The following is a 576716-nucleotide window of genomic DNA, read 5'->3' on the forward strand; positions in this document are numbered from 1 at the left end:
AATAATGCAATATACGTTAAGAAAAAAAAAAAAAGAAGAAGAAGAAGAAGATAGAAGGAGGGGAAGAATGAAGGGGGGGAAATCAGAGGGGGAGACGAATCATGAGAGACGATGGACTCTGAAAAACAAACTGAGGGTTCTAGAGGGGAGGAGGTGGGGGGATGGGTTAGCCTGGTGATAGGTATTAAAGAGGGCACGTTCTGCATGGAGCACTGGGTGTTATGCACAAACAATGAATCATGGAACACTACATCTAAAACGAATGATGTAATGTATGGTGATTAACATAACAATAAAAATTTTTTTTTAAAAAGAAAATCTAGTGGAGCTCTCTGAGGACAAAAAAGATGGCATAGTCACTAGATGGAAGGAGCCCTGAATAGGCTGCATGTAGCAGAAAGCCCACTTCACCCTCTCTGCATACCACAGTGGACAGCCATATAATCAAGAAATAAACCCTTGTTGTGTTAAACCATTGAACATTAATATTGTTATAGCAGTCAGTGTATTTTGAATGATGTACCATATAATTGCATTCACATCCCTGTCTCTTCCTGTTAAATAGTGAGCTTTTTGAGGGCAGAAACATGTAATTCTTCATCCAATGCTGCTTAGCAAAAAGATGATCAATAAACATTTATTAAATAATATTCAACTAATGCAGGAAAAAGGACCAATATATTTTATAATGTTTTCCTTATACCCACTTCTCCTAAAGTGATTGTTCAAACAACCATGCACAGAAAAAAGTTCTTAAACATCAGAAAAATAAAATAGAGAGCTAACCAGATTTCACCATTTCTCAAGTATTCTGGGTATCTGACATTTTGCTGCAATAGAGAAATAAGAAATTGATCTGGTGGTCTCCTAAAGGCACAATCATACATCTTTCAAAGCAATGAAGGAAAAAAAACTTTCCATCCATCATTCTCATAATGACAAGAACAAAATTCTCTACATTCTGTAAATCCAAATTAATTCCTGTCTGTAAGATTTCATTTGAAACAAGAAAACTTTATGGAGTAATTTTCTCAAGGCTCTTTCGACTAGATAGGCTTTTTAACACATTTAACGAGGCCGCCATTTGGCACAACTGAGTCAAATACATTAAAATGGCCTTTCTCCCTCTTTTTTAATTACCAAGAAATAGTTAGAACACATTAACTCCAGGAAATCTTAGGAGACTTCCATTTTAAGGATATTTATATATGTATTTTATTGAGTACTGAGAGAATCATTAAGTATATAATGAAGGATTCCCTATGGAGATCAAAGCTAATATTAGTGGATCAAATTAGTGTCAAAGTATCCTCCCTTTCCCAAAATTCGATGTATATCAGGAAGTCCACAAAAAGCATATATGCTTATCTTCATTTTCAAATTTTAAAAACCAGCTATCATGATTAAGCAGAGGTTCTATGTATTGATTTAAAGTAAATTAGTATGGCTATTACAGTTCTAAAAGAGAAACCAGAATTTGACTCTTGGACCATTCATTCATGTAAATTCTTAGACAATGGATAGTTGCTTTAGTTAAGAATGATTGATGGCATAGCATGGAGGACATTAGGAGAAGGAAAGGAAAAATGAAGGGGGGGAAATCAGAGGGGGAGATGAACCATGAGAGACTATGGACTCTGAGAAACAAACTGAGGGTTTTAGAGGGGAGGGGGTGGGGGGATGGGTTAGCCTGGTGATGGGTATTAAAGAGGGCACGTACTGCATGGAGCACTGGGTGTTATGCACAAACAATGAATCATGGAACACTACATCAAAAACTAATGATGTAATGTATCGTAATTAACATAACATGATAAAATAAAAAAACTAATGATGTATGGTGACTAGCATAACATAATAAAATAAAATTAAATTAAATTAAAAAAACAAATAAACATGAAATTTGACAAATAGAAAAAAAAGAATGATTGATGGGCTTTTTTGAAATCAATTTGGTAAATACATGCCTCGATTATCTGTAGTTTGTCTGCCAGATGGTGTCTGGGTGTCTCCCCATCCTTACCCTCCCTTCTACCCCAACTCTTACCCCTCATGCCTTACTGGTTTCTTTGCCAAGGAATGGAGTGACAATGATGATGTCACACATTTCTCAATATTAAAAGGAGTCGAAATTTTAATATAGTTTGTTTTGGGATTGTGTGAAAAAGTCCACACATCAAAATGGCTGCTTTTACAAGGCAACTATAGAATGCCATTTATCCTGTTTATTCTTCTCCTGTCTAACTCCTACCATTTTATCAACTTTTGTTTCACCTGAATGGCTTCCTGTCAAAGTAACTTATGGTGCTTGGTTTGGTAATTTGGGTTCCTAATTGTTGAGCATCTTCTATCTCAGTACACGAATAAAAGCACATACATTTTCTTAATATACTTCCATATATAAACTCATATTGTGAATGTTGTTTATGATTTTCATCTTAGCCAAAAAACAATCCCTGCTTCAATTAAACTAAAAGTTATAAGTAAGTTTCTTGGGGGAAAATATAAGAAAATGTCTTAAAGTGCTAAGAGGAAATTGAATGGCAAGATACATCTATGATTCTATTCATTGATATGTTTAAATTCATGTTCAACAACCCAATATATTTTCGAACAATTCAAGACTAAGACAAAATTTTTAATATTTTTTCTAATAATTCAAGATTTACTAATAATTCAAGACTAACACAAAATTTTTAGTATTGTTTTTCCAGGTCAGTCAGTTTCATTATGCAAATGCATCAGGATGCTGGGCTGTAGATGCCATGCATGCACACAAAAACACACCAGTCCTGATCACAAAGAATGAAATGAAAGCAGGGAAATATGGTTTTATAATTAGGAACTTGAATTAGATGCCAGTGCAGGATGTAGTTAGCGTGTTGAATTTAAAATATCTGTAGAATCTGACTTTAAAAAAAAAAACAGTTTTACCATAGAAAGGCCAAATAGCGTCACTATGTCCAAGCAATGTTTAAATCAAGAAGAAAGTAGTAAACCTCATACAATAGAAGTAACAGTTTTTTCAGAGCCATTTCATGTCTTCTGTTACAATGCTTACAAATGGAAATGAAGCACATTATGGTTCAGAAGAAATGAGACAACAAATGAAATGTTATCTAGACACATTCCATCTCTTGAAACCTTTATGCTCTGTTGTTTTTATGAGAAGGATTACTCTGTTCTGAATATCTCTATCCAGAAATGTCCCCCAAGAAGATACCCTAGGCTTTAAAAGAATAGTGGAACAACCAGAATCCAAAAATAGTTGGGCAAGGGGCAGGAGGCTTCAGGGAGTGGAAGAGACTTCTTGGCACATTCCTTTGATGAGATGTGAACACTGATGATGGATTGCATTTACTATTTTCTCTCATGATTTAGTTTTATAATTATGTAATAAAAATGGCATTTTATGAGAAAAGCAATGCTGTAATATTGATTAAGCATAGTTATGAAAGAGAGGGAAGCCCCCCAAACATTTTAATAGTAATTATTCAGTTTTTTTCCTTTCATTCTCTGCAATCTCTCTTCTATGGCCTCCATCTACACCAAAATTTTCTCATTTTATACTGGCCCAAACTCTTAATTTTATTTCTCCTGAATAAATGGTTTCCCTGTCTCCACATCCTCGGGTCCTTTAAATTTTTAAGAGAAGATATATTAAAAGTCCAACTGTAGGTCAACTTCTACTTTTCAACCTTCCACTTTGGTTATTTCTTAGTCCTCCTCTTTCTTGACCTCATAGCAGTGTTCAATAAAGTTGAACACTTCCTTTCTTCTTGAATATATTTTTTACTTGGCTTTGGCACATCACTCTCTCTGAGCTCTCCCCTTACATCACTGGTTGCTCCTTCTCAGTTACCTTTGGTGACTCCTCCACATCTACTTGACCTCTTTAAACACTGTCCTGGGGGCGCCTGGGTGGCTCAGTCATTAAGCGTCTGCCTTCGGCTCAGGTCATGATCTCAGGGTCCTGGGATCGAGCCCCGTGTTGGGCTCCCTGCTCCGTGGGAAGTCTGCTTCTCCCTCTCCCACTCCCTCTGCTTGTGTTCCCTCTTTCACTGTGTCTCTCTCTGTCAAATACATAAATAAAATCTTTAACAAAAATAAAATAAACACTGTCCTGTCTATCTACAATTTCATGTGGTCCATGGTTTCATCATGGCTTTAAATAGCTATATGCCACTGATGCTCAAAGCTATAGTTTATTCTAGACCTCTCACCTGAAATTCTTTCTGCCCATTCAAAATCTCTACAAGGATGTTTAATACAAATTTAAAGTCAATGTGTTCAAAACAGAACTTCTGATTTTCCTCTTGACTCTAATTTTCCTGCAGCAGGCTCATCTCTACCAATAACAATTGATCTATCCAGTTGGATGTTTGGGCCAAAAACCTTGTACTTTTTTTTTTTTATTCCTTTCTTTCCTCATAATGTACCAGTAATCTTTTAGGAAATCTTGTTGGCTCCACCTTAAATATATATCCATAATCCTACCAATTCTCAGCATCTCTTTCTGTTCCAGTTTTCTCATCCATATCCACAGGCTATAACATTGGTTAAGGTACTATCATCTCTCACCTGAATTATTGCGATAATTTCCTTAATTGGTTTTCTTTTTCCTTTTCTGTTTCCCTATAGTTATTCTCAACACACAGCCAGTGATCCTTTTAAAACTTAAGTCAAATCATGTCTTTCCTCTGCTCAAAACTCTCCAATGGTTTCCTGTCTTTCTCAGAGTAAAAGCCTTTAAACCTTAAGTGATCTGGTTCCCCAATAGTCTGTGACCTCACTTCTGTCATTCTTCTCATTGGTTGTGCTCCAGCCATACTGACTTTCTTGCTTTTCCTTGAATACCTGATTACCACTCTGCCACCTCAGAGCCTTTGCATGAGCTGTTCCCTCTGCCTCAGATCATCTTTCTCCCAATCCTTATTTTATTCAATTATCTGCTCACCTTATCAAAGAGACCTTTCCCGATCACACTAATATAAAAATAGCAACACCTCATTTTCTATCTCATTAATCACAGTTAATTTTCCTCTAAGGCCCTTTACAACAATCTAATGCACTATATTTTGTGTTAGAAGGGAATCCCTGAACTACCTTACTGGACACAGAGAAAATCTCCTGGAATAATTAACAAAGAGGAGGCAAAATATTGCCAGGAATAAAGACTAGGCAGAGGCACTGGGGGAAGACTGTGTTTAAAGGAAAAGAACTTTCTCTCTGTGGGCAGAACCTAGTGCTGCCAGACAACCAGCTCTCACGGTTCCCAAACTGCCTTAATGACTCTGAAAGGGGTTAGTAGAAAGGTGGGGAGAGATTTATAGGCTTATATGTTTTTGCATATGCAATGTCTGAGGTATAGAGAAACTTCAATCATTGTTAGCATCAGTTTCTTCCAGTCTTTACCATGTTGAATTAAAACAATGCTCAAACTGCAGGGTTTTCCACAACAGAGCAGGTATTCCAATGGTCTAGGGTAATTCCCTGAATGGGATGGCTCTTCGCAAGGCCACATTCTTTTCTTATCCCCTCATCTGAGGTAATGGTTTTGATGGAGAGTGGTGAGTTGTAAATGCCATAAGACATCAGAAGTCTGGGAGCTGGTGCTGGGCCCACCATGGCTTACCTCCAAATCCCTGGCTTCCCTAAAGCTGAATGCCTGGTTCTAGGCTTATAAAAGCAACACTCTGGCAGACACTACTTTGAAAATTTGCACCCAAACTACAATTTCAGGGATTTGAGAAACCACAGAAATAGCTTTTTCTTTCCATTTCCAAAAGTAGAGAAATGGAGAGTATTTTTAAGGGTAAAAAGATTTTCTGATTAAATGGCTTCTTAACTAAGCCCTCCTAACTTGTCACTGAGGCTAGTATTAACTGTCACAATCCCCAGACAGCATCATAAAGCAGGGGAAGTGTGCTCTGTACATCTTCCCCCCATCCCCACCCCGCCCTGAAACTCTCTCTCCAACTCTGCCTTCCCATCCGTGACCAAGAGGCAGTGATTTTGTGCTATATTCACTTGTCATCCCCTTCCCTCATCAAAAGCTGCTCTCAGAAAGCAATCTGATATTGGTTATTTTGTTTCCTCTCTGTTTGTTTTTCTCTCCAGTAATGTGAAAGTCACCATGAGCCATCAGGAGGATGGAAGTAGAAAATGGAAGCAAACTTAGATCATATGCTAAGACAGCAAGATTCACTTGCCAAAACCTTGTCAATGAAACAAAACCAGGACAGGGGCTGCACTGGAGTCAGGGCAAGAAGCATTCATTTGGGGAAGGGGCATACACAAAAATGACTCACAGGCAAATCCAAGATAAAAGTGAGTAAAAAATTGAAGAGATTATGTTTTGGGCAAAGCATAGGAAATAGGAGATGTATACAGTTGGTTAAGATGAATCCCTGACTTGTATGTGTGTGTGTGTGGGGGGGGGGGGGTTCCTCTTTGGAAAACTAAAGACTACTGGGTATTAGGTGCATTTCTACTGTTCTTATAGAAAGCATTAACATTTACCAAGCACTTTATTTGTGATAGGCACTGTGCTATGGGCTTTACTTGCATTATTTTATTGAATTCTTGTGACTATGATATGGTGTAAACACCATGTTTATTCTCATCACTTGCTTAAGCTTATAGAGTAATATGAGTAGAACACAGGCTTTGATTCCAACTCTAGCTGATTCTAGAAATAATGCCCACTCTACACAGCGGTATGGCCTCCACTGGGTTGAGTGCTGGATTAACATACAGCCTGTATTTGACATACAGCAACACTCCCCAGTATGTAAGTAGAGTGCTACCTCTTCCAAAGCCTCCCTCATGTAATACCATTCCCCTGAGGCTTTCAGTGATTCTTATGGTTCTCTGGGTTTTGTGATGATAATGTATCTGTTTTGATATCTTAGAATTTAATAAGCTACCTCAGCCTGCAAGGATCTGGTCTCTAAAATATTACCTCTGGAATAAGTCTAATATTCCTTTTAATCCAATCCAGATGTGCCTAATGAAGTCAGCCTTAAATCGGTAACACAAAAAGGAAATTATTACAAAGGCATGAATAGTGACATTATAAATTTTATCATTTCCTAGTAACACACAAGGTTAACCAAATACTCCACTAGGATTCCTAAATCCCCCATAATTGTGGTCCAGGGGACACACTGCCCAAAGTCTCTGAAGGGATTTCTCCTAATAATTGGAGTACAATGCCTAACTCCATTTCTAATTCCCTAAATGCTATTCTGGAATACATCAATATTGAACGAATGTTTGCTTTGGGTCTTTTCAGCCCAGAGACTCATGCACTATCACACCATTTATTGGCATTCATTCACTCAACATGGAATCACTAAACATCTACTCTGGGCCATGCCTTAGGACTGAACAGTGAACAGGATAGGCACTGTCCCTTGAGAAGCTTATGGTACAAAGTGGTAGCTGAGCCACACTGTAATGTAGAGGGTACTAACCATGAAAGCGTCCCATTCTATCTCCTAACAAGCTGTACTTTCCAGCCATACTTTTAATCTTAATAAGAAATGCTATGGGGTCCTTCACTCAGGTTGAGATTGCTCTGGGGTCTCACTTAGGTGAAGACTCTTCTTGATAGTCTTGAGTTTCCCAACCATAATTCGATATGGAATAAATTTATTCCTGTTTCTGTATATTCCTGCTGTGTATACAGTTTTGTTTTCCTGGAAAACTTTTCTTTTCCACTTTGTTTATCTAATCCTTGCCTTCCTTCAAAGCCTAGCTCAGTTTCCCTTCTTCTCTGAAACACTCCCTGACGCAGGGAATTCCTCACCTAAACTCTCAGGACATTCATTATTTGTGCCACTTATTGTCATGACTCCTTAGATTATTTATCTTTTCTTATAACTACCCTCTAGGAATTTGGTTTTTTTACCTTTTCATCTTTGTGTTCTGATGTTTAGAAAAGTGCCTAACATATCATAATTACCCAGAAAATGTTTATTGATGATAAAAACACATATTTCTCTATGAACTTGATTATTGAGCTCTAAACTTATTCAAAGAAAATACTTTGTGATAACTAGCTTTTGGCCAGGGAAATTCACTTTTAGACTGAAGATCTGCGTATCTCCTTTTAAGTATCTCTTCACGCCATGAGTCAAGAGGTCATCTTTCTCATCACTCTTCCCAAGTGTGGTGGTATATTACAGAGAGGAAGCAGGGAGAAAGAAAGAAGAAAGACAGAAGGCTTATGGTTTGCAATATGGCTACAGTAGCTGATACTCTGTAGGAGTAGCTGGTTATTTATACCAAGGATTGTATAGGCACTATAAATGATCGTGAATAAAGAATTGAGTGAAAATCCCAGATAGGTCACTAGGAATTAGGAGAACAAGACAAAACAATGAGTTAAAATACTCATCATCAGAAAATGTTAATGGGGCACCTGGGTGGCTCAGTTGGTTAAGCATCTGCCTTCAGCTCAGGTCATGATCTTAAAGTCCCAGGATTGAGCCCCATGTCGGGCTCCCTGCTCATCAGGGAGTCTGCTTCTCTTCCTGCCCCTCACCCCGCTTGTGTTCTTTCTCTCTTTCTCTCTCTCTCTCTCAAATAAATAAATAAAATATTTTTTAAAAAAAGAAAAGAAAATGTTAAGAACATAATAGAGGACAGGATGATTCATTTGATCAAAGATCAGGGAATTTACAAGTATCCAGACCATAATCTAGGCAGTAAGGGAATCTGAAACCAAATCAAGCAAAGAACCTGAACAGCAAAGGTCAGGAATTCAGAGCAATAATTTTACTTAACCTTTACTTAATTTTTGATTAACCGACTGAGACACCCAGGCACCCTGGCAAAATGAACTTAAATACTATATTTTAATCAACCCAATATATTCAACCTGTCATTTCTCTGTGTATTCTATATAAAAACTATTAATGAGTTATTTTTCTTTTTTTTCCATATTAATTCTTCCAAATACGGCATGTATTTTATACTAAGAACATCTCAGTTCAAGTTCTCAACAACCAGATGTGGCTGGCTACCATATTGGACAGTGCAGGTTTAGCCTACTGGTGAGAGTCATTTCCTGCTACTGTTAGTTTTTGGGTTGCCTCACCATCACTCCTTGTTTTGTTTTTTAGCTACAACATTACTTGCATAACTAATTATCTGAATTAAAACCTCTTAAAGAAGTTTCTGGGGTTTTTTAGAGCCTGTCTAAAACAGATTTATTAACAATACTAAAGAAGGAATACCAGAGGGTCAGCCATAGAGGGGAGAAAAGGTGAGTCAAAAAAAAAAATACTAAAATTTGTATAGAGGGGCACCTGGGTGGCTCAGTCAGTTAAGCGTCTGCTTTTGGCTCAGTTCATGATCCTAGGGTCCTGGGATCGAACGCCGCATTGGGCTCCTTGTTCAGTGGGAAGTCTGCTTCTCCCTCTGCCTGCTGCTCCCACTGCTGTGCTCTTTCTCTGCCAAATAAACAAATAAAATATTTATAAAAAAAAATAAATAAATAATAAAATGTGTATAGAACTGCAAAAGATTTTGAATAACTAAAGCAATCTTGAGCTGGAAGAACAAAACAAGATGAATTATACTTCCTATTTCAAATTATATTACAAAGCTATAGAATCAAAATAGTATGGTACTGGTATAAAAACAGTCCCATAGAACAGTGGAATAGACAGCCCAGAAATAAACCCACACATATATATAGTCAACTAATATTTGACAAGCGAGCCAAAAAAACTCAATGTGGAAAGGAAATCCTATTTGCCACAACATGGATGAACATAGAGGACATTGTGCTCAGTGAAATAACCCAGACAAAGAAAAAAAAGATTGTTTGATCTCACTTACATGTGGAATCTTAAAAAAAAAAGTAAAACTCATAGTAACAGAATAGTATGGTGGTTACCATGGGCTGGGGCAGTGGTGGGGGGTAGGGAAATAGGGAGGTTGATCAAAAGGTACAAAGTTTCACTTATAAGGTGAATAAGTTCTGGAGATCTAATGTACAGCAAGGTGATAACAGATAATAATAATGTATTATATACTTAAATTTGCTAAGAAAGTAGATCTCAAGCATTCTCACCACAAAAATAAAGGGAGCTATGTGAAGTGATAGATGTGTTCATTAGCTTGATTGTGATAATCTTTTCAATGTATGTGTGTAACAAAATACTTTTCACAAAGTATCATTTGGTGATCATACCTCAATAGAACTAGGAGTGGGTGAAGGATCACAGAAGCAAACTAGTTATAATGACCAAAGCACTGTCCAAAGAGAACAATTTTTGGCAGTCAGACTCAGAATTATGACTAACAACATTACCCGTCACGTTAGGAAAGGTGTCTCAAATTCTTTCAGCAGACACACTTTATCATTCAACTCCTCCTCCTTTTCTTCCCCTGCTCCATTATTGTAATTCCCATGCACACTAAGCAATCCTCTCTACAATGTGGCTTCCTGTGTAGGTCTGCCTATTAAATAGAAAGCACTAGCTATAAAGATTAAAAAATCTGGTCTTCCTCTTTGTGACCTCACTGGGCACTTGCATTAGCTGTCCTCACCATGCAGCATCTTGCTTCCAGTCAGAAACTTGACCTGGCAGGTCTTAACTCTTTGTGCTTGAGCCTCTGCCACCTCTTCTTCTCCTATTCAGCTTTTACGGCCATAGAGAGTTGGAAGGAACTGTGGTGTCTAGTGGTCCAAATCCATATTTTTTTAGAGATTGAATTAGTGAGATCCATGGGATTTAAAACATTGCCCTAAATCAAGCAGCAAGCTAGTAGCAGAACAGATATGACCCGTGTTTTCTGTTTCTTAGAACAGTGTTCTTCTATACTATGTCACATATTAGATTATTACTTTAGGTCCTAGATAAAAATCTCAGTTATATTCGTCTAGCATTTAGATTTCCCAGTGCAAAAACTCATATATTCCTTGCCCTACCAACAAATGACAGTTTATTTGCAGTTTAATACGTGGTATGAATTTGGGAAATAAGGTTAGGATCTGAGATGTTGCATTTAATATTATGAACACTCGAGCACAGTGTGCAAAGTTGGTAAAAGTCTATTATTCTCGTTCTCCAAGCAAGTGTGATTTAACCATCTTTTGCTGGATGATGCAAAAAAAGGTAATAAAAAAATGAAATAGAATCCATCTCAAATAATAAACTATTTTGTTTAGGTTTAAAAATAACATATATGAAGATTCAAACCACCAAAATGTAGTAAGATTCATTCATTCATCTATTCACTGGGTGTCTCTACTAGTCAAAGGTCTAGGCAATGAGGAAACAGCCAATGAACAAAATTGTTCAAGTTTCTGCCCTTATAGAAAGTAGATCCTGGTGTAGAAGTCACCTAAGAAACAACTGTCAGATGAAAAGCTATTACAGAAAGTGGTAAATATGGAGAAGAAAACTGCAGGTTGCCATGATCAAGAACATTTGGGGCACTTACCTTGGATAGGACAGCTAGGAAAGGCCTCTTTAAGATGATGATCCTTACGCTGAGTCCTAAATTAAAAGACTTTGCCACTCTTTGGGAAGAGAGAAAAGCATTCTAGGCAGAGGGAAAAGGTATAAAGCTACTAAGGTAGTAAGTTTTGGAATTTTAACAGTACATGATAAAATGGAAAAATTTGGAATATAGGCAATTTCATTTCATAGTAAGGTAAAATCAGCCTTAATTCAGATTTGATTTATCATCAAATGGGGAGAGTGGGCTCAGTTACATGTATGGATACAAGGAACTGAGTCCATTTATAGCTCTGGTACACACGTGGCTCCTGGAGTCTTCCCATAGAGTGCCTGAAGACTGTGACAGAAAACAAATAGATTAAAATAAAATGCCCTGGGTAAGGGCTCCCAAAATAAAGGGAGTATTCCCTCTTAATAGATAATAGAGCATGGGAACATGCCCATTGGGTGCCAAAATTTTCACTGTTATGTGTATGTTTGTGAATGACTGTGCAAGTGCCCTGAGTATTGATTTTGTAGCTACAAATAAATTTCAGCAAGTAGGCAAATTCACAGGTACAGAATCCATGAATGGTGAGGGTCAACTGTATGTATATTAAGTATGTTTCAGACTCTGTGCCAATCACTTTGTGTATTGCTCTATCTTATTCTCATAGAAATTCTATGTAATAGTGCACAAATTGAGATTAAATTCCCAAAGTCACACAATTTGTAAGCAATGGAGCTAAGACTCCTACCTTGGGGTCCATGTTCTTAGCCATTACACCGAATTTTCCTCATAAATATGAAGCTTCCCATGTGTTTCTTGCCTGGGTGGAAGTCAGTGAATGAAGGCCATGGTCTATATTTCCAAATGGTAACTTCTTTAAAGGATGAGTATAACCTATTGCTGACTTATCCTGTCAGTTATATCATACTATCTTTTCACTTAACCTCCATGCCTTAAAACACTCACTTGTCATAGGAATAGTTGTTCAGCTGAATTGTTTAATAGGGAGGGTGATCAATGCTACATGAAAATCTTCTGAGTTTAAGGCATAGGCTCCAAAGTTCAAATCCATATAGTGTTTGAGGTTGTGGAATTGGATCTCCCACCATCATTGAGCCATAATATAAATTTTAACATGATAGGGAATGTGAAATTGTGTTTTCAAAATAACAGAAACACATTATTGTAAAAGGCATCACTTATTGAAATCTTATTTAATGATTGAATGAAAACACAATTGATGAGACACTAATTTCTATGTATAATGGTATTGGATAAGCAATGAGCGTTTTCAAAGCTTGCACATACTTTGTTCCTTTTCCAAATAAACACTATGGGAATCTATATATTCAATCCTTAACTACCTTCCAAAATTTCTTCCTCCTGTCTTATTGATAAGTATTCTGTTTTTAAATATATTCTGCAATGAGTATTAGTTTCATGACTGAACACCAAGCTTATTAAACTAAGCACTTGAAATACTGGTCTCTAGCAACTCACAGTTCCTGATTATTTTGTATTGTTCTGTATCAAGTATATTACATGTCAGTCCCCTCAAGTATATTACATGTCAGACCATAATAATATTCAGCAATATAAAATGAGAACAGTGACTATCCCCATCCTTCACTCCTCTTTTCATGAGGGTGTGGTGCTCATTGTTTATTGCTTAGAGGAATTTGCCAAGAACAATGGCTACTCAAGCCAGTAGCATTTATTCCAGCTGCATCTTGAATTGATTAAAAATGATTTCTCCATGCAAAGATTATTTTCACCTTGAGCCAAAGGATGACTCGGTTTAAGTGATTTAATTGGATCATCAGAGAAACAGTGATATGGAAATTGAGAATGAAAGGATGGTTGTGCTTGTTTTCTCAGTTACAACATGAATACATCACTATTCAGATTTGACTGAGCCAAATATCCAATTTCTGACTTAAATATACAGATATTACTTTTTTATTCATTGGATTTTTAATACTTGTGGAAAATATGAATACATAAACTGGTGATAAAAATTGGGCTATCTATTTGGTAAAGACCAGACTATGTACTTTGCTTTCAGTTTGTAATTGGTACACAAGTAACAAATGTTCCACTTGGGTACAATTAGTAATACTCTGGAATAGTTCAGAAAAATTATCAACAGATAAAGAAAGGTCCTAATTCTGAGGAGTTGAAGTAAGAGAAAGAGTGAGTTGGCATCTTTGAAATAGTTTGTTCATTCCAGGGAGTGGGCAAGGGCTGGAGCTGAAGTTCCAGTGAGATAAAAACATCCCAACTAAAGTGCATGAGGAATAGATATGCTTCAACCATATTTATATGCAGGAAAAGGGATACTTTAAAGATTTTCCTAACTAGTCAGAATGGTTCCTTGCCAGTGATTGGAAAGTAGATGAATTTAGGTGCCAATGCATGGATAAACTGGCAGAACACTGAGAAAAAACTCAAAAGTAGGTATACTGGCAATTGTATGTTTTCACCAGCGTAAGAAAACTAGAAATTTTCTCATGAGTACCTTCCACCAAGAACATTCTTTGCTGAAAAGTCTGGTTTAATCTGAGGGACTCCGCAAGGAAGGCAGAGAGATTTTGTCCAAAGGACAGGTAATCTGGAGAAAATATGAAATTGCAATTGATTATTAAATAACAGTAGTCTAGAGTTGTAATAAGGAGGTGGGAGGTTGTTTAATGAAACATTTACAAATTTAGCTTATACCATACTCAGTGAATCTTGCATGTTTCTAAATATACATCATCACTTAATACATATGCACTAGTGTTATAGGTGTGGCTTTTTTCTCACTAATATCATGTGGCAAGAAAGCAGGTTTGATAGATTATGTATTATACACTCTAACTCTCTTCTTTGAGGCAGAGGGACAGGCCATTCTGATATCCTGGAGTGTCTTCAACCAGAGAAGAACAGAGCAGTTTTAAAAATATGTGGCACTAACACAGGCAGCAACCTCTTTGACCTCAGCCGAAGCAACTTCTTCCTAGAAACATCGCCAAAGGCAAGGGAAGCAAGGGCAAAAATGAACTATTGGGACTTCATCAAGATAAAAAGCTTTTGCAAAGCAAAAGAAACAGTCAACAAAACCAAAAGACAACCGACAGAATGGGAGAAGATATTTGCAAATGACATATCAGATAAAGGGCTAGTATCCAAAATCTATAAAGAACTCATCAAACTCAACACCCAAAGAACAAAGAATCCAATCAACAAATGGGCAGAAGACATGAACAGACATTTTTCCAAAGAAGACATCCAAATGGCCAACAGACACATGAGAAAGTGCTCAATATTGCTCAGCATCAGGGAAATCCAAATCAAAACCTCAATGAGATACCACCTCACACCAGTCAGAATGGCTAAAATTAACAAGTCAGAAAACGACAGATGTTGGCGGGGATGCGGAGAAAGGGGAACCCTCCTACACTGTTGGTGGGAATGCAAGCTGGTGCAGCCACTCTGGAAAACTGTATGGAGGTTCCTCAGAAAGTTGAAAATAGAGCTACCATATGATCTAGCAATTGCACTACTGGGTATTTACCCCAAAGATACAAAAGTAGGGATCCAAAGGGGTACGTGCACCCCGATGTTTATAGCAGCAATGTCCACAATAGCCAAACTGTGGAAAGAGCCAAGATGTCCATCGACAGATGAATGGATAAAGAAGATGTGGTATATATATACAATGGAATATTATGCATCCATCCAAAGGAATGAGATCTTGCCATTTGCAACGACGTGGATGGAACTGGATGGTATTATGTTGAGTGAAATAAGTCAAACAGAGAAAGACATGTATCATATGACCTCACTGATATGAGGAATTCTTAATTGCAGGAAACAAACTGAGGGTTGCTGGAGTGGGGGGTGGGGTGGGAGGGATGGGGTGACTGGGTGATAGACACTGGGGAGGGTATGTGCTCTGGTAAGTGCTGTGAATTGTGCAAGACTGTTGAATCTCAGATCTGTACCTCTGAAACAAATAATGCAATATATGTTAAGAAAAAAAAAAGAAGAAGAAGAAGGTAGCGGGAGGGGAAGAATGAAGCGGGGGAAATCGGAGGGGTAGACGAACCATGAGAGACGATGGACTCTGAAAAACAAACAGGGTTCTAGAGGGGAGGGGGGTGGGACGATGGGTTAGCCTGGTGGTGGGTATTGAGGAGGGCACATTCTGCATGGAGCACTGGGTGTTGTGCACAATGAATCATGGAACACTTCATCTAAAACTAATGATGTAATGTATGGGGATTAACATAAGAATAAAAAAAAATTAAAAACCACTGAATCTAAAAAAAAATAAATAAAAAAAATATGTGGCACTTTCTTTTTCTATTTAAATTAGTATTTTCATTGCTGTCTCATAATATATATGAGTATTTCTTTGAGGAGTTTTAGGTGTATATTCACTCTTAATAACTAATATTGTTCCAATTATTATATTTTATAGGAATATCTACATGAGTCTTCACATAAATACATGTGAAGTACTTAGTACATTACCGGTACAGTGTAAGAACTGAATAAGCTTTACCAAGCTATAGTTTACATATTTCATAAAAATATTTCATAATATTTTCATAAAAATATTTCATAATATTTCATAAAAATAGCTATTAAGATTTTCACTGCTAGTCAGGAAGTGACAACATTAATCATTGAAAAATTAAATATTTGTCAAAAAGAAGAAAAAATAAGTGTTGGTCAATTTTGTGATAACACTGCTACGAATTTCATTTTGTTCTTAGTTGATCATTAGTCAAGTCTATACTTAACCAGCTCATCTCAACTTCACAAAGAGTTTTGACTTTAGCCTTATCATTTGAAATACATTCTTGCAGGTTTTCATCATATATTGTACAAACATTTCTATCCTTCTATCTCCAAAATGTAAAACAGTAGACTCCTAGATTCCCTGAAGAGAAATAGGTAAAATTTTATGTGCTTTATCCACCATGTTTTAGCTCCAAATATGTGACAAACTGACCTTGGTACTGGAAATGTCCATGGAGGCTCTAGGCTGGTCAAGGAAATAAACACAGATGGATATTTGCAACACAACTGCTGATAGAATGTGTGTGTGCTGAGTGCCATGAGAGCACAAAGGAAATTATCTAACTGTGCCTGGGTTAGATGAGGGGACTGGTCTAGTGGTGGAGGAATGCTTGAACTTAGTAGTGAAAACTGAATAGAAATTGGGTAGGGAGACAATGGCTGGAGCACCCTCCAGGGAAAGGGAAAAGCTATGTGAAATTATGTCAGGTCATGAGAAATGTGAAGAGGAGTAAGAAGAGATGAGGTCAAGCTGGGACTCCATCCTATAGCTCATTGAAGGAGAGACATTGAAAGGTTTCATGTTGCAGTATGAAGGGCAAGTTGTGAGGAAGAAGAATGAAAACAGAGGAACTAGTTAGAAGCAGAGTCCAGTGATTGATAAGGTCCCAAGGATAACACATATTTGAATTTATTTAACAAATATTTACATAGTACTTATGAGTTAAGCCCTGGTCAAAGCATTTTATAAATATTAACTCATCCCCTATAATACAACATCCCTATGAGGTAAGTACTGTTATTATCATCCCACTTATTTTTAAAGTTTTTATTTAAATTCCAGTTAGTTAACACACAGTGTAATACTAGTTTCAGGTGTACACTATAGAGATTCAACACTTCCATACAACACCTGGTGCTTGTCACAACAATGCCCTCCTGAATCCCCATCACCTATTTCACCTATCCCCCCACCCACCTTCTCTCCAGTAACCATCAATTTGTTCTCTACAGTTAACTTTGTTTCTTGGTTTGTCTCTCCCTTTTTTTCCCTTTGCTTGTTTGTTTTGTTTCTTAAATTCTAGGTATGAGTGAAATCATATGCTATTTGTCTTTCTCTGACTGACTTTATTTTGCTTAGCATAATGCTCTCTAGCTCCATCCATATTGTTGTAAATGGCAAGATTTCATTCTTTTTTATGGCTGAGTAATATTCCATTATATATAGTCCATTATATATATATATATTATATATATATATGGGATATATATATCACATCTTTATCCATTCATCAATCAATAGATACTTGGGCTTTTCTATAGCTTGGCTATTATAGATAATGCTGCTATAAACATCAGAATACATATATCCCTTTGAATTAGTATTTTTGTATTCTTTGTATCATCCTGCTCTTTTGACTGAGGAGACCAAGGCACTAAAAGGTTAAGAATTTTGCTCAAGGTGACACAGCTAATGAATGGTAAAGCCAGGATTTGAACCCTGGCAGTGTGGCACCAGCATCCTTACTCTTAACCAGGATACCACATTGCTTTTTTATATTCTGGTGAAGGAGTTTATTCCATGATATGGGTAACTAGGTGGATGGGAGCATCATTGCAAAGACCAAGTGTAGAGCTAATGAATTCAGATTTATATATGTTGAGTTTGAGATACTTCTCTCCAACACTTTCCTCAGGCCTGAACCACAACAGATAATTGTTGATTCTAGCTAATTATTTCTAGAGCCCTAGAAACTGGGATAAGCATCAATGTCAATGCTAGTCTGAAATCTTCTTGGGGAGTTGGTAGTTTCTGTAAAATAAACATAGTGGCACACCATGGAAGTTGGTGGGACTTGAGTACTCACATTCCTGCTACCCACTACCCTACTCCCCTTAAATCAGACCCCACTAGGGGGCAAATCACTGAGAGCTGTACTACAGTATATTTGTAGTAAAAGTTATTTCCTCTTCTCTCTCCTCAAATCCCATTGCAAAGATAAAAGATCTTTCACATTTTATTGAGCACATTTTGTGCAACAGTCACAGCCCAGAGTTCACTGAGTTAGGGTCATTGTGTTGTAACAAAAATTTCAAATGAATAAACTAATCTAGAAGATTTTGCTTTAATTCATTTAAGACGAGGCAATGAAAATAATGTCTGCCTAAGAGAACTAAACTCAGCCAAAACCTGCACATCAACTTCCATTGCTGTCAGCTGGAATTATCCTGAAATACTTAAAAGAGGTAAGACAGGTCTATGATTCATCATTGTGCCAGGGCTTTTTGTCTGTTGCTTATTGTTAGTTTTATTTTTTTCCACTTGTGAAGGTTTAAAAAATGGGTACAAGATAAAACAAATTTTTGAAGTAGATTTCAAATCTTTGGTGGTTGTTGAATTCCATTCCTTAATATTCTTGCCTCAGGAGAGAGGGAAATAAAACATTTCTCAACAAATAGGTAAGTCTTGACATACTGTCCTGTCATGCAACTAGGAAATGGGACAGAGAAAGACAAGTTGTTTTATATTTGAATAAGCATTCTTTCATGTGCAGTCAGTCCTCTGGGAATGTCTCTGAATTCATTCTGTAACTCTTAACTCTTCAAGATGCATACAATTTTCTCTAATTAAATTTCCGTGATGTAAGGGCTCATTCAATAGTTTACCCATTGTCCTAGAGCATGGTGAGTTCTCCCTTAATTTCTCCCAGAAGTCCACAAGTCAGGAAGTCAGAAAACCACTGCAGACAAACACTCCTAAATTTTTGGCTGAGTTTGTAGATTAAGTTAGGGGTATCTCTCTCCAAGTACAGGCTGTACCCATAACAGAATGATAGGCATGCCAAGCTACTCAAAATAGTCCTTCCAATACCAACACATGGGTTTGTATTAAAGTACTATATTATTATCCTTGGATAGAGTGAAGTGACTTTTCCTTTTAGATCTTACTTATGAAAGTAATGAGTAGAATAAAATCCATAGAGTTGAAAAAAATAGCCTATAAATCCAACTTCATCTTTTCCAATATATCGGATTGTACATAAGACATATTTACCAGGATGTCAAGATCCTTTGATCTTAACATGCCCAACATCTTCTCTGTAAGACATATTCTTCCTATTAGAGTTTCTACTTCAGTTAGTTCCATCATTATGTACTCAAACCAGAAATCCAAAAGGACTTTTCAATTCCTCCATTTCCCTAGTTCTCCACACCGATCAACAGCCCTGGCTTCATGTATGATCTAAAAATCTCTCAAGTACATTCTCTCTTTTCCATCACCACTGCCACAACCATTGTTTTATTTGCTTATGTTTATGGTCTGGCTCCTCTAAACCATGTTCTCATCTTTCTTTATTCTCCAGTGAAGAGGTCTCTGAACACTCCAAGATTTTTCATACCTCCATCCCTTCAGTTCCAGAATGGGTCAGTTCCTTCAATGGCTATTATTTAGGTAATATCCAAAACCTCTATAAAGACCCCACATAGCTACTACTTTAGTAGGTCAGAGAATTGTCAGAGAATTGTCCAGGTTTGCCTCTTATCCAGGTTCTTTGATTGTCATCATGTTTTACTCACATTTTCCCTCTGTGATTTATTTTTTTACTCAGCTTCTCCTTAGCTTTTTCAACTGTTTTTCTCCCCTCTGGTTCTAAGCAGGAAAGCCCTCTGGCAAGTGACACTCTATCCCTATCTCCTACCCCAAGTCCTTCATACCAAATGTCAACAAGGGTCCATCTGGAGGGTGGATGATTCTCTGCCTTTGTATAACAACACCCTCTCTCTCCTCAACTGATTACAAATGCCTTTCATTGTCTTTCAAAACCCATCTCAAATGTATATTTGCAGCCCTATACCTGTTCCAAATTTCTATTGCATTTATCACTCTCTATTGTGTGATCTTGGGCAATATCTTTTAAGTTTGCCACGACTGATCTGTAAAAATGGGATAAATTAACTCTTGGGGTTGCCAACACATAATACTCAAAAAGTACCAAGAACTGGTGGAAAGGATGCATCTAACTAGGAATAGAAAGCCATATAAAGCATGTAGATACATCCCTGCCATGACTATTTTAGGGATTAGGTATAGCACTTTTATAATTTAAGTTCTTATTATGTACATTTGAAAACATGGCTCTGAACATGGTAGAATTGATACAACTAGGTCCTCAATTTCACAAAATATCCTTAGACAACTTTAGCAAAATTAGACAAAGAATGTTAATGCCTGTGCACACAGATTATCTTAGTATATCATCAGGAGTAGAAGACATATTTATTCATACATCAGACTGCTTAAAATGAAGTTGTTCAAAGAATTTATGACTTGCCTCCATTTGGTGAAAGATGTGGAGAACAAAGACAAAAGGAAATGTAGACAAATTAAATCACCTTATAACTTGCAGCTCATTGACAAATACTTGAGACAGGCAGAGTATGATATTCCTCCAGGAATTCCCAAGGGTCTTAATGTTAATGCCTTGCTAGAGGCAAAAAAACTTTAGCTTGACAATATCCAGGCCTCTAGGATCCTGTAAGTCTTCTTGAACATATGAAAATCCTTATGGAAATTACTCCTATCTCTACACAACTTAAAAGTATATAACCAATTGCTCTTCCCAATCCCCAGGCAACTATTTCTGCCCATGGGTCCTTTCCCCATGCTTTAATAAAACCACCTTTTTTTGCACCAAAAAATGTCTCAAGAATTCTTTCTTGACCATTCACTGCCAGACCCTATATCATATGATATCAGTTAAATGGTCTCTGATCCGTGGTAAAGCGAGGACCTTAGATTCCCTGATTTATGGATAACATGCCTTTGCACTAATACATCCCAATATCAAGATTTCCTATGTAACTAAAATCTCAGGGAGTCATGAAGATTTCCTCAAGGATGGTTCTATTCTCCAGATGGAACAAAATTTGTTCATTAGATCATCTGATAGATGGTCTCCACATCTTTTTCTTCAGTCTTTGTTTTTCTTGCCCTCTTTGTACTCTTTGGCACTCTTTTGAAACCTACCTATTCTTTAAAAAATGTTTCTCTTGGCTTCTATAATACTCAGCTATCCTGATCTTTTTTAAACCTTGCCTCTTCTGATTTTTATTTCTTCAGCCTAAAACCATGCATGCTTTACGTGCTTTGATTCTAGGAATTCTGTTCTTCTATCTTGCTATCTTCTCTGATACTCTTGGATGGCTGGATAATGCCAAAGCAATTTCTTAAGCCCATTTTGAAATTTCTCTCTGAATTCTCTTTGATGGAAGGATGATGCTAAAGCAATTTCTCAGGCCCAGTTTGAAGTTTCTCTGTTACGTAGTTCCACAAAAATTTTCCATCATTACTTTAAACTCAATATTCTATGTCCAAAGCTGATAGTAGTATCCCTCTCAAGAATGGATTCTCCTGGGGTGCCTGGATGCTTCAGTCAGTTAAGTGTCTGCCTTCAGCTCAGGTCACGATCTTAGCGTCCTAGGATGGAGCCCCACATCTGACTCCCTGCTCAGTGGGAAGCCTGCTTCTTCCTCTGCCTGTCCCTCTGCCTGCCGCTCCCCCTGCTTGTGCTCTCTCTCTCTGTCAAATAAATAAATAAAACCTTAAAAAAAAAAAAAGAATGGATTCTCCTTTCTAAGTTAATGAGGCCATGTTTCAGTTGTAGAGATATTTGGATATTTGATTTATGAACAAAAGTTAGAGAAGCATCTTAAGTATATATGTTTTTTCTCAAGTCACTTGGAGGGTAGGGATAGAGTCTGCCCGTTTTCATAATTTTTACTTTACTTTTCAAAATTTCTATCATCAACAGGGTTAGGCTTATCCAGAGTATTCAACCTAAGAAATAGCTGTAAAAAATATTTTAAGAAAATATACCTGGGAAAATGGGAAATCAGAAGAAATAATGTATAAGATGTTGTACTCTTAAGTTTGCAATAGTATATTTACTTATTTATTTATTTATTGCAAGCAATTTTCACTATCAGTTAGGAATTCTGAGTTTACTATCCCATTTTTATGTAATAGCATTTTAGGTTCCAAGATCTTTAATCAGCGCTAATTTATAGATCAAAATTTTCTAATACAAGGATCTTGAGGGCTCAGGTTTATAAAAATTTAAAATAACACATTTCCCTTGGCTCTGTACTCACTAAAACAGTCAAACTCTATCCTACCAAGCTGAAAGGAGAAATCCTTGGTAGCTAATAATATCCTACAAAATTACTGGAAAGGAGAAACTCCTTTGTTGCCCCCACTGGTGCGAGGTGAGTGGTCAGTTTTCCCACCATTCTCTAGGCCCACAAATATCAATATATGTAGATAAAACTCACAATTGACTGAAACTTCTCATCTCATTGTTTAAACCTCACCCATGAGATGATTCAGATTTGTTTATTCAACTGCAAACTATTTTCTGAACTCAACATAGAAAATCAATCAAACCAGTTCTTGGGTTGCAAGAAGATAGGAAGATCAACAGAAGTCTACAGAAAGCAAATAGGAAGAAGCAAGTTCTTTCCAGGATATCGAAGACTTTTGTCTTTAGCTAGTTCCATGGAATAAAGCATGGAAATGAGGAAATTAATGGTTTTAGCATTACAAATGTACAGGATTTTAAAAGGTTAAACAAAGATGCCAGGGTAATTGTAGAAGGTGATTATAAGCCTAATAGAAAAACATCTATTTTTCTTCCTTTTTTGAAAGATTTTTTTCCTCCTGTTTTTTTTCCCCTAATAATAAAAACAAAGGGGTCAAAAACATGACAGAGAATGATGAACAAAAGGAGACAATGCCATTTAGGGATCATTTAATGTTTGTGTGGTCTTTTTGCTTTAATAATATTCAGATGCTCAACTACTTTCTTTTTTTTCCTCCAGATTTTAAAAATATAGCAGTAAAAGATGTGAGAGGCCAACAGGAAATCTATCTAGTGGTCAGTATTTAAGACAACTACATTTGTTTTATTCTCCCTTGCCTTTTATCCAGTCTGAAGATTCTTTTGAATTTGCATAAAACAAATAATTTACAGTTCAGACAAAATTTGTGTACAGTTTTCCTGCACAAATTGACAGAGATCCTCGGTAGGCAAACTGTCCAACCAAGTGTAGCACCATAGAGTGCTGTAGAATGTTGGTTACCATGAGAAAAGGTCATCCATGTTAAGTCCATGGTTTTGAACTCTGCCTGAAGTGGAGTTTGGGTTTGTTTATTTGCTTTTGCAATTCTGGGTCTGTATTTTATTTTTAGTCTAGGAAGGTATTCAGGTTTGGGAATTTTCTTACTTTTACCTAAATAACACTCATGCCCATTTTACTAAGAAACATTTCTATTGGACCATCTAAAGCAGTCCAACAATAATTAGTACCCATTTCAGGTACCAACATAGCTCTGACAAAGATTCCCTACACATTATGAAACCTCTGCTTCTCATTAGAAGCAAGAGTACCACTGAAGTATGGGTTCAAAAAGCTATATGAGAGGTCATTTTTTCATTACCTGTTTGGACACAGAGTTAGCCACAAAAAGTTTGAGTCATAGGTTACTTGCTTTTAATCCCTCATGGTACTCATTCATTCTGATTCTTCTGTCGCTTAGCCCACTATGTCTTCATCAGGCATTTGAAACTCATTAAGGATTCAAGTATTTTTTATTTTTTTAAAGTAAAATGCCTGAAAGAGGCAATATGTGGAAATACGCTCTAACTAGATAAATATCAGTTGACATTACTGATTTAGCAAACCATATCTAAAAACAATCAATATCTCTTAAATCCTTCAAATATTTCTTTATTCTAGTGTACTGAGTTGGACAATGAAATATATAGCTAACTAAATCATTAACATAAGGCAATTGCTCCTGTATTTGTCATTCAGTGAATAAAAGTGCTTTGGGCCATTAGTATATGAGAGTACAGGATATATGATGTAGAAACTTCCAGAGTCAAGAAGATTACATCACTGGGTTTTTCCTTATTTATTTTTTGTGGTGTACTGTTGTTATTATTTTATTATACACTACCATCTTCTAAATAGAATCTTCAGTGAGTTTGGCAAGCACAAGGGCAGAAATTGGGAGGCAATTACCTCAAAAAAACCTGAAAAGTTCAGAGTTTGGGGAAATCATTAAGGCTTTTTACCACTCATTAACTCCAGCAACTAAAGGAACCCCACTAACACTTAGATATGGTAGGGTTGCCAGATTTAGCAAGTAAAATTATGGGATGCCCTATTAAGTTTGAATTTCAAATAAACAATAAATATTTTTTATTTCATTACCCCATTCAATATTTAAGACACACTTATTTTAAAAATTTATTTGTTGTTTATCTGAAATTCAAATTTAATGGGGCATCTTGTATTTTTTCTGGCAAACCTAGGAAGTAGCAGGCAGGACACACTGCAAGTGACAAAGAGAGGACTGTGTCAGGGGTCACTGCTAAAAATGAGCCCACATGTCATCTTTAGCATTCAGAGCTTAAGTGACTGATTTCCAATCTATGTTGAGAGTAGGCATATGACTGTTATTTTATCAGTGTAGACAATCTCATTTCCACAAACGTAAATGAAGGATAAAAATAAAAGCAGCACTTTGAAACAAAGTGAATCATTATATCTGAGTAAAACCAAACGATGGTGTCTTTCTTCTGAACATATCCAAGATTCTTTTTAAGATATTTTAATTTTCATTGAAGTCTGAGAAATCAAATAGCAGTACAATGATATAAGGGATAAGAGCCATCCCCACTACGGAGTCCCACTTCCCAGAGGCAACTTTAAACACATTTTGCTGTTTCTCCTGGTATTTATGTCCATAATTCTAAATTGTATGTATAAACTGCTATCAATATTTTAGATGGCATTTATAATTTTTGGCTATAAAATATTAGGATATAGCTTTTTCACACAGCCCAACTTCCCCCACTATACATACACACACTTTCCTTCTATGACCTCATACCTATTATCTCAATATAATTATAATTCAGTCTTTAGCTGTACGGAATAACATTTACATCACTATCAAGACATAAATAGAATATAATTAGAATCACATAGTGTGTATTACATTTGTTTTCTTGTACAGCTTTTGTTTTCCTTGGAGTTAATAATAGCTTAAATTTGTCAATGCTTACTTTTTTATGCACTAAACTCAAACTTAGCCCAAATTCTTCTAGAGAATTCTAAAACCCTTTTCAATTTTATGTCAAACACAACCAAAAAAATTGTAAGTTCCATATTATTTTTTCCTTAAAGGTAGCCTTTCTGAAGCCTTCTGTCCTCTTATTTTGATCTCAACTAGTTACTGTGTAGTCTTACTACTCAGATATTGTCCTAGGATTTTTGTTTACTGTCATCATGGGATTTCCTTCACATCTCCTCTATTGTCTTCTCTAGGTCCTAGATTCTAGGTCTTTCTCTTTCTTGATTTAATCCCTTACATTGGCAGAGCACATTTTTTAGGACTTTGGGAGGAAGAGCGCATGGGTAGTATATACAGACTCCTAAGTACCACAGAGTCACACCATTCATAAACAAACAAACAAACAAAAAAAAAACAAAAAAAAAACTACATTGATCATAACATTTTTAGAGCTAGAAGAAAATTTTGAACTACCCTTCATTTTACAAATGAGGAAAATGAAACTGAAATAGGTAAAGAAACTCTCATTAAAGTTATGCTGTTATTAAACCTATAATACTATTCCTATAAAGAATAAAGAAAAACTCTTCTTTGTTTAACTTTGGGAGGAAGCTTGTGATACTCTGAAATTCCAGGATAAATATGGGCAAAGGTGAGAAAGAGTACAAGCATTAGTTGTATCCAGACTAAAAGAACTCTTTCTAACCCCTGTTGGTATATGGCTCTACCTTAGTAATAATGATACTGAAATGAATATATTTACTACTTATTGGACTGGCCTCCATCGACTAATAAGTAAAGATAGAGAGAGCTTAAGAGCAATGGTGGCTCTATCAATCTCTTTGAAATCAATTAGAAAAGATAAAAAATAGGGGCGCCTGGGTGGCTCAGTCAGTTAAGCAGCTGCCTTCGGCTCAGGTCATGATCCCAGGGTCCTGGGATCGAGCCCCACATAGGGCTCCCTGCACTGCGGGAAGCCTGCTTCTCCCTCTGCCACTCCCCCTGCTTGTGTTCCCTCTCTCGCTGTGTCTCTCTCTGTCAAATAAATAAAATCTTAAAAAAAAAAAGAAAAGATAAAAATAAAAATAAAAACTATATTCTTTTGAAGATTCACATCCCAAAGTTCAAAGGAATCTCAAAGTTATTCTCCTTTAAGCAATAAACAACCTTTTTTCTACCCCTAACCAATCTGATTGAAGAAAAATTTCAGTATCCTAGAATTTCTCCCAGTATCAGGAACCTTTTAGTAAAACCAGGGACCAGACATTTCTGAGAATTCCTTCATCTTTAAGAAGGAACGCCCTACCATCTGCCCAATGAAAAGGATCTCTATTCCACGCAGGGAGCATAGAATAAGAATATTGTCTCAGTTGAGCCTAATGAATATAATTTTGGACAGGACATTGCCTTTGTAATCCTTCAAATTACACCATGGACTGGCCTGGGTATGAAAGCAGAGGGTTTTTTTTTTTACCTTAATATAACAAAAGGCCTTTCACTGTTAGGCAATAACATCAAATTTAAATATCAAAGAATTCTCAAAATTGTCTAGCACAACAGTCACAATTGATCCAGAGGGCTGTGCTATGGTTTGCACCTAATTAATTAAAATAGAGCCTGCCTTAGCAATGTTAATTTTGGCCTGCACTGTTATGACATCTTTTCATCAATTCTCGAAGTTTTCCTGCATCCATGGAATTTTCCCAGCTTCTGAAATCATGTGTCAAATTGTTTGTAATCTGTTTAAAGCTATTTGTGACCTTTCTTTAAGCTTAAAAAGAAATAACTCCATCTGTTGGCTATATCACCGGAGAATTCTGGAGAGGGAACAAGCTCAAAAAGTAAAGAGAAAATGAAGGCAGATTTTTACTCCTGACCTTTGAAATTGTAATGTCATGTTAATTGAATCTGAATTTCTTGTTAACAGCTATTTCATTGACGATTTCTGGGAAGTGTATTAAGTCCCATGTTTATAGGAAAGCAGGTGTTTTCTCTCACATTTGTGTGTCTTCCTGTTTTCTACACAAACTGCATTTTCCCTTTTTCTCTCTGAGTAATTCATTCTCACAATGAGCTCCTGACTTTTCACCCTGTAAACTCCTGAGAAGTTCCTGTTTCACAAATATTTTTTGAAGAAAATAAATATTTGTGATTAATAGTTGAAAATTACTGCTTTCTCTCCAAGTGAACTCTATTTGTAGCTTTATCAGTGATCACTTGAGTCAAAGGGTAAATAATGCTTTTTTTTTTTAAGGGATCCCATATAAATATAGCTTTTCTTTTGCACTTTATTTTATTGTAAAATATATTAAGTCAGAAAACGTCTGTGCCTATATGTTTTAAAACTAGGAAAAATGCCTTCTCTATTTACCCTATTTTAACCATTTCTTGGGATCTTTATTCTTTGTGTAGACTGGAAGGAAAGGAGGTAAGAAATGAGAGAGATCGAGATCAAGATTGAGATGGAGAGAAAAGAATGTTAGGTGGCCTGAACCTTCCTATGATTTCTTCTCAGCTGTCGTTGACTATCTACTGGTGAATATTTTAACTCCTCTGTAAGGTTTCAACCCCTCTGCCCTCTGTGAAGGAGCACTGACAACCACAGCCCCAGTGAACAAGCAGACCAAAGACCTCGGGGAATGAGGCAGTACAGTGTTAGGGAAGAGAAGAGCAATACTGTGAAGCTTCTCAGGAAGACCGTGCTTGTCCTGGGTCCATCAGATAAGTCAGTCATGCACAAAAGCTGGCTAGAGGCCTTCAACAGCCAAACCAACAAGCTTGTCGTAATAAGACCAGATGCCATTTGCAGAAGTTGAAATAACAGGTGGGCAAGAACCTAACACCCACAGGTGAACCGGGTATGATTTGTTGAACGGCAAACAGTGAATGGAATTAATTTTCAGGGTCACTGATTACTTGGTAACCACAAGGAAATTGTGTTATTTATCCTGGGGGCAGTGCCTCAGGGCCTCAGAAGTGAAATGCAACTCTGGAATATATTTGCTGTGATTAACTGGAATACTATAGGATAATCCAAGTTCAAATTTTCCTATAACTTTTCCTTTAAATACTCAGCCTCTCCTAGAGAGTCTTAGTCTCAAGAAGCTCAAGTAGAATCTCTTTATTTCTTCAGAAGCCAGCCCTTGAGAATCCGCTGTCTTCTAACATGAGTTGACATAACACCTAGCAGCCAGTAGAGTCCCAAGAAGTTTATCTCATCACCATTATCAATATTTCAGCGATCCTCAATATCCATAATAACGTTGATGCCCTCTTGCAGGAAATATCTTTCTAATCAGCCATCTTGTTCTGGGTTGAGATCAAGGAAGTATGAAAGCTATTAGTAGAAAGAAAGTAAGGAATAACAGGCTGATCAAATATTGTCTTCCTTTTAAATGAGAGCACTTGAGAAACCAAAGTCTGGTTCAAGTCACAGAGGATCAATATCAGCCAACCTAAAGGCTAACATTATCAAAAGTCAAAAACCTAGAATTAAATATGTGTTATTCCAAAGAATGACTCCATTTTCCTTTATCCACAGTTGAGCGTAACAAGACAGAGTTTTTGTTTTTTGTTTGCTTTTCCATTTCCTGTATTTTCCTGGTGCATGATATAAGCTAATCCATTCCCACCTAACTCCTTGCCCCCCCTGCACCCCCACTCCTAACTTCCTTCTTGAGGTCAGACATTCACCAAACTGCAATTACAGAAATGGATCTTTTTAAAAGTAATTCAAAGTAGAAAAATGAAGTATTAGCATAATGGCACCTAGTAGTTATGCTGTTCTTGATGTGGGTCACTTTTGGCAATGTGAAAAGTCGAACTGTTTTGAAGACTGTTTTGAAGACGCTTGGTCTTGATGATGCAATCTATGGGGAAGAGGAAGAATATAAGACAGCCTAATCAATTCTTATCTCTTGCAACTCACTCAGTCCCATCCAGAGGGAAAGTCTGATGGAAGGAAATAACAGAGTCCAAGAGAAGGAAAGTACACAAGATTCATAAGGTAGAAGAAACTGAAAAATCTAAATAAGAAAGTGAGAAGAGAGAGATTCTTCATAGGAGAGGGGATTCCAGATATGTAGAAGAGGGGAGACCACATAGGCAGCCCCTAAAGATGAGAATGAAAGTCCATTACCCCAGAAGATTGCTGGAGGCAATGAGTAGAGAGCATGAGTCACTCATCCTTCCACACACAAATTGTACTGTAGGTAAATGGTAACTCGTGATGTGAGAGTGAAGTTAAGATCTGTTTCTTGTTTAGACTCTTCAGAAAAGTTTTAATTTATTTGGTTTTATTTTTGCAATGAAGTACTCTATCCTGGTTTCTCATGTTAAGAGGTTACATAGGAACTGAAAGGAAAACAAAATAAGAAGTCTAGAAAGACTAGTGAATACATCTGAGTTAAAAATCCAAAAACAAACCATTTTGTCTCAGCTTACTAAATCCACATCTTGCCACACAGCCTGCCTATTTGGATCAAGCTAATCTGTTTGGTGAAAACATTGGCCAAACTAATTACTTAATAGTGAATTCACTTTCAACAGCCAATTTATAATCCTTATATTCACAAAAAACACAAGGAGCCATCTTCCTTATAAATGAGAAAAAAGAAGATAAAAAAGGAAATAAGGGAAGACAGAAGTTTTTGTACAGTTAGCACTGGAGGGGAAAACTGTCACTCCTGAATCCTTGTAGCTGAGTCAGGTGAAAATGCCAAGACTTTAGTTTTTCTTAAACAGTCATTTCAAAACAAATGTTCGAAAAGGAATTGATTTGGGCCTAGATATGAAAAAGAAATATTATTATTATAATTGTTATAATTATTAATTATTATTATTTTACCTGGAATACGAAATCAGTCTGGCAGGGGTTGATTAACACTGTTTCTCAGCTTCCTGGATAATGAAACCATTTTCCATTGCCCATTTTAATCCCAAAACAGGATAATTAACCCAATTCTGTTTTATAATCATAAGCTTCCACTTAACAACTGTTCTATAAAATCATGTTCTATGTCATAAAGTGAAACTCTTCCAAACAGAGAGGGGACAATAGTAAGAATAAAGCCATCCCCACAATTTGAAAAGGCAACTGTATGTGCCTTACTGATGGTTGGTCAGGGCTATCTTCATTCCATTTTGGTAAATATAAATTCCCTGCTGTATGCTGAGCTTTGTGCCCAATTCTATGAAGGACACCATATCTTGCCCCCTTAAGGAGCTCAAAATTATATGACAGGGATAGGGAAGGCATAATGAAAAATAATCACAAATAGCTACAATAGAAGATATTATGTGATAAATACTATTAAAATGACACAAAGACATGTGAAAGACAATGTAAGCAAGATAGGCTTGAGCCACCTTGTGTTCATTTTCTTAGTGCTTGGTAATATATGTCTATACATGTCTATGTACATAGATGAAAATATACATGAGTAATACCATCTGACTTACTCGTGGATATGCAAGAAAATAAATTAATTGGTAACAAGGCTTTCCTTTAGACTCCTTTTCCATGCAGAGAAACCTTGGATATAATGAACAAATTCAGATGGTTTGGTTTTCCCAGCCATAGTTCCTTCCTTTTTCTCTCTTAGTGACATACCACCTTCATCCTCTGTCCTCTTTGTCTTCATTCATAAAGTCTCCATTATAAAGAGATAGATTATGTGCCAGGTTGCAGTATAATTTCAACCTCTGCCAACAGAATTCCACCCATCTTGTTCCTAAGGAATGGATCCAACATGAAGGTACCTTGACCCACAGCAGCTCATGCTTTTAGGATCTTACCAGGACTGACCCTGTATGGTTCAGGAAATGTTCAAATGCCAAGTTGATTGACAGTGACCACAGTAGGGGATAAGTAAGAGCACTCTCTGCCCCACAATAAAAAGTGACAACACTTCTAATGATTGTTTTTGGATTTCCCATTACATGCATTCTAACATGCTCACATCACCTCAAATTCTCACTAAATTATAGTGAGTATGTTTGGGGACATGTATGCATTTAAAGATCAAATGTTGTATGTTTAGTCACGTTCCCTAGAAGCAGAGCCTGAGATAGGGATTCTTGATCAACTGATTTATTGGAGGAGTGCCCTCAAGGGAAGGGGAGTGAAAAAAGCCATATAGTGCAGAGGAACTAAGTAAAGGAAGAATAGGTTACTGGGTGAGGTGGCTTTTGTTTGGCTGAGAGAAATTCTCTGGGGAAACAAGAAAAAGAAGCAGTGATATATTAGCATCTAGGGGATGGCTATCCTGGATGGTGAAGGGCATCCATGTAAGGTACCAGCAGTGTCCCCTCCATGATACTGTTTCTAAAGAACTGTCACTTTTGGGTAAGAGAAAATTCATTTTGGGAAGCAGATGTCTTTAAAACCTGGTAGAAGTTGTTAAGCTGTGATTCAAATATACAATGAATGATCTTGAAAATGTAACTATTAAAATTTTTGCTTGAAAATTAATTGGTTGGCATTGTGTATCCCCAAAAATCTAATATGGTCTATAGGCACTATTCAGTTAACAAATATTCAAGTTATCAACATTTTATATATAAAAATAGGAAGTCTGATGCTTTACAGAGGAGAGCATAGAGGTTTCTTGGAATTTGTTCACCAATGTGATACAGATAATATAACTACTTGATTATTGAATATCAATTGTGATAATAGTCTAAAATGCTTTGTAAGCAGTATATTGCTTTAAAATTTAATATAGCATTACGGTGATGATGGTGATTTATGAATACATAAATGATAGATAGATAATTGGTTATGGGAGAGGAATAGAGAAGAAATGTTTCTCTATGTTTATGCTTGTGTTGTTTATATGGTGTATTATAATCACCTCATCTTAACAATTTGTTTTGTTTGGTTAAACATAGTTAAGATAATCAAGGCTAGCTTTGTTAAAACAAATAGAGAGAGAGAGAGAGAGATGTACCTGTTTACTACCACACATTTCGGTCAAGTAGCAATGAAGAGTTTTGGGAAAGGAAGGCTATGTGGACAAGCAATAAGGCTGGTTCCATTTTAGGGTCTTGCAAAATTGTTTTTTAGTCTTGAAATCTACCCCCCCCCCGTTATACATTTGGTAAATGCCTTTACCTCTTTTACATCTCTGTTCAAATGATACCTTCTCAAGGGTCTTCCCTGACCTACTTAATATGCAAACTGCACTACCCCTCCAAACACATATTCCTGAAACCCCTAAACTTGCTCTATTTTTCTTATAGCATTTGTCCCCTTCTAATATGCCATACTATTTACTTATTTATTATGTTCACAATTTATTTTCTCTCTTTTCCACTAGAATATAAGTTCCACGAGGACATGGATTTTAGCCTGTTTGAATATGTATATATCTTTTTCTGGGTCTTTGCTCATTTGTAAGTATTGAAGCAAGGATTCAGTGGTATCATAATGGTAAAGTACTTGTTGAACACTTAGATAAAGCTCTTTTTATACTCTTTTCTCACTGTGTCTTCCCCAGTGATGAAAGTAAGTGATGGCATCTAGAAAATAAAGTATCTGGAGTGCTCAGACTCATATCTTCAAGACCAAGAAAGCATATTTGTTTTAAGGTCAAAGGTGGAACATTGGGAACTCCAGAATCAAAGCCACTCTCATGGCATGGTGCTCATGCATGTATGTACTTTCTTTTTCTCCCTCTATCTTTGTCTCTTGGCAAAAATCTTTCGTATTGATTTCATCCTCAGGCAGCAAAGAAGGTCCCAGGAACTTCAGCCTATTTGTCCTTTAGAATTTAGTATCTTACAAAAAGAGTCTGTTTCTCCTGGGCCCATTTGAATCCCCAAAAAGAGGACCCTTTGCAGCATATCTATGTCAAATACCCAAGCTTGGAAAAATCACTGCATCCAGAAGAATTGGCCAATCTGGGTAACTTCTTACTCTTGATGTGGGAAAATCAGGACTATGTGATTAAAACCTTGCCAATGGAAGGAGTATCAATTCCAAAAAGACAAGACGTTGAACAAGCAAAAAACTTAACAAATTTCCCAGTATAAGAACAATACCTGGACTGTTGTGGCACTCAATAAATGGACATATGCATTATATTCTCATTTTTCTTGGTCACACATCTCGGTAGTTCATTAGTATTTTCAGGGAACTGTTTTATTTATCATCCATTTTTAAATTGTCTTCCTATTCATTAATTTCCAATATTATCTTTATAAATTCCTTCCCTTTTTTTTTTGTTTTCTTTTGTGTTTTCTTTTTCAGATTCATTTGAATCTTAGCCCAGTTATTTTCCACCATTCCGTCCACAAATATATGTATTGGTGGCATTCTATAAGTTTTGATGTATTATGCACTCATTGTACTTCTTTTTTTTCTAATTTTTAAAATTTTATTTTATTATGTATATTATCACCATACATTACATCATTAGTTTTTGATGTAGTGTTCCATGATTCATTGTTTGTGCATAACACCCAGTGTTCCATTCAATTCGTGCCCTCTTTAATACCCATCACCAGGCTAACCCATTCCCCACCCCACCTCCCCTCAAGAACCCTCAGTTTGTTTCTCAGAGTCCATAGTCTGTCATGGTTCATCTCCCCTTCCGATTTCCCCCCTTCATTTTCCCTTCCTACTATCTTCTTCTTCCTTTTTTTTAAACATACAATGTATTATTTGTTTCAGAGGTACAGGTCTGTGATCCAACAGTCTTACACAATTCACAGCGCTCACCATAGCCCATCCATACCCTCCCCAATGTCTATCACCCAGGCACCCATCCCTCCCACCCCCCACCACTCCAGCAACCCTCAGTTTGTTTCCTGAGATTAAGAATTCCTCATATCAGTGAAATCATATGATACATGTCTTTCTCTGATTGACTTATTTCGCTCAGCATAATACCCTCCAGTTCCATCCACGTTGTTGCAAATGGCAAGATTTCATTCCTTTGGATGGATGCATAATATTCCATTGTGTATATATACCACATCTTCTTTATCCATTCATCTGTCGATGGACATCTTGGCTCTTTCCACAGTTTGGCTATTGTGGACATTGCTGCTATAAACATTGGGGTGCACGTACCCCTTCAGATCCCTACATTTGTATCTTTGGGGTAAATACCCAGTAGTGCAATTGCTGGGTCATAGGGCAGCTCTATGTTCAACTTTTTGAGGAACCTCCATACTGTTTTCTAGAGTGGCTGCACCAGCTTGCATTCCCACCAACAGTGTAGGAGGGTTCCCCTTTTTCCACATCCCCGCCAACACCTGTCGTTTCCTGACTTGTTAATTTTAGCCATTCTGACTGGTGTGAGGTGATAGCTCATTGAGGTTTTGATTTGGATTTTTCTGATGCCTAGCAATGTTGAGCACTTTTTCATGTGTCTGTTGGCCATTTGGATGTCTTCTTTGGAAAAATATCTGTTCATGTCTTCTACCCTTTTCTTGATTGGATTATTTGTTCTTTGGGTATTGAGTTTAATAAGTTCTTTATAGATTTTGGATACTAGCCCTTTATCTGATATGTCATTTGCAAATATCTTCTCCCATTCTGTTGGTTGTCTTTTGGTTTTGTTGACTGTTTCTTTTGCTTTGCAAAAGCTTTTTATCTTGATGAAGTCCTAAGAGTTCATTTTTGCCCTTGCTTCCCTTGCTTCCCTTGCCTTTGGCAATGTGTCTAGGAAGAAGTTGCTGCCACTGAGGTCGAAGAAGTTGCTGCCTGTGTTCTCCTCTAGGATTTTGATGGACTCCTGTCTCACATTGAGGTCTTTCAACCATTTGGAGTCTATTTTTGTGTGTGGTGTAAGGAAATGCTCCAGTTTCATTCTTCTGCATGTGGCTGTCCAGTTTTCCCAACACCATTTGTTGAAGAGACTGTCTTTTTTCCATTGGACATTCTTTCCTGCTTTGCCGAAGATGAGTTGACCATAGAGTTGAGGGTCCATTTCTGGGCTCTCTATTCTGTTCCATTGATCTATGTGTCTGTTTTTGTGCCAGTACCATACTGTCCTGATGATTACAGCTTTGTAATAGAGCTGGAAGTCCGGAATTGTGATGCCACCAGCATTCATTGTATTTCTAAATAGATTTATAAACAATTTGGTTTCTTCTTTTGCTCACAGAGATTATTTGTTATTGAAATTTCTAAGAGAATAAACATTCTGGACTATCTTTTTGGTTTAATTTCTAATTTAATTGCATTTTGGTCAGAGAATGTAGACTCAGAGATTTGATTTGCTTTATGACCTACATAATCAATTTTTAAAAATGTTCCAAGAGTTTTGAACAGTCTATTTTTCTCTGTTTTATGTACCTATCATTGTTTATTTTTTTCATTTTCACCTTCAATAAATTTATTTTTTCTGTGTGCTTGATCCATCAGTTTCTGAAAAGAATATATTAAAAGCTACTATGAAGACTGAATTTCTATACATTTTTTGTGTTTCCAATTATTCTTTTCAATACATATTGTGTGGTTATATTGTTTGATACATAAACACACACTTGTGGTATCTTCTTTGTTATATTTAATGATCTCTTAAAATTCTACTTTGTCTGATATTAACATCATTTTTTTTTTAAGTAGGCTGTGGGACTTGAACTCACGACCCTGAGATCAAGACCCGAACTGAAATCAAGACTTGGACACTTAATTGACTGAGTCACCCAGGCACCCCTAACATTATCATTTTTGCTTTAACTTATCATTTGCTTAGTTCAACTTGGTTCATCCCTTATTTTTCAAACTTTTGGAACTACATATGGAGTCAGTTACCAAGGCATAATAAGTTTGGCATAGGGTACAATTGTAATAGACACCTCAATACAGATATCCAGAGTCTGACTGAAAGGAGATATAGTTCCCTCTACTCCCTTTCTCTTCCTCAGTCACTGACCAGCCATAGTTACAAGTTAGCATTTGTTTTGGAGTTTTTAACTAATTTCTACAATGAAATGGTGGAAAGTAGGAGAGATAAGAGTGGGCTTAGCCTGAGTAGGTGATAAAAACAGAGATGTCCTTGTGGGGGGTGGGAGGGAGGGGAAGTTATTCAGCTGTTCAAGATAATAGGCAACACTTTGGAAAGACTGTGGTGTTAAGAAGTCAGAGGAGCAAGAGTGCCTCCTTTGCAGTAGTCTCTGAGCCAAACCCTGTACATGTTCTCAGTCATCTGCTCAAATACTGTGGGCTCTAGTTCTGTGAAGAGGTGACAGAATGTGGCCATGAGATAGGTGCAGACCCAGAATGAGCCAGAATATCTACCTACAACAACTCCTACAAATAATTCCCTCATCCCTGTGGCCCCAGAGACAGAGCATCCTGGCTGGTGCACTGACAATTATGATGCATTTTACAACTACAAGAACTAACATTTTAATGTCAAAATGAGGCATGGGGTGGAGATGGGGTAAGGGTCAGTTGCACTCCTTGCCACTGCGCTCTGGTCTGGTGAGTATCTCCAAGAAGAGCTCCTAAGGATTTTCAGGCATATAGTGATAATAAAAAGCAGGCTAACAACTTTCATTTGGCTTTACTATTTTTAAAAATTCTCTACAGAAAATGCACCCTTCTATTTCCTGCACCCAGAGCAAATGGCTTCCACAGCCCCTCACTCCCTCTCCTTGGGAAGCCACTGCTGGGTTCTTTCAAAGATCTCAGAAACTCGTAATGGAGGTATCCCATATAACTCCACCATCCTCTTTCACCAAAAATTCCTCTCACAGACTTGCCAGCCTTGGCTGCTATTTGAGGAAAGCTGAGAAATCTCTGGTCTTGCTGCCTGCAGGAGATTCCAGAGAGGGGTGGGTATTGTTTCCTTAGATAGAAGTTTGGGCAGGATTAGTCAAAAAGAGTTTAATGAAGAAGGCTTTGATCAAGGTCAACAGAGTCCAAGTGAGGCTTTCTCTCAATAGTCATAGTATTTTCTTGATTATATATCAAAAAGAGGAAACTGGACACAGTGACTGTTGACTTAAATGTATCATATTCACTTGTATGAATGAGAAATTCCATTGGGAACCAGCAGACCTGGATCCAGACCTAGCATCACCACTGATTTTATTATCTTAAATAAATTATTAAATTAATATGTATCTCAGACTCCTCTTTCTAAGATGGGTTGATAATATCTTTCCCAAAGGGCTGTTCTGTAACAATATGAAGGCAACTGAAGAATGGCTGGGCAGTGTGGCAACAAGAGCTGGAGACAACCTTTCTGCCTATTACTCACTGAAAAAAGGCTAGGCTTCTGGGCCTCCAATTCCCAAAGTAAACAAATAACCTCTTACTAAAAGGTATATTCCACTGCTCCTACTAGGTATACTCATTGTATATTATATTATTATATTATATACTTATTGTCTATTGTCATACAGACATGTATCTATTGATCTTTATTTTCTTTGTGCTAAATGGCATTTTGATCCAACATGGGCCTAATATCATGATTATCATTATTTCTTTTTACTGAAGTAAAACATACATATAGAAAAGTATATAAATTATAAGGGTATAGGTCATTTGTCAAAAATTAAGCACATCCATGTAACCAGTACCAGATCAAGAAACAGAGCACAAGCAGCACCCCAGAAGTCTCCCTCATGCCTCCTTCCAGTTACTACTAACCTTTCCTCCCAAGAGTAACCACCACCCTAACATAACCATATATATATATTTTTTTTTTTCTGGTAGCTCTTTAACAGAATAGACATGCTACTTCCATGTAGTTGCTAATAGTGCTCTCATCTTTGCCATGTGAGCTTTTGATGATTTAATAAAGTGGGGAGAGGTAGAAAGAGTACAAGCAGACACAGAAGATAGGACTGGAAATTATCTTCTCTATAAAATACAGTCGGTTAAGATCAGTGTGTCATTTCCAGCAGGCATATGATCTTACAACATTTTGGAGAAAGGAAACTTAATGATGTTGGAACTACTGTGTTTCTTTTGTCTCAGATAAATTACAAAATACCATTTATAGAAAATTTTTTAAGAGAAGGAAAACATTTCTTTGTGGCTTAACTTGGTACTTGTCCATACTTGGAGAGAGTTAGAGATGTACAGTATAATATTGTTATCTTAGATCTTTTAAAGGCCCTCATAGCACAATATTCCCAAGAAGATAAACAAAATCCAAATGCCAGATCTTACCCCATTCACCAGTATATTTCCTAGGTGATGAGGAGAGAGTTGGAGACTGGAGATGGGGGAAGGGGAGGGACCTGGGATTACGTGCCAACTGCCTCAGGACAGGAAACCAAGTTCCCTCTCCTTTCCCCCCATATCAAATCCCCAACTGCATTCCATTGTCTGACTGGGCTGGCCACAGCTGTGGCTGTTTCCAAAATGAAGATGGAATCTAGCCACACTTGGATTTAGTATTCTCTAGAACCGCTGTTCCTCTGGGCATTATTTTTAGAAGTATCACATTGCAGAGGGGCCCAATTTTTCTAACCAGCTTTGGAAAAATTTGCAATCCTTTTTCCCCCCTAAGTATAAAAGATTGGTGTAAAAGGCTTCTATTCATATTTTCCCTTTGGAATATCCTTATCCCAATGGAAAAAGAGAACACGATTACTTGACCCAGCTATCCGCCTTAAATAACATTGTTGGGTTTTTTTTCCTAATGCAGATAAAGTATATATCATAATAGCACAACACAGCTGCATATTTGAGCTTAAGAGTTACAAAGTGAAAGACTGCATGGTGACTTCTTATTACAGTTCTATTTGACTTAGATCGACCAACATTCTCTAACAGTTTATGGTGTACCAGGCACAGTGTTAGATACAGGTGACAAAAGGACAAGACTTTGCCCATGTCCACAAAAATTTCACAGATCAGTGGCACAACAAACACAAAACCAATAATTAGCATATAACAATTAATGTTATAATGAAAGTACTATGTACAATGTTTTGCAGAAGAAATTAACTGTCATAGAATGCAGGGCCTGGGAAGAAGTCACAGAGGAAGTATCACAGCATAACTGGCCAACAAAGACAAGGACCAGACATGTCAGGGAGAATAATGCAAAAGCAAACAGGAATGACATAGTGTTTTCAGGAACTGAAAGGAAATGTAAATCACCTAAGCATAAGATAAAGGGTGGCAGTTGGTGAGACTAAAGCAGAGGACTGGGGTCAGATCATGAACAGACTTCATCCTCCAAAGAATTTTAAGAAAGGACCAGCATGGTTAGATTTGCAGTGCAAGGACTGACTCTGCCATGGAAGGGGCTCAATCAGAGGAGGATGAAAATAGAAGCAAAGAGATGAATTAAGAAATAATGCTGATCTCAGGCTTAAAATATGCCAGGACTTAGTCTCACACACACTCTCATTCTTACTGTGGCCCATTTCCTTGCTCACTCCCTCGCTTCTATTTCTATTGCTGCCTTTCTTTCTCCATACCTCTATAAACCTTATTCATATTTTATATAACATTATAGGGATTCTAGGTAAACTCTTTGAAATATCCTGCATCATCCCACAGCCAATATACTCAAGATCCAAAAACAACTTAGAGAAAAAAGAAAGGTCATTATTTCAATGACCCATTGAAATAATATGTCATGTTACTTTTTCCCATTATTTCAAATATGTTGGGAAAGATACCTGTTAAAGAATAGATTTGTCTGGTCTTCTCTCTGCTGGCTCTGTTTAAATGATGGCAGACTTGGAAGCAGAGCCAATATGGTTTCACTTCCATAACAAACCACAAAGAAGAAAGTTTCTCATTACTAGTGACCTGCTGGTAATGCCTACCCTGTCCTCAAGAGTTTGCTGGACTTCAGCCCTTGGCCAACCATCTCTAACCTGTTACTAGCTGTCCTCATGGGTTGTGATACAGGGGATTCCTTCGCACATTTTTGTGTAAACTAGCTGGCTTATTCGTGTCCTCTTTTCTGGAAGGCATGGGTTTACAGGGGGGAAGGGAGGAGACTATCAATTGTAGTGGAAACTGCTCTATTTCTGGATATACAGATGAGCCACAATCTGACCATTTAGGGTGAACAAGACTTTAAAGAACAAGAAGACTGCCAAAGGATCCCCAGATGGACAGGTACTGATGAATCTGGTGGGGAGAAATGATATGTACTTCCAACATAAAGTGTCTCACCCTGGAATGTATTTGAATCTTAGGAGAGGGGAACATGAGGAATTTGGGGGGAAATACCCTAAATTCCTGAAAATTTCCTTTAAGTTAAAATGTTTATTTATTTAGAAAATTTAAATGTAATATAAAAAGAGTATAGGATATTTATATTTGTGAAAAGAGAATGTCTTTTTGTTGTTTTTTTTCTTTTTCTTTTTCTTTTCTTTTCTTTTTTTTTTTAAAGATTGAGAAACACTGTTCTAACCTGCCTCTCTAACTCATAATGAATGGAAGAAAGCATGGAAGAGTAGGCAGCCAGAAGTGAATAAAAGCTCAACTTCAGTACCTGATGCAGTAGTTTAATAGATTTCTTTCCTCCACTATGCCTCAGTCTTCCCTCTACAGCTAAGGGAAAGTAAACTTTCCAAAAGGAAGTGAATGCATTACCTAAAATAGCCAAATTATGGAAACAGCCCATGTGTCCATCGACTGATGAATGGATAAAGATGTGGGGTATGTATGTATGTTTATATGAGGAATATTACTCAGCCACAAAAAAGAATGAAACTTTACCCTTTGCAACAACATGGTTGGAGCTAGAGCATTATGCTAAATGAAGTAAGTCAGTCAGAGAAAGACAAATACCATATCATTTCACTCATATGTGGAATTTAAGAAATAAAACAAAGGGAAAAAAGAGAGAGAGAGAAGCAATCCAAAAAACAGACTCTTAACTATAGAGAACAAACTAAGGGTTACCAGAGGGGAGAGGGAGTGAGAGGGATGGGTGAAATAGGTGATGGGGATTAAGGAGGGCACTTGTGATGAGCACCAGATGTTGTATGGAAGTGTTGAATCACTATATTGTACACCTGAAACTAATATTGCACTGTATGTTAACTAACTGGAATTTAAATAAAAACTTAAAAAAATAAGAGTCAAAAGGGCATGCCTTTAATATTTGCATATACTAGGAAACTTATGTAAAACCTGTTTGCAATGAGCAATCAATGAAATAAAATGTCTTAAGTCTGTTTGCAAAAACAAAAACAAGAAACACTCTTGTACATTTGTACAATGTACAATGTTCTTGTACATTTCCTAAGTAGATTTTGACTTTTCCCTTCTAAGCAAAAATAAAACTTACAGTATAAAGATGAGTTTAAAATCAAGAATTATGTTGCACAATACATAAGGGATTTGGGGAGCTTTTAGGAAAGGTTTTAAATGTTTCATTATAGCATAATGAAAATATTAACAAAAAAAATCTGGGTTCAAAATCCAACTTAAATTTCCACTGCTTGCCAAGATGAAGTAAGCCAACTACAATCTATTTCTCCCAGTGATTATGGACCACTTAAACAATACCATCGACCAACTGGACATTTAAGGAAACTCCAACAACAACAGAACATACATTTTTTTCAAGTGTTCCTGGAAATTCATAATGATATGTCATATCCTGGGTCATAATGCAAATCATAACAAATTTAAAATAATTGAACAAAATGACTTGTTCTCAGATCAAAAAGAACTACATTAGAAATAAATAACTTTCTGGAAAATTCCAATTGTTTGAAAATTAAATGGCATACTTCTAAATAATCCATGGGTCAAAGAGGAAGTCTCAAAGGAAATTTTTGAACTGATTGAAAATGAAGACACAAAATATCAAAATTTATAGGATGTAACTACAGTAGTGCTTAGAAGAAAATTTATAGCATTAAATGCTTATGTTAGAAAATAAAAAGGATCTCAAACCAATAATCTAATTTTCAATATTAAAATAGTAGGAAAAAGCAAATTAAACTTAAAGCAAGCAAAAAAGTAAATGATAAATATGATAAATATAAGAGTATAAATCAGTAAAATTGAAATGAAAAGTAGAAGAAATCAAGGTAACAAAAAGTTTATTCTTTGAAAAATCAATAAAATTGATAAGCCTCCACCTACATTAATCAAGAAAAAATAGAAGACTATAGACCTTGTAGACATTAAAAGTATAATAAGAGTATCCTATGAACACCTCAATGCCCATAAATTCCACAAGTCAGATGAGTTGGACTCTTTTTTCCCCTAGGCAAAGAACTTTATTAAAGTTGTTTCAAACTTTATTTCCAGGCTTCTTCAGCTTAATTAGCTGCAAAGAATGAATTGTGTATAAGCAAAAACTGAAAGGAGCTGCAGTGTCCAAGGGGCTTGGGCTTAAAAATATTAGAGATCTAGATTTTTTCAGATCCATGAACAAAATTTTTAAAAGCAGTCATAATATAAAAGAGCAGCATCCAGTAACTTCCTCAAGTTTTATCTTCTTCAGAAGTTAACTCAATTCAGTTTGCTTCATTCTTGGAAGCTTCATCAAAATTCTCCACAAGATCTGGAACTTCATCATCATCATCCTCTCCAGTAGCAAGTGGTACTTTTCCATCCACAGATTGTTTGGGCAGAGCTTCAGCCAGTCTTCTTAAACTAATCAGACTGTCTGCACCAAGTTGGTTTAAGATACTGGGTAGCATTTCTGTCAGCTGCTTTGTCTCAGCGTGGCCTGGAATGGTGAAAGTGTTCGCTGCCAGCGATGCCTGAACTTTGGGGTTGTTAAAGTGGATCACTGTACCTTAGTTTGTGAACATATTCACTTCTTCAATACCAGAGATATTGTTTACCCCTAAATTCTTTAAGGAGAACTAAAGTTTTTATCATCTGCTGTAGCCGTTCTATGAATCACCTTCTTTTGGCGAGCAGTTCCTTTCCCATAAATACACACTTGTGCTTGCAGTTTGGTGAGTTTCTCCTGGTTCATGATAGTTTCTTTCATCTTGTTGGAGCAGAAATGGGACCACACGGGGGGAATAGGGTTGGCGCTCAGGGGGTCTCAGGGGACCAGCTGAGATTAGGTGTACACAGAGGGACACAAGATGGAGAACTAACTCTTTAAAGAGATGAACTGCCAAACCTCACAGAAAGAAAGAAAGAGAGAACGAGACAGAGAGGGAGGAAGAAAGGAAAGAAGGAAGGAAGGAAGGAAGGAAGGTAGGAAGGAAGGAAGGAAGGAAGGAAGGAAGGAAGGAAGGAAGGAAGGAAGGTTGGTTAACCTAAATTTTCCTATAAAGGAATTGAATTTTACTCATAAACTTCCCCCAAATGGAAAATTCTAGGCCCAGATAGTTCCATTGGTCATTTCTACTAAGCATTTAAGAAAGAAAAAATACAAATTTACCCAAACTCTTCCATAAAACACAAGAGGAGGGAACACTTCACAGTTCATTTTGGGAGGCTATTACTACTCTGTTACCAAAACAAGAGAAAGACATAACTAAAAAACTATGGAGCAACATAGCCCACAAATAGAGATGCAAAAATCTTCAACAAAATACTAGCAATATATCAAATATATTCAACATACCAGATATGTTGATCAAAATATATATCAAATCTAACAATAGATAAATAGGATAATACAATACAACCAAGTGGAGTCTATCCTGGGAATGCAAGGCTAGTCCAACATTAGAAAATATAATTAGAAAATTGTATTTCACCATTTCAACAGATTAAAGAAAAAAGAACTCACAGATAAAAAAGAAAAAGCATTTGACAAAGTTCAAATTCCATTCATTACCTACATATAAACTCAACAAACTACAAATAGAAGGAAACTTCCCTAACCTCATAATGGGTAACATGTGTAAACATGCATATGCACATATGACTTAAGGCTAACATCATGCTTAATGGTGAAGGTTTAAATGCTTTCCCCTAATACTGGGAGCAAGGAAAGAATGTCTGTTCTCATGTTTCTATCCAACATTATACTGGATGTCCTGGTCAACTCAAGTGTGCAAGAAAAAAATAAATAAATAAAAGGCATACTTACTGCAAAGGAAGAAACAAAACTGTCTATTCACAGTTGATGTGGTTGTCTATGCAGAAAATCCCAAGGAACCTAAAACAAAACTCACATAATATGTGAGTTTAGCAAATTCACAGTATATAACATCTATACACAAAATAAATCATATCTCTAAATACTAATAATGAACATTTGGAAATCAAAATTTTAAAGAACAGTCACAAATATAGTGGATATATCTGCCAAATAGAGGATGCTCAATAGATATTTGTTGAATAAATAAATGTGCAATTTGGATTTCAAATGTATTCTACTTTTGGTTTTCAATAAATTTATATTTCAAACCATGTTCTTCTGGGTGTTGTTAACATGGCCTGATACCTCAAAAGTATAACAATTACTCATGGACAGTAGCATCTGAGAATAAGTTAGATAACTAGAAGCAGCCAGACAGGCTTAAAGCATATTAAATAAGCCACTAAGAATGATAGATTCCCTTTGGCTGTGGTATTTAAATGGGCATTGTATTCTTGGCAGGTAAGCTTCTAGTAGAATGTTAGCTTCTTATAACTCTGTTATAAGCAATATGCTCTGTACATTTGGGTCAATTAACATGCAACAGGAAAATTAAAAATTATACTTGCATAATCTTAGTGATCTTAATTACACTGAATTTATTAATCTTTCAATACAAATGAGGAGGAAAAATTCTCAAGATTAACATTGCTGATAACGGCAGAAGATCAGGTTCCCAAACGTTAGCAGTATACATCCATTCCAACTCTAATTTTAGAAGGTGAAACCACAGTTCTAGTCAGGTAGTACTACATCTTTGGTAAAGTGAACACATATTCATTAGTTACTTATTATTAATTTTACTTTTTTGCATTATTATATTCATAGTGCTACAGTTCTTGTACATGTACATGTAGTACATGTTTTTTTTAGTGGGTGAAACAGGGAAGGTTTGGCAGTCTTAAGGTCTTTGAGGCACCAAGAGGGAAACATTGCTTATTTTATTTTATTTATTTTTATTTATTTATTTTTTAGAGAGGGAGGGGCAGAGGGAGAGGGAGAGAGAGAATCTTAAGCAGGCTCCATGCCAACACAGAGTCCAATGCAGGGATCAGTCTCACAATCCTGAGATCACGATCTGAGTAAAAAACAAGAATCAGATGCTTAACCGACTGAGCCACCCAGGTGCCCCAACGTTGTTTATTTTAAAGCACTTAGTAATAAAACTATTTGTATCCAACTTTTCAAGCAGATAAATGGGCTCTAAATCTATAACAGAAAAAAATGAAATAAGAACTTTAAACAATTCTAAATATATAAGCAGCTCATCTCCTGATGTATATTTCATGTATAAAAATTATGGTTGGAACAAAATTTCTTATTATATCAACACAAATACTCATCCAATAGTCTACAATAGAAGAATGGTTGTACCATATGACTAGATTTGAATAAAACATAGTACGCCATTTCTTTCACTGATTGGAAAATTTCAACTAGAAATAAGGGAAACAATCAATGAGTCCACACTGAAATCACCAATAAAAAAGCCTTAATTACTTAGAAATTTGTGGGGTTTTCTTCCTTTCTTTGTTAAACATGAAATATTTTCTGTGGTTGCTTCTGTTTGCATAATTTCAGAATGGCTTTAAGTTTACACTGTCATTGTTCCATAGAACAAAACTGCTGTTATGGTGATAAATTGTTTGGAGGCATTTGAGCATTGGGGGTGGGGGTAGATTAATGTAGTCAATAAACTTGAGCTTTTTTAAATCAGAAAGACCTAAATTTAAATCCAAGTTCTCTTACTTATTTGCTTAGGTAACTTTCACCAAATTACTAACCTATGAGCTTTGTTTGGTTGCTTTTTGTCATTTTAAGATGAGGACAATACATAATCTTAGGATGCTGAGAAAATTAAGAGATTGCATGTAAAATCCCAGGTGCATAATTTCTCATTAGATGGCAGTTTTTATTATTATTATTGTGTAGTTTGTTTTTAAATAATTACATAAGCCTATGTATTTTAGATAGTCCATGTATTGTAGAAAATTTTTACTTTTGGATCTCTTTTGCCTGGTAAACCTCATGTCTTGTAGGGAAGAATCAGATCAGATACTCCCTTAACTAATTTTCAGAAGACCAGTGAGGACTTTCTATAGCAGGCACAGCTGGCTGTCTATTCAAGCGGCTTTCAAACTCTTTTACTTTGACCTGCACTAAGAAATTCATCTTACATCATACTGAATATACACACACACAATTGAAACTTAAGTTTCACAAACCATATTAGCACCTATTAAGTATGATGAAGTTATCATTTGTTTTATTTCATTTTGTAAAATGTTGATTATATTTCACTAAATAGATTTCATGATCCTCTAATGGGTTGCAACCTGAAGTTTGAAAAATATTAATCAACCCTCCTCCTCCCCTCTCTGTTTATATAACAAAATGTGACTTCATTCAGATATGTACCTCCTCAAGGAAGTCAGTCTAGTTTAAAGGCAAGTACTGACTGAGCTACCCTTGTCAATGATTAGCTTGAGTGAGCATGTGGTGTAGTTCTGACCAATATAAGGAGAGATTATCTCTCTGGTTTCTTTTCTTATGAAGGTACTAGTTCCATCCATGAGGATTCCACTTTCATGAACTAATCACCTCCCGGAGGCCCCACTTCCTAATACCATCACACTGGGAATTAGGGTTTCAACATATGAATTTGGGGAAGGGGGCAGAAACATTCAATCCATTGCACCTTGAAAAGAAGATCTTAATACAGGTAGATTGAAAAAGCAGCAGCTCTTGATTCAAATTCACTGCCTCTATTATCATGAAGAGCACTGAGTGATGTATAGAACTGTTGAATTACTATATTTTACACCTGATATATACTAATATATATATATACATATATATATATACACACACACACACACACACCTAATATAGGACTATATGTTAACTATACTGGAATTAAAATTAAAAACTTAATAAAAAAATTCACTGGCCCTAAAAGACTCTGATTGGTTATCATTTAATTATAATCAATTGTTCACCAACCCATAATCAAAATCTTTTATATAGAATGATATATATACTATAGTGATATGCCTTGCTTGCTAGAAAACTGAAATTTGAAATACCAAGTATTTCTTATTATTACTAATAGATGGATATAAAAAGGTGATTTTCAGCAATTTGCAAACCAACTTCAATGAGCAATATGCTACTCACTATTTTTAATGTGCACATTATATTTAAAGACCTAATGTTGGCAATCTTGGGGAAAAAAGCAATGACTGGCAAACCTTCAGTTTTCTTTTTCTTTTCTTTTTTTTTTTTTTAATGTAGGCTCCATACCCAGTGTGCAGCCCAACACGGGGCTTGAACTCACCACCCTGAGATCAAGACCTGAATTGAGATCAAGAGTTGGATGTTCAACCAACAGAGCCACCCAGGCACCGCTCCAGTTTTCTCATATATGGTAAAAGCTGTCAAGTATGGTTACTTTCATATTACAACAGAATCACTGACTAGACAATGAAAACTATTCAGTCAACTACCTGGTTGCTTACTATAAAGATTATGTGGTAGCCAGTTTAAATATTTTCTATAGCTGCTTCCAGGGATGTTAACTTGGTTTGTTGTTGTGGCTGTATTCAGCTGGTGGCTAAGTTGAGGTAGAAAGTGCAAGAAGGTCTCTAACTTGTCTGGGGCTTTGGTGCTATTGACAGGGGTACTTCAGTTATTCCCTAAGTAGCCTTTCTTTTCACATAGTGTCTCCAAGGATCTGCCACATCTCCAGCAGGATAGCTTGGATTTCTAGAGATACCATGTTCCAGCTTTAAATATCTCTGTACATTGATTTCATCTGAGAAGTAAAATCAATTTACTTTTGGAATAGCGTCTTAACTCCCATTGTTAAAATAAATTGAGGTGTCCAGGCTTAAATTTGGAAAACATTTTTAACTTTACAAAAGTATGTTCCAAAAGTAACAAAGGCTTCTATTTTTTAAATACAAAAAACATGTTTTCAGGGAAATATGTCTTGGAAAGAAAAAAAGGATTTTTTTTTCCCCCTTAAGATTATAAAACATTAGGCCACTTGGTTCAGTCAGTGTATTTTTTTTCCCTTTCTTCCTTTCCTCTAGACAAAGTGCTTTAAAATCAGAACTTATCATGTGTTAAGGTATTAAAGCTTTCTCTAAGGTTTCCTAAAGTGTTCATGAAATATTTACTTGAGAAAGTGGAGGAGAAAAAGAGGTTACAATAGCAAATGTTTAATAATCTATCACTGTGGCAAAAAAAAATCGCCTAAAATAAGTGATAAAAAGAAAATTAGGTAACCTTCTCTGAGAATAGAAGAAATCTAGAATTGCTTTTATTCCATTATACTTATAATCCATTATACCTAGACTTTAAAAACTCTGAAGTTGGGGCGCCTGGGTGGCTCAGTTGTTAAGCGTCTGCCTTTGGCTCAGGTCATGATCCCAGGGTCCTGGGATCGAACCCCGCCCGCATCGGGCTCCCTGCTCAGCTGGGAGTCTGCTTCTCCCTCTCCCTCTCCCCCTGCTTGTGTTCCCTCTTTCGCTGTGTCTCTCTCTGTCAAATAAATAAATAAAAATTAAAAAAAAACTCTGAAGGTAACAAAACAATTTACTTCTCAGATTCAGGGTAATATTTAAAATTCTAAAATGTATAATCAGTTAAAAAAGAAAAGGAGTCATCAAATTAGAAAATTTGATTCAGTAATTTAGATTCTATCTGCAGCATTGCCAATGATATATATTTGTTAAAAGAAACCATTGCCCTTGATAATAAGGTTGTAAACATTAAGTTATTAATGTTTGGGAATAAATAAGATAAATTTTGTTTTGTAAGTATTTGAATTGTTTTTTCAATTCCCGGCAGAAAACCAGATGCAATCAACACTTTTCATATAGGACAATCAAACATAAAGTATTTCTTATGCTAATAAATGATTCACTTTCACTTTAAAAATTTCACCAGAACTTTCACTCATGTTCCTTTCTGCTTCAGAAATGAACAGTTGTTCACGGATGGTTATGATTATACCATATTTCATTATCATGAATGTTTATAATGCACTTAATAACAAAATAGATATTACCTCTAAGTTTAACTTCTATTCATTTTCAAAAGTACTACTTCCAAAGTTCTTTATGATGAGCTAGAGAGGAAAGTAAAAAATGTAGACGTCATATCCTCCTATAAACTCAGGGCGCATCCAGAACAGTCTCTGAAGTGTTCTCTACCAGTTTTATTCCCAACTTGACCAGCCACAAAAATTTTTTCAATGGTATAAATAGTCTCAGGGCAAAGATAAAAAGCCAAGGTGCCAAAATTAAAAAATAAAACATGGCCTCAGGGTTATGGTAAATCAGAGGCTATCAGACCCTTTAAGATTTTAGAATGATGCCAAGCAATGCCTCATATGCCCTGTGGGCTACAGAACACTATGAGCATTTTCAACAGCACCCTGAATCTCAGCCCATGGTAGAAGGGGCCTGTCTAAAAGTGATTTACAGAAGTGACTTTTGTCTAATGGAGTAGACTAAGTTGCTATAGAAGGCTCACAAAATTTTTAAGAAAATTGTATTGATGAAGATACCACCAGCCAACTAAAGAAGACAGAGGCATGTTCAAAATGAAAAGCGATCTCTAACCTCCAGCTCTCTACAGGTCTTTTCTTCATTAAGTCTTTTTTTCCTCAACCCCTCCTCTACAAACAAAAAGATTGCTGCATCAATTATCAATTGCTATGTAAAAAACCATCCCCAAACATAATGGCTGAAACAATGATTTTTAAATTTCCTATGTTTCTGTGGATTAACTCGTGGGTCTTCTGCTCTAAAATGGTGGCAGCTGGAATCACTCATGTGGCTTCATTGAGATGGTAGCTAAGCTGAGCTAGGAGGTTCAAGAAGACCTCTCCCACTTGTCTGGGACCTTGATGCTACTGATGGGTATCTCAGTTCTTCCCTATGTGGTCTTTCTTTCCCTGTGGTATCTCTAGGGACTCTCCGAATGGTCCCTCTCTCCATCAGGGTAGCCTGGAATTCTAACATGATGACTCAGGAAACTAAGAGCATGAAAGCAGAAACAGTCAGGCCTTACTTTCACCACATTTTATTGGTCAAAGTAAGTTACAAGACCGGCCCAGATTGAAGAGGAAGGAAAATGGACTTCACCCCTTGTAGGGAGGAATGGTATGCTTGTAGAGGAAGTGAGGAATTGTTTGGGGGCCATCTTGAAGACTCTCTTTTACTGTCCACTCTCTGGTCACAATTCTTGCCCAACCCATATGCAAAAATATACTCACCCTGGACCCTAAAAATATCATTCCATTATGACATAAGTTTAAATTCAGTATCTTATTGTCTAAATTAGGATAACAGTCCTCAGGATATTGTTCCTTAGGTGTAGCTGTTTGGGAGTGGCCTCTCAGTCCAGGTTTTCTAGGAAAGAAAAACCACATGGACACTCCCAGTCAAAAGGCAAGGGGCAGGAAAACAAGAGCTAAAATTGTCAGAGCACCCATACTAAGGGCAAGGGATACTCCTTGATTGTAGTTCAATTCATCCCTCTGGTAGTGATTTTCTAATCCATCACTTGCCTTGCTTCTTGGATCCTCCCGTCAGTCTGCTCTACCATTCAGTTATACATGCTTCCTTTTTCATAAGAAATGACAAGTGCTGGGTTGGAAATGTTCCTTCTAAATTCTTCTTTAAAATTGAACAGTTCCTTCTTTTGCTCATTTCTCTCTTCTTGTACATTACGATCAGTAGTTATAAAAAGTTAATTGATGGGGAACCTGGGTGGCTTAGCCAGTTAAACATCCAACTCTTGATTTCAGCTCAGGTCATGATCTCAGGGTTGTGAGATCAAGACCCAAGTCGGGCTCTGCACTCAGCATGGAGTCTGGTTGAGATTTTTCTCTCTCTCTTTGCCTCTGCCCCTCCCCCCCACTTGCTCTCTTTCCCTCTTGTTCTCTCTCTCTCAAAATAAATAAATAAAATCTTTTTAAAAAAGTTAATTGATACTTTCACCACTCTGCCTGGAAATCTCCTTAAGATATCTGTAAGCTCGTAAGGTTTATTTTCTATCTTCTCTTATGACAGGCAAAAGTATTGCTAAGCATTCCTTCATTGCATAATTCAGGTCCTACATTTTTTAGCATTTGATGATTTTTTTTACCGCCTTTCCACCCTCTCCTGTTCATTCGCTATTCTTCAAGCCTTTGCTAACAGCCCCCAACCACCGGTTTTATCTTTCTCTCGCTTCTGTAGCAAATCACCACAAACTTAGCAGGCTTAAGCAACATAAATTTATTATTATATAGCTCTATAGGTTAGAAGTCCAACACAGCTCTCTCAGGAATAAAATCAAGATGTTGGCTGAACTGTATTCCTTTCTGGAAGCTCTAGGAGGGAATCTGTTCCCTTGCCTTTTCCAGCTTCTAGAGGCCATCTGCATTCTTTGGCTTGTGGTTCCCTTCAACCATCCACAATGCCAGCAACAGTGGGCTGAGTCCTCATTTTATATCACACTGACCTTCTCTTACGTATCCCTTTTCCACTTTAAGGATCCTTGTGCTTATATTGGGCCCACCTGGATAATCTAGGATACTCTCCCCATCTCAAGATCCTTAATCACATCTGCAAAATCCTTCTTACCACAGGAGGCAATATATTCATAAGTTCTGGGGTTTAGGATGTGGACATCTTTTCTGCCTCAACTAATAGTATTCTTGTCATTCTTCCAAACTCCACCTGCCACCTTGTCCTAAAACCAACACTGCATGTTTCAGCTTCTTGTTAGAATACCCTACTCCAGATACCAATTTCTGTATCTATTACTAAATAACAAAGCACACTAACATGTAGTGTTTTTAAACGATTCATTATTTCTCTCAATTCTGTTTGAGTGCTTAGGTTTTTTGCTCTGCATGCGTGCTGGGATCACTTCTGCAGCTGTATTCAGCTGACTTCATTCAGTCACCAGATGTGGCAAGGGCACGACTCGCTCTCTGCAGTCGAGGCAGACTCTGAAGAGGCTGATAGCTGGAGGTTGTTGACCTCCTTCCTTGCAGCTAGGCAACAAGTGACTGTTGAATCTTTCTTGAAGGTGAATCTGGGCAGCATGTCTCTTTGCTTACCACAACCCACCCTTTGCTCCACGTAGGTCTATTTCTCCATGTATGTTTAGGGAGTTGCTCCGACAGGATTGAAGGGGCCACTTTTCCTGAGGGAAAGATGGAGGTTGGTGGTACAAACTACAATTTCCCCTGCTGTGGTCAGGCTGGAGAATTCAATCAGTACTCATCATCTCCCCGCTCCACTATTCATTCTAGATTTCCCTTAGTGTCCACTATTACTTACGCTGCCCTCAATGGCTTCACTGGTGTTGCAACTCAACCCTCATTCGCTGAGAGGCCTGAATTTCTGTCATCATGCATTTTCAGGGTGGGGTTGGTATACCTATACATTAGAGTCACAATTTGGCAAGTGTCTCATGTGCACCTCCTGCCCTGATTGTGTAACAGGATCTCTGCCTCCTCCTGATGACCAGTCGATTATCCTTGGCAAGATGTTGACTCCTTTTCTTGCCTGCTGGTCTCTGGACACAAGGAGCCCAGAGTACCAAGGAAGCATCTAAAGCTTGTATTTCAATATGATTTTTGCTATATTTCTTGACAAAAGTGTGTCTCTTTAGGGACCAAGACCTCTCACTATGCAGACTTCAGAACTGTGAAGATAGGGAGCACAAAGTACCCCAAGCTTCATTAGAGGTGATGTGGTGGGGGGCACTTCTACTTCCACCCCTTGGTTCCTACACCTGTATTTTTTGTATTGGGGCATAGTGCCATATAAAAATTTTGATCCAATGCATGTAATACATTTTTGAGTATGGCATCCTTGCAGAGTATTGTTTTGGAACCGGTGTTCAGCTCTACTTTTAGCTGGTTGTTCCAATACTGTCAAGTCTCGCAGTTTCTGGGTGGTGAGATATGTGATATTATCAGTGGATCCTGTGGATATGGGTCCACTCTTGTACTTCCCTGTTATTATGTGGAATCCCATGCTAGTGAACATTATATAAGCACTCAGATGGTGGTACTGGCTGAGATGCTGTGGGCTGAAAAAGCAAACCCATACCTGTAATATGTGTCTAGTTCTGTGACGAGGAACTTCTGGTTTCTCATTGGAAACTCAGTCTTGCTCTCCATTGCTGGTAGGTTGGGCTATTCAGCAGCAATAGGAGCTAAATGAGCCTTGATCAGAGGAAATTCATGCTGTTGAACCCAGGGTCAGTTTTCATCCTTTCCACAGTGGACACTGCATTCATGGGCTTGTTGTGCCAACATTGGGTAGCTAATGGCTGAGGAAGAAGGATGAAGTCAATGGGGCAATTTGTTCAGTCTTCTTTATTGTTAGTTGCCTCTTTAGTAGTGGATGCTCACCGGTGGGAGTTACATGTAATTCCCTCTTTTACAACAAAGAGTAATGACTAATATTAGCACTATTGTCAGTAAGTAACTTTCCCCTCAAGGTTTTTTGTTTTGTTTTTTTTTTTTTTAAACACAATGTTAACATGTAGCTTATGGTTTCAAGTACAACTTTCAACTAAGGTTGAACTTTATTGGGACTTACAATTTTCTACTCTTATGCCATATTTTATCTTCCAGCTCTGATACTGAATTTTTATTTCAGCAATCATATTTTTCAATTTACAGGATCTCTTTTTTTGTTTATTGTTATACTATCACACAGCTATACAATATAATCTCTTTTTTTTAAAGATATTTAGTGTTTCTGAGTCCATAGTCTCTCATGGTTCGTCAAACTGAGGGTTCTAGAGGGGAGGGGGGTAGGGGGATGGGTTAGCCTGGTGATGGGTATTAAAGAGGACACGTACTGAATGGAACACTGGGTGTTATACGCAAACAATGAATCATGGAACACTACATCAAAAACTAATGATGTAATGTATGGTGATTAACATAATAAAATAAAAAAATTTTTAAAAGATATTTAGTGGATTTTTTTTTTTTGTTATCAGCTTGTCTAGTTCCTTTGGATTTTCCCCCTCCTTGTTAATCGCTCCTCCCCCCACTTTTTTTATTTGGAGGATTTCATTTTACCAAGTGTTTAGTGATGCCGGGCTTTCATTTATGGGTGTTGATTTTTTGGCTGGTGGTCTTCATTAAACTCTCATTACGTGCTTTAGCCAAACTTTAAGAGAGTATTTTAGTTGTTAGTATTTGAAGAAAAAATTCTGGTAAAATTATTGCCTGCAGTAACATGGAAGACAGAAAATGTACCTAATGCACGCATGGCATTGGGTGAGATTTTAAGGCAGAATTTTGAAAAAATAAGTTGGCTGCTATTAGCTGTAATTGATAAAGTACTTACTCTAAGAAAGAAACAAGCTCAAAAATAAGGAGGTAGGCAAGCAAATAGAATTGAAATGGAATACAGAGCTTAGGTGGGCAGGGTTGGAAAATGAAATGTCTTTCACCAAATCAAATGTGTGATAGTTAAATGTAGCTTTAGGACAAAGACATTATCATGGACTCAAGAAAAAGACCCAATAAAGAGTATAACAATATACTCATTCTTTTAAGACCTCTGAAGGGATGAAAGGGGATGCCTTTCCCTTGAATGAATGAGCTACCTCAAAGATTAAGGGATTAATTGATTAAAAGTAATAAGAAGATTGATATGCTCAAGATATACAGGTCTACAAACTAAGTCATGAACACTCGAACATCTCAGGCTGAACTAGTTAGTGACAGTTTCTCCGATCCTTTTCTGCTACAGTCTTCCAGATCTTTACTCATACGACTCATATTAAACCTCTTTATTCATGTAATACTTGTAATGAATCTGCTTTCCTCACCAAATCCTAACACATATGGCTGCCCTAGAAAGAGCGCCTAAGGCAAAAAATTAATATATTACTTTATTAGAAAGGGCAATCCATGCTGGTGAAAGTAAGGAAGAAAGGCTAGCCAGGATGAGAAGCAAATGCAAATTGGTAAGTTATTGCATAGCACTTGGTTTCTGTTTCATCAAAAGCCACGATGAGACTGCCACTCACTTGGCAAGTACACTTGCTTAGCTACATGGTGTATTTCTGCACAGGAGAGTGAAAAACTGTGCCTCAAAGCAGTCTATCAGAAAAAAAGAAATTGATCTGACAGCTTCTTCTAGTTCATTGATCCAAGTTTTCCAAACAGTTAACTTCACTGCTCTTCCACATACATCACCTAGCCCTTCTTCTGACAGTCAGTGGGGAAACTTGGTGGCATGATACTTCCTAGAGTGTAGAAGTGTTGGGATAGGTCTGGGATTCTGAGCATGTGGCTAGTTGACCTCAGGCAAAGGAATCACTGTCACTATCTATGCAGGGTGGTAACTATGGCAAAATGAGTGGTTAGTGGCCTGGGAAACAGTGAGGCCCAGAACCTGAGAAGGCACTTGAGGAAGATGTGTCAGATACTGAATCTAAAGACGAGGTTATCTATTAGCACAATAACACTGTACAATAAACAGCTATAAAACTTCAGTGGCACAATAGACATCCCTTGCTAACACATCTAGAATCAGAAAGGTGTCAGGTGGTTCTGCTGATCCCAGAAGAGATCATTCACATTATCTGGGGGTTGACTTGGCTGTCAGCTAATCTAGACAGGATTCAGCTAGAGTAACCAATAACTTGGCTCTCCTCCATGCATGTCTAACCCTCCAGCAGGCTAACCAAAGCATGTATGTGCTTATGGCAACAGCAGAAGCACAAGATTCAGTAAAAATTCACTAGATCTTTGAAAACAAATATGGTCCAGAATCAGTGAAAGGGTACTTCAAAGGAGAATGAAAAAGGACCATGAATATAGGGAAAACTAAAGAATTAGGGACATTTTTACAGTCTATCATACCAAAGAAAAACAATTCATTGTTCTAAAAGGTATTATTATTTTCTTTGGAAAACCTTGAGATTTTATCTGGCCTTAGCTATAAATTAGGCTCTTAGGAAGTCTGTCAGTCATCATTTTTATGCCAGCTGTGAGATGGGGGCAAACCCCTCCCTCTTACCTGTTATGTTTAGTTGGTTTGTAGAGCCAGTTAAATGGCAATAGATTTTGGCTCAGGGAAGTCCAAATTTAGCCCAGAGAAATCCAACTTTGGCCCTGCTTAAATCAATTTGGGGCTTCCTCTGTTCCCAAGGCCAAGTTCTAAACATGAAGAAATCCATTTTAATTCCATTCTTGTAAAATAAATGCTAAATAGGCAAGCCAGTTGATTTGGCTAAGACTATGGGACTAATCATGTTCAAACCTTATATAATCCCCACTACTGTTTATGAAAGAGCATAATAAAATGGTCACTTCACTGAACCAAATCAGAAGTCCCAGACGCTAGACCAGATCCTACCACTAACTAGCTGTGTGACCCATGAGCAAGTTACTTAATCTCTTTAGATCTCAGCTGCCTGTATAATCAGGGATTGCTCTAAACTAATGTTCCAATTATCCTATATCCACAAGATGTGAGTAGGCACTACTTATTCAAATAAGTTTAAGAAATACTAACTTAAAGTTCAAAATGTTTATTTCAAGACTTTCCAGCACTTTTAAGCTGTACCTTTTGAATCTCTAACAGGGGAATATGATGTGCAGCAAATAAATTTCACCAATGACTCATTTTTTCATAAAACATGTTATGTGTTGCCCTGAATATACTTAGGTAAATGTATCATTACTGCTAGCATCCACATGATTGCATCTATCAATCAGGGTCCCAGAAAGAAACAGAGGGACACTGGAGAAGAATATAATAAAATGACTATTTACAAAGGTATAGGCAGGGTGTAGGGAAGCCAGCAAGGAGTAATGAACTACTCTGGGGCTAGTTACACCTGGGGGGGCTCTTCCCTCCTGTAAAGGGATGGAGCAGGGACGTGAAATTAGAGAGAGTAACCGGGATAACTGCCTGGAAAGCAATGCCTGATAGAATGGTCTCCAGGAGAGGTACACAGCCAATCCATGGTGACCTGGCAGGAAAGGAGCGAGGGAAATAAATAATACAATTTAATTTTCCTTCAACCTCCAATCTCTTACGAATGCTTTCATCTGTTGAACCTAACCAAAATCCAGAGGGGAAGGGGACCCACCTCACAGAGCAGAGAGCAGAATGGAAAAAGGTGGAGGGTGAATCCAAACAGAAGCTATCTGGCACAGTACGGCTCCATTCTTAAGAAGCTAGATTAGGTGATTAAATGATGTCCTCGGAACTCGGTCTTAGCTCTCCTCTCTGCTTTCCTTTGCTGGCTTCATTCTAAGGCAAGTTCCTACCATCTGCAGCACAGATGCCACCAGCAGCTCTCAGGTTATAGCATGGTTAGTCTGCAACTTCAGATAAAATGATAAAAGGAGTAAACACATATACAGCACTTAGTATATGCCAGGTGCTGTTGAAAGCTCCTTAGATACATTAACTCAGTTAATCCTCATAATAATTCTGTAAGGGAGCTACTGTACTAACATCTCTTTAGAAATGAAGAAACTGACACATGACTGGTAAGTGGAAAAGGATAAGCTGAGATCTACATTCAGGTAGTTAGCTCTAGAGTCTGTGCTTTTAACTACTGTATCGTATTGCTTTTTGAAAAGTAAACCTTATCTCCTACAGCATTCATATCACTTATCAAAAAGGATGCTGGGTCATGTGCTTATCCTTGGATCAATCACTGGGCATTTTGCTTGCTAAACCGGGTCACATGTCCACATGACTGCCAGCAATTTCTCCCCAAAAGATGTCAGGCAAATGTAAAAAGCAACAGATGTCCATCACAGGCAGTATGGACTTAAAGAAATAGCCCTAGGGACTGAAGCCACAATTCCAGTTCTGCCCGTGTTTGCCACAAACCTCCAGTAAGTTATTTATGACTTCATTTTCAGCAAGGAGATTCTGACCCCTCCTACCTCCAAATGTGGTAGTGGGTTACAGAAGGAAAAATATGAAGATCCCTAAACAAATATCTAATTATATCTAATTACATAGATATATTAAAATACAGTAATAAAATTTAGATATGCCAAACTTCAGCAAATAGCTTCTGAAATGAGTTTTTCAGCCAACGCTGTCTCTGAAAATTCCTTTAGAAATAATTCCCTTTAAAAAAATGAGATAAATGAATGAAACCTTATTTTTTCAAGTGGTCTTACAGACACTATACATTAATATTTCCTAAGAATAAACAAAGCACAATTATAGGTTTATTGATTTTTAGCAAAATAAAATGACATAAGTAGCTTCTTAAAAACTAATGGATAAGTTTTCTTGTTTCCTTGTCTCCAGAGCATTTGGCATTCTTTATCAACTGGTACATAAAAGAGTAGAAAAATAAGAGATTGTCATATTGTCCTTGGTATTTCTCTTTTAATATATCAGTATGGTAGTCTACCAGAAAATAGTAAATGGCTTCAATTGTGGAAAGGAAGGTATCTGGCTTTCCTTTTTGATGGCGCCAAAAGCAAGTTTTTCTTGTTTTCAACTCAACTTGTAACAATCCTGCCAAAAACAAATAAAAAAAAGTATAAATATTTCTTCTTAACCACAGAGGCTGGCACAATGATAAGTTCTCTTAATTATTTTAAGAATTAAAAAAAGGATTCTTTTAAGAGTACAGATGAGTTCCTTCAATCCCAATTCCAAATAGAATATTTTCTTAAATGCATTAAGGCATATACAGAAGCAATATAAAACACAGAACAAAATCTTCTATATGACAGTTACTTATCTATAAATCTTAGAACTTGCAACCACGAGTTAAAAGTAGTAAACAATTAAGATGTTCACCTCTCTCTATCTTCTATTCACCAGTGTCTTTTTTTACTTTAACCAGTGACAGGACTAAATTCACCAATATTCAGAAGGGTTACATTTCCTTGATGACCTGACATTTAAAACATCATTATAAAACTCACGGAAAAGAGATAGGCAGGTTAATGGCTCTTAATATGGTTAAAAGTTTATTTCTGGACTATCACTTTTTGGCTATATCTTCATGAACAGAGTACCCTAGAGTTGTTTCCTTAGCTCTGCCACATTTGTTGAGTGAGACCTCAATGACACAGTCGGCTAGAATGCCTTACTCCTGTGCATTTAAAGAGGAAATTATTCATGAAATCACAGAACAGTACTCTCATTTCTTAAAACTCAGATGTTAACATACAAACCCAAAATGCTTTTAGAGCCTTAGGCCAGTACTTAGGCTCACATTATATTTATTTTGCTATACTTTTTAAAAAAGTATATTTATTTTAAAGTGAGAAATAAAAGGGAGAAGATAGTATTAAAATTAGCCTCTTTACTAAGATTCGGAACCTCTGAGTTACCAATGATTTCCTACTATCACACCTCTCCTTAACCTAAAAGCTACTTCAGAAATGCAGCAGAGGGACACAAAATAAATACTATAAAAAATTAAGATTTTAAGATATAAGGAGGATCCAATGTCTAATAGGACTCCCAAGAAAAGAGAACAAAGAGAATGGAGATGAGATAGCATATAAAGAGATAATGCCTATGACTTTTCCAGAGACTATTTTTAAAAATGCAAAGTCACAGATACATGAAATAATGTATCTCAAGCAGAATAAATACAAAGAAATTAGTGCCTAGACCTATCACACCATAGTGAAACTGCAAAAGAGCAGGAATAAAGAGATCTTTAAAGTGGCCATTAAGGGACACCTGGGTGGCTCAGTCCATTAAGCATCTGCCTTTGGCTCAGGTCATGATCCCAGAGTCCCAGGATCGAGCCCGCATTGGGCTCCCTGTTCGGCAGGGAGTCTGCTTCACCCTCTGCCCCTTACCCTGCTCGTGCTCTCTCTCTCTCTCAAATAAAAATAAAATCTTAAAAAAAATAAAGTAGCCATTAAGAAGAGGCAGATCATATATAAAAGAATGGTAATCAGAATGACAGGAGACTTTTCATTAGCAACAGTAGAGTATTGAAGACTATGGAATAACATCTCCAAAGTGTTAAAAAAAAAAACAACTAACAACCTAAAACTGTGTACCCAGCAGAACTATATATTAAGAACAGAAGTGAAAACATAGTAGAGAAACAAAAATTGAACATATGCCAACAGGAAACCAAATGAAAGGAATTTCTAAGGAATATATTTCAGTCTGGGTTAAAAGAATAGTGAGCAAAGAAAATGATAAACATCTCTGTAAATCCAAATAAACACTGCCTGAATGACACAAAAAACAATAACAATATCTAATTTGTGGGTGAAGATAAAGGACAGAACAAAAATAATAAAGAAAGTAACAGTAACTTGGTGAACTAGGAGGGAGCTGAATCAAACTTAAGTGTGGTAAATCCTTAGAGTGTTCAAAGGAGAGGTAAAAATATTGACTTTCAATTCTTCTAAGTCACAAGTGCACAGTCCAGTTTTCTAAAAGAACCAAAATAGGAATATTAAAAAATGAAATAAAAAATAAAAGCTCGATCAAAGGAAAGTCAAGAAAAAAAGTAAAAAAAAGGACAAACAAAATTCTAGATGGTAGAAATATTTCCAAAAATATCAATACTCATAGCAAATGTGAATAAATGAAACCTGCCATGTAAAAAAGACAGAGATTCTCAGACTGAAACACAAGGATTACCTCTACAGGGCTTCTGCTCAATGTACTCGAGGTCTTAGCTGACATAGTAATAAAAACAATAAATTAATTAGATGTATAATAACTGAAAAGGAAGAAACACAACTGACTTTACACAGAAAATACTTTTAAAATCTATAAACAAAATTTTAAAAAACATTATCTTAGGGTAGAAAGGATTTAAACAAGACACAAAAAGTGTTCAACATGAAAGACTGATAAATTCCACATGAAGAACTTCTGTTCCTCAAAAGACACAATAAAGAAATTTAACAGATGAGTCATAAACTGCAAGAAGATATTTCAAAACATTACTATTTATATTCTAGTAGATATAAAGAATTCCTACAAAAATCAATTAAAAAAACACTAGAGGGGTGCCTGGGTGGCTCAGTCATTAAGCGTCTGCCTTCGGCTCAGGTCATGATCCCAGGGTCCTGGGATCGAGCCCCACATCGGGCTCCCTGCTCCGCGGGAAGCCTGCTTCTCCCTCTCCCGCTCCCCCTGCTTGTGTTCCCTCTTTCACTGTGTCTCTCTCTGTCAAATAAATAATAAAATAAAAAATCTTTAAAAAAAAAACACTAGAAAAATGCACAGGTATTTCACAGAATAGGACATATGTGACCAAATAAGAAAATGATGCTCAATCCAATTATTAATTAAGGAAAGGCAAATTATGATCACAATGAGACCCCACTTTATATCCACTATATTGGCAAAAATCAAACATTTGACAATACCAAGGTAGGAGGCATCATGGATCAATGGGGACTCTTATACATTAATGACGGGTGTGTAAGTTTATATACCCATACTTTGGAAGACAATTGGCATTATCTTGGAGAAGTGAGCATTCCCCCAACAATTCCACGTCTAGGCATGTTTCCTAAAGGAACCTTGTACCTGCATAACAATGTTCGTAGGTGCACTATTTTTAAGTGCAAAAACTAGAAACAACTCAAGTGTTTCATAAACAGGAGACTGGATAAACTGTAGTATATTCACACAGTCAGATATTATACAGCAGTGAAAATGAATAAACTATAGCTAATCATATAACAACATGGACAAACCTTAGAAATAAAATGGTGACTTTAGATTTTAGGTCCCCAGGAATACAACATGCAGGTCAAAATAAAGAAAACTAAGTAATAAAATGATTATGAAAATAGATGTATTTAATAAAACACAAAGGAATGATAAAAACATAATTCAGGAGAACAGTTAACTCTGTTGGGGGGGAAGAAGTAGAGTGGCAGAGGGGAGAACATAGGTAGATAAAAGTTACCAATACAACTCTGGTGCTTGGGTTCTTATTTATTATCTCACTATGTGCTATAACATTATATCATATATATTCTTTCACATGTATCATAATTTAGTTTAAAAAGTAATATAAAAGGGCGCCTGGGTGGCTCAGTTGGTTAAGCGACTGCCTTCGGCTCAGGTCATGATCCTGGAGTCCCGGGATCGAGTCCCGCATCGGGCTCCCTGCTCCGCAGGGAGCCTGCTTCTCCCTCTGACCCTCCCCCCTCTCATGTGCTCTCTGTCTCTCTCATTCTCTCTGTCTCAGATAAATAAATAAAATCTTAAAAAAAAAAAAAGTAATATAAAAAACACCTTTGCCTATTTATGGCAGAACTGGAGCTAGAAGTCAGGTCCTGGCCCTATTCTTTCCATTAGGCTTACAACATAAATCTAATCATGTCAATGTCTCGCATTAAATTCTCTAATACTGCCACAGCACCTGTGGAAAAAAAGACCAAATTCTCAGGCATGATATTCAAGGGCATTCATAATTTGTATTCCTTCAGTTGCTTCTCCTACCATTCTCATGTATGTACACATTCTACACCATATTCAATTTTTTCAGTCTCCTGAATGCAAAATGATGTTTTTGTATTTTTGTGTATATGTCATTCCCTTTGTCTAAAATGCCCAACCCTTAGCCCTTTATCCATCAAGATTTCAACAGAAACAGTTAATCCATCCAGGGACTCTAGGTAGAGCAGGGTTGTGTCTCCTCAATGCTACCACTGTATCCAAAACTTATTGAATTTTTTTACCTGCTTACCCGCCTGCCTCCCACAACAGATGTCCACTGTCTTCTCAATATTTGTTTTCCCCTTCTCTCAATATTAACAAACTCAATCCTGTTCAGTGTGGCACGTGTCCAGCTAAAAACAATTTCCTAGCTTTATTTATAGCCAGAGTGGTCAGGTGAACCATTCTGGCCAAAGAAAGGAAAACTGCAATCTCCTAGGTGGAAATTCCAAGAAAGCTATTATTATTATTATACTTATTTTTTAATGAAAGAGCCAGACTCAGTGGGCATATACATATTGCCCTTTATCCTTTGTCTTGCCTGCAATATATATGGGATGTCTCGGGACCTAGCGGCTATCTTACAAGTATGAGGGTGAAAGTGATGGAGGAAGAAAACAGAATGAGTCTGAGTCCTTACAGGCATTGTGAAGTTTTTGTAACAGCTTTGGACTACCCATTTCTGGACTTGAACCTGTAAAAAGTAAACCCACTATTTGTTTTCAGATTCTATCTGGGTTTCTGTTTCATGTGGTGAAACACAACCCTAACTAACAGCCATTGTGATCAACTGGAAGGTAGAGATATTGCTTTATTCTCCTTCATATCCTCCAGTCTAGGACACCACCTGTCCAGGAACAGGTGTTCAACAAATATTTCTGAATAAATGGACAAATCACAAAAGCTTTAAAGTATTCTATGTATTTTGAAAATATTTCAATTTGAATAATTGATTCAAAGATACACAAAAGTTGTAAGAACCCAAACCAAACCCTTTTGAACCATTTGTATTAATTGTTAATTATATCCAAGAAGTAAAGGGAGACATCTGAAAATGTTCTAAGTAATTAGTATAATTAAAATCTTAACATAGGATTTGACAGCACATGCAATTTCTAAAAAAAAAAAAAGTAACTGTTAAATGGTGCCAGTTTCTGAAACACCTAATATGTTCTAAAATGTTAAAAATAAAAATCAAGATTTAGTGATTATTACCACTAATCCATCCTGCTTTAAAGATTTGCTTGCAAGTATACAGAACCTTTTATTTTATTTATTTATTTTTTTTAAAGATTTTATTTATTTATTTGACAGAGAGAGACACAGCGAGAGCAGGAACACAAGCAGGGGGAGTGGGAGAGGGAGAAGCAGGCTTCCCGCGGAGCAGGGAGCCCGATGTGGGACTCGATCCCAGGACCCTGGGATCATGACCTGAGCCGAAGGCAGACGCTTAACGACTGAGCCACCCAGGCGCCCCCAGAACCTTTTAAAACACACTGAAATACACAGGCATAGGATTTATTTTGAAAAGTTCAACACATACATTAAAAAATTCTTTTGCTAGCATTTCTGGGAATCAATAACTTTATGATGAATTCAGCAAATTTTTTAGCACTAGAACTTTAAAGCAGATAATTATAAATGGTTTTCTCTTCAAAATTATTGCCTGAATTTCTTCAACTGAAGAATGAGAATAAAAATCTTGAGCCATTCTCATACTGTTGCTGGGAGGACTGAATGAGGCAGTAAATGATGCTGCACTCACAGACACACTGAGTACAGTTCAGGCAATACCTCTAATCGGAAAAAAGCAGTCACTTTAAACATTTTATCAATGTAGTCAAAATGAAGGGAGAAAGCTGGCTAATTTCTAAAACAAATTACAATATAATGCCATTTTTATCATTTGGACTGCCTCCCCAACAAAAAGAGACCATCCTTCCCTACCATGTCCTCCCAAGGCTTCCTACAGTCAATCTTCAAGAATGTTATGTCACTTCACTTTTTATGATTAATTATACAGTCAACCTTCAAGTGTTTTATTTTAGCAGCAGTAAAACATTCAGAGCTATTTCTCTGTAAAATGAGGCGAAACAGTATGTTTTCACATTGTTAAGGGGATTCTTAACCTCAGCATTCATAAGATAAGAGAAACACAATTTCCAATACATTACATTTGAGGGTTTTATCTGAGGTTTAGAGCTGGTTTAGCTTAATCCCATCAAATGATAAAATGTTTTAAAACCTAAAGGCAATGATTTATAGCAAACATGGGTTGTTTCTTGAGGAAATAACTTGGTTTATCTGGAAACTGGTATTTCACATATACAGAGGCTATAAATATGTGCAGAGCCCCAAATACTCCCTATGGTGCAATAAGGAGCCAGAAGGGGTAGGGGCTGAAGTAGGACATGCAGAGAACACTGAATCTGTTTATTTCATGATTTTGAAGGAATTAAGAAATCCCTTTTTAAAATTTTCATATAGCACAGAATTGAAATATATGATACTTACTATGTGATCTGGGAAGGAATAACAGAAATTTTTCCAAATCTGATTTTAAACCTTAGGCTCAAATATGAACACTCTGAAAACAGATTTTGAATTGTGCCTCAATAATTCCTTTTATAGTTTTTTCTACTGTTCTCACTCATGTTCTTTCATTTGATCCTTTCAATTACCATATATGGTAATTATAAAGAGAGCGGCTCAGAAAAAATCTTCAAACTGAGGAATAAGTTGGTGCTGTAACCATCCAAGGTAATATTGGCAGGTAGTACTCCAAACAGCAGGGCCTTAGGGTTCCATTTCTCTATTAAACATCAGCAAAAGGTTCTTCCAGGTCTTATGCTCTGTAGTTTCTCTCTCTCCCTCCCACATTCCTCCTCCCCACTGTCTCTCTCTCTCTCACACACACACATACACGTACACACACACACACTTTCTCTGTCTGTATCTTTCTGCCTATCTTTCTCACATACAAACACAGAAACATACATGATAGAATGACAATCTTACTAACAGGTATGTTGACCTCAGAGGTATGAACTATGCATATTAAACTAAATCTAGTATTGTCACTAACTTTAGTTTGGGATTACTTACTACAAGTTAAACTCCAGAAAGTGTCATAAACTTTCTCTTCTAGGGGAAGTGCATTTTTAACAACAGCCTGAGAAAAGCTCTATTTTGGCAACCACCTAAAACCAACCGGGTAGCTCTCTTGCCTTCTAATCATACATGGTACACATACAAGGCCATCAAGAGCTAGAAATATATCTAATGTTTTTAGAGAAACTACTGGAAAAGCCTGAAGAACTGAGTAAGGTGCAAGTAAACAAGAGAGGTAACATGAGTTTCTGTTCTTCATATTACTAGTTGTGCTACTTGGGCAAGCAAAGCAACTCTTTTAAACCATTTTATTAGGAACTGAACTTTTCACTCTAAGAGAGTACAAAGATAAAACAAAAGAAAATCCCTGTAATATTAAATCTTGGAATTGGAACTATCCATGTGAACTCATGATATATATCTATTTTTCTTGGCTCTATCCACTGAAGCAATGACATCCAAGTTGTAATAAATTTACCAGATCTTGGTTTCCAATACCACTCCCCACTAAAAAGAACCACAGCTCCTTTGCATAATCATTGGCTCTATGTCTGGGGCAGGAAAAAAGTACACGTGAACTTGGGACATCCTGTTGTACCAGAAAGACTAATGAGGCCATGCCACAGAGGACTTGAAGGGCTCCCACTGGCAAAATTTGAGACAATTTAGACATCAAAAAGAATACAATCACAGCATATTACATATGATGAACTAAAAGGAAATCTATAAACCCATAGTGACCTCAAAAAGGGGCAGGAGAAAAGAAAAAGGGGGGGAGAGGGGAGAAGAGCTCTTTACATAAGAATGCCAGCTAACAAATATAAAAGAAATAATAATTTAAAATGTCATCATTTTGCAATCCTCAATGTATTTGCTGATTTAGGCAAATCATCAATAAATACTAAAACCACTCAGTGAAAAGCAGCTGGGAAATAGATAGTTCACAGTCTCAAAGCATCACCCCAAAGATTACTACTCATTTCAAAGAAGAAATGAACTTTTATAATAGAGAGATCTGGCAATCACCACTTTAATCAAATAATTAAAGTTATTACCAGTAATGAAACTTACATTATATGCCTCCTGATTTGATGCAGTAAGTATACAACTTTACCTATGAACAGGGTAATCATATAATTTATCAGCTAAACAGCTACATTTCTCTTTTTTTTTTTAAGATTTTATCTATTTATTTGAGAGAGAGAGAATGAGAATGAGAGAGCACATGAGAGAGGGGAGGGTAAGAGGGCGAAGCAGATTCCCTGCTGAGCAGGGAGCCCGATGCGGGACTCGATCCAGGGACTCCAGGATCATGACCTGAGCCGAAGGCAGTCGCTTAACCAACTGAGCCACCCAGGCGCCCTAAACAGCTACATTTCTAAGACTGAAAGGGAATGCTATTAATAATTATACCAAAACAATAGCTGTAAACTGGAATTGTCATGGACAACCCTAGATTGATCCTTATCTCTAAGTATCCTTACAAAAACACTAAACTGAATCAAATCATGATGAAGCATTCAGACAATTGATCTGTCCTCTTCAACAAGTCTAAGTCAAGAAAACAAAAACAGGGGGCTGCTCTACATTAAGAGACTGAAGGGATATAATAACTACATAGAATGTGAGCTTACATGCTGAATCAGAAGAAAAAAGCTACAAAAGATATTTTTGGAACAATTAGGGAAATGTAAATATGGACTGTATTAGATATTAGAACTTCTGTTAATTTTCCCAGAGTGATAATGGCATTACGATTATGCAATTATTCTTAAAAGATGTACAGTTAGATATTTAAGGGTGAAGTATTGCAAAGCCTGCAACTTACTTTCAAGTGGTTCAACCAAAAATGTATATAATATCTAAGTATACACATACATGTAACAGAGAAATAAAACAAATGTGGCAAAATGTACGAGTATATGATGCAATTCTTCCAATATATCTGCATGTTTGAAGTATTTGAAATGAAAGTTGGGGGAAGGAACAATCCACAAAAATTTTATTTTTTTACCTTGAAGTCTCTCATCAGTGAATATTTTGTTTGTTTGGTTCCAGGTGCTATCTATAAATATAATTTTTTTCAGTGTTGTGTCTTGGCCGTTGCTGTCATTCAAATCCTGTTCTTCAGTTTTCTTGCGTTTAATAAATGGCTTGTCAGGGTCATCATTTTTGCCTTTAACATTATTTTGAATCCTTTTTTGCAGATGAAAAGAAATGTCTTTTACTGAGACAGACTTAGGTCCAGGAAAAACAAGTGCAACCTAAAGCAAAGAAACTTAAGTTAGTAGTGCGCTGTTATGGTCTTCAAAATGAATAAATTCTGACACTCTCAAAACTTTAAGAGAAACAAACATGTTGAATACTTGAGAAACAAGCATTAGGTTCTATAACAAGCACTTCAGCCATTTGAAAGTTTATATGTTTCTTTAATAAGTATGGTAAAGTTTTTGGCTCTTCCCTAGGATTTAAAAATCATAATATACTAGCTAGAAGTATTGCTTCAAAATAAGTTATTCACCTCTTGATAGAAGCCAAGTTAGTTGTATCGTGAATCAAAAAACTAAATACTGTAATATTTCACAGCATAAAAGACAACGTATGTGATACCAGGTAAAAGAACCAATGAAAAGCACTCAATAATTAAATACAATTTTCACCTATATAATAAGCAGAGATAAAACAAATAATACAGTCAATGCTGGTGAGGATATGGTGTTATGGGCCTTTATAGCCATTACTGATACCAGGTTTCAATAGTATAACTCTTCATGAAAGCAGTTTGGCACTTTAAATTAAGAGCCCTGAAATATTCAGACCCTTTGGCTATTTCACTTTTAGGAATTTATCTTAATAAAATAATTGTAAATATAACTCACAATACCAGACTATCTGTTAAAGTATATTTATTACAGTTAAAAATTAAAACTGAAAAATCTTTCAAGGAAAAATTCTGTAAATTATGCTACCTTTCTTTCAGCATGTTTTTACTGAGACCTTACACACTGTTAGAGGCTGCAACGTCTGAACAGCTCCTGCCACAAAGCAGGTGCCCAATTAGTATTTGTTAAATGAACAAATGTTGGCTAAATCATGGGTATTTTACCTCCCATACTTTTCTGTATTTCCCAAATTTTCTTTAATGAGCACATATCATTTTTAATATGAAAAAATAAGCAGTATAAAAATAAAAGAACAAATCTTGAATTTAAAAACTTCAGAGTTATAAAAGTTTCTCAAACATTTACAGTGTGTGCCTATATTTCCCCTATGCCCAATCAGCAAAGTTCAGGACTTCGTAATTTTCTTGGACTGTAAGCATACCACATCTCTTTGTAGAACCTAGCACCGTATTCTATTCAATTGACATAAATGATACCTTGCTGACCAGAGAGGGAAACACAAATATATTCCTAGATCCAAAACTCAGAAATCACTTACAAACAACTTTCTATATAAACTCAACCAAAAAATAAATACATATATATTGATGGGAAAGGAAAAACTAAGTTCTGCCTAGAACAAATGAACATATTAATTTTTAATTATGTTTCCAGATTAATCACACCAACAAATGGTCTCCAAGAAACCTAGAAGGGTTTACATACTTTTTTTAGAAATACCCAAGGCCTTGTTTCTTTTTGAGATCTATTACTTTTCAACAAGAGCAGTAATATCTCACCAATTTCAACTAGGTGAAAACCAATTTAGAATCTAGAAATGATCAAAGGAAGGCCTCTGAGCAGCCACAAGATGTTACAAAGGCTATGTATTAAAGCTCTTAATTCAGGGAGAATTCTTGAAAATCCTTCTAATTCAGACTTTTTCTTCTTTCAGAGAAATTCCAACAATGTTTGTAATATGGTTTCTTAGTTTGTATAAAATTAGACCATCTATATGTAGTATCGGGAGGAAAATGGAGAGGAGAGAAGTAAAGCAGACACAGTAATACTGGCAAAGAGTAAAAACCTGAAGATATAATGCAGAACAACTATAAAAAGTGGAAAGACAAAATTCAAAAAAGCCTTAACAATCTAAGATCATTTGATCTTTGAAGATACCAATGAAGTAAATAAATTGTATATTGTTTAGTGCTACATAAAGATAACCCTAGGTCACTAAGAAAAATATTCAATTATGTTCAAGTAAATTCAGAAAGGTGATGGAATTTAAAATTCTTTTTTAGATTCAATGTGAAAAGTTGTAAAAAAATAAGTTGCCTACTTCATGGTCCTTTTCTTCATATTCTGGAATACAAGGATATGTGTAAATATTTACAGATTCAGGTGCTAATAGTTTTGCATGTATAGCAGTACTTTTGCCATCTGTTTCATTTGGATGTTTAATGATATCAATCTTCAGTGGAAGCTGAAATTTAAAAAAAAAAGACAAATGAACACAATATAAAAATTCTAATTTTTATGTTAAGAAAAATGACCTTCAAAGCTTAAATAACAAGCTCACACTAAGTTCCTATAAATATGATTTGAAAGGCATACTTTTCTAAACCAGAATATTAGGAATGCTAAGAGTCATAAAGCAAACCTAAATTTCTTCCTCAATATTGTTAATCATGTAATAGAATAATTATTTCCAACTTATTTAACATAAAATCTGTTCTTAAAGCAAAGCTTCAAGGCCATTTTCATTTACGCTACATAGGCATTAAGTCCAATTCCTTGCATTTCAGTATCTGTGTCAAGAACATTTTTTATAATTCCTATAAACTTTAGGATTGTTAATTTTATGACACAATAAAAGGAAATATAAGTTTGGGCAAAAGCTTCACATCTAAAATTCAAGTCAAAATTTTATTCCCTATACATCCTTTGAGATCAAAGGTATTACCCTTCAAAGGGTTCACTCTTTGTTGTGAACATCATGATTCTCATCAGTGGCCTTTAACAGCACAAATGAAATTATCAATTGGAAAAGTAACAGAATAGGTCTAGGAGGTACACACTTTATATAAAAATCAACTCTCTTTAAAATCATTTTGTCTATTTTCCTTAAAGTTTCATTATTTAATTGTTATGAATTACATCCTGCCTCTTTGCAAAAAATAATATTCTCTTGTATTTTTTGAGTTAGATTTTTCTATTATTTCACTGACTTAAGTTTGATTTAGTTTCCTGTGTAACACTTGTGCAAGTGCTGTAGTCAGTCATGATTATGAAAATGAAAGCTGAGTCACATCCCCCCCAAAATATATATGAGAAACTGAGATGGATTCTTCACTGCAGATTATAAATGACTTACATATTATTACAAACTCTTCCAGCTCCCACCCAACCCATTAACAGGCAGGATTCTAGGTATTTACCCTGGGGCAAGCTAAATTTATCCTGGAGTACAAAACTATTTTTCTTTTTTTAAAACAGCTTAAATAGGTAAAATTGGTATAATAAACTCCACATATTTCAAGTGTACAATATAATGAATTTTAACACCCTTGAATTCATCACCATAATCAAGATCATGAACATATCTGTCACCTCCAAAAGCCTTCTTGTGCCTCCATCCTTCCCCTTTCCCCATCAACTACCACCCGCAGTCCTTAGGTAATGATTGATCTGTTATCACTATAGGTTGGTTTGCATTTTCTAGGATTTTATATAAATGAAATAATATGGTATGTACTCTTTTCATCTGACAACTTTCACTTGGAATAATTATTCTGAGATCCAACCATATTGTTGTATCATTACTTCCAGAGCTGTTTTTTAAAGGAGTAGTTGCTGCATGCTACTGAATGATCCCAGCTGCACATACTTTATCTTTCTGGATGATTGTGTGGAAAAAGGATGGTATATATCCCAGAAGGGCCATAAAAATGTATCCCAAATAGTTTTCACTTTAGGGTTCCAAACCCCTTATCTCCTTCCCTCCCCACTTAGGCCTAGTGACCAATTAGGGCCAACTGCTTTAAATCATCAAACCAACTTCTAGTTATAGAAAATTTACCATTGAAGTAGGCAGTTCACAAATGATTTTACATCAGTCTACTTCTGGCTGAACTCTACATCAGAATTTCCTCATGATGCTCAGTCTCGACACTACATTCCCTTTCCCCAGGGTCTCTCAGTCCCAGATCAGCATTATCTTAGCCCAGGGAAGATAGGAAAGAAGAAAAAGAAAGCACATCATGATATAGTATTCTATTACTAATAAAACTGACTTTCCTACAGGGCTAATGAGTAGAACTGAAAATTCCAAAGGTGACCATCAACATTTCTCACCAGCTGGCTATGTCTGAAGGGTATCATTTATATCAAGGACACAGGACTGAGTGTTATTCATGTATTTAAATGTCACATACATTGCCTATTATGGACTAAATCCTATAGGTATAAGACAATTATGCAAAATTTGTGCTCAAGAAGTATTCTTAGGACCTAGTCTAGCTACTTTAGTTCTCCCTGAGCAAGCCTGAAATTTCTGACACTGAAACAAAAGCACAGACACAGACCAAATCATGGAAACATATGCTTGTGCTCTAGTTCACACATTTTAAAGGAAGATATTTCCTAAATAATGACAGGGTACAGAGTAACACCAGAAAGTAGAGCTATTCTGTTTTCAAACATGAAGAACATCAATCTGTTCTCTAACACTTATATTTCCTATAGGAGATTTACCAAACCTTTCTGCCAAATTTATCAAAATGCCATTAGCAGGAAGTCCTAAGTCTTTTCCTATGTGATCATTAACTTTCCCAAAGAGAGTCTTTTAAATTCTAGGACTCTAAAAAAGAGGAAGCTTTCTTCGACCTCATGATTTTTTTTGCTCCTCTTTTAAAAATACCAAGAGCATCTTTTACTTTTACTCATGCATTTCTCATGACATTAAAAAAAAAATCATATTCTGCATGAAAAAATTAGTATTTATGAATTTATTCTGTAGATTAAAATTTAAAGCTTGGGAGGCACTTACTCATTATGTAGTCGTCTTCCCTTCCCAAGCAGGCTATCTAAAAGCAAACGCTGAATGATTTGTAAAAATAAAGTAAAAATTAGAAAAAAACTTTATAGAGCTTTTATTACTATTAATATATATTAACACACTGAGTTTCATATATGGCCATTAAAATATAAACACTTTTAAAAACTCTGCATGCTCCGGTAGGCCATTTAGAGTTGATCAAACACTTGGCATAGTGTTTTAAGTCACTTCTATTAAATAGTGGACATTAGATCACTGATTTGGAAAATAATCCTCTATTATTAAATTTCTGTGAAAATAAAATATGTTACTGACTTTTATTATTCTGATCTTCAAACCTTTTGAACACAATACATCTTAAGATAAAACTTTTAAAGGGATATTCTCTTTTTGTGGCTATGATATGAACAGAACATAGAATAATTCTGTTTATACTTCAAAAACTATACTTTGAAATGTAACATTCTTACAAGATAATAGGAAACTTAAAGAAGATTATTTTCCTCAAGCTCTCAGTTTTTCTAAGGTAACTATGAAGCTGATTAGAGTCCATACTTATTTCTCTTGTCCAGTAAACTTTCCAATAGCTTGTGTGATTTTAGACCCCTGAGGAGACCCTGGACTTGCCAAGATGACATATAAGCTAAACTGAAATTCAAGTAACAAAATATAAGTATTAAGGTATTTTACTTCAAATGTAAATGAATCTTAAAATCACCACATTAAATATTTTTAAATATAGTTTTAGCTTATTTTCTTACTAGCAAGTTCTAATGTGTCCATGTGTAGAGTTTAGTCTCTCCAAAGTCCTAACAGGCAGCAAATTTTATACATTATTTGATTTACTCCTAAAGTTCGTGTCAATGTTAGACAAGTTGACATATATGTAATAAATTCTTTGATTACATAGACATCATGGTTTACAGACCTTTTACCTACACAAGAGTAGTCTTGGTAAGCAACAAAACATGTAAGGTAAGCAATCAATGCAAGTCAATTTTTTAAAATCTGGCTTAAATCACTAAAATTATATCCCAATGAGTAGGTCTTAGTTGTTTGTTTGTTTTTTTAAATAGGCTCCATGCCCAGTGTGGAGCCCAATGTGGGGCTTGAGCTCACAACCCTGCAATTGAAACTTGAGCTGAAATCAAGAGTCAGACACCCAACCGACTGAGCCACTGGGCAACCCCAGGTCTTAGTATTTTTAATTTTAGTTTAGTTTTGGTCACTGACATGAGCTCCATCTCCATGTAGGATGGGACTAAGCCTGTTCTACAAAAGCCCAAGCAAAAATCAATCCTAGTTCCTTTAGGATATGTTTTCTTAAAAAGAAGTCCAAGGTCCTGAGATAGTTTTTGAAGTTCCTTCAGGCAATCTATACACTTGTCTCTTGTAGTATTCATGTTTATGCCACATCTATGTTTTAGATGAATTATAATCATTAATGAAAAAGTAATTGATTTCTTTCAAAACAATACCATTCATCTCAGACCCAAGTGTTTTAGCAGTGTGTGTCTTTTTCCAGAGACAAGAAAAACAAATAGGTTTACCAGTCTATAAGATTAAATTTTCTATTAATATTATTCATTTCCATAATGATGCTACTTATCATGCTTATCAATTATATTACAGCAGGTATATATGAGATGTCTTTTTAAAACCTCTTCTCCTACTTTCAGATAATTAAATTTCTTACCAACCTTCACAAGTGGCATCTGTTGAATAGGTACATTTTCAACTGGGACATAACACGTATAGCAATAGAACATTCTTGAACCACCACATTTGAGACATTTTGATCTTCCACTTTGCTGAGCTTTATGAAGAACTTCTTGAGATGCTAAGCGTAAGTTTTGAAGAGGATCTTCTGCAGCTATGGAAGCAGTTTGTGAGTGTTGTATTTCTACAAATTTTGAATTATTTTCTTCCTTTTCTTTGAGAAATACAGGTGGGTTGACAGACATTTTTCATTCAAACCAAAGTTTAACATCTATTTCTAAAACATAAATCATAGGTGCACTGCAAAAGAAAAAAAAAAAGTGGGGAAGGGGTGGAATAAAGACAGGAAATATTTTATTCCTTGTCTCCACAAAGAAAATTACTCAATTTAATTCACAACTGCATACTGTTTTTAGTATTTATTAACAAGTATTAATAAGCTTTTTAAACCACCAAATTAGCACAATTTAAAATACAAAATTAAGAAGCAATAAACTCAAAACAATAAATTACCCTTCTGAGTCATCCCCTCCATAAAAATAAAAGGTGCTCTCTTAGAAAAACTATTTCAAATATAAAATTTAGGTACCAACAATCCATTTTTCAGTGACTCTTACTTTGTTTTATATTAGGAATACAATGTTTTAATGTTAGTATCAGCCAGGAATGTATTCAACTCTGTAGGTTCTGACTTTAAACTGATGTTATATGACATCAAATCTCAACCTGAATCCTAATGAAAGTACAAGGTTCTAGTGAAATCAGTAAAATCTAGTTGGTTATGTTCTAAAAGACATATTCTTCTCTAACTTAAATCACACGCACAAAAATATAACTAAACATCCATTAAAACAGGACAGGCATCTACTACTACCAATTACAATTTGTAAAATATCCCAAAAAGGTGAAATATATGCCCAGAAAAATAAAGTGTGATCTTATAAATTTAAAAATTTTACAGAGCAATGTTAATGTCCTCTCACTCAAAGATTTCATACCACTTTTTAAAAATATAATTCATTTAGAGTCTTCAGTTCTAGAGATAAAATAGTAAAATAACTTTCCCACTTATATATTTTCTTCCAGGAAGAATGATGTCTGTCTAAACTGTTATTTGAATACTCTGTAAGCACAGTATCTTTTGAGGGAGAAAAGAGACTGGGGCCCTTTTGATTTGATATCCATTCCAGAGCTGTAAAATGAGTCTCTCATTATAAAGCTTATGGCATTGTGGTGTTTAACTATGAGGCCCGGGCACTTTGAGTACAAACACTGACAGGAGAAATGCTGTCACTGCAACAGGAAACTTTTTCTTTTTCTTTTTTAAATTTTTTTAAAAGATTTTATTTATTTATTTGAGAGAGAGAATGAGATAGAGAGAGCATGAGAGGGGGGAGGGTCAGAGGGAGAAGCAGACTCCCTGCTGAGCAGGGAGCCCGATGCAGGACTCGTCCCGGGACTCCAGGATCATGACCTGAGCCGAAGGCAGTCGCTTAACCAACTGAGCCACCCAGGCGCCCAACAGGAAACTTTTTCGTGGTATCCCAAATAGAAAGTGAACAAAAAGTCCAGTGGAACATAATATACAACATAATTTACCAACAGGAAGTTAGTGATACTAATTTAATTACTCATCAAGAGTTTTTTAATAGATTGTAAACCCCAGTAAGCTTGAGACCCAAATAAAAAGATGCAAAGAAAAAAAATGCTTGTCACTGAAGGAAAAAATAAAACATACTGGCCAAATTTATTCAAAGTAAATTTACCAAGCTGTCACCTTTTCTTGAGTCTCAGATCCTTCTAAGATCACGTAAGTCTTGGACCTTATCTGCAGAAAATGCATACACAGACACAATATTTTGTACACAATTTCGGATGGTTTGCAGATCTGTAAGCATCCATCTACAGATCTAGGTAAAGAAATCCCGACTAAGGTCAAACAGTCAATCTAAGGACAGGAGCAGTTTTAAAAGTCTGGGAAGAGATCCTATTAGTCTCCAGAAATCAGAGCTACAAACCCCCTGCTGGGCAATCAGAGGTCAGCTGTCACAAGCCAATCGAGGTCTCATTACTGCACTTAGGAAGGTAGTTAATTTGCACCCAAGTCTTGGTTTGGGTTTGCTCTGGTGTTGCCTGAGGTCCTTACAGAGAAATATTTTTAGGTTGTGATAGTCTTGAGTTATCCCATCATGGGACTCATCCTAAAAAAGAAACTGGACTGGACTAATTCAACCTGACTCCATTTTCCTGGGTGTTCTAATAGTTATTTAGGGGGGTTGCATATGCCACCAAAGGCCTCAGGCAATAATGGGGCTGAAGGACACAGTTCCTGGGGATGTCATGAAAGTCAATGTGTTTCCTAACATTCAATGGAAAACTACTGATGAGTTTTTCTAGGGCCCTCCAAGTGCATTCTGCCTCTGAAATATTCCCCTATATTTCACTTGGCCTTCCATCCATAAAGCCAAACGGACATTAGTGAAGCCTTATATAAATGTTCTTCCTCTACAAAAATCAAATGTAAACACCTATGAGGCAGTGAAAGGGAAATGTTTATGGCTCCTTTCCCTGCCTCACCTATACACTCTCCAATGGATGTGGTGGCCACACACAGAAGAGGCCAGAAATAGTAAGTCATAGACAGCTCCCCCCAAAGGTCTCTGACACCGTATGACAAGGGCATCTGTCCTGACCTAGCCAATAGCCTGCCTCAAATGTGTACAAATAGTTTGTTGCAAACGATGGTTCACAACCTTCAAACCATACTTAACATCAAATTTGTGCAGGGAATACAAGTGGAGTTGTGGGAGTTACTTAGAAAACATAAAAAGAATGTATTCCTAAAGAACTAATAAATATTTTTACCTTGATGAGACATTCATCACTCTGCAACTTAGGTTGAAAACTAATTTTTTACTCCCCCTCTACCCTCTTTTCCCAAAAAACCAATTACTCACCAAGTTCCATCAATTCTACCTTGCATATAATCCTCTATTTTTAGTCTCAAAGTCAGGACTTTACATGATCTATGACAATCTCTTACATCTTTTTATGTTTGCCCACTTATTATTGGCTCCACATATTTAGCCTGGAAAAATCTGCTTTAGTCTGGAGTTGCCTTTTAGTGAAGCTATCCCTCCTAGCAATCAACTCTGCAAGAGCAGAATTCTTTACTGATCTCACATATCTCTCCCTGTGTCTTATGCAGCAGGAGGAATTCAACAACCACTTCTTAAATCAAAACCATTCTGAAAAAGAAAGCATATGTATGCATCTCCCTACTGAAGGACCTGACAAACCACCTTGATGGGCCATCTGCAGCCTGGCACGAGTGGCAACATGGCGGGTTGTTTTTTGTTTTTTTTTTTTTTTTCAAAACAATGATGTTTTAAAAACTCCGAGGTGTAAGTCACCTCCCAATGGAATACTATAACAACTCCCCTACCATGTATTGTAGACCAATTCAGTACTAGATAAAACCCACTTCAAATTTTTTTTTTCAAGTATTTTTAAGAACCTGGTCAGGTCACATAATATACACAGGTCCAACATTCATTTTTTTAAATCCAACGTGCCACCTTTTTCAAACAGGACCAACGGCCCCTCCCACATCACCCATCATTTGGTAGGCAGACTGTCTTGCCTTAGTTTTTCATGGTACACTAGGGTTTAGGCAGAAATAATCCTTAAACGCTGTGGTTTTCACTCAAGCAGAGATTTTATCATCCAACTCCGTGAATTGGCATCTTAAACTATTAATATACTTCTTTACTTGTCCTACATTCCCAAGAAACAGTTTAGATATAAGAAACAGACTCCTTGGCTTATTATGTAACCACTATCTTAATATTTTAAATACACTGCATGGCGGTACTAAGCTTCTCGTTCTGTGATTACCAATTCCCCGCAAACCACTCCAAACACTAAAAAATATAGTTCCTAGGGGACTACCTGCCAGAACAGACTTTCCTTAGGGCGGAAACCACTGAAAATGATTGTTAGGGCAAAAAAAAAAAAAAAAAAAAGTTTTCTGAGGAAAAATTTGGAAGCCTTTTCCCCAAAGGGCACGCAGGACCCTAAAAACTGCAAGCGTTCGAGCCCAGGGACCTGGGCCCCGCTCGCAGGCGACACCCTGCACGACCTCCACTAGGGCCCGGCCAAGCAGCGTCCTCTCCCTGCAGTCGCACGTCTCCCGCCAGACCACTGGTCCGCAGAGGGGCTCGGAGACCCGCACCAGGGATCGGAGTGGGACTCAGACCTGCACTGCCCGCGGGTCCTCGCACAGCTCCACGCGTCTTCCGCTCCGCCCGAGCCCGAGGCGCGCGCCCGGCCGAGGTCGCGCTCGGGCGCGGCGGAGCGCTTTCCGGGAGACACAGGAGGGAGGAGCCCGGCCGTTGCTAGGGCCGTTGCTAGGGCCTGGCGCCGCGCAGGTCCCGCGACGAAAGTAACGGGCGGGGAGGGACGCGGGGCGTGGTTAGAGGGGGAAGTCCCGCCTCAGCCTTTTGGCGGCGGGTGGTGTCGCCGCCGTCCTGGGAGACGTGATCCGAGAGCGAGGCCCGATCGGTGAGACTGGGCCTCACGGCCCGCCATCCCTGGGCAGAGTTCCCTTCTGACCCTGGCGGAGGCCCCCTTAAATGGGGCGCGGCTCTGGAAGTATACTCTCAAGGTGTGGTTGCAGTGAGGGGTGAACGATGCCGATCCTACAGAACACTTTTCCATTTTTCCTATTCCAGAACCATTTTAGTCGTGAGAACTTGGTTCTTTTATTTTTTTATGGCTATGTTAAGATGAGTACTAGTAGTAATGGAAGCTATCAGAAAAACTGTGTGCATCTTGATGCTTTGGTTTGCTTGAAAGCTACACACACGTCGAGTTGCAACTACTTTGTGCACTTTTCCATTTTGGAATTAAGCATAGTATGTGGGTAGATTGTAAAACCACTTTTCCTTGCCCCGCCCCAAGGAAAATCCAAACCTAGGGAGTGCACTTCAAAACTGTGAGATTCAGAAACACAACGGCATTGTATTTATTGAGTGCTTTGAATTTAGCATGTGGGGACCGAAGCTTGCCCTAGAGGAGCTTAGGACATCAAGTTAAAATGGGTAGTACAGAAAACACAACATGACCAATAAATTGTAGGAATTTCACAAGAGCTCAGAATGGAGGGGTCAATGAAGGCTTATTGGTTGGACTTGAGTAAGGTTTTGGAGAATGATTATGGCTTAGAGCAGTGCTTTTCAAGGGGATTGTGTGGGACCCATTGGTGGAGGTCCCTTTTGTAAGCAAGGAAATATATTGAGTCAAAACGCATTTAATTTTTTTTATTTTGTTAATTTTTTTACAATAAGCTCTAGGCCCAGTGTGGGGCTTAAACTCACAACCCTGAGATCGAAAGTTGCTAGCTCCACAGACTGAGCCCGTCAGGTGCCCCAAAACTACACACTTAAAAAAATGAATTAGTATAGTGTGAAAATGTCAGTGCATGGCACTTGGGAAGGTTAAGAATTAGTTCATGGAGCTTTTTGTTTTGTTTTGTTTTTAGATTTTATTTATTTATTTGTTTGTTTGACTGAGAGAGAGTCCAAGCAGGGGAGCAGTAGAGGGAGAGGGAGAAGCAGACTCACTGCTGAGTGGGGAGCCGGATGCGGGGCTTGATCCCAGGAGTTGGGGATCATGACCTGAGCTGAAGGCAGACGCTTAACCAGCTGAGCCACCCCGGCACCCCACTTCATGGAGTTTTAAATTACAGATGGTCCATGACTTAACATTGGTTTGACTTAAGATTTTTCAGCTTTATAATGGTGTGAAATCAATATGCATTCAGTAGAAACCATGCTTTGAGTTTTGACTTGGTATTTACCTGAACTAGTGATACGTGGTATGAAACTCTCTTGTGATAATGGGCAGCCACATCAGCCAGGCCATCACAAGAGTAAACAACCAGGGGACGCCTGGGTGGCTCAGTCGGTTAAACGTCTGCCTTCGGCTCAGGTCATGATCCCAGGGTCCTGGGATCTAGCCAGCATCAGGCTCTCTTAGCGAGAAGCCTGCTTCTCCCTCTCCCACTCCCCCTGCTTGTGTTCCCTCTCTCGCTATGTCTCTTTATCTGTCAAATAAATAAATAAAATCTAAAAAATAAAAAAAGAGTAAACAACCAATACACTTAGAACTATTCTCTACCCATACAATCATTCTGTTTGCCACTTTTAGTACAGTATTCAATTACATGAGATATTTAACATTTGATTATGAAATAGGCTTTGTGTTAGATGATTTTGCCCAGTGGTAGGCTAACATAAGTATTCTGAGCACATTTAAAGCAGATTAGGCTAACCTAATTCAGTAGGTTAAGTGTATTATATGCATTTTCAATTTAGGATGGGTATATGGAAACATAACCCCATCATAAGTCAAGGAAGATTGTGTGTGTGTGTGTGTGTGTTTGCACACATGCACGCGCACATCCTTGTGTCATGTTTATAAAATGTATTTCTTATTGTGTGTTTCTCCTTAAAAAGTTAGAAAGCCACTGCTTTAGGAAGAAAGATGAGCTTTCCGGGTAAGAAAAGTAGCCATATCTCCAAGCCAAGAATAAATAATTTACACCCTTTTCTTTTTTTAACAGCTTTAGTTCAGGTGCACAAATTACAAAAGCAAGTGATGCTACTTATTACTTGAAGTGAGGTGAGTATTGGCTTACTATTGCTATGTAAGAAGTTACTCCAAAATATGGCTTACAACAACCTTTTTATTGTGTTCATGAATTGTGTGTTCAGGAGGGCACAGAGGGGCTGCTTTTCTCTGATAATTCAGCTTGGAAGTCTACGAATGCTAGCAGAGATCATATGTGTAGCCTCTTCATGTGGCCTGAACTTCCTCACAGGATGGCAGCAGGGTAATTAGACTTCTTAGGGTAGGCCCAGTGCTCCAAAGCCAAGTGTTGCAATGAATAAGGTAGAAACTACGTGTTATTTTCTGACCTAGTCTCAAGGAGTAACACAGTATCGCTTCTCACACATTCTTTTGGTTATAAGTATATTTTAAAGCCTGTTCAGATTATAGAAGGGGGGACATAGATAGATGACACTTCTCAAAAGATTATCAAAGAATTTGTGACCATTTTTTAAAAACCACCATAATGAATTTACTGCTGTCACAGACAACGCCAACATTTCAGTAGTTTAATACAATAAACTTTTATTTCTCATAGGAAATCCATGAGGTTGTTAGTAGTCAGATGAAACATTAGATTTGAGGATGCAGGTTGTTTGTTTTTTGGATTTGGGGTTCTTTTTTACAGTTTTAGTGGTTCTACTGTCTCCTAAGACTTGGATCCAACAGCTTATCTGACAAAAAAGAAAGCATGGAAAATCATACAAAAGCTTTCAGAGGTCATCCCTAAAAGTGACATATATCACTTTGCCCACATTCCAAAGGCTCCCGCTTTAGCTGCAAGCAAGCCTGGGAAGTGTAGAGAAACAAATACATATTGGTAAGCACCAACAGTTTGTCCTATTCTAGATTTTTCACCAAAACCCCATATTCCCCAGTTCCTCCATTCTATTCTCAGTTCTTTTTTCTTTAGAAATTTTTCCCAGTTTTCTCTATTATTTTTTCTGTGAGCCATATTTTACTTAGAAATGGATTATTTAGGGCACCTGTATGTCTCAGTGGGTTAAGCATCTGTCTTCGGCTCAGGTCATGATCTCAAAGTCCTGGGATGGGGTCCCACGTTGGGCTCCGGACTCCTTGCTCGGCAGGGAGCCTGCTTCTCCATCTCCCTCTGCCTACCATTCCCCCTGTGTGTGCTCTCTCTCTGTCAAATAAATAAATAAAATCTTAAAAAAAAGAAATAGATTATTTAATATTTAAGATTTTTCTAGATGTCCTTTTGTTGCTGTTTTCTCTTTTATTGCTCTTATTGTCAGAGAACATACTCTGAATGATTTCAATTATTTGTAACTTTTGAGATTTGTCTTATGGTACAGTGTAGGTTCATCTTGGTGAATGTTCTATGTTCCATTAGTTTAAAAGAGTGTGGATTCTGTACTTGTAAGGTATAGTTGTTCTGTAAATGTAAGTTAAGTTAAATTGATTGACTTAAGTATTGTTCAAATCTTTTATCTCCTTACTGATGTGTGTGTGTGTGTGTACATACTTGATTTATCAATTACTCAGGTGTGTTAAGATCTCTAACTGTAATTGTGGTTTTTGCCTATATTTCCCTTTAGTTTTATAAATTTGTGCTACATGTATTTCAAGGCTCTTTTATTAGATGCAAACACATTTAGCATTGGTATATCTTCTTAATGAATTGGCCTCTTATCACTATGAAATAACCTTATTTATGCCTGGTAATACTTCTTGTCTTGAAGTCTATCTTATCCAATATTAATGTTGACATAATAGTTTCTTATGATTAATAGGTGCATGGTTCTAGAATTTCCTTTTTTTTTTTAGAATTTCTATTTCTCTTGAAATATCCCATCTCTTCATGCACCATAATCTAACCTATATTGTAAAATCTTTAACATATTTATAACAGATGCTGTAAAGTCCTTGTCTGCAAGTTACAACTGGGTTCTCAGTGAATTGGTTTGTATCAGCTGTGCTTTCTCTTGATTATGGGTCCCATTTTACTTCTTGTTTGTATTCTTGTAACTGTTTTATTGTGTATTAGACATTATGTGGAAAAAGTGTAGAGGATGACGTGTAATTTAGTGTTGTTTAGTTTTCAGAAAGCACAAGCCTATTACTCTCCTTGGCATTCAAATTGAGATGTTGATCTTTTTATTCCTCCTAGGCTTGAGTTGAGCTTTAGGGTTGGCTTCAGCTTTAATTGGATTGAGTTCACCTCTGACTAACCCAACTTCCAACTTCCCTCATCATAGCCAACTCATATCTCATCAATATTGAATTAGGAGAAGTTGGGACTGAAGTTTTTTTTACATTTTTGCTTCACCTTTGGAGTCAACTCTGTCAGGGCCCTGGAACCCAAGTACCATAAGAATGTGTTGGCCCCAATAAGTTCTCTGTCTTTCCAGCCCCTCCTCGACTGCTGCTTTTTAGACAAAACTTGGAAGTGAGGCATAGGGGTCTGGGAAGGGATTGTTTGTCTGACTCATTTGTTTTTGTATTTGGGTGTCTTTCAGACTCCAGTTTGTTCCTCCAGCTCATGCCAACGGCTAAGGTCCAACTGATTTCTCTTCATCTTTGCGAAGTTACTGCACCATGGCAGGCCAACACTTTCCTCAGTGGATGGTCAGAGCTCACTGCCGGGTAAGGAAGCTGCCAGAGCTTTATACTCACTTATAAAGAGAATATTTCTTTTTGGATTTCTGGTCATTAAGGCTTCCAGGTAGGGAGGTTTCACAGGCTTCCAGTTGCACTGGGCTTCGTGATTAAGTGGACCCCACACTTGGTTTAATGGTCTCATGTTACCATCTTAAAATTCTTAATTTTTGAACAAGGGACTTGGCAATGGCACAAATGATGTAGCCAGTCCTGCTTACTGGCACCCACTGCTCTTCACCAACCTCATAGAAAAGTAAGATTTTTATTTTGTCTGGGTTTCTTTTGTTGTTACTATGGGAGCATAGGTGTTTTGAATCATTCTCCATTATACTGAGAGCAGAAGTCCATTTAATTTATGCCTACCTCCTTTTAACATTTACCTTAGAGAACTTTGGGATTTTATATTGAAATTAACTGGAGCTTTCTCATGTAAATTTCACTTCCTTAATACATTTTTCTAATTTCCTTTAATTGAAATGTGGGTATTATTTTAATGGATAAAGAAGATATCACACACACACACACACACACACACACACACACACGCACCCTGGAATATTACACAGCCATGAAAACGATGAGATATTGCCATTTGCAACAACATGGATGGACCTAGAAGGTATTATACTAAGTGAAATAAATCAGACAGAGAAAGACAAAAACCATATAATTTCACTTACATGTGGAATCTAAAAAGCAAAACAAATGAATAAACAAACAAAAGCAGAACCAGAACTATAAAGACAGAGAACAAACTGATAGTTGCCAGAGTTAGGGGTTTGTGCAAAATGGGTGAAGAAGAATAGGAGATACAGGCTTCTAGTTGTGCAATAAATAAGCCACAGGAATAAAAGGTCCGGCATAGAGAATACAGACAGTGATATTGTGATAGTGCTGTATGGTGATAGATGGTAGCTACACTTGCGGTGAGCAGAGCATAACCTATAGAGTTGTTGAATCACTATGTTGTACACCTGAAACTAATGTAATGTGTGTCAACTGTACTCAAATAAAAAAATTTTTTTTTAAATGTGGGTATTATTTTTAGTGCTTTGTACTAGAAATGGTTTGATAACCATTATAAGAAAAAAAGGCAACATTTAGATTGTTTTAATTAGCCTCCTTATATTCCATGTATTTCTAAATATACTGATAGCTTCCTTCTAGCAAAACTACTACACTCACTCTCTCTGAAGGTATTGTATCCTGAACATTTTTTTTGTTTCTAAGCATTCTGTGCACACCATCTCTTATTTATTACCTTCTCAGTCTAGAGTCCCATGTTTTCCATTAAATTTTTTTCACAGCTCTATGCAGCTTTGCTTTTGAATACTTATTTTTATAATGATTGTCACATATACCTTTTATTTTGTTATTTGTTATTGTCTGTTATATATTTGCTTATATTCATCATATATTTTAACAGTATTAGGGAATGAGATATTCTCTTCAGCCTCAAGTGTGTAGATATTTTTACCAAAATGTGGTGATTTTGTGATCTTGATCATTTTATATATTGCTGTGAAATATGAATTTTAGTAAATTAAAATATACTACAATCTTTTCAGACATGTCAATATCAGATCATTAGGATACTGTATTAGGGTATTCTGAATTCCTCTTTTTTTTTTTAAGATTTTATTTATTTATTTGACAGAGAGCGAGAGCAGGAATACAAGCAGGGGGAGTGGGAGAGGGGGAAGCAGGCTTCCCGCGGAGCAGGGAACCCAAAGTGAGGCTCGATCCCAGGACCATTATCATGACCTGAGCTGAAGGCAGATACTTAACAACTGAGCCACCCAGGCATCCCTAAATTCCTCTTATTTGTCCTTCTTCTAACTGGTTTTTCACTCTCTAGAATTGGTCTTACTATTCTTCTAAATAACAACACATTTCTCTGACATTTATCTACTCATTTCTTCATTAATTTATACATATTCCAAGTACTTACTATGCACTAACCCTGAGCCAGTCACTGTATGAAATTTTGACAGTTCAGCAGTGATTATACCATAGTTTCTATCCTCATATAGATATGAATCTGCTGTGTGTTATAATAGATAATCTTTTGGGGGAATAAGGAAGGCTTCATAGAAAAAGTTACTTTTAATTTGATCTTTAAAATAAGAGTTAAATAGGCCAAGAAGGGATTGGAGGGAGAGGGCTTGGGACAGGGAACCTTCCAAGCAGAAGAAAGAATGTGTACACAGTCTCTAAGGCAAGGAAGAACAAGATGTGGTCTTGATTAAAATTAATTTGTCTAATGAAAGAATATGTTTTCAACTTATGAGGAAACTACTAATAAAAATGGGATTATTATTTATTACACTGAAATATTTAAATTATTTTCACCATGTCACTAGTGTGGCCTTTTATTTTTTATTTATTTTTTATTTTTTTAAAGATTTTATTTATTTATTTGACAGAGAGAGATACAGCGAGAGAGGGAACACAAGCAGGGGGAGTGGCAGAGGGAGAAGCAGGCTTCCCACCGAGCAGGGAGCCCGATGCGGGGCTTGATCCCAGGACCCTGGGATCATGACCTGAGCCGAAGGCAGACGCTTAACAACTGAGCCACCCAGGCGCCCCAATAGTGTGGCCTTTTAAATATGTCATCAGCAAGAGGGGCAAGTTACTATATTTTTGGCTCTGAATTTATTGTAGACACCATCCAAGATAGTCCAAAATATCTCGGAACTCTTGTAGGAATTTGAAATGAGGATATTCAAGAGGATTCATGTGGAGTTTTTTTCTAGGAGCAATATATAAGAGGGAAGCCTTTTATGGAATTTGGTTTGGAGGCTTGGGATTTAAACATTGACCTCTGTACCTTTCTAAAGTGAGTATTTTACAATGTCTTATGGCTCTGAAAATTATAACTTAAGTCCAGTATCATTTACTTAAGTAAATTATATGTAAACATCATAAACAGTCTGATTTTATGTTAATTGGCGATATTGATTTTACTTCATTAGAAAATGCAAAAACCTCCAAAGAACATTGAAGAATTCTTAAAGTTTCAAAATTGGGTGAGTAGAACATCTATTTTATGTGCCAATACATCTTTTAAAATATCACTTGTGGAGGGGTGCCTGGGTGGCTCAGTCAGTTAAGCGTCTGACTCTTGATTTCGGCTCAGGTCATGATCTTAGGGTTGTGAGATCGATTGAGCCCCTGCTTGGGATTGTCCCTCTGCCTCTCTCTTTCTCTCTCTCTCCCTCCCCATCTCTAAAAAACTAAAAAATAAAAAAAATATCAGTTGTGGAGATGTGGGAGGCTTAGGAAAAGACTTTAGGAATAGAAATTCAAAAAACTACATTTCAGTGTGGGAAATACTTATAAATATTTATCTCTTTTCAGTAGGCTCTATGTTGTAGCCTTTCCCTCTTGTCAATATTCTGTTCTCTTTTTGACTTTGAGAAAATTCTAGTTTTATACAAACATTTAAAATAATTTTGCTGATGTAAGGTGTTTGTCTAAATACACCTTAAAGACTATCCGATAGGGGCACCTGGGTGGCTCAGTTGTTAAGCATCTGCCTTCGGCTCAGGTCATGATCCCAGGGTCTTGGGATTGAGCCCTGCATCGGGCTCCCTGCTCAGTGGGAAGCCTGCTTCTCCCTCTCCCACTCCCCACTGCTTGTGTTCCCTCTCTTGCTGTCTCTCTGTCAAAAAATAAATAAAAAATCTTAAAAAAAAAAAAAAGACTGATAATTATGAGTACTTACCTCATTTATCCATGTACCACAGCTTAGACTAACAAGTAGTTTGCAGAGGTGTTCAGTTTCCTTGATTGTTGAATCAGAGTGAAATATTCAAAATGTATTTTCATGTTGAAAGCTCTAGTTTCCATTATTATGAGTAATACTGACTTCTGGGGTTATTGGGCTTGCTACAAGCTTTCCCTTGGGTCTATACACTTGTGAGTCTGAAGGTCAGGTTTGTTTTGCATTGAAGAATGGCAAGAGGAACACCTGGGTGGCTCAGTCGGTTAAGCCTCTGCCTTTGGCTTGGGTTTTGATCCCAGGGTCCTGGGAAGTAGTCCTGCATGGGGCTCCCTGCTTAGCAGGGAGCCTGCTTCTCCCTCTGCCTGCAACTCTCTCTGCTTATGCTCTCTCTCTCTCTCTCAAATAAATAAGTAAATAAAATCTTTAAAAAAAAAAAAAAGAGGGGCGCCTGGGTGGCTCAATTGGTTAAGCGGACTGCCTTCGGCTCAGGTCATGATCCTGGAGTTCCGGGATCGAGTCCCGCATCGGACTCCAGTCCCGCATCGGACTCCCTGCTCAGTGGGGAGTCTGCTTCTCCCTCTGATCCTCCCCCTCTCATGCTCTCTGTCTCCCATTCTCTCTCTCAGATAAATAAATAAAAAATCTTTAAAAGAAAGAAAGAAAGAAAGAAAGAAAGAAAGAAAGAAAGAAAGAAAGAAAGAAAGAAAGAGAAAGGAAGGAAGGAAGGAAGGAAGGAAGGAAGGAAGGAAGGAAGGAAGGGAAGAAAGAAAGAAAGAAAAGAATGTCAAGAGCTAGGATAAAGATGTTAGTGTGGAAAACAGAGAGAAAAGGAGGCTTTTTTTAATGAGGTGTGTACATTGGACTTTAAATAATTTGCACCTATTTATGCTTATATATAAACAGAATTTGCTATAACTACAGTGTTGAGAATAGAATTTCAAAAATATCTATTTTTAAACATCTATTTTCTGTTCTTTGTTTAAATAATTTTTTTTTTAATGTTTTAGAAAAGCACTGAGTGTCCTTTAGGAGCAAATAGAAAATGAAAATATTCCTAGTTTATAAGAGTTTATTTCAATCACTGTGGCAGAGCCTAATTTTTTAAACTACTATTAGGACAAACTTTTTGCAATTATTTTGATTTAAATGATGGAAATGTGCTGTAACCTAATCACAATGTTTGAGGTCTTTTAATGCCAAGGGAAAAGGATTATAGTTAAAATCAAGCCAAACTCAGTGAATAATTATGGAGACATTTGGACTATACCATCATACATGTTTAAGAATCTATGATTTCAGATGAAAATTTCTAATTATTTGAATTGGAAAATGCATAATCACTCTGCTTAAGAATAATGCTAATCAAATCAAGATCATAGGTTTACGCCAACCCTTCACCAAAGACAATAAAATCAAAATCAAAGCATATGTCTTACTAACGGCGTGTAAGCAGCACTATCTTTGTATGTACTTATATTGATAGCCTTCAGTTTTTATCAGATGGCATTTGATGAAACAACATATATCCATTTGCACCATTTTATCATTTATAGGTTTATCTGTAAAATGTTTTTTATTGTCTGGATTTCCCAGCCAAATACTTGTATTCTGTAATTACTTTTTTTAAGGTATGTCTATGTCTCTGCATTGCCAAGCTATTGGATGTTTGAAAACATCCAGGAATAAAATGACTGGATATTTAATTTTTTGTTTGCTGGACAAAACTTTTGTCTAGAGGCATTGGTAAGAAGGTAATAATAACTTCCTCAAATTCACTCAAGAAATATTTTTGAGTACCTATTACATGCCAACCACATGAATAATTAGAATATATCAGTGAATAAAAATAGAAAAAGATCCCCACCTTCATGGAGCTGTCATTTTTTTAGAAATGAGGCATATGATAAACAAACAAATGAATAAAACAAAACAGAAATTAAAATATATTCTAAACTGCTTATGTCTTCCTGAAAAGCCTATCTATTTAATTTCCCTCTAAACTATAAAAGCAAAGGTATGTATGTGCATAGTGGTGTAGTGGTTAAGAACAGAGGCTCTGGTGTCAGATTGCCTATGCTCAGATCCCAGCTCTGCTACTAGCTAGCAGTAGACCAGTACCTGGAACCTACATGTTAGCTGTTAGTTTCTCATGTCTTACAATTTATCTTTTGTCACATCATCTAAAGGTGTCCATTTTGGCTGATTCCTACCATTTTTATCTTTCTTTTGTAATTTTAATATTTTATAACTTCTACTCCTATCTTTCCCCTCTTCCTTATTATAGTTCTGTGTACTTTTTTTTACCTTCAGTCATTTCTCATTTATCTATTTGATCAATTTCCGTATTCTCTTCCTGCTTCTTTTCCCCTTACTCCATCACCATTCTGTTTCTATTTTTATTTTTATAAAAATACTTTATATTCTATTTTTATAACAGCCTCTTATTCCTTTTTTGTAATTTAATTTAATTTTATTATGTTATGTTAGTCACCATACAATAAATCATTTGTTTTTGATGTAGTGATCCACAATTCATTGTTTTCATATAACACCCAGTGCTCCATGCAGTACGTGCACTCCTTAATACCCATCACCGGGCTAACCCACCCCCCACCCCCCTCCCCTCTAAAACCCTCAGTTTGTTTCTCGGAGTCCATAGTCTCTCATGGTTTGTCTCTCCCTCCAATGTCCCCCCCTTCATTTTTCCCTTCCTTCTCCTAATGTCCTCCATGCTATTCCTTAAGTTCCACAAATAAGTGAAACCGTATGATAATTAACTTTCTCTGCTTGACTGATGTCACTTAGCATAATCTCCTCCAGTCCCATCCATGTTGATGTAAAAGTTGGGTATTCATCCTTTCTGATGGCTAAGTAATATTCCATTGTATATATGGACCACATCTTCCTTATCCATTCATCTGTTAAAGGGCATCTCAGCTCTTTCCACAGTTTGGCTATTGCAGACATTGCTGCTATGAACATAGGATTGCATATGGCCCTTCTTTTCACTACATTTGTGTCTTTGGGGTAAATACCCAGGGGTGCAATTGCTGGGTCATAGAGTAGCTCTATTTCTAATTTTTTGAGTCACCTCCACACTGTTTTCCAAAGTGGCTGTACCAACTTGCATTCCCACCAACAGTGTAACAGGGTTCCCCTTTCTCCACAACCTCTCCAGCATTTGTTCTTTCTTGCTTTGTCAATTTTTGCCATTCTAATTGGTGTAAGGTGGTATCTCAGTGTGGTTTTGATTTGAATTTCCCTGATGGCTAATGATGATGAACATTTTTTCATGTGTCTGTTAGCCATTTGTATGTCTTCTTTGGAGAAGTGTCTGTTCATATCATCTGCCCATTTTTTGAGTTGATTATTTGTTTTTTGGCTGTTGAGTTTGAGAAGTTCTTTATAGATCTTGGAAATCAGTGCTTTGTCTGTAGTGTCATTTGCAAATATCTTCTCCCATTCTGTGGGTTGCCTCTTTGTTTTGTTGACTCCTTTGCTGTGCAGAAGCTTTTTATCTTGATGAAGTCCCAAAAGTTCATTTTTGCTTTTGCTTCACTAGCCTTTGGAGATGTATCTTGAAAGAAGTTGCTTTGGCCGCTGTCAAAGAGGTTACTGCCTATGTTCTCCTCTAGGATTTTGATGGATTCCTGTCTCACATTGAGGTCTTTCATCCACTTTGAGTTTATCTTTGTGAATGGTGTTAGAGAATGGTCGAGATTCATTCTTCTGCATGTGGCTGTCCAATTTTCCCAGCACCATTTATTGAAGAGACTGTCCTTTATCCATTGCATATTTTTTCCTGCTTTGTCAAAGATTATTTGACCGTAGAGTTGAGGGTCCGTATCTGGGCTCTCTATTCTGTTCAGTTGGTCTATATGTCTGTTTTTGTGCCAGTACCATGCTGTCTTAGTGATCACTGCTTTGTAATAGAGCTTGAAATCAGGCAACGTGATGCCCCCAGCATTGTTTTTCTTTTTCAACATTTCCTTGGCAAACAGCCTCCCCTTCTACCAGTGTTGCATTATTATCAATTCTCTTACTTATCCTATTCATTCATTCATTTAATGATTTTTATTCACTACCTACCAGGTCACAGGTATTGTTCTGGACACTGGAGATATGACAGTGAACAAATAAGAGAAAAATCCTTGCCATTGTGGAATTTGCATCACCCTGCTTTTGCACTATTTCTCTTTAGTGTCATACTTTTTTAGTCCTTTTCAGTTCTTTAGGTACTGGAAAATTGAATTCTTTCCTTATTTATACATCACATTTGATCTTCCCTGTTATTTATTTCTTCTTCTGTGTCTTGTTTTTCTGCTTTCATGTGACTTTTATCTAGAAATGCTTTAATTAATCTTCTCTCGGTGCACTGGTATCAATTTTCATTAACAAGTCTACTGCATTTGTAATCAAGACCTAGAGGGTACTCAGATTCCTACCGTGATTTTTCTCACAGGATCAAAGGTACTTTATGGTAGAATAATTATTTCAATCCAATTTTCTTTTTTAGGGAACAGCCTGTTTGTTTGTTGTCTGTCTGTTTATTCATCTACCCATCCACCCATCCATCCATTTAAATCCCTCCTTATATTAAAACTTAAGGGAAGAAGAGCTAAAACTCACTTCTAATAACGTCATTCTTCGTATTTCTTACCCTTTTTTTGGATACTTTGGCACTGTTTTTTAGGGTTTAGGTCATGGGTGAAGACCTAACCAATATATTCAGTAAACAATCTCTTTTCAAACTTCAAAGTCTCTCTAGTGGCTACTAGGCTCAATCTCTAGTTGTGTACTAGCATGCAATATTTTGTGCTTCTGCCACTGCCAAAGTTTAATTGCCATAATTAAAGTAAACATAACAAGTACAGAGCCAGTTCTTTCTTCACTGGCCTTTTAAATAAGATAAATGTTTTCCTGAAGTTATCACTGAAGAGTATAGTGCTATAATGGAGAATTTAACTCTTCAGGGAACAGAAATTTCCAGTCCAATTCTTTTGTCTCTTAGGAATTAGAATACATTTGTTTTATAAATGAATATAATTGCTGTGGACTCTGGATGTTTAAACCCTAGTAGTGCTGATTTCTCTCTGGCAGTAATGACTTCACTTTAGCCTGGCAGCTTGTTGGCTTATTGGCTACTCCTGTTTAGCTTCCCCCTAGGTCTGGCTACAGAAGTTACTTTCAGATGATATTCTATTCAAGGAGCAACTGGATGAAGCCAAAATAGAAAGGAATAATAGAGGAAAGTAATTAGAAAAGTGGAGGGGAAAGGCAGGTATGAGCTACTACAAGATCATCATCTGGTATCCATTTAATCATGCAGCCACAAAGAAGCCAGTAAAAGAATTAGGGCTTATTTACACATCACCTTCTTTACGTTAATGGCTTTGGGACATCAGTCAATCTCCTGATTACCTTGAGAAAGTACAGAAGACAGAGTCTAATCAGGCTTATAGGATTTCAGGATACTTTATTCACCTTGTAATATACCTCAGTATCTTAGGAATAAGGATTGTGATATCTCAAGTCTGGCATAAAGGATATATTTTCATAAAGGTATGTGTATATTGTAAAATCTTGTCAAATGCCATTTCTATTTTCACCTCTTTCCTCTCTCCCAACACCCCTAACAGTAGCAACACATGGCCCATAAGGACTGCGTTTCCAAATGTGGCTGTCATTCTGACTTGACAGTGTTTGTCTCCAGGGATTGTATCCTGTGATCATATCTGGTTCTTCTGAGGTCTTTGTACTTTTTGGCACATAATACGCAAATTTTAATGCAGGAAAACTTCTCCAGGTGGTTGTGTCTTGTTTAAGGTACACATTTGTAGGATTTGGGAGATGGCACTTAATGTATCAAAGTATATTCTTTTTTCTAAAATGACAGAGGGACCTAGATATCTGTGGGAAAGTTTTCCAGAATTAAAAGCTGGGTATTTTTCAGGTACCTGTTATTATTAGCATAATTCATAAATCAGACGTGTATGATGGGTTTAGGAAGCCTTTAAAGGAAGAAAAAGGCAGGTGGAATAAACCAACACATGTTTATAATTCCTGATCTGCAGACATTAGATTTATTCCCATTTAGCTAAATTCCCAGAGTATCTCACCCAAATTCCGTTAAAGAGTTTTATCCTCTGCAGATTTTCTACCATTCCAAAAATATCTTTTACTCATAAACCCTTAATTATGTAGGCTAACTTTGTTTTGCTATTAGTTGATTATATTAAAAGATAATCTTATATTTAGATTTACAGATATGGTTATGATTCCCCTTCCTTTACCTTTCTTTTTTCCCCTTCCTCTCTTTCCCTTCCTGAACAATTTAGTCCCAAAGCCATTTGGGGGCCCAAACAAGGCAGGTGTCCATATTTGCCCTGGGGAGGAGGATATGCTGTGATGGCTCTGAGCAAGCTCTCTGAACTCAACCATGATGAGGAGAGTATTCATGTGACACCAAAGGTGTCAGAGCTCAAGGGAATGAGATGGTAGCCACCTGCAGCTGGGGACCAAGGTTTTTTCAGGGAGGTGTGGAGGTAGGCTGTGGCTTGTATGGGAATTCAGAGCCCAAGCAGGGGTAACAAAGGTGTCCCTGCAGAATTGGCAGCCTGGGACTGGATGTCAGAGTCGAAGCAGGATGAAAAGGGCATCTACATAGAAAAGAGGCTCCCAGTGGATAGGAGAGACTGGTTACCTGAAAAGATTGATCAAATATGTACATTAAAGATAATGGCAACTAGATTTTCCACTGTTAGAGATGGTAATTGTGATATGGAAAAAGAGAAAACTAAAATGTTTGGAATTGAAATTTCAGGTTTCAGGGTGAACTCATGGTTTTAAATACATGGAGGCCAAGAAAAGACTGGGGAATTTTTAGACTGAAGGAGACTAAAGACATATGAAGCCCAAACGTAATAAGTGATACTGAACTAGATCCTTTTGCTATAAAGGGCATTACTGTTTCAGTTGATAAGACGTGACCAGAGTCAAACTTAGATGGGAACAATGTATCAATGCCAATTCCTAATTCTGTTCGTTGTATTTTGATTATGTAGAAGAATGTTTTTGTTTTGGGGAAATACACACTAATGTATTCAAGGATGATGGGGCATCAGTCAAGTAAGCAACTTACTTTCAAATGATTCAGAAAGGTTTTTTGTAAAACACGTGAAACTTTTGGGGTACCTGGGTGGCCCAGTTGTTAAGGGTCTGCTTTCAGCTCAGGTCATGATCCCAGGGTCCTGGGATCTAGCCAGCATCAGGCTCTCTTAACGAGAAGGCTGCTTCTCCCTCTCCCACTCCCCCTGCTTGTGTTCCCTCTCTCGCTGTGTCTCTTTCTGTCATATAAATAAATAAAATCTTTAAAAAAAAAATCTGAAACTTCTAAAGTTTATGATTGTTTCACTTTTTAGAAATGCATTTAATGAAAAGTAATGCTGTGTTGTACAATATGTTGGGCACTTGAAACTAATATAACATTGTATGTCAATTATACTTCAATAATGTAAAAGAAGGTAATGCTGTGGAATTAAATCTCAGTTTTAGCTCATTGATTTAGAACTCTATTATTTAAATTTAAATATAATTAAATTAATATAAATATTTTTATTAATATAAATTTAATTATATCATTATAATTAAATTTAAATAATTAAAATTAAATATAATTTAAAATTTTAAATTATTTAAATTTAAAAATGACTTAGGTTATATTCTCTCACATTTTTTGCAGGATTATTGGCCAAGGGAAATCCATTTTGGAGATAGTGATGAATGGTTACACACTGTGAAGAAAATAAAAGAAGATAGTTCATTTACTTCAATTTATACACATCTGTGGGAAACTGTCCCTCAAAAACATGATGCACTCATGGCCATGGAGTCAAGATTAGAGGAATGTTCAGTCCTTTTGAAAAGCCATGCCTCTAAAATATTTGAGTGGAGGAGCATAATTTTTGATACAAGTAAACCTTATTTTTGATGAGTAAAGTAATGGTCAGTTTTGTGTGTCTGTGTGCATTCTCATAAAGGATGAAATCCTAATGTATAAAATATCTACGAACATAAACATTATTTTATTTTTAAAACTTCTTCATTTCCAGGGACGCCTGGGTGGCTCAGTTGGTTAAGCGACTGCCTTCGGCTCAGGTCATGATCCTGGAGTCCCGGGATCAAGTCCCGCATTGGGCTCCCTGCTGAGCAGGGAGTCTGCTTCTCCCTCTGACCCTCCCCTCCTCTCATATGCACGCTCTCTCTCTCATTCTCTCTCTCTCAAATAAATAAATAAATAAATAAAATCTTTAAAAAAAACCCTTCATTTCCACAGAGTTCAATCAAGATTTTTAGTTGAACATGAACATGTGGATTTAATGAAAGTGTTGTTAGGACAAAGCCTAAAATAGTTGTGAACTTTGTTAAGCTGCAGCGGAGGTGGCTGAGTATCAGGGAAACAGGGTTGGATCAGTTCTATATTGGTACTTGAGACAAGCAAGTCAGCAAGGGTCAGAACATAAGAACAGAAACACATAAAATCCAAAGTAAGGTGAGCTACATGAACTAGGTTAGCTTGTAGGAAGTGTTTAGAATTCAGTGGTGAAAAACTGCAGACTGAGGAAAAAGTGTATCTGCCAGTAACGATCATTTTTACTTCTTTTCAGTATTTGTATAACATTTTTCTTATCTAGTTGTATTTATTAATACTTCCAGAATAGTTTTACATACTAATGGTGATTCTTGTATCATTCTTTATGTAATTGGCAAACTTATCATAATACAATCCTTAAAAATGATAATATTAGTTGTACTTATAAAGTATTTTCTATGTATTAAATGCATTTAATTAGTTATATTACTTAAATATTTAATATCCTTTTTTGACCTTGGTTTTTCAAATTCTGAGAATTTGTTTATTATACTACTAATAAATTCACTACTATTTTAAATTTTCGTATTGAATTTTTAATCACTTTTTTAAATTTAAAAAAATATTTTTGAAATTATATAAGCTATATATATTATATATAGAGAGAGAGAAGGAGGGAGACATATAGAGAGAGTGAGCAAGCACAGGTGTGCACTTTCAAAAAAATAATTTTATACTCATTGTCCTCAATATGTAAATATCTGAGTTTGGACTCCAGTCTGGGTTACCTGACTTCAAAGTTGTCCCCCATAAACTTTCACTAGGCCTTGCTCCAAAGTACTGTACTTCACTGAATTTAAGGTGACCATGAAACAAACAGATATAAGTAGCTGAGCTATTTGAAAAACATGGGCTTGTTCAGTAGGAAGGTATTGAGGTAAAACTTTAGATTTATGAGTAAGTACCAAAGATATATTAGTTGGAACATGAGATTTCTAAAAAGAGGAAACAGAAGATACAATATTCATTCATTCAACTAAGGGTATGCATGTCTAGCATTGTGCTTATCAAAATAGTTGATCTCATTGAATAGTTTTATATATAATTTCTTTAAAGCATTTAAATTTTTTTCACTTTAAAAGATATATATGTGTGTACATATATATCTCATTCTTTTAAAGGTTCTAAAGGAAATTTGGAAAGATACAAGGCATTTCTAAGGAAGTACCATAGGAGAAAGAAGATAATGGTATGGTATTTGTTTTCATCTTCCTTGAAAAATTATATTTTCACAGAAAATTATTATAATTTCACAGATAAGCACTGATAGAATTTTTTTTTAATTTTCTTGTTAGTCTTTTATTGTCTATTTGTGTATCTATGTGTTTTTAAAATAGCTAGACTCATATTCTTCTTTACACACTTAATATTAGAATGCTGGCATTTTCACATTACTATAAATTACTTGAAGACTTAATTTAATGTATACATTCCAACCTCCAGTTATTTAATAATTTATAATAACCTATACTTAGTAGTGCAGGTTCTATATCAGTCCTCTTCCTTTAGAAAAAATTAACAATTCTTTCTGATTATTTAGAATTGCTTTGTCAACTTAAAAAAAAAACTCTGATTTTTTTTTATTAGAATTATAATAGACTTTGAATTGCTTTTAGAAACTTAATCCTTTTCAAAAATACATTCTAAAATTATATAATGTTAAAGCTATAAAGACTTTAAGTGCCACCACTAGTCTATCCACCTCACTAAATGTTATTTTTCAATTTTCAAAATTACTTTATTTTTTCCTGATTATGACTAAAGTAGTCATTTTAGAAAATTAGAAGAAATAGATGAGCAGTAGAAAGGATAAGCACCCTAATTCTATCATTTATAGATAAATCGCATGTACGTCACTATCTAGTTGTTGCTTTCATTTTTCTTTTATTTTATTTTAAAAAATAATTTAGAAAATTCAGAGTAAATTATATATTTGTAATTCATTAAATATATTATGAAATTTTCATTAATATATATTCTCCACCATCTTAAAAGTAAACTAATGTAATAGCCCTTTGGTTAGACATTTAGGTAATTTTCATTATTCGCTATTATTTTACAAAGCTGTTGTGAACATATTTGGAACTGAAGATTGTGCTTGTCCATGATTATTTTCTTAACATAAATTTCCGGAAGTGGAACCACATAGGAAAAGAAATGTGATAATCTAAGTGTTTTGATACCTATTGCCAAATTGTTCTCTAGGAAGGCAGTACCAATTTATAACAATAGGGTTTGTGATTGATCTCTTATCCATTTCCTTGTCAACATTTAATACTATATTTTTTGTGGTTTGCACAGTTGATAAGCATAAATGTTATCAATTGTGTATGTTTTACTAATGAAGTTGATACTTTAGGTTTTTGTTAGTCTTTGTGTTTCTTTTTCTGTGAATTGCCTATTTATGAAATTTGGCCTTTTTTTTTTGGCTGTTCTTTTTTTTTTATTTCTAAGAGCTGTTTATGCTTTAAAAATATTAACCCTTTCAGTAATATGTATTTCTTTGTTGCCTTTTAAAAGGGTTTTTTTGTCATATAGAATTTTACATTTTTATGGATCTATAATTTTATTTTGAAGTTTTCTGCCTTTAGTGCCATATTTAAGAAGACTTTCTTTGTCAGAAGATCATACATATATGCACTTGTGTTCTGTTCTATTATTATTGCAGATATTTGTGTGTGTGTGTGTATTTAATTCTTTATTCTACCCAGTGTTTATTTTTGTGTAAGAAAGTAAAACAAGGATTTTATTTTAGGTCATCAGTAAATTTGTGTGATTTTCTTCATATAAGTTCTAAATATTCCCTGTTAAATTTATTCTTAGGTATCTTAAATTTTTATTACTAATGTCCGTGAAATTGCTTTTCCATTATGTTACTCAGTGGGTTATTGTTGGCATATAGGAAATTATTTTTGGTATATATATATTATTCAAGAATGTTAATGGTTTCTCATCTTGTCTTTGATTTGGAAAGAATACTAGTACTTTGCTACAAGCATCATTTTAAATGTTTAGATAGCTATCTTTTTTTAGATTAATGAAATTTATTTCTATTCCTAGTTTATTAAAGCTTTGTGGATATGGTGTAGATTAGATATAGATCAGTTAGAGATCTAGATACAGGTATTGCTGTGCTCAGACACTTGAAAAAGAATCTTCATGGTTTGAAATGGAGAGGAAAATAATCTGTGATGATAGCAGAAGCTACTTTCAACCTTTAATCTCTGTGGCAGATTACATTAATAACTTTTTTTTTAAAGATTTTATTTTTATTTGACAGAGAGACACAGCAAGAGAGGGAACACAAGCAGGGGGGAGTGGGAGAGGGAGAAGCAGGCTCTCCGCTGAGCAGGGAGCCCGATGTGGGACTCGATCCCAGGACCCTGGGATCATGACCTGAGCCGAAGGCAGACGCTTAATGACTGAGCCACCCAGGCGCCCGACATTAATAACTTTTCCAAAGTTGAGACATTCTTATATTCTTAGGGTATACTTTTTTATTGCATTACTGGATTTGATATGCTATTGTTTTGTGTGGATGTTTGCATCCATGTTTGATAAGATATGATTTTCTTTTGGTTTTGGTATCAAAATTTTACTAAACCCAGAAAATGGGTTACTTAGCTTTATTTCTCTTTCTAGTCTGTAGACTATAGAGCATAGTAGTTATATAGGGATATCATTTGTTTTATATATATATGTGTGTGTATATATATGTATATATACATTTGTTCTTTGGATGTTTGGCAAAAGTCAACTATGCACTTCAGTTGATTTGATTATTATTTATATTTTCCAGAGGGGAAGAGGTAGGTCGGTAACAAAGCTGTGTGGGGGCACCTGGGTGGCTCAGATGGTTCAGCGTCTGCCTTCGGCTCAGGTCATGATCCCAGGGTCCTGGGATCGAGGCCCGCATTGGGCTCCCTGCTCAGCAGGAAGCCTGCTTCTCCCTCTGCCTCTCTCTCTGTCTCTGTCTCTTATGAATAAATAAATAAAATCTTTAAAAAAAAGAAAGCTGTGTGGAAGTTAACAGATTTCATAAATATCAACTTGGGTAGATTGTCAAAACATAATATTGAGTGGAAAAAAGTGAATTACTAAATAATATGTACAGTTGATACCATTTCTTTAAATTTTGTTTATTTTTAAAGATTTTATTTATTTATTTGACAGACAGCAAGAGAGGGAACACAAGCAGGGGGAGTGGGAGAGGGAGAAGCAGGCTTGCCGCCAAGCAGGGAGCTCGATGCAGGGCTCGATCCCAGGACTCTGGGATCATGACCTGAGCCGAAGGCAGACGCTTAACAACTGAGCCACCCAGGCGCCCCTTATTCTCTTTTAGCAATCTGTTATCATTCTTTCAAATTTGTTTCCTATGTCATTTCCTCTATAATGTGTGTTTTGTATAATGTTGTGTGTGTGTGTGTGTGTGTATGATTTGCCTGTGAGCTTAGTTATTTCTGGAAGAAGTGGGGATGTGGAAATTAATAAACAATTTATCAACATGTCTGGATGATCAAAAACTAATGTATACAGAAGGCTACTTAATCTCTGTGTAAAGTAGTATGGTGGACATAGAGATGCACCACCCAGATTCCCCGTCAAGGAAGAATCTGTTGTCCTAGCTGCTAAGAGTGCTGTTAGTGGGGCACCCTTCAGCTGTCAACCCCTTTGGGGTTGCTTCACCTACAGAGAACTTCTTCCAAAGACATACCCTTCCAGGAACCACCTACATCCAGTGACTGATCAAGTTGTGGGCAGAAAGGCCTGGCTCTTTCAACCCAATGCAGGACAACTATGATAGGCCCTTTCAGCTCTAGAGCCCCTTTTAGAGTCCACTGAGGCTGTTAGACTTGTATCATAGCTGATTTCTCCAACTTCCCAATTATGCCTCTCCCCTTGCCTTCTGTAGATATTGATCCCAAAGGCACTCCCAGTAGACATTCTGAATACTAAACTCCACCTCAGAGTCTATTTCTCAGTGAACCAAAAGTGCAATAAGTAGTTTTATATTTCTGTTATAGTCCTTATCTCTCTGTTTTGTTTGTATATGTATCTGATTCCCCTATTGAACTATGACTAGCCTGAGGGCAAGGACCATCTTTGTATTCCTACCATCTAGCACAGTGACAGCATTCTAGGCTTCAGTAGGAGATACACACATGCACACACACACACACACACACAATTAACTGAAGAAATTTACAAAATATAATTTAGAATTTTAAACATTTTATTTGAATGTTTTCCAGCTTTCAGATGAAATGGAGACAAAGAAGACTGTAGAGGTATTTAAAATTTCTGTTCTATAAGATTATGTATCAGAAGTATTATATAGAAATAATGTTTCCAATAATATAGATTTAGCTATAAATATAGATGGGGCTATAAGAGAGAGAGGTGGGAACAGGCATAGACGCTTTCTCCTTCTGCCTAGTCTTTCTTTATGGGTAGTCTAGCTAAAATTCTTGATCATTTGAGTTGTCAAAGTTGGTTCTGAAATATGATTTTGTTTTGCTTTTGGATTTGGCATATGAATATGCCAGGGCTCTTAATTTGAGAGAATCAGAAAATAGGAAGATTTTTTTTAAAGTAGGATAAATAGTTTTCACTTATTTTAATAAATGGAAGTAAAATAATTATGTTAATGAGTTATGGTTAAATATTTATCTGTCTTCTGTAGTCCTGTCAGACGACTTTACTGGAAAGGGTAAAGTAATGACTGTTGTGTGATATTTCCCTCTTTCTAGGGTTGCAGCTTCTCAGGATTCAAAACAAATGAGCTTACTCAACTACCCAGACATTTGGATGCTGAACGAATTTATCTTTTTATTTTAAAAGCCCGTAACTTTGATGTACGTAAACATTTTTATTGTATGATACATTTTGAGAATATGATTTCATGAATCAGACTTTTATTTAAAGCTATGACAAATTAGGTGATAAGCATGATTGAATTTTGAGGGCCTTAAGTCTGGCAGGAAAAGACCAGTGATGCTTAATGCTTTGATCACCAGAAAAGAATGTATTAGATTCTGTGTTACTGCCTCAGGTGTCTGAGGTTGCTACTGTGCATTGTCTTGGCATGTGACTGTAATGAGTGTTTTCCCCTCCCTCTGCCTGCTTTATCAGCTTAAGAGATTTTAGTCTGTTTATTTTGACCCCAGAATAACTTATGAGAGCCCTTCTCTACAACGCCACCTTTTTCCAAGTGTCTGGGGAATTTTTGAGTAGTATCCCTATAAGATAGCAAATTGAAAAACTGCAGGCATAGACAGTAACTAGATCATTGCCCATTGCTTGCCAAGGGTAGGATGAGAGTTGGGTGCTACCTAATATTGATTTCCCCCTTAAATATTAGGTGGTCACCTAACAAGGTTTCTATTTCTTGCAGGTTTCAACAATGTTCCTTATACCCCAGGCAGATTCCTTCCAGATAGTTCTCTGGGATGGACTTGGCCTTGGAGTGAATTACTTAAACCCCTCCTAGAAGGGGGCCAAGTCCATCCCTCACCTCCCCATCCCTCACCTCCCCATCCCTCACCTCTCCATCCCTCACCTCCAGCCTTCCTGTGCCTCTTCATTTCTCAACATAAAATCCCTGTTGTTTTCTCACCTACTATAGTTCATCAGAAAGAGCATAATCCACCATTAAACCCTGTTTTTTCACTCTCTTCAAGATGTCATGTTCCAAGAAGTAGAGTGTGATTGACCTGTTTACCCCTCAGTTAGGCAACTACAGAGCACCTAAATTGACAATTATATCTAGTATGATTCAGTAATGATACTCTGTCTTATTTTCCATACTGATAACAAATGTTTTTCAATTCTCTTTTATATTTTGTGGGATTTTGGTGAGAGTAAAGACTTAGTCTGCCCCCTTTATATGATCACCTGATCCCATTTTTGTAGAGAAAAACTATAGATGCTAATTGTAGTTATGCCTGGATCATGAGCCTATTTATTTGTTTCTCTGACTATATTTTCACAATTTCCTTGGGAAAAAGGCTTTATTGTTATAAAAAGAAATTGATAAATTATTGTTGTTAAAATAAGTTTATAAATGTTCTGGGTAATCTATAATATTCTAACATTCCATGTTCTAAGATGGTACTGTATTTTAAATATGGGTGCATGTACATCTAACACAAATCATAAGGCAATCACATAAATAAGGCATAGATGTACAGCTATGAGAAATTATTAATATGGTTAATTTGGAGGATACTGGCATTATTGAAAGAAATAGGGAAGTGAGGAGTGGAAGTAGATATGGGTAGGGGGTGGGTAGAGTATGACAAGCATCTGGGTATATCTGGGCATAGATACCAGTGTTTTATTTGTTAATACCCCTACCTGATTTCAAAAAAAGAATTTAAATTGGCTTACTATAGCATGTACAATGCAATGGCATTGAAATAAATAGATAATGAAATTAGAGTGAAGAGAATATAAGTGTAGGAAAATAAAAATATCAGGAAAGGTTATTTCATAGAAATGCTTATAGTAACAGACCAAAAGATTGAATTTATGGATCTGAAACTTGGAAAGAGAAGGTTATAGGTTTACTGTTACATGAATGAAGGTATGGGAATCCATGGAATTGATGAATTCACCTAAACCCATCAAAACACATTCCTGTGCCATACAGTCATTATCCTCTGTATCACCCAGAATGGAACTGTGGCTACAGGTGATGCTCAGTAAAAATTTTATTGAATTAAAATGAGTGAAAAATGATCTATATTATAAATAAGAGGAGCAAGCTAAGCCACAGGCATACTGATATACAGGAATAGAAATTCAAGAGAAAATTAGAAGTAATTTTATCCAACCTAGACTCAATGTTAGAACCAAGTTAGATAATCTAAGTTTTAAGGTATGTTTACATTTACTTGACTCAAAAAAGTATCACACAGTCGGGAGGGGAGAGGAGAGAACCATTTAACTTTTTAAACTGGGTTTTGGGCTTCTTAGCCAATTTTAATTTTTTGGTTGTTTTGACTAAATATTGATATACTTTAAAGAACTTGAAATTTTACTGAAAAAGGAAGTTAGTGATACTAAACATAACCAAACTTAGAAACAGTTATGGAGTGTATAGTTAAAAGCATCTTTGCTTGAAATTTGCAAATAATTTAAACAAAATTATTTTCCCCCATATTTCAATTTTCTACTTTTTTCTTTATGTATTTCACATATCTTCTTTGTAATGAAAAAATACTAAATCTAAGCTGTTAAGTACTAAGTACTAAATTGAAGCTGTTACCAGTGTACTCCATACTATAATTAGTGGCCTATGGAAGACAAGTGCCCCCACAGAATATGTAAGTAATCTTTTTGGTATAAAAGTCTGCATGATGTCCTTTTTGTAGACATGTGTTGAGGAACAGGAATTCATACCTATGGATTTCATTAAAGTAAGTCTTGAACTCTACTGAATCTGGTATTTAAAAACTTTTAGTAAATAAGTAAGATAAAAATGATGTATTGAATGTGACTATTCAAACCAAGATTTACCTTATGTGACAATTTTTTATCAATTTCTTTAAGAATACACTCTGTTTGGATGGAGTCTAGACTTATGATGGGGTTTGTTGGGATAGAATTCAGAGATATCTGTCTTTAGAAATTATAGCATGTACCTTGGAGTTCGCTGTTCTTTGTCTAGCCTACACTGTCATTTTAATAGTTACTAGGCAAATGTAATTGTTGAGTATATGAAATGTGATTAGTGTGACTGATGAATTTATTTTATTTCTTTTAATTTATATATAAATTTTAAAACTAATAGTTGATTCCATTATTGAAAACTTTCAATTATGGTTGGAGCAAAATCACAACTATGTATTTATGAAGCCTGAATACTGATCTAGTATTTATGATGAAAATTTATTCTTCAAATTGAGATGTGCCTTAAGTATAAAATATATACAATATTTGAAAGACTTATTCCCACAAAAGAATGCAAAATATTTCATTAAGAATTTAATGCCCATATGTTGAAATAACATTTTAAATATATTTGATTTAATAAACTTTATCCTTAAAATTAATTTCACTTTTTATTTTTATAAAGTGGCTACTAGAAAATTTAATATTATATATATGGCACAATTAAATTTCTTTTGAAAAATGCTAGTCTATAACCACTGAATACATACTCTTTATAAAGCCTATTTGCATTAACATGTTTTATAATGGACTTTAATTTGACGTCCATGCATCTTTTGTTCCATAGGAAAAGGTTTTCAAAATCTGGAAGACCCATTTTCTCTCAGAAGCCTCTATTGCCCTTTTACATGATTCCTTTTGGTGGTGGTTTCTGCATAAATTTAAGGTATAATGTTATTTTTTTTTAATATTCTTATGTTAATCCCCATACATTACATCATTAGTTTTAGATGTAGTGTTCCATGATTCATTGTTTGTGCATAACACCCAGTGCCCATGCAGAATGTGCCCTCAATACCCATCACCAGGCTAACCCATCCTCCCACCCCCCTCCCCTCTAGAACCCTCAGTTTGTTTTTCAGAGTCCATCGTCTCTCATGGTTCATCTACCCCTCTGATTCCCGCCCCTTCATTCTTCCCCTCCTGCTACTTTCTTCTTCTTCTTCTTCTTTTTTTTTTTCTTAACATATATTGCATTATTTGTTTCAGAGGTACAGATCTGAGATTCAACAGTCTTGCACAATTCACAGCGCTTACCAGAGCACATACCCTCCCCAGTGTCTATCACCCAGTCACCCCATCCCTCCCACCCCACCCCCCACTCCAGCAAGCCTCAGTTTGTTTCCTGAGATTAAGAATTCCTCATATCAGTGAGGTCATATGATACATGTCTTTCTCTGTTTGACTTATTTCACTCAACATAATACCCTCCAGTTCCATCCACGTCGTTGCAAATGGCAAGATCTCATTCCTTTTGATGGCTGCATAATATTCCATTGTATATATATACCACTTCTTCTTTATCCATTCATCTTTCGATGGACATCTTGGCTCTTTCCACAGTTTGGCTATTGTGGACATTGCTGCTATAAACATCAGGGTGCACGTACCCTTTCGGATCCCTACTTTTGTATCTTTGGGGTAAATACCCAGTAGTGCAATTGCTGTGTTGTAGGCTAGCTCTATTTTCAACTTTTTGAGGAACCTCCATACAGTTTTCCAGAGTGGCTGCACCAGCTTGCATTCCCACCAACAGTGTAGGAGGGTTCCCCTTTCTCCGCATCCCTGCCAACATCTGTCGTTTCCTGACTTGTTAATTTTAACCATTCTGACTGGTGTGAGGTGGTATCTCATTGAGGTTTTGATTTGGATTTCCCTGATGCCGGGCGATATTGAGCACTTTTTCATGTGTCTGTTGGCCATTTGGATGTCTTCTTTGGAAAAATGTCTGTTTATGCCTTCTGCCCATTTCTTGATTGGATTCTTTGTTCTTTGGGTGTTGAGTTTGATAAGTTCTTTATAGATTTTGGATACTAGCCCTTTATCTGATATGTCATTTGCAAATATCTTCTCCCATTCTGTCGGTTGTCTTTTGGTTTTGTTGACTGTTTCTTTTGCTGTGCAAAAGCTTTTTATCTAGATGAAGTCCCAAGAGTTCATTTTTGCCCTTGCTTCCCTTGCCTTTGGCGATGTTTCTAGGAAGAAGTTGCTTCGGCTGAGGTCAAAGAGGTTGCTGCCTGTGTTCTCCTTTAGGATTTGGATGGACTCCTGTCTCACATTGAGGTCTTTCATCCATTTTGAGTCTATTTTTGTGTGTGGTGTAAGGAAATGGTCCAGTTTCGTTCTTCTGCATGTGGCTATCCAATTTTCCCAACACCATTTGTTGAAGAGACTGTCTTTGTTCCATTGGACATTCTTTCCTGCTTTGTCAAAGATGAGTTGACCATAGAGTTGAGGGTCCATTTCTGGGCTCTCTATTCTGTTCCATTGACCTATGTGTCTGTTTTTGTGCCAGTACCATGCTGTCTTGATGATGACAGCTTTGTAATAGAGCTGGAAGTCTGGAATTGTGATGCCGCCAGCTTTGCTTTTCAACATTCCTCTGGCTCTGCGGGGTCTTTTCTGGTTCCACACAAATTTTAGGGTTATTTGTTCCATTTCTTTGAAAAAAGTGGATGGTATTTTGATGGGGATTGCATTGAATGTGTTGATTGCTCTAGGTAGCATTGACATCTTCACAATATTTGTTCTTCCAATCCATGAGCATGGAACGTTTTTCCATTTCTTTGTGTCTTCCTCAGTTTCTTTCATGAGTATTTTATAGTTTTCTGAGTACAGATCCTTTGTCTCTTTGGTTAGATTTATTCTTGGGTATCTTATGGTTTTGGGTGCAATTGTAAATGGGATTGACTCCTTAATTTCTCTTTCTTCTGTCTTGTTGTTGCTGTATAGGAATGCCACTGACTTCTGTGCATTGATTTTATATCCTGCCACTTTACTGAATTCCTGTATGAGTTCTAGCAGTTTTGGTGTGGAGTCTTTTGGGTTTTCCACATAAAGTATCATATCATCTGCAAAGAGTGAGAGTTTGACTTCTTCTTTGCCAATTTGGATGCCTTTGATTTCTTTTTGTTGTCTGATTGCTGTGGCTAGGACTTCCAATACTATGTTGAATAGCAGTGGTGATAGTGGACATCCCTGCCACGTTCCTGACCTTAGGGGAAAGCTCTCAGTTTTTCCCCATTGAGAATAATATTCGCTGTAGGTTTTTCATAGATGGCTTTTATGATATTGAGGTATGTACCCTCTATGCCTATACTCTGAAGAGTTTTGATCAAGAAAGGATGCTGTACTTTGTCAAAAACTTTTTCTGCATCTGTTGAGAGGATCATATGGTTCTTGTTCTTTCTTTTGTTAATGTATTGTATCACATTGATTGATTTGCAGATGTTGAACCAACCTTGCAGCCCAGGGATAAATCCCGCTTGGTCGTGGTGAATAATCCTCTTAATGTACTGTTGGATCCTATTGGCTAGTATTTTGGTGAGAATTTTTGCATCCATGTTCATCAGGGATATTGGTCTGGAATTCTCCTTTTTGATGGGGTCTTTGTCTGGTTTTGGGATCAAGGTAATGCTGGCCTCATAAAATGAGTTTGGAAATTTTCCTTCCATTTCTATTTTTTGGAACAGTTTCAGAAGCATAGGTATTAATTCTTCTTGAAATGTTTGGTAGAATTCCCCTGGGAAGCCATCTGGCCCTGGGCTTTTGTTTTTTGGGAGATTTTGGATGACTGCTTCAATTTCCTTAGTGGTTATAGGTCAGTTCAGGTGTTCTATTTCTTCCTGGTTCAGTTTTGGTAGTTGATACATCTTAGGAATGCATCCATTTCTTCCACGTTATCTAATTTGCTGGCATAGAGTTGCTCATAATATGTTCTTATAATTGTTTGTATTTCTTTGGTGTTGGTTGTGATATCTCCTCTTTCATTCATGATTTTGTTTGATTTGGGTCATTTCTCTTTTCTTTTTCATAAGTCAGGCCAGGGTTTATCAATCTTGTTAATTCTTTCAAAGAACCAGCTCCTCGTTTCATTGATCTGTTCTACTGTTCTTTTGGTTTCTATTTCATTGATTTCTGCTCTGATCTTTATTATTTCTCTTCTCCTGCTGGGTTTAGGCTTTATTTGCTGTTCCTTCTCCAGCTCCTTTAGGTGTAGGGTTAGGTTGTGTATTTGAGACCTTTCTTGTTTCTTGAGAAAGGCTTGTATTGCTATGTACTTTCCTTTTAGGACTGCCTTTGCTGCATCCCAAAGATTTTGAATAGTTGTGTTTTCATTTTCATTGGTTTCCATGTATTTTTTTAATTCTTTAATTTCCTGGTTGACCCATTCATTCTTCAGTAGGATGCTCTTTAGCCTCCATGTATTTGAGTTCTTTCCGACTTTCCTCTTGTGATTGAGTTCTAGTTTCAAAGCATTGTGGTCTGAAAATAGGCAGGGAATGATCCCAGTCTTTTGGTACCGGTTGAGACCTGATTTATGACCTAGGATGTGATCGATTCTGGAGAATGTTCCATGGGGACTAGAGAAGAATGTGTATTCCATTGCTTTGGGATGGAATGTTCTGAATATATCTGTGAAGTCCATTTGGTCCAGTGTGTCATTTAAAGTCTTTATTTCCTTGTTGATCTTTTGCTTAGATGATCTGTCCATTTCAGTGAGGGGGATGTTAAAGTCCCCCACTATTATTGTATTGTTGTCGATGTGTTTCTTTGCTTTTGTTATTAATTGCCTTATATAATTGGCCGCTCCCATGTTAGGGGCATAGATATTTACAGTTGTTAGATCTTCTTGTTGGATAGACCCTTTAAGTAGGATATAGCGTCCTTCCTCATCTCTTATTACAGTCTTTGGTTTAAAATCTAATTTGTCTGATAGAAGAATTGCCACCCCAGCTTTCTTTTGGTGTCCATTAGCCTGGTAAATGGTTTTCCACCCCCTCACTTTCAATCTGGGGGTGTCTTTGGTTCTAAAATGAGTCTCTTGCAGACAGCATATCGATGGGTCTTGTTTTTTAATCCAGTCTGATAGCCTGTGTCTTTTGATTGGGGCATTTAGCCCATTTACATTCAGGGTAACTATTGAAAGATAGGAATTTAGTGCCATTGTATTGCCTGTAAGGTGACTGTTACTGTATATTGTCTGTGTTCCTTTCTGGTCTGTGTTACTTTTAGGCTCTCTCTTTGCTTAGAGGACCCCTTTCAAGATTTCTTGTAGGGCTGGTTTTGTGTTTGCAAATTCCTTTAGTTTTTGTTTGTCCTGGAAGCTTTTTATCTCTCCTTCAATTTTCAGTGACAGCCTAGCTGGATAGAGTATTCTTGGCTGCATATTTTTCTCATTTAGTGCTCTGAATATATCCTGCCAGTCCTTTCTGGCCTGCCAGGTCTCTGTGGATATGTCTGTTACCAATCAAATGTTTCTACCATTGTAGGTTACAGATCTCTTCTCCCGAGCTGCTTTCAGGATTTTCTCTTTGTCTATGAGATTCGTAAGTTTTACTATTAGATGTCGGGTTGTTGACCTATTTTTATTGATTTTGAGAGGGGTTCTCTGTGCTTCCTGGATTTTGATGCCTGTTTCCTTCCCCAAATTAGGGAAGTTCTCTGCTATAATTTGCTCCAATATACCTTCTGCCCCCCTCTCTCTTTCTTCTTCTTCTGGGATCCCAATTATTCTAATGTTGTTTGGTCTTATGGTATCGCTTATCTCTCGAATTCTGCCCTCATGATATAGTAGTTGTTTATCTCTCTTTTTCTCAGCTTCTTTATTTTCCATCATTTCATCTTCTATATTACTGATTCTCTCTTCTGCCTCATTTATCCTAGCAGTTAGCGCCCCCATATTTGATTGCACCTCATTAATAGCCTTTTTGATTTCTACTTGGTTAGATTTTAGTTCTTTTACTTCTCCAGAAAGGGTTTCTCTAATAACTTCCATATTTTTTTCAAGCCCAGCTAGTATCTTTAAGTGATGATTCTGAACTCTAGATCTGACATCGTACTAATGTCCGTATTGAGTAGGTCCCTGGCAGTCGGTACTACCTCTTGTTCTTTTTGTTGAGGTGATTTTTTCCGTTTTGTCATTTTGTGCAGAGGAGAATAGATTAATGAGAGAACAAAATGCTAGCAGAGTAAGAACATCCCCAGAAAATATACTCTAAACAAATCAGAAAAGACCTGAAGCAGTGGGAAAAGAAAGGGAAAGAGAGAAAAAAGAAAAAGAAAAAGATAAAGATAAAAACAAACAAAAACAAACAAAACAAAACAACAACAACAAAAACCAGAATGTGATCAAATATGATCAGGCTGGTATATAGATCAGTGCCACACACTAGATTTTGGGTGTATTTTGGTCTGATAGAAGAAAGTGCCTCCCAAAATTTTAAAGAAAGAAAAACTTATATATGTACAAAAATAAGGGTTGATATGATGAAGGAATGGAATATGACTGTAAAGATGGAAATTATAAAAAATTTTATAAAAGGAATTGATAAGAAGTTGTTTAAAAAAAGAAAGAAGAGGATTTAAAAAAAGAAAAAAAAAGGGAGAGAATGTGATCAGGCAGGGGAGTAGAAAAAACCATATACTAGAGATTTAGGGTATATCTTGATCTGTTAGAAGAAACTATCTCAAAATTTTAAAGAGAGAACAACTTATATATATAAGCCAAAAATATGGGTAACTACTATGAAGGGATAGAATATGACTCTAAAAATGAAAAATAAAAATATTTTTTAAAAAAGGGATTGATAAGATGTTGGTTGAAAAAGGGAAAAAGAAAAATCCAAAAAAAAAAAAAAAGAAAAGAACAAAAGACAGTTAAAAAAATTAACTTTAAGGACTAAAGAATCATGGTAAAAAAGCCATGAATTCTATGTGCAGTATTCCCCTAGCGCTGGAGTTCTGCCCTTCTCATTGATCGGTAAACTTGGTCTTGGCTGGCTGTTCTCGCTGATCTTCTGGGGGAGGGGCCTGTTGCCGTGGTTTCCAAATGTCTTTGCCGGAGGCAGAATTGCCCCGCCCTTGCTGGTCCAGGCTAATTAATCTGCTCGGGTTTGCTCTCCGGAGCTTTTGTTCCCTGCAAGCTTTCTGCTCAGCTTTGGAGGCGGAGAGTGAAAATGGCGGCCTCCCAATCTCTGCCCCGGAGGAGCCGAGAACTCGGGGCCCCGCTCCTCAGTGAGCCCAGAGAAAAGCTGTCAGTCACTTCCGTCTCCCCGGTCTCCGGCTGCACTCCGTGCTCACCCGGCCTGTGACCGCGCGTTTCTATCTCTGGCACCCAACCCCGGGTGGAGTCTCCAAACCCAGCAGATCCCTGCGGTGCACTCCCGCGTGGCTCCTCCCGGGGGAGGAAGGTGAGTCTCCCCGGATCTGCCGCTTGTTGGGTCCCTGCTGGAGGAGCAGGGGCCCGACTGGGCCGCGGATCACGGTTTATGGCCACCCCGAGCTGAGAGCCCGCGCCTGGGCTCCACCTCTGCAGCCGGCTTCCCTGGTCCGTTACCAGGAGCTCTGCCACACTCAGGGACCCCCGGGCTTTCTGTGACCCCGAGGGTCCTGAGACCACACTGTCCCGGAGGGTTCCACCCCCCGCTTAGCCACCAGAGTGACGTCCCTCGGCGGAGCAGACTTTTAAATTTCCGATTTTGTGCTCCGTGGTTCTATCACTTGCCAGAAGCGGCTGACAGAGGCCCCTCCCCCGCCGTCTATCCTCCCAAATATCGCCTCAGATTCACTTCTCCGCACGTCCTACCTTCCAGAAAGTGGTCGCTTTTCTGATGAGAGAGTTGTTGCTCTTCTTTTCTTCGATCTCCTGTTGAGTTTGTAGGTGTTCAGAATGGTTTGATCCCTATCCAGCTGAATTCCTGAGAGGAGATGAAATCCAGGTCTCCTACTCCTCCGCCATCTTGCTCTGCCCCTGGTATAATGTTATTTTTTAAACTTCTTTTTTTAAGTTGATTTGTGGCACAGTTAATTTTTTAGTAGAGGTGGCACTGATACAAAAAAATATTTTTCTAGATCCTTTCACAGAACTTGGATTTTTAGTATTCCACATATGTTAGAAATCCCGTTTAAAATCTAGAGTTCTTTCAGAGGAGTTAAAACTTCAATATGGATTTCAAAGATACTGAGTCTTCATTAATCAGAAAAAGATCAGTGAAATCAAGCAGTGTATTGAATAATAAAGTTGTAGCTTAACTTAGTATTATGATGTGCTGACAAACAGCTAAACAGAAAACCCACTGCAAATCAGTGACATTGAAGGAGGTTTCATTTGGAAAATAGTCTACAGAGCAGATGGAGAAAGGGTCTTTACTTGATTCGGAAAGGTAGAAAACTCTGATTAGGATTAAGAAAAAAAAGGCATCTGGTTATTTGGGAAAGATATCTGGAAAACAATAGGAGAATGAAAATAAGCAGCACATGAGTCTTATGGTAGAGAATATGTGAGCCCGGAAAAAGTGGTGAATACCAACCATTATTGTGTGGCTTCTGGATCTGATGAGTGGAAGATAAGGATAACCGCAGGGATCACATAAGCCTTAAGAAGGTGTGCCACCCCATCAAGGAAGCCTGAAAATAGACTCCACTCTCCACCTTTCCCCAGCTCAAATTACTCACACAAATCTGCTTATGGATTGTCACAGGAATTTTACACCATGAAGAAATTGGTACAAACCATTCAGTTGGTGCTTTATGTTAGAATAAACTATAGATTAGACTAACTCTAGGTTAAGAATATCTGTCCTATATTTCTGATATTGTTAGGAGCTCTGGATGAAGCATAGGAAATGGTATATCAGAAATATAAAGATAATTGCTGAGGAAAATTTGTGAAATCAGGAGTTTCATTACCTGAAATTTCTTTCTCTAGATCTGGATCCTGAATTTATGTTTTTCCATGAAAACAGAGAAACACTACATTCCCACTTAAATCCGTTGAGATTATATATAACAAGTTTTTGAAGAAAACATAATTTAGCAGTGTTCTAGTTATTTTTTTTGTCAGGCAATAATAGGATTTTATTGCTTTGAACAAACACAGACTTAACACAAAAATGTTAATGACTCACTAGATTTATAAGATTATTTTGGGAATAACAAGGAATTAGAATTTTTTATCATTTCCTTTTTTTTTTTTTAAGTAGGCTCCATGCCCAGCAGGGAGCCCAGTGTGGGGCTTGAACTCACAACCTTGAGATCAAGACCTGAGCTGAGATTAAAAGTTGGATGCCTAACCAACTGAGCCACCCAGGTGCCCCTAGAATTTTTTATCTTTAATCAAACTATTCTCTAGAAACTAGTTTTCTGAAATTAAAATGTAATAACTTAGTAATAATTTTAAAACATTATAATTTAATAAGATTTCTAGTGTCATGATTTTTGACATGTTTCAAGAAGCAATATATTCAGCTGGATCAGTGTTCTGCTAGTGTTCTAGGGAACTGAAAGGGGCAATTTGGGGGTCCAGATCAAATTGAAGCAAACTTTCCATTATTTAACTAGAACTCTTCCTCTTTCATCTGTTTAGTTCATTGCATTTTATCTATGATTTTATTTCTAAGAGGGTTTATTGTTAAATATATATATGATATATATAAATATATATGTTAAAATGGATGCAAAATACGTAAGTTCTATCTACTTTGGAAGAATAAATAGTACTGGTTTTATACCTGGAATATAGTAAAACCATGAACCACTTGTTCAATTTAGTTACCAAGAGTATAATATGAAAAAATACATAATCATACTCTAGAATATAGCATGCTTCAGTATGGTGGCTCTAAAAGTTATTTCAGTGATTGTTATATGATTAATATAAAACCAAATTTCCTTTGTTTATTGCCCATGATTTAGTGATAACTTGGTCTAGTAGAAAAAATACTGAAGTTGGATCCAGAAAACTAGAATTTAAATCTTGTTTTCCCAAGTTTGAGACTTTGGGCTAGTCAAAAAATCACTCCTGAGCTTCACTTATCTCATCTCTAAAAAACAAAACAGGTAGAAGATAACATATATCCTGCTTTTTTCCCCTAGGGTTGTTGTATTAAAAGTGACATGAATGAGAAGACACCTAGTAAACTATGAAATACTATATAAATGTAATATGAGATTCAATATAATAGAGTTAAGAGATCTGGCTTTCAAAAACAAGTTTACCCAGTTAGTAAATGATGTGACCTAGAATAGTTATTTACTTCTCTAAATCTTTCATAAATAAAAAAATCACCTACTTTACATGTTTGTTGGGTTAAATGAGAAAGTACATGTAAAGTTGTTTGTTTATATGGAGCTACATATATAGTAAGTGTTCAGTGGATGTATCTATCATCACCATCATCATTGTCATTATTATTATTACTATTATTATTATTATATTTTTAGAACACAGTGTTCCAAAAATCGCTGGCCAATGTATAGGCTAATGACAAAAGTTTCCCTGATGATGTTTGACTAGAAGAATTTTAGTAATGATATTTCAATATGCTTAATGTTTTTAAAAATTGCCCTTGAGACTCGGGCTTCCAAAAGACTCAGAAAGCTGGAAAGCACATCATTCCCATTCATATAACAACAAAGAAAAGCCATATAACCTATAAAATTAACAACTTTTTTGAATTCATCATATAGAGTAGATTTCAAAACAAAGAATGTTGCCAGGGGAAAAAGAGAGTAATTGTATGATGATAAAGTGGTTGATTCATCAATATAACATAACAATCCTAAAGATATATGCACCTAATAAAAATGCTTTGAAACACATTTAATAAAAACTTTTAAAACTTCAGGATAAATGGGAAACTTCATAAGTACACTTAGGTGTTTCAATACCTCATTCTCAATAATTAGTAGACTATACAGAAAACCAATAATGATATAGAAGACTTGAGCAATACTGTCAACCAGCTTAATTGATCTAATTTGACATTTATTAAATATTCCTCCCAACAACAACAGAACACATTAAATATTTACCAACTATTTTCTGGACTAGGAAAACATCCTAATAAATTTAAAACTAATTTAAGTCAAACACAGTATGTTTTCAGACCAAAATGGAATTATAAATGAATCAACAGAAAGCTATCCAGAAAATCCTCAAATATTTGGAAACTAAATAACACATTTCTCAGTAACTGTGGGTCAAACCAGAAATCAATAGAGAAGTTGGAAAGTATTTTGAATTTAATGAAAATACACATTAAAATTCGTGGGATGTGGGGTGCCTGGTTGGCTCAGCTGGTTAAGCATCTGCCTTTGGCTTAGGTCATGATCTCTGGGTCCTGGGATCAGGCCCTGCATCAGGCTCCCTGGTCAGTGGGAGTCTGCTTCTCCCTCTCCCCCTCCCCCACTGCTCATGCATTCACTCTCTCTCTCTCTTTCAAATAAATAAATAATTATGTTTTAAAAATATAAAATAAAATTTGTGGGATGTAACTCAAGCAGTATTTAGAAATTTAGAGGACTAAAATAACTATATTAGAAATAAGATCTCAAAAACTGTGACCTCAGCTTCTATCATAAGAAACTAGAAAAAGAGGAATAAAATAAACCCAAAATAACCAGAAGAAAGGAAATAATAAAGATCAGAGAGGCAACTAATAAAAGGAAAAACTGAAAAACAAGAAATTAGAGAAAATCAATGAATCCAAAAGCCGGTCCTTCAGGAATCCTAAAAAGAGGTGATTTCAGAGGAATTGGAAGTCTCTGTTTCACAGACAGTAAGCATAGCAGAAATAAAACCCAGATACAGCTTAACACTTAATTGACTCAAACCCCTAGAGGCTAATAAAAGAAGAAGCACACCTATATCCAAGCATAAATACCTCAGTTTTTACTGTCCTATGAAGATGTCCAGGTCTCAAACAAAAATTACAAAATACATGAAGAAGGAATGGAATTGATGAGTTGTTAGGTATGAAAATGTTCACCTTAACAAGATAATGCCAGATTGTTTCCAAACTGGGTGTACAAATTAATACTCCCATCATTAATGTATAAGAGTTCCTAAATAACCAAAGGTCAAAGAAGAAATCACAAGAGAAATTATAAAATACCATGAGACAAATGAAAACAAAAATACAACATAACAAAACTTATGAGATGTCGTAAAAGCAATGCTAAAAGAAAAATTTATAGCTGTAAACACATTTTAAAACAGTATCTCAAATCAACAACCTAACTTTACACATTAAGGAACTAGAAAAAGAAGAACAAATTAAACCCTAAACTAGCAGAAAGAATGAAATAATAAAGATTAGAATGGAGACAAATAGAGAATAGAAAAACAATAGAGAAAATCAACAAAACAAAAAGTTAGTTCTTTGAGAAGATCAACAAAATTGACAAAACTTCAGTTAGATTGACTAAGAAAAAGACAAAGGACTCAAATTACTAAGATCAGAAATTAAAGTGGGAACATTACTATCACCAGAGAAATAAAAAGGATTATCAGAATACTATGAACAAATGTGTGATAACAAAATTGGATAACCTATATGGAAATGGACAAATTCCTAGAAACATGCCATTTTCCAAAACTAAATCGTGAAGAAATAGACAATCTGAATAGACCTATAACTAACTAGTAAGGAGATTGAATCAGTTATCAGAAACCTCCCAACAAAGAAAAGCCCTCTACCAGATAGATGGCTTCACTGATGAATTCTAGCAACATAAAAAAATTAATACTAATCTTCTCAAACTCTTCCAAACAATCAACAAGGGAACATTTCCTAACTCATTCTATGAGGCCAGCATTTCCCTGATACCAAAGCCAAAGATACTATAAGAAACAAAAAAATCTACACACCAATATCCTCTTTGATGAATATTGATGCAAAAATTCTCAACAAACCACTAGCAAACTCAATTCAGCAGCATATTAAAGGATTATATACTCTGACCAATGGGATTTATTCCCAGAATGCAAGTATGATTTAATATATGTTAAATAGCTTGATCTAATAGATATGCTGGTAACCTGAATACTCAACAGCTGCAGGACACATTTTCTTTTCAAGCATACTGAAATATTTAGCTACTAAGTTATTTATTAGATTTTATTTATTTATTTTTGAGAGAGAGACAGAGAGTGAGCAAGCACAAAGTGGGAGGGATGGGCAGAAGGAGGGGAGAGAAGCAGACTCCCTGCTGAGCAGGAAGCCCAATGTGGGGCTTAATCCTAGGACCCTGAGATTATGAGTTGAGCCGAAGGCAGAAGTTTAACTGACTGAGTCACCTAGGCGCTCCCATACCAAAATATTTATTAAAAATGACCATACCATCTTGCCGTTTAGTCTCCTGTGGAGGTATTTATGGTATGGGCACTAGGTTCACTTATATTAATTAAACATATATTCTGGAACTTTCTGTTTGAGATCATTTCTATTCTTCATACACGTTAAATATAGATTGTATAGTTGAAGCATGCTAAATTTCTTGACTACTAAGTTACATATATATATAGAATCTCATTTAATTCTAACACAACCCTGTATCTTAGAACCACTGTCTATTACAAACATTGCTAACTATTAATATTTATTATTTTTGCTATTTTGTCCTTCCATTAACTTATTACACAAGTATGGGAGCTCTGTTGGGTCTTAGAAGATCTAGATTTTGGTCTGGCTCTCAATTACTTAACTTGTATAATCTTAAACCTCGTAATCTTTCTGACCATTAATGCAATCACTAAAATAGAGGGATTTAAGCTAGGTGGTAACCAACTTCCATTTTAGGTCTAAGGTCCTATGCATTTATAAATCCCAGCTCGTTTGGCTTGCCAATTTTGTAGAAAACTATGACTAAATTTGATAATTTTGGGTGTTTATTACCAAAATTGATTAATGCCAGTTTGTGCTTCTATAAGTGACATTATGGATAAATTTGGACTCTTTATTTATTTATTTTTTAAAGATTTTATTTATTTATTAGAGAGAATGAGACAGAGAGCATGAGAGAGGGGAGGGTCAGAGGGAGAAGCAGACTCCCTGCCGAGCAGGGAGCCCGATGCGGGACTCGATCCTGGGACTCCAGGATCATGACCTGAGCCGAAGGCAGCCGCTTAACCAACTGAGCCACCCAGGCGCCCTGGACTCTTTATTTTTATTACTTAATTCATGTATGTAGACTCTAATTCACTTTTGCACTGCTTAATAGAGCAAGAATTCAGGATGCTAGTGCTTTATTTTAAAGTTTTTATTTTAATTCCAGTTAACATAAATGTTATATTAGTTTCAGATATAGAATATAGTGATTCAGCACTTCCATACATCACCTGGTGCTCCTTACAATAACTGCAGTCCTTAATCTCCATCATCTATTTAACACAACACCCCAATCCCCACCCCTCTGGTAACCATCAGTGCTCTATAATTAAAAGACTGTTTCTTGGTTTCTCTCTCTGTGTCTCTTATTTTCCCTTTGCTCGTTTGTTTTGTTTCTTAAATTCTTAAATGAGTGAAATCATAGGGCATTTGTCTTTCTCTGACTGACTTACTTCACTTAGGATTATACACTCTAGCTCCATCCATGTCATTGTAAATGGCAAGATTTCATTTTTTATGGCTGAATAATATTGCGTTGCAATATATCACATCTTCCTTATCCATTCATTGATGGACACTTGGGCTGCTTCCATATTTGTGCTATTGTAAATAATGCTGCCATAAACACATGGGTGTATGTATCACTTTGAATTGTGTTTTTGTATTCTTTGGATAAATACCCAGTCGTGGGATTGTTGGATCATAAATTGGATTAACTTTTTGAGGAACCTTCATGCTGTTTTGCAGAGTGGCTGCACCAGTTTGCATTTCCACCAACAGTGCAGGAGGGTTCCCATTTCTCCATATCCTCTCCAACACCTTTTGTTTCTTGTGTTGTTGATTTTAGCCATTCTGACGGAAGTAAGGTGATATGTCCTTATAGTTTTGATTTGCATTTCCCTGATGGTAAATGATAATGAACATCTTTTCATGTCTCTGCTGGCCATCTGGATGTCTTCTCTGGAGAAATGTCTGTTTATGTCTTCTGCCCTTTTTTTAATTGGATTATTTGGTTTTTGGGTGTTGAGTTTTATAATTTCTTTATATTTTTTGGATACTAGCCTTTTATCAGATATGTCATTTGCAAATATCTTCTCCCCTTCTGTAGGTTGCCTTTTAGTTGTGTTGATTTTTCCGTTGCTGTGCAGAAGCTTTTTATTTTGATGTAGTACCAATAATTTATTTTTGTTTTGTTTCCCTTGCCTGAGGAGATCTATCTTCTTTGCAGAAATGTCTGTTCATGTCTTCTTCCCATTTCTTGATTGGATTATTTGTTCTTTGGGTGTTGAGTTTGGTAAGTTCTTTATAGATTTTGGATACTAGCCCTTTTTCTGATATGTCATTTGCAAATATCTTCTCCCATTCTGTCAGTTGTCTTTTGATTTTGTCAACTGTTTCCTTTGCTGTGCAAAAGCTTTTTATCTAGATGAAGTCCCAATAGTTCATTTTTGCCTTTGTTTCCCTTGCCTTTGGACATGTGGCTAGCAAGAAGTTGCTGTGGCCGAGGTCGAAGAGATTGCTGCCTGTGTTCTCCTCTAGGATATTGATGGATTTCTGTCTCCCATTTAGGTCTTTCATCCATTTGGAGTCTACTTTTTGTATGGTGTTAGGAAATGGTCCAGTTTCATTCTTCTGCATGTGACTGTCCAATTCTCCCAACACCATTTGTTGAAGAGACTGTCTTTTTCCCATTGGACATTCTTTTCTCCTTTGTCAAAGATGAGTTGACCATAGAGTTGAGGGTCCATTTCTGGGCTCTCTATTCTGTTCCATTGATCTATGTGTCTGTTTTTGTGCCAGTACCCTACTGTCTTGATGATTACAGCTTTGTAAGAGAGCTTGCAGTCTGGAATTGTGATGCCACCGGCTTTGCTTTTCTTTTTCAACATTCCTCCGGCTATTTGGGGTCTTTTCTGGTTCCATACAAATTTTAGGATTATTTGTTCCATTTCTTTGAAAAAAGTGGATGGTATTTTGATAGGGATTGCATTGAATGTGTAGATTGCTCTAGGTAGCATGGACATTTTCACAATATTTGTTCTTCCAGTCCATGAGCATGGACGGTTTTTCCATTTCTTTGTGTCTTCCTCAATTTCTTTCATGAGTATTCTATAGTTTTCTGAGTACAGATCCTTTGTCTCTTTGGTTAGATTTATTCCTAGATATCTTATGGTTTTGGGTGCAATTGTAAATGGGATCGACTCCTTAATTTCTCTTTCTTCTGTCTTGTTGTTGGTGTATAGAAATGCCACTGATTTCTGTGCATTGATTTTATATCCTGCCACTTTACTGAATTCCTGTATGAGTTCTCGCAATTTAAGTTGAGTCTTTCAGTAGTTACTCTGAATGTAAATGGGCTAAATGTCCCAATCAAAAGGCACAGGGTATCAGATTGGATGAAAAAGCAAGACCCATTGATATGCTGTCTGCAAGAGACTCATTTTAGACCCAAAGACACCTCCAAATTTAATGTGAGGGGGTGGAAAACCATTTATCATGCTAATGGACATCAAAAGAAACCTGGGGTGGCACTCCTTGCATCAGACAAATTGGATTTTAAATCAAAGACTGTAGTAAGAGGTGTAGAGGGACACAATATCATACTTAAAGGATGTATCCAACAAGAAGATCTAACAATTATAAATATTTATGACCCTAACATGGGAGCAGTCAATTATATAAGCCAATTAATAACAAAATCAAAGATACACATCAATAATAATACAATAATAGTAGGGGACTTTAACACCCCCCTCACTGCAATGGACAGATCATCTAAGCAGAAGATTAACAAGGAAATAAGGGCTTTGAATGACAGACTGGACCAGATGGACTTAACAGATATATTCAGAACATTCCATCTTAAAGCAACAGAATACACATTCTTCTCTACTGCATATAGCACATTCTCCAGAATAGATCACATCCTGGGTCACAAATCAGGTCTCAACTGGTACCAAAAGATTGGGGCCATTTTCTGCATATTTTTGGACCACAATGCTTTGAAACTAGAACTCAATCACAAGAGGAAAGTTGGAAAGAACTCAAATACATGGAAGCTAAAGAACATCCTACTAAAGAATGAATGAGTCAACCAGGAAATTAAAGAAGAATTTTAAAAATTCATGGAGACAGGGGCACCTGGGTGGCTCAGTTGGTTGAGCATCTGCCTTTGGCTCAGGTCATGATCTCAGGGTCCTGGGATTGAGTCCCGCATCAGGCTCTCTGCTCTGCAGAGAGCCTGTTTCTCCCTCTCCCTCTGCTTTTCTCTTTCTCTCTGTCAAATAAATAAAATCTTTGAAAAAAAAATTCATGGAGACAAATGCAAATGAAAACACAACTATTCAAAATCTTTGGGATGCAGCAAATGTGGTCCTAAGAGGGAAATATATAGCACTACAAGCCTTTCTCAAGAAACAAGAAAGGTCTCAAATACACAACCTAACCCTACACCTAAAGGAGCTGGAGAAGGAACAGCAAATAAAGCCTAAACCCAGCAGGAGAAGAGAAATAATAAAGATCAGAGCAGAAATCAATGAAATAGAAACCAAAAGAACAGTAGAACAGATCAACGAAACTAGGAGCTGGTTCTTTGAAAGAATGAATAAGATTGATAAACCCCTGGCCAGACTTATCAAAAAGAAAAGAGAAAGGACCCAAATAAATAAAATCATGAATGAAAGAGGAGAGATCACAACCAACACCAAAGAAATACAAAAAATTATGAGAACATATTATGAGCAACTATATGCCAACAAATTAGGCAATCTGGAAGAAATGGATACATTCCTAGAGAAGTGTAATCTACCATAACTGAACCAGGAAGAAATAGAAAACCTAAACAGACCCATAACCAGTAAGGAAATTGAAGCAGTAATCAAAAGTCTCCCAACAAACAAGAGCCCAGTGCCAGATGGCTTCCCAGGGGAATTCTACCAAACATTTAAGGAAGAATTAATACCTATTCTTCTGAAATTGTTCCAAAAAATAGAAATGGAAGGAAAACTTCCAAACTCATTTTATGAGGTCAACATTACCTTGATCCCAAAACCAGACAAAGACCCCATCAAAAAGGAGAATTACAGACCAATATCCCTGATGAAAATGGATGCAAAAATTCTCACCAAAATACTAGCCAATAGGATCCAACAGTACATTAAGAGGATTATTCACCACGACCAAGCGGGATTTATCCCTGGGCTGCAAGGTTGGTTCAACATCTGCAAATCAATCAATGTGATACAATACATTAACAAAAGAAAGAACAAGAATCATACGATCCTCTCAATAGATGCAGAAAAAGCTTTTGACAAAGTACAGCATCCTTTCTTGATTAAAACTCTTCACAGTGCTAGGGATCGAGGTACATACTTCAATATCATAAAAGCCATCTATGAAAAACCCACAGCGAATACCATTCTTAATGGGAAAAAAAATGAGACCTTTTCCCCCAAGGTCAGGAACACAGCGGGGATGTCCATTATTACCACTGCTATTCAACATAGTACTAGAAGTCCTAGCCTCAGCAATCAGACAACAAAAAGAAATAAAAGGCATCCAAATCAGCAAAGAAGAAGTTTATTAATTTTATTGATTTTTTTTTTTTTCCTAAGAATCAGCTCCTGGTTTTGTTGACCTGTTCTTTTTTTTTTTTTTTTTTTTTTTTTTTTTTAGTTTCTGTATCATTTATTTCTGCTCTAATCTTTATATTTCCTTCCTTCTGCTGGTTTTAGATTTTGTTTGTTGTTCTTTTTCTAGCTCCTTTAGGTGTAAGGTTTGTTTATTTATTTGAGATTTTTCTTGTCTCTTGAGATAGGACTGTATTGCTATAAACTTCCTTCTTAGAAACACTTTCGTTGCATCCCAAGGTTTTTGGACTGCTGTGTTTTCATTTTCATTTGTTTCCTTGTACTTTTTTTATTTCTTATTTTATTTCCTGGTTGATCCATTCATTGTTTAGTAGCATGCTATTTAACCTCCATTTATTTGTGGTCTTTCTAGATTTTTTCTTGTGGTTGACTTCTATTCTCATAGCATTGTGGTCATAAAAGATGTATGGTATGACTTCAATCTTCTTAAATTTGTTGAGGCTGGTTTTCTGGGCTAATATGTTATCTATTCTGGAGAATGTTCTGTTTACACTTGAAAAGAATCTGTATTCTGCTGTTTTAGGATGGGATGTTCTGACTATATCTGTTAAACCCATCTGTTCCAGTACATCATTCAAAGCTATTTTTTCCTTGTTGCTTTTCTGTCTATATGATCTGTCCATTGATACAAGTGGGGTGTTAAAGTCTTCTACTACTATTATATTACTGATTAGTTCCTTTATGTTTGTTATTAACTATTTTATGTATTTGGATGCTCCTATGTTGGGTGCATAAATATTTACAATTGTTGTATCTTCTTGTTGGATTGTCTCCTTTATTATTGTATCATGTCCTTCTTTGCCTCTTGTTATAGCCTTTGTTTTAAAGTCTGTTTTGTCCTATATTTAAGTATTGCTACTCTGGCTTTCCTTTGACATCCACGTCCTTTGCATAATAGCTGTTTCTCCATCCCTTCACTTTGAATCCGCAGATGCCTTAAGTCTAAAATGTGTCTCTTGTAGGCAGCATATAGGTGGGTCTTATTTTTTTTATCCATTCTGTCACCCTATGTATTTTGACTGGAGCATTTAGTCCATTTAAATTTAGAGTAACTATTGATAGATATGCATTTGTTGCCATTTCATTACTTGTTTTGTGGTTGTCTTTGAAGATTTTCTCTGATCCTTTCTTGTCTTTCTCTCATGTTTTGGTGATTTTTTTAGTGATATATTTGGATTTCTTTCCCTTTATTTTTGGTGTATTTATTAGTTGTTTTGGCATATTGTTACCATTAGGTTTGCATATAACTTCTTCTGCATATATCAGTCCATATTAAATTGATGGTTGTTAAAGTTTGAACCTATTCCTCCCCTCCACCCACATTTTAGATATATTGTATCATGTTTTATACCCTTCACTATTTTTTATAGAAATATTCATTTTTATTACTTTTGTGTTCCCTGTTTTGTGTTACACTGTCACTTTTGGTCTCTCCTTTCCACTCAGAGTTCCCTTTAATATTTCTTGCAGGGCTGATTTAGTGGTCACAAACTCCTTTAGTTTTGGTTTGTCTGGGAAACTCTTTATCTCTCCTTATACTCTGAATGATAGTCTTGTTGGATAGGTATTCCTGGCTGCAGATTGTTCCCATTCAGCACTTTGAATATATCATGCCACTCCCTTCTTCTGGCTTAAAAAGTTTCTGTTGTAAAATTTCCTGCTAACTTTATGGGTTTTCCCTTGTAAGTTACTGACTTCTTTTGTCTTGCTGCTTTTAAGATTTGTTTTTCTTTATCACTATATTTTGCAAAATTAATTACAATATGTCTGGTGTGGGTCTGCTTTTATTGATTTTGATAGGAGTTCTTAGTGTCTCCTGGATCTGGACATCTGTTTCCTTCCCCAGATTAGGGAAGTTTTCAACTATTATTTCTTCAAATAAATTTTCTGCCCCTTTTCTCTCTTTTTTTGGGACTCCTATAATACGAATATTATTGCATTTGATGGAGTCATTGAGTTCCCAAGTCTTTTCTAGTTTTGCATAACTTTTTTCTTTCTTTTGTTAAGCTTGATTACTTTCCATTAATCTGTCTTCTCTGTCATTAATTCATTCCTCTGCTTCTGACATCCTGCTATTCATTCCATCAAGCGTGTTTCTCATTTCATTTATTGAGCCCTTTATCTCCACTATGTTATTTCTTATCTCTGTGTTAAGGCTCTCACTCATATCTTCCACTCTTTTCTCAATTCCAGTGAGTATCCTTATGATCATTGTTTTAAATGCTTCATCAGGTGTGTTACTTATATCTGCTTTGCTTAGATCTCTGGTTATGGCCTTGTCCTGTTCTTTCATTTGGGATAAATTTCTCTGTCTTCTCATTTATCTACCTCTGTGTGTCTGTTTCTCTGTGTTAAGAAAGTCAGCTATGTCTTCTGCTCTTGAAAGTAGTGACTTTATGAAGGGGAGACCCTAGAGTGCGCTGCAGTGTAGTGTCCCCTGTTCACCAGAACCTGGCACTTAAGGAGAGTATCCTATGTGTTTTGCTTATAACCTGCTGTTGTGTTTGAGTCACGTTTCCTTTCTGTGCAGTCATCTGTACTGACTCTGCCTGTTGTGGGCTGTGCTTCCTCTCCGTGGTGTTAATGGGACTCAGGCAGGCCAGTTCTGAGGGGACTTGCCTGAAGGGGAAATTGGAAGTGGGGCAGCAGTGTTAGCAAGATTTGCATTGGGCCACTAGGCCTATGCTGGATCCCCCAACATGCTGCTTTACCTGGGAACTGTGTGCCAGGGCAGCCGGGAGCATAAGGCTGGGCCCAGCATGTGATGGTGGCCAGGGGCATGCAGCTATGCATGGCGTGGTGGCTGGGGGCATGCAGCTAGGCATGGTGTGGTGGCTGGGTGTGGCACACAGCAGCAGTTGTGCACCTGGCAGCTGGACAGGGCACACATGCAGCTTTAACAAAATTTGCCCTGAGCCCTGGGCCAAGGCTATAAGTGTCTTTATAGCCTTGCCTCCTGCAGGTGGTTTTGTATTTATGCTGGGGAGTGGGGAAGGAAAAGGCGCCTGCCAGCTCCCTCATTTTTGGAGAAGTCTACCAACACATCTGAAGTCAGTATGAACAGATCTGTTTCCCATTTGCCCCCAGCATTGTGTAAACTGTCATTTTTATGTTGGCTCTTTGCACAGGCTGCTGTCCCTTTAAGGGTGATGACTCAGCTATCACTTGACCTCCTGGCTCACCCAGTGCTGAGTTAGGTGACTTTTAAAGCACTGGTTATCAAACAGGAGGAATTCAGCCCTTTTAGTTTTTAAAGCCAAATGTTATGGAGATTAGTTTTCCCTGTGTGAGCTGCCTGTTGTGAGGGCCCATTTCTCTGCCCTCTTCAGGCAAGCAGCTCCCTCCCTCCTGAGGGCAGTCTCTCTCTATCTTTCTGACCTTCCTAATGTTTCAGAGGCAATTTCTTCTCTAAATTTAGTTGTAGAGTTTGTTCTGCCAGTCTTCAAATTGAGCTCTGGTTTACTAACTTGGATATGGATGATAACCTAGCTGTAAATGTGGATGGGGTGAGCTCAGGAATCCCTACTATATCATCTTCCCAAGCTCATCCTCTCAGGACTTTACTATAATATTGACATTATTATTATCTATACATTTTTTTCTTCTTACAACATATTTACCATGTCTTAGTTTAGCCATCATGTCACAATTTTACTAGTTCTGGCTGTGGTTGTCTCATCCTAGTAAGTGCTTTAATTTCATACTGAGTTACTGATAATGATAGAGTTGGAGTAGATATATAGGACAAGAGAAAGTAATAATCATTGATTGCCTCTACATGCCAGCTTTAATGCAGGAACCTTCATTAACTCATCAAATGTGTGCTTTCTGTGTGCCAGGCACTGTGCTAAGTGCTTGAATTACAAAGCCAAACTAAACATGATTCTTGTCCTTATTTTACTACATATGTATATTTTACATACATTTGGCAGATGAAGAAACTAAGACTGATTAACTAGCCCAGGGTAAGGCAACTAATGAATAATAAAGCCAGTATTCAAATTCAGCTCTGCATGGTACCAAACCCTTGCTCATTCTCACTGCAGCAACTGATCTGCCTTTTAAGAATAAATAAAATTACTGACATTATGTGTACAAATTCCAACTTTAAATTGTAACATTTATGTTTTTAATTTCATACATGTTTTATTTTTTAAGCCTGACAGAGAAAATCAAGATTCCTTGTTCGACAGAATTTCAGAAAGCTATGTGATACTTTTCATGAGCATCCCTACAAGTCGAAAAGATGCATTCCTTCAGGTAAACATAGAAATTAACTGGTTACACTAAGCATTTTTAGAACAAATGAAATTTTAAAAATAGTCATTTTATTTAAACACCTATTAGAACATATTTTGTTACTTTGAAAGCAAATTTCCTGAAGTAAAGTAAGTAATGGTCATGTTTTAAAAGTTATGTTTCCCCCTCATTATATTGTATTCCATTGCCTAAAAGTCTTACAGAATCTCCTTAGTGTGGTATAGGCATTTTGTTTGCATATTGATAATTTGAAAACCACTATCTTATTCTGTGTATATTCTTGGTTTTTTGTTTACCTATAAAATTATCATTTTTCTGTAATCATCAAGAGCTGTAATCATCAAGACAGTAGGGTACTGGCACAAAAACAGACACATAACACCATACACAAAAATAGACTCAAAATGGATGAAAGACCTAAATGTGAGACAGGAACCCATCAAAATCCTAGAGGAGAACACAGATAGCAACCTTTTTGCCCTCAGGCGCAGCAACTTCTTCCTAGAAACATCACCAAAGGCAAGGGAAGCAAGGGCAAAAATGAACTATTGGGACTTCATCAAGATAAAAAGCTTTTGCACAGTAAAGGAATAGTCAACAAAACCAAAAGCCAACCGATAGAATGGGAGAAGGTATTGGCAAATGACATATCAGATAAAGGGCTAGTATCCAAAATCTATAAAGAACTTATCAAACTCAACACCCAAAGAACAAAGAATCCAATCAAGAAATGGGCAGGAGACATGAACAGACATCTGCAAAGAAGACATCCAAATGGCCAACAGGCACATGAAAAAGTGCTCAGCATCACTCAGCATCAGGGAAATCCAAATCAAAACCTTAATGAGATACCTAGTCAGATACCTGACTTAACTCTAGTCAGAATGGCTAGAGTTAAGTCAGGAAACGACAGATGTTGGTGGGGATGCGGAGAAAGGGGAACCCTCCTACATTGTTGGTGGGAATGCAAGCTGGTGCAACCACTCGGGAAAGCAGTACAGAAGTTCCTCAAAAAAATTGAAAATAGAGCTATCCTATGACTCAGCAATTGCACTACTGGGTATTTACCCCAAAGATACAAGTGTAGTGATCTGAAGGGGCACTTGCACCCCAGTGTTTATAGCAGCAATGTCCACAATAGCCAAACTATGGAAAGAGCCAAGATGTCCATCAACAGACGAATGGATAAAGAAGATGTGATAAATACACACACACACACACACATACACTGGAATATTATGTAGCCATCAAGAAACCAAAATCTTGCCTTTTGCAACGACATGGATGGAACTAGAAGATATTATGCTAAGCGAAATAAATCAATCAGAGAAAAACAATTATCATATGATCTCACTTACATGAAGAATTTGAGAAACAAGGCAGAGGATCATAGGGGAAGGGAGGGAAAAATGAAACAAGATAAAACCAGAGAGGGAGACAAACCATAAGAGACTCTTTTTGTTGTTGTTAAGATTTTATTTGTTTATTTGACAGAGAGAGAGACAGGGAGAGTGGGAACACAAGCTGGAGGAGTGGGAGAGGGAGAAGCAGGCTTCCCTCAGAGCAGGGAGCCCGATGCGGGACTTGATCCCAGGACACTGGGATCATGACCTGAGCTGAAGGCAAACACTTAACAACTGAGCCACCCAGGTGCCCCACAATAAGAGACTCTTAATCTCAGGAAACAAACTGAGGGTTGCTGGAGTGAAGGGGGTTGGGAGGAATGGGGTGGCTGGGTGATGGACATTGGGGAGGGTATGTGCTATGGTGAGTGCTGTGAATTGTGTAAGACTGTTGAATCACAGATCTGTACCCCTGAAACAAATAATACATTACAGTATTTAAAAAAATAATAAAAATAAAAGAAAAATAAAATGTGTAGGAATTTCATTACATACTTTTAAATTTAAACATCCAGCACCTCAAAGCAGAAGTCACATTCAGATGCTTTGTTGTGTTGACATCTGTAAATCAGATATACATTCATATTTTGGAGTTGATAACTGTTTTCTTGGGTAAAACAAACTTAAAAACAGTAAAATATCCTTCACAATGAAAATATAAACAAACTTACATTGCCAGACAATATGTTCAGTCTTCACCTATCTTTCTTACTCAAAGCCATATATGTGCAGTGTCTATAAAAGGAAACCAGTAGTGGACTGGGAATAAGACTTGGTCTCATGTTCAGAATCTGCTACTAATTACCTGGGTGATCTTGGCAACACATTTAGTCTCTCAGTTCCATAGCTGGAAGAGCTTGATTAGAACTGTGATTCATAAATTGTCATTTTGTAGAATAGTGGTGTTCTGAAAGATGGACTAGGATTTTCTCTGCTAATTTTGAAATATTTTTTCTTATTTCCATATAAAAGCTAGTTAATGGTTAGGATTTTTGGCAAATTGTCTAGAAATGACAAAAACAGCTGTTTCTCCTATCCATAATCTTTTACTTAGTCTATCCTTTTGTGGTGAATGAGCCTAGCCTACCCACATGGTTTGATGAAATCAAGTATGCTTTAACATAATGCTCTTGAGAAAAGGATAACAGGCCTATTTAAAGTGGGCAAAGAAAGTACTGGCACCATTGCATATCCCCCATTCTCCAATTTATAGCCCTACACTTTTGGTCCAAATGTTCTCCCCTGGGATGGATATGCCTTTCGATAGATGTTATATTTATAACCTTTCTCAAATCACGACTTGATTTTCTTCTGGGTCCCTATTTTTGTGGCTTTTTATGAGGAGAAATAAGAAGTTGTTTAATCAAGATTCAAAGCCTCTTTGAGAATAAGATGTACATCTTGGTGATTTGACCCCTTGGCCTGGGTTCAGTCTTCTTTTAATACTTCCCATTTATGCTTGATAATGAGGACACCTTGCTATACATCTATCTCCCCCAGAGCTGTTTAAGTAGAAATAAAGTCTTATCTCTTATTGACAAATTTCCATTATTTTTAACTCATTCAAACAAGTCAGGGTTTTGTTACTGCTTGCTCATCTGATTTACCTTGGACCTAACAAAGAGAAATTTATTAATTTTTAAGAATTTTAAAGTCATCGTCATGTCCCACTATTCAGTACAAATTAGCTGAATCTAAACATATTTAGTGTGACTTTTACTTCACTTTCTTCCAGTGTCATACAATGATAGACCTTCAGAAATTTTCCCAACACAATTTGACACTTGATCCTTTATCATGAAGATGAGATATTCACAGAAAGCTTTTAGAATTTCCCCTTATTCACCTTGTTCAACCTTTTAATTTTAATAGTATGATTTTTTATACTAAAATATATGATTGTTCCTGGTAGTAAAAATGTTCATGATTCATTTCAGTAAAATTAAATATACAAATATGTTAAAGCATTCCCCACCACCACCACCAAAAAAAATCATGGAGTTCTTCAAAGAATATTATCACTTATCAGCAAATATTATCACTTACCACCTGGAGTAGATGACTGTATTAGTTTCTTATTGTTGCTATAACAAATTATCACAAATTTAGTGACTTTTAAGACAATAAAAATTCATTGTTTTAGAGTTATAGAAGCCAGAAGTCCAAAAATGAGTCTTCCAGGACTAAAATCAAGGTATCAACAGGGCCAATTTCTTTAAGAGGCCCTAAAGGAGAATCCATTTCTTGCCTTCTCTAGCTTCTGGTGGCTGCCAGCATTTCTTGGATTCTGGTCATATTATTCTACTCTCTTTTCTCTGCCATCCCATTGCCTTCTTCTCTTCTGTAGTAAAAATTTCCATAGCCTTCCTCTTATAAAGACATTTGTGATTGCAATTAAGGCCCACTGGATAATCCAATATAATCTCCCCATTTTAAGATCTTTAACTTAATGAAATCTGCAAAGCCCTTTTGCTGTATAAATGAACATTTACACACTCCCAAGGATTGGGACAGTGACCTCTAAGGGACACTTAGATTGCAAAATTTTACATTTAATATTAAGGGCTAAATGTGATTTTACATATTTATTTGGTTGCTGAGTACCAGAATAATAAATAAAAAATTTTTTTAAAAAATTTAAAGAAAAATGTAACTTTTATGTTTAGTTACTTCCTAAGAGGAATTTAGTAGTTTAGGGATTTTAAGTCTAATAGAATAATGGTAGAACCATATATTTGTTGATATCCGATCATAGTTTTCATATGTAAACAATACAGTAGTAACTGCAATATATTAACTCACCTAAACAGACTTAAGTTATTTAAAAATATGCTTGCGGGATGCCTGGGTGGCTCAGATGGTTAAGCATCTGCCTTCGGTTCAGGTCATGATCTCAGGGTCCTGGGATTGAGCCCTGCATCGGGCTCCCTACTCAGCAGGGAGTCTGCTTCTCCCTCTCGCTCTACTGTTCCCCCTGCTTGTGCTCTCACTCTCTCTGTCAAATAAATAAATAAAATCTTTAAAATAAAATAAAGTAAAAATAAATAAATAAATAAATAAAAATATGCTTGCTACTCTTACCACCCCCCCCCACACACAGAATGATAATTATGTGAGGTGATAGAGGTGTTAGTTAATGCTATAGTGGTAATCGTATTGCAATATGTAAGTGTATCAAATCAACATGTTGTATACCTTAAACTTACACAGTGTTATATGTCAATTATATTTTAATTAAAAAATACATAAATATACTTTTTATTATAATGATCTGTATATGTCACTTTCTAAAAGAGGATAACAATACCAAGGTTAAATGAAATAATCATCAAACTTTATCTTAAAATATAATCATCAAACATAATCTTGTTAACTTCATCCTTTATCCAAATTAAATTTTCTAAATGAAATAATCATCAAAACTTAAAATAGAATCATCAAACTTTATCTTAATTGTTAACTTCATCTTTTTATCCAAATTAAATTTTCTAAAATGTGAACAAATAGCCAAATTGACTTTATTTTCAACTCTTCTTTGTTCATGTCCCTCAATTAGGGGTACAAAGAAGTTATAAGTGGCCAAATGCAAGCTATAAGAAAAAAGGGACACGTATTTTCACATACTTAATAATAATTTCTTTGGTAGTTGACATATACTATATAAAATATAAAATTATTCTAATATGACTCTATTTTTGGTAGGTGTATCCTGACTGTTTGGCACAGGCCATCTATGCAACATTCCAGGAAGCATTTCCAGAATCGAGTAATTTTTTTAATGATGAATTTAAAGAGGATCTGGGGAATAATATTTTTCTCTGGTTGTCAGGTATGAGTATATCATTTACATATTGATCATTATTTTGATACCTGAAACTATTCGTATACAGTATCTTGTTTACTCCAGCTAAAAAAATTGGTAATTCTTTGCCTTACAAAACATGCCATATTGATGCCTATGTTTTAAAAAAATAATTATTTATTTTCTTCTGTAAGTTTTGCTATAACAAAATTAATCTGTTATTAGCTTTAGAAGCCAAATAATTTTATAGCCAATGGAATTATTATAGAAAATTGAATTTCCATAAAAATAAAGTTATACTATATATATTTATATTTGGAAGGTAAATAGTTTAAGTTTCCTTGGAATGCTACTGACCTTTTTATGGCAAATAATACTGGTTAAATTCTAGAGCTAACTGAGTTCCTTGCAGAAATACAATCAATCACTAATCAAGGAAAAGTTGTTTTTTGAATCATGGTATATGTGTAGGTGGGAGTGATAGGACTGCAAGGCTGAAGGAAAGTAAAGTTCTATCCTAGAGCATTTAGCTAGAGATTTAGGTACTTGAGTTTAAAACTAACGTATAGTTTCATATTCCGGAGTGACCTTCCCAACAATTTTTTTTTTTTTTTAAGACTGCTTTACTCTTATGGACTACCAGACGCTATTTTCAAATAGTTCTTCTTGTAAATCTTTTGATACAAATTTTGACTGATTTTTAAAACTGTTTTATACCAGTTCTTAGCAACCAAACCATTTCTAAAAGAAAATGTTTCATATTTTAAGAAGGGAGCCCTTGAGAGGTAAAGACTAGAAAACAGCCCTGAGAAACCAACCCCCACTCAGTCAACACACACAGTCAAGAGTCTCCTAATTATAGAGAAAAATCCAACTAATTCTAATATAAGAAATAAAAAGGGAATGGACACAGCATTCATGCCAAGATACCATATGAAAAAATGTGATGAAGAACAGGACAACTTTCCTACTGACCTATTCTAGACTGTATTGTGTCCCCCAAAATTCACATTTTGATGTTCTAACCCCCAGTACACCTCAGAATGTGACTACATTTCAATATAGGGCTTTAAATAGGCAATTAGGTTAAATGAGATCATTTGAATGAGCCCTAATCTAATAAGACTGGTGTCCTTAGAATAGGGAGACACCAGGGATATGTATTCACAGAGAAAAGGCCATGTGAGGACACAGCAAAAAGTTAGCCATTTGTAAGCCAAGGAGAGTAGCCTTACGAGAAATCAAACCTGATGGTACCTTGATCTTGGACTTCCAGCCTCCAGAACTATGATGAAATAAATTTCTGTTGTTGAGGTCCTCCAGCCTATAGCATTTTTGTTATGACAGCCCTAGCAAACTAATACAGATTTTTAATACTCAATAGAAAAAAGTTAACAAAAACATGAAATTTTTAACCCAGCAATTAAAAAATGGAACACAGCAGAAATAAGTTATAATCCAACTTTCTAACAAAAACTTCTAAGAAATAATGAAACAATAATAGTTGTAAGGGGAGAATACAAATAGGAAACATAGGAAGTCCATGGAACTTCCTATGGGAAGAACCCAGCTATACACACACACACGTATACATGAAATCACCATGTTGACCAAGAGATAGAACATATCCAGACTGTAGTTGCAATTTTGGTTTCTGTTTTACCCAAAAGTCTTCTGAGATAGTGCCTTTTAATGGCAAAGTCTTTTGTGTTTATATTTTAGTAATTAATGTCTACTTTTTTGCTTTATGTTAAAGACTGTGGCTTGTATCATATTTGGAGTTTGGAAGTTATTGAATTGTTTCTATTATATAATGAATGATACATAGCAAAATATTATAAATGGTACCTAGTGACTTGAAAACAAAGATATATTCCTATTTGTCAGAAATAGAATTCTATGTATTCTCTGTGTGGTTGCATAGACTAGTAGACATGTGTGTTTCCATAGGATTTTATTTGTATTTCCAATGGTTTTAATATGTGCTGTATCTTTAATCAATTAAAAATCCCTTTTCTCTTATAAAAATATATGAGTTCACAAAAGAGAGAAAAATTCTTTTTGTCTAACATAAATCTTCACCTGATACAGTTTAGATATATCTTTTACTCTTAAATTTACAATGAATAATTTTTAGGGATTTTAGCTACCAGTAAAATAATACTGAATCAATTTTATAGATACATAAAATTGGATTTTTTTCTAGTCTTTAATTATAGTCCTATTATTATAGAGGCAAACATATTGATTTGACTTCTACCCAACATTATCTAAAAAAAATTAATATTATAGGAAGAATCCCTTTACTCTTGCCATGACCAGGCAAGGATCAATAGGTAAGTTTTAGGATCATTGTCATCTTAACTTTATTGAGTCATCCAACTCATGAAAAAGGCATATCTCCCTACTTATTTAGGATTTTGGTAACTTATCTCAGTATATTTTATATTTCAGCATATAAATCTTGTACATATTTTATTGTTTTTCCTCGGCATTTGGAGTTTTCAGAGTGTTATTAGAAATACTTTAAATTTCATTTTCAGACTATTGCTAATGAATTATAATTTGCCTTTTAATTTGTTTAATTAATTTAATTCGATCCATAGTTTATCTGTACATACTTTTGGGTTTTCTGCGTATAAAATCTTATCCTCTGCAAAAAAATTTCTATTTCTTCAGTTTCCAGTTATTTCACTTCATTTTTTTTGCATTATACTGAATACAACTTTATAATTAATATTGACAATTCCAAAAGCACTTCACACCTGTCAAAATGACTAAAATCAACAACACAAGAAACAACAGGTGTTGGCAAGGATGTGGAGAAAATGGAACCCTCTTGTACTGTTGGTGGGAATGAAAACTGGTGCAGCCACTGTGGAAAACAGCATGAGGTGCCAAAAAAAGTTAAACATAAAATTACCCTATGATCTAGCAATTGCACTACTAGGTATTTGCCCAAAGAATGCAAAAATACTAACTCAAAGGGATATATGCATGTACAATAGACAAATTATGAAAACAGCCCAAGTGTCCATTGACTGATGAATGGATAAGAGAGAAGTAGTATATATATATATATATATATATATATATATATACACACACATACACATATATATACATGTATATATACACACATATATATACATATATATATACACACATATATACATATACACACACACACACAATGGAATATTACTTAGCCATAAAAAAGAATGAAATCCTGCCATTTGCAACAGTATAGATGGAGCTAGAGAGTTTTATGCTAAGTGAAATAAGTTCAATCAGAGAAAGACAAATACTGTATGATATCATTCATATGTGGAATTTAAGAAACAAAACAAATGAGCAAAGGGGAAGAAAAGAGCAAGGCAAACCAAGAAACAGACTCAGCTATAAAGAACAAACTGATGGTTACCAGAAGGGAGGTGGGTGGGGGGATGGGTGAAATAGGTGATGGGGATTAAGGAATGCACTTGTGATGAGCACTGGGTAATGTATGGAATTGTTGAATCACTATATTGTACACCTGAAGCTAATATTGCACTGTATGTTAACTAACTGAAATTCAAATAAAAACTTGAAACAGACAAAAAACTTAAAAAAATTGAAACCTACATTTTCTTAGAATAAAAGGCTGACATGCTGGTGGGAGTTTAAATTAGTACAACCATTTTGGATAGCTGCCAATTCTACTAAAACTGAATGTATACAGACTTTTAACCTGGCATGTCTACGATTCCCAGGTACATCCCTTACAGAAATGTGCATGTTTCTGTACACCAAAGATATAAAATGTTTATAACAGCACTATTTATTTGATAATCAAAACAAACTATCCAAATGCCCATCAATAATATGAAGTTTAAATAAATTATGGAATATTCATATCATGAAATACTGCCAGAAATGAGAATGAGCAAATTACAATTATATTCAACAGTATGAGCAAATCATACAAACATAGTTGAGGGGGGGAAAAAGCCAGACACAAAAGAGTAGATCCTGTATGAATCCACTGATAAATCAGCATTTGGCAAAACTAATCTATAGTGTTAGGAGTGAAGATAATAGTTGTCCTTGGAAATGGGTGATTAGAAAAGAGAGCTCCTAGAGTGCTGAATATTGTTTCTGGGTGCTGGTAACATGAGCACCATGTATTAAATTCTGAAAATTCATTGAGCTGATCTGTACATTTTTTAAAATGTTTATATGCATTGATAAAAAGTTAAGTTGAAAACAAAGGCTGCACGAGAGTCTCTGTGATTTTTTTTTTTAAGATTTTATTTATTTGTGAGAGAGAGAATGAGAGACAGAGAGCATGAGAGGGAGGAGGGTCAGAGGGAGAAGCAGACTGCCTGCCAAGCAGGGAGCCTGATGTGGGACTCGATCCCAGGACTCCAGGATCATGACCTGAGCCGAAGGCAGTCGCTTAACCAACTGAGCCACCCAGGCGCCCCTCTGTGATTTTTTTTAATCATGAATATGTTTTTACAGATTTCTATCCCATTGCTTTTTCTCATATTGCATATCCATCAAGAGTCACATGCTTCCTGAGTCTATCCTCATAAATGACCTTTTCAACTTTTACTACATTTTATCTTTCACTTGTGACTATTTTGCTTTGGCTAGAGCATTTGTTGAAAAAATTTTGACATGTTTTTCTTATTTCTTTATTGAGGAAAGGTTTATATCATAGATCTAAAATACCAAATTCAGCATTCTCCTTAATGTATCAAAAATTTCTTTTTCAGGATGATGTAATCACTATTAGATGATAAAGTAATTATCTCTATTAGGTAATTAATCACTTTATTTTTCTCTCTTTACATTATATATTCAACTCCCTTGCTTACATTATCAGTTGGCTTTCATTTTTGTTTCATTTTTTCACAAAATTTTTATTACCAGAATTCCTTATACACAGTAAGAAAACATAGCACCAGAGACTCTATTATTTTCCTCTTACTACTGTAACAAAATTACCACTTAGCAATTTAAAACAACACAACGTATTATCTTACACTCCTGGAAGTCAGAAATCCAAAATGAGTCTCAATAGGCTAAAATCAAGATGTTAGGAGAGCTGTGTTTCTTCTACAGGTTTTGTGGAAGAATTTTTTTTACGCATTTAGAAACTGTGTACATTCTTTGCCTCATGGCCTTCTTCCATCTTCAAAGCTAGCAATGGCTCATCAGTTCCAGATAAGAGCTAAAAGGAAAAAAAAAATGGCCAACCAAGCATACTTTAACAAGCAAAGGTGTCCATCAAAAGTGAAGGTGAGATATTTTCTCTAACAAACAAAACCTAAGGAAGTTCACCAGAACTGCCTTACAAGAAATATTGAAAGGAGTTCTTCAAGCTGAAATGAAAGGACACTAATTAATAACAAAAAATTATATAAAAATATACAACACACTGGTAAAGGTAAGCATATAGTTAGATTCAGAATATCCTAATACTGTAGAATGGTAGTGTGTTAACCTCTTAATTCTAGTATAAAAGTTAAAAGACAAAATATTAAAAATTAGCTATGGCTATAATAATTTCTTCATAGAGATACAATATAAAAGGATGTAAACAGTGACACCAAAAACATAAAAGGGGGGGAGTAAAAGAGTAGTTTTGGGTATGCAAAGTTAAATTATCAGCATAAAATAGACTTATATGATGTTTTATGTAACCCTCACAGTAAGCACAAAGCAAAACCTAAGCAAATCCATAAGAGATAAAGAGAAGGGAATCAAAGAAAGCCATTATGGAAAATCATCAATTCACAAAGGAAGGCAACAAGAGAGGCAGAAAGGAAAAAAGGAGCCACAAAGATTCCATAAAACAATTAATGAGGTGACATCAGTAAATCCTTACCTAACTATAATTAATTATATAATCCAATCAAAATACATAGAGTGGATGGATGGATGGATAAAAAAAGCAACAGCCAACATTATGCTGCCTATAAGACTCACTTCAGCTTTAAGGACACACTCAAAATGAAGCGATGGAAAAGATATTTCATGCAAGTAGAAACCAAAAGAGAGCAGGGATAGTTATAATTATATTACAGAAAATATACTGTAAGCCAAAAATGGTAACAAGAGACAAAGAAGATCATTATATAATTAAGGGGCAATTCATCAAGAAGCTATAACAATTGTAAATAGAATGACATCAGAACACCTAAAAATATAAAGCAAATATTAATATATCTGAAGTGAGAAGGAGACAACAATTTAAATAGTAGGAGACTTCAATACTCCACTTTCAGCAACGGATAAATCATTCAGGCAGAAAATGAACAAGGACACATTGGAATTGAACCATATGTTAGACCAAATGGACCTAACAGACATTTATAGAACCTACCATCCATCACCAGCAGAATATACATTCTTCTCAAGCACACATGGAACATTTTCCAGGATAGAGCATATGTTTGGGCTCAAAGCAAGTATTAATAAACTTAAGAAGATTGAAATCATACCAAATATCTTTTTGAACCACAAATTTTATAAAACTAGAAATCAGTAACAGGAAAGTTAGAAAATCACAAATATGCACAAATTAACACACTCCTGAACAACCAGTGGGTCAAAGAATCAATCAAGAGAAAAATTTAAAAAAATGTCTTGAAACAAATGAAAATAGAAATACAATATATACAAAACTATGGAATGCTGTCAAAGCCATCTTAACAACGAAGTTTATAGTAATAACTACCTGCATCAAGAAAAAAGAAAGATATCAAACATACAACCTAACTTTACACCTCAAGGAACTAGAAAAAGAATGACAAACTAAACCCAAAGTTAGCAGAAGGAAGGAAATAACAAAGAAGACAATAGAAAAAAGTCAGTGAAACTAAAAGGTGTTTTTTTTTTTTAAATATAAAATTGACAAATCTTTAGCTAGATGAAGAAAAAAAGGATTCAAATAAATAAAAATGAAAGAGGAGACATTACAGCTGATACCACAGAAATACAAAGGATCAAAAGAGACCACTATGAACAATTATATACCAAAAAATTGGACAACCTAGAAGAAATGGATAAATTCCTGGAAACATAAAATTTATCAAGACTTCCCTGATGAACATGGATGCAAAAATTCTCACCAAAATACTAGCCAGTAGGATCCAACAGTACATTAAGAGGATTATTCACCACAACCAAGTGGGATTTATCCCTGGGCTGCAAGGTTGGTTCAACATCCGCAAATCAATCAACGTGATACAATACATTAACAAAACAAAGAACAAGAACCATATGATCCTCTCAATAGATGCAGAAAAAGCTTTTGACAAAGTACAGCATCGTTTCTTGATCAAAACTCTACAGAGTATAGGCATAGAGGGTACATACCTCAATATCATAAAAGCCATCTATGAAAAACCTACAGCGAATATCATTCTCAATGGGGAAAAACTGAGAGCTTTCCCCCTAAGGTCAGGAACGTGGCAGGGATGTCCACTATCACCACTGCTATTCAACATAGTATTAGAAGTCCTAGCCACAGCAATCAGACAACAAAAAGAAATCAAAGGCATCCAAATCGGCAAAGAAGAAGTCAAACTCTCACTCTTTGCAGATGATATGATACTTTATGTGGAAAAGCCAAAAGACTCCACCCCAAAACTGCTAGAACTCATACAGGAATTCAGTAAAGTGGCAGGATATAAAATCAATGCACAGAAATCAGTTGCATTCCTATACACCAACAAGAAGACAAAAGAAAGAGAAATTAAGGAGTCAATCCCATTTACAATTGCACCAAAACCATAAGATACCTAGGAATAAATCTAACCAAAGAGACAAAAGATCTGTACTCAGAAAACTATAAAATACTCATGAAAGAAATTGAGGAAGACACAAAGAAATGGAAAAACGTTCCATGCTCATGGATTGGAAGAACAAATATTGTGAAGATGTCAATGCTACCTAGAGCAATCTACACATTCAATGCAATCCCCATCAAAATACCATCCACTTTTTTCAAAGAAATGGAACAAATAATCCTAAAATTTGTGTGGAACCAGAAAAGACCCCGCATAGCCAGAGGAATGTTGAAAAAGAAAAGCAAAGCTGGCAGCATCACAATTCCAGACTTCCAGCTCTCTTACAAAGCTGTCATCATCAAGTCAGTAGGGTACTGGCACAAAAACAGACACATAGATCAATGGAACAGAATAGAGAGCCCAGAAATGGACCCTCAACTCTATGGTCAACTCATCTTTGACAAAGCAGGAAAGAATGTCCAATGGAAAAAAGACAGTCTCTTCAACAAATGGTGTTGGGAAAATTGGATAGCCACATGCAGAAGAATGAAACTGGACCATTTCCTTACACCACACACAAAAATAGACTCCAAATGGTTGAAAGACCTCAATGTGAGACAGGAGTCCATCCAAATCCTAAAGGAGAACACAGGCAGCAACCTCTTTGACCTCAGCCGAAGCAACTTCTTCCTAGACACATCGCCAAAGGCAAGGGAAGCAGGGGCAAAAATGAACTATTGGGACTTCATCAAGATAAAAAGCTTTTGCAAAGCAAAGGAAACAGTCAACAAAACCAAAAGACAACCGACAGAATGGGAGAAGATATTTGCAAATGACATATCAGATAAAGGGCTAGTATCCAAAATCTATAAAGAACTTATCAAACTCAACACCCAAAGAACAAAGAATCCAATCAACAAATGGGCAGAAGACATGAACAGACATTTTTCCAAAGAAGACATCCAAATGGCCAACAGACACATGAAAAAAGTGCTCAACATGGCTTGGCATCAGGGAAATCCAAATCAAAACCTCAGTGAGATACCACCTCACGCCAGTCAGAATGGCTAAAATTAACAAGTCAGGAAACGACAGATGTTGGCGGAGATGCGGAGAAAGGGGAACCCTCCTACACTGTTGGTGGGAATGCAAGCTGGTGCAGCCACTCTGGAAAACTGTATGGAGGTTCCTCAAAAAGTTGAAAATAGAGCTAGCCTACAACACAGCAATTGCACTACTGGGTATTTACCCCAAAGATACAAATGTAGGGACCTGAAAGGGTATGTGCACCCCGATGTTTATAGCAGCAATGTCCACAATAGCCAAACTGTGGAAAGAGCCAAGATGTCCATCGACAGATGAATGGATAAAGAAGAAGTGGTATATATATACAATGGAATATTATGCAGCCATCAAAAGGAATGAGATCTTGCCATTTGCAACGACGTGGATGGAACTGGAGGGTATTATGCTGAGCGAAGTAAGTCAAACAGAGAAAGACATGTATCATATGACCTCACTGATAGGAGGAATTCTTAATCTCAGGAAACAAACTGAGGGTTGCTAGAATGGGGGGTGGGGTGGGAGGAATGGGGTGACTGGGTGATAGACACTGGGGAGGGTATGTGCTCTGGTAAGCGCTGTGAATTGTGCAAGACTGTTGAATCTCAGATCTGTACCTCTGAAACAAATAATGCAATATATGTTAAGAAAAAAGCAGGAGGGGAAGAATGAAGGGGGGGTATTTGGAGGGGGAGACGAACCACGAGAGACGATGGACTCTGAAAAACAAACTGAGGGTTCGAGAGGGGAGGGGGGTGGGAGGATGGGTTAGCCTGGTGATGAGTATTAAAGAGGGCACGTTCTGCATGGAGCACTGGGTGTTATGCACAAACAATGAATCATGGAACACTACATCTAAAACGAATGATGTAATGTATGGTGATTAACATAACAATAAAAATTTTTAAAAAAAATTTATCAAGACTTAATCATGAAGAAATAGAAAAATATGAACAGACCAATAATAGTAAGGAGATTAAATCAGTATTTAAAAACCACCCAAGAAATTATAGCCCAGCACTATGTGGTCTCATTGGTGAATTCTACCAAACATGTAAATAAGAATTAATGTCAATCCTTATCAAACTCTTCCAAAAAAACTGAACTCCCAAACTCATTTTATGAGGCCTGATTTACCCTGATACTAAAGGCAGATAAGGACACTACAAGAAAACTACAGACCAATATCCCTAATGAATATAGATACAAACATTCTCAATAAAATATTAGAAACCAAATTCAACAGCACATTAAACGATCATAAACCAGGATCAAGCAGGATTTATCTCTAGGATGCAGGATGATTCAACATATGCAAATCAACAAATGTTATGCATCACATTAATAAAACGAAGGAGAAAAACCCCAGGATCATCTCAATAGATGCAGAAAAAACACTTGAGAAATTACAACATCCTTTCATGATCAAAAACACTCAACACATTGGGTATAGAAGGAACCTCAACATAATAAAGTCTATCTTTGACAAGCCCGTAGCTAACATATTCAATGGTGAAAGACTGAAAAGCTTTTCCTCTAAGATGAGGAACAAGACAAAGGTACCCATTCTTACCATTCCTATTTAACAGAGTACTGGAAGTCCTAGGCAGAGCAATCAGGAAAGGGGGGGGGGGGGGAAGCTAAGTAAAATGCATCCAAAAGGAAAAGATAGAAGTAAAATTGCCCTTTTTTGTAGATACCTTCTATAGGCATACATCATTTTATTGTGCTTCACAGATATGGCATTTTTTACAAATTGAAGTTTTGTGGTAACCCTGCATCAAGCAAGTCTATCAGTGCCATTTTCCCAACAATATTTGCTTACCTCATGTCTCCATGAGAATTTGGTAATTCTCACAATATTTCAAACTTTCTCATTATTATATTTGGCATGGTGATCTGTGATTAGTGATTATAAAGCTCAGATAATAGCATTTTTTAGCAAAAAAGTTTTTAAATTAAAGTATGTATATTAAATCAGACATAATGCTATATAGCACACTTAATAGACTATAGCATAGTGTGAACATAACTTTTAATAGGTATTGGGAAACCAAAAAATTCATTCAACTTGCTTTATTGTGAAATGCACTTTATTGCAGTGGTCTGGAACTGAACACTCAATATCTCTGAGTTATGCCTGGGTATAGAAAACCCTCAAGACTCAACCAAAAAACTGTTAGAACTAATCAGTGAATTCAGCAATGTTGCAGGGTACAAAATCACTATACAAAATCAGTTGCATTTCTCTATACTAACAACAAAATATCTGAAAAAGTAATAAAGAAAACAATCCCTTCACAATAGCATTAATAACAATAAAGTACTTAGGAATAAATTCAGTCAAGGAGATGAAAGATCTGTATACTGAAGACTACAAGATTTTGATGAAAGAAATTGAAGAAGACACAAACAAATGGAAAGGTATCCTGTGTTCATGGATTGAAAGAATTAATTTTGTTAAAATGTCCATACTATGCAAAACCATCTATAGATTCAATATAGTTCCTATAAAATTCCAATGGCATTTTTCACAGAAATAGAAAAAACAACCTTAAAGTTTGTATGGAATCACAAAAGAACCTGGGTAGCCAAAGCAATCCAGAGAAATATCAAAGCTGGAAGCCTCACACTTCCTGATTTCAAATTACACTACAAAGCTCCAGTAATTAAAATGATGTGGTACTGTCATAAAAATAGACATAGACCCATGGAATAGAATCCAGAGCCCAGAAATAAACCCTCACAAATACAGTCAACTAATACTCAATACTCTTTTCCATATGGTGATGGTTAAACTGGATAACCACATGTAGAAGAATGAAATTGGACTTCTTAAGACCACTCACAAAAAAATTAACTCGAAGAGGATTAAAGACTTAAAAATAAGAACTTAATGGTAAAACTATAAGAAAATATAGGGGGAAAATCCTTGACATCAATCTTGGAAACAATTTTTTTTGATATGACACCAAAAACACAAGCAACAAAAGCAAAAACTAGTGGGACTGCATCAAACTAAAAATCTTATGCATAGTTAAGGAAACCATCAACAAAATTAAAAGGCAACTCATGGAATATATTCTTAAATCATATTCTGATAAAGTGTTGATATCCAAAATATATAAAGAACTCATACAACTCACTAGCAAAAAACAAACAAAAACAAAAACAAACAAACAAAAATCTAATTTAAAAATGGATAGAGGACCTGAACAGACACTTTTCCAAAGAAGACATACAGATGGCCAACAGACACATGAAAAGATGTTCAACATCACTAATCATCAGGGAAATGCAAATCAAAACCACAATGAGATCTCATCTCACACCAATCAGGATGGCTAGTACCAAAAAGACAAGAAATAAGTCTTGGCAAGAATGTAAAGAATAGGGAACCCTTGTGCACTGTTGCTGAGAAAGTAAATTGGTGCTGTTACTTGGAAAACAATATGGAGGTTCCTAAAAAGTATAAATAGAGCTACCATGTAACCAAGCAATCCCACTTCTGGGTATATATCCAAAAGAAAGAAAAACATATCAAAGAGATATCTGTACTCCCATGTTCATTGCAGCCTTGTTCACAACAGCCAGGATATGGAAACAATCTAGGTGTCTGTCAATGGATGAATGGATAGAGAAGATGGGTATACACAGACAATGGAATATTGTTTAGCCATAAGAAAGAAGGAAATTTTGCCATTTGCAACCATATGGATGGACCTTGAAGGCATTATGCTAAGTGAAATAAATCAGACAGAAAAAGACAAATACTATATGATATTGCTTACATATTGCATCTAAAAAAAGCCAAGCTCATAGAAACAGAGAATAGTGGTGGTTACAAGGGGATGGGAGAAATGGGTAGATATTGGTCAAAGTGTACAAACTTCTGGTTATAAGATGAATAAGTTCTGGAAAACTAATATACAGCATGTTGATTATAGTTGATAAACTGTATCATATACTTGAAAGTTACTAAGAGAGTAGATTTTGAATGTTCCCACCATAACAAAGAAATGGCAATTATGTGACATGATGGAGCTGTTAGCTAACTCTATGGAGTGATCATTCCAATATGTGTAAGTGTATCAAATCAATACAGTTGTATACCTTAAACTTACACAATATTACATGTCAATTATATTTCAATAAAACTGTAAAAATTGACATTAAAATAAGAAAGTAAAAAAATCACCAAGGCTAAAGATAAGGAACGCCTTCACTTGGATGTTGTGGTCCTATATTAATGCCAGTTTTTGGAACAGTCAGTGTTTACTGACTGATTTGAAATTCTTACTCTTAAATAATGATGGGAGGTAGCTCAACCAGTGGTTAATTTGAAAAAAAAAAAAACAACAACAACAACAGAGAAACTAACTTGTATTACATGCTTACTATGGACCAGGTACTGTGTCAAATAATTTCACATCTGCCTTGATGGTAGGCAAGGATTAAGTTGAATTGAATTTTGAGTCTCTTGTGTCAAACGTATAGTTTAGTACATAGTGAGCCTTCAAAAGTGTTGAATGTTACTTCTCCTTATACACCAGGATCAAGTAAGTTTTATCCCAGAAATGGAATGATTATTCAACATTAGACTGTATTAACCATGTCTTTTATTTTGTGTTCTGATACCCTGACATCTGGGGCCTTGCTTTCCCTGGAAGGACTAAACTGCTGTAGTTAGCCAATTCCTAGAGATATTAAACAACTCACCCATAAACGTGCTTTTCAAAATGTGATTTTCAAAAGAACGAACCAATACAGAGCCCACAGGACAGCACCTCATTTACTGGGTTCTCACACTATAGACCTCTATCCCCTTATCCTAATAATTCCAGGACCAGGTACCAAACCACTACGGACAGTCCCTGTGCCCCAGAGCCTGCTGAAATTATTCAGATTAGTCAATTCTGAGCCAATTTACCCTGCCTCACCCCTTCCTTCCTCAGAAGCCACAATAAAGCCTCTTGCTCACAGTTTCCCCTTCTTCCCCTCTGTCCAGCCCCAGTGTTTCCATGTGTGGCCCACCATGGCATGGTGTGTCCCTTCCTCTTGGGGACAGTGAGTAATAAAGTGTTCAGTAAATGAAAACTATGAGCTAATATTATTATTATCAATATTACTATACATTGATATACTCCTAAATATAGCCAATATTTTATCAGAAATGAATGTTCAATGAGGATTACTTGCTATATATATTTCACTGTCAATTAGAATTTTCTAAGTGTTTTTAGATTAAGCTATCACTTATTTCATATTAGTTGCCACTAGATAAATTGTGCAGAAGACTTCAGTTTAATTCAATTGAATGCTTCTTGACTGTCTATGTTTTAAAATATAGTGTATTAACAGAAAATTTGAGATATAGTAAGGCTAACAGATCTGGAAATGATTGGCATTGAAAAGACAGCTTATTACTCACTGTAATCCTCATTGAACATTCATTTCTGATAAAATATTGGCTATATTTAGGAGTATATCAATGTATAGTAATATTGATAATATTAGCTCATAGTTTTCATTTACTGAACACTTTAACATATTAACTCTCAGACCAACCATATAAAGTACACAAAAGAATTTATATTGTTCTCATTTTTATTGCTGGAGCTGTACATTTTCAGTGTGATTAAATTATTCAACCATATACAGCTTTTGGAACAAAAATAGAACTTCTAAAATTTATTTTTGTAAAATAGCCAAAAATACTAAAAGGCAACCTATGGAATGGGAGAAGATACTTGCAAATGTCTTATCAGATTAAGGGCTAGTATCCAAAATCTATAAAGAGCTTATCAAACTCAACACCCAAAAAACAAGAAATCCAGTTAAGAAATGGGCAGAAGACATGCACAGACATTTCTCCAAAGAAGACATACAAATGGCCAACAGATGCATGAAAAAATGCTCAATATTACTCATCATCAGGGAAATACAAATCAAAACCACCATAAGCTGCCACCTCATACCGGTCAGAATGGCTAAAATTAACAACTCAGGAAACAACAGATGTTGGTGAGGATGCAGAGAAAAGGGAACCCTCTTACACTACTAATGTAAACCGGTACAGCCACTCTGGAAAACAGTATGGAGGTTCCTCAAAAGGTTTAAAATAGAGCTACCCTATGACCCAGCAAGTGCACTATTAGGTATTTATCCAAAGGATACAAAGTGATTCGAGGGGGCACATGCACCCCAATGTTTATAGCAGCAATGTCCACAATAGCCAAAATATGGAAAGAACCCAGATGTCCATCAACAGATGAATGGATAAAGATGTGGTATATATAGTGGAATATTACTCAGCCATCAAAAAGAATGAAATCTTGCCATTTGCAGCAATGTGGATGGAACTAAAGGGTATTATGCTCAGCGAAATGTCAGTCAGAGAAAGACAAATACCATATTATTTCACTCATATATGGAATTTAAGAAACAAAACAGATGAAGATAGGGGAAGGGAAGGAATAATAAAATAAGATAAAATCAGAGAGGGAGGCAAACCATAGAGTCTCTTAACTCTAGGGGGTTGTTGGAGGGGAGGTAGGTGGGTGAAGGGGTAATTGGGTGATGAGCATTAAGGAGGGCATTTGATGTAATGAGAACTGGGTGTTACATGCAACTGATTAATCACTAAATTCTACCCCTGAAATTAATAATACAGTATTTTTTAACTAAATTGAACTTAAAAAAATTTTTAATTTATTTTTGTTACTTTTTGGTTACTACAATTGATTCATAAATATTACTTAAAAATATTGGGGATACAGATAAGGAATATTAATGATAGTCACCTATACTTGGAAGCCATCATGTTAACATTTAAGCTATAGCCACACATACACAAGAAGTAAAAATTGTTCTTCACAAAAAAACATTCTGAATGTCTTTCTATGTTAACAAATATTTACAAGATAACTCTTAGGGGATACTTCATAATCCATTGTATAGATATACTCTTGTTGGATTAGGTCCTTTCCAAGTTTTTGCAATAATTAGCTTCTCTTATGTCCATCTATGAACTTAACTTATGTCTATGAGTCAGAAGATGATATCAAGTTTGACCTCTTTTCTAATTCACTGTTTTATGTAATAGCACATTAGTATTTCTTGTAGAATTTCCCTCATATAAAACTTGAGACTGACAATTTCCACAGGATTGTTGTGAGGCTGAACACATGTAATACTCATAAAAATGCTTTGACAAATTAAAAAATATTTTCAAATGCTAATTTCCTTGACTAAATGTACATTTTATATCAACAGGTTTAAAACCTCAAAAAGGCTTTTGGACTCACTGGAAACTAGAAGAGCTCACCACAACAACCATACATGGTACTAAGAAAGCACCTTCAACATCTATAAAGGACAGGATTGAAAGGAGTCAAACACGTATAATGGCTGGTAAGTAAGTTTATTGTCAACTGCAGGATGAAATAGCCAAAATCAAGTATATTAAGTTATGGATTTACCATAATTTTCTATTAATTAATTCTTTGGAGGGTCTTAAAATAAGATTGGTGTTATAGTAGTTTGAATATTGCTTCACATTTTAGTTTTTCATTATAAAATGGTATGTGCTTAATTATGTCCTCCCATTTGCCTGTTGTATTCTTATATTTACCTTCTATCCTACAATCTCATTAGTTCTAGTAGGCTTTTTATAGATTTCTTAGGATTTTCTGCTTGGAAAATCCTGTCATCTGAGAATAAAGAGCATTTTACTTCTTCATTTCCAATCTATATGACTTTTGTTTCTTTTACATGCTTATGACTAGGACCTCTAAGAAAATGTTAACTAAAAGAGGTAAGAGTGGATATCCTTGCCTCATTCCTGACCTTAGAGGGGAAATGTTACATTATTTGCCTTTAAATAGATTTGGGCTGCCAGTTTTTATAGATGCCTTTTGTCAGGTTGAGGTAGTTTCATTCTCTTCTTGGCTTGCTGAGAATTTTTTTTTTAATGCATGGATAGATGTAGGATGCTTTTTAGCATCTATTGAGATGAACCTATTTTTTTTTTCTGTTTTAGTCTTTTAATATAGTGAATTACAGGGACTGATATTCAAATGTTAACCCAACCCTGCATCTCTGGGATAAATCCCATTTGACCATTGTGGATTAACTTATTCATCTACTACTGGATTTAATTTTATAAAATTTTGTTTTATTTTCCTGTACTATCCTGTCTCATTTTAGTAATAAGCATTATGTTCCCTCCTCTTCCTTTTTAAAACGAGTTAGTATAAAATTGGTATTTATTCTTCTTCCCATATATGGGAGAATTCATTAATGAAGCCATCAAGGCCTATAATTTTTTCTGTGGGAAAGTTCTTAACAACAAATTCAGTTTCTCTAATAGATGTAGGGCTATTCTGTTATCAATTCCTTCTTAAATGAACTTAGTTGTTTTGTGTGAATTTTTATTTTATTCCTTTAAATATTTTTGAGTTTTTTTTCTGGGATGCAATCCAGTTACTTAGAAATATTTTGACCCATTTGAGCCTTGCTTTCAAGCTTCATTAGGTAGAACCAGCAAAGTCTTTTGTCTAGGCCTAACTTGCTTTTCCTGATGAGGCAATACCCTTCTCAGTATTCTACCCCTTGCTCTGTATTGAAGATTTCCCATCTGATTGCCTAGAATATGAGCTTTGTGTGAGCCCCAAGCAGTGTTCCGCCTGCTCCTTCCTGTGGGTGGTTCTTTACCAACTTCAGGCACAGGGTCAAGGATAACCCTCTGAGGATCTTTAGAATGCTCTCTGTGTGCATCTGTCTCCTCATTATGCTGACCTATGAACTGTAGCTTTGCCATCACCTTCCTGAATGCTAAATTTTACTTTCTCAACTCAGTGAGACTAGTGGATTCTGTTTGGATTCCCATTCCTTGCACTGCGGGGAGGAGACAATTGAAAGGCTCCTACATTTGTTTCTCTTTTCTTAGGGATTACTGACCTGTGCTGTCTATTGTCTAACACATAAAAACCATTTTTTCATATATTTTGTCCAAATTTTTAGTTGTTTAAGAAAGAAGAGTAAATCCAGTCCTTGTTACTCCATAATAGCTAGAAGTGGAGGCAATTATATATATTTTTAAAAGATTAAGAGAAGACTTAAAATATTCTCCTGTATTTATCCATATATTTATCCTTCCTAGCACTTCATTCCTTACTATAAATTTGAGTTCCTTGTGGTGTTATTTCCCTTCAGTCTGAGAAACTGCCTTTTGGCAGTTCTCATAGTTCAGTTTTTCTAGCAATGAATTTCCTTGTTTACTTATCTAAAAATAGTGTTCATTTTGCCTCTATTTTTGAAGGATATTTTTGCTGGGTATAGAATTCTGGGTTCATTTTTCTTTTGCCTTTTAGCAAGATATTGTTCCATTGTGTTCTGGTTTCTATTATTTATAATGAAAAGTCAGACATTATTCTTATTATTATTTCACCATGTCTAGGGTCAGAAACTTCTGTGAAGGGCCAAAGAGTCAATATTTTAGGTTTTGTTAGAAACATATCATCTATTTTTCTTTACAACTCTTTAAAAATATAAGACCCTTCTTAGGTTCCAAGTGATATGAAAAATAGGCCATGGACTGGATTGGACCTCCAGGCTGTAGTTTGTTGATTCCTACTCTATTCAATGTGCCTTTTTTCTTCTAGCTACTGTTAAGATTTTTCTATTTGTTCTTGGTGTTCAGAAATTTGTCCATGATGTGCTGACATACTTTTCTTTGTCTTCATTCTACTTGGCCTCATTAATTTTCTTAAACCTGTGATTTGATGTTTTTCACCATTTTTTTGCCATTATATTTCAAATAAATTCTGTTCTATTTCTCTTCTCTGGGACTCCAACTTAGCATGTATTATATTACTTGTTGTCCATGGTTCACTGGAACTTTGTCAGTTTTTTTTCAATTTTTTTTTCTCTAAGTTTTATAGATTTCATATTTCCATTTACTTCATTTTAAGTTCACTGACTCTTCTATGGTCTATGATCTACTCTTAATCTCAATAAATGAATATTTCATTTCATATATTGTACCTTTCAGTTAAGAATTCCCATTTGGTCCTTTTTTTTCTCTCTCAATTCGTACTCCTTTATTTCATTTTATTTTTTTTTAATTTCAGTATAGTTAATATACAGTGTTCTATTAGTATTGGCATACAATGTTGTGATTCAACAATGTTGTACATTACTCAGTGTTTTTTAGTAGTTTCTATTTCTATTCTGAGATTCTCTTCCTTCATTATGGCTGTATTATCTTAAGTCCTCAAACATATTTAAAATAGTTGCTTTTAAGCTCTTGTCTGGTAATACCAACATTTGGATAACTATGAAATTGATTTCTATGACTATCTTTTTCTTGACTCACAATTTCTTGTCTCTTTTCATGTTTTTATGTAATCTTGGGATTTGAGTGAAAGTTTGAGAATATTCTGAATTCTGTTAACTTCCACTAAACAATGTTAATTTGTGTTCAAGTAAGTTACTTTGGCTGTTTCAAAGTCCAAATGTTATGGGTTCTGTAATAGTCAGCCACTAAAATCTCCACTTAGAACTTTTAGCCATCCATCTATTCCTTTCCACCCATCCCTCTAGAGCTCCCTCTTCCCACCTTATACATGAGTAATTCAGACACCAGACAAGGGTTTGGAGAGAGCTTATAATATTCAGATTCTGGGTTTCCCCCTCTGCAGCCCCTTTCTTTTTTTTTTTTTTCCCATGTTCTCCAAATTTTTTTATTATGTTAATCACCGTACATTACATCATTAGTTTTTGATGTAGTGTTCCATGATTCATTGTTTGCGTATAGCACCCACTGCTCCATTCAATACGTGCCCTCTTTAATACCCACCACCATCCCCCCACCCCCCTCCCCTCTAGAACCCTCAGTTTGTTCTTCAGAGTCCATAGTCTCTCATGGTTCATCTCCCCCTCCAATTTCCCCCCCTTCATTTTTCCCTTCCTACTATCTTCTTTTTTTTTTTTTTTTTTTTAACATATAATGTATTATTTGTTTCAGAGGTACAGGTCTGTGATTCAACAGTCATTAGTTTTTGATGTAGTGATCCATGATTCATTGTTTGTGTATAACACCCAGTGCTCCATGCAGTATGTGCCCTCTTTAATACCCATCATCAGGTTAACCCATCCCTTCATCCCCCTTCCCTCTAAAACCCTCAGTTTGTTTCTCAGAGTCCATAGTCTCTCATGGTTCATCTCTCCCTCCAATTTCCTCCCCTTCATTTTTCCCTTCCTTCTCCTAATGTCCTCCATGCTATTCCTTAAGTTCCACAAATAAGTGAAACCGTATGATAATTAACTTTCTCTGCTTGACTGATTTCACTTAGCATAATCTCCTCCAGTCCCATCCATGTTGATGTAAAAGTTGGGTATTCATCCTTTCTGATGGCTGAGTAATAGTCCATTGTATATATGGACCACCTCTTCTTTATCCATTTGTCTGTTGAAGGGCATCTTGGCTCTTTCCAGTTTGGCTATTGGGGACATTGCTGCTATGAACATTGGGGTGCATATGGCCTTTCTTTTCACTACATCTGTGTCGTTGGGGTAAATACCCAGAGGTGCAATTGCTGGGTCATAGGTAGCTCTATTTCTAATTTTTTGAGGCACCTCCACACTGTTTTCCAAAGTGGCTGTACCAACTTGCATTCCCACCAACAGTGTAAGAGGGTTTCCCTTTCTCGACAACCTCTCCAACATTTGTTATAAAAGTTATAAATTCTTGAAAATATTTTTTAAAAACACAACCCTTTAGAGGTATCAGAGAATGACCAAGAGCAGGTAGAAATTGGAGGGGAGCTTAGCCTTATAAGAGGGAGCCTCTAGTGGATGCAATTTGTGTTCAGGCAGTTGCAACTTTTTGGCTGATGGTACTAGTTAGTCATCATAGCATGTAAGTGGATGGAATTCAAACATAAAGTAGAAATATTAAGTAAAGCTTCCCATTGGTTTCCCAACTGAACATCTCATTTCAGTGCAACTTGTGCTTTTCTTTATTTCCCCATTTTTAAATTTATTTAAATTTTAGTTAACATATAGAGCAATATTGATTTCTGGACTAGAATTCAGTGATTCATTATTTACATAAAACACCCAGTGCTCATCACAACAAGTGCCCTCTTTAATACCTATCACCCATCTAGCCATCCCCCACCCACCTCTCTCCATCAATCTTCAGATTGTTCTCTATCATTAAGAGTCTCTTATGGTTTGTTTTCCTCTCTCCTTTCTTTTTTCCCCCTTCCCATATTTAATCCATTTTCTTTCTTAAATTCTACATATAAGTGAGATCATATGGTATTTGTCTTTCTCTGACTTATTTTACTTAGCATAATACACTCTACCTTCATCCACATCGTTGCAAATGGCAAGATTTCCTTCTTTTTGATGGCTGAGTAATATTCCATTATATATATATATATATATACACACATACACACACACACACACACACATATATATATATATATAGGCCATATATATATTCCACATCTTCTTTATCCATTCATCAGTTGACAGACATTTGGGCTCTCTCCATAGTTTGGTTATTGTTGATAATGCTGCTATAAACATCAGGGTGCATGTACCCCTTCAAACCTTCAAATTTATATTTTTGTATTCTTTGGATAAATACCTAGTAATGTAACTGCTGGATCATAGGGTAGTTCTGTATTTAACCTTTTGAGGTTCTCCAGAGTGGCTGCACCAGTTTGCATTCCCACTAACAGTATCCTCATCCTCACCAACACCTGTTGTTTTTTGTGTTGTTAATTTTAGCCATTCCGACAGATGTGAGGTGGTATCTCATCATGGTTTGGATTTTTATTTCCCTGATGATAAATGATGTTGAGCATCTTTTCATGTGTTTGTAAGTCATCTGAATGTTTTCTTTGGTAAACATCTTAAGCTTCTGCCAGTGGGGATGTGGATCTCTCAAGACCTCCTCCTGTGTACTTTCCCTTCATGTGATAAAGAATTATCAAAGACTTTTACAAATTTGGTTTTATTTCATAGGCTTTAGATATAATACCAGTTTATAAAACCGTGTTCTGGTGCTGATGCAGATTTTCCTATTTATGTTTCATAGTTATTTAACTGAGGGCTGGGACATAGACTTAAGTAGCTGTGTTTATCCCACCACCTATGTAAAAGTCTCCTTGTAGATGTATTTTTATTATTATTTTTTATGCAAGCATGCAGAACAGTAAAGAACATTTCCCACATATAACAAATATTTGTATTTTTCCATATTTGCCTTACAAGCCTTTTATTTACAGGTTTTTTTGGTACCATTTGTAAATCTGTCTCCCCCTCTCCAAAGGTAATGACTATACTGAAATTTGTGGGCATCCATTCTGTCTATAATATGTAATATTGTTTTTATGTTCTTTACATAAACAAAATACATGAAACCATTTTACATCTCAAAATTTAACAATAATCAACATTCAAAAATTTAAAATAATCAATAGGTATTAGCCAATTTTTTTGACCAATATTTTGACCATCAAGAAAACATAGTCAAATTACTCTAAAGACAGTCAAGAAAGTTTTTTTCTCTTCTCCTAGGAAATATTGTTTATTGAGCTTTTATTTCAATAATGTTTATTCTGAACATCCCTTATTTATATGTTGCTTCATGATAATCCTTGGTTTTTCAGAAGTTATTATTTCAGTATCCATTTATTGCAATCTAATATGAAGATTCTAGGTGGCAAATTATAATGCTTGAAAGAGCTTTTATGCTGTATTTCTAATGATCATTTTCATTTGAAATAAACATAAATGTTGTATTTGATTCAAAAACACTTGATTTTAATAATAGGAAATCTTGATAAAATGTGTCATATATTTTATTTACCCCTAAATATTTGAAAAATACTTTTTATATTTGATTCTAAACCATGACTGGATTTTTCTGTTTCTGGATGAGATCTTCTAAGTCTGGGAGGGCAGATTAGGGGTTTAATGAGTGTTTCCTTTCATATACTTCTCAATTAAAATTTAATAATTTAACTTAAACTTGTATAAGTCTTTAATTTGAAGTATGTACTTCATAACATGTGTTAACATGTTTTTAGAGCCTTATTAGTAATATTCTTATGTGGCAGTTCACTTTTATTATCCCTTATAAAGTAAGAAAACTGAAGCATAAGAAGTTAAGTAATAACTTACCCAAGGTCACATACCTGATAAGTAGTGGAATATGAATTCATACCCAGAAAATTCTGGCCTTAGAGTCTGAACTCATAGCCTACTCACATGCTTCCTCTTAGTCACTTAATTTTACAAGCTTGTAAGTACATTAAGGCTTAAAATTGTCATCATAGGATAAGAGTTGTAACTTATAAAGAGTGGGCCATAGCCTTAATCCTTCATTCATGACTAATGTGAATGAGTTTTTAGATCCTTTCCTGGGATCAAATTTTAATACATGAGAAGGAGAGAGGGAGAGATGTTAGTAGAAGGGTCAGAAAAAGCAGAGTAGGGGGAAAATTCACTTATTTCCAAATTTTGTATATGGATTCCTCTAGAAATAGCAGTGGTTTGGGGAATTGGAAACCCACATTCTGGGGCCAAAGTAGTCCAGAAGTACAATGAGAACAAAGGGTTGGAATTTCTAATCCTCTAAAAGTAACTGAGCCTCCACTGGGAAAGCACAGGTCTGCTATGCACCAATGTTTTTGGCAGGGGAACTAAAAGGGTGGTTATACCATTTCAAAAAGTCAAGAAATGCTTAAAGAGGGTTTGGGGTTGTTTTTTGTTGGTTTGTTTTTTACAAAGTGGTTTTTTTCTGTAAATTTCTACTTAGATTGTGACTATTAGGAAATCTATGTGTTTATTTGAACTTTGAAGCTCTTTTATATTTTTCTAGGGCCCTAGCCTACCTTTAAAGGTATCTTGTTGAGTTTTTATATTAGTTAGTGGTCAATCAGTACCTCTCCTCCACATAGTATTTCAGAGATCCAGGCTATTTCCGCCCTCTGGGGTCACCAGCCTATAGAACTGCATTAGAATTAATCTGCTCCAGGAGAATATAAGCAAAGTATTAAAAGTCTTGGCTAAAGTTATAAATTTCCAGTTATAAAATGAATACCTCATGGGATTGTAATGTACAACATAGTGATTTAGTTACTAATACTGTGGGCAATAATAAAATTTGAGTATCAAAGAAAATTTTGGAGAAACTGCTTCTATCACCATGATCTTGACAGTTTTTCAATACTTAAAGACTGCCTAATAAGTCAGTGGTGATATTAACAAATGTGATTTTTTGATATCATATGAAGAATCATGTCAACATTTAGAAGATCTGTGTAATTCACTGAACCAGTATTTTTCAAATGATCAGTACATTGTATTTTTAAAAATAATACATGGATTTTAAAAATGTGGTTTTAGATTCCACATTGCAACCTACCATTAAGAAGTTACAACTTGTCAAGTTTTGGTGTAGTATCAAAGAGTATTCGCAATTATATGACAAAGCGATTCAAATACTCATTTTTTCCAATTATATGTGTGATACCAGCTTTTCTTCATATACATCAATATGCAAATATAATCTTAAAAATGTATCACAACAGAACAAATTCAGAAGTAAATATTGGAATCATGCTGTCTTCTACTAAGGCAGATGTTAGATTTTTAAAATGTGAAACAATGTTACTCTTCTCAAAACTTTTCTTGAAAATAGTTATCTTTTTCTAAGAAAAAAACAAGATGTGGTATATGCACATACATACACAATGGAATATTACTAAGCTATAAAAAAAAGAATGAAATTTGCTGTTTGCAATGACATGGATGGAGCTAGAGATATAATGCTAAGTGAAAAGTCAGTTAGAGAAAGACAAATACCATATAATTTCACTCATATGTGGAATTTAAGAAACAAGACAAGCAAGCAAAGGTGGGGGGGGTAAGGAGAGAAGCAAACCAAGAAACAGACTCTTAAGTATAGAGAACAAACTGATGGTTACCAGAGGAGAGGTGGGTGGAGGGATGGGTGAAATAGGATGGGGATTAAGGAGGGCACTTGTGATCAGCACCAGCCGATATATTGAAGCGATGAATCACTCTATTGTGTACCTGACACTAATACTACATTAACTAACTGGAATTTAAATAAAAACTTAAAAAAAGAAAATATTTAGTTTTCCAAAAAGATGCTATTTAACATGAAATGAGCTTATTACTATTATTTTTAATGAACTAATGTTCAAGATTTCTCAGTTTTATTTTCTATTATAGGAAATACTAATAGATACAAAATCCATATAAACAAAAGTCCTTTGGTGTCTTCAGTTATTCTTAAGAGTATAAAAGAGCTCTGAGACCAAAAAGCTTGCGGGCTACTGCCCTACAGGAAATCACTGTGAAGGTGCTTGCTCCATGGCATTTGAGAGCTACCATATCTTGCTTGTAGTTTTACAGTTTCTGTGTTGCTTATCCCCAAGCTGGACTCAGTAATCACTATGGAGAATCCCCTAAACATAAGACTCAGATAATTTATTTACTAGGCCATAAGTATGTCTTGATTTGGAAACTTCTGCAGTTACTAATGTTTCTTCAGCACTGGCGTATTTAACTTGCACATTAAAAACTTGAATTCCTTGATCATGTTATATAACCTTTCTGGGCCTTATGTTTCCACCTGAAAAAAACTGATGTAATTAGATTAGATTATTTCTATATTCCCCTTCTCTAACTTTTTATTACACTATTACTTCTATTCTTAGATGCTGAATAATCTTCCCAAGTGGTTGTTGACTGTTGAGGTGGAATTAGCAATAGAGACTGGTGGCTTACATTTATTATTTTAGAACTCTTCCCCGTCCATATTTGTGTGCATGTGCATGTGTGTGTATGTGTGTGTATCTTGTGTGTGTGTCTTGTGTGTATATATATATTAATCTGTGTCCTAGAGGAATGCTAAGGCAGGTCAAGAGCAGAACTGGGGTAAAACATGAGTGTATGTATATATGCATGTGTGCATATATATGACTTTCAAGAAATAAAATAACCTATGCTCCATGTATAATGCTGTCTCAGAATTGCTTCTTCTAATCCAAAACATATTTAAACCATAATTTCTCCTTGACATTTGAGATGTTTATTGTCATGTGGGCTTAACTTTTCTCCAAAGTTTTAAACTGAAAAAAAATGTTCTGTTTTTGTTTTTAATGAAATAGACAGCAGATAGTTAAAATTTGCCTTCCAAACCAAATGGCATATCTCCCTTTTTAGGACTGGAATGTAAGCAGTTATAGAATTTCAGTATCTGGAATGACTCAGGATTTACAAGCCAGCTCCCCTTAACCAGTGTATTGTTAGATTATTTACAAGACTAAAGTTTTAATGTTCATTTCTCTTATTGTGGTACAATACCATATAACCTTTTAAACTCAGATGAAGATCATTTTTGAAAAACTATTTTGATACCTCTCTCCTAGTTTTTAAACCCAATTTTTCTCCTTATCTGAACTTGAAGGTTAAAAAGTTAAAGTACCTCATCGTTTTTTATAAACTGTAGTTTAAACTACATGCAGTAAAAAATCCTTATATTCAGTTAACATGTAACTTTTAAGTACTTATGTGTATATCATTATACTTAGTGCTGGGGGCGATAAGAAATAGAAAGGAAACATAGTGTACTAGTAACTAGTTACTCCATACACAAGTACTAGTTGATATTTAGCAAACGATACATGTTCCAGAAATAGTAATAGCCCAATGAACAATAGCCCAATAGTTACTTGAATTTTAATTTGTACCTCTGTCAATTTGCTACCTCTTCACTATCAGCAGTGCTTAGGGACAATAAAAAAAGAACCCTTAAAACTTGAAAATAAAGTAGCTTTCTGAGAATTAAGCCAGTAAAATCTTGACATTGTGCTTTCATTATACAATATTGAAAGAAAACCAAGGAATTTGCATGGCTAAAGAGAGAGGAAACCCCAAAACACTAAGATGGCCAGAGATAGAAACTCTCAATGTGGTAGTAATTTAATAAGTTGTATTATCGTATTGTCATTGGTTGTATTTTATACTATGTGGAGAAAGACTATATGAACAAAAGTGGGATAAATAACATGTGGCACAAAATAGGTGTAGCCTGAAGAATCAGAAACCTGCAGTGTTTTTACAGAACTATCCAGATTTGCAGGGGTATAGCTCAGGGGTAGAGCATTTGACTGCAGAACTATCCAGATTTGACCATTGTCAATTACATCTTTATAATAATTTGGATAATATATCTTTCAAAACCATCTTACCTCCCTTTGCTTTGATGCCATGTTTACTAAGCAACTTTCTAATTACTAATTTAGCTTTTAAGATAATCTTCCATGATCTGCCACAAGGTGACTGGCAGATATTTGGTTTGTTGATTGGTGGTTGTGGTCAGAGGTGCTGGATAGCATGAAAAAAAAAGTGGGTTCTCATTGTATTATGAAATGCATTAACATTCTTTATTGAGTGACAAGAAAAAGCCATGCTAAGGTGAAGTAAATAACAAGGATTTGAATTCTTCTGAGAGATTTAGTCACCAGTTTGAACAAAACAAGGTGGTATGTTTCTATGCATTTGTAACAATTACATTTGTATCTTGCTTAAATAATGGAATCATGCTTTGTAGTGAGGTATGCTCATTATTCTGTCACTGAATTGGAATTGGTTTAACCATTTATTTAGTGACAATTTACTGAGTGCTTACTCTATGCCAGAGACTTTCAAAGGTGCTTGGGATACATTAAGTGAACAAAACAGGTAAGATCCCTTTCATTATAAAACTTCTGGGTTGGTGAGGAGAGGCAGACAATGGGACAAACACAGTGTACTAAGGAAACTATAAAGTTTGTGTTGAGCAGTGAGAAGATGGGACAGGTAAGGTGGAGCCAATTGTTTAACAGCTTTGAATGATATTTTAAAGAATTTAAATCCAATAGGCAATAAAGAACCAACATGGATTCTTCAGCTTGCAACTGACATAGTCAAAGTAGTGTTTTAGGAAGATTAGGAATTAAATAGCATCTGAGATGGGGAAGAACTTGAGACAGGAGAATGATTAAGGAACTATTGCTAAACTCTAGACATGAGGTCATAAGGTTGTAGGAGGACCAAGAAAGAGATACATCTAAAGATGTTGAAAAAGAAGAAGCTGCCTGGATTTTGGTGAAGTAGAGACAAGAATAAAAGCTGACTAAATTTTGCGTGTAAATATTAGAGAATGTTTATCTACTTCAGTACACTGTTGGTTGTAGTATATATTTGGAAAAAGCTTTCTGAAAATCAGTTTTTCAATTTGTGTTTTTACAGGATTTTTTTTCTGGCCTAATAATTTTATTTCCTGTAATCATCTTAAGAAAATAATCAGGGGTGCATGGGTGGCTCAGTCATTTAAGTGTCTGCCTTCTGCTCAGGACATGGTCCCAGAGTCCTGGGATTGAGTCCCACATCAGGCTCTCTGCTCAGCGGGGAGTCTGCTTGTCCCTCTTGCTCCACTCCTCCTCCACCCCTGCTCATGCTTGCTCTCTCTCTCTCACTCCATTTCTCTCAAATAAAGTCTTTAAAAGAAGAAAATAATCGGAAATATCAAGTATATACCAAGAAATTCATATTTATGTTAGTGAAAATTTTGAAACAACCAAAATAACCAACAATAGATCAGTTAAATAAGGAAGAGTGAAATAGAGGTCTTCTCATCTATCTAGCCTGTCAGATCCATAAATTGGTTGATTAATAGAAAATTTTTGTTAAATTGATATATGCATCCCTTCAATATTTTTTTTTACTTCAGACATAACAATGTGTGTTCATTTATCAGATTTTATGTGAGACTATGAACTCGGAGTATGATTCTAATAATTATCATGCCCACTAAATATTGCCTACAGTGTACAGGTCGAGTTTCTTTAAAATGGACTGAGAATTCAATGATATCTGCCAAGGAATCTGAGTGCATAATTCTGGATTGTTATTATTTTTCCCTATTGTCTTTCCCATACCTAATTTAACATCTAAGTTTTTAATCACTCACCTTTTCCATTACCACTCCATAGGCCACTCTAAAAACTTGATTTCTATCCTGAGTAATATGGGAAACAATGGCAGCTTTGAACAGAGGAATTGCATGATCTGAAATACAACTTAACAGAATCACTGTGGCTGCTCTGTTTGAGAAAGGACTATGGTGTATGTGGGGGCACCCTTTGCACACTTTATACCCCATAATTGTCTGAATGCAAAAACAATTGTAGCTCTCTTTCTAGTGTTTGCATTTCCTTTTACCCTCAACTATGAATAGCAAAAATATAGAGGCATCTAGGAAAACCAGGGATCCAAGAAGCACTGTAGACTTTGAAATCATTTTGGAAAATATGGAATTAAGATGGGAAACAACATAAGGCTTTTCAGAGTGTTTAAGGAAGAAACAAAGATAAAGAACCAGGTATAGTTCCTAAAGGGATTTCCTTTCCCACTCCCACCCCCAACCCCCATTTAGCTAATTGGTTCTCAAATGCATAGGTACCTTAGAATATCTCGGGGAGCTTTAAAAATATCATTGCCTGTGCCCCTTCCCAGATATACTGATGCAATTGGTCTGGGACCTAGGCCTCATTTTCTAAAAAAAAAATTAATTAATTAATTAAAAAAAAAAATCCCAGGTGATTCCAGTATGCATCTGGTATTAAAATTGATGGTTTTTCAAGTCTTTTTAGGTCTTCTTATCCTCACATGGTCTTGTGCAACTTGTAGTTGATTGCCTCTACCATCTAGAATAAAATTCTCTATGGCTCAAGGAAATTTCAACTGGTATATCTGATCTTATTCTCTTGAGGTAGAGAAGTGGAGGGGAGGATTATCTTCAGGTGGGGTCTGAAAGCTGGGTCATTTCCTTCATATAGGCAGAGTGATACTGTTAGTTTTCCAGCTCTATTAGGAGTTCTAAGGAGGCATAACTCAAGCTAATTGGCAGTCTAGACTGTGGTTCCAATCTTTTCTCAATTACCCTTGTGAGTGTGGGCTATACAGTATCCCTCAGGGAAGTATCAAGAATGTTGCCACAGAGAATATACCTATTTTTCTCTGCTGAATGGCTCACGGAGGAAAGCCATGAATTACTCTTATTAGGCCCTAAAGAATCCTGTCTTGTGGCAGTGACCTTAAAAACATCCCACTTATTATTTAGGCAGCCTTTAAGATGGCATCCGATGATCCCTGCTTTTTGGTATTTATGCCTTTGTGTAATTTCCTTACCTTGTATAGGCAGAAGTAATGGGATATCACTCTCAAGATTACATTCTAAAAATACTGTGGCTTCCATTTTGGGCATTCTCTCTGGTTCCTTGCTCTGTAGGAAATAAACTGCCATGTTTTATTTTATTTTTTTAAATTTTATTATGTTATGTTAGTCACCATACATTACATCATTAGTTGTTTTTTTTTTTTTTATTTGACAGAGAGAGACACAGCGAGAGAGGGAACACAAGCAGGCGGGGTGAGAGAGGGAGAAGCAGGCTTCCTGTGGAGGAGGGAGCCTGATGTGGGGCTCAATCCCAGGGCCCTGGGATCATGACCTGAGCCGAAGGCAGATGCTTAACGACTGAGCCACCCAGGTGCCCCCACATCATTAGTTTTTGATGTAGTGTTCCATGATTTATTGTTTGCATATAACACCCAGTGCTCCATGCAGTACATGCCCTCCTTAATACCCATCACCGGGCTAACCCATCCCCCCACCCCCCTCCTCTCTAAAACCCTCAGTTTGTTTCTCAGAGTCCATAGTTCTCATGGTTTGTCTCCCCCTCCAATTTCCCCCCCTTCACTTTTCCCTTCCTACTGCACTAGATGCAAACAATGAATCATGGACCACTACATCAAAAACTAATGATGTATTGTATGGTGACTAATGTAACATAATAAAATAATTTTTAAAAAGCTATAAGACCAATAAACTAAAATCAGATGTATTTCTATACAGCAGTGATGAACAAACAAAAAAATGAAGTTTAAAAAAAAACGTTATTTACAATAGCATCAAAAAGAATAAAATACTTAGGAATAAATTTAACAAAAGAAGTACAACACTCATACTCTGAAACTACAAAACGTTGTTAAAAGAAATTAAAGAATATCTCAATCAATGGAAAGATGTACCATGCTCATGGATTGGAAGACTTAATGTTAAGGTGGAAAGTGAATTTTCTTAACAAACCATTCAAAGTTAGAGGATGAATGGGAGCACGTGTGGGCCTGAAAGAACATTAATCTCATTGAAAGCAACAGCTTTTTTGAATAAATGTAGAAGTGGAACAAAGAGTAGCCTGACAACAATGCTGAAACAGTTATAAGTTTTAATGAACTTTCTCATAATAAGATACACATGAAGAACCCAAATCATAGAGACCAATTAAGAGATATTCTCTAAAAACTGTTTTAGAGTGACCATAGAAATGGTCACAGCTAATAATCATCTGGTACCCACAAGTCAGTTGCAGTGGCCCGCGTCTGTTCTGCTAGATCAGTGACATATTCTAATTGACCAGTTACCACTCATACCGGTCATTAAATATTTTTAATATCATTCCTACTCATAGTGAACTTTAGATAAAGGTTTGGTTTTCTTTAGCCATGTGTCATCTGTGTGTAAAGTTGGATAATGAAAGGTACGGATCTCTTGTGTCATATTCATGCCCAAGTATATGGCAGTAGGGTAGTGGTGTGAATGAAGCTGCATGATAAACCTTGTACATCTTTCTGATGCATCACTTTTGCTTATTGGTGTGAATTTTATATTTGAGCAAACACAAATGTATTATGGAATAAAATACAAAACTCACATGAGTTTTAAGAGAAAAAAGATTTTCAAGAAATTTTGTGTGCCACCTTTGCATTATTCCTTAAACTCTCATTCTCTACTTCTCTACCATTATTGTTATTTCAGTAGACAATTTTGAGAGACACTGATTTAGTGCATTTGTGGTTACAGAATCGCTTTTACTACAGTTGGTCTTGTAGTCCATCTGTATGTTCTTTGTAGCTCTAGAGAACCAGAGGAGCAAACTCTAAGAGATAGAAACTAAGAATTTATCTCCAGCATCTCTTCTCTTTTATCATTAAGTTGATTAATAGCCAACTCAAAGGCTGATAATTTATACTATGGCTTTTTTTTTTACATAAAAATGTCTTAGTTCACTAATTGCATTGAAAATATTTTTTTATTTCTCCTTTTGTTAACAGTTCATATTCTTTCATTTAATTTTTTCCTTCCTTGTTGGAAACCTATGCATTTAACCAATTTCCCCTTTCAAAGAACATTTTAGAAAAGGTTACTCTGTTTATATGGACATTTTGCTTACTGCTCCCCAATTCGTAAATAAAGAGATACATGTAAGAGTGGAATAGGAAACAGGATCAGAAATCGCATTATTTCTTTCCTTCTCTTGAGTCAAATCATCACAGTATGGACTAATTATTGTGTATGAAGTGAATTAAAAATGAAGTAAGATTAGTCTCAGTCTGAATTTTCTTTAATATTCAAACATTGAATGAATTCATATAAAAATTGATTATGGATAAACACTCTGCTAAATACTAAGGAAACAAATACAAGAACCATAGTTTCTCCTCTGCCCTTGATATTTTCACAAGACTCCAGCCATAGAAGCCTGATCTAGGAACCTAGCCTAGCAAGGCCCATGAATCAGAGAACAGTTCAGAATCTCATTCATAGCATATCCCAGAGTGTATCTGAGGAAGGGCAATTCTTTCTAGCTTCCTGCCACTTGGACATATAAGTGAGCCACAAGAAGATCAAATGAATCTGTTGTTCCTGTGATTTAGCCTTTTTATGTAACTTTTGCCTATAAATATATTAGTGGATAATATTTATATAAAACAAATATTTTGAAATTAAAACCACAATAATTAGCATTCCAGTAGTTTAATTTAGATAAATGTTGGACTCCGATTGATGAGCACATAAAGTGCTACCAAATCTGCCAATCGAAGAAGTATGAAGTGGAATTTATCTTTCTGATAAGCCTATTGTCTATTGTCTCACATCAAGCCTTCATGACATTCAGGTCCTCAAATCCCTAACTATATACTCTATTGGGGGCCTTTGTGCTCTTGCCATCTAACAGGAAAAAAACTTTCCATGTGGCAATATTTTGAATGACAGAAATTTCTAGACATTAGAAAAATTACTAACTCTAAATATGCATATTTTAAAAGTATGGCACTTTTCTACTCATGAACTCAAGTATATTCTAACTTTAAAATCCTTTAAGTTCTTGTATCTGTAGTGATTTTACTTATATGATCCAATTTAACTGACAACAATATGTGGCAAAACATGTTTTACATTTTGTATTGTTCCCTGTGCGACATCTATTGTAAGAATTGCTGCAGGCTGTCATTTTTGTCTGCCATCCAGAATTTGCTGGCCCAAGTGCTGTGTACTAGACTTGGTATTGGTCATGAAGGGGAGGGGGAACTTGCCATTGAGCCAGACGGTTTTGTTATTGCTTTAGAATTAAAAGCATATGAAACAGATACAGCTTATTAAGGTTGTTTTTTTATAAATAACATAAACTTAAATAACAAAACAATAAAGTTCAAATACAACTTAAAATAGAGTTTAATGCTGTAACCACAGAAAAAAAGCATGATTATTTGCGGGAAGAACATTATTAAAAGTCATATTCCCAAATATGAATTATACAAAAGATAGATTATGTTACTTGGAAAAAACTTAAAGATTTCTCAATTTTACTTTTAGGGATTATAAGATGTTATTTTGTGGCAAGTGAGATGAAGTACAGTACAGTATTATCATCATCATTGCTATTTTATATACAAGATTTTTGAAAACATCCTTTTAGCAATACCCTTTCAGTATGAGCAGCATTAGGAATTTTCTTCTTGTTAATAGGTATAAGCATTTTCTAATATTATGCTTTTGTAAAACTACCATTTTGATTCCATTCAATAGTAGAATTTTTGAGAATATTCTTTCCTTTCTGATTAGAATTTAAGTGGATTTTAATTTTTCACTAAAAAGCCTTTCAAATACTGCTCATCTTCCATAGTTAGTATTGGCTTGATTATCTGACAAATCATTCCAGCAGCCTTTAGGTCTGACATATCTTATATAACATCATCTGCATTATTATTATTATAGCAGCCATTTTATAAGCAGATAGGAATATTTAAATAATCATTATCAGATAATCAAATCTAACATACTCTTAAGGGTAAATTAATTTAAGAAAAAACATTACTATTACTAACATCATGATTGTACAACCAGTTTTACAATTTTTTACAACTTTTAGTTACTAAATCTGATTTTTGTGCATATTTTTCAAATCTTTCTTTAATGCAGTCTCTTAAAATAAACATACATGCGCAAGTCCAGCTTGATCAGTTTTTCAGTAGTTTTCCAGCCTTTCTTGGTTACTTAAAAAAAAAAAAAAAGAAAAGAAAAGAAAAGAGAAAAAGAAAGAAAACAGTCCACTTAAAGAAATCTCCCTGCTGGAACTGGTTTCTTATATACCATATATGATTATGTTATTGCCATAGGAAGAAAGTGGGCTGTTTTTTGTTCTTTCTTTGTTTTTTTCCCCCTTACAGGCACCCCCTTTTGATTTAAAGCAACAAACATTTCTCCTCCGCTGTGTGTCCATTTAGCTGATGCATATGTGTTGTAATGGTTTTCCAGAATTAATTCTTTGAAGTTGCAATCTTCATTGCATTCTTTCTGTTAAAATAACAAACAATATTATCCAAATGATTTTTAGAGGGACTCAAAGAGTAAGCAGTAATATTCAGTAAAATTAAAACATATATGACCTTTTCTTTTTTTGAGTGGGCCTAATGCAGTTTGTTAGATATAAGTTAGCATATTTGCAAAAAAAAAATAGCCATCTTAAAATTTTTTAAAAAGATAAAATGATACATATTTAGTTATGCAAAATATTTTCAAATGTCTAACTTTTTGGCCATCGGTTGCTACTATCCATCGGTTGCTACTATTCTTTAGTATTAGGAGCTATTTCACTCTAAGTAGCAGCTCTCATATTACCATGCCCAAGTCACTCATTCCCTAACTGCTGAGATTTGGTATGATTAGCAGAGCATCTACCTCCCTCAGTGGAAGGACGTATTTCACAACTTTTCTTCATTTACTACTACACTGCCTGCAATTGTGATAGAAAATTAAGTTTATTTGTTCATCCATCCAACTATTCATTCATTCAGTTAAACCTATATTATTATGTAATTAGCCTGTGCCAGGTATCGTGCTGGGCTGTGGGAAAGTCGATTATATTTTTTTATGGTGGGATGAACTGTTACATATTTCACATTGTAATAACGTGGGAACAACATGAATGTTCACAGTTCAAAGCCCATGATTGTGAGATTGATGTTGGTAAACAAACAGCTGAATTTGTTTCCCAAGAATTTTCAGGTCAGCAATGTACAGACTGGGTGAAATTTAACAAAAAGAGCTTTAATACTCTCAGAGGGAAATTTTAGATTTTAAGTATCTAAAATGAATATGGAATTTCAGAGCTGCAAGGTTGTTTAATCCACCTCATTTTGCAAGTGACAATACCCAAGCCCAGAGAGCTTAAGCAATTTGTCCAAGGTCCTGCAGAAAACGTTTTTCTCAATGCTTGAATATAAAGTGTTTTAATGAAATCATTAAATTATATAATTGGAAAGAAATTAGTTTTATCTTTACTTTTCAGAAAGGCAAGATGTTTTGGGGTGCCTGGGTGGCTTGGTTAAGTGTCAGACTCTTGGTTTAGGCTCAGGGTCATGGTCATGATCTCAGGGTTGTGGGATCAGGCCCGCTTTGGGCTCTGTGCTGGGTGAGGAGCCTATGCTTGGAATTCTCTCTCTCTCTCTCCCTCTGCCTCTCCCCTACCTCCTCCCTCTCTCTCTCTCTTTTTCTCTTTCTGTCCCCCTCCAAAAAAAAAAAAAAAAAAGGCAAGATGTTTTGACAAAAATAAGTTCAAAAAATTATCAATACCTTTGCATAGAGTTTTCCTTCCTTATTCATTGCAAGATAGTATTCACTTTCGACCCCTTTGATTGCCACAATTCCAACTGCCACTGTCCTGATTTCCATGATATCTGCAGGAAATCACAGAAAGATAAGTCAGTTATTCACTTAGCTTTGCAGATTATCCAAGAATGACCATTTGTTCTTATTTTTTTTCAATTGGAAGTTATTAAAAACTTATTAATGTGATTATTTATTCAGCCTGAGACCACCTACCCATAACACACATACAAACACCAGAGTAGACCTTATTAAATATGGGAAGTGCAAACTATTGATTTTTTTTAATAGAAAAGATATCTGGATTCAAAGAAATAGGTATTTGAATTTAGCTTTTTCTTCCCTAGAATTACATTTCTAATTTACTATAATCATCATCATCATGATAGCAGCTAATGTTTATTGATCTCATACCACATTCTAAGAATTATTCCAAGGCTCCTATGTATTAACTCATCTACTTATCACGAAGGCTATGAAGCAAGTACCCTAATTATTCCCATTTTACAGATCAAGAAGCCCATACACAGAGAAGTTTATTTTGCCCAAACTCTCTCAGCTGGTAAATGGCAGAAGTGAAATTTGAACCCAGACAGTCTGGCTCTTAATCATTATATAATACTATGAAAGTATGTAATAAGGTAATATCTTTACTTTTCTCTTAAACTTTATCTTAAAAATTATTGCTAACAGAAAATCTCTCAAATTTACTGAAATTGAATAAAATTCATTTAAAGCAATTTTAAAGATGGTAACAGAACCTACTGCCTTAAAAAAGATTAAATATTTTAAACAGATAGTGAGTTTTCTGATACATGAAAAGACAATTTAAAACCAAATTATGGGGGCAACTGGGTGGCTCAGTTGGTTAAGCATCCGACTCTTGGTTTCTGCTCAGGTCATGATCTCATGAGTCATGGGATGGAAACCCTAGTTGGGCTCCACACTCATTGTGGAGTCTGCTTGAGATTGTCTGTCTCTACCCCTGCCCCAACTCAAGAGTCTAGAAAATCCAAGCTATCATTAATATAGCAAAAGGAATAAATTGGGTAGAAGAGGAAGAAAACATACCTGCAGAGTGCTGAGCATAGTTAAGTGACAATAAACAATTTTCTTTAGAAATGAATAGTTAATGCTGTTCAAACACAGTCAAACACAGGTTTGAGACAGCTTCCTAGGAGCTGGATATTCATGACATGTATATCAAGACACAAAGAAGGACAGATTCATCAAGCTGAATGAATCCTGGCCCATGTGGGAATGAATGGCTGCACCAGAAGAGATGGCAGATCTCTAGCAACAGTGAAGTTCTGAATAGGAAAATGAAAGACATGAGAGCACAGGTGTTGTTTTCATTTCTTCTTCTACTTTAATCTCATGACTTTAGAAGTGGGGGGGAAAAAAAGCTATTAAAGTAAACACCTGGCTATTAACAATAGTACTGAAAACAGGACTTGCCTTTTCTGATTGATGCTTTAGAATAACTGAAAAAATGGGCTCCTAGACTTTTGTGTGCATTTTATAAAGAATGCATCTGACAGGAAAATGAAATTGAGTCCTCAGTTTAGTTAAGACTGGGTTTGGTTTAAACAAAATCATTTGTTTCTGCATCCAATAAACATTGGGAGAAGTGACAACTTTGTTCCACAAAAGCATTTGGGAGTTTCCGGGCTCTATTCAGCTCACTGTTCCACCATCACTTTGTTCTCATAAGACAAGGTAGAACACAGATTCCAGCTAGAGGATGGAATAAAGGAAGAAAATGTGGGTCAAAGGGATTCTGCTGGCTGCCTCTCATGGGAGATTTCTGGGGGAAGATTCCTGAGAATGTACAATAGTTGCAGAAAATTTATAGCTAATAGTAAATTCAATGAGTTACTCTAGGCCAAATAATTTCAAAAGAAAATATATATAAAATTTTTAAATAATTGTTAAATATTGATTCTAATGAAGGATATGGATGTATTTCAATGTTTGATCTGTATATGGTAGTTTTAGGAAGTAATATATATTACATGATGGTATATATATATAGCACAATATGTATTATACAATGTATACACACACACCATTTTATATATATATATATATATATATATATATGATTTCCCATTCAACAATAAAGGCTTGACAGAAAATCATAAGAATCATTTAACATTTTTTAAAAAATCATTATTTGCTTATACCAATTCTTAGTTTTAATGTGCCCAAGAGAGTATATTTGGTCAAGGACATAATTAAATGTTCTAATTGGCCTAATAACCATTAAACCATTGTCTCCTTTCATTTTAAAACTTTAAAATAATTTTTAGTTATCATGCTAACTCACCTATATTAATATATATCCTCTCAAACTTTAAAATATAAAGCCCAAAATGTTCAGGAAAAAGAAATATCCAAGGAACTGGGATGGGGGATTTCTGTGAGATGAAACAATTAAAATTTTTCATCATCAACTCATGAAAAGACATGGGGGGACCTAAAATGCATATTACTAAGTGAAAGAGGCCACTCTGAAGAGGCTACACACTATGATTCCAACTATATGACATTCTGGAAAAAGCAAAACTATGGAGATAGTAAAAAGATTAGTGGTTGCCAGGGGTTGGATGTAAGAGGAAGGGCTAACCAGGCAAAGAACAGAGGGGTTTTAGGGCAGTAAAAAATACTCTGTATGAAAACATAATGGATACATGTCCAAACCCATAGAATTTGCAACATCAAGAGTAAACCTTAATGTAAACTATGGGTGATAATGATGTGTCAGTGCAAGTTTATTAATTGTAGCAAATGTACCACTCTGGTAAGGGATGTTGATAATGGGTGTGGCTATGCATATGTGGGGGTAGGAGTATATAAAAAAACTCTGTACTGTCCCCTCATTTTTGCTATGAACCTAAAGCTGCTCTAAAAATAAATTCTTAATAAAAAATTTTTAAACAGTAAAGTTAAAATGCCTTAAAATCATAAATGCTATTGGTAATAGGAACAAAGAATTAGCATTAATTATTTTTAAAGATTTTATTTATTTATTTGAGAGAGATCACAAGTGAGGGGAGGAGCAGAGGGAGAGGGACAAGCAGACTCCCTGCTGAGCATGGAGCCCAAAGCAGGGCTCTATCCCAGGATCCTGAGATCATGATCTGAACGGAAGTCAAATAACTGACTGAGCCACCCAGGTGCCCCAGCATGAATTTTTAAAGTACATTAGGGGAACGCCTAAAATTCTGAAAGTAGATGCTGGAGAATTTTTTTAAAAAGCAATAGCAATTTATACCAAGATTCCTCACTTGTTGCAAGTGTGATACAGATTTAAATAATAAATAGGCAAAAATATTTAGATAAATTTATGAATGATTAAACTACAGGAAAAAAATAGGCAAGTCATTTTGTGTATATTCCCTAGTTTGTAAGGGTGACATCCTAAGTAATTAATTGATTCTATTGTTGACAACATTATTGACAAAAATATTAAGGCTAAATGGCCAATTTACTTAACATATTGTTTCATTCTCATGTTCTATTATGTGAGCTGACCTTTCTTTTATTTTTTTTAACTCTATCATTCTGCTACCACAATCATTATGTTAACTTAATGTACCCATGTAATAGGTCTTACATCTTAGGGAGCAAATTTACTGTCACTTAATACACAGAAGCTTCTCTTAAACATAAATTCAGATCTACAAAAAATACAAACTCTTATATTTGTCTTATATAAGGCAATAGATATATTGTAGACCAAAAAAAATCATGTACAGTAAGTTTGGTAGCTAACTTAATATCTGCAAGCTATATATTTCATATTCTATTATCTGAGCAACTCCCTGGCTTTTAGTATGAAGGGCAGGATTTCATAAGCTTACACAGTTCATTCTTCTACAGATCTTTCTGGATATATAAAAACATCACTTCCCACTCTGTACTTGAACAAAAGTCATTCTTGTGTTTTCTGGAGTAAGAGAGGGCACAGCACATAGGACAAAACAGATTAGAAAGTCAGGGTTGATAGGATACCAATTCTGCCAACATTACTTAATGCATTCCCAAGCAATCTACTTTTAAATCTGTTAATTTCCTTGTGAAAGATATTTTTAAGGTACATCAAACAATTAAACATATTACTCATTCAGGAACCTTGCCATTTTCAAGTCTATCTTCATCCCAGTTAGAGGCAGAACCTTTAAAGATTGAGCATCTTTTCATGTGCTTATTTGCCATCCGTATATCTACTTTGGTAAGGTATCTGTTATGTATATTTTGCCCACTGTTTAATTGGGTTGTTAAAAATTGAAATATTTTTTTAATATTCTTTTTTTTAAGATTTTATTTATTTATTTGAGAGAGAGAGCACAAGAGCAGGGTGAGGGGCAGAGGGAGAAGCAGACTCCCTGCTGAGCAAGGAGCCTGATGTGGGGCTCAATCCCAGGACCCTGAGATCATGACCTGAGCTAAAGGTAGATGCTTAACTGACTGAGCCACCCAGGTGCCCTGATTTTTTATATTCTTAACCCCAATATGTGGAGGAATAAAATTAACATGTTCTTCACTTGGGGCACCTGGGCAGCTCAGTCAGTTGAGCAGCCAACTCCTGATTTCAGCTCAGGTCATGATCTCAGGTTCTGAGATGGAGCCCTGGGTTGTGCTCTGTGCTTAGTGGGGGAGTCTGCTTGAGGATCCTCTCCCTCTCCTTCTGCTCCCTCCCCCCACCCACACACGCTCTTGCTCTCTCCCTCTCTCTCTAAATAAATAAATAAATCTTAAAAAAAAATAAAACAAAAAAACCCTCCAATGTTCTTCACTTACTTAGTGTCAGAATGCAACAAAAATCTGGTGGGCAATGGACAAGCAGGGGCTAGGAGAAAAGGGTTTGGAGGTGGGACAAGTATGAACATACTGTCATAACTAGACCTGAATGGGAGGATGTCCACATATAATTAACAATACTTCCATCATTCAACAGTTATATTTTGTGGATAGTTGGTCCATAAAAGAAAAGCCAGCAAACATTACAGATTTTATTCACTAATTACAACTGAGTATGAGAGATACCCTAAACCTGCGCATCAGTATTCTACTTTTCATGTAATGGAAAATATAATATTGAACAAAAGCAAGAATAGCAGGAGTAAAAGGGACTTGAAGGAAAGGGAAACATTGACTTCATACAACGTTACATTTATAAGATCTTTGAAAACCAACTACTCCATAAGTCCTTAAATAAATACATTTACTCAATTTTAAAGGTATTGCAAATAAGTTGAATTTATGAATTTCTTCATAAATTCTTCATTGTGTTAGTACAAATTTAACCTCATTGGTTTCTGTTGCAAGGTAAATTATTTTCCTTACATCTTCCTTTAATGAACATGAAGAAGAGTTAGTTACCAGTTACAGTGCTCCAAGAGGACAGGGCTTGTCTCTAAATTGAGCCTAGCAAGGAATTGGCTCATAGTGGAGATTTGTTGAATGTTGCATGAATGTATCAGCATCACATCCTTCATGTGCTTGTAAGCAACTGTTAAAATTTCCCTTAGCCTCCTCTTCAGGCCTGTATTTTCCATTTAATTTTAAGAGTATTTCTGGAAGAAGTAGCAGCTTTGTGTATAGACAGATAGACAGTACTCAGTGAAATAAATGACATATTTACCTTTAACTGAGAAAGGATTCTTTAAAGCAAATATGTTTGAAAGCAGAATAATACATGTTTCACATTGACCATTGTAGATAAATTGCTTATGAGACAATGAATGCTCAGGTACTATTTTAAATTTGTTTCAGTCCTAAATTTCTTGTTAAGATAGTTTATGGGTCCTTTGTTTTCTTGTAAACAGCTTATATCATGAACTAAGTTTTATCAAAATGTCAAAGTTATGTAAGATATATTTACTTAATAAGATCACGTGGCTGCCAGTATCTTATTTTAAGTTGCCCACCTAGAATATTAGGAGGTAACCTTTAGCAGTATATGCATATAATTCAAAATTGACTTCCTCAAAAGTTATAGGGAAACAAACACCAGATTATCTTAGGTTAAAATAAATTTGTTCCATCACGTAAGCAGTAAGCAGAGTGATTGCTTAACATTGAAGACAAATCTCTTTTTTCAGGCTAGTGTTAGATTAGGACCGTTAGGTGGATATGTTGTGCACATGCTGACTTTGCTGCCTGGAGGCAATAATTCAGTGTTTGAATTGGGAAAGAAGTGAGTTCACTTGCCTCACATTTATTTATTATCTTTCACTTGGAGTAGGTGACACAAAGGACTTTGTGGAGATAGAGACCTCCAGCAGGTCCAGGTTCTCTTACTTTTCCCATGAACTCTAGAACCCACTATTGTAAGATAACACAATTAATATATTTGGTTGATAATGCTAATCTTATCTTTGGATCACTCTACCCTAAAAAAGCATGCCCTGTAACTGTTAAATAACAGATCTAAGACAGAACCTTGGACTACACTAAAAGAAATTAGAAGACTAATGAAATCAAAGCCAGCAAGAAAGAAACCCAAGTAGATAAATTATTACCGAAACCCAGGAAGTATAATTCCCATCAAACCAAAATGAAACTCAAAACAGTTACACATGATTGCACAATTGCTGGTATCAAATATAACTGAAATGTCCTGCATAAGAGAACTGATTCCACACCATCATTATCATGGGGGGGGGGTAAATCAGTTATAGTTCTTATCAATCCTATATCTATTCTGTAATGATGTAAAAAACCATTTAAGTGCTTTGTCAGGTTAAGTAAAAAGAATCATTCATTCATTTAGAGATTTATTTGAAAACAAAGCATTTAAAAATCTTTAGAAAGTACATTAGTGTGTGGTACAGTGATGGCAACGTTTTCTTTTGAAAGAATTTAAGTTGCAACAGCTTATTTCAGCATGGTTAGAGCCATGCCAGAATTAGAAACAAACTATTCAGTTGTGCAACAAATAGAATGATTCCAGTGGCATATTACTAAACTATGTCATGGGAACATCGTTGAACTGTATTGAACAGAATTATATTTCTATGCCAATTTCCTGACCTTTTCCTTATCATTTATGGCCTCTCTGTAACACAAGGGGGTCAGTTTTCTCCCTGAATCAGACAGGAAAAAATCCTCTTTGCCCTGTAATCCCTGTAGGTTCTAAATTGTTATTCAGAAAGAGTTTTTTATCTGATCAAGTAGAACATTTACATCTGCTAAATACAACACTTTACTATGTTCTAAAAATGTCTCCAAAATTATCACAACAGGTGCAGATGATATAATCCCAGAATATGTGAGAAAAAATATCTCTTCCTAGCACCAAGAAAATCTCTCCATTTTCTAGCTTTTCCCAAAGTCTAAAGTATCTTCAATAGGAAAGCAGAATATTCATTACATAAGATTAGAGATAAGGTTCAGAATACAAATATACCTGGGAGAGGTAACATATAGACATAAATGTATCCATACCGTGGTATAAGTGACTATATCTTCTCTGAAAGCAGAATTTGATTTTGCTGAAGGTAATGAGCACAAAGGTACCAAGAATGAAACTGAAAGGGGAAAATGGTCATAAAAGGAAGAAGATAAGAAGATATGGAAACTTTCATAACATTTTACTTACACCTAGCTCTAGAAGTCAAGACATTTAGGCTTCATCTTATCTACAAAGACACCAGTTTAGAAGATAAACCACACATCCACTTCATCCCTCTATTCTAACTATTAATATGTCCTGTGAATTTTTGCTGTGTGGTAGATATTTAATATAATCTTTCCTCTTTCCCTCTTTAACTTGTATTTAAATGTTTTGCCACCCAGACAATAAAATAATTCTAAACACTTTGGTTTCAGATCTTGCTGGTAATCAGCATTGAAAAATTAAAGCATGATTTAAAGCCATTTTGGCCATTGGTTTTCTTAAGAATTTTTAGGCACACATTCTTTGCTACCAGTCTAAACAATGCGTTCTAATGCAGAGTAATAACATTTTTCACAGAAACTAAAGTGAAAGGAAAAAGAGGAAGAAATAAAACATCTGAGTTTACAGAGGAAGATATTTAAAATGTTAAAAAGAAGATCTGGACATCCCAAACTCTTACTAGAACCTGCCAGTTGCCCTTTCTATATTACCAAATATGTATCTAGCACTTCTGTTCCCATTGCCATCCCATTAGGCCAGGTCTTATTATTTGTACCTCAACTATTATTTCAGTTTCTTGCCTAGACTCTTGCCTCCAGGGAACACGTTATAAAAGTTACTGTTCTGCTCCAAAACTTTCAATGGTACACTCTATTAAGAGGCAAAACAAATTAAAACCTCTTGTGCTTGGAATTCAGAACCCTCCAAAATCTGATCCAGTCTACTTTTGCAGTTTTCTCCCATTGTTCCTCTACAATTTGCATTACCCGCAGGCCCCAAAAGCCACTGATTTACTTGTCTTTCTCCCCCAAATTGCCAGGCACTTTTCCTGCTTCCGCCCACCAGTCCCCGTAATTACATAGAATCTCTATTTCAGTATTTCCCAAACATTTCTTCATGTAAACTGGCTGAATGGACTCATGTGATGAATTCTTTTAAAAATTTCAAGTGCTCATTTCTACTTGGCAGAAAGTCTGATCCAGTAGGTCTGAGGTAAGCCTTGGGGGTGAGTATCTTAACAACTTCCATTTACTTGAGTGACACTTGTCTTTCGAAGCCAAACTGAAATTCAAGTTTCTCCATAATGTTTTGCAGAGTTTTCCCATCTGTCATCATCTCTTTAAGGACAACACACTGCTAAACTATGAGTTAGCATTCACCTCTATTCTTCCATTGTTACTGAAAAGTTTAGCCCTTTTTTTCCCATCTAAATTATAAGCCATTTGAGGATACTGTCTTACACGTCTGCAAATCCCTAGTACTTGGTATAGGGTTTTGTATCTGGAAGGCTTTCATTAAATGCTGAAGTAGATAGAAGGACACATAAACCCATAGTAACTAGTGTGTCATAAATCAGTAAATGAAAGTTAGTAATCATTCCAGGATTAAAGAATTAATGGGTTTCCTAATCATACTAAACATCAGAAGAACTAAAAAGATTAACCAGAAGTATTTGTTAAATTTCCTTCTAATTTTCATTACATTTTTGGAGTTTATCTAATTAGATAAGAAAGCACTTAGGGTGCCTGGTTGGCTCAGTTGGTGGAGCATGCGACTCTTGATCTTGGGGTTGTGAGTTTGAGCCCCATGTTGGTTGTAGAGATTACTTAAAAAAATAAAGTCTTTTTTAAAAAGCACAAAATTCCATGGTTAATTCAAACAACAGTTCATCTCAGATTACATTTCATGATGCCAACTCAGAACAAGACAAACTCCAAACATCTCTACTTCTCTAACCAGTTGTAGGTTTTTCTTTTTAGTTTTGGCCAAACCTTGCTCCAACCTATTTATATTTTTAGCATGCAATACTTCTATGCCTTACAACTTTTTCATGTTTTCTGTTTGCTGTGTTATATAGCACATCTATTTATCTGCCTTGCTTGTAGCACATTAAGACTTTAAGTGCATGCTAGTCCTAATATTTCATGAGATGACTAACAAGTCTCTGTTCTTTTTATCCATATTATTATGATTTCATAAACATTGAATATGGTTCATCTTAAATAAACATTTATTATTCTAGATCATATCCCCAATTTTTTTAGTCTATGTCATGTATGTCTTATTCATTCATTCTAATTCCAGGATGTTTCCATTGTACTGGGTAGTCTTTATTAATGCTAAGGAAAGAGGACGACATCTGTATTCCAGATGTAGACATATCATGTTGTTTACACAGAACTATTATAATATGTTGTTTTCTGTCTTACTTTCTTCCTGATGATGCCCATTGCTTTGTATTTTGGCTACAATTGCACATTAAGATAGTATCTTTAGGGGAACATCCAAAGTGATTTCTTAGTGCCTTTTTTGTGAGGAAGTTATTATTCAGAGCCCTTTATCTTATAAATATAGTTTAAATTTTATTATAAAATATATTACACTCAAACTCATCCGCCAGTTTTCCGCTTACCTATATACATATGTTCTGTCTACCAGCATTTTAGCATTGTTAGCTTATTTCACTAATTTAAAGATGTTAGCATAATCTGCAAACTTGGAATTTTCACTGTATATTCTCACTGTTAGGAAATGGTGACTAAGTTGACTCATTTTATTGATCCCTGAGGAATATTACTGTTACATGTTTTCACTCAAAATATTCAAATTAATTCCTTATTTTGAATTTGTTCCTTTTTCTTCAACCAGTGATTCTCGGAATAAGCTGGGCTGGAGGTGGGGACAGGCATTGTTGGGCAAAGAACATCTTTCAGGGAAAAAGATTTCAGAATCACTGGAACTTTTTAAAACTATACATGGAACTTCTGATAATTCCTACCTATCCTTGGAAAGTCATGACCTGCCCAACCCATTCCTCATTGGACTTATCACTGTAATTAGTCAATGATACTAATAGAAGTGTTCTTTATAAAAGAGGTATTTGGGGTGGAAAAAGTTCACAAGCTATTCAAAGCCAGGTTTTAATAAGTATCTCACTTCCCCAATGAAAAGGATCAGCTTTGTCCTGGGATCATAATATAGTGACTTTTTTTTTTTAAAGTTTCTTGTTTCTTGAACCACATCAAACAATTTTGAAGATGAAAAATGATGTCTGCATGCTTATTTCCTAAAAGAGTATTAGTAAATAGGTTAAATTTTCCTCTCACAGAAACTCTTGCCTTTCCACAACATCTATTCTATAAACATTGTGAACATTTTGTAGCAACATACTAGTGAGACAGGGAAAATTAGGCAGAAGAAACTGTATGAGAAAGGCACAGAAATATAGGACACTTGTGGCATTTGGGGTTAGTTGGCTATGGTTGGGACATACACAAGAGGGACTGCCAAGAGAGAAAACAAGAAATATAGGCAGGGACTGGATCCTGAAGAACCTATGTGGCTAGTTGAGTTTGGATATTTATCCTGTAGAGGATGGGAAGCCACTGAAAGGTTTAGAAAGGTGCTTCTACCAGCAGTCTGGGGGATGGCTTGGCAAGAGACAAGAACAAAGAGATGATAAGACTGTCTAGGAAAGAGCTGATGAACACCTGCTCCAAGGCAAGGGTGATGGGGCTGTGGGTGATGAGATGAGTATATTGTTTCCTCAAATAGGTTTATAGACTATATTTGTATAGCTATATTTGCATAAATGGTTAATTTGAGTGATTTAAAACACAACCTCTTAAAAGACCTCAAAGTATTGCTGATCCTTAGAGCATCTGATAATGCCACATCTACCATAGCACAGTTCCAGTATGCCAAAATTGTATAAATGCCTAAGTTAGGACTAGGGAAGAAAATACTATTACTTATTTTGAATGTAAAATCAAGCTTATCATTTATTAATAATCTTCCAGATAGTCAACCCCTTTGTTCATTTCAGTTTTTACTAGTCTAAGCTCCTTTCATATTCTGATATTTTAGTTGTTCATCTTCCAAAGTATTAGTTTAAAGTGTTTTAACTTAATTGAAAGCAAAATAAATTAAACAAGAGAAGGAAATAAAAAGAGCAGTCATAGAATCTGTGAGCAAATTAAAAGCCCAGGTAAAAGTCACCATGCCTGCTCTTACCTTCCTTCCTTATGCTTTCCTCTACTGTGCCACTGAGAGTGGATCATGCACAAGGAATCAAGAGACACGAAGTTAAAACAGAAAGATGAGAAGGTTGTAAGCTATATTCACCCATGCTAGAAAAGAGGATTGTGGGGCAAGATTAAAAATATTTCTAGATAAAGGCTCTATCTCTAGCCAGTCTGAGGAAAGAAAGGATTGCAGAACAATCCGATATTAAGAAACCTCATCTGAGAACACCTAAATTTAGTAGACATATCTATTAGGGGTTTACTATTCATCCTGCAAAATACATTTTTTGGAAAGGATTTTCAACAAGATATTTTAAATAATGGGATCCTTTTTTTGTGGATTTACATGTGATTAAGGAACGAGAAGAGTAATAATCGATTTTCCAAAGCTGTATCTAGTACATGTGTGCAGGGGAAGGCTGGCCTCGCTGGATTAAACAGCATCCCTCCTTTGTGGTCTACGGGGATGCCAGCTATCAACCCTGGATTTTGACATAATAGAATTTCGTTTGGGAAGTCATCCTTTAAAAAAGGAAGAAAAAACAAGAACAAAACCAAACAAATTATGAAAAACAACAACAACAAACAACTGTCTTCTTTGATATTTGCTTCACATACAAAGACCACACAGCTTTGACCTATAGTATCTCTTCTCAGGGCAGAAAAGTCATATTGCCAAGACAGAGAAGCTCTACAGTTTTTACAAGTGCAAGAGGGATTTCAGAATTGTTTAATCATTAATATGCATGACTGCTATCAATAGTTCTATTTTTTTAGAATATAATGAATACAATGTGTGTGGGTTAAAATACTTATTTTATGACTTGGCTGTCGCCAGAACATTTTTGGAATTCACTAATACTCCCACCTCGAATATTTGGTAATGATTGCTTGGACTGCGAAGAAATGTCAAAATGTAAGTAGTGAAAACAAAGGAATCCTGGTATTATAGATTTAGAATTTGAGTTAATTTGAGTACATGTATTCCAGAGTTTGCAGTACAGTCAGAGATTATATTTAAACACCAAACACACACGGAAACAAGTAAAATGTATTTCATTCCACTAAAAAAACTTCACCTCCTATAAGCATGACTGTATGTGTGTCTCAGCATATTGTTATCTGTGTGTGGATCACTGGTTATGCATGATATAATTAAGTATACAGTATTTGTTTCTAGGGCATTGAGTTTTTCAGACTTTTTTTTCCTTCCTGGAAGCTTCATAAATAACTTGAGTAGGTACCAGAGAAAATATATCATTTTTCTTCCCCTCCTCAGAGCCCAGGGCCTGCCTCTTCCATGATACGTGATGTTCTGGTCTGACTTTCTGTGGACAGGTTGCCACAGCACTAAAAAGACGTGCAGTCTGTTCTTGGTAGAGACAAAGCAGGCAGGGGTGAGGTGTGGTGCCAAGGGAGGAGGGTGATAGCTGGGGAAATTTCATCTACGTGCAGTGGGTGTGCTGGTAAATATTTAACAACTGACTCTCTGGAAGAAAAGATTTGTAGTATTTGCCAATTTCCGTGGTGTAAATACTCCTACATGTCCAATTTCATACCCTTATCAAGCTACCAACATGGTTTAAGAGATAAATGTGAAGCTGGAAAAGATGCATACTGTTGGTTCTCAGGAGCCAAGACGAATCAGCTCCCTCACACCACCATCTATAAGCCTCAAGCACTGTGAGCCATAGCCTGGTCTTGGCCCCTGAAAATGTGTAAGATCATTTTTTAAAAGCATAAAATAATAATGTACAACGCTATACAAATATTAGTTATAATTATGCCCAAACTCTATGAATTTACTTAAGATCAAAATTTGTGAAATAATAGAAGAGATGTAAAAGAAAACAAGAGGACTTTAAAATATATTAATTAAGACAAAGATAAAGGAAACTATAGCCCCTTTATCAGGAAAAGATAAGCATTTACCATGATGCTGAAATGCAGGTTCATTTTTTAAATCACTTTTCACCCTTCATCTCGAAAAAAGAAAAGGAAAGAATATAGCACTCTAAGAAGGTTCAATACGTGGGTGAGGAGGTTCAGAAAATGCACTGAATAGATTCACTAATCATAGGTGTTATAATTCAAAGAGAACTCTCAACTTTTCGGCAGGCTAACGTGGTTGAGAGCACTGACACAGAGACATGTACAATGTGCCGGTCTCTCCTCTAAGGACGGCTTACACCTGCAAGCCACCTGTGGTGTAGGAGAAACAGATACACACACACACACACACACACACACACACACACACACACACTGTCTCTCCTGGACAAAGCCTGGGAGCGCTTTGACACTTCCCAGGAAACTCGTAGGATACTTTATAATGTTTGTATTCATATCACCAAATGAGAGGATATGGTTCAGTATTAATTATATAAGAGTAGCCTTTTAAAAATAAAGCAGAAAATAAGGATAATCACAGGAATTGTCTTATTGATCTGGATAGCAGTGAATATTTTTTACAATCAGTGGTAATTTTTCTTAAATAGCCCCATAAAAATTAGTTAAAATATGAATTAATAATTTAAACTAATTATCTAGCAACATCCAAGGTTAGTGAGTTAATCATTTAGCTTCCATTCATTATTCTTTATATCATAACATACACTGTAATTCAGTTTAAATGTTTTGAAAATATTTAACCAAAGTATTCTCTTTTATTTAGTATATTTTTAAAAAGAGCAACAACTTTCTAATTATTGACATATCAATTATATTTTTTAAAGGTTTTTAGAGAATACTTAAACTCTTTCAGTAAGAGAAGTAGTATCTCATTTTGTATAACCAATGGAGATCTACAAAGATTGAAATTTGCTTTTAGCCACAAAATAATGTGAGACTGGGTGGCTCAGTCGGTTAAGTGGCCTACTCTTGATTTTGGCTCAGGTCATGATCTCAGGGTACTGGGATCAAGCCCGGAGCCAGGGAGTCTGCTTGTGGATTCTCTCTCTTCTTCTCCCTCTGCCCCTCCCCCCACCTGTGCTCATGCTCTCTCTCAAATAAATAAATAAAAATAAATCTTAAAAAAATAATAATTTAAACTAATTAACAATTATAAATAATTAAGATAATTGATTACTTACAATACAAGAGATTGGGTAGCCTAGTCAGAAAATAGACAAAATACTTGTGCAGGAAAAAACCTTGGAATTTATCTGCAAGGATTATTTTTTTGTCTATAAATTGAATTTATAGAATAAATTTCTAAAAGACAAGATTTTAGGAACTTCAAAAGTACCCACAACTGTAACTAATCCATTGCTATTATGAAACATTATCATAAAGTTGATTTTGAGTTTTGTTGTCTGATGTATTACATTTTCACTTAGTATGAAAGTCAGAAAATATGGGAACATAAAGTTCACTCTGATTTCTATAAAGACAAGAGCCTGGCAATGGTAAAAAGCCATTTCTAGTCATTGCATTCTTAAAGAGTTTCTTCTAGTGAATTTTATCTTAAAATGCATGAAGTGTGTTGAATCTTAAATTGAGAAAGAGGGAACAAGAAAATCTTGGATGAAAAATAATCCAAATAAAATTGAAACCTCTACATGATAATTAATTAGAAACACAAGTTAACTAGGCTGGAAGTGCATGTTTATGAGTTTAAATGACCTTTAAAGATGACTCAAAGCCAAGTAATAGCTTATTTGTGGATTATGACTATTTAAATGTACTATTTTTTGGTTTTTTGGTCCTTTTTTCCTCAGGGAACCAATTGTTTATGTTAGTAACTATAAATACCTTGACTTATCCATCCTATCAAGCTGAAGCCGTATCTCAGCAGCTTTCACTAAGTTTTTAGAGAATTTTTACATATTTTATCTCATTTGACTTCCCCAACACACTTTTGCTATGAAGTGAATATTGTGATAGAAAAAAATCACTTCAGAAAGTATTACCTACCCAAGGAAAAATAACATCAGTAGTAGGTTTAATACATTTGATGCTATCATTAGCACACATTAATTGGATTATTTTAATTGTTAGGTGTATTTTTGCTTTTGTTTTGTTTTGTTATTTTACTATTGTAAACCCTTTCCAAAAATGCATCATTTGGGGATCTGGGTGGCTCAGTCAGTTAAGCGACTACCTTGGGCTCTGGTCATGATCCTGGAGTCCCGGGATTAAATCCCGCATCCGGCTCCCTGCTCGGCAGGGAGTCTGCTTCTCCCTCTCCCATTCTTCCTTCTTGTGCTCTCTCTCTCTCATTCTCTCTCTCAAATAAATAAAATCTTTTTTAAAAAAATGCATCATTTAATTGAGGACTGCAGAAACTCCTACGTTTCTTTAATATAATACATATTTTTTTTTTAAGATTTTATTTATTTGCGAGAGAGAGAATGAGAGACAGAGAGCATGAGAGGGAGGAGGGTCAGAGGGAGAAGCAGACTCCCTGCCGAGCAGGGAGTCCGATGTGGGACTCGATCCTGGGACTCCAGGATCATGACCTGAGCCGAAGGCAGTCGCTTAACCAACTGAGCCACCCAGGCGCCCTAATATAATACATTTATGAGCTCTCTCAGTTTTATTTTTTTAAAGGCTTTTTATTTTTTATTTATTTATTTGACATAGAGATAGCGAGAGCAGGAACACAAGCAGGGGGAGTGGGAGAGGGAGAAGCAGGCTTCCCACCAAGCAGGGAGCCCGATGCGGGGCTCGATCCTAGGACCCTGGGATCATGACCTGAGCCTAAGGCAGATGCTTAACGACTGAGCCACCCAGGCGCCCTCATTTTTAAATAATATAGTAAATAAAACTTCAACATTTGCCTTCTATTTTCTAAATGCTGAATCAATAATTCATTGGAAATCTACTGTCATTGGTACCTTGGGACCACTTCAAATACTCTGAAGATCACACTCAATTAATAAACCCATTTTCCAGGTCTGTACTCTGTGGTTTCTCTCCTCTTGAAAAATGGAAATGGGAAAAGTTTCTGTTGTTTAAGGAATTTGACAATGCATTCATTCTTTAAGAACCTATTGCTATAGATTTTTAAGAATTGACATAAGTAGTTATATTTTATCAAATTTCGAGTTTAGTTCTCTTGATTTTCCTGTTTTGGCTAATGGCATTACAGTTTTCCCAGTCCTTCAGCTTTTAAATTTAAATGCCTTTTAAAAAATTCTTATTTCTTGGGGCACCTGGGTGGCTCAGTCGTTAAGCGTGTGCCTTCAGCTCAGGTCATGATCCCAGGGTCCTGGGATCGAGCCCCGCGTCAGGTTCCCTGCTCAGTGGGGAGCCTGCTTCTCCCTCTCCCACTCCCCCTGCTTGTGTTCCCTCTCTCGCTGTGTTTCTCTCTATCAAATAAATAAAATATTTTTTAAAAAATTCTTATTTCTCATCTCCCACATCTAATTTCCACTCTCCATGAATTCCATCTATGGGAAGGTTTGCCCAGTTTTCTCCATTTCTTTTTTTTTTTTTCCATTTCCATTATGAACACTATTGTTACCACTTTTGGAATTTTATGGTATTAACTCTCTTCTCTTACCCTACTCTCTTCCATTCCAATCCATCCAAAAAGGGCTTTCTGCTTTCCTAAAGAAAACAACATGTTCTATAGGTTTTTAATAATTACCCACTGTCCATGAAACAAGATGCGAAGTCCTTGCCTTCCATTATAGAGTATTCATATTTTAGCACCATGTTGTAGTAGTAAAAACAATATTGGCTTTGAGACATGGCTTTAAATCTAGACTCTACTTCCCAACCCTGAACTCTTAGGCGAGGTAAGTAATTTTTCCAATTCTGAGTTTCCTTCTCTGTAATACGGGTCCAATCCTATTGATTTTTAAGAAATTAAAGTAGATTAGATTATATGTGTAATACACTTAACACAGCACCAAGCACATTGTGGGAATGGTTACCTATCCTTCTCCAGGCTTATCACTCATTAACAAAGTTAGACTGTCACTGATTCTCACAACTCTAAACCTTTTGTTCACTCAGCCTGCAAAATGACCTTCAACCTTACGTTCTTCTGTCAACATCCTGTTCATTTTGCAAAGCTAAGCTCAAGTGCCTGATCCTCCCCATTTTGCCCTTTTCAGAAATTCCCAAAATATATCTTACTCTTTTAAAAAAGAACACTCACCTTGTCCTGCCTTATTTTACAGTTACTTGTGTAGTTATGCCATCTTTCCTTTTAGAACCTTAACTTCTTGAGGAGGAAAAAGCCAAAAAACATAATCTTTGAGTGTTTGATAGAGATAGATGATAGATAGATAGATAGATGATAGATAGATAGATAGATAGATAGATAGATAGATAGATATCCAAATGCTTGCCCATGGTAGAAATGCTACATTTATTGAATGAATAGAAATATAATTTTAAGAAACTTTATTTCAAATATGTTACCTTCATAGCATGGCATTTTACATTAACCTTTCTTAACCCTGTCAAGTAATTTTAATTGTCAGATACAACTTGGCATACAAGACACTTTCCAGCTGCTTTCTCTGTCCATTATTTCTTTTAACTTCTAAATATAAGTCTCTACTTCTTGCTTCTTTCACAAAAGGTGCTCTTATGATTATCAAACACATTATGGGGATCTGAATAATTCAGGTCTCAGGGTGAAATCGGATAAAAAATGAAACTCTGAAAATGTATTCAGCTCTAAAATACAGTGGATTTGGAATAATAACTTTAAGAATCTCCATAATAGAAATATTATGCTGTAACAAAATCTAGATTCAATTTAAAATTTTAAAATGTCTCATGGTGGGTGCCTGGGTGGCTCAGTTGGTTAAGCGACTGCCTTCGGCTCAGGTCATGATCCTGGAGTCCCAGGATCGAGTCCCACATCGGACTCCCTGCTCGGCAGGGAGTCTGCTTCTCCCTCTGACCCTCCTCCCTCTCATGCTCTCTGTCTCTCATTCTCTCTCTCTCAAATAAATAAATAAAATCTTTAAAAAAATAAAAATAAAAATAAAATGTCTCATGGGGTGCCTAGGTGGCTCAGTCAGTTAAGAGTCTGCCTTCGGCTCAGGTCATGATCTCCGGGTCCTGGGATCGAGTCCCACATTGGGCTCCCTGCTCAGCAGGAAGCCTGCTTCTCTCTCTCTCTCTCTCCTTCTGCCCCTCCCCACTGCTCGTTCTCTCTCTCTCTCTCAAATAAATTTTAAAGATCTTTAAAAGATTTTAAAAAAATAAAATTTTAGAATGTCTCTTAAGAGTAGTTATAAAAGGCAAAAACACACGAAAGCACATAACAGCATGTTGAGCTGTTATTTGTGTTACTGGAAAGCTCTTCCAGAGTTTTCCTGATATTCCCCTACACAATATAGTTTCCATTCTGAAGCAGTTTCCAACACATTTTAAGCTGTACAGTGAAAATTGGAAGGAGCATATGTCTGGGTACCAAAAGTTAAAAAAAAAAAGAGTAAGTTCATGGTTCAATAATATCCAATGGTGAAAGGATGGCGGACTTGAGACAAACTGAAAATTTTCTCCTACTGACTGTACCAAAAGTAGAACAGTTTTCCTAAGAGTTTATTTTCTTATTTCTCCTACTTTGAGCAAGAAAGTAGCATGCACATCTACTTAAAACACCAAAAGTATTTATTTGTTTTAAACGCTACCATTTAAAAATACGTGTATTTAGAAGTAGGAGATGTTTGATAAGAAATCAAATTGTTAAAATATTTTGTAAAGGATTTTTTTTATATATTCTTGTTTATAACTGATGATGACTCTAACCACAAATTCGGTTTAAAAAATATTTGTCTTCTGCTTCTCAGAGTGCTGCATTTAAGCACCCATATAGTACAGCACTTTACTACTTCAACATCCCCTTACTATACTTGCATTACTTAAGAGAACACACAAATTGTTTTGAAAAATACTGGCTTTTGATGCACTTTTTTAAAAAGTACATGGTGTTTATAAAAAAAATATTTAAAAGATGAAATCGATGTAGAAATACAGGTTGACCTTGCTTTTCATGCTAGATGAATTTACCGCAACTATAATAATTTCTATACATTAGGGATGCCATGTTCCCCTGTTAAGCCTGTGTATTCAGCATCTGACACAGTGATGACACATACATGAACAGGAATGTTACCTAGACTTCAGGTGCCTAATCTTTAGCACCTGGGAAGCCTAATACCAACAGAGATTTTGATTCACTGGGTGAGGATTGACACTTAGGGAGGATGCTTTTAACAAGTAAAATTAGTGATCCTAGTACAGGTGGTCTCCAAACTACTCTTTAAATTGTACCACTCTATATAGGGCCAGGCTCCTTGTTTTCAATCCCTGGAATTGGCTGATAGAAGATGGAGAGACTGAAGGCCCATCTAGAGTAGTTTAGAAGTACAGTTGTTGTGAGGAATATCTAGATCTTGAGGTCTCATCTAGATTAAAAGCACAGATAAGTTGCTTGGAACTAATACCTTCTCATCAATAGGGAATTTCACGGAAAAACTAAAATTACTTAAGGATATGCAATTAGGTAATTCTATATACAGAGCAAGGACTCAATAAATATTGGCTATCATTGTCATTACCAGGATTTTTACGTAGGATGATATTAGTGTTTCTTCTCCCATTCTGTCTGTATATGCTGCTTTTCTGGGTTTAGACTGGAAATGGGGAAGAGGAGAAACTACTGCCTGGGAGAGACCTGACAAGTACCCCTCCTTCTGTGAATCTCTGAGTGATCTATGATATGTTTTACAGATTCCAAGGCAATGTATTTAGTCCTTATTTCTGATGACAACATGCTAACTCTACTTCAATATGACATGCAGTTTTTTCCGTAAAAGTGCCCTATTTATGCTTTGTCTTCTTACTCAACAGACAAAGAAAGGGGAAAAGATTAGCCAATGGAAATATAGAGAAATGTGGCAGGGCTTCCAGCTGGGTCAACTGGGTGGATGATGGCATTACTCACATGTAAGGAATATGAGACGAGCAGGTTTAAGGAAGAAGACTATGAGGGAAAAAAAGGGGGAAGAAGACTGAGTTTATTTGGGAACTTACTGAACTTGCAATGCTTAGAGGCTATCAGGAGAATTATCTAGTAGCCATTAGATATACAGACCAAGAACTCAGGAAGAGAAAAAGGAATGGAATTTCAGATTTCAGAATAATCAATATGTGAATTATAATTAAAGTCATGGGTATAGATTCAATTATCCAGGACTATATGAATAGAAAAAGGCAATTATTATAATAGAGAATATAAAATGGGGACAAAACATGCTACAACTTTTCATTGACCTCAATGCAATATTTTAGGATGATTATGATTTTTTTTTAAAGATTTTATTTATTTATTTGAGAGAGCGAGAATGAGAGAGAGCACATGAGAGGGGGGAGGGTCAGAGGGAGAAGCAGGCTCCCCGCCGAGCAGGGAGCCCGATGCGGGACTCGATCCCGGGACTCCAGGATCATGACCTGAGCTGAAGGCAGTCGCTTAACCAACTGAGCCACCCAGGTGCCCCTGATTATGATTTTTTATAAAAACTACAATTTCCACAGTTTTTAGAGAAAGGAAAAAGGTCATTATATTAGCTGTACAGTTTTTTAACTAGAGCAACATTTTATAAATTTGGGCCCTCTAGAAGGAAAGCCCAGTTTAAACTGATAAAAATCCCAACTTTGGTATATTTAAAATATTTAAAGAAATTTAGTTTTGCCCTCTTTTCATCCATACCACAGTAAGTAAGGCATATAACGGCCAACATTTATTGGGTGCTTACATATAGTATATACCCTGTGCTGTGCTTCACATATATTCATCATTTTAATGACCTCATAATCCTATAAGTTAGATGTTATTATTCCTGTTGCTCTAGTGAAGAAACCTAGATTCAGAGAGCTTAAGTAATTTGTCTAAGTCTAATAATGTTTGTGTTTATTCTTGGATTTGAACCCAAACTATACTCTCTTTATTATACTTCCTAAAATATCATATCCAAGAGAGCTCTCTTTAAGGTAGTTGCTTAAAAGAAAACTAACACTTGGAACTGTATAACAATTCTACGTGGTCTTTACCCTCAAGTGTCAGAATATAATATTTCACTTTCTCTAGTAGCTTATGTTACTTATTAGTTTGTTTACAAAACATCTTTTTTTCACAGATAGTATAAAAACAAATGTGAACCGGGGTTCATTTGAATTTTTACATATCTAAATTAGTAAGGTAACTCATGTTCAAAATTCTGACTAATATAATTAAATCAAATTTTGGATCCATGTCAAGTAGTGAAATAGGCTATCATATTGACAGAAAGTTTTCCCAAATACCTTTTTTCCTCTAATGATTAAACACAGTCTCTCAAATTCTGAAAGAATCCTGGATCCTGGACTCTTGAACCATGAGTTGCAATTGGAAGAACCACATATAAAGTAAGTCATTACCTAAGAGATTGCAAAATAGGTCTTACTTAGTTTATTCTCCTAGGTAAAGGGTTTACTTAACTTCTATTGATCTATATATAAGTATGGCTTGAAAAAGTTACTTAGCAAATAATTGTGCATAGACATGTTTATGGCATAAATTGTGAGGATGGTTTCACAGATGTATACTTATTTCCAAACTTACCAATTTGTATACATTAAGTATGTACATCTCTGTACATCTATGTCAATCATACCTCAATAAAGTGATTGTTTTTAAATTATCAATCCTCAAGAAAGCCTTCAAAGTTAGAATATATGTTTCCTGATTTGAGATATACTTAAAAAATTAAGATCAGTTTAGGCTTATGATTATGTTTCACTTTAAGTTTACTCAAAATATCAATGTAAATGAATCTATTGGATAGGCAATACAGATAAAGGTGAATTGTGGAAGAATTATAACAGAATTTGGAAAAAAATTACAATATAAAGACTAAAATTTCAATACAATTAAGATTTCAGAATTTAATCTTATTATTGATATTATGACCTGATATATATAGCTTAGTTATGGTATGCTTACAGTTATGGTTATGGTGATGGTTATAGTTATGTAATGGTTCAGCCTTTGGAAATTTTATTAAACTTAACTATTTCCTGCAATGAATAGATTTCTTCCAAATTTGAATGTTATGTAAAAAACATTTATTTTACACTTGTTTCAACACTTCACAGAAAAAAAAACTTCATCCCTTTAGTACTAATTTTGTGCCTAATAAAACTATTTTTTAATAACTTCTCTTCTTATAAAATGTTAGGTGCTATGATATATAGCTATATTTAAGAAATTATTATTTTGAATGTTAGAATTATGACAGCTACTGAATTTTTTGTAGAAATTGGCAAGATCTAAATTGGTTAGAATTCCATGACAGTATTATTCAATTCACATATAAGTAGCCACACTCTTGGTTAATATTTTGGAAGCAAATACATGTAAATTCTATGGAAAATTGTTTTCTGATGTACTTTTTCTAAAAGTCATGGGATTAATATCTGACTCTTAAAATTTTGGCTTGATTAAACTGTCTCTTAAAAAAGTTTTGTAGAAGGCGCCTGGGTGGCTCAGTTAGTTAAGCGACTGCCTTCGGCTCAGGTCACGATCCTGGAGTCCCTGGATCGAGTCCCGCATCGGGCTCCCTGCTCTGCGGGGAGTCTGCTTCTCCCTCTGACCCTCCCCCCTCTCATGTGCTCTCTCTCATTCTCTCTCTCTCTCAAATAAATAAATAAAGTCATTAAAAAAAAAGTTTTGTAGGAATTGAATATTTTTCCCCACATGCAGATGGCACTGACCAGAGCAATACATTTTCTTGGTGTATTCAAAGGAGTTGACTAGCTGTAAATATGCTAACTACATCTTTAGATTAGCTGTATTTTCCAAATGTAGTCAGCCCACATGTGAAAAGGAATATCTAGACAGCTCTCAAGAACCTAGGCTATCCAATTACCTATAACAGATTTTACAGAAAAATAAAATGGGCCTTATTTTTAAATGCATCATCATAACAAGTTCCATTTAATTAAGTTTTGGTTGAATTGGATTTAAAGATCAAGAAAGTAATTGAACACCTATAGTATGGGATTCAAGAGGCATAAAGTTTTTCTTCTCCAAAATACATCCTTTATCCACACTCTTGCCTGCTGCATCTCTGAAATTGCACTACTGGAAATGAATTGCTCTTCATTAAGCATTATATCTCCAGGGGCATACAAGTAAAGGGCAGATATTCCTGAGAAAGTTTACACATTGAGCTATTAATTATTACATCAGTTTATAATATTGATTTCTAACGGTGTGGTTGGCTGAGACATTCATTAAAGTGACATTCATTAAAGTCTTGAAGGATCCGAGTAAGAGAAAAACAAATCTGTGACAACATAATTTGAGACAAAGACCCAGAGCAAGGAGCTCTGGACAGTCAGGAGCCCAACAAAAGTTCCAAGATTTGAGGAAAGGAATAGCCTATAATGACAGACAATTGCTGAAAGGTGACAAGGAGAACAATGAACACACACTTTCAGTTAATGTCTTCTGTCAGCTCTAAGTCTTGACATATATACTAAATTCACTTTCTGCCATTCTAATTTCATTATGGTGAATTGTCTTCTAAGAGAGCATGTTTATCCTACAACTTTATGTTTTTCATTTATTTCTGAGTCCTAGGGACTTACACAACTGGCACATGCATTGCTGATCCATCTCTTATGAGTCCATGCAACTGCATTTGTATGAATGTGCAATGTCACAGTCTAGTTTGTGATTGAGTGTGACATTGTCCTCTTTTCATAAGTCTTTGGAGTGTTCCCTCCATATGTTTCTAAAAGCTTGTTTCCCAACTCAAGAATTACACTAGAAATTCACAGGATGACAATATCTCTAAAGTTAAATAATCTCTAGGAATATCTGACCTCTTTCACATACAACATTGTATTTTTTTAATAATTGACTAGAATGTTGAAATGAAGGTAACAAGATACAATTTAAGAAAGATAATGTTAAGGTGCTATAAATACAGGTTCGAAACAGCAATTGCACAAGAACCTGACTTGTGACAATTCATTTGAAAGCGACCTGGAACTTTCAGTGCACAAGCTTAAGATGAGCCAACAGTATAGCACATTTGCTCCCAAATGGCAAGACTAGGCTGCATTAATAGAAGTATAGTGTTGCTGTGGAAGCAGTAATCCTGCTGCTCCTGGCCTCACCTTGCTCAGTTCAGAGAATTGTGTTCTGGGTATCTCATTTTAGGTGGTATCCAGAGAGGACTGGTAGATGGCGAGAGGTTAGGAAATCATATTTAAGAGTAATGGTTGACGGTATTTACATGGGTTAGCCTAGAAAAAATAAGCTTAAACAGAAATATAGATGTCTTTATTTACTAAAATTACTGTCCTAAAGAGGATAACTTATAGGAGTAAAAAACATTTACTAATCTATGGTTTTAGTTTGGCTTATTGGGGAAATTGACTTTATGATAGCTTTATTCCATGCAGAAATAAATATTAGAAGCTCAATATGAGCCTGTGTAGAAGGAAATTACTTTTATTAGCAAGAAAAAGTTGGACTTGGTAATAGAGTCTGAGGTAGTGCTAGAAAGAGTAATAAACAATTCTCTGCAGACTGGAAATATCGTTCAAGTATCTATTCAAGTTCCTACCTATTAACCAACCAGCATTTTAAATAAACAAAAACCACTGAAGATTTTTATGGGAACTCTAAGATTTTACTTAAAAAAAAAAAAAAGGTGGGGGAGGAGAGAAGAAGAGAAAGAGAATCTTTCTAGCATGGAGCCCAACGAGGGACTCCATCTCATGACCCTGAGATCATGACCTGAGTCGAAATCAAGAGTCAGATGCTTAACTGACTGAGCCATCCAGGTGCCTCAGGAACTCTAAGATTTTAAAACTAAATGAGATCTAGCAATAAGCTGGTTTAATCCTCTTATAAAGAATAGAGACTGAGAAAAATTAAATGATTTGTGTAGTTCATAATACAAACTACAGGTAGATCAGGAACCAAAATTCTGGCCTACTGCTTCCTAGTTCAGTTATCGGGTTTGTTCATTACACTAGCAAAGTAATTATTTAAATGATATTAGGGGCATTGCTTTCTCTTGGCAGTATAAAATATTAATTACAGAAATTCTTCATTTATTTTGAAGTCACTTAACAAACCACCTCAGTTATAGGGGAGTATCACCAGAAAGTATGCATAAAGGCTTGGATAGCACGAAAATAGAAGTCTTAATAGAAATAGAAGACTTAAATACTAAACATACTAGACTCATTAACCTTATGCATATTGGAAGCTTCCTCAGGTCATTTATTCAGATACTGTGTCTATTCTAAGTTACCTAATCCTTCTGAGCCTTTATTTCTTCATCTGTAAAAGAAAAATAATAATGCCTGCTTCTTTCAATTATTTTGAAGATGAAATTAGGTGTCATATGTGAATTGCTTAGCTTTGTGCCTTATACCAAGAAAAGTCCCATAAATGTCAAGTATTATTACTATTCACTAGCCAGGTATTGGAGATGTGACATGATGCTCCTGGCTTCTACAAGAGAACAGGAATGGATCTTTCCTAAAAGGTCCAGAACCAAGTAAGGGCCTATAACTAGGTTATGACCAGCTATCACCCATCCAAACAGTGGACAGTGATCTTTGCTCCCATAAGCCAGAAGTGGAAGTAACTTCTAACCTGAACACTAATAACCCTAAACAAAATAAATATCTACTCATAGAAGAAGGGGAAGAAAGGATCCGGGTCTACCCTAATCCTTAACGCCACCCTGTCACTTGTTTTCTGAATAGCTTTTGCATATTTACCAACTGTCCTTCACCTCAAATACATACACACATTCATAAACCTAAAAATGCTTCACACAAACTCTGTGCCCTCATATTGCTATGGCAGTATACCATATATTAACTCAGGAACAAAATTTGTGCATAATGCATAGGCTATATGTTTTATTGATTTAACCACAACGAAAGCTATAATCTTGTTATGGTGAAATTACAGGGGAATTATATACTGGTCATGGTTTAAGTAAGCTAAGTCATAGAACATAAAACTTGTGCAAATATAACAATAATATTCTGTAAAGTTATAGCTGTGTTTTATATTTTCTAAAGTACTCTTCCAAACATGTCTTTTGATTATTTCCAAAAGCCTTTTTGCCATATTACTTTTTCAGAAAGTATTCTTTACATGGTTGTAATTGGAACAAGTACTGCCTTGGCATGCCAGAGCGATGGATGGATTCTGGTCTTGGCTCTGCCACCGATGACCTGGAGCAAGACCCAGCATTCCATCTACTGCATCTGAGCTGAACTATCATATCTCCCTCTACGTCTGACTCAGACTATTCAGTTGTTTGAATTCTTACTGTTTCGTTAGAAATAGAAGTCATGCCTTTCCCTCAACACCATAATATTAGTCATATAGTATACCTTCTAAGTGAGGCACAGTGACCTCCCCCATCACACCCCTGCATGTCAGCAGCACTGGTTTAGTTTGATCTCTTGCATCAGGCAACTTTAATTTGAATCAGGGCCTGGCCTGCTACTGCCTCTATGACTGTAGGCACATCTGTTAACCACTCTGTGTCTCTGTTTCCTCACCTGTAATATGAAGATAATAATGCCAACCTCGTGACAGCGGTTTTGAGGGTTAATTCTGTACCTGTGAAGCACTTAGCAGAATTCTTGGCACATAACAAAAGATCTCTACATATTATCTCCTATTTTTATTACTGTTATTGGAAATAAATGTGTTTTTTAATTCAGTGAGTCATCCAGATGTTCAGTTATTCAACTAATATTTAATAAATATCTGTAAGTCATTCTCGCAAGAATATGCAGTTGTAGCAAAAGTACTGTAGTTTATTTGTTGCAATTCTGACAGTCTATGTGAGAATACACATTAGGATGTTGTATGAAGTTTCAGATCTTAAATCTCTCAAACCCCACTTTAATATTTGAAAACCACTTTTGTATTACCATCTTTTTATTCTAGTGATTTTTCTAAAATGAAAAATAAGGAAACATTTTTACAAACATTTTAATGTTTCCAGAATAATTAAAAATAGGTTATTCAAGAACTCATAAGCCAAAATGATTCTGGTATTAGTTACAGATCAGAGTGATTTGAATGTGCTAAGATCTTAAAGACCAACTGATAATTCTAAGTCATCTAACATCCCTAATCAGGCAAATGCACATACCTAACCACAATGCTTAAAAGTGAAATTAATATTGAGCCGTTTTTAAATTGATCTAGTCATAATTCCCTCCTTCTTGTGTTTACATTTTCCCTGACATTTCTGTATTTCTGTATTTATTTATTGTCATCCCCTAAGCAAAGAAGGGTAACATTTTTTTGTTGTTGTTGTTCTCTTTGCTATCCCCAGTGGTTGGCCCAGTGCCTGACAATAAGTAGTCAGTAAATATTTGTGAAATTCATCCATTCATCCCCTCAACAAATATTAATTGAGCACCTACTGTGTTCAGGCATCATTCTAATTTCTGGATATATAAGAGTGAATGAAACACCTTTTTCTTCCAGTCAGGGAAACAATTTACACAGCAGATAGATAAAAATAATACAGAGTATGTTAGACAGTAATAAATGCTTAAGGGGAAAAATAAAAGAGAAGAAAGGATAGGAAGTATGCATGTTAGGTAGAGGGAATAGAAAAGGTCTCAGTGAAAAGGTGGCAGTTCAGTAAAGACTAGAAAGAAGTGAGAGAGTGAGCTACCCAAATATCTAGGGAAGGATATACTTGGGGAAGAGAAACAGATGGTGCAAAGGCCAATGCAGGATCTTGCCTGACTTTGTCCTACAAAGCAGCAAGGAAGCCAGTGCGAATCGGACAGCATGAGCAAGGGAGATAGTGGTATTGTGAGCTGATGGTGAGGGCTGCAAATCTCCTAGGGCTTTGTGGGTCGTCATAAAAATCTTAGATTTTACTCTGAGTAAATTGGGAAAACATTGGAGAGAATATTGGAGAGTTTTCTGAGCAGAAAGTGACATGATCTGATTTATATTTTGAAAGAATCCCTTAATTCTGTATTAGGAGTGCAAGGGCGGAAGCAAGGAGACCACCTGATAGCTTAGACTAAGGTGGCAGCAGTGGAGGTGGCAAGAAGTCGTCAGGAGTGGGTGTGTTTGGGAGAGAAAGACAATAAGATTTATTAACAGACTGAATGTAGAATGTGAAAGAAAGAAATATGTAGAAATGTGAAAGAAAGGATGATTTCAGAGCCTGGGCTCAGTCGACAGAAAGACTGGCATTGTCATTACCATTTTCAAGAAGCATTGAAGGGAAAACACTGAGTTCTGTTTTGGACATGTTAAGTTTGGGATGTCTAATAGCCATCCAGGTAGAGATGAATTTTTTAATCTGGAGTTTAGGGGAAAGGTCTAGACTAGAAACATAAATTTGCTGGTGATTAGCCAAGAGACTAGATGAAATCATCAAGAAGTGAGTGTAGACAGAAAAAAGACGTATCATTTCTCTAAGTATATGAAAGTCTTTTATTAGTCATGTCAATTTATATGCAGAAAAAGAACATAATGAAAAGGGCTTAAATTAGGGGCAGCTGGGTGGCTCAGTCGTTAAGCGTCTGCCTTCGGCTCAGGTCATGATCCCAGGGTCCTGGGATCGAGCCCCGCATCAGGCTTCCTGCTCGACAGGAAGCCTGCTTCTCCCTCTCCCACTCCCCCTGTTTGTGTTCCCTCTTTGGCTGTCTCTCTCTGTCAAATAAATAAATAAAATCTTTAAAAAAAAGGGGGGGGGCTTAAATTAAAGCAGGGATAATTTCTCTAAATATAAGAAAATGTTCCAACTGTCCAGGTAATATAATACTGGAATGGATTGCAAGAGGTTCCATTTTTGGAGAGCTTTAAGAAAAGGTTTGACAGTTATATGTCTTGAATTTCTTAGACTGGTGGTGGTTGGGGGAGCCTTTCTTACCTAGTCAGAGTGTGACTAAAAGAGGAAAAAACAACGTAGTTTATTATAATTAAATGTATACCCATAAATATATACAGGTATGTTCATGACCATCAAAAAATGAGTGTATGCTCATCAAAGAGTATTTGGAAACCACTAAAAAAGTAAAGAGATTTATCTGAACATCACTGTTAAAATCTAGTATATTTATTTTCAAACATTTTTCCTGTGCATTTTGACAAAATTGTAACTATAAGTAGTTTTTTAATGTGATCAATATGTTATTCTTTTTAAATTCCTTTTAAAATTCAAGTACAGGTAATTAACTCAATCTCTTTAATGAATATTTAATATGTACTTCAGTTCTAGAGTGCATCTAGTTAAAGCAAAGAAATAGAGAAAAAGAGCTCAAACAATAAGAAAGGAAGGAGAGAGCAAAGAAAGAGGAGGAAGAAGCAAAGAGGAAGGAAAAAGGAGGAGAAATGGAGGAAGGAGAAGTGGGGGGAAACAGAAGAGTTGGGGAGCATCAGTGGTGAGATGCCAGGGAGAAGGTTGAAAAGAAAGTTTTAGTAATTTATGAGAGAGTTCCTGAACTAATCTCCATTCATCTTGCCTTCCAACACTGTAGCTATAAACAGGAGCAAAATGTGTTGTGTTAAATTTCCGCCCTTTGAACTTCAGATTAGTTTGTCACTGGTTACAGTTCTTTATCTGCACTTCAGCATTAAAAAATTTAAAATACTCAAATCAATAGGATAGCTAAAGCAGCCTGTGAGTAGGGTCAGTCTTCTCTGGTTACAGAAGCTAAAGCTAGAGCCCTATAGGACAAGAGGCTGAGGGTTCTACTTCTGCCAGAGATATTAATGTGCATGAAAAGCAAAAGGCAAACCAGCTGTTTATTCAATTTTTTCCTGGTCTGTGAATCTTTGACTTTATGTTTTCTTCATCACACTGGTGGTAAGTTAGCTGAATTCGTTTAGAGTCATTAGTGAGTGAGGACAGAATCATTCCAACTTAAAAATTCTCTCATGCACGAACAATTTTCCCTGGACGGACTGCCGTTTTATCCAAATCAGCTTTTTTAAAAACGGATGTGATTGTTTGAAAGTATTATACCATGGAAGATCATTTCTCTCTACACACCCGAGATTCTGTATTTCTCTCTTTCTCTACCACTAACTAGTTTTGTGACCTTGGCTTACTTCTTAGGGAAGCTCAAAATAGACTTAGCCCCTAAGTAAGCTCAAAGTGATGAGACTATATTTTGCCAGCAGTGTACAAAAGGAATTTCTCAGTTAATATTCTCAAGATTTTACACTTGTCAAAAGATATAACAATACAATGCAAGATTATTTATAATTATTTACTGTGGGCCTGGTGAGCCATCTCCATAAATTATTACAAGGATGAGTTTGTGAAAGCCTTGCATCAGAGTGGGAAACCACAGGCTTACATATCTGACCTTTCATGTGATTTCATTCAGTGACTAGGGTAATACCAGTCGGTGAACAGACGATTTATTCAAAAAGATAAATCCCCTATCCTCCCTAACTCTGGCGGGCTCTCTGATTATATTTGCCAGAATCTCTGTGGACTGCAGGACGTCCAGAGCAGCCCTCTGCCTTTTCTCTCTCCTGCTTCGTGATGTATCTGTGTAGACCTTTTGCTTCTCTTTCCTATTCACTCTACCTACTGCTGCCCCTGCTCCTGTCTTCCTTTGTTTACTTCCTCACCTCCTTCCTTGCATTCTGTCTCCACCCCTTCACTCTCTTTGTGCTCTCCTATCTTCTCCTTGTATAATATGAAGTTAAAATATGGTTTCAAGCATTTCATTGGTTTACTAGCTCTGTGTTTCCACTTCTTTGCACCCTATTCTCCAGGACTCACCATTCTTTACAGTTGCCCTACTGCATCCATGCCTTTTTGCAAACTTTCTCTGCTTGAAAATTCTTCACCCTCTATCAAAATCGTCCAACCAATCCCCCCTTTGTTCAAATGCACTTTTTCAACAAAGCTTTCTTCTCCTGATTCTTCTCTTCTGTCCTTTTCACCTCTTTGGGTGCACCCAAATGTATTCACATTCATGCTCCTGATCTCGCCCTTGCTCATATGAAACTTATGGGGTGGCTTGGTGATAGACATTGGGAAGAGTATTGCTAATGCTGAGTGCTGTGAATTGTGTAAGACTGTTGAATCACACACCTGTACCTCTGAAACAAATAATACATTATATGTTAAAAAAAAAAAAAACAAAGAAGAAGATAGCAGGAAGGGAAAAATGAAGGGGGGGAAATCAGAGGGGGAAATAAACCATGACAGACTATGGACTCTGAGAAACAAACTGAGGGTTCTAGAGGGAAGCGGGGGTGGGGGAATGGGTTAGCCTGGTGATGGGTATTAAAGAGGGCATGTACTGAATGGAGCACTGGGTGTTATATGCAAACAATGAATCATGGAACACTCCATCAAAAACTAATGATGTAATGTATGGTGATTAACATAACATAATAAAATTTTAAAAATACAAAAAAAAAGTGTTCCCATTTTTATCAGAAGTCTTCTTTAGTGAAATTGTCAGCCTACTCCCCACTGTAACATACCAATTACTTCATCTTTATTTTTTAAATAGTAAATAAAGTAAATTAATAAAGCATTGGTACTTAGAAATATACCATAGTTTTAGTGTATAAAAAATTTAAATAGAAAATAATGTCTTTATTCCAGTAAGTGAGAAATTCAGGAATTTATGTAAAATCATAATGTCGATTGAAATGAAAATTTTTTGCTTTCAAATATTAACACTATATGGTTTCCTTTCTAAGTTTGCAGTAAGAATGCCTCCTAATGAGACCTTAAGCCAAATTAGCAGCTTCTGTAAGGACAGCTATCTATTTTTCAGGCTGATTTCACAAATGTGTTGCTCTATTTTTGCTTTAACTTATTCTTTCTTTATACTTTGATTCCCAACTTGACTAAAAGGTCTTTAGATGCAGAAACCATGTGTGGTAGCCAGCGTTTGGTTTGGCCTATAACGATCTCCACCACTTGTTATTCATATCCTTGTGTAGTTCTTCCCACATTTTACTGTATGGTCTGCATGACAAATAAAATGAGGCAAAAGTGATGGTGTATCACACTGCAGCTTCCATTTTGAAGGTGCCCTCTCTCGCTTCCTCTCTTTCTCTCCCTCTCCCTCATCACTCTGTCTGAGGGAGGCCAGTTACCACGTCATGAGGACACTAAGGAAGCCTATGGGGGCCCTCATAGTGAAGAGGAAGTTTCTGGCTGACAGGCTGCTATGAACTGAGGCCTGCCAACTACCATGGGAGAGAGCTTGGAAACAGAGCCTTCAGCCCTAGTCAGGTCTTGAGAAGACTGCAGCCCCAACAGACAGCTTAATTCCTGAGAGACTCTAAGCTAGAACCTCTCAGCTCAGCTGCTCTCAGATTCAGGACCCTCTGATCCTGTGAGATAACAAACATTGTTTTAAGCTGCTGAATTTTGGGTAATTTGTTATATAGCAATAGACAGCTAATACATCGCTCTCTCACACTCTCTCTCTCTCTCTCTGTCTCCATTGCTTAGTACTTTGGGTAACATTTACAGTTGAAACCTATTCAAACAATCTGCTCTAACCCCCTTAAAAAATTAAAAAAAAACAAAAAACAGATCTGAGACCCAGAATAGTTAAGTACTTGCCTGAGGTCATTCAATTAATTCCTGGAAGAAAAGGATTAAAGCCCAGATCCCATAATACCTAATACAGTATTATTTCCATGCTTCTCACTTTCTATTCAATCCAATCTACTCCTAGGTGGTAAATAATATGTATTAATATTTATACTAAAAGAGAACTACTGGTATGATAAACTAAGACTGATAAATCATAGATAAATTTTTCAAGCCTACTTTTTCTGCCCTTTCTCTTCTCCAGTGGACAATCTAGTTCATTCATAAACTCCTATAGCAAAAAGTTGATAGCAAAAAGGAAAGGATATTAATTAACATGAGCTAACTTTGTCATTTGTGGGTGGTTGTGGTAAGAAGCTTTGGTATGAAAAGAGGCTAAATTTTCTAATAAAATAAATCTTCCAATTATTAATAAATATTAACCATCCAGGTCATTTTTGTGAATAATGAAAATAACTATTTTTTATTAGTTACTGCTTCTACATTCTTCTTCGAAAGCTCCTTATTACTTATAGAATAAAGTTCATGTTCCCTACAATGGAAAATAACTTTGCAAGAAATGAGACTTCACTGCAGTCTCATCCCCCGCTTCTTCCTACCTTGAAGCCGATACTCCAGAAACACTAATTCCCATAATTCCCATACATACCTCCTGAAACATCACTCAGCTTTTCTCATGTGCTATTTTCCAAGAGGAGATGCCCTTTCTTGACTCCCTTCCCCAGTCCCTACCCACTTCTCTAGCCTGGTTCACTCCCACTAGCTCTTGAAGATATAGTTCAAACATCATGTCCTTTCAGAGTCTTGCTCAGCCTCTCTTAGGTTATGTTACCTGCCCTCCACTAGGTTCCCTCCCTGAACATATTTTTATCACATATTTACCATATTCTATTAAAATTGAGGTTTTGGTGTTGGTTTCCCAAATAGGCTGAATTTTTTCAAATAGTGGGTCTCTACCTATACATCTATGTACCCATAGTACATAGCATAACAATATGTGCTCAATCAATATTGCAATAAATAGTCTTCTAGTTGTTGAAAAGAGCCCCTGCAACTTTGAGAATAAAAACCTTCCAAGATATTTTTAAGATATTGAAAACACCTAAGGTCAGTCAGGTCACAAATAATGTGTATGTCTAGTTTTCAAAGGTACAATATGATTTACACAGAAGCACAAAAAAAATCTTAAAAAAGTAGAATCTTTGCACTAACTCTTCATTTTTGCCCCCCCCCTTTTTTTGCCTCTTTTTTTTATTGGGCAAAGTCCTAAAAGGATTAGAAATAAATTGAGAACATAGTAATCATGGACAAAAGAAAGAACCAATTTGCCAGTAAACTATTTCTCTTTCAATCTATCCTTCAGCAGTGCTTGTTGGAACAAACTCTGTGCTGTTTCTTTTATTTATTTTTGTGTTTCTTCTGTTTGGATTGAGTGGCCTTTAGAGAGGGAAACTATCTGGCTGTACTCGTAAAATTATCTGATTTATTTTCTGATATTAAATTGCATATATGTATGTATACTATAATAATTATGTAGACACTAGTGAACAGAAGTATAAATATTTTAATAAATATCAGAAATGTGTTTAAAATACAACCAAATTAAATTTTGCAATATCTTTAGCAATTCGTACACAAAATAAACTGAACGTTTCTATGCCAACTCAGAGGAAGACAGATGGAGATGTTTTGTCAAGGAATGTTGGAGTGGAGTTTTTATTTAATAAGGAAATAATGCCAAGTACTCATTAGGTCGTATTACAGAAAAGAAAATTTCAGCTGTTTATAGTTCTTCATATGCAAATTATCCCACTGCCGGGTTCAAATTCATGTGTGATGTTTTAATAACACCAGTGACAGTATAGTGATCATGTGGTGATAACTAAAACTACGCTTTGGAGTTGCCCCATCCGCAAAATGAACATAACTCTACCAATTTTATAAGTGCTCTGTGAAGATTAAATGAGGTAATATACATAAAGTGTTTAGCACAGTGCCAGGCACGTGGTAACATCTTAGTAAGTTTACCTCTTTCATTGTAGGAGAGAAAATGTTACTTAAAAATGCCTCAGTTTTGCCCCTTTAAAGTCTCTGATTAACTTGTGTTGGCTCTAAGGAAACTGGAAGGTTTAAATCAGTATTCTGAACATGAACTTTTAATTCTTTAATATTTAATGATGTTAGTCACACAGTGAAGTCATCAGGCTTACTATTTAATACCTGTTCTCTGTGAGTTAACTATCCAAGAATTTCCAGAAAACACTCCAATCATTGCACATACAGGATTTTGTTATGATCATGTCAATTATCAGCTAATTTTTTAACACCAATCTTTCTTAATTAAAATGAACAACACCTAAATAGTCCCACATATAATTTTAAAACTAGAAGTTGTACATTAGCAAGCTTATCAGGCTGACAAATTTCCTGCAAGTCTTCCCTTTCTTTCTGTGAAATGGACTAGTAGTACAACTGCAAGCTTACCGCAAGAGATATTCTGAGAATTAATTAGAATGGAATGAAGTGTTCTGCACCAATTTCAATATCGACATACATACTTTAAAAGAATTAACATAATTTTAGTGATCTACTTATGTTTAGTCACTCAATGAAAATGTTCCTGGTTGTACATTGTGCAATTTTATATAGACTAAATTAGAAGATTCATGACAATAACAAACAAGATTTATTTCTACATAGTACTGTAATTTTAGTAGTAACATTAATGTAAATACCTGATAAACTATTTTATTTATTTATTTATTTGAGAGAGAGGGAACACAAGCAGGGGGAGTGGCAGAGGGAGAGGGAGAAGCAGGCTCCCCGCTAGGCAGGGAACCGATATGGGGCTCAATCCCAGGACCCTGGGATCATGACCTGAGCTGAAGGCAGACGTTTAATCGACTGAGCCACCCAGGTGCCCCAATACCTGATAAACTATTAAGTAATACTTTAAAATACCATGAATTTTAGGTCTGAGTACAACTTAATCACAATGATATAGATTTATGCTCATCTTATTCGGGGATGAATTATTATTCAATATCTGATCAACTTTAAGCCAGTTAAGAGAAAATCTCCAGACCAAATTTGGCCAGAATCTTTTCAAAGTCGACAGCACCTCCTTATGTCTATTAAACATCCAACATTATTGTGTGTATTGTAATGCATTATTTGTACAGGGAGTTGAGCACAGTTTCTCAGAAACAGAGACACCTTGACAGGCTTATGTAAGTGGGAAAACACCTTGCTTCACTGCCTACTTCATGATTTAGAGGAAATAAAGCTATGCACAGCTACTTGACTACTGAGTGCACTGCTTACATAATTGTAGCAGGGAACGCAGCTCTAATGGTCATAGAAGTTGGCTTATCTTAAAGAATGTGGCAGATAACCTCCATAATTTTGTCCTTAAAAGCCAAACATATGCCTTAAAACTGTTGTTTCTCTCACTTTTTAGAAACTGTTATGGGAAAAACATCCTCCATAATGATAATGTAGCTTTTATAGTGAATATTTATGGCCACCTGACTTAAACAGGTTACAATTATGATCAAAGACTGAAAAAGCATTAAAAAGAAAAAGTACGCAGTTATCCAGAAAAACAGTATTACTCCAATTAGCAGGACTTCAATTATGCCTTCAGAAAAGTTACCCTTTGAAGAAAAAATTACCCTTTAAAAGAAATAGTCATTTTTAGTAAACAGAGCAATCAAAGTCTGACAACTGATAAAGGGCAAATGTTTTAATATTTTTAATAGAAAAAAAAGGTTACCTTAGTGAGCTTAACATTGATACCTGGCAAGGTATTAAGTCACTTTCCATTTCCCAGCTTTTCAATACTGTCTTACTACCAGGCATCTCTAAAGTATCTCCTCTAAGGGTAATATATTTGTCCTCTCTCTTTCATACGGCTCATCCTTCAGATCATTTCCTCCCAGAAAAGACTTCATGCCCATTTCCTCAAGCTGAGTCGGGCAACCCGCTAATTGCTCTGAACTTGCCTCCTCTGACTTATAGTTCACCCTCCACACCCAACTAAACTGTTAATTCTCTAAAAATATGGACTGTGGAATTGCTTATTATTGTAGTCCAAGTCTGGGATAGGGAAGGTATCAATGAATTTTGTTGAATTAATAAAAGAGTGAAAAACAAAGTCATCAATCTTTCAAAGTTTTGTATGATGTCTTCATTATTCATGCAAACAAGGGAGGAAACTGTCTACTGCCTGCAGGTGATCTCCCCATGAGAGATGCTGCACTATGAACCAGACCAACCAAGCTTTTATCAGAAGTACAGTTTGAAATGCTATAAAACACCAAGATTATCCAAGGATCGGACTACTGGCACTAAAACAAACTGAGAGTGTATTCACCAACTCCCCACTTCTCCCTAGCTCTCTCTCCGTATACATACATATGTCCTCTCCACCCTTTGACACTAGTCACTATGTCCAAGATCATTCGCATATGTGCTATTAATAAGTAGGCAGATTCCCTATCCAAAAATTATTAGCCCACTGCTTGGTTTTACTAGTATAGCTCATTTAATTCTTAAAGACTTTTTCTCTGTGTCTCCTTGCTCATTTAATTCTTAAAGACTTTTCCTCTTTGTATCTCCTTTTAATGCAGATATTCCTTAAACCAGTACCAACTAATTATCATTTTTTTCTGCATGTAGTTTTTGATATGCAAGAATTAGTTGACAGTCAGATGAAAACAAGAATGGGTGTTGAGGAGGCCATAACTTTTCCAGGATTGGTCCTCACCATGCCGTGTCAATCATCCTTCTAGTATCACCAGTGCTACCTGTGCCTGCTTAGATCACTGGCCTCTACAATAAAACTTTTCCACCAGCCTCTTGAAATTATCCAGAAAAACATTAAGTCAAATAGGTTCTGGAGGCCAGTACTTTCTTTTAGAGAATAAGAGAGAAGAGGAAAATGAGATGTGCCTCTCTTTTATTTCAGCAAACTTTTAATTCTTGTCTGCATTAAATTTTCATGATCATTTAGTAATATATTTCTTATCCATGACTAATTTTAGATGTGTAAAAACTTAAGGGAGAAATATATTGAATGACTGTCAATCCATCTCACTTCTTCCACCTCTTGCACTGGACTTAAGTGCTCCTTCCTCTACCATTAGGAGACAAAAGGAAGAATAAGACATGATGCTTATATTTCTGTAACTTACATTTTTTTTAGTGGCATTGCCAAATGCAAACAGAAAGAATCCTAAGACAAGGCAAATGTGCTATGTATGGCTGGAAAAGGCAATTCTATGTAACATCTCCAATAAGTGACCTCTTCAAAGTGTACTGAAATTAATTCATTAAATTTGCAGTTCTCCCTTCAGTTTATGCTAAGTTTCAAAAATTTTTTAATTTTTTTTAAAGATTTTATTTATTTGACAGAGAGAGACACAGTGAGAGAGGGAACACAGCAGGGGGAGTGGGAGAGAGAGAAGCAAGCTTCCTGCCGAGCAGGGAGCCCGATGCAGGGCTCGATCCCAGGACCCTGGGATCATGACCTGAGCCGAAGGCAGACGCTTAATGACTGAGCCACCCAGGCGCCCGTAAGTTTCAAATTTCTAAATAGTTTTTGGCCAGTAAATAAAACTTGTTCTTTATTGATATAATTGAAATAACTTCAAACTTTTGCTCAAACTACTTTTTTGAAAAGTAAACGTTTATTGTTTTTAGGCACATAAGTAAGAATTCTTCAATCATGTTCTAATCCTAAAACATTTTTAGGTTAATGCATGGAAATTGCTTTTGGTCAGTTTCTAGGTTGCCTAAATAATAGGTATTGGACATCATTTCAGATTAGGAGAATAGTCCTATAAAGCTTCTCAAAACTCAGAAAAGAGCTTCAAGCTAGGCTTAAATCTCATCGCAAATCTCTGGATTTCAGCCCAGCATGCATCTATACCCAAAATACTACCCTAATTGTCCAAAATCATATTCAGGCTCCTAACTTTGGCACAGATTCTTGGTTCAAGGTCATTCTTTAAATATTGCTTCGGGTCCATTTTATAGCCTTTTTATTTGGAACCAAAAAATGAAGGGAAGCTTGGTTTAGTTCTTCACTGCACCATAGAGAGATCCCTAGGCAATAGCTCTCAAATTGCAATTTTTAAAAAAGATTTATTTATTTATCTTAGAGAGAGGGGAGAGGGACAGAGGGAGAGGACGTGAGAGAATCTCAAGCATGGGGCTGGATCTCACGACCCTGAGATCATGACCTGAGCTGAAACCAAGAGTCGGTGCTCAACCGAGTGAGCCACCCAGTCACCCCTCTCAAACTACAATTTAATGAAATTTAAGTGTTTTATCCAAATCAGAGAGAGTTGGGGGGCGGGAGCAACGTACTCTGTGTCAAGTTTGGGAAACCATATATAATCTCCTCCTGGAGTTTTGCAATTTATATTAGTATAATTTGGCTCAGAGTTTGCCTACTGTGAAACTTGTTCACTTTTATTTAACCTAATATTTCCCAATCAATTAGCCACAGGAATTGTGCCACAGGAAACACCATTAATATCTCAAGGGACACTAGTGTCCTAAGAAACAAAAGTTTGGAATTGCTGCCTTAAGAAAAATCTGCATGCTGAGTTGATTCTGAATTTGTTCCAAAAGCATTTTCTCAATATTATCTACAATTACATCCAAAGTTCAAATAGGCAGATAAATGGAAAATATTACATGATAATTTTAACATAAGTATGGTATTTGAGCATATTGAAATATACCTCATTTGCCCTGTCTCATATTAACCATAAAAAATAAACTCAGTTTGCATATAGTCCTGATAAATAAAGATTATTGCAATTTTAGGTACAAATTTAACTAATAGATTCAAACCTCCTATTTGAGTATCATCTGCAATAATCTATTAGTATTTCAACCTCTCTGTACACTATTTAGTTTGGTTTTGTTTTGATCTCAGAAGTTCTCCCACTATTATCAGTCTATTGCATTCCATTGCCCTTATTCTTTAAGTGCATCAAAAAAGTTAATAGAGCCCTATTTTATGAGGATCCTTTGTGTTTAAATCCACCCTAAACTTAAAATGCAAAATCTGGGGTGCCTGACTGGCTCGGTTGGTGGAGAGTGCTACTCTTGATCTCAGGGTTGTGAATTGGAGCCCCAAATTGGGTGTAGAGATTACTTAAAAATAAAATCCTTAAAACAAATATAATGCAAAATCCATTTATTTTTATATAAAGTCCTTTTTTTCCTTTCCTCTCTTGCCTATTTCTTCACCTATTTACAAAGATGTTGCCAACCTATTTATTCTCAGAAGGACACTAGCTAATGGCTCTGACAAGTACTCATGCTCACTCTAGTAGAAGTGAGTCCATTCTTATGCAGGGAAGTTGACTGGAACAGAGAACCTCCAGAGCCAGTTCTCCGCCAATATACATCAAACGTTTTCCCTCTGAGAATGATATTATCTGCCTGAAAGATTTTACCTGGACATGGATATTAGATCATTCTTTTCTCTGCTTCCTCACCCTAATCCCTTTGTCTTTATATATACTACAAAAACCCTTTGCACAACTAAGATAAATAGGTAAATTTGCTTTGCTAGCAAATTAGGGATGGCTTCTCTACCTAAGTCAGGTGCAGATATAATCTCAAATGTTAGTAGGTATGAATCTTGGTCAAGAAACAGTTAAATGTTCAGTGACTCTTTAATTTGGATTTCTGAACCATGTGAAAGGCAGAGGATTTTCATTTTCCAACCTATTTCGTGTGTAGAAAGACTGGATATGAACCTGGAGTGCATTATGCTAAGTGAAATAAGCCAGACACAGATGGACAAATACTACATGATGCCACTTATAGGAGGAATCTAAAACAGTCAAACTCGTAGAAGCAGAGAGTAGAATGGTGGTTACCAGGGGTTGGAGGGGGGAGGGAGAAATAGGGAGGTATTAGTCAAAGGGTACGAAGTTTCAACTATGCAAGGTGAATATGTCCTAGAGATATACTGTGCAGTGTAGGGCCTATAGTTTATACTGTTGCATGGTATATTTAAATATTTGCTAAAAAGGGGCGCCTGGGTGGCTCAGTTGGTTAAGCGACTACCTTCGGCTCAGGTCATGATCCTGGAGTCCCGGGATCGAGTCCCACATCAGGCTCCCTGCTCGGCGGGGAGTCTGCTTCTCCCTCTGACCCTCCCCCCTCTCATGTGCTCTCTCTCATTCTCTCTCTCTCAAGTAAATAAATAAAATAAAATTTAAAAAAAATAAATAAATAAATATTTGCTAAAAGGATGGATCTTATGCTAAGTGTTCTTATCACGAAATAATAATAATAAATTAAAAGGCAGGAGGGAACTTGTGGAACTGATGGATATGTTTATGGCATAGATTATGGTGGTAGTTTCACAGATGTAGAAATTGGTCAATTTGTATACATTAAGTACAGATTTTTGTATGTGAACATACCTCAATAAAGTGTTTTGTTTTTTTTTAAAGAAAGATTGGATATGGTTCAGAAAAGGAAGGAATTCATATGGAAGCTCATTTCATTTAATGAGTTCTTGTTTCTCCATATTACTTAGATATGCACAATTCTTGCCTTTTCTTCTGTGTGCCATATGTGAAATTAAAATATAGAAAAGTATTGTATTCCAGTAGTGATGCAAAAGAAGTTACTGTACTACCAAAAGTTTTTGATACAGAGAAAGAAAGCTAGGATCCTTAGAAAAGAAAGAAAGCTTTGCTTTAATCCCAAATTTACAAAGAAAACCAACCTCTAACTTCATATCCTTTTCACTAATCTGGATAGACCCTCTAGGCTTGTGCTTCCCACCTCCCTGGGTTTTCAGACTTGAGGTTGTCTCTTTAAATCACTGCCTTGAACTCTGTGGGGTGGCCATAGGAGATGAGACCCTGATTTGGGGGCATCTGTATTCATAGTCATAAGTGGCTCACTTAAGTGCCAGGTAAGCTGGCACTGATGTCTGTACTCCAGGGGCCCTGCTGTAGCACCACTTGGAAGTGTCAGAAGAGATTCAGACCTGCCTGACATTGTGAGACTGTGGCACAGGACCTTCCCTGCAATGAACTCATTTGCCAAAGAAGCCTTCTTACATAGTAGCTACAGAGCTGTCATCACATGCATTTCCAGGCCAGTTCTCCAAATGTTGGAGCCACTGAGATTTGTCAGAGAGGTCAACTGGACCCAGAAGAACTTCCTCAATGCATAATTCGGAGTCATTCCTGATAAACCCATTTTGAAATCCTCCAGGGTATAAGTTAACTAAGGAGCTGTCTAAGGGCTCTGAAACATTCCTGGGACATGAGGGGATCCAGGCTGAAATAGAACCCTTGGTCCCATTGAATAATGGCTTTTAACATTTCTGCATAGTAAAATCACTAGAAAGTGTTAACGAACACTGATGCCTGAGTCTTCCCCACCTTCTCAGGATTCTGATTTAATTGGACTGTGGTTTCTCAATAATCGAATGTGATCCTCTAATGTGATCCAGTGGTTCTCAGTTTGGGCAGCATTTCAGAATTATCTGAGGAAATTTTTAAATTCCTGGTGCCCAGGCTGCACCTCATATCAATTTAATGAGAGTCTTTGTGGGTGGGACCAGGCATCAGTATTTTTTTGAAGTTCCCTAGCTGATTACAGTATTTAGCCAAGGCTGAGTAATAGCAAAACCTAGGAAAGGGAACCTGGCTGACTGAAAGCTGGCTTCTTGCATTCTCTCCAATTCACTTGGGTCTCTGAATGCTCTAAAACTGTAGGCTAAAGAGTTCTAATACAGCTGAGTCAAAAGGGAAAATATATGTTCAGATGCTCTGGATTGGTATAGAAAAGAAAGTCATGGTCAGTTCAGATGAGGATTTACAAAATAAATAAGAGATGCACCTGGGCAATAAATTATGTGTACTTTGTAAGTGCCAGACACTTGTATTAGCCAAAAAAAAAAAAAAAGAGGAAAACTATACAATGAAAAGTAATCTTTATTATTAGAATTCTCAAAGAATAGGTAATATTTCCAAATCTGCTCCCCAGCAATTTATCCGTCTTCCATAATTTAAAGCCTTGACAACTTACTTAAGGGAATGTAGGTCGCCAGTTCTACAGGATTGCATTTTGTCAGTAATGCTAGGATTTTGGTTCAATTCCATAGATATGTTTCTCATTGTCTCTTTTTTTAAGGTGGGGTTGCCCTGGTTTTCTTATTTTTGTTTTGATAATGTGAATTATTATTCTTTTATGTAACTTGCTAAGAGCTGTTTGGAGCATAAGCAAGTTTACCATCTCCATATTTAGAGGTGGTATGTATGTTTGCTAGCTACTAGCAGAGATTATTGCTGAGTAGGATCTTATCCAAAGAATTGTTGACAATTGGGTTGCTGAAGATTTTGTGGCCAAAGTCAAATCCCACAACACTGTGTTTATTTGCTTTTTGCCAATTGTTAGGCCATATCCCGTCACAGTCTAACAATCCAAAAAAGAATATTGCCAAATCATTGGCTAGTTTTCAGAATGGCTAACCCTTTTCTTGCTATGGGCCTTACAATGCTTAATTCTAATAAGTGAGGCATGCTTTTGCTTGAGTCAGTGGCTTATCACAATTAAGGATTTCTTCTTAAAGGAAATGGGTGATACTGACCATGGTTGGGAAGAGCAAAATTTTTTAGTAATTGGATCCCAAAAGCAAGAAAATCGTCTCGAGGGACTGAGTTCTTTGTTCCACATCTGTCTCTCAGGGCAGCTGTCAGTTGCCCAGCGCACTGCTGCCATCTCTCACTTGGCACCTCAATTCCCAGCTTAAACAGCAGTGTTATTTCTGTCAGGTGTGGAGTGATTGACTCTGTCTGTTGATGGAGTGCCTGGTCCAAAAATTATCTAAATTCACCCTCTCGCCCTTCCCCAAGGGGAGAGCTCTGATGACAACAGTGGAAGTGCTGACCATCCATTACCAATCCCTTTAAGATGTTATTAATGCTCTCCTTCTGCAGAGAACATGAATATTTATTTCATTTTAGAAGGGCATGTTATGCTTTTATTGCCCTTATTATTAGTTCAGGTTACGTTCCAGTTTTGTCACTCGCAAACCTACTGTAAGGCCAAATGTGGAACCACCAGAGAGGACAGGCTTTCTTGCCTCCCGGGTGAGAATAGTATGTAATCTGAGGACCAGTTCTTCAGTAACAGCTTCTCTTCCCTCAGTGTCAGTAATGTGGTCCAGCATCTCCTGGCCTCTTGTGAATTCCTACATTTACATAGTCGGGTCTTACATGTCTATTAGTACAAGTCTTATTTTTGTTGGGTTCCTTGGTGTGCTTTTTCTGCAATTTACTCATTCTAATCTAAATTTAAAATATTTCACAAGACAACACCATAATTAAGACGGAAGTGAAAACTAATGATGTAATGTATGGTGACTAACATAATAAAATAAAATTAACTTAAATTAATTTTAAAAAAAGACTGAAGTGAGGTCCTCACAACTCAGGATAGCTTAAGTAATTTTTTAATTCCCTAATGATATGAGACATGAGCTATCATATCCACCTCCCTACCACTCCCCTTCTCTTCCCCTAGGCCCTCCATCTATCTACCCCAGCCCAAGTTTCTGGAAACAGAATTATATATACAGATTTTTTACCTCTTCTACTCACTCCAGTCCATTATCTTAGCAATGTCTTATAAGTCACATTTTTCTAAAGAAGTTATCCTTCCGTTAGTAAGTAAGCAGTCCTTCAAAACCTATTCATTTCATCAGGTAACTTTTCCCTTCATTCAAAGCAAAGCCATAAGAATGGAGGGGGGACCTTCTCCTGGTAATGCAGAGAAAACTATGTCTCACACAAGCTAACATCTAACTTTTCATGCAAAATTTTATGATCTAAGACATTTAAATCTATACCATCTTAAAAGACCTCCAAAGAAAGGTGTTCAACAACCACTGAACACATTTAAGGCATCAGAATACTGAAAATGAAATGCAGAGTTTGATTCTGATCTGTCAAACTTCCTGAACTCTGCTGCATTTCACTCTAGTAGACAAATCAATAACCTTTTACTCTCATTTTAAAAATAGGAAGGAAATATCTTTTGTTCATTTGTTCATTCATTCAATTAATGATTGAGGAATGTAAATAGTTTTCATATTTATAATTTCAAGTTTTTTGTTCTTCTTTGACTTCTTAAACAAATTTTGTTGAGCACTTTCTTTGTACCTGGATATAGTAGCTTCAACTTCACATGTGTCAATTTGCACATTTTATGTGTGGGGCATTCACACTTAAAATTAGTAAGGGTGCCCCAGAAATAATAGGAAATGACTACCAGAATTCTCTTCTAATAAGTTATTCTCCATCATTTATTTTTCAATGAAGCATTTCCTTTTTATGTTAGGATTTCCTAATAGACAACTGTGAATTAGCTTCTTTTTAACTATGATGAAGCTTGACTGGCTCCTTCCTCAATAGGATAGCAACACACCCTGACAAGGGTTTTAGGGTTTACTTAAAGCATCCCATTGAAAGTTTCTCTTTCCAGGAGAATTCACCATATCAAGAAAGTATACTTATATATACAGTCTATGAAAAAAGCTTATAGAAGTGAAAACTATTTATATAATATATATCCTGTCTTGAAGTACATTGCTATTGTGACATTCTGATGAATGATATAGAATGAATTTCTTTCTTTCTCTCTCTCTCTCTTTCGTTTTTACTGTAGAATTAGAGTAGAGGAGGAATGGTGTACCAAATTGGCTTTATGGTTACTCAAGGTTAATGCTAAATTGTGTTTCAAACTATAAAATAAGTTTGGCATCTTGTGTATGCTTACAAACACCTGAGTTTCATGGTTTCAAGAAATTTTAACACAAAATAAAACACATATGTGAATGTGTCCCAATTGTAGATATTTTCCATCCCAAATTATTATGCATACTGTTCATTTTCACTGGATTTTACATCTAATTTTTCACTTTTCATTATTTGACAGAAGCATTCAAAAGGAATTAGTTGGCATACAGAAGAATTCTACAGTGCTTAGGTTTGATAACCATATTGCTACAATTTCAAATTTGTTCTGACAGCTCATTTATCCTTGAGATAATATTCACCTATCTCATTTAAAGTATGTGGTATTATATAATGAGTACTTAGATTTGTTCACATTTATGTGTTATATTCTATGGATTAGAATAGAATAGACTGTAAGAACTAGAAGGTATATAGGAGATCATCTGTACATATCCCACATCTTGGAGATGAAAAAACCAAGAATTGGAAAGAATTAAAAATTGTTCCAGAATTATTCACAGACAGATATTAGACCTATGTGTCTTAACTTCCACCTGGGTTCTGTCTCCTCTACCAGGTTCCATTATCCATGATAAATCTCAATAATTTTTTTAAAAATTGATTATAATCCAAATTCTGTTGCTCACATAGGAGTGATTATCCACAAAACCTTCCTCCAAATAGTTACTTCTTTACCTAAACTTTAGTATAATCAGAACAATATTCTAAGACTAATATGATAATTTTATTAATAACAGTAATAATTAAACTATAGTTGTTAATAATCCATTAAGATGGCCTTAGCATTCTATGTCAATTATAGTTACAAAGAAGATCCTCTTATTTACATATTGGAAACATAATTCCCCAAATTCCCACTCATTGGTTCATTAATTAAGAAGCCTAAAAATCATTCATTAAACAAGCAACAAAAGTTTCAAGTACTCACTGCAAGTAAAATGTACTGCAAGTACTGAAGCAAATGTTTACACCATCAACCCCATGCCTTCTTTTTCAATTGACTTTAACATACTTAATATTATAAGATGATATAATAATATTGTTCAAGTGCTAGTAATACAAACAAAATTGATTTTCATTCAGGAATTTTAAATTCTTACTACCTATGCTGAGTATTTTACCCCATTAAATTTAAAACTATTGAAATTGTTTATTAATCATAACTGCTAAATAGTAAGTCCAACCCTGATATTTTAACATGAAAAAAAATAACTGATTTTTGGAGAAAATGTAAGGTACACTAACAGAATCATGGACATCTCTTCCAATTCACTTTTATTTCCTCCTTCACATTTACATTTCTCTTAAGGTAACATAAAACTATGGCATAGAAGATTTAAAGAAAATGTTAGGAAGAACCTATTTTTTGTTAGGTAAATAAACAATCTAATACAAACTCATTATGATGTGAACAGATGAGGATACCACAGGTTCCCTTCTATTTTATAACTGTACACAATTGCACAAGTCACTGAATGCATTTTTGAGCACAGATTAAGTATTTCACACCACAGAAATATTGTTTCAAAGAAAATCAAATTACTTTTTGAAATAAATTTTCTGTGCCTCACACTAATGAGTAGCTTTTGATGAGCATTTACCAAGTACTATTTTAGAGTTCCTAATGAGTTTTGCTAGAAGACAGTGAGTCCCATTTCAGTGTGAATAATATCATTTACATTTTGCTTAGCTTATAAGCATTTTGAGTTTAGGACATTGGGATTATATTTTCAAATTGGCTTGGGTTATCAGTTCCAACTATAATATTAGTAGATTTGACATGTTACAGTAGATATTTTTGGAAACATAATCCAATGATCCCAATTTAGAGAAATTAAAAGATGATGGTTAATTTTTTTTTCCAAAAAAAAGAAACTAAGAAAGCCTGTCACTTGAAAAATGATTCTTTCACAGATTAAGGTTTATACGCAGTGCTATAAATAAAGGACATTACTTACTGTAACTGTTCTTCATCTCTTGGGTTCCTTTGACTTTGCCTCGTTTATCAATCCTCAGATACCACTGTGTTCGACAGAAGAGTCTTCTCACTCTTATATCCCCTCCTTCCATGTAATCATAACTTCTTGTATGTCGCTCAGGGCTGGAACAGTTCACATTTGTAGCCATTTGCTCTGGAGTCATGTCATTGCAAGCTAAAGATATAGTGCCCACTAGACAGATAATGTGAAAGCATGATCTGTAGAGCAAAGTTGGCAGGATCCATGTCAGTATCCATTTGCGCATTATAGTGTAGTACTCCGGGTGTTCATGAATAACATAATGAAAATTAAATCTTGAGTTGATTGTTGCTCCTAGGTCATTGACCTCTTCCTATCTGTGAATTGTAGATTGATTTAAGAAAGAGTAGTTGTTTTTATCCAAATTGTTATCCTTATCCTTTTAGTTCCTGATAACAATACAGGATTCCTCCTTAAATAACTCTCTGTTGGTATTTCCTTATAAAAACAGGTTGTAATAAGCTCAGTTGCTGCGACACTGTTTACTACTTGACTTCTGTTTGCAATGAGAGATTAAGAATAGGGAAGGGAGGGGAGGGGAAGATGAAAAATTGTATGTATAAATTTCAGTGGGTAAAGAGTATTATAACAACAGTGCAGTTTGTACTGTGAAGGCACATTTAAAACAGCCTTCACAGAGGATGTCAACATCTTCATCTCTCTCTATGTAGATTTATAAAAGTTATACATTACTAGAGACAAATCAGACTATGATTGTACCATTTATTCAGGTTGCTATTTGGTAAGAAACATTCGCAGTTAGAGCTACTGATTTAAATTAAGTCCTGAAATCACTATTAACAAAGTATAAATGCTTTCCCTAGATTTGTTTATTGTATGCTTTTATGTTTGTGGTTAATCAATTATTTTCTCCTGAACTACCCACATTTCTCAAGTTAAATGCCAGTATTGTCTGGAAAACGTCAACCTTATCTTTATGTAAGTTCTACAAGCATAATTACTATAGATAATTACATGGCTCAAAAGTCTGGTAACTTTACTTTTCTCCTCAGCACTAAAACCAGAGAAAGAAGTAAACTACCATTCAGCATTATTTTTAAAGACAAATAATAGTAACTTACTTGTTCTGTTGATAACAGCTGGATACACAAGAATTCCATGGCTGCTGTCTGCCTTGTGCAACTTGAGCCTCTCTACTGTAGCTACAAACTATTTTTCAGCTGAGAAATTCTCCAGCAGAATCATAATTGTTTCCATAAATCAACAGGCAAGAGGATTTTCTCTCTGTGTGAGCGCGTGTATGCTTGTGTGTGTGTGTGTGTGGAGCCTTTTTATTCAGGGCTTTTCGATAAATACCTTTGCTGACCTCATTGGAAGCAATTAAAACTTAACCAGTGAGCTGTTAGTTGAATACAACAGCAAGAATAAAGGAGGCTTATATAGTATTCATTCAATGGTCATGAGAGGGAGCTATGAACATGGTTTATGCCTAAATCTACCAGTGGATACCTACTTTGTAGAAACAGATCTCTGATTCTGAAGCAGTTAAAAGGGGAAAGGGAATTTTTTACACCATCTTTACAACATCGGAGTTGTATATAAGTTTAAAAATATTCTTTTGAACATATATAAAAGGGATTTTTGCTAGTTAGAAAACCTTTTCCATAGCTTTATGATATGTGCATTTCTACTGTTACTTCTTTGCACTCAGAATTTTAGAACAAAACTAGCCTGTGTTAATTACATTACATTACATTACACTCACATCTTAGTGTTCTAAAGCACTATGTGGCCAAGTTAAGTGCGTATCTTTTCATACAGAGGTATTTTACCATGGTATATGAGTATAATTTTTAGATTTTATATTCCTAGACTGAAAGTGAGAAGACCTAGTTTCTTATTTGAGCTGAGCCACTAATTACCAGTATGACTTTGGGCGAGTCACTTGGCATTTCTGAGTCTCAGCTACTACATTTGTAAAATTAGTGCATTAGTCTAAATGATTCTATGGTGCCTTGTAGTTTTAAAATTCTGTGACTTTGACTTGTACTAACTACTAATATAAGGAAGAGATTGCATACTTTTAAAGATTATAATCCTTGAAAATTAAAAATAAAGAAAATGGTTTTACACTGGTTATCAGTGTTTGACTCTTGCCTCAATAAGAACATTAGCACAATAAATAAATGTTTATGTAAGGATGGAATTATAAGAGCTATAGTTAACGTAAATAAGAGAAAGCTATTGTAGTTTCCAACATGAGTTATTCTCTCCTTTACTTCCTATTCTGGCATTATATATATAGTAGTGTTCTAGTGTTTTATTAGATATTTGCTGCAAAATAATTGCATTATAAATCTAAATCGATATTTAGGAATGTTTTTTGAAATTCTCTTTCCCATGTTAATACCCCCAACACACACACACACACACACACACACACACCACTTGAAATGCACTATTTTACCACCAGGTGGTGCATATAGACCAAATAGGAAAAGAAAATTAAGTCCTTTCACTCAGATTATAGTGTATGTGATTTCTATGCTTTTGGGGAACAGACTCAAGAACATGGAATAGTCTAAATGTACCGAGTTACTCTTTGGGCACCAGATTTTGAAATTTATAAGTTTACTAGAACAGAGGAGGGTGGGCCCTTCTCTAATTTCATCTGTTGAATAGGTCACTCTAAAATACTCTACCATGTATTTCTCCAAAAGGAGGAAGAGGAGAAGGGAAAGAAAGTATGATGCTACTGTGTTCTGAATCATAGCCCTACAGGCAACAATAAGGAGCAGTGTCAGAACTCCTAGAACTTGGATATTCTCTCTAAAGAAGTGAAAATTATTAACAGTTCACATGTAAAGATATTCAAGAGCTACTAAATCCATATGTTCCACACTGACCATACAGATTTTAAACTAAGGAATCAATAGATTAAAAGTCAAAATTCACTAATTTAAATGCTCAAGACTTAAGAGAAATGGATACTTTGTTGATAAAGACTGCTAGAGCCTCCTTAAAATCTGCTCTATAGGGTTAACTGTAAAATTGGAAACAAAGCACAAAACTGTGATCTATTCACTTTAAGTTCATTAGATGCTATTGTACTCTGTGATTTGAAAATATAATCCCCATAATATTAACAAGTGGCTTCTCAACAAGGGAACTATATTTAAATCTTTTGATTATCAGGACGCCTGAGTGGCTCAATTGATTAAGCATCTGCCTTCGGCTCAGGTCATAATCCCGGAGTCCTGGGACCGAGTCCCATTTCCGAGTCCCACTTACGGCTCCTTGCTCAGCGGGGAGCCTGCTTCTCCCTCTGCCCCTCCCCCTGCTCATGCTCTCGCGCGCACTCTCTCTGACAAATAAATAAATAAAATCTTTTAAAGAAAAATTAAAAATAAATAAATAAATAAATAAAACTAACTTTTGATTATCCGTTTTCCTAATGGAAAATAATTAATTCAAGATAGGCCCACAACCTGTTTCACTAACACCACAGCTGTAATGAAGACTTCATTTATGCCCTTATTATACTTATACTTTAAGAAGTATTCTCCAGAAACCAAGAGTATCTTTAGGTATCTCTAGATGGGGTAACACTCTGGGGTTTTTTAAAATTTTATTTTATTTAAATTCAATTAATTAACATATAATGTATTTTTAGTTTCAGAGGCAGAGCTCAGTGATTCATCAGTTGCATATAACACCCAGTGCTCATTACATCACATGCCCTCCTTTCTGCCCATCACCCAGTTACCCCATCCCCCCACCACCTCCACTCCAGCAACCCTCAGTTTGTATCCTGTAACTAAGAGTCTCTTGTGGTTTTTCTCCCTCTCTGATTTCATCTTATTTTATTTTTCCCTCCCTTCCCCTATGATCCTCTGTTTTGCTTCTTAAATTCCACATATGAGTGACATCAGATGATAATTGTCTTTCTCTGATTGACTTATTTCGCTTAGCATAATACCCTCTAGTTCCATCCACATCGTTGCATATGGTAAGATTTCATTTTTGAAGGCTGAGTAATATTCCATTGTATATAGATACCACATCTTCTTTATCCATTCATCTGTTGATGGACATCTGGGTTCTTTCCATAATTTGGCTATTGTGGACATTGCTGCTATAAACATTGGGGTACAGGTGCCCTTTTGGATCACTATGTTTGTATCCTTTGGGTAAATACCTACTAGTGCAATTGCTGGGTCATAGGGTAGTTTTTTTAAGGAACCTCCATACTGTTTTCCAGAGTGGCTGTACCAGCTTGCATTCCCACCAGCAGTATAAGAGGGTTCCCTGTTTTCCGCATCTTCACCAACATTTGTTTTTTCCTGACTTGTTAATTTTAACCATTCTGACTGCTGTGAGTTGGTATCTCATTGTGGTTTTTATTTGTAGTTCCCTGATACTGAGTGATGTTGAGCATTTTTTCATGTGTCTGTTGGCCATCTGGATGTCTTCTTTGGAGAAATGTTTGTTCATGTCTTCTGTCCATTTTTCATCTTATGAGAGAAAGTCACCATCAGGAAGTACTATATAGAAAAGTTACATGGTGCTATGAGTGTCCACAACAGGTGGCAGTAGGGAAACTTTCCCTGCAGTAATGCCAGTAAAGCTGCAATTTAAAGGGTGAGTGGGAATTAAGCAGGTGAACAGGTACCTATAAATGTACAAAGACCCTGTATTTAAAGAGAACATGTTTTTTCAATGATGAAACACCAGTATGGTTTTATTAAAGGAAATGAAAAGGACTGCGGTGCATGGAGAGGCGGGAGAGGCAGGCAGGATCCTGTTGTGCTATGTTAGGGAGTCTGATCTTCACCCTAAAAGCAATAAGAAGCTATTAGAGTATGTTAAGCAAAAGGGTGCATGATCAGGAATAAGTTTATGTAATATTAAATTATGTTCATTTATCTTGTTTTTTCTATTCTTCATATTTTCAAAAAGATAGCCAAACTTTGTAATTGGAAAGGAAAGATGGGGGAGGAAAAATGTCACATACACTTCCTGAGTTGTATAAAGCCTGAATCCACCTCACAGTATTGTGCTAAGTACTGTGAAAGGAGCATAGAGAAGTCTACTTGGGGAGCCAAGCTCCTATATTTCTGGAAACACTGTAGCACACAAGCAGAAGCAGCAAACTCCAGAGAGTAAGGACTGCCTCATGTGTCTAAACAGATGGGGCCCTAAGCACCCCTCAAAGATTTCCCTTGTTTCGAAAAGAAATCTCAAAGCAGCAGGAGGCCCATACCTGAAGGAACTGTGTGAGCAGAGTCAGGGAACACCCAGAAGGAACAAGAGTAGACAAATGACTCAAAAACCAGAGGGCTTTGCCTTGTCTCTGAATCCTACCCCATCTTGAGGCAGAAGAGGGTAACCCAGGAACAATGGAGGTTAAGTTTTTTACCAACCTGGGGGGTAACATTCTCAAAGTTGAAACAAGGTTGATTTATAAACATAATTTATATGTTATTTCTTGCATATTTGAGATTATGGTACAAGACCTACTTCTACTATATTCCCACAGCTAGTACACACTATGGATTTATCTTCATCTTTTCTGTCAGTCTCTTCCATAATTTTTTTTTCCATTCCATAAATTTAGCCCCAACTTTGGATTATGCCATACAACCAATATTACTTACTTCCTTGATCTACTCACTAAACAAATATTTATCAAATAGCTACTTGGTACCAGATGTTGTCCTAGAGTTTTGGAGATACAATGGTGAATACTCTGGAAGGAATATTCCAGGAGAATACTCTGACCTTACAGAGTATGCATTCCAGTGAGGGAACAAACATAAACACATAAATCTGTGGTGTAAATTGGGGGTGGATATTAGGATGCAAAGAAGATATTCAAGGAGATAGGGGTAAATGAGTAGAGGGACCTACTTTAAGTAGAAAAGTCCTGTCTGGGGAGGTAAATTTTAAGCTTCCTGGAACTTCGAAGAACTGAAAGAAAGCCAATGTATATGAAGTCCATGAGCAATGGGGAGAATAGTGAGATACAAATGAAACTGAAAAAGTAGGCAGAGGCCAGATCCTAAAGAACTTTGAAGGTCATGGTAATAGGAGTTTTGGGTTATTCTAAGTGTAATAGGAAGTTGAAGTATAGGTGTGTCTGCTCCAAACCTGATGGACCTGGGCAAAGACAGTGGTTTAAACTCGGGAGTAAAATCTCAAAAGTAAATGAGCAAGGCTGGGGTCCCTATAAATCCTCAGTCATGTAAACTTTGTGGTTATTCTTGGCATAATGCCCTAACATTTTAAAACTAATTGTATATAAGGTACAGAGTCTGAGTCATATGTTCAAAATTGTGGTGTGCCTATGACTCAACCATATAAATATCTCAGTTTACAAATGTAACTTGACTTTTTGTGTCTTTGTCTATAAAAGTTTGTTTTATTTAATTTAATATTTATAAAAAGTTCTCTGAAATGCTAATCTAAAGTTAAAGTTCTTCAAAATATATTATTACTTTTCTGAATTGCAATGCAAGTTTAGACCTAGAGCAAGATCTCTAGAGTTATTAGTTCTTTATTTTTTCAATTTGGAAATTTCTATATAGAAGTTATATTATGCAGTTCACTCTTAATTGGCTTGACTCCACTTAAATTAATGCTTAACTTTACAAAGAATCTGTCTCCTTGATTCAGTGCTATACATTAGTGCCTACTTTTAAAATAGTGCCACTCTAACAGTTGAAAAGCATTATAATGGGTAGGGAGAGAATTTTGCTTCACCCCTAGGAGAATATCATGAAAAACAACAAAGACCCTGTGCAATTAGGGTTATTACATTCTTTGCTTTAAGTTGTCATTCTTTGGCTCCATATTCATTGTCTACATAGCAAGGCAGCAAAATATGGGGTAAAACTAGCAACAAAAATTTTTAAAAATATTTCATAAATGTCATTGTGTTAATAACAAAGTTGGTTTATTTTTTTAATTCATTAGCTTTAAAACCAGTACTTTTTAGCAGCAAATGAACTTTTTTTTTTTAAGATTTATTTATTTATTTGAGAGAGAGAGTGCGCACACATGGTGAGAGTGGAGGGGGAGAGACAGAGGGAGAAGGAGAGAGAAACTCAAGCAAACTCCTAGCTGAGTGATCAATATCTTGACCATGAGATCACAACCTGAGCTAAAACCAAAAGTCGGCCACCCAACTGACTTTGCCACCCAGGCACCCCAACAGCAGATGAACTTTTCAAAAGTAGCGGAAGGAGGCAGAATAAAGATAATTATGATAGCAAAGAAAGAGAAGACTGTTAATGGAGTTCAACAATTTTAGTATAAAGATACATCCATGAAAAGCCAGGTATCCATTAAATTATAGGTTCTTATAAACCTGTAGCTAACAAAATAACTCATGCATAAGAGAAAGGGCATTAATACTTCTCCTTAGGCTTCTCTTCAAGCTAAACATTCTTGCTATCTTTAAATATTACTCAAGTTTTCCTCTTGATGGTATTTAATATTAATTTAGTCATACTTAGTCCTCCTTCTTCATCTAATCAATTCCAAAAGTTATCAATTCTACCACCACAACTTCTTCCACACCTGTTTCTATCAGTTATCACCTTCATATCCTAAGGCAAGTAATTGTTTTTTCTCATGTCAACTCTATTTCTAAGTCACCTCCTTGCATCTCCTCCTTCCGACCTCCAACCCATTTTATGCATTGCTATCAGGTTAATCTTTCTAAAGCACAGTTGTAATCATGTTATTTTTCTGCACAAAAGTCCTCAGTAACACCCCCATTTTTCCTGAATAAAACTGTAGTCTTCTTTTTCTCATATAAAATCTTCTGTTCCCAACATCCTCTGTGGTCCTCAATATTTCTCAAACACTACTCTCTCACTAGATTTGGGGTGAAGGGAGATACACTTCCTCCCCACTTCTCTTCTTGGTAGGGAAAGGGACTAACAGAGAAGAAATCCTCCTCAATCATAGGGGAAGAGAGGGAAAAAATGAAACAAGAAGAAACCAATCTGAGAGACAAGAAGGAGTCAAGATTCAATTCCAGATATCTGACATTTGCAACAGGATAAATAGTAGTGCCGTTTTGCATAGCTAAGGAAGCTTGGGAGAGCAGTGGATGGGAAAATCAGGCAGTTGGAAAGTCTATCTAAGAGGAATGGTATAAACCAAAACTCTACTCAGTCTGGATCAGAGCGATCTGCACCTCTTACTCCCTTGCAATGAGAACCAGTAAGCATCTTGCAAATCAGTTACCACAAAAATGTGGAAGTAGAAACAGAATCTCTTTTTAAGGAACTCTGGTGCAAAAAGAAAGTTTTTCTCATGGCAGTATTAAGTATTTTGACAAAAATGTTAAGGGCCATCCTCCCTCATTTTTCTAATTATGAATGTCTCTGACACTCAAAATGTCATAGGCCCCATGAAGTGATCAGAACTCAAGCTATGTTATTGTAAAAGCCTAAAACAGTTTTATTCTTTGATTTCAGCCATAAGTGGGTTTTAAATTTGTCAAAATGTAGGTTAGGGTACAGTGTTCAGTCAATTCTGGTGACACTGAGAAAGAAGTTTCTTAATAACAATGTTGGCATTTTAAAAAAAATTAATACTTAGTACCTCTTTGATTATTTTACTTAAAAGAAAATTGCTTCTATAGTCTATATTTCCTTCTGTAGAAAAAAATATGCTAATAGAGGAATGTTGGAGTGGAGTAGTTCACATCAGCATGTAGATTACACAACAAAAAGAATATGTTAAAAACTAAAATTTTGCCTAATGGCAAGAAAATAGGTTAATTTGGGGGTTGGGGGCAAAAGGACAACTATATCATTCATTTGATAGTGCCAAAAGAACAATAAAACAAGACTGATTTCTTTCTAATAGAATTTTTTGGCTACACATGATTATAGCTTTGGTTTCCTAGCCTAAGTAGCTTGGAAGTTGGAAACATTGTATCATGAATTTAGAAAGGTGCTAAATTAGTGAAAATCCAAATTATAGCATACTTTAAAAGCAATACTGTTTATTAATGCCAAGTACTATATTTGTAATAAATAAAACTGTTACCTAGTTTAATTTTATCCATAAGACAAATACGGAAATAGCTTATCAGCTTCTGTAAATGTGGATATGAAAGTACTGAAAATTGCTTTCTCTCTTAAATGTTTTTAAATTTCCTGTGATAACTGATTTATCATATTAATTTGCACTATCCGGGAAATTTCTGCAAAGCAAAAAGATAAATTTCAATCCAAACTCAATTTGAATGCTAGCAAATTTTGAATTTAGGGACTCTAAATGAATGAAGTTTTACTATATTTTAAAGTATGTTGGGGTGCCTGGCTGGCTCAGTTGGTGGAGTGTGTGACTCTTGATCTTGGGGTTGTGGGTTCAAGCTCCACATTGGGAGTAGAGATTATTTGGAAATAAAATCTTAAAAAAATAATAAAGTATTCTAAGATAGGATGCTTTATTAGGATAACATTCACTTTATTATTTTTCCCTTCAATAAATAGAATTAAAAGAGGATAATTCTAGTTCTTAGTACAACTAAAGGGCTAATTAAAGACAAGTCATAAGTGGTAATGAAATTATTTATGATGTACTCCTCCCTTCCCTCCCTTCATGCCTTCCATTTCATTTTATTCCACTCAGAATGTTGACATATTATGGTAATAAGGATACTTTATTCCTAACATAATCAAATATAAAACCAAGAAGCAAACTCAAAAGCATCAGAAACATTATTGTTCTTTTTACCCCTTGAAAAGGAAGATAAAGGATAAAAAAAAAATTCTGGATTATTTTACTATAACCAGATCATGTCATATTTTAAGCTTAAAGGGGGATTTTTTTTTTTTCTTTCCACAATGGTCCTCATCTCATTAGTACTTATTCCCTTTAGACTGAGAGACCATCTTGTCCTGCTTTTTACTTTCTTAGTTTACAGTTGAAATTAAATTATGCTATTTCCTTGGTGATACCACATGCTTACAGAGATTTCAAATTTCTTGGTAGTGTTTTAAATTCTGAAACTGTTTCTTAACCTATTTGTCCTCCTCCCATTTCTCTCTGCATTTTTCTTCTCCATATTTTTTAAAGATTTTATTTATTTATTTATTTATTTATTTATTTGAGAGAGAGTGAGAGAGCACGGAGTGGGGGGAGAGAGAAGCAGACTCCCCACTGAGCTGGGAGCCCGATGTGAGGCTGAATTCCAGGACCCTGGGATCATGACCTGAGCAAGAGGTAGATGCTTAACCAACTAAGCCACCCAGGTGCCCCTCTCCTCCACACTTTTTATTCTCTTTTCCTCTCTCTTTCTGTCTCTTGCTCTTTCTCTTTCTCACTCATAAATGCACACATGTACACTTTTTCTGTCATACTTATGCTTCAAGTTTCTGGAAACCTCCTTAGGTCATTCTTATATTAATATTCTACTTGTTTATCTTTTTTTTTTTTTTTTTTTTCAGTAAAGTCCTGAAAAACACATCTGGTTTCTATTCTAATCATACTCCTCTGAGAATAACTTCATATTATGGAAGTCAAACAATTCTCAAATAATAACCCATAATGATGCAACCTCTGGTGATTTAAACCTTTATCCAATAATTTTAAAAGAGCCATTTGAGTCTTATTTGCAGGCTTTTTGTTTTTTTCAGGTAAAGTTTATGGAGGTAGGGTTTGTATGGGCAATCATTTAAAGCAAATTAATATTTGGAAATGTAGTTTTTCAGAAGAGAAATCTCAGAAACTGAACATAGAAAATGATTCACTCTTCTTATTAGCAATTCACTTTAAAGAGTCCACAGTTAATGACACATATAAAGTGTCATGGGATTGAGAAGATAGCACAATTTGTATATTAGTTACCAGCATTACTCCCCATGTTCTCTGCTCTCTGTTCTGTGCTCCTTTCTAAGTTCAATGTTGCTGAGCACTTCACAATCCCACTTACCCCTCCAGTGACCCTATGACATTGGTGTTCACTGTCCATTTTATAGCTGAAGACACAGGTTCAAAGTCACATTGTTAGAAAGGAACTGTTGCAGGTCTGTGTTATTTATCCCCTTGTTACTCAAAAGACAATTCCACAGACTAGTAGCATCACCAATACCTGTGATGTTGTTAGGCCCCAGACCTAATAAAGTAAAAACCGAATTTTAAAAAGATTCCCAGGTTTGTTTTTAACCTTACTTTTTGTATATATATAAGTTTTTCTTTCTTTAAATTTTGGGATACAGTTTCTTCTAACAGACCAAAATATACCCTAAATCTAGTGTATGACATTGTCCTAGTCCCCCGCCTGATCACATTCCTTTTTTTTTAAATTTTTTAAAATTTTTCTCAACCAACTTCTTATATTATCAATTCCTTTTTTAAAATCTTTTTTACTTTTCATCTTTACACTCATATTCCATCCCTTTGTCGCATTTACCCTTATTTTTGTATATATATGTTTTTCTTTCTTTAAAATTTTGGGAGGGAGTTTCTTGCCTCCCAGAATCTAGTGTGTGGCCCTGTTATTTTCACCAGCCTGCTCATATTCTTTTTTTTTTTTTCCCCTTTCATTTCCCCCTGGTTCGGGGTCTCTTCTGATTTGCCTAGTGTATATTTTTCTGGGGTTGTTGTTACCCTTTTAGCATTTTTTTAGCATTTTGTTCCCTCATTCATCTATTCTCCTCTGGACAAAATGACAAGATGGAAAAACTCACCTCAAAAAAAAGAACAAGATGCTGTACCGACTGCCAAGGACCTAATCAATACAGACATTAATAAGATGTCAGAACTAGAGTTCAGAATGACGTTTATAAAGATACTAGCTGGGCTTGAAAAAAGCATAGAATATACTAGAGAATCCCTTTCTGGAGAAATAGAAGAACTAAAATCTAACCAAGTCGAAATCAAAAAGGCTATTAATGAGGTACAATTAAAAATGGAGGCTCTAACTGCTAGCATAAAAGAGGCAGAAGAGAGAATTAGTGATATAGAAGACCAAATGATGGAGAATAAAGAAGCTGAGAAAAAGAGAGATAAACAACTACTGGATCACGAGGGGAGAATTTGAGAGATAAGTGATACCATAAAGCAAAACAACATTAGAATAATTGGGATCCCAGAAGAAGAAGAAAGAGAGAGAGGGGCAGAAGGTATATTGGAGCAAATTATAGCAGAGAACTTTGCTAATTTGGGGAAGGAAACAGGCATGAAAATCCAGGAGGCACAGAGAACCCCTCTCAAAATCAATAAAAATAGGTCAACTACCCCAACATCTAATAGTAAAACTTACAAGTCTCAGAGACAAAGAGAAAATCCTGAAAGCAGCTCTGGACAAAAGGTCTGTAACCTACAACGGTAGAAACATTAGATTGGCAGCAGACCTATCCACAGAGATCTGGCAGGCCAGAAAACACTGGCATGATATATTCAGAGCACTAAATGACAAAAATATGCAGCCGAGAATACTATATCCAGCTAGTCTGTCATTGAAAATAGAGGGAGAGATAAAAAGCTTCCGGGACAAACAAAAACTAAAAGAATTTGCAAACACCAAACCAGTCCTATAAGAAATATTGAAAGGGATCCTCTAAGCAAAGAAAGAGCCTAAGAGTAACATAGACCAGAAAGGAACACAGACAATATACAGTAACAGTCACCTTGCAGGCAATACAATGGCAGTAAATTCATATCTTTCAATAGTCACCCTGAATGTAAATGGGCTAAATGCCCCAATCAAAAGACACAGGATATCAGATTGGATAAAAAAAAACAAGAACTATCAATGTGCTGTCTGTAAGAGACTCATTTTAGACCCAAAGACACCACCAGGTTTAAAGTGAAGGGTTGGAAAACGATTTACCATGCTAATGGACACCAAAAGAAAGCTGGGGTGGCAATCCTTATATCAGACAAATTAGATTTTAAACCAAAGACTATAATAAGAGATGATAAAGAACACTACATCATACTTAAAGGGTCTATCCAACAAGAAAATCTAACAATTTTAAATATCTGTGCCTCTAACATGGGAGCAGCCAGTTATATAAGCCAATTAATAAAAAAATCAAAGAAACACATTGATAATAATACAATAATAGTAGGGGACTTTTACACCCCCCTCACTGAAATGGCCAGATCATCTAAGCAGAAGATTAACAGGGAAATAAAGGCCTTAAATGACACACTGAACCAGATGGACTTTATGGATATATTCAGAACATTCCATCCAAAAGCAACAGAACATACATTCTTCTCTAGTATCCATGAAACATTCTCCAGAATAGATCGCATCCTGGGTCACAAATCAGGTCGCAACCAGTACCAAAAGATTGGGATCATTCCCTGCATATTTTCAGACCACAATGCTTTGAAACTAGAACTCAATCACAAGAGGAAAGTTGGAAAGAACTCAAATACATGGAGGCTAAAGAGCATCCTACTAAAGAATGAATGGGTCAACCAGGAAATTAAAGAAGAATTTTTAAAATTCACGGAAACAAATGAAAATGAAAACATAACTGTTCAAAACCTTTGGGATGCAGCAAAAGTAGTCCTAAGAGGAAAGTATATAGCAATACAAGCCTTTCTCAAGAAACAAGAAAGGTCTCAAATACACAACCTAACCCTACACCTAAAGGAGCTGGAGAAAGAACAGCAAATATAGCCTAAACCCAGCAGGAGAAGAGAAATAATAAAGATCAGGGCAGAAATCAATGAAATAGAAACCAAAAAACAGTAGAACTGATCAACAAAACTAGGAGATTTTTCTTTGAAGGAATAAATAAGATTGATAAACCCCTGGCCAGACTTATGAAAAAGAAAAGAGAAAGGACCCAAATAAATAAAATCATGAATGAAAGAGGAGAGATCACAACCAACACCAAAGAAATACAAACAATTATAAGAACATATTATGAGCAACTATATGCCAGCAAATTAGACAATCTGGAAGAAATGGATGCATTCCTAGAGATGTATAAACCAGCAAAACTGAACCAAGAAGAAATAGAAAACCTGAACAGACCTATAACCACTAAGGAAATTGAAGCAGTCATCAAAAATCTCCCAAAAAACAAAAGCCCAGGGCCAGATGGCTTCCCAGGGGAATTCTACCAAACATTTCAAGAAGAATTAATACCTATGCTTCTGAAGCTATTCCAAAAAATAGAAATGGAAGGAAAATTTCCAAACTCATTTTATGAGGCCACCATTACCTTGATCCCAAAACCAAACAAAGACCCCATCAAAAAGATTTACAGACCAATATCCCTGATGAACATGGATTCAAAAATTCTCACCAAAATACTAGCCAATAGGATCCAACAATACATTAAAAGGATTATTCACCATGACCAGATGGGATTTATCCCTGGGCTGCAAGTGTGGTTCAACATCCACAAATCAATCAATGTGATACAATACATTAACAAAAGAAAGAACAAGAACCATATGATCCTCTCAATAGATGTGGAAAAAGCATTTGATAAAGTACAGCATCCTTTCTTGATTAAAACTCTTCACAGTGTAGGGATAGAGAGCACATACCTCAATATCATAAAAGCCATCTATAAAAAACCCACAGCAAATATCATACTCAACTGGGAAAAACTGAGAGCTTTTCCCCCTAAGGTCAGGAACACAGCAGGGATGTCCACTCTCACCACTTCTGTTCAACATAGTACTACAAGTCCTAGCCTCAGCAATCAGACAACAAAAAGAAATAACAATGAAGTGAAATTCTCACTTTTTGCAGATGATATGATACTTTATGTGGAAAACCCAAAAGACTCCACCCCAAAACTGCTAGAACTCATACAGGAATTCAGTAAAGTAGCAGGATATAAAGTCAGTGCACAAAAATCATTTGCATTTCTATACACCAACAACAAGACAGAAGAAAGAGAAATTAAGGAGTCGATTCCATTTACAATTGCACCCAAAACCATAAGATACCTAGGAATGAATCTAACCAAAGAGGCAAAGGATCTGTACTCAGAAAACTATAGAATACTCATGAAAGAAATTGAGGAAGACACAAAGAAATGGAAAACCTTCCATGCTCATGGATTGGAAGAACAAATATTGTGAAAATGTCTATGCTATGTGGAATAATCTAGACATTTAATGCAATCCTTATCAAAATACCATCAACTTTTTTCAAAGAAATGGAACAAATAATCCTAAAATTTGTATGGAACCAGAAAATACCCCGAATTGCCAGAGGAATGTTGAAAAAGAAAAGTAAAGCTGGTGGCATCACAATTTTGGACTTTAAGCTCCATTACAAAGCTGTAATCATCAAGATAGTAGGGTATTGGAACAAAAACAGACACATAGATCAATGGAACAGAAGAGAGAGCACAGAAATGGACCCTCAACTCTATGGTCAACTGATCTTTGACAAAGCAGGAAAGAATATCCAATGGAAAAAAGACAATCTCTTCAACAAATGGTTTTGGGAAAATTGGACAGCCACATGCAGAAGAATGAAGCTGGACCATTTCCTTACACCACACACAAAAATAGACTCAAAATGGATGAAAGACCTAAATGTGAGACAGGAACCCCTCAAAATCCTAGAGGAGAACACAGGCAGCAACCTCTTTGACCTCAGCCGAAGCAACTTCTTCCTAGAAAGATTGCCAAAGGCAAGGGAAGCAAGGGCAAAAATGAACTCTTGGGACTTCATCAAGATAAAAAGCTTTTGCACAGTAAAAGAAACAGTCAACAAAACCAAAAGACAACCGACAGAATGGGAGAAGATTTTTGCAAATGACATATCAGATAAAGGGCTAGTATCCAAAATCTATAAAGAACTCATCAAACTCAACACCCAAAGAACAAAGAATCCAATCAACAAATGGGCAGAAGACATGAACAGACATTTTTCCAAAGAAGACATCCAAATGGCCAACAGACACATGAAAAAGTGCTCAACATGGCTCGGCATCAGGGAAATCCAAATCAAAACCTCAGTGAGATACCACCTCACACCAGTCAGAATGTCTAAAGTTAACAAGTCAGGAAACGACAGATGTTGGCGAGGATGTGGAGAAAGGGGAACCCTCCTACACTGTTGGTGGGAATGCAAGCTGGTGCAGCCACTCTGGAAAACAGTATGGAGGTTCCTCAAAAAGTTGAAAATAGAGCTAGCCTACAACACAGCAATTGCACTACTGGGTATTTACCCCAAAGATACAAATGTAGTGATCCAAAGGAGCACGTGCACCCTAATGTTTATAGCAGCAATGTCCACAATAGCCAAACTATGGAAAGAGCCTAGATGTCCATCAACAGATGAATGGATAAAGAAGATGTGGTATATATGTATATATACAATGGAATATTATGCAACCATCAAAAAAATGAAATCTTGCCATTTGCAACGATGTGGATGGAACTAGAGGGTATTATGCTAAGTGAAATAAGTCAATCAGAGAAAGACAAGTATCATATGATCTCATTAATATGAGGAATTTGAGAATTTTGTAGGGAAAGGGAGGAAAAAATGAAACAAGATGAAACCAGAGAGGGAGATAAACCATAAGAGACTCTTAATCTCAGGAAACAAACTGAGGGGTGCTGGAGTGGAGGGGGTTGGGAGGGATGGGGTGGCTGGGTGATGGACATTGGGGAGCGTAAGTACTATGGTGAGCACTGTGAATTGTGTAAGACTGATGAATTACAGACCTGTACCCCTGAAACAAATAATACATTATATGTTAATAAAAATTTTTTTTAATTAAAAAAGAAAAAGGGGGCGCCTGGGTGGCTCAGTTGGTTAAGCAACTGCCTTCAGCTCAGGTCATGATCCTGGAGTCCCGGGATCGAGTCCCACATCGGGCTCCCTGCTTGGCAGGGAGCCTGCTTCTCCCTCTGACCCTCCCCCCTCTCATGTGCTCTCTGTCTCTCTCATTCTCTCTCTCTCAAATAAATAAATAAAATCTTTAAAAAAAAAAAAGAAAAAGATTCCCAGGTATTTCTTATGCCTTTAATCTTTGAGGAATACTGCTGTATTTATCATTCTGTTCTTTTCCAAGCACTTTCTACTATAATACAGTGATACCAATTATTTTAAAAGTAAAATTGGTTCTTAGATCACATTGTAGTAGCACTCAGTCTTTCTCCCTGAGGAAGTGTCATTAAAAAGGATAGGTCTTACTGAGATACTAATTCAAACCTTCCATAAATTCTATTAGTGTCCTATGGTCTTGCAAAGGAACTTTTGGTGGTGTTCCTTTTCTTGGTATGATTGATTTGATTAAGTTTGGATTCAGTTAGTCCCAGCAGTCAGGGTAGGAGCTTCGTGGTAGCCAGTTCAAAGAATTTGGCATTACCAGCCTTATAAGAGACAATTCTTATTCTAATCATTCATTTTAACTATTAATTTCTCACTCAGAAAGAGTTTGGTTTAATTAAAAACAGATCCAAATTTTGTAAATTTGATCTTGGAATATGGACTTATTTTAACGCATATTGTTAGTGAGAACCCACCCATAGCAGAGGTTTGAGAGCCTATAATTTATTTTTTTAAATAATGGCATAAAATGCGAGTTTCTTTGTTCAGTACATAAGTCTAACTTATAGTAAATGTTCTGATGAAAAGATTTGGGGGAAAGGGCGGGGAACTGACACTGCGTCATGAAGACTTCTGTGAGCATTTTTCCCATTAGGGCACAATGACTGCAAACAAAGAGGAAATGATGTGGGTGACCCACAGCACCCTCCATTTAACATTAACATGAAGAGGAAAACAGAATGAGCCCTTGCAAAAGTTTTCTCCCCATTACATTTGATTCCTCCACCCACATTTTGAAAGAAACATATGTATCTCCTATAAATCGTGCAGAACCCTGACCTCACCAAAATGTGAATTTTTTACCACTTTGATTTCATTACTTCAAGATTTTGAATTTTTTTCATTAACAGTATTCCCTTTTATTCCTCTATGGTAACAGGTAACTACGCACTCCTTGGCTCCTCTTTCCCCCACCATTTTCACAGCAGTAGAGTTGGTTCATTCTTATTTCTATTACAAAGGACTACAGTCAGTTAACAAAAAGTTTGAAGCCCTTGGCAAACATTTTAAAATTATTCTATGACAATGAGTAAAAGAAACATAATTGCTTTCATCTTTCATAGGCTATCATGTTACCTTTCTCTTCTACCAACAATCCATGGGGAAATGAAATTTATGATAATTTGAAATAATTGGGCTCATTAGCAACTTTATGACTTAAAGGGTAAAACCACATCACTCACATTATTTGTTAAGCAACTATAGTATTTAAATGAACTTATAATTACCCACCAATTATTTCAATCATCCTCAAAGATTTGAGTTCAATGCATTATTTCCTGACAGACACATAGTAAAAATCTGTTTACACTAGGATAACCACTCCATCTTAATCTCCTTTGCTCTTTTTCTTTTCCATATTCTCAAGACATTCCCCAAGGTAACCCTTTGCTGCAGCGAGGGTGGTCTTCTCAAGGTCCCATCTAAATGCCTTGTTATCCGACCTCATCCCTGTGTACACTCCATTGGCCTGCGTTCTTTGTCCATGCCCTGCAAATCCAATCAGTTTATAAGGGAGCCTTCTCTGACAACCTTATCCCATAAACAGTCTCTGTCTCATTCCTAAAAGTTTTATTTCTGATACAACCTCTTTGCCTCTTTATCTCATATTAACTTTGTAATAGATGTTGAATTTTTCACAAGTATTACCTGCATATGTTTTATCAGCCTATTTGATTGTAATTGACTGCAGCAGCCAGGAATTGTATCCTTTGCTTCTCTGTAACCTTGTAGTATCTTTCTTTCACGTAGGCTACAAGAAATATTTCTTGAAGGAAAGCATGATTAAATGGAAAATAGCAAATTTAGTCCCAGGAAATCACATTTGTGTTTTTTTCCCCACATAATAGAGATAGATTAATCTATCCCCTCATGCCTTTTTTTCATATAAATTAACATAATTTGAACATAAATAACATAAACTTAAAATCTTCTTTAAAGCCCTCACTTTTACAAATGAGGAAGTAGAGATTCAAGCAGAAAGTGGGTTGCTGGTGATTACATACGTAGTTTGTGGTGAAATAAAACTAGAATTTAGATTCCTGAATCCTAGTTCTGTGTTATTCTGAAGGGCGATCAATGAGCCCCAGAAGAGACACCAGAATAACAGTGGCGTCTGAGCCATTAGGCCATTTCAGGAAACGCAAAACTGAAAGATAAGGTGAAGCACCTTGCATATCACGTTTCAATCTTTTTTACTAAAACATTAGGCAATATACTTATGTATATATTTAATTATATATATGCCCCCATCTTTTTCCTGTAAGGATTTGGGTAACTTTACATAAGTGTGTTCAATACGACAGCATAAAATAACATGCTAAATCAGCAGATAAGAAAAAGAAGGTTTAAGAAAAATGAGACAGAACAAGAAAAGTCTGAGATGAAATTAGAATGTAAAATCCTACTGAGAGATCTTTTACTTTTGCTACACTTGGCTTACAGATAAGGTTGGCTCAAAGCTTTCTGTCTGCCAAGGAAAGGATTTGACAATGTTACTTACATACTTGGGCAATATCCATAAAATAAAAACAAACCATTTGTGCACACGAAGTAGATCTATTCCTTATACTAAGACTAAATAGTACTTTTTTTCCCCCTGTGAATCCCTATATCAATCAGGATAGGCTATATTATAATGTAGTAACAACATCAGCAAAATCTTAGTGGCTTCTCCTGACAAAATTTATTTTTCACTCACATTGTATATCCATTGCATATAGGCTAGAGTCTCTATTAGTAACTCAAACATCCAAGCCAAAGAAGATTTTATCTCCATTCACCATAATCACTGAAGCAGGGAAAAGGGAACTCAATCAACTGTGCATTGGCTCTTAAATCTTTCTCTCAAAAAAAACCCCACACATCATTTTGACTCAGATTTCATTAATTCATTGCTGAGAGCAAGCCATGTGGCCATGCTTATTACTTGAAAGAGGGAAGAGGTTACCATGTGCCTTGGAAGGATAAAAAGGTGCATATTTATTCTGAACAGCCCAATTGATTACCACACACTCCCTAGACAAGCTCTGTATATAATCTAATGAACTATGTTGACGTAGTGAATACAACCAGAGTTGAGTCTATAACATTGTACTATGTCGGCCAAGGACATAAAAACAATGCATAATATGATAAAAATGGATCTGTAGATGGCCAGGAAAATTCAGTTCTCATATATAGCTCTTTGTGGTCTACCTTAATTGGAGAATGTCTCCATTCTCCAATGCAGAAATAAAACTCAATCACACCTCAATATTTTCAATATTTTCTCTCAACAAAGCTTTTATAAGTATGAAGTAAAAGTGAGTTTGAATTTATACTCCTTAAGAAATAATATTGATAACAGTATTTACTAACATTTATATAACCTTTACAATGTGCCAGGTACTGTGACCTGGATATATGATCTCATTTTTATTCAGTTAATAGTCTATAAAGTAATTATTATTATCATCCAATTTTATTTGAAGAAACTGAAGCTTAACAAAATTAATTTGTCCAGGGTCACTTAGTCTACAAATGGCAGAGCTGGCATTTAAATCTGTGTCCATCTGGCCCCAAGGCCTACATGTGTAACTAACACACTAGTCTCCTTTGGGAATGCAGGTTAAGTACACATGTGCATGCTTTAAACTATTTGTCAAGTGGAAGTTAGATCTCCTATCCACTAGGAGAGGAGAAGACCTGGCCTGGATGAGAGGCCTCCCAAACTCTGAGTGAAATTGTCTTGGGTGTCCTATAGAGAGGGCTTACATACTTTTAGGACAAGGAAAATCAAGTTTTTGAAATTCTCTGCCATTGGTGAAAAATGTTCACAGAGAGCTGTGATAGTTTTCAAAGGAAAACAAGGAGCCATGGTTTGAAAAAAATACTTATAGAATAATACATGTAAAATATTATCCCAACAAATGAGTGTTCCAATAAGTAAAAAAGAACCATACAAGATATCTAAAACACAGCAAGAAAAGAAAATAAGAAGGATTTAAGAAAAATATTAACACTTCAATACATATTATTGTCTTATTCTCAGATCCAAAACCTAGCAGAACAGTTTTTTTCTTTTTACTTTTTTTTTAATTTGAATTTTAGTTAGTGAACATACAGTGCAATATTGGTTTCTGGAGCAGAATTTACTTATGTACAACACCCAGTGCTCATCACAAGGCTTTCTTTAATACCCAGCATCCATCTAGCCCATCCCCCACCCATGTCCCTCCATCATCCCTCAGTTTGTTCTGTATCATTAGGGGTCTCTTATGGTTTGTTTCCTTCTCTCTTTTTTTTCTTTTCCCCTTTCGTATATGTTCATCTGTTATCTTTCTTAAATTCCATATATGAGTGAGATCATATGGTATTTGTCTTTCTCTGACTGACTTATTTCACTCAGCAGGATACACTCTAGCTCCATCTACATTGTTGCAAATGGAAAGATTTCAATTTTTTGATGGCCGGGTAATATTCCATTGTGTGTGTGTGTGTGTGTATATATATATATATATATATATATATACATATATATATCACATCTTTATCCATTCATCAGTTGATGGACATTTGGGCTCTCTCCATAGTTTGGCTATTGTTGATAATGCTGCTATAAACTCAGGGTGCATGTGCCCCTTCAAATCTGTATTTTTGTATCCTTTGTGTAAATGCCTACTGGTGCAATTGCTGGATCGTAAAGTAGTTCTATTTTTAACTTTTTGAGGAAGCTTCATACTGTTCTCCAGAATGGCTACACCAGTTTGCATTCCCACCAACAGTGCAAGGGGGTTCCCCTTTGTCTGCGTCCTTGCCAACACCTGTTATTTGTTGTTAATTTTAGCCATTCTGACCTGTGTGAGGTGGTATCTCATTGTGGTTTTGATTTGTATTTCCTGATGCCGAGTCATGTTGAGCATTTTTTCATGTGTCTATTAGCTATCTGGATGTCTTCTTTAAAAGTGTCTATTCATGTCTTCTGCCCATTTGTTAACTGGATTATTCGTTTCTTGGGTGTTGAGTTTGGTAATTTCTTCATAGATATTGGATACTAACCCTTTATCAGATATGTCATTTTCAAATATCTTCTGCCATTCCGTAGACTACTTTTTAGTTTTGTTGATTGTTTCCTTTGCTGTGCAGAAACTTTTTATCTTGATGAAGTCCCAATAGTTCTTTGCTTTTGTTTCCCTTGCCTCCAGTGATATGTCTAGTAAGTAGTTGCTAAGGCTGAGGTTCAAAGAGGTTTCTGCCTCTGTTCTTCTCTAGGATTTTGATGGTTTCCTGTCTCACATTTAGGTCTTTCATCCATTTTGAATTTATTTTTGTGTATGGTGAGACAAAGTGGTCCAGTTTCATTCTTCTGCATGTTGCTCTCCAGTTTTCCCAACACCATTTTTTGAAGAAAACTGTCTTTTTTCCATTGGATATTCTTTCTGCTTTGTTGAAGATTAGTTGACCATATAGTTGTGGGCCCATTTCTGGGTTCTTTATTCTGTTTCATTGATCTAGGGTCTGTTTTTGTGCCAATAGCATATTGTCTTGATGACTACAGCTTTGTAATACAGCTTGAAGTCCAGAATCGTGATGCCTCCAGTTTTGTTTTTGTTTTTCAGAATTGCTTTGGCTATTCAGGATCTTTTGTGGTTCCATACAAATTTTAGGATTGTTTGTTCTAGTTCTGTGAAAAATGCTGGTGCTATTTTGATAGGGATTGTGTTAAATGTATAGATTGCTTTGGGTAGTACAGATATTTTAACAATATTCTTCCAATCCATGAGCCTGGAATGCTTTTCCATTTCTTTCTGTCCTCTTCAATTTCTTTCATAAGTGATCCACAGTTTTTTTTAGAATACAGATCTTTTACCTCTTTAGTTAGGTTTATTCCTAAGTATCTTATTGTTTTTGGTGCAATTGCAAATGGGGTCGATTCCTTGATTTTTCTGCTGCTTTGTTATTGGTATATAGAAATACAACTGATTTCTCTACATTGATTTTATATCCTGGAACTTTGCTGAATTCATGTATTAGTTCTAGCAATTTTTTGGCAGAGTCCTTCAGGTTTTCCACATAGAGTATCATGTCATCATAGCAGAACATTTTAAAAGGCATTTTTATACCACAGTTTCCTTTTACTACAGTTTCCTTATACTTTGAATGGTGGAGTGAACACAATGCCAATCTGGCATAATGTGACAGTTTGAGTAATTCAGCAGGGTGGAAAACAAATTTTTTTCCCAATTCTTAGTAATTCTCAATTGATCTGCAACTACAAGAATCCCTGTGTTCTTGTGACACTTCCATCTTTTCTTGTACTATAGCCCTATCATATTGCATTGCAATCATATGAGAATATGTCTCAGACTTATCCCCTGCTCCCCCACACAGTGAGCCCTCTTGTCTTCATCTCTGTATCCCAGGCCTTGAACATGTAGTTGAAACTCAGTAGACATTTGTGAAATGAATGAATATTTGTAAAATGAGTGATAATTCTAATAGATAGCAGTTTTTTGTTAATAGTACCCAATCAGAGTAAACTACCCTGGAGAAACTGAGGAGTTAATCCAAGCATCTTAGCCAAAGCTTTTTTGGTTGTAACAGAAATCCACTCAAACTGTGTAATGAAATGTTAAAATGGAGACAGTCTCTGTTTTCATTTCTTCTGAGGTCCTAAAGACTGATGACATCAATAGATACATCCTAAAGACCTCCTTGCAGGATATTATCCTATCTTCAGCCTATAAAAGATGGTGAGGATGGAATATTGAAGAATCAAGAGAATTCTTTAAGAGGAAAGTATTAGAGTATTCCTCCTTCTCTCCAGCCCGGTGAGAAAGAGCTTCAGAAGTTGAGATCAAGAAACAGAAGTTGCTGCCAAATTCATTCAAACCCAAGTGTCTCCTATACTTGGGGGAGTATAAGAACTGATGGGGAATACTGTGGCCCATCATTAGCACTTGAGATTACATATGAGTCCAACAACATTGCACATTATTATTCTTTTTCTTTTTCAATTAAAAAAGGGTATATCAGTGGTGTTGGAATTTCTTTGATTACTGATGCAATTGAACTTTTTTTCAAGATTACCTCCCGATTTTATTCTATTTTATAACTTTTATGTCCTTCATGCAGTTTTTGACTAAGATTTTTGTTTCATCTGTCATTTTATTAGAAATGGTTTTCTCAGATTTTCTTTTGTAGTACTTTTTGGCTAGCAGGAACTTCGAATTTTTATACAACCAAATATATCAATATTTTATTCCATACTGTCTTCTTTTGTAGCCTTCTCCACCACCTATTCCTATATTTTCTTCTTTATTTATGGTTCTGTTTTATTTTATTTTCTACATTCATCTCCTCAATCCATCAGAAATTTATTTTTTGTTGATGTGATTAGATTATATGATAATGGGATCTTTCAAAGTGCTTGTGCTAAATTATGCTTTACTGTTCATTGTGTTCTACATGTATCTAGGATTGTTTTTAAAGATTGTGATCTCCCTATCCTTCTGGTAAAGACATCTTCACAATCTTTATCAGCTATTCCATAGAGTGCTTTTTTGTAAGGCCTCCATCAAAAAAGAGAGCTCCATCTGACCCTAGTGCCAAGAAAAGGTAGAAATCTCCCCACAGAAATTCTTTTTTTTTATCTCACAGACATTTTAAAGAGTCTGATGATTATGATGTTCTTGTTTAAGTTGGCTTTTAAAGGCTGAATAGTAATGCACTGTATATATAGACCACAATTTCTATATCCAATTCATTCATTGATGGACACAGGTATATGTTGGTTACTGTAAATAATGCTGTAGTGAACATGGGAGTACAGATATTTCTTTGGGATAATGATTTCATTTCCTTTGGATATATACCCAGAAGAGATATTGCTGGATCATATGATAGTTCTATTTTTTTTATACAAGTATAATTAGCATATGGTGTTATATTAGTTTCAGGTGTACAATATAGTGATTCAGTGATTCTATACATTACTCAGTGCTCATCATGATAAATGTACTCTTAATCCCCTTCACCTATTTCACCCATCTCCCCCACCCACCTCCCCTTTGGTAACCACCAGTTTGTTCTCTATAGTTAAGAGTCTGTGGGGGTTTTTTGTTTCTTTTTTCTTTTTTTTTTTTAAGATTTTATTGATTTTTTGACAGAGAGAGAGCGAGAGAGGGAACAAAAGCAGGGGGAGCGGGAGCGGGAGAGGGAGAAGCAAGCTTCCCATGGAGCAGGGAGCCCAATGCAGGGCTCAATCCCAGGGCCCCATGATCATGACCTGAGGCGAAGGCAGACGCTTAACGACTGAGCCACCCAGGCACCCCTGTTTCTTTTTTTCTTTGCTCATTTGTTTTGTTTCTTAAATTCCACATATGGGTGAAATCATATGGTATCAACCCCCCCGACCGACTTATTTCACATAGCATTATACCCTCTAGATTCATCCATGCTGTTGGCAAGTGGCAAGATTTCATTCTTTTTCATAGCTGAGTAATACTACATTATATATATTTACTACATCTTCTTTATCCATTCATCTATCAATGGACTCTTGGGTTGCTTCCAGTTCTTGGCCATTATTATTATTATATTATTATTACTATTCCATATTATTATTATTATTTATTAATAATGCTGCAATAAACATAGGGTGCATATATCTTTTTGAATTAGTGTTTTTATTTTCTTTGGATAAATACCCAGTAATGGAATTATTGGGTTATATGGTAATTCTATTCTGTTTCATACCCAGTAATGGAATTGCTGGGTTATATGGTAATTCTATTTTGTTTTGTTTTGTTGTTTTGCAAACACAGTTTTTATTTTATTTTTTATTTTTTAAGTTTTTATTTAAATTCTAGTTTGTTAACATATAGGGTAATATTGATTTCAGGAGTAGAATTTAGTGATTCATTACTTACATTAACACCTAGTGCTCATCACGATAAGTGCCCCCCTCCTTAATACTATTTTTAATTTTTTGAGAAACCTACATACTGTTTTCTATAATGGCTGCATCAGCTTACATTCCCACCAACAGTGTATGAAGGTTCCTTTTTCTCTCCACATCCTCACCAATACTTGTTATTTCTTCTGTTTTTTATTTTAGCTATTCTGACAGGTGTGAGGTGATATCTCATTGTGGTTTTGATTTGCATTTCCCTGATGATCAATGATATTGAACATTTTTTCATGTAGCTGTTGGCCATTTGTATGTTTTCTTTGGAAAAATGTCTTGCAAATATTTTCTGCCAATCCATAGGTTGCCTTTTCATTCTGTTGTTTGCTTCCTTTGCTGTGTAGTTACAGTGTTTGATAAAGTGTTTGATGCAGTCCCACTTATTTATTTTTGCTTTTGTTGCTGAGTATTAATTGTCATATCCAAAAAATTAGGAAACTTTTCCCCTACATTTTTCTCTAGGGGTATTTTAGTTTCAGGTCTTATATTTTAGTCTTTACTTCATTTTCAGCTGACTTTTTTAAATGGTGTAAGATAGGGATCCAGTTTCTTTCTTTTGCATGTGGATACCCAGTTTTTCCAACACCATTTATTGAGGGAACTATCTCTTCCCCACTGTGTATTTTTGGCACGCTTGTAAAAAGTTAGTTGATGAAATATGTGTGTACAATATATGATTGGGTTCATTTCTGAGCTCTCTTTTCTGTTGTATTAGTCTATGTGTCTTTTTTTAGGCTGGCACTGTACCATTTGGATTACTGTAGCTTTGTAATATAGTTTGAAATCAGGAAGTGTGTGCCTCCAACTTTGTTCATTTTTGTTCAGATTGCTTTGGCTATTAGGGATCTTCTGTGGCTCCATACAAATTTTAAGACTGTTTTTTCTGTTTCTGTGAAAAATGCCACTGGAATTTTGATAGGGATCACATTGATGCTGTATATTGCTTGTTTAGTATGGACATTTTGACAATATTTCTTTCAGTCCATGAACATGAAAATATTTTTCCATTTATTTGTGTCTTCTTCAATTACTTTCACCATCATTTTATAGTTTTCAGTGTACAGATCTTTCACATTCTTGGTTAAATTTATTCCTAAGTATTTTATTCTTTTTGGTGCAATCATAAGTAGGATTGTTTTCTTCATTTCCTTTTCAAGTAGATTATTGTTGGTGTGGAAAATGTAATTGATTGTTTATGTTTATTTTGTATCCTGCATCTTTACTGAATTTCTTTATTACTTCTAACAGTTTTTTTAATGGCATCTTCAGGGTTTTCTACATATAAAATCATGTCACTTCATACAAATGGCTAACAGACACGTGCAAAAATGCTCAGCATCACTCAGCATCAGGGAAATACAAATCAAAACCACAATGAGCTCCCACCTCACACTGGTCAGAATGGCTAAAATTAAAAACTCAGGAAACAACAGATGTTAGCGAGAGTACAGAGAAAGGGGAACCCTCTTACACCATTGGTGGGAATGCAGACTCATACAGCCACTCTGGAAAACAGTATGGATATTCCTCAGCAAGTTAAAAAAAGAACTATCTCCGAACATAGGGGAAGGGAAGGAAAAATAAAATGAGATGAAAACAAAGAGGGAGGGAAACCATAAGAGACTCTTAACTATAGGAAACAAACTGAGGGTCACTAGAGGGGAGGTGGGTGGAGGGATGAGCATTAAGGAGGGCACTTGATGTAATGAGCACTGGGTGTTATATACAACTGATGAATCACTAAATTCTACCCCTGAAAGTAATAATGCCCTACATGTTAACTAAACTGAATTTAAATTAAAAAATAAAATCATGTCACTTGCAAATAGAAATAACTTTACTTCTTCCTTTACAATTTTGATGCCTTTTATTCCTTTTTCTCATCTGATTACCCTTGCTAGTACTCCTAGTATTATGAGGAATAGAAGTGGCAACATTAGGCATCCTTGCCTTGTACTGAATATTAGAGAAAAAGTTCTAAGTGTTTCCCCATTGATTATGATATTAGCTATGGGTTTTTCATAAACAAGCTTTATTGTGTTGAAGACATTTTTTTCTATACCTGTTTTATTGAGTTTTTATCTTGAATGAATGTTGAACTTACTCAAACGTGTTTTCTACATCTATTGAGATGATCATGTGGTTTTTATCTTTCATTCTGCTGATGTGGTGTAGCTCATTGATTGATTTGCATATGTTAAGCCAACCTTGTATCCCAGGGATAAACCCTACTTGGTCATGGTATATAATCTTTTTGACATGTTGTTGAATTTGATTTCCTAGAGTTTTATTGAGGAATTTTGTATCTATGTTCATCAGAGATATTGGCTTATAGTTTTCCTTACTTTTGGTGTCTTTGGCTGACTTTGGTGTCAGGGTGATACTGTCCTCATAAAATGAGTTTGGAAGTGTTACCTCTGCTTCTATTTTTGGGAAGTTTTAAAAGGATTTGTATTAACTCATCATTGAATGTTTGTTAGAATTCAGCCCTTCATGCCATCTGGTCCTGTGCTTTCCTTTATTGGGAGATTCTTTTATTATTTTATTATTTATTTATTATTTTTTTATTTATTATTTTATTATTTTATTCTTTTATTCTTTTATTTATTTTTATTATTCTTTTATTATTCTTTTATTACCACTCCAGTCTCCCTATTTGTTATTGACCCATTCAGGCTATCTATTTCTTCTTGATTCACTGTAATAATTATTCACTGTAGTCTCTTATGAATCCTTTGTATTTCTGTGGTTTCAGTTGTAATGTCTCTTTTCTTTCTGATTCTATTTGAGTCCTCTTTTCTTGATGAGGCTAAAGGTTTGTCTATTTTATTTATCTTTTCAAAAAACCAGTTCTTAGTTTCATTGATCTTTTCTACTTATAATCTCTATTTCATTTATTTCTGCTCTGATGTTTATTATTTCTTTCCTTCTAGTAACTTCAGGCTTAGTTTATTATTCTTTTTCTAGTTCCCTGAGGTGTAAAATTAGGTTGTTTATTTGAGATTTTTCTTGTTGCTTAATGTAGGCATTTTTCATTATGAACTTCCCTCTTAGAACTGCTTTTGATGCAGCCTATACATTTTGGTATGCTGTATTTCCATTTTCTTTGTCTCGAGATTTTTTTTATTTCTCTTTTGATTTCTTGTTTGATCCATCAGTTATTCAGTAGCATGTTGTTTAATCTCCAGGTATTTGTGAAATTTCTAGTTCTCTTCTTGTAATTGATTTCAGTTTCATACCATTGTGATTATAAAAGTTTCTTGATATGATTTCAGTCTTCTTAAATTTATTAAGACTTCTTTTGTGACCTAACATATGATCTATACTGGAGAGTGTTCCACATGCATTTAAGAAGAATGTGTAACCTTTTGTTTTTGGATGGCATATCCTAGAGATGTCTGTTGAGTCCCATCTGGTCTAATGTGTCATTTAAAGCCAGTGATTTTTATTGATTTTCTGTCTGAATTACCTATCGATTGGTAAAAGTTGGGTATTAAAGTCCCCTCTATGGGGCACCTGCGTGGCTCAGTTGGTTAAGCGACTGCCTTTGGCTCAGGTCATGATCCCAGGATCCTGGGATCAAGCCCCGCTTCGGGCTCCCTGCTCAGCCGGAAGCCTGCTTCTTCCTCTCCCACTCCCCCTGCTTGTGTTCCCTCTCATGCTGTCTCTCTCTCTCTCTCCCTATCAATTAAATAAATAAATAAAATCTTTAAAAAAAAAATAAAGTCCCCTCTATAATGGTATTCCTGTCCATTTTCCCCTTTAGGTCTGTTACTATTTGCTTTATATATTTAGGTGCTCAAATATTGAGTGCACAAATATTTAAAAATTTATATCCTCTTGTTGGAATGACCCCTTTATCATTATTTAATTATCTTTGTCTCTTTTTTACAGTCTGTCTTAAAGTCTGTGTTGTCTGATATAAGTATAGTTACCCCAGCTTTCTTTTAGTTTTTATTTGTATAGAATATCTTTTTATATCCTTCACCTTCAGTCTGTGTGTGTCCTTACATGTGAAGTGAGTCTCTTGTGGGCAGCACATAGATGGGTCCTATTTGTCTGTTTATCCATTTGTCCCGCTGTCTTTTAATTGGAGAATTTTAGTCCATTTACATTTATAGGTAATTATTGATATACATGTACTTATTGCCATTTTTAAAATTGTTTTCTGGCTGTTTTGTAATTTCTTTGTTCCTTTCTTCTTCTCTTACTCTCTTTCCTTGTGATATGATGTGTTTTTTTGTAGTGGTATGCCTAGATTCCTTTCTCTGTATCTATTGTTTATCTACTATAAATTTTTGCTTTGTGGAAGGGAGAAAAGGTGGCGGAGTAGTAGGAGACCCTATTCTAACTGGTCCCGGGAATTGAGCTGGATATCTACCAGACCATTCTGAACAGCCATGAAATCAGCCTGAGATGTAAGAAAATAGATCAGGATCTCTACAAACAGAATATTGCAGGCAGTTGGTTTCGAGGTACAAAGCAGGGAGCCGTGATTCCGCAGGCAGATTTTGGAGGATAAACGAAAGGGGGAGGGAGCTGAGATGTAGGGATCCTACACCACCAGTGAATGATAGCCTCCCATGCTGGGGATGGGGCAGACTGGTAGCAGTGGGGAAAGGACTTTAGGGCAGCCCCCCGGACTGAAATCTGGATCAGTGGGGCCGCACGTGTGAAATGGGGGCAGCTGGTAGTTTTAGAAGCACAAAGGGCAGAGACGTGCCCTAACCTGGAGGCGAAGACTGGGAGTGCTGCTGAGGGGCACACAACCCAGGACACTGCAGTTTATAGCAGCATAGACAGAAACAGTGATAGTGTGGCCTGGAGAGCTCACTGAAGGACAGACTGCAATCTCTCTGCTCTGAGGCAGAGGGTTGGAAATGGTCTCTTCTGCTCTGACCCTCAGAAGAGACACAGAAAGCCACCAGAGAAAACCGCCAGAGAACAGAAGCCCCCCAAAACCCGTTTTCACTGAGCCCATCCACCACCACAGGGGGCAGGGCAACTCTGCCCAAAGCGGGTTGCCTGAGTAACAGTATGGCAGGCCCCTCCCCCAGAAGACAGGCTGGGAAAACAAGAGGCCAACAACCCTAAGGTCCCTATAAAGCCCTAAGGTCCCTATAAAAGCATCTTGCTTGGGTTGTGGTCAATAATTTGGACTCTATACATTCCCTCAACCACCCCTCAAAAGAATGACTAGGAGGAGGTACCCCCAAAATAGAAAGACTCAGAGACTATGACTTATGCCACAGATTTACAAATGGATGCAGATACAACCAAGATGTCGGAGATGGAATTCAGGCTAGCAGTTGTGAAGACAATAGCTAGAATGGAGAAATCAGTTAATGGCAACATAGAGTCTCTAAGGGCAGAAATGAAAGCTGAATTGGCAGAACTTAAAAATGCTATCAATGAGATCCAATGTAATCTAGATAATCTAACAGCTCGGGTAAACGAGGCAGAAGAACAAATTAGTGACCTTGAAGACCAATTAATAGACAAAAAGGGAAAAGAGGAGGCCAGGGAAAAACAATTCAGAATCCATGAAAATAGAATCAGAGAAATAAGTGACACCATGAAACTTTCCAATGTCAGAATTACTGAAATCCCTGAGGGGGTGGAGAGAGAGAGAGGACTAGAAGATATATTTGAGCAAATCATAGTGGAAAACTTCCCTAATCTGGGGAATCAAACAAAGATTCTTGTCCTAGAGGCAGAGAGGACCCCTCCCAAGATCAAGGAAAACAGGTCAATGCCCTGGCATGTAATAGTAAAACTCGCAAATCTTAGAACCAAGGAAACCATCTTAAGGGCAGTTGGGGGAAAAGATTCCTTACGTATAGAGGGAGGAACATCAAAATAATGTCAGACCTATCCACAGAGACCTGGCAAGCCAAAAATGCCTGGCAAGACATATTCAGGGTACTAAACGAGAAGAACATGCAGCCAAGAATACTTTATCTGGCAAGTCTGTCATTTAGAATGGATGGAGAGATGCAGAGCTTCCAAGACTGGCAGAAACTGAAAGAATATGTGACCACTAAGCCAGTCCTGCAAGAAATATTAAGGGGGGTTCTATAAAATGAGAAAGACCCCAAGAGTGATATAGAAAAGAAATCTACAGGGACAATCTATAAAAACAAGGTCTTCACAGGCAACATGAAGACAATAAATTCACATCTTTTAATAATCACTTGCAATGTGAACAGCCTAAAGGCTCCCATAAAACGGCACAGGGTTGCAGATTGGATAAAAAGACAGGACCCATCCATATGCTGTCTACAAGAGACTCATTTTGAACCTAAAGATACATCCAGACTGAAAGTGAAGGGATGGAGATCCACCTTCCATGCCAACGGACCTCAAAAGAAAGCTGGGGTAGCAATTCTTATATCAGACAAATTAGATTTTAAACTAACGACTGTAGTTAGAGCACAGAAGGACACTATATCATTCTTAAAGGGTCTATCCAACAAGAAGATCTAACAATTGTAAATATCTATACCCCCAACGTGGGAGCAGCCATCTACATAAGCCAACTGTTAACCAAAATAAGGAGTCATATTGATAACAATACATTAATTGTAGGAGACCTCAATAATCCACTCTCAGCAATAGACATATCATCTAAACAGAAAATCAACAAAGAAACAAAGAGCTTTGAATGACACCCTGGAGCAGATGGACCTCATAGATATATACAGAATATTCCACCCTAAAACAAGAGAATACTCATTCTTCTCGAGCACACATGGAACTTTCTCCAGAATAGACCACATACTGGGTCACAAATCAGGTCTCAGCTGATACCAAAAGATTGAGATTATTCCCTGCATATTCTCAGACCATAATGCTTTAAAACTGGAACTCAATCACAAGAAAAAATTTGGCAGAAATTCAAACACTTGGAAGCTAAAGACCACCCTGCTCAAGAATGTTTGGGTCCACCAGGAAATCGAAGAAGAACTTAAACAATTCATTGAAACCAATGAGAATGAAAACACATTGGTCCAAAACCTATGGGTTACTGCAAAGGCGGTCCTAAGGGGGAAATACGTAGCCATCCAAGCCTCATTCAAAAAAATAGAAAAATCCCAAATTCACCAACTAACTTTATACCTTAACGAACTAGAGAAAAGGCAACAAATGATGCCTATGCCATGCATTAGAAGAGAAATAATTAAGATTAGAGCAGACATCAATGAATTAGAAACCAGAAACACAGTAGATCAGATCAACGAACCTAGAAGCTTGTTCTTTGATAGAATTAATAGGATCGATAAACCACTGACCAGACTTATCCAAAAGAAAAGAGGAAGGACCCAAATCAATAAAATTATGCATGAAAGGGGAGAGATCACAACTAACACCAAGGAAATAAAAACAATTATTAGAAATTATTATCAACAACTATGATGGAAAAACATTCCATGCTCATGGATCAGAAGAATAAACATTGTTAAAATGTCTTTGCTACCCAGAGCAATCTATACCTTCAATGCCATCCCAATCAAAATTCCAATGACATTTTTCAAAGTGTTGGAACAAACAATCCTAAAATTTGTATGGAATCAGAAAAGACCCGAATCGCCAAGGAAATGTTGAAAAAGAAGAACAAAGCTGGGGGCATCATGTTGCCTGATTTCAAGCTCTATTACAAAGCAGTGATCACCAAGACAGCATGGGAATGGCACAAAAACAGACAGATAGACCAATGGAACAGAATAGAGAGCCCAGATATGGACCCTCAACTCTATGGTCAAATAATCTTTGACAAATAGGAAAAAATATGCAATGGAAAAAAGGCAGTCTCTTCAATAAATGGTGCTGGGAAAATTGGATAGCCACATGCAGAAGAATGAAACTCGACCATTCTCTAACACCATACACAAAGATAAACTCAAAATGGATGAAAGATCTCAATTTGAGACAGGAATCCATCAAAATCCTAGAGGAGAACATAGGCAGTAACCTCTTTGACATCAGCCACAGCAACTTCTTTCAAGATACATCTCCAAAGGCTAGTGAAACAAAAGCAAAAAGAATTTTTGGTACTTCATCAAGATAAAAAGCTTCTGCACAGCAAAGGAAACAGTCAACAAAACAAAGAGGCAACCCACAGAATGGGAGAAGATATTTACAAATGACACTACAGATAAAGGGCAGGTTTCCAAGATTTATAAAGAACTTCTCAAACTCAACACCCAAAAAACAAATAATCAAGTCAAAAAATGGGCAAAAGACATGAACAGACTCTTCTCCAAAGATGACATACAAATGGCTGACAGACACATGAAAAAGTGTTTATCATCATTGGTCATCAGGGAAATTCAAATCAAAACCACATTGAGATACCACCTTACACCAGTTAGAATGGCAAAAATTGACAAGGCAAGAAACAACAAATGTTGGAGAGGTTGTGGAGAAAGGGGAACCCTCTTACACTGTTGGTGGGAATGCAGGTTGGTACATCCACTTTGGAAAACAGTGTGGAGGTGCCTCAAAAAATTAGAAATAGAGCTACCCTATGACCCAGCAATTGCACCCCTGGGTATTTACCCCAAAGACACAGATGTAGTGAAAAGAAAGGCCATATGCACCCCAATGTTCATAGCAGCAGTGTCTGCAATAGCCAAACTGTGGAAAGAGCCAAGATGCCCTTCATCAGACAAATGGATAAAGAAGAGGTGGTCCATATATACAATGGAATATTACTCAGCCATCAGAAAGGTTGAATACCCAACTTTTACATCAACATAGATGGGACTGGAGGAGATTATGCTAAGTGAAATAAGTCAAGCAGAGAAAGTCAACTATCATATGGTTCCACTTATTTGTGGAACATAAGGAATAGCATGGAGGACATTAGGAGAAGGAAGGGAAAAATGAAGGGGGGGAAATCAGAGGGAGAGATGAACCATGAGAGACTATGGACTCCAAGAAACAACCTGAGGGTTTTAGAGGGGAGGGGGGTGGGGGGATGTTTTAGCCCAGTGGTGGGTATTAAGGAGGGCATGTACTGCATGGAGCACTGGGTGTTATATGAAAACGATGAATCATGGATCACTACATCAAAAACTAATGATGTATTGTATGGTGACTAACATAACATAATAAAATGTAAAAAAAAATAAATTGTTTCTACCTCTTAAAAAAATAAATTTTTGTTTTGTGATTACATTGAGCCTTACATAAAACAACTTATATTTTTTTAAGATTTTATTTATTTATTTGTCAGAGAGAGAGAGAGCAGGAGTAGGGGGTAGGGGCAGAGGGAGAAGCAGGCTCCCCACTGAGCAGGAAGCCCAATGTGGGACTCAATCCCAGGATCCTGGGATCATGACCTGAGCCAAAGGCAGATGCTTAACTGATTGAGCCACCCAGGGGTTTCTAAAACAACTTATATTTATAACAACCTATTTATGTTGATAACAACTTAAGTTTGAACACATTCTAAAATTTTACATTATTATTCCTCCCCCATGGTTTATGTTTTAGATGTCACAATTTTTTTTACTTTATGTATCCATTAACAAATTATTGAGTTATAGTTATTTTTAATACTTTTGTCTTTTAACCTACATACGAGATTTGTAAATGATTAAGTCACCACCTTTACAACATAAGATTATTCTGAATTTTGCTATGTATTTACCTTTACTAGTGAGATTTATACTTTCATGTGTTTTCCTATTACTAATTAGCATCCTTTGGTTTCAGCTTAAAGAAATCCCTTTAACATTCTTGTAAGTCAGTGATGAACTCCTTTTGCTTTTGTTCATCTGGAAAACTCTTTATCTCTTCTTCAATTCTAAAGGACAGCTTTGCTGGGTAGAGTGTTCTTGTTTGGCAGGTTTTTTTCTTTCAGCACTTTGAATATATCATGTCACTGCCTTCTGGCCTTCAAAGTTTTGCTGAAAAATCTAATAATCTTATGGGAGTTTCCTTGTACATAACAAGTTGTTCTTCCCTTGCTGCATATAAGATTCTCTCCTTGTCTTTAGCTTTTGAGAATTTAATTATAATGTGTCTTGGTGTGGATCTCTTTGGTGTTATTTTATTTGGAACTCTGGGCTTCCTTAATCTAGATGTATATTTCCTTCCATAGGTGAGGAAAGTTTTTAGCTATTATTTCTTCAAATAAGTTTTCTGACCTTTTTCTCTCTTTTCTCCTTCTGAGACCCCTATAATGCAAATATTATATGATCTGCTTGAGGTTGCCTCATAAATCCTTTAAGCTATCTTTACTCTTCTTGGTTCTTCCTCTTTTCCTCCTCATCCTGTCCTCCTTCCTCCTCCTCCTCCTCCTTCTTCCTCTTTGTCTTCTTTACTGCTCTTATTGGTTGAATTTCACTACCTAGTTTTCAAGTTTGGTGATCCTTTATTCCATGTCATCTAGTCTTCTATTGAACCCCTCTATTGTATTTTTCAGTTCTGTTATTGTATTCTTTAGCTCTGTGATTTCTGTTTGGTACTTCCTTATATTTTCTATTTCTGCATTGGAATTCTCACTTTGTGCATGCATTGTTCTCCTGACCTCAGTGAGCACCTTTATGATTTCCTTTGAATTCTTTATCAAGTACATCACTTATCTCTGTTTTGTTAATTTTTTTCCCCTTAGGTTTTAACTTGTTTTTTCATTTGTAAAATATTCCTCTGTTTCTTTATTTTCCTAGACTCTCTGTTGGTTTCCATGCATTAGGTAAAACAGCCACTTCTCCCAGTCTTGAAGGAGTAGCCTTTTGTAGGAGATGAATCTTATCATTCAACCCTGCCCTACCTCTTGGTTTTTCTCATTTGTGATTTGTTAAAGCAGCCTACTTTGTTCTTAGTGGCTCCTAGTAGTTGAGGGTGTGTCAAGAACTGTCAGTATCCCAAAGGGAAGGATCTCAGTCAATATTTAGATTCAGGCTGAGTGGAAGCCAGACCCTCAGGCAGTAGCTTTGAAAATATGCAAATATATGTCTTTCAGGAGATTAGGAGATGGACATTTCTGTCTGTTTTCTCTGCGCTGAGCCCTGGGGTGATAGCCAATAAAGAGCTGTTTCTTTGTTTGCTACTGTCCTATAGAACCCATGAACACAAACCTTGCTGGCTACCAGAACCAGGTTTTCAAGAAATGGGTCCTCGGGGTAGTAGCCACAAAAGTCTGTGCCCTAGCCTTCTCTTTTATAGAACATTTTAGGATGTGGAATGGTGGGAACATAGTTTCAACATACAACCCATCAATAATAAGTTCATATAATCACTAATCTGAAGAATGTAAAGAATTTTTATGACACCAGGCAAGACTGTCAAAGGTTGGTTATAAAATAAAGGCAATCCCAATTCCTTTCAATTTTATTATTTTTAGCAATTATACTTCGTGTTACCATGTACAATGAAATTAGTCTTAATTTTTATATCTTTTAGAAGTTCTTATGTAGATAAATTTACATATGATACAGGAAAAAAGAGTTTCCCAGACAATATGTTCTAATTTTTGCTTCAGAATCCATTTAGTGGTTAGTTTTTTAAAATGTTTTCCATTCTACAGGAAAGACTTAAAATGGGTCTAGTTTCCTTCCAAAACATCTTTGATCAAGTCAAGCTTAAAAGCTATTTTGGTTTTACATTTATAATGTTTGGCTCCATAGAGCCTTAGTTCATAAATATACTAGTTCCTTATTTCAGATACTTGTCACTTAGTTCTATACAAAACCATAGAAATATTTAAAAACTGTTCACTTTGCCCCTATAACTTGTCTAAGCAATGATTTTGTCCTTAAAGACACAGATATAATTCATAATAAGAAGTAATAGAGGGGCACGTGGGTGGCTCAGTCAATTGAGCATCCGACTCTTGGTGTGGGGTCAGGTCATGATCTTGCAGTCATGGGAGGAAGCCCTGCATCAGGCTCTATGCTCAGGCCAGAGTCTGCTTCAGATTCTCTCTCCCTGCCCCTCTTGCTATGTCTCTCTTTCTTGCTCTCTCTCTTAAAAAAAAAAAAAAAAAAGTAATAGAAAGAAGTAAACTCCCAAGCCAAAATAAAGTAATAATATTGTATTTTCCTTGGGAAACTAATGTGATATGGATCACTATCTTATTACACATAAAATCTTCATGTCTTGAATATATTAAATTTAGCTCAAAGTTGGTGAAACCCAAGGACGCTAGTGATACCTTACATACATATAGCACTTCATAGTTAACAAAGTACATTTGTAGGCACTTAAACTCTCTAACCTCTCTGTGAGATTATTCGCAATTATATATGTTATGTTAACATTACTAGGAAAAGAAATTTAATTGTACCTTAGAGCATTGTGAAGAAGTCCTTAATGCTTCATTTTGCTAATTTAAAACAAATTGCATATAGAGAGGTGGGAGAATGGTTCTACATATAGCTATGTAGACAGATGTAACTTCTTTGAGGTCTAATATGTAAACAAACCTATCATTGGGTCTGCAAATGCTAAGATTGAAAGGACTTGGGGAAGTATATGTATAGGGATCTGAAAAAATCTGGGAAGCATGATAAGAAAATATATGCAATAAGACAGAACATATTCATGGGTATGCAATACTTTCTTCAAAATAATTGTATCATTTTCCTGTATTACTGAAACAAAATTGTGTTTTACTTCTTATTTGCTCAGATCACATATATTTTGCAGAATGACTACCTGTGTTTTCTCTTTCCTTTGTTTCCCCTTCAATACTAGATAAAAGTCTCTTTCTAAGAGTAATTCTAATTTAAGTTAGATATATTCTGAAATGAGTCTCTGAGTAACACTTCTTTTGTTTCTATAGTGTATTCAATAATTATATTAATACATATGGCCTGTATGAAGTTTAATTTTGCCGAGATATATGAGTTATTTGCATCTCAGAAAGACTATTAGTGGAAACTACAAAAGTGGATAGAGATAACCATAGTTACTTGCATAAGTGTCTCCCTTTTAAACATCCCTAAAATAGGGGCACCTGGAAGACTCAGTCGGTTAACTGTCCAACTCTTGGTTTTGGCTCAGGTTGTGATCTCATGGGTTGTGAGATAGAGCCCTGTGTCAGGCTCTGTGCTCAGCAGGGAGTCTGTTTGGAGATTCTCTCCCTCTTCCCCTCCCCCTACTTGTGTGTGCTCCTCTCTTTCTCTCTCTCCATCTCTCAAATAAATAAATCTTAAAAAAAAAATCCCTAAAATAAAAAGGGGATAATTATGGAAATGAATTTTTTCCAACGTAGGTAGAGTAAGAGTAGAATATTTTGTCACTAGTGAAATTTCTGAAGCCTAATAAGAACAGCTGAGATTTTTTTGAGAGAGACAGAGAGAGAAAGAGAGTGGGGGCTGCAGAGGGAGAGGGAGAGAGAGAATCTTAAGCAGGCTCCACGCCCAGCATGGAGCCCAACCAACATGGGCTCCACCTCACAATCCTGAGATCATGACCTGAGCTGAAATCAGGAGTCAGACACTGAAGCAACTGAGCCGCCGAGGTACCCTGAGACATATTTTCTTATGGTTTTATCAAATAGAATCACTTTTGGTTTTTCAGATGATCTTGTTCTCAAGCTTTTAGGGATATGAGAACAGAGGATATAGGAAAACTGTAATCAGGGGAAAATTGATATTCTCACCTAAAATAAATTATGGATTAGGGGACTATAGGAGAAAAAAGCTAATAAATATAGTCATTTTAAGATTACTATTACTCTTTTCATATCTGGGTGGGGTTTTTCTTTTTTGTAGGATTTTTTTTGCAAATTTTTTCTTTGAAACTTTTACTCCTAAAATTTCCTTGCTTTGTGTTTTTCATGTATCTCTTACTTTTTTGTCTTTTGCCATTACTCCCAGCTGGGGATTTTCGCCTGATATTAATGTATATGACCTTCTATTGACTGATTTTACAACCAGGGTTAAATATTCTGAAAAGTAAGGGTTTTTCTGTAGGTACAATGGACATGAAGTAGAGGTCCTCTTAATATTATGTCTCTTCATAGAGACCAGAAATTAAGTAATATTACCTAAATATGTATTTAAGAATGATTCAAAATTGAGCAAGTTTTATTTTTTTAATTATTCCTCCCAGAGAATATTTTTGTTGGTTTTTTACTTATCTTGCCAGTGTTTCTTTATACAAATGAAGGCAAATACAATATATTCTTGTACTAAAGTTAGCACACTGTATATATTCAATCAAATTATATATGCTGTCCTGTACCTTGCTTTCATCACTTAATGATATGACCTGTAGACCTCTTCAAATCAGTATAGGGATCTTCCTCATTTCTTCTTATAGCTGCATAGTTTTCCATCAAATGGGGTGCCTTTTTTTAACTAGTACTTGACTACTATTAAATACATGGGTTATTTATAATTCCTAAATTTTGTAAGTTATGCCACAACCAATATCCTTGTACTTGTGTTCTCTCATACTTACATAGGAGATTGTATAGGATATAGTCTCAGAAGAGGGATTGCTGGGTCAAAGAGAAAATATGTCTGTATTTTTGTAGATATTGCCAGATGCCCCTCTATAAGAGATTGTTTTTGAGCATGTTTTAAAGAAAATAAATCGTATGGTTTATTACCTTTCTTGCCCATTCTAACTTCAACTTAATATAACCTTGGTTCCACTCAAAATTTTAAAATTCAGGTTCCTAACCAATTCTTTCCTTTGTCAGAGATAAATCTCTACTTGCCTCTAACATTTCAGACTTTTATCTAATACCTTTGAATGTCTAGTGTCAAAAATCAATCTGAGTGACTTTCCTTAACTCTTCAGAGCTTTATCATCAACATTACAACCTGTAGATCCAATTAGTCTACCTGGTACCTGATAATAATAATCAGTGCCACAATCTAGTACAAACCTCAGATTACCTGTTTTCTCTGCTCTGTATTAAGGTATGCTTAATAACTAGCTTGTTTTTTTAGGCGGATTGAGATACCAATTAAACCATACAATTCTCCTCTTCTTTAAGACATGGTAAGGTTACCTTCATGTATATTCATGCTGCTTGCAGGGAAAACTTACCAAGTCTTTCCTTATTTGGGTTTGTTGCCAGTGTATGGAAAAGGTGGACCCTAACATGTAGAGGCCCAACCCTCCTATTGCATTAAACTAGAGGGTCATGGACAAAGCTCTGGGCTCTGAAGCAAAAGACCTAGGCCTGTGTCTTAAATGATACCTTAGAGATATAGCTTAGAGTCATACAATTTCCTACACTTAGTTATATCACCTGTAAATTGTGGAAAATCTGGCTTGGCTCACAGAATGTTTGTGACAGTAATATGATATACTATAAGTAAATGAGTTCTATCAATTCTAAAGCCTTGTTAAGTAAAAATGAGATGGTATATTTATTTCCTCTAACTGAGGCAAGCTATAACAATATCTTAACCTCTATCTCATCTATTTTTGGTTCTTTCCATGTTTAGAGTACATTGCTAAAAGAAAAAAGCATTATGCCTTTCTGTAAAGGAAAAAAAAGCCAGAATTTAAGAAAATATTTTGTTTTCTCTTTTAGCTATAGACTTCAATATGACAAAAATTTTAAAGAACCCAAGAGCATATACAATGCCCACATTCAAGGAAGAATCAAGTGTATCAAGACCAACAACAAAGGTTTGGAGCACAGTATTTATTAAAAATGTTCTTACTTCTTTAATTTGCTTTATAATTAGTTGAACAGCTTCATACAGGCAGTGTTCATTATTACATTCTGACATATGTCTTAGAAAAATTTAATGATCAAAAGTGATTTATTGGAGAGGATAATCTTAATGTTAAAAAGTCTTACTGTTTTTTGAAAATATCCTCATCTCTAAACTAAAAAGATAAACCATACCATTCATCTTTTCTCAACTTCTGGCACTGCTTGTCCTTGGGTTGATACACAAACATGGCTCTGATCTCAATAAGTTCTAGTCAGGGTTGCAGGGAAAACTTCGTAAGAGTTTTCAGCAATGGCTGACCTGTCCCTACCTCTTAAACCATGATCCTGGGACAACTGGCCATATGTAGATGCTATTACTGACAAGTCTTGGTTGCTTAGTTTTTCCATGTTTCTGATAGTGCCTCCCTAATAGAGATCCTTATGGACTTTTCCATTTTGTGTTGCTTTAGCCAAGATTTGATGAGTTTACTGGCTTGGTATTCTGAATTTGATCTCTTGTTAGACAACTCGGTTTTAAATTTGTTGCAGTCTTTATTGCTAAAATATTGTCTGAATTGTCTGGTCAAGTCTGACCATAAATTTTATGTTATGCCTATTTAAAAACCACTTTCTGAAGTCAGTATTCATATATTTCCTGATCTTTAATAATCCAGATATATAGAACAGTGCTTATAGTGTTATATATATATATTTTATATATATATTTTATATAGCTTACAGTGCTGCCAAGAATGGTTTGTAAGTCCTTAAAATAGAAACTGGTGATCTCTAGGAGTCAATTTGGGATCAATGATGCTATCACACCATTGGGGGTGGGGGACACGTACAATATTGCTGCATTTAGAAATCAGGAAATGTAATAGAAATTGTATATGTGATCTTCAGCAATCACTAAAAATGGCTCTTTGTACCTTGTTTACAAATTGAAGAAATATGGACGGGTGGATTTATAACTGACTGAACAACCTTTTTCAGATGACGCTGTTAAAAGATGGAAAGCAAATTGCAGATACACCTTTGGTAATGCACCACATCACTGCATCATTGGCCCTGTCCTATGTAGATTATTTTATCAACAACTTGGATAAAAATATGGTTGCCATTTTTATTAGATATGTAGATGCCATAAACCTTGGAAAAACTACAAACACATTGGATGACCAAAAGTTTACAACAGTCGAGTATTGGGCATCAAGTATCTTAGAGATAAAGTTTTATTATGGAAAAAGCATAAAGGTCCAAAATTATAGCTGCATAAGTATAGGATAATAAAGCCATGGGATAGAGGCATCTGAAAAGATTTAGAAATTGTCTTTTAAAGTAAGCTCTGTATGTATCAACAGAGAATGTTGTTGACCCCCAAATCTACTGCATTCTTGAGCTATTTAAACAGACGTGTGGGATCTACTCTATGCTGATTAAACAATTGTGTATTATGTTCATTTTGGAGCTCCACGTTGTGAAAGGGTGTAGACAAATGAAAGTGGTCTGAATAGAAAATAATCAGGATGATGAAGGGCTTTGAAACCATATTTTTTTCAGCAATCATCAAAATATTTAAAGGTATTTCCACTAGAAAAAAAAAAAGACTCTGGTGGCCATAATAACTGTTTTCAAGTATGTAGAGAGCTACTGTAGGAAAGCAGGATTAGGCTTTTTCTGTGTGGCTCAAAATTTTTTTTACCAGTACAAACCAAAAAGTTTTTGTTTAGCCATAAGTGAAAGCTATAGGGAGACAGTTTTCCGTTCATCATAAAGAATTTTCTAAGCATAAGTGTTGTCCAGATGTTGAATGGGGGCCTGTGGCTTCTCAATGCCATTATGAACATTGGCAAGGTGCACAGGCAAACCTCAAAAATGGAAGTTTAGCTTTCTAGTCATCATCAGCAATTATCCTTTAATAAATTAACCAAAAAAATTAAACACCAAAATCATCCCTTGGACTTTCTAGCTCTTCTCTTGTAACACTTCCAAAGTTTATAGGATTGCTTGGTTCTCCAATTTAGTACTAGGTTGACTCTTGACTATAAAAGTCTTGTTTGATGGAACCTTAAAGTTTTCTGATAATTTTCTGCCATTGTCTTTTGTGGGATAGATGAAGTAATGGAGCTTCTGCTAATTGTTTTGGCTATTTGGAGTATCTCTAGCAAGAGTTCTTTGGGCAACTTCAAACCTTCCACTTTAAAGTATCTAAGAAAATGGCTAAGGCTCCACAAAACACTGGATATGCATTTGATACCTAGTTCTGCTTTTGTCAGGTTGAACTACCCTTAAAAAATCAGGGGCCATTAGCAAGGAAGAAGCAGGTATTAGCTGTGGTTTTCCTATTTTAAAAATGGATAACTGCAGAAAAATAACACAAATGTCTATTTCTAGAATTTCAGTAAGATCTAGGTTCTATCTTACAATATCCAAGGCAGAAGCCAGGAAAAGGGTCATAAAACATCTTTCCAGACAGGCAGTATTTCTTTTTAATCTAGACAAAGCTTGGTCTGATTTTGCATGCAATTTAAAGATTACTCAGCCATCAAAAAGAATGAAATCTTGCCATTTGCAACGACGTGGATGGAGCTAGAGTGTATTATGCTAAGTGAAATAAGTCAGTCAGAGAAAGACAATTATCATCTGATGTCATATGTGGAATTTAAGAGACAAAACATATGAACATAGGGAAAGAGAAGGAAAAATAAAATAAGAGGAAAACAGAGAGGAAGGCAAATCATAAGACTCTTAACTATAGGAAATAAACTGAGGGTTGCTGGACGGTAAGTGGGTGGGGTGATGGGATAACTAGGTGATGGGCGTTAGGAGGGCATGTGATATAATGAGCACTGGGTGTTGTATGCAACTGATGAATAACTAAATTCTACCTCTGAAACTAATAATACAGTATATGTTAATTAAATTGAATTTAAATAAGAAATTTTTAAAAAAGATCAGGCTAGATATAACCTAATGTGAATTTTCATGGGAGATTGAGATGGAGTAAATTATTTATGTAATAGGAAATATGTCTGATTTTGACATTGAGTTTTCACCATCAAAGAATTGCTTTTGATTATGATAGTCCTACTGTTCAAAATAATTATGGAGCATCTCTGAAGGAAAGCAATGAAAAAGTGACCCTAAGCAAAAGAAACACAAGAGAACTTTTATGTATTAGTAAAAGCAAATGAGAATAAGATCTCGCTTCCTCACAGGAAGTGGAAATAATAAATCTCTCATCTATGCATTACAAAAATGGAGGAAAGACATAATATATGTAGTTGCTATACTGACCTTGTATCCCACAAGAAGCCAGTAATAAGCAATTATATTTATGGTCACTTTCCCTGACAGAGAATTCACGGTCAACAGTTTTTTCCATCAGCACTTTGGTTACATTATCCACCTGCCTTCTGGCTTCCTTTGTTCTGATAAAAATTCAGCTTTTAATCTTATTGGGGTTCCCTTATATGTTGTTTTTCTCTTACTGCTTTTGAGATTTTTCTTTTTGTTTTGGTCTTTCAACACTTTGAGTATGATGTGTCTAGGTGAGTATTTTTCCTACTTGGAGTTAAGCTTCTTGAATATGTTTTCCACAAATGTTTGGAGGTTTTGGTCATGTTTTTCTTCACATTTTTTCCTGTCCCTTTTTCTGGAGTTCTGTTCATTTTCTTCTTTCTTTTTTATTTCTGTTCTTCAGACAGAATAATCTCTATTAACCTTTATCAAGCTGATAAATAAGAAGTCTAGAAGGGTCTTACTGCGTGAACTCATAGATTCACACTATAGTAAATTTCTTTATTTAAGAAGATGCTTGGAGTGCCTGGGTGGCATAGTCAGTTAAGCGTCTGACTCTGATTTCGGCTCAGGTCAGGATCACAGGGTCCTGAGATGGAGCCCCGCATGGGGATCCCCACTCAACAGGGAGCCTGCTTGGGATTCCCTCTCCCTCTCTCTCTCTGCCCCTCCCGCCTGTGCTCACTCACTCTTTCTCTAAAATAAATAATAATCTTTTTTAAAAAAGATGCTTTACAGAGTTTCTTTTAATTTATTTTAGTATACCAAATAGTAACTTTATTTATAGTTACAATGAAGTTATATTTATTTACAGTTCTTTAAAAACACATAAAAGTAATAATTGACTTGATTTTTTTCTTCCCTTTACAGTCCCATTATATTAGCACTGGTCCAGAATTTAACCGTGTGCTCTTCAATTTTGGAGGTCAGAGTCCACTGATTTTATATTACCTTAAGATGCATGAGTTAGCTGGTATTTCCAAAGCCCCTAGACAAACCAAGATTAAACTTACTGAAATATCGCAAGAACCATATCCTTTTTAAGCTTTGCTTTAATGTTATCTTTTTCTAAAATGTTCAAAACTTTTTACTAAATGTCACAGTCAAGAAAAAAGTTTAGTGCATTTTTTAACCAATGTTTTTTACTTAGCATTTAATTATATTCAAAACTTTCATAGCATGTTTGGCTAAAGTATTTTCTCTTTTAGGTCTAAGGCTGTGATTTTGCATGCAAGAAAAGTTTTAAAAAACATAAAGCCCAGGAACTGGCATATGTAGCTCTTTAGTAAAAGACTGTTAACTGTTCAGGGTTCAGTTTTAAGCATTCGTCAGACTGTGGATCATGGGCTTCTAGGTTTCTCCAGAGGAAAGTTTCAAACATGTTTTAGCTGTGTAATTCTTTGTTCCAAAGAAAATTTGTTAGAAGGGTTAATATGTAAAATGTAATATAAATGAAATTGGAGCTCTTTCATTGCAGCAGGGGTGAGGGGCCCAGAGTTCTGTACACTTCTATTCCCCTACCCCTTCTGCATAACCCATGCTGGCCCAGCCCTCACTGGGGCCTCGGATGAACCCCAAAGGGATCTAATACCATGGTCTCCAAATGGAAGTGGACACAACTCTGGATAGAAAAATATATATGTATATATACATATATCTATATCTCTATTTTAAGATAAGTAAACTGAGGCACAGGAAAAGTAACTTGCTAAGTGATGGCACTTGGAATCTATCCTTGGTAGTCTGGTTTCACAGCCAGTACACTCGCATCCTCCTGTTTACCCAGGAGAACTGTGTAGCTCCTGAAGAAAATAAAAGTCTATTCTGGTCTTCTAAGGATAATCACAATTATGGTTTGGGGCAAGGGTGGTAAGAGGCAGAGAAGTCAACAGAGGACAAAAAAGAAAGGATGCCATGATAATGTTCCTCATATTTGAGAATAGTTATTTGAAATTTCTACAGTTGGTTCTGCATTAAATTACTTTAGAAGTTTTTCTCCAGACATGTAAGATTGCATGACCATGCACATTCTATTTTAAAATCCTTTATTTACTGAGAGATGTTTCTGATACACTTTCTTAAGCCCAAATACAGAGCAATAACATATTTGATCACTATGCAGTTTTTAAATCAGAGTCTTGTGGAACAGATACATTTAAAAATAAATTTAACGTTATAGGTAATATTTCTTTTGATTTGGAGTCACTTGCCGAAGTCATAAGAGGGAAGATTGCTTTATTGTCAGTGTTTTAGAATTCATATATAAATACTGAGAGACTGGAGATGTTTGTGGAAAGGAGGAGGAGGGGAACAAATGTAATTGTACTTCACACGGGTGCTCATGATTCTGACAGGATTTTTAATGAACGTCCATAAGGAAAATAATAAACTTTTTTGCTAATGTATATTAAACAATTATGAGTAGAAAATTTGAATATTTTTTATGCACGGTCTTTGAATATTTTCTTAAAATTGATCACTTAGTATTAGAGTTGAGTAAAATGGCAAAAATTTTTACTTTGAGGACCTCAGAGCTGAATATGTAATGTGTCTTTAAACTGTGTAGAATCATGTGCAAAATGTATTTAGAGCTCTTACTTTTCCCTTCTCACATCATCTGTGTTTTTATAAATCATCTCATCCTTTAATGTGTTGAGAGTAGACTAACAAAAAAAAATACCTGGAAGTCTGATATTTTTTTCCATGTGAAACACAAATTATTTTTTTACAAGATAAAGAAAACTCAGGAACACAGTGTTGGTGTAGTTTGTAGTTTGTGTGGTGTAGTTGGTGTAGTTGGTGTAGTTGGTGTCTCATTCCATTAAAAAGGAATGTCCATAGGCTGTGTCTATGTGTGGGTCCTGTTAAAAAGAAAGGTCTGTGGACTGTATCTGTATTTCTAACATGAATTTAGAAAGTTCACATTTTGTTGCAGTTTAGAAAAAAAATCTGAACTCAGTGCAGTATCATAAAGAGTGCATTGTGTTACTACAAAGACATGCTCCAACCATCACATATGCATATACAGACTTATTAACATGTAAAAACTGTCCAGGGGTGGATTGTTAAACTCTACAGTTGAAAATAATATGGGATATAGCAATACTTAAACCAACATAAAAATAAAAGCTATACAAGAAATCATCTGTTGTTAATTACCTGTGATGTGGGAGAAGCAAGTAGTCAACAGGGGGGGAAAAAAAGAAAAGGAAGAAATCCTGAGACTCATGAAAGGTCATCAGCTCTGTATAACACTTGATCTTCACACAGTAAGAGTCCAGTGGGAAACTCTTCAGAGCCATGTGCAACTTCTTTTCACTTTTATTTATAAAAATATTTCCAATAATCTTTGTCACATGTGCATACATAGATTTTTTCCTCACTAATATGTGAATAACAACTTGTCAGTTGTTACTAAAATTACTATCAAATATATTTTTCATTTCAAGTCACTGACATTTCAAGTAATTAACATATACTAAGGATCTGGTAATCACATTTTTATGAAGGATAGATTAGCTAAAAGACAGATGTTTGAAAAAACCTCTAATCCAGAACCTTCCCACCTAGTTATTTTTCTAGTAAAGATAAGATAAAATACTTTTTTCCCTCAGTCCTTCTAGAATTATCAGAGAGAAATGGATAGGAAGGCCTACACTGCTAGAAAGTTTTTTCCATTATCTATGAGATTATACCCCAAAAATTTAACCCTCATTTCCCTTCAGCTTCAAAACTAGGGGTGTGGACATGACAATATTATATTTTAATGAGACCTTTCAAATAATAGAGACCACATGTTAGCTTCCTGGAATGGGAGGTTTTTAAAAAATATGTTGAAAACACCCAGCCCTGAAACCCTGTAGCAACACAGATACCCTCCACCAAAACATGATGGAGGACTGATACTTTCTCTAGTCATCTGCAAAGAGGAAGAACAGGGACAAGGTATGCCAAGGCTAGGGAAAGGAAGAGAATGAAGTGGGGAGATAAGGGAATAGAGAGGAATCCCAAAACCCTTGGTTGCACTGAAGGAGTCTCTAAAATTTACTCTAATTTGAGCCCAGATTTGAGCTTCTTCTCCATCTGTATCAAGCAGATGGATTGGACTAGATAAATTTCAAGTCTTTTTGAATCCTGAAATTTATGATTCCGTTGGAGGAATTTGATTTTCCATGCTGTCAGTGGATAAACTAATAAATAGCTCAGCTTTCTCTGAAATGACAACATTCTCATTTTGTCAACTCACTGTAGAACAAGGTTCTTCAGAGTATACACTTTCTCCTTCTTAGTTGTCAGCTTCCCTAAAAGGCCACCAGAATAACCAGTTGATCAAGTAAAGCTAAGTAAGAATATCAATTTAAAAGAACTTTAGTAGTATCTCATAATGGGTAAATTCAGGGATGATATTTATAGGGATTTAGGGCCTAAGTTGGATGATTTTGAGTCAGGCTATGCAAGGCAGGGAATTATCTGGGACTGGGCAGTGTTTAATTGGATTGGTGGGCCCAGTGAAGCAAGGGTCTTGAAGGGAGTTTTGATGATCAAGCTACTGTAACTGGTTCAAAGTCTTTTCTTTCAGGAGAAAGCATTTCCTGGAACAAGTAGCTAAGGTATTTTTATTCTTATTGTCAGCATTATTAAATATAGGGACGATAAAAATGTATGCATAGTCCCCAAACTTTTGAACACAGGGACAGCTTAATAAGACATTAGTCCATCGTATTTCTACCTCCTCTTAACAACAGCAATTAGACATCCATCTGCAGACAAAAGTACCTTTGTGGGGAACTGTGGGAGCAGCACCATTCGCCAAGGAAACTGAGGGGCATCTCACCCAACTGTGCATCAGGTAACAGGCATACAGACCTCAGTTCTGGCTTTGGGCCCCATAGTGGCCTGTGAAACAACTCTGGCCCCTCATGGCTACAGTCTGGGAACCCCTGGAAAACACATCACAGACAATCACCTATGGATAGGAGGGCCTTTGTAGAAGTTCAGGTTTCCAGTAGAGAAGTTCCAGTATTACAGGAAAACACACACACACACACACATACATATGAATGTGGACACACTGGAGAGGGCAAGAACAGCTTGAGTCCCCCAAAGTGGCACAGCTTAAGGCCAAGAGAGATCCTCTTGACTGTGATTTCTTACATGGGAGAAAGTGAGAGTGTGTGAGTGAGCACTCAGCTTTCCTAACTTTGTGGGTTGCTGCCAGAAAGGCCCATTTCTCTCTTACTCGACTTATCATTTATCACTGAATCATGAGCTGTTTGACTTGGGGAGCAAGAAGAGACTGGAAGAGTGACAGATAGGACTCTCAGAGGGCATTAAAGGAATGCAGATCCTACTAACCATGTCATAGACTCCATCAAGAAGCCTGCACACAAACCACTAGGGACACCTCACCCACAGATTTTCCCAACCGTCTCATGGGTACACCACCCCAACCCCCAGTGCTTTTGTGCCTTACCCACACACGCTCACACCCTGTGGACAGCTCCCTGTTCATGCTCCAAATGGCAATGGTGAGAGCAAACTTTGGCAGATGGCTGGTGAGCACACACAAAAACCTGTGCCAGCCCAAATCTTGGTTCAGGGAGAGACCACAAACTTGAGCTTTAATCCACCTTTGGGAAAACAAAAAGAAGACTGTCAGCCCTTGCTCTGGTATGCTACAGGATCAAGAGAAGACATACAAGCTTAAGAATTCTGCCACAAGGGGGAGCAAGAAACATGGAACAGGTATATCCATAGAAGGTCTGCGAAAGCCTCAGAATCCCTAGCAGGGCTGATGGAAGGTATTTCTTTCCTGAAGGAAGTTAGCAAAGACTAGAGGAGGTGACTGCTAATTCAAACGTGAAGACAGCAACACAAAATTTCAAGGAAAATGAAGGATCAAGGAAACATGACATCATCACTAGCTCACAATAATCCTTCAGTAACCAATCCCAAAGACACGGAGACCTTGATTTACCTGATAAAGAATTCAAAATGCTGTTTTAAAGAAACTCAATGAGCTACAAGAAAACACAAAGATAATTCAATGAAATCAAGAAAATAATACATGAGTAAATGCAAGTTTAACAAAGAGATAGAAATAAAAAAAACTGAATAGAAATTCTGGAGCTGAAGAATATAATGAATGAAATGAAGAATGCAGTACAGACCATCGATAACAGAATGCATCAGGCAAAGAAAGAATCTGTGAAGTAGAAGACAGGAATTTTAAAATTATCCAGTCAGAGGAGAACAAAGAACAAAGAAGGAAGAACAGTGAAGAAAGCCTGCTTGTTCTGTATGATACCATCAAAAGAAATAATCTGAGAATTAACGGAGTTCCAGAAGAAGAGCGAGAGAAGAAAGAAGGGAGTTTAATGAAAGAAAAAATGGCTGAGAACTTCTCAAATCTGGGGAGAGATTTGGATATCCAAGTTCATGAAGCTCATGGGTCACCAAACAAATTCAGCTTAAAGAGATCTTCTCCAAGACACGTCATTTTAAACTGTCAAAAATCAAAAACTGAGAGAATCTTTTTTTTTAATATTTTATTTATTTATTTGACAGAGAGAGACATAGCCAGAGAGGGGGGAACACAAGCCGGGGGAGTGGGAGAGGGAGAAGCAGGCTTCCCGCTGAGCAGGGAGCCTGATGTGGGGCTCGATCCCAGGACCCTGGGACCATGACCTGAGCCGAAGGCAGATGCTTAACAACTGAGCCACCCAGGTGCCCCCCAAAACTGAGAGACTCTTAAAATCAACAAGAGAAAGTAATCTCGTAACTTACAAGGGAACCTCCATAAGGTTGTCAGTGGATTTCTCAGCAGAAATTTTATAGGCCAGGAGACAGTGGGATGATATATCCAAGGTACTGAAAAAAAGAAAAAGCCAGCCAAGATTATTCACCACAGTTGTCCTTTAGAAATGAGAGACAGAGACTTTCCCAGACAAAGCTGAGGGAGTTCATCACTACTAGTCTTGCCTTACAAGAAATGCTAAAAGGAGTTCTTCAAGCTGAAATAAAAGAATGATAATTAGTAACATGAAAGCATATGAAAATATACAACACGTTGAATGTATATTGTTTTATATACTGTGTTTTTATGGCACAAAAATAGACACAGAGGTCAATGGAATAGAATAGAGAGCCCAGAAATAAACACTCACATATATGGTCAACTAATATTTGACAAGGGAGCCAAGAATATAGTCAGTGGGGGAAAGGACATTCACTTCAGTAAATGGTGTTGGGAAAAGTGGAAAATCATATGCAGAAGAATGAAATTGGACCCTTATCTTACACCACTCACAAAAATTAACTCAAGGTGGATTAAAGACTTAAACTTAAGACTTGAACTTGTAAAACTTCTGGAAGAAAACATAGGGAAGATGCTCCTTGATTTTGGTCTTGGTAGCAATCTTTTGGATATGACACCAAAAGCACAAGCTAAAAAGCATAAATTCATAGGTGAGACTATATTAAACTGAAAAGCTTCTGCACAGGAAAAGAAACCATCAACAAAATGAAAAGGCAACCTACAGAATGGGAGAAAATATTTGCAAATCATATATATGGTAAGGGGTTAATATCAAAAATATAAAAGAAACTCATAGAACTCAATAGTAAAAAAAAAAAAATCCAATTAAAAATGTGCATAGGAACTGAATAGATAGTTTTCCAAAGAAGACATACAGATGGCCAACAGGTACATGAAAAGGTGCTCAGCATCACTAATCATCAGGGAAATATAAATCAAAACCACAGTGAGATATCACCTCACACCTGTTAGAATGGCTATTACCAAAATTTTAAAATATGACAATAAGTGTTGGCTAAGATGTAGAGAAAAGGGAACCCTCATGCATCGTTGGTGGAATATAAATTGATGTAACCACTATGAATATCAGTATGGAAGTTCCTTAAAAAGTTAAATATAGACAAATACCATACAATTTCACTCATATGTGGAATTTAAGAAACAAATGAGCAAAGGGAAAAAGAGAGAAAGGGGGGCAAACCAAGAAATAGACTCAATTAGTGAGAATAAACTGATGATTACCAGAGGGGAGGTGGGGGGGTGAAATAGGTGATGGGGATTAAGGAGTGCACTTGTGATGTGCACTGGGTGTTGTATGGAAGTGTTGAATCACTGTATTGTACACCTGCAAATAATATTACACTGTATGTTAACTACCTGGAATTTAAATAAAAACTTTTTTAAAAAGTTAAATATAGAGCTACCATATGACCCAGCAACTTTAGGTATATAACCAAAAGAGGTGAAAACAAGATCTCAAAGAGATACCTGCAATCCCATGTTCATTGGAGCCTTATTCACAATAGCCAAGATAGGGAAACAATCTAGGTGTCTGTCAATGGATGAATGGATGAAGAAGATGGGTATATAACAATGGATTATTCAGCCATAAGAAAGAAGGATATCTTACCATTTGCAACAACATGGATGGACCTTGAGGACATCATGCTAAGTGAAAGAAATCAGAGAAAGACAAGGAATGTATAATATTACTTATATATGAAACCTAAAAAACCCAAACTCATAGAAACAAAAAATAGAATAGTGGTTGCCAGGGGCTGGGGGATAGGTGGAATAGGGAGATGCTGGTCAAAGGGTACAAACTTCCAGTTACAAGTTCTGGAGATCTAATGTATGGTGTGGTGATTATAGTTAACATATGGTATTATATACTTGAAAGTTGCTAAGAGAATAAATCTTAAACATCCTTACCACAAAAAAGAAATGGTAATTATGTGAGGTGATGGAGTTGTTAACTAATGGTACTATGGTAACTATTTCCCAACATATAAGTATATCAAATCAACATATACGTACACTTTAAACTTACACAATGTTACATGTTAACTACATCTCAATAAAGCTGGAAAAGAAAAAAAGTTCTGGGACAGGAAAATATATATGGTGGATGCTCTGAATGCCCGGATTTGCTTCCAGAATAAGGGACTTATTTTTTGACTGCTGGGGGGTTACTATGGCAGAAAGCCCTCAGTTGCTAACACCTTAAAAAGATTGCCTCATTTAATGATAGTGGCCTCGCTCAATGTCATGTCCTATGGCAGATTATATTTTTTTAAAGTGGCCACAACAGTATCTTCCTTCCTACATGTTCTTGTTACAATATGACCTTGCCATTTGTCCCATCAAGAGGTAGCACCTATGTCCACTCCCCTTGAATTTGGGCAGACATTTATATCTTCCTCAACCAATGCAGTGTGACTTCTGAAGCCAGGTCATAAATGGCTTTACAGCTTCTGCAATTACTCTTGGAATGCTCTCAGAAACATCTGCTCTGTGAGGAAGAAGTCAGACCACATGGAGAGGCCATGCTCCAGCTAGCAGCCAGAGCTGAGGTTGAGCTACAGCCATCATCAAACACCAGACATGTGAGGAAGCCTTTGAGACAGTTCCAGCTCCATCTACTACCTGACCGTAATGACATGAGAGACCCTAACTAAAAGCCATGGAGCTGAGCCCAGTCAACACTCAAAATTGAGATAATAATAACAAATGGCAGTTGTTGTTTTATGCCACTAAGTTTGGGATTGTTTGTTATGCAGCAATAGATAATTGTACCATGCCCCCTTTCAAAGGCACCCCGCATCTACTGACTAATGTGATATATAAAGTCGCTGAGGTTGGAGCCCCTTCTATCCCAACTCAGAACAATTCTGAAGGGTCATCCCAGCTTTAGAACTCCCTTTGGTCAGCTTAGACTTCCAGTGGGACTATTATCACAGTTCAAGCTCTCTCTCCTCAATTTTACTTCTTTCCCTTGCAACCCAGAAATGTTAATCCCAAGAGCACACCCTAATAAATCTTCTGCACACTGATCTCCATTTCTTAGTCTGCTTCCAAAAGACCCACTGGGATAATATGTTTCTTCCCAGTATCACTTAACACAGGGGGAACAATGTTGGTTTCAGTTCTCACCATTAAAGCAAAAAACAGTCCATTGATTGCTCACTGTTTTTCTTCTGGATCCCCAATAGTCAATGAAATGGAAGCAAAGAAAAAAAATGTATGGGAATTACATTTTTTAAAAATTCAGCATTGTACCTTGGGTCTCATTTGCTACCATGAAATGGAGCTTCCTGCTGCAAGAGTTTAGGCAGAATTGGCCAGATGGTTTCCCACATCTTCTAGAGCTTTTCTTCCTAAGGAAGGACCTTACCATGATCTAGAAGGAGTGATTAAATGCTGAATTAGACTAACAATCCCATATCTGGTATTCATTTTTGCTTTGTTTAGAAGACATTTAAAACTCATAATCTTGTGATCTATGTAAGAATTGTGCAGCATATAAGTGCCTACTAGTACATAATGGCCTTGACAACATGCTTTTTAGGGGAAATGTGATGCATGTAGGCAGACCTGTTTCATGCAGAAGATTAGGATGTGTCTATCAGCAATCTCTCCTTTTCACCTATTTATCTCTACTCTTTCCCCTTGCCTGGCTTTCCTCTCCTGCCCCAATCCTTGTTTTGGATTCTAGATGTGTTGTCTACTCTAATTATTATTTTCCAGATACTTCAAATCTTGCTTAAGTGTCTGATTCTGCCCAATTACCTGAATATGCCTTCATTACCTGGTTCCAGACTCCAGACTCTTTCTTATGTCTTGTTTAACAAGAAAATCTATGTGCTAGGTGCTATGCTATGTGCTGAAGAGTTGGCTATCCATCTCTGTTGTCAGATAACTTATTGTCTAATGGATGACTTTGTCCACAAGCTTGTTGCCTTTACCCAAGATACAGCCTTTTTCTAGCATTCCTCCCATGCTTACCTGAACAATTTCTGTTCTTCCCCATCCTCAATGTCTAAAAGCTGCAGCACAGTGGCCTTTTAGAAAGATGACACCTTTCAATGTCCAAGAAAGCACACTTCCTTTTTCTGGAAAAGTATGCAATCTTCAGAGAAATGGGTAATTTTTTGCTTATTCTGGAAGCAATCAGAGCAACAATTGAAGTATACATGAAGTACTTAAGTATTGAACAAGGGTATCTTGAACAGAGGCTTAGCTGGAAGAAAATGGAAAGAAGGTTCACCAGGTTGCTCTCTTCCATGAAATGAGTACCAAAGGTGAGTCTGCTTCCTTTCTACAATTCCATATATCTGTCTGCATACTCCAGTATTAAGACTTGGGGAAATCCCACCAGAAGGGTGAAAAAGAAAGGAGGGAGTAGAATTGGGGGAAATGGAGTCAAAGAATGGAGCCAGAAGCATAGAAATGCACTGAAGCAAAAGATGCACCTATCAATGTCAGTTTGACAACCATCAAGGGTTACAGTAAGGGGCAAGTCAGTTCACTGTGTCTTTGGCTCCCATATCCTAGAGAATATTGTTAGGAAAGGAAAAGACATACTCACCCTGAAGCAAATAAGAGAGAAGTTGCCCAAGTCTTGGGAATTATATAAGGCAGGGGCATCTGGGTGGCTCAGTTGGTTGAGCATCTGCCTTTGGTTCAGGTCATGATCTCAGGGTCCTGGGATTGCGTCGCGTCCGACTCCCTGCTCAGTGGGGAGTCTGCTTGTCTCCCTCTGCCCCTCCCCCTGCTCATGTTCTTTTTCTCTCTCTCAAATAAATAAAGTCTTTTTAGAAAAACAAAGAAAAAAGGAATTATATAAGGCAAAAGTTGCAAGAATTATCAAGATGAGAAAATGGACTCTGAAAAAGGCAAGTCACAGTGCCCTCAGGGGCATTCTGAAGATAATTTATTTTCAAAGATGGACCATTGGTTCTTATTGTGTGTACTCAGTTTTGTGGAACTAGCCCATAAAGGGTGGTTTTCTTTTGTTCACTGTTCTTATACCTTGATAACTTCTCCAAGTAAGAGTTAACAAACTGAGTAGTTTTGACTAGATAAACATATAGTTAGAAAACCAAGATTAGTATGTGATCTATTCAATAATATTTTACAGTATTACATAAAGTAATAATATATACTATTTAGAGCAAGATTTAAAAAAATAGACATATGTACATAGAGTTAGATATTTACTATGTTTTTTCATAATTTTAGAACTGCACTGTCCAGTATGTTAGCCACTAGCCCTGTGTGGCTATTTAAACTTAACTACAAAGAATAACCTTTTTAGGGAAAAAGGAAGTAAGCCATTGAAGGTGTTATCATTAGGAATGTTAAAGGATTTAAGTTCCCTGGTTAGCTTTCTATAAAAGACCAACCCTAAAGGCTCTTATTGGCAACCCTGTCGGGACCCCTCTCACTCTTGAGAGCTTTTTCTGTATCTTCACTTAATAAACTTCTATTGCTTTGCTCAAAAAAAACAAAAACCTATATTTGAATTAATAAAGTTAATGGGGCACCTGGGTGGCTCAGTCGTTTAAGTGTCCAACTCTTGGTTTCCGCTCAGGTCATGATCTCAGGGTTGTGAGATCGAGCCCCACTGTCAGGTTCCATGCTCAGCAGGGAGTCTGCTCGAGATTCTCTCTCCCTCTCTCTCTCTGCCCCTCCCCCCCTCTGGGATAAATAAATCTTTTAAAAAATTAATTAATAAAATTAAGTATAAGTAAAAATACAGTTCTTCAGGTACACTGTCTCATTTCGAGTATTCACTATCTGTCTGTGCAGATATTGAACATTTCCATCATAACAAAAATGTTCTGTGGACAGCACTGTCTTGAGTAAGAAGGAAAGTTTAAGCTCTTCACAGAACTTGAGATGTCACCTTGGGATATCAGACAGCCGGCACATACAGAACTTTCTTTTGCCTTGCCACTTGCAGCCTTCTAATTTTAGAAGTTCAGTGGCTTAAGAGTACATATTATTTATTCATCCACTCATTAGTCATCCATCCAAAAAAATTACCAACAAAGTTAATTTCCCCTCATATTTTGCTTTTTTGGTTGGATTTTTTCCCTTTTATCCTAGCTTTGTTTAATTTTTGGTTTTGCTCAAGATAACTACTTTTAGCATCATGCAGTATTTTGCACCATTCCTCATGGCTTTGATCTGTAGAAGAAAGCTTAGCACTCTCTGTACAAACCCCCAGGTCAAGAACTTTATAAATAACCTAGATCTGTATAAAATTCTGTGATTGTTTGATCCATGGACTCCCTTTACTTAATTCCCATTGATGTTAGTTTATATCAGTTACTAGAATAAGCTTGTAATTCTCCTGCTAGGCTCTCAAGGACTCCTTAAAGGACCAGATTTTATATTTTAAAAAATATATCTGAGTTATTGAATAGAGCACTTTATAAGCAGAAAAACATCATAGAACTTAGTAGGATAAATGATACAAGCGTTTAAATTTTGCTCTCAGAAGAGAAAAGGAGGTTTTATTGTTATTTTTAGATGACTTTTAATTGAAGCTATTCTAAACTTTGTTGAGTAGGTTGCTAAGTTTCCTCCTTCTGCAAACCCTGCCAGTTAAGAGTGTAGGCCAAGTGAAAAAAAAGGGGGGGGTAGAAAAATGAACATCATACTCTTTTCTTAAGAACTTGAAGAGCAAAGGGGTTTTGCTTTACATGAGTTAAGTATGTGCATGTGTATTGTAAGCATTTTGCAGCCATCTTGAACCAAAGACAATCACAAAATTGCTTGGAAGATCCAGCCCTCTTTTCTTACTCCGTTTAAGTTCTCTTTAAGGCTTTTCTTTTCCTTCTTTTTAACAAAATGCACAAGACACGAACCACAATTCAGCAAACTTGTTATTAAACTAACTAATGAAATAAATAGAACACTTTAGTGCCTTAGGTAATCAGGTTCCAGGAAATGGGTTGTACCCATTTTTTAGCCACAGTTGGGATTTTAGATTATAAACATGGCTCAGTGGAAAATTAAGGGGGGGTGGGGTTGTGGAGCGGGAGGGATTTGCATCTTGGAGAGTTTAGTATGAATTAAGATTTTGGCTTTTTTTAACTTAGTATAAATGTGGTAAAGCCCAATTTATACCAAATAAGAGAAGAAAATTTCATTTTCAAACAGTTTAAGTGATTTCAACCATTTGGGAAAAAATGGATATCCTTGCTATATATGTTACTGGTCAATAAAAAAAAAAAATCAGGTAGAAAAGCCATAGCTTTTTGAGGGCTTAGAATTTAAGACTAAAAAGCCGTATCTCAATTAAATATAAAAATTGACTAGATTATAATTTTGTGTCACCTCATTCACCTGTGTATAACCCATTTCTCCTCCTAGAAGGTGGGCAGGCAAAGGAGAAAGTAGACAAAATCCACACTGTTACTTTGCATTCACCCCATAAAAATCACTGCCGGTTTATGGCTCTGAGTGATTCTGAGAGGTGCTCCAGGATCTCCGAAAGTAGAAACCCTATCCTAGCTTAGAGCTGAAGTCTGCGTATTTAAGAACAAACAAATTGGCTCTTTTGCTGGTTATCTCACATGTATTTGTCTCTGTTTTGTTACTAATAATCCAATTTGGCCCATCTCGGGGGGAATAGGGTCTCTAGAATTTCTATCTTTATAGGAAGGGCTTAGATAATCAATCCAGTGACAAGCAAGACGCTGTATTTGCAAAGCAAATCCACAGTTTGTATGCTTATTTGGAATAGCTTCGTGAATGGAGGAGGGGTTGATGGAAATAATGGGGATGGCTAAATTCTCTCCAAACAACTCTTGGAGCTGTCTCTGTTCAAGGGCATAAATTATAAAAATAATGGAATCTCTATAAATCAAGAACTTGTTTATTCAGTCTTATCAGGGAGTGTAAACTGTTGCCATAACTGAATCTTCCAGGTAACTGGAGCCAACCATCCAAAGCACCAAAATTGATGTTAACCATTTTAATGAAAATTTTCCTTGAAGATATATCATAATTCCCCGATTTCTTAAACAGTATAGCAAAAAAAATAACTAACTTGATGATGATGATTAGGCTTCTCAAGATGAAGCCTATGATTCAGCTACACTGAAATATCAGTAAGAATGCTTGCTCAGGAGGCCAAGAACAATAAACACCTCCTGAACACCCCTTCCATACCAGATGGTACTCGTACGAGGGTGCTAAGCAGTCCAACAGCAAAGACAGGAAACCGTGTCATCAGTCACAGAATCCTGCCAAAGCTGCTGTAGAAGCACGGGGGAGCACCCTCATCCAACTGGAGACAGCTCTGCCCTAAAGCAGAACAGAATGCAAGACTTTTATAGTCTTTATGCCTATTTTTTATAGCTCTTCTGTCTTCTACTTGAAAAACTGCCTGTTGTTATTTCTCATTCCTACTCATTATTCCTGTAAGTCAAACACCATGTCTTACTCATCTTTATGTCTCCAAGCCTAGTAAAAGCCCCGGCAAGTTTGTTGAAGGCTTTTCGTTAAATCTGTGTTAATATTTCTGGTAGTCTTATTCCCTCAATTTTCTAAACTATGCTGCAAAACTGCTTCTAATGATGTATTAAATAATGAAACTTACTAAAACCCCTATTTTACACTTAATACTAGGCCATATAGAATCTAACAGTGGCACTGTCTCCCATAGAATAAGGCATATGGGGTCAGTAATAACTTTTTAAAAAAATTTCTGGATACCTGGCTGTATTGTGGATGTTCAACACTCTTGCAAATCTGACATTAAAATATTTGAAGTGTAAGCAAAGGTAAACGGTAAGCAGAATATAACTGTTCTACGATCAGTTTGGGCCACATGCTAAGTTATTTTAAGAATTTAGTTCTTAGGATTAAGAATTAAATTAATTCTGGTGTATAAAGGAGGAGATTGTGGCCACCGTTTGCTGCCTAGATTCCTTTTATTTGGCCTTAAGCCTGGTAATCTCATTAACAATTCTAAAAATACTCTGAGGAATATATCTAAGGGATATGGGGTAGATAGCAAAGCCTCCTGCAGCTTCATCCTAGGACAATACTTTTGGCAGATAGAAGCAAAATTTGCCCCTGGGACATTCTTTTCCTGAGTCTCACACATGCCCAACTTCTCCACGGCAAGGTACTTCCTTTCTAGAAGCCTTAGTTTCTTCATCTATATTATAATCAATTTGGACTCTGCAATTTCTAAGGTCCCTTGTTTCACTAATACTCTGTTTCTAAAGGGAGATCAAGGCCCCCAGAGTCTGAATCGAGGCCTTTAGGATGTCTCCAGGTTTTGTGTGTCCTATGCCAACCACAACTGTTGTGAAGTCCCAGAACAGGACTATTTTATTTGTACCCAAATGGCTTCTTCTCCATTTAGTGGCTTGCCAAGTAAACTCCATGTAGCATTGCATGAGAAACCACAGTGTGAGGTCAGCTCAGACAGTGGATTTGGAAAACATGTTGCACAGTCATCCCCAAGGAATAAAATATAGCCATTCTTCATAATTTGTAAGCTGTAAGTACTCTAATTTTCTACAGTTGGGGAAAATTGATGTATCTGATGAGAATAAAACTTAGGATATTCATTAACAGACATTAACAGAAGTCTGCTAAAAACCATCACGACTGAACAGTGCAAGAAAATGCTAAGATCTTAGTAGCAACATCATACAGCACAGAACCTCATTACACAACACAAATATACAACTGTGACCAACTTTTGTGGGCATTGAGAATGACTTTATAAAGAATGTATACCCAAGTTCATTTTAATAATGACATATGTTCAAAATTAATAATTTATAAGGAATAAAATATAGTTCTTTGTCTTAATACCAATAGTATATAATGAATGTTCAAGGGAGAAAATCCAATTAGTTCAGAGTGACAAGGACCATCTCACTCATAAATGCTTCATCGTGGGAACCATACTCAAGAGCACAATATAACTTTGTAGAAGGATAAAATCTTTGCAATTCTAATGGGCACTCTGAGAGAGAAATTAAATATTACCAAGAAATAGCTGCATGCAAATTAAATTTCAGCAGCTCAAGACCATGTACACTTTAGGAGAAGCATATCATTAGTTGTGCTAATCATTCTATAAGAAGAATGCTTAAATAATTAACTTTCTGTGATTTTTACTCAGGAGAAGATCTTAGAGTTTCAGTCACTAGATGTAGTGAGGAGAGTAAGACAGATGTTAAAAGTAGCCTGATCTCTTCAGGTATTCTTTGTTTCGGGAAGATTGCTAAGCCTTCTCCTCTAAAGCTGCTGGCCTTCATCACAGTCTGTGACAGGCAAAGGGCGAAAAAAACTAAAGGTGGAAATCTGGCATAACTGAAAATGCAGGCTTCTTGCTTGTGTAATGAACAGGACCACAACCTCTTTTCTTTTCTTTTTTTTTTTTTTTACCATGAGCATCACACCAGTCCAAAGCTGAGCAAGAACAGGGTTATCTTTTCCCAGAACTCAGAGATTTGAGTTTGGAGAGACACAGGCCTCCTTTGCAAGACTTGAAGGTGGGGAGGCATGCAGGGGGATGTCATCCTGGAAAACACAGTTGGGGAAGAGAGGAGAAGTTGATTATTTCATACAAGAAAACCCAGCAGAATTTTTGCATCAGGGCAGTAGAGCCCCTCTGGTACAAACACTCTGAAATCTTTTGCAAACATTAAAATAATGACTACAAAACCTGGATGCATGGGCAAATTGTGATAGTTGGGTAAAGAGAGTAACCATGCCATTATAACAATAACGTAAAATATATATTTGTATATGACAGATGGAAAGGCACATAGAAAAATGAAAATAGCTTTATTTTTTGGAAAGTGGAATTATGGGAGAATTTTTTTCTTTTCTTTTGCTTACATTAATGCTGCTATAGTATTCTTTGTACAGTAATATTTTTAATTTTATTGAGATATAATTGCCATATGGCATTGTGTACAGCATAATGACTTATGTATACTGAGAAATGACTACCACAGTAACATTGTTAGAGTCTTGCTGAAACATTTGTCAAAATGAGTAGATTTTGTGAGGTTTAGTTTTTCTCTGCTTTAATTATTTAAAGTGAGGCTTCCACTACTTCCCTTTTAGATTTGAGGACTAATCTGTCCCTAAAGTTATCATTTTCTGAATAGTCAAAAATGTTACTTTTGCGGAATGAAATCTGAAAGCCAAAGTTTGAAAGTAACTTGGACCCAGCTTAAGGAAGTTTTATTTTGGAATTTTACCATTCAGACTTGATTCATATCAAGAGAAAACTGTAGTTTATGTGGATACTTAATTCCAGTAATGTCATTTAGAAGATCCCTGAAGACAAGGTAATTTGTACAGTGTGATCAGAATTCATGAATGTCTATAATTCCTGAAGACAATGCTGTGTTTCTGACCGTAAGTTGCAGAACAATTGGTTGAAAACAGGAAATTCCAGTTGATACATTGACTATTCGATCACAGCTACTGTTTGAATATAACCTACATTACTATGAAATGTCTTTCCCAGAGTAAGACACACTGCCCTCAGGAACACACTGAAAACTGGGGGCGCCTGGGTGGCTCAGTTGGTTAAACGTCTGGCTCTTGATTTCGGCTCAGGTCATGATCTCAGGGTGGCGAGACTGAGCCCCACATCGGCTCTGTGCTCAGTGGGGAGTCTGCTTGAGATTCTCTCCCTCTTTCCCTCTCCCCCACCCATGTGCACGCGCACTCTCTCTCTCTCTCAAATAAATAAATCCTAAAAAAATAAAAAAAGAAGTAGCACACTGAAAACAGAAATCCAGTGCAAAATGAAGCTCTGATGAGGAGCAGGCTTCCTGGGATGTCCTCTGCCAGGCAACAAATAGGACTGTGTGGGGCAGAACTACTTTCCTGGAAGCAAAAACACCAGTCGCAAGAGCCTCAGGCAGAATTCTAGAGATACTGTACAGACCCCATCGCAGTGCATGGCCTATGTCGGATATCCAGCAAATGTTAACTTCTTTTTTCTCCACTCCATTTCCAGTTATTGCCCCACCCCCTCACCACTACCTCAAATACAGTATCTTTGAGGTTTCTGAGTTAACCACAGTGTTTGGTAGACTAATCAAGAAGCAGGCTAACTGGATAAGCTGGTACAACGCTTTCCTGGGCCCACGTGTTTAACTGTTAGGAGAAGGAGTGCACTGTCAGCCTTCTGTGCAGGCATTGATTAGACCCGAAATAATTTAAGGGCTGGCCACCAGGCAGGACTCTCTGCCCCAGACTGTCAATGCCAACTGCCAGGCTTGACACCCACAATTGTTTTGTTAGAAATTCCAGTGTCTATAATATGATTCCAGCTTCAGGACACCTATTTGAAAATAACTCTGAGTTCTATCAACTCCACCTTTAAAGCATATCTTGAAACTGTCCACTTCTCTCCCTTTCCACCGTTACCACCCTAGTCCAAGCAGCACAACCCCTCTCACCTCAGCTATGGAGAGAGCCTCCAAAGAGCTGCCCTTTTTCTCCACTTTTCACAAGCCATTTGTCTCATAGTCAAGGCATAATTCAAATAAGTCCCTTGCTTAAAGGCTTCCAGCAGCTTCCTCCGCATGTCGTCATGGGTTACAAAGCCCCTTAGAAGATCCAGCTCCACCTAGCTCTCTGGTTTCATCTCCTACCACTCTGCCCACACTCACTCTTGCCCTTTCTCCTACTCAAATGTGATAGCCAGCTCCCGTTTCTCCCTGATATTCAGGCCTTCTCAGACTAATGCTGTACCCCGCATACACATTCCCAGCTACTCTCTTCTCATACACGATTTTACTGCCCTTACAGTACCTACCTCTATTTAAAATAATCAGTTGCTTTGCTTCTTATGCCTTTAGGCAGGGGATTTATTTGAGTATGACTTGACTTCTCTGTGGTGAATGGCTTCTGGAAAATATAAAACCTCTAGAATATGAACCATATGAGAGTGGAAACCTTGCAGATCTTGTTCACTGCTCAATCTCTAGGGTCCTATGAGTGCCTGGCACATAACAGGTGCTCAGAAAGTAATTGCTGAATGAGTAATGGTATCACCCAATTAGGTGGCCCTTTCTTGGTTTTCAAAATTGACCTTTATGACTTCCTTGATGATGCTTCTTAAATAGCTCCTTCTTTGGAATGTGACACTGTGTTATACCAGTTCCTGGCTCCTGCCCTCCTTCTACTACTAATCCCTAAAATCTCATCTTTCTCAAGGTCCTTTCTTTTCCTTTCTTTCCTGTCTGCATTCTCCCTCAGAGTCTCATTCATTCTCATTGTTTCAACCATCACCTTTGAAGAGAGTCCCCGTCTTCACATCTGTTCCCATTGATCTCTATCTGCATTTACTGAGAGTTTCTAATTGAACATGTCCATTATTAAAATACCCTCTCATCCTCTGTAATACATCCTTCAAATTGAGACTTCCCCATCTCTGTAAAATGACTCCACCATTATCCTAGCCACAGTTGATCTCTCCTCCTCCCTCTCATCCTGCCCCCATATCCTATTAGTAAACAAACTCCCCCTCATTCCTTTGCAAAATCTCAAATTCCATCCCACACTCTCAAAGTGTTTTGCCATTACCTTACTGATGGGTCTGAACTTCTGAACTTATATAGGCTCATTTTCTATTTCATAGAAAATCAGAATAGGACAGGAGCCACGTGACCATCTAACTAAATCCCCCCGCCTTACAGACAAGGAAAAGGAGGGCCAGCCTGGTTAACTACCATGGCCATGGTACTAGATGGGGAGTGCTGAGCACAGTGCCAGAACCAGAGCTCAACCTCCAGGATGGCACTCTCTCTGTAATCTTTGGGAAATGGCCAAGGAGAGAGGAAGAGCCAAGAGGGTCCTGAAAGAAAAGCACCAAGAGAGAAGATGAGTAAAGGACACTGAAGACACGCACTTTGTTGACTTCCCAATTTTACTTCATGCTGCCCCGAAGAAGGCTGTATCTTGAATGAGTCCTTGGAGTTAATAATGATTATTTGTCCTGAATACCTGCAATTGTCACTATTGGTCTGCCTCACGGGGGTGCCAGATGCTATCAAAGCACTAATTTGATTTTCACCTACACAGTACAAATCAACTTCTGATACAGCCTGTGGTTGTGCTCCTAACCCCGGTCTTAAACCCACATTCGCGTCTGACAAAGCAGACACTTCCCTTCTGAGACGGCAGTTGGCAAATGACTCCAGGAGGCAGCCCTCAGCTTGTGTCAAAAGGAGACCTGCGCCTCACTGGTAAACTGGGAGCTCTTAAACCTCTGCAGTCACCAGGATCCAGGGGATGGGACTGTCCTCGTATGACCCCCACCCCTCCTGAAGCACATTTCGGTACTGCCTCTATCTTTCTCTGGATGCAAATTTAGGGTCTACTTCACAGCTGTCCACAGTGGTTGGTTCACAGATGGGTTGGTTCAACTTATATCACAAGTTCAGGAACCATATGCCACTGTGACATTAAACAGTGAAGTCAGGCTCATATCTTTCTTTAAGGAAAACTTTATTCTAAAACCCAGCTATGATTAAGGGGAAAAATGAATTTGGAATGTATCAATAAATAGGCTTCTCTAAAATTTATTTCAGAGAATTTTGATCCATTTTAGAGTAATATAGTCACCCAGACCCTCTCCAATTCCGTGGTTGGTAGGATGGAGTATGTTCTGTCAACACTGCTTCCCTCCACAGTCAGTGATGGTTGGTAAAAACCTGCTTAAAAGGTTCTGGGACCAGCCCAGAGAATGTATCTCTTCTAACATTGCTGAGAAGGTGGTCTGGAGTGCACAGAAAATCAGGTGTTCTTTTCCTTGGTTCTTGGGCCTTGATGTTCAAGCTATACGTGATTGAAGATAAATCCTGAATAGTTTAGAGCTCCATAGGAAAGACATAAATTTTATTCAGGCTTATTGGGAGCATCTTTGTTGTGGAGCCGTTCATGTTTTTTCCTTCTGGTTACCTTAACTGAGACACAGTACTCAGGAGTTAAGGTCATAAAGTTAAGTACCTATGTGGTCCCACTCCAGGGACCAAATCCACTGGGCTTCTCCTTTCTTATGTCAGATAAATAAGATCAAAATGAGCATCAAGGACAGCTGTGAAGTAGACCCTAAATTTGCATCCAGAGAAAGATAGAGGCAATACCGAAATGTGCTTCAGGAGGGGTGGGGGTCATACGAGGACAGTCCCATCCCCTGGATCCTGGTGACTGCAGAGGTTTAAGAGCTCCCAGTTTACCAGTGAGGCGCAGGTCTCCTTTTGACACAAGCTGAGGGCTGCCTCCTGGAGTCATTTGCCAACTGCCGTCTCAGAAGGGAAGTGTCTGCTTTGTCAGACGCGAATGTGGGTTTAAGACCAGGGCTAGGAGCACAACCACAGGCTGTATCAGAAACAGATGGGACAAGAGCCCTGGGCTCATGCACAGCACACGGACACCTTCTACTTATCATCTTTCTTCCCTGCAGTTAGTAGAGGCCACCAGCTAAGGCAGCCAACATATACTGCCAGTCACCTCCACAGCCTTTCAGAGAAGTCCAGAGACCTTGAGGTTTTCAGTATATGGAGAAATGAAAAAATGCCTAAACAGGGTTACAGAAATGTTGGTACATTTTAAATATTTACATTTAACAAATTGCTGCTTTTAATATACACACACACATACACAAAACACCACAAAAAAAGGGAATTACAGAATTTATGAAACTAGAGCACTGTGGGTGGTGTAGTCCAGATAATGGGACACAAGTTTAACGTGGTCCAGTGGGTACGGTCTTCTTTCAGTCCTCTCAGTGTAACTCTGGACGTCCTATTCATGTCCACAATTGAGACCCTTCCTGACTGGGAAGCCCAGGCCAGACGGCCCTCTCAGTCCGCCTGTGATGGGTACTGTCCTCCTCTCCCAAATGTTCCTAATTAAAAATCTTTCCTTGACCGTAAGCCAATCACACCACCTGCTCCAACTTACCGTGATATTATAAAGGAGGCAAAAAGACAATTTGCAAGGAACCAAAAGGAATTTCGGATGTAAGTTGGTGTCATACTCTTGTTAAATAGAAAATCACAAACTCTTTTTGAGCTGGAAGTAATCATAGAATTCATCTACAGTAAGCTCCTCATTTTACCAGTGAGGAGAGTCACTTCTGAGTGTCTAACAGACTTGGAGATTCTTTTCTGGTAAGTGTCAAGGATGCATGTTGGAGCCGTGGAGCCATGGCAGGTGTGAGGGATTGAAGGAAGAAAGAAAGCTTTGCTGCGCTGTGGTTGGGGGGATGCACCCCAGCATGGAAAGCCCAGAAGAGAGCTCAAGGGACTGAGTACTGTTTATTTACAAAGAAGAGCCCTGGAAGAACAGAAAGGTGTGTTTGCAGCATGAGTTCCCTGGAGCTGGAGTGGCAGTTGGGGCGGCACTGAGGAAAGCATAATCAAATACAGCAAAGAGAGGGAAATGGAAGAACAGCCAGGCAGGTCTTATCCAGCAGGCAGGACAAAAGTTTGAGCCTCTGCTTTCCAAGAGTGCCCGTTCCCCTCCCACCTTCCTCTAGCCCCCCAATCCCCCCCACACATGCCCACGCACACACAGCCCTTAGATTTCCAGTGCCCGGTTGGAAGAACAGGTATGGACACTTGGTGAGAGGGCCCCTATGGAAGCAGCAAGGCGGAGTCCAAACCATACCCAGGTGTCACGGGTGACGTCTTTGGTATGTATTTATAGGAGGGGGTGTTCTGGGGGACTCCTCACACCAAGTAGTGCATAGGGAGGGGATGCTGAAGAATTGGGTTTCTAAAGGACTTTCACTGACATGAAGTCAGAGAATTGTTAATTTATTCTTTCCCAATTAGAAATCCTGCTTTATTTTAAAATTTAATTTGAAATTTTGATTTTATAGAGAAAAGCACAGAATTAACGAAGAAATAAAACTGCTAAAACAGCGGCAGGAAAGAATTGACAAGGAGCTTGATAGGTTTGTTCCTTATTCAACTTTGTAGTGATTAAAAATATTTTAACTGAGGGGCGCCTGGGTGGCTCAGTCGGTTAAGCTTCTGACTCTTGGTTTTGGCTCAGGTCATGATCTCGCGGTCATGGGATCGAGCCCCATGTCGGGCTCTGAGCTCAGTGCAGAGTCTGCTTCAGATTCTCTCTCCCTCTCCCTCCCACTCATTCTCTCATTCTCTCAAATAAATAAATTAAAAATCTAGGGGCGGGGCGCCTGGGTGGCTCAGTCGTTGAGCGTCTGCCTTCGGATCGGGTCATGGTCCCAGAGTCCTGGGATCGAGCCCTGCATCGGGCTCCCTGCTCAGCGGAGAGCCTGCTTCTCCCTCTCCCACTCCCCCTGCTTGTGTTCCCTCTCTCGCTGTGTCTCTCTCTCTGTCAAATAAATAAAATCTTTAAAAAAAAAAAAATCTAGGGGCACCCAGGTGGCTTAGTTAAGCAGCTGCCTTCAGCTCGGGTCATGATCTTGGGGTCCTGGGATGGAGTCCCACATCAGGCTCTGTGCTCAGTGGGGATCCTGCTTCTCCCTCTCCCGCTCCCCCTGCTGTGCTGTCAAATAAATAAATAAAATCTTTTAAAAAATAAAATAAATTAAAAATCTATTTAAAAAACCATAAAACATTTTAATTGAACAAATGTGTTACATAAAACTACAATGGGTTTATTATGTAAACATACATCAACTCAGATATCTGCAAAGAGATTTCCTACTCAAGAGTCCATCTGGAATAACATTTTGACCTTCTTTGTCCACAGAACCAACTACTCTGCTAATTTAATTAACTGCTAAACATCACCATCATCTCCTTTTACTCTTCAGCTTTAGGACTTAAGCTGAAGGCTTTTTAAAAAAATAAAAAATAAACCCGTAACCATGCCCTGCCCTAGGGAAGATGCAAACTAGAAAAACAACCTATTTAGCTGGTCTCCCTTGGGCTAGTTCTTTGTTCCCCTTCTGCCCCTACACACACAAACATTTTTGGGGCACATTTAATTTGTTTATTTTACAAATTAGAGTATAAAGAGGAAAACTATAAAGTATTGAGACTAACCTACTTCTACATACCCACATGCACAAGAATGTGTCAGATGAGCGCAGCCCTTCAGACGGGTGCCTTGCAAGACCACAGCTGTGTGCCATTCATCTTCTAATTACTATTTTGGAACTTAAAAAGCTAGTTTCCTATAGAGCTGTCCAATCACTATGTTGTACACCTGAATCTAACGTAACATTATACGGATGCTATACTTCAGTTTTTAAAAAAAAAAAAAACTAGTTTCTGGGCTCCTGGTTGGCTCAGTCAGTGAAACATGCAACTTTTGATTTTGGGGTTGTGAGTTCGAGCCCCACATTGAGTGTAGAGATTACTTAAAAATAAAATTTTAAAAAATAAATAAAATAAAAAGTAAAAAGTTAGTTTCCCATTACAGGAGAAAATCCACTCCATTACTTTAGAATATTATCTCACTTTTTACCAAATATCACCCAAATTTCCCCTTCACAATACCTACATTAGAAAATCTGATTGCAAGGGCGCCTGGATGGCTCCAGTCGGTTAAGTGTCCGACTCTTGGTTTCAGCTCAGCTCATGATCCTCAGGGTCTTGAGATCAAGCCCCATGTCAGGCCCCATGCTGGACATGGAGGCTGCTTGGGATTCTCTCTCTCCTCCTCCTTCTGCCCCTCTCCATCTCCCCCACCCCCCACTCTCTCTCTCTCAAAAAAGAAAGGAAGGAAGGAAGGAAGGAAGAGAGAGAGAAAGAGAAAGAAGAAAGGAAAGAAAGAAGAAAGGAAGATAGGAAGAAAGAAAGAGAAAAAGAAAGAAAGAAAGAAAGAAAACAAAGAAAGAAAGGAAAGAAAGAAAGAAAAGAAAGAAAGAAAGAAAGAAAAGAAAGAAAGAAAGAAAGAAAGAAAGAAAGAAAGAAAGAAAGAAAGAAAGAAAGAAAGAAAGAAAGAAAGAAAGAAAGAAAGAAAGAAAGAAAAAGATCTGGTTCCAGGTGACTTTTACAAGTTCCCCCAAATTAAATCTATATGGGACAGGATTTCTCATCACTGAGGATGTAACAGAAGAATGTAGGACAGTCAGAGCAATTTGCAAGAAGCACTCAAATATGTTTTATGCAATGGGACATTGTTAGAGAAAATAAAGGGAAATATTCATATATATAAATCTCATATGCCTGTTAAATCTATAGGCACAGCATACACGTTTCTATCTGTAACCTTCAAAAAAGAGATACTCATGGAGAGGAAAGGAAAGATAAGCAGAAAGATGGGGGTTAGGTAGTGGTGGTGGTTACAGCCACTGAATTGTACACTTTAAAAGGGTGAATTTTATGGTATGAGACATATGTCAATAAAACTGTTATTTAAAAAAGACAAGAGGGGCACTGTATATTAAAAGGGTGAGTCAGAAGATGGCTTGATTTTAACAAAGTGAGATGAACCAGAGTTCATCTGAATATGACTCGCATCTCAAGGAGATTCTTAGAGGGTGTTACCGAGAAAGGGCATCAGGAATATTTTGGAGTGTGTTTAAATAGGACTATGAGAAAGAGACCCAGACTGGGAGAGCCAGATTTGAGAAAAGCGGGAGAGGAGAGACCCAGAGGGTAATCCTAAGTGAAGAGAAAAGCCGGTGGAGGAGATAAAATGGGCAGAGATAAAGCAGAAGATGAGTGAGGGGCATTTGTGGGCGGCAGAGCACTAACGCAGGAGGCCTTTAAAGAGCTAGGCCTACTGCGCCCCCAGGGGTGCCCGACACTAAATGCTAAAGAAACCGAGAGAGGCGGCCTTGCAGGGAGGCTAACTAAACTTTGTGCTTTAGCAATGTATATTTGGAATTTTCCGAAATGTTTACTTCCTACAAATCCCATGGAGGAAAAATAATTTTAAAATGTCTCACTTGAAAATTGCCAGTGAAATTAATAGCCAGCCATACGTCCTTTTTTCATTTTTGTTTCTCTTGCTAATGTTTCTCCTTCATCCCCAGTTCTTACCCATCCTAGCTTTTGCCTACCCCTGCCTCTCCCCTCATCCACAGATCTCTGGAAAGTTTTCTGCTGCCTCCTGAATTCAGCTATCCAACTCCTTCCTAAATATTTCTTGAATGAGTACTCGGTGACAAAAATCAGGATAGATTCCTGGATTCCTGCGTCCACGAGCTTCCAGCCTTGTCCGTCCCTTTCCCCCCAGATCTCTCCCCTGCCAGCCCCTTGTACTCTTTTGTCCCCATAGACACTCCTTAAAGTCTGCGCCAGAGCCGGGCAAGCGAAATCAGTTCAGCAAATACTGTGTTCACTCTCTCCTCACTGAAGAGAATGCTTCACTCCGGTGGTTGAATTGAAGGCTCGAGTCACACTGCTTGGGTTCAAATCCTATATTACTTGCTAGCTGTATGACTGTGGGCAGGTTAATTAACCTACCTGAGCCTTTTTGTATATAATATAAAAAATATATCCAGTATATAATACTGGATAGTAGTACCAACTTGATAAGACTGTTGTAAGGACAATTGAACGAATATATGTAAACTGCTGGTAAATGCCCAGCATATTAAATTTTGTGTAAATGTTAGCTCTTAGATGGTGTCAGTATAAAAACAATTGGTTTGGCTACTGATTTTTTTTTTTTAATTTTTTGATTAGACTCCAGGCAAAGGCTACCAAAAAACCTTACGAAGTTAAGAGTGACTTTGAGAATTTCCTCCATAAACTGGTATGTTTCCCTTTTGAAGATAATTGAGAATTCTCTCTGTAGCTTCTCTTATATGGACTGGACAACATTTAATAAGCAATATATGGTTTCACATCCAAGTCACAGTGGCAAGGTAGAATACACTATTGTCATTTAATCATCCACGTGTACATTTAAAATAATCTGTTTTTCATAGTAGTGACGACCTCATGCCCACTTATCCTCATCCCTTGCTTCCGACCACGGGCAGTTTATGCAACTGAAAACCTCCAAATGTGGTCAAAATTTCAAACTAATAGAAAATTATCAGTGTGTGAAGTCATATTTTATTTTCTGTTAATAATTCAGTAAAAAATATATTGGTTTCTAATGACCGTGTTAGATGAATGGTCCCTGCAGAAATTAGAGAAGGTTCTAAACAGGACTCAAATGAGAGAGAGGAAGAGAAGAAAGGAAACTGCTCCGTCTTTCCAGTTTTCTCTGTCCCCTCCTCATCCTCTTCCTTAACTTCTGGGCAGTTCTGTTAAATCTGAAGGTTCTTCTTCCCTTCCAGCAGGCAAAAACAGGTAGAGAAAAAAGGTGCAATAAATGTGGGGGTTGGGAAATCTGAGGTCAGAAACAGGAGAGAGCTTTTTATTTTTAGCATGTCTCTAGAACGATCCTCATTGTCTACTGCTGTGATGTCAAAAACAGAGGTCAAATAATCTAATCAAATTCCCGTCTGAGCCAAAAAGTGAGAGGAGGGAGTAAAACACCTGGGTATTTAATATTAAACAAATAGGACTATCCTTTACTTCTGCACAAAAAAATTCTTTCTCCTATTCTTCTTGGTCTCCCTTCACTACTACTACAGACATGGGTACAATTACTTCTGAGGTATAAGAAAACTACTGTGCCAGTGTGCTGGTGGAAGGCAAGTGACCTCAGCGGGTATGTGGTACATGGCCTGAGTATTGGGGAAAGTACAGGTTATGGAAACTGTAGCACACTGAAGGGCCCACGCCTCATCCAAACAAAGCAATACCGCAGCTCTAGTTCACACACACACACAAACACACACACACACACACACACACACACCGCCCCCCGCCAGGAGTGGAGGCCAGTGGAGAAGCAGATCTTCCACCATCAGGAATCCAGATTCTTCTGTAGAATTCCTGATTAGAACCCCACATTTGTCAATACTCTGGGGGCCAAACTAAATGTATCTGCAGACCAGATGTGGCCCATGGGCTGCTGGGTTTGTAACCCCTCCTCTAAATGCTGGACTTGGAGCTCTTCAAAAGCTACCTCCAGCCAGTATAACCTATCTTCTCCACCGTATCCCAGGGCAAACTCCTCACCCCCACTGAACCTTCTGAATACCCCATGTTTGCTCATACTCATATACTCACCCATCTGCAGTGCCTACTCCCCAGCTTTCAAATTCTACTCATCCTTTAGGGCCCTGCTCAAATTCCACCTTCTTCATGAAGCTTTTTTCCAGTTGTCCTATCCCCAACCTTCCCAGAAAAGTTTGAGATCTCTCATAATTTCTAGAATAACAGTGATGATTTAACTGAAAAACAGTTCTTTTCCTCAAGCCAGACATTGAGAAAAATAGAGAGTAGATCCCTGGCTCAGAACAACTGCGTCCTCCAAAGCAGAGGGCACGATGGAAATTTTTACTCACCTGTTGCAAGAAGGAATCTCATGGTGAAAAATTTAAATAGAATAGCAAAGCAATGGAAAGTACCACATTTTTTGTTTTTTGGGTTTGGGGTTTTTTTTACAGTAATCCAGGTATCTTTAAATAATTATGTACCAACCACAGATCTTCTGTGGAAAATGGAAAGGTATTTAAAAACAAAGAAATACAATCTGGGGTGCCTGGGTGGCTCAGTCTATTAAGAGTCAGCGTTTGACTCAGGTCATGATCCTGGGATCCCAGAATTCCTCACTTCTCCCTCTCCTTCTCCCCGTCCTCACCCCCACCCCAGCTTGTGCTCGCTGTCTCTCTTGCTCTCTCTCACTCCCTCTCAAACAAATAAATTTTAAAAAACAAAAACAAAGAATTATTTAAAATCAATTCAGATTTTGGATTATTGGGTGTTATAAAACTCAAAATTCTTTCAACAAATTTGACTTAAGCTTTCTCAATCTCAAGTGTTTACCTTTCTTAAAAGAATGAAAATACACCAGGAGTTTGTTTTAGAAGAATGGGTTTCCTAGTACTTTATATGACTGCTGTCCTTTGAGAAATACTAGAACCAGCTTTGCCTTAGCCTCTCTGAAACTGAGACTCAAAATGATGATGTCCAGTCTTTAGGCTGTACATTAATGAGCAAAACAATCATAGAATAATACAAAATTGTGGTAATTTTCTGGATAATTCATACCCTAAGACTGCTGCTGCCTCAATTATCCGATAATATCAGCAAAATGTTTTTTGGTCTAAATCTTCCTATAATTCAGAAAGGCCCTCTTGCAAGAAAGCCATTCACTTACCATCACCACATTACACATCACCACAAACACTTCTGGCCACTTTTTTTTTTTTTTTGACCACTTTTGATAAATATATACAGGACTCACCAACACCCCTACCCAATCCCAGAACCTACTCTTACCCACGGGCCTGCACACCCGTCCTCCACTGGTCAACATATACACACGAGAGCGGCTAGTCACACAACAGACCATTGCAGGGCCTGGGTGCGGTTTCCCAGACCAGTAAACATGCCTTTTGGATCAGAGTGGCATTTGAGAAAAGTTAGCACAGAGTGGGAAGAAAGTAAATTCAATGAACAAATTGAATTATCTGAATTATCATCCAGATAATTCTCTACTTCAATGTGAACAGAGATAAAGACGGAAAGCGTCTTTTATCTAAGTTTCTCTATTAAGTGATAGAGAAAGGTCAGGGCCAAAAGAATTGAAAGTGATTATTTATGTGATAGCACATAGTTTTTAAAAGTAAATGAGCCTAAATCCATCTTTGCTTTAAAAAAAAAAAAAAAGTGATTCTTCTCATCTTGATAATTGGTGTAACCTCACATTCAAGTATCCAGGAAAATTTATCAATCTTTAATAACATATTATTCTAATAGCGTTCTGAAGCTCGAACCAAGAAAGAGTTTCTGGCATCTCTCTCATCATCATCATCAACAGAAGACTACAACTATGAAGAAGAAGAAAGTCAAGAGAAACCAGAAATGAACTGTGTTTAAGAATATGGCATACAATGCAATTGTATCCTTTTAATTGTAGCAGTATGTTTAATTCAACGCCAATCCATGGGGTCAGTATCGAATGTCTTTTATCATTCATCTTAAAAAATCCTGAAATCAATAAATCTCAGTAAATCATCCTTAAGAGATCTGTCCAAGCATAATTTTGGCTCTTATTGGTAGAAACATATTTTAAAATGGAAAAATAATCATTATGAAGCACAGAGAGCTTTCAACCATTTCTTTGGAAATACATCTTGATAATAGCAACCGTTCATCATAATACAAAACAGAAAGAGGATTAATTTCCTGTGGCATAAGAAGTTCTGCCAGTCCTAAATGCCCTAAATAGTTTCTCTGAGATTTTTTACATTATTTGGGCCTCAAGGAAAACCAAAGCCCCGCCTCCAGGTTTGGTAGCAAACAAACTCTGCTTCTCAAATGTGACGTTTCGGTCGCTCCTCTGGTAATAAGCTTCGTGCACGTTTGCTAGGAAGCTGGTCAGCTTGTCAGCAGGTACTAGCGATACCGTGCAGCCTCCCCATCCTGCTCCAGTGAGTCGTGACCCTTGAGCCCCAAACTTCCTAAAACAGTGAGAAAAAAACCACACATTAGAACCTGTAAATGAAAATGAGAGTGGCTTGCCTGGTGCGTAGAGAGAACACACAGCCTACTCAAGTTCTAAGAAGAGAATATGTGTGGGTTTCTTTGTGAGGGAGGGGGAGGGTAGTTCAGTGTGGCCAAACACTAGGACATGAAGAAATTTATAGTGTTTCAGAAGGTGATTGGAAATTTAATTGTATCTAAAACTAGGTCATGATTCTGGCTCTAAGCAGTAAAAGTTAGCAGTACTATTTGGTGAGAGCTGACAATAACCCACTATATAGTCTTGATCCCATAAAGTCACCAATTAAGCAGTTGTATACAGCAAGCTTACAGGTGATCAAGACGAGGCAACAGGCATGATCAACATTATGAATCAGAAGGTGGCTCCAGATGAGGTCAAATCCAAATTTAAAGTGCAAGTCGTATACAAGTGAGGACTTCCTCCAGTGGCTGTTTAAGGTGTGTCCTTAAGGCTTGGCTATTCCACATAAAAGAATCCGTCCCCTAGAACAGATAGCCTAGATTTGTGCTGAATCAATTTATCCACAAAGAACATATTATTAAACTCTAGATCAGTTTGTCTGTTTAATCTCTAATGGGAAGTTATGTAGACCTTTCCACAAAAAGGACAGTGGCCTCTACATGTCCATATGCATCTTCCCTGCACCTCTGGGAGCTGGTCTAACCACTGGACTCAGAATTTACCATTAGCCAAACTCTGTGATAGGGATGGAAACCCCTATTTAAACCACCACACAAAAAGAGGTCATTTTAGTCACCATCAACCAGGCACAGTTTCAAACCTGAGATCTGTACCAAAGTGAGAGGCCCTACGCAAAGCACAAGGGTCCCTCATCTTTAAAAGATGTCATTTATCCTGATAATAAAAGTTAACGTGTACTTCCAATTCTTCCTAATAAAATTTACTCCAAATTCATAGCAGATTAAAAACTCCATAATTAGTTTAGCACAGTTTTGTCCCCTTTTTTCCATCTAAATGAGCTACTTTACTTCCTGGAAAATATCAATAGAATATTAACCCTCCTCTAGGACATCAGATTTATGGCACACCAGTAATTCATTTTCCCCTCAATGATTTTTTCAGTTGATTCCTTTTCATCATCTGTTTTATTCATTAAAGTTTATTTTTCAAATGAAAATAGATGTTTAAGGGAGAAAACAAGATGCTTTCAAATAATAAAGATTACTCATCTCCTGCTGTCCCTCAGACATTCAGGTTATAGCCCAGTAGCTGAACTGAGCCTGGACTCCTATCATCCAGGCTGAAAAGTTTCTCTGACTGTGGGATTCTAGGAGATTCTAGGATAATTCTGAGTTCCCAGGCTGGCAAAGGGTCATTCTGCAACTTAGTGATTTGAAAGACAAAACAAAAAAAACAAGTTGTGATATGCAGTCACATCAGACTATCTTTCCCATGGAAGATGCTGAAATCAAAAAGGAGGTGTCACTGAGGCATCTCTGGAAGGCCCTAACACCAGGGCATCAAAGCCATCCGGGGCATGGTCTAGAGAACAACAGGGTGCCCTCCTGTGTGATTCTCTAAGATCCAAGCTCTGCCATTGTGCTGGACTCAAACCAACCAGGTCCTTTATGGTCTTCAATGGACTTCCAGGCATATTTTCCTACACTTTCTCCTTTGAACAGGTTCTGAAAGCTGTGGTTTCAAAACTGAACCTGAAGCAAACTGAGTGTTGTTTCCAACTGGCTGCGAAACCCATAGGAATTGTGCCAAAGGGCTTATTTTCCTCAGCATCCTGCTAGTCTCCAGAAAGCAGAAGCTAGAAGTCTTCCTGGGTAAATATATTCACTTCTGAGTCTCCAGAGGTGCTCTGTCGCCACCCTGCCTGCTGCAGACAGAAATGGACTAGGCTGCATCAGCCACAGGATCCGAAATCATCAGGGCTCCAATTTCCCCAACAGAGAATGATAAATGCCATTATAAATAGCCTTCTGCCCCTGAGTCGATGGCACTTGTGGCCACAAATCAGGGGGCTGCCCCACTAGCTGGCCAGCAGCCTGCCCGGCTATATACACTGACAAAGGGCAGAAAGGTCCTGTCTGCAGTGTTCCAAACTGGTCCTTAATATGTATGCCCTTTGGCATATGCCGTAGAAATTCAGGGAGAGGGGCACCTGGGTGGCTCAGTCGTTAAGCGTCTGCCTTCGGCTCAGGTCATGATCCCAGGGTCCTGGGATCGAGCCCCGCATCGGGCTCCCTGCTGGGCGGGAGGCCTGCTTCTCCCTCTCCCACTCCCCGTCCTTGTGTTCCCTCTCTCGCTGTGTCTCTCTCTGTCAAATAAATAAATAAAATCTTTAAAAAAAAAAAAAAGAAAAGAAATTCAGGGAGAAATCCGGAAGTTAGGAGACCAGTATAAGCTTCATATTAAGAAAGAACAGTGGGTGAGCCATATTTTTCCTGTGAGAACAGTTAAGACATTAAAAATACAGATCCTTGAGGTCTTGCACATCAGAGAAGCAAAATACAAGACTTATGAAAACCAAAGCCCTAGAATCCCCCGAAAACCACTTTTTTGTGGTGACCGGATGGGAAATAATGTGGAAGGGTTAGTCAAAACAACAAAAGCAGCCTCTGCCTTATCATAAGTGTGATCTATGAAACAAAACAACGGCTAGGGCAGATGAGAGATGAGATTATAAAGAATGTTCCCTTTGATCCTTTTATCACTGAAAAGTACATCCATATAACTAATTTTCCAGGCACCTAATATAGCCTGACGAAAATGTCCTACTCTAAACGAACTGATTGGACCATAAAGCACTTACTAAGATACAAGGTACAGAAAAAGGTATGGGGGTGGAGGGAGATCCAGTAAGACCCAACTCTGCTATAAACTACAAAGGAAAGAAGCAAGGAATTGTATTGTATTGTATTTCAATTCAATTTTATTTATTTCAAAATATTTATATATATAATTATTTCCAAATATTTTTAATTTAGAGACAGGTTATATCTCTCTAACCCCAGCCCAGCACAATTCCAAACATTTGGTAGCTTCTAATAAATCCTTGTTGGGTTATTATTATATTTGTTTTAAAATATCAAAATATAAATTCAGGCTATTTTGTTATTTAATTAAGGTTAGAAAACTTCAAATATGTGAAACAAAGTATAATAATAAAGAGACCATGTCCAAACAATTATAAAATATCTCTTTTGAATGAACAAAATATATATATTTTTAAAGATTTTATTTATTTTTGCAAGACAGAGAAGAGAGAACACAAGCAGGGGGGAGCGGCAGGCAGAGGGAGAGGGAGAAGCAGGCTCCCCGCTGAGCAGGGAGCCCGATGTGGGACTCGATTCCAGGACCCTGGGATCATGACCTGAGCTGAAGGCAGGTGCTTAACCGACTAAGCCGCCCAGGCGCCCCTGAACAAAATATATTTTTAAAGAAATAGCTAAATTTTAAAATTGAATTTTCTGAGGCACAGAAAACAATTTTAAGTTACACGTGAGACAGCTCACATATGTATATTATATATAAATATAAGCTGTTAGTAATGTATTCTGTATGTGGAAAGACTTCTAGCTCCTGCTTTAAAGCCTAGAATCTTCTGGCTACAATCTCAGGCAAACAGACCTTCCAGAACAATTTCTATGATTTTTGCAGCCACGTTGGAAACACTTTCAGATTGTGTTAGATTCAAGAGACCACAAACTTCAAATACTGTTCAAATGAGAAAGTACAAGAAAACATAACTCTGTAAGTCTATCTGAGCAATGTAAGCCACCAAACGCAATGGAAGACCCATTGAATTGGTTCCTACAAATGGCATGTATAGAATAGGGATGGGGGTGGGTGATGGAGAGGACAGTAAGTAGAAGACAGGCCCAAAGAGAAGTGAGCTCCTAAGTGCAGCTGAAATGGGCCTCTCCCTTTATATGTCAAAGTGTGAAGATTAACCTCAAGATGATGAGAAAGGGAACATACAAATATGGGTTTACACTGCATTCTTCCCTGACATGGTCAGGAGAATGGGTGCAAGAGGCTGAGCAGCAGAGCTGTGGAATAAAGTTTGAAAAGACTTCTGAGGAAGACAGCAAATTAACTTTTGGATTCTTTGTTAGTCTATTAACATTTGTCATTCATCTTCCTTAATAGCTTGGACAATGATGCAGCAATGAGGTCTCTAATTTCACCAAGTGTCAAAACAGAAATAAAAGGCATTAGCTATTTTTTCTTAAGTATAACCAAGAAAACCGATAACGAATGATATAACTGACTTGATTTCAGAACTGTTCTGTGTTTCTCAATGAATCCTACTTCACAATTTAGCTGTGTCTTAAAATTTACATTTTGTTCATTTAATAGAGTTATTTTATAATTGGACAAGCTTCATCTTTTCCTTTCATCATTATACTTTCACATAATTGAGGTCTTCTAACATTAATTTAATAAAAATAGTAAACAGTCTAACTGCATAAATGTAGTTTCCTTTCTTTGGATGCTAAACTGATTTTCTCTTAAAGAACAGTAAAAGCCTCAACTGAAAAAAAATATCCTTTCTTTTTCCCCCTCTTCTCTCCACTTGGGTCACATAGTAGCTTCTTACACAGTATCCTTATAGGCTAGCTACCTAGAGATGCCTTTTGAATATAGTCTAGCTCAGACCACATTAAGATTTCAGCTTGTATGACAGGTGTTGGTGAGGATGTGGAGAAAGCGGAACCCTCTTGCACTGTTGGTAGGAATGCAAACTGGTGCAGCCACTGCGGAAAACAGTATGGAGGGTCCTCAAAAGGTTAAAAATAGAACTACAATCCAGCAATCACACTACTAGGTATTCACCCAAAGGATACAAAAACACTAATTCAAAGGGATGCATGCACCCCAATATTTATAGCAGTTATTTATTTTTTTTATTGTTTACAATAGTTATTATTTACAATAGCCAAGTTATGGAAATAGCCCACGTGTCCATCGATTGATGAATGGATAAAGAAGATGTAGTATGTATGTGTGTATACACACACACACACACACACACACACAGAATGGACTATTACTCAGCCATAAAAAAGAATGAAATCCTGCCATTTGCAACGGGACATGGATGGAGCTAGAGTGTATTATGCTAAGTGAAATAAGTCAGTCAGAGAAAGACAAATACCATGTGATTTCACTCCTATGTGGAATTTAAGGAACAAAACAAATGAGCAAAGGGAAAAAAAGTGAGAGAGAAAGAGAGAGAGAGGCAAATCAAGAAACAGACTCTTACTATAGAGAACAAACTGATGGTTACCAGAGGGGAGGGGGGCAAGGGAGGTGGGTTAAACAGTTGATGAGGATGAAGGAGGGCACTTGCTGTGATGAGCACTGGGTGATGTATTCGAGTGTTGAATCACTATATTGCACATCTAAAATTAATATTACACTGTATGTTCAGTAGTTGGAATTTAATATAAACTTTTTAAAAATTAAACTTAAAAAAAGATTTTAGCTTGTATGTAGTGCCCTAGGTATCTAGGCACTGAAATCCTTCATTAGCTCAATCAGTTAGTTGTCTTTTCATGCACATAGTTTCCAAGCAGGCCTTCAGGAAAAATAAAGGAATTCTAAAGTGGATCAGGAAGTAAAGATTATCTCTGGCCTTGCTCCTCCTTGTACCCATTTCAGCTTCCCTCTGTCGTCTTCTGTCTCCCAAAAGGCAACCAACCTTCTCAGGCTGCCCAGTCTTAGTCACACCTTCCCCACTGGTGTTAACATTTTTATTTTATTTTATTCATCATTATTATTATTATTATTTTGGTTGTTAACATTTTTAAAGGGACAGGGAAGGGTGGAGATGATCATGATTCTTAAACAAAATACTAACCTCCCAGAAGTTGGGTTTATGTACCGGCACTCCAGGCCTTGTCAGGGCCCTTCCCAGCACAACCCACGCCTCAGCTCCCCGGCCCAGTGAACAGTCATGAAGCTTCAGGAGCAACCGGAGCTTAAGAATGTCTCATTTTTCATTGAACCTTTCCATACTTTTACCATCTACTACTCTCTATTACACATCTTCCTCTCCCAGTTTTAGCCACCCCATAACACCACTATCTTTTTCATTCTTCTGCATTCCTCCCTCTTCCTCCTTATGTCCACACACAAAAAAGTGTGTGTCAGAGCTCTTGAAAGTGACTTCGGTGTCACATAGGACACAAATACCCAATTGAAAAGCTTTTGCTTGCTCAAGGGAAGAATGGCATCAGTGAGAGTTCCTGGGGGGCTGTCCTCTGAGGTTCGTCGCCACTTAGGACCTTGTAGTAACTGGCAACCAACAGGAACATTTGAAGAATATCTTCTGGTCACAGTGACAGCAAAGAAAAAAATAATTATATAAGAAGTTTAAGGACCCGACAACTATTTATTCTGGCCAATATTTACAACATGCCCAAAGGTAACCTTTCAATATGGGAAACCTGGTCCCTATATGGTTATGGAATAGGTAGAAACTAATTTTGATGCTTAGCAATTGACTTCCCAAACAAAAACAACCATAAAAAGGGGAGGGCGCTCCTTATACTAGACACAACTGAATTTTCCTCAGAAAATATAGCAGATGAAAATGGGCTAGACAGAAATATTTTAAGAAATAAAGTATTTAAGTGTTAAATTCAAGTATTAAGCTATTAAGAAAGGAGCTTCCAAAAAAAATAAGTTAAATAATAAATAAAAGGTGCACTTCTAAACCCTTTTAAGACATAGCCACTAAATCTTTCACTGGAACCACATTTTTAAAAATATATAGACCTGGGGGCGCCTGGGTGGCTCAGATGGTTAAGCGTCTGCCTTCGGCTCAGGTAAAGATCCCAGCGTCCTGGGATCGAGTCCCGCATCGGGCTCCCTGCTCCTTGGAAGCCTGCTTCTCCCTCTGCCTCTCTCTCTCTCTCTCTGTCTCTCATGAATAAATAAATAAAATCTTAAAAATATATATATATATATATAGACCTGGAGTGCCTGGGTGGCTCAGTCGTTAGGTGTCTGCCTTCGGCTCAGGTCATGATCCCAGGGTCCTGGGATCAAGTCCCGCATCGGGCTCCTTTCTCTTTCTCTCTCTCTCTCTCAAATAAATAAAATCTTTAAAATATATACACATACATACCCCTATGGACTGTTAGAACAGAAAAAGACACAGGGCTCAAAAGGAAAAGTGGCAGAGCTAGGACTCAACCTTCCTCACTCAAACACAGTTGGCCTCCTACCATACACACTGCCTCCCCCGCTCAGCATGGTTTTGTTCAATGTTCAAACACCGCACCCTATAACAACCAAAGTTTCCATTATTAAAGCTTTAAAGCCAGGAGAGGAAAATAGGTTAAAAAAAAAAAAAATGACCCACATTCCATATCTTGGTAAACCCAAGGGAAGAGAAAGAGGTGTGGCAAAAACACTGGGTCGGGAGCTCGGCTTCACACTGACTCATGATGTGGTTGAAATCACTTCACCTCTCAGTGCCTTCTTGGATCTCACAGTCTCCTTCCTACTCTCCTACCTTATGGTACTACGAGATAATCCCAAACCCAAACTGTGAAATCGGGCTTCTCAAAATGAGGCTTTTAGGGGAACGAGGAAAATTTCTCAGGCAAAAAGCCCAGCAGTCCTCTTGATTCCTGTCTTTCACCAGGGTGATGTTTTGCATCTTCCTTCGAGGCACATCTGGCACCAGATCCTGCGGTGCTTCCACTACCACCTTTTTCCACCCAAAGCCAGAGTCCTTCTGATGGCCCATGAGGCCCACGTTGTATGCCTCCCCCACAACCTCTCTTCCTTCATCACCTGCCACTCTCTCCCTCTTGACTGCCCTCCAACCTTACTGCTTTGCTAGCTGTTCCTCACACGTGGCAGCCACGTCCCCACCTCAGGGCCTATGCACTTGCCATTCTCCTTTCTTCACTTCCTTCAGGTCTCTGCTCAAACATCATCTTCTCAGGGAAGCCTTCTTCAACCAATTCCTAGAAAGATTATCCACCCAACCTTGGTGCCTTCTATCCCTTCTGTTTTTTTTTTCCATAGCACTTCTTACTACCACTCGATTTATTTTTAATTGTCCCCTCCCTCTTTCTCCATGAGAATGTAGACTCCAAAAGAGCAAGAGCTGATTGGCCATCCCAGGAAGAGAAAGTTCTTTAGCGAAGTCCAGGAGGCTGGCAAATGCCCCTTCACTGCCTTTCATGTGGGATTCAAACTATTCCACTACCTTCCAGGCAAAGACACTTCTTCCTGATTTCTGCACAAATCATCCCACTTCCTCTGATTTCCAGAACTGAACAATATTTGTCCCTTCCATTTACTGGGCCCTTGATACTTTCAGAAAAGAGCACTTTTAATGGAACAAGCCCCGGAAGGCTTTTTGGCAGTTAGTGAGCAAACTCTGACGTCAAGAGAAGGATGCTCATCAATGCTATGTTCAAACCTCTCTACAAGTTGGGTTATACATGCCATTTGTGATCACTGGAGCTAGATGATTTATACTTTTCAAGCTGGGGGTGTAGCAATGAGTGAGGCAAGCCATAGGCGCCAAGTGGTTAATTATATTTTCATGACTAATTGCAGGCAGTTCTGTAACATCTTCTCACAGTGGAAATAACATCTAGCCATTTGAGAGTTCTCCCAATTTCCCTTTCAGTTTTCCCAAGGTCAGTGAGATCCCTTCTGGGTAAAGTGACCATGCTACTGTATCCATTACCCCCACTCTCTAACAATTATAAGGAAGCTGTTGTCAGGCTTTGTGAAAGAGTTTTCCTCTTTACATTTCTGTCTCAACCAACCAGTTATAAAACAGGCTTTCGTCAAATCCTTACTTCTCCAACTTGCCTAACCTAAATCTGGATGGCGGAGGATGCCGGCTTTCCGAGTAACTCCTTCAGCAACCTCCCCTGCCCCCAAATACACTCCGATCAGGTTTGAGGCCCTCTTTCTGTTTTCTCCTTCCTTTTGAGTAAAGCTACCAGGGCGCCTGGGTGGCTCAGTCGTTAAGCGTCTGCCTTCGGCTCAGGTCATGATCCCGGGGTCCTGGGATCGAGCCCCACATTGGGCTCCCTGATCGGTGGGAAGCCTGCTTCTCCCTCTCCCACTCCCCCTGCTTGTGTTCCTGCTCTCACTGTCTCTCTGTCAAATAAATGAATAAAATCTTTAAAAAAAAAAAAAAGCTACCAAACGTAGGATACCAAACAGAAGATGCTGGCAGGGCACCGCTGTAGTGGATACCACTGATGAAAACATGACGAGAAAGTAACCGCAGCATCCCTGTCTAAGCAAAGCTCCCCAAAATCTACCGAGTCATCCCCAGACAGAAAGACGGGAAGAACGGATTCCACACCTGGAGCCTCATAAAGCTCTGGAGTCAGATCTCCAATCTTTCTCCCGCAGATACTGAGGAGGGAACAAGCTTAGCTCTGTATACAACACCTCAGGAAGTGAGGCCGGGTCTCCTTTCACCTAGAGGGTTATGAAAATATTGCATTGTTCTCATCCATTTAGACAGTTTCCCGCCGCCGCCCTGCTGCTCTCTCAGCCTCACCGACAGATGTCCACCAGCTGGTCCAGCTCGGGGCAGCTGCACTCAAACAGGTCCCGGCAGCTCGCGTGGCTCTGGCTCATTAACTCCCCCAGCAGCTGGACCGTGTTGTCAGGTGCTTCCTCACATATCTTCTGAAACCGGAGCACCCGCGCAGCCTCGCTGTACACGTGCTTTGCCCGCTGGTAGGGTTTGAAGACGAGCACTTAGGAAGGAAGGGGACGGGCAACAATGAGAAATATTTACTGGACAACCCCGTGCAAAGAAAAATAGTCATTGAGGACTTCCGTGTCTATCTTCATTATCAACACCTTAGGCTTTAAATAGGTCTCTCTTTCACCGAAAGAAACCTTCATAGTCTACATTTGTCTCTTTTCAAGTCAGTTTTCCTTTTTTCTTGATACAGGACACAGTGTCAGGAGTACACTTTCTTCCCTTCATTCTGCACACCCAGACGTGTGCGCACACGTGCGTGCAAACTAACTCATCCCACAGGGAGGGGAGGTAATGTGTGTTGGGCACTCCCTACACGTCTGGCCCTTTGGAGGCACTGTCTCACGGAGTTCTCAGGGCGCTGGGGGGGTGGCAGCATGACCCCTGTTTAACAGACAGCAGACTGAACTCACATGCCCAAGGTCACACATCCAGAAACTGGAGAAGCGGAGTCTCAATCAGGATGTCTGATCCCAGGGCCACATTCTTTCCACTGTGACCCACCAGAAAGGACCACTGAAAATGCTTATGCTGGCAATTCTATTTATAAAAATGTATCCTGCAGATAAGCACAATTACTTATATATGTACACACACACACACACGTACAGCAGCATTATCTATCATAGCAGAAAATAGGAAACAAATGTCTAGTAACAGGAAACATTTTAAAAATCAAGCTACCTCCGTTAAAAATGTTACTGCTATTAGAACTCAGATTCTAAGACCATTTACTCATAGGAAATTATTCACTATCAAGTGAAAAAACAAGATACAAAACTGTATGTACAATTGATCCTAATTTTGCATTCACATATACACAATTTATGTAAATTTGAATTTCTAAAACTTCGAAGAAAGCACCAAAACATTAACAGTTATTTCTGTGTTACATTATGGGTGATTTTATTTTCTCCTTAACACATTCCTATACTTTCTAGATTATCCACAATGACTCTAACTTCAGTTACAGAAACACGTCCTATTGCAATGGCTTTATCTATAATGCGTACACACTCCCTTGAATAACAACTGGGACCCCCTTACCGTTTTCAGCCTTGCTGAAGTGGCTGAGCTGGTGCTGTGGCCTTGGGGAATTTGTGATTCCATGGAAGCTACCTAGCCTCCTGGAAAGAGCCAGGGCTGCGAATCACAAGGTCTGTCATTTCTTCTCAGCTCTGTGACAATTAGCTGTACCCAGTTGCTACCTCTACACGGTTCTATTTCCCCATCTCTAAAACGAGGTCTAACATTTTATGATTCTATGAAGATCTCCTTCCAAGGCTTCCCCCTTCCCCTATGGTTGTTAGATGTTGTAAAGAGGATGCTCTGACCGTTACCTTCTGTCTGCACCCCCAGTTCTACTCTCAGGAGGCTGACCCATATGATTACACCCCTGGGTTCCCTTGCCGTCTAGACTAGGGAAAGGGAGATCATTGAGAAATGGGAGGGAAGAGAGTAGGTCAGAGGATTTATTCCCCAGCTCCCTCCTTGCAGCTGGTTCTGCCACTCCACTGGACAATGAACATCCTCTCGAGGTAGCCTTTTCTACATGACTTGATCCTCCAGTGTCGGCCTCCAGGTTTCTCTCCCTAGACTTTTACTACTTTTTCAGAGGTGCTGTCACATTTCACTTAATGAACCAATAAAGTTTATTAAAGTTTCAGGTCACATTTTTTCCCCTTCCACAGCACTGTCCAACTCTTGGAGATGGGTAAAAAGGCAGCCATGGCTAGAGGAAGTGAAGCCATTCTTAGGATTTGTGTGAAGTTCAGTAATTACAAGGTTGGGGCTACCTTTCTATAAATAAAAAATTAAAAACAGTCTCAATTCAGTCACATTAGGTATATTAAACTTACAGTTAACTACTGACATCAGTGAAATGATGCAAAATTCATATCAATTTTCCTGTTCTCTTTCAAAGAGGCCCTAAATTCAGTCATCAAATCTAGTCAGTTCTTTGGCAACATGCCTTGTAATCATCCCTCCCTTATATCGCCACTGTCATCACCCAGATTTACACTTTTCTTCCTTTCCCACTTGAACTATTTTGCAGTAGCTTCTAAATTGATATTGCTGTCTTAATCTCTCCTCCCTGCAACCTCCCTTAAGGACAACACTGCCAGACTGAGCTCCTGACACACAGCCGTACTTGCCCCAAACCTTTACTGCCTTGCCAGTGTTTCCCATCATCCAGATTCCTGCCCTCAGCAGGCTCGGTCCCAGCAGGAGGTCTTCCCTCCAGCCAAACTCCCCTACTTAGAGTTACTCAAACACTCCTCGCTTCTCAGGATACTGGTAGCCACACAGAAATCATCTCCTGGCCTTTCTCTCCCTCTCAAAATTTCACCTGTTTCAGTTTAAATTTTTTATGCTCCAAGAAGTCATGATGGCCCCAGCTGGAAACACTCTCTTGACTCTATACCACTCTTGCATATTAAATTTTCCCAGTTGTCATTTAAATTTTAGTTGATTTACACCAGGATCCAAACAAAGCCCACACATTATATTTCATTGTTATATCTAATAAGTCTCTTTTAGTCAAGAATTTACAGTGATTTTTGATAGTCTGGATGAGTAAATAAAACTCAATATAGTCCATTAGGGACAGTATGTTTTAGTTTTTCTTTAGGATTATATAGTCCTCTAGGATGAAATATTTTCCACTAGGATTAAATATTCTAAAATAGAAACCATCCAGAAAGGTGTTTTATTTTTTTTAAAGATTTTATTTATTTATTTATTTATTTGAGAGAGAGAGAGAGAGAGAGCACAAGGAGGAGAGGGGCAGAGGGAGAGGGAGAAGCAGACTCTCCGCTGAGCAGGAAGCCCAATGCAGGGCTCGATCCCAGGACCCTGGGATCGTGACCTGAGCCGAAGGCAGGTGCTCAACCAACTGAGCCACCCAGGCGCCCCCAGAGAGATGTTTTATACTAAACCTTAGGACTCGTGTTTTGCTTTGTGACAAGAAACATTCAGAATGCCCCGAGCAGACGATCAGAACTGCACAAACCTGGCACCTTCTCACATCTATTCTCCATTGCAGAGTGTTTCATACAAGGCTTCTGAATAGGAACGTCTACTGGGGCTGGGCATTCTGAAGGTGCATGACAGACCACCATGGCTCACACTGCCCCCCCGCAACGGTAGTAACTCTGACAACAAGGGAGAGGGCAGAAAGGGCATCTGTTTCCAATTGTGATATAAAAATCTTGCCAAAGGCTACAACAGATTTGGAGACCACCCTTTGGGAGGAAAAGCAGTTCTGTGTTGGCTGGACATCACACATGCTCTCTGGATCCAGGATTCTGGCATGTTATGTGCTGGCAACTCACCGGGTCTCTTGATATGCAGATACCAAAAAATCCAAGAAAATCTGAAACTTTATCCACAATAGCTTTCTTCCCTGTCCAGTTAACTTTAAAACTGGATGCTCCAACTGTCTATAAGCTCTTACAATCCTTGAGAGCAATTATTATAGTAAAAGATGAAGGAAGTTGTTTGTTACTATGTTCACCACATGCACGATTATTTCCAAGGCAAATTTAAGAATACACCAGACACTATTAGTGTCCTATCGATCATGGGAAATTTGAGGCTTCAAAGCAGGATACACCACACAGACTTTGAAAGACTGACTTTCTCCAGTGTGAATCTTGGATAATGACTGAGTCTAATCCTGAAATCGTGACACAGATTCTAAGATCTAAATGATCACGACCATAAACATTTAAACTGCAAAAGCCGTTGAATTAATTCACTTGTATAATAATTCTGCTAGCTCTAAACTTTACCATCCCTCTGATTTCCTGGGCCAGCACACTCACCACAGGGGTTCCTGCTGTAGGCCCTGTGAAAGGAGCTGTTTTGTTGGCCTGGAATGCTCCTCCCCCTGATCTTGACAGGGCTGGCCCCCACTTGTCATTCAAGTCTCAGCTGTCACGGCTTCAAGGAGACCTTTCCTCAACTCCAATCTAGAGTAACTCCCTCACATATATATTCTCTCCATCCTATTTTATTCTCCCAACACTTACTACCATCCCAAATGTCTTGTGTATATATTTGTTCATCGGTTTGTGCTTGTTTCTCACCACTAGAAGGTCAGCCCTGGGAAGCAAGGGCCTTCCTTGTCTACAGAATTTCACTTCTGTATCTTCAGCAGCTGAAATAGGGTCTGGCACACCATAGGGACTCAATAAATGTTCACTGAAGGGATGGTCAGTTCCTTGTCTTTGTAGCAAAACTGCACTGAAACTTGGCAAAATAAACAGTTATGGGACAAATGCAATAGAGAAGACCTATTTTGGCAATTTATGCTTACTAGCACCTTCACCAAAAAAGTGGGAAAAGTTGACTAAAAGAGGGTTAAAAGATGGCTAGTAAGCTCCCGTGTCCAAAGTGTACCTAATACCCATTATCACAGACAGAATTGTTTATATTGTGTTTTGCTTCACAGATCTAGAAGAAAGGAGGTTTCTAAAACAAACAAGATGTGTTTCAAATAAAAGGGAAGGAAGAGAAATAAATCATCATAATCAGTTAAAATATTTTTTTTTTAGACAACCTTTGTAACAAAAAGGTGTCTGCTCACTTTTACCTTAAAAGGATGGCCACATAGCTTATGGTCAGAACCCATCTCTAATCAATGGATCTAAAAAGGGGAACAGATGACTGGGTCTTTTGCTGTATCTTTAGTGAGAAAGGATGAGAAAGCCTGTGACAGAAGTAACACATTGGGCACCATTTTCCTCATAAAAGCTCTAACAACAGCAGGTCAATAGGAGATGGGGGACATGCCTATTTGATTTCTGAAAGAGCCCCATGATTTAATTTAATTTTATTTTTTTACTTAAGAGCCTTTTTATTACCTCAGCTTCTACTAAGAGTGATGACAAAAGCCCTGAGTAAGATGGCCACCTAGCGTCAGTCAACCAATAGTTCTTTTTGAGCACCTGCTACGTGCCCCACACCATGCTCCAAATGATAGGAAAGACATGTGAAATAGAAGCCCTGGATAGGAACTCAACAACCCAGTTAAGCAGAGAAAACAAGCTCTGAGACCACTGGAAAGTGATGAACTGCAGCAGACATCCAAGTGCTAGAAATGCTGAAGGTGCACCAAAGAGGATCGGGTTTGGTGGAGGAAGGACAGTAATGGGAAGGATCACAGGAGGGCCCATACCACAGAGCTTCCTTGCCACAAAGAAAGGATGACCAAAGGCCTGAGCTGGGAATAGGCAGAGTGTGTTTACAGACCCGAAGAAAGCAAACTGACCAGGACCTGGGGCAGTCTCTCGAGGAGGCTGTCCTCACACCTGAAGCTTTAACATCCTTGGCTACACATGCTACACAAAGGTTGCAGACTAACAACCCATGGTCCACCCCCAGCCACAGTGATGCCTTCTTGACCCACATACTGTTTTCTAAACTGAGCATTTTTATATATGAATCCAGATTTCTGTTTTCCCTTGAAAAATTGAAACCTGGCAGCACTGAACCTATATTCTTGCACAAAGGCTGCTGACTGGAGCTGAGGAGCAGCTACCCCTTTTAGACAGAACGCACACACTTTATTTCCACACAGTTCCCTCCATTCCCAACTATCTGACACTCAGCCCACCTCACTAGTTTGCATGGCTGCCTGGTCCCTGTAGACATCTGCATGTGGGACTCTTTTTCCATAAAACTCTCTATTATAGGAATTCTTGGCTAGAGAGGGAAAAGTGGGCAAACCAAGTGCGTCATCATGCCATAATGAGCCACTGTTACTAACAAATACCACCCCCCCATGTGCACTGACAACTCCATATTGAACTAAACTCTGTGTTCTAGTAACTTCTACTGTTAGTTCTGCTCCCCAGAGATATGTAAACACAGACAGCCCTTGAGAGATCTGAAGAAAGCTCTCATGTCTTATGTTTTTTCACACATTGATGAGGGTACAGTTTTCTTTCTTAAAACTGAGGGAACACTAATGAATAAGATGAGCTCTTTACCCTCAAGAAGCAGTAGTTTAACAAACATTACTATTCCCAAATGTTGGTGAGGATGTGGAGAAACCGGCACCCTTGCACACTGTTGGTGGGAATGCAAAATGTGCAGCCCCCATGGAAAACAGTACAGAGGTTCTTCAAAAAATTAAAAATAGAACTACTGTATGATCCAGCAATCCCACTTCTGGGTATACGTCCAAAAAAACTGAAATCAGGATCTCAAAGAGATACTAGCAATGCTATGTTCACTGCAGCCCTGTTCACAATAGCTAAGATGTAGAAGCAAACTAAATGTCCACCAGTGGATGAAGGGGTTAAAAAAATGCAGTATATGCATATAAAAGAATATTATTCAGCCTTAAAAATGAAGAAAATTCTGTAATATACAACAACATGAATGGACCTTGAGGATATTATGCTAAATGAAATAAGCCAACAAAAGAAAGACAAGTACTACATGATTCCACTTATAGGAAGTAGCTAAAGTCATTAAATTCACAAAATCAAAGGCTGGAATAGTAGTTACCAGGAGCCAGGGGAAGGGGAAATGGGGACTTACTAATCAACAGACATGAAGTTTCAGCTAAATAAGATGATTATCAAGTAAGATGTACAACAATGTACCCATAGTCAACAATAATACACACTTAAAATGTGTTAAGAGGCTAAATCTCACGTTAACTGTTCTCACCACAGTGAAAAATAAATGAAAATAAATTTTTAAAAAAATTTAAATAAAAAAGACATAATTGTTTACTAAACAGAAATCACTAAATAAGGACAATAAAGGCAATAGATGCTAAGGCAGCTCCTCAGAGCTAACATGGAGGCACGACGCCAAGAGATTGTCCTGATCTGGGTTGACCTGAAAGCAGAGGCTGAGACAAAGCCTTGGGTGCAGGTAACAGAAATCTAGGAAGCAGGAGCAGAGGAGTAAGGAAAGGGAGACAGGAAAGAAGAAAGGCCAATAGAGGGTGCAGAACAGGTCACCACTGTGGACAACTGGGAGCCCAGTTGCTCAGAAGCCTCTCTGAAGAACCATGAAGGTGCCTCAGAATAGGCCCATCAGCAGTTGGGAAGCCTGAGGCATTTATCCACAGACATGCCCACTGTTGCCCCCAAATGGGGTTAACTTCTCCATAAAGATGTGCCTGGGCAGCGCAGCTACCTTCAGTGACTTTGGAGAATGCCCCAAGCTGACGAAGACATGCTCACACCAGCTGCTAACATGACATGCGCTGCTGGCAAAGCTGGAATCAGGTGAGCCAAGGCGATGGAGCACAGAGATTATGACCTTCACAGAAGAGGTGAAGCCGGCTGAATTTAAAAGATGAGTAGGTCCCCAGAAAACCAACGAAAAAGAGGGGTAAAGAGCAAAGAAAAGCACTGGGAACTTAAGGCAGAAGGAACATCACGAGCAAAGACATGGAGATTAAAAAACATGAGGTGCTTTTAGAGAATTCTAAATTCTTAGATGTGATTTGCATAGAACCTGGACAAAGAGCAGAAGCAACAGGAAACACAATGAAAGAGAAAACTGAAGCAGTAGACAGAGGCCAGATCATCAAAATTTTGTACATTATCCTAAGTAAGGTATTTAAATTAAAGGTATTTAAATTTAAAGGTATCCTGCAGATAAGTGGTTCTTGGCCTTTTTAGAGTTAGAGAAACTTTCGAGAATCGAATAAAAGCTAGGGACCCTCCCCCCATCTGAATGCACAAATATCCAAAACTCTACATATAGTACAACATATACACAAGATGCGGTAAAGCTATCCTTGGATCCAGGTTTAAAATTCCAGCTAGAAATAAGAAACCATTACAGGCTTTTAGCAATTATGTCAGTCAGGATTCTTGTTTGTAAACAACAGAAACCGACATGGACTAACTTAATCAAAAAAGGAATTTATTTTAAAGATATTAGGGAGCTCACAAAATCTATTAGAATTACGAGAATTCCATATACCTATTCTCTGTTAGAATACAAGAAGGCCAGGCACAAATGAGTCAGAAGCCAAGGGAAGCAGGCAGCGAAGAACACTGTCATGGTCACTTCACAAGTCTAGATATGACATCAGACTCAAGATACCTTATCAACAGACCCTGTGCCTAGTTGACTCAAAGCCCCAGACTCAAAGCCCCAGACACAAGCACTGTTCTTACCACAGTGAAAAATAAATGAAAATAAATTTTTTAAAAAATTTAAATAAAAAAGACATAATTGTTTACTAAACAGAAATCACTAAATAAGGACAATAAAGGCAATAGATGCTAAGGCAGCTCCTCAGAGCTAACATGGAGGCACGACGCCAAGAGATTGGCCAGGACCCCAGGAGGAAACTAAGGCCCTTGCTCACACCCAGGTGACAAGAGACTGGGGAGAGGCAAATCTGACCCTCCAGCTTCTACCATAGGAAGCAAAGCCCACTCTCTCATCAACATGCACACAGCAGATTTCCCTAGGAAAGGGGCCTGGATGCTAGGTCACCAAAACTATGGCACCCACCCCCAGTAGCAGTGAAATCCCGTGACTCTATTAGCAGTGAGGCTTTCTCCTCTCCAGACCCTAGAACCTAATAAAGAGCCTTGAATGTAACAATAAATTCTCAATAATTCTCAACTAATTCTCAATAAATGTCAACTTCTTGTTCCCATCCCATCAGCAAAGGAAGAATCTAAAGCTGCTCCTGGCTGAGCCGCATTTTTCTTTCCCTCTCTTTCTTGAGGAAACTACTTTCCCATGAACTTCCCAGAACTTCCCTAAAACTTTGTTCTTGGAAAAAGTGAAAGGACTGGACAATTTCAGGTCATTTGAAAAGGAGCCTAGGGAGTTGGGAAGGAGTCTTGGTCAATGCAGAGCTGAATGAAGGACTTTGGAAAACAAGGGTCACACTTGCCTAGAGTTGGCCTGTCCTAATATTTTAGCATAAATGGGAATGAGCTCTTGTCTTTGCTTTCTTCTATTAATTGAATTACGGGGGGTGGGGAATGTAAAGGAGCAAAAAGGACAAGGAGAGGCAAAGGGAAACTCAGTGTTTATCTGAGAAATAAGTAGTATATTTTCATCGGAACACTTCAGGATTTATTTTATTGTTGCCTTCCCACAAAACGCTGAATAAAGAAGACCAGGAGCCTGCCGGCCTTACTGATCACTAATACGCAGTCCCTAGCACCGTGCTTGGATAGTTGCCCTTCAACTGAGTACTTACTGAATAAAGGAATAAAAATTGACTCCTATTTACTTACATTACTCATTTATTTGCCATTATGATCAAAAGGTAGGAGTTTATGACAATAGATTAAGCAAGTGAGAAGCTATGTCATCTGCCATGCAAGGCCCACCTTGCTTGCCAGGGCTGCTGGCTACAGTTTGCTTTGGAAAGGGATGCACTAGCGCAGACCAGGAAGGTGGCCTGGGCACGGCACAAGAGGGGAGAGTGAGAGAGCTCTGACGTGGGCTAAATGGGACCCTCCCCTTAATTTCCTCATGGCAAGTACTGAAGACAGTAGACCCACACTACACCTAGACTTTCCAAAATGCAGTGTGATATTAGGGAAGAGAAAAAGGGCGCACTCTCAGGAACATCTCATGAGATGTTCCTATTCTCACGGTGCTGACAACATAACCGGTCATATCCTGCAGAGACTGATGAGGACACTGCTACTTCACAGAAGCCCGTGATTACGCATGTGTTTATGTAGCCGCCCGGGGACCGTGAATGCACACAGGCATGAGCTGGTCTGTGGTCTCTCTGTGTTCGTGTTTATGTGCTTGTCCATAAACCAGCTCTGTGTACACATCAGTCTCTCTCCCATTATCAGATTCTTTTTCCCTTTTTCTTTGTCTGAGGGCTCCTTTTTGAATTGCATCCTCTCTGCCCCCTTTCCCCTATTGGACTAAAATACAGAAATGAAGTATATACCTTGCTATTTTGTGTTAATTGAGTAGAATTTTATCTTCCTTGTTCTTAGAACATTTTAAAGTTTCTCAGTAAAAGACTAAATGTTACTGCTATTCCTAGGGAGGTGGTCTCTGGTCTTTTTTGCTGCATCAATAACCCTTGATAGAATTAAGGCTTCCCAGCGGCACTAACGGGCTGCAGGTGCTCATTCTTGGGTCTCTCCCACCCCATTCCTGCCTAAAGACAATATGAAGAACCATCTTCCTCAAGCGTTTTCTTAAAAAAAACCTATGCAGTGTCTCTGCCTTTGAACAGAAAGTGGTGCCATGTCATGTTTTCATCAGGAAACCTGCAACACGAATGAAGATTGATCGAGATCTCATGAGGCTAAAACTGTGAAGGTCTAGTCAGATACAATGGGTCATCATTTTGTTGTCATTACTATTAAAATTTGGCAATAACCTTCTCAAAGCCCCTACCTAGATCCATACCTGGTTACTTCTCCTGACTTGTGTGGAAACAAACTGGACACAAATTCATGTGGAGAGGGAGAAGTACACAGTTTCTAATTTAGAAGTTCTTATTAGGAAATCTCCTTCCACCTGAAGCTAGGTGCTTTGAAAAATAACAAAGGCATAGGAAGTGAACAACTAATAGCAAACAAAAGACGTTTTCCTGGACCATACCCTAAGACTCTAGAAAAAGAGTCTCCTTAAAAGAGTCTGTGTGAACTCCACAAGACAAGGGAGAAAGTGACAAACCAAGAACTAGGAAGGATGTCAGCAAAGTGCAGATAAAATGCCAGTATGAGAGAAATGTTCAACATAAAAAGAGATCACAGTATGTCTAATTTTTAAGTGAAAATACTTGGAATTTGGTCAAGAACAACATTCATTGTCCCAGATGTCTGGAAAGAAATGCCAGCTTCATAATTTTACATGAGAAAGTAAATTGGCTCTCATCACTTAAATTTGGTAGGATGAAACTCATAGCTACACAGCACAGGGAAGTGTGGGTGTCATTAGGACTGTTCCCAAAATGTTCCCCATGCTCCTTACACATATTAAAACACACTGCACTTCCCCATCCCCGCTAAAGTTCTTCACATCCACATGACTTGCTTGAGCCAATGAAATGAGAGTAGGAGTGATGGTGTCACTCCATACAGGATGTTAAAAGCCAGTGAGTGATTAGCAATATTCCCCTCCTCTGGCCACAGGAATTATGGACAAATATATTGAGATAGAGCCCTCCCCGCCAAGCCTGGGTCCCTGTATGTCTCAGATGAACAGACTCCTTCCTCTGCTGCCTTGTGTTGAATATGCAGAGTGGGCATACTTGTCGGGGGTCAAGCCACTGAGACTTTGGTCTTGTTACTAAAGCATAATCAGCTTGAACACACTGATATAGGAGATAATCACTTTGACCAAAATAAACAGATTTAACTATAAGAAAAGCAGCTTTGTATGTAAAGAAAATATTTACTTTCATGGAAACTTAAAACGTGAAAATGAAAGCAAAAAGAACAAAAAAGTAAAAAGAGGAGCGGCAAGATTCTGTCCTCTTAGGTAGATGAAGACCATAGAAGGTGTTTTCCGAATCCAAACCAGCAAAGGAGCAACACGTTCCACAGTGAGAGGTTGCTGTCCTCCTATCCACAGAAGCCTCATTCTACTCAAAACAGAGGGTCTAGTAAAGTCACGGCTGACCCTCTGATGATTTCACCTGTCAGAAGGTAGAGATACATCCATGATAAATTCAAGCAAAAGGAATACTGCGTAACGTCAAGTCACGTATCCTAGACTTAAGAAAAACAGATATTTAAAAGTTTATAAATTGTCTTTTTCGTTTCTCCTCCTTCCTCTCCCTTCCCTTGAGGCAGCCAAGAATGGCATGGCCCGCAAAACCAGGCTCAAAAAGGCATATGGGCTGAAGAAGTAGCCAGGAACTTCAAGGTCAGGGCCAAGGAGGCTGGCAGGGCTGGGACCAAGGTGGTGGTCAGGGCTGAGCAGCCCGGGGGCACCAGCAATGCCAAGGCCAAGGAGGCAGCTGGGGTGAAGGAGGAAGCTGGCAGGGCCAGGAAACCAGGTAGTTACAGGAGAAACAAGCAAATTAAAAAATATATTAGGAAAGATGAAAGGCATTTACTTTGATGCCTCAGTGGTCTAAGCAGGGACACCAGGTGCCACTGCGGCTCATGTACCTTATCACTTCTCTGCCAGCTCACTTCACCAGCATGGAGCAACAGCTCGGTCCACAGCGCCCCCGCCCCGATCCCACTGACCCTTCTTTCAGCTTCTCTGCCTCTTGGGCCAGGTACATGTTTAGCTTCCCCTGCAGGAGACCGGTATCATCAAAGTTGCAGGCCCGGAGATGGTGAGAGTTTGAGTCCTGTTCCTGGCCATCCTCATGGGTTCCTGCTTGTCCTTGCTAACCCCCACTTCACATCAATCATCACTGCCTAACTGTTTCCTGTCGACTTCAGGTTCCAGCACTGATGCCAAGATAGAGCCTTATGTACTGTTTACACAGCTCACACAACTGCACGTGGTCAAATCTAAATAATAAATGCCTTTCTCTGCTAAAAGCCTAATACAGCCCCACATCAGTGGTTAAGAGGGAGGGCATACATAGAGGGAGGGCTCTGGAGTCACTCCATGGGTTTGAATCCCAGCTCTGCCACTTTTAGCTGTGTGACCTTGGGCAAGTTACTTAATTGTTCTGTGCCTCCATTTCCTCATCTGTAAAACAGCAAAATATTGGAACCTACCATATGGATGTTCCGAGCAGCAAAATCATCTGAAGCCAGTCTTTATCCCTTATGTTCCTCTAAACTAAATCTATGTAGCCTGTGCTCTATTTCACTTACAGAGATTTCAAATGTTTTAAGGAAAGTCCGTGTGTGAATTCAAAGACCACTGTCAAAAACACTGAGATGCAAGACAGAATGTTCTGTTGGCCGCAGAACATTGGTATCACTCTTTGTTTATAGAATGAAAAAGGAATACTCAGCATTATTAACAGTTATGTCAGTGAGCACAAGCCTAATTAGTATTGTAATGGAAAATGCATTTGCCTTTCTCTTTTAAACAGATTTTCAAACAAACAAAAACAACATCTATCAAAAAGTTCTTTGTTCCCCAGACGCTGCCTAATTTGGGGAGCTTGACTGTCATATCTCAAGAGTAGGAACAGGTTAGGAGGGTGGGGAGAATGACATAAAGGAACAGTGAATGTATCCATATTTGAATGTGTGTGTTCAAAGGTGTTTACACCAGTTTACAGCCTGGAAAAGGACTATTTCATGCAGGTACTCTAAACATGAGGACAAGTACAGCAAATGTTTTAAAACACTTAGAACAGTGAGTGCTTACAGCATAGTAAGCACTCAATGTTAGATGTTAGTACTGTTATTACTATTAATATAGAATGAACAGATTTTTTTTAAAGCTAGATACTCAGCCCCGACCACCACCCTTTACTTAGAGTGCATTCTTGAATTGGCCTCCTACCCATTACTTCTCCATATGGATAGAAGAAAATTAATTTAACTCATTTATTCATTCAGCAAACATGTGCTAGTCATTGCAGGAATACAGAGGTGCACGAAACAGGGACCCTGTTGCAAGGATACAAATCCTGGGGGAAGATGGTGCCTGTGGCTCATGTTTAGTTGCTGTGACTCTGTCAGGGTTTATTTCTGGGAAATGCCACTATAGTAACTACTGTATGCGAGTCTCATCGGAGGCTGGAAAACTTGTTTCCAGCTTGCTTTCATAGGTGTAGGTTACCAGAGCCCATGGGTCCACTGTTGTCAGGAAGGTAGATGTCCCCTGCCTCCTCTTCCACACCAGGTATGGTCTCCCTGAAGCTAAGGGCTTGGTACGCAAGGATGACCTTCCTAGAGATAGGAAAACACTCGTCTTCAACAAAGAGGACCAGAGTGTCTGACAGAGGTCAGTGTTTAGTTTCACTGATCTAACTCTCTACCACACTACGTCCTCTCCTGCCAGCCATGCCCAAATCACAGTAACTCGAGAAACCTGGGGAACTCAAGGGTTTAAAGGTACAGAATATGAAGAGGTGGTCAAGTTCATAGATTCATTCTGGGCCTGTCTCAGTTCAAGATGGCCAAATGTATTTAAGACTACTGCAGGGATCAGCTCCTCCTGAAAACGTACCTTCAGAATTTGTTTCATTTTAGCTCTTTTAACAGTCTCACACAAGAGACTGGATGAATGAAAATTCCAGAATTCTCCTGCTCTTGTGGCTCCAGGGTGGCTCAGGAGCCATTATTAGCCTTGTGGGATAAGGGGGAGGTTCTGAGCTCTAACCTACCCATCAGTGGCACAGTCACTGGTCAGTACATAACACATATCACTGTAACTGTAATCCTGTAACTCTCTGACCTCACTTTCTTCACCTATGAAACGAAGATAACCATGTGACCCAGAGTTGTTGTGAGATTCCAACTATATCATGTGAGTGAAGAGTAATACGTAAACCATAAAGCAAATAACAAGTTTTTTGTTGCTTTTTTTACTCTAGATGTCTTCCTAAAGAGCAGTCCATGTCAGTGCCCTGTGCTTGCTCAAAGGCCTGATTATTGCTCATGACTTTGGAAATCACAGGATCCAAACAAATTAGTCAGCAACTGGCCAGCACTTTGTCAGCATATGGTCCCAGGCGATTACTAATCTAAGCAATGAGATTCGTTTTCCAGCCCAGCACAGTGCATCTGAGCAGCAGGGCCACCCCTGAGCCAGCTGTATGCACCCACCTCTCCTCGTTCTGACCATAGCTTCATCTTTTCCCTCTTGGTTCACACCTTAGGAGACAACCCCCCACCTCAAATCAGCCTGGCCCCCGAGCCTCTAGAAACCCACACATCATATCACACCGTTAGACTCTTCCTACCTGTAGGCAAGGCCTCACAAATAACACTTAAATTACTCTTAGCCAGTTCCTAGTGATGGACTGTAGCCATTCTAAACAACGTTTAAAGGATTTAAGGATTTTCTTTTGTGTGTTTAATTTTAATGGCCTCTGAGCATTTCCAAATCTAACTATTAGAAATTTGGAAAGAGAAAACAACAATTGTATGTGTACATGAGCCTTTGGAAGTCTGGCTGGCTTAGCAAAGGCTGCGAGCCATAGTTTGATTGTAAACATCTCTCCTTGCATTGTCACCTCATGGTGCACATCTCCCAAATCACACTCATAACCAGATAAAGAAAGCAACTTTGGCTGAAAGAGAACATTGGATTCCACATCCCTTTGAGAAAGGAATGGCTCTCCCTGATGAGAAAAATTAGTTGTAGTCAACACTAAATATGTTCAAGTGTATGCACCTGAAATGAAGGCAGAGGCACCCTCCAGAATCCTCTGCTGGGGGCATATGACATCTCTGCACCCCCTCATATAATCTAAGTGCAGCACCACATTTAGTAAGAATCTCATCTTCTAAAGGGTTAAGAGAAACGTTTGCTTAAGTTCTTGGACCAACCAAAGCACAAGCTCAGAAGGAACAAGGAAAAGATACAATAGGATCTTGATCCCTAAAGTGAAAGCTGAGTGCCAAGAGAATTCAGCTGGAAATTTGGCTGAAGTTAGATGGCTAGATTCAGAAAGTATATCAAGTGACACTAATCTAGGAGATTCTAGAACCCCACAGACTGATTTATGTTCATAGTTGTTTTTGGTGTTTTTTTTAACTTACTAATTCCAATAGCAAAAGAGGAAGAAACCTTTGAGGATGGTAGAATTACAAAATGGATTCATTCATTCAACATAGATTTATTGAGTACAAATAAAACTTAAGTAAATTATAGAAAGCATTGCAAATGGGCCAGTAGGGTAGTTATTTTAGATGAAGGGGTAAGATGAAGCATGCATCGTTTTTATAAAAATAATGAAATCATTATTCTTTGGGGGAAAAACCTTAAATATATACATAAACAGCAATGCATGTACTATGATAAGGAAAGTATCTTTTGTGTTTTCCAAGGTTTTCTGGTAAGTTAACTTGTTTTTTTTAATGCTAAACAAAAAAAATGAGAGGTTGGAAAGATGGCAGATGCAGAGAAAAAGGAACATGGATACAGAGAAAGGGAACAAGCTGTGGATTGAGATGGATATGGAAAAGACAAGAATTATATTGAGCTTTTAAGATAGACAGGAACTGCATTTCAGAAAAGAGGAAAAGGGCAGTGATGTTTAGGATTAAAGGTCCAGAGGCAAGACCAAGATGCAATTAGTAAGTGGAATGGTTCAGCCCAGACGACACTGTCCAAGTGGACATGTATGGACTCAAAAGGGAGCCAGGACAGCACAGAGTTAGGCCAAACTGAGGAGAAAGTTAACACCCACGTTAAGCAGCTTAGGCAATGCACTGAACTGAAACGGGGCCCTGAGGCTGGCCTTCACAAGCTCCCAACCCAACTCTACCTCCAAAGGCAACTGGATCTTAGCTAGATGTCCCTGCTCCCCAGTGCTGGCTGCCCACAGACAGACAACCTTTCCTTCTAAGAAGGGAAGTCACCCCAGGGCCCCATTGCGCACCTCCGCCCTTTACCTTCATCTTAGGGATCTGATGTTACCAGTGTGAAAACAACATTGCTTGAAAGCAGGAGGCAAACAGACACAAGTTTCAAGCCAAGCAGTGAACTTTCTGGTGTTCCGGGGGGGGGCCCTCAGCAGTTATAAGCACTGCTCCAACCTAGACCTTTTTGTGTACATCGTATAATAATCAGAAAAATGCATAGAGGAAAAAAAGAGAAACATCTTGAAATAGGAACTTCTCGAGGGCAGGAACCATGCTGCCTCACCAGAATACATATAGCAGATCAGGAAATGTTTGGTGGTGAATCAATCAGTGAATTTAATGAAGCCCAGAATCTAGATAATTAAGTTTGCCAAAACATACACATTCTCCAAATACCCTCAAGTATGCTTCAAAATCAGTAAAATTCATGGGGATACTGGAATCTTTCCAGCTGTGAGTAGGGGAACAACCCATGTTCTTCACTTTCTTCTGCAGACTCACCATCTTGAGTGTTTGGACTCAGAATTTGGGTTTGAAGCTCCTGTAGGCTAATTCCCAGACACTTGCAGACCTCCTCAGGGCTATAGGGTTCGGGGTGAAGGGCATCCTCTGTGATCCCCAGCATTTCTTCCAGACTGACTCCAAGTTTGGCCTGCACCTCCTCTAGTCGCAGTACTTTATCCCACTGCAAGCCTCTGTATTTAGCCAGGAGCTGCAAGTTCAAACCAAGATAATGGTTAGCTTTCATTTCAGAAATCGATATGTACTGTTTTAATTAGCCAAATTCAACGGTTTTCTTTTTTTCCATCCAACCTATCCATATTTCCCATCATTGCTTGAAAATGTACACTGGGTTCAGATGTTTGGAATTAAAACATGCTCGTGTGACACTCACAGGCTAGTTAAACATTTTTCCTTAAAAAACCTAATATCCCGCTGATTTTTTTTTTTTTTTTTTTTTTTGCCTGTCACCACTTTCCCTCAGGGCTATTGCTTTGAATGATTTTGTTCTTTTATCCCTATTCAGTTCATCCCTAATACACCGCTCTCTACAAAGTCTACAGAAAACTACCCAATTCTCATGTGACCTGGGTCCTGAGGTGGACACTGCATGCCTGATTTCATTAGAGCACTTCCTATTTACCACATGCCTCTTTGAAAATGGCTAATGAATTTAAGTATCTGGACATTTGGAGTAAAGTCCCAGATTTTAAATGAAAACCTCACTGGTGACCTTATGAGAAACCACTTCATTAGGTTCCTGGTAGAACCAGAGCTGTATGTTTCTTCACCCTCAAGAAAAGAGTTTGGCTTCCAACTGCATCTTGAGGCATCCCTCAGTCTGATGGAGAGGGTTAAGTACAAACAAAACCTTTGTAACCAGGTCCACTCGTGGGAACCTCAATCCGGAATATGTTTCCCTCATTCTCCCCAAACCACTGACTGAGCCTTTCAGAGCAGGTGACCGAAGATATCTCTCATCCTGAGGCCTATAAAATTCATTCCCTGGGTGTAAGGCAGGTGCAGACAGTATAAACAGCAAAAAGAAACAAGCAAAAGAAGGGAAAACTCATCTTCAAGGAAATGTGCATCTGATTTACTCTTCTATTATGCTGATGATTTGATTTTCCTTTCTTTTAGACAGGAAGCAGGGCTTACCAAAAGACCATTGAACTTTGGTTAGGGCCACTCACTTCTGAAGAATGTTAATAAGAGAAGTTCTTATATTCATTAATCCTCTTTTTAAAACTCTGGCTTATACATTTGAAAGGAGTTAATGATTTTAAGACAGAACTGGAAAAAGAGAAAAAGAATTATATTTTTCTGTTCAATTATTTCACAGAACATGGTACCATTTTTAAAGCCAGGACTAAAGCTAAGATCTTTCTTCTGACTTTGCTTAGCACACTTAGTTTTTACAAGCAGTGCTAGACTGATACCTCCACAGATTCACTCATTCATTTCATTCATTCATTCATGGTCTATATTCTAATGTATTCCAAAAATAATTTGAGAAAACTTATCAAGACATTACATAAAGCAATATATATTTATTTCATACAGAAAAAGAGCTGAAGTTGATAATCTCCTAGAATGATACTTCCTTGAAACACAGATCCAAATCCAGCTGAAATAAGCAATGAAGCAAACGGAAGTAATTAACAACTGTATAGTGCTGTATGATTTAAAATGTGCTTTTTATTTCTTTTAATCTTCACCAACCTTGTGAGATGGGTATTATTACTCTATTTAAGAGGTAAGAGTAGATGACTTGCCCAAAGTCTAGTAAGAAACAGCGCTGGGAATTGCACCCTGGTCCTCTAACTCCTTCTGGCTTCCTCAAGGTCACAATCTCAATGAGTGATGGCTGACATCCATGTGGTGCTGCTCACACTAGTTCAAATTGCCATTCAAGTCCTACCAATGGATTTCTAAGCACAAACTAAGATTTGTGTTAGAAATGAACATTCTAGTGATTTAAAAACAAACACTTTGAGGGGCACCTGGGTGGCTCAGTCATTGGGTGTCTGCCTTCGGCTCAGGTCGTGATCCCGGGGTCCTGGGATCGAGCCCCGCATCGGGCTCCCCGCCTGGTGGGAAGCGTGATTCTCCCTCTCCCACTCCCCCTGCTTGTGTTCCCTCTCTCACTATATCTCTCTGTCAAATAAATAAATAAAATTAAATTAAATTAAATTAAATTAAAAAAAAAAACACTTTGATAGAAGGGTTCCCTCTAAAAAAAAAAAGAAGAAGGAAAAACATCAAAGAACTGCCCCCAAGTGATGAGAGTGGGCTCTTCCTCAGAACCTTTTAGTCAAAAACAATCTTCAAGTTTCCATCCCCCCCCCCCTCACTTGAACAAGTACACTGCCTCAGGCACTTGATCCAAGGAACCTGAGCCAGGGATGTGTGAGGAGAAAGTCTGGGAGGGATGCGTGCTGCCTACAAGGTTGTTTTTCTTTCTTTCTTTTTTTTTTTTTTTAAAGATTTTATTTATTTGACACAGAGAGAGAGCACAAGCAGGCAGAGGGAGAGGGAGAAGCAGGCTTCCCGTGGAGCTGGAAGTCCGACGTGGGGCTCGATCCCAGGACCCCAGGACCATGACCTGAGCCGAAAGCAGCCGCTTAACCGACTGAGCCACCCAGGCGCCCCGACAAGGTTGTTTTTCAAAGGCAGCCTCCCTGTGTGCTTTCCTCCCACAGACAGAGGCACTAACATACAAAAGCTCTCGTTCACTCCAGCAATATCCCAGTTTGTTGTCGGGTCCACTTAGCCCCCAGCTGGAGGGTCCACATAGCCAACTGGTCTGTATTTCAGTGGAGGATGAAATCTACCACATGCCGTCACCGACAGCTGCACGGCCATGAGCCACTGAATAAGAGTGCACTACATTGTGGGAGTAAAATAGGAAAGCTGCTTAAGTCCTTTGAAATCTGGCTCAGGAAACAGAAGGATGACTTGCAGATGAGGGAAGTGGGTGGGTAAGATCACTGTCACTCAAAGACAGAACTTCATGAAGGAATTTGCCACTTGAGGCCTTGGTGATTGGCCTACTTCACATTTGTGAAGCAGGACTATGAGTCAGGGCTATGGGTCATTTCATCACAAGTTCCTCACGTGTAGCAGGGTGGAGAAATAAGAGAAAGCAGTTCTTTATCAACATTCACCAATGCAAATATTAAGTATTCATATCAGATACCACTTCTGGGAGGTTCCTGAACCTGTTCTGTGCCCTGTGGGCAAGAAAGCAGGCAACAAGTGTTTTGTCCACAGACATGGCAAGAGGCAGATAAATAGTGCGAGGATCCTGTCTCAGGTTGGGGTCTCTCAGAAGCAGGCTCTGAGGCAAGAATTTAGGGGGAAGGATGATTCCAAGATGCCGGTAGAGGAGTGGAAAGTAAGACAGCAACAGAAGCCAATGCAAGGTGCAGTGACATGGAGAGGTGAGGCTGGGCCTGCTGGGCCCTCGGAACCTGTGTGTAAAAACCTTGGATGTGTCCTGCCTGTGGGCAAGCAAGCTGGAATATTTACCATTAACTCTCATCCATCATCTGTTGAGGGCTACTTCCAAGGGTATCAGCTCCCAAGCATTTCCAGGTTGTCTCAGGTGCAAACTCAGAGCTCGGCTGCTGCCAGAAAAAGCCCTCAGTCTGGGAGAGTTGCTGGAGCTCCCAGTAAGGGGATGTGCCAGGAGAGTGCTAAGATACGGACCCTAACTCAGGAGGCCGACTATCAGAATCCACCTCTCTTTGACTTTCACACTGCAGTTAGCAGTATTAACAAAACAATGGGAAAAGTACCAAGTCTGCTCTTCATCTGGTCAGCAAAGGCTAAAATTTCTAATCCCTTCTCTGAGTTACCTCTAAAAACAACAATTCATTCAACAAGTTGTTTTCCACACAACAAAAGCAGCTATGTTGTTTTTGTTTCTGGTTATATAAGTCACACTGCTTATTTTTAAAATTTCAAAAAGCGCAAACCAGTTCAAAACACAAAAAAATACAAAGTAAAATAAATCATCTGTAATTACTCCAACAAGATAACCACCAACCACTATTGTGATAACTATACTATTATATATTTATGCCAACTTTCTGCATACCTACACACATATAGTTTGATACAGATGTGATCATACATAGTTGTTTTTATCATGAAGACTTTTTATTTTTTGCTTACCCCCATACCCCCTCCCAACTACATAGAGCTGTTCTCCAGTATTCCATAGTGGCTGGTGACTTCCATGTGCATGTTCTACTCATAACCATCATGAAAACAGTACGATGTTGCCCTTCCCCGATGTTAGTAATCCCCACGGTCTGTGCTCAGCATGCAGGCTACAGGATAAATCTGAAGAAACCTGCACAGCTGTGCATAATAGATCCAGTATAGTTCTCACTGCACCCTCAGCATCCCCAAACATGGTGCTCTGGCTCATCCACGCCTAACTCCCACGGGGCACAATGGAAAGAGCAGGGGTGAAGGCATACCTGGACTCCTGCACTTACTTAAAACAGGTCACCACCTACCCTGGCCTGAAACTCCCAGTATGTAAAATGGCGTACTTAAACTTAATGGCTACTTTACAAGCTTTGAGGATTCAATAAGATAACAATAAAAATATCTAGCACCTTGCCTGGCCTAGAAGAGGCACTTTTGTGAAGGTCAAGTTTCTTCCCTCTCCACATTCTCCTGCCTCTCTAGGTAGTTCTCACCCACCTGACACCTTTTTCTGTGCTTTCAAACATATACAGATGTCTGGTGTCTTAAAATCCTTAATCCTAAAGCTACTGTTCTTTATCTCTCCCACTCTTTCACTAACTACCAGTGGCCCAAAGTCTAGGCCTTTGGTAGCCACTCTCACTATTGAATGTAGCCTCATGGTCTTTCCTTACCTCCCAATCCACTTCCAAAGCCACTGGAGTTTTCTCAGTCCTTTTAGCCCCTAACAAGTCGGTGGCTTCTGGCACTCTTCAGTACCCACCTTCTTTCAATTCCCTGTTTCATTGCTTCTGTAGCCTTGATTTTTCCTGGTTTCTCTCTCACCTCTCTGGTCCTTACACCATTTCCTTCCATGAATCATTTTTCCCCTTTCATTACCTACTTCTTAACTGAAGTCACCTTCCAAGGTTAACCCCTGGCCTTCTAGTCTTTTCTTGCCACATTTTTTTCCCTCAACAAACTGAACTTAGCTCTTGGTTTTGACTACTGTCTCTAAACACATACATCTGAGGGCCGTCCCCCAAGCCCAGAGCTACATGTGAAGGCCAAGGGGGGAGCCTTCAGATGTATTCCTAACCAGGCAGGAGAAAACTCCATGGGGAAACATCACTGCCTCTCACTTTCCAGTCACCTTCCATCCAACCTTCTCTAAACCTACCAGTGGCAGCACTATGCTTTCCACCCCATCATGTCAGCTTGAAACTGCAGCTTACCAACTCAACGGTCTCCCTTCATTGACGCATGCCTGCATGCAATGAGTGTCTGCTGAGTGCCCACCACTCTCCAGGCCCAGGGCACACAACAGTGAGTAAGCACACATGGCTCCTGACCACAGGGAGCTCACAGCCTACCAGAGGAGACAGGTGTTCAATAAGAATTACACAGTAAACAACTTAATCTAGTTGTGATCAATTGCTATCATGGAAAAATACAGGAGGCGGTAAGAGCATATAAAAGGACATTTAACATAACAGGAGTGGGGAGGGTAGCCAGGGAAAGCTTCATGGCGAAAGGAGGAAAGACACCCAACCATGGAGAGCTTTATACCTGACTGACCCTTTACTAGGTTCAGTCACAGCTTCTCTCGTATCCCTCCCTTTTTATCCCATCCTCAGTTCTCTTCCACCAAGGCAAAAGTTCCTGCTGCCAGGTTAATATGTCTAATACCTTGCTAACAACATCAAGCAGCTGCCCACTGCTTCCGGAACCAAGCCTGGTTGATGCTTAGTGCAGCACTGATGGCCCTGCCACAACCTGGTTCCACCAAACGCATGGACCCTATCCCCCAGTATGCGCCTCCTCTGCCCTGCAGCTTGGACCCACCGTTCTGGGAATACTCCGCACTAGAGTCTCGGCACAATGTGCTCTACTGAATCAACAGTGCTGAGTGAAACTGGCCATATTCTTGGGTCTCTGGTTTTCCTCCACTTAAATTCAAGGAAACTGCCAAAGCCCTGACATTATGGCCACTTCTCACGTACTATCACTAGCAGAGAATAAGTTCCATATTGACCATTAAGTGGCAGGAGCTAAAAAAACTGGGTGAGTGATGGCCCCTGAGTAGACAGGCCCCGTAAAGAATCACATTATAGGGCGCCTGGGTGGCTCAGTTGGTTAAGCGACTGCCTTCGGCTCAGGTCATGATCCTGGAGTCCCGGGATCGAGTCCCGCATTGGGCTTCCTGCTCGGCAGGGGGTCTGCTTCTCCCTCTGACCCTCCTCCCTCTCATTCTCTCTCTCTCAAATAAATAAATAAAATCTTTAAAAAAAAAAAAAGAATCACATTATAAAATTTCCTTGAAGTGCCAAAGGACCACATGAAACTCTCCTTCATTGCTTCACTTATTGCCACAAGGAGCTCAGGGTATGCAAAAGCAATGGAATAATTTCGCTTCCCTTTTTGACTTCCCATAATACTCATTATCAGCATCACATATTTTATCCCCCAATAGAATTAAGGGATACTCTCTTTCATAGACATAAAACATTTCTGGAAAAGTTTAAGCCACTGAATATGTGTAAAGTATGAAAAATTTGTGCTCGTTAAAGATTTCTGGCCACTTTGCCAATTTAAGAACATAAAAATGTGCTTTACTTAAAAGTATCACTTACGTAAGTAATAATTATAAATCTCTACTGAGTTTGCTTTGAAATGTTCTCAATTTTAGTTCAAATGGCTTTATAAGACTGACTTTCAATGAATCTGCATCAATTAGTTTTTGAAGCTACTAGAAAGAGAGGAGGAGGGAGAAAGAGAAAGAGGGAGAGAAAGGAGATTTGAGGATATAGACGAAACTATCAACATAAAAGCAAAACAAAGAAAAACCATCTTCGTTGGCTCAGTGTACTTCCCTGTGTTAAGTAGATACAAAAGGTACTCATTTTCATAGGAGGAGTGGGAAAATTAGTGTCATTCAATACAGTGTTGCTGTGTAGAGCTCCATCTGATCAGTGTCATTTTCAAAACTATCCTAATTAGTCATTTCTACCCCGATACTTCATTTTTACTGTCTGAAAACAGACAGTTTGTCCAGATTAAGACAATGTTCCTTACCTTTTTACATGGGACATTTATTTCCCAATTTAATGAGACCATTTCCAAACAAATATTATATTCATTCATATATAGAGAAAAGAATGGAACCATATTGGAAGGAAAATATGCTTAGCAGAATTCCAGCCTATGCTCTTAGGCAAAAGTGTATTCTTTCTTTTTTTTTAATCTTTCTTTCTCTTTCCTTCTTTCTCCATACCCAGCATGGAGCCCATGTGGGGCTTGCACTCACGACCCTGAGATCAAGAGCTGAGCTGAGACCAAGAGCCAGATGCTTAACTGACTGAGCCACCCAGGTACCTCACCTAGGCAAAAGTGTGTTCTTAACATCAAGATCATATTAGCAGTTTTAACTTTTAGTTTTATCTTTATTTATTATAAACTAGTGGTTTGCAGCAACATGAATTAAAAAACATTTTCCATCTTGATAAAGTCTTTCACTTTACTTTCTTCCATATTTTAAAAGACAAATTCAGAGTATGCATCAACTGGGAGGAGTGTGCAGCAAAAAGCAAAATTCAGATGCCAATTTCACTGACCAGAGTACCTCTAAGACTCATATGGAGCTATCAACTCCTGTTCTTGAGGAGGTTCTATAGTGCATTAAGGTTAGATACTGCTCCCAAAAGAGATGCCTTTTTTCCAGTTAACTCTCAGACCATTTCCCCACCCTAACATTTCACTAGAGATTCAGCACCACAACTGCATTCCTCTCTCTACTTGCATTTCAGGAAGACAGTAGTCACAAGGTGAACCCATTTCACATCTCATACTTGTTTGAGCTCACCCGTAGACCTTGTAGAGGATATCTCATTTCGTGGTAAGACTTTGAAAACAATGTTGTGTATGCTTGAAGTCTCCTCAGGAAGGCAACACTTACTCGTCAATCTCAAAGTAAAGTCAGCACGAATAAGGCCCTCAAACAAATGAGACACTAATTTCTTCCATCTCCTGAAAGAGGAAGCTTGTCCCAAAGGAAAAAACAGTTCACTGAAGCCTTGATATTGAAAAAAGTTTACTGCACTATTTCTCATATATGCACTGATCAGATACTGTCAAGAGTTTAATACTAAAACATTTCTTTTACAAAATTTTTAGGCATGTGCAAAGTCCCTGGGGTGGGAATGAGCATTATGGCTGGAGTGTAATGGGAGTAGGGGATGCTAAGACAGGAAGAGGATGAGGTGCACAGCCATCAGATCTTGCAAGGCTCTCTAAGCAGTGATAAGGACTTTTTACTTTATTCCAATGAAATAAAAAAGTTTTAAAAGGTATTAAGCAGGGGAATTATCTGATCAGATTTAAATTTCTAAACATCATTCTAACTAGGAGAAAGCACAGTGCAGCTCCTAAGCCAGAACCCCCCAGCTCCCAGCCTTAGTTCTCTCTACCTTTCTGGTCAGACCACGTACCCTTCTGGATCCTCCACAACATTTCATTTCTGTGTCCCTTTTTGGAGCACCTGCTTATATACCACCTGATCACATACTAACCATTTCCTATTTCACATCCTCTAATTTTAACTCTCCACTCTACTCTCTCTATTCTCATGTCTTATATCCTTTTGTATATCTTCATGGTCCTAGGCATATAACAGGTAGTCAATGAATACTTCCTAAGTAGACTTAAGGTTTGACTGGCAAGGGTCTTCTAAACTGTGGAACAGAGAATTGCCAAGACTCCCTCCTGGTTTCTGTTTTCTTTGCACACATGTAAAAGTCTTTTGGGCACAGTAGCGTTACATCAAGCCTGTATTTTTGAAGTGACCAGTGATGGCCCACTACAAAAATGGTGCTTCTCAGAGGACCAGCTGTTGAGGCTACCATCACATTTGTCAAAGAAACAAGATCAGTTATGGTCACTTCCCATCAACCACCTCCAACTATCTTTCTCCACCCTTACCTAACCCATGGCCTATGCATCATAGATATAAACTATCCTAGAAGACTCAACTGTGAAGTTCATATAGCTTCCAAATACTTTGAGGTTGCAGGGCACACCTATTGGTCTATTTATCTCCTGAGTTTGGAATCAAATCCAAATTACTCTCTACCCAAAGACCTTCATTTAGAATACTGCTGCAGTCAGAGTGATGCCCTAAACTTTAGGGAAAGAGACAAAGTAGCAAAGAAAAAAGAGAAAAAGGACAAGAGAAAGCCTACTCCAAGTTTCACTAGGTTACCAAGTTCATACCTTTGCAGCCAGCCGACACTCCATCACCCTGATGTTGAAATGAGAAGTTGCTGCCTTATTCATTTCCACACAACTGTTGGCAATCACAAATACTGCTCCGCTTGGGAGTTTCACATCAGTTGCCCTCAGAGGACTAAATTCTATCAACTTGGCCTATTGGAAGAAAAATGACAGGTGAGATATAATGTATTAGAACTCAGAAAATGTTTAATCATTTACCTTAGCAAAAATTCTTCATAAAAATGTATTCATTCAATTCAAATATTATTTATTGACTTCCAGGCACTGTACTAGGTACTGGAGATATAACAGTGAACAAGACAGACACTGTCCCTGCCCTCATAGAGCTTACTATCTAGCAGGAAAGACAATCAAGTGGACAAATACATTTCTAGGTTGTGTTACAACAGTAGCAAAGCACAGGGTGCTTTATAGGCACATAGTTGAAGCATCTGATCACCTAGTGTAGGCTCCTTTGAGAAAAGGGAAATCTACACTGAGTCTTAAAGGATGAGCAAGAGTAGGGCAGACAGAGAATTTCTTGACCCAAATAGGATATCAAAAAGAGGGAAGAGCATACGCAAGTTCAGAGGCAAAAAAAAAAAAAAAAAAACCATGAGGTGTTAATGAAGCTTTGGGTATTGAAATTTGCCTGGAGCTCAGAGTTTGAGGGTTGAGGGTTGGTGAGAGGGTAGAATGCAGAGGTAAAGCAGGAGCCAGATCATGAAGTGCTTTGTAAGCTCAAAGAATGTGGACTTTGTTCAGACTCTATAGCTAACTTACATTAACATCGGCACTCTTGCCACCATGTCTGCTTGTCAGGTCTCATCCAAAACACCCAGATTATTTTCTTAACATTAAAACACAATTCCTCATGGTTCATGTCTTTGGCTTAGAGGAATCAACAATAAATATTCTTAATAAGAAGAAATCCAGATAGTCTTAGAAAATAGCCACGCTTGTAGGAATCTGATGAAAAACCAAGAAAAGATTTTAAAGAAATGTCCACTTCTATTTTGGAAATGGGTAGTTTATGGGCAACAACAAAAACCTCTACTCTGCCTAAGGGAGTTGATAGCCAAGGGGAAGTGGTATCCAGCTAAAGAATTCATCCCTGGCTTACTGTCAACATTCTTTTCCCACCCCTGAAGCCCCAAAAATGTTGACAGAGAAAAATGATACCAAAGAGTAAATTATAAAAAGAGGGGTTGTGAATATATGTGGTAAGAGAAGTTAACATTTGGGTTTAAAACCAACAAGAGATTATGAAAATGCCATGAGATGAAGTGATTTGGGACAAGAGCAGGAAAGGTGGTCCCAATACTAGGGAGTTGAGAAATTTCATCTTAACAATGGAGAGAAACAGAAAGGGGAAAAGACTAGGCACAAGAGAAAAACAGATCTGAGGTATGATTTGGGGAGCCTAAGGAAGAGGTGATCAACATGAAACAGAATAGGTGAACTGGTAGCAGCCTTGAACTACAAAGCAGATGATAAATACCATTTATAATAGAACCTAAGAAAATTCACTGCCCAGAACCTCTCCATATGAACTTTCCCTAGTTGATATTTCCAAATAGCTCAATGTCACATACAGTTCCTTCTTCTGCAAGAAATGATATGGACTGGTCCATCCCTCCTCCTTCAGTGCCAATATAACGCTCACTCTTGGCACAGATTTCCGCAAGTTCCACCTGAAAAAGTAAAAATTGATTTGCACTGTGAGTACAGTCATAATTTATTTCTCATTCATTTCTTACTCCAGGCGTGACAGATAAGTTTGAATTCCAGTGCCAACTCCGATCAATTGACAAAAGTTGCCTGAAGCACTGTGTAACAAGGACTCTAAGACTACCATTGAGCTCAATAGGAAAACATACCATGATGAATTAACATTTGCAGTGGGATGGAATGAGATACTTGCTGCGCATGCCATGTATTTGCTCTCCATAAAAGACTCCATAGGGCACGCAGTTTCTTCCATCTTTCTGTTTGCTCCATCCCTCTCTAGACTAGCATCACCAAAAATCTCATATGGGTACTCACTCATTTCTCCCTTCCTTTGTGTTCCTTTGTTTCCCCACAGTGGACTTTTCTAGTATCCACACAGCCAAAGTGGGGTCATGCAACTTTATCCTCCAGTCAAAAAGTATTGCTGTGTGTGTGGCATTTCCATTAAATGTAAGAATCATCATGAAATTCTTGTCATTTCACAGCCCTTTCATCAAGAAAGATCATGAACTAGCATCATCTCCCTAGACACATCTTCCTCCAACCATGATGAAGAGGCCCAACACACAAACACAGTTCTAACCCAAACTGACTATGTCAAATATGTGTTTAAGAATCTTAAATGGCGGGCGCCTGGGTGGCTCAGTTGGTTAAGCGACTGCCTTCGGCTCAGGTCATGATCCTGGAGTCCCTGGATCGAGCCCCGCATCAGGCTCCCTGCTCAGCGGGAAGGCTGCTTCTCCCTCTCCCACTCCCCCTGCTTGTGTTCCCTCTGTCTCTGTGTCTCTCTCTGTCAAATAAATAAAATCTTTAAAAAAATAAATAAAGTAGTAAATAAAAGGTCAAAACACCTAGATTTTAAAATGTAAGGAAACAATATACCCAGGTGAAGAAGTTCACATAGCATTTGGTTAAGAATGATGAGACCTGAATCTCTGTCACCCTCAGCCAGTGTGAAAAGTCACCTCCCCAACAACATTAATAATAGCCACATTTACATGCTAAGTACCTGGCACGATCTCTTCTGTGAGCAGTATCCTCTCTGGTTATCTTCCTTACACAGATAAGGAAAATGGGACTTGGAGACATATAACAGAAAACGGAAAAGCCATTTGAACCACATCTACCTGACTCCATAGCCTGTGCTCTTTTCACACTGGACTTCAGGATGTGAGGGCGATCTGGCTACGACATCTGTCACCCCATTGATCGCCAGGGTTGATTCGGCTGATCTGGCTGGCTAGGCGGGTGTCCCCTTCCTCCCTCACCACTCCATGTGCATCCCTCCCGAAGCTGCGCGCTCGGTCGAAGAGGACGACCTTCCCCGATAGAGGAGGACCGTTCTTCGGACAAGGGTATACGAGTAGCTGTGCTCCCCTGCTAGAACCTCCAAACAAGCTCTCACACTGGACTTCATTACTCCTCTCCCGGCCCCACCCCCCTGGGGATAGTATAACCTATTTTCTCAATACCTCAAAGGGATGTGAAATGACAAATGAGATCACCAAAAGTTAAGTATCCTCCCTTTTATGAGAAAAGAAACTAAAGCACTGAGAAATATATGCTTATTGATTATTTTAAAAGATGTCTTCCATGTGGCAACAATAGGATACTTTTACTTTAAACAGGATGTTAATTTTTCCAGACTATCTATCTGGACAAACTTCAGAGAGACCCCAGAAGCCCCCAGCAGCTCTGTGTCAAGGAGAGTCCACCTGCAGGGATATGGACATGCCTACACTTTGCTGAATTCTGACAGATGGATCCCATGACTGGACAGACAATACCCAAGAGTTCTAAATATGAGGAAACAAAAGAAAATGAAGATATGGAAGCCAAAAAATAAAAGAAAGGATGATTCATCTTACAGTCCCCCCAAAGCACATAAGGAAATCAGCAGTAAATAGGGAGGAAAAAAACCAGTACCAGACACCTCCAAACCTTGGTTAAAGCCCCAAAGCTCTGCCAACTAGCTGTTGTAGATTTCTTATATTTTCCGTTTCCATGTCTTCAATACTGTTAATAATAATAATGATAGTTTTAGCAATTAAGATTTATTGAGCACTTACTATATGCCAGGCACTGTTCTAATTACTTTGTATGAATTAATTATTTACTTCTTATAATGACTCTATAAGATAGGTAGTATATACTCATTTTACAGATGAGGAAACTGAGCGGGTTTATTAGCTGAGACTAAACTAGTAATTACAAAAGGTGAAATTCAAACAAACTGTCTAACTCCAAAGCCTATACTCTTAATCACCATGCTATTATAACCTCCCTTTCATAATACAGAGAAAAATACCCACCTCCCTAGCTATGGGATTATTGTGATAATCCAATGAATTAAATAAAAATACCTCATAAGCTCTAAAGAACTATACAATTGTTAATTTTATTATTTGTACATAATGAATAAGGAATCATTTGATTTACACAAGTAGCTAAGTTCCAAGCCAAAAGTAAAGACAGGTATAATTATTCTGGAAAACAGAACTGTTTTTAAAAGTGTTTAGGAAAAGACAGAATGTAAAAGATTCCAGATGCCCCCAGGAGAACTAATTTAACAATAGGCAGTTATAGAGCCTGAGACAAACAGGAGAGTGTGTGCTCTATTTGAAGCAGTTTAGTCTTACTAGGGTTGGGGGGGGGTGGTCCCTGCCTGCCAAACAAAACATGCTTGTAGTAGAAACTTCAACTGCAGGCCTGCAAGTGGCTTTTCCAGTGACCCTAGCCCTTCACTCCCATACCAAAAGCAAAAAGTCAAATCCAAAATGGTTATGACATGTGAAGAAACTAGAAACAAGTTTTTTTAAATCTCAAATCCTGATTAAGCAAAAAAAATTGCATTCTTCTGTAGGTCCATAGCCTTAGCCAGAGACGTCATGACCCAAACTCAGAAACCCATTAATAGAGGGACCTTAACAGCAGGGGGTGTAAATGGGAGCAGAGAATGCCTGTCATTCTGGGTAATGTGAGGGATACATGTGAGCCAGCCATGCCTATTCTGTCTTTGGGGACCCTGGAAATAGAACTATAAGAAAGTCCTCCAAGGGCGCCTGGGTGGCTCAGTTGGTTAAGCAACTGCCTTCGGCTCAGGTCATGATCCTGGAGTCCCAGGATCAAGTCCCGCATCGGGCTCCCTGCTCGGCAGGGAGTCTGCTTCTCCCTCTGACCCTCCTCTCTCTCATGCTCTCTGTCTCTCATTCTCTCTCTCTCAAATAAATAAATAAAATCTAAAAAAAAAAAAAAAAAAGTCCTCCAAGAGTTATAATCCTTGCAAAGAACTAAATCAATACTCCATTCAGATTTGAAGTTATGTAAAATAGCAATAGATTTCAGGAGAGTAAGAAGATAGGTCAAAAACACATTAACATAGTGTATGCAAAGAAACCTATCAGAATTTCAAACAAAGATCAAATAGAATTTGAGGACCCAATTCATTTTAACAAAGGATAAAGTTATCTTTTTCCTGGATGTTTAAAGGATTCTGAGGCTCCCTCATTTCTCCTATCTCCCCCCCCCCCCCCCACACACACACGCCCTGAGAACCCTCAGGCAAGAATAGCAAAGCTCTGAGTGAAAAGGGACTCATTCTCCTCCCCACCAATATATTTTCTTCTGCCCTTACACCTGAATACTTCAAGAACCCCAGGTGCCTCCAAAGTAGTCACTTGTAGCATTTAGCTCTATTCCTTCCTATAAAATACTAATGTCTGAGAATCATTAGGGATGATAATTTGATTGCACGAGGAAGTTTTCCAAAAGTTATACCTAATAAACTCATTTCTACTTTCAACTCCTGCTCTCTGGACAGTTAAGAGAAACCTGGCATTATTCATAGACCTTCTTTTATTTATTTTTTTATTTTTTTATTCTTATATTATCCCCATACATTGCATCATTAGTTCTAGATGAAGTGTTCCATGATTCATTGTTTGTGCATAACACCCAGTGCTCCATGCAGAATGTGCCCTCCTCAATACCCACCACCAGGCCAACCCATCCTCCCACCCCCCTCCCCTCTAGAACCCTCAGTTTGTTCTTCAGAGTCCATCATCATAGACCTTCTTTTAAAGCTACCAAAGATAGTTAAGCTAATTTAGCCCTTTGTGTGTTCTTCTCTTGAAGCAGCCTGGGAAAGAATCAAAAGTCACATGGGTTCCCAAATTAAACAGCTTACCCATCTGCTGGCCAGTGGGGCATTGGTAAGAGGAGAAATAACAGGGTTAGATTTAATAGTCTTGATTTGGGTTCAGGTCATGATCTCAGGGTCCCTGCTCAGCAGGGAGTCTGCTTGTCTCCCCCTTCCTTTGCCCCTCCCTCCCCTGCCCCATTCTCTCTCTCTCTCTCTCTCTCTCCCTCTCTCTCTCTCCCTCTTTCTAGAATAAATAAATCTTTTTTTAAAAAGATTTTAGAATCTGAGAAGGGCTGAAGATTCATGAATGTATTGCCTAGCTAAATCTGGATATTTATAAAAACAACAATAAAACAAAAAGACTCAAGATATTAACTTAGTAATTTCTATCTTTGTTTAACAGTTCTATTAATGAGATGGTTAAAAATAGAATAATTACATGATCAGGAAGTATTAATCTCTTTGAGTCAGTTAGCCATGACTATGAGGTGCCTTTCAATTCAGAACACAAGCCCTTAACCAAGACAGCAGCATCCAGCTATTATTGGCCACCCCAAGTGCAAGTCAAGAGATAGGAAGGAAATGAACAGTCCCATTTATTCACTCAACAATCCTTTAAACAGTGTCCCACATATAAGTGGGAAGGACAGTGTCTTCCCTCAAGGAGTTCTCAATACTGATATTGTCTTCAGGTGAACAAGTCCTTCAAAAGAAAGTGTAGAACTAGTGTGCTAGTCAGCTTCTGATTACCCCTCTCGGTCTTCTGTTCACCCGCCTTCATTCTGCTATCTGCCGCAGGAGGCTGCCCAGCATGAACTGTATCAAGAGGTTGCTATGAATTCTGCTTCCCGTTGGGTTCTTCCAACAGAGAGCTCTGGCAGGAAATGAGAAACTGAAAGTGTGAGGGAAGAATAGTGAGGTCAGGTCCCTCCCAGCCAAGGTCACTTTTAGGTCCAAGGGCGGTAACAACTCAGCTACAAGTAGCCCTGAGTTTCCATACACCTACCTTTGCAAATTGTCCTTTATTATTGAGTGTGCTGTTTTCTATTATGATCCTGACTGATATATCTAGATAAGGTGAAGATATTAATGGCTCCTCTGACTTTTCTTTACATCAAATATTTTCCCTATTTTTCTCCCCCCGCAATACTTGTCCATCTTAACTTTCAAAATACCTGGGTTCTTACCTGGGACTATTTTCAAATTATTCCCCAAACTGGCAAACCTATTAGGTAGAGCCCCACCAGGTAGGAGAAACTCTTCATGAAACAGGACGAAGGAAAGCCTAAAAGAGACTGATTAGACTTGCTTTGTTTTGTAATATGGCTGATGACCAAGCCCTAGCTTGTAGACATTTTGGAGTGTTTTAAAAAAAAAATGGCTTGCTTTAATTTAAAACAAAACAAAACAAAAAGAAGGAGGCTATTATTTCTTCTCCATATCTCTAATTCAAAGGGATGTAACCCAAAGAGATTAGTCACCTTTACATTTTTTACTTCAAGAAAAGTTGCCTGAGGACAATGAGGGCCTATTCCCAAAATGCGCACAGCAGATACATCTGACCCTGATGATGGTTCAGACTAAAAAAAGTTCCAGTAAGTAATGCAGGGAAGAAAAAAGAAGAAGTTAAAATATTTAAAAGATCCAATGTGGGGTGCCTAGGTGGCTCAGTAGGTAAGGCGTCTGCCTTCAGCTCAGGTCATGATCCCAGAGTCCTGGGATCGAGCCCCACGTCGGGCTCCCTGCTCAGCGGGGAGCTCCCTTCTCCCTCTCCCCCCTGCTTGAGCTCTCTTGCTATCTCTCTCGCTCAAATAAATAAATAAAATCTTAAAAAAAAAGATCCAATGCTACAAAGAAACAACAGTGAGGAGGGTTCTTAAAAGTAAATGTGAAAAACCTGATAAAATCTAGAACCAATCAAAGAATATGCCACAAGCACTCACAAGTGTGTATGACAAAAAGAAAAAAAAAAAGAACAAAAGTAGACTCCTCCATCTGTGTACACTGGAGAGAACATAATCTAATGAACCTAGAGAAGGCTAGTAGTTGGAACACATAGCTCTAAAAATATCTAAGGTGCTTAGTGAGGACAGAAGCATAGTCTTCACGTCAACTCCCTCCAAACTCTAAAGAAACAAAGAAAACTTCCCCAACCTAACTGACCTGCAATCTGCAATCATGGAGGGACCCAGATTCAGAAAGGAGGCCGTCAACAGACAGGAACACAGTATTTTATGGAAAGCAGTTTGGGATCCCAGGCTCATGGGGATTCTGACAAAATGCCCAAGATAGGTTTCTCCTAGACCTCCACCATTGCTGCCTATGCTGGAGGAGGGAGAGCGCTCTAGGGGTGTGATAACAGACAGCCCTTGCTATTTCTCCAAATGATGATCCTAGAAGTGCACGTGTGTGGTAAGACCATTAAAAGACTAACATGAGGGGCGCCTGGGTGGCTCAGTCATTAGGCATCTGCCTTCGGCTCAGGTCATGATCCCGGGGTCCTGGGATCGAGCCCCACATTGGGCTCCCTGCTCGGCGGGAAGGCTGCTTCTCCCTCTCCCACTCCCCCTGCTTGTGTTCCCTCTCTCGCTGTGCCTCTCTCTCTCTGTCAAATAAATAAATAAAATCTTAAAAAAAAAAAAAGACTAACATGAATCTAAAAGGTGATGATGAGAGGCAAAGGGAGGAAATACAGAGCTGTGCTGCTGTGAGGGTCTCAGACACAGCATTAGTGTCACCTGGGGACTGATGAGAAGGGCAGACTCAGGCCCCACCCCAGACCTGCTGAATCAGAATCTGTAACTTAACAAGATCCCCCCACCCCACATTAAATTTGAAAGCACTCCTCTCAATTATTTCCTGCATTGAGGCTTTCTTAATAAATTTAGCAGAGAGGGAAGAATCAGAAGAAAGGGAAGGAAGCTAACAAAGCAAATGTCTTCTAAGGTCAAACACTATGTGGGGTATTTTACATGTGCCATATGATTTAGTCTCCAAAACATCCCTGAAATGTCAGAATTATAACTGCTATTTTATAGAGAAAGAAATTGAGACTCAAAGAAGTCAACAAGCTAACCTAAGATTCAGAGCCAGATAGATAGGTCTGGTTCAAAGTCCACGAGGATACCTTGTTCCCCTGCCTCAGACAACAGATGCGGTGCCTGGATACTGGGCCCTGGTAAGCAGATGGAGCAAAATTTATGCATACCCAAACTAAACATCCCTTCTGTTAGAATGAACAATGAAGTTGGCCATGAGCCCTAGGATGCAGACACTTCTGAGTCATCATAATTTCATTCCATTTTATCCCCAGAGGAGGAGAGGGAATCCATCTCTCTGGATGGTCTGGGCTTGGGGTGGGGGGAGGTTGCGGAGGGGGACTTCCCATTATCCATCTCCAAATAGAATCCCAAGCACCTCCTTCCCAAACAGCCTCAACCCAAAGTGATCTCAATATAAGGCTGACATCTTGGTATGATTTCTGCAGCCTAATAATAATAGCAGCTAACACACTGAGACAGACACTGTTCCAAGCACTTTTCATGTATTATCAAATTTCAAATTCATGAAGGAGGTTTTTATTACTAAATTCATTTTATAATGAAGAAACTGAAGCATAGAGAGGCTAAGTAAATTCCCCAAGATTATTCAGCTACTAAGTGACACAGTCAGGATTTGAACTCTTGAGTTTTAGCTCTATGCTTTTGACCACAATACTATGCTTTATCCCCAAGAGGAGCAGAATTTCAGAGGTGGATCAGAACCCAAAATTCAGGAGCCTCAGAAAGCCTCCGTGAGTACTTTTATCACTCACTAGCACAATTAATTCAACCCCTTTCCTTGTTTAAATTCTAAAAAAATAAAGCAGCAAACACATACCAAGTAACTATTACAGGGGGGTGGGAGGGGGGCACTGCCAAAAAAAAAAAAGTTGTGGCAAGACGGGCAGAAAGCAGAAGCCCAGCCAGATTGATGGAATCAGACAAGAATATGACCCAAGTCATTGCTACTAAATACCAAAAGGGCCTCCAATGCCTGTGGTAAAGGCTGGTGTTGCTCACTTGGCTGACAGACCATTTATTTTGGCTCTGACCTTTGAATGATGTTAAATAATGATGATAATAATGGATGGGCAGTAGGCCTACAATCTCTGTGGTTTGGCAAGTGTTTCCTGGAACTGCACGTCCCTTCCCATGGTCAAAGGGACACTCCCATTCCCCAGGGGAGGGTTCTTCATACAGAGTTTTGAGCAGCACAGGCCTGTCCCACCCTCAAGGTCCTAACTGCAGTAACTCTGACTGTAAACCAATCTGGACTCTCTGGGAGAAGGTAAAGAAAAAGCCGGGGCATTAAGTATGATTTACACCTCTCACTCCCCAACATAATCATAACTGTTAAAATTAAAACATGTCAGTTTTCCTAGTATGACTCCAACTATACAGAAATAGACCCAAACCAAAGACGAAAAAATAAGTGCCATGGATCATCATCAAAATCCACCAAATCCCTAACTCGGTATACACATCAGCCTTGGAGAAAGGGTTCTAATGTGTACAATATTCAATTCACAAAGACTGTGACATGAAGTGGGAAGAATCTTTAGGGTCAGGAAATGGTGGAGAGTGTTAAAAGCGTTGTTACAAGTGAAGTAAACTTATTTTACTGAATTGTGCTCAGATGTTATGCCAAGAGCATCTAGTAAAGGTCAGTATAAGAAATAGTCATGTGAACATCACTGTTGCATTTTTCAGACTGATGGAGAGGTCATTCTCATTATGTTTTGTGTGCTATAAAGAATCCATGTAAGAAACACATTTTAGAATTTAATACCCCCAGGGAAACCATAGCGTCTTCTGAAGAACTGAAATGATTTCTCTCTTCTGGTCACAAGACCTACATAACTTACTATGTTTCCTTGTTAAGTTGGCTTCCAGGAATCTCAGCAAACTATTAAACAAAACCCAATTACATTAAGTAACTAACAGTTTTTACAATTACATTAAGTAATTAGCAGTCATTAAAAGGTGTGTTTTCATTTCTTTCCTTTGCCCTAGTTTTCTGTATCTAATTTATTACCCTTATTGAATATATATTCTTGGTCATATAATTCTTAAGATTTTCTTCAAAATAAATAGGCACTTGGAACAAATAAAAGAAAAAATTGAGACATAACATGCATCAGATGGAATAGTTATGTTAAGAGGGGCAATGAAAAACAACAGTACATACTAAGAAGAGAAAGTAAAAATAGCAATGAGGTCCAGTAATCATATTCCAGAAGGAATAGCTGAAAAAATAGTGGATATGTGACCTAAAGAAAGAGTAAGAGGAACCAGAAGAACTTCATCAAACTTTGAAAGACTCTAATAGAAAAAGGAGAAACAGACCCATAAATACAGAGAACAAACCAGTGGTTGGCAGAGGGGAGGGGATGGTGGGAAGGGAAAAGTGGGTGAAGGAGAGTGGGAGATACAGGCTTCCAGTTATGAGATGAGTAAGTCATGGGAATAAAAGGCACAGCATAGGGAATATAGTCAATGGTATCGTAATAGTGTTGTATGGTGACAAATGGTAGCTACACGTGTCGTGAGCACAGCATAACACATAGAGTTGTTGATCACTATGTTGTACACCTGAAACTACTGTGACATTGTGTGTCAACTATACATCAATTTAAAAAGAGAAAAAGAAAAAAGAAGATACTTGTCTTCTGCCAGTCCATTAAAAAAAAGGAAAAAAGAAAAAGAAGGAGAAAATTGGGGATTCAGATAGAAAGGATTAAGTTGTGATTAAATATAAGAAAAATCTTTCCAATGCCTAAAGTGGTCCAAGAATGAAAAGGACTAATTCGTGAATCAATTAGATCACTGGGGATATTCAATCAGAGGCTAGAAAATTGTCTCCTATGAATGTTGAAGAGCAGAATCTTGCTCCAGTTGGCAGGTGACTAGCATATGCACATAGGAGAGGGTCCCTGAGAGTTGGGGTTCAGACACAGGAACCCTTAACTTCAACTGTTGGGGAAACTACATATTTCCTTACCTTCCCCAAGACTATAAATATTATAACTATTTAGTCTGAGAAAAGATGAAGATGAAAATAGAAGGCCTAGAGACTCTGCTGTGACTCAAGGAACTTCTGCTTGCTTCACAAAGTATTTCCAAGGGAGGAGAAGATTCCCTGCCCTCTGTAGGGTGGGAGAGGGAAGTAAAGACAGAACTTTATAAAACAGTAGGGTATTTCCATTTTGCCCTATATCCCAAAATGTGGATTCTTAGGCACACATGTAGTCTGTCATCCATCATCTCTATGAGGCCCTTTCAGGCACATGCTGGCTTGGGGCCAGCAGGACAGCTTACCTTCACCCGCCACGTGATCTACCAGGCCCCCTCTCTGCACTGCACATCATACCCTATGTAAGGGCAGCTAGGAACAGATTGATGTGATCTTTTACACAGCATTTTTGAACATATATCCAGAGCTCTATACCATGTACTGCAGGAGAACCAAAAGAAGTACCAAAATCCATCCAATATCTGCTTTCATGAATGGACAGTGTTATTACAAATCACTAGCCCAAGGACAGACTAATCCGAAAGGCAGAAAAACTGAAAAAAACCTGTCCTTTGGAAAATAAATGTCTGATTGCAATCTCTTTCTCTAGATTTTTACTCCTTGTTGGGTACCCATATGTAGTCATTCCTGACACTCCCCTAAATTACAAATGTTATAGTGTGTTCAACAAAAGACCAAGGTGAAAACAGAAACAGTATTGGAAATGATACTGCATAAACACTCTCCTGAATGTTAAGTACAGAAATGCCAGATAATGGTTTAGCAAACTCTTGGCAGCAGGTTTCAGAGGAAGGGCAGATAATTTCTAATGGAAGAACTAACCCTAGACCAGGAGATGTTTCCAATTGGTAAGGTAATTTGTTACAAAATACATCCACTTTACATCCTGCCAACACATGGAACAAGAGATACTAATGTTGTCTAAAGGGGGGTGGGGGGGTAGGAAAGAAGGGGAGAAAAATACAAAGATGGTTTCCAAGAGATACCGGTAAGGATGGGCCCTGGCTGCTTTGCTAAGTGGGTAACAGTCTCTCTGCCACTGGACCCAACAGCAACCTGCAACATCAGCCACAGTCCTGACCACCTGTGCCTTGGAAGGCAGCTCTGCTCACTTCCCTCTTCAGCTCATGAGTCTTCCCTTCCACTTCCTTGGGAGGATATGTACATTATTTATTTCTATAGCTCGTTTTTTGTTTGTTTGTTTACTAATGTGTCTTTCTTTAATTAACATATAATTTATTATTTGTTTCAGGGGTACAGGTCTGTGATTCATCAGTCTTAACACAATTCACAGCACTCACCATAGTACATATCCTCCCCAATGTCCATCACCCAGCCACCCCATCCCTTCCACCCCCCTCCACTCCAGCAACCCTCAGTTTGTTTCCTGAGATTGAGTCTCTTATGGTTTGTCTCCCTCTCTGGTTTCATCTTCTTTCATTTTCCCTCCCCTCCCCTATGATCCTCTGTCTCGTTTCTCAAATTCCTCGTATCAGTGAGATCTATAGCTAAAGTTTTAGCTCTTCAAAGCATGGTATAATGCTCTGTGCTTTATGTCAACATATGACATATACTTTAAAAAACAGGTCATTTTTGCCTGTCCTCTCCTACTCCACTTCCACATCTCGACTTACTCCACAAGGCCTTCCCTAAAACTCACTCCCCATGTAAACTGGGTCCTTCTGTTTTTCTTTCTCTTAGTCTCTTCCTGTCATAGTATTTATTGCAACCTGTGTGGAGATATTTGTGTATGTTTGTTTAATACTGGTCTCCCCCATTTGTCTAAGCTCTGTGAGGTGAGGGAGCATGTGTCTGTTCACTCCTGTATCTATAATAGGTAACCTATTTGTGGATAAATGAATATTGAATGAATATATTAACAAATGAATATACGATGTCAACTTCTCCCTCTACTAATCTACCATATTTAGAAACAAAAATATGCCCAGGGGCACCTGGGTGGCTCAGTCAGTTAAGCGTCTGACTCTTGATTTTGGCACAGGTCAAGATCTCAAAGTCGTGAGATTTAAGCCTGCACTGGGCTCTGTGCTGGGCTCTGTGCTGGGTGTGGAGCCTACTTAAGATTCTCTTCCCCCTCTCTTTGCCCCTCCCCCTCCCTTTGTCCCTCTCTAAAAATAATAATAATAATAATAATAATAATAATAATAATAATAATAAAGAAACAAACAAAAATATGCCCCTCGTAAATGAATATGTATGAAATAAAAACCCTGGAACCACTCACTACTCAGCCATCACATGACACTGGCACATCATGTAGAGCGGAATACCACTTTCTCTCTTTTGCTTCCTTTAGAGTTTATTCTTTCTCACACTTCCATGTGCTGAGATACAGGAAAAAAAAAACCATAAAATTCATTACCTTCAATAATTTCCACCTTCCACATTGGACAATAATATAAAAGAGAGAAGAATTTCACTTCTTTCCGTTTTTCTAATCTATTTCATGGAAAATGTTCCAGTGATCATCAAAATATCTACAATGTCAACAACATGAAAAGGAAGAAATAAAAGACCTAGAAAATTCTTCCGAAGATTGAGTTAATCACCAATGCCCAATGAGTTAATCAATCAGTACTATGTAATGAAACATCCATAAAAAACCTTAAATGACTGGCTGTAGAGAGCTTGGTAAACACATCAAGGTGCTGGCAGAGTACACATCCAAAGAAGGTGCAGACGCTCTGTGCCACCTCCTCGTCCCACATTTCTTCTATGCATCTCTTCCATTTGACTGTTTCTGACTTGTATGTTTTATATAAACCAGTAATAATAAGTAAAGGGCTCTCCTGAGTTCTGTGAGTCATTCTAGCAAATTATTGAAACTGAAGAGAGGGTTGGTGGAACCCCTGAATTTACAGCTGGTTGGTCAGAAGTACAAGTACAACTGGGAGCTGCAATTGGCATCTGAAGTGGGTGGGGGGGCAGTCTTGTAAAACTGAGTCCTTAACTTATGGAATCTGATGCTAACTCCAGGTAGATTGGATTGGATTGGATTGGATTGGATTGGATTGGATTGGATTGGATTGAATTGACACCCAGTTGGTGTCTGGAGAGTTGGAGAATTGGTTAGTGTTAGAAAAAACCCATACATTTGCTGTTAGAAGTATTGTGAATAAAAATAGTTCTCACACTCTTCCTCCAAGGTCTTAGCCACTATTCTCAGTCCCCTGAATTTTCTATATTATTTATAAAACTCAGTGTAATGGACCCCTATGAGATGTCTAGCCATCCACTTCCAGTATCTACTGTTTTCAGAGGGCACCATCCCCTTTCTTCTCCCTCTCATTCCCCCAACCCAACTAACACAAGGTTATAGTAATATAACTCTTGAATGCTAGATTCACACACTGTAATCCCCCATCTCCCACCTCCATACAAACACCCAAACCCCCCACCACCACCAGCACAGTTCAGAGATCCAGTTTACTGAAGGAAAACTAACCAGATTCCCTTCTAGATTCTAGAGTCCCTTCTCCAAGGGAATCTTCCCAATGGAGAAAGGGAGAGTCAGTTCAGGGATACCTAGATCTGTTCTATATGATCTTAGAGGCTGTCAACAGCCCTTTTTTTTCTTTCTTTCTTTCTTTTTTTTTTTTTTTTTAACCATAGGGACAAGAGAAGTAGAGGAAGCCCATCTGAAGACAGAGAAGAATGACAGACAGGCAACAAGCAAGGCAGTGACAGAGGCAAATCTAACAACATTCAGGTTTCTGTCCATTCCTGAAACCCAGCTATAATCCATTATTGTACATGACAAAATGGCCATAAATCCTTCCCCTCCCTATTTCCAATCCCTTGCAATGTGACTTTGCAGCTCCTCCCATAAAAAGGTAGAATCTATTTTTCCACTTTTTGAATCTAGGATGTGACTTGTTTTGACCAATAGGATCTGTGGCAAATGTGACACAAACAGCTTTGAAAAGCTTTCATACATGGAGCTTGTCCTCTTGCTGTCCTTAGAAGCCTGAGATCTCCATTTGAACAAGCCTGGGCTAGCCTGGGGGATGATGAGAGACATGTGGCCCAGTTGCCCCCATCAACCCAGCTGACAACCAGCCAACCCAGAAGCAGCACTGCCTGCCTAGCTCTCCGGCAGCTGAGAGCAGATGTGTGAATGAGCCCAGCCAAGACAAGCATAAGCACTGTCAAGCTGAATCCAGCTCAAATGGTTGTTGTTTTAAACCACTAAGTTTGAGGAGGGTTACACAGCAAAGGCTAACCGATAAACCCCCCTTTGTATTTCAGCACACATCCCTTGAATGCGCTTTTTATCCTGCAAGCAAGAGTGTTAATATCTACATTTGCATTTGAAAATACTTTATCATCACAGAAGCCCAAAGAATATTCAAACATTCAAACAGTTTTAAACATTTTGTTCCGTTGAGTTAAAAATATATATCTCGAACTAGCTACACAATTGTATTTTATCCTTTCCCAGGCTCCAAATCATCTCCTTTATAGCTTACCAATTTTTATTATATATGTGTTACCAAAATAAGTACCCTAATATATTTTCATAACAATAAATTCTGGTCTGACCCCTGCTTATTTCTTCTACCAAAAGCTCCTGCTACTTTTATCACATAGTCCATACTCCTGTCCAAGTAAACTAATTTCAATTTCCTGAATATACTCCCTATGCATCTATGTCTTTGAAAATGCTAATCTACCTGCATTCATTCAATAGATATTTATTGAGGGCCAACTGTGGGCAAGGCGCTGTTATAGGTTCTAGAAATAAAGCAGATGAAGAAATGAGACCAGAATTCTATGGTCTTCTTGTCTTCATAACTATGGCTAATTGCTCTTTCACTGAGACTAAAATCAAGCAGCAACTCCTCTGGGAAACTTTCATGGCCTCTTAGAATTGAGTTACATACTCTCTCTGCTCTATCATAGCACTTAATCAGTATAACACAGTGGCTAAAGCATGTAAGTTTCCTCATCCACAAAATGGGAGTTATAATAATTACCCACTTGGTTGGGTTGTTGTAAGGATTTTAAAAGCCTAGTACATAGTTAATGCACAATAAATATTGCTTAATTTTTTTAAATTCCCTGTTGTTCTATAATGAGAATACATTGCTTTTATAGTACGAAAAATAACTTTCAAGGAATCTATAATCATTCCTGATGAAATCAGGAAAAACCTGGAGTTATGTATCTTTGCACCCATTTAAGATGGTATGCTGTGTTTCCCACTTCTATTCATGACTCTAGGAAACCTGCAGCTCACAAACAGGCCTCAAAACCAAACTCACATTTGAAAACTATTTGTATTCCTACTGCCATTACTTTTAGTCAATATATACAAATTTTAACTATAACACTTCAATTAGAAAATATTTCATTGATCTTAAATTCCTGGCCAATGAGCAAAAACTCTCACTTTACAACAGCTTCTTTTCTCCAGTGGAAAGAAAATTAGGAAGCAGAAAATAAAAAAACAAAGATGGCATGAGATTTAAACAAGTACAAAGAATACAATTAGAGATAAAAAAGATGTTTTCACATTCATCAAGGGAACTTTGCACCTTTAGAAACACCACCATTTTGGGTAGCCAATTATGTATTATAGGAGTATGTCAGTTTCATTGCCTCTTTTGCTCCTTGAACAACTCCCTATGTAATAACTCCTTCACCTGAAAATTTAAGAGGCAGGGGATAAAATTCAGAAAATTCACATTGGAGCCCAAGAGGGACAGTGTTTACGTCCCATTAGTGTGACAACTCTACAAACATGCAGGCTTGGATTGATGGGACATGCTTTCATATATGTATACGACAGACAAAGCCTATTGGCAAGTAGGAGGAATCCAGCACCTGGTGCAAATGCCTAAAACTAGGGATTATAGTTACATTTTTAGCAAAAGTATGGCACAGACTCCAACTACTCAAAATGGACATTAGCTATAGAAGAGGAAAGAGAAACAGTGGATCAGTCCTACCTAGATATAATAACTCTTAAATAAACTTGGATAAACGAATAAATCCTCTGGATTAAGCCTAATTGTCAAATTAATGGAAGCTCAAGTGCTGATCCTAAATAAAAGCCTAAGTAATTATTTACATTATCACCAGCAAATTATCATGTTGCAAATGAGAGCATGTTTTTTTTTCTTAATTCAGTTAGGCACCAGACTATATACTGAGAATCCAGAGATTTAAAAAAGCAATAGTCTGTCTCTGTGCTTGAAGACCTCAAGACAGACTAACAGAAACATCTTTGCAATACAAAGTGAGAAGCACTATAGCAAAGTGAAAAGTTCTATTATGATCACATTGACAAGGAAGCTTTAATCAAGAGAGGAAACCATTAAATGGTTTTACAGATTTAACCCACAGTTCCAGTTGGTCATCTCACAAAAGCAAAAGCCACTGACATGGATGGCACTAAATGGGCAAACACGTGTGAATGGTTCTGCAGCCAACAATACAACAATACAACTACCCATCTATCCAACTACCAATCTCAAAAGCCAAGGACAGCACTGTTTATCTTTTCTTTCCTATAATGTACCAACTAGATGACTAGAAAACCCTAAAAGATTAAATGACCAACCTGACTTCTATCAACACTACCCACCTGGAAAGAAAAAAGACAGAACCCAGAAATGGACCCTCAACTCTAGGTCAACTAATCTTTGACAAAGCAGGGAAGAATATCCAATGGAAAAAAGACAGTCTCTTCAATAAATGGTGTTGGGGAAATTGGACATCCCCATATAGAAGAATGAAACTGGACCACTTTCTTACACCATACATAAAGATAAACTCAAAATGGATGAAAGACCTAAAGGTGAGATAGGAATCCATCAAAATCCTAGAGGAGAACACAGGTAGCAACCTCTTCAACCTCAGCCACAGCAACTTCTTACTAGATAAGTCTCCAAGGCAAGGGAAACAAAAGCAAAAATGAACTATTGGGACTTCATCAAGATAAAAAGCTTTTGCACAGCAAAGAAAAGAGTCCACAAAACCAAAAAACAACCTATAGAATGGGAGAAGATATTTGCAAATGTCTTATCAGATAAAGGGCTAGTATCCAAGATCTATAAAGAACTTATCAAACTCAACACCCAAAAAACAAGTAATCCAGTCAAGAAATGGGCAGAAGACATGAACAGACATTTCTCCAAAGAAAACATACAAATTACCAACAGACACATGAAAAAATGTTCATCACTCATCAGCAGGAAAATACAAATCCAAACCACAACAAGATACCACCTCACACTGGTCAGAATGGCTAAAATTAACAAGTCAGAAAACAACAAATGTTGGCAAGGATATAGAGAAAGGGGAATCCTCTTAACTACTGGTAGGAATGCTAGCTGGTACAGTCACTCTGCAAAACAGTATGGAGGTTCTTCAAGAAGTTAAAAACAGAACTACCCTATTACCCAGCAATTGCACTACTAGATATTTACCCAAAGGACACAAACATTGTGATCTGAAGGGGCATCTGCACTCCAATGTTTATAGCAGCAATGGAAAGAGCCCAGATGTCTGTCAACAGATGAATGGATAAAGAAGATGTGGTATTTATACACAATGGAATATTTCAGGCATCAAAAAGGATGAAATCTTACCATTACATTGATGTGGATGGAATTGGAGGGTATTATGCTAAGCAAGTAAGTTGCTCATATGATTTCACTCGTATGTGGAATTTAAGAAACAAAACAGCATCACAGGGGAAGGGCAGAAAAAATAAAATAAGATGATATCAGAGAGGAAGACAAACCACAAGAGACTCTTACATATAGGAAACAAACTGAGGGTTGCTGGAGGGGTGGTGGGTGGGGGGATGGGGTAACTGGGTGATTGGCATTAAGGAGGGCATGTGATATAATGAGCACTGGGTGTTGTATGCAACTGATGAATCACTGAAGTCCACATCTGAAACTAATGATATACTATATGTTAACTAATTGAATTTAAATAAAATAAGTTTAAAAGAAAGAAAAAAAAACAGTTAATACACGTAAGAAAGCATGCACATGACAGGCAGTTGTCTGCTTGTGTCAGGCCACTCTTAAGGCCACCTGTTCTCTGCAGAAGCTCTGACTTAACTCCAACATTTATCTAGACGGGCTATAGTATCGTTTTTACAGTTAGATATACTACTGACCAACCTCTTTTAATCTAACAGAAAGCTTTAAAGAATTAAGCCTGTGTAGCATAAACCTTTTAAAAGACTACAATAATTAGAGACACAGAGACATGTAAATATTTGTTAGTCAAACCAAATTCGTGTTGCCTGGTATTTTCTTTGGAGCCAGCCCATGTCATTACACTGAAATGTGATATATACAAACCCTGAGTGACTGCAAGTGAAATAATGTGACCCTATATACACCGTGACAGTTTTAAATTACATTTGCTTGGGTTATTTTTATGTTAGATATTTCAAACCGTTTATTCCAAGCTTAGTGCATTTTGTTTCCTAAACAAAACAATGAAGGAAAACATAAAAATAGTTAAGTAGAGGATTTTAGTTCCTTGATAAAGCTGAGGATTTGTGATTTTTAAGTCATCAGTATCAGTATGTTCATTCATTCAACAAATATGCACTGAGTGTTGTGTTTATTAAAACATAATAGCTTGATATGTTACAGTATATTTTTCCACTCTTAAAGGATTTTTTAAACTATGTTTAAACTATTATTAACAAAAAGCTCACCTTTATAAAAAGGGAATTTATATTACAAACCTAAACTAAGGCTTTCTTTTGGATAGGCAGCAGAGCTCTACCTATATCTATGTATTAAAAAATTAAGTATAATCAAGCCCCACCTCGGGCTCCCTGCTCTGCGGGAAGCCTGCTTCTCCCTCTCCCACTCCCCCTGCTTGTGTTCCCTCTCTCTCTATGTCTCTGTCAAATAAAAAATTAAAATCTTTTAAAAAACTAAATAAATTTTAAAAAATTAAGTATAATGGAATAGACAGAAATCATATGATGTGATTCACTGAGAAGGACATCACCCATGTAGTATTGCTGGGGGAAAAAGGTTCGTCTCAATCTAATAATAAGACAACCATCCTGACAAACCCAAATTGAGGAAATTTGACCAAAAAAAAAAGAATCAGTCTGGACTCTTCAAAAATGTTTATGTCATGAAAGACAAAAAAGCTGGGGAACCGTTCTAGAATACAAGAAACTAAAGAAACATGACAAACATAATGATTGGGTCAGTAAAACATTTAAAAGAAAGAGAAAGAGAAAAGCTGTAAAGGACATTATTATTGGGACAATTGGGAAATTTGAATATGGGCTGCATATTAGATAATTATATTGTATCAATGTGATAATTTATTTGGTTATGTTGAACAATGCTTTGTTCTTAGGAGACAAATGCTAAAATATTTAAGGGTGATGTCTGCAATTAACTCTCAATGGTTCAGGAAAAAAGCAGAGAAAAAGAGCAAATGTGGTAAAATGTTTACAAGGATCTAGATAAAACACATGCATATTCATTGCCTATTCTTGCACTTTTTCTATACATTTGAGATTTCCCTAAAATAAAAACTTGAGAAAAAAGCTTTAAGTGCTACATTAACAATCAATCTAATTCAATATGTGATATTTAACACTGTTGTCAAGAAGTAACAGTGTATCATACTTTACAACTTATTCAAAAACATGGAAGCAAATCAATGAAAACTTCTAAATATTAAGGCATCTGGTGTTAAAACAAGCTTCTGGGAATTATTTCTAAAGCAATAATGCATTTTTATTTTTGCTGACAATTTTTTTGCTTTTTCAGTAAATTTATCACTGATTTCAAGAATAAAATATTTATAAAATCTGACAAAGTATTCTGTCATGAAAATAAACATAAATACAACTTAAATTATAACAATAAAAAGGAGTACTTTTACCTCTTTACTCGGTAGAGGTCTTTACAGCATGTAAAATAAATTCATATTTAATTTTTTTTTAATTTTGAAATTTACTGATTGCTTGATTTTTTGCATATATTTCACAAAAACACCCAAAATTTTATCAAAAGAAGAAACATTAATCACATATTCTCTGGATGCTCTTGTAATCACAGAAGTCATGACCAATTTTACCTTCCCTGGGCTGACTTAAATTATAGGAGATTATGAGCTTTGATGACCACACATAAAGTTCCCCAGAGCCCTGCTTCCACTTGATTTAAATAAACACAGTCAAAATTAACAAGTGTTTAATAGCCTAGCATGTCTTCTTATGTGGGATGTTACCCAAGATCTCTGAAACAATTATATTTTATTTGCATGCTTAAAATAATTAAATCAACATATCAGTCAAAGAGTAACCTGGGTGGCACTCATTAAAATCCATCATTTGATACGCAAAAAAACCAACCCCCTCTTATACTGTCCTTAGTAAAAGCATATTGGTGTTAATAGAAAGCAGGCACCCGAGTGTTAACAGCATACAACCTGGGTTTCTAGAAGACGAATTTAAAGAACTTCCCCAGTTCGTTATAAGAAACAAAATGAAGGGCGCCTGGGTGGCTCAGTTGGTTAAGCGACTGCCTTCGGCTCAGGTCATGGTCCTGGAGTCCCGGGATCGAGTCCCGCATTGGGCTCCCTGCTCGGCAGGGAGTCTGCTTCTCCCTCTAACCCTCCCCCCTCTCATGCTCTCTCTTTCTCATTCTCTCTCTCAAATAAATAAATAAAATTAAAAAAAAAATGAAATGGGATTCACCACTCCTGCTCCCATTACTGCTCCAAAGAAGTTATGATATTCCATGGGAAATAATTTAATTACGGGATGTTACTTGAAAATGTCAAATTGCCAACCTGCCAGTTGAATAGTCTGCATATGTGAAATGAAACTTTAGCAAATGTTACCTTTGCTGTTGAGATACCTAGAAAGAAAATCCTTCCTTCTCTGAAAAGTTTTAATTCCTTAAAATACTTATTTTTGAAGAAATGTAAAAAGCAAAACAACAGGAACTCTGGCTTACATTATTCATTTTAGTATTTATTGTGGGATTCTCTTCTACAGGAATACAATGACATAGTGAAATAAGGGTTAAAAAGCATAAATTATACCACTCTAGACAACAGAATAGGATTTGATAATAAAAATTAGGTAACTTGAGGCAACTGGCAGTATTAGCAATACCTAACTCTAACCAGTGTCAAAGGTCTGAGACTTTCTTAGGCCAGCTCCACAAGAGTAGCTTCACAATCCAATGTATTATAGAAAGGTAGGATCTTTAAAATACCAAGCAATAACTTGATTGGAAAACTCAGTAGACAGTTTTTTCTAATTTTGTTTTTTCCCTGAATATTAAGTCTAATATTGACCATCTAAGATTCCCTAGACAAAGTGAGACAAATGGTACTCAACTGTTCACCGTGTTCAGCTCCAACTGGAACTCCCATGAAAAATGGGTAAGGAAACATACAAAGCAAAGTCTGGAAATCCACTAGAAGATCCTAATCCAGAAACACAGAAGGTCGCCCTTAAGGGGTGTCTACTGACTCTATTTTTACCCAATCTTAGCCATCCCACAGACAGGAAAGAAGCCCAACCTGCCAGGGCCCTGGAGTATCCCGCTCTACCATTGCTCTCTGCACCTACAAATGGCTCCTTTATGGCAGAATCAGCAAGATTGCATCCAAAGAGAATTACCAATCCTCTTTTTTTTTTTTTAAAGATTTTATTTATTTATTTATTTGAGAAAGAGAGAGAGAGAGAAACAGCATGAGAGGGGAGAGGGTCAGAGGGAGAAGCAGGCTCCCCGCCGAGCCAGGAGCCCGATGTGGGACTCGATCCCAGGACTCCGGGACCATGACCTGAGTCGAAGGCAGTCACTTAACCAACTTAGCCACCCAGGCGCCCGAGAATTACCAATCCTCTTAAGAGGAAAATTTTGCAAACCAGCAAGGTGAACTTTATCCAGAAAAGAAAGGTTCAGAATAGCTAACAGTTAAATGTTTAATAGTACACTTCAGCTTAAATGTCAATCCCTACATCCTCATGTTATTGCTGCCCACAATACTCAATTTTTCCAACAATTGGTAATTGTTTTAATTAGTAATTTTTTCTCTTCCTCACCTCTTACTTTCTTTGTACTAATCACATAACCTAAAGTAGCCCTTCTCCAAGTCATTCTCCATCTTTGCCAGACTTCATTCTCCTTAGAGAAGTTAACCCTATGTGAAAGTATCTTGCCCATTTACTTATTTCTTATATCTGTCTCTACCTTCTAGAATATAAGCTCCTTATCTACTTTACTTTTCCAGCCCCAATTCTAGAAGAGTGCCTGGTTGAATAAACACTGTTAAATAAAGGAATGAAAAGTAAGGTTCTTTTTACTACCCTAACCCATTTGGGGTTCATGGTGTCCCTGAACCTCCAAGTTAAAGGGAAAATAAAAAGACTTCCAGTAACACTAGCCTAACCATTTTCCAGAGATTCTCCCCTGTAGAGAAAATCTATATTTTGTTAATTTAAATGAGAATTATAGATTATTACTATCATCATCATCATTATCATTATTATAAAGTGAGGATGACAGTAATGATCCTTACCACTTACTATGACTTAGGTGTTGTACTTTATATAATTACTCTAATTTTCACAACAACTTTACCGGGTAAATATTATGATCCTAATTTTACAGACAAAGAAACAGAGAGATTAAGTAATATGCCAAATCACACAGCTCTTAAGGATATGACCTAGGAGTCCAAGGTCTTGCTGAATCTAAAGGACATGCTCTTCGTACCATAACATCCTGTAGGAGGCTGAGCTGAAATCATCTTTTAATGCCATCCTTCAGTGTTTATGATCAGGCCAAATTAATTTTCTATCATCTGCTCCCTTACCAATTCAGATACTATTAAAATAAGGAATTACATCCATTCATCCAAATTCTAAATAATCTCCAATAGTACCTCTTAAGTGTCTGGTAGGAGTGCCTGGGTGGCTCATTTGGTTGAGTGTCTGACTCTTGGTTTCTGCTCAGGTCGTGATCTTGGGGTCTGATCTTAGGGTCTTGGAATTAAGCCCTACCATGCACTGGGCTCTGTGCTCAGTGGGAATCTGCTTCCCCTTTCCTTCTCTCTGTCCCTCTCCCCACTCTCGCACTCTCTCTCTCTTTCTCTAAAATGAATAAATAAATCTTGAAGAAAAAATAAAGTATCTGGTATACTCAGTAACCAAGGAAAATTTAATTTGTAAAATACTCTTTGTCTTGATCATTTGGGGCACACCTGGATAAGTATCATTAAATTATTTTTATATGCCTCTATTATTCACTGCCTACTGGCTTCACTAAAATGTTCCATAAATATATTAGTTTTATAGCCTCACTCCTAGCATTTTCACGTAGGACTTGACCCCAGCCTCTTGCTTTTATAATCATCAAAGGCCTTAGAATAATTGTGTTAGAAAAAGTCACAGTATGCTTACTAAAATGCATCCCAACTCTGAAAAAGTAATACTTATAAATTGCTCAATATGCTTTTAAGAGTGAGCTACTAAAAATTTAATAGGGAAAAAATACTCAAAAGAGAAAAATAAAAACCCAACTAATTGTCTCCTTTATGCCAGGCAGTATAAAGTTGCTCATAAGAAAATGATACAATCATCTCTTTCTCCAGAGAGAGAGAAAAGTTTTTAAGGTTATTTACCATTTGCCAGACTGGCTGCCCTTCTTTTATTCTCAATGGATTTATATGTCCTTCAAAATTAAAAAGGAATCTCCAGGGGCGCCTGGGTGGCTCAGTTGATTAAACGGCTGCCTTCGGCTCCGGTCATGATCCTGGGGTCCTGGGATCGAGCCCCACGTCCGGCTCCCTGCTCAGCAGAGAGCCTGCTTCTCCCTCTCCCTCTGCCTGCTACTCTGCCTACTTGTGCTAACTGTTGAATAAATAAATAAATAATCTTTAAAAAAAAAAAAAAAAAAGGAATCTCCATTGTCAATTACCAGTGCCTCGCCTAAGCCCTAAAAGAGCTGAATGAATCTGGGCCCATCCACATAATGACTGTGACCTCCAAACAGTTTTGTTGTGTTGGTGCTGCTGCTGCTGCTGCTGCTGTTGTTGTTGTTGTTGTTGTTTTTAGACCTTAAGGGGAAGTAGAAGTAACATTAACATGTTCTAAAAGTAAAACCTGCCATATCCCTTTGGTATAAAGTACAAATACATAATCTTGGAGCGAGGCTCTGAGAAGTCTGAGAGGCAAGACTGTTTCATGAAGCTGGCAATTGCACCTTACTTTACAGAGTTAAGTGGCCTGGCAAAAGGATGAGTGTAAAGTTCTCTGCTCTTCTCCAAGTGCTAAACAGATGTGAATCGCATTATTCACAATTCAAAAGTATATATCTTACTGCACAAATGCTATTTGGAAAATACTCCTGCTTACAATACAAATCAGTTACAATTTTAGTTCCTCTGAGTAAGCTTCTAAAGACACTATGTCAAACATGTGGTAAATCCAAGAGCGCTGGGGTATATTTAATGAAGCAGGTGGCTTATTCCTGAGAAATCCTAATTAAAAAAAAAAAAAAAAAAATCCCTGCGTCTGTCAGGCTACTTTGTGTCCAAGTACTTCACTTCAAAATGAAATGAAAGGGTGTACAGTATTTTCAACTCAAGGAAGATAAAAGTAAATGTATATACAATGATCCCATCCTATGTGTTTACTTAAATATGACCAACGTGACTTTTCCTTCAAAATTATTAGTTTAGCGCGCCTGGGTGGCTCAGTTGGTTAAGTGTCTGCCTTTGGCTCAGGTCATGATCCCAGGGTCCTGGGATCAAGTCCTGCATGGGCTCCCTGCTCAGTGGGAGAGTCTGCTTGTCCCTCTCCCTCTGCCCCTCCCCCCTGCTCATTTTCTCTCTCTCTCTCTCTAATAAATAAATAAATAAAACATTTTTTTTAAAAAGCAAATACAAAATTATTAGTTTGGGGCACCTGGTTGGCTCAGTCAGTGGAGCATGCAACTATTGATCTTAGGGTCATGAGTTCAAGCCCCATAATGGGCATCAAGCTTACTTAAAAAAAAAAAAAAAAAAAAGACCACAATTATTAGTTTAAAAGAAGTCAAAAAGAAAATTGGTTAGTAAAGGGGTGGATGTTTGCAACATATAATACATGAATACTTAATATATAGAGTTCTTATGGAGTAATATAAACTGAGTAGATATATAACAAAGTTCAAAAAATGCAAATGACCAATAAAAAACATGGAAAAGACGTTTAAACTGTCTAATCATCAAAAGATATGCCCAAGACAGAATCTATCAGATTGGAAATTATTTTAAAGATTGATAAAGTGTTGGCAAGGCTGTGGGGAAATGGACTCTCATGTAATGTTGCTGCATATTAATTGATAAAATCTTTCTAGATGACAATTTGACAATGAATTTCAAAAGGTAAAATGATGATCAGGAACAAGGCAAGAATGTCCCCCATCACCACTGCTTTTCAACATCATTGTGGAAGTCCTAGTTAGTGCAATAAAACAAGAGAAAGAGATAAAAGATATACAGATTGGGAAAGAAGAAATAAAACTGTCTTTGTTGGCAGATGACATAATTATCTATGGAGAAAATCCAAAGGAATTAACAAAAATGAACTAGCCAGCAATTATAACAAGGTTGTAACATACTAGATTAATATACAAAATCAATCACTTCCCTATATACTAGCAATAAACAAGTGGAACTTGAAATTTAAAATATAATACCATTTATATTAGCACCAAAAAAAATGAAATACTTAAGTATAAATTAAATAAAATATGTCCAAGATTTATACAAGGAAAACTATAAAACTCAAATGAAATCAAAGAACTAAATGGAGAGATATCCTATGTTCATGGAGAGGAAGACTCAATATTGTTAAGATGTTAATTTTTCCCAACTTGATCTATAGATTCAATGCAATCCCAACCAAAATCCCAGCAAGTTATTTTGTGATTATCATTGGATTCTAAAGTTTATATGGCAAAACACCCAGAATAGCAACACAATATGAAAGGAGAAGAAATAAGTCAATTAGAGAAAGACAAGTATCATATTATCTCATTGATAGGAGGAATTTGAGAAACAAGACAGAGGATCATAGGGGAAAGGAGGGAAAAATGAAGCAAGACGAAACCAGAGAGGGAGACAAACCACAAGAGACTCTTAATCTCAGAAAACAAACTGAGGGTTGCTGGAGTGGAGGGGCGTGGGAGGGATGGGGTGGCTGGGTGATGGACATTGGGAGGGTATGTACTATAGTGAGCGCTGTGAATTGCGTAAGACTGATGAATCACAGACCTACACCCCTGAAACAAATAATACATTATATGTTAATTTAAAAAAATTTTTTTAAAAAGAATAAAGTTGGAGGACTGACACTTTCCAACTTCAATACTTACTATATGGCTACAGTAATCAAGACAGTTTGGTATTCAGAAAAGAACAGACAATTAGATCAATGGGACAGAATAGAGAGTCCAGAAATCCATATAAATATAGCCTGATCTTTGACAAAGGAGCAAAAGCAATACAATGGAGCAAAGATAGTCTTTTCAAGAAACAGTACTGGAACAACTGGGCATCCATATGCAAAAAAAAAAATGAATCTAAACACAGACCTTACACCTTTACAAAAATTAAACCAAAATGGATCACAGACCTAAATGTAAAACAAAACTATAAAACTCCTAGAAGATGACATAGAAGAAAACCTAGGTGACTTAGGGCTTGACAATGACTTCTGAGATAAGGCACAGTCCATAAAAGAAAGAATTAATAATCTGGATTTCATTAAAATTAAACATTTCCCGGGCACCTGGGTGGCTCAGTCGTTAAGCGTCTGCCTTCGGCTCAGGTCATGGTCCCAGGGTCCTGGGATCGAGTCCCGCATCGGGCTTCCTGCTCGGCAGGAAGCCTGCTTCTCCCTGTCCTACTCCCCCTGCTTGTGTTCCATCTCTCTCGATATCTCTCCCTCTGTCAAATAAATAAATAAAATCTTTAAAAAAAAAATTTAAACATTTCTGCTCCACAAAAGATGATATCAAGAGAATAAAAAGAGAAGTCACTGTCTGGAAGAAAATATGTGCAAAAGATGTATTTGATAAAGGACTGTTAACCAAAATATACAAAGAACTCTTAAAACTTAACAATATGAAATAAACAACCTGTTTAAGAAACGAGCCAAAGACCTTAAGAGACACCTCACCAAAGAAGATATACAATTGGCAAATAAGCATATGAAAAGATGCTCCACATCAATATGTCATTGGGAAAATGCAAATTAAAACGAGATTAGTACACACCTATTAAAATGGCCAAAATCCAGAACTCCAAATGCTGGTAAGAATGTGGAGCGACAGGAACTCTCATTCATTGCTAGTGGGAACGCAAAATGATACAGCCACTTTGAAAGACAGTTTGACAGTTTCTTTCAAAATTTTAACATATTCTTTTCATACATTTAAGCAATCACACTCCTTGTAATTTACCCAAAGGAGTTGAAACTTATGTCCACACAAAAACCTGCACACAGATGTTTATAGCTGCTTTATTCGTAATTGGCAAAACTTGAAAGCAAGCAAGATGTCCTTCAGTAGGTGAATGGATAAACTATGTAATATCCACACAATGAAATATTATACAGTTAAAAAGAAACGAACTTGTATGTTCATCTTTTAGTTATTTTCTCTGCATACAGTGAATGTAGTAGGTAAGGACTATACACATATGTGGTATACTTAATATCATGGGGATTGTCCCAGTTGATTCTTTAAATACTAGGTAACATTTAACTTATTCCTGGGTACAAGTCAAAGTCTGGAGGCCCTGAAACACAGTGACCTAATAATGATAAGGATCGGCGGATCACAGCAAAAGTTCAAACACGACCAAGGCATATGCATGAATTTTCAGCAACAGTGGTTTCATGTGAAGCCACTTGGAAACAGTGAACCATATTCCCCCAACCTGTTGCTCCCTAATCTGTCTTGTTTGCCTTAATTTATGCTAAAGGTAAACATGTATTTAGCCTAGTAAAGGAAATGGAAAAAAAGGAGACCACCTCTACAAAGCAAGGCTTCTAATCTGCAAATTGCTTCGTCACAGCATCCAAGTGAATCCAAATTACTCAAAATCATTAAATAAATGATTCAGTCTCCAATCCTACTCCCAAAAAAGAATATAATGAGAGATACAAACACAATGCCACCTAATTGAAAGAAACCTGGTTCTTTTTTATTGATAAAACTATGTGAATGGTTTTATATTTACGTATTAACAATATTAACTTAAAATTTCAAACATTTTTAAACACAGGCCACCCCAGTGCTAATGCTCAGCCCTCCTGGTTTTTGTACCAGTGAGCACATGGCTTTAGTCCATGTCCAACACTTAATTAAGATTCTTTTCAAAAGATTATATTCTGGATTTACCGTCTTCTTAGAGGCCATGCTGCTGTAGTTCATTAGCAGTCCACATCTGGCTGGAATGTTTTAAACTACTATTTTCCTTAACCATATGGATGAGGTTTTGTTATTCTATGCAAACTGAAACAACATCCTTCAATGGACTTCTAAACATAATTTTAGTGACAGTGCAAATTGTTTTCTGATTGTTCTTATATCATGTAGCAAACTGCTACTAAAACATTCTCATCAGTGTTTAAACTTTTGTGTAATTGTGAGATTCTTTTCGTTTTCATGTAGACCTTATCTTTACTTTTTAAGGACAAGATCTCAGTCTGAAGGCCAAGAAATATTTAACTCAAATGTAGCTATATGCAGAGAAAAATATACCCTTAAATTTTCTCAGGGAAACTCAGGAAATAAAAACTTGGACATATCTGGCACAAAATGTTGAGCAATTCACTTACTCTGCTTCTGAACCTCAAAGATCCCTTGTACAGTATGGATTTCAAACACCAAAACACTCCTCTGAAAGAGGATCAATCCATGTCTATACAATTAACTTGCCCCTGAAATTAAGTTACCTAACCCTGTTGAGGGACTTAAACAACTAGAAGAGTTGTATGACATCACATAAAATTTTGAAAAGGAATGTCATGAGGCAGCATAGGAATTTCTAGGCCTTGGCTGACACATTTTAATCAGTCTGGCTCAGAGAACTGTTATAATACACTTAAAGGTTCACTCTGCTTGAAATGCCCCAGGCCCCTCCCAGTACTGTGTCAAGACACAGCCTCCCCTTGCTTTTTTAGAACTTACCACTTATTTGAAAACTTCCCCATTTAACGACACCAAGTAGCCATTCTTATAACCCTGTTCTCCATTTACACATTAAATACCTCATACCTTGTATGAGCTAAATGCTCAATTAATAAGTCTTCTGTTAGTACCCCACTATGTGCATTTAAGTTCCATAAGGGCATTGACCATTTCTTTTCTTTTCTTTTTGTTTATCTTACAGATTATTTTCTCCCTGGTCAGCATAAGGTACAGCATACTACTTCCAACTGCAAGAAACTCAAAGCAACATGAATCACATCTTGACACCTCAGCTCACAGCCCTCCAAAGGCCTTCTATTATACTTGGAATGAAATCCAAAGAAGACTCTACACAATGTGGTAATGTGGCCTCTGGGCAGCACTCTTCAGCTTACCTCCCACCACCCTGCCCTCTCACCACACTGCCCCACCCTGGCCTCTGCTATTCCTAGGACATGATGAACATGCTTTAGCTTTAGGGCTTTTGCATGTGCTGTTCCTTCTGCTTCCCTTTTGTGCTTACTCCTTAGTCTCTGTTAAAATGGCTCCTCCTTAAAAAGGACTTTTGACTCCTCACCTAAAATAGCAACTTCCCCTCACTACAGCCTATTTTTCTTCATAGCCCTGGCTGATATTCTGTATTTATTTAGTTATTCATTATCTCCTACTATCACCACATACACCAGCACGTAAGTCCCGTGAAAGCAGGGGCTTCACCGACTTTATTCACAGCTGTATCCCTGGTTCCTAGAACAATGCCTGGCACTTGGTAGGTGTTCAGTAAATGTCACCGAATGCTATTTCTAAGACTTTGGATAGGAAGTTTATACTGTGGATGAAAAGCCTATCTTCTCTGGGAAGCCCACCCTCATAAATCCAGTGTTATTCCTGTTACTTTCCAAGCTTCCCAATAACAAACAGGATTCTTGATGCCTAACCATGAGCTTCTCCAGTTTCCTCAGTGGACAGCAACTCTCAAGGGAAAGTTTTATGCCCAATCCATATTCTAGGTTACATCACATGAATTGTATTTTTGACAAATGCCAAAAGATAACTGTGCATAGAATGCCCTCCAACCCCATAGCTCCCTGCTGATCATTTCAGCCCTCATCAACCACAGACTTAGGGGGTTTCTCCTCCTTAGATTTTAACATGAGGATGTAGTTCAGCCCTATATTCTTCTATTATACCCCTCATTCTTCCAGAGTGGGTCTTCTGAACATCACTTACTCAGTCCAGCATCTCCTGAATTCAGAGTCTACACCCCACCCCATCCCACCCCAGCAGAGGGAAGAATTTGTGGGTAGAAGTCTACCTAACACACCATACTATCCAAGGCTAGCCTCCAGAGTTGCAACCTGTTTCCCGAGCCAGCCCCCTATCTCTAATCTAAGATCCTTAAAAGGAACTTGGTCTTTCACTCTTGGCCTCCAAGGACAATTCAAGAAAGACAGAATCTGAACACAAGTCTAGAGAAACTTGAATCCTGAGCTAAAAAAGTACAGGCATACTTTACAGAATGTCTCACCGCCTCACATTTTCCTGATAGAACACTTGGCTTTTGATACTCAAACTTCATAGACTATATATATCTTTCAATACAACACTTTCTGAAAGGTGTTTATGTAATATATATGTGTGTGTGTGTGTGTGTGTGTGTGTGTGTGTGTGTGTGTATATATATATATATTTTTTTTTTACACCCTTAAGCTTAAAAACAACATTGTTAACAAAATAAGTGTACAGAATACTGGGTTACCAGGTGTCCTCGGAGAAGACATACAATGTACTACTAAGTAAAGTAACTGCTTGTTTTTTCGTTTTGTTTTGTTTTGTTTTTTGTTTTCAAAATGTAGTCTATTTTAATTATTCAAAGAACTTATTTTGTGTAAAGTAACTGCTTCTTAACAACCAAATTAATTGTTTCATGTTCTAGAATATTGTTTTACCTATTTTTCATTGTATTTCTGTGTTACTTACATAGAGGAATTTTTACTGTGTTTTTGTAACATTGTAGGAAATTAGGTAGAGGTTCTGAGTTGAGGAGTAATGCATTATAATTTCTCCTATTTAAAATAATAAGAATTAGGCCTATGATTTTTTGCAGAACAACTGAGTTTTGGAATGGACTCATGTTAAGTGGAAGTTGCCTGTATTTTCTTGGATCCTTTCACCCAAAACCCATCAGCAAGCTTCTCCCTCAGCTGTTCTGATTTGGTCTTGCCCCAACAGCTCATCTGTTCTTAATCTCTAACTATGATGCCTTGAATCCCTTCCTGCATCTTCATGTCCACCCTCCAGTTCTCCCCCCCACCTTACCTTTTCATTCCTTTCACCCCTTCTCACCATCTTTTTCTTTATTCTCAGTTAATTTTTACTTTTGCAGAAGGGATATATGCACATAACCTAAAAAATCAAAGGAGCTACAAGGCTTAAAACAAAAGCAGTCCATAACTCTCCTGCTCACATCCCCATCCCCAATGCAGCATGCCCAGAGTCAAACACTTTCCACTCTTAGCTCTTGCTTTAAATTATCAAAAAAGCTGAGTAAAATGCTATCTCCTCATTATTCCATTTTAAACTTTATCTACAGCCTTCATATTAGGGTCAGTAAGGATTTTAGCTCTCTTAGACTCTCCTTTCCCTACCTCCCTTTTGTGCTCACTCCTTAGTCTCTGTTAAAATGGCTCCTCCATAAAAATTTATGCCAAAATTTTTGGTTAAATCAGTATTCAGTGTATTTATAATTGAGGCTAGTGTTATGAGCCAAGTCATGAAAAATTATTGATTTCCTTTCTGGAACATTTTTTTGTTTTTCCTATATTTAATAATTGCCTAATTTCCTCATTTGCTTAGTTGTATTTGCATGTCCAGCTAAGCCTTCCTATTCCCTACAATAACTCTGTAAAATCATTCTCAATCCATTTTTCCATATGGTCAAACATGTCAGATTTACCACTTGATGTTATTGTTGTTATTGTTTTCCTGATAATATTTATCAATTCCATTTTTTCCCTCCCTCTTCTGGTTCTAATCTGTACTGTTCCCTAAGCGTTTCTGGGTGTCATGGGTGTTATGTTGGGTTTTCCCTTAACCAATGTTCTATAAATACCCAACTCCTCTCTCCTGTATTGGATTTACCATTTCCTAGTTCCCATGTCATCTTTCTTGGTTTATTCCCTAGTTTTGGTGGATTACCTTCTATAGACTTTTATGCTGCATGTCTGAGAATGTTTTATTCTATCTTTATACTTGATCAATTCATTTATTCTAAGCTAGAATTCATTTATATTTTGAAGATTATAACTCAAAAGATTATAATTCATTATATTACTCTGTTGCCTTCTATCTTCCAAAACTATTTTTGATAAATTTTCATTCCCTTCTTTTCTCTTCTCTCCTCTTTTCTCAATCAGCCGTTAGTGTGTTTTCTATTAACATTCAAGTTTCAAGGTTCCCAGATGATGTACTTTGATTTGTTTTTTCTCTTTATTTTTTTAATTTGTAAAAAAAAATTTAAAAATTAAAACAAAAAATTGTTTATTTTCATTTATTATGCTGAACACCCAATGAGCACCTTTCAATTTGAAAATTCATTTTTCACTTTAGAGAAATATTATTTTTTTTAAATATAGTTTTCTAATGATTCTTTTCTCTTTTTCTCCTTACTAGCTGGATACAGAATTTCTGGAACTGATCTACAAATTTTCCTATATTTCTCTCTCTTATTGTCCCTCTCTTTTTTTCCCTACTTTATCAGAGAGTTCTTCCAATCCTTTTACTGAAACTTCTGTTTTAGCTATCATATTTTTAATATTCAAAAGCTCTTATTGTTTGGTCCTTTTCAAAAAACGAAACTCTGTTCTTTCTTCAACATTTTATTTTTATCTCTCTGAGGATATCATGGCTTCTTTGAAGCATTCTTCAAAGAACTGTCTCTGTTTTCTCTGAGTACCTTTTTTAATTTTTGTTTCTTTGGTTGTTTGTGTGCTTCATGTTGGAGGCTTTCTTCCAAAGTCTGATTATCTTTTGATACCGTATCGTATTTAAGAGTGAATCACTAGAAAGGTTATTTGTAAGTGGGCCTGTAATTGGGTCATAGAGTAGCTGGAGAATTTTTGTGGGAGAAAGTCACCAAATGTCAATATCTATAGGTCTCCAGGATGGTTCCATTTCTTCTGAGAAGGATCTTCCAGTATTCCTAGTGGGATGTGGAATGGTAAGGCTGCCCGTATACTAGAGCTGAGAACAGGAAGGGAGTTGGGAATTTCACTGTTCAGATGTAGAATGTCCTTTAATCCCCCAGTTTTCAATTCTATTCTCATCCTGCCTTTCTCAGTGCTCAGTGTTGCCAGACTATCTCTGATTGTTTCTCCAGAGATTCCTGCAAAAGTGGGGGGAAATGGTCTCCTTGCTTAGGGGGTTAAGAGTAGGCTCTGAAGGTCTATCTTCTCCTCATAAAAGCTTTCAAATAGATTCCCACCCACCATGTCACCCTACTTTCTATGGTACTGGGTGCCTCTAATTCCTAAGCCTTTCCAGACAGCTGTGAATCAACTTGCCTTCCATCTGTACTTCCTTCCACAGCACTTGGCTCTGACCTTTCTTTACTCTGCTAAGTCATGCACCATCCTTCCACCTATTTTCCATCTTTGTATCTTGTCGTTTCAGGTTATTTATGTCTCCTTGATTTACCAAAGATGAAACCTATGCCTCCATTTTCTTGCTTTCCCTATTGTTTGGGGATGGTTTTTTTGAGAAAAGAAAAACAAGTGAGGGTTGGGGAAAGAAAAAGTAGATATGTTCTTTGTTCTGGCATCTTGAAACCAGAAGTCTCTAGCCTTTTCTATTTCATAGGTCTTTTTATTACACCATATTCTCTTCTGCCAGTTTCCTTCTCATTTATAATTTCGGTCTTCCAGAATTTCTGGGTGACTAGCCATCTTGTTTTAGTGGTTTCAGATATATAACATTTCATTTATTAATAAGTTAACAAATTCTGTATCTACTTACCATATCTCATTTGCAGTAATTAATATCTGCAATTTAACAAGGACTACTGGATGTACATATTAACTGGAAGGGAATTATTCATCAATTGGGAGAGATTAGTCACCGATCTCTTGTGGGACTTATCTTTCTTATCAGATAGGCTGGTTATTCTCTGTTTGCCTTTCTGCCCCTCCATTCTCACACTTCTCTGTACCCCAGAAGACTGACCTCTATGGACAACTCCCCTTGCCCATTCCCACTCACTGCCATTCCTACCCACTTCCCTCTTTCACTGCCTCATTGCATCTCTGGCAACATTACTCTACAGTCATAGCTCCTAAAGTATGATAGCTTCTGGTTTCACAAGGGAACTCTTCCTAGTTGGTTCCCCTGACCCTACTTGCATCTCTGTAAATAGTCTCTTTATTAAACTGTCTTCATTTATACCTGTGTGCCATTTGTTTCTTATTGGACACTGATTATCAGTTTTAAAAAATTTTTGAACTAGCTCTTCTCTAAAGTACATTGAATTCTTGCATTCTATGTCAACAATAGGCACTTAACTATAAAGACTCTGAGCAAATCAGGCTTCCTTTCAATTAAGATTCTATCTCACTACAGCAAAGAAACTCTCCTAAATAATGATGCTAAGCCCCTATGAAATATAAGCATTGTCAGTGCAACTTAGACTAACAGGGAAAGCTAGGATATACATATTGTTCCCTTTCGGCAATGGAGTCAGTTGGGTTTTTTTTAATGTTATGTTAATCACCATACATTACATCATTAGTTTCTGATGTAGTGTTCCATGATTCATTGTTTGTGCATAACACCCAGTGCAACATGCAGAACGTGCCCTCCTCAATACCCATCACCAGGCTAACCCATCCTTCCCCCCCCACCCCTCTAGAACCCTCAGTTTGTTTTTCAGAGTCCATAGTCTCTCATGGTTCGTCTCCCCCTCCGATTTCCCCCCTTCATTCTTCCCCTCCTGCTATCTTCTTCTTTTTTTTTTTTTTAACATATAATGTATTATTTGTTTCAGAGGTACAGATCTGTGATTCAACAGTCTTGCACAATTGCTGTGGAGTTAGTTCTGATAAAAGTATATTTACTATTTTTTATTCAAATTTTTAATTGAGGTATAACTAACATACTTATATTAGTTTCAGGTATACAACATAATGATTTGATATCTGTATATATTGTGAAATGATCATCACAATAAGTCTAGTTAGCAACCATCACCATACATAGTTATAGAATTTTATTGTCTTGTGATGAGAACCTTTAAGATTTACTCTCTTAGCAACTTTCAAATATGCAATGCAGTATTGTTAACTATAGTTACCATTCTGTACATTACATCCCATGATTTATTTATTTTATAACTGGAAGTTTGTACCTTTTGACTCCCTCTACCCATTTCACCCATCCCCCAACCACCACTCTGGCAACAATTAATTTGTTCTCTTACGTATTAGCTTGGGTTTTAAAAAAAAATTTTAGGGGCACCTGGGTGGCTCAGTCGGTTAAGCATCCAACTCTTGATTTTAGCTCAGGTCATGATCTCAGGGTTGTAAGATCAAACCTCACATCAGGCTCCACACTGGGTATGGAGTCTGCTTGAGATTCTCTCTCCCTCTGCCCCTCCTCCCACCTCTCTCTCCCTCTCTAAAAGAGATAACAATAAAATAAAACATTAAAAAAAATTTTTTTAGATTGCACAAGTGAAATCATACATATTTGTCTTTTCATGTCTGACATATTTCACTTAGCACAATGCTCTCAAGTTCCCTCCATGTTGTTGCAATTGGCAAGATTTCATTCTTTTTTATGGTTAACTAATATGTCATTGTACATACATACCACATTTTCTTTTCTTTTTTTTTTTTTTTTAAAGATTTTATTTATTTATTTGAGAGAGAGAGAACACATGAGAAGGGGGAGGGTCAGAGGGAGAGGCAGACTTCCCGCTGAGCAGGGAGCCCGATGTGGGACTCGATCCTGGGACTCCAGGATCGTGACCTGAGCCGAAGGCAGTCGCTTAACCAACTGAGCCACCCAGGCACCCCATACCACATTTTCTTTATCCATTCATCCATCAACAGATACTTAGGTTGTTTCTGTACCTTTACTATTGCAAATAACACTTCGGTGTACATAGGGGTGCGTATATCTTTTCAAGTTAATGTTTTCAATTTCTTCAGATAAAAGCCCAAAAATGCAATTACTGGAGCATATGGTAGCTCTATTTTTAATTTTTTGAGGAACATCCATACTGTTTTTCATAATTGCTGCACCAATTTACATTCCCACCAACAGTGCACAAGGATTCCCTTTTCTCCACATCTTCACCAACAACTACTTATTTCTTATTTTTTTGATACTAGCCATTCTGACAGGTGTGAAGTAATATTTCATTGTGGTTTAGATTTGCATTTTCCTGATGATAAGTGATGTTGAGCATCCTTTCATGTGTCTGTTGGCCATCTGTATGTCTTCTCTGGAAAAATGTCTATTCAGACACTCTGCCCATTTTTAATCATATTGTTTGTTTTTATGCTTTTGAGTTGTATGAGTTCTTTATATATTTTGGATATTAACACCATAGCAGATAAATAATTGGCAAATATTTTTTCCCATTCAGTAGGTTGCCCTTTTCTTTTGTTGATGGTTTCCTTTGCTGTGCAAAAGCTTTTTATTTTGATGTAGTCTCACATTTCAGTTTCATCTATATTCCTGATTCCAACAAATCACACCAAGGCAGAGACCTGGGTAAATCCTTGACTCATCTCTGTCCCTCATCCCCATACCCAATGACCAAGTCTTATTGATTCTGTCTGAGATGTACTTTAATTCTATGATCCAGGTCTCTCCATTCTCTCCACCATTTCCCTAGACCAAATCATTTCCCTACTACCAATACTGTTACTACCCTCATATCTAGATTTTATAATAGAGCCAAAGAGATCTTTCTAAAATATAGGTATGATCATGATATCCTCTTCCTAAAAGCCTGAAATGGTTTTACACTGCTATCAAGATAAAGCCCAAATTCCTCAACATGGCTTACAAGCCCCAGCATCTGGTCTCCTACCCTGTCATCCAAATTACTCCAGCCAAATTAAGCCCCTTTTGGTTCCTCCAACAATCTATGATCACTCTTACTCTAGATATTCCCACATAAGATTCCCTCCACTGATACATGCCTATTTATGTTGCCAGTGTTTTCATGCTATCACTATTTCTTGACAAACATCTACAAATCCTTGTGTCTCAGCTTAGATGTCCCATGCTCTCTAAATCTGCATTTAGTGTGCTCCCATAGCACACTACTTATCCACTTATCACACTCTATTATAGTTGCCTATTACTTATCTCTGTTCCCCTTTCAGATCATAAGCACTGTGAGGGTTAAAACTGGACCTATTATAGCTCCAATGCTTTGAATATTACCTGGTACAAAGTAGCCACTAAATAAATAATGGCTAAATGATGACCAAATGAATAAACAAATAAACCATTACATTAAACATAGTACCAGTGGAAGCACATTTCACATATGAACTTTTTTTCCCTTGCTTTCTTTCTTCCCAATAAACGAAAAACAAGTAAGTTGCCCTTCCCATCAAATAAGCCATAGCTTACGAAGGGCTAACCAATGTATACTTACACGTGACAGCCAAAGAGGACTCTGAGCCTTTGCTTTCTCCTTTATTTCTCTTTTTCCTCTTACATATAAAATTTTCAAACTGAAAGTTTAAACAGGCGAAGACAGACCAAGCATGTGGCTGACTTTCTCTTGATCTGCCTGATGCCCTCCCCAAACCATCTATAAATGTGGTAGTATATGTGCATGGGATAAAAAAGAACCTATGATAACATTTTGTTTGAACCAGAACTCCAAAGCATTAATTAAAGCTGAGCACACCTGCTCTGAACTGCAAAGTCAGAGATTTATGTGAACTTGTAAAGTTGAGGCTTTCTGACCTTTTGTAGGATTTATGTTTCCTTTAAATAAGCATTTCCTCTTTGTAATGCAATATTTTTTTTAAAGTTTATTTCAGTGACTAACCTGCTGGTATAAACAGATATGCTGTTCGGTTCCTTTATTGCCTGGTCTTTACCCTTTTTACCCAGTGCCTGTCAAATATTTAATTTAAGGTTTTGGTTGAAAATAAGCAGGTCCAACTATGAGGCCTACAATTTCTTGGGTCTAAACTGAACTTGTTAGTGAGGTGATCCAAAAAGATATCCATGCACTCAAACTCCACACTTAATGTAAGAACATAAGAGCATTTTAATACAGTTATTCACAGATCTGCTCATTATTTGCAAAGTTTCAGATACTTTATAGCAGTTTATCACAAGCAGGACTTATTAATTTGTTAGGTTACAGTGCCTGCCCATGTATAGAGTCCTTTCAGGTAAGACAGAGTTTTTAATCAAAGTAAGATGTTATAATTTTGAGATTCAGATACTAATGGCTTTAGAAAGAGTTCTGTGAGGCTAACACATTCAAGTTGGTTACCTTGGATAGGTTCATTCCCAGCACTGTGAGTGTCACCAAGCCAGCACAACAAACCAGAGCACTGGAGCTGGAGAGTCCAGAACTTGGTGGGATGTTTCCATCTACCAAGCAATTCATTCCAGTCAGGTTGCTAAGACCAAAGTGTTCCTAAGAATAGAAGGAAAAATAGTGCTAGTAACTTCAGTGTTGGATTCAAGGAGTAGCAAAACATTCTTTCATTCCCCAGAGAACAAACATTTATCAATGGACTTATTATGCTATTTATAGAAACTACTTGTGCAATTCAATTTAGTTGAGTCTATACATGACATTTCATTTAATGGTTCTTGGCCACAGGGTTCGGTAACCTGAAGATTATTTTTTACTTTGTTCAACAAAAAGCTATTGATCCATTTCCTAAAACTGCCTTGAATGATCTTTTTCTTGAACACTCATTGATTTGAACAAACAAAACAATTATAATTCAATTTCTCGAGTAGCAGGACAAGAAATACACAATATTAGTGAGGCAGGTTAAATCTCCATGTAGCACAGCCCAATACAATATGACTGTAAAAGTCTAACAGTAAGGATCCCTGAGGGGGTGGAGAGATAGAGAGGACTAGAAGATATATTTGAGCAAATCATAGCTGAGAACTTCCCTAATCTGGGGAATGAAACAAACATTCGTGTCCTAGAGGCAGAGAAGAACCCTCCTAAGATCAAGGAAAACAGGCCAATGCCCCAGCATGTAATAGTAAAACTTGCAAATCTTAGAACCAAGGAAACCACCTTAAGGGCAGTTAGGGGGAAGAGATTCCTTACGTACAGAGGGAGGAACATCAAAATAACGTCAGACCTATCCACAGAGACCTGGCAAGCCAGGCAGGCCAGAAAGGGCATATTCAGGGTACTAATGAGAAGAACATGCAGCCAAGAATACTTTATCCGGCAAGGCTGTCATTTAGAACAGATGGAGAGATGCAGAGCTTCCAAGACCGGCAGAAACTGAAAGAATATGTGACCACTAAGCTGGTCCTGCAAGAAATATTAAGGGGGGTTCTATAAAATGAGAAAGACCCCAAGAGTGATATAGAAAATAAATTTACAGAGACAATCTATAGAAACAAGGACTTCACAGGCAACATGATGACAATAAATTCATATCTTTCAATAATCACTCTCAACGTGAACAGCCTAAATGCTCCCATAAAACAGCACAGGATTGCAAATTGGATAAAAAGACAGGACCCAACCATATGCTGTCTACAAGAGACTCATTTTGAACCTAAATACATCCAGACTGAAAGTGAAGGGATGGAGATCCACCTTCCATGCCAACGGACCTCAAAAGAAAGCTGGGGTAGCAATTCTTATATCAGACAAATTAGATTTTAAACTAAAGACTGTAGTTAGAGCACAGAAGGACACTATATCATTCTTAAAGGGTCTATCCAACAAGAAGATCTAACAATTGTAAATATCTATGCCCCCAAGATGGGAGCAGCCATCTACATAAGCCAACTGTTAACCAGAATAAGAAGTCATATTGATAATAATATGTTAATTGTAGGAGACCTCAATAATCCACTCTCAGCAATCGACAGATCATCTAAGCAGAAAATAAACAAAGAAACAAGAGCTTTGAATGACACCCTGGACCAGATGGACCTCATAGATATAAACAGAACATTCCACCCTAAAACAAGAGAATACTCATTCTTCTCGAGCACACATGGAACTTTCTCCAGAATAGACCACATACTGGGTCACAAATCAGGTCTCAGCTGATACCAAAAGATTGAGATTATTCCCTGCATATTCTCAGACCATAATGCTTTAAAACTGGAACTCAATCACAAGAAAAAATTTGGCAGAAATTCAAACACTTGGAAGCTAAAGACCACCCTGCTCAGGAATGTTTGGGTCAACCAGGAAATCAAAGAAGAACTTAAACATTTCATGGAAACCAATGAGAATGAAAACACATCGGTCCAAAAACTATGGGATACTGCAAAGGCGGTCCTAAAGGGGAAATACATAGCCATCCAAGCCTCACTCAAAAAAATAGAAAAATCCGAATTCACCAACTAACTTTATACCTTAACGAACTAGAGAAAAAGCAACAAATGATGCCTATGCCATGCATTAGAAGAGAAATAATTAAGATTAGAGCAGACATCAATGAATTAGAAACCAGAAACACGGTAGATCAGATCAACGAACCTAGAAGCTGGTTCTTTGATAGAATTAATAAGATCAATAAACCACTGGCCAGACTTATCCAAAAGAAAAGAGAAAGGACCCAAATTAATAAAATTATGATTGAAAGGGGAGAGATCACAACTAACACCAAAGAAATAGAAACAATTATTAGAAATTATTATCAACAACTATATGCCAATAAACTGAGCAACCTGGATGAAATGGAGGCCTTCCTCGAAACCTATAAACTCCCAAGACTGAAACAGGAAGAAATTGACAAGCTGAATAGGCCAATAACCAGTAACAAGATTGAAGTAGTGATCAAAAACCTCCCAAACACAAGAGTCCAGGGCCTGATAGATTCCCTGGGGAATTCTACCAAACGTTCAAAGAAGAAATAATACCTATTCTCCTGAAGATGTTTCCAAAAACAGAAACAGAAGGAAAGCTTCCAGACTCATTGTATGAGGCCAGCATTACCTTAATCCCCAAACCAGGCAATGACCCCATCAATAAGGAGAGTTTCAGTCCGATATCGCTGATGAATATGGATTCAAAAATCCTCAACAAAATCCTACCTAATAGGATCCAACATACATTAAAAGGATCATCCACCACAACCAAGTGGGATTTATCCCCAGGATGCAAGGGTAGTTCAACATTCAAAAATCAATCAATGTGATAGAACACATTAATAAGAGGAGAGAGAAGAACCTCTCAATTGATGCAGAAAAAGCATTTGACAAAATATAGCATCCTTTCCTGATTAAAACTCTTCAGAGCATAGGGATAAAGGGAACATTCCTCAAGTTCATAAAATCCATCTATGAAAAACCCACGGTGAATATCATCCTCAATGGGGAAAAGATAAGAGCCTTTCCCTTAAGATCAGGAACACGTCAAGGATGCCCACTCTCTCCACTATTGTTCAACGTAGTACTAGAAGTCCTAGCAACAGCAATCAGACAACAAAAAGAAATAAAAGGTATTCAAATTGGCAAAGAAGTCAAACTCTCTCTCTTTGCAGATAACATGATACTTTATGTGGAAAATCCAAAAGACTCCACCCCCAAATTACTAGAACTCATACAGCAATTCAGTAATGTGGCAGGATACAAAATTAATGCTTCTTTTCTCCAAAGAAGAAAAACAAATGGCTAACAGGCACATGAAAAAATGTTCATCATCATTAGCCATCAGGGAAATTCAAACCAAAATCACATTGAGATACCATCTTATACCAGTTAGAATGGCAAAAATTGACAAGGCAAGAAACAACAAATGTTGGAGAGGTTGTAAAGAAAGGGGAACCCTCTTACACTGTTAGTGGGAATGCAAGTTGGTAAAGCCACTTTGGAAAACAGTGTGGAGGTGCCTCCAAAAATTAAAAATAGAGCTACCCTATGACCCAACAATTACACTACTGGGTATTTACCCCAAAGACACAGATGTAGTGAAAAGAAGGGCCATATGCACCCCAATGTTCATAGCAGCCATGTCCGCAATAGCCAAACTGGAAAGAGCCAAGATGCCCTTCAACAGATGAATGGATAAAGAAGATGTGGTCCATATATACAATGGAATATTACTCAGCCATCAGAAAGGATGAATACCCAACTTTTACATCAACATGGATGGGACTGGAGGAGATTATGCTAAGTGAAATCAGTCAAGCAGAGAAAGTCAATTATCATACGGTTTCACTTATTTGTGGAACTTAAGGAATAGCATGGAGGACATTAGGAGAAGGAAGGGAAAAATGAAGGGGGGGACATTGGAGGGAGAGACAAACCATGAGAGACTATGGACTCCAAGAAACAAACTGAGGGTTTTAGAGGGGAGGGGGGTTGGGGGATGGGTTAGCCTGGTGATGGGTATTAAGGAGGGCATGTACTGCATGGAGCACTGGGTGTTATATGAAAACGATGAATCATGGATCACTACATCAAAAACAAATGATGTATTGTATGGTGACTAACATAACATAAAATTAAATTAAATTATAAAAAAAGAACAAGAGGCTGTTATAAAAATAGAATATAAAATATTTTTATATATGATGTCTGTAATTTGCTTTAAAATATAAACTTCCTTAAAATACTAAGCAAATGTTAAAAAAAAGGGATAAAGTAAATGCAGCAAAATGTTAGGAAGTGTTAAAGCAAGGTATAAACATCCATTATAATGTAATCTTTACTTTTCTGTATATAAACATTTGAATACTAAAAATTTAAAATAACTAAAAGTTATTCTGTTAGAATTAGAAAACAAACAAAAAAACTAACGATGTATTGTATGGTGACTAACATAACATAATAAAATTAAATTAAATTAAAAAAAAAAAGTCTAACACCAAGCAGGGGCTTGTTTCTATTGAGTATTTCTTCAGAAGTTTCTCTGAAGAAAAAGTGTTCTCAACCTCTTCAGTTCCATTTTACTTATGGAAAAACCTACACACCAAAAGATTAAAAAATTTTTCCAACATTACATATAGGGAGCTGGGGATAGGACCCAGGTCTCTGATTTCTGGTTGAGAACTTCTCCACTGCAGTCAGAAACACAGGCCAGCATACTGTCACTATGATTTAATGTAAGTCAGCTATATGAGGAAATCCAGATTTTTACTAGAGTTTATAGATACAGTTAAGCCATATGGTAGCTTTCAAGACAGCCAAATTAGAATTCAGCCACAAATGAGAACACAGACTCTAAAAGTAGAGAAACCCTTATTTCTACAATTAGGAAAACCCAAAGAAATAATGAGACTCTGATCTAAAGATGGATATCTCTAGGATACTTAGATGAGTATCTAGGATGACACTTAAGATGATATTATATCATAATTAACCTTTGTGGTTTAGGATTAAAAATAAATTCAAGGCCACCTCCTCAAGAAAAAATACCATCATGTTTGCAAATTACTCAAACAGCTCAGGACCAAAGTACAAAATACTATTATATTACATAATTATGCATTTCATCATACATATTATTCTAGGGAGAAATTTCAATAAACTAGTTAGAATAACTAAAGTAACAACAAAACTCTGCAAATTAAAGGCTGTTTTTTTTCCTTAATTTTTTTGTCCTTTTTTCCTATGTTGGCAAAACTCACACACCACAAAAAAAGAGATTCTGTTGGATGTACTTCTCTTCTTGATTTCAAGTCATCTAAAAATTTCCTTTCCAGAAATACAAACAAATTTTAAATTGAAACACTGCTGCTGCCAATGCCCTTTCATACAGAACATCAGACAGCTTGTTTAAAAAAAAAATCCTTGGAGAATGCTATATATTTAATCATAAACTGATCCACAGTGTATCTTGAATGTGAATCATACTTACAAACTTATCATGCAATGTTTAAATTAAAATGTACAACAGATTCAAAAACGTAAATGGATTTTGCCAAATTCTGTAATAGCTCTATCCCAAAAGGATAACATGTTCAATTTAATATAAACAGATTATCCTCTGATATTTTCTAGTATTTGAATTTGAAGTTTTCTAAACAGGATAACATTTAAATTACTTCTCTGCCAAAAATTCGCTGTACAAACCTACTTTTGCACATTAAGTTGTCAAACCAAAAAAGAAAGCTTTAAGACCTCAAATTCTCAAAAACAACACAAAGCAACAAGCAGTATTTAGGTCACTTTACCCATTTGCTATAAAAGGCATGTTGCTATAAGGAAGATCAAATTGCATTTGCCAGGCAAATCCTTCCAAATACTGTAATTCCCACTAATGCATATGATAAGCCAAATAACTTGAAGATTTAAAAGCTGCCAATACCTCTTCCCATAAGTTATTACCATGTGTCTTGATGAAAAAGAAAGAAAAATAAAAAAGAGAAAGAAAGAAAAGAAAGAAGGAAGAAAAAAGGAAAAGAAGGAAGGAAGGAAAGAGAGAGGAAGGAAGGAAGGAAGGAAGGAAGGAAGGAAGGAAGGAAGGAAGGAAGGGAGGGAGGAAAAGAAAAGAAAAGAAAAGAAAAAAGAAAAGAAAAGAAAAGAAAAGAAAAGAAAAAAGGTGAAGGAAGGGAGAGAAGAAATGAATGCAGGAACTCTAAGACCAGAACCACCATAATTCGAGTGCAGGACTACACATCAGAAATAAATGTGATGCTTTCCTTGAATGGATAGGTCACTGAGTCCTAGGCTACTTGTGACAAAGCTTCAGATAGGACCACCAGACAGTAAGGAACACAAGCTCTCTAAAACATGGATTTTAACAAATCAAACTGATTTAGCAAATCAATTTTCTTTTTGTCCTTATACTTTTTTTAATTTGGAGAAAAAGTAGAAATATTTCATTATCTTATTCTTGCCCATGACATTAGAGATGTTCCCGATAATTATTCAGTGTTTCTAAGGAAAATACTTATTCTAATAAACTTCACTACATCTTTTTTTTAACCCCATCTGAAGTGGTAATAACAATATTAGCTGTTTATTTATTGAATGCTTACTATGTGTCAAGCACTGTGTAATCCTTGTAACAACTCTTTGCTGGATAGGAAAGACATCATGATACAGATAACAAACCTGACAAAGAGGTTGAATTAACACAGCTAAGTAGAGCTCGGATTCAAACCTAGGGCTTCTGACCAAATCCTACTACAGTATATACCTACATATGATTAGAACAAATATATTACTAGACTGTATCCTTCAAAAGAAAATTTGAACAAAGATTTTAAAAAGAGAAAGATTTTCGTCAGATGCAACTGATTTATGAACAGCCACTACTGCCCCCTGTGAACACCACTAATATGCAAATTAGCAATATAGAATAGAAACATGAGTTAGCATTGAAATGTGACAAAAAATACATTGTAAATAAAATAAATCTTGATATATAATACACATTATAAGTTCAACAGCTAGTAGTTGATTTATAAACCGATTTACCTGAATTCCTTTAAATCCACATAGGAAATAGTTGTGCCACAGAGGCTTGGTTTTGTCAATCTGAATATTATTAGCACTAGTACTGAAGTCCCTGCAAAAACAAGACACCATTAATTTAAGTCTAGAGGCTGCAAAAACCCATGGCTGCAAAATCAATGGCTGACTGCTGCCATCTTGTGCCATGAGAGTGATACTGAAATTTCATTCTCCATTTATTTTCATCAATGTACTTCATAGTTTACCCAAAAACAACAAACATCCCCACATGCTAAAAGGTAAGGGAAGTTGTAGTGACCTTAACAATTAAACTACTTCCGACTGACCCTTTTTATTTCCTGAAACAGAGAGGAACCAATATATTTCAGCATAATCTACACTACTTTTTATTTCATAATGGTCCTTGTTAAGCTGATATAAACCACATAAATGCTTATCCTTGGGGTTTGCTGTTTGACATACCTCTAACTGTAACAGTACTCAAAGCCTTCTCTTCCCACACTCTTTGCCACCCATCCAATTTTACCATCTGCATGGTTTAAGAAGATGGAAAAAACAAAACAAATAATGATGATTCTAATGGATCATAACTCGTTGAATAAGATTCCATGAATCTATACTGATATAAATTAACAAACAAAAAAACTACCTAAATGAAGGAGAAGGAAAACCTCTTCCTTAGAGCAAAATGTCAAATAATAGAAGTAGAAATGATGGAAATCAAAAAATCACTATGTGGCAAACTCCATGATAACTGTTTCAGGAAAGAATCATCAATGGATACTAAAGTTAGGGAGTAAAAATTTGATAAGAAACAAAATATTTACATAGACTCAAAGTATTTCCCCATCAGATACTTACCGCAAAGGGAAAAAAATGGTAACTTTATGGCAAAGAAATCTGGCAGACATCACCTTAACCAAATGACCAAAATTAACAACACCAATAAAGGACATCATGTGTCTCCTTGATATCATGAACTGAGAACATATCAGTTGATGTGTGGGAATTCTTTGTATTATTTTTGTGAGTTCTTTGTAAGTCAAAAATTATCTCAAAATGAAAAATAGATAAATAGGTTTCTAAATCAGGCAAAGGGCAAAATGTGGAATTATGAGAAGACCTAAATATGAGAAAGGAGGAGGGGGTCAATTAAAAAGTGAGGAAATAGGCAACATTCCCCATATTGACTGAATGCTCTTCACATAGTTTACTAAATACCTATTATATGCCAGTCACTGTAGTAGGTGCCCTCCATGCATTATCTTAATTCAAAAACATGGACACAGTATGTCCTAAGAAAAATATTTAAGTATGCAAGGTATTCATAGGAATATAAAGGTAAAAGGCAAAGGGCTTATCTTTTCATAAGCTAGCTGAGTCAACATGAACACAAATTATGATCACACACTACTGTCACGTGATGGTGTATAATATGGAATGGGATATGAGACCAAGAGGGCATCATCTCTATAAACAGCATATTAGAGTGAAGAGGGGAGGTCTTCCCAGAGGCTCAGAGTGGTTTAGTGACTCTCCAAGCACACACACAGTATAACTCCAGCTCACAAGCATTTTACTGTCATCTACAGAATTTAAAATATATTGCTCACAGTCAACAAGAGGTCACAGAATTTGGAAAGCAGATAAAATTATGTTAGCAAAACTAATCAGATTCTGTTCCTAGCTAAAGCAAAGATCTTGAAAGTCACCACAAAGAAAAGAAAACCAGGAAGCAGTCAGGGGTGGTGGTATATTGAAAAAAGTAGAGGAGGAAATTTGTACAGATGCAGAAAGCTACATGAGAAATACCAAAGAAAACGCTGAAAAGTTCCAGTTCCTACAAATTAGAAATATAGCTTAAATACGTCATAGAAAAAACTTCCCTTTGATTAGTTATTTCATGTCTGTTCTTTCTAGCATCCCTGTCTTGCCTCTCTGTCTTACCATTTTCTAAGATTCAAAAACAGGCACACATTTTTCCACCAATTCCTAGATTGTATTACCCATCTGCTTTCTCCACTCTTGCATCCATGTTGCAGAATGCTAGGAAAAAAGTCCTGAAAATGAGCAGTTATGACTTTTACATTGGTAATTTCCACCTATATATTTTATTCATTGATTCACTTGTTCTTCCAACAAACATTTGCCCAGTGTCTACCCTGTGTGTGCCAGGCACTGGGCTAGATCATTTACAATAACAATATCATTAAAAAATAAATAGAGAAAAGTTTGAGAAAAAATGTGCAAGACAGATATCTTACAACAACAAACTATTTCTGAGAAAAACTGAAGAAGACCTAAATAAATGGACAGATATACCATGTTCATGGATTGGAGGAGTAAATACTGTTAAGATGTCAGTTCTTCCCAAATTGATCTCTGCACTCAGTACAACCCCAATAAAAATCCCAGCATGCTCTTTCATAGAAGTTGAATAGCTGATTCTAAAATTAATAAGGAAATACAAAAGATCTAGAGTAGCCAAAATGAATTTGAAAAAGACAATCTTAGAGGTCTTACACAACCTGATTCCAGGACTTCTTATAAAGCTACAGTTTTCAATAGCAAACCACATTCACCAATACATTAAAAGGATATCCACAATAGCCAAACTATGGAAAGAGCTGAGATGTCCATCAATGGATGGATAAAGAAGATGTGGGGTGTGTGTGTGTGTGTGTGTGTGTGTGTGTGTGTGTACACAATAGAATATTACTCAGCCATCAGAAAGGATGAATATTTACCATTTACATCAACATGGATGGAACTGGAGGGTATTATGCTGAGCAAAATAAGTCAATCAGAGAAAGACAATTATCACAGTTTCACTCATATGTGGAATATAAGAAACACCACAGAGGATCATAGGGGAAGGGAGGGAAAACGGAATGGAAAGAAATCACAGAGGGAGACAAACCATGAGACTCTTAACTATAGGTAACAAACTGAGGATTGCTGGAGGGGAGTTTGGGGGGGGGGATAGGGTAATTGGATGATGGGCATTAAGGGGGGCACGTGATGTTATGCACTGGGTGTTATATGAAACTGATGAATTGTTGAACTGTACATCTGAAACTAATGATGAACTATAGGTTGGCTAATTTAAATTAAAAAAAAAAAAAGGATCATTCACCACAATCAACAATAAATCAACAATAAATCCCCATAGGATTTATTCTGGGCATGCAGGATGGTTCAATACTTGCAAATCAACGTCATACACCACATCAACAAATCGAGGATAAAAATCATATGATCAACTCGAAAGATGTAGAAAAAAGCATTTGACAAAATTCAACATCTGTTCGTGATAACAACTCTCAACAAAGTGGGTTTGAGGGAACATACCTCAACATCATAAAGGCTATAAATGAAAAACCCACAGCTAACACCATACTCAATGGTGAAAAACTGAGAGCTCTTTAAGGTCAGGAACAAGACAAGGATGTCCACTATCCCCACTTTTATTCAACGTAGCACTGAAAGTCCTATCAGCAATCAGACAAGAAAAAAGAAATAAGAGGCATCTATATTGGTAAGGAAGAAGTTAAACTGTCACTATTTGCAGATAACATGATGCTATATATAGAAAACCCTAAAGACTCCATCAAAAAACTATTAGAAGTAATAAATGAATTCAATAAAGTTGCAGGATACAAAATTAATACCCAGAAATTGGTAACACTTCTATACACTAATAATGAAGTAGCAGAAAGAGAAAGTAAGAAAACAATTCCATTTACAATTGCACTGAAAAGAATAAAATACCTAGGAATAAACTTAACTAGGGAGGTGAAAGACCTATACTCTGAACTATAAACCACTGATGAAAGAAACTGAAGACAATACAAACATATGGAAAGATATCCTATCCTCATGGATTGGAGGAATTAATACTGATAAAATGTCCATACTACCCAAAGCAATCTATAAACTCAATGCAAACCCTATCAAAAAACCAAAAGCATTTTTCACAGAACTAGAACAAATAATCCTAAAATTTGTATGGAACCACAAAAGATCCCAAATACTCAAAGCGATCTTGAGAAAGAAAAACAAAGCTGGAGGTATCACAATTCCAGATTTCAAGATATACTACAAATCTGTAGTAATCAAAACAGTATGGTACTGGCATAAAGACAGACACATAGATCAATGGAATGGAGTAGAGAGCCCAGAATTAAACCCACACGTATATTGTCAATTAATCTATGACAAAGGAGGCAAGAACATACCATGCGGAAAAGACAGTGTCATCAATGAATGGTGCTGGGGAAACTGGATAATTACATGCAAAAGAATGAAATTAGAACACTTCTTTTTTTTTTTTTTTTTTTTAAGATTTTATTTATTTATTTGAGACAGAGAGAGTGAGAGAGAGAGAGCACATGAGAGGGGGGAGGGTCAGAGGGAGAAGCAGGCTCCCTGCCGAGCAGGGAGCCCGATGCAGGACTCGATCCAGGGACTCCAGGATCATGACCTGAGCCGAAAGCAGTCGCTTAACCAACTGAGCCACCCAGGCGCCCGAAACTAGAACACTTCTAACACCATGCACAAAAATAAACTCAAAATGGATTAAAAACCTAAATGTGAAATCTGAAACCATAAAATCCATAAGAGAACACAGGCAGTAATTTTTTTTACATCAGCGGTAGCAACATTTTTCTAGATAGGTCTCCTCAGGCAAGGGAAACAAAAACAAAAATAAACTATTGGGACTACATCAAAATAAACAGCTTTTGCACAACAAAGGAAACCATGAACAAAACAAAAAGGCAACCTACTGAATGGGGAAAGATATCTGCAAATGATATATCTGATAAAGGGTTAAAATCCAAAATATAGAAAGAAATTACAAAACTCAACACCAAAAAAACCCAAACAATCCAATTAAAAAATGGGGAGAGGATCTGAATAGACACATAGATGGCCAACAGACACATGAAAAGATGATCAACATCACTAATCATCAGGGAAATGCAAATCAAAACCACAATGGGGTATCACCTCACACCTATCAGAATGGCTAGAATCAAAAGGTCGGGATGTGGAGAAAAAGGAACCCTCATGCATTGTTGGTGGGAAAATAAATTGGTACAGCCACTGGGGAAAAGAGTATGGAAATTCCTCAAAAAATTAAACATAGAAACATCATACAATGCAAAAATTCCACTACTAGGTATTTACTCAAAGAAAATGAAAACACTAATTCAAAAAGATATATGCACCTTTATGTTTTATTGCAGCACTATTTACAATAGTCAAGATATGGAAGCGACCTAAGTGTCCAATGATAGATCAATGGATAAGGAAAATGTAGTATTTTTACAACAGAATATTACTCAGCCATAAAACAGATGAGATCTTGCCATTTGTGCAACATGGGTGGACATAGAAGGTATTATGATAAGTGAAATAAGTCAGACTGAGAAAGACAAAGACCATATGATTTCACTCATATGTGGGGTCTAAAAAATAAAACAAACGGAATAAACAAACAAAAAGCAGAATCAGATCTATAAATACAGAGAACAAACTGATGGTTACCAGAAGGAAGGGAGTGGGGGGATGGGCAAAATGGATGAAGGAGAGTGGGAGATATAGGTTTCCAGTTATGGAATGAATACGTCACTGGAATAAATGGCACAGCATAGGGTATATAGTCAATGATACTGTAATAGCATTGTATGGTGACAGATGGTAGCCACACTTGTGAGCATAACATAAGGTATAGAGAAATTGAATCACTATGTTGTACACCTAAAACTAATGTAACATTGTATATCAACTGTACTCAAATAAAAAAATTTAAAATTTAAAAAAAGCTATGGTTTTCAGATAGTGTGATACTGGCATAAAGATAAACAGATACATGGGGTGCCTGGGTGGCTCAGTCGGTTAAGTGTCTGACTCTTGATTTCAGCTCAGGTCATGATCGCAGGGTCATGACATTGAGCCTTGAGTGGAGCTTAGCACTCAGCAGTAAGTCTGCTTGAGATTCTCTGCCCCTCCTGCTGCTCATGCACGTGCTCTCGTTCTCTCTTTAATAAAGAAATAAATCTTATTTAAAAAGACAGACAAATAAAATACCTCAATAAACAGAACAGAGTCCAGAAATAGACCCATACATTTATTGCCACCTGCTTTTCAACAAAGTTTGTCAAGATAATTCAATGGGAAAAGATCTTTCCAACAAATGGTAGGAAACAATTGGATAGCTATGAGCAAAAAAAAATAAACCTCAACCCTTATTTCATGCACATATAAAAATTAATTCAAACGGGATCATAGACCTAAATGTAAGTGCTAAAATTACAAAATTTCTAGACGAAAACACTGGAAAAACTTTTAGTGCCTTGGGTTTGGCAAAGGTTTCTTAAAAAGTCAAAAACTATAAACCATAAGGGGTACCTGGGTGGCTCAAACAGTTAAGCATCTGCCTTCAGCTCAGGTCATGATCCCAGGGTCCAGGGATCAAGCTCCAATGAGGCTCCCTGCTGAGCAGGGAGCCTTCTCCCTCTCCTTTTACCCCTCCCCCTCCACTTGTGCTCTCTCTCTCACTCTCTCTATATCAAATAAATTAAATCTTTTTAAAAAAACTAAAAACCATGAAAGAAATCAATAAATTGGACTTGATCAAAATTAAAAATTATTCTTCTTCAAAAGACATGATAAAAAAAAAAAGAAAATCCAAGTCATAGACTGGATGAAAATATTTGCAAAACATTAATCTAACAAAGGACTTGTATCTACAACATAAAAGAAAATCTTATAGGTCAATAATAGATGAAAATCCTGCTTAAAAATGGGCAAAAGATTTGAACAGGCCCTTCAACAAAGAAGATATCTAGGTGACAAGTACATGAAAAGATGTTCAACATCTTAGAGAAATTAAAATAAAAAACCACAATGTGGTACTAGTACACATTTATGAGAGCGGCTAAAATTTAAAAAGACATGTTGGCAAAAACGTAGAGCAAACGGAACTCTCATTCACTGGTGGTAGGAATGAAAAATGGAACCAATACAACCATTATGGAAAATAGTCGGGAAAGTTTCTAAAAAGGTAAACCAGATAGTCCTAGATATTTACCCAAGAAAAATGAAATACATGTCCATACATAGATATGTCTATAAATATCCACGACACCATTATTCATAATAGCCAAAAGCTAGAAATGATTTAAATGCCCATCAATGGTGAGTAGATAAATTATAGTATCTCATGCAATGAATGCTATACTACATGTGGACAATTCATGCTGCATACTTCCTAGGAGTCCTGGTAGAATGAAGCCCCTTACCTACAGCAGGGGCTACCTACCTTAGTAATTCATCTCTGCTTCCCTAAATCATTCTCCATGTTGTTTCAGTACCACAGCTGGGGATCATATCCTAAATACTCTACCTTCATTCAAGTCTGTCTCAGTCTCTGCTTTTGTGAAAAAATGAAACTGAGGGAACCTGGGTGGCTCAGTCGGTTAAGCCACTGCCTTCGGCTCAGGTCATGATCCCAGGGTCCTGGGATCGAGCCCCGCATCAGGCTCCCTGCTCGGCGGGGAGCCTGCTTCTCCCTCTCCCTCTGCCTACTTGTTCTCTCTCTCTGTCAAATAAATAAATAAAATCTTAAAAAAAAAAAAAAAAAAAAAATGAAACTGAAACCATACATTCATGATGGTGTGAATGGTTAAGTGAATTTGAATAAATCAATATGATAAATTATTATGTAGCCAATTTTAAATTTTTACAAATAATGACACAAAATTGTGTTTGATGACAGATGTTGGCAAGGATGGAGAAAGGGGAACACTCCTACACTGTTGATGGGAATGCAAGCTGGTGCAGCCACTCTGGAAAACAGTATGGAGGTTCCTCAAAAAGTTGAAAATAGAGCTACCATACGACCCAGCAATTGCACTACTGGGTATTTACCCCAAAGATACAAATGTAGGGATCCGAAGGGGTATGTGCACCCCGATGTTTATAGCAGCAATGTCCACAAGAGCCAAACTATGGAAAGAGCCTAGATGTATATCAACAGATGAATGGATAAAGAAGATGTGGTATATATATACAATGGAATATTATGCAGCCATCAAAGAAATGAAATCTTGCCATTTGCAATGATGTGGATGAACTAGAGGGCATTACGCTAAGCGAAATAAATCAATCTGAGAAAGACAAGTATCATACGATCTCACTGATATGAGGAATTTGAGAAACAAGACAGAGGATCATAAGGGAAGGGAGGGAAAAAAGAAACAAGACAAAACCAGAGAGGGTGACAAACCGTAAGAGACTCTTAATCTCAGGAAACAAACAGAGTTGCTGGAGTGGTGGGGGGTGGGAGGGATGGGATGGCTGGGTGATGGACATTGGGGAGGGTATGTGCTACGGTGAGTGCTGTGAATTGTGTAAGACTGATGAATCACAGACCTGTACCCCTGAAACAAATAACACATTATATGTTAATATTTTTTAAATTTACTTAAAAAAAACACATGTTTTGACCACAAACAAAAAAAAAATGTGTTTGAGACAATGTAAAGTTTTCTTTAAAGGATTCAATATAGAAGTCAGAAATTTCTGTATTTTGCACAGCCTGGTATTGTGCCTTATTAAAGGCACACAGAAAATATATCCTGAATGAACAAACATTACTGCAGGCAAACTAGCCAATAAACAATAAGCCAAAAATAAAAGGTGCCAATCATATGCCCAAATCTCTTTTTGTAATTAGCAAATGAAGTCTATCATACTATACTATAAGCAAGTAGGACTCATCCCAGGAATGCAAAAACAGTTCAACATTAGAAAATCCATCAGTGTAATTCATATTTTTTAAACTGTTCTTCAAAATTGAAGACATTTAATAAAATTTAATTAACAGATTAATACATTTCTTTTAATCTTAGCAAACTAAGAATTCAAAAACAACAGGAAACAAAAAAGTATGTCCTTAACTTGATAAAGCATATGTACTAGAAACTGGTATCTATTATGCACCAGACTCGAAGTTTGACACTGAGCCTCACAGCACTGGAGAGTCTACAGTACCTGAAGGTACAGAGTTGACAATCTACTGGGGGAATACAGGCAAGTAAGCAAGTAATTGTAATACAGCATGATAAGATGTTATGACAAGAGAATTAGAGGATGCCCTAGTAAGATAAGAAAGGCACCGCCACTGACTTTGCTGAAGACAGCTACCTAAACAGATGATAAATACCTTCTGGGCAAGGACAGAGTTATTTTCATTTTTGTACAGCCCAGTATCTAAAATAATGTCAGACACATGGTAAGTCTTCAGGAAATGTTTCTTAAATGAATGAGCGCAAGAACAAAAAGGAACAAATATTAAAAAGCAGCCTTAGACTCTTTTGGAAGTCAGATACAGATTTTCAATAAATTCAGTGATTTATTACAAATTTGATTTCTTCTAAAGAGTTCATTTGGATAAGAATAGTCATACATATACACACATACACATACACACATACACACCATTACACACAGTAGCAATCCTAAATACTCACGGGTACAAGGGATTTGTGTTGGCTAGTTGAAGAGTTTGTGTTTTCACAGGTTCCACAGCTATTAACATATCTTGTTCTACAGCCATAGGAAGAACAGAGTATCCACAATAATCTATATGTTCTCCTAGAGAAAAAGAGAAAGAATTTTTAATATTGCTAGCATATGAAATAAGAGAAACTCAAGTAGGTTGACATACAGGAAGAACTTGACCACGAGCCAGCTTTTAGCAGAAAATAAAAATACTCTGCGCAGGAAATGATTCAGTTCTCTTATTCTCCCAGACATCTGAGCCAGAAACTTCTGCTAGAATAAGTATATTAATTAGTTTCTGTTAATGTTTAGATTTCTTTAAATCTTCACAAGTTTTTTTCTACTTTCTAATTCATAGTGATCATCTTCAAATATTTTGTTTTGTGACTAGTTATATGAAGTATCAAAAAAATATCTCCTTTCTCTGTTGCTCTTTCATATTACCTTCTTAAATATGAACAACTGAAGCCTTTAGCACACTCTGCCTTCTATTAACATTATGTGAATCTCACTCTCTTCCTTATTAAGCCAATGTGCCCACGAAGTTGAGGACTTTATTTATATTTGTGGCCTAACTAAATGCCTAACAAATTAGACTGGCATTGATAAAGTTATGCTGAGTGTGCTAGACATAGCTAGGATAAAGAAAAAGAATCTAGAAAGAAAAAATTTTAATCTGCACTATTTTATATGTAATAAGCAAATATGGGAAGCAAACTATTCCCTTCTATGCATTCTAATTCCTCTATGAATCATCAGCAGGAATTTTATTTCCTATTATACCATAATATTTTCTCCAAGTTGCTATTTAAACTCAAGGTTGCTATTCATAAGATTTAAATACAAAATAACAATTCAAGAAAGAAATAAGCACAATAAGCAAGCTCATTTATATTTCCCCAGGACAGGTTTTCACACCTGATTATTTCTATGGCCAACACTGCGCAACTAAGAAACACAAAATGAATGGAAGACAGCTCAGCTGCATAATTACAATTACGTTTTTAAATGATTATTATTCTACATACTATTACAGGTAGCAAGACTTTTCTTTCTATGTTGATGTGTCCTTTAAAACGAAATGATAAAGGGTTTTATGGATTGACAATGACAGATGGAGGAGCAGTTTTCAAAGCTGTCTTTCTCACCAACTTCCTTCAAAAAAGACACTAATATAAAACAGTGGTTCACGGGTAAAAAGTTATACAGTTATCTACATGAACCTGCATCAGTTTTTTTTCCTTGCCGGCTGTTAAAAAGAGTCAAAGTGGCCCTCTTCCGATGCCCTAGATACCAGCCTCTCTTGTCTTCTCAGGAAATCTGCTCCATCAGTTCCTCTCTTCTCAGTTATCTGTAATCTCTCTCTCCACTATCTTTACTCCATTCCCCCTCCCTCCGTCATTTAACCATGCTCAAACATCCCTTTTTTTTTTTTAAATCCTTCATTATTTGCTTCAAAATAAAATAAGTTGCCTGAGTTGATAAAAATTGAAGCTAGATGTTGGGTAGATGGGACTTCATTATATTATTCCAACAATTTTTTTGTATGTTTACATTTTCCATTATAGAAAGTTTTCTTTTTAATTATCCCTTGACTCCTAGTTTTTCCTCAGTTCCCCATACCATTTCCTCTTGATAGAACCTACTCATTCTTCAGGTCACCACACTTTTAAAAGGGCTTCCCAGTATTCTTCTAATCCAATGAGTAAATGTAAAACCATCAAGATTATTCACCACAATCTAAAAACTTAACCTGCAGCACAAAAAAAAATCTTCTCATCTTTCATGAAAACAATATTAACAACCAGGTTTCAACAAATTTTTTAAATAAACGGACAAAATTAACATTAATCACATGGATTGGGAAAAATGAAAATATAGTGTTCCTTATGCAAAAGCTTAACTTGCTATAGTAGATACATGTAAAATACTCTATTTTTTCAGTTCTCTTGGTAAACGTTAAGAAAAAAAGTGTATTAATAAAAATTTAGATCTTACCAAAGGAGGAAAAAATTAAGAGAAGGAACTTTTACAATACCTATTATGTTGACTCTTCCTGGTGCTCGAACATAAAACTTGGGAATGGATCCAAACTTAGAGTTAAACATCTCCTTTAGCTTCAGCAATCTGAAAGCAAGAGTAGAATACTTCAGAATATCTGCAAATAACAGGGGCGCCTGGGTGGCTCAGTTGTTAAGTGTCTGCCATCGGCTCAGGTCATGATCCCAGAGTCCTGGGGTCGAGTCCCATGAGCCCCATGAGCCCCATGAGCCCCACATTGGGCTCCCTGCTCAGCGGAGAGCCTGCTTCTCCCTCTCCCACTCCCCCTGCTTGTGTTCCCTCTCTCACTGTCTCTCTGTCAAATAAATAAACAAAATCTTTAAAAAAAAAAAAAAGAATATCTATATAACAGAAAAATCCATAAGATACACATACACAAACATATTTCATATACCTACCACCATTAATTATCTCTAAAAAGAAAAGCAAAATTTTTTTACTGACCTATTTCTTTGAAATCCTAGGATATGACAATACAGTAACTTCCTAGGTGACATAAGAGTATAGCTAAGCACACAAGAGTAAAAAAGACTAATGTACTCAACAGGAAAAACTATTTCTTTCAGTTATAAAGAATATAACTTTCTGTATAATTCTCAATGATATTCAGAGAAGACTCTCTTTATACCAAAAGAAATAGTATGCAGTAGTATTTCAGTTTCCTAGGCCTACCATAATAAAATACTATAAAGTGTGTGTTTTAAAATAATAGAAATTCTCACCGTTCTAGAGGCTAGAAGTCCAAAATCAGAGTGTTGGTAGGGCCATGCACCTCTGAGACCTGGAGGGGAGAATCCCTCCTTGCCTTTTTTTAGTTTTGGGTGGTAGCCATCAGTCCTTGGCATTCCTTGGATTACCACTGCATCAATCCAAATTTTGCCTCTGTCACCACATACAATTCTCCCCATGTGTCTCTGTGTCTCTGTTTTTCCTTCTTATAAGGACACCAGTCTTATCAGATTAGAGCCCACCGTCATTAGTGATGACTCATCTTAACTTGATTACATAAGTACATAAAGAGGCTGGTCCAAATAAGGTCACATTCTGAGGTTCCAGGTGGACATGAATGGTGTGCGCGTGGGGAGGCACTATTCAACCCAGTACAGGTAGTCAAATGAAAACTAGAGTGGATATCGGGAGACCACAGTTCTAATTTCAATGGGGCAAATCATTTTCCCTTAGCCTCTCTTCTGTGAAATTAGAGAATTTGACTAGATATTCCTTATAGACCCCTTCTAGGTCCAAAATTCTTAAAATAGATTTAATAATTTTATACTGTTAAATCATCTCAAGGCACTTCTATGAATACCCCCCCCCACTTTATAGTCCCACATCATAGTGTATCTGAGTAATAACACCAGGACAATAAGTATCTTTTAAAGCCTACTATATTCAAGACACTCATCTTAAAGATTAATTCATTATAAGAAACAGAAAATCACACCAAAAACAGCTCAAGGAAAAAAGGAAATTTATTATAATGATAGAAAGATACGTTGAATATCTTTGGAAGTTTTTCAAGATGGTCTCCTAAGAATTGGACAGTCATCAGAAACTGTTTATATTAGTGTCTTTGGTTCTCTTTTCATGTCTCATTCTGTCATTCCCCCCAAAGACACCATCTCTACTTCTCTTTGCTCAATGCTGTTCACATTTCAGTTGCCTCTGTGAGCATCTTGGTTTCTGTTCCTCCATACCTTCAGCTTTCATGACACTCTGGCCTCAACTCTACAAGATTTAATAGCTCCAATGTCCCATACTATCTGATTAAGTCTCTGTGTCCATTAATTCCAATTCTCAAAAAAAGATAATCTGGGTGGCAGAGTTTAGGAAACAATAAGAAAACAGAGGTAGTAATCCTGATATCAGAAATCGTAGAATGTGTGCCAAAGAGCATACAAGGAAAATTCTTAATGCTGAGGGCTGCAATTCAAAATGAAGGTAATAGTTTAAGAAATGCCCCAAATGAAACTACAACCACTTTTATAAGGCAAAAACTATAGGCAATGTAAGGAAATACATAGGAATACACTAACAATGAGAGACTGTAAGATACCTTTCTCAGTAAAAAACAGATCATGTGGACAAAAGGAAGAAAAGAAAGACTCAACAAAATTGATAAAGTAGATTATGGATATGTACATATATTTAACATCATACTCTGTTAATGGGAAATATAACTTAAGAACGCATGGAATATTCACAAATATTGATCATATATTAAATCATAAAGAACACATCTGTAAAGTTATATATATAAAAAAGATAAAAAAAGTGATAAAGCAAATATGGTAAAATGTTACCAGTTGAAGAATCTGGGATAAGAGTATACAGTAATTTTTTTTATGATATTTGACTTTTATGTAAGTGTGAAGTTATTTCAAAATAACCAAAAAATTTTAAGGGGTGCCTGGGTGGCTCAGTTGGTTAAGCATATGACTCTTGATCTCAGCTCAGGTCTTGATCTCAGGGTCATTGAGTTCAAGCCCCTTGTCGGTCTCCATGCCCAGCATGGAGCCTACTTAAAAAAAAAAAAAAGAGTGTGCTTGTTTGTTTGTTTGTTTTTAAAGAAGCATTTATTGGTGCTTTACTAAGTACTCTACTTAGAAAGTAAATTAATAATAGCCCTTGGCCTCTAGGAAAAATTTGGCAGAAAAAAAGATAGTTAAGCTAAAAAGTACAATACAGAGAGACAACAGAGTGATAAGCCAGACAAATACAGTCCTTTGGGAGCACAGAGAAAAGATATTTCATCCTTACTGTAGGAAAATGTGGGTGGTAAGATAAATCCAGAAGGGGGAAGGTTAAGTTAGAGAAGGCTCCCCCAAGAGACGATAGTCAAAATGAATTTTAAAGGATGATGTCAGACAAGTGGGATGGGGTGATGCATTCCAGGCAAATGGAATGAAAAGGCCCAGCATGCTGCATTCAGAAAATTATAAGTAGGGTTTAAATACATCAGAGGAGGAGGCTGGTGGTAATCAAGCCCCAGATCTTAAAGGGCCTGGTGTGCCATGTTGAGGAACCTGGCTTTTAACCCATAGGCAATGGATGTGAACACACGTTTATGGATGGAGTGATATTAGTCAATTTCACACTTGAAAAAGCTCACTGAGAAGTGTATGAAAGATGGGTTGTAGGAAGACAAAGCAAAAACAAAGAAATCCAATAGGTGGCCATTTGTAGCCAACCTAGAGAGAAAGGCTAAGGGTAGATTAGTGATGCGGATAGAAAAGGGTGAAAATTAAATTAAGGTGATATTTAAAAAGTCAAATCCATAGGAATTAGTGACCAATTAGAAGTGAGAAAAATTGAGAAAGAAGGAGAAGCATATAACTCCTAGTTTTCTGGCTTCCATAACTCCACTAGCCTCAATAGAGGCTCATGTTGTTTCTGCTTGTGAAAATCATATGAAGACACAATTCAAGGTCTGCTGAATTTGAATCCTTATTAATTTGCTTTTATAAGCACTGCAAACACAAATAAGGTGAAGTGCTAACAGCAGAGTTAGAATGAGCCTCCTAAAATGTGTGTTAATGAAATGATTTGGGGGTTCTCAAATGTGCCACTTTCCCAGACTACCTCAGGAAGGCAGTCTGTCCATGCTTTTTTGTAAGTGCTCAGCACTGGAGGCTTACAATTCAACATTCCTCCCTTTGAAATTCAAATGCATGGAGGCTATAAAAGGAAACAAGAAAGGTATTTCTCTCTAGGAATAGAAAGAACTGAAGTGTACAGTGTTTTTCTGAACTTCATACCTAATCCTCTAATAATGAAGCAGTATGGCTGTAATTGGGGGAGTAGCTATACTTCACAGCTCTGGGTGTCACCAGCAAGACTCCATCTCTTTTTTTTTTTTTTTTTTTTTTTAAAGATTTTATTTGTCAGAGAGACAGAACACAAGCAGGGGGAGAGGCAGGCCGAGGGAGAAGCAGGCTCCCCGCCAAGCAAGGAGCCCGATGCGGGACTCGATCCCAGGACCCTGGAATCATGACCTGAGCCGAAGGCAGTCGCTCAACCAACTGAGCCACCCAGGCGTCCCAAGACTCCATCTCTTAAAATGTAGTCATTTAATGTACCCCCAAGAGTACAATGAGCATTTTCAATATGAAAATAATAGCTCCTAATCACAGACCTGTACCCCTGAAACAAATAATACATTATATGTTAATTTAAAAAATAGCAGGATACAAAACAAAAGATCTAGTGAAATTAAGGAAACAATTCCATTTACAATAGCATTAAAAAGAACAAAATAGAAAATAGTTTGGTGTTTCCTCAAAAGGTTAAACATTGAATTTACATGACCCAACATTTCCACTTCTATGTATATGCCCCAAAGAACTGAAATCAAGGACTCAAACAGATACTCAAGAATGTTCATAGCAGCATTACTCACAATAGTCAAAAGGTGGAAACAAGCCAAGCATGCAGCAACAGATGAATGAATAAACAAAATGTAGTGTGTGTGTGTGTGTGTGTATGTATGAATATTTTATTGATCCATAGAAAAGAATCAAGGTCTGATACATGCTTCTACATGGATGAACCTTAAAAACATTATGCTAAGTGAAATAAACCAGACACAAAAGGACAAATATTGTATGATTTCACTTATAGCAGTTTTAGTAACATAACTTGAAAAAAAAATTATGACTGCAGTAAATGAAGTGGATTTTAGTCTAAGGATTGATTCTCAGAGAACACTAGGGTGACCATATATATGGCTAACTGCAGAGATGAAGGAATTAACATTTCAGGAGACAAGACATGTATCTTTAGTTTGCCATTGTGACCTTAGGCAAGTCTCCTATCCTGTCTGTGCTTTTGTTTTCTCTTCAGTATCAGGATACCTAGTCATGGCATTACAGAAAATATTAATTTTTACTACTAATTTAAGAATAATTGTTAATATGTATTTTCATGGTGAAGGGGATCAGAATAATGTCATTCCAAAATATGCCATTTGACATAGGATTATTTTGCGGTGAAGGCAATCAAGAAACAGCAGACACAGGAGGAGCTCTCTACCCTCCGACTGTCTGCCTAAAAGCCAGGCATACATTTTCCCTTCCCTTTGTGAAGGTGTCTCTCCACCCCTCTCCCACACCAAGAGATGATTCATCACTAGAGACCTCACTGACTGGAGTCTGCATAAACAAAACTTACTAAAATAACCCTTACCTTCCATTAGTTTCCCCCGTATAGTCATGTTCCCACTACTCACCACCCCTAGAAGCCCAAACCACTTTCCTTTGTCTAGTCATTTCTCACAATCTATCATCCTTCATTAAAATGGCATTAAGTTCCCAGACCAAACCACTTCTTAGGGTTTTACTGCTTTTCTGTGAAGCCCCCTTGTGCATGTGAAATAAACTTTTTCTTCTGTTAATCCATCTTTCGCCAGTTTAACCTTGAGGGTCCAAGCTACTAAATCTAAGAGGATAGAGAAAAAGTCTTTTCTCCCTTATAACAGTAATTTATGTGAGTTCTATGCCTCACTTTCCTCAACTACAAATTGAGGATAATAACGGAACTCACTGGAAAGATTTGTTTTGAGGGTTTTATAAGCATGCAATAATTATTAGTCATTATTATAACTGTTATTTTGAAAATTTAATAAATGTTAAAAATAGCATTTCAAAGTATAGATAATTTTCATTGAGGGAGGGGGGAAATTTTAATCCTACTTTGATCCTTCCATCAAAATAAATTTCTCCTAATCAGAAATTCAAATGTAAAAGTGAAACAATAATTATATTAGAGATCTTGGAAAATAAAATCATGACGGTGACAATAAAAATAGTAGATGGCCTGAATAATAGAAGAATTGAATAACAAATTAGTGAGCAAGATAAAGCTGAGGGAAAGTAGATATTAAGGCCAAGATTACAATTATTTAGAATATAACGAAAATGAGGGATTTATATATCAAAACTTATAAGATACAACCATAGTGACACTCAGAAAACACTTTCTAACCTTCAACGAATATAAAAAAAAACAAAAATAATGAAAAAAAATGAAGTATGCATATAGCACAAGAAGCTAGAAAAGGAGAAATTAGAAGAAATAAATTAAAAGATAAAAGTAGAATTTACTGAACTGGGGGAAAATAGCAGACATGGTCAAAAAAATTACAAACTGGTTCTTTCATAAAAACAATAACATAGAAAAAATTTGAGTGTCATGTAAAATCAATATGAGAAATAAGAGATGACTACAGATTCATAAAGATTTTTAAAATTTTTAATATAGACAAAGGAGTGATTTTTCTAAGAAAATATAAAATTCTAAAAATCGACAGAAGAGAAACAGAAAAGGTAGATATAATCTCCTTAACAAGGCTCAGAAAATGTTATGAGTTAGTTCTGACAGACCTTAAAGAAAGATGATCCTTTGCTTTTATAAATGTTCTAACAGTACAAGCTGTAGAAAGCCTTTCTGATGTGGGAAACAGAGGCAAAAGAAAAATTAAATTTCCTTACTCCTTACAGCCCATTGACAAGTCCTTGAAACAGGCAGAGTGACATTCCTCTAGGGACTCAGCTGCCTCGATGTTGACACTTTGCTAAGGGCAAAAGGCAATCCTAGCCTGACCCCCCAGGATCCTATAAGCCACTTTAATATATAAAAATTCCTTTGGAAATTTCCTTTATCTCTAAATCCCCCAAGATATTTGTTAGCAATCATCCCCCAAGCTTATGACCCACTGATCTACATCTGAAGGGTCTCATGACTAAGGTTTTATTGGACAGTAATAAATGACCTTTTCCTAACAATAACTAGCCCCCTCAAGATCCTGGAAACCTTGCTTCCAAAATTCCTTAGAGACTTACACTATCCCTACCGACTTCCCAACTTGAAGGTATATAATCGCCACCCCTCACAACCCCAATGCAGCTCTTTCTGGCCATGGGTCCTGCCCCTGTGCTTTAATAAAACCACCTTTTTGCACCAAAGATGTCTCAAGAATTCTTTCTTGGCCATCGGCTTTGAACCCTAACATCTTTCCTATATCACTTTCCATCTCATTTTAGGAGGCCAGAATAACCCAGATGCTAAAACAACAATAGCCCCCAAAAGCAAAATATAGGCTATTATCACTTGTGAAAAGAGAAAAACTAAATAAAATATTGGTAATTTTAATCCAACACATATTTAATATTTGTGATCAAACAGAGTTTATTCCAGGAATATAAAGATAGTACCAGGAAATCTCTTCATTAAATGCACTATTCCAACAGAATAAAAGGGGAAAACTATAATTCCATGATCCTCTCAAAATATGCAAAAAAAAAAAAAAGATTCAATAACCATGACTAATTTTTTAAATAAAATTTAAAATAATAAAAAAAAGCCATGGACATGCTAGAAAAGAAAGAAATGTCCTAAATTTAATAAAGGCTATTTATCATAAAATAGTAAACATCTTAAATGATGAGAAAATACTAGTAGCTTCCCCACTGAAATCAGAATAAGGACAAGGATGATATCATTCAACACTGTGCTATAATGAATAAAGTACAAAATGTCTACACAACAAAAGACATCATCAAGTTAAAGGCAAAGTGTTATACTGGGAACAATATATAATATATACAAAACAACAAATGGTTTATATCCAAAATTACGTCCATTCATACAAAAAACACATACATACATAAAGAGTTCCTAAAAACTAACAAGAAATAGACAATCTAATACATCTTTTTTTTTTTGCAGAGCCATTTGGCAGGAACTATCAAAATTTTAAATATTTATTAATTTTGACCCTGATTCCACTTCCATCAATGAGCTTAAAGAAATATCATCAAAAATGCTCAAAGATACATGTACAAAGATGTTTATTGAAGCACTGTTTATGAGAGTGAAAAATTTAGAAACTTAAATGTACGGTGTAGTTGAGTGGTTAAATAAATAATGGTATTCATACTATGAAATACTCTCAGCCCTAAAAAACAATGATATAAATCTGTATGGACTGATATGCCAGGATCTCTGAGAAATACTGTTAAACGAAAAAAAGTAATTAACAGAAAAATAAATATGATTTCACTTTCATGACTATAATACCATTTTTATAAAAATGGTAATAATGATATACTTTGATCCTTCCATCAAAATAAAGGGTGGAGAGACACCTTAACAAAGGGAAGGGAAAAATGTATGCCCTGCTTTTAGGCAGACAGACGGAGGGTAGAGAGCTCCTCCTATGTCTGCTGTTCTTGATTGCCTTCACCGCAAAATAATCCTATGTCAAATGGCATATAAAGATATAAAGATACAATGATACTATAAAGATAAAATAGTATAACAAGAATGTGAACCAAATAGATAACTTCTAAGAAGGGAGTAAGAATTGGCAGCATAAGATAGCAATCAGAGACTATAGTGAGGAAAGGAAATGTGGAATTCTCAAGCTTTAATGAATATATTTTTAAGTAATCCAAATCTTTCATATTAAGAATGCAATTCATGCAGCATCATTATTCATAGAGCCAAAAGGTGGAAACAACCCAAATGTCCATCAACCAGTGAACAGATAAACAAAATGCAGCATATCAGACAATGGAATACTATTCAAGCATAAAAAGGAATGACATACTGCTAACTTGTTACAACATAGATGAACCTTGAAGACATTACATTAAGTGAAAGAAGCCAGTCACAAAAAAACACATATTATATGATACCACTTATTTGAAATGTCCAGAATAAGGAAATCTATAGAGACAGAAAGTACATTAGTGGTTGCTTAGGGCGGGGTAGGGGAGGGTGGGGTGGGAGTGGTGGTGATAGTTTAAAGGATACAGAGTTCTTTGGGGGATGATGAAAATGTTCTGACTTTGACTCTGGCAATGGCTGTACAATCCTGTGAATATACTAAAAAACCACTTAATTGTAAACTTTAAACAGGTGAACTGTATGGTATGTGAATTATATATCAATAAAGCTGTTACCAAAAACCAATAATCCAACAATTTAAAGGTTCATTCCAAAGAGAAGACACACCTCTCCTAAGAATGCAAAGAAAACTAGAACAGTGGAATTTGAAGTAGTCTTAATGGTACAGGGAGATTGAAATGCAGGAAAAAAAAAAATAGAGCTTCTATTTCTATTTGACATTTATGTAAAAAGAAGAAAAAAGAAATTAAGTTTGCTGAAATGTTTAATGCAATTGACTAGTGCCTTTACTCAGATGATCATGTGCCCTGTGAAGTCGAAGAGGCATTTTAAAGAAACAGTAGGAATTCCAAAGAAGACAGTCTGGCCGTGGGGCCCTTATGCATTATTTTTCCCTTCAGCATATTGCAACATATGACCAATTAGGTGGGCTTACAGATATACTATTTAGATTTAACTGAACTCATCCCTGCTAAAATGAGTAAGTGGCTAAAACATTGCTTGAAACTTATTACTGTATTTCACGCACAAGTGAAAAACAAGAAAATGGCAGGGCGCCTGGGCGGCTTAGTCGGTTAAGCACCTGCCTTCGGCTCAGGTCATGATCCCAGGGTCCTGGGATCGAGTCCCACATCGGGCTCCCTGCTCAGCGGGGAGCCTGCTTCTCCCTCTCCCTCTGCCTGCCACTCCCCCTGCTTGTGCTCTTCTCTCTCTCTGACAAATAAATAAATAAAATCTTAAAAAAAAAAAAAGAAGAAGAAAATGGCGGAGCACAATTATCTGACCACTATTATGATCTCTTCTGCGGCTAACACAGAATGATAAATAAAAATAAATATCTGTTGCATGAATGAATATTGGGAAATTCATAAAAGGCGAGAAACAACTCTAAGGAAATCTAGTAAACAATTCTTCACTTTTAGTACCTGTTACCACTATTCCCCTTCCCCCACACACAGTAATTATAGAAATATTAAGCATTATGATTAAATCATAACAAATAGAAACACAAGAAATTTATACATGGATATGTTTTATGTAAAAAAACTAAACTCCAAGTGGCCAGATTATTTTCACATAACGAATTCCTCATGAATTTTATTTGAAGCATGTCTTTCACAATGTGTCCTAATTCATTCAAGTATTTAAGGGCAACAGTACCTCCCAAGGACCTCCAGAGAATATACTGATATCCAGAGACATACACAAGTAGTCTAAACCCTGCTTGTCTTCATATCCAAAAACCATGTTTCTTCCAGGTAACTAAAGACCCATTGTTTGATTTCTTAAGGGTGAAAAAAGCATTTGCAAGTTTTAGTAAGTTATAATATTATCAACTGTCACATGACTATGAAAAACCAGGAAGTGGGGAGAGCTTAAAGACTTAACGTTAGAGAAAAAAATTAACAGAGAAAAAGTAAAAATTAGAAACAGCAAAGCGGGGGGGGGGGGGGGCGCCGGGGTGGCTCAGTCGTTAGGCGTCTGCCTTCGGCCGGGGTCATGGTCTCAGGGCTCTGGGATCGAGCCCTGCATCGGGCTCCCTGCTCCGCGGGAAGCCTGCTTCTCCCTCTCCCACTCCCCCTGCTTGTGTTCCCTCTCTCGCTGTGTCTGTCAAATAAATAAATAAAATCTTTTAAAAAAGAAAAAGAAACAGCAAAGGGGGAGAGAAATCAACCTTAGAAAAGCTGCCCCGCTAATACGTAGCAGGTTAGAGACTTCATTCTATGAGATTTCCCTATGTCAGAACTAAGTATTTCTACAAAGTACCTGCAAGATACCCTCAAATGAAAAGATTCTCCACTGGGTATCACTAAAGTTATTCTATAGCTAGGTACTGGCAGCAGATTAATTCCCTAAGTGACAATGCATAGATTTTATGGTTTGTTTAAAGGGATGCAGAGACCAAGGGGGTTTTGTTTGGATTTTGGCGTGCTTGTTTTCAGTGAGTATTTTAGAAAGGGGACTTTAAAAAGCACTATCAGCTGGCGGGCAAGGCGAAGAAAAAAGGAGTTCAAAGTTAATTTGGGCACTTCTGCTAAAGCCCAGCAGAAAGTGTACCACCTTCAGCACCAAAGGGAAAAGAAGGATCTTCACGGATGAAGAAAAACACTCAACCCTTGGTAAGAATCAAGGTGTAAAGTGTTTGTGGCGTGGTCTTTCTCGCAAGCCCAGTCATTCGGCCTTATAAAATCCCAAGGATTCTGTCCACTCCCGGGAGCAAAAGAAGCACCCAGCGAAGAGCCAGAAATCCAGGACACTATCTGCACCTAGCCTACCCAGGCGATCCCAAAGCGCGGCATCTCCTCTCCCCCACCTGGGATGTTCTGCCACTTGGACTCGACGCATGGCAGGGCCCTCCGTAGCCATATTTCGCTAGATCCTTCTTTCCTCCGCAGTTCCAACCGGCGAAACAGAGCGCCCAAGGTAATCACGAGACATCTGCCGCAGGAGCCTTTTCTTCCGGGCGGCAGCGGCCCTCACCCTGCGGATATCCTGCCGATTTGCTGAGGCGGCTGCTTCCAGTCGGCCCCGCCTACGGCCCCTCCTCCCCGGGTTCCAGGGCCTGGTGCCCTCCCAGCAGCTGTCAGGTACAGCCACCGTACTGCTCTGAGCGCCGAGCACTGGGACCTGGGACTCGCTGGGGCCCCTGCGCTGAGCGCGAGCGAAGCACCTGAGGAAGTTTATTTTCTGCGCCCTGGGGCATAAATCTGGGAACAATTATAACCTGGCGCCTCAGGTTGCTTTTTTTTCCTTTCCTTTTTTTTTTTTTTTTTTTTTTTTTTTAGTTAGGGTGTTTCTTGTTTTCTTTCGTGACCAGCAGCTACACCCTCAAATAACACTAAATTGTTTAGTTATTGCTTTAAGGCAGTATAAAATTGATGCAGCATTTGATTTAAACATATTTGCTTATTTCCAGAATGGAGGCATCACTGGGCCTTCCCAGAACACAATTAATAGTGAAAAGAAAATACATGTCTTTCAAACTGCAAGAACTCTTCGCATCCAGTTCAATCCCTTCATTTTACAGCTACCTAGAGAAATCCCATTTGGGATTACGAAAAAAGCACATCATTCTAGTATACTTGTTGTCTTTCCTTCATAGTTCTGATGAGTTCTGCACATTTCTTTTCTTTCATATTGTCTGTCTCACCATCTCCACCATCACTACCACTACAAAGTAAGCAAGTTGAGGGTAGGAACTGTGTATCTAGGCAGCATCTGGCAGATTCTTAATAGGTAAGATGAACTGAATGAACAAATGAAAGGTGAAGTGACTTCCTAAGGTCACACCGTTAACTGGTAGTAAAACTTGAATTGTCAATTGAGCACTCAGTGCTCCTTTAGTTCACAGGGGAATCATGGGAGGATTAATGCAAAACATAAAGAATTTACAGATTTCAGTAAAGGAAACAAACAAAGACAAATTTGGAATTACAATATAATTGTGTCTGTTCCCTGCTTTGCCTCCACACCATACATCATTCTGAAAAGTAGGTGGTTCATTTCATAAACCTAGGGATGTATGGTCACCATTTTGGGTGGGAATAAAAACAAATGAGCATTAAAGATACCAAAATGGTAAACAACAATAATATTGCTAAAAGTACGTAATTGCGTTTTTACAAGAGACATTTTTACAAGGTCAATGTCAGTGTAAGGAATGAAAACTCCCAGCATACCTAATCATCCTTTTTTTTTTTTTTTTTTTGCACATTCCTCCTATGGCAATTTTAGAGATAAAAGATGTAACTTCAGTATAGACCATTCTGAAGGTTAATATGAGTAGCTGATTGAGTTAAAGATGATACGTTTAGTAAGTATTTTGTAAGCACCATGCATTTACATACAACATTTTATTTAATCTGAAGAGACTGAGGCAGATTAACAGGAGCATTAACTAGATGAAACCATTAGTCTATAAGGTGGGAATGTAATGAGATCATGCAAATTGTACTTAGCAGAACTCCTCTCAAGAAGGAGCGGGTATTAAATGTTGGTGGAAATAACATTTTGATAGGCCACTTAGGTTGGTTGGTAAGATCAAGGGATATGCTCCAACAACAGATAGTCATCAATTTGCCTTTGAAGGAGAGAAAATTCCTTCCCTGAGTAAAGTATATAATTTAGGCTACAGCCAAAGTTGAGGTATTTATCACCATCCCCCCCACCCCATCCCCACACCACACCTTCATTACAGTTGTGGCAGTAGCTGCATTTCTTGTTTCTCTACAACCACGGCTGCTGTTGGGAAGTCCATCTTAACTTTTACTAAATCCAGTTGATGTATTTTAAGTAAACACTATGCCTAATGTGAGGCTTGAACTCACAACCCTGAGAATTAAGAGTCTCATGCTCTACCAACTGAGCCAGCCAGGCACGCCAGTCCCTTCATTAAATTTTTAATTAACCCCCTGAATACACCATGAGTTTCCTGTCCAGATTTTAACTAATAAAAGGAGTCCTCCTTTCTTGCTTTCTAACATATGGTGTTCAGCCTCTCTAAATAAATGTAGTTTAACAAAATTTAAGATGATCAATCTGAAGGGATGTCAAATCATAAACCTATTTGGGGTAACCATATGTCTCAATCCAGAGAAGTAAGGGATCATGAATTCTAGAGTTTACTTAAACACATCACATTTTTATTGAGCATTTTCTATAGGCAAAGCACGCTTAGTTTCAGGGGATTCAGGGGTAAGTAAGATAGTTGTGTCTTCAAGGAGATTTCAGCTTAATAAAGAATAAAATAATCACAATACAGAGTAACAAAGCTATCAAAAATATACTTTTAAAGGGTCAAATTATGTTGGGAACTATATGTCAATTATTTTTGACAAAGGTGCCAAGACAACTCAACACAGAACGATCATCTTTTCAACAGACAAAGCTAGGACAATTTGATATCCATTTGCAGAAAAGAATAAACGTCCACATTTACCTCATGCTATATATAAAAATTAAACTTGAAATTAAACTCTTAAATGTAAGAGTTAAAACTATATAAAACTTCTAGATGAAAACATAAAAAAATCTTAGTGTCCTTGGTTTTGGCAAATATTCCTTAAATACAACATAAATAGCACAAAAAGCACTCTTACAACTCAATGGTAATAAGACAAATAACCCAATTTAAAAATGGGCACAAGAATTGAAAAGATACTTCACCAAAAAAGATACATGGATGACAAACAGGCACATGAAAAGATGTTCAAAATTAGTCATTAAGGAAATGCAAATTGAAAACACAATGATATACCACTATACTCCTGCTAGAGTAGTTACAATTGAAACAACTGACCACACTGTGTGTTGACACTGTGAGTTGAGCAACTAGAACTCTTATACACTACTGATAGATCGGCAAAATGGCAAAACCACTTAAAGAAACAATTTGAGAGTTTCTTTAAAAGTTAAGCATACACCTACCAACCATTCTATTGCTGGGTATTTATCCATATTCAAATCTATTACTACATAACAATATTACCACAAACATAACAGTATAAAACAATACACATTGATTACCTCCGTTTCTATGGTTCAGGAGTCAGGGTATGGCTTAGCTGGATCCTCTGTTTTAGGGTCTCACAAAGTCTTATCTGAGGTTCTACTGGGGAAGGATTCATTCCTAAGATCACCTGACTGTTAGCAGTATTCAGTTCTTCGTGGGTTGTCAGAGTGAAGGCCAGTTTCTTGCTGGCTATTGGCCAGATGTGACCCTCAGCTCATTGCCACATGATCCTTCATAACATGGCCACTTGCTTTCTCAAAGCAGCAAGGGAGATAGTGTCTCTCCCAGTAAAATGTAATTTAAATGTAATATAATTGTGTGCAAGGTAATTATGTTCACATAATCACATATATCACCTTTGCTGTATCTTATTGGTTGGAAGCAAGTCACATCTATTTGTTAATTACATCTCACTAAAGCTGAAACAAACAAAAAAAGAAGCAAGTCACAGATCCCACCCACATTCAAGGGGGAAAGGATTATCCCAGAGCATGGTTAATAAGGAAACCACCTCTGTCCACCACATTACTCAAGAGAAATGAAACGTATGTCCACAGAAAATTGTACACATATGTTCCTAGCTGCTGTTTGTATTAGACAAATACTGAAAAAACTCAAATATCCATCAGCAGGTGAATAGATATCTTGTGAGATATCCATGCAATGGGAATACTCAGCAATAAAAAGAAACAATCAATTGAAACCAATTGAAACAATATTGATGAATCTCAAAGTAGTTATACTGAGTGAAAGAAGCCAGGCAAAAGAGAGTACATACTGTATGATTCATTTATATAAAATTCCAGAAAGCAAAAAATAATCTATATGACAAAAAATAGATTGGTGGTTACCTGGGAAAAGTGAAGGGGGCTGAAAAAGAAGGATTACCAAGAGGTAATGAGGAAGCTTCTGCAGTGATAAATATGTTACCTTGGTTGTGGTAATGGTTTCACAGGCGTATACATATATCAAAATTCATCAAATTGTACACTTTAAGTATGTGCAGCTTAATATACCTCAATAAAGCTTATAAATTATACCTCCATAAAGTTTTCTACATATTTTTTTAAAATATAGGATCCACTTTCTACAAGGGAACCACATCACATCAATGCTCCCTGTTAGAATTTTAAAAAATTATTATTATTTACCATTGAATAAAATTGATGTCAAGAAAAAGAGAGTATCATAATTGCACAAAGTATTCAGGATAGGTCATGTGAGTAAGGTGACATTTAAATGGATTTTTAAGGACAGAAAAGATTTTGATGCATAGTGATAGCTATAAGTGCATTCCTTGCACAGAAAAATTAATATGTTTATTCATTCAACAAACATGTATTAGCACTTGTGTACCCAAGCAGTGTGCTAAACACTGTGAAGATCTCTTTGCCTGTCTTAGCAAATTTCCAGACTGGGTTGATTAATTTGGGAATGATTAAGAATATTATGCTCGGGCGCCTGGGTGGCTCAGTCGTTAAGCGTCTGCCTTCGGCTCAGGTCATGATCCCAGGGTCCTAGGATCGAGTCCCACATCGGGCTCCCTGCTCAGTCGGGAGCCTGCTTCTCCCTCTCCCACTCCCCCTGCTTGTGTTCCCTCTCTAGCTGTCTCTCTCTCTGTGTCAAATAAATAAATAAAAATAAATAAAATCTTAAAAAAAAAAAAAGAATATTATGCTCAACATTCAGCTGCAGTTTTTCTAGGGCTCCTAGTCACTAACTTACTTGAATTCTTTCCCCTTTGTAGGAGTAAAGAATTACACTAAAAAGCAGAAAATTATATCAATAAATTCAGTGTAAATCAACATGCAGGTTTATTCATGTGATCACTATCCACATGGTTAATAGATAATTGCAAAATTGCTATACTGATTAGAATGCAAAACTATGTAGTTCTGGTTACTCTGAGCAAATAAACCTCTTAACCACCTTGGAATTCTATTTTATCTTTTGAAGAATTATGGATTTCAGGTAGAGTAACCATGTGATTTATTGTCCAAACTTCTGAGAGTAATTAATGCTGATAATTATTATTCTGGGACAACAGTACTAAAATCAGGGCTGTGCCAGGCAAACTGGGATGTACAGTCACCCCAGTTATAGGGAGATTTTGGTTTGTTTTAAGGTTTGCAAGTATAGATTCCTGAGCTCTACCCCAGACCTATTAAGTCAGAATCTCTGGTGTGGGATTTGGGAAGTTTATAATCTAATGAACTGCCATGCTTGGAAAGCCTTAGACCCTAAAATGATATCATTAAAGGCTCTTCCAATTCTAAAATCCTATGCCTTATAGGGGAATTTTAAATATGAGCTTCATATTAGAGGATATTAGGGAATTTTTAATCTTCTTGATGTAATAATGATCTGAAAACATAAGAAAATGTCCTTGTTCTTAAAAAATATACATAGCTGCATCTAAGAGTGATGTATCACAGTATCTGCATTTTACTTTCAATTGTTTCAGGGACTACACACACAAACACGAAGCTGATAGTGGATATACACATGTTCACTGGACTATTTCAATTTTTCTGTATGTTTGAAATTCTCATGATAAAATATTGGCAGGAAAAGACTACTAGGGAAAAACCTTGTTTATAGGTAGCCAGTGTTATTGTTATAAATATAACTTTAAGAACTATGACCAAAAAGATGGCAATTCAATGGATTACTAAAAAGTCCAGTCTGTAATTCCTCCTCTTGGGTTTTTTTCCTTAGAAAAAATAAAGTGGCAAAGATACTCGCTGCAAAATTGTTTAAAACAGTACTGTTTTTGCAATATTCTAAATGTATAATATTAATGGCATGCTTAGGTAAATCATGGTGCATTGGTACATTCAATGGAGGGATTATTATACAACCACTAAAATAATCATTGTCAAGAACATATTGCATATATTGTCCTATGCTGTTACATAACTAGGTGCAAAAATAATCCGCAATTTTATCTGTGCTATAACTATATAAAATTTGATTCAAGCGGAGAGAACTAGAAGTTTATATGGAAATGCTGTTTAAAAAGCAGTTCCCCACTGTATTTCATTTTCATTTCGAATTCTGCCAATGATTTTGTGCAACAATAATGCATATTTTAAAAACCAGTCGTTACCTGTCATCTTAATTTTGCTTAAGGGCAGTAAAGGTCAGTTTATAATTGGTTGAAAAACTGAATAAGATTTTAGGCGCCTCAATTGATTGATGCTTAACTGGTTTGGGATAGCCACAGCATCGTTTTGCCGACTACAGATATAACAAACATTATGTGTAAACCGTGCTGCTGAAAAGGTCTCCAAACATCACAGGAACACCCACCACAATGTGTGGGCAAAATGCACATAGATAATCAAGGCAGAAATACTACTACCTGTCAAATAGGACGGGCATGTCAGTCTTTTCTCCGCGAAAGGCTTCTGATCCTACGGTGCCTCTTACTTTCACCAGAATGAAATGGTTCCAGAGTCCCAGGCAAGGGAAGAGACTGTTCCCTTGCCCAGGAGGCTGGAAACTGCTCAGTGTGAGCGCAAGGTTTCCAAGGCCCTTCAGCAGAGATCCTCAGCACTAGACGATTCCCCAGTTGCTAGGTTTAGTTGCTAAGGCACCAACCGTCTCGCAGGAAGAGGTGGCAGTGCACTCCCTTTTGGCGTCGTAGCGAATCCTCTCGATACCGAGCGCATTTGTTCCGGGAGGAAACATTCAGCTCCTCTAAGAGCGACGGGAAGGCGAGGAGAAGCTGGGAGTGACGCCTCTGAGCCGTGGAGGATTGTGGGAGGAGGTTGTCTCCAATTTCTCCTCCCTCTCCCCCCCTCCCGGCCAAGATGTCTGACATGGAGGATGATTTCATGTGCGATGATGAGGAGGACTACGACCTGGTGAGGCGGAGGGGACGAAACTCTGGGGTTAAGGGTGGTGTCTGGCTTTAGGGGCTGGGGCAGGGGCGACCGCGGTCTCTCCCCGTAGAACATGTGCTTCTTCCAGTCTCTCCCGGTGCAGTGACAGGACGGGTTTACCTTCTCCCACTTCCCGCACCGGGCCCGGGCCCTGCTTCTCCAGAATGGGGGAGGGGAGGGTAAAGGAGGCAGCGAAGGGGGTCCCGAGCTTTGCTCCAAGTCTGAGCGCCTCCTCCGTTTACATAGACACCCCTGGCCTCCGGCGTCCGGTTTTCGGTACCTCCTACCTCCTCCCCACCGCGCGAGCCGCCTCGGGGATCGTGCAGCGGTCTAGGCCCTGACTCTGCCCTTTCGGGCCCAGCTTTCCGGGCCCCTCTTCTTCACCCTGGAACTGAGCGAGTGCGAAATACTGAGAGAAGGGTCTGAAAACTGGGGGGCCTTACTGCTCCCAGGCCTGACCGCGAAACGCCGCTTGTGGGTCTCCTGGAAACAGAGCTTAATAATAAGTCTTGTCCAGGGTCCGTTTTGGTTTAAGGTAAAGGTGCAGCAGAGCATTCAGGGCAAGGATAGCTGTAAAAAAAAAAAAAAAAAAAAGTTAAACTACTTGTTTCGAGAAAAGCTGGGGAGGTTTTGCTTTTTTGTTTGTTTTGGTGTGGGGGGGGGAGATAAGGGGATTGACCCAGTGGATTTCTTTTTTGACTTAGAGATTTCCCAGTATTCAAAGTTAAAAATATCAACAATATAAAAATGAACGAATTTATGTAGCTGAACGGTGATATGTAAAGATTCAAGGTTTAACTTAAACGGATTTACAGGTTTTCAAAAAAATTCACAACTATTTCAGGTTGCTCTTCAGAAACGATAACTGTGCGTACTAAGAAAAATTATCCGGGCCAGGAATTAGCATCAACTTTTTTTATTTTGGGGCGTTTTTGTGGATGTTTCTTGTATGTTATAGTGATGCTGCATTATCGTCAAGTTATGAAGTAGATGCTTAGGGATATCTGGCTCATCTTATATTTTAAGTGCTAGATATTCCCGAAACATAAATACATTGTCTTGAATTCGTGTAAAACTTATTTGTATAGTCATTTACAATTAATCTGTTTTAAATGAAGGCACATTTGCAAAAGGTAGAGGGAAATGCTTGCTCTTACCTGAAAATCATGGTAGAGGTTTTGATAATTCTGAAAGTTGAATGTAGAGTTCTGCTAATAGTAATGATTTTTGCTTTACATTTAGTTTGTGCAGATCAAACCGGTTGTAGGCAGTTCATTAAGAATGTATTACTTGTGATATCATGTGCATTTTTATTGCATGTTTATTTATATTACAGGTATTTTCATAACTGTGGAAGTGTCTCTTTTAAAAATGTACATATTTTTGATTTTTGTTTTTAAATATGTCTGCTTATCTTTCCTAAGCAGTAGTTTATTGAGTACATGACTTATTAGCACTGTGATACACTTGAAGATCATCATTGAGAATGTAATGTAGGAATAGCAGTGAGAATTTTGTTGTCCCATAAAGTACTCAATTTTTACAAGAACTTTAATTAAACATGCATTGTTTAACTTGGCTAGGTTTTTCCAGCCTTTTAGAGCCTATGCTACATGTACAATATAAATACAATAAAGTTGAATATATGGTCGTTCTGACTTTTTTTTCTTAACCAAAAAAGGTAAGATTTTACACTACTACATAATTAAATGAAATCTTCCCCCCAGTATTCTGTTAAAAAGTCCTCCCCTCCCCCATAGTTGTCCTATGTAGACACCATTCCGATTCCCAATCAGATATCAAGTAGGAAAATCTTATTTACTATAAAGTAAATAAGATCTTAAAAAAAAAAGGATTAAGGGGGCTGGTTGCTTACATGTTGTCAAAAGAGAAGTTGGGTGTTTTTCATAGTTACTTGCCTGGGACTTGTTTCTTGGGATTTAAAGAGTCAAAAGAATTGACTTGCTGTTCTAGGGAAATTTTTTTATTAAAAAAAACGTATTTTCTGGAAATTTTGCAGTTTCGTTTTAGTCAAAATATTAACTAAAGCCGTGAGTATTTCTGACCACAGATATATTCAGCATATCTTTTGTAGGTTGTCTGTTGATAAATTTTAATACCCTAAATCACTTTTTGTACTTCCCCAATCTGGTGGAAGTAGGTAGTTAGGATACCACCAGGAAAAGTAAAAATCTGTTTCTAAAACTATACTGTTTTTATATAAGAAAATAATTAATGGTTTGTGCCCAAGATCTAAAAGAAAAGAGACCCAACTTAGTTTAAAAGAGAAGAAACAAATGTGAAAGAAATTTAATTTGCTTGAGCTCTTATTTCTAAGACCTATTTTATTTTTTTATTAGAAGCAGAAGCAGGCATTTTCTTTTCTTTTCTTTAATTTTTTTTTTAAGTAGGCTCCATGCCCAGCATGGAGCCCCACGTGGGGCTTGAACTCACAACTCTGAGACCCAGCCCTGAGCCGAGATGAAGAGTCGGCTGCCCAACTGACTGAGCCACCCAGGTGCCCCAGAAGCAGGCATTTTCTAGGCATAGGAATTTATGTAGCAGTAAATGGGGAGGTAGGAGATGGTACTGGTAAATGTCTTGATTATTTGCTGGTCTGATAATACTAAGTAATAACTATACTACCATTCATTAAGTTAATAAGCTATTGATACGTTAACTGTATTGTAGCTCCACAGTCCAGCCATTCTAGCATGAAGTTGCTGAGTACTTCTAATAATCTTTTTGGAAAGGACTTAAGATAGACCCACTTCATTCCAAAAATTATTTAGATCCTGTGATAGGTAGGGCATTGTATATTTGAATTTGGAATTCTGCATGTATTCTTCATGAAGATGAAATTTGATTCTACAGCTGAGGCTTTTAAAAGAAACTTGAACATGTTTAATCATAAATAATTGGAAACAACTCCAAATTATCCATAGTAGGAGAATACTAATACTATGAGTACTAATAAGGTAATGACAGATAAATTATGGTATATCCATATGATGGAATGCTATGTCAGCAATTCAAACCGTGCTCTCAACAATATTCAGTGATACGAAAAACTTTTGATAAATTTTATTGGCCAGGACCCTTGGGCATAAGAGACAGGAATATTGTCAAACTAGCTTAAACTAAGAAGAGCATGTGTTGGCACACATCACCAGGAAGTATCAGTATGGCTGGATTCATGGTTCAGATGATGGTGGTGGGTATTTTTCTTATTTCTCTCTCTCTTCCTGGTTTGCTTTCCTCACTGTATTGGCATAATTGCCTTCACATTACATCACAAGATGTAATGCAGCATCTTCCTGGTATTAGAACCCCAAAGGCAAAAGGGTGTTCCTTGCTAGCTCTAACAGCAAAGCCCTAGGAAGGAGTTTTATTGACCCAGCTAAGGTTTGTGTAGCCTTCTGTGAACAGCTGTAGAGAGGGAGGGAGATTGCTTGCCTTGAAAACCCTCACACGGGAGAGGGGTTGATCACCAATGCTATGCACACAGTGAACACATATATATTATAAATATGTAATCTATTACAATTTTATTGGGTGGGAATAAAATTTATTTTGTTAAGTGGGAAAATATAGAAAAAACGGAAGATCTGAAAAGTGTCAGGAAAACTAAAATTTGTTTATTTCTTACAAACCTTTCACAGTGAACCTCTATTAGTTTTATTGCTGAGGTGAGAAGGGGCAGGTTCTAGGGTACAAATGATGAACAAAAATCTTACTTTGGTCATGAGAGGCCAAACAATGATTTTGTCATGGCTCAGAATTTTTTAGAGTTCTTCTTACAAATGGTCTTCAAAGAACCTGAAGCATGTAGCTTTTTAAAATAGGTGATACAGGGGCACCTGGGTGGCTCAGTCGTTAAGCGTCTGCCTTCAGCTCAGGTCATGATTCCGGGGTCCTGGGTTCGAGCCCCGCATCAGGCTCCCTGCTCGGTGGGAAGCCTGCTTCTCCCTCTCCCACTCCCCCTGCTTGTGTTCCCTCTCTTGCTGTGTCTCTCTCTGTCAAATAAATAAATAAAATCTTTAAAATAGGTGATACATGGGGGCGCCTGGGTGGCTCAGTTGGTTAAGTGACTGCCTTTGGCTCAGGTCATGATCCCAGACCTGGCTTCTTGCTCAGCAGGGAGCCTGCTTTTCTCTCTCCCTCTACCTGCTACTCCACTTGCTTGTGCTCTCTGTCAAATAAATAAAAATTCTTTAAAAAAATAAGATAGGTGATACAGGCACATAGTTCAAAGACAAGACATAAAAAGTTTTCTTTCCATTCTCGTTCCCCATTTGTCCAGTTCCCATTCCTCCCCATATGTAATCAAATACATGTTTTTATCCCCCTCTTTGTCTTTAATCCAGGATATAGCCTATTATATATATTGTTCTCTACTTTGTTTTTTAACGTGCCTTAGAGATTATTCCATGTAAGTATGCAAAAAGCTCATTTCTTTCTTTTTACAGCTGCATTGATTGTATAGATGTGCCATACTTTATATAACCAGTTCTCTCTTGATAAGCATTTGGCCTGTTTTCTTTTGCTGTTATAAACAATGTGCAGCTTTTTTTTTTTTTTTTTAAACTTCAGTGATAGGTTTTGTCTTTTTTTGTAGATGTCGAAAACTATATTCTGAGTCAGGTTTGAAAAATAAGCTGGACCATCAAACTCGGTGATACTCTTTCTTTTAGGTTAGAAACATCTAGTGAAGTTTTTCTTCAGAATTTCACAAACATTACTTAATAATCCGTGTGAGTGGAGTAACTTTACTACCTCTTGAAATTACTGCTTCAAAAATAAGTGTTGAGCGCGCCTGGGTGGCTCAGTCGTTAGCGTTTGCCTTCGGCTCAGGTCATGATCCCACGGTCCTGGGATCGAGCCCCGCATCGGGCTCCCTGCTTGGCGGGAAGCCTGCTTCTCCCTCTCCCACTCCCCCGCTTGTGTTCCCTCTCTTGCTCTGTCAAAAAATAAATAAAATCTTTAAGAAAAAAAAAGAAAGAAAGTTCCTAGGATTTAACCCCCCACATTTGATAAGAGAGAAACTGAAGCATCATGTCTGAATGTCTTACTTAAATTTACAGGACAAATTAGTGGGAGAGTCAAAAGTATATCCCAGGTCTAATGACATTTATGATTTCTCTCTTTGGAAGATTTAATTTGAAGACTGCAAGTTTAGGACAAATAAAAGAATGTTCTGATTTACACTGTAGATGAATTAGGACCCATTAACTTAAGTGAAATTTTAAAAACTTAGGACAACTTTATGAATGGCTAAACCACAAATGACTACCTAGGACTTGAATTGTTATCTAGTCCTTAAGGATAGTGAGACCTTGCCCTTTGCCTCTCTGTGCCCGACATCTAGTTCAGTTGTCAAGACCTGATCAAGGCTTGGCAAGCATTGTTATTGGTGAGTCTTGTGTTCTAGAGCACATTTCAAAGACCTCTGTTGGCAAGGGACACGGGAATAAGTAGGAACTATGAAACTGACCCTGTTTAGCAGTAGGTGCATTCCAACAGAGTCAGTATTGCCCCTGGCTGTTGTATTCTTGTATATTATTTTGGAATATTCATCCACTTTTCATTTCAATTAAGCGAACATTTATTGAGCAGTTTGTATTATACTAGACTCTGCGGATACCAAAATGAGGAAGAGAAAGTTCTGCTTTTTGAGAAGCTCATAGTAGTGAGGTAAGGGGAGGTGGGAACAAAACACTCAGCAAGGCCCATGTTAGAGAGATGCATGTCATGGAGAAGCATGACTGAGGAGAAAATTTCTATTGCTAGTTGGAGGAAGGTAAGCCTTGATGAATTCGTTTTCCAGGACTTTTAGGGCTGGGAAGCACATAGGAGAAAAGTGGGAAGTTTGTTAGGAGGGGAGGTAATTTAGAATTCCTAGCAGAGAGAACAGTTAATGCCAAGAGAATTTGAATTGTGTGGCACATTTGGGGAAGGAAGAATAGATTTGGGTGTGCGCATGGATCACAGATTGCTTTGGGGAGTGTTAGGACATGAGTTATTATATAAGTAGGTGGAACTTCTAAACTTAGGTTTTTTAATCCTTTTAACAATGTTCATGTGCTTTCGTTTCATATATTGCTTAATTGTTTTTGTTTTTTAAAGCATTCTTAATATATTGAAATACCAGTTTCTCTTTTTAAAAGCATTTTCTTTAAACTTTTACAATAGTTCTTTCTCATCTGACATAAGGGAATTGAGTTCAACATTTTTTATTTAATACTTTCTGTATAATATATTCTGACTAACAACGCTGTGTGTAACCAAGTCATCGATAGTCATTAGAGATAACTTTTTTTTTTAAGATTTTATTTATTTACTTATTTGAGAGAGGGAGAGGGAGCATGAGCAGGGGGAGGAGCAGAGGGGAAGGGAGAGAGAGACTCTCAAGCGGACTCGGTGCTGAGTGCCGAGCCGATGTATGGCTCATGACCGGAGTCGAAACCAAGAGCCCAGTCACTCAACCAACTGAGCCACCCAGGCACCCCTGTCACTAGAGATAACTTTTATTTTGCTTTTATCCTGTGCCCCTTTGGTGGGTCCTTTTTATTTTACATCCCGAACATCACTTGACATCTTCTATACTTATTGACATCTTCTATACGTATTCTATCTTCTTCCTTTTCTCCCTATTCTACTACTTGTAATCAAACTTCCATCATCTTTTAGCCAGACTGTTTGTTACAAGATTCTCCAGTAGGCTACTTCATTACTACCAGAGTACTCTTCCGAAAACACAATCTGATTATTTCCCCGTAAAATTATTTAGTGGCTCCACTTGATCTAAGCTCCTTGCTAGACTTCTTTTGTCCTGTTCCTTTGTCTGATACTAGTTTATCTCTCATCAGTTCTTTATACACATCCTGTGCTTCAGCCCAGTCTGACTATTCATGCTTCTTTAAATTATGCAGTACCATTACAAGCTTCCATGCCTTTGCACACGTTAACTGTTTTGTTTCAGATGCCTTTCCTTATCCCCAGGCAACTCCTATTCATATTTTTAGACCTGCTTCAGGTAACTTTTACTTCTTCTAACTCACTCCTTTTTTTAAGCTGCCAGTGTACCTAATAATGTGTCGTTATTTTGTTAGGGCATTCCTGTTTCATTTGCATATCTGTCTCTGACCATGAATAGCTTAAGGGGAAAGATTTAATTTGCATTTGTGTGAGCAACACTTCATTGCTGGAATATGCTAAAGATCATTATCACTGAGTATCTAAATAGGTATCTAACAGTAGATATCTAAATAACAGATTTATTCTAAAGACTTCTCAAAATATCCCAGTAATAACTGAAGAATAGTTTACTGTAGTACACAGCTTGTAGTGATTCATTGAACTGCATATGGCAGGTTAGTGATGTCACAGAGGCTGGTTCAAACCCTCTGAATATGCTGTTGCAGATCCTAACAAGGGACTGCCTAATTATAAGAATGCCAGTCAGTAACATCAGTTCTTACGTATTTATACATTTTGGCAATACTCTTTAAGAATTGAATTGCAGTTATGCAAAAAATGTTATACATTCCACTTCTTCATCCATATGCAGTTGACCTTTGAACAACACAGAGATTAAGGGCACCACCACCCCCAGTTGAAAATCCATGTATAACTTTTTATTCCCAAAATTTAAACTATTCTTTATTTGTATTTATTCCCCAAAATTTATACTAATAGCCTACTGTTGACCAGAAGACTCACTGATAACAAAACAGCCAATTAACACATATTTCATATGTTATATTAAATTCTGTATTCTTAAAAAAGTAAGGAAAGAAAAAATTGTTATTAAGAAAATCATAATGAGAAAATAGATTTACAGCACTGTACTGTATTTATCAGGGAAAAAGTCCACATGTAAGTGGACCCATGCAACTCAAACTCATGTTGCTCAAGGGTCAGCTGTAATATGAAAAACCAAAAAGAATATATTCATAAAATGTTGAGTACTCGATTAAGCCTTATCTTGATTATTGTGATTTGGGGGAGTTATAACATCTAAAGTTTAGAAATACTAGTCTGAAGCCAATCAGAAGTTGTAGGTAGCCAATCTTGTACTATAAGAAGCATTCAGTGATTGTGAATAATAAGGAACTACGTTAGACATGGTAGAAAATGTAAAGGTTCCTGTCTTCAGCGTTATAATGAGTTCAGTCATTTCTGGGTAATTGAAATTTTTTATTTTTAAAATATTACTTTCCCTACTTCCCTCTACTCACTCATATCCTGGCCTACTTGTTTTACTATAATCTGTTACGGGCTAAGAAACCAAAAATAAGTGGACTTTGGGTGAGAGTCCAAATTCTTAGACTTTGTGATAGATACAAATAAAAAAAAATTATTTCCAGGTTCAGGGGTGTATTCTGAAGATTTGAGTTGCAGAAAAATCATTTTCTGGTTTAGTTAGCTAGTCCTAAATTGTTACTGAACAGTTAGCTAGAGAAGAACTGATTTCCAAAGGTGTAGAGAAGTTTTTATAGCTGTGACGCTTTACTCCCAAGTCCTCCCTGAGGAGGTGACACTGTAGTAGTTAACCAGATGAAGAGAGAGGGGGAAGAGTTTTGGCCACTTGTGTGGTAAGGCCAGGTGCAGCAGAATGACTCAGGGAGAGCTTAATTAAGAGATACAGTTGGATGTATGGTCAGGAATTAGGTTTCGATTATTTTTGAAATTAATTTTAAGAGCAATATGAAACCATTTTTGATAAAAGGAATGTACTAATTTGCATTTTATGAAGATTATCTTGGCTGCTTACCACGAGAAAGTTGGAATTTGGAGGTTAAAAATGATAACGGGAAGTCTGTGGGGAGATGGAAGTGGCTTGGTAGACTAGGGTGGTGGCAAAGGAGAGAGAGGAAAGTGCATGAATTTGAGATTTATGTTGAAGTTAGAATCAATAAGTACTCTTTATGTTCCAACAATGTGACTGCTTTTAGTTCTTTACTCCTATGATGCTGTTTTGTATCTACTGTTCTCTTTCCCCTCTCCTATTTTCCCTAGCAGGCAAACCCCCATTTATCTTTCAAAACCTAGCTCAGAAGCCTTCACTATCACAGTATTATTTGATATATAGTTAGCTTGTTTATTAAGACTTTATTAATTGCTTTTCTGGTTTGATCAGTTGTAGTCAAACCTAGCTTACATGGTCAAGAAGTGAATGATTGATTATGAAATTTATTCATTACCCAGAATTTGATCTCATCCCGAAGAGAAGTGTTGTAAAGGATTTTCATGTTAAACATAACAGAATTCCCAATCAGGTCTGGAAGACTGCATCCATGTTTCCTGTCCTTACACAAGGAAGTAATTGTCCTCTAGAGGGTGCACATTAACAAAACCTCTGTGGTCAGATAAAATTGGTTTTATACTAACATCAAACATCCCCCTCCATCTGCTGGTCACAGGAAAAACTCATCTTGTATTCATGTATTTTTGAGCTCTCTAGCGCTACACTCACTATGCTTTCTTTCATTCTTTGGCCTTTATGAATTATTACAGATTTTTCATGAGTATCTCAAAAAAATTACTAAGTATTTGGATTTAGAAATAACTGTAATACTGTTCTTGTCTTTTTGTACTTCCAGGTACTGTTCTTGATTTGACGTAAGCTTGCCTTTTGTAATGACTTGTACCTGATGGAAAGAATTTTGTGTCTTCCTAAAATAATGATTTTCATTATACTAACCTATGTATATTTTATAATCCTCATCATTAAATTGAGTATCTTGGAACTATTTTAAACTCTTTTTTATACTGCTCCACAAAATAGTTGTTTTATTCCAGTTTTCCTTTCTACTTACTGTTTCAGTACTAAGAACTGAATTTATGTGGTAAAAGTCAAATAAAATTATATAAATTCAGTTGCTCTTAGTTTGATTTGTTATAAAGCTAGTTAAAGTACGTTAATAGCTATTGGGTAATGTGGAATGCACATAAAGCAGATATTAACATATAATTATATTTAGCAATAAACTACTCTGCCATATACAGATTACCATCCTAGATAGGCCATTTAGAACAAGGAAATTTAGACTTAAGGAGTAGAGAAATTTAAATTACAGAACTTAAGATGAATAATTAGCATTTATGTAGTAATTAGCATTTACAGTGATTTTTCTTGGGTTCTGTGACCAACAAAAGGTTAACCACTGCAGAATTGGGAGTCATTAACCAATATTATTTTTTTACATTTTGCTTTTCTGTTTATTCTATGGAAATTGTGGTTTTGATCTGAAAGAAAGAAATTATTCTATTCTCTCCACTTGATTTTGGCTTTTTCACTTCTTTTTTAAATAATGATTAAGTGTCAGTGGCATTTTACCTATGTGTGCAAGGTTGTTTTGTATAAATGTATGGTTTTTCCATCTTAACAGTATTCACTTTTTACAGGGCAATGTGTGGAATTCTTTTTCATTTTAGTATCTCTTCCTAACACACAGGAATACTCTGAAGATAGTAACTCTGAGCCAAATGTGGATTTGGAAAATCAGTACTATAATTCCAAAGCACTAAAAGAAGATGACCCAAAAGCAGCGTTAAGCAGTTTTCAAAAGGTTCATATGTTTTTCTGATTGATTCTGTGTCTTAAAGTTTATTTTTTCAAATGATGTCTCAGAATTTTATCTCAGAAATGTGTTTTGGATACTGAGTGATAATCCTGTAAATAAATTTTCATTGCAGTACAAGCAGATATTTTAAAAGGAATATCCTATTGTTTTTTCTAATCAAGCTATCTATAAAGCAGGGCCATTGTCCTGAAAAGCTAGTATGGTTCTGACAGAAGGAAACCAATATGATGATCAATAAGTATTATCCCTACAATTTTGTTCCTTCTTTGGAGGACAGATCACACAGGTGTGGTTCTATTAATTAATGTGATTTCTTGACAACTGATAAACTTTTGGGTTATTCTTACCAATGGATTATTCAGAGGAAAAAAAAGGACTTCTGGGATTATAGAATAATTGAGCAGTAGTTCTTATTTAATCTCTTGATTAAATAAGCTCACTTATCCTTAAGCATTTTAAGACCTGTTTCTTTTTTAAAGCCTTTTAAAAATGGCATTGAGAAATGGTGGAATTCTTGGGGAAATGTTCATCATGCATATGATGTAAAATTAATTCAAAACAGACATTGGTGTCATTAAAAAATAACATTAGCATTAAATTAGACTAAAAATGTCTTCTATTTTTTAGGTTTTGGAACTTGAAGGTGAAAAAGGAGAATGGGGATTTAAAGCACTGAAGCAAATGATTAAGATTAACTTCAAGTTGGTAAGATTTGTTTTGAGGGGAGTTAAACTAATAATGAAATAAATTCTGTGGGTAAAAACCTCATGGCAACAAAATGCCATTTTTTTTCTACCTCTTTAAAATAATTCTGTTGAGGGGCGCCTGGGTGGCTCAGTTGGTTAAGCGACTGCCTTCGGCTCAGGTCATGATCCTGGAGTCCTGGGATCGAGTCCCACATCGGGCTCCCTGCTCAGCGAGGTGTCTGCTTCTCCCTCTGACCCTCTTCCTTCTCATGTTCTCTGTCTCTTATTCTCTCTCTCTCAAATAAATAAAATCTTTAAAAAAATAATAATTCTGTTGATACATTTCTGTACTTAGCCTACTTTTGATTTGTGACTTCAGTAATACTAAGTAAAAAAAATTCTGCATACGAATCAAACTTTTCTGTTTAAGAAAACTTACCCTATAGATACATAGACAGTATCTGGCTGCATTATTATCAGAATGATTTTTCCCAAACTATTAGTGTTTATTTTGGAGTTTAAAAATTCTACTTTGTGTTACAAGGATTTCTACTTGCACTGATAAGAACCAAAGCTAACATCATTCTTGACTCCTCTTTTTGTCTCTCTCCCCTCAAATAATCCGATGGTAAATCCACATGTCTTTAAATATTTTTAAAATATATCTAGATCTATATCTTTTAAAATGTATCTAGTAACTTTTGTCAGATACTTAACCAGATACTACTTAACATTTTTATGTCTGGTACTCTGATCCAAGCCAACATTCATCTCTTACCTGGATTATTTCAGTAGCTTCTTAACTCATATCCTTACTTCTGTCCTTGCCTTACTAACAGTCTGTTCTCCACAAGCAGCAGAGTGATCCTTTTGTTTTTAGAGTGATCCTTTTAAAATGTAAGTCAGATTATGTCATTCCTTTGCTCTAAATTTTCTGATGGTTGCTCTAAATCTTCTAATGGTTCCTACTCTCCTTAATAAAATCCAAATCCTTACCATGGCTTGGGAGGCCCTATGTCAACTTACCCTTTACTACCTTTCTGATACTATTTTCTGTCCTCTCCTTTACTGGGTTCCTTGTTGTCCTCATGTCATCCTAAGCATGCTCCTACTTGTAAACCCTTGTATTTGCTGTTTCCTCTGTCCCAAACTCTCCTCTCAAATAGCCATATGGCTCTTTTCCCTGTTCAGGGTCACCATGTATCAGGATGGCCTTCCTCTGACTACCTTATATAAAATTGCATCCTTCCCACCATCACTTACATTCATCTTACTCTGCTAATTTTCTTCTTTTGACTATATCACCACTTGATCTGTATACGTACTTATTGCCTTTCTGCTGCCCTCATCCTCATAGGTTGTAAGCTCCATGAGAGCAGAACTTTGTTTTATTCACTATTACATTCCTATCACCTGTAATAGTGGCTGGCATTCAGTAGGTGCTCAAATATGTTGTTGAATGAAGTCATAGATAGGTTGGGATTGTCATAACATTGTACTCTCAGAGAATTGCTGTCTTCAAGAGTGCAGGGTAGAGGTGGAGGGGAAAATAAATGGTTAGATGAGAGGACTAGGGACAGATATGAACCTTAAAATCACTAAGGATAGAGGAATTTTTGAGAAAAAGATAAAGTGGAGTTTAGATAGCAGAGGTAAGCACTTCTATGTCAAATGGAAGGATAGCTAGCAATCTATTACCACTTTTTTTCCTCCTCTCTCTATATTTCTCATATGTTTCTTCCCTCTCCCTATTAACCTCTCTATCCCATCTATTTGAAATTGAACTCCCTGAATTGACTATTACCTTTGTCCAGTTAACTTCTACTAATCTTTCATCCTGTTCTTGACATACTCACTCTGGCATCCTCACCTACCTTCAAAAGGAGGGGCCCTCCATGACATCTACAGAAACTATCCACAAAATATTTTAGCTCATTCTTCCTCCCAAAATATCAAGACTATTCAAAACATGTTAAACATTAATAAGTATATTGCATGTTGCATTTAAATATAGTTGAAGAAGGGAAAATGTTTATCTTGAATTTACCCTTTCTAGTTCTGCTCTGATATTCTCAAAAATATCTCTCTGTTGCACAAAGAAAGCCCTTGTGCTTTCTCTCCATTTATTATTTGTGAAAATATTAAATACACATACTATATTTAAATTAATAGCTTAGAAGGATATGTGGGAGAAGCATCAGGTGTCAAGGACAGAGATTTTGACTAAACAATTTTAGTGACATTAGAAGCCCCATGTTCAACTCTTAAGATTCTATGATTTGAAATAATACCTAGAGACTCTAGAAAACTGCTATCTTAACATACTAGCAGTGGTTCAGTTTTTGAGCCCATTTAAATATACGCTACCCATAAGGCTTATTTTACCATTTTACCTTGAGCCAAGATGGGAAGTAAGAGGATTATTTGTAGTTTGTGTTACTTTACCTACCTTCCTTCTCTACCTTTTATTTGCTCAAACAGCATCTGTGAATAGTAGTTTCAGCTTCCATCCCTCGTTTTCTGGTTGGATTCAGAATAGGACTCATGATGCTGCGTGAAGGTTTTGAGCAGTAAAAAGTTGGAAGGGTTTGTTATCAACTGCTCTGTGTTTACCACTGTAATTTACCTAATCCTCCCTTAGTCTTTAAATACAGTAACATAATTATTGAAAAATGTGCTTTAAAATTATAAGAGCATAAGAAAATGAATTCAAAACTAACTTTTTGCTAAAATCCTATTTCAGTATCCAGATACAATCTCCAAGTTAGGACAGTCTATTTCTGATTTGCCTTTTGCCATAAGATATGTTCTGTAACTTGGGTTTTAACAGCTCACTGATAGGATATTACCTATTATTTACCCTTACATGGTACTGGCATAGGTGGGAAAAAATGGACAGAACAATGGGAAAAGCCTTAGTAATATATATCAAACTACCTATTTCCAATTATGCCAACTATTGTTTCCTTTTTTGTAATTCAGTTCTTGCTTAGATTTCAGGGAGTCTTCTCATGTTCATAAACACACATGGTCTATTAGTCAAGAAAAACTATATCTTCCAGTGTTCCCCCTCCCTGATTGAAAGTAGAGTAGAACCCAGTGAAAAGAAGGATTAATAGCAGTTGGAGATTGTGGGGACTGTGGATGCAGATTATCAGGTTAGACTCATAAAATGACTTATATGATCTACTTTGAGGGAGGATAGACCATCCACCAAAACACTTAAGTGTTGGAAATTTGACTGGTAGTTCTTTATTTCCTCAGATCTCTCATGTTTCCTCAGATAACCACAGTAGTGCAAATAGTCCTGCAAGGAATAGCAACGTTAGCTACATATACTATTGAGTAGAGCCTTGGGTGGGAGGACTTTTCTTGATAGTGGGATGAGTACCCGGGCTAGAAAAGATTCTTTCACTTCACATTTTATCATGAGCCAACCAATAATATAGGGAGAAAAGAAACATACCACTATTGTTAGAGAGCTTTCTCATCAAGGGGTAAATCTTCAGGAGAGGATATAGCTGATACCTGCATAGTTGGTACCCAAGGCATTTGAAAAATTGGATTTATATTTATTTTTTGGTCTGTGAATATTTTAGTAGTTCTTAGGATTTCAGTAAATGTTGTGCAATGAGAACAATATCTGAAATTTTGAGAATCTGTAAAATGTACTTTTTCATGGTAACTTCATAAATTTGGTTCATGCGTCAGTAACCTAGAAATTCCAAATTTAAGCAAAAATGTTTATAGTGTTTCTGTCATACGTACTTTATCATAAAACTTTGTTTTTCATAGTAGTATGTGCTATAGTCTTAATCATGTAGCTATTTTAGCACATAAATACATATCTAATAATGCATTTTTCTTCCCTGACAGACAAACTTTCCAGAAATGATGAACAGATATAAACAACTATTGACCTATATTCGGAGTGCAGTCACAAGAAATTATTCTGAAAAATCCATTAATTCTATTCTTGATTATATCTCCACTTCTAAACAGGTTAGAGTCTGGTTTTTGCTCTTGGTACTTACCAATGTGTTATTATTTATACTATTACATTGTAACAGACCCTTCCAACTTTTTATAATTATTTATACTAAAGGCTTTGTTCTTTTTTTTTAAGGCCTAGAGATTTCTAGTTAAGCAGTTATACCAGGCATTAATGTGCTTTAGAAATAATATATACTATTTTCTTAATTATAGTACTAATCATACAATATTAAAAGGCAATAACTAGCTAAATCTCTTCAAATAATATCTTGAGGTACATAATCTGCACACAACTTTTGCAGGTTTAAACTCCCATATAGTTACTAACATAGTTCTTTCCAATAAACTCCATCACCACTTCCGTTAGATTTGTGTAGATTTGATTAAAGATCCTTGAAAGGAGACCCTATACTCATATTAGTACTTGACATTACTCAATAGGTGTTTAGTAAATGCTTTTACAAAGAATGGGTGGATGATGGATGATGAAAGAAAGGGCTAATGATGAAGAAACTACAGTGGGCCTTGGGAAGGATAGAGCTTTTGTTATTCTAGATTTTGGTTATTAAGAAAAGCAATGGTGATTTTATTGTATTGCTAAGATAATTTTTAATTGGATTGCTGTTCATATTCTTTTAAGCAACATAACTTAAACACCGTGATATTTTACCACAAGAAGTATTCTCTATGTCATTTATTCTCCCATGTCATTTAGGATTTCTTAAAATGTTTAATACTTTCCATATTCATAATAAAAAATGTTCATCTCAGAATCTCATTCTGTCTTTTCTGCTAGATGTCATTCTTATTTCTTAAGATAGTTTATTTTACTCTTTATATCTAAAATATATGTAAAGGAAATAGAGAAAAATAAACTTAAAACTGACCCTTGAACAACATGAGGGTTAGGGTGCCAAGCCCCTCCCCTCTGCCCCCTGCCATGCAGTTGAAAATCTGTGGCATAACTATTGATTCCTCAAAAACTTAACTACTAATAGCCTGCTGTTGACCAGAAGCTTTACCTATAACATAAACAGTTGATCAACATATTTTGTATGTTATGTGTGTACTGTATTCTTACAGTAAACTAAAGAAAAGAAAATGTTATGGAGAAAATCATAAGGAAGAGAAAATATATTTTATAGTACTGTACTGTATTTATCAGAAAAAATCCACATATAAGTAGACCCACGCAGTTCAAACATGTTATTCAAGGGTCAACTGTGTATGTTTTGTTAAAACATTAGTAATTAATGGCACTAATTATAGAGTTGTTACATATTGGGGGGGGGGCTTTTCTTATGTGGGGAAATATATTCTGAGTTTTACAAACAAGTGTATCAAAACATTTTTGGTACACTATTTATAAATGGTATGCCAGATGTTGGTGGGGGGGAATTAATTTCAAACTTCAAGATTGTGTGTTGCTTCGTGCTCTTATATGTACATTTTTTGTCTTTGAAAGTAAGAACAAATATTGGGTGGGAGGTACTCAACTTATTCAGTATGCCATCAGCAGTCATGAATAGATAGGCAGCCTTTTCTGAAAGTATTAAACTTTCCTGTTGTCATGGCCCTCTTTCTCTTGATCCTGTTAAGTAGAGATCTAGAGAATCAGGTATTCAAACAAAGACAGAGCCCGATGTGGGGGAGAGGAGGGTAGGTAGGGGAGCTTATCATAATGCAAAATAGAATGATTTCCATGAAAAAATGTCACACTCAGATTGGTGAATTGATGGTGTTTAGACACAGCTAAAATTGTGCTAGACTTTACCCTCTACCTAACTCCAGCAGTTTCCCAGTAACTTAAGAGCTGTGTAGTTCAGTTACTTGATTAATTATATTTATAGAAGAATTTTTGAGGGAAGCTTATTCTTTGTTTCTTTAGCTGCTTGCCTAGTGTTTGCCACGTAGCAGGTACCAAATGAGAGTTGAGTGAATAGGATACACACTATTAATAACAGCACAACTAGTTCAATGTGTATGCCATTCACTTCCATCAATATAAAATGAGTTATTAGAGTTATTAGATTAGAAAGGACAAATCATACTTTTAGAGCATTAGGTATTTTCTGGGTTTTACTTTTTAAAAACTCACATAAAAACAGATCTAGGCACTTTTTGTAAATTTGGTCTCTGTTTTGCTAAGGTTTTATTAAATTATAGACTGACACATTCAGAAACAGATCGTGTATCTTATGTGTATTAAAGTTCAAAGATGCACTTTTAGTTTGTTCAAATTAACTTTATTAACAGGTACAAATTTGCTGTTTACAATTATAGAATTCTGATTTTTTATGTCAGATGGATTTACTGCAGGAATTCTATGAAACAACACTGGAAGCTTTGAAAGATGCTAAGAATGATAGACTGTGGTTTAAGACAAACACAAAGGTAACAATTACAATTACTTTTTTTTTTGAAGAGTGGGAGAGTGTATTTAATAAACTCTCCTAAAGATTCATGCCTTTTCCTCTTGAAATCTTTTAATTTTAATAAGTGTATTCTTTTACAGCTTGGGAAATTATATTTAGAACGAGAAGAATATGGAAAGCTTCAAAAAATTTTACGTCAGTTACATCAATCCTGCCAGGTAGCATTCTCTTCTTTTTTTCTTAATATTTCTTCATAATAAAAACATAAGAAAAAATTATATTTGAAACTTACTTAGGAATGTTTTGTTCAAGATTCATCCCCAAAATCAAATTTGGTAAATAAGATACCGATAAGATACCAATACTCATTTTTTCTGAGTATTACATTTCTTCCTGTTTAAATCATTATTTTTGTGGAGTGAGGCAAAGGTTCCATAAACAAATAGGCTAGTCATTAATGCATATTAAGAATAAGCCTTTCATATTTAGTTATATACCCTGTGAAAATCAGAAAGAACATTAGAGACATGTAATAAAGATATTTCATATGTAGTTTATAATATATGAATCTTCTGTAACAGTATTGTCCATTAGAACCTCATATGATGCTAGAAACTAGAAATATTCTGTATCTGCACTAATATGATAGCACCAGCTACATGTCATCAGGCAGTTGAAATGTGCCTGCGTTTTTAATTTTACTTAATTTAAATTTGAATGGCCACATGATTTGCACAGTGCACCTCTATAACTTTTTAACTGTGGTTATAATTTTGTGTTTTCTTTTTTGTCTTGATCAATAAGTTATTTCATAGTAGTTTAAAATTTATGTGGAAATACTATTTTAAATGTTTTTAACCTCTTCCTATGCTGTGTACTATTATCTTAATTGTATGTTATTTCTGTGAATGGGAGAAAGGTTGATCAGGAAAGTTTTAAATTAATCACCTGCATGTATTTTCATTTAACTTTTTTTTTAAGGTGTTTTTGTTTTGTTTTGTTTTGTTTAGGTTTTTTACAAAAGAAAATGTTTTTATTTCATAATAGTTTTGCTTCGGGGCGCCTGGGTGGCTCAGATGGTTAAGCGTCTGCCTTTAGCTCAGGTCATGATCCCAGGGTGCTGGGATCGAGCCCCACACTGGGCTCCTGGCTCATTGGGGAGCTTGCTTCTCCCTCCCTCTGCCTCTCCCCTGCTCATGCTCTCTCTCTCCCTCTCTCTCTCTATCTCTCTGTCTCAAATGAATAAATAAAAAAATCTTTAAAAAATAAAAAAAAATAATCACCTGCATGTATTTTCATTTAACTTTTTTTTTTTTTTTTAGCTTTTTTACAAAAGAAAATGTTTTTATTTCATAATAGTTTTGCTTCGGGGCACCTGGGTGGCTCAATTGGTTAAGCTGCTGCCTTTGGCTCAGGTCATGATCCTGGGGTCCTGGGACCTAGCCCGGCATCAGACTCCCTGCTTAGTGGGGAGTCTATTTCTCCCTCTTCCTCTCCCTCTCCCCCCCACTCATGTTCTCTCTCTGTCTCAAATAAATAAATAAAATCTTAAAAAAAAAAAAACTCAATAGCTTTGCTTCATAAAGCAGATTAGTTATTTATGATTTATTTCTTATCTACACATTCTTAGAAGAGCTTAGTCTGATGCGTAAACAACTGTGAGCTCAGTTCCATGTGAAGTGGAAATGATAAAGAAGCCATTTCTAAATGGAAGAGGGTCTTTCAGCGTTTATATACGGAATACGAAAAAGCCCTCTGGTGAAGGTTTTGCTCAGTTTATTTTGGAACATAAGAAAATTTTATCTGATTGCAAATAACCTTATAGCAGAGACATAATCTAGGTGTACAAATTGTGTCTTACATATCATATATTTTACTCTGGTTGTGATTCATTAGTGAATGACTAAACAGAATTCTGTTGGAAGACCAAATAATAAATTTTGGCTTTGTGTAAGGGCTTGGTATTTATGATTATCTGACTGTTGCCTCTGCTATTTTTCACGGCCTATATTTGTAGGCTGTTGGTTATTTTTCAAAGTTGAACTCAAATCTTACCACCTTTGTTATTCCTTTGACATCCATCAGCAGTTAGTCACTCTCTTCCATTCTTCTGGGCACTTGGTTCATGCTTCAAATAGAATCATTATTTATGTTGTAATTTATCTATTGACAGATTAATCTTCTAGATTGTGAACTTTGGGGGGCCAAGAACATTAGCTTATTTAACTGTGTATTTCTCCAAGGTAGACCCAGTGCCTGGCACTTGGAATTGCTTTTTGATCAAATCAGTAGATATAAAGTGGTTGTGAAGATTTGGGGAAGACCATAAAGAATCTCCTAGATAGAAACAAACATTATAACATTTTATATATTATAAAATACTTCTAGTCACTTTTTCCTTATTGAATGACTAGAAAGTACAAAGGGTGTGTGCATTCCTTTTTGGCTATTAAAGGTAGTGTTCTTAATGTTCTAGATCTTAATTAAAATTTGTAGTACATTTTCACACAGAATTAGTATTATAAACATAAGGATCTCAGGCTAACTCAAATAAAAATTAGTAGGTTGACTGTGAATTATATTTTAACTAAAGTTCATTATTTGCTTTCTTAGACTGATGATGGAGAAGATGACCTGAAAAAAGGTACACAGTTATTAGAAATATACGCTTTGGAAATTCAAATGTACACAGCACAGAAGAATAACAAAAAACTTAAAGCACTCTATGAACAGTCACTTCATATCAAGTCTGCCATCCCTCATCCACTGATCATGGGAGTCATCAGAGGCAAGTTTTGTTAGGAGAAGGGTGGGCAGTGTCATGGGAAGATACCAGGGTGTCATTGTATATGATTGAATGACTCTGAAGGTTGTTTCTGTTTTAGTGAAAATAAATGGCAAAGTAGTAAAATCAATGAAATGATCTAGTCTTAGAAAGAAATTAGAATTAGAAATTGAATTTTTTGTCTTGTAAAATTTTATATCAGTGAACTCTACAGAAGTTCTACTCCCAAGACTGGGGGAGTTGAGCAGGGGGAAGAACTTCTGTTCTTGAATTATAATGATATACATAAAATTATTTCCTGCCTCAACTGAGAATAAAGATTTGCAAATGCTTCTTTGATGTTTATAATGAAGAACTTGCTTTTTAGAATTAAAGTGAGTACTGGGGCACCTGCGTGGCTTAGTTGGTTAAGCATCTGGCCCTTTGATTTCAGCTCAGGTCATGATCTCAGGGTTGTGAGATCAAGCCCAGCATCCGGCTCCATGCTGAGCACGGAGCCTGCTTTAGATTCTCTCTCTCCTTTTCCCTATCCCCTCCCCCTTTCTCCTCTCCCCCCGCCCCCTAAAAAAAGAATTAAATTGAGTACCTTGGGGCTAGTACTATTCAGGCCTTAGAATTAAAAGACTGGAAAGCCACTGTCATAGTTTTCATTTGATTTTTATAAAGTGCTCAATCTTACTACAGAACTGCAAATGCCCTTTTATCCTGTTTTATTCTTTATAGAATGTGGTGGTAAAATGCACTTGAGAGAAGGTGAATTTGAAAAGGCACACACTGATTTTTTTGAAGCCTTCAAGAATTATGATGAATCGGGAAGTCCAAGACGAACCACTTGCTTAAAATATTTGGTTTTAGCAAATATGCTAATGAAATCGGGAATAAATCCATTTGACTCACAGGAGGTATGTGTGTGTTCATTTCTGTCGGCTGTCTTTTCTGGAAATAAATGTTATTCTTTCTTTGTACATATAGCATAGATAATTTTTCTTTCTTTTTTTTTTTTTCCTTACTGTGCTTAGGCCAAACCATACAAAAATGATCCAGAAATTCTAGCAATGACGAATTTAGTAAGGTAAGATTTTATATTTCGGTTAAGGTAAATTTCCTTAAAGCAGTGAATTAGAGGGGAAAGAGGGAGAGAAATTTTGAGAATTTAGTTAATATTCCAAATTTACTCTCTTGTATTTCGTTTTGAAATATTCCAAAGTTTGTGAAATTTTTATCTTTTGAAGTCATTTATTCTGTTTGTGTTAATCACAAGATTTTATATAGTATTGATTTATATAGTATCATATTGGCTGTTTTTTTCCTTATTATCTACATGTTTGTGTCTGTGCTATTTTTCAGTAGAAAACTGATTGTAGATATTTTAAAACAATTTCACAGTGTTTGCTGTTTCTACCTGCCTTAATCCAAAATGAAATTATGAATTGGTCCACATAAATCAAAAATTTTCAACAAGACAATGTCTTTATTACCATATTTTCTCAGTTGACAGGATTTAAAAAATCATTTAAAAAAAGTTTACCTCAGATAAATTTTCTGGGGTGAGGAGCAGAGGGGTCATACTGGTAAGAAACCCAAGGATTTATTGATGACTTCCACAGTATTATTGTTAGCAACTGAAAAACCTGCTATGATCAATTAATATTAAATAAAATGTAGAAGATAAAACAAAGCGAAAAGCCTAGAAAAGAAGCCTACTTTGGAAAAGAAATCAGTGAGCAAGAAAAATTTTCCTCTGGGCTGGGAATAAATGGAGCCTAGGTTTCTTCAAGTCTTTTGTTTTAGATTGTGCAGCTGAGTTTACCAAGGCAGGAAGAATATTAGGGACATAGAGTAGGGTGGGGTTTTTTGCATATGTATGTAGATAACAGAAGTGATAAGACATTCTTTTAATAGTCTTTTATATACTTGGAGAAAATAGCTTATTACATGATATTGTTTGGGTTCCTATGTAAAATGTCCTCATTTACTTTGTTTTTATCTGGCTATAGGTTTTACAAATTACTAGGTTTGTTTAAGGAAACTTCTCATTTTAGCTGTAAAAAATAAGAATGATTTTATTTTAAGGGGACTAGGAATAGTCAGGAGATAAGAACTCTAAATTGCAACATGAAAAAATCAATTTCTTTCGTGCGCTTGGGTGGCTCAGTTGGTTTAAGGTCCAATTCCTGATTTTGGCTCAGGTCTTGATCTCAGGGTCAAGTTCAGGCCTCGTGTTGGGCTCCATGCTAGGCATGGAACCTACTTTTAAAACAATATTTTCTTTTATTTATTTCTTTATTCTAGTATGTATTTGTTGAATTAAGTTGATTTTAGTTATGAAAGGAGATTTCTCCATCTTTATTTCAAATGGTTTATTACTCAGCATTTGGCCACATTAACTAAAAGATGATTTAGCTAGAGATTCACTTCATAATATTTTAGAAAAATATTTATAAAGTTAAATTGTTAAGCAACAGTTTAAACTTTTAAAACTCTTAAAGAAAAATTGAGGGAGAGTTTGCCCTAGACATTAATATTTCATCTAAATTAAATTGGTTAAATACATTAAAATGGACTAAAGGGCTGATTTATCAGACCTGTAAAAAGGTAATAGCTATATTTATGTATTTACTATATCATACAGTTTACTCCAGTGAAACCTCTATATTGGAACTCTAGTTTATTTTAATGATAAATTTTGATCCAAGCAAGTGGCTTGTGCTGTCCCACATTTTGTATAAGATTTTTTTTAAGTCACTTAAATAGTGGAAGCATGTCTCTTGGTTAAAATATACACATGTGCAAGTGTTTCACTACTTGAATATATCCTCCTGTAGTATATTTTGCAATAATGTATTTGGGGTAGGTGAGAAAGTAATGCTTCCTAATTTTATCTTCCTAGTCAGTTGCCAGCAGACTAGAGGAAAATAATTCCTGTTGAAGCACTTGAATCACCTGCCCCTAACATGAAGTTACATTGCGACCCAACAGATGGAAGCACAGCAGAGGGCGTGCAGAATGGCTGATGATATGTCTTACATATAAAGCAGACAGTGGTGCCATATCCAGAAGGTTGGCTTCTTCCTTCTCAGCACCTTTAGCAATCCCCATAGTGCCCTACAGAGTTATTTTAAGAGTAGATACTAGACACCTCAGAATTATGAACATAAATCAGCCTTTGGCCTTCTGCAGCAGGGTCCATCACTCTCTCCTTTGTGTGTGTGTCCCATTTGGCACTAATTACCTGCCACTGATATTTTTGCTATATAACTCAGTGGAATTTTAAGGCTAGAGAAAATTTAGAATCAAATGTTCCTTTGCAGAGTTCTAGCAGTTGCTGGTAGCTTTCTAGAAGATAAAAATTAGGAAGCTGCATTTCTGAATAATCTTCAGAGAGAATGTAGGGTCTTATTTCAAAGACAAGGCCATACTCCTCCATATAGTAGTATGCATGAAACCTCATTTCTTAGGGATTAAATGATAAATGCACAATTTAATTTGAAAGTAGCAAGCATTAAACAGTTTTTATATTTGTCAGTTTTTAACAGTGTTAAGATTTTGAGAAGATTTTAATGAACTATATATAAATATAGTATATGACCCCAAAAGAAGATTTATTTAATCTTTGTAAAACCAAAAGCATTAAAAAAGAAATTAATTTTATTTGCAGAAGGATGTGTGTGTTTAACTCTGATTTCTACAACAGAAACTATAATGTAACTTAGATTATTGCATATAAAAATTGAGAAACAGGCATTTTGGATTATCTGAGTTAATATATGACTTCTTCATGTTTGACAAGATTTATACTTTTTCTTTTAGTGCCTATCAGAATAATGACATCACTGAATTTGAAAAGATTCTGAAAACAAATCACAGCAACATCATGGATGACCCTTTCATTAGGGAACACATTGAAGGTATACTCTTTCTGCTGACTGGATTCAGTTACCTTCTGTGTCACCTCAAGCAGTGCTTCTGAATGGAGCTGCATGGAATTAAATTAGTTTTCCTCTGTGTATTGCCAAGTATAGAAATGTTTCTAAATGCTGTCATGGAGTAGGATATTACTTAAGATTATAAAGCTGTTTTAAAGAAATCATTCACCAGTTTCCTGCTATTTATTAACATAATCAAATTCTTATATGATGTCCATTTCATTTAAGGTGGCTGTCTGTCCCTTTTAACTTTTTATTCTAATTTCGATATTGTTGCGTGTTTATTATTGATACTTAGGTTCAAAGTTAATTTTTAGGATTTTGGACAAGTAACAAAAACTTTAAAAATAGTCTGCTCTAGATGATGTGGAGATGCATTACTTTGAAGGGTGTTGTACCAGGAAGTGTGTGAGATTTTTAATAAGTTCTGTTGGATTAACAAAGACAAAATATCATTCCTTGTTCTGGGGCCTCTTTTGTACCTCCAGTGTTCCCACCTGTTTATGGAGCTATTTGAGGGTTTTTAAATGACCATTTGGAACAACTCATTCAAATACTTAAATTCCAGATGCATCAGGAAAATCTGAAGAATACTTTGGAAGTAATGTTCTTCTTTCCCCACCTTCCTTTCTCTTTCATTCAGCAGACATTTTAAAAGTTCTTTTATGAAGCTAGAATGATGGGTATAGAAAAATTTAGAAGTCTTATGCATGAACTCCAGTCTAGTTTTTTGTTGTTGTTTTTTATAAGATGCTTGTCTGTGAAAAAATTGGAGAAAATTGCAAGATCATTGTATAAAATATAATACTCTAGATTTTGAGAGAGCATAAAATAAGGGACTTGACTGGCATGAATCAGAGCTTCTTGAAAGATGTTAGCTATAGAGGAGATGATGAGCAGTGTGGAGTATTATTGAGAAGGCAAGAGGGTATTTTAGGTAGCATCACAACATATAAGCAAAATCAGGGAGGTGGGAACAAGAAAAAATTGTGATTAGCAGCCTCTAGTCTTACTGTGCGTCAGTTGGACCCAAATATTTTTAGATCCAGATACCTTATGTCTGGGGCACCTGGCTAGCTCAGTCAGTAGAGCATGTTACTCTTGATCTTGGGGTGATGAGTTTGAGCCCCATGTTGGGCATAGAGCTTACTTAAAAACAAACCAAAAAAACCAAACACGTTATGTCCTTGCCAGGTAGAAAGATTGTGAGAAAATAATTGATATGGTTAATTAATGTGATTTAGAAGTACATAATGTTTCATGCAGATATACAAACTGTTAAATTTATTTTCATTCTTATCTTTCAGAGCTTTTGCGAAACATCAGAACACAAGTGCTCATAAAATTAATTAAGCCTTACACAAGAATACATATTCCTTTTATTTCTAAGGTACTTATATTCATGGATCTTAATATTTATAATTTGTAGTTATAAATGCAGTGTATTTAAAAATTATTTTTGGTAACATTTTTATAATACATTTTCAAAATATAGCATAACTTAGGGCTTTCCTTTTAATGTAAATTATTCTGTGTTTTCTTGGCATAAATTGAGTTAACAGTAAAGAGAAATAAGGAATCATTACATTTCTTTTTAAAGATTCCTTCAGCCTCAAAGAACATTATAGGAGACAGAGTAGTGGCTAAAATATATAATTGATGTAGTTTTTAACCCAACCACAATAAAACTGTGGTAGGAATATACTTTAAAGGGGCACCTGGGTGGCTCAGTCGTTAAGTGTGTCTGCCTTCGGCTCAGGTCATGATCCTAGGGTCCTGGGATCGAGCCACGCATCGGGCTCCCTGCTCAGCGGGAAACCTGCTTCTCCCTCTCCCACTCACCCTGCTTGTGTTCCTGCTCTCACTCTCTCTCTCTCTCTCTCAAATAAATAAATAAAATCTTAAAAAAAAAAAAAAAAGAATATACTTTAAAAACTACAAAGTTAAATTTGGTCAGACCTGTGTTCTCAGAAATATTTTGAAGTGATAATGAAGTTTGTCTTAAATTTTCTTTTCACTAAATTTCCTTTAAGTGGTGGGAATGAATTTAAAATCAGAATAATTATTCATTATCATAAAGTCTTTAAAGAAGTTAATTACTAGAATTATAATGAGTCTTTTGTCTTAGGAGTTAAACATAGATGTAGCTGATGTGGAGAGCTTGCTGGTGCAGTGCATATTGGATAAGTAAGTACTTGGCCGTTTCTTATCACAAAATGTTTAGGACCATAACATTTGAATAATGGGAACAAAGGTAGCAGTGGAATTCTTGATTTTTCACAAAAAGCACCCTCTGGCTATAATTTTCTATTAAAAGAGATACATATATATATGCATGGTGGCTTTTTGTGAATGAGTGAGCATATTAAGCCCTTGATTTCTGAAAAAGTTGTAAATGGTCAGAAAGATTTCTAATTCTGTATGTGACCCATCCAGCTAGGGAATTATTTAATGAATAGTATTTTTTTTGTTTTTAAAAGTATAAGGCATGATATGTAATAGTTTTGAAATTACATTTTTCTTAAAAGCTGTATGGTATTTAAAGCTTCACAAGCTTATTTGCTCTTGATTAATCAGGTAAGTCTGTGCCTGTTGATTCTTTTAGTGAAACTGATAAAAGGTAGCTGAAATCAGTTTATGTGTAGAGTTTTAATAAGGCAGTGAATGAAATAAGTAATCCTGAATTCGGTCGCTTAGTGGAGGCAGCAGTTTCTTCTTTTGCATTTATTGATATTATAAATATTTTATGAAACATTAGTCTAAAAGTTACACTCAGTGAAAATGGTTTGTAGACATGTCTTTTATTTATTTATTTCTAGCACTATTCATGGCCGAATTGATCAAGTCAACCAACTCCTTGAATTGGATCATCAGAAGAGGGGTGGTGCCCGATATACTGCACTAGATAAATGGACCAACCAATTAAATTCTCTCAACCAGGCTGTAGTCAGTAAACTGGCTTAACAGAGAACAAGCTTTCACAGACGTACTTAATGCAACAGTGCAGAGATGTAATCCTTAAAAGAACTGGGAATGGCAAAACTACTGTCGGTTGATGTGTCCTGAAAATTATTGGAGTTATGGCAGAAGTGCTTTTTTTGATCAACTGGTTTGTGTTTTGCTGCTGCATTTATCCCAAGAAAAACAGCTTTAATCTCCAGAAGAAAACCAAAATGCCATGGGATTTATGCTGTATTGACATCTTGCCCTAAACATACAACATCATAGTAATTTGTCATGGGCAACATGACCAGAGAGAAGATTTTTGTCATGATTTTAAATACACTGACATGTTACCGTTGGTTAAATTTAAACATGTTTTACCTGCAGAAATTCTCTCACAAATAACCTGCAATAACTTGAAATGCATACCCTTTTGAACACTTCCTTTTCTCATGTATAAATTAAAATGTTTGCTGCATTTTGCAAAATGTCAATTCTCCAAAAATGTGTCCGTATATTTCTGTACCTGCAGTGTAGTAAAGGTTTAGATGAAACCCCATAATTATAGTGGCATACTGTCACTTAGGTTTCAAGCAGCAAAATAAACAGTGCAGCTCAGAAATTGTAGTTTGGTTCTTGATGTGTTTTTATTACATTTGGGGTTTTCGTTTTGTTTTTTAGTACCTTAGAAATTTCAAATTATTTTATCTTCGGTTAATGATTTTAAAAAGCATGGGAGCAAATAAGTTGGTTATTTGCTTTCAAGTTTTTTAAAGTAGTCTTTATTGATAAAGTAAGGAGAACTAGTTTCTAACAAAACAATTGCATAGTACGTACTTTAAAGTGATGCTTTAAAGGAATAAAATTCTTTTTTTTTTCCTAAGAATGATATTCCTTTTTAAAAATACTAACTCTCAGAATGTTCACTTTAAACAAATATGCCAGAACATAGACAGCTAAATGAATGTTACCCTGTATAGTGATCATGCTGGAAAATTATTTCCTAATTCCAGCAATCTACCATTGCTCAAAACCTCTTGGGTTTTGCTCTTTTAGAATTGCATCCAAAGCTAATTTAAGTCATACACATTATTAACTTTATGACACACATTGTTTCAGAAAGTATTATCAAGCTTGATTTTTTTTATGGTTACCATCACTTGGCACCAAATGACTTTGGACAGTTTCCAAAAATTAATCTATCTTTGAGGTAACAGTAGAAAGTATGCAGCTGGCTTTGAAGGTGATCCCAAAAGAGTTTGAAAGGTATTTTGAGCAGTGGTAGCATAGTTAGGATAATGAACTGTGGCCTTCCAAGGTGACCACCTTAAAGGAGACACAGCTCATTTGAATGTATTGAGTTTTGGATGTATTTGTTTCATTTAAAAAAAAAAAATCACATTATTTTATAGTGTCAAAAGGAAGAACTAAGATTAAGATAATTTCTTTGGTTTTTCTATTGCTTGTTATTATGTAAAAAGAAGTGAGTGGCAGTTCAGAAGGGAGACTGTTGTAACTGAAGAATGACAACCAAGAATTTTTGATCATTAAATCAGATTTTATAAACAGTGGAAGGAGCATGGACTTAAAACAAGGCATGCTTATTCGGTTTTGTCAAAATTTTACAAAAATATGTGATATATATTTATACTAAAACTATATAATCCTTAGATTTAGGAAAGCAATCAGTTAATGTCTTTAGCAGATTAAAGCAGTATTAAATACAGGTGCAACTTGGAAATTGTAGAAAACTGAAAGAAAACGGAAGACAAAATGTCTCTGGTAGGGAATAAAAAAGTTTAAGATATTATAAAATTATGTGTATTTTCTTCTCTTTTACATAAATCATTTGTGAAAAATGTGCTAAATTTTTTTTACAGGAGTGATAATAATTAGGACTTATTTTTCAGTATAAATTGGAGACCCTTTGTTACCCAAATAAAAATGACAAGTTTCTGTGCCTGTATTCAAATATGTATGCATGTGATAACTGTGGGAAAAGGCCCTGCTTAACTCTGAGTTGATGGAATTAGAATTTAAAGGATTTGAATGATGTGATTTAACCTTTACATTCCAACCTTCACAATGTCCAGTTCACCTGTGATATCTTTGCTCCATGGCAATAGTGCATCTTCCAGTTTCTAGAGGGAAAGCATGCACTTACTATTCTTTAGGAAACGGGGCTAAGCAGATAACAATATCCAAAGTTATACCATAATCTTTAATTTAATGTAATTGTATGTATCATATAGGCTTTGTTTAATATTCCCTAAATATAAGTTCTTTTTTTAAAGTTATTTGCCACATTTGTTTTAGGACACAAGTTTTTGATACATCTTAACAGTCTGGTTAACTTAAAGCTATTTTTATTTTTTCCCATTAAACATGTTCTGTGTTCCTGTGCATCTTACAGAGTTGAAATCCTTTTTTGAGATGGCTTATCAAAATATAACTAAATTTAAGGGAGGTAGAAAGATATTTGGCAAATTCTTAGCATTTTGAATTACTGATTAAATCTTTCCTTCTGTGAAAACGATAGTACCAAATAGTGTACATCATATTGTGATGTGTTTATCTCCTTTTTCTTTTACCCCAAACCTGGAAAGACTCACTCCACAGCAAACTCAGCTGCTATTTGAGGGCAATAGATAAATGTCTGCTACAAGAGTTGGATTTCCGCTACTCATTCTAGCTCTTAACGTTTTTGTTTTGTTTGTTTTTTAAGTAATGTGTGGGGCTAGAAATCATGACCCTTGAGATCAAGATTTGCATGCTCTACCAATTGAACCAGCCAGGCACCCCTAACATAACTTTATTTTTTTTTTTAAGATGCGATGAGTATATATGTACTAAGAATTGTTTTCATTACATGAGTCCCTTTAACTAAAGATTGATAATGTGTCCTTCAAGACTATGGAGGATCTGATTTCACATTGGGGTATAGTTTTAGTAAAGCTTGTTTTAAATGGGCTACACTGTGGGGGGCATAGTACTTTTTTATTACTTTATAATGGTTTGTCACACTAAAAAAACAGCTTTTCTTGATATTTAAAGTATGATGGTAAAAAACTTTTTTAATTTTCTCTTTTAATCAGTAGTCTTTATAATTCTTCAGTAAATACAGGTAAGTAAACTCCTTTTGAGGTGGGGATGGGGGTGAGGATATCTAATCAGTACATGAAGCACATTATGTTGGTAAGAACAATGGTCAGTTTAGTCCACAGGATAAAAATATATTTGCCTAGTAGAGTCCCTCTTACTTTTTTTTTTTAAAGATTTCATTTATTTGAGAGAGAATGAGATAGAGAGCATGAGAGAGAGCATGGGGGGGGGTGGTCAGAGGGAGAAGCAGACTCCCTGCTGAGCAGGGAGCCCGATGCGGGACTCCATCCCAGGACTCCAGGATCATGACCTGAGCCGAAGGCAGTCGCTCAACCAACTGACCCACCCAGGCGCCCCCCCCTTACCTTTTTTAAGGGACTCAGAGATAACCACTTTTATTTATTTACCAAGATACCTTTTTAAAAATAACCTGTTTTTAAAATATTTTAATGATTTATATTTAAATAAGTCTGAAAAGTTTTCATTTGATTCAGGTCTTTAATTGAAACTTGTGCTTAAATAACTAGTAAAGCTAGGAGTTTCATTCTTTATATGGGATTTATAAAATACCCTTTTGAAAAACTGAGATACTTTAGCAAAACACAGAAGGAATTGAATTTTAGCTGTTTTGTTTCAAAGAGTTAGTGAATATTATCCAAGTACTTAGATTAAGACACTGGGTGTCAGGTCTCAGAACTTGAAGCTCAAGGACTTCGGTCTTCATTTGTGTGACCAAAATCAAAACTTTTATTTTTTTGGAGGTTTTACTTGTGTTTGCATTAGGTTCCTCTGCACACATATAACAAGAGCATCTTATATTTTGATACAAGTAGGAATCATAAGAACTTCTTAATGTAGACATCAGAGATTCTTAACTTTTTGAATGCAAGTATATCAGGTTCTATTAATTCAAGATTATTAGATTTTACTGTATCTTCTAGCTAGCATGTGCCCTTAATAGAATGGATTAACCAATGATTTAAAAATTGTGTTTACTTCTCTCTTAATCATTCAGTGAGATTTGAAAAGGTTTCACTTTGGGAATTCCAAGGTAAGGTAGAATAGTAATGGCATTTGGAGAATTTAAGTTTTATGAAGCTAAGCACCACAAAACTGTCAGTGGTTCTAAATCATTGATTCTGAATATTTCTCAAAAAGCTAAAATTCAGTATCAATTTGCTTTTGAATCTTGAGAAGATTTATTTAATTTAGGTCATGTCCCAAAAGAAACAAATGTATGGTTCTCTAAATTTTTGCTTCTTTTAGAGTCATGTTATTTTAAACCTGGAATAATTAAAAATTCTGTCAAATCACATGGCCTCAAAGGTAGATGCCAGCTGTACCATAAAACCCTGTGATAGGCAAGAAAAGAATAATTTCTTAGATACTTTCTACTGGAGACAACTTTATTTCCTCTTGGCCAGGTTTTTAAATTTAAACCTTGGTCATGATTTCCACATTAATGGCTGGCCAGTATTAGTGTGTGCGTGTGTGTGTACATTTACACATGTGAGTGTATATATAAGTGGGAATACAAAATCTCCCAATCCACCACGATGTTTTTTTTTTTCCAGTTTCCATTACTTTATCACTTACTTCTGACCCAAACATATTCCATGAAAAGAATTGCCACTGTACCAATAACTTCTTTGTCATGAATGTTTCTCATGGAAGTCAGTGTCCAAGGTTACAAAATAATCTAGAAGAATTAGGTAGTTGGGTTTTTTTAAATTTCTGAAAAAGGGCATTTTAAAATCAATTGATAAGGGTTTTATTGGACATTAACATGAATTTAGAGATTACAAAAGTAATCTGGACGTTTTAATCATCCCATTAAGGTTGTCAAAAGTTCTTACATGCTTACATGATATGGAAAATGCAAAATCGTTTGGTTTTGCCACATTACATAGTTGGTTGCATTACAAGTCTTCTCTGTTCTTTTTTTTAAGATTCTATTTGAGAGAAAGCGAGCATGAGCGGGGGTGGGAGGAGAGGGGGAGAAGCCGGCTTCCCGCTGAGCAGAGAGCTCCATCCCAGGACCCTGGGATCATAACCTGAGCCAAAGGCAGACACGTAACTGACTGAGCTATCCAGGTGCCCGTGTTTTAACTAGTTCTTAACTAGCATTATAAATGACAAATTCCTTGAGCTCATACTAACTAGGTGATAGAAAGCATGTTACTAGAAGTGTGGCAGAGGATGTCTACCTGTAATTAGAAGTCCCACAAGTTAACACTGAGAATCGACTATTATGTGCAGGATGGGTCACAAGATGCTTTAAGACTTAGGTACTCGAGGATTTTTGACTGGAAATACACATTCTTTATTGGTAATAAAAGTTACATATTCTACCTCTTAAATATTTGCTGTGTAAATACTAGTCTCAGCACAAGACACAGTGGCTTCAAACTATATATATCTGAGTAAATAATGTATACTTCTCTGAAATCGCTTTTAAGTATTTTAAGAATATTTCTCCAAAAATAGCACTGAAAATCTTGCTCACTTTGTTTGAAATTCAGGGTTTAAATATTTTCCACTTTTAAGATTACCTTCTTGTTCTTTTTTTTTTTTTTAACATTTTATTTATTTATTTGAGAGAGAGAGAAAGTGAGAGAGAGCACAAGTAGGGTGAGGGGCAGAGGGAGAAACAGACTCCCCGCCAAGCAAAGAGCCCGATGTGGGGCTCGATCCCAGGACCCTGGGATCATGACCTGAGCTGAAGGCAGACGCTTAACTGACTGAGCCACCCAGGCGCCCCCCTTCTTGTTCTTTGAAGCAGTCATGGAGGAGCTGACCTCTCCCGAACCCTGTTTAATGATCTATCCTGGAACAATTCATGTTGCAAACAAATGTCTCAGGAATTACTCCTTCAGTATAAAATTAAACATTTCTAAGCAGGAAATTAAGCCAAGGAAGGAAGTGGAGGAAAAATGTACTCTCCCAAATCCTTGTTATGGTGCTTTAAAATGAACCCTTTAGGGCTGCAACATCTAAGAAAACACTTGTGAGGGGCGCTTGGGTGGCTCAGTTGTTAAGCCTCTGCCTTCAGCTCAGATCGTGATCCCAGGGTCCTGGGATCGAGCCCCGCGTTGGGCTCCCTGCTCAGCGGGAATCCTGCTTCTCCCTCTCCCACTCCCCTTGCTTGTGTTCCCTCTCTCACTGAGTCTCTCTCTGTCAAATAAATAAATAAAATCTTTAAAAAAAAAAAAAAACTTGTGAATTTATTATGTATCCAAAAAATAATGGTCTCAGGTGTAATCTTCAACCTAGGGGAATGGGCCAACCCTAATCTCAAAATATGGTAAGGAAATCAGACAGCTTCTGAAAGTCAAAAGAACTTCCAGGCTAAGGCTTGTGGCCAAGGTTCCAATGTAAATTTATAAACCAATCTCCTTTGGCCTTCTAACTTGTGGGAGTCGAGGAAAGGAATTAGGCAGATGAAGTACTTCTCTTTGGGCTACATTTCCAACAGCAGTGGTAGTTGCTATGTTGATAGAATTAGCCCAGGAAGGAACTACCTAAGCAATATATACATCAAATATCCTGAGTTGTATTTTTGTTTACTTAATAGTTTTATGGTCCAGGGTGCCTGGGTGGCTCAGTTGGTAAGAGTCTGACTCTTGATCTCAGCTCAAGTCTTGATCTCAGGGTCGTGAGTTCAAACCCCCACCCAGAGTGGAGCTTACTTTAAAAAAAAAAGTTTTATGGTCCCAACTCAATTTTTAGAGTAATGAATGGAGGCTTATTGTTTTCTTTCTAGAAACCTATTTTTTTAAAAGATTTTATTTATTTGAGAGAGAGAGAGAGCATGAGCAGGGGGAGGAGCAGAGGGAGAGCAGACTCCCTGCTGAACGGGGAGCCTGATGCTGGGTTCGATCCTGACACTCCGGATCATGACCTGAGCTGAAGGTAGACACTTAACTGACTGAGCCACCCAGACGTGCCCTTAGAAACCTATTTTAAGTTTTTTTGTATAATTGATCCACTGTAGGTTACTGGCCTTCAACCAAAGAAGGGTTACCTATCTTGGACCTGCAAAAGTGACTTCTGAACAAACAGATTACAGACTGATGTACTTTATTGGATAGGGTAGGATTGATATTTAAAACCTGGTCTTTCCCCCTTCTCATTATTGTTGTCTTCACCAAGAGGCAGTTAGGAAATAAATCTGAAAGTGCTAGAATACTAAAAGACTTTCCCTAACCCCTTTATCTTTATTTAACAGGTATTTATTATATGCCTGCTAATTCCTAGGGACTATGTGCTATGTCCTAAAATTGAAGAATACCATAAGGCACAAATTATCCCTGTGCTAAAAGAGCTTAGTACCGGGCGCCTGGGTGGCTCAGTTGGTTGGGCGACTGCCTTCGGCTCAGGTCGTGATCCTGGAGTCCCGGGATCGAGTCCCACATCGGGCTCCCTGCTCGGCAGGGAGCCTGCTTCTCCCTCTGACCTTCCCCCCTCTCATGCTCTCTCTGTCTCATTCTCTCTCTCAAATAAATAAATAAAATCTTTAAAAAAAAAAAAATCCTTAAAAAAAAAAAAAGAGCTTAGTACCATGGGGAGAAGTAGATAAACAAGATAATTTTTGATAGAGAAAAATTCCGTCAAACAATAAATGAAGGTGGGAGAGGCACCTCTGAGTATGTGAAAGTTGACTTCACACATGAATGAGGAAAAGGAGCTGAAGAAAGAGTAGTCCAGTCAGACATTAAGTCCATATGAAGTGGAATGGGTATATCAAATTCAGGCAAGGTAGAGTATGCTGTTCAGATGGGAAAGGTGGTCAGGGACTAGATTGTGGGTAGCCTTATATTTTTCAATAATGGGTTGAGATTTTATTCTTAAGACAATTGGAAACCATTGGAAATTTAAATTCTGATAAAGTATTTTAAAAGATGATTCTGGCTATTGTGTGGAGAAATTATTATATGAGATAATAGTGTGACCAGGCAGAAGTAAGAACCCATTGCAGAAGTCTATGATAGGTAATAGAGGCTTTTAGATTGGATTTGGAAAAAATCTTTAAAAAAAAAATAATAAAGGGGTACCTGGGTGGCTCAGTTGGTTAAGCGACTGCCTTCGGCTCAGGTCATGTTCCCAGGGTCCTGGGATCGAGTCCCACATCGGGCTCCCGGCTCAGCGGGAAGCCTGCTTCTCCCTCTCCCATTCCCCCTGCTTGTGTTCCTGCTCTCGCTGTCTCTGTCTCTGTCAAATAAATAAATAAAATCTTAAAAAAAAAAAAAAATAATAATAATAATAATAATAATAATAAAAATAAAATAGAGTGTTAGTGTTAATTAAAAAAAAAAGAAGTACACAGAATTAGGATAGGCCAACAAGACTTGCTTATGAATTGGAATTGAGAGTTATAAAGGAAAGAGAACAAGGTTCCTAGTTTCTTACTGAGCAACTCGTAGATAGGTGTATTTTTAAATAAAATGGGAAAACTAGGAAAGCCTAAGTTTGGCAGAAGAGGCAGACAAAAGACAAAAGACACCAGAGTGGACTAGAAACTTGGAAATAAATAGTAGTATCACAGAAGCTAGGTTATTTTAAAACTGATCAACTGTGAATGTTGCTGAGAGGTTAAATAAGATAAGGGGTGAGACGGCCCTAGGATTTAGCAAGATAGTCTTTGGAGAGGCTAATGTGTGATGGCTATGTTCCAGCTCTTCTGGAGGAACTGTGAGGAACTTCTTTAAACAATCACTGTCCTTTATTTCTTATAAATTGAAGGTTTAAAAAAAGTCTATTTTTTACATCTTCTGAATGTTAAGCAGGAGAACTTAGGAAATTTTGAAAAGAAAAAGCAGACTTCTTACAAAATGTCTCTTCCTTATAACACTTTTCCCCTTTCCAACACTATATAAGCATTTAATTTAAATTTTCTCTTTGACACCTATTAACTATGAAATTGTCTCAAATTATGTCCCTACAAAAGCTGTCAAACCTTTCTAGTGTTTATGAAGAATGTATTGGTAATATATGTAAAAAAAAAAAAAAAAAAGCCCTGTCAGCTTATCAATTTTCATTATATCTTGGGAGAGCAGTATAGCTGGATGTTAATGTCACCAAAATCATGAATTCTTGAAATGTTTGGATTTGTCTCCAAGGAACTTGTTCAAATATAAACAACACTGTGACAATTAAGGGTTGGTATTTGAGTAATCTCAAACCATCAGTGGAACAATATACCTTATCCAGAAATTATTTTATCTGAAAGTTCACATTTGCTTATATACTTGAATGCTCATAAAGCAAGTAGAATAACCAAATTTACAGATTATCATATCTCAGAATTATGGTAGTCATTTTCCACAATTAAAAACCTGGCTGGCTCAGTTGGTAGAGCATGCAACTCTTGATCTCAGGGTCATGAGTTCAAGCCCCACACTGGGCATGAAGCCAATTTTTTAAAAAAATTTTTTTAAATAAATAAAAACCAGGAAACAATTGGCAAGTAGGATTCTACTTCTGAGGATAAAATACCTGAACTCTAGGACAGAGGTTGCCATCTTAAAGATGTCTTTTGCAGCTTCCTAGCAGAGAGGAGTATGATAAAGTTGAAAGATCTGAGGAACAGGGGATCTGCATTCTTCAGTTGACCTTGAATTGAGACCTTCTCCCTTAACCTCTCTGAACTCCCAATTTATTTAGTTCAATGAGTCTTTTTAACCTCGGGTATTCAGAATTGAGAAAATCATAATCCTTGGCATATGGTACACTGTCATGTCTTTTCGGTCTATTTTCCATGTATTTAGATATGCATATATCTTAAAAATAATTTGCATGTCTATTTTTAATTTCCATAAATGATATAAATTTCATTCTCTTTTATCTATGTTTTCAAATCTATTTCATTACTTCTGTTTTGTCTCTTCTATCTCAAATGTCACAATTTACCTACTCACTTCGCCAGTGATAGACATCTGTATTCCTTCCAAATCCTTACTACATAGATAATTCTATGATGGATATTTTATACCTATCTCATTATGGACTTGTGCAAAAATTACTCTAGGGTGTATTTCTGGAAATACTGGGTCTTCGGGCTTAATACTTAATTTTGCCAGGTACTGCTGGATTATTCATCAAAATGGCTGCACCACTTATGTTCTAACCAGTAGTACATGAGAGTTCTGGTTTTCTTCTCTCCTTGACAGCCCTTGATAATATCTAACTTTCTAGAATGACATTTTAAAAATCTCTTGATTTTAACTTACATTTTTAAAATTATTAATAAGCTTGAACATCTCTTCATACACTTATTAGCCACTCAGGGTTTCCTTTCTAAGGACTATTTACTCTTCACAATCTGTTATTGGCTTCCTATTTTTTAATGATTTTGGACATCACTGTATATTCTAGATATTAACTCCTTATCTGTTTTATTTTAGACTTGCAAATATATTCTGAAGCTCTGTCTCTGGTTTCCTTCATTGAATAGAAATCTTTCATTCTGATGTTACATTTATTCATTCCCCAACCCCCCTTCAATCCTAATTTTTTGGATCTTAAGTCCTTTCTTACGCTAGTATCACAAAAATTCTCTTTTATAGTTTTATAGTTTCCTCCTTTATATTTAGTTCTCTTTATGGAGCTTATTTTGGTGCATAGTTTGAGATAGGAATCAAGCTTTATTTTTTCTGTGTAATGAGCTAATTTTCCCAGTACCATCTACTAAATCATTATTCTATATTAATTTGTGATGCCACCTTTTTCAGCTACCAAATTTTTACATACACAAGGGTATATTTCTGGATTCTCCAATCTGCTAACTGTTCTATTTGTTTCTTCAACGGTGTCACCTTGTGTTTTTATCACTGAATTGAGTAATGTCTTAATTACAGGAGAATCCCCAACCAATTTGCTGCTCACTTTGAAATTAGTCTTTGTAGACCTTCGTTTTTCTATATCAATTTTGGAATACCTTCGTTGAGTCCCTTAAAGCCCTGTAGAGTTTTAATTGGAATTGCCTGGATTTGGAGACTAATTTAAGTCTCTTTTTATGTCATTTAAGAATGTCTTCAGTTTCCCTATAAAGATCTTGAGCATTCTTTGCTATATCAACTTCTGAATCTTTATAGTTTAATGCTATTTTATTTACTAAAATATTTTCTAGTTGGTTATTGTTGGGGTAGAAGAATGATATTAATACTTGCATACTGATTTTTTTTTAATCTTCCAGCCTTACTTATTCTATCAATGGTTGGTCTGCTGATTCACCTGTGTTTTTATGTAGATAATTATATTATCAAGAAGATAATCATATTTTTGTGCATTTCCTTCTATCCCTATACCTCTTATTTCTGTCTTATCTTACTGCATTGCTCAGGCTCTCCAAAAATATATGGAACAAACGGGATGACAGCTAACCTTCTCATCTCAAAGAAAAAGCATCTTGAGTTTCTCCATTAGGTATGAGGTTTAGGTTCAGTTTTGGGGAGTCAGCTTTCATTAACTAAAGTTTCCTTCTATTTCTAGTCTCCTAAGAGGCATGTGTATTTTTTTTTAAATCATAAATAGGTTTTGAGCTTTATTAAATGTTTCTGTACTAGTAAGATGTACCTAAATCCAGGATTTTTCTCTTTTAGTCCATTCACGGAGTGACTTACACTCATAGGTTTTCTAAAATTAACTCATCCCTACGTTCTGGGATAGATGCCAACTGTAAATTGTATATTCTTTTTCAGTACAGTGTTGGATTTTCTAGCCAATATTTTTTTTAAGATTTTATTTATTTATTTGACAGAGAGAAACACAGTGAGAGAGGGAACACAAGCAAGGGGAGTGGGAGAGGGAGAAGCAGGCTTCCCGCTAAGCAGGGAGCCCCATGTGGGGCTTGATCCCAGGACCCTGGGATCATGACCTGACCTGAAGGCAGACACTTAACGACTGAGCCACCCAGGTGCCCCTAGCCAACATTTTATTTAGAGGTTTTCCATCTATGTTCTGAAGTGAAATTAGCCTATAATTTTCTCTTCTTAGGATATCTTTAATCAGTTTAGTTATCAAGGTTATTTTATATCATAAAATGAATAGGCACATTTCAACAATATGTATAATAGGATAATCTATTCCTTGGAAGAACTCACTTGCAATGCTGTTTGGACCGAGACTTTTAAGAAATAGTAAGATTTCTAAGTTACTTTTTCAATCTCTTTAATGATTATTCATCTTTTCAAATATGCTGATTCATCTAATCAAATGTTCTGCTTTATCTTATGCTATTTTAGCATTTCTTTTGTTTTCAGAAATACATCTATTTTGTCTACATCTTCACATTTATTAGGATATACAGTGATCTTTGAACAACATGAGTTTGAACTGCATGGGCCCACCTATGTGCAGATTTTTTGTTTATAAATCCAGTACAGTATTGTAAATACATCTTCTCTTCCTTATGCTTTTCTTAATAACATTCTCTTCTTTAGCTTACTCTATTGCAAGAATACAGTTTATAATATATATAACATACATGATATGTGTTAATTGATTGTTTATGTTATCAAAAAGGCTTCCAGTCAAGAGTAGAGTATTAGTAGTTAAGTTTTTAGAGAGTCAAAAGATATATGCAGATTTTTGACTGTGGTGGGTCAGGCTTGGCACCCCCAACTCCCATATGGTTCAAGGGTCAACTGTAGCTTGTAATTTTCTTTCTTTTTTTTTTTAATTTTTTTTTTAAGATTTTATTTATTTATTTATTTGAGAGAGAGAGAATGAGAGACAGAGAGCATGAGAAGGAGGAAAGTCAGAGGGAGAAGCAGACCCCCTGCTGAGCAGGGAGCCCGATGCGGGACTCGATCCCAGGACTCCAGGATCATGACCTGAGCCGAAGGCAGTCGCTTAACCAACTGAGCCACCCAGGCGCCCTGTAATTTTCTTTTTTAAATATCCATTATATTTAGCTTATTTTCTCCTTTTTATTCTAATATGTGTTTCTTTTGTCTATCTTATTAGCCTTTTCAAAGTACCAGCTTTTGGTTCATCTTTATTATTGTTTTTATTGTTCTCTCTTTGATGTCTGCCCCAGTATGTATTATTTCCTTTATTTTCATTTCTTTAAATATCTATTATGACTCTCTTTTATAGCTTCTTGAGTTGAATCATTTTTAAACTTTGTTAAAATTTGCTCAAAACTGTTAACATATAAAGTTTTAGTTGCAAAAAAAAAAAAAGTTTTAGTTGCTATTCATTTCCTTTTTTAAGCCAAGAAATTTTAAGCCACACCCCATTCATCAGTGCAGGCTTTGTTTTTAGTTCCCAAACATGGAATATTTCCAACTACCATTTTAATACATTCTATTTAGAGAATATAATCTGGTGATATTGTTTTTCTGAACATACTGAAATTTACTTTGTAGCTTGGTAAAGACACCTTTTGTGATTTTTCCATTTATGCTTTAAAATAATGTATATTCTGGGGGCACCTGGGTGTCTCAGTTGAGCATCCGACTTGATCTCGGCTTAGGTCTTGATCTCACAATAGTGGGTTTGAGCCCCAACTTGGGCTCCATGCTGGGCATGGGTGGAGCCTACTTTAAAAAAATAAATAACGTATATTCTGTAACATTCTTCTCAAACTATTTGGTCAAGTGTGTTGTTATTTGTTTGATGTATCCATTTCACAGAGGAATTTATTAAAATCTTCAGTGATAACTTGATTATTTCTTCCTCTAATTCTGTCACTTGTTGCTTTATATATTTTAATGCATAACTGTTAGCTGTATATATGTTCGTATAGTGATATCTTGTTGCTTTCACCAGTAAATATTTTTCTCTTTATCATTTATGATCTTTTTCTTTATGGTCTGTTTTGTTTTGTATTACAATCACTCCTTTAGCTTTTGCTGTTGTTGCTTATATTTGCCTGGTATATTTTTCTCTCTTTCATCTTCAACCTTTTCATATTCTTTTTTTTTTTCCTTTGGACAGATGTTCTTGTAGACAACATATTAACATATTACTGGATTTTAATATCTTAAAATTGAATTGAGGGTCTCTTTTTGATGTTTATTTAAAAAATTTTTAAATTAGAGTTATTTTAGATTTGTTTCTGTCATCTATTTTTTTGTATTTTTTTCTTCAGTAGTTTTATTTTGAAATGATTTTAGATTTATAGAAGAGTTGCAAATATAGTATGGAGAATTCCTATGTACTCTTCACCCAGTTTCTTCTAATATTAACTTCTTATATTATCATGGTACATTTATGAATTTTAAAAACTTATCTCAGTATCTATTTCTTTTATGTCTTTTCATCAACAAAATAAAGTACCTTCACATTTTTCCCCACCTCCCTCTGGCTTATCCCCTTCTGCCCAACCATCATGTTGGAATCCTTTAGAATTTTAGTTTCAGAATACATTTGAACACATTGATCATTGCTTAGACAACAACAACAACAAAAAGTCTTCATTCATTTCTTGCTGAGTACATTCAGAGAGGATCTTGTGTGATAATTATTCCAAGTCCCTGATATGCCTGTGGATATCTTGACTCATTTTTATATATAAATGATAATTTAGCTAAAACAAGGTTCAATTTTTTTTCCCCCTCAAAGCTTTAAACACATTATCCTGTTGTCTTTTTGCATCTAGTATTGCCAATAGAGAAATTTGATATGGTCTGACTTTTATTACTTCACAAGTAATCTGGTTATACCTTCTCGAAGTTTCTTTAATGTTATTTTCTTTCATTTCAATATGTTTAGGTGAGAGGTTTTTGTCTGTTGTGTTTTTATTATCCATTCTGTTTAGTATTCTTTCAATATAAAGATTATATCTGTATTTAATTCTAGAAAATTATCTTTACTTCTTGAAAGATCTCTTCCCTAGCATTACTCCTTTCTTTCATCCCTAGAAACCTATTAAATGTGTGTTGACATTTAAACTCTGTCTTTCATGTATTTAACTTTTTTTTTTTAAGACTCATTATTTATTTGAGAGAGATCACACGCGTGTGCATGCAAGCAGAAGGAAAGGGCAGGGGAGAGAGAGAATCTCAAGTAGACACTGCACTGAGTGCAGAGTCCAGTCTCACAACCCAGAGATCATGACCTGAGCCAAAACCAAGACTCAGACACTCAAACTATTGAGCCAGGCACCCTCATGCATTTAACTTATTTTCCATTCTTTCCAACTTTTTCTCCTTCCTGATCTATCTGCCTTTATGACCTATATTCAGTTCACTAATTTGTTCTTCAGGTATATTTATTCTATTATGTAACCCATTCACTAAATGCTTTGGACTTATTACTTCTCCTTAGTGTATTGTTTTCCTTTTATCTCTTTGGAAGTTATATACACTTTTAACATTTTTTTAGTGGTTATTCTAGATTCTTGATTTATCAAATTTTAATGTCTCTATACATTGCAAAGAACTTTGTTGTCTTTTATATAGTCACTATTTTTATTTTCCTGCATATTTACTAATAGGCTTGCTCTTTATTCCTTCTTGCATTTCTGACTTTCCATCTGGGATCATTTTTCCTTCAGTCTGCACAGCACTCATTGGTATTTTCTTACTAAAGAAGTAGGTCTAATACTAACTAGAACTGCTGATGATGAATTCTCTTGGTTTTTGTTTATCTGAAAATGTCTTTATTTCATCTTCATTTTTGAAGGATATTTTCACTGGGTATAGAAATCTAAGTTTGCTGTTATTTTCTTATTTTCCTTTCATTGCATTGATCATACTTCATTGTTTTGTGCTTTTTGTTATTTCTTCTCTTCCCAGTTTTATCAGATAAAATTGACATGTAACATTACATTAATTTAAGGTACACAACATAATTATTTGATACATGTATATATTGCAAAATGATTACCACAATAACTTTAGTTAACATCTGTCACCTTGCTTAGTTACAATTTTTTTTTTGTGATGAGAATTTTAAGATCCACTCTCTTAGCAACTTTCAAATATACAATACAGTATTATTAAGTATAGTCACTATGTACGTTAATCCCCAGAATTTAATCATCATATAACTGGAAATTTGTATCTTTTGACCGCCTTCATCTATGTTTAGTGTTTCTACAGAAGAGCCAACTGTCAATTTAATTGTTTTGCCTTTGAAGATTATCAGTCATTTTTCCTTTGGCTGCTTTTATACTGTTCTCTTTGTCTTTGATTTTCTACAGTTTCACTATGATGTTTCTAGATGTAGACTTCTAAAAAAATTATTGCAATTAGCTTTTTTCAGGTCTCTTGTATCTGTGCATTGACATCTTTCACCAGTTTTAGCAGAATATTAGCCATTGTCTTTTCAAGTATTTCTTGTACCCTGTTTTCCCTCTCCTTTCTTTCTGAGACTCAAAAAACCCCACAAAAAACAAAACAAAAAAACTATGTTAGACCTTCTCATCTATATCTCTTACCCTAATTTTAATTTGCTCCCCACCCCCTTTTTTTTTTTTGCCTTCCTACACTTTATTTTGGATATTCTTTTGCCCATTCTCCAAGGTTTTTATTCTCTCTTCAACTGTATATAATCTATTATTAAAACTAATGTAGTGAGTTGAACAGTATCATCCTAAAACTCAGGTACACATAGACTGCAGAATGTGACCTATTTGGAAGCAGAATGTAATTAATTAAAGATCTCAACATGAAAATATCCTGGATTTAGAATGGGCCCTAAACCTAATAACTGGGGTCTTTATAAAAGAATGGGGAAGGACATCTGGACACAGACACACAAATAAGAAGGCAATATGAAGAAAGAGGCAGACATTGGAATTATGCTGCCACATGCCAAAGAATGCCAAGAGCCACCAAAGGCTAGGAGAAAGACAAGGAAGAATTTTCCCCTAAAGCCTATAGAAAAAGTGTGGCCTTGCTAATACTTTGATTTTGGACTTCTGGCTCCAGAACTATGAGAGAATAAATGTCTGTTGTAAGCTGCCAACTTTATGATAATTTGTTATAGCTGTTCTAGGAAAATAATACACCCATCCATTAAGTTATTCTCTAAGAAGAACTTGGAAGAAATATAGGACTAGGTTCCTGTGAGCCGATTAATTAACCGATCAATACATTATCTTGTTTTATGCGTATTTTGTTTAAAGACACCTCATTTAATTCATATTAGTTCATTAGCGTTGAACTCATGGCCAATAGCACTAATTCATGCCTGAACAATCCTTACCTAACATACATATTTCCTTGCAAGGCACATTACAGCCTTCTTGCACTTAGGAACACAAGAGAGTACTTCAGCACTGTGCTTCGGGATCATTTTAAATAGGGAAGTCACCAACCAAAAGCACCAAAAGACAAAAAACACGGGACTAAATACATCTCAAAAAGGACACGTTGTCAGGATGAGAGTTAAAACAAGAATGCAGATATCACTTTGTTTAAGCTCAGTTGGAAATGTGCATCTCATGACTCAAATTTTTCACCTCTCTATGCATGTGCGTGTCTATGAATGACCGTGAAAGCTACGGATAAATTTTAGCAAGCAGGTGAATTCACAAATATGGATGGACTCTGCAAACAATGAGAATCAACTTTAGAACTAAATCCATGTATTCTTTAACCTTCCATTAGGGAACTCAAGGTAAGGAGGGATTTCATATCACTTCAAACGTGAAGCTACAGTACTATACAGGGTTTGAATATTAGTCATTGCAGATAACGGTCTAACATTCTCATCAAATTGACTAAACTTTCTGTGGTTCCTCATAGCCAACTGGTACCAGCTGCCTAAAGCTCCCACTGTAATGTGTCTTCCACGTTATGCTGTCTAGACCCAAGTAAAAGGACATCTCTCGTTCTTCCTCTGTTTGTTTTTCTCCCTTCCCTGGTAGGTTACTCCCTTACCTCTCCCCTCCCCCCTTTTTTATGCAGGGTCACCAGCTCTTCCTAGCATTCTGACTCTTCAGTGGCACAGACTTGGGGCCTGCCATCCCCACCACCATTCTTGCTTGTCTGCTTATAATATGGGGAAAAAAGAAAAAAGCTGAGAAGAAAACCTGGCTTAAACTAAAGTGGAACACCTAATATCAGAATAGTCAAAAATGGAAACTAATCCAAACAGTTCAATCACTTTACTGTGAGTCTTCTACCTGTTTTTTTCTCCAGGTACTTATTGATAATGGATACTTTGTACTTGTGCTACGAGCAAAATCCGGCCAGTTTCCTCTGTGTTGTTGACTCTGAATTAATATATTTAAGGGTTTGGTATTTATAGTGCCACTATTCTGGGAAATCAGGCATAGAGGAATAGATTGTAAGATGGTTCTGTAAAATACAGAGAGGGTCAGATGAGACTTACAGGTTCACAATGACAGAAAGAAGAGAGATTTTTTTGCTATTTTCTTTTGAATCTCTTTTACAGGAAGTCTTGTCCTCATTCATCCCAAACCATCCTTATAGGAGAGGGTTTAACAGACTCTGTCCTGTGAAGTGAAAGCAGGGTGTTCATGTTGGCCATGTGGTCTCTTTCTGTTAATCTGAACAAAGCAAGGCTTTTTCCTCATAAACTCTTCTCACACTACCCATATATAGGCTCACTATCCATAGAGCAGTTAAAAATGATCACTGTGTGGGTAGAGGAGCTACAAGTTTCTGCTTCATTTTATTTTGTATACTTAAGACATTTGCAGAGAAGATCATTGCTATCTGCTTACCTGAGAAGCATTCTACCAAAAACTGGCATTTTGTCCTGTCTTAGCTAAGACTCCTGCTTTTTGGAAGGTTTTTCCCTAAGCTTTAAGAAAGCTTATTCTTACCCGAATTTGGACTTTGTTTGCCATTCAGTTTGGGGACTTTTAGGAGGGAGCTTGTGACTTCATTCTCTGGTTTACCCCCCATATACTCTCCCATATCAATTTCTTACCAAGAAATGTAAATTTTTCATTAGTTCAATGTCCATCTTTATATAAAAATGCAGACAAATTAGGTTATAGAAGTCATTTGGCTTTTCTGTCATAATAGTTAAGAGATTGGGTGTGGGTGCAGGATAAAAAGCAAAATACCCAGGCGATGTAGGGACAGGGAATCCATTCCCCTTATGATACAGCTACAGCCCTTAGAATCATTATTCTGACTCAATGAAGGAAAAATATTGAGCAAGGCAACCAGGATATATCCAGATGGACAACCAGGTTGAGACAACCAGATGGTGATCCCTATCACCAAGAAGTATGGCTGGAATCTGTGTCAGAAGAGCTTCTTCTGGACTGAACTACGTTGGGTTGCCTCATTTTACTGAAAAAGCTGCAGCTCAGCCTTCCACGTTTAAAAGGTAATCATGGGAGTGCTTGGAGGTAATTCCTAATGGGAACTCCTCGTTCTCAACATGAATTAGGCTATAAGCAATTGCCGTAATAGCATGGTTACGTGTACACATGCACACATGTACATTTATTTATCTTCATGCTTGTCTTTTATTTTGAAAGACAAATAATTTCAGATGACAATATTTTATCCCTTCTCCCTAAATTATACCTAGAGCATTGAAGCCTACTCTTAGTCTGGCAGTGTAAAGTTTTTTCAGTATGCATTTTCATATGGCTCAGGAAATTATTCAGCAAATACTATATGTTCATTTAAAAATTAAACTCAGGAGTACATAGGGGTATGTGATGAAAAGCAAGAAGATCCTGACCTTAGATATAATTGCTATCAACAGATTATGTTCTGTCCTTCCAGAAATTATCTGTGCATATAAAGGCATATATTATTTACATAAGTGGGGTCCCAATAATGTTCCACTTGCTTTGTTCCTAATATGTAATTTTAAGCTGATATATAAAAGGCACAGCAAGACAGTGTCCACCACGCTACAGTATGACATTTCACAGCATTATGTTATTTTCTTTTGTTCTTGACCGTGACATAAAGTGCCTGTAGAGTGACCTTTTGTTTTGGTATGTATGGCAGGAACACAGGAGTTTTACAATAAACAATATCTCACAATAACGACTCATTATTTGGAGGAAAAAAAATCGAGCAAATAAATATCTTGGGAAAATGTCATCATGCATCTGGTGGTCAGCAAACTTGGAGTGGGATTCCTGTCTAGTTCTACTGCATTCCATATTCAGTTTCACAAAGAACAGGATTGTGAGAAAACTCATTCTACCAGTGGGATGTTTGATGAAAATTTTTTTGACAGAGATACTCCCACCATTCTAAAGACCTATAAGCTGGTTAGAGTTTTTTTTTTTTAAAAAGCTCCACAGAAAGCTTAACGTTTATTATTTTTAGCACTGTGAAGGTTTTCTCTTTTGGATATTAAGGGAAAACTTCCACCACTTAATTATTTTAATGCCTACTGTGTGCCACACTATGCTGAATGCTATGTATACATTATTACATTTAATCTTCACAGCAACCTATGAACCTCCAGGTTCCTTTCACTTGGCGAAACATAGGCACATGAAGGCTAAATAATGTGTTCAAAGTCACACCGCCTAGTGGGGAAGCTGAAATTTAGACCTAGGTCAGTCTGACTCCAGAGGCCAGAAGCTAACCTTTATACTACCTGACTTCTACTCCTCTGCAACACCTGTCACTTCTCTTTCCACACATTGCCCTTGAACTATTGGTACACCCCAGTCAGCATATCCGCAGTATTAGCTTAAACAGCATATTGCCTATTTTACTTTTTATTTATTTCCTTTGAGTCTCCCTTCTGGAAAGTCCTATCCACATTCAACCCAGGCCACTCTAATAGAACGGGGTCAGCAGACATTGTCCATCAAAGTAAAGGCCAGGAGTTCCCCTTGGCCGGATGACCTCTTCATGTAAACCTGAACAAAGATGATAACCTCTACTTTGTATGCCACATATGCCCGTTTATGCACCACTGGTTTTTAGTATGATATATATCCATGGAGTAGTGGAAAATGTATGTAACTTGGTACCCACAATAGGATGAAGAGAAATTCATCGCACATAGTCATGGATCCTCCCCTGGGCCTCAGCAATCTTGACATTACCCTCTCTCTTAACTGTCACACTCTTGACTCTCCCTCCTACCTACCAGTCTTTTCTCTCACAAACTCATATTTTGCACTCATTCTTTTTCTTCTTCATTTGCATCCTTGAATTACTGTTTCATAGATGAATACAGGTATGTACAAGTGGGTGTGGGTGAGTGAGAATACATATAGTTGAATGTCTGGGTGTATGTGTGTGGATGGGTAAATGGAGTATTTGTATGCCTAGTATACTCTTTGGTATGTGCGCTGGTATATGTTCAATAATAAAATAAATGGGGGCGCCTGGGTGGCTCAGTCGTTAAGCATCTGCCTTCGGCTCGGGTCATGATCCCAGGGTCCTGGGATCAAGCCCCGCATCGGGCTCCCTGCTCGGCAGGAAGCCTGCTTCTCCCTCTCCCACTCCCCCTGCTTGTGTTCCCTCTCTCGCGGTGTCTCTCTCTGTCAAATAAATAAAATCTTTAAAAAATAATAATAATAATAATAAAATAAATGGGAATAAAGATGCAAAATTCCTTTTCTATAAAAAAATGTGGTAGTAGAACTAGGGAATTCCACTCAGACTCTCTCTTACTGGCCAGCTAACCTCTCTACCTCTTAGTCAAGGCTTGCAATATCCCTTGTCTTGATTCTCACAGTACAGCTTCTAAATTAGTCCCCTAGACTTTTCTCTTTCTGTTCATCCTGGTAGCCAATATCTGATTTGTCTCCCTAAAACTCTCTACTCAAGAACCACATTGCTATAGACTGGATGGTGTCCCTTGCAAATTCACAAGCTGAAGTCCTAATCCCTAATGTTACTGTATTTGGAGATAGGACCTTTAAGGAGGTAATTAAAGTAAAATGAGATTATAAAGGTGGGGCCCTAATCCGATAGTACTGCTGTCCTAATAAGAAGAGGAAGAGAGACCTGAGCTTTTTCTCTCCAGCCAGCACAGAGGAAAGGTTATGTGAGGCCATAGTAAGAAAATGGCTGCCTACAAGCCAGAAAGAGATTTCTCACCAAGAACCCAATTGTCCAGCACCTTGATATGGCACTTCTATCCTCCAGAAATATGAGACAATAAATTTCTGTTGTTTAAGTCACCTAGTCTATGGTATTTAGTTATGGCAGCCCAAGCTGACTAATACACTAGGGTAAATCCCTATTTTTCTGACTCCAGTCTCCTTTACATACCCTACCAAATTCAATCCTACCATAATTACTCAGCCTCATCTCCAACCTCTCCCCATTTAGCATTCTCTGTACTAGTCAAATATGGTTCTTCAGTGTTCCCTGAACACCTCTGTCTTCCTCTCTTGCTCTCTCTCTTGCTGTCAAATAAATAAATAAAATCTTAAAAAAAATATATAGTCATGTTGGGGCACCTGGCTGGCTCAGTTGGTAGAACACACAACTCTTGGTCTCAGGGTCATGAGGTCAAGCCCCACACTGGACATAGAGCTTACTTAAAAAAAATTTTTTTTTAAATAAGATAAAACCAGAGAATATCCATTTACAGTCCAATAAAATATATTTTTAAAAAAATACAACCATGCCAACCAACCACAGCTCACCACCTCCACTGCGACCATCCTGGTTCAAAACCCCATTGTCTCCTGAGAGATTATTTCAGCAGCCTCCTAACTGATCTCCATGCTTTCAGTTTATCCCCAGTCTACTCCTAGCACACTGCCACAGTGATTCTGTTAAAGCACGTCCATTATCTTACTACTCTGCTCAAAGCCATTCATTGGATTCTCATCTCACTCAGGGCAGAAGACACATTATTAAAATGGTCTGCCAGGCCCTGCCCAGACTGTGTCCCCATTGCCTTTCTGACTTGATCACCTGTGTTCACTTCCTTGCTCACTTCACCCCAGCTGCACTGGTCTCTTTGCAGTTTCTCCAACTTGCCAGGCACATTCCTCCTCAGGCCACTGTGCTTGCTGTTTCCTGTGCCTGAAACACTATTCCCTCTGGAAAGCCACACGACTGATGCCTTCAACTCCTCAGCTCTTTTCTCATAGATACAGGTTCCTCCTGCCATCTGAGAATAGAGTGTTCCCGTGAAACTTCTCATAAGCTGAAATGGCATAATGTGAAGAGTATCCCCACTTCCTGAAACTTCGTTTTATGCCACTTTGTTTTCAAGAAAGACCATTAGTAAGGTAATGGCTCTTCTTTGTAAAAGCAAAAATTCTCTTTGGGGGGCGCCTGGGTGGCTCAGTCGGTTGAGCATCTGCCTTCGGCTTAGGTCATGGTTCCAGGGTCCTGGGATCGAGCCCCACGTCAGGCTCCCTACTCAGCGGGAAGCCTGCTTCTCCCTCTCCCCTCTGCTCATGCTCTCTCTCTCTCTCTCTCTCAAGTGAATAAATAAAATCTTTTTTTAAAAAATTCTCTTTGGATTTCTTTTGGTTAGTGAAAACAGGCACTAATGTAGGTTTTTTTGTAAAAGCAAAGTGGTAGGATGCAAACTTTTGGAAAGTGGGGATACCTGTGTATACTCCCTTCTAAGATGTATGGTCCCTGACCACCCCATTTTATTTTATTTTTTTAAAGATTTCATTTATTTATATATAAAGAGAGAGAGAGCAGAGCATGAGCAAGGGTGGGGAGCAGAGGGAGAGAGAAGCAGACTCCCCACTGAGCATGGAGCCCAATGCAGGGCTCAATCCCAGGACCCCAGGATCATGACCTGAGCTGAAGTCAGACACTTAACCCACTGAACCACCCAGGCACCACCCTGACCACCCTATTTTAATTTGTACATATATACCCAACTCCCTATCCCACTTATTGACATGTCCTCCCAGAATGTAAGTGCTCTAGAGTGTAGGAATTTTGTCTACTTCCTTCATTGCTATATATCCAGGAACTAGAAGAATGCCTGACACATAGTAAGTCCTCAACAGGAAAATAAATCCCAGAGTCTCTGCCTTCCTTTTCTTGTATGATTTGCTTTTTCTAGTTCATTATCCCAACTCAATTTGTTGAGTCCTCAATTAGTCTCTAATATATATTTAGTGTTTTTTTAAGTTTTTATTTAAATTCCAGTTAGTTAACATACAGTATAATATTAGCTTCAGGCATACAATATAGGGATTCAACACTTTCATACAACACCGTGTGCTCATCACAAGTGCACTCCTTAATCCCCGTCACCTATTTAATCCATCCTCCCACCCCCCCTTCCCTCTAGTAACCATCAGTGTGTTCGCTATAGGTAAGAGTCTGTTTCTTGGTTTGTCTCTCTCTCTCTTTGTTTTCCCTTTGCCCATTTGTTTAAATTCCACATATGAGTGAGATCATATGGTATTTGTCTTTCTCTGACTTATTTCACTTAGCATTATACCCTCTAGATCCATCCATGTCATTGAAAATGGCAAGATTTCATTCTTTTTATTCATTCTTTATATATATATATATAGTAGCTCTATTTTTCACTTTTTGAGGAAACTCCATATTATTTTCCAGCAAGGCTGCACCAGTTTGCATTCCCACCAACAGTGTAAGAGGATTCCCCTTTCTCCAATATCTGTTTAGTTTCATCTTCACAGCCAAGTTGTTTTTTGAGGGAAAAGACAACCTAGTATTTCTTTTTTATAATCCACAGAACCTAGCAGAGTGTTGGGCATGTACTCAGCATTTGCACATTCTTGATGATTAGATTCTATCTAGAGTGAACCAGAGTCTTTCAAGATGAGGCTGCCTATTGGACAACCATAAAAAAATTTGCAAAGTGGCCATGGAACTGGGAAAAAGGTATGCTTCCTTCTTGAATGCACAAATTCTTTATGCAAAAATTTCCACAGTTCAGAAAAGCCAAGTAGAAAGTTCATTGTTTATTGAGAGCTTAAGGAAATATGGAGGCTACATGAGAATCTTCAGTAATTTCTAAAATGTATCATGGGAGGGGGGCACCTGGGTGGCTCAGATGGTTAAGCGTCTGCCTTCGGCTCAGGTCATGATCCCAGGGTCCTGGGTTCGAGCCCCAAATCTGGCTCCTGGCTCAGCAGAGAGCCTGCTTCTCCCTCTCCCTCTGCCTCTCTCCCTGCTCATGCTCCCTCTCTCTCTCTCTCTCTCTCTCTCTCTCTCTCTCTGTATCTCTGTGTCTCAAATGAATAAATAAAATATTTTAAAAAATAAAATAAAATAAAATGTATCATGGGGCAGTACAAGTATGGTTATAACTTTTATAATACTACCTCCTCAAGTCACCAGCTAGATCTGCTGAGGAGAGTATGGAAGAGCCAAATCTAGGGGCACATCTAAATGCTCAGAGATGGACTTTAAATCCTGGGGTGGAGTTTATAAGAGTCAATGCAGCCACTTTGGCAAACACTTTAGCAGTTTCTCAAAAAGTTAAACATAAAGCTACCATGTGACCCAACATTTCACTCCTAGGTATCTGGAGAAATGAAAACATATGCCCACATAAAGACTTGCACATGAATGCTCATAGCAGCATTATTCATAATAACCTCAAACTGGAAACAACCTTGAGAGCTTGTTTGGAGGTTCTAGCAGGGGAGCGCAGCTACTCGTATACCCTTGACCGAAGAACGGTCCTCCGCTATCGGGGAAGGTCGTCCTCTTCGACCGAGCGCGCAGCTTCGGGAGGGACGCACATGGAGTGGTGAGGGAGGAAGGGGACACCCGCCTAGCCAGCCAGATCAGCCGAATCAACCCTGGCGATCAGTGGGGTGACAGATGTCGCAGCCAGATCGCCCTCACATCCTCAAACTGGAAACAACCTAAATGTCCATTAGTTGATGAATAAATAAACATAATATAACATATTTACATAATAAAATACCGAATAATAAAAGGGAACAAACTGATGCATGCTACATGGATGAGCCTCCAAAACATTCTGCTTAATGAAAGAGGCTAGACATGAGAAACAACATCTAGTATAATCCTATTTACATGAAAAGTCCAGGAAAGGCAAATTTATAGAGACAAAAAGATTAGTGGATGCTTGGGGCAGAGGGTGGAAATGAGTATTAACTGTCATGGCATGAAGGATCTTATTGGATCTAAAACTGATTTTTGGTGATGACTGTGCCACTTGGTAAAGTTACTAAAAATCATTGAATCGTACACTTGCAATGAACAAATTTATATGTAAAATACACTTCAGTAAAGTTATTTTTTAAAAAGTTTATGTACCCTTTTTCTGATTATAAAAGGAATACAGGGGCGCCTGGATGGCTCAGTCTGTTAAGCATCTGACTTCAGTTCAGGTCATGATCTCAGGGTCCTGGGATGGAGCCTACATTGAGCCCCACATCAGTCTCCACACTCAGCGGGGAGTCTGCTTCTTCCTCTCCTTCTGCTCCTCCCCCCTCAAATAAATACATAAAATCTTTTAAAAAATAAAAATAAAAGGATTACATTCTCATTTTACAAAGTACAAAAAAAGTATAGAAAAGAATCAGTAACATTTTGCTTATTTCCCTATGTGTGTTTTACATAATTGAGATTCTTTATATGTAATTTTAAATCCTGATTTTCAACCAGACATTATATTATAAGCATTAACCTCATCATTAAAGGCTTTTAATAAATATCAATATCAATAGCTGAGTAATATTTCATCTCAGAGATATATCTTAATTCATTCAACTACCCTCCATTGCTGGATATTTCAGTTTTATGAATAACATATGTGAAACATCTTTGTACCAGAAAAGAATCACTAAGGCTTATTTTTTAATCTACTTTATCTCTGGTTCTTAGTAGATCTTACAATTCTTGAATTTGGAAGCAATGACCTTTGAAACACAGGCTTCTTTACTTTTAGTTGATGAGAGAGCCCAGCTTAAGTGCAGATAATCAATCACTCATTATTTCAAAATAGGGTGTGGGTGGCAACAGCTGAAACTTATCAGCTGGGGAGCGGGCCAAGCAGTGTCAGGGGCTGGGACCTGCACCGGGAGGGGGAGGACTCCAGTGGAGCTAGAGATCAGGAGAAAGTCCAAGAACCCCGGCCTGGAGGCCAAGGCACTAAGCAGACACCTAGGTGTCAATGGGTTACCTGGAGTCAGGAGTAAGCTGGGGTCTGGAAGCCAACAGAGACCCAAAGAGAAAGAAGTTATCTTGGGGTGCCTGGCTGGCTCCATTGGCAGAGCATGCGGTTCTTGATCTTGGGGTCATGAGTTTGAGCCCCATGTCGAGTATGGAGCCTATTTAAAAAAGAAGGAGGAGGAGGAGAAGGAGAAGAAGAAAAGAGAAGAAGAAGAAGAAGAAGAAGAAGAAGGAGAAGGAGAAGGAGAAGGAGGAGAAGGAGAAGGAGAAGGAGAAGGAGAAGAAGGAGAAGAAGAAGAAAAGAAGAAGAAGAAGAAAGAAGTCATCAGCTCTCCTGACTCCTGACAGAATTTAAGGTAGATTAAAACACACCACCAGCAATGGAAACCCAGAAGTAATCCTGGCTCTAGGGCAAAGACTATTTGCTATCTGCTCTCTCACACTGGCCAAAAGTGTGTATGCCTCCGCACTGGAACCTGTTCACCCTCTCACCTGTCCATCATACTGGCCAAAAGTGTGTATGCCTCCGCACTGGAACCTGTTAACCCTCTCACCTGTCCATTATACTGGCCAAAAGGGTGTATGCCTCCACACTGAAACCTGTTAACCCTCCCACCTGTCCAGGGGTAGAAGCAATAGAGTTTCAGGGTATTACTAATGCACCATCTTTGTTTGAAAAATATTATTTTAAATACATAATTGTAAAACTAATAAAACATGGGAACTCATTTCAAATGCCATGTGGAATAAAGGTATTCACTTTCTCGTCCCTCATAGAAATTGACCATTAATGTTCTAAAATTCACTATGGTGATGGTTACACAAACTCTGTGAATATACCAAAAATCTACTGTACACTTAAATAAGTAAATTCTATGGCATGTTAATTATATCACTTTACTGTGATATAATGATAACTGTCTGAAATTAAACAAAAAAGAAAAGGAAGTTGATTATAATGGGCTCCCTTTAACATCTAGAAGATGGAGCCCATGAACTTTTACCCATTTCGAAATCTCTACCTCGTGTGCTTCCCAATGCACGTAAGGTCTTGCCACTGAGCAGTAATCCCTCTGTGTCATTCCATTGCTTTATCCAGCCCTCAAAGGACCTGGGAGCCCCAACTTGGAGGAATGGTTGTTAAGAAAACTGTCATTTGCTCCTGGGGGGTTAGCACAGAGCCACCAAAGGCTATATGAAAACAGAAAAACAAGATATGGAATCCGAATACTATATCATTATAACGACATAGGAAAAACCTATGCAAAGAGAGAAAGTTGAGAAGAAATTAAAATGCTAACAGCAGTGTGAGAGGAAGGTTTGAGTAAAAGTGATCTTTCTCTGATGATATGCTTTCTGTTTTCTTGCCTATCAAGAGATAATATTCTGTGTTTTTTAATGATGAATTACTCTGAGAAAGACAATACCACCTCTAGTTCTGTTTAAAGAACTTACTCTATGAGACCTGCTTTTTTTTTTTTCTGTGACAAAAGGAGTCCAGGGAAATATGGAAACTCAGAGTTTTGAGTGAGGGCTAAAAGAGGAGAAAAGATGTAAAGAGGGAAGGGGGAGGAAAGAGCACACAAAGTCATCCTTTTTTGTTCTTATTTGGAGTTTTTTTTGTTTTAACCATATGCAAAAATAAAATCAATTTGAGGTTATAAACTACATAGGACAACCTGGTTTCTCTTTTCTCATCTTGGCTTCTTCTACTTCAAAATATTTTCTTTGTGAAGATCCCAAATACTGGCTGCTAGTCTCTTCTTAAAGAGATATTCTGTACCAGGTCAGCTGGTATGAATTCAACTGTGTCTTATCTGTCAGGAGAACAGCAAAATAATACAAATGCAAATAATATAAACACAAATAAAAGCCTTTACCCGGACACCATAACTAACTTGATGTGAAGACTGGTGTCACTTTATGCTCCATCTTGTTGGCCATTTGATCCACACTGGGAAAGGTATGGTACGGTGCAAGGTTGTTTATTTGGTTCTCAGGCTGACAGGTAGTTTCAGGTCTACTTAAAAAGAACAGGTGATGGAATGGAAGGGGTCTAGAAAATTACCTAGTTGACCTGTTATTTCTCAAATGAGAAAACTAATGCCCAGAGAAACAATAACCTATCCAAGGGCAGGTCAGTAGCAGATCTGGGCTCAGATGTCATATCTCCTACCTTGTGACCCAGTGCCAAGCCTCTCTAAAGAAGGCTTTACGGTACCCTGTCTTCATCTCCCCTTCATGATTCCTTTGAAACAAACCTGATCCGAATCTGGATTTCTCTTCCTAGGGCTGCCTGGATTCAGAGAAGAGCCAGTTCCAGGCCTGCTCCTCTGGAGCCAGGCCAGATCTGAGCACTTGGGGTGCTAAGTGCTGGGGGAGTCAGTGCTCAGGTGGATCTGGCTAGTTAAGTAGTCACTGGTTCACTCTTCATTTTAGTCTTCAGGGGACACCACCACGAATTCTCTGCAAAAGTAGCAAATATGAAATGCTAGGTGGTAAGCATAACACTAGATGTTCCAAGGATCCTTGTCAGGTTTATTAATATACACAAACTGTTTATTTCAAAGTCAGGGATGGGGAAGACCTTGGCAAACTGACAGCTTTGTGTCAGGGTGTGATCCAAAGAAGGAAGCATTAGTCCAGGGAAGACAAAGAGGGCCCGTGTGGTAGCTCGAAGTAGGGTGGCGATGTGCCTGAGGAAGACCAGAAAGGCTCCTGAGAGCCAGGCTGGAAGGTGTGGCCAGGGGTACACTAGCGGAAGAGCCTTGGAAAGAGAAGGTGGCTAGTGCATCAGGAGTCTCGTCGTTCTACTTCCTGTATTCATCAAGCTCAGAGCTGCTAAGTGTTCTACAGCCTCAGTGGTATGTTTTCCAGCACATTTGAAGCGTGTCTTACAGAACATAATCAAAATCAAATTCCAACAACAGCCACAACACAAAAACAAGTGTTTTCGTTCTGAGAATCAGAAGGGTTGTATTATTCCACTGAAGAGTTTGGCAGATTCTTCCAATCTTTTGCTAAGGTGTAACTAAATATTCATAGATAACTGCTAAATTATGCATGTCTAAACAGAAATCGAAAATTGAAGAGTAATCATTGAAAAGTATTTTTTAAAGGGGGTACATGAAATCTCTACTGAAGGTATAGTTCAAGGGATAAGAGAATATTTCTCTACTGGATTAAAAAGAACAACAACAAAGTAACCTTAGAAATTACTTAAGCTAACCCCCTTATTTTATCTTATTTATTTTTTAGTAATCTCTACACTCAACATGGAGTTTGAACTCACAACTCGAGAATCACACGTTCTTCCGACTGAGTCAGCCAGGCATGCTAGCCCACTTATTTTAAAAATGCTTTTTTAAAATAAGAAGATTTAGCCTAATCCATTCCTGCAAAAAGTATATTAGTATTGTTTGGTAAAACCCTAAAACATATTCTTCGCAACTTAAAGAAAGATGAAGGTCTAATATTAAAGCCATGATACAGCCTATTTAGAACTAAATGTGTATCACTGGAAAATTGAATTTCTTTCATTATTCTGACTAACCAAAGTAGTGTTTATAAAGTTTCAAGAAATCATTTCTAATTCATGAGCTTAATCTGATTATTCAAAAATATTTCTGTACAGTATAACATCTGTCACTGTGTAAATTATGTTATTAGAATGAAAAAATATGTTTCAGGTATTTTGAAAACATGTATATGCAAATATATTTGACTATTTTATGTAATAATAAAAATAAAAGTTAAACACTTCTAATGGGTCCACGTGAGAAATTTTAAAGACAGATTCAGTAATTTTATCTTTACCATCCTCTTTTGATTATTCATAAACTGGAAAGTAAAGATGACTTCTGCTTTTATAATTCTTAAATGTTTTCCAGTGTATTTGAAAGGCAGGAAGACATAAACTTGGGAGAGGCATCTAATGTCCTGGATCCCAGAATAAATATCTGGATATCCTCACAGAGTGAACGAATTGATGAGAGTAATCCAGTGAAATTTAACAGGGATTGATATAAAATCTTACATTTGAGTTAAAAAAAAAAAGTTGTATCACTTGGAATTCTTAGCTTAGACAAAATAAGACTCAGGGAGGAGGAAATAGCTGTTTTCAAATAATTTAACACCTATTCAGAGAAAGAGGGATTGGCCTTGTTCCAAAAGTTAGAATTAGATCAGTGGGAGGTGACATGGGGGCTATGATGAAAAATAATTTCTTTCAATTATAACTGAAGGCCAAGTAATGGCTACCTCAAAATATTTTCGAGTAAGCAAACTCCTGAAAATGGTCTAGGGCTTATTGCTAACATATCACTAAAGTATAACAAACTAAAATCAAAGTATATAGTTAATCTGATAAAAGTCTTAGCCAAAAACCTGGCCAAGCATTTATAATCCTTTTTAAGGTTTTAAGCATTTCTTTTAATATTGAAAAAAATCTGATTTCTATTTATCCACAGTGCTTTGAACTTCAGGCTATGTATAGATTATTAAGTAAAAACCTATATACCGGGAATGCCTGCTGGACTGCAAAAGAATATTTGTTTCACAGCAAAGCCATATTCAGTTTTCTGAATCTAAGAAACCCATGTAAGAAACCAATCAACCCAGAACAGCACATGACACGGTTTAAAATACTTTGTACTAGGAATGGTATTTTTACTGCTGGAAAAACATAACCATGTACATTATCTGTTTGAATTCTTTAAAAACAATGCTTTCCCTCCTGAACATACAGGAAGGAAAAAGTACTACAGTTTTCCTAATACATCCATCCATCTATACATGTGTACATACCTACCTACCTACCTACACACATACATAAAGAAGGAAAAGTAAATTAAAATAAAAGATATAAAGAAGTGAAGTTCTACAGCAATCAGAGGTCATCACCACATATTTGTATACTCAAAACAAGCAAACAGTATAGAAATTCTGTTGTATACTCAATTATTCTCTTTTTACTTAATGTGACATATATATAATGAGTATATATCATTTTTTATACATACATAATGTTATATTCTGGTTAGGCCTTTGACATTTTGTAAAAAGAAAAATTCTTTCCTGTTCCTTTTAGTCTTTACCCTATGGTATTAGGGCATTCCTGACTTAATTCCCATGAGCCACCACTTCAAACAACAAAACCTTAAAGGCATGTGTCCATCCTACTTGAATGCATTGTTTAAAATCACAGACTGAGGATTTTGCAAATTCCTTAAAGTGGAATTTAAGAAAATCTTCAACATTTCATAAGTCATATCCTATTCAATGTCCTATTTTCAGCCTTTTTTTTTTCCCCAGAGCAGACAAATTCCCCAGAGTTATGCGGCGTTCCAGAGCATCCTCCTTTTTATTTAATTATTTTGGAGGAAGAAAAGCTTTTTCACAGCACCCCCACAAAATCTGTTACACCAAGCACCACACAGTCACAGAGCATTGAGCCCAACACAATGCCTGTGATTGTAATTCTCCTCAGTTTTTTGTCTCTCCCCATTCTTCAGGCCTGCAGTTTGTACACGTTCTCTCTTCTGAGTGCGGGTTTAACACTAACATACCCAGGAACCACAATTTCAAAGTATGGGAGCATTGTTCCTTCAGCACCCAACTATGAAAGCAGAAGATTAAGTCTTCTCTAATCCCATTCGAACTAGTTCTGTTGTGTGAGAAGAAATGAAAGGGCCATAGAGCCAGTAACTGCCAACTACTCTCTAGCCAAAGCCATCCATGTTGGTAACAAACTCTTCAGACATAACTGGCTTAAACCTAGCTACATTCATCAAATGACTTCATTTAGATACCCACTCACCTGAATGAGAGGCCAGTTTCTCACAGATTCAGTGAATCGTGTTACTGACCATATCTCTTCACTTCCAGAAAGATCAGAAGCATGTTTGGGGCCCACCTCTAGCAACTATGTAGAACTTGAAAGCATGTGCATTAACCTCATGGGTAGCTTGGTGGTTTTTTTTTTTTTTTACTATATGTCTTTGTTACAACTCTATCATGGGTATTTTTTTATTTATTTTATTTTATTTTATTTTATTTTATTATTTGACTGAGAGAGAGGGCACAAGCAGGGGGAGCAGCAAGCAGAGGGAGAGGGAGAAGCAGACTCCCTGCTGAGCAGGGAGCCTGACACATGACTCTATCCCAGGACCCCAGGATCATGACCCAAGCTGAATGAAGGCAGACCCCCAACCGACTGAGCCACCCATGCACCCCTATCATGGGTATTTTATGTTTTTGTCAGTTGCCTAAAATTCTTTCTGGAGGTATAAGTCAATAGATAATTTTAAATCGATTTGTCATTACATACAAAATAGTAAGAGTTCTGATTGATCTCAAAGAAGCATTCTTATTCATGGGCATTTATTTTAAAAATATATAGGCTGCTGCTTTCTGGGAGCTGACAATCTTTGAAAATCCATCATGAATGATCTCCCCCTGCTACCCCTTCTGTGTTTTTTTTGTAGAAGTAGGATTGTCGATAGAAAAGGCAATTGAGAGAGTCTGCATTAAAAGAAAAAAGAACAGTAGACATACAAACTCAAATTCATTTAATTTATTTATAAATATAAACCATGTATATTTAAAAGAATATACATGTTATTTTATTAAACTAGGATTCTATTATTCTGGGTGAATTGCTAGAATTCTTACTCAAGTTGATAGGAACTAGATGCTAAATAGACTTGACCCGCTATCTAGTAAATAAATTAAAAGTATTAAAATATCTTAAATGCACAGAGGAAAGTAGGCTGTGTCCTATATACAAAGTAATCTCAAGTAATTTTCTCTTTTAATTGTCTGGACCTCCATTAATTGTCTGGACTTTTAGAATGTTATTTTGTTTGGTGAGTGGTTTAAGAGTTTAGATTTCCTTTTCGTTAGGAGGTGACTGAGATAATTTAGTGGACAAAGGGGAAGAGAAACCAGGCATTGCTATTTTGATGGTGAAGAGTTCATCAAAATCAGACATTTTTATAACAGAAAAGGAATGTTTTTGAAAGATAATTTACTACAAAAAATATCATTGAAGAGAATGTTTTGTAACCAGATGAACAGAATAGCATTATTGAATATCATCTATAATATTATTTAGAATCTATAAATATTGCCTTGCACGCAAATGTATCCTTAGCCCGTCCTTACTTACATTGATAAGTGGGCTGCAAATTAAATAAATAGGATGACAGTTAGGTGGAGAATAAAATCTCAAGGCGAATCTCAATCTCTCTCCACCTCAGACCCTAGCTCTCTGCTCCTACCTTCCACCTTCTTACCGGCCACCTAGGATGATGAGGCCTGATGGGTTTGAATTTAGAATGAATTAAATGTTGATTCTCACCAGCTGCTTTGGGACTTACTAAAATCTTCTAACTCTTTGGCATCTGGACTTTATTGGGCAGATGTAGCAGAGCCCAGACTAGAATTTTACTAATCTCAGTGTTTGTTGTTTTCTGTTATTATAACCGATTATTATTCCGAAGGAAGCAAATCTTGATTTCCCACATTACTGTTCGTTGACAGATCTTGATGACTCTGGTTTTCTATGATTTCTCTGATCCAATTACTTTAAAAGCTCTTTCCTTCACTTCTTGCTTAAAATCAAAAGCTTTAAATCATTGTGTAAATTGACGTTGTGCAATTTTTTTCCATTTCACAAAATAAATTCTGTTATCTTGTTATCTATTACAAAATTTGCTAAAGGTAAAACAAACATCTCAACAAAGTGCTTGAAAAGCAAAGCTCAGTCTCTTTCATGAATTTTAGTACAATCTAATTTTATTACCAACTGTATTTCACTTAAAATCTCAACTGCTGTTCCTTTCTCAAGAACCTCCAGCTGTTCTTTCATCTACAGACCCAGCGTTTATTTTTGATAAAAAGGCCACATTCTGTTGGCTCTAATTGCTTTGGCTCAACCCATTAGCTGCACTAACAATAGCCTGATTGTCAGTGAAATTAGCCTTTTATCTGTCACCCTCTCCCCTCCTCCACTTTCTAGCTAAGTATGATGGCAAAGACAGGTTCTGCTGACTTGAAACAAATTATTTCACCTCTTTGAGCCTCAGTTTTCTCCTTAGCAAAAAGAGCATGGTGACACACACATTTTGGGTTGTTGGGCAAAATGGGTCCAATTCCTCCTACAGAGTCAGTGCTCAATAAATGTGAATTTCCTTGCTCTCCAGAAAGGAGCGCGTAGGAAACTACAAACACGTATTGGCACACAATGCGTGTTTTAGAAGGTCACTCTTCCAAACAACTCTCAAAATTTTGAAGCCAAGAACTTAAGTCCAAATTGAAGCTTGGAAAAAAGTTTTAAATTTGTCCCCTCCTTTAAGGTTAACCTCAACTTAACATTCAAAGGATGATAAATTTATTCTTTTTTTTTTTTTAAAGATTTTATTTACTTATTCATGAGAGAGAGAGAGAGAGAGAGAGAGAGAGAGAGGCAGAGGGAGAAGCAGGCTTCCCTCGGAGCAGGGAGCCTGATGCAGGGCTTGATCCCAGGACCCTGGGATCATGACCGGAGCCGAAGGCAGACGCTTAACAACTGAGCCACCCAGGCGCCCCGATAAATTTATTCTTAAAGCATTTTGCATTTCTCCTTTATAATATTCATTGCGATTGTAATTAAATGCCTTGGGCCCTGGTTGCTTTGGAGCTCAGCCTTGAAGAGAGGAATTGTGCCTGTCTTGGCTACCTCTTTACCCCAGCGGTCACGTTGTAGGTGATCTCAATAAATATTTTAGGAGTCAATGAGTGAGCATCATAGTTTGTGTTCCTTGTTTTTTTTTTAATTTTTAAAGATTTTATTTATTTAGTTGAGAGAGAGAGCGCGCACGCGCGTGCATGAGTGGGAGGGAGAGGGAGAAGCAGACTCCCTGTCTACTAGGGGCTCCATCCCAGGACGCAGAGACCACGACCTGACCTGAGCTGAAGGCAGAAGCTTAACGGACGGAGCCACCCAGGAGCCCCAACAGCCTGTTACTTTTAAAGCAGTGCTTCTGAAAGGCTTTGGTGAATCCACTTTGAATCCACTTTTTTCTTTTTCTGAAGACCTATGATGAAATTATCACTAATGCTTCCTCCCCATTTCAGATTGTTCATCACTTGGCACTATCTCATTAAAAGAATCCGTTTTTTGGGGCGCCTGGGTGGTTCAGTTGGTTAAGCGACTGCCCTTCGGCTCAGGTCATGATCCCGGGGTCCTGGAATCGAGCCCCACATCGGGCTCCCTGCTCAGCGGGGAGTCTGCTTCTCCCTCTGCCCCTCCCCCATCTTGTGCTCTCTCTCTCTCTCTCTCTCACTCGCTCGCTCTCAAATAAATAAAAACTTTTAAAAAAAAGAATACTTTAAAAAATAAAAAATATTAAAAGAATCCGTTTTTCACTGATATTCTGCTCTATAAATAAACGCTTTAAGGGTTGGAGGAAATAGACTAAAAGGCAAAGGCTTCTATTTGAAGAAAGGCTATTGTAAAATCATTGTATTAGAGTAAGAATTTTTTGACATGTGAAAAATTGGCCCTTATATTTTTGTAGAGTAATGTTAGATTTTCACCGGTTACAATTTCATAAAAAATGTGCATGGATAGGGGGAGGGAGGGAAAAAATGTGCACTAATATTTCCTCAGGACACTCAGTAAGTGTTCTTAAAATATTTTCCTAACAGAGCAAAAAACATATTTTAGATAAATTCCATTTAGCTTCTCTCTTATTCTAAGCATAAAATCTACGCCTGCTACACTATACTTGACACTTTCCATTCATTATTTAACTAAAAATTCATTAGAAAATCTATCTTAAAATCTACCGGTAGAAAAAAGGGAAGAATTTAATGAAGCTGGGGACAGAGAATAGAAAGAATGTATCATGGGTTGAATTCTTCAACTGCTTTTTTCCTGGAGGTGGGGGGGCCGAGGGGTGGGAGGCCTTTCTCTAAGAGTTACTGTGATCGAATCTTTTGACAAAAGCAGCTCTTTTTTATTGTTTTTCAGGCCCTTATGGCTTGGGAGGAGGACCTTAGGGATGGAACGTACACAGACTAAACACATGAGCTGGGACTTTTTATATTTCGAAGAAATTTCTGAAGATTCGTGAAACAGTTTGAAAAACACTCCTAAATCTGAATATGAGCAGTTCCCATCTTACCCCAACCCTTAAAACAAGATTCTCTGGGGGCACCTGGGTGGTTCAGTCGTTAAGCCTCTGCCTTCGGCTCAGATCACTCCCCTGGCTTGTACTCCCTCTCTCACCTTGTCTCTCTGTGTCAAATAAATAAATAAAATCTTAAAAACAAAACAAAACAAAACAAGGTTCTCTGTGTACTTAAGAATTACCTTGGAGTTTGTGAAGGATATACACTCAGCAGGTGTAGGGCTGAGCTTGAGGACAGCATATTCACCACAGGTTATGGGATTCTTTTTTTTTTCTTTTTTTTTTTTTTAAAGATTTTATTTATTTATTTGAGAGAGAGAATGAGATAGAGAGAGCATGAGACGGGGAGGGTCAGAGGGAGAAGCAGACTCCCTGCCGAGCAGGGAGCCCGATGCGGGACTCGATCCAGGGACTCCAGGATCATGACCTGAGCCGAAGGCAGTCGCTTAACCAACTGAGCCACCCAGGCGCCCCAGGTTATGGGATTCTTATGAAGATGTTCAATAAAGTATGCTTCGGGAAACAGTATTTTAGGAGAGAAGTGGGCAACTGGGTTTCAAATGAGCTCTCCACTCTTCCCGTTTTTCCTTCCCCGTTTTCAATCAGTATCTCAGATTACCTTCCCAGACATTCTCCATCTGCTTTTCACCAGGATCAGCCTATCCAAGGAAGGACCATGAAAGGATGTTGTCCCCAAATCCCATCCGTGTCCTCACCTCTCAGTCCCATCCTGCACTTTCTTTTGTTGCCAGCCCACTTGCTTATGACGGTCTCTGAATGGTTCTCTATCCCATTCATTCCTTTGTGTCCACAGGCTCACCATTAATATTTGTCCAGGTATTTTGTCCTGGATGTCTATGGACCCCAATAACTATCTAAGAGTGAGGTCACCACTGAAACCATATCCCTGGAGAACAATGATAGGAAATGAGGTATTGAGCTCAGAGAGGATTTAGATGTGATTTGATAGTTATCACTGAGGGGATGGATGTCGTGGGGAAGTTAGCTTAGACTCATTGTGTGGAGTTCTGCAAGTCCAAACTAGAAATACTGAGTAAAAGTCATACAAAAGTAGATGTGGGCTGCAGATAAAGAAAAACTTCCTAATAAAGTTGTAGCCGTGCAAAGCTATAAAAATCCAGCCGCTAAGAGTGTTCAAAGGGGGAATGGATAGGTAGTTTTCTACCAGGTTTTGGTAAAGGAAAATATTCCATTAGTGAGGATCAGAATTCATTCATTTGTTCCTTTTCCATTTTTTTTTAAAGATCTTAAAAATTTACTTATTTTTGCAAGAGAGAGCGCGTGAGCGTGAGGAGGGGCAGAGGTTAGAAGCAGACTCCCTGCTGAGCAGGGAGCCCGATGCGGGACTCCACGCGGGACTCCATCCCAGGATCCTGGGATCGTGCGTGACCTGAGCCAACGGCAGTTGCTTAACCGACTGAGCCGCCCCAGCACCCCGTTTGTTCCTTTTTTGATAAACTTTTATGGAGCACGCACCGTGGGAATGGCACCCCAAAAAGAGGTGATACAAAGAAAAATAAGACATGTTTTATGTTTGGAAGGAGCTCCGAGTCAGAGAATCGGACGTGTGAGAGCAGACGCACTGCAATATAGCAGACTGAGTGTGACAATACAAGAGTAGACATAGAGTTGCTGCACACAGGTGGGAGCCCCTGCAGGCGCGGGAGGGAGGGGGCTTCAGAGATTCTGGCTCTTGCACTCTGCGGGCCCCAGTGGAGGAGTCACAGGCTTCCCCCAACCTGCAAGCCCTGCCCAATCCGCAGGTTTGGGAGCAAAATGTATATTGTAGTTGTTTTAAGCACTAAGTTTTAAGCTGATTTGTTACTAAGCAACAGATAACTAGAAAGAAGGTGAAATGAATTAATATGTGGGTAAAGCGCCAGTAGCCTGGCACATAGTAATTACTCAATAAATACCAGCTATAGGTCATTATGCTCTTATTACTTATCATTGGTATGAAAGCGCTATTATTTAAAAGCATTCTATTTTATGATCTATGTCAGTGTGTTCAGCTTTGTCATTCTGTTAACTCCCTGCTTACATTTCCTTCCTTTCCACATGCTTTTCCTCTTCTCCACTGCCTTCCCCCAATATCCATGCCCCTCATGGCCACACGGAGCATGACTGCAAGGAACTAAGTAGGTCACATTTGCTATAGGCTCATCCTCACTTGGACTACGACAGTACTCTCCTTTCTGGTCCAGTCACTTTTAGATTATCTCTTCTGATCCATTCTCCCATGCAGAAGCCAGAGAGATTTTTTTTTTCCTTAAATTCCAATCTGATCATATCACTCTCCTATTTAAAATCTTCTGATGGCTTCCCACTGCTCTCAGGACACAGCTCCTAACCCTAGTCATGGCTTTAAGCCCTATATGGTCTGCCCCCCTCTCACCTCCTCAGTCTCATCTTCTTAGCTCACCATGCTCCAGCTAGTCTGACCTGCCTGTAGCTACTCTCCTCTCTCCCTCATGGTCCCGGAACATGCTATTCATTTTGGTCCTTAGGCCCTTTGAATAGCCTTTTGGTTGCATTAACTCCTCCCCGTCTTCAGGTATCACCTTAAGTTGTACTTTCTCAGGGAAGACTCTGTGCTCCATAGCATTTCTTAAACAGCAAATAAATGAAAGTTTGCATAATCATGTTTGTTTAACGTCTGCTTCCACAAAGGCAGGGATGATTTAATTTCTTCACAGCGGCATCTCCAACACCGAGCATATAGGAGGCATGAGTGTCAAACTGACTCACTTCATGGGATCTGCTCAGGCACCTCATGTGTGTGGGGCGGTGTGTACTTTTTTTAAAGAGCAGTTTTAGATTTAGCAAAATTGAGCTGGAAAGTACAGAGTGTTCCCATGTATCTTCTTTCCACACACATGATAGCCTCCCCAGCTATCAACATCCTGTACCAGAGCGTACATTCGTTTACAATTGATGAGTCTACATTGATACATCATTATCACCCAAAGTCCATAGTTTTCATTAAGGTCATTCTTGGTATTGTATACTCTACGGGTTTCCAGAAATATATAATGACATGCATCCATCATACACTACGCACTAGAGTAGTTTCACTGCCCTAAAAATCCTCTGTGCTCTGTCTACTCATCCCCTCATCCTCTCAAATCAGTGGCAACTGCTGATCATTTTCCTGTTTCCATAGCTTTGTCTTTTCCAGAATGTCATTATTCGTTGGAATCCTACAGTATGTCAATCTCCTAGTTTTAACTAACACTTATCTCCTCCTGGGACTTCATGGCAGCAAACTTTTTTCAATGCTAAAGATATCACCTTTGCCTTCAAAGAGTTCATCATTAACTAGTGTGGATTCAGAAGCATAGTAATAATAATAATAATAGCCACAAAGTGTGATAAGCATCATGATAGAGTACTTCAGCAAGGTAAAGTAGCTGTTCTTTGGCAAGGAATGTGAAAGAGTAGGTTAATCAAGAAACCTTTCCTGAGGGATGCCTGGATGGCTCAGTCGGGCGACTGTCTGCGGCTCAGGTCATGATCCCAGAGTCCCAGGATCAAGTCCCTCATCCGGCTCCTTGCTTTTGGCAGGGAGTCTGCTTCTCCCTCTGACCCTCCCCCATCTCACGCTCTCTCTCTCTCTCTCCCAAATAAATAAATAAAATCCTAAAAAAAAAAAAAAGGAAAGAAACCTTTCCTGAAGGAGCTGTCACCTCAACTGAAATTGAAACACAAGTAGGATTTAACTAGATATAGACATGTTCAGAAAAGGTTTTCCAGTCTACGGCCATACCACCCTGAACGCGCCCGATCTCGTCTGATCTCGGAAGCTAAGCAGGGTCAGGCCTGGTTAGTACTTGGATGGGAGAGGAAGGGTTTTCCAAACAAACCAACCAACACGAGCAAATTACATGGGTATTAAAAAAGATATAATAAATATTTTTTGTAAAACCAGGAACTGTGCTAAATGCTCCACATTTTTTAAATTGCATTTAACCCTCACAACAATCTTGGCAGGAAAGTACTTTTAACTGAAGCACAGAGGAGTCACTAAGCTGGTAAGGAGCAAGCTGGGATTTGGACTTAGTGACTCCAGGAGAGATGTATCTGGCTGTTGTACTAGGAGCAGAATCTTCAGAATCCGCACTAATCAGATACCAGTGTCCTGTTGTCACAGCATAGTGCCAGAGAGGTCAAGAGAAGTGGACAGATTTGAGCACTACTGAGGACATGGGAGTAAGAGGACTCTGTGATCGACTGACAGAAGTGAGAAAGGAGAGGAGGCTTTGAGCTGCAAGAAACAGAGGACTCAACCAAAAGGGACATAAACCAGAGGCCAGGCAGCTTGGGAAGGTTTGGAGCTCCAAGGTGTCATTAAGGATCCCTCTCACCATGCTGGTGCTGTAGCCCTCATGGTCCCAGAATGTCTGCTGAACTTTCTAGTGTCACAGGCAGACCTGAGTATCCTACCTCTAACCCCTTCTGGGCAAGAGTTCAAGGGGAGCCTTCCCAAATCTCCCCACTGCATACTGCATCTCTCACCATTAGAGACTTCACACATGTGGGTGTGGACACCTCAGAGCATCTCCTTCTGCAAATGGCTACCCCTGTTGGGGTCTAGGGATGAGCACTGTCTCATCAGGGGGCAGACAGAAAAGAGGCCCTCTAAAGCTGAGGAGGTGCTTGGGCTGGTGAGGATAGGGAATTCAGGGTCCTGGGTGCCCAGAGACTCATGCGGAAGGGGGCTGCAGGCTCGAGGGGGTGTGGCCCCTTGGTTCCCCGAACACTATCCCCTGTAGGAAGGGGTGTCGACACACAAGTGCCCAAGGATCTTTCTGTTACATCCTTATCCCACACCTCCAGTCGACTTCCGTTCAGGTCCCTGCACCCAGGTGGAGCCATGTGCTCAAATGTAGCTGCAAAGGGTGCTGGGAAAGAAACTGTTACCTTTCAGCCTCTGCCAATGAGAAGGCAATGAAGAGTGGGAAGCAGAGGGTGAGATGTTAGGAAGGTAGCCAACCATGTCAGCTACAGAAAGTCAGAAGTTTCTTTAAAAATTAAAATTAAAAAGTCCTCTCCCAGTAAAAATAATAATAATAATAATAATAATTTAATTTAATTAAAACAGACCTACCAGGGGTGCCTGGGTGGCTCAGTTGGTTGAGTGTCTGCCTTAGGCTCAGGTTGTGATCCCACGGTCCTGGGATTGAGCCCCGCATTGGGCTCCCTGCTCAGCGGGGAGCCTGCTTCTCCTTCTCCCCCTGCCCCTCTCCCCTGCTCATGCTCTCTCTCTTGCTTGGTCTCTCGATATCTCTCTCTCTCAGATAAATAAATGAAATCCTTAAAAAAATAAAAAAATAAAACCCAGACATGCCCCTCATAGAAACTGAACCAAGAAAAATGAAACCATATGTCCATATGTACATGAATGTTTATACCAGTTTTATTTATAATAGCCCCAAACTGAAAACAACCAAATGGCCATCAATAGGGGAATGAATAAACAAATTATGATCTATCCATAAAATGGCATGTTACTCCCTAATGAAAAGGAATGAACTCTTTTTTTTTATTCTTATGTTAATCCCCATACATTACATCATTAGTTTTAGATGAAGTGTTCCATGGTTCATTGTTTGTGCATAACACCCAGTGCTCCATGCAGAATGTGCGCTCCTCAATACCCACCACCAGGCTAACCCATCCTCACACCCCCCTCCCCTCTAGAACCCTGTATGTTTTTCAGAGTCCATCGTCTCTCATGGTTCGTCTACCCCTCCGATTTCCCCTGCTTCATTCTTCCCCTCCCGCTACCTTCTTCTTCTTTTTTTTTTCTTAACATATATTGCATTATTTGTTTCAGAGGTACAGATCTGAGATTCAACAGTCTTGCACAATTCACAGCGCTTACCAGAGCACATACCCTCCCCAGTGTCTATCACCCAGTCACCCCATCCCTCCCACCCCACCGCCCACTCCAGCAACCCTCAGTTTGTTTCCTGCCATTAAGAATTCCTCATATCAGTGAGATCATATGATACATGTCTTTCTCTGTTTGACTTATTTCACTCAACATAATACCCTCCAGTTCCATCCACGTCGTTGCAAATGGCAAGATCTCATTCCTTTTGATGGCTGCGAAAAGGAATGAACTCTTAATACACATAACACATGGATGAATTTCAAAATAGTTATGCTGAGTGCAAGAAGCCAGATAAAAGGGTCATGCTATATGACCCGATTTCCATAAGATCCTAAAAACCTCAAACTAACCCATAGTGACAGAAAAGCAGATCAGGTAAGTATGTGCATTTTTTGAGGTATGTCTCTTACACCTCAATGAAGCTGTTTTAAAAATAAAGAGACAAGGCTTACGTGTTTTTTTGTTTGGGTAATTATCGGTGGTTCTCACCAAAATGGAGGACCATAAGTTTGGAGGAAGACCGCAAGTTCTATTTGGAACATACTGAGTTTGGGGCAACCACAGAATATCTAAAGGGAGCTGTCACCAAAGAAGAAGAAGACTATCTGGGCTGAAGTTGTTATTTTAACAGCTGAAACATGCACCTTGAACTTTGTGATATTAGCCACTCATGCTGAATGATGAAAGAGCCAGCCTAGAGTAGATTGAGAGGGAAGCAAGGAAATATAAAGAGAAAAATAGGCAAGTCTTGATAAGTTTGGGTGTTCTGGAAAAGAGAAAAATAAGGCAATTACTAGAGGAGGTGTCTGAACTGAGGGGTATGTGTTTGTTTGATTTTTAATATGGGAGATATTTGAGTTGTGTTTAAAGGCAGAGGGCAAAAATCCAGAAAAGAGGTGCAGTTTGAAGATACAGGAGAGAGAAGAAATGTTTGATGGCATTAAGTGCATTAAAATGTAAGAGGGACTGGGACTCAGAGTGTGCTCTGCTGTACCAAAGGGAACAAGAGACATATATCCAGGAGTCGGTGTGTAGATGGGACAGCCAGCATGTGGCTATTGGGAGAACACCTGCTGATGACTTGAAGAACTTTTTTAAAAAGAGAGAATGATACAATCATCACACTATTCTTTATAAATATATATTCAATATATTCATTATGAGTCCCTATGTACTTACCACCCAGCTTCCATAATTATAAGCTGATGACCCATCTTGTTTCGTTTGTACCCCCACTCCTCAACTTTCCCATCCTGATGATTTTGAAATACATTTATTTGATATATATAAATATCATATATGTTTTTTAATGTATACACACACACACACACACACACACACACACACACACATATATATATATATATATATATATATATATATATATATATATATATATATACAGTTGACCCTTGAACAACATGGGTTTGAATTGCGTGGGTCCACTTATACGTGGGTTCTTTTCCTGATAAATATGGTACAACACTATAAATGTATTTTCTTTTCCTTAGGATTTTCTTAATAACATTTTTATTTTTCTAGCTTACTTTATTGTAAGTACACAGCATATAATACATATCACATACAAAATATGTGTCAATTAACTGTTTATGTTATTGGTAAGGCTTCCGGTCAACAGTAACCTATTAAGAGGTAAGTTTTTAGGGACTCAAAAGTTAGACACAGAATTTTGACTGTGCTGGGGGTTGGCACCCCTAACCTCCCACATTGTTCAAGGGTCAACTGTCATTACTATGCTATTATTCTTTCTTTGGCTCTTTTCAGTTTATTGAATGAAACCATACAATTATTAAAACTAAATAAGAAGTAACAATAATTCCTTAGTATCTTCCATGATTCAGTTGGTGTAGAACCGGACTGCTGAACCTGCCCACTGATGGGTCAAAGGTAAGGTCTTTCAGAAGAAAGGAACAAAGGAAGACTTGTGCTGACATGCACTCTTGGCTGCTCACTGCGGTATTATCTTGGGCATCTCCCCAAAGCAGACAAGCCCTGGGGCACAAAGTCGGGCCTCAGTTACAGTCCTGGATGGTCCAAAAGTTCAAGGCCCAGAGTTTGACCTATGACAAATCCAGACTCAGCAGCACTTGCTTAATCCTTTCATTCATTAGATACTAAGCACCTACTCTGTGTCAGGCACTGTTCAAGGCACTGGGCATATGAAAGTAAACAAATCAGACATAGTCCCCAGCTTCACAGAGTTTCTCACCTACCATAGTGTGCTCCTTGTGCCCTTGGTGGACAATGCATAACTCCCTCCCTTTGTTAGCTTACCTAACATTGCTCTCTTCCGATTTGTATTTCTTGTTAAACAATATTCTAACACTGAAGGAATTACAAAATTTTTTCATCTAAAATAGCTAGATCTTCTATAAGTATTTTAATTTTTTCATGTATTCTTCTAGTGTATTTTCATTTATTAAAATTGGAAGCGACCTAAATGTCCAGGAGTATGGAATCATGAAATCCATACAACCATTAAATATGATGAAGTATATTTGTATATGTGTACTTATTGTATATAGTCAAAGTTTGCTTCAGTCAAGGCTTCTCAAAGTTTAGCATGCATCAGAATGACCTAGGGGGCTCTGCATAATGATAAAATGGGAGAAAATCTGAATTCTGAGAGAAATTAGGGGAGAGAAAAAAGAGGTGGGGAAAAAATAGTGAGAGAAATGGCCGAAGGGACTTTGGAACCAACTAAAATATGCAATTTTAAGTTATTTGCTCTCCTGTCCTGCATTAGAACCTTTTCAATTGTCTCTAAGCATTTGGATATTGCTTTGATCAGTAGTATTTTGGGGAGTGGAGAGATCAGATGTGTCCAATATGGGATGATGTGGTGCAGAAAAGATTCAGTAAGTACGAAGAGTGAGACCCAGGGCAAGGATTGAGAATTCAGCAGAAGCAGGACATCAGAATCAGAAATGACTAGGAGAAACGGAAGCCTAAAATTTCCGAGGACAAGGAGAGATGAGGATGGTACTCAAGCACAATTTTTATTTAAATATTATGAAAATGGGTGTGCTCATAATGCTACAGACAATAGTGATACCATCAGCTGCTATCCAGCTTGAGACTGATCTTGAGCAAAGACAACAAGGTCATGTGTGATAATGCATACATGTCGCAAATAATGGGGGCAGACTTACGATTGTAGCAGAGGGCTGAGACAGAACGTAATTAAGAGAATACACTTACTCTTAGAATAGAGTCCCCTAAAAGCTATGAAGAGTTTAAATTGTTAAAGAGTTTAAGAAGAAAATAACTCTTTAATAGCAGCAAGGATTTCTGAGTTAATCAATAAATGTCTAGTTCCGTACAATAAGGAATGTTATCCTAAGTTGCAATCTGTACCTTAATGCCTCTTGGCATCAGTGGCTAAACAGAACACTAGTAATCTAAGGAGAAGTACCCGTGGTAACAGCACTCTTTATGACAACAAGTTAAGACAGTCTCCAAAGTCAACAACCATTTAACATCCTGAAAAGTATTACTTCGTGTTGTATAAAATCTGCTTTTCCTCTAGCAATACAATGACTCAGCCTTTTGTGGAAGAAAGATGGAGTATAAGGAGTAGCCAGCCCTCCAACATCTCCTATGTGGAGAGATACTTTCACATGTGATCCCATGGTACCTTGTGCTTAATTGAGTCACAGCACTTACTACATTGTATTTTAATGTCTGATCATTTGTCTCTTTTTTTTCTCCCGTGGATTATGGGAAGCTTGAAGTCAGAAAATATGTCTTTCATTAGGCTCTAGCACATTATACACTCTGCTCAGAGGAACTGTTTTTGTAACAAGTGCATCAAGGATTGTATGTACTGCATCATTGCCAAAATCTCCGGATGTTGAGGGCATCATTTGTCTCAGATACTTGATATGTTAAAATGATTTAGAACTTCCTGAGGTTTTCCCAAGAATCCATTCACGGCTAATTCAAGCATTTCTTTAACAGAGGACAGAATCTGAAATCCTAGAGACCCAGGTCTCCATCAAGCATCGGAAAATTCCCAAGCTATCAGAGATGATGGGATGATGGGATGGTGATTCTTGGGGGATCTGCAGTTTCATCTTCAATAATAAGTCACTCGAAGTGAAAGAAGCCAGACACAAAAGGCCACATATTATATGATCCCATTTATATGGACTATCCAGAATAGGTAAATCCACAGAGAAAGAAAGCAGTTTAGTGGTCACCAGGGGCTGGGGCGGGGGGGGAAGGGGAATGACTGCTTAATGGATAGTGGTATCCTTTGGAGGTGTTGAAAATGGTTTGGAACTAGGTAGGGGTGATTGTTGTACCATATTGTGAATATACTAAGTGCCACTGAATTGTACTCTTTAATATGATTAATTTTATGTTATGTAAATTGTACCTCAATTTAAAAAATGTAAGTCACTGGGAGCCTTGAGCGAGGTCAAGCCTTGTATCAAACTTCATTCTCTGAATTTGCAAATAACATGGTGTTAACTAACTGCAGAAACTTAATGAAGGTCTACTTCAATATTTTCTTTGTATTGGATCTATAGTTCTGAAGAAAACCTCTTTGTCAACAGGTTTTAAAGCTAACGAGGTTACTAGTAATAGTAGCTAACATATATTGTGTGCTTGCTAAGTTCTAGGTACACTTCTAATCTCTTTAAGGGCTTTAACTCATCCAATCCTCACAGTAACACTATGACGTGAATACTGACATTATCCTGATCTGACACTTGTGCAAGTTCACCCACCAGAGCAATGAGTGGCAAATCTTCATTTAAAATTCTGACCTTGGGGCACCTGGGTGGCTCAGTCGGTTAAGCGTCTGCCTTCGGCTCAGGTCATGGTCCCAGGGCCCTGGGATTGAGTCCCACGTCAGGTTCCCTGCTCAGCTGCTCCCCCTGCTTGTGCTCGCTCTTTCTCTCTCTCTGTCAAATAAGTAAATAAAATCTTTTTTAAAATTATTTATTATAGCCTTAACAGGCTCTGCGTACCTCTGTGACTATGCTGCTCTCCTAAGTCTATTCTAATTTAACTGGCCTTCAAATTAGAACTAGTTATTCTTTAAGCTCATTGAGCTCGTTTCTATCTCAGGCCCTTTGCGCGTGCTGTTCTTTCTCTCTGAAACATTCTTTCCCCAATGTTTGCATGGTTCACTCCCCTCCTTTCAGTGCTCTGCTTAAGGGTCACTTTTTCAGTGAGGTCTTCCCTGACCAACCTATCTAACATAGCCCTCCTACATATATTATTCCTTTACCAAACTTTAATTTTATTTAGAGCAGGCATCACTGCTGACATATTTAACTATGTGTTGAGTGAATGAACGGTCTAGCCCTCTTACTGATAGCACTAGAGAGTGAATTTTACCACCTAATATCTAACTTTCTATATAGTAGCATTCCATCTTTTCCCTCTGAATATAGTAGATTTCCCTCAGAACAGACTTTCCTCTGGTGGTAAAACAAATATTTTAATGCTTTGAAACTAAGTCCAAACTTAATCACACCAACATACAATTTCAAGAACACAAAGGTACAAAAACACCAAACTAAGACCTCGGAAGGAGTAAGACTTAATTGCACCGAGTCACTGACTCCCATAGAAAGCAAACATCCTTCCCCTGCAGCAGTGGAATTGCAAGATGTTACACAAGACATACTTCAAAAGTGTCACAGGGTCCTGGGTGGAGTAGGCAGACTCAGAACAGAGTTACACCTTTGAAAGTGCTACGATGCTATCAGCTGCTAATCCTCAGGACCTGACCTCGGTGAGCACAGGAACACTGCATGCTTCAGGCTTAAATGTCCCCCTCACCTCATTTCCCAGGATAACAGCACAGTCATGCGTCACGCTCCAGAGCCAGGGCTAGCAGCTGTTTTAGCATTTTAGCACGGCATGCTTCTGAGCGGAGCATTTACGGAATGAGAAAATGGGCAGAGGAAAAGAAAGTAAAGCATGGAGAGGTGGAGAAGGGAAGGGATGGGGGAGAACGGGGGAGGAAGAGCAGGAGAGAAAAGAAGGGAGACTTGATGAGCTGCGGTGGAGATGGGGGCAGGGCAGGTGTGTGTGGGATGCCCCCACCCACCTCTGGTCCTGTCAACAGACTTGGGCTCGGCTGGTGCTGCACTTGGGCTTTGGTGATGGGCATGCTGAGAAACGGGAAGACTTCATACCATGCCCATCCGTGCGGCCTGAAGCCTCTTTCTGTCCCTGCTTTAGTTATTGCTCTGCTTTCTCCTGTCCTTTCTCTTTCCCTCGCTGCACATTTCCTGTCCCCCTCCTTTCCTCCTCATAAACACACTGGTTTTGCATCTTTTGGAACGGATACATTTACTGCCTGCGAAGGAGACAATAGCTTTTAGTGTGCCCTTGGCAAAATATGTTAACAGACAGAAGGACATCTGCATCTCTGGAGCAGCCTTGCTGCACCAGCTGCTGTGCTTCTTTGATCCCAGCTGATTGGGTCATCCAAAACCACTTCCTTGTGCCTGATGCGTGAACCTGCCAGAAGGACCTTTCCCCTGGAGCTTCAGTTCCTCTTTCTGTCCCAGTCTGATTGCTCACTAGGTTCAAGGTTATTTTCTACCCCAGGGCATTTTCAGGCTGCAATGAGGACTCAACAGGATGACTCCAGTCACGACCAGAGTCCAAGCACACATGATGAGATGCAGCATTTAGGAGGCCTTGCCCAGCTCTGCGCCTAAAAGGCCTGAGTTCCAAAGCAAGCTGTTAAGCATCCCCTGCATGCGTCTGTCTCATCAGCAGGAAAAAGTGGTCTCCTTATGTGCAAGCTCCTTTGCTTGCTGTGTTCAAATTCCAGTCCCGCCACGTTCTAATTGTACTGGCTCTTATGGAAGCTAACTAAGATATTATAAATCTCAGTTTCCCCTTCTGGAAAAAAAAAAAAAAGACAATAATTCCTACCTGATGTATTGTTGTGAAGATTAAATGAGACACTTTCTGGAAAGGACTCAGTACTGTTTCTGGCACAATCGAAGTAGGTATATAGTTACTATTACTACTCCATAAGGGGCCATTGTGGACAGCCTTAACAGATCATTATTTTTGACTGCCAGGGGTTATAGTTCCTATTATTTCTCCTTCAGAGACCTTGACACGTTCAAAGCCTGTGAAATGTAACCTGTCAGGGCTCAGCACAGCTGGGAATCCAGAGACCTCAAGGCCGGCTGGCAGGTGAATGGCTGGCCTATTACAAGTCCATGTGAAGAAACAGAGAGGGTCAGCCAGAAGCAACAAGACGAGGATTGCTACAATTGTCTTCCTTAAGAGTTGTGCCGGCTCAGATTGTGGAAGGACTAGGGAAGAGGCTAGGGTTTTATAAGCAAGTAAGAGAATAAAAACACTTTGTGTAGTTTCTTGTTGACTTTGGTGTTAATGGGTCTGGGAATGAAGTCACTGCAGGGACATATTGATGCTTTTAGGATTTTTATGCCTCTTTTTTTTTTTTAATATTATCATCTTTTTTTCTATCACTAATAGTACCTTCTATCCACATGCTGAGATAATGCAGGACCACTATAGTTTGGCAAGGAGATATGGATTTGATATAATTGCCAACATGAAGATTCCAGCTATTTTTTAAAGGGATGGAAATGGTATTTGAGGTCTTACGGAGAAACCCTGTTGTGTTCTAGGGTCAGTGATGGGTCTCTGGACTTCCTAGGTGCATCAGGCTGAGTAAGGCCCCAGAGTGGGGGGTGGGAGGTGGGCAATGATTTCTTCCTACCTCATTTCTAGAGAGTGGGCTGAATTGCTTGTGCAATAGGCCCGAGAGTCTCCAGGTTACATAAATAAAAACTGTCGTGTAGGTGTTTATGCATATAGATAAGCAGCAACTAGAAAAAAATCCTTCATTTGCTAGAAAGATGAGTTTGTGGGTGATTTTCTTTCTTTTCTATTCTGCTCTTATTGCTATGATGTAATTTATGTAAAATATTTAGAACTCAAGAAAAGGAAAAAAATCAAATTCTCTCCTCTACAACGTATGCTTTTTTTGATGGTTTTCTTTGGCGCAGGAATTTTTTCATAGGCTTTACCTCTGCCAGCTTTAGTTATTTAATTCCAGCTTCTTATTTTCCCTTCTGAGACTCATGAGACATGTCTCGCTCAGTCACGCTGGTTGGAAGCCTTAAGGAGAACTGGTAACATATCCAAGGTAAGGAAGAGTTATACATTCATGGGTTGAGCTTCATAAATTCCTGGCTTCAAAAAATCAGGCCCTGCTGATGAAGTAAGCTTTTGCTGGTTCAGAAAGAACATTCCAGAAAGAACCTAGGCTTGGGGAGCTGAGGATATGAGTCACTGACCTGAGAAATCTAGATAGCTTGTTAACAAAAGTTTTTAAAAGCAGGGTGAACAAAACCATTGAGTTGAAGGAGATTTTTCAATTTCAGATTATATAGTACATCCAAATGAAGGGGAAGTGTCAGAGATTTATTGCTTTTACTATCATAAATGAGTATCCTCCGATAAAGATTGAGATTTGGAATAGTTCATGAAAATAATCTGAAGGACATCGTAATAAATCTGGGAAGTTATTTCCTGTTTTTAGCCGGCTGAGGCTGAAGACCTGACTGCCATAAACATGAATGTCACATCTAACTTTTTGTCTGGCTCTCAGAGTCCATTTGTGCAATAAAATCATTCCTCTTCAAGTCACTCTTACCTAAACTAGATTATCCACAAGGCAGTTCATGGTTGTTGATCTTCGGTATGATGGGTCTCCTCATTTGCGAATTAACTTTGGATGTTCTCATCTGTTTTTATTTTACTCATGTGCAACCTGTGTTCTTGTTGGAGCTAGGGGATTTGCCATTTAAATCTACCATTTAATTACCTCTCTTCTTCTGATAAATGTCTGAGTCAGCTACAAAAGCAAGCTCATTCGTTCATTCAACAAACACTGTTGAGTAACGCGGTTCTCAAGGAGTGTACGTTCCGAGAAAGGAAATAATTATATAAATAATTACACATAGTACACAAATAATTTAAGGCAGGATGTGGCACAATAAGCTGGAGGAATTTTGAGGAGGATCCTTTTCATCCAGGAAATGGAGGAAATGAGTTTCAAGATGAGAAGGGCATGCTAAATAGGGAGAACCACGTGAACAAAGTCAGAGAGGTAGGAAAGCACAGAATGTATTGTGGAGTGGGCAGTGAGTTTTCACTGAAGTTTTTAGGCTGAGTAAGGAAGGCACCTGCTCAGAGCATCCATTTGGAATAGCAACCATAATTATTTATCGTGGCTTTGCTATGGGCTAGGCAGTGTTCTAAGCACTGGGACTACCCAGCAGTGGACAAAGCAATCAAACCAAATCCCTGCCCTCATGGAGCTTACATTCTAGTGGAAAACAATGGTCAATAAACAAACAAAACAAACAAAATATATAGCGCTTCAGATGGTGATAAATACTGTGGAGAAAAAGGTGGAAGGAGGAAGGGATTGTGTGCATGCATGCTGTGTTACAGACAGTGGGTGCTCAGGGAAGGCTTCACTCAAAGGTCACATTCCAGCAAAAGCCTGAAGAGAGGGCTTGAGCAGTATGGGGTAACCAGGAGAAGAGGCCCAGGCAGTAGCCGTAGCAAAGACAAAGGCTCCCGGATGGGAATGTGTTTGTAATGTCAGGGGAACAGAAAGGAGGCCAGTTTGTGGCTAGAGCCGAATGAGTAAGGGTGAAGAGTAGAAAATGAGGCCAGAGTTGGGGGCCTGAACACGAGGCTACTCTAAGGATTTTGGCTTTACTCTGAGATGGAAAGCTCCACTGGAGAATTTGAAGAGAGAAGGGGTACAATCTGACTTAAATTTTTATGGCAACTCTGGCTGGGATTATTTGCTTCAGAGACCCTGACTTAATCAGTCTAAAGAAAGGCCTGAGCATCTTAGTTTTAAAGGTGCCCTAGAGAGGCTCCTGGGTGGCTCTGTCAGTGGAGTGTCCGACTCTTGATCTCAGGTCTTGATCTCAGGACTGTGAGTTCAAGCCCCATGCTGGGTGTGGAGTCTACTTAAAATAAAAATAAAATAATAAAATAAAATACAGTGCTCTAGAATGAGAACCTCTTTTAGAGCCTGCAGTGTGTTTACACATGCATTACCTTAACTTGAATCTCTCAACAGTCCTGTGCAATGTGTAGGTGAGGAAACTAAGGCTCAGAGAGACTTTAAGTGACTTTCAAGGACACACAGCTTCTCGGGTGTACAGTTAAGATTTAAACCCAAGTTGATGATTCTTAGTCTTGTAGTCATCTTTCTGTCATACCACTGATATTATCAATGGGACCCTTTTTTCCTATCAGCTGGCCACTAATATGTAAGAATTTGGATGGGTTTACCTTGTATGCTGAAAACATGCAGATGTTACCTGTGGTGATTTTTCGTTAATACTATCTTTTTTTTTTTTAAGATTTTATTTATTTATTTGACAGAGACACAGCGAGAGAGGGAACACAAGCAGGGGGAGTGGGAGAGGGAGAAGCAGGCTTCCTGCCAAGCAGGGAGCCCGATGTGGGGCTCGATCCTAGGACCCTGGGATCATGACCTGAGCTGAAGGCAGACGCTTAACTACTGAGCCACCCAGGCGCCCTCGTTAATACTATCTTTATGCGACTTTGATCCTATGGTCTGTCACCTTAACCACCTTCTTGCCATTAGAGCATGTTACTCTCTTGCAAAAAAGTGAGATATATACTCAACTTCAGCTGTGTTCTGACCTGGCTATTTGGCCAAAATCTGCTTTTCAGCTTCACCATCTTTGCCATTGTTGTAGCCACCGTGAAACACAGTATGGAGGCTCCTCAGAAACTTAAAAACAGGCCTCCATATGATCCAGCAATCCCATTTCTGGATATTCATCCAAAAGAAGTGAAATCATTATCTTGAAAAAAATAGCTACAACCTCATGTTCATTGCAGCATTATTTACAACAGCCAAGACATGGAAACAACCTAAGTGTCCACTGACAGGTGAATGGATTCAAAGGATGTGAGATATCTAGATCTAGATATAGAATGCAATAGTATTCAGTCATTGGAAAGAAGGAACTTCTGCTATTTGCAGTAACATTGATGGACTTTTAATGCATTATGCCAAATGAAATAAGTCAGACAGAGAAAGACAAATACCATATGATTTCAGTTATATGTGGAATCTAATAAAAACCCAAACTCCTAGATACAGAGAACAGATTGGTGGTTGCCAAAGGTAGAGGGAGGAAGGTGGGCAAAATGGGTAAAGGGGGCAAAAGGTACAAACTTCCAGTTATATGATAAATAAGTCCTGGGGAACTTCAGGGACAGCATGATGACTATAGTTAATAATACTATATTGTATATTTGAAAATTGCTAAGAGGCTAGATCTTAAAAGTGCTCATCATAAGAAAAAAGTCTGTAACTGTGTGGTGATAAATCTTAACTTACCGTGGTAATCATTTTGCAATATATTTTACACATATCACAATATATCAAATCATTATGCTGTACAACTTAAACTATTGCAATGTTATATGTCAATTATATCTTAATTTAAAAAATATTTGTCAAATCCCTATTTCACTTTCTGGCCACCCTAAACTTGATATGGCCACCCATCAAGTGATCTCAAGGGTAAGTATCATATCTAATCAGCATAACAGATAAGTTATAAGAACAAGGTATGCCAGTCAGAGTTATTGTTAATATATGAATATGCACTTTCAAATATAGGTAAGCATTTTGGATGAAATTTGGAATCTATTAATAGTTTAAATATAGAGTTTAAACTGTAGTATAATAATGGTGGTTGTGAAAGTTAATTTCATATAAAAAGATTATTGAGAGCTCTCAAGGAGTTAAATAAGTAGGGAGATAATTGAAAGTTAATACAATATTTAGAAAGGTTGGCTAGATAAGTTAAGGAAGAAAATTGTCCTTTTGAGCCAAAAATATACATATAACTTAATAATGAAAGGCATGCAGAAATAAACATATGAGAAATTAAAACTCTAAATGAGAATAACAGTCTTAGGTCTACATCTGAAAATATTCACAAAGCATTTTCTTCAATCAGAGCACAAGCTTCAGTTTCTAGAGGGCTTCCATGAAATTGAATAATCTTCATTGGCCAATTCTAGTCCAGGAGTTAAAGCAGATAAAACTTTACCTTAGTTCCTATCAAAAAGGAAGAAAAGCTTAATAACATGTGGCAAAATCACTATTGGAAGTACCCTATACTAGCAGAGCTAGCCAAAAAATATCTTGCTCCTCATCTAAATTTAGTTGAAAGTGAGTTTTTATTTAAAATCACAGTGTGCAATATTGCGACTGCAGGAACATGTAGGAAATACAATGCTGGAGAGTTGAGGCTGTATTAGTTCAAACTTCTAAAGTTTGACTGTAACATTTTTAGTAATAAAATTATAATAATTTAATTCTTTTTTTAAAAGATTTTCTTTCTTTATTTGTCAGAGAGAGAGAGAGAGAAAGAGAGAGTGAAAGCACAAGCAGGAGGAGCTGCAGGCAGAGGGAGAAGCAGTCTCCCCACTGCGCAGGGAGCCCGATGGGGGACTCGATCCCAGGACCCTGGGACCATGACCTGAGCCGAAGGCAGACATTTAACCAACTGAGCCACCCAGCCATCCCTCAATTCTTTTATTTTATTTTATTTTATTTATTTATTTGACAGAGAGAAAGAGAGTGCACAGACAGGGGGGAGCGGGAGAGGGAGAAGGAGGCTCCCTGCTGAGCCGGGATTCCCATGTGGGGCTCCATCCCAGGACACTGAGATCGTGACCTGAGCCGAAGGCAGCCACTTAACAGACTGAGCCACCCAGGCACCCCCCTGTCCCTCAATTCTTAAATAAACATTCAAATTTGTCTTTATATCCCAGAAAGAAAGTATTAATTTTGACATTTGACTCTTCAGCATTTAGCCAAAATGTGAATTTGCGTGCACCTCTTCAAAATCCTCCAAATTGCTTTTGAAATTAAAATTACCTTAGCCTATAAATTCCTACATGATCTGGTTTGGTTCTACTCTCATGTTCAGTCCATTGTTCATACCATTCTTCCCCTTCCATCATTCTCTACTCACACCTGTCTTCTCCATTCTGTTACTCTGATGACAAGATTTTTCCCTCCAGGGCCTTGTTTTCCTTGGTATTTCCTTTTAGTACTCATCAAGTCTCAGGTAAGATATCCACATCTTAGAGGTCAACCTATGAAAGTAGTCTGCAATAATCACATTAGCATGTTTTACTTCCTTCACAGCATTCATCTCTACATGAAATTATCTTTTTTATATGCTTATTGTCTATCACCCAGACTAAATTATAAATTCCACAAGAGCAGTGACTTTGTTCATTGTTGCATTCTCACTACCTAGACCAGTGCCTTGCATAGAACAGGTGCTCAAAAAATATTTGTTAAATCAATGAACATGTAACATGACATTCAATAAGGGTGCTGTTTTGACAGGTGCTCAAAGGACAATGGGTTAGGTGCCAAGTACCCCTACATCCTAAAGTCAGGTGTTAGACTACCATGCAAAATATGCTAAGAAATTGTGGCTTAGCATTATTCATCACTCGTGCCCAGCCCCGAGAGCATGGAGGTGGGGTAGGGGGCTGATGACTCAGGAAGAGTGTTGCTTTGGAGACACTTGACACTTCCCCACTCCGCCCACAGGGAAAAAAGAGATGCTCCCCCTAATCTCAAGCTATGTGAGAGGAGCTTTCGGGGAAACACTTGGAGAACTTGATACATGTTGCCTGGAGTCTGGGGGAATACAGGGACCTGGGATCTGATACTTTCCTAAGAAAACCAGAGGCTGACTAGAGAGAGAGAGAGAGAGAGAGAGAGAACACTGGAAACAAGCCACACTTTCACCAACTGTGGAAACATGAGTTTTCCCAGGGGAAAGTATACTGATGTAAGCAATTTACTTTGTTACACACGAAAAATAAGATGAATTAATGAGTTTATGGAGGGATGGATGTGTAGGGAGATTAAGTGATAAAAGAGTATAGCAAAAATGTCCCCAGGGATGGTGGGAGAGAATTATACTTGAAGCCAGTTTAAAAGGGAGTCCAGCTAAGAAGAGTACTTTGCTGAGCACCCCAGGGATCAAGAAGAGGGCTAAACCCCAAAAAGTCCCAAGAGCTAAGGCTAGGGTTGTAAGTGGTTGCCCGGAAGTGCCTTTGTGCATGTCATATATCTGAGACATCCGAGAAGCTCTGCTACCCTCCCTTGCACAATATAAACCTGGAGGAATTGGAAAGCTTAATCAGCGAGTAGTTAAGGTGGAGGAAGTGGAGATGCAAAAGGTAGAAAACAAAATAAAGGTGGCCCATACCAAATAACCCACTGCAGTTCTGAAGCAGGACTGGGCTTGGGAAAAGGCAAAGCTTTAACTTGGAATGAAGTTTGTGTGACCTTCATGAGATATCATCCAGGGCAGAATAAAGAGCAGCCCTCAGAGAATTTGGCGACTTAGTGGAGCAAAAATGAAAGAATTTTGTTCTCCTACCCCACTGAATCCTGCTCATTCAGTGAAATGTATATGCCTAACAAAACCCACCCCTGAATTAAAAAATCCTGATTTAACATCATAGCACATGTTCATTTATTCAACAAATATCTAGTGAGCACCTGCTATGTGGCAGGCATTGGTATAGGTAGTAAGATGCAGCAGTGAATAAGACAAACATCTGATATAAGTAGAGAAGCTTTAAAAACCACTGAGGTTCATGGTAACATTCCATATCTTGATAGAGATTTGGGTTATGGAAGAACATGAATTTCTTAAAACTAGAGTTCAATATTTCTAGTTTTTTCTTTTTGATGTAAAATTTATATGACATGCGTAGCTCTTAAATTATGTTTGCTGAGTTTTGACAAGTGCATGATCATCACAACTCTGCCTCCCTCCATGGTCAGCAGATAATCTTGGCCCCCTACCTCCCCAAGAAAATAGAAGCCATAGACAGGAATTCCTTCAACTTATAAATGTATCTGCAGTCATATCTACCCTTTTTCCCTTTCCTTCTGTTATCATGGACAACACGTACCTGCTCCCATCTACGGCCAATTTCTTCTCCTGGTTTTACTTTGTCAGAGGCCTTGCTCTATTGGATTATCCCTCTCATCCTCAACTCTCAAGGAATGAGCTTGTTTAAGTACTGATGCTGGATACTTTTACCCCAGGGTCCTCACATTAGCCATTTTCTTGGGACCACTTTCTTACCTCTTTTCCTTAACTCCTACTCACCCTTCAGTCTTTGCTTAGATGCCATTTACTTACATATGACTTCCCTGACCTTCCATCCCACACTATGGCGGAACCTATTAAACTTCCTTTTTCATGACATGCAGCTTACCTGTAATTACTTGTTCTATGTATGTCTTGCCCACAAGACAAACATGGTTTCTGCTTTCACAGTGTTGTGCTAACTGCTGTACCTCCAGTACTTAGCATAGCACCTGGCACATTAAATATTTGTTGCTCAATGAAATGATTAATTAAAATTCAATCATCTCATCCATACAAAGTAGTATTTTCAAATGTCTTTTTTTCTTCATATATTTTAATTTTTTACTCTAATTTCTATGTAATCTTTTCTAGGATTGTGTTAAATAAGAATGGCATTGTGACATTGCTGTTCATATAATTTCTTATAATTCTGATCTTAAAATTTAAGTGAGTATCTTCTACAATGAAGATTCTCAATGAGAACGATTTCATAGTCATAAAAATCCTGTAATTTGGAAAGATCCTTAGAGAGCCTCTATTTCAATTTTCTCAGATTACTCCTTAGAAGCAGGAAAGAGACCAAGAACCGTGATATTTTTATGACTACATTAGTACTGCATTATTATTATCTTTTTACTTAGATCCGGGTGTCTTATGGTTAGAGACCACCAGTGGGGAGACATTCTGAAAATTCAGAATTCTTTTTATCTTTCAATTGTGAAGGAGGATGATCATCTGTTAGTTTACATAACTACTTCATATAAATAGCTTAGCTTTTCTATGCAAACCTAAATTTATTCTGCATTCATTGATAGGGGCTACATTGCATGAATTCTTCATGTATGTAACATTCAGGCATACATGTACAATTTAAACAAACACATGCATACACATGCACACACATATGCACATAAACACATAAAATTTGAGAATAAAAATATTTTATTTAGTTAAAGCTAAATAAATGAAAGATCTCTGTGTACAAACATAAATGTTTCTCCTTATAAACAGTTTCTACTGCCAGCTTTGATGTAAGTCTTGTTAACCCAATATAGCTCCTTTTACCAGGTCAAAGTACAGTATCAATGTAAGTACAGTTAGAGGTTTCACAGACCGGCCTCTTCTTAGAATCCAATTCAAACAAAACCAGAATAACAACCTAGACTAAAAGGCAATTCAAGTCTTTACTGATGTCTTCTGAAGCATGACAAAGCAAACTTCTTAAAATTCTCTTTCCCAGCTCTAAATCTCCATTCCAGTCCCTCAAACAGGAGCCACCTCCATTCCCTTCCTTCACTTAAGTATAATTTAGCTTATATAGCTTTTTATTTTTCTTCCTCACCCTGGAGCTGACCAGCAAGCAAGAACTATTCTGAGAAGAGGTACCTGTTGGAAGGTTTGTCTGAGGAGATGCCCAGAGGGAATCAGCCATGCTTACCAAGTGCCCAGTCTCTTTCCTAGGGGAGCTAATGAACTGGATAATATATATAATATATGTAATATAATAAAAGGAACAATCAATAAGCACAGGGAGGAAAGCAACATAGCAGAGTACGTAGTTACCTGTTGGTTGGTGTGATACAGACTGAGTAAAATTAGGGATTCTGAGACAGGCGAGATCAGCCTGGAGGTGAGGGTGGAGGTGAGCCTGGGCCTGGACAATGAATTACCTAATCCATAAGCCTTTGTGGAACCTCCTGACTCAGTTTCTCTCCAGTGGCCCTTGTGTGGTATTTTCCTTTATAGACATGACTTCCTTTAGCTAGATAACATGAGGAAGGATCGCTATGTACAGCGGGCAGCTAAAAGCTCTTCCAACATTACTAAGGGATGATTTGGAATAATGAAGTAGTCTCTGAGGTCCCTGAAGACTGGAACCCGGGTGTTCTGCGTCCCAAGAGGCCCGACACTCCTCAGTTTAACGGTCCAAAGGGACAGTGAAGTCCGGCTCAAAGCGCAGAGCGGCTTGGGGCACCTGCTTACAGGAGTCTCCACTTGGCCTCAGCCTCCCGGTCAGCCAGCCGAGGCTCCCGCCACCACCTGCCCAGGACTTCTGCGGTCACTCCGCCCACGCCCCTTCTCGGCCCCTCCCCCTTTCCCTTCCGCGAGCCGCCATTTTCCACTACGCCTGCCGCCTATTTGGGCCCTCCTCGGCTTCCGTCCCAGATGATCCCTCCCCGAGGCTGCCACCGCCGCCTCCTCCTCCCAGGGCTGGAGCCACCCCCTCGGCCAGTGGCGTAGCCGGACTCTGTGTCGGGGCCAGCCAGATAGGGGCGGAGGTCCTGAGCCCTGTCTCGACTCGAGCGGGGGGCCATGGAGAAAGCGGCCCGAGGCGCTTTCCACACCGACTAACGCAGGCCCGTCGCGGCTGCAGGCGCCATGGACCGAGCCCCCACTGACCAGGTACGCGGGCTCGGCTGGGCCGGCTGGGCCGGGTGCTGGGGGTCGCCGCTTCCTCCGGAGCGGGCCCTGGTCTCTGAGTGGGGGCCTGGACCGCCGGAGCCCTTGGGTTCCTGCGGGAGCCGACTCCCCTCGCCTGAGAGCCTGGCGGCGCCCCACTCCTGCATTGTTCCAGTTGCTGCCTCGGGGGACGGGGGCTTTTCCAGCCCTGGTTACCCCCCTCCCCCGGGCTGGGGACTCGTTTTTGCTCCTCCTCTGCGGTTTGGTGTTAGGGGCCAGAGGACTCCCAAGTTGTCAGTGCTTGCCTGAGAGGAGGGTTTATAACTTCCAGCGAGTAACCTCCCCCCCCCCCTTTAGTTCTGGAATGTGTTTTCAAGGTGGCAAGGCTTTCGAAGGCTTCTCACCCAGAAAGACTGTCAGAGAATGTGTGATAACTACAGAGCAGGGGGGTTATGGGCTTTTTTGGATCAACGTTCCGTTGAGCAGAGCATTGTTTTTTGCAGTGGTTTTAGGGAGGTGTTTCCTCTAAGTATTTCATACTATGGGTTTCCCCTGCCTTTCTGTCCAGTTATTTTGCAAAAATTAGTGTTTTTGAAAAATTGAGCTTATATTTTAAGAATGTGGATCCGAAGTATGAACGCATTTCCGAGACTGTTTTCACATTCAGAGTAGTTCCATTAGTGTTCTATTTTGGTTTTAATTGTATTAAATTCTTGATTATCCACGCGAGTAGTTACTGGGAGGCAGGGATGATGAAAATGTAAATAATAATCCAAAATAATTGCCCCTCCCCTCCCCGGCAAAGTGTTAGTATTTTCCATCCTTGAGCCCTCTATGAAACGACTTAAAATTTGATGAAATCGAAGTTCATTCACTATGCATTCTCTTCAGTTGAACGCTTTGCCCAGTGTTGAGCCAGGCAAATAGATGAAGGAGAAGAAGACTAGTGATTTGGGCGCCTGGGTGGCTCAGTCGTTAAGCGTCTGCCTTCGGCTCAGGTCATGATCCCGGGGTCCTGGGATCGAGTCCCACATCGGGCTCCCTGCTCGGCAGGAAGCCTGCTTCTCCCTCTCCCACTCCCCCTGCTTGTGTTCCTGCTCTATCTCTCTCTCTGTCAAATAAATAAATAAAAATCTTAAAAAAAAAAAAAAGACTAGTGATTTGCCTATTTTACAAATAGATAATTAGTATCTGAGGAAATGAGACAAGATTTCAAAATTCCTGTATATATGTAGCTAGTCAGAGGCAATTTTGATTTTGAAATCTGGCTCTTTTAGCAGGCAGATTCCTAGTTGTGTATATTTATTTTTTTACAAAAGCTTTAATTAAAAAAATTATGAGAATATGAATTTGAAAACACAAATGAGTTTTATGAGATAATACGTGGGTTTACCAAAGCAAAATTGATCAGAGCCTCTTGGCTTTCTAGTGACCCAGAGTATTCTATATACAGCCTATATCCAATTTAATGAAAAAAAAAATTTTAAGGCATTTATCAGAAATGCCTTTAATTTCAAAGTCTGACAATTGAATAGGAAATTTTCTTGAACAATTTTCTTGTATGTGTGTCACTAATAAAAAGGTTAAACTCAGGTCCTTTATGATGCCAAAACTATAACCAGTAATGCTACTACATGTATACTTATGGTTCCTTTCATCTTAGAGGAAATATAATTAACTATTTAGCATAGCTATTTGTGTGTGGTTATCTTAACAGCAAGTGCTGTGAGCAGATTATTTAAACTAGAGAACCTATTCCTCTTTCATCCTACATCTTTCCGAAGTCCACAACCTATTAAAACCTTGTAGAAATGTAAGGATTGGAAAGAAATCATGAATGTAGGTTTTCCGTTGAAGAATTTGTTCCTTTTTTCATTCTGGTACCTCCTGCCTCTTCCTCAGCCTAACCTTAAGTAAGAGAATAATTCTGACCACCCTCTCTTCCCACCTGCTACATACTCACAGGAAACCGAGATGCAGAAAAGTGATGCTGCTTTGCCTTGTTCAGGCTGAAGGCAGTTAATTCAGGGGTCCATGGATGACCTGGAAGGAGTGTGCTTCATTTTATATTAGCATTTTTCTGGGGCAAGACTCCATTATTTTCATCATATTCTCAAAGGAATCTATCACTGAAAAAAGGCTAAGAACCATTAATTTAATGGTAGATTAGGGGCCAGAACTGAGCTTTCTCCACTTTGTGAAGTTCTTCATTGTTTCCACTATACCATAGAGTAATGTAATGGCTTTTCCAGGTTATTTGGAATACACTTTTATATATTTACTAATGAAGTGAATTTAGATAGGTAAAAGTCACTAAAAATATATGTGATATGTGGATTTCCATTTTCCCTCACAAAATGTTTGTTTTTTCATTTTAAGTCAGTGTTGTCTTATATTCAGAATTTTGGGGAATGCCTACAGCATTAAAACTTACTCATAATATTGTAGTGATTAGCAATTTATAGAAATTTGATTTTTTTTAAACTTTTTTTTTTTTAAGATTTTATTTATTTATTTATTTGAGAGAGAGAGAGAGAGAAACAGCACGAGAGGGGAGAGGGTCAGAGGGAGAAGCAGGCTCCCTGCTGAGCCGAGAGCCCGATGTGGGACTCGATCCCAGGACTCCGGGACCATGACCTGAGCCGAAGGCAGTCGCTTAACCAACTGAGCCACCCAGGTGCCCGAAATTTGATTTTTTAAGAAAACAGTACTTCATACAAACTGTGCATTTCATGTTAACCTAATTGAAATCCTTGGAGTATTGCACAAGTGTAACTTAAAAAAAAATCTAAGCATGTTTTGCCTGAAGGTATTCATATTGCTCTTTTAAAAAATAAAATCTTTGATAAAAGGGTAAATTGTATATATGTTGATCAAGATTATAAAAAGTAAGTTACTGGAATACATGCTAGATAATAGTCTTAATTGCAGTAGTGACTATTTGAAAGAATGTTATAACCAAAAGAGGATCTCAGGGGTATTCTCTTTTAGCAAGACTGTATTAAGTCAAAACAAGTAATTTAATTTTAATTGCCAGAGTTAGAGGTTCTAAGAACAGTTATTACTTGGTATAATGCCTTTTTTTTGGTCCTTGAGGGGGAGAAAGTTGGTGTAAAGGGATGTGAAAAATAAGTCATGGAGTTTATTTGTTCATAAAGGCTTAATGTTTCTATTTTTAGGAAATTTAAGGCAGTGTTTTGAGACATTTTTAAAAAATGAACAATAGCCTTAGAAGTGACAAAACACTTGAAGTTTACAGTATCTTTTGTATTATCAACTAATTTAAACATTGGCTTAATTTTTAGAACGTTAGCATTAGATAAGTTCATTTAAAGATTTTATTTGTCAGAGAGAGAGAGAGAGGGAGAGAGAGAGAGAGCACAGGCAGGGGGCGCAGCAGGCAGAGGGAGAAGCAGGCTCCCTGCTGAGCAAGAAGTGGGATGCGGTACTCAATCCCAGGACCCTGGGATCATGGCCTGAGCCGAAGGCAGACGCTTAACCGACTGAGCCACCCAGGCGTCCCTAGATAAGTTCTTTACTTGGCATCAGGGAAATACAAATCAAAACCACAATGTGATACCACCTCACACCAGTCAGAATCGCTAAAATTAACAAGTCAGGAAACAACAGATATTGGTGAGGATGTGGAGAAAGGGGAACCCTACTACAGTGTTGGTGGGAATGCAAGCTGGTGCAGCCTCTCTGGAAAACAGTATGGAGGTTCCTCAAAAAGTTGAAAGTAGAGCTACCCTATGACCCAGCAATTGCACTACTGGGTATTTAGCCCAAAGATATAACTAGTGATCTGAAGAGGCACTTGCACCCCAGTGTTTATAGCAGCAATGTCCACAATAGCCAAACTATGGAAAGAGCCTAGATGTCCACTGACAGATGAATGGATAAAGAAGAAGTGTGATATATATATTACGCAGCAAAAAATGAAATCTTGGAGCACCTGGGTGGCTCAGTCGGTTAAGCAGCTGCCTTTGACTCAGGTCATGAGGTCATGATCCTGGGGTCCTGGGATCGAGCCCTGCATCGGGCTCCCTGCTCTGCAGGGAGCCTGCTTCTCCCTGTCCCTCTGCCTGCTCCCCCTTCTTGTGCTCTCGCTCTCTCTCTCTGTCAAATAAATAAATTAAATAAATAAAAATTTTAAAAAATCAAATCTTGCCATTTGCAATGATGTGGATGGAACTAGAGGGTTATTATGCTAAGCGAAATAAGTCAATCAGAGAAAGATAATTATCATACGATCTCACTGATACATGGAATTTAAGAAACAAAACAGAAGATCATAGGGGAAGAGAGGAAAAAATAAAACAAGACGAAACCAGAGAGGGAGACAAACCGTAAAAGACTCTTAATCATAGGAAACAAACTGAGGTTTGCTGGAGGGGAGGGGAGTGGAGGAATGGGGTAACTGGGTGGTGGACATTAAGGAGGGGCATGTGATCTAATAAGACTGATGAATCACAGGCCTGTTCCTCTGAAACCAATAATATTATATGCTAATTGAATTTAAATAAAAAATATTTATAAAAATAAAAAATGTAGGGGCGCCTGGGTGGCTCAGTTGGTTAAGCGACTGCCTTTAGCTCAGGTCATGATCCTGGAGTCCCTGGATCGAGTCCCGCATCAGGTTCCATGCTCAGCAGGGGGTCTGCTTCTCCCTCTGACCTCCTTCCCTCTCCTGCTCTCTGTCTCTCATTCTCTCTCTCAAATAAATAAAATCTTTGAAAAAAAAAATAATAAAAATAAAAAAAATAAAAAATGTAAAAAAAAATAAAATAAATTAAAAAATAAAATAAAACAATTTACAAAACTATTGATCACCAGTGTCTTTAACTCTTAGAAAAGCAAACATGAAACAAATACATATGACTTCATGCAAAGTGCTGTTCACCGATAAAGATACAAAATCATCTGGCTTATAATTCTTTCCTTTAAATAATTGATAAACTTCAAATAGTATCGCAAGCTAAATATATTCTAAATAAGTTACTATAAAACATTTATTATTCAATAATACTTGTAGTTGGCCTTAATGAATATAAGTAAATGGTTTATCTTAACAGGTTTTAAAAATAATACTTTTGTAATAAAAAAGAAAGTAAAATAACCTTTGGAAATTTAACCTTTTTTTTTTTTTTTTAGATCATTTGGTGGCGAGAGTGTGGGGGGTGGGGCAGAGGGAGAGAGAGGGGAAGCAGACTCCCTGCTGAGCGGGGAGCCCAATGTGGTGCTGGATCCCAGGACCCCAAGACCATGACCTGAGCCAAAACCAAGAGTTGGATGCTCAAGCAACTGAGCCACCCAGCCACCCCGACCTTTGGAAATTTAAAAAGACATTTTTCCTAAGCCCTTGATCAAGAGGAAATAAAAAAGTGGAATTATGGGTTATTGAAAAAGTAATACATATGAAAACCTATGGGATGTGGCTGAAGCTATACTCTGAGGCAAATGCATAGTCATAAATACTTTCATTATTAAACATTTTAAAAGGTAAATAAAAATCAAGTGTCCAGGGCTAGAAGTTAGCAGGAAAACCCTATCAAAGCAAGAGAGGAAAAGAAATAGAAAACCCAAAATTAATAAATTAGATAATCCAAAAACCAGTATTAAGTTTTAGAAAAGTACCATCAGGTTTTAATAGGATTAGGTGTAATCTATTTTAAGAAAAAAGGAAGAGATTTGAATAGTAAATCAAGTGGGCAGTCTCAGTTAATTATTTTGATTTTTTTCCTCAGTATTTTCTGAAGTCTTGCAAAACTTACATATATAACTACTGCAATTGATTTGTCAAGTGTTTACTTTCAGTATAAGTCATTCCAATCAAAAACAATACAGCCAGCAAGTATCTTTTAAGCATTAGTCATTTTTTCCTTTGGAAGACATTTATTTTTCTTTGGCCATGAGATGTAAAATATCTTAATGTTTGATATATTGTATTATTACCTTAATATACAAAGGATGTAGAGGGTTTCCATGGTCATATTTTTTCTGTAGGTGTGTGGTACATACTGAAATTTCACTGTGGGAGAGTGCCTTATTATGTTCTACTTCAGTTTTGATTTTAAGTGGGTGTTTTTCTATTGCTTAATCTGGGAAAATTATTTGCACTCTTCTAGAGATTCTATCCCAGAGGAGTTAGTGTGCATTTCCTGCTGTTGGGTGCTTCGTAGTAATGTTTGCCCATTTTCCCTGAACCAGTTTAGTACAGCACTCTTTCCAGAACATGTACTCAGTGCATATTTGTTGAATTTATATAGGCTCTCAGTGATCTGAGTGCATTTGTTTAATACGCTCTTTTAAAGAAGGCTTTTATATTTTCATGTTCTGATAAATTCTTGGGTTTTCTAGATTATTCACATCAAAGAAGTTTTATTATTGACATTTGTTTTAATATATGCTAAATTTAAAAGAATGTGAAACTGGTTATGTTCCCCCCCCCCCCAGTACAGGTTTCTGGGATTATTATGATTTTTCATTATTTGGAAAATGCTGAAATAATTTCTGAAAGATAAAGATAATTTTACTATGTAGATAGTTTTTTTTAAGCAAATAGTAGTACAGGAATAGTTAGACTTTGTGTAGTTTAGACTTATTTTATATAAAATTTCTGATTCCAAAAAAATAGATATTGTCAAAAGTAGACTAAAAAATTCAAACTAAGGAATATCATTGTATGAAGTAAGTAGTGTAATTTTTTTTATTACGTTTTGTTGTCCACTATGTAGGACATTTTTCTTTGATTTCTATACTAATATAATTGAAATATTGCCAGAATTTGTTACTTAACATATTGTCTATATGGGCTTTATTATGTGGAATTTTAAAAATAGTTTGGGATTTATCTTTACTTTTTAGGCCTGAGAATAGCAGATGCTTCATTTTAATGTATGATACTGAAGGCCCCAAAGTCACAACAAACAACTTTTAAGACCATAGAGAGTTGTAACTGTAGGAGAAAGTTTGCCAGTCTGTTCCTACTAGTGACATCTTCTGTTTGTGCAGCTGTTGACTACAGCAGCTTCTCTTTTTTGCTAAAAACAAAGGATCACTTCAGTGTTTGTGAGTTTTATTGTTGAACTCTGATATCTAGAATTGCACTTAGAATAGAAATCATTACAAACTTTTATATTTAAGGGCATATACTGTGTATATGTACAGATATCAATTATAAATTATGATTTATAATTTATATTATTATAAATATTTATATTTATATTCATGTAGCTAGAGGCTACATGACTCTAGCCTCTGCTCAACGACCCCGAAGGCAAAATTATTTAAATTATGTATGACACTTTTTTGACCGTGGGCTGCCTAAGTTCATAAAACTCTTACAAAGTAAAATGAAACTAAGTATAAAAACTTGTTGCAACTTTTGACTTGAGCAAGAATCTGAATTTTTTACCAAGGTAATTTATGAGTTGGTACTATTTGGTGGGGAGGTATTAGGAAACTTACTATCGTAATTTATGAGTTGGTACTATTTGGTGGGGAGGTATTAGGAAACTTACTATCTTTAAATTATCTTATTTCTTTATAATTATATTAGCATTATTTCCTTTTCATATGGAAATTTGATATAATCATGTTTCTTGCTAATGCCTTCTAATACAGATCTATAAAACTGTTCAGAGAGTTCTCATATGTTCAGAAGGACTTTTTAGATTTTTCAAAGATATCCTAAAAATTACATTTTCAGTGTAGTTAAAATGTGATTTAAATTTTTCCTCTTTTTATGCCTATGCATGAACTATATCAAGCAAGTTTCCATTATCTGTGCATTATTGTTGAAAATCAGCCTTTTCCCCTCATTTCCTCCTGAGGGAACATTTATTAGATTGATAATTTATATCTTACACAAATAATTTTTGAGTTCTGTTGACTATTGCAGTGAAAATTACTAACTTAGACTATTAGCATTTGAAGGAGGTTTTGCCTTCAGGGTTCAAATTCAAGAAACCAGCTTGAGTTCACAGATACTGTATTCATAAGTGCAAGTACTGTCTCTATTTCATATTCGGTTAATAGTATAAAAGTAGATTTCAAAGTTTAATCAGGTAGGAAGGATATTGAATTAATACCACTATAAATAGTTCAGATTTCTTCTCTCTTCCCACTTTTTTACAAGCATTCTGAGTATTTCCAGTGGACTCTTTTTAGAGAATAATTTATCTGAATAAAGGCTATCCTATTGAGCATATCAAGTCTTTATAGATTTTGTCTTCAGATTTTCTTGCATTTGTTACTGATTACCTTTGTGAGAAACATGCCTGACATTTATTCTGGGAACTCTGCCTTGCTCAGAGCTTCCGATAAATGCCATCCTACTGGGTTTGTTGGGCAGAAGTTCTAGTTAGGACTATTGCTTTGAGGTAATTGATTTGAATGATTGAAACATTGGATTGCACTTCACTTACTGGTTTCTTAAAGAAGTGTTTAGTATCTTTTTAGATTGTGATATTTATGTGGTTTTTAACATTCTACCTTTGAAGAATGTGTCTATAGGTTTTTTCTTTTTATAATTAAATTTAAGAAATTGTTGTTAAATACAGAAGGAAAACTGCATAAAAGCAATGTATAGCTAAATGAATTATGAGGTGAATGCCTTGTAATTATCGCCCAAGTTAGGATATAGAACGTTGTCAGGCACTCAGAAGCTCTCCGGGTACCTCCTCGTGATCACAACTCTCTTTCACATGAGTAATTTCATATGAGTAATTCCTGTCCTGACTTTTATCCCAGATCTTATTTACTTTTCTTTATAGTTTTGTCACCCACATGTGCACCCTAAAATACTTTAGTTTTTTAAATATATCTTTTAAATTTCTGTAGATATTTTTGTAAGAAAAAATACAAAATAAACTAAAATGAGAGTACATACTCTGGATTACTTTAGTTTACTCAAGTTGTCTACTGGGAAACTGAAGTACTCCTTTTTTTCTCCTAGTTTAACTGTGAGCCAAAATTTCTTGCCCTTATGTTAAGTTTTTTTTTTTTTTTCCATTAATCTTGGACATTTTCCTTCCTTTTAACTAAACCATACTAATCTAATTTCCTGAAATGGATAGAAATAGACTATTTTTTAGACTAGTCAAACAAATATAAAGTGAGTATCCTTCAGAACTCTGTTTAATGATTTTCCCTCCTAACAAAATTAGCTAAAAGCATTGCTTTGTCTGAAGAGCTAGATTTCTTACTACCAGCTTTATTTTTGGTCTCAAGTCTGACTTCCTTGTACTCTTGATTGTTTTAACAGCTTTGGTTACGTAAGAAATGATTTCATTAAAATGCAATAACTTCTGATAAGCGTTTCCCTGTTTTATTTGATGGCTTTGCCTAAATAATCATATTTAGTTATTTTAATTTGACATTACTGCTCCTTTGGATGTTTTCTCATACTGAGGAGATCTAATTACTATTTGTAAACACCGACTCTTCCATTGTTAAATTGTGAATTTGTATTAAGTTTTTTGCTCCTTTATTAATAGTGTGTTTTACTATCTCTTTTAAGAATGTCAAGCTCTCAGCTGAGGTAGAGCCATTTATTCCCCAGAAGAAGAATCCTGATACATTTATGATCCCGATGGCACTCCCAAATGATAATGGAAATGTTTCTGGTGTAGAACCAACTCCAATTCCCAGCTACCTGATTACTTGTTATCCATTTGTGCAGGAAAACCAGTCCAATAGGTAATTTGTTTATTATTATTTTCTCTTTTGTGGGGGATGAGTCGGAAAATACAGAAATTGGCAAGGCATACTTCTTCATTTTTTCCTTTTGTAACTTTTCCTTTTTTTAGGTTTATGTATTATTATTTTTTTGTAATTTCTACAGCCAACATGGGGTTTCAATTTACAAGCTTGAGATTAAGAGTCCCATGCTCCACCAACTGAGCCAGCCAGGCGCCCCTCCATTTGTAACTTTTAAACATTAGCCATTTCCCTTTTTTAAGAGAAATAAATAAAACCAAATGAGGTAGAAATTTGAAAATTGTTAACGTGGGTTATTTTCTCATTCTTTCTAAGAGGAAATGGAGTTTTTTGGATGTATCTCCTACAATAAGTCATTAAACTTACTTTGAAATAAATTGATACAAGGGAGGAATGAATATTCAGAAAGTGGTGAACGGAAACCCTTTTAACTTCCAGGACAGTCGGGCATAAGAAGAAAATACCAAGGGATAGTTCTTAACATTGAAGTGTTTATGGTTAACATATATTTCTGGACTCTGATTCTAGTTTAAATTTAGCTTCTGTGCTGTAGTCACAGGGTGATTTAGCAAAATCAGCTTGCAGTTCAGGTAATGTGTGACCTGGTGGTTAGGGTGTAACTTGTGATAATCATGATAGCTTTTTTAACCTTGCTTAGACTATCTGAGTGATTAGTACTTTGTTGGTGTAGTTCACGTTACTGCTTTATTAAAAGTACTTTCAGCCTTTTACAAGTAATATCACACATAGAAAATTACATTTCTCTAGCACTCTGGGACAAATGGATGAGGTAGCTGGACTCTAGCCTCTGCTCAACCACCCCGAGGGCAAAGGCAATCAATATTTCTGCACACCTATAAGCCATCATGTGGCACACTAATGTGCCAAGGCACATTCTTTCAGATATTCTTGGTGTAAGAGAGATGAGGCCACTAAGCTACTGTATGAAATATTAAATATTCAGGTTAATAATCTCTCAAACTCTATAGTTTTGGGGATTGGACAAAGTATAAGGGATCCTTCTCAGTTGAGGTTAGCATATGTCAAACAATTTTGACCTGTATAGGGCTACATTTGAAGCGACTTAAAAACCAAATTTAATACTATTTTTTTGTATTTGACAAAATGGCCAAGTGTAAAGTACAGTCAATTTTTCTTACCATACTAAATAATCTTTGAGAATTCACGAGTAAACCAGCCTGCGGATTAAAAGTATTTTTTTTTTTAATTATGGCAGTGAACATTTTTCCATTGTGCTTTGTTATGGGAGTAGTGAGGAAAGCTCGATGCTCCGGCTCCCCATGGCCACTCATTCTTCTGCAGCAGCCTTCTGTAAGGACTGCTGAGACAGGAAGAATCTTGCTGATGCTTTATAGGAAATGCACTAGAAAAGGCTCTAATGCCATGTTAGATAGGATGGCAATGGACAGGCTTACCTCTTTCTCTTCTTTCCCTTGGACCAGGAACCTGCTTCCATTGCCAAGGAGGGGAGCCAGGAAAAGAGCTTGACTTGGCCAAATGGTTCGGGGAGTATGGGAGAGGAGTAGGAGGCCCTGGGACTGAGCTGAAGGAGAGGTGGAGGAATCAAATCACCCATTGTAATGATCACCTTACACAGGGCTCACCTTACCCTGCTTTTTGCAGAAGGCCGTCACAGTTGTTAGCATTGGATGGGAACTTTGGACTGCCTTTGTGTGCAGATCCAGCAGCTAGGTGTTTAACTTCTAGGCAGAAATACCCTGAGGAGGTTGAGGAGAGAGTTGTAAATAAGAATGGTATGTACTTTTAAAATTTTGGAATGCAGTAGAACTATCAGGTTGAATTCCTTTATACTGTCATTTAAGTTGTTATTACATGTATATAATAATCTCTGATTACAGCAAAGAAATTTATAAGGTGATAATTTTATCTCCTTTTTATTATGAAGGCACGGTTCTGTACTTTTTTAAATTAAAATGAATTAAGAGGTTTTGCTTCAGCATTACTTTCAGACTTGTCAATAGATTTGTTCTTTTTTTATTTGATTTTAACAGACAATTTCCGTTATATAACAATGATATACGATGGCAACAGCCCAGTCCAAACCCTGCTGGACCATACCTTGCCTACCCCATTATATCTGCTCAGCCACCTGTTTCTACAGAGTATACATATTATCAGCTGATGCCAGCACCATGTGCCCAAGTTATGGGATTCTATCATCCTTTTCCTACACCTTACTCCAACACCTTTCAGGCTGCAAATACCGTAAATACTATAACCACAGAGTGCACTGAGCGTCCAAATCAGCTTGGGCAGGTCTTCCCATTGTCCAGTCATCGAAGCAGAAACAGTAACAGAGGACCAGTTGTACCAAAAGTAAGTGACTTATTTTGATTGGCTTTTATGTTTGATATTTCTGTTGTTAATAATAGTGTAAGTAATTTGTTACTTGTATTGATTAGCCTTGATGCTGAATTTACTGTAAAACATTTCATTCACTATTATAAAATAATCAAGGGTAGAGCATTTATAAAATAATTTTTCCTGTTTTTTATTGTGCCTTATTCTTAATCGATGGTATGATTTACAGTCATATTCAGGTTCCTTCAGAGAGTTTTATTTAATCGTAATACACAAATATTTCCAGATTATTTTAATTTAGTGAAAAAAATTACATAGTGACACCAGTGTTTATAAGTGGTAGTTTGGATCCATGCCAGTGGTGTTGAATGACTAATGCACTTCATATATTTCAGTCTTCAGAAATCAGTAGGAGATATTATGGGGAACAACATCTGTGATTCATTCAATCCCTTCAACTTCATTGTTGCTATTCTGTGAATTTTTAGTAGCAATAGCACTTTGTTACTCATGTATTGCTTTACTATATTATATGAACACAGGGTCTCCTAGGGCTGAAGAAAATAATAGATAAATGGGTGAAACCACTCTTAAGACCAGTCTGTTGACTAAGTAAAAAAAAAAAAAGGAGACATGAAGGCCTTGAAAACACAAGAGATTTAAGGTTTATTCTACGTAACTGTATCTTAACTAAAAGGTTACTTTTATATTGAGGCCTTAATATCAAAGCAAGTAAGAAGAAAAGCCATGTTTCTTCTCAGCACTTTTGAGCTAATGGAGGGTAGAGTGATTTCTTAAATGCATCTATGGCTCTATCATCGAGGAGTTGATGCTTTCCTAGATTCCATTAACCCAGCTTCTTCAGTGAAAAGTCTTTGCTGTCTTTTGGCATACTTTTTACAAATTAAAATACAAACATGCAGCACAGTTTGCTTTACAAGACCAGTGCTCTAACCCCTGAGCTATGGAGCCACAGTTTGCTTTAAAAAGCTATTAGTGGGCGCCTGGGTGGCTCAGTTGGTTAAGCGACTGCCTTCGGCTCAGGTCATGGTCCTGGAGTCCTGGGATCGAGTCCCACATCGGGCTCCCGGCTCAGCAGGGAGTCTGCTTCTCCCTCTGACCCTCTCCCCTCTCGTGCTGTTTCTCTCTCTCTCTCAAATAAATAAATAAATAAAATCTTTAAAAAAAATAAAAATTAAAAAAAATAAAGAGCTATTAGTATTTGTTCATGAAAACACTGGGTCAAGGGAAATTGTTTTGGGACCGCTGGAGAACGTAAAGAAACAAGTATTGGAAGTAAGGTAGTAGTATATAACTTTCAGGTGGTGAAGAAACAGGATTTCTCAGAGTGCATTTCCAACACTTCAATTTAGGAAGTTAAATTCAGAGTTCTGTTGTATAAATCGCTATTTAAGTGATGAATACTTCTGTTTTAAAAAATGAAGGAAAGGATCAGCTTTTTTATATTTTCTTTCCAAGCTCTAAAGCAGAATTGTTTTTGTACTTTCTTGCTATCATGAAAGGAAAATTTATCCCTTGGATAAGCTACTACCCTTTTTGTTACCCTTCTAAATAAAAATTTACAACCCCTTATATGACATGATTATACTTCTGTCATTTATTAATTATTGATTGAGAAAATATGAAGTACAAGTAATAATTTAAAATGAATTAATATTTTATTAGTCATAGTAGTGTTAATAGTTATTTGAAAAGTAGTATAAAAATGTGTGTGTATAATACATCATTTAACGTATAATTAAATGCAGATAATGTCATGAATTCCTAACACAGTAGCCCTCTTTCCCCATGGGTTGGAAGCCACTAATTTAGAGCATACATTCAGGTGTGTTTTATAGTTGATATGTATTTAGTACATTGAGTAGGATTTTAAATTATTATTATTATTATTATTATTATTTGTGCTTAAATCAGCAACAGCTTTTACAACAGCACATAAAAAGCAAAAGGCCACTGGTGAAAAATGTAGCTACTCAGAAAGAGACAAATGCAGCAGGTCCTGATAATCGATCAAAAATTGTGCTTCTGGTAGATGCTTCACAGCAAACTGGTAAGCAAGAGTGTTTATGTATACATCACTGATTTTTATCTGTTTTCATGTATTGACTTTATAATTGTAGACTATACCACTTTTCAGGATTCTAGACTTTCATTCTTTCATTTATCCTGCCACTTTGTGAAGTTCTCTAGGAAGGATAAAAGCAGTCCATGTCCATAATGTTCTTCCAACTTGTTTGCTGGCTGATGTGCAGTTTTGAGGAGGGTTTGAGGTGTCCTTATCCCCGTATAGTAGTGGAGCAGTTCAGAAATCAGAGATGGAATATTGCAGACATTGTAAGAATTTGAGGACTCATTTTGGCAGAAATTAAAATTGTATGTTTTTTATAACTAGTTTAAAACCCTTTATAAAATACTCTAATATTGTATAATATCTTTATAGAAAGAACTTGGCAAGTTTTCTGTGCCATATTTTAGCAAAGATCTGAACCAAACCTGTCAGTGGCACCTATATCCTGTCAAGCAAGAAAAATTTTGGACTAGTTGGATATCATTTTGTCCAGAATTTTTTAGAGGACTGTATAAACTTTAAATAAGGAAACTTTATCCTGGTAATAGATAAAAATTAATACTTTTCAGTTTATATCATTAAATTCCAGTTTGTATCTCTGATCTCAGCTTAATAGCTATAGAGTAAGTAACTGTCTCCTCACCCATTGTCATTGGTGCTAGTAAAAAAATTTTTGTTAATGATCGAAGGCCAAGAATTACATCTGCTCAAACAAAGGCACATTTACTTTTTACCCTTCTGTAGTCTCCACTCTGGCTTGAAATAAATTTGATGGTGCAAACTCTCATTTGGGCTGTACCTTTTCTTTTGTGACATCAGTTCAGTTATTTTTTTACAATTGCTTAGATCCATTAGGAGTAAGAAAGGATCTGGGAATCCGTTAAAAAACAATCTTCTTGCTAGTACAGTCATTGTGTGTAGTTTGTAGCCATAAAGCAGTGAGATTAATGGACTAACAAATGCTTGGAGAGGCTATAGAAAGAATCACAATGTAATATATTACAAAGTTTTCTGTTTTGGTTATTCCTAGTCCTAGTGACTTCTACATGCTTTAAACCCTGGGACTGCTTTTAAAAATCCTTACTTCTTTAGTTTGCTCATTTAGTGACCACAAAGACAATCTTCTGAAGCATAAGAATTAGAAAATGAATAGATGATCCATTAGCAAAACAAAAAGGCAGCCTACTGAATGGGAGAAGATATTCACAAATGATATATCCAATAGGGGTTAATATCTAAAATATTTACTCAATATCAAAAAACCCAGATAATCCAATTTAAATTGGCCAGAGGACCTGAATAGACATTTTTCCAAAGAAGACCTACAAATGGCCAGCAGACACATGAAAAGATGCTCAACATCACTAATCATCAGGGAAATACAAATCAAAACCACAACAGAATAATCACCTTACACCTGTTAGTGTGGCTAGAATCAAAAAGACAAGAAATAACAAGTGTTGTGAGGATGGAGGAGAAAAAAGAACCCTCAGACAGTGGGAATGTAAATTGATGCAGCCACTATGGAAAACAGTATGGGCATTCCTCAAAAAACTAAAAATAGAAATACCAAATGATCCAATAATTCCACTACTGGGTGTTTTACCCCCCTCCCCCAAAATGAAAACACTCATTCAAAAAGATATATTCACTCCTATGTTCATTGTGGCATTATTTACAATAGCCCAGATAAGGAAGCAGTCCAAGTGTCCATAGGTAAATGAATGGAGAATGGATAAGGAAGATATGGTATGTATATACAATGGAATATTACTCAACCATAAAAAAGGATAAAAATCTTGCCATTGGCAACAACATGGATGGATCCAGAAGCTATAATGCTTAGTGAAATAAGTCAGATGGAGAAAGACAAAAAATGTATGATTTCATTTATATGTGGAATCTAAAAAAAACCAAACCCTGCAGAAATAGACCCATAAACACAGAGAACAAAAACTGATGGTTGTCAGAGGGTTGGGGGGGTAGCTGATGGGTAGCTACACTTGTAAGCAAAGCATAATGTATAGACTCTTGTAGCATTAATGTGTCGTACACTTGAAGCTAATGTAACGTGTGTCAACTATGCTTTAATAGAAGCAAAAAGAAAATGAAAAGTGAAGGTAAAATTTGATTAGAAGATAATACCTTTTATCAGTATTCTTATTCTTTAGTTTGTTTTCAGATTCGGAGGATTGTACATTCTATCAATATTTTTGTTTAATTTGTTTTTAATTTTTGAGGATTAATTGGTATCAGTCGCAGGTAGGATGAAATATTAGAACTTAAAGGAATTTGTAACAAATTTTTATTCTTGAACACAAGCTTGTATTTAATGAGTTTAACAAGATGATTAGATATAATATACAAAAATTAAGTGCATTTCAGTGTGTTACGAACAAAATTTGAGAAAAGATGCCATTTATAATAGCAACAAAAATACAAGTTTCTGGGAATGAACCTTACAAAAGATGTACAAGACATTTATGCAGAAAATCTTAACTTTATGGTAGGATATTAAAAAAAAAAACAAAAAACCTAAATATCCTGTTCATATAGGATGAGTTGATACTGCAAATGTCATTTTCCCCAAAGTCAGTCTATAGATTCAGTGCAGTTCTAATCAAAATTTTAACAGGAATTTTATGGGAACTTGATAAACTAATTCTAAAAGGACCATTTGAGAAGAAAAGAGCTTTTTTTTCTAAATATCAAGACTTATTAAACTATCTGACTTCCAATAGGCTTTTACAAAAAATGCAGTATATGAAAATTAGAACAGGGGACCCAGAAACAGATTCATATGTATGTGGAAACACATGTGGAAAATAACACAGATAGCATTACAGATCCCTAATTTACAACCCATGCATTAAGGACAAATGGGAAAACCCGTTTGTTGAAGAAAATATAGGCAGATATCTTTATGACGGCAGGGAGGAAACTATTTCTGAAGTAAATTCTGTCTATCAAAAGTGAGTGGAAGAATGAGCCAGAAACTTGGAAAAGATTTTTACTATGCCGATCACTGAAAAAGTTTTAATATGAAGACATAAAAAATTCATATGAAGAATAAAAAAAATGATCCCACCTTGTTCTCAGGCTCTGGGACACACCAGGGGGCTGAAACAGTTTGGCAGGACTATAGGAATCTTTCCTTTGACCCAGTTGTCCTTCCCCTGTGAATGTATCTAAAATGGATATATTTCCCTAGAAAGAAAAAGGACTATTTGATGAAAGATCTGAATTGCAGTATCACACTGAAGCTTCCTAATGTTTAGTAACAGGTGACAAGTCAAGAAAAGTGTAGAACATCCACTCAGTGGAATAATATGGAGCCTTCTCACATTATAATTATGGAGAACATATACATAATATTAAATAGCCCGGGGTGCCTGGGTGGCTCAGTCATTAAACGTCTGCCTTCAGCTCAGGTCATGATCCCGGGGTCCTGGGATTGAGCCCCACGTCGGGTTCCCTGCTCAGCGGGGAGCCTGCTTCTCCCTCTCCAGCTCCCCCTGCTTGTGTTCCCTCTCTCGCTGTCTCTCTCTGTCAAATAAATAAATAAAATCTTAAAAAAAAAAATAGCCCAACTCAAAATTGTATTAATGCTGTGTAAAAATTATGGGCGGAAATACAGAAAAAGGAAAATTGTTATTTGTTAGGGTAGGAGGACATTATAAGAGTTTTTTTTAATGTCTTTTGATTACAATTTGTGAACTACAAAAATAAGAGACAACTCAGTAGAAAAACATTAGTGGCTAAAACCATCAGAAAAGATACCAAACCTCATTATTAGGCAAGAAAATACAAATTAAAACCCATAATGAGCTATCTTTTTATATCTAACAATTGGCAAAAATTATAGCCTAGCAGACAGTATCAAGTATTTGGTGAATATGTGGATCACTGTGGATATTTATATCTTGCTGTTGGTTTATAAACTGTTTTAAACAGTTTGACTGAAAATGATTTGACATTACCGAGTAAAGTCGAATATGTGTATGCCATAAGGCCCAGCAGTATTTATCTTAAAGAAACTTCCACATGCACACATATATGTTCAAATGTCTGTGTAAGAGTGGTTACAGCAGTATTATTTAATAAGGCAAACCCCAAAACAGTCCAAGCATCCCATTAGTGGTACAAAGGATAAATACTGTGTGGTATGTTCATCATACACAGGCATTCTAGATTCCAGTGACATTAATGAATTACAGCCACATGCATCAGAATCTCAAAACTAATGTTGGAGGAATGGGGCAGACTAGGAAGCAAGTCACAAAAGAAAATGGACAGTATAAATTCATTTTTATAAAGCAAAAACTGCAAAATTACATGATTTATGTTTTAGGAATACAAAAATCCATGAAAAAGCTATTTTAAAAAGTGAGGAAATGATAAACACAGAATTCCATATGGAAGTAACTTCTGGGGGAGGAAGAGGATGCAGTGGTGGACGGGGTATGCAGTGGACTTCAAAAGGATTAGTGATGTTATTTTTCTTAAATGGGTAATGGTGGTTTGTTTTAATATTTATACAAATATTTTATTCTCTTGTCATACTAAATACATGTCATAAACCAACTTGCCAGGAACATCTTACTTTTTGATAATCTTCTCCAAAAAATTTTTACTTGTTTTCTCCATTTACGAAGTTAGATACCTTCATTTTCTTACGACCTTAATGATAATTTAACAAGAATTTATCAGTTTGGTCCTCACAAAGAGATGTCACACCTTCCTTGCTTTACAGATTTCCCATCAGATATTGCTAACAAATCTCTCTCGGAGAGCTCTGCCACAATGCTCTGGAAGTCCAAAGGCAGGAGGAGAAGAGCGTCCCACCCTACTGCTGAATCCTCTAGTGAGCAGGGGGCTAGTGAAGCCGACATTGACAGTGATAGTGGCTACTGCAGTCCCAAACACAGCAACAACCAGCCTGCAGCGGGGGCTTTGAGAAATCCCGATTCTAGCACCATGAATGTATGTAACGCTGCTTTGATTTCTTTATCGGTCATCTGTGTCAGTATTATTTTGTATCTTCTCTAAAGCTCAAGTATCTATTTTCATTAACAATTCCTATAGTAATAGAATGGATCAAAATGTATTTTGTATATTAATATGAAAAATATATATGGAGAAGTATTTTTCTAGGATTGTAAAGAAGTATGCTTCACACTAGACTAAGTTATGAAACATTTGCAAGGCATATGGTGTTGACTCTTAAGCAGAAAATAATTGTCTTTTTTGTTTTTATTTTTAGCATGTGGAATCATCTATATGTACAGGTACTTATTTTCTGCATAGTGTTTTTGCTATACTTTTTTCTTTGTCCACGTCCGAGTTTTGCTTTTAAGCATGAAGCTTGCTGATACTGCAAAAAAAATCAGAAATCTTGCAAGAGATTCACATTACTTTGAAAGTACAGTTGGGCTGATAAAACTTAGAAAATTTCTCAAATGAGAAATTGGAGTATTCTGCAAGATGGCACTTCTATTGCTAAGAACTGGAATACCACTTAAAGTCTGTAGAGAAATTTCCAGTTTTACGTGTATAGTGACTGACTTTCAATACACAAAGTTAAGGGATAATTTAGGTTTTGGCATCTTTCATAAATAAATCATATTTTTAAATCTCACTGGTTACAGGTAGTGTAAATTGGTCCAATGTAACTTGCCAGGCAACTCAGAAAAAACCTTGGATGGAAAAAAATCAGACGTTTTCTAGAGGTGGAAGGCAGACTGAACAAAGAAATAATTCACAGGTAATTTGAATTAGGTTGGAGAAACTTGAATTACTGTAAATGGTATAGTGGTCTTGAAGGGCAGTGTCCTTAATTTTTAGAGATGCATATTGAATTATATCATCATAAAATATCATGATATCTGTAACCTTAAAATGGCTTAGCCAGTAAAATTATTATTTAATGAAAAAAATGGCAAAATCTTGACTATAGGTGATGTGTATATTGTGCTATTATAGGTATGTGTATGTTGTGCTACTTTCTACTTTATTGTATTTAAGAAATAGATTTGGATATTTCATACTTTTAAAAAAGAATATCCTCCAATCCTGTTTCATCTGCTGTGACTTTTTCTTATCCATATAAAAAATTTAAAAGCATTTTAATGCCATAAATATTGATTCTTTGAACTTTAGGACTGCGGCCTTGTTCGTGTGTCTTTACTAGACCATAAACACCACAAGCTACGCACTCTGTGCTTGTTGCAGGGCCATAGCGATTGCTGCCTCATGCTGTAACGTAGCCAGACTACACGGCTTCCTGGTCTTGGGGAACAATATCTAGCTGCCGTACAGCAGAGCAGGTTAACATACTGCCAAGGATTCCCAGTAACTGTCTTCCTGCGTTGGTCATCTGTGAAATCAGGGAGTCGTTTGTTGATGAGCATTTTTCCTTTTTAGTTTTTAGATGGACTTCCTGGATTCCTTAAATCTAGTTAAGGTATTAAAAGTATCATATGGGGCCTCATGGGTGGCTCAGTTGTTAAGCGGCTGCCTTCGGCTCAGGTCATGATCCCAGGGTCCTGGGATCGAGCCCCGCGTCAGGTTCCCTGCTCAGTGGGGAACCTGCTTCTCCCTCTCCCACTCCCCCTGCTTGTGTTCCCTCTCTCGCTGTGTCTCTCCCTGTCAAATAAATAATAAATAAATAATAAATTTATTTTACCCCCCCAAAAAAGTATCATATGAATAGATCTGTGGATGAGCTGAAATACGAGTAAGTTACTAATGGATTAAATAGACCAAATACTCGCCTGCTCATTTGCTTCCCTGAAATGAAGTATGTTAGATGCACCCTAACATTAATTAGACTGTCAGGAGAACAAGCAGAATAATGCCCTTTCCCCTATGGTTATTGCAAAAATGAGTCATTGTTGTTTGTGGCAGGCATGTGAGGCAGTCTAGCTTTATTTGATTAGAAACAAAAGAGCTAAAACAAGAATTGTTTATATAGATGAGATAAACAAAATCTACAAAATGTTTAAGTGCTGAAATTTTATGTTGAAATCATAACTTGTTAGACTTTTGGTATCCGTAGTCCACTGGAGAGGAAGTAATACAGCTAGCTGTTGAGCCTCCAAACTGGTGAGGAATAGTAAAAGAACAACCAAAAATTATGCAAATACATGTAGTGTATTAGGTTTTGTTTATTTTGTATCTCTCTTCATTCCAAAAGAACTGGAGCCAGATGTTGAACAATGTGTTTTCTACTTTTGGTGTGTTGTTATACTTACTCTTAAGTATGTGTTTGATTTGTGATGTGCAGAATCTTTTTTTTTTCCTGTTAAGTCAAATTTACCCTTTGCAATTTCTGATTGTTTTTAGGCTTAAAAAGTATTTTAGAAATGAAATAAATATTCACTTGTATTTTCCACTACCTTTTTTTTTTTTTAAAGATTTTATGTATTTATTTGAGAGAGAGATGGGGAGAGAGAGAATGAGTGGGGTGAGGGGCAGAGGGAGAGGGAGAAGCAGGTTATCCGCTCAGCAGGGAGCCCGATTTTTGACTTTGCTCATTATTATTGCCATATATCAGTGCATGTTTTAAATAGCATTAAGAAGTTTATAAGTTGAATTTATTGTTTTTTGTTTTTGTTTTTTAAAGTGGCTTCTGGGTTTTAAATCATAGGAAAGCCCTGTCCTTACTCTAGAGTTACAAAGGATTTGCCAGTTTTCCACTAGGGTGTTTATGTTCTTGTTTTTTTACATTTAATCTTTATTCCATTTGGGTTTGTCTTTTGCATGGTGTGAGATACAGTTCCACTTCGTATTTTCCAAGTGGGTACCCAAATCTCCAGCACCATTTATTGAAAAGTCCATCTTTTCACTGATTTGATATTAACCATCTTCATCATCTATTAAATTCCCAGGTATATTGAAATCTATTTTTGGAATTTCTCTTTTGTTCTGTATTAGTCATTAAATTAATCTATCAGTTTAGGGAGGATGGATTACCTTTGTGATGTGGCATCTTTCTATGTAATAAACTGTATGTCTTCCTATTTTTGAGTCCTCTTTTTAGGAGATAATTGAAATACATGCAGATTTGGTTCTCATGAACTTTGTTGGGACCATTAGTTTGGGGGTTTTAATTTAATCCTGGAGCTTTATGTCTCCCAAGTATAAGAAATCAAGTTCCATTTGTTCTTTTTAATTGTATTAGTGTTTGTAGCAACATTAATGTATGTATAGTAAATGATTTACAACAGGGGTTTTTTTAGATATAATTTGGAGAGCAGGTTTGCATTTACTTTTTTGTCATAGTGACTGTCCACAGAAATGAAGAGGTATGCTCAGGAATTATTCTCTTGCTTTTTGGTCATCCCTGTTTTGGGGCTTGTACTCATTTTAGTATTAATAATTTATGTGAATTAAGTTGGTTTTTTTAAATTTACCTAGACATTATAAATTGCATTTGGTTTACCAGTCTATGAGCTTCTTTTCATGAGCCAGTTTTTAAAATATTTTACAAAAATTGCTAAATAGTGAAGTTGAAGTAATTTTACAGAGAGCATTCATACAGCTACCAGTTAGATGCTAGCTAACATTTCACTGAGATTTGTTTCATCATGTGTGTATTCCTCTGTCCATATCACTATCCATGTTTTTGAGCCTATTTTAAAATGAAGTAAATATTTAAAATTAAGAAACTGTTGGGTATCTGGAAAGTTATCTAGTTATAGGAAGTAGCCCAGTTGTCACAGTGCATATTCTAAGGAAGAATTACATTTGGTGTATGACCATCTTCTCTGGCTTATTGTTCTGCCATGCAGCCTACCTCCCAAAAGAGTATAAAAATTCTATTTCTTAAAAAAAAAAAAAAATCCTATTTCTTATCAGCAAGTCATTTTAGATCAGTTAGTTAGTACGGGAATTGGTAGGTGGTTCCATGTCTTTGTGTGCATAATTTTGATTTCATCATCCAAAGCCTGTGTATCAGCACCTTCTGTTGTAGATCTACTTCAGGTTCTGTTTACTGTTAGAATTTGGTGGTAACTGGTAATGAAGATCATACTTTTCACATCTTCTGGGTGTCCTGGTTAAGAGAGGTGTTTCATGTTAGCTGCATTGGGTATTTAAGAGGAGGATCTTGAAATGTCTCAAGAATCTTGCCCTTATGACAGTCGAACATTTTACAGATTTGTTAATGGGATAATAATTTACAGATTGGATGAAAATTTTGTTCTAAATCTACTTTCTTGGAAATAAGAGTTTTAATTTTTTACCTTTCTTAGGAATTTTTTTTTTTTTTTAATAAAACCACAGATGTTAGAAGACATAATAGTTTAATAAAAAGGTAGGGTGCAGTTTCTCCCAGTGATAACATCTTGCAAAACTGCAGCCCAGTGTCACAACCTAGATATTGACATTGATACAATCAAGATAAGAACAGATCCATCACTGCAGGGATCCCTCATGTTTCCTTTTTATAGCCACATTCCTTTCCTTTCCTGCCCAGCCTCTTGTTAACCCTAGAATCCACTGATCTGTTCCCCCCTTTATATAATTTGTCATTTCAAGAATGTTTTATAAATGAACTCATACAGTCCTTTTAGGATTGGCTTTCTCACTTTCATGGTTCTCTGGGGATTTGTCCAGATTATCGAATACATCAGTAGTTTGTTCCATTGGGTGGCTGACTGTTGTTCTGTAGTAGGGATGTACCGCAGTAAGTTTAACTGTTCTCCCAATCAAGGACATCTGGGTTGTTTCCAGTTTTTGGCTATTACGAGTAAAGCTGGTTAAACATTCATGTATGAGGTGGGGGAAGGAGGGAAGTAACTTGCATTATCACATTTTTAATTTTCCTTAAAATGATCTTACTTGTCAAATGTTCTTTAACCTTTTATAATAAATTACACACTTTATGAAAATTCATTGAGTTTTATACTTTTGTGTATTTTTCTGTAAGTATATGTCAGTAAAATGTTCATTTAAATAATATATTTTTTTCTTTTGGTGCTTACTTAGGTTGGATTCAGATGCCGAGGACATAGTACTTCCTCAGAAAGAAGACAGAATTTGCAAAAGAGACAAGATAATAAGCAATTAAATGCCAGTCAGTCTCATAGAGGCGACTCAAATTCTGAGTCTTTATATTTTGAGGTATTTTTTCAGATTCTATTTGTAAACTATTAGAGTAAATGTTCCCATTAAGAAATTCATTTTCTTACATTCTGATAAGTACTTTTTATGTCTTAACCTGTGACTCTGCTATTAGATTATAAATTATTTAGAAGTATTGATTCATTTTTCTCCTGGATATGTATAGTTAGTCTAATATTAACTTCATTAATGTCTATTTTTATAACTTCCGTCATGAGTATTCATTTTGAGGTAACATGGAGAGGTAGAACTTGATTTTATGTGGGTTTCTCCTAGTATGAAACTTTCTCCCTAATTTTTGTTATTATTGTTTAGTCTCTTCGTCAAGTTTTTTAGGTTTGAATGGTTCAGTCTCGGTAATTTGTGCTGCTAGCCAGGAGAATCTTGGAGAAGAAAAAAGATATTTTATTTTCTCTAATAGGCAGGAAGTTTCTATACTGCTTGGAATATTTTTATTTATTCATCTAACTGGCTCTTTTTTTTTTTGGAGGCCTGTTATATGTGTAAGATAAGGTGCTGTGAATGATACATTAAGTGAGTAAACACAGTAGCCTTAGGGAAGTTGGGGTATAGTAATGTAGATGCATACACACCTAGTACTTGCTTCGGTGTGGTTGGAGTTGAACGAGGGACAAATCCCTTTGGGTTTGGAGTAGGGTAAAGGCAATCTTTGGAAAAGACTTTAAAGAATGGGTAGAGGGCACCTGGGTGGCTCAGATGGTTAAGCATCTGCCTTCAGCTCAGGTCATGATCCCAGAGTCCTGGGATCGAGTCCCGCATCAGGCTCCCTGCTCCTTGGGAGCCTGCTTCTCCCTCTGCCTCTCTCTCTCTCTCTGTCTGTCATGAATAAATAAATAAAATCTTTAAAAAAAAAAAAAAAAAAAAAAAGAATGGGTAGAATTTGGTTGTGTCAAGATAGTGAACATCCCAGGTAACTCATTTGAATAATTCTTTTTTGTTGGAGCATAGTTTCTATAAAATGGGTCAATAGATGGCAATTAAACTGGAAAATGTGCTTGAGGCCAGAGACTAGAGATGAATAATATGTTAGATAAGTTTAGTAATTGACCTAAAGGAATTCAGAGTGCATCTCTATTAAATTATTGAGAACATGTGGTAGATTTATTATTTGCACTTAACCATATAACTGGTTCCATCCGTATACTTAAAGATATTAGATATAATTTTCACTATAAAGGAGGATATTCGTTAATAAATTGAATAGGATTTTCTTTTAAATTTTTAAACTTTTAACCTTATTTACAGGTATGTGTAGTATTGCAGGACAGAGAATATATTTATGAAATTCATATTAAACCATCTGTTGAAAATATTTTCCAGATTATCTGAAATACGATAAAAACCCTGTTGTATTTCTTTTCAATTACCTATCCATTTTTAAAATAGAATTAATTAATTAAAATGGACACAAATCCAAAAAATGGACATGTATAGATATGCCACCATTATTGAATAATGAAATTAACTATGTTGTAGCATGTGAGAAATGAGATTTCCTTTTTAAGACTGACTTTAGTTTGGGGCGCCTGGGTGGCTCAGTCGTTAAGCGTCTGCCTTCGGCTCAGGTCATGATTCCAGGATCCTGGGATCGAGCCCTGCATTGGGCTCCCTGCTCAGCGGGAAGCCTGCTTCTCCCTCTCCCACTCCCCCTGCTTGTGTTCCCTCTCTCTCGCTGTGTCTCTCTCTGTCAAATAAATAAATAAAATCTTAAAAAAAAAAAAAAAAGACTGACTTTAGTTTAATATTAGAATTTTAAAAATTATTTCCCCATTTTTCATTACTCTTAAGCATTATAAAACATTTTTCTGAAGAGTTTATTGCTTTGAACTGTTTTCACTTAAAATGTGAAATTATTTCAGGATGAAGATGGATTTCAAGAACTAAATGAGAATGGAAATGCTAAAGATGAGACTATTCAACAGAAACTTTCTTCAAAAGTAGTAAGTGACTCTTTTTAAAAAGATAAGCAAAATATTTGAACATCCTTTGAACTGTGGCTATGTTGAAAAGAAGTATTACAGGTTAGCATAAAGACATATGGGGCACCATGGTAGAGAAGAAAACCATGTATTTGGTACTTAATATTTATTTGCAACATAACCAGAGCAAAGACACTTTCCTATAAAATCCATAGTTCTGGGTGCCTGGGTGGCTCAGTTGGTTAAGTGACTGCCTTCGGCTCAGGTCATGATCCTGGAGTCCCAGGATCGAGTCCCGCATTGGGCTCCCTGCTCAGCAGGGAGTCTGCTTCTCCCTCTGACCCTCCCCCCTCTCATGCTCTCTCTCTATCTCATTCTCTCTCTCAAATAAATAAATAAAATCTTTTAAAAAAAATAAATAAATAAAATCCATAGTTCTGTTACAGACGAGAAAACACCATTAATTAAAGGATATCATATAGCATACAGTCCATTTCCCCTGTTGTTGCAAAACTTTACTTGGGAGTTATTTTGTTTTGAGGCCAAGATCCAGACAAGTGTCACCAGTTGCATTAAGCTGTTTGTCTCTATTTCCCAGGCTGGAAGGATCCCACCATCTCACTCTGTTCTTTATGACATTGAATCCTCAAAGATTCCAGTCCAGATACACTGTAAAACATCCCACATTCTGGATTGTCTTTCCTTATGGTTAGACCTTTATGGAATCACTAACAAATGTTTTTGTCTGGTTATCCTAGTTGGATGATTTACCTGAAAACTCACCAATCAATATAGTTCAGACTCCAATTCCCATTACCACCTCAGTTCCTAAACGTGCAAAAAGTCAGAAGAAGAAAGCTTTAGCAGCGGCCCTTGCCACAGCTCAAGAATATTCAGAAATAAGTATGGAGCAAAAAAAACTACAGGTATTTATTCATTTTTATGAACAGATGTAATTGATAGGTTTGGGGGGGATGGACAGAAGGAGTGACAAATAAAATCATCATAAATTGCTACACTTTAATACTATCACAAAAAATAAACGTTCCATTTACCTTGCAGGAAGCTTTATCAAAGGCAGCTGGAAAAAAAAATAAAACCCCTGTGCAGCTAGATTTGGGGGATATGTTAGCAGCTCTGGAAAAACAACAACAAGCGATGAAAGCACGGCAGATTACTAATACCAGACCTCTGGCATATACAGGTGATCTTACGATCTGAGCAATTCGCTGTTTGGTTTTGGTAATAGTTTTTGAATATTGTTAATCTTAATTGCATCTATCTAGAAAATCCAGAGTCTACTCACCAGCTCCTCTCCTGTTACCCTTGTAGCTCGCATCCTTGTACTACACTGTGGTAGCCCACTGTTACCTACTGCAGGCTATCTTAAAAGGAGTATCTTTTAAAAATACAAACAGGATTATATCACTCCACTGCTCCAAACCCTCTAGTAGCTCTTGATCTCACTTGGAGTAAAGCCAGATTCCTAAGGCCAGATCTTAGCTGATCCTATGACCTTTTTGCCCCCATCACCATTCTCTCTGACACACACTGCTCTAGTCAGTCAGCCCCCTCACTGTTCCACAGACACAGCAAGCATGCTCCTAGCTCAGTATCTTTGTGCTTGCTGTCTTTTCCCTGAAACTCTCTTTCCTCATATACTGGTGTGGTTTGTTCTCGTACGTCCTTTAGGTCTCTGTTCACATGTCAGTTGGTGTACACTGTGAAGCAGCTAATGTTTTTCTTTTTCAGAGGTTGAAATAAGAATCACAAGTAATTTGGCTTTATAACTTTAAAATTGGATAATAGGAAACATAGGAGTTTTGATCAAGAGGTGTGTGCACGTGTGTGTGTGTGTGAGAGAGAGAGAGAGAGAGAGAGAAAATGAATGATTCGGCTTTCTACTGAAATGTTAATGTATATTTTAGTAAACCTTGTCAAATTTAGAGTTCAGCAGCTCTTATGTGCTCCCTCATTTCTTTCCATAGCCTTTGTTGTAGACGGAGAGGAATAATATAAAGGAAAGGGAAGGGCACCAACAAAAAGCCCAGTGTTAAAAGGGAGAATTGGAATATTCTATTTCTTCTGTTTCTATGTAAAGGGTCTGTTGTTTTTAGACAAAAAGATAATTAGCAGTGTATAACTTTAATTCTGTCTGCAAAATGTTTAAATCTATAGCTAGTTACTTGTCCAGTATAAACCTTAGCTTTACTATTAGTAAAAATAATATTGAATGCATACTAAGCTTTTGAGTTGAATGTTGTTGAGTTGGGTTAGAGTGGCAGTTACATCTCAGTGGAACTGAGAGTTAGAGTGTTCTGGAGGCAGTATGGCTTCATGGCGACAAGCAGGAGCTTTGGAGTTGAGCTGCCTTGGTTTGAATCCTGTTCTTCCATGTAGTTCCTTGGCAACTTATTTAACTTTGCTGTGCTTCAATTTCCTGACATTAAGATGGAGGTAATGATAGTACCTGCTACAGGGTTATTTTGAGGAGTCAGTGAGATGATGCATGTCACCTGGTTGGAAGATTATAGTCACTCAATAAATGTTAACTGATTACTGTGGAGAAGAGATTGTTAACCTGTGATACTTCAAATGGCTTCATTGTTATAACTTTGATTCATTGACTACATGTTGATATATACAATTATAGATATCTATATGGAAAGCATGGTGTGGAATTATAGATTAAGATATTCCTGTGGTCAAAGGCTTATAATCTAGTCGAGGGGAAAGACATACACAAATAACTAATAAAGACCTGTGCCTTAGGAAAGATACCAGCCAAAGTTTTATGAACTTGCAGAAGAAAAGAGTGATTAATGTCAACAGGGAGATTATGGGGAAGACGTTACGAATGCCTTCATGTATGATAACATTTGGACTGGGCTTTGAAAGGAGAGTAGGATTCTTATCAGATGGAAATGAGATGAACCTCTAAACTGCCACCAGTGTTTAAGTTGGAAAGCATTGATTACAAAGAAATTGAATTTCTTGGGAAGTCCAAGAAAAGAATGAGACTATTGTAGATATGTGAAAGGATTGTGAGGAATTGATGGGGTGGTGGTGGTGGTGGTTGTTTTTATTTAACTGATGGAATGTGGAAACAGGTCAAAGGTGACTCCATGACTCCAAACTCTCCTAGTTAGAGGATTGTGGTGATTTTGATGATATCAAACAACGATTATGGAAGACGAGTTTTGTTGGGAAGAACAGACTCCAGCCCTGTTGTATTTGAAATGCTAGTTAGGGAGATTCTGGTGGTTCCTACTTAACATGTAGTTATGTATGTACATTTTAGGTTAGAAGTCAGTGAGTTTTGTTTTGTTTTTTAAGATTTTTTTTTTTTAAATTTATTCATTTGAGACAGAGAGAGAGTGCATGAGCAGGGGAGAGAGGCAGAGGGAGAGGGAGAAGCAGACTCCCAACTGAGCAAGGAGCCTGATGTGGGGCTCGATCCCAGGACCCTGGGATCATGACCTGAGCCAAAGACAGATGCTCAACCGACTGAGCCACCCAGGCACCCCGAAGTCAGTGAGTTTTAAATAGAGTTGGATGTATAGCTGTGGAAATACATAAGGTTGTCAGGGGAAAGAACAGTTAGGAAAAATATATTCAGGGATAAAGCCTTGTTGAATGTTCAGACTTAAAGGACAGCAAGAGGAAGAACTAAAAAAATAGGTTTGAGAAAGAGTAAGAAAAATAGGAGAGTGTAATGTCATACAAGGTAAGGACAGAATTTTGAGGAAGAGGATGTGGTCTTTCTTATCAAATGCTGAAAAAAACTAGAGTAGAGAATTAGATTTAGCGATTACAAGTTCATGTGTGATCTTGACAATAGTGGTTGTGAGTGCGTGGGTAGGGCAGAGGCCAGATTGTAATGATCTGGGACGTGATAATGAGAAAACAGATTATTTCAGGACCTCTGGGGAAGATGGCGGGGTAGGAGGATCCTAGGCTTACCTCGTTGCTTGGATACAGCTAGATAGCATCCACATCAGTATAAATAACCGATAAAGCAGACTATTGAGAAGGAAAGGGGAGTGATAGTACCTTAGCTTGAGGGGAAGCCAGTCAGGGAAAGGGTTTTGTTGGGTTGTCTGTTTTTTGGGTTTTTTGTTTTTCTTTCTTCTATATACAGGAGATTTTTAGCTTCTTATTGGGAGTTAGGGAAAAGAATCAGGGGTCAAGGAGGACCTTGAAAGGTGCAAGGGGAAAGGGACAGAGCAAGATGCTTGAGGAATTAATCCGGAGATGGGATTAAGAGGAGAGGGGGTGATAAGCCTTGGACAGGAATTAGGATGCCTACTGCCTCCTCTCAGGTGGCTTATATGTTTATATTGGATAGCAGCTCTCAGGGAAGTAGCAGGAAAGCTTTTTTGCTGCTAGAGTGAGAGAATTGAGATTAGTCTTTGGACCTGTTAAAGGATTGGGGTAGCCACTAGAGGGTGAGGGTATCAATCAGGTATAAAAGAACTACTAAGAGTGCAGCCAAAGAGGAAAATCATTCTTCACTGGCAGGCTGGAATGAGGGGAGGAGTGACAGACTATGTGTTTTATATAAGGGTGATTCTTATGTAAGATTCAGTAGGAATTAAGGACAGGTGCAAAATTTTGAAATTTCAGAGGTTGAGTGGTTCTGCTTGGAGACCAGTTGCAAGGAATTGCATGCTTGAGGGTTGCTGTGGTGGAGTAGAACTAATAATTTATTTGTCCCTGCTTTGGATTGCTAAATTAGTTAATTGCATTTGGCTTTGTCATCTTTATCTTATGGAGGCTAAATGGATGCATAAAAGCTGTATCTGATAAACACTGCATGGCCCTGTACTACTCCTACTATTATGATGTCTGTTTTTCCCCACAAGAAGAGGATGTTCTTGTAGGTTTATCATTGGAAATTTTCATAATATGTGGTGTTGGTAATAATAGTAAAACTAATATTCTTGTTTGTTTTTAGTGGTTACTGCAGCTTCTTTTCACACTAAAGACTCTACTAACAGAAAACCTTTAACCAGAAGTCAGCCCTGTTTGACATCCTTTAGTTCTTTGGACATTACTTCCTCTAAAGCAAAGAAAGGAAAAGAGAAGGAAATTGCAAAACTAAAACGGCCCACAGCACTTAAAAAGGTAAACCAACATCTGGGGATGTTTATCTTACAAGGTAAATAAGGATTTAAATCTGTTTTGCAAAAGTAGTTGTGTTTGAGCCAACAGATTATTATGAGATAGTCATAGGCGTATATCTTTATGATGACTAGTTAATTGGAGATTGGGGATATCATCAGCATCACGATTCTCTTTCCGTATTGAACAAGGCCCTGGACGATGAATTTCTGTAAGGTTAAAAAAAAAAAAAAAAAAAAAAGTTAAACATTTAGCATCCAAAAAATTGGACCGTAGGAATCAGAAGCCCTGGATTCTGGTACTAAATTATATAGTTTTAGGCAAACCTTTCTTACCCTTATCTTCTTCATCTGTAAGTCGGGATAATATCTGCTCTATTTAATTTAGTATTGTTAGGAGCAGAGTGAGATAATCCATGTCCAAATAATTAAAAACTATAAAATGTAAATCTATTGTAACTGTATGACCTGGTTTTCACACTTTTTATTTTATCCATTTTTGTGGAAACTCTGTAGTTTGTCAATCAGGATTTAAAGAGGGAAACATGTGGTTTGATATCTGTAGCATTATTAGCATATTTGCCTTCCTTTATTTTGGATATAGTACTTCTTTCAACTACAGTATCTAAAATTACATTTACTTTTTTGCCAGTCAGTTTCATTGTAGCCAGCTAAACATGCAGCCAACCAAACTCCTCATGTCCATTTGTAAGTGAACTATATCTGTGTAATAGTGAACGTTTTCATCATTCAGTACATCAAAGAGTGATCAGTAATTAAAGACCGGTAATGACTTTTAGGTTATTTTGAAAGAAAGAGAGGAAAAGAAGGGCCGTTTAACTGTGGACCACAACCTTTTGGGATCTGAGGAACCAGTAGAAATGCACTTAGATTTTATTGATGATTTGCCACAGGAGACTGTTTCCCAAGAAGGTAAGATCACCCCTTTCTCCCTTATCATGGAATGGTCCAGAGTATTTTAATTGATAAGCCATCACTAGTTATTATCCTAATTGCAGGATATGCTCCATATTTTATCTACATTTCTTTATTTTTGAGAGTGGTTTCTTTTGAAGATGCTTTTGTAGGGAGATATTTAAAAGGGAGAAGGAGCAGGTGTTATATAGCAGGTTTGTGACATTTTTGAGGCTTAAGGCCTGGATTTGTTGTAAATACTAATAATTATGGTCTCATCATGCATCCTCTATAACTCATAGTTCTTTTCATTTTGTCTTCTTTTGTATTTAGAATACTACTGGCTATTTTCTTCACAGGACTATTTTTCAATGGATTGCTTTTGTTGATTTTCTTTCTTGCTTTCATGAATTAATACATATACCACAGTGAGTGAATAGAGAATTACAAAGCCTCTTGTAGTGCAGAATTCATTTGGTCAATAAGCTTCAGTCCCATACAATTTTAGGTAGGACCTCAAGCAAACCTGCACATTCCTTCTGATATTTTTACTACTGTGGAAGAGAGATTTTAAGAGATACCTGCTAGGTCCCTTTTTCTGCTGACATATGTGTATTCCGTTCTGCAACACATTTAAGTCTGTTTTACACATATTAACTGGCACTGTTCCATTGTGTTTAGAAAAGAGTTTGTTTCTAAAGATTGTTCAGTTAGGACATACTTAGTTGGGATTCCCCTTTACTCTCAATTAAATATCCTTTCCTTTGTATTTAGGTTTATCCATTCATTCAAAAATGGATAAATTTCAGTATTCATTTAGGTGTTTATTGAACACCTATCATGTGTACTTTAGTAACTGGTTTGGGGGTGGGAAAGTCAGGAAATGTAACTGGGTTGGGGGTGGGAAGGTCAGGAAATGTAATAAATGTAATAAAGATAAAGAGTGGATTGGTCCTGCTACAAAAAGCTTATCCCGGTAGGGAGACAAGAAGATACATGTGTAACTTTGCTAATTAGTGGACTGGAATACAAATAATAACTCATTTCCTGAGTTTAGCCATTTAGGAAAGAAGCAGCAAATGAAGGAAGTAATCCGGTCAAGAGATGGTTTCTAAAAAATGAGGCTGCCTGAGCACAGAAGCAAAGACCAAATAAGAGAGAAACTGGGGTGGTGTCTGAAGAAATCAGGAGGGGTGTGGAGAGAATGAGTGAGGTAGAATTCATCATTGCCAGCAGCAATGGGAATTTTTAGACAGTTAGAAGTGAAAAAAGAGAGATAAAGGAGATGGATGATATGATCTGGAAAGAGGTTCAGAAGTTACTACCTTTGTTCTTCAATTTAAATCCTCTAGAATACGTGTTTTATATCGTCCCTTGTGTAGAGACTTATAGACTGCTTTTTAAGCACAGTCTGTAAGTTTTTTAAGAGTATGTTTTAAGAGATAATAGGAAGACTTCATTTTTATAGAATGTGAGAGATGTTGTGATATAAACAATGCCCAACTTGTTAGCTTCTGGAGAATTTGAAAGTTATACAAAAGACAACTGCCATTCTAAGTAGTGTTGATCAATATATAGTCTTTCAGCATTTGAAGTTTGTAAATTTTTTTCCCTCACCCCACATCTCTACAGATGCTGGACTGAGCATGCCCAGTGATACTTCACTTTCTCCAGCAAGTCAGAACTCTCCATACTGTATGACACCTGTGTCACAAGGCTCTCCGGCTAGTTCTGGGATAGGCAGTCCGATGGCATCTTCAACAATAACCAAAATCCACAGCAAAAGATTTAGAGAGTAAGTTTTAGTCTCATTATCCGAGGTTGAATAGTTTAAGTATCTTGATTGTAGCTCTGAATGCAGTATTGTCATTACATGGTGGGTTGAGCATACGAAACTTCAAAGATACTTCTTTCAAATTTTTTTAATACCTAGTTTTATTTAAAGCATTTGGCTTCTGTCAGCTATCAGTGTTCATGTGAAAGTGCTTTATTTTTAAATGAAATCTCTATTTTATTTTTTTGTTCTGTTTTTTGGGGGTTCTTTTGTTTATTATTAACATATAATATATTATTTATTTCAGGGGTACCGGTCTGTGATTCATCAGTCTTACACAGTTCACAGCACTCACCGTAGTACTTTCCCTCCCCAATGTCCATCACCCAGCCACCCCATCCCTCCCACCCCCCTCCACTCCAGCAACCCTCAGTTTGTTTCCTGAGATTAATAAGAGTCTATTATGGTTTGTCACCCTCTCTGGTTTTGTCTTGTTTCATTTTTCCCTCCCTTCCCCTATGATCCTCTGTCTTGGTTCTCAAATTCCTCATATCAGTGAGATCATATGAAACTTGTCTTTCTCTGATTGACTTACTTTGCTTATTAGCATAATACCCTCTAGTTCTATCCACGTCGTTGCAAATGGCAAGATTTCGTTCCTTTTGATGGCTGCATAATATTCCATTGTATATATATACACCACATCTTCTTTATCCATTCATCTGTCAGTGGACATCTAGGCTCTTTCCATAGTTTGGCTATTGTGGACATTGCTGCTATAAACATTGGGTTGCATGTGCCCCTTTGGATCACTACATTTGTATCTTTGGAGTAAATACCCAGTAGTGCATTTGCTGGGTCGTAGAGTAGCTCTATTTTCAACTTTTTGAGGAACCTCCATACTGTTTTCCAGAGTGGCTGCACCAGCTTGCATTCCCACCAACAGTGTAGGAGGGTTCCCCTTTCTCCGCATCCTCGCCAACATCTATTGTTTCCTGAGTTGTTAATTTTAGCCATTCTGGCTGGTGTGAGGTGGTATCTCATTGAGGTTTTTGATTTGTATTTCCCTGATGCCAAATGATGTTGAGCACCTTTTCATGTGTCTGTTGGCCATTTGGATGTCTTCTTTGCAGAAATGTCTGTTCATGTCTTCTGCCCATTTCTTGAATGAATTATTTGTTCTTTGGGTGTTGAGTTTGGTAAGTTCTTTATAGATTTTGGGTACTATCCCTTTATCTGATATGACATTTGCAAATATCTTCTCTCATTCTGTCAGTTATCTTTTGGTTTTGTTGACTGTTTCCTTTGCTGTGCAAAAGCTTTTTATCCTGATGAAGTCCCAATAGTTCATTTTTGCCCTTGCTTCCCTTGCCTTTGGCGATGTTTCTAGGAAGAAGTTGCTGTGGCTGAGTTCGGAGAGGTTGCTGCTTGTGTTCTCCTTTAGGATTTTGATGGATTCCTGTCTCACATTTAGGTCTTTCATCCATTTTGAGTCTATTTTTGTGTGTGGTGTAAGGAAATGGTCCAGCTTCATGCTTCTGCATGTGACTGTCCAATTTTCCCAAAACCATTTGTTGAAGACACTGTCTTTTTTCCATTGGATATTCTTTTCTGCTTTGTCGAAGATTAGTTGACCATAGAGTTGAGGGTCCATTTCTGTGCTCTCTCTTCTGTTCCATTGATCTATGTGTCTGTTTTTGTGCCAATACCCTACTGTCTTGATGATTACAGCTTTGTAATGGAGCTTGAAGTCTGAAATTGTGATGCCACCAGCTTTGCTTTTCTTTTTCAACATTCCTCTGGCTATTCGGGGTGTTTTCTGGTTCCATACAAATTTTTCTTTGAAGAAAGTTGATGGTATTTTGATAGGGATTGCATTAAATGTCTAGATTGTTCTAGGTAGCATAGACATTTTCACAATATTTGTTCTTCCAGTCCATGAGCATGGAACGTTTTCCATTTCTTTGTGTCTTCCTCAGTTTCTTTCATGAGTATTTTATAGTTTTCTGAGTACAGATCCTTTGCCTCTTTGGTTAAATTTATTCCAATTGTAAATGGGATCGACTCCTTAATTTCTCTTTTCTTCTGTCTTGTTGGTGTATAGAAATGCAACTGATTTCTGTGCATTGACTTTATATCCTGCCACTTTACTGAATTCCTTATGAATTCTAGCAGTTTTGGGGTGGAGTCTTTTGGGTTTTCCACATAAAGTATCATATCATCTGCAAGAAATGAGAGTTTGACTTCTTCTTTGCTGATTCGGATGCCTTTTATTTCTTTTTGTTGTCTGATTGCTGAGGCTAGGACTTCTAGTACTATGTTGAACAGCAGTGGTGATAGTGGACATCCCTGCCATGTTCCTGACCTTAGGGAAAAGCTCTCAGTTTTTCCCCCTTGAGTATGATATTCGCTGTGGGTTTTTCATAGATGGCTTTTATGATATTGAGGTATGTACCCTCTATCCCTACACTGTGAAGAGTTTTAATCAAGAAAGGATGTCGTACTTTGTCAAATGCTTTTTCTGCGTCTATTGGGAGGATTATATGGTTCTTGTTCTTTCTTTTATTAACGTATTGTATCACATTGATTGATTTGTGGATGTTGAACCAGCCTTGCAGCCCAGGAATAAATCCCATTTGGTTGTGGTGAATAATCCTTTTAGTGTATTGTTGGATCCTATTGGCTAGTATTTTGGTGAGAATTTTTGCATCCATGTTCATCAGGGATATTGGTCTGTAAATCTCCTTTTTGATGGGGTCTTTGTCTGGTTTTGGGATCAAGGTAATGGTGGCCTCATAAAATGAGTTTGGAAGTTTTCCTTCCATTTCTATTTTTTGGAATAGCTTCAGAAGAATAGGTATTAATTCTTCCTTAAATGTTTGGTAGAATTCCCCTGGAAAGCCATCTGGCCCTGGGCTCTTGTTTGTTGGGAGATTTTTGATTACTGCTTCAATTTCCTTAGTGGTTATGGGTCTGCTCAGGTTTTCTGTTTCTTCTTGGCTCAGTTTTGGTAGTTTATAGGTCTCTGGGAATGCATCCATTTCTTCCAGATTATCTAATTTGCTGGAATATAGTTGCTCATAATATGTTCTTATAATTGTTTATATTTCTTTGGTGTTGGTTGTGATCATTCATGTTTTATTTATTTGGGTCCTTTTTTCTTTTTGATAAGTCTGGCCAGGGGTTTATCAATCTTATTAATTCTTTCAAAGAACCATCTCCTAGTTTCATTGATCTGTTCTCCTATTCTTTTGGTTTCTGTTTCATTGATTTCTGCTCTGATCTTTATTATTTCTCTTCTCTTGCTGGGTTTAGGCTTTATTTGCTGTTCTTTCTCCATCTCCTTTAGGTGTAGGGTTAGGTTGTATATTTGAGATGAAAGTGCTTTGACTGTAAATACATTCTTTTTATAACAGATGATGTTTATAACTAAATTTGGGATTTGGCCTTACATCCTACATGCACAGTGCCTTAATAAGGGGTTTTTCCTCCTCAAATGCTTTTGCTTTTTTGTTTATATTACTGGCCTTTCAGAAAAAAAAAACCCTCTCTAACCAATCTAAAACCCTCTTACATGAAGTGAACCTATTGCATAAACCTGCTTGTTTTTCAGCAAATATTTCTAAGTTTTAAAATGCCTGTCAGTGAATAATATTGAACTAACAGTTATTGCTATGAAGGATTTTAGGATTTTAAGATTTGTGCAGATGTTACATTTAAAAATGACACATGAAAGAATCCCGGGGTGAAAGTAAAATTGGTAGGAATCCAAACCATATTGGTTTGTTCTGTTCCTTTTTTTAATTGAAGTGTAGCGATACACAATATTATATTAGTTTTAGGTGTACTGTGTAGTGATTTGACATTCATATACATTATGAAATGATAATCACGATGTTTTAGTTACCATCTGTCACCATACAAAGTTATTAAAATATTTTTGACTTACTTATTTTATAGCTGGAAGTTTATACCTCTTAATCCCCTTCACCTATTTCGCCTGTAACCCCACTCCTTCCCATCTGGCAACCACCATTTTTTTCTCTCCATTTATGAGTCTGTTTCTGTTTTGTTCACTTACTTTGTTTTTTAGATTCCACATGTAAGTGAAATTATACGATATTTGTTTTTCTCAGATATATTTCACTTAGCATAATACCCTCTGCGCCCACCCATGTTGTTGCAAATGGCAAGATTTCATTCTTCTTTGTGTCTGAGTAATATGCCACATGCAGTATATAATATTCCACACATAGCCACACCCCCATCTTCTTTATTTATTCATTTATCTATGGACATTTAGGTTGCTTCCATATCTTGATTTATTATAAACAATGCTGCAGCGAACATAGTGGTGCAAAAATCTTTTATGAATTCATGTTTTTGTTTTCTTCAGGTAAATACCTAGAAATGGAATCGCTAGATGGTATGGTAGTTCTATTTTCAGTTTTTTGAGGAACCTCTATAGTGTTTTCCGTAGTGGCTACACCAGTTTACATTCTCACCAGTAGTACATGAGGGTTCCCTTTTCTCCATGTCCTTGCCAACACTATGTTGAATAAAAGTGGCAAGACTGAACATCTTTGTCTTGTTTCTCTAGTTGAGTATGGTATTAACTGTGGGTTTGTCATATATGGCCATTATTATGTTGAGTTACATTCCCTGTGTACCTACTTTGTTGAGAATTTTTACGATACATGGATGTTGAATTTTGTCAAATGTTTTTTCTGCATCTGTTGAGAAGATCATATGATTTTTATCCTTCATTTTGTTAATGTGTATGATGATTAGTTTGTGGATATTGAATTATCTCTGCATCCCTGGAATAAATGCCATTTTGATAGTGGTTTGTGATCTTTTAACGTATTATTGAATTTGGTTTGCTAATATTTTGTTGAGGATTTTTGCATCTATGTTCATCAGGAATATTGGCCTATAACTTTCTTTTTTTGTAGTGTCTTTGGTTTTGGTATCAGGGTCTCCTAGAATGAATTTGGTAGTGTTCCTTACTTTTATTTTTTGGAATAGTTTGAGAAGAATAGGTATTAACTCTTCTTTAAATGTGTGATAGAGGGGCACCTGGGTGGCTCAGTTGGTTAGGCGTCTGCTTTCGGCTCAGGTCATGATCCCAGGGTCCTGGGATCGATCCCTGCATTGGGCTCCCTGCTCAGCGGGGAGTCTGCTTCTACCTCTGCCTCTCTGCCCAGCTTGTATGCTGTCTCTCTCGTTCACTCTCTCTCTTTCTCAAAGAAATAAAATCTTTAAAAAGAAATTAAAAAAAAATAAATGTGTGATAGATTCATTTGTGAAGCTGTCTGGTCCTGGACTTTTGTTGGGATTTTTTGGATTATTGATTCTATTTTATTACTAGTAAACAGTGTTCAGACTTTCTATTTCTTAATGATTCAGTTTTGGAAGATTATGTATTTCTAAGAATTTAACCATTTCTTCTCAGTTATCCAGTTTATCAATGTATAAATTTTCGTAGTAGTCTTTTATGGTTCTTTGTATTTCTGTGGTGTCAGTTGTAACTTCTCTTTTATTTCTGATTTTGTTTATTTGGGTCCCCCTTTTTTTTCTTGATGAATCTGGCTTAAAGACTCATTATTGTCCTTTTTTTTTTTAATTAAGTATAGTTGACACACAACATTACATTAGTTTCGGGTGTATAACATAATGATTTGACAAGTCTGTATGTTACGTTTACCACAAGTATAGCTACCATCTGTCACCATACAGTGCTATTACAATATAATTGATTATATTTCCTATTATATTTCCTTTTATCCCCAGGACTTATTCATTCCATTACTGAAAGCTTATATTTCCTCTCCTCTTCACCCATTGTGCCCATCTTCCCACCCTTTACCCCTTGGTACCCATCAGTTCATTCTCATGGTTGTTTCTTTCTTTTTTTTTTAATTTGTTCACTTGCTTTGTTTTATAGATTATACATGTAAGTGAATTTATATGGTAGTTTTTCCCTGTCTGACTTACTTAGCAAAATACCATCTAGGTCCATATAAATATTATTTATCAGAGTACGGTTCTTGGTTTCATTGATCTTTTCTGTTGTTTCTTTTTCAGTCTCTATTTTATTTAGTTCCTCTCTGACCTTTATTATTTACTTCCTTCTGCTCACTTTGGGCCTTCTTTTTCTTTTTTTAGTTCCTTTATGTGTAAGGTTAGATTGTTTATTGGAGATTTTTCTTGTTTCTTAGAGTAGGCCAGTATCACTTTAAACTTCTCTCTTAGAACTGTTTTTGCTGTGTACCACGGATTTTGGAGGTTGTGTTTCCATTTTCATTTGTCTCAAGATATTTTTTAATTCCTTCTTTGATTTCTTTGACCCATTGGTTGCTTATTTGTATGTTGTTTGGCCTCCTCATGTTTGTGTTTTTTCCAGTTTTTTTTCCCCCTTGTAATTGATTTCTGGTTTCATCCCATTGTAGTTGAAAAGATGCTTGATATGATTTCGGTCTTCTTAAATGTATTGAGACTTGTTTGGTGGCCTAACATGTGATCCACCCTGGAGAAGGTTCCATGTGCACTTGAAAGGAGTGTGTTTTCTGCTGTTTTGGATGGAGTGTTCTTTTTATTTGTATTATGTCTGTCTGGTCTAGTCTGTTGTTTAAGGCCACTGTTTCCTTACTGATTTTCTCTTTGGATGATCTCTCTATTGATGTAGGTGGGGTGTTATTATGTTACTATCAGTTTCTACCTTTGTGTCTATAAATATTCCTTTGTATATTTAGGTGCTCCTATGTTGGGTATATAGATATTTATAATTGTTATATCCTCTTGTTAGATTGATCCCTTTATCATTATTTAATGTCCTTCTTTGTCTCTTGTACAGTCTTTGTTTTAAAGTCCATTTTGTCTGATGTAACTATTCCTACCCCAGCTTTCTTTTCGTTTCTGTGTGCATGGAATCTTCTTCCAGTCTGTATGTGTCTTAGGTGTGAATTTAGTTTAGTTTTGTTTTTTTTCTTAGAGAGCATAAGCAGTGGGTGTGTGTTTGGGGGTATGGGGGGAAGCAGAGGGAGAGAGAGACGCAGAGATCATGACCTCAGCTGAATCAAGAGTTGGATGCCTAACTGACTGAGCCACCTAGGCACCCCTGGATTGAGTCTCTGATAAGCAGCGTTTTGATAGGTCTTGCTTTTTTATCCATTCAACCACCCTGAGTCTTTGATTATAATATTTCTTCCATTTACACTTAAAGTAATTATTGGTAGGTAGTACTTACTGCCATTTTTTTGTTTTCTATTTTTGTAGTTCTCTGTTTTTTTGGTGTTTTTTTCCTTGATCTCTTCCCTTGGGATTTGATGACTTTCTTTAGTGTTATGTTTGGATTCCTTTCTCTTTATTTCCTTTGTATCTATTTAGGTTTTTGGTTTCCTTATCACAAAGTTCATGTATAATATCCTATGTATGTAAGTTTATTTAAGTTGATGATTTCTTAAGTTCACATTCTAAAAGCACTACATTTTTCCCTGCCCTGCAGTGTTTTATGTTTTGACATCCTGCTTTATATCTTTATTTTGTATCCCTTAACAAAATATTGTAGACATGATTGATTTTACTGTTTTTGTTTTTAACCTTCATACTAACTTTATAAGTGGTTGATCTACACTACCTTTGCAGTATGTTTGCTTTTACCAGTGAGATTTTTTTCCTTTATAACTTTCGTCTAGTTGTGGCTTTTTCTCTTCCACTTAAAGAAGTCCCTTTAACATTTCTTATAAGGCCAGTTGAGTGTTGATGAGCTCCTTTAACTTTTGTCTTTAAACTCTTCATCTCTTCTTCAATTCTGAATGATGATCTTGCCAGGTAAATTTCTTGGTTGTCGGTTTTTTCCTTTCAGTACTTATATGGTGACATTCTCTTCTGCCTGCAAAGTTTCTGTTGAAAGATCAGCTGATAATTTTATGTATGTTCTCTTGTATGTAACTAGTTGCTTTTCTCTTGCTGCTTCTAAGATTATCTCCTTATCTTTAATTTTTGACATCTTAGTTATTATATGTCTTAGTGTAAATCTCTTTGCATTAATCTTGTTTTTGGCTCCCTGTGCTTCCTGGAACTGGATGTCTGTTTTCTTCCCCAGCTTAGGGAAGTTTTCTGCCATTATTTCCTCAAATAAGCTTTCTACTTCTCTCTTTTTTTCCCCTTATGGGACTCCTATAATGTAAATGTTAGTCTGCTTGATGTTGTCTCAGAGGTCTCTTAAACTATCCTCATTTTTTAAAGTTTGTCTCCTTGCTGTTCAACTTGGGTGACACTCACTACCCTGGCTTCCAGATCACTGATCATTCTTCTGCATCATCTAATGTGCTTTTGATTCCCTCTAGTGTATTATTTTATCTTTCTTTTTGATAGTTTGTATCTGTTTGTTGAAGTTCTCACTGTGTTCATCCATTCTGCTTGAGTTTGGTCAACATCTTTATGACCATTACTTTGAACTCTTTATTAGGTAGTTTACTTATCTCCATTTCATTTCATTCTTTTCTCAGGTTTGTCTTGTTCTTTCCTCCAAAACCTATTTCTCTGTCTTCTCATTTTCCCCGACTCTCTTTGTTCTTATGTGTTAGATAGATTAGCTATGTCTCAGAGCCTTGATGGAGTGACCTAATGTAGAAGGCATCCTGTGGGGCCTTGAAGCACAGTCTCCCCTGGTGCCCAGACCCAGGCACTTCGGGGTGTCCCGCATGTGGACGACATGTGTCCTCCTGTTATGGCTGGGCTGTGACTGCTGGGTTTGCACTGGTGGGTGGGCTTGGCCTCACATGCAGCTGGCTGAAAGACCCTGCTGTAGTGGTTGGGGGCATTTTGGTGGTCGGGGCTGTAGCTGCTTTGGGAGGTATCAGTCTGAGGCTCCCTGCTGCATGGCAGGGCAGGAGCTGCTTTGCAGGGATGCCGATCCCACTCAGGGCCACTTGCTGAGTGTGGTGGGATGGGACTTGTTTTAGAGGGGGCCCTTAAACCTGGCCTGGGCTGCCCACCAAGTCTGGTGGACTGGGAGCTGCTTTGGGGGACCATGGGATCTGGCTGAGACTACCTGCCAGGTGCAGTGGGGTGGGAGCCACTTTGAGGGGGATGCGTACGGGGGCCAGCATTGTTAAGTAGAGTGGGTCTGCGGGGGCATGCTGAGGCAGGGCAAGTGGTATTAGCAAGGTAGAAGAAGAGTGTCAGAAATGGCTCCCACCAGTGCTTCTGTTCCAGGAAAATGTTCCCATAGATCCCTGCCCCTTCTGCACATGCCCTAAAGTTAGCAAATCTTCATGTGTGGCCCAGGCGCTTTTCAAAATGCTGCCTCTATGCTGGGTCTCAGAGCCAATGAGTTTGTGCCTGTGCCCTTTAAGAGTAGAGTCTCAGTTTCTTTTAACCCCCTAGCTCTCCTGGAGTTAAGCGCCATAGATTTTCAAAGCCAGCGTTTATGGGACCTCTTCTTCCTGATGCATGTCCCCAGGATGGGCATGCTTGATACAGGGTTTAAACCCTTTGCTCCTTAGGAAGGATGGCCTCTGCGTTTGTAATATCCCTCCTGTTTGGGAGTCACTGAGCAGGGGATGTGGGTCCTGACTAGAGCCCTTTTCTGCGTTTCCTACTTGTCTGGTATGGCTTTTTCTATCTTGAGTTGTGGAAGAGCAATTTTTGCTATTTGTCACATCGTTCTCAGAGAGTTGTTCTGTATGATGTTGTAATTTTGGTGTGTCTCTGGGAGATGAGCTTGGGATCTTCCTGTTCTGCCATCTTGATCCTTCCGTCCTGTTCCTTTTCTTTAATACTATTGTTTTTGAACTAATTCTTTTTGTCTGGATTTGGGAAGTTAATTAAATGTCAGATAATAGATGTGGAGCAAAGGAAACACTTGGGGAGTAAAATGTTACATATGTATGAAATAAACAGCTTGAAAGAAAAACAGAATGAAGAAAACGGCATTTTTTATTTTCTATTTTCTAAGTGCAGTCTTTAATTTTGCATACTTTGATAATTTTTCCTCAGTCTTTATCTTCTCTTCTGAAGTAGTGTCACACTTATTTACTTATTTAAACACTACTTATTTAAATATTTTTCACATAAAGAAAAAAATTTTCCAAAAACAGTTTTTTTCCACTAAAGAAGGCAGGCCTAGTATTTTTCTACTATATAATATAATTCAGAAGTGGAAATTTACTTGCCTGGTTAGTCTTAGGTTAGAAATTATACCAATTCTCCCTGTTAAGTACCTGTTTATAGTAGAGGTTAAGGATGAGAACTTGAAAAAGAGTATATAGGGAGAAAGTAAACTTGGATGACTTCCTTATCCCTGCAATTAAGTACTTCAGTGGCCTCACTCACTGCCTGTCTGTTGCTCGCATTATAGCCATACAGGATCTTACAAAGAGCCTCATTCATTTGCTTTGCTTGCTATAAGGGCATGTGACTTTTACCTCAAGGCTTCTTTGACTTTGGCTTTAATTTGATTACTGAGTTCATCCTTCACAGCCATAGATTTTCATTGTTAGAGGAGCCGTTGAGGCCATCTTACCTAACTCCGTATTTTTGTGGTCGAGGAAGCCAATTTCCCAGAGATTGTGACTTATCAGAGTGTGGAGGATGACTTGGTTGGTATGAGGGCATTCAGTTAGCTTCTGGGAAATTATATTTCTTTCCTACGAGAAGGATCATTGGTATTTACTGGAATGAAATAACTTTATATCTTTTTACCAGAAACATTATATCTCTTTTTATCAAATAACAGGCTCACATTTGATTTATATCCTTAATAATTTAATAATTGGGAGTTTGGGTAGTACTTATCTGAGGATAATCTAACCTTTCCATAAAAGCCAATCTGTTGTAATTCAGCAAAACTTCTCTTTTTCTAATTCTCAGTAGGATTTAAGAGATTTTAAAGAGTTGATTTTTCAATGAAAACCTCTTATTGGATATTTTTTTTCCCTAACATAATCTTATAATTACAGGAAAGTAAATTAGGTTGGACTTACCTATTTTGGGTTTCCTTTACAGGTATTGTAATCAGGTTCTTTGTAAAGAGATTGATGAATGTGTGACTCTTCTTCTTCAAGAGCTTGTCAGTTTTCAGGAACGCATCTACCAAAAAGATCCTGTGAGAGCAAAAGCAAGGAGACGGCTGGTTATGGGCCTAAGGGAGGTTACTAAACATATGAAGTTAAATAAGATCAAGTGTGTTATAATTTCTCCAAACTGTGAAAAAATCCAGTCAAAAGGTATGAACATTTTACTTTTGAAGTGTTTTGATATTTATTTAGTATAGTTGTAAGATATACAATGAATTTTAAAGTGAAAGCCATATGTCTTTCTTTGCAGAGTTTAGGTATAAAACATAATACTGAACATGAGGAAAGAAAGTGAAATCTTTCATTACCTCAAATTAAGTAATAAAATTGAGATTGGACTGTAAAGAAGTCCTAATCTATGAACACTAGTGAAGGATTTAAGTTGGGCCAACCAAGTGAGCCACTTTGGGTAATTGGAGTAGGCAGATGCAGAGGTATTAGTAGTAGGCATATTATCCACAGGGGAGAAATACCAATAAAAATAGTAGTATATATCTGTGTTATTGCCACTTGGGCTGAGAGAATAAATATATCAGCCACTATTAACAATTTTAATTTCTTTTTTAGTGAATGTATTGAAATTTGACCCCCACTATACCAATCCCTATGGAGAGACAAAAACTGGTGTTGAAGAATTTTAAAATTTATTGGGAAGAAAGAAAATACATACATATGTGTGTGTATATATATATATATATATATCCATACATCATATAAATTCCAATAGGAAAATAAGTAGAATAGCAAAAGTGCCACAAGCATTCATAGAATCCTTTGCTGCTGTGTTTTACGCTTTAGCTGTTGGATGCTAAAATACCTCCATTTATATAAATAAATTAAGACCTCAGCATGTGTTGACTTTCTCAGGTGGCCTGGATGAGGCTCTCTATAATGTTATAGCCATGGCACGGGAACAAGAAATTCCTTTTGTGTTTGCCCTTGGAAGAAAAGCTCTAGGACGCTGTGTGAACAAGCTGGTTCCTGTTAGCGTAGTGGGAATCTTCAACTACTTTGGTGCTGAGGTAAGACCTAAGAGGATACACTCCCTCACTCCCTCTTGTCCTCACCCCCCCCAATACGTTTTCTGTTAACATGTGCCAGTGTTCTTTTAAAGCATTTGAAGAAATGAGGTGACTCTCTCAAGAATGAGTGGAAAATTTTTGAATATTACATTTCCTTTTTTTAGTGCTAAAAACATTTACACAAGTTAATCCTACAGTATTTTGGCTGTAAAGATTTCAGCTCCTGTTTTTCCCACAGTGCTTTTTTCTTCTGGGTTCAATTTTGTAATATATGATAATTATTTAACTGCTAGGTAAAGATACTCGATATTATATGATATAAAATAATTTTCTTCAGTGTATATATTGGCTATATTTTATGCTATTTGGAGTCAAGAGAGAAAAAGATCCTTTAATTAGAGAGGATTTTCTTTTTGAAAATGGAATTCCTAACCAATTGTCAAAATAATTCTGCACTCATGATACCTTTATCTTCCTCTCCTGGTCTGCTAATACAAAGCTTTGCCCATAGGAGCTGATGATAATAAGTAATAATAATAACAATAGGCTGGTAATTAATAATTAGAATAAAAGTTATTTATCTCCAGTAATGCTTAGTAACTGATAACATTTTAAGACTCTTTTATGAAGTTGACTCTGAAGTATTTTGTGACACCATTCATGGACCATTTTCCCTCTTCCTAGCCATACTATTTTTATTTATTTAAGCGTGTGTCCTTTCTTATCCAGTTACCATGTTTGCATACCCCCATTTCCATTCAGGTTCTCTCCCACTACCCATGAAGTTATCTACCCACCTACTTTATGAGTATATACTCAATATTTCTGCTCCCACAGTAGCCTGTGCTTTTCTTGGTTATAGGTATCATACTGCCTTGCTGTAGATTATGTGTTTCTTTCCCTTTAACTATGAATTCCTTGAGGGCAGACCTCTTGTCTTTGTGTCCCTGACACCTTTCACATTACTTGAGCATGAGCAGGTGATAAATGTTTGTTCAGTAAACTGTGTGGTATATGTATACCTGCTTGCTATGTTAAACTATATGTGCGAATTTGGGTGATAAGTACCTCTGTGGGAAAAAAGGGTCATATATAAAGACACCTAATTAAAATTACTCCTTTTTTGTTCACTATTAGTTTATGGAATAGGAGTGAGATTGAGGTCAGGAAAAGTGGACATGTTTGTTTTTCATTGTATTGACTTCTTACTGAATTATATATACTGGATTATGTGTATGGCTTTATAAAATGCTTGCCAGTTTTGTTTGTACATTGTTTCACTTGTCCTCTACTACTTTGAGATAGGTAAGTTATTGTTTAAACCAAAATATACTCTTAAAATAGGGGTAAAGGAAATAGTGGTATATTATCAAGTGTACCCATTGCAATAATGTGGTAGTACACCTAAGTTATTTTTACCGTCTGCTAAAAGTAACCTTTGAATTAAACTTTCTCTCCTTACCCTGACATTCAAGGTTTCTATTCCCTGATAGCTTTTCTCTTAAATTTTCTTTTTTTCTCTTCTTACTTATTTTTTTATTCCCAACTATTTCTGTGTTTTATTTATATTGTAAAATGATTGTTAATCTCAATATCACACATCCGTATGCCTATTTTCTTTTTGTTGGCTTCACTTAAATGCATAGTTTGTTAAACGTTGCAAACAAATATTTAGGAAGTCTGTTACATGTAACACATAGGAGCTGTTTTTACCAGAATCCATTATTCCTTCTTTTTAAAAATAAGTAAATGCTGAGTATATTTTGATACTACTAGTAGTATTAGCATGCTTAAAATCATTGCAGTTGGCAACAGATTTATTATACCTACTACCTTAATCAGTTTAAACTGAAGCTGGCTAAAGCACGCTACTTATGTTTTTCCTTCTTAAGGACGTATTTTCAGGGACATATTCCATAGCAATATGACATTTTTTGCCATGCTTTCATCCAGTTACGGTTTTAAAGTTAAATGAAAGTGCCTTGGTAGGAGGAAAAAAGTTGTACTGTACTTTTCTTCCCATTGTCTGAAAGCATAATTTAATATATAATATTAAACATATTCTTAGGAATGTTCAGGTCTGACATCTGACATTTTTTATTTAATGTGTGGGTGTGTTGCATTGTGATACTAAATTAAGACATTAAACGGAAGTAGAAGGTTGTTCAATTATGATGTAAGAATCACAACAAGTTATTATTTGATTGTCTTTTCTAGTGGCTATGGAAACTTCAGTTTTCTTTGGAGTTTTTTAGAGGTCATAATTGTTGAAGTTCAACTTCAATGCTATATGAATTTTGCCATTTTATTAACATGTGTATAGTCCACCCACCATTTTGCTGGAATTATTAATTGCCATTCGTGTTCATTTTGTTTCACTGATGGAGGAACTTCTGATTATTTAGCTCTACATTCTTCTTCAGGCTCTTTATTCTGTTTTTGTAATTTGCATTTGTCCCAGTATCTTTAGTTTGTCCTTCTTATAAGTGTCATATTTTCAGCTAGCCATCCCATCACTGACTTCTTTTGATCTTCTTCAAGCTCTTCCAATAAGCACACATCCAGGGAACTTTTAATTCTTGTGGAGGCTGCCATCTTCTTCTATAAACTTCGATACCACACTGCATACGCTCATTCCCTTATATTCTAATCCATATAAGGATTCTTCACTGCTCCCCAGACAAGCCTTGTACTTTCTGAAGTCTATACCTGTATTTATTGTTTTGCATGTTTGGCTAAGAATGCAGGATCTCCACCCTTCAAAATTGTATCTATTTTTCAAGGCCTATGTCAGAGGTAATAGTACTTGGGAAATTCTTCAGCGATGCTCAGCAGTTAGATTTGATGTTTCTTCCAAAAGCCAGAACATTTTGTACATCTCAAGGCATTTAAAATAAGGTACCTTGAATCATTGGTGTCTCCTATCTTTCAGCCACATGGAAGTTTCCTTAAGAGCAGAGTGGTGTTCCAGTGGTCTCTGTACTCACTGTAGTGCCAGAGACTGAAGGGGGCAGTTGTTGAATTGATAAACTTGGCAAGAACTTTCAGTATATCACAGTTAATGACTAGTATTGAATCAGGAAATTTCCTCAGACTTGTGAGAATTACATAAACAATATCTGTAAGTTACAGAGTATTTTATAATGTTCTGCAGTGTGCGTACCATTTGGATTTTGTGCTGATTGAAAGTGTGTCTGATCCTGAAACAGTAGAGAGACTTATTGTCAGTTATAGGAATAAAAAGTACAGCCCCAAAATGCACTAATCAAAATCTCTTTTTAGAGCCTGTTTAATCAGTTGGTAGAGCTCACTGAGGAAGCCAGGAAAGCATATAAAGAGATGGTTGCAGCAATGGAACAAGAGCAGGCGGAGGAAGCCTTGAAGAACGTGAAAAAGGCACCACACCACATGGGGCACTCTCGGAACCCCTCTGCGGCAAGCGCCATTTCTTTCTGCAGTGTCATTTCTGAACCCATTTCTGAAGTAAATGAAAAGGAATATGGTAAGTTGGTGTATATGGTATATGGTATATATCAGATGTTTTAAACGTTGAAACCATTTAAGTGATTAAAATCATTTTGAAAATGATTTTTCACATTACCTTTTTATCTCATTGATTATTCACATTTTGGTCTGAATTTTGGTTTGAAAAATTGCATTAAGCATGTCCATTAAAAATTAGGAGACTATTTGGAGCTGAGACTTGCTATGGGCCCCTGTAATTTAGTCACATTTCCAGAATCCGCAAAGGGGTTTAAAAAGCAAAAGGTACAATACTTGTGGCCTATAACTAAGTAAATTCTAGGAAGTTTCATTCTAATACTTTATACTGAATTGTTGAAGTTTTGATTTACTAAGTAAACAAAAGACCTGAATATTATGGAATATAAGCTTATAAAATCTAGACATATGACATTTAAGTTAAATTTGATAGTAGTCAAAAAGAAACAGACTAAAACCCAGCATTTGTGTGTGTTAAAGAACAAAAATTCACCTGAGTAAATGTAAAGATCTAATTGGCTTTCTTAGTTATTTATGCACCGGGGCAACATCCCTTCTAGCAAGTAGTGGGGAGCTCTGAGGAATTGCACAAAATGGAAGGCTTATATATAGGAAAGAGGGTGGGGCAAGGAAATTATTAGCAAAAGAAAAGAAAGAATGGTTCCTGGCCAGGTCACCTTCCTTTAGGGAGACAGGCAAGGGGTCTTATTAATGGATTGTCTCATCTTCCTTTTGGGGGTGGAAAGGGCCCTTGTGACAGATTACCTCATTAGCGCTGACCAGAAAACTCTTCAAACAGATTTCTGAGGGAGGTTGAAACTGTCATTAGGTTAGATCTTAAGCTCTGGTTTGGTGATTTGGCCTCAGTGATGCCGTTTTGGGCCTGTGGTTTTCTTTTTAACATGTGTAATGTTTAAAATAATATTATTTACTGCACTCTATATGTCTTAGGAGTGTCCTTGCCTTTTTTCTACAATACTTTGAACTCTTAAGTTCTCCAGTTTTCATGATGTTTCTGGTTCGCTTCCCCTATTTTTTCTTTTTAAAAATAGGATAGCCACCTCCTTCAACTTAGCTCCAGTTTCTTCCTTCTTCTTCTTTTTTTTTTAAATCTATCTGGGAGTTTATTGAATAGCTTGTTGCCAACTAAAATTTAACATGTAGAAAAATGAGTCCTCATGTTTTCCCTTTTTTTCCTCACACTCCCTTTCCTAGTCTCCCTATCTGTGATTGTAGTTAAATGTTTGGAATGCTTTGACAAAGCTCTAGGCCAGAGACAATGAACAAGTTACTCTGGGACTTTAGGAAACTGCAGATCAAGGATAAGTGTTTTTTTTTATTACGATTTTATTTATTTATTTGACAGAGACATAGCGAGAGAGGGAACACAAGCAAGAGGAGTGGGAGAGGGAGAAACAGGCTTCCCGCTGAGCAGGGAGCCTCATGTGGGGCTCGATCCCAGGACCCTGGGGCCATGACCTGAGCTGAAGGCTGACGCTTAAGGACTGAGCCACCCAGGCGCCCCAGGAATAAGTGTTACTGGCTTAGAGGCAGACGTTTTTTTGGCTGAAGTGCCACTAGTTGAAAATAAGATAAAGTGCCAACTTTGTAAATGAGATCAGTTCTCTCTATATAATGATAATGCAGATCTCAAAAGCAAATTTCAAGGTAAATTCATAAAGCTGTGGGTTTGAGCACATGGAAAGAAAAGTTATGAAAAGAACCTCTCAAAGACTTAGGAGATGTTTTCAAAAGGCACCAAATATAGTGTTCAAAGATTGAAGCTTTAGCTTTCTCACACACTCTGCGTGGGGGACTGAGAAATAATTGATTAATTTCTGGGCCTCAGATTTCTCTTTAGTGAAATGAGGAGGGTTCATCTAGGTCATCTATAAGGTTCCACTCAAAGCTAAAATTCTATGAGCTGTTAAATAACAAAATTCAACCAAGTGTATTTGATGATCTAGGTAGCTTTATTGAATGATTCATGAATTGGGCAGCCACCATCTAGCAAGTAGAGAGGCAGTCTGAAGACTTTTACAAAGTGGAAAGTTTTTATGGGTGGGTGGCAAGGCAGGGAAGAAAGTTACTAGGAAAAGAAAAAGATTGTTCCAGAGGACGCTGTTGCTAAGGGAAAAAGCAAGGGGTCTTATGCAGATTACCTCACCTATCTTTGGAGGATGGAGAGGACCCAGGTGACAGACTCATTGGTGCTGATGGAAAGAAAAATTTCCTGACTGACCAATTAAGGCCGCATTTCTAGGGGAGTTTGAAACTGCAATTGGATTGGGAATTAAGCTCTAGTTTGGGAACTCAGTCTAAGTGACACCATTTTGGACCTGTGGTTGTCTTTTTTTTTTTTTTTTTTTTAAATCTGGTAGAGCTAATGGTTGAATCCTAAGGAAGGATTTAGATGGAATCTTTAAGATTCTGACATGATGAGCTGATTTATGAGGACACCAACAAAATGAGTGGAAGGAATCACAAATAACACTGAGAAGAAAGCATGAAGTCATTCTTTGTGTATCGGATGCATTCAGCAACAAACATAAAACCACTAATGTGGCCTAAGAAATCAGGATATTTAATTATTTCACAATACCCTCAAAGTCCCTAGCTCTTTCCTTCTTTCTGTTCTTCCATTTGCAGTCTGTGGCTTTCTATTCTTGTGCCATCGTCTCATGTTCATAAGTAGCTGCTGTGGCTCTGGCATTAGTAGTCAAAAGCAGGAGGTTCAGGCAGTGTGAGTTCCTTTTATCAGTGAAAGAAACAATTTTCAGAAGACTTCTCCTTTTGTTTCATTTAGCCAGAACTGATCTTGTGACTCCTTTTAGCTGCAAGGGAGACGAGCAAGGGACTATTTGGCAAAGGAGGAATGGGATAACCATTATAGTCTAAGAACTATTTTAATTCATCCTCCAGGACTGGACTCAAGTTCATTCCAAGTTTGGGGGTTCTGTTATCCAGGAAGAAAATGGGGAATGACTGTTGGATAGACAACAAACAGCATCTTCCATGTTATCCTGATGCAGGATTCCTAAAATGTTTTTCTCCCCATAGTTTAAAGGAAAAACAAAGCTGGGAAAAGAATGCTAATCATTGGCAGAATAGAAAACCTCCTATGATAGTCCAGTCTTACTGTCTTTTATATACCCCTTGTTTTCTTTGCTTATGTTTTCCTTCCACCTGTGCTGAGTCTCAGTTCTGTCATACTTATTACATGAAACAAATAGTTTTGAACATAAATTCCAACTAAGTTGTAAGTTCTTTGAGGTAGGAACTTGACACATAATGGGCACTTGATACATAATAATAATATCTCACTGAATTCATACTATGTGCTAAGCACTTCTGTAAGCATTTCACATTTATTAATATATTCGATTGTGTGAGCAACCCTATGAGATAAGAAATATTGTACTGCAGGGGCATCTGGGTGGCTCAGTTGGTTAAGCATCCTACTCGATTTCAGCTCAGGTCATGATCTCCGGGTCCTGAGATCGAGCCACAGGGCAGGCTCCGTGCTGAATGGGGAGTCTGCTTGAGATTCTCTGTCTCCCTCTCCCCCTCCCACGCCCACTCTCTCTTTCTCGCTCTCTCTCTCAAATAAATAAATCTTTTTTAAAAATTAAAAAAAATACTGTACTGCATTTCATAGATGAGGAGCCTAAGATAAAGAGAGGTAATTAACTTGTCAGTGCATACACCTGGTAAATCTGACTCTAGAATCTGCATTCTTAGCCAGGGTGATTGTGTTCCCTGTCTGTTGATTGAGTTCTTAATAGGACAGTATAGTAGCTTTTCAGTAATCACTTACGAGGGGAGGACAACCTCATTATGTAGTCCATCCATCCTGAATTTCCTGCTCATTTTCTGCCACTAGTTTGTTCTGTAGTTTCTTGAACTCATTTGCTTGTTCTAAGTATAACTAAAGATGGACAGCTTCTCTGTACTGACTGAAAGGAGAAATACACATACCTCATCCTCTAAGAAATCCTCTAGTGATTTGAAAGTTTAAAAGACAATTTCACAAAGACCCAATAAACAAAAGAGGAAAGCATAGAAGGGATTAACAAGCAAAGAAGAGCTCTATTGAATAAATAACGCTACAATAAAAATTCAGAAGCAGGGTGGGTTTGAATCAGTACCATTTCTAGGTTTGTTGAGATCTTTGGTTCTTCCTTTAACTTGCTTCCTGGTTCCTTCATCAGAAGTGGACTTCTAGAGGTCCTGTTCAGGATTTAGACTGTCCTCCTCCCCATCCCAATCAGATTTCTCCTGTCCCCTAGAGAAAGATGGCACTTTCGTACTCTTCTCTTTCTCCATGTTGTATGCATGTGTTTGTGTGCTCATCAGCTGTTGATCAAGCTTTATCTGTTACTTTAAAGTGGGAGCCTAGACCCTCCCTCCCCAGTAGATACGTGACCTTGGTGGCTTTTTGATTATTGTGGCAAGTCTCTTGATGGCTAATAGCAGAGTCCTTTGCTTCTGCTTTTGAAGTCTTATCTCCCTTTACTATCCCAAGGACCCATGTGGGCTTTCAGCTCACCTACCCAAGTAGATGAAGGCCTAAGGTTGATTCTGGAGAGAGATCAGCCTGACCTAGTATCCTGACCTCCTTCCTCTTTCCTGTTCGTTGACTCACTGACAAGGGGGAGGTGGAACTCCAAGTGAACTCTTACACTTTTAGGGGAGGATAAAAACTGTTGGAAGGAGGGGGCGGAGCAAGATGGCGGAGGAGTAGGAGACCTGGATTTCGTCTCCTCTCAGGAATTCAGCTGGATAGGGATCAAACCATTCTGAACACCTACAAACTCAACAGGAGATCGAAGAAAAGAAGAGCAACAACTGTCTCAGCAGAAAAGCGACCACTTTCTGGAAGGTAGGACGTGCGGAGAAGTGAATCCGAGGCGATATTCGGGAGGATAGACGGCGGGGGAGGGGCCTCCGTCGGCCGCTTCTGGCAAGTGATAGAGCCGCGGAGCACAAAATCGGAACTTTTAAAAGTCAGCTCCGCCGAGGGACGTCACTCTGGTGGCTCAGCGGGGGGTGGAACCCTCCGGGACAGTGTGGTCTCAGGACCCTCGGGGTCACAGAAAGACCGGGGGTGCCTGAGGGCAGCAGAGCTCCCAGGTAACGCAGCAGGGAAGCCGGCTGCAGAGGCGGAGCCCAGGCGCGGGCTCTCAGCTGGGGTTGCCATTAACCGCGATCCGCGGCCCAGTCGGGCCCCTGCTCCTCCAGCAGGGACCCCACAAGCGGCAGATCCGGGGAGACTCACCTTCCTCCCCCGGGAGGAGCCGCGCGGGAGTGCACCGCAGGCATCTGCTGGGTTTGGAGACTCCAGACCGGGTCCGGTGCCAGAGATAGAAACGCGTGGTCACAGGCCGGTTGAGCACGGAGTGCAGCTGCAGACCGGGGAGACTGGAGTGACTGACGGCTTTTCTCTGGGGGCTCACTGAGGAGCGGGCCCGAGTTCTCGGCTCCTCCGGGGCGGAGATTGGGAGGCCGCCATTTTCACTCTCCGCCTCCAAAGCTGTACGGAAAGCTCGCAGGGAACAAAAGCCCCGGAGAGCAAACCCGAGCAGATTACTTAGCCGGGAGGGGGCAAGGGCGGGGCTATTCCGCCTCCGGCAGAGACATTTGGAAACCACGGCAACAGGCCCCTCCCCAGAAGATCAGCGAGAACAGCCAGCCAAGACCAAGTTTACCGATCAATGAGAACAGCAGAACTCCAGCGCTAAGGGACTACTGCACATAGAATTCACGGCTTTTTTACCATGATTCCTTAGTCTTTTAAAGTTAATTTTTTTTTTAACTGTCTTTTTATTTCTTTTTGAATTTTTCTTTTTCCCTTTTTCAAACAACATCTTATCAATCCCTTTTTTTAAAAAAAACATTTTTATTTTTAATTTTTAGAGTCATATTCTATCCCTTCATAGTAGTTACCCATATTTTTGGCTTATATATATAAGTTGTTCTCTCTTTAAAATTTTGAGATAGTTTCTTCTAACAGATTAAAATATACCCTAAATCTCTAGTATATGGTGTTCTCTATTCCCCTGCCTGATCACATCCTCTCCCTTTTTTTTTCTTTTTCTTTTTTCTTTTTTAAATCCTCTTTCTTTTTTCAAACAACTTCTTATCAATTCCTTTTATAAAATTTTTTATAATTTCCATTTTTACAGTCATTTTCCATCCCTTCATCATATCAACCCTTATTTTTGTACATATATAAGTTTTTCTTTCTTTAAAATTTTGGGAGACACTTTCTTCTAAAAGACCAAAACACACCCCAAATCTAGTGTGTGGCACTGATCTATATACCATATAGATCATATTTGATCACATTCTGGTTTTTCTTTTGTTGTTGTTCTTTTGTTTTGTTTGTTGTTGTTTTTATCTTTATCTTTTTCTTTTTTTTTTCTTTTTTTTTTTTCTCTCTTTCCCCTTCTTATCCCACTGCTTCAGGTCTTTTCTGATTTGTTTAGAGTATATTTTCTGGGGACGTGGTTACTCTGCTAGCATTTTGTTCTCTCATTAATCTATTCTCCTCTGCACAAAATGACGAGACGGAAAAAATCACCTCAACAAAAAGAACAAGAGGCAGTACCGACTGCCAGGGACCTACTCAATACGGACATTAGTACGATGTCAGATCTAGAGTTCAGAATCATCACTTTAAAGATACTAGCTGGGCTTGAAAAAAATATGGAAGTTATTAGAGAAACTCTTTCTGGAGAAGTAAAAGAGCTAAAATCCAACCAAGTAGAAATCAAAAAGGCTATTAATGAGGTGCAATCAAAAATGGGGGCACTAACTGCTAGAATAAATGAGGCAGAAGAGAGAATCAGTAATATAGAAGATGAAATGCTGGAAAATAAAGAAGCTGAGAAAAAGAGAGATAAACAACTACTGGATCATGAGGGCAGAATTCGAGAGATAAGTGATACCATAAGACGAAACAACATTAGAATAATTGGGATCCCAGAAGAAGAAGAAAGAGAGAGGGGGGCAGAAGGTATAATGGAGCAAATTATAGCAGAGAACTTCCCTAATTTGGGGAAAGAAACAGGCATGAAAATCCAGGAAGCACAGAGAACCCCTCTCAAAATCAATAAAAATAGGTCAACTCCCCGACATCTAATAGTAAAACTTACAAGTCTCACAGACAAAGAGAAAATCCTGAAAGCAGCTCGGGAGAAGAGATATGTAACCTACAATGGTAGAAACATTAGATTGGCAACAGACCTATCCACAGAGACCTGGCAGGCCAGAAAGGACTGGCAGGATATATTCAGAGCACTAAATGAGAAAAATATGCAGCCAAGAATACTCTATCCAGCTAGGCTGTCATTGAAAATTGAAGGAGAGATAAAAAGTTTCCAGGACAAAAAAAAACTAAAGGAATTTGCAAACACAAAACCAGCCCTACAGGAAATCTTGAAAGGGGTCCTCTAAGCAAAGAGAGACCCTAAAAGCAACATAGACCAGAAAGGAACACAGACAATATATGGTAACAGTCACCTTACAGGCAATACAATGGCACTAAATTCCTATCTTTCAATAGTTACCTTGAATGTAAATGGGCTCAATGCCCCAATCAAAAGACACAGGCTAACAGACTGGATTAAAAAACAAGATCCATCGATATGCTGTCTGCAAGAGACTCATTTTAGACCCAAAGACACCCCCAGATTGAAAGTGAGGGGGTGGAAAACCATTTACCATGCTAATGGACACCAAAAGAAAGCTGGGGTGGCAATCCTTATATCAGACAAATTAGATTTTAAACCAAAGACTGTAATAAGAGATGAGGAAGGACACTATATCATACTTAAAGGATCTATCCAACAAGAAGATCTAACAATTGTAAATATCTATGCCCCTAACATGGGAGCAGCCAATTATATAAGGCAATTAATAACAAAAGCAAAGAAACACATCAACAACAATACAATAATAGTGGGGGACTTTAACATCCCCCTCACTGAAATGGACAGATCATCTAAGCAAAAGATCAACAAGGAAATAAAGACTTTAAATGACACACTGGACCAAATGGACTTCACAGACATATTCAGAACATTCCACCCCAAAGCAACGGAATACACATTCTTCTCTACTGCCCATGGAACATTCTCCAGAATCGACCACATCCTAGGTCATAAATCAGGTCTCAACCGGTACCAAAAGATTGGGATCATTCCCTGCCTATTTTCAGACCACAATGCTTTGAAACTAGAACTCAATCCCAAGAGGAAAGTCGGAAAGAACTCAAATACATGGAGGCTAAAGAGCATCCTACTGAAGAATGAATGGGTCAACCAGGAAATTAAAGAAGAATTAAAAAAATACATGGAAACTAATGAAAATGAAAACACAACTGTTCAAAATCTTTGGGATGCAGCAAAGGCAGTCCTAAGAGGAAAGTATATAGCAATACAAGCCTTTCTCAAGAAACAAGAAAGGTCTCAAGTACACAACCTAACCCTACACCTAAAGGAGCTGGAGAAAGAACAGCAAATAAAGCCTAAACCCAGCAAGAGAAGAGAAATCATAAAGATCAGAGCAGAAATCAATGAAATAGAAACTAAAAGAACAGTAGAACAGATCAACGAAACTAGGAGCTGGTTCTTTGAAAGAATTAACAAGATTGATAAACCCCTGGCCAGACTTATCAAAAAGAGAAGAGAAATGACCCAAATCAACAAAATCATGAATGAAAGAGGAGAGATCACAACCAACACCAAAGAAATACAAACAATTATAAGAACATATTATGAGCAACTCTATGCCAGCAAATTAGATAACCTGGAAGAGATGGATGCATTCCTAGAGATGTATCAACTACCAAAACTGAACCAGGATGAAATAGAAAACCTGAACAGACCTATAACCACTAAGGAAATTGAAGCAGTCATCAAAAATCTCCCAAAAAACAAAAGCCCAGGGCCAGATGGCTTCCCAGGGGAATTCTACCAAACATTTCAAGAAGAATTACCTATTCTTCTGAAACTGTTCCAAAAAATTGAAACGGAAGGAAAACTTCCAAACTCATTTTATGAGGCCAGCATTACCTTGATCCCCAAACCAGACAAAGACCCCATCAAAAAGGAGAATTACAGACCAATATCCCTGATGAACATGGATGCAAAAATTCTCACCAAAATACTAGCCAATAGGATCCAACAGTACATTAAAAGGATTATTCACCATGACCAAGTGGGATTTATCCCTGGGCTGCAAGGTTGGTTCAACATCCGCAAATCAATCAATGTGATACAGTACATTAACAAAGGAAAGAACAAGAATCATATGATCCTCTCGATAGATGCCGAAAAAGCTTTTGACAAAGTACAGCATCCTTTCTTGATCAAAACTCTTCAGAGTATAGGGATAGAGGGTACATACCTCAATATCATAAAAGCCATCTATGAAAAACCTACAGCAAATATTATTCTCAATGGGGAAAAACTGAGAGCTTTCCCCCTAAGGTCAGGAACGCGGCAGGGATGTCCACTATCACCACTGCTATTCAACATAGTATTGGAAGTCCTAGCCACAGCAATCAGACAACAAAAAGAAATCAAAGGCATCCAAATTGGCAAAGAAGAAGTCAAACTCTCACTCTTTGCAGATGATATGATACTTTATGTGGAAAACCCAAAAGACTCCACCCCAAAACTGCTAGAACTCATACAGGAATTCAGTAAAGTGGCAGGATATAAAATCAATGCACAGAAGTCAGTGGCATTCCTATACACCAACAACAAGACAGAAGAAAGAGAAATTAAGGAGTCGATCCCATTTACAATTGCACCCAAAACCATAAGATACCTAGGAATAAATCTAACCAAAGAGACAAAGGATCTGTACTCAGAAAACTATAAAATACTCATGAAAGAAATTGAGGAAGACACAAAGAAATGGAAAAACGTTCCATGCTCATGGATTGGAAGAACAAATATTGTGAAGATGTCAATGCTACCTAGAGCAATCTACACATTCAATGCAATCCCCATCAAAATACCATCCACTTTTTTCAAAGAAATGGAACAAATAATCCTAAAATTTGTATGGAACCAGAAAAGACCCCGCATAGCCAGAGGAATATTGAAAAAGAAAAGCAAAGCCGGTGGCATCACAATTCCGGACTTCAAGCTCTATTACAAAGCTGTCATCATCAAGACAGCATGGTACTGGCACAAAAACAGACACATCGATCAATGGAACAGAATAGAGAGCCCAGAAATGGACCCTCAACTCTATGGTCAACTAATCTTCGACAAAGCGGGAAAGAATGTCCAATGGAACAAAGACAGTCTCTTCAACAAATGGTGTTGGGAAAATTGGATAGACACATGCAGAAGAATGAAACTGGACCACTTCCTTACACCACACACAAAAATAGACTCCAAATGGTTGAAAGACCTCAATGTGAGACAGGAGTCCATCAAAATCCTAAAGGAGAACACAGGCAACAACCTCTTTGACCTCAGCCGAAGCAACTTCTTCCTAGAAACATCGCCAAAGGCAAGGGAAGCAAGGACAAAAATGAACTATTGGGACTTCATCAAGATAAGAAGCTTTTGCAAAGCAAAGGAAACAGTTAACAAAACCAAAAGACAACCGACAGAATGGGAGAAGATATTTGCAAATGACATATCAGATAAAGGGCTAGTATCCAAAATCTATAAAGAACTCATCAAACTCAACACCCAAAGAACAAAGAATCCAATTAAGAAATGGGCAGAAGACATGAACAGACATTTTTCCAAAGAAGACATCCAAATGGCCAACAGACACATGAAAAAGTGCTCAATATCGCTCGGCATCAGGGAAATCCAAATCAAAACCTCAATGAGATATCACCTCACACCAGTCAGAATGGCTAAAATTAACAAGTCAGGAAACGACAGATGTTGGCGGGGATGCGGAGAAAGGGGAACCCTCCTACACTGTTGGTGGGAATGCAAGCTGGTGCAGCCACTCTGGAAAACTGTATGGAGGTTCCTCAAAAAGTTGAAAATAGAGCTACCATATGATCCAGCAATTGCACTACTGGGTATTTACCCCAAAGATACAAAAGTAGGGATCCGAAGGGCTACGTGCACCCCGATGTTTATAGCAGCAATGTCCACAATAGCCAAACTGTGGAAAGAGCCAAGATGTCCATCGACAGATGAATGGATAAAGAAGATGTGGTATATATATACAATGGAATATTATGCAGCCATCAAAAGGAATGAGATCTTGCCATTTGCAACGACGTGGATGGAACTGGAGGGTATTATGTTGAGTGAAATAAGTCAAACAGAGAAAGACATGTATCATATGATCTCACTGATATGAGGAATTCTTAATCGCAGGAAACAAACTGAGTGTTGTTGGAGTGGGGGGTGGGGTGGGAGGGATGGGGGGACTGGTTGATAGACACTGGGGAGTGTATGTGCTCTGGTAAGCGCTGTGAATTGTGCAAGACTGTTGAATCTCAGATCTGTACCTCTGAAACAAATAATGCAATATATGTTAAGAAAAAAAAAAAAAGAAGAAGAAGAAGAAGGTAGCGGGAGGGGAAGAATGAAGCGGGGGAAATCGGAGGGGTAGACGAACCATGAGAGACGATGGACTCTGAAAAACAAACAGGGTTCTAGAGGGGAGGGGGGTGGGAGGATGGGTTAGCCTGGTGGTGGGTATTTAGGAGGGCACATTCTGCATGGAGCACTGGGTGTTGTGCACAAACAATGAATCATGGAACACTTCATCTAAAACTAATGTTGTAATGTAAGGGGATTAACATAAGAATAAAAAAATTAAAAAAAAAAACTGTTGGAAGGAAATATAAATGTGCGCATAAAATTAAAAAAAATATATATGCCCTTTTAAAGTTTTTTTAGGGGGGGCATAATTAAATATATGTGTGGTATTTTTCATTTAATAGGCTTTTTTGCCTCCAGCACTTACTCTGTGCCAACCATAGGGACACAGATGAGCAGGAATGAGGATAAGGAGGGAAGAAGGGGCAGCACAGCAAACACAAAAGTGCTTTTGAACTATATATGCCAGAAGTGCTATGGGAATTCACGTGAGTGGAAAGTCAGGAAAGACTTCATAAGGAATTGACATTTAAGGATGGTCATCCAGGATGGTGGGAGTCTGAAGGGTAAAGGAGGAAAACACATCTCATATGGAAAGAACAGCTTATGCAAAGCAAGGAATTGTAAATAGAAAGGTTATGACTTCTGGGAGCAATGAGAATTCAGACTGACCCCAAGCATAGAGTGCATGGCTGGGGGTTGTAATGAATGGGATGGGAAAGATAGGTGAGGGTCAGATCACAGAGGGCTTTGGCTATGCCAAGCTGAGGTATTTGGATCTTGTCATAGGGTAATAGAAAGCCCGTTAGACAGTGATGTGACCAATTCACAAAACCAATTAGGAATATATGTAGATGTATAGCAAGATAAAGAAGGCTTGAGCTAAGACAGTAGTGACCAAATTTAATAGTTTTTGAGCTAGAAGTGACATATAAGTTCAGCTGAATAAAGTAAGGGAGAACTATAAGGTCAATGAGTACTATAAGTTTTCTTTTGCTTTGAGACTACAAAAATGATAATGTTATTAACTAAGAATGAAAATATAGGAGAAGGAGTAGATTTTTTTTTTCATGAGTAGGAGACTGGAAACAACTTACTTCAAACTTGAAGTAACTGCAGGAAAGAAAGGTTTTTTCCAAACCATGTGCCCTGACTTCAAGTGCCCAAAATATGGTTTTTATCAGTGAATAGTTGATAGGTGACATTCAAGTTGATATATTAGTATGAATAGACTTGCTTTATCACTACAGCTTGATCATCATACTTACAAACTGTAGGTAGCAGCTATAATGCAAATAGAAGGGGGTGTTATTTTTTTTAAAAGGCAAAAATAAATAAATGGGACTACATCAAACTAAGAAGCTCCTGCACAGCAGAGGGAATCAACAAAATGAAAAGGCAACCTACTGAATGGGAGAAAATACTTGCAAATCATCTATCTGATAAGGGGTTAATATCCAAAATAGATAAAGAACTCATACAACTGAAAAAAACCAACAATCCAATTAAAAGAGCAGAGGATCCGAATATACATTTTTTCCAAAGAAGACATAGATGGCCAATATAAAAAGATGTTCAGCATCACTAATCATCAGGGAAATGCAAATTGAAACTACAAGATACACCACCTGACACCTGTTAAAATGGCTATTATCAAAAAGACAAAAAATAACAAATGTTAGCAAGGATGTGGAGAAAATGAAATCCTTGTACACTGTGACAGTGTAAATTTGTGCAAGCACTACAGAAAACAGTATGGAGGTTCCTCAAAAAATTAAAAATAGAAATACCATATGATCCAGCAATCCCATCTTCTGGGTATATACCCAAAGGACGTGAAATTATTACCTCAAAGAAATATCTCTACTCCCATGTTCATTTCATCATCATTCACAGTAGCCAAATTATGGAAACAACCTAAGTGTCCATCAAATGGATGAATGGATAAAGAAGACATAGTGTGTGTGCACACACACGTGTGTGTTGCCAGAGTCTTGGGGAGTGGGTGAAATGAGCGAAGGGTGTCAAAAAGTAGAGACTTGGCTGTTATAAAATAAATTAAGTCATGGGGATATAACGTAAAACATGGCAATTACAATTAATAATACTGTATTGCATATTTGAAAATTGCTATGGAGTAGATCTTAAAATCCTCATCAGAAGAAAAAAATTTTTTGGTAACTGTATGCTGACAGATTATTAACTTGATTTATTAAGGCAATCATTTTGCAATACTTACAAATACCAAATCATTATGTTGTACACCTGAAACTAGTATAATGTCATATGTCCATTATACCTCAATAATAAAAAAATGAAAAATGAAAGAAAAACACATGAAAAATGAGGGGTAAGAGAGCTGTCCTTTGTCTCCTCGTTCTCAGTTTTTTTGTTTTAAACTGACTTTCTGTCATTAAAAATAATTTAGATTATCACCACTGTATTATATAATAACACTTCTTTTTTTGGCTACCAAATTCAGTTGGTGAGCCCAGCTACATGTATTATTAAACAGATTTTCACAAATGTTAGAAATGCATGGATGGCTTCTTTGCTTATTATAAGTGGAAACAAGTCCCATTATAGGCTAAGACAGTTCTCAGATAACTTGCTGTGGGAGCATGAAACAAACACGTCAAATTAGAAGTATTTCTGCTGGACATCTTGGCTCTGCCATCTGTGACTCGTGGATCCTTGGGCCCAGTACACCTCTAGGCCAAAAAAAAAAAAAAGGCAATTCATTGATTCTCATGAATATGGATTTTATGTAAAAGCATTAATGAGCTCCTGTTGTTACAAGATCTTGTGCATTCTGAGCCATAAATACGCTTACTTTTGCCTCCTTGTTTCTTTATCTTAAATGCACATTTTTTAGAATTGTTCTCCTTTTGTAACATTTAAACCAGTACTAGAATAAGTTTTTAGTTTCTCCAACCAGTTGGTGAGCCAACAAATTTCTGTAGTTTGTTCTTCCCTCTTTTAAGAGTTGTATGATTCTGGAACTGTTCTGGTTTTTAAAAAATCTGTTTGATATTTGCAGAAACAAATTGGAGAAACATGGTGGAAACCTCAGATGGGCTGGAAACATCAGAAAATGAGAGAGAGGTTTCCAGTAAGCATAGCACATCTGAAAAGCCCAGGAAACTTCCATCTGATGCAGCCCCTGTTGGTAAGCAGCCATCATTACTGGCTGCAAGCAGTACTACCTCAGCTGCAAACCCTGGGAGATCAACAGTGAGCGATAAAGAGGAAGTGAAGCCCGATGACCTGGAATGGGCCTCCCAGCAGAGTACAGAGACTGGTTCTTTGGATGGCAGTTGCCGAGATCTCTTAAATTCCTCCATCACCAGCACCACCAGCACTCTTGTCCCTGGCATGCTCGAAGAAGAGGATGATGAAGATGAGGAAGAGGAGGAAGATTATACTCATGAACCCATATCTGTAGAAGTACAGCTCAATAGTAGAATTGAGTCGTGGGTCTCTGAGACCCAGAGAACAATGGAGACTCTTCAGCTTGGAAAAACCCTTAATGGTTCTGAGGAAGACCATGCAGAGCAGAGTGGAGAAGAGGAGGCAGAAGTGCCTGAAGTGCTAGAACCAGGGATAGATGGGGAGGCCTGGACTACTGACCACCAAGCAAGTCAGGAGCAGCAGAAGCCTAGCAGCTGCAGCTCGCTGAACAACGAGCCCTCTGATCTTAGTTATCCGCCCCCAGGTCTGTAACTCAGGAAATGTCCACTGTCTGTCTCCAACTGTGTAAGGGTTGCAGCCATTCTCTTTTATGCTTCATCTCAACGTTTTGCATTGTCCAGTATTTAATATGTATATTTAATTTCTGACAAATATTTTTTGTAGCTGTCTTTTACTTGTTTTACTATAATCTGTAGCTTAGCTTTTAATTAGCATCTAAGTGTCTTTCTAAGAGCTGTGTGGAAATTCAGTTGTTTGAGTTTATTTTGTTATGGAAAATAATGATTAAAATAGAAGAAGACTAGGTTTAAAAAAGAAAATAAATTTAAAATGCCTATTTAGAGTCATTTTGAAAGTTAAAGATCGATAGGAGCACTTAACCAATGTTTCAAGACTATGCCTCCTTCACTCTAATTTGATCAAAAGTTGTTTGGGCTTCTTTAAAAAAGAACTGGAGGTAGATTTGGAAAACTGAAAAAAAGGCTGAGGGTAGCTAAGCCCACAATTGTTTTGTGTTAAAAACTGATGCCACTTTTCTTTGGTCCAAAAATGTTTATTTTAGAAGCCATTGATCATTGTAATCGATTAAAGTTGGGATAGGCTAAAACAGAGCCTCCAAAACTTAGGCTAGCAAAGGAGTCACCACGATGCAGTAGAGCTGGCCGTACTTGTGGAAAGTGATAGATGTTGTCTTTAATAGTGAAAAGTCACCCATGATAGGACCTAACAGGTTCTGTCTCATATTTACTTCTTACTTACCTCAGGAATGCTCTTGTACATATTCGTATTTACATAAAGTTAGGCAAATTGTGGCAGGTGATTAACTGTAACCAATTATATGACTGCAGCACTTAACGTGTAAACTATTCCGAAACAGAGTCTTCTACTGGTGTGTTCTCTTGCATGCTTTTGATTTGGGACCCTCTGGATTTGCTATCTGAACTTGATTAGGTATCCGAACTTGTCCTGAGTGAAAAACCATTTCACCTTTTTAAAAAAATACCTATTTTGTCCCTAGCCTTGAGCACCTGCCACATAACACCAACCGTAGTTACTGATAGGAGGTCAGGGAGAAGAACTTTACACAACTTACAATGTGTATCCTGATAATCAAAAGGCTGGAAAAGGAAGTTTTGAAGAAGCGAGAAAGTTGTTCTAATTGTGCTGAAACTATTAGATGATTTAGAGTACACAGATCTAGGCAGGTATTACTTCTTGATCACTATTTATCCCTGCCCTTCTCTAAGATAATGTATGTACCTGCTTGGGAGAATTTAAACTTACTCAGCTAGAAGTTTTATTTGCTGGTCAATCACCTGGTAGTGACGTCTACAAGTTTATGTAATGTTGGGAGACTTACAGATGACCTGTTTTTCTCTCATCCCTCCAACTCCCCCCCCCCCCCCCCCCCCGCCCCGCACCGCCCCATCGCCAGCCTCCAGTGGACCACACACATGCACCCTCGGCTCCAGCCTTAAGCTCTCAAGCTCCCACAAGCAGGCACAGAACTGAGGAGGGAGGGGTACTTTCCCTGCTCTGGTTTAATGGCGCAGGGCTTTGCCTCACAGAGGCAGGAGAGAAGAATTGGGCAGGTTTTTTACTGAACTCATTGGGACTACTGTGCTAGTTGTGATGTTTTATAATGCTGGCATTTAATACTGGAGAATGAGATTTCTTGGGTGATGATTTAGTTATTTGTGCATTATGGAAGTTTAGGAGCATTGCTGTATAGAAAATGTCAGTCTATCAACTTTATTAGTGTGCTAAAAGGGGACATTATTATCCTGTCCTGTCTAAACTGTTCTCCAGTATAGACTTCTTAGGCACAACGTATTTAGTCTAGTACTTAAAGGAACACAGCATGTAAGGAATGAAGCCTCTGAAATAGTAATCATGGGTGTATATGTGGCAGACCTTACTGTGTCTACACATTTGGAAGTGTTAATTGGTTTAAGGAAATGATAGAGATTTTGAACTACTGACAATCTTAAAAGTGAGTTTAAAAACTTTTCATACTTTTTATGGTGTAAATTTCCTTTGCTTGGTGTCAGTGATTCAGATAACTCTTGATCTTGAGGTATTGGCTTTTCAAAGGTTTCTTATATTTTATATCTCTTCTGAATGAGAATTGTCATTTTACATTTTTGACATTTGTATCAAAAGAGAAGTTGAGGAAATCTTCAGAACACCAGTAACTTTTAAATTTATTACTATAGACTTCAGAAGTGTTTGATTATGTGTTTGATAAATGCTCTTGCACGTGCAGGATCTTCTGCCAGCAAACCCAAGGGACCACAGCCTTTTTTATATGAGACAGGTCACTCTAGAGGACTATCCAAAATTTATTAAAGGAAATGCTACTGTGTCGAAAGTATGCTTAAATAAGTATTAATAATGTCCTTATAATTTGTTTCCTTTAGATAAATTCTGGAATTTGTATATTCTATACAGGAGGAGGTGTGAAAATTGGGAAAGTGGTTTTTTTTTGTTTTTTGTTTTTTGTTTGTAACTGGGAGTGGGTGGCTCTTCGGAGACCTAATGGTAAGAGTAGGGGTTCATTATCACAAGAAATAAAAACCATAGATATTTTTTTCTTAGTGTGTAGAGGTTGTTTTATGGCAATAATTAATATTAGATTTCTATTTCAGTACATAAGTATATGAATTATATAATATGAATTGCACTCCCAGAACTAGATTTCTGCTTTAGTAGGTTTGTTTGCTGTGAAGATCACTTCTCAAAAGACAAATGTTCATACTAGCTTAATTTTTGGTTTAAATATGTTTGTAAATGATGTAATATATTTCTTTTGACTAAACATGGGAAAAATAATGTGTGTGATACATTGAAAAGTTTTTAAAGGCTTTGATTGGAGGTCATTTTTGCAGAGAGGGTATTTTATATGCTTCCAGTATTTGGAAAAGAATTAGTCAAAAGGAATTCACATAGTTTAAATATTGAAAAATTAATATCCAAATAATGTACTTGTCTGATTTCTTAATAAGCTGGGGGGGGTGGGGATTGTAATGTGCAAATGAGTAGTGAACTCTACATTCATTTTTCAACTCTTTAACATAAAACTGTTAAATCTTAACACATTGTTACTTTAATATATGTATAAAGAAGTATTACTGTTTGTAAAGCTGCTGTTTGCTTTAAAAAAAAAAAAAACCTCTGTCATTTAAGTATTTTCTGTACGTTGTGCCAGCAGGTTAAAATATTAATTTATACCATTTAAAAACATAATCATTTTTTGCTTTTAAAATTTTTCTGTGACATAATTTATTTAAAGACATCTTCCTCCTCCCTTGCCCTTTCCAGCCTTTATACACATCACAGAGTAAGCCAAACTGTCTACCTAATCCAAAATCTGAATCCCAATTAATGATAAAAATTTAAACTTTGTTGGCACAACACACCTTAAAAGTATTTGTGTTATTTTGTAATTTAATTTCTAAGTATACCACATGAATTTATAATTTAATGTCTTAATTGTAATGCTCTAATAAAAAACTAGCAAAATTAGTGAATTATAACATGAAAAGATTTTCATCTTGTTCTTTTGTTGTATGAAGGATAATTGTTATTTCACACTTTAGGAGTAATAACAGCTTTTTTTGCACTTTGTAAATACTAGTGGAGATTCTTCTGTAACTAATAAAATGATTATTGAAATGTAGTCTATCATTTCAGAATAGGTACTTAAGGGATTCATGACCTGCCCAACATGTAGGATAGGGAAAAAAAGAGAAGTCTAGCTCATCGCATTGCTTAGTGCCCTGATGGGTTTGCCAGAGAAGGTTGTAAAATCTGCAGGAGGAAATTACTAGTAAAATTTCCATTTGGAAGGGTTGGTGTAATCTGTGGCACAGGCCAAGGCATCTGCAGAGACCATCCTGGTGTTAGGAGAAAGCCCCTACAGATTTCTTCTCCTTTTTATGCTAGTTATTCTGTGCCAGGCACTGTTCTAAGCCCTTTCAATATTAACTCATTTAATCCTCACTACAGACCTCTGAGGAAGTGCTATTTTTCACTTTTAAGGGATGAAACGGTCATGGAGATGTTCAGTAACTTGCCCAAGATCTCACAGCTGGTAAATGGCAGAACTGGGATTCAGACTTAGTCCCACATCAACGGTCATGCCTGTACTCACTATGCTTTGTTGTGTCTTAGCACAAAATTCTCAGAGTTGCAAACAAAACTGTGTTTCCCTCACCTTCCTCAGGTGTCTTCTGGAATGTGAAGTGTGCCAGGACTGAACTGATTTTCGCAGGGACTGGATTTTATTGAGTCTCACTTAGAGTGGTCCCTTGTCACTATGTCACAGGGGAATGTAGGGAATCTGAGGAGTACGCTCATCTGTTAGAAAATAGGATCACTAATTTTCATAATGAAATGGATTTTTGCTGATCACAAAAAGAAAGGAAAAAAAAAAAGAAAGAAGGGAAGCCTCATCAGTTGTATCAGAATATTCCCCTTTTTTGACCACCATTTGTATCATTCCCAATAGTTCTTTTCCTAACAGCGATCAGTTTTTCTTTAACTGACCAGAAGAGGGTGTGCATGACACCTGAAAAGTCAAAGGCTACCCGGTAAAATTAGTAAGTATTTAAAATGGGGGGAGAAGGGAGAGAAGTATCCTAAGCAGTGGGCCTTGCCATAAAAGGTGCTTAGTTCTAAGGCTAAGCTCAGAACTCCAGAACCATACATTTCATTTTAGAAAGAGAAGAGAACACAGTCAAGACATTTAGCTCATGTGTTAAGCTGTTAGGTCTTTCGACATTTCTAAATTATCTTGGCAATTCAATATTTTAGCTTGGCTTGGGTTCTTATGTTGCATATGTGAAATAAGGTACGTGGCTAATTGTATAATAGGTATCAAGGGCAGCCTTGTGGATTGCAGGGCCAAAGCATGCTCAACTAGAACTTCGCAGTGCAAGGTTTGGAAAAATCAGAGGATGCTTCCATTTTGGACCCAGGCTTGATCCCTGTATTTCTCCTTACCCTACTCCTCCCATTACACTGAGTAATTAGTTGGCAACTCTGTGGCAAGAAGACATTTACTCTTGCAGAAATGGGCTGGATAACTGGCTACAATTCAACTGCTGGTATCCAAGGTTTGGGTCTGGAAGCAGGGTTGGAGCAAGTAAGATACTGAGTTGCATGAAATTTGGAGCTTCTACCTGAGCATCATGTTCTTTGTCCGGTTACTGAGGGACCAAAGACAGGGTGGAATTGTGAGTTGGTGAGCTGTGGGTTGGAGCCTGGAGTGGTATAGGTTTGAGGAGTGAGTGCTTCGTCTCCTTGGCGTTGTCAAGGCTTGGTCGTGGCTTTGGAGGGAAGAGGTTAATAACCACAGCCTTCCTATGGTGGGACTCCGATTTAGGGCAGTGTTGGTTGCAGTCTTATTTACTTGGGTAACAGAGATATGAGTAAAAGTGGTACCTGCTTAGGTGTGCACAGATTCCCTAGGTGGTCTTTGCTTCTCCGTCTCCTCTGTTTACCTGAGTTGGAGCACTTGCATTGTTTTACAAACCCTCAGCTTGAGAATAAGATAATGAATTGATATTTAAGCAGTTATTTTGTTGCCTCTGGTTATAGATGAGAGAAAAGTGTGAAAATTATTGGTTTCTCAATTATAGGAGAAATGTTAGAGGTCATCCTCCCTGTCATTGTTCGTCTGTGCTTTTCCCTTCCTAAAACCAGTGTTGTAAGGCATAGGGTGAGTTTCTGACAAATGCACCTTCATCGTGAAGCCTCAGGGGAATCAGGGACGACCCTATCTGAAATTATAACCTCTTCATCATTTTCTTCCTCAAACCTGCTTTTTTTTTTTTTCCATTTACATTTCAACTTCTATAGATTTTATTCATCTTGTCTCTGTCCCCTACTAAGGTCTGTGTGGGCTGAATCTTTGCATTATTTTCCTGCTTTATCTTCAGTGCCTAGCACAATGCCTGGCACAAAATAGGCACTCGATATATCTTTGTTGAATGAATGAATGAGGAAAGGAAATCAGCATTGGCAATTCAGTCATGCTCAGCAGCATTTACACTCCTACATACTGACTCCTGACTACACCTGTTTTTTTCACATTTGTTCAGAGTTGGGGTTGGAGGAAAAACTAACCTGAATCCCAAATAGAAAAGCCTCACCCTAGACTAGGGGCCTGCTCGAGTTACTCTGTATTTAATGTTCCTTTATTGCTTATAGTTGAAAACCTGGTAAGTTTAATAACTATGATTTCCATATAGAGAGAAGTGACACATACACGAGACATTTCTATGAGATTAACCAGGAAGGGGGCAAAAATGCACAAGCAACTAAGTGTATCTATAATGTTTTATTTTTAAGCTGTGTAATCAGTACATGAGAGTATGGCATATTATTCTTTATACTCTTATATGCTTATAATTTTATAAGAATAACCAAAAGGGGCGGGTGCCTGGGTGGCTCAGTTGGCTGAACGTCCAACTCGTGATTTCAGCTCAGGTCATGATATCAGGGTCCTGAGATTGAGCCCCATGTCAGGCTCCACGCTGGCCGTGGAGATTCTCTCTCTCCCTCTCCCCCTCCCCGTCCCCCCCCCCCCCGCTCTCTTTCCCTCTCTCTCTCAAAAATAAAAATTAAAAATTTTAAAAATTTTTTAAAAAAAGAATAACCAAAAGGAATAGGCTAACTAAAACACATCTGTAACTGACTTCCAAACTTGGCACCAAATCTCACTTCAATTCTTGACAAAGAAAATTTAGTGGTAGAAATGGAACTAGAAGTCAGGCTTAAACCCCTATCTTGATTGATGTAGCAAAGAGTTAAGATTTGTTAAGTAGCCAGTAACTACAAATTTTATCTTCTTCCCATGAACTAGAAACTGTCTCCTTTCATCCTTCACCTGGCCTAACCCTCCCCCAGTAATAAGAAATACGTCTCGCACCTGTGCCTCTTCCATCTGCTCTCTAGTTGGAGCAAGGTGCTTTAATCTTCATAGGAAGATTGAAGATTGTGTTGGCAACCCACTTATCTGGTTTCCTTAGCAACCAGAACACAGTGTTTAAAGTGATAGCATCCCTTGCTCAGAATAGAAATTGAGTAAGCCTGATCATGATGCCCTGGTCTGCTCAGGGCTGCTTTACCTCTTCAAAGACTCTTCTTCATCTGGCTATTCATGGTAGCCAACTTTTAAAAGGATAACTACCTGGAATGTAATCAGTAAGAGCTCTAGATCTATATACATACCTGACTTCACCCTTGCCAGTCACAGTGACCCTTATCTCCAATCCCTGGAAATATTGAGCAACCTGTCTCTTTTAATTCAAGAATTTAAGAAAATTTTTTCATGTCCTTGTAACTTTTGCCGCAATTTAGATATGCTGCCCCCAATTTCCATGAAATCTGAGCAGGAATCAAGACAATGAAGTTGCTTAGGCATTTAGGGAAAGCACAAAGCAAAAAAAAAAAAAAAAAAAACTTTTAAAGGAAATTGTTGTTAAAGAACTATGCTTGGCATCTATTATTTTGTCTGCTTAGTATATCCCTTTGGGGAATGGCTCCACACCCACCCTATTCCACCCTCATCAGGGATATAATCTCTAATTGCAACAGAAGCCACAGTTAACTGATCCTGAGACCATTGACTGGTCTGGGAATCTTGAGACAGTAAGTCTACACTAGGCCAATGGGTCTCTTGGGATTTTTGGATTTGGGACTGAGAGTGGCTCAGTGGTTTTGTGTGCTCGGATGTTAAGATTGGAATCTCCGACCCGCTTGGTGGCCATGAAAAAACAGTGTTGAACAGGTTTCCTGACTGTCAGATGTTTTAGAACCTCTAATATCCCAATACATTTTGACTCTCCGTAAGGGGAAAGATTTTTTCTATATCAGGCAGCATTTCCCCAATATTTTGTACCATGGAACATGGAGTTCTCCAAATTTACCTGGCCCCAGAGTACTATCTCTGTGCAAAAACTATGAACATCCTGGGGAACTAGTTTTTCATGTAACATGCATTAAACTCTGTTGCTTAGACTGAAGCTTCCATGAGGTTGAGACACACAAGGGATGTGTGGTCTGCTCTGACTTCGATGTTTTCAACCGGGGGTGATTTTCTCCCCAGGGGATATTTGGCAATGCCTGGAAACATTTTTTTTTTTTTTTTTTTTTTTGTGATAACTGGAGAGAGTGCTACTCTAGTAAGTCAAGACCAGAGATGCTGCTAAGCATCCTACAATGCCCAGGACGGCACCCCCTCCCACCCCACAGCAAAGGAATTATCTGGCCAAAAATATCAATAATGCAGAGGTGGAGAAACTGTACTCACTTGATGTCAGGATGCTGGATTAGGCCCGTATGGGTTCAGGGCCCCAAGTCGGTGGGCATGTACTCACACAGTGCATTCAAATGCTCTTGACCTCTGTTTCTGGCACCTGTTTAGCTATTCTCTAATGTTCCAGAGTAGACTTAGCCAGACTCATCCAGATCTTCGGGATAAAACAGGCCTTTCCCACCCCCCTCACTTCCTGGGGAAGAGGCTAAGGAGAATTCACCCACAGCTTCTGATCACATGCCAGTGCTTCCTCCCACGTAGCCCACTTACTTTCTCCCATCACATGAGGAGGCGTGCGAGGAGCAAAAGGGCAGGGAGGCACCTCTGCGAGAGCTGCTGAGTAAATGGTCCAAGAAAAGCCGGAGTCACGTGCTAGCAGAAGGCCTGGAGAATGAGCTGGGCTGGCCCTGACTGTGCAGTTGGCTCAAGCAAGATGGGTGAAGACTGTGTGTTCTACGACACTGGGAAGTGGACTCCAGCTGTCTGCCCTCGTGAGCAGTATCCGTGAGGCTGACGCACTGAAGCCTCTGCATGTTCCTCTGGCCACGTCTCAGGGAACAGTCGCCCACAACCAGGATCACTGGACAGGGCTTAGAAATATTTGCCTGAGTAGCCTCTGTGTTCCTGGGAAGGAGAATGGAGCACAAAGCCCCTGCCTACAATGGATTCACTCTCTTCCTAAAGACATCATCACATCCTGGTTTGCCTGAGGAGTGAGGGGTTCCCCAGATGTGGGACTTCATTTTAAAAACCCAGACAGTCCCAGGTAATCCGGGGAGAGTTGGTCACCCTACTGTTCAAACACATAAGTAAGTCATGAAATGAGGACCCTTGTTATATTTTATTTGAATTAATTGATCATTGCTGATTATGTGCCCATGGTTGAGTTAGGTACCGTGGCAGAGTTCTGAGAAGTACGTGCAGTCCCCATTCACACATGTTGTATGCTGAGAATGTATAAACTGCTTGGGACTCAGAACATTTTCCCGAAGAAACCATGTTAAGTGCTGATAATACTTCCAAACTAAACCCCAGGAGCCCTCAAAGAGAACTCATGTGGGAGGTGAAATGATAGAAACTGCCCTATACCCATAGGAAACAGTGCTATTGCAAATGTAGTATTTCAGCCACACGGGTTGGACCCTGCTGTTGTGATCTCCCCTTGTTTCTAGGAGGAAGTGTCTACAACTCAGCATGATAGCTATACGGTCACACTTTCCTGGCCCCTCCTACTAACACATGCAAATGAACATATACAGATGCATGCAGGAGAACACACACACGCGCGCGCGCGCACGTGCATGGTCCATTTCTTACCCATGGTCCTACTCCAGAGGGGAAGTGTGAGATTCAAGGTTTCCTTGGTGTCCATCAGGTGGCCCTTCCCCCTCCTGGGGTGTTCACGTCTCAGGAGAGATAGACACTCCCCTATCTGTGGGCTCCAGATGCTGACGACAGGGATGAGGAAACACAGCAGATGCCTCAGTCTGTGAGAGACACAGCGCTGGTGGCGGCATGGGGGTAAGGACAACATAAGCTGAACCCAAGGCAGAGTTTCTAGGACATACGGTCTTTGGTATGGAGAGAACCAAAGAGATGATTCAGTTCAATCCCCTCTTTTACAGATGAGGAAATAGACCCAGGGAAGTGAAGAGACCTGGCCAAGGTCACTTAGACTTTGGGATTGGAAATTTTCCAATCCCTAGGCTCTTGCCCCCTCCACCCTGTGCCTCAGAAACTAGAAAATCCCCTGGAGTTCTCCCCCACCCCAATTCTACTTTTGAAAAGAAGATTCGATAAGGAAAGCTTTGTTATCTGGACAAAAAACAAAAACAAAAAAAACTGGGCTTGCTGAGTTGGGGTCATGGAACTCCTGAGGCAGAGATCGCCCAACTCTGCAGGCCCCCTGACACCACAGATGCTACAGTTTCTCTGCGCCTGGAATCTTCCTCTAACTGAGCAGAAAACAGCAACAGGGCAGTACCACCGACCACCAACAACTTCTACCATCATCACCATGCTTCCCTCCACCAGCTGGGTAAGGGCTGCCTTGTTCCTGGCCGTCTTCTCGTCTCTGGGGATGTTCTTAAACCCCAAGAGCAAAGAGACCACTCCCTGTGGGGGCATAACGGTGATTGAAGGGGAAATACAAATGCTTTGCTTAAAGATTTCATCCTGGAGCTTCATGCTGCTCTGGCCACGGATGTCGGCGAAGCGCCTAAAACTCTTTCCTAAGCAGTTATATCTGACAAGGCCATGTTGCTTCTTACGAGGTCCCCGGGCTTCCAGAGTGGGTGGATGTGCTCTGGACATCCAACTATGACATCCTGAATCCTGATGTATTGCAGGTGCAGGATTGTACACACCTCATGAAACGTGTCCGCATTGATGATCTCATTTGACCCTGTGGGGGACATGGGGCCGCTATTCCTCTACCCACTTTATGGATGAAGAAACTGAAAATAAATCTGATTATTCTTCAGACTTAGCCAGTGGCAAAGATGAGATTAGAGTCCAGGTCTCCTGGATCCAGTATGTTTTCCACCAAAAACATAGCAGTCTTTTTAAAAAACGTCGGATTGTTTTTAAATAGACAATACCTACACATTGTTCAAAATTCAAAAGCTACAAAAGGCATACAGTGAACCTTAAGTCTCCTCCCTGCTTATAAGCTCCCCTGCTTCCCGAAGCAATGTTCTGTAGACACAGCCTTTCAGAGCTAATCTATGCACATACCGACACTTTATGCATGTATATAAAGAGTATAGATGTGTATGTATGCGTGTGTGTACAATAAGTAAGAGATAGCTTTTATTTGCTTAAGTAGATGTATTTTCTGTGTCTGCATGTGGAGTTGCCTTCCAAGGATCCAGTAATGCTCATGGGGTTAGGAGGAGTGCAGTCTATCTTAAAATTAAGCACGTGCTCCCCCAAATCAGGCAGATCTAGGGCAGAACTGGCTCTGATCACATACATGTCACATAACCTCTCTGAGCTCCCATTTTCTCATCTGACAAATGAACGTACTGGTTCCTAACACATACACGAGGTAGTGTCCGTGACATGTTTAGTATATGACACATGTGTTCGATAAATGGTGGCTCTTTCCTATGTGCCCTACTTATGTGCCAGATGCTGTACTGGGTAAAAGAGGAAGGAGGTGAGTGAAACAAGGTGCTTATGACTTAAACCAGGAGAAGGATTCCTTAGCAAACAAATGGCAGTACCTTGGAGTGGGCGGGAAGCAATTTATATAGAGGCTAAGAGCATAGACTCTGGATTCCGATGTTCTGGCTTCAAATCCCGTCTTGAAAGAGTTACTTAACTTGCGCTGAGCTGCCTCATGCATAAAACAGGAGAAATAACGTAGACTTATGAGGATTGAGTGTACTTAAAACAGTGCCTGGCACATGATAGACATTCAGTCAAGACTGATTTTGCTAAGTATAATATTGAATTCTGTATATGAACAAATGCCACAGTAGGAATGCGGAGCCGGTGCCCAGGCAGCTGGGGGAGGGGGTGGAGGGTGAGCATTCCAACAACACGAGCGCCCTGACTGCACCCCTCTTTGGGAGGACCACGTGCCCGGCTCAGTCGTTGGCATTTCACCTGCGCCGTCGCGGAGTGCTCACGGCCTCCCTGTGAGGGGGGTATCACTCCCTTTGCCCCGAAAGAAACCAAGCCTTAGAGGACTTTTCCCAAGGCAGAGGCAGGAATGGTAACTTCCTTCTCATTCTCCTCTTACCGTCTGACTCCCCAGAGAGTGGGCTTCCCAGGCCTCATTCACTCCCTGCTCTTCAGCCTGCACTGAGCCCCGCTGTGTCCGAGCCACTGGGCTAGGCCCGGGAAAGAGCAGCAAGATGGCAGCCCCAGCCCCCCGGAGCCTTCATTGCTGTGAGGAGACAGACGGCCAAGCCTAATGTGTATCCCCAGATTCACTCACAGTCGTGATAGTGGAAAGAAGGGGAGCATGCCCACCCCAGGCCCAACCTGGTTTGGGAGGATTTGGGGCTTCATCTCTGCTTGCTCTTGCCTCCCCAACATCTAAGTTTTGGCCAGGGTGGCGGGTGGAGGGAAGGGAGGGAGAGACCAGAAGCAGAGGGGGGAGTAATTGGGCACATTATTGAAGGATGGGGGGGACAGTTCCTTTGGCCATCATGGGACGGTCCCCTCGCAGGGCCTTTCACCGCCACCACTGTAATGAGCACTGGCCGAGGCTGTACCTCTCACACCCAGGCGGCCACGTGGGTGTTGGATTGACAAAATGCCCGAGTACAGCTTCTGCGGCTGTCCCCATCACTGTTGTTGATATCATCCTTTATATCGTTGATATGGCACCTTCTAGCTTACCCAGCACCTCTACTTACACCTGCCATTTCCTTTTAGTTCACAGTAGATTACAATGCGTATGTGCAGTTGGGAGCGTGTGGGGGTAGGGAGGTTGAGAATTGTTCTTCCCTACTGCTCCTCCTCACCCGACCTCCATTTTCTACCTTCTGCAGGAAACGGGGTAGTTATGATTAGCCTTGTTTTATAGATAAGGAAACGGAGGCTGTGAGCATTCAAGCAACTGGCCCAGGGTCACAGAGCTCATATGCGGCTGAGCCAGGAGTTTGGTTTGTAGGGTTCTCCAACTAACTAACGTGGCTGTGAGGCCACACGTTGATCCCTTGTGAGAACCGGCATGGGTTCTGCCCTGCACCCGAAAGCTCTATGTCCTTTACCAGGTAGAACTAGCCTCTGTCCCAGAGCCCAGTAGGCCTGAGGAGATCATTCTCATTGGCAAGTCTAGATTTTCTCCTTAACTATGTTCTGGGGGCCCTCCACCCACCCCACCTTTGATTCCTGTTCTGAACTGAATTGTGTTCCTATGTTCCCTAACCCTCAATGTGACTGTATTTGGAGATGGGGCCTTTAAGGAGGTAGTGAAGCTTTAATGAGGCCAGAAGGATGGGGCCCTATTCTAATAGGATTGTCATCCTTTTAAGAAGAGGAGGGGACACCAGCACATCTTCTCTCTCCACACAAGCAAAAAAGAAAGGCTGCGTGAGGACAGCTGAGAAGGCAGCCATCTGCAAGGCAGGAAGATAGGTCTCCCCAGAAACCAACACTGTCAGCACCTTGATCCTGGACTTCTAGCATCCAGAACTGTGAGAAGATAAAAGTCTGTTGTTTAAAACAGGCCACCCAGTTTGTGGAATTTTGTTATGGCCGCCCAAGTAGAGGACAACAGCTCTCGTGACCTACATCTCTACCCTCCACCTCCACCTTCAGGCTTTGAGTCTGGGCATTTACCCAAGCAGTTCTCTCCAGCACTCTCCCCATTGCCATGGAACTCTTTCTCTCTTCCTTCTCAGCTTCTCTGCTCAAATCCTCCCCTTTCAAGTTAGCTTGACTCACTTAGCTACCCTCTGTTATTCTGTTCCTCATTGCTTTTCTCTGGCCCATGAGATAAGAGAATAGTTCTCTTTATAAGAGAAGAGGTGTCTTGGGGCGCCTGCGTGGCTCAGTCGATTAAGCATCTGCCTTTGGCTCAGGTCATGAACCTGGAGTCCTGGGATCGAGCCCCGCATCAGACTCCCTGATCGGTGGGGAGCCTGCTTCTCCTCGTGCTCTCTCTCTCTCAAATAAATCTTTTTAAAAAAGAGAGAGAAGAGGTGTCTTTACTTCTCTGATTCTCTTACAGTTGCCCTTGAGTTATTCAATGTTGGTGGAGCCAAGTGCACATGTGTAGAAGCTGCTGGTTTGGACTCTCGGCTCCATCATCTTCTGGCAGGGGCCTTGATTAAGCCACAGGATTGTTGGAGAGTCAATGAGCATTGCTGTTGTAGGTGATGGTGATGGTGAAGGTGTTGTTTAAGCAGGCTGCTCGGAGCAGTGCCCTCACTGAGTTGCATCTTGACATCAGGCCGTCGTTGAAGAGCATTATGAAAAACAACCCTACTATCAAACCCACCATGCTCTTAAAGAGTTGGTGTTCACAAAAGTATGGTGTTTCGTTTTGCAAAATTTCAAAGATTTTTTTAGGTTTTTTTTTTAGAGAGAGAACAACACCATAAGCAGATTACCCTACACCCATTTTACAGATAAGGCAATTGAATAGGGTTAATTGTCCAAAGTCATAGATAGTAGTGGCAAAGTTAGAAATGAAACTCAGGTCTAGGATTCAAAGTTTTTGTGTTAGCTCTTTCATTTGCTTGTCTTTCTTAACTATCTCACCTCTCTATGGCAAAAAGTAGGATTACAAAATTGATGTGCAACTGGGGTGTGGGGGGGGGGCGGCGCTTGTGAATTACCTGTCATTACAGCTACTCTTCACTGCTTCAAGCCACTGTAATTATTTAGGTAACTCAGCCAAGAGCAGGTTTTTTTCTGCGTAAGTGCCAACAGAGACCTGGCCCAAGATGGCTGATTGCGTGCCAACTCTAAGAGAAGACGCAGCAAAGCTCCGGGCCAAGAAAGGTAGCCTTTGACCTTCCGCCATTGACCTTGCTGGGGATCCGTGGGCTGCCGCTGCCAGGCCAGAACACCACGTGGCCTTTCTCTTTGGGGGAAGACGCAGCAGCGTCTGTACTGCGCCCGAGCCGGCTAGGGTCTGGCGGAAAGAAATCTGCTCACCTCCGATCTCTTGTCCCGTTCTCTCCCCCACTCCCAAACAAAGGCAGATTCTTTATTGCATGTGACATGTTTGCCTGTGTCCCCTGCAGGGCCACCGGTTCCAGTAATCTGTACTGGCTCCACCCCCCTCCCCCGCCCCCCCCCCCCGTTGGCCCTAGCCAGAGGACACAGCTATTGACATAAACACCCGCCGCCGTCCCAGCTAGCAGGCAAGCACGTTTCTATTTTCATCTGAATTCCCAGCATCTTGGGGAATGAACTTGGCCATTCCTATCGACCAGACCCCCTGAGGAGGGAGGAGAGCCTGCAGGCTCCTCCTGTAACCTTCCTTTGACTTGGACTCAGAACACAAAGGTGAACTTGAGTGCTGCGGGGACACAGCTTCCCTTCATGCTGCCCCCAAGCCCCGGGGCTGCGTCCTCTCCAGCACTGAGGCCCTTTTGTCCCGGCGGGGCACCCACAGCCTGACTGCCCACTCTGTTAAAGCGCGGTCTCGGCTCCCTCTCCCCCTCCCCCGGGAGTCGCTGTGCCTGGAGAAGAGCTTTGGAGTTTCGCGAATGCACACTGGCCCTTTTCTTCTCCCAGCGCCTGCAGCTTTGATGCTGCGCGCCTGGCAGACTGGCCTCCGCTGTCTTTTCCAGGGAGGCCGTGCGAAAGCGCAGACGGGGCGCTCCGGCGGCCTCCGGGCTGCCGGGAGGGGGCGAGGCGCGCAGCCCCGGGCGGCTGCTCCCGGGGCTCGGCTCCGAGGGGGCGCTGCGCCGGCCGGGGAGGATCCCGCCCGTGCCGCCGTTCATCCAGAGAACTGATCACCCAGCTCTCATTGCAGACCTTGAAAACTGGCATCTTCTTTGATCCAGCCATGCTACTTACAGGAACTCATTGTGCATTTGCGGATACCCAAAATTTTCCACTCTAATCTTATTATAAAAAATTTCAAACATGCAGAAAAGTTGAAGGAATGGTACAGTGGATACTCATATGCTCATTATCTGGAGCCTGCAATTAGCATTTTGTATGGGAGGATTTAGCTACAAGAACTATCACCGCCCGGTAGTGTGTGTGTGTGTGTGTGTGTGTGTGTGTGTGTGTGTGTGTGTAGACAGAACCTAAATGCCTCCACCCACTGTTTGTTAAATTATGGAACATTTGCACAATGGTGCTACATAGCAATTAAAATGACATGGTACATTTAGGGGCATGGAAAAATGTTGGGTCTTTGTTTAATGAAAAAAAGGTAGAAAACTGTATGAACAATAACGTGTTATTTTTCGTTTGGAAAAAAGTCTGCCTAGGGAAAAAAGACAAGGAGGTTATATATTAAAATGTTAACAGGACTGTGTCTAAATTCGGGTATGAGTGAATTTGATTTTTATCTCTGGCTTCTTTTTATTTCTTTCAATGAAGTACATCTACGTAAAATGAAAAAAGGAATTTAAGAGATGCATGGTCAGCTCAAAGAGGCCAATAGGACCCCCTGGGATTATTCCAGCACCCTTTATCCTGACAAAAGTCATGGGGCTGTCCTAGGTCCTCTGCAAACATTGCTGCATAACCCATCCTGGCCAGTTAGAACTCCACCAGTTCCCCCCAGTTTCCTAAATATGAGCACCATGCCCTCCTTTCCTTCTCTGTCCCTGCTGTCCTGCAGCAAACTGGATTCTTCCCTCTCATCCCTGACTTTTGGGCCTGGGAGTTTCCCTAGCCACCAAAGAGTTAGGGTCCTATCATGCTATTCACTACCCCTCCCCAACCTGCCTCCCAGAAGTAAAAGTCCCCGGG

The 576716-nt window shown here is 37.3% G+C and overlaps 6 protein-coding genes, 1 long non-coding RNA gene, 1 other non-coding gene and 1 pseudogene across 27 annotated transcripts; 3 read left to right on the forward strand and 6 right to left on the reverse strand.

Moving 5' to 3' along the window:
- Window positions 1-42759: 42759 nt before the first annotated feature.
- LOC123862330 (transcription factor BTF3-like) lies at window positions 42760-43915 on the reverse strand (annotated as a pseudogene).
- A 14723-nt stretch (window positions 43916-58638) lies between these two features.
- On the reverse strand, window positions 58639-79044 carry DTWD1 (DTW domain containing 1). 10 transcript variants are annotated; one of them, XM_045900108.2, is made up of 6 exons: window positions 78916-79017; window positions 76435-76485; window positions 74639-74957; window positions 70221-70364; window positions 68011-68260; window positions 58639-58955 (listed from the first exon to the last, which is right to left on the reverse strand). In XM_045900108.2, exons 3-6 carry the CDS (start codon window positions 74900-74902, stop codon window positions 58708-58710), a joined length of 906 nt encoding a protein of 301 aa, XP_045756064.1. In that variant the 5' UTR covers window positions 74903-74957; window positions 76435-76485; window positions 78916-79017; the 3' UTR covers window positions 58639-58707. The 10 variants fall into 10 exon arrangements, with proteins under 10 accessions (XP_045756064.1, XP_045756068.1, XP_045756069.1 ...); XM_045900112.2 differs by having other exon boundaries at window positions 76424-76485; window positions 78916-79016; XM_045900113.2 differs by having other exon boundaries at window positions 76396-76485; window positions 78916-79016.
- Window positions 79045-79145: 101 nt separating this feature from the next.
- FAM227B (family with sequence similarity 227 member B) lies at window positions 79146-292454 on the forward strand. Of its 3 annotated transcripts, XM_064570500.1 has the most exons (18): window positions 79146-79220; window positions 81283-81341; window positions 83810-83936; window positions 86927-86980; window positions 95420-95651; window positions 97231-97298; window positions 101362-101397; window positions 101860-101964; window positions 105351-105449; window positions 127482-127583; window positions 132689-132815; window positions 148907-149044; window positions 258300-258397; window positions 262602-262764; window positions 284507-284582; window positions 285446-285520; window positions 289197-289266; window positions 292335-292454. In XM_064570500.1, the coding sequence occupies exons 3-18, from the start codon at window positions 83889-83891 to the stop codon at window positions 292452-292454; spliced, it is 1611 nt and encodes a 536-aa protein (XP_064426570.1). In that variant the 5' UTR covers window positions 79146-79220; window positions 81283-81341; window positions 83810-83888. The 3 variants fall into 3 exon arrangements, with proteins under 3 accessions (XP_064426570.1, XP_064426569.1, XP_064426568.1); XM_064570498.1 differs by lacking the exons at window positions 284507-284582; window positions 285446-285520; window positions 289197-289266; window positions 292335-292454 and having other exon boundaries at window positions 79167-79323; window positions 262602-262835; XM_064570499.1 differs by lacking the exons at window positions 258300-258397; window positions 262602-262764; window positions 284507-284582; ... (1 more) ...; window positions 289197-289266; window positions 292335-292454 and adding an exon at window positions 154439-155660.
- FGF7 (fibroblast growth factor 7) lies at window positions 166290-218219 on the reverse strand. Of its 4 annotated transcripts, none has more exons than XM_045900121.3 (4): window positions 217886-218219; window positions 216744-217120; window positions 168708-168811; window positions 166290-167429 (listed from the first exon to the last, which is right to left on the reverse strand). In XM_045900121.3, the coding sequence occupies exons 2-4, from the start codon at window positions 217027-217029 to the stop codon at window positions 167235-167237; spliced, it is 585 nt and encodes a 194-aa protein (XP_045756077.1). In that variant the 5' UTR covers window positions 217030-217120; window positions 217886-218219; the 3' UTR covers window positions 166290-167234. The 4 variants fall into 4 exon arrangements, with proteins under 4 accessions (XP_045756077.1, XP_045756076.1, XP_045756078.1 ...); XM_045900120.3 differs by having other exon boundaries at window positions 216744-217299; window positions 217886-218147; XM_045900122.3 differs by having other exon boundaries at window positions 216744-216956; window positions 217886-218146.
- Window positions 266466-270294, reverse strand: LOC135361581 (uncharacterized). Its single transcript, XR_010405022.1, has 4 exons — window positions 270179-270294; window positions 268518-268601; window positions 267205-267361; window positions 266466-266671 (listed from the first exon to the last, which is right to left on the reverse strand). It is a non-coding gene; the product is annotated as an uncharacterized LOC135361581 (long non-coding RNA).
- A 10-nt stretch (window positions 292455-292464) lies between the features above and the next one.
- On the reverse strand, window positions 292465-406762 carry GALK2 (galactokinase 2). 3 transcript variants are annotated; one of them, XR_010405021.1, is made up of 11 exons: window positions 399872-400046; window positions 388628-388716; window positions 386559-386682; window positions 377023-377113; window positions 369929-370075; window positions 330822-330920; window positions 329227-329379; window positions 319759-319969; window positions 302609-302810; window positions 302408-302526; window positions 292902-293038 (listed from the first exon to the last, which is right to left on the reverse strand). XR_010405021.1 is itself a non-coding variant. In XM_045900116.2 (10 exons), the coding sequence occupies exons 1-10, from the start codon at window positions 406451-406453 to the stop codon at window positions 292822-292824; spliced, it is 1353 nt and encodes a 450-aa protein (XP_045756072.1). In that variant the 5' UTR covers window positions 406454-406762; the 3' UTR covers window positions 292465-292821. The 3 variants fall into 3 exon arrangements, 2 of the variants coding, with proteins under 2 accessions (XP_045756072.1, XP_045756071.1); XM_045900116.2 differs by lacking the exons at window positions 302408-302526; window positions 399872-400046 and adding an exon at window positions 406434-406762 and having other exon boundaries at window positions 292465-293038; XM_045900115.3 differs by lacking the exon at window positions 302408-302526 and having other exon boundaries at window positions 292465-293038.
- Window positions 401861-401934, reverse strand: TRNAK-CUU (transfer RNA lysine (anticodon CUU)). The gene has a single exon. It is a non-coding gene; the product is annotated as a tRNA-Lys (tRNA).
- Window positions 406763-406779: 17 nt separating the features above from the next.
- On the forward strand, window positions 406780-436742 carry COPS2 (COP9 signalosome subunit 2). Of its 3 annotated transcripts, none has more exons than XM_045900118.3 (13): window positions 406780-406938; window positions 417417-417530; window positions 418173-418250; window positions 422108-422233; window positions 424508-424618; window positions 424740-424817; window positions 427213-427387; window positions 428108-428286; window positions 428404-428456; window positions 431195-431292; window positions 432618-432700; window positions 433439-433497; window positions 434130-436742. In XM_045900118.3, the coding sequence occupies exons 1-13, from the start codon at window positions 406885-406887 to the stop codon at window positions 434272-434274; spliced, it is 1353 nt and encodes a 450-aa protein (XP_045756074.1). In that variant the 5' UTR covers window positions 406780-406884; the 3' UTR covers window positions 434275-436742. The 3 variants fall into 3 exon arrangements, with proteins under 3 accessions (XP_045756074.1, XP_045756075.1, XP_054369529.1); XM_045900119.3 differs by having other exon boundaries at window positions 424529-424618; XM_054513554.2 differs by lacking the exons at window positions 432618-432700; window positions 433439-433497; window positions 434130-436742 and adding an exon at window positions 431799-431848.
- A 58122-nt stretch (window positions 436743-494864) lies between these two features.
- Window positions 494865-563668, forward strand: SECISBP2L (SECIS binding protein 2 like). Of its 2 annotated transcripts, none has more exons than XM_045900125.3 (18): window positions 494865-495070; window positions 504591-504769; window positions 506824-507148; window positions 509069-509204; window positions 513976-514205; window positions 514486-514510; window positions 514871-514986; window positions 519213-519347; window positions 521228-521308; window positions 522046-522213; window positions 522350-522491; window positions 526245-526414; window positions 527211-527343; window positions 528958-529120; window positions 540113-540333; window positions 541051-541205; window positions 544488-544707; window positions 559344-563668. In XM_045900125.3, exons 1-18 carry the CDS (start codon window positions 495047-495049, stop codon window positions 560024-560026), a joined length of 3306 nt encoding a protein of 1101 aa, XP_045756081.1. In that variant the 5' UTR covers window positions 494865-495046; the 3' UTR covers window positions 560027-563668. The 2 variants fall into 2 exon arrangements, with proteins under 2 accessions (XP_045756081.1, XP_064426574.1); XM_064570504.1 differs by lacking the exon at window positions 559344-563668 and adding an exon at window positions 549477-549607.
- The last annotated feature ends 13048 nt before the right edge of the window (window positions 563669-576716 follow it).

This window comes from Mirounga angustirostris, unplaced genomic scaffold (assembly GCF_029215605.1).
Source record: "Mirounga angustirostris isolate CCGP_5_RB_7025 unplaced genomic scaffold, mMirAng1.0.hap1 SCAF_9, whole genome shotgun sequence".
NCBI classification, from domain to species: Eukaryota; Metazoa; Chordata; class Mammalia; order Carnivora; family Phocidae; genus Mirounga; species Mirounga angustirostris.

Coding starts and splice junctions, on each gene's coding strand:
- SECISBP2L (XM_045900125.3), top strand. CDS start 495,047: ATGGACCGAGCCCCCACTGACCAG. Junction 514,206..514,485: donor CCGATTCTAGCACCATGAAT/GTATGTAACGCT, acceptor TTTTATTTTTAG/CATGTGGAATCATCTATATG. Junction 529,121..540,112: donor CACAGCAAAAGATTTAGAGA/GTAAGTTTTAGT, acceptor TTTCCTTTACAG/GTATTGTAATCAGGTTCTTT.
- COPS2 (XM_045900118.3), top strand. CDS start 406,885: ATGTCTGACATGGAGGATGATTTCATGTGCGATGATGAGGAGGACTAC. Junction 422,234..424,507: donor ATATCTCCACTTCTAAACAG/GTTAGAGTCTGG, acceptor TTACAATTATAG/AATTCTGATTTTTTATGTCA. Junction 424,619..424,739: donor GGTTTAAGACAAACACAAAG/GTAACAATTACA, acceptor ATTCTTTTACAG/CTTGGGAAATTATATTTAGA.
- DTWD1 (XM_045900106.2), bottom strand. CDS start 74,902: ATGTCTGTCAACCCACCTGTATTTCTCAAAGAAAAGGAAGAAAATAAT. Junction 70,365..74,638: donor AACAGATGCCACTTGTGAAG/GTTGGTAAGAAA, acceptor TTTAAATTTCAG/CTTCCACTGAAGATTGATAT. Junction 68,261..70,220: donor ATGAAGAAAAGGACCATGAA/GTAGGCAACTTA, acceptor TCTTTGCTTTAG/GTTGCACTTGTTTTTCCTGG.
- GALK2 (XM_045900115.3), bottom strand. CDS start 399,924: ATGGCTACGGAGGGCCCTGCCATGCGTCGAGTCCAAGTGGCAGAACAT. Junction 377,114..386,558: donor AACACAAATCCCTTGTACCC/GTGAGTATTTAG, acceptor TTGTTTTTGCAG/GGACTTCAGTACTAGTGCTA. Junction 370,076..377,022: donor GTGGATTTAAAGGAATTCAG/GTAAATCGGTTT, acceptor TTCTATTCTTAG/GAACACTTTGGTCTTAGCAA.
- FAM227B (XM_064570500.1), top strand. CDS start 83,889: ATGGCAGGCCAACACTTTCCTCAGTGGATGGTCAGAGCTCACTGCCGG. Junction 86,981..95,419: donor TCTTAAAGTTTCAAAATTGG/GTGAGTAGAACA, acceptor CATTTTTTGCAG/GATTATTGGCCAAGGGAAAT. Junction 105,450..127,481: donor GGTTTCTGCATAAATTTAAG/GTATAATGTTAT, acceptor TTATTTTTTAAG/CCTGACAGAGAAAATCAAGA.
- FGF7 (XM_045900121.3), bottom strand. CDS start 217,029: ATGCGCAAATGGATACTGACATGGATCCTGCCAACTTTGCTCTACAGA. Junction 168,812..216,743: donor AGAGATGAAGAACAGTTACA/GTAAGTAATGTC, acceptor GATTTCCTGCAG/ATATCATGGAAATCAGGACA. Junction 167,430..168,707: donor AAGGAAAACTCTATGCAAAG/GTATTGATAATT, acceptor TTATTTTAACAG/AAAGAATGCAATGAAGATTG.